Source organism: Bombyx mandarina, chromosome 22, assembly GCF_030267445.1.
Source record: "Bombyx mandarina strain Sakado chromosome 22, ASM3026744v2".
Lineage (NCBI taxonomy): Eukaryota > Metazoa > Arthropoda > Insecta > Lepidoptera > Bombycidae > Bombyx > Bombyx mandarina.
In genome coordinates, this window is record NC_143228.1 from 13663027 (window position 1) to 14239742 (window position 576716).

The window sequence follows — 576716 nt, forward strand, 5'->3', positions numbered from 1 at the left end:
CCCGAGCTCCAAAAATAAATCGCCGCGTCGCCCGTCAAAACCGCCTCCGAGCTTCCGGCCCAGACATCAAAGCCACGGTACCCTCTGTGCCGAAGGCTAAGCCTGCTTTCGTGCCGGCGTCGGTGCCCAGCGTCTCGGCTTGGGCTAAACCGTTGCCGTACACGAACACGGCTACAACTCTCTCCCCCGCGACTCGTCCCACCCCCGCGATACGTCCCTCCCCCGCGACCTGCCCTCCGACCGCGTCCGAAAATCTCGCTCTAGCGATCGACTTTTTCCAGTCGATCAACTTTGAGCGTGTTAACGCTTTGGGTGACGCCATTCGCGCCGCCTCCACTGCACAACATTTCATCGCCGTTGTGCAAGAATACGCTGACGTATACGCGTCGTTAAATACGTACGTCCTCCCCTCACTCCGCCGGTAATCAATGGCGTACATTAGTAGAATAAAACCCTTATCCGTAACAATAGGATTTTTTAACGCTTACGGTCTCGCAAATCAACGTGATCAGGTTTGTGATTTTTTGCGTGACCATCAAATTGACATTTTCTTAGTGCAGGAGACCCTACTTAAGCCCGCGCGCCGTGACCCTAAAATCGCGAACTATAACATGGTCAGGAACGACAGGCTCTCTGCCCGTGGTGGTGGTACCGTTATTTACTATAGAAGAGCCCTGCATTGCGTCCCGCTCGATCCTCCCGCGCTCGCTAATATCGAAGCATCAGTGTGCCGAATCTCACTGACGGGACACGCGCCGATCGTTATCGCGTCCGTTTATCTTCCACCGGATAAGATCGTTCTAAGCAGTGATATTGAGGCGCTGCTCGGTATGGGGAGCTCTGTCATTCTGGCGGGCGACCTAAATTGTAAACACATCAGGTGGAACTCACACACCACAACTCCGAATGGCAGGCGGCTTGACGCGTTAGTCGATGATCTCGCTTTCGATATCGTCGCTCCGTTAACCCCGACTCACTACCCGCTAAATATCGCGCATCGCCCGGATATACTCGACATAGCGTTATTAAAAAACGTAACTCTGCGCTTACACTCGATCGAAGTAGTTTCAGAGTTAGATTCAGACCACCGTCCCGTCGTCATGAAGCTCGGTCGCGCTCCCGATTCCGTTCCCGTCACGAGGACTGTGGTGGATTGGCACACGCTGGGCATCAGCCTGGCTGAATCTGATCCACCATCGCTCCCGTTTAACCCGGACTCTACCCCGTCTCCTCAGGATACCGCTGAAGCCATAGACATCTTAACATCACACATCACCTCGACATTAGATAGGTCATCGAAACAAGTTGTAGCGGAGGACTTCCTTCACCGCTTCAAATTGTCCGACGATATTAGGGAACTCCTTAGAGCTAAGAACGCCTCGATACGCGCCTACGACAGGTATCCTACCGCGGAAAATCGTATTTGAATGCGTGCCCTACAACGCGACGTAAAGTCTCGCATCGCCGAAGTCCGAGATGCCAGATGGTCTGGTTTCTTAGAAGGACTCGCGCCCTCCCAAAGGTCTTACTACCGCTTAGCTCGTACTCTCAAATCGGATACGGTAGTAACTATGCCCCCCCTTGTAGGCCCCTCAGGCCGACTCGCGGCCTTTGATGATGACGAAAAAGCAGAGCTGCTGGCCGATACATTGCAAACCCAGTGCACGCCCAGCACTCAATCCGTGGACCCTGTTCATGTAGAATTTGTAGACAGTGAGGTAGAACGCAGAGCCTCCTTGCCACCCTCGGATGCGTTACCACCCGTCACCCCGATGGAAGTTAAAGACTTGATCAAAGACCTACGTCCTCGCAAGGCTCCCGGTTCCGACGGTATATCTAACCGCGTTATTAAACTTCTACCCGTCCAACTCATCGTGATGTTGGCATCTATTTTCAATGCCGCTATGGCGAACTGTATCTTTCCCGCGGTGTGGAAAGAAGCGGACGTTATCGGCATACATAAACCCGGTAAACCAAAAAATCATCCGACGAGCTACCGCCCGATTAGCCTCCTCATGTCTCTAGGCAAACTGTATGAGCGTCTGCTCTACAAGCGCCTCAGAGATTTCGTCTCATCCAAGGGCATTCTCATCGATGAACAATTCGGATTCCGTACAAATCACTCATGCGTTCAACAGGTGCACCGCCTCACGGAGCACATTCTTGTGGGGCTTAATCGACCAAAACCGTTATACACGGGAGCTCTCTTCTTCGACGTCGCAAAAGCGTTCGACAAAGTCTGGCACAATGGTTTGATTTTCAAACTATTCAACATGGGCGTGCCGGATAGTCTCGTGCTCATCATACGGGACTTCTTGTCGAACCGCTCTTTTCGATATCGAGTCGAGGGAACCCGCTCCTCCCCACGACCTCTCACAGCTGGAGTCCCGCAAGGCTCTGTCCTCTCACCCCTCCTATTTAGCTTATTCGTCAACGATATTCCCCGGTCGCCGCCGACCCATTTAGCTTTATTCGCCGACGACACGACTGTTTACTATTCTAGTAGAAATAAGTCCCTAATCGCGAAGAAGCTTCAGAGCGCAGCCCTAGCCCTAGGACAGTGGTTCCGAAAATGGCGCATAGACATCAACCCAGCGAAAAGTACTGCGGTGCTATTTCAGAGGGGAAGCTCCACACGGATTTCCTCCCGGATTAGGAGGAGGAATCTCACACCCCCGATTACTCTCTTTAGACAACCCATACCCTGGGCCAGGAAGGTCAAGTACCTGGGCGTTACCCTGGATGCATCGATGACATTCCGCCCGCATATAAAATCAGTCCGTGACCGTGCCGCGTTTATTCTCGGTAGACTCTACCCCATGATCTGTAAGCGGAGTAAAATATCCCTTCGGAACAAGGTGACACTTTACAAAACTTGCATAAGGCCCGTCATGACTTACGCGAGTGTGGTGTTCGCTCACGCGGCCCGCACACACATAGACACCCTCCAATCCCTACAATCCCGCTTTTGCAGGTTAGCTGTCGGCGCTCCGTGGTTCGTGAGGAACGTTGACCTACACGACGACCTGGGCCTCGAATCAATTCGGAAATACATGAAGTCAGCGTCGGAACGATACTTCGATAAGGCTATGCGTCATGATAATCGCCTTATCGTTGCCGCCGCTGACTACTCTCCGAATCCTGATCATGCAGGAGCCAGTCACCGTCGACGCCCTAGACACGTCCTTACGGATCCATCAGATCCAATAACCTTTGCATTAGATGCCTTCAGCTCTAATACTAGGGGCAGGCTTAGGGACCCCGGTAACCGTACTCGTCGAACTCGACAAAGAGGTCGACGTGCAACCTAACCCATGCATCAGCCCGCTGAGTTTCTCGCCGGATCTTCTCAGCGGGTCGCGATTCCGATCCGGTAGTAGATTCATTCGCGAAACAATTGCTCTTGAGTTGTTAGGTCTCCTTCGGAGGCGCTCGGGCAGTTGTTAGCAAATCCCACCCCTCTTGGCTGAGCCTTTGCTCGCCCACCTGTCCTGGTGAAACTGGAAAGGCCTTCGGGCCACCAATAAACTTTCAATCATAAAAAAAAAAAAAAAAAAAAAAAAAAAAAAAAAAAAAAAAAAAAAAAAAAAAAAAAAAAAAAAACAAACACATGTTCGTCGGGTTTTATTTGAATGAAAAATTACTAATTGTTGCTACAGGCCAAATCTAACGCGTTCGCGTGAGCAACGTCTTACGACGTCGTGTTTTTAAAATTATGAAAAGGTGCAACGTCATATGACGGCCTCTAGATTATCATATTTATTTTGTCGAAACGTCTTTGGACGTCTATTTTATGGGCAAATTCCTATGGCGCATCTACTTAGCGCCGCAATACATTCGATTTTCAAAGCCTACACCGCCGCGTCCCCAAAAAAAATCATCATAGGATGTACGTATTACGGCGGGAGGTTTTTAGACGTTGCTAAACTTTGTACGGGAAATAGATGAGCTACAGTAGCAATATTCAGAAATGAGGTTGCTCACGTGAACCTGTTGAAGTATTCATTAAAATATATCTTATTAATAGGAATTTAATTTAATTCCAGATACATTATACTTCGCATTAGTGCTTTGAAATGGAGTCGCACGAGTGCCTATCTATACTAATATTATAAAGAGGAAAGATTTGTTTGTTTGTTTCGAATAGGCTCCGAAACTACTGGACCGATTTGAAAAATTCTTTTTCCTTTTCTTTTAAAAAAAAAAAAAAAACCCCGCTGAGTTTGTTTCGCCGGTTCTTCTCAGGACTGTGGCTTTTTTTGGAACCGGTGGTAGAGTTAACATTTTCTTTTACATTTTGACATTCAACAAGTGTGTTTTTGATGACATCCAAGTTGAAATAAATGATTTTGAATTTGAATTTGAATTTGAATCCATTAGAAGCCGACATTGTCCTACTGATGAACATAGGCTACTTTTTTTTTTTTTTTTTTGCTTTCATTTGTGTTTTAATGTTTCCGAAGCGAAGCGAGGGCGGGTCGCTAGTGTTATTATAATGTGAAAGTATAAAATATATCGTGACTGGTTTAAAGACATGTTTTCGGTTTTTGTAAGTCGTAGTATACTATTTAACAATGGCTAGTTATCAATATATTGTTTGTGTTGCTTGTATTGTTGTCTACTTATGTGGATACCGATTACCGTTTTCTTTTTTTGTAATTTTTAATTCTTATTTGTATTTTTTTTTATTGAAATATTATTGGGGGCCTGGAGGCCTTTCCAGTGTAGTGACACCTGTCCTAGTGAGGACAGGTGGGCGACCAAAAGCTCAGCCAGGAGGGGTAGGATTTGCTAACAACTGCCCGAGCGCCTCTGAAGGAGACCTAACAACTCAAGAGCAATTGCTTTGCGAATGAATCTACTACCGGATCGGAATCGCGACCCGCTGGGTTAGGTTGCACGTCGACCTCTTTGTCGAGTTCCACGAGTACTGTTACCGGGGTTCCTAAGCCTGCTTCTAGTTTTAGAGCTGAAGACGCCTAATGCAAAGGTTAAATATTGGATCTGATGGATCCGTAACGACGTGTCTAGGGCGTCGACGGTGACTGGCTCCTGCATGATCAGGATTCGGGGAGTAGTCAGCGGCGGCAATGATAAGGCGATTATCATGACGCATAGCCTTATCGAAGTACCGTTCCGGCGCTGAATTCATGTATTTTGTAATTTTGTTTTTAATAGCCAAACCTATGTACATTAATACGGGTTTGCTGAGCGCACATACCATTTAGATTGCAGTCCAGATTAGATCTGGGTAGTACTTGTACGATTTACCTAATATGTACTGTAATGATTGTAATTTGTTTTGTGTATCAATGTAAATATAAATAAAAAATTCCTACTTTTACAGTTTAGTCTCGCTTAAAATAAAACGCACAATATCTAATAAACATTACACAATAACGCATCAGTCGTCCGTGACCACGAAAAAACTAAAGTATACGAAACGTCGGAAACAATTTGGACGTTAAAAAATGCCAGATCAAAATGTAAAAGTAAATTTAATTATAAAAATACACTATAATTCTATTATGATGTTATATACCTACTATATACGTATGGAACGGTTTAAGCCGCGTTAATTTTGGAATTGAGAAAGATAGCTTCTTCTGAGCCCGCACTGGTGGGTTTCGATTTTAATTTTGCTCATGAGTTGATCGTGATAGAGTCAAAATTGAGACACCATTAAGGCCTGTTTCAAACTTCCATACAAGAAGTCCACCTGATTTGGCATTTTATCCCAGAACTGTTATTACTTCGATAGCTGCATGAGATCACGTTTTGTCCAGTTATGTGATTACCGGAACCGATTTTGTCCACTGTAGACGACAAATCTCGAAATAGACATTAGTTCCTCTTCGCTTTGTTGAGAACTCCCACGATCACAGAGTAATTTTGGCTATATTTCTCAAACAACGCCGGAAATATAAACCCCGAGGATCCCAATGCGCATCAAAGTTTAATTTTTTGTATTTAATTCTTTGTATTTTTTCAGTCGGTTGTTGTCCACTGACCTCTGAAACCTTAACACCAGGGGCTATTTAAAAATATAAAAAAAAACAAGTGCAATAGTTGCAAAATTTTATTTGCAATAAATATTTTTGGTCTTTTTAAGACATTTTATCACACATTAGATCTTAGTAAATTCTTAATTCATTTTTATAATGAACTTAATTTATATTTTATAACTATGGTTATCGAATATGGCGATTACTTAAATTTATGTGGCACATTGTATTCAAGAGTTATATTAAAACATAAGTATATAAAAGAATTTATATAAAGTTTTTAATTTCAAAATTTGTATCACTCAATATATAATAGATTGAAAATAATCTTAATAAAAGTGATTAGAACTTTTTAATTCACAATTCTTTCGATGTTTCGACTACACAACTAAATCAAAATATAATAAATCTAATCACGGCTCAACCATTAGCTATAACTCCTCTGCTATTTTAAATACCATTTTAACTATTACTTTAATACTAATTTAAGTAGCAAAAGTTCTTGCGGCAGTCCAAATATTAAATTGTGATAAGCATAAGTCAAATCTAATCAGATCAAGGCAAAATTAATTTTGTTTAAGGAAGACGTAAAAATAATATGGGAAGACGGGAATGAACAATAATTGAATACGTAATCTAAAACGAATTTCAGTGCTGTAATTTTAAATTAGAAAACTAATTAAAACCTAAATTCTTAAATACTTTATATTCGTAGAAATATTACTCTAAAAGTTCATAATCTGATTCATGTATTTGTCTATTCAATATCCTTTACTCCTAGCCAAATGGTTAATTTGGAAGTTGATACCTAAAACGCTAGGATCAATGCCAGCAATAGCCGTTCCTATGGGTCGGGCTATAGCTATTCCTTTTAATGCTACCGCTGTACCAACAGGTCTAGAGGCTGCTAAACCATGCTCTCCTATAACGGCTAGACCTGGAAAACAGAATGAGAAATTTTAGTAGGCGGATCTAAATTTGCTTCCTATTATTGAAGTCCTATCTTAGTCACCTATACGAGTATCACATTTATAAATGAATGTCTAATTTATTTGGATTCAATTGTAGGCAAAGTAGGTTTTTATTTATGAGAATGGAACGTTGATATTCTGGTTTACTTGTCAGTATAAATGTTGTTTGGCGATAGATAGTCAGTCTTCTGTTTTAACAAAACAAGCCGATAAATATTTATGATGAGTATTTCTAAACAAGGCAAATAAAAACTTCAAAGAAAAAGTATAATTTTTTAGTTATTACAAGATGAATAGAGCCAGTTGATGCTAAATAATGTCCGAAGCCCATAAACAACGTGAATACAATAGCCTACCTTGATAAGCGGGGCCAAAATAAATTGTATTGGGATTAATGTTTTCATACCCTTTGGACCGAAATCTAAAGACTCCTTCGTTGTGAACATAGGCAGGTTAATAAAATATTATATTGTGTTGTCAGCCCTAAATCATCACAATGTATTTAGTCTAGCTCAACAGATTTCGATTGAGTTATAACATACCAACTGGCTTAGCTTCAGCAACTATTTCCTTTTCGTATTCATTGACGGGTTCAGCACTTGCTTCAATACTGATTCCTTCTTCTGACACCTACAATATGAAAATTTTTAAAAGTGTTTATGAATTTTAATGGAATTAAAATAAGCACTGGATCAAACAGAAATTAGTGATCCGGCGACATATTTGTAATACAAACTTATACACCTACAGACTTTCTTTTGTTATTTGTTTTATATGTGATACGCGAGCCTGTATTGGACTAATAATTATTTAGGAATATTGCATAAATCGGAAATATTTAAGCACGCATTTTATATTTGTACAAAAGTAAGTGAAGTTAAGCACAAAACCAAAACAATATCGTCAAATTAGATCTTATTGGGTTTTTGAGTCATTTTGAAATCAATATTACAAGAAACAAATTAATTCTACAATATATATTGGTGATCTGGGATAAACCTAAACCAAGTTCTATGATGTTCAAATTAGGTTATAATATTTATCTGTTTGAATATAACCTACACTCACTCTCTTGAGACGATACTAACACGATTTCTATACGGCACAAACAAATCTAAAAGGATGTGATGTTTTTTCGTATTTCTTTTGTTTATTTATAAACCCCAAAAAGCAAATTCTAGTTAGTTTAGATAAAGAGATTTTACAATAGATAGCCATTATATAAATTCGTCTGTTAACTATGTCATTAATGGTTTTTATGAGTTTAATAGCAAACATTTTTGATGTAAGCTTACTTACGTCACCTTCACCAGCTTCGTCATCCACGTACTGATCTTCCGTACGTCTTAAAGAATTAGTTTTTTTGAAAAGTACATCAACGTCATCTCCAATATCTTCAATTAGTTTGATTATGTTTGATACAGTTTCTTCTAGTGATGATAATTGCGCTTTAAATCTTTCTTTCTCTGTGTTGCTTAAGGAGCCAGTCTTCTTCCCTAGATTATGCAGTTTAATAAGGGTGCCTGAAGTACTCCGCAAACTTTGCAAATTCTTTTTGAACAGTTTCGAGAGTAAATTCTCTTCATTGTTTTCTGCAACGTCACTGCTTATTTTATCTTGTGATACAATTGATTCGCTGGTGATGTTTCCAAGATTGTTTTTCTTAATTTCTAAATATTGACCCTTAGCGCCTCCATAGAACGGTATATATTGTACAAGCCTATGGTAGTAAAATGTTTTCGTTATTAATGAACAGTTTTAATTTATGAAAAACAATGTATATTGTTAAAACTAGCATTATTCTAGGTAGTGCTTGAGATGAGGCCGTAAATTATTTGCTACTATTGCACTGACTGCCAATTGAGGAAAGTCCATCTCAACTATTTGTGATCAATCATTGCATTCATTGACAATTCATTTATAGAGATCAATTTTTCTACATATCGTTCGGATATGGAACAGATTCCTTTCCAAAGTGTTTCCTGAGCCCTAACAGTTTTTTGAAATGAGGTTTAAATTGAGTTATTTATATTCATGGGTTACCCATTGACTCTTCTACTACCATCTTTGGGGACTCAAGTATAATATTATTAGGAATACATGCGGTGATAGTTGGCGGCGTTACGTCATAAAAGATTTTTGTATTATAGTAGCAATACGAATTTTCGAATTAAGATACCTAATTAGAGGTTGAAATTGAGATACTACATTTGTGTTTGTTAAATTGAGCACAGTTAATATAGAACAATTTATAAATCTTATAGATCTTGATCTACATTTTTTTTTTTTTTTTTTTTTTTTATTGCTTAGATGGGTGGACGAGCTCACAGCCCACCTGGTGTTAAGTGGTTACTGGAGCCCATAGACATCTACAACGTAAATGCGCCACCCACCTTGAGATATAAGTTCTAAGGTCTCAGTATAGTTACAACGGCTACCCCACCCTTCAAACCGAAACGCATTACTGCTTCACGGCAGAAATAGGCAGGGCGGTGGTACCTACCCGTGCGGACTCACAATAGGTCCTACCACCAGTGATTACGCAAATTATAATTTTGCGGGTTTGATTTTTATTACACGATGTTATTCCTTCACCGTGGAAGTCAATCGTGAACATTTGTTAAGTACGTATTTCATTCGAAAAATTGGTACCCGCCTGCGAGATTCGAACACCGGTGCATCGCAACAACGAATGCACCGGACGTCTTATCCTTTAGGCCACGACGACTTCACTACATCATGGCCGTGGTCTGAGATTAAAAAGAGAAACTAGAAAAAAACTTAAAAATCATTTATTCCAATCAATTTTTTATTTATTTAAGACTAAATCCATCGATAACTAAATCATTCAAATCCATAATACTTTTGCATATTCTAAAAAATAATTTCAAGCTAAAGTCGAAATTATTTTCCGATATGTTTTTTAGAATACAATATTTACTATCACATCTTATTTTAAACTTATTCAGACACATATTCATATAAATAAAGGTCAGACTGGGCATGCGCTACTCCTCCTGGTCCAACAACAGCTGCTGCTACTGGCGTGTGGACAATTGATCCTGTTTTGTTACGCGCTATTACAACTTCAGATATTGGGTTAGCAATTGCAACTCCCTTGGAGCTTACGGCATGAGCTATTGGCTTCAAGAAAATCATGAAATCGTTATATTCCATCTTCCTCGGCGATTTCTCAAACGTTACTCCGTTGTATCTGTATTCGTCTGATCCGCGATCGAATCCTTCATATCTTCTTCCGTTCCGTTGATTTTCTCCTCCTCGCCCGTCTCTATCAAGAGAGAAATAAATAAGTTAATATTCTCAAAGAGAAAAATGTTAATTAGCTAGAATAAGAATCATTGTGTTCGTTAGGATGGTAATATATCACAGGACCGGTGGCAACAAGTTTTCCTTCAGGTATAGCTTGTATTAAATTAGAAATGGAATCATTATTTGTACTTTGTTTTTGTTGCTGAAGACGGGAAACGATTGAAGTAAGATCGGCCTCTGAGGACAGAGCAACAACTCGAGCATCTGGTCCGGCAACTGCTAGGCCTCCGGGCTGTGTATAGGCAAGTCCTCCAGGGCCTACAATAGCTGTTCCTCCTTTCCCAGCTGTAGCTACACCTCCAGGCCCCGCTATCGCAACACCACCCCTTCTCACTTTTAGCCTGTTGATGAAAAATCCAGGACTTGGTGCGACTGGTTTCTTATTTCCAAACCACGTAAAGTCTCCGAAAGGAAATCGTAGATTTCCTTCTTCAGAAGTTGAAGTCTTCGTTTTATGGTCAAGTTTTGTTATTTGGAAAGGTCTTAGAGTTGTGGTGGGTTTTGTTCTAGAAATTTTCTGAAATTTTGTATCTTCAATTACTTGATGTCCAGACCCATGAGGTATAGTACGCTTTATGATGGCTCTTCCTTCTCTTGAATTTAATCTATCAATTAATTTAAATTTGTTATCATTTAACGTTTCTTCGTTTTCTAAAACATTATCTTGTAGTAGTATATCTTTTGCAGCTGCTTTTTGTTTTCTTGTACAAACATCAGCATTTTGTCCATACTCGATAAAACTGTTCCACCCACCTCCATTTAGAATGCTAATGAAGGGGTCTCTTATCAGAACTGGGAAGAAACTAGCAAATGGCCATTGAAATTGAAACGGTGATGGTGACGAAGGTGTTGGGCTCTGTCTAGTTTGATAATACGCTTGTTGTAAATCTGTATCACTTAACTCTCCGTTAGGAAGTCCTCCATATAAACTGGGTATGATAAGGACAGGCATATTTGTCAGGTATGGAACTGTCATAGCAGGTGCTATTCGATTTCTGGGAAACAGGTTAATTTGTTTCGAATATCTTAAATCGTTGAGACTCTCAAAAGGCTCGTCCTGTTCTTTGTCTGGATTAGGGACACCATTAAGTTTACCAGAAGCGATTATTTGTTGTAGTTTCTCAAGAATTTCTTTATTCAGTGCTTGAGTCGATTCAGTTAGGGGCGGGTTCCAATTAATCTGCTGTCGTCTAATTGGTTTCCTCAAGCCGTCATTTATCGCTTTTATTTTTTCTAATATGTCTCTTGTGTCGTCATCACCGCTTTCATTCAAAGCTTGATCTATAGTCAATGATTTTTGTGTTTTATCAACGATTGGCAATTGTAATATTTCCTGTATCATATCTTCTGTAGTTGTTATGCTGTCCCTGAAAATATTAGATTGGTTTATTTAGAATATTTACAATATGCAGAAGTAACATACGACCGCTAAGCTATGAAAATGAACATGAAATTTTTTGATGAAATAATACCAAATAATAATATTGAAATTTATACTCCAAATTTACAATTAAATTTAAATTTCAGGATAAATGTGATATTTTACGAACCAAATAAGTATGTTTAAATATGTTTAAGCCTTTCAATAGATTACAGACATGCAAGGAATTGAGTATGGTACATTGGGATGAGGTAAGCAATATAGAAGCAAAACAAATCGGGTAAAACAAACCTTCAGTGTACTGCAGCTCTGTTTTAGTCCACTATACACTATAAGCTCTTCTACTGTTAGATTGTATTACCACAGCGCGACTGAGTGGTGGTCACAAAGCGTTTTACCACATAAGATGATGTTTTAGAGATGCCAATTGAATGTCTCTTAAGAATAACAATCGGCTGATCGCAGTGTGGAAATATAATGTTAGTTGTGCTCGTGTTTATTTGTGCAGTGTTGTACGGGATTTGTTTAGTGAAAAAACGCGACCGAAGCACCGCTTTTCTAAATTCTAAATATTTTGAGATGCGAGGAATCATTTTCAATAAGGTTTGAAACTAAAACCATCATTTTCGTAAATTTAATAGAGATTTAGGACAACTTGAGTTTCTTAAAAAAAATTAAAATAAAGTTTTGTAATTTCTTGATAAAATACTCATGTTATTTTATTAGGTAATAGGTTATAGGTAATAGGTTATACACATAAGGGATAATAGTATAATATTAAACTGCAAACAGAAAAACTTAAATGTACATTTAAAGAATATGTAACATTATTTGCGTATTTACAAGTTTCGCTTTCTTAAACGTATGATGGTTACAGTTTTTACTGCAAATATGTATATTAATAAAACATTTTAATTCTATTGTTTTTCTATTGCAATAATTACGTATGTTAAAATAACTTAATACTTACTCGCCGTTTGAGGGACGCGAAGAGATTTCTACGAAGTAACACGATAGTAGGAACTGTAAATAAAAACATTAAGATATTATAATAATTAATATTTATTTATATATGTTTTTATATGTATATATTTATGATATGTATATGTATTTATTTAAGTACGAGTATTTGTATCTATAAATATCACGTATGTTACATATACACATATGTTTAAGTAATTTCACCTTCACACTACACCTACCAAGGTTCATCTCTGCACTCCCCTAAGGTAGACTGTTAGAGAATGCCTATGGCATTAAGTCCGCCTTTATACTTTCTAGTATATGAAGTTATAAATAAATAAATCAATATTAAAAGTTTAGAACAAAGTTCTTATACAGAGTTTTAGGTAGGTCTTACCGAAACTCTTAGAAACAACAAATTTCAATGGTACTGCAATCGAGACACTAGGTTAAGTCTCTACAGTATTGAAGCACAAGGGCCCTTCAAAACGAAATGCTATGTTCTTTCGCGGAATTTAGATTTAAAGTTAATGTACCAAGGTGGATTGTTGGTAATTACATTATATTGTAATGTCTATGAACTACTTCCGTCTACAGAATAGGCGACAAAAAATTACGGAAATTCTTTTATTGTTTATAAGACCATCATATTTCTTGAAAATCGATGCAATTCACTTCCACGTAAGGCCACGAAACTGGCTTGTTTACAGACCAATTAACAATTAAAGTTACGAACCAATTTAAGAAATAATACGGATTTTTATACTTAAATTACTATTAAAAGCTTAAAATCTGTTGTTCGTTTAATGACATAGCCACAAATAGAAAAAAATATATATTGTTATAGTACATTTATAATGGGTTTTATTTTATTTAAACCTGTCGATATTATTAAATGTACAATGTTTTTAGATTTATGGGCGAGTTCACCTTTATTGGTATTTTAGTGGTTACCGGAGCCCATAAACGTCACAGCGTAAAGACGTGACCCACCTTGAGACACGAGGCTCCACTTTAAGGTGGAACGCCTAATTGCTTGGCCATAGACATAATAGAAAACTAGATGTAAAGGTTTACTCTGACACTTTCTAAATGAGCTGTTCAGTTTCTGAAAGTCATGATAATGTGAGCGACGTCTGCCATAACACCAATTCCCTTTCAAATCTAGTTGCCAAGAGCAACGCATCAATTTTATTTTTCCCTTATATTAAGTCTTTAATTTATCTATATATATAATTATCTATATATATATTTTACTGGTGGTAGGACCTCTTGTGAGTCCGCACGGGTAGGTACCACCACCCCGCCTATTTCTGCCGTAAAGCAGTAATGCGTTTCGGTTTGAAGGGTGGGGTAGCCGTTGTAACTATATTGAGACCTTAGAACTTATATCTCAAGGTGGGTGGCGCATTTACGTTGTAGATGTCTATGGGCTCCAGTAACCACTTAACACCAGGTGGGCTGTGAGCTCGTCCACCCACCTAAGCAATAAAAACAAAAAATATAAAAATGAATTGCTGTTCGTTAGTCTCGCTAAAACACGAGAAGGGCTGGACCGATTTGGCTAATTTGGGTCTTAAATTATTTGTGGAAGTCCAGAGAAGGTTTAAAAGGTAGATAAATATGAAAGTGCTCGGAATTAAATAAAAATAACAATTTTGTTTTTTCTTTGATATGTCCCCCGTCGGACGGATTCCTTTTGTTTGTTTTAAATTTAATTTATACAAAAGTTTAGGTCTTTTATTTATCGATTGAGGTACTAAGAAGTCTGCCGGGTCAGCTAGTATGTCATAAAAAAGTACAATAAATATCTTAAAACAATAAATACAGTCCACGCTAAATTACCACAACGTAACAGAACAAAGGTAAAAATTGAAACTCGTAAAATATGTTAATGAGTAAGCGCAATCAGGTTTGAACTCATGCTAACCAAAATTACGCCCATTATGTAAAATACTGTTCTAACCGAAATCCTTCGATGTAGCCAAGTAGAAGCTAGACCAGTAGAAGATATTTGGTGTACTTTAATGTACATGCATATAATAATATTACTTGAAGTCGTCGTGGCCTAAAGGATAAGACGTCCGGTGCATTTGTATGTAGCGATGCACCGGTGTTCAAATCCCGCAGGCGGGTACCAATTTTTCTAATGAAGTACGTACTCAACAAAAGTTCACGATTGACTTCCACGGTGAAGGAATAACATCGTGTAATAAGAATCAAACCCGCAAAATTATAATTTGCGTATTCACTGGTGGTAGGACCTCTTGGGAGTCCGCACGGGTAGGTACGACCACCCCGCCTATTTCCGCCGTGAAGCTGTAATGCGTTTCGGTTCGAAGGGTGGGGTAGACGTTGTTACTATACTGAGACCTTAGAACTCATATCTCAAGGTGGTGGCGCATTTACGTTGTAGATGTCTATGGGCTCCAGTAACCACTTAACACCAGGTGGGCTGTGAGCTCGTCCATACATCTAAGCAGTAAAAAAAAATAAAAAAAATATTTGGTTTTTAATGTATGTATGGTAATTGGACTTGTCTCCCGGCGAAGAAAAGGCCCCATAGAGCGCCTTGTTGTTCAGGGCAAAGTAGAAGGCACCAGACCGCGTGGAAGGTTGCCCATGCGATGGACCGACCAGGTCAAGTCGGCAGTTGGTGACTGTTTGCATGAGTGTACCGGGCTCACCACAAACTGGGAGGCGTGGCGATTGCTCGTGAGGCGCATAACATCTGCCCACAGCAATGATACTGGATGACGACCACGACCGCTCTGACAAGAGTGATACGACATACGAATACGAATGGTAATAATGTATGTATGTTAAAAACATATTTTAAGGTTTGTAATGTATTTATGTACGTATTAATTTAAACACATATAAATATTACCTTACTGGTGGTAGGACCTCTTGTGAGTCCGCGCGGATAGGTACCACCAACCTGCCTATTTCTGCCGTGAAGCAGTAATGCGTAAACAAACAAACTGACAAATAGAAAGAAAAATCTAAAATCTATGGGTTTTTTCTATTAGTATTCTTCATTAATTAACCCCTTTTTTATTTTATTACTTTTCTTCAATGTAAAAAAACACAGGATTGTATTGTTTTCTCACATGTATTGATATGACCAAACTACAAATCGTGGCAAGCATCTATAATATTAAATAATAATATTTAACATTGCTAATTATTAAGCGTAATGCATATATTTAAAGGTTCATTGTGGTGCCGGTTCCATTGTCAAGGCTTTGTATAATTTATTCACATTACCTGTTTGTGTAAATATTCAGATATTGCTAACATCGTGTTTGTTATTTTTTAAAAGCTCCAGGTCCATCGAAATGTTTAGCTTACAGACACCTACCATGAGACATATGATTGAAATTCCAATTGCATTACTACAGGTGCCTAAGCTCCAACAAATAATTACTTCGCGGCAAAAATATACATGTCGATACTAACACATGCGCGGTTGTATCTCACTTACCCTACCACCAAATTAGGGAAAGGTTTAGGTATAAGATAATTAAGGATACTAGAGGTCCCGCAGTAGTCGAAATTCGATTATAATTAATTGGAAATGTAAGTTTGTACACTATTATGATTGTATTTTATACTTCTATAATAACAAATTTCGCCAAGACTACACTATAAAAAATATTAACAAAGACAAACAATATTTAATCTATTCTCAATTTGACAACAGACGTCAAGAACAAAAGTTTGACAATAAATAGTATGCATGCGTGTGTGCGTCAAATACATGGTATGTAGTGTGTGTAATGTTTTCTTTATTGATTTAATGTATCTTTTATGCATTATTTTAAAAAAATATTAGCATTGTGCACTTCTTCTTTATATTCTCTATAAGTGTGGAAAGTTTCATACTCCTCCGTCCGCGCAATTTTCGTAAAAAGGGATACAAAGTTTTTGCTTCACGTATTAATATATAGATTACGGAAGTTCGAATCGTTTGCATACCTGTGTTTCTTTTAATGTTATCGTATAAAATATGTTGTGGTAAAGTAAAAAGATACTTGTCTTATGAACACTCGATTGGAACGAGGTTCCTTTTGCAATATATCTTTGTGTTTGTCTTAAGTTTGTAATGATTAAATAAAAAATAAAGAGTCAGTACAATATAAATAAATGAATCATAAAATGTAAATAAAGTTGATATTGCAATGAGTTTCTGGAATATTATTGAAAAAAAAATTATCAATATTTTAGTACTTATTATAAACACATTAAATATTTATTTTCGCCAATTCATATTCTCAAATGGCATATAGTTGAATCGATAGAAAAAAGTTAGGTTCTAATAAGTTTAATAAGTTGTAGGTGATCGGAAGGCGACCTAGGTGATCATATAAGGTAAAATAACATTTGTATTAGCGTATCTATGCCCACAACTATCAGAAGAAATGGTCAAGTGTAAGGCTGTGGTTCAAATACAGATATCGTTTTGTGTACATTATTAAGTAGGTCGACTTGCTGCTAAAGTGATTGGTGATATTACCACACCTTTACGGTTGTTTGACTTTTTTATGCGTACGATACTAAATTGCACGGTATTCAAATAGAAATTGTAGTAACTTTTCTTTTTTCTGTAACGGTTATGTTTTTTTTTAAGTTTTTTTATTTTTAAATAGCATCATTCTGTTTAATGAAGTTCTATTGTAAAGTAAGGTTAAATTTTGGTTCTGTCAAAATAAAAAAAAGCGCAATTTTGTTCAGTAACAAACAAAGGTGAGTTTGGAATAGCTTCATCTCTCAATCGGCACCGTAATACTCGTATGGATAGGAAATCTTAGAGACTACTTTTTAGACGCTACATTGAGACAAGAGATTGAAACTTCTGTCCATTTACTGTGAGAAACATATGTGCAGTATACTGTAAAAATAAATAAGAATACAATAATCTTCGTAAATATTGCTTAGTAGACTTTGGAAAATATGTACCGAAAATAAGTTAATAGGTCTAATTAATATTTTGAGAAGACACAAATTATTTCAATGCAGAGTGACATTAAAATTTTTTTTCCATATGGTCTTAACCTTCTTTTAGAATCCAGTTTAATCCTCCTTTTGTTCCAAATGTAGGCACGTGAACTCATTATTCAGAATCAAGAACTTAATCTTATTGTCTTTGAAGTGTTCGGAACTCAATGATTACAATGAATCATTTATTAGTAGAGTATTTAGAGCTTATTGTGTGTAAGTAAAAAACTAAATTCTATAAATACTACATTACTGATACGTAGAAATCGTCCGTTAAAACATCGGCTTCGATACCTGTGCTTATTAACATATTGAAAATAATACTAAGTATTCACCACTTGTAAATTGAGCCAAGTTAATCTATCTACAAATAAGTGAAGATTGAATTTTATTCAAGTGTACTAAACATCTCAAAGTTTCACATCGACACTTTCAATTCCTTGGACACATGCCTCGAAAACACAAAAAATCATATCAATTTTAAAAGAAAGTTTGTATCTTCGGTTTGCTCACTGCATTACTATAAGGAAAAGTGGAACACCGAGAGAGCACGTTAGTTCTGTGCGTATCACTTAAACGTTATTAGCGGACAAGAATATTTTTGATTGTTTTTTACTTTTTTATTATTCCCATAAGCAAACCAGTATAGGGCTCATTTAGTTAATAACATAACCTCATCATTGCCTACACTGTTGAGAGAAACATTTAATATCGTTATGGATCTTAAAGTAGGGCCAGTTTCTTAGTGGCGAAGGTAGTTTAAAGGATGGTAAGTATAAAATATCATACAGGCAGCGTAAACGAAAAACAAAATTCGGTACTATTAATTTTTATTTCCATATTATTTGTAAACGTAAAAAGTAAAGGTACTCGCTTCATACCAGATCATTGACCCCGCTTGCGTCTCCCCATTTTTTGTATATTACATTGCCTGTATATTACAAATCGGACCTAAATATTCCCGCAGTGAAAGAGGAAATAGTAGCTTACAGCAAAAAATACCAAGCCAAGTTATCGACACACGTCAATAAATTGGCGACGAACCTAGGAGGCACAGGAGCAGTGCAGTTTACTAGATTAAGGAGGCACAGTATACCTACCTTACAGAATAGAAATTACATCTTACAATAAAAGATGAAGATGTCACTGGACATCTGATTCTGTTTATATCACTATTAAAATTAAAATCAGCCAAAGGAATAGCTCATTGTTAACTGAAACGGATCGCTACGAGACATTAAATCAAAAGAAAAAAAAAATTCATTGCCTGTTCAAGCAAAAACGGTGTTAATTATTATTTTATCGTGATCGTAGAAACTTTAATACTAACCCGTCTTTCTCGAAGATTTCCTTTCACCCTACACGCTTGCCCGTGAAATCTTTATTTTACTAAGCTAGCGTCCTTTTCTCTACGTAGTGTGTTAATGAACTCAGCATATACTTAATTATTATTACATCCTATGACTATCAAATTATCTTCTAAACCGGCTATCTGACATTCAGGTTTCAAAACGAAAATCAATCGCCAGATTCCTCACATCACATTCTGAGCTACAAAATTTTATAAACCGTTATTATGTTTATTATGTAGATGATAGAGGATATTTAATTTGCATGTGTAGAATTTATAGTTACAGTAAACATGTGGTATAACTAAATTGGTATTAGTGCACGGATAAAATATTTTTTGTCAAAATCTTTATTTTTAAAGTTAGGTATTTAATTATCTACACATTTTACTTATCCATAGATTTATTTTGAATTTGTATATTTCGTATTATGCTAAATTATGCATAGTGCATATATTTACACGGTTACACGTTTTTTTGTTACCGCCTGATCAAAGACTGCAACTTCTACTGCCGAGATGTCGATTTAATTTTACATTTATCGATTCGATTTCATCTTTCAGAATTAAACTGCGAATTTAAATATGTTAAATAATTTTTTTTACTTAATGCACAACGATTAGCCTATGTGGCTCGTATAAATTAGGTTTTTTATTGCTTAAATGGGCAGAAGAGCACGCGGCCCACCTGGTTTTAGGTTACCGAAGCCGTCACCTACCTTGAGACATGAGTTCCGAGTCTTAGTTTTACAGTACAATGTATTCCCTCATCGTTCAAACCGAAACGCATTAGTGCTTCACGGCGGAAATAGGCAGGGTGGTAGTACCTACCCGTGTGGACCCACAATAAGCCTTAACGTCATTAAGCGAAGCTGACTACTATGATGCTTACAGATTTTTGTTTATGTTGATTATTACTATTTTTTGAAGTCTTCATTAATGCGTGAATCCAGTTCTTGTTAATTTAATGATGACAACATTGTTCTTACTTTGTTATCAAAACGTATTTTATTATTGACTATATAGGCTTTGCCTCTTCCAAGTTTTAGTTGAGAAGCTTTTGAAAACTATTTTCCTAACATATTTATATTGACAATATTAAGTATCGCTAACGACTTTCTTGTACGTCGCCTTAAATATAATTGATCCGATAATATATTAAACTAAACATTACGTCGCAGAAAAATAATTAAAATCTTCTTTTAAACATATCCGATAGAGTTTTGAAAAATTTAAAATATTTTTTTATTGTATGTAAACAGAATTATATTTTAATGAATTAGATTGGTCCGAATTAGATGTAAGTTTCAGTACAACTGGTCTCAAGTCCCTGTCACTAACACTAATGTTAATAACACGGCTATTGATATATTTACGACAGGTATTTGCTGCAAGAAAAAACTTGACATGATGACATTTATCAATGTTGTTGTTCTCAAAAATTACGGGCGGATAAATGTTGGATAATAGACATACAATTAGTTTTAAATTATCTTTGTTTTTTACGATGTTTATAAAGAGAAGTGAATGTATGTATGTTTGTCCTCTATGCGTTCCGAAATCATTTAACTGATTGTGATGAAACTTGCTCAGTTGTTGTTGGCGCTTTAAGGAAGATTTTTGTGATAGCACTATTTTGGATAAATCTATATCTAATTCTAGAATTAGCGATAATCTGGATCGAGAAAAGCCTTTTTTATAAGTTTTTTTAGTGTTATTTGATTTCTTTTGTGCATCAACATATTTATGTAAATAATAAAAAAATGACCGATGTACGATACAATTATTTATTATTAGTAATACTTATATTAAAATTATAATGGATTTACATTTTTTTTATTAAAATAATAAATGAAGTCTATTAATTATTTTCTAGTATTTAAACCGAAACGTTTGAAAAGCATATTATGTTTTTGAGATATGTATCCTGAATATTTATTGTCAATTTTAGGGACAACGAATTAGCATAGTCATATTTTGAATGCTACCCAAAAATTATCATTCCCTTTCGTTTATTGGTTTGGATATGTATTTTTTATAACAAACATGTCTGGCAAAAACAATATTAAAAGAGAATTGAGTAAAAACGACGGAATTGAAACTCACCAGAAATCCAAAGAAACAATGCTGTGACATCTTCATTTTGTTTATAGCTGTTTCTCAATCTTTTCGATTATAAATTAAAATAATACGACTCACGTCCGCCTCGTCCAGCGGTCACCTTGCGAGTTTGGCGCTTCAACACTTCACCGCAGCTTTTTGCTCGGTCCCGCAATTACTATTATCTCGAACTCGAATTGAATACGAAATTTAGAACGATATTAATATTGAGTCGACTATTATCAAAGCCGGCAATGTGACTTTTGGACAACTATTGGTAAATCAGAAAAACGAATTATTGACTTTGTAATTCCATTGGCAGACACAAAACTCTTCTGAACGACATCTTAGATAAATAACAGGTTAAGTTAATACTTTATTTAATGCAAGTTTTGAACCGTATTCTTTGAAGGAGACGATTATATTCAAATCAATCTGTATTGACATATCAATAACATTTTTTTGTCCAAATGCACAGATTGCCACCTTTGATAATAGACGACTCTATTATAGAATTATGAATATTGGATTATATGAATATTGAATATATTAAGAATTATAAAATGAATATAATTTAGAATATTTTACGATTAATCTTGGATTAGTCTTTTGATTTAATAAATTTCGAGACTATTTTGTCGTTCGTGGTGGTAGTACAGGTAAGCACAAGTTCTTCTTGTTTGTTCTGCTTGTTTCATTCATAAAACAGTATTCGTTTCGGATTTGAAGAGTGTAATTTAAATTTAAGATATCAGCTATTACTGCTGAGCCTGCAACTTTTTTATGTAAATATAAGTTATGTAATTGTAATTAGATAACAATTCGAATTCGGCATTTTACGGGATATCCCTAAACAGTATTTCTATCTCTCTCTGACAATTCTGCGATTGCTAAATGGAGTTCTTAGACGAGTAACCACATAACATACATTAGAGAAGAAATCTGGGATAATAATATACTATATCATTACGCATAAAAACTAGCAAATTTTTTTTTTGCGAATTTACGTGTTCCGTATTAAAACATTTATAGTGTATATCGACTTTTTAGTTTCAGTGGCAAAGAGAAGCGCTTTGTACAAAATCTTTCCCTTTACACTGGGGAAAGAATATAATTCTTGTAAAGAGTTCACTTGCTTGGAATTTATTTATACTAGAATTTATTTAATTTTATTAAGGTCGAAATATTTAATCTATATAAAAATAACTCGAATTCCATTGGTAACCGAAAGGGACGAGGCACGTGAAAGTCGACTTTGCTCACTATTAATGTTTTTTTCTCGACAACATTTGTGTACTCGATTAGGACTTATTTTTTGCTAATGCTTTCCTATCTTAGGTCAATAGTTCATATTATTAATGAGCGGTGAAGCAACGGGATTCGATTCTGTTCTTCCAAAGAGCTCTTTTATAATATATTTTTATGCACAAACTTTTACGGTGAATTGGTCTTTTAATATTTGAGAAATACAATTTGTTAGTGGAACCTATAATTTGTTTGCTTAGATTTCGATTTTACAGCTTTGTTTTCGTTATAAATTTTACCGAATGCAGAACAGTGTTAAGAGGTCATTTCTGTGTCAAACTTAGCATAGATCAATTTATGTTGGTAATGTTTTTTAATTAGTTAGCTTGTAGCGCTATTAGACAAAATATCAATCCCATTGTCCATGGATTCTGTTCCAAAATTAAAATTGCTGACATGAATTTACGTAAAATCTACACTCTACCTATCAGTCTATAGTATATCTAATCTACAACATTTCACTATTGTTTTATTATATTATTATTCTTTTATTATCTACTAACTATATTATAAGGTCAAGACACATCTCTTGATTTTTATCCACTTTTGTTGTAGTGAATGTAAAGGAATCTTTAAATTCCGCTATCTCTTTCTTGTTATATTACTGTAAAACTTGGTATCGATGTATACTTGTAACGACAATACAAACTATTGTACTGGTACTAACCATTGAGCTGTTTTGATGATGAACCAGGAAAAAGGATGACAGAACTCTCAAGTGTTAGTAAACTCATCTATTATGGTTCATTATAGTATATATCTTAACAGGTAGTATTCATGTGTGGTTTTACACATTCAACTACAATTTCATAAAATTATACTACAAATGCTAACGTTCTTATTATTATTTTTGTATTACTTAGACGGGTGGACGAGCTAGCCCACCTGGTGTTAACTAGTAACTGGAGCCCATAGACATCTACAACGTAAATGCGCCACCCACATTGAGATATAAGTTCTAAGATCTCAGTATAGTTACAACGGCTGCCCTACCCTTCAAACCGAAACGCATTACTGCTTCACGGCATAAATAGGCAGGGCGGTGGTACCTACCCGTGCGGACTCACAAGAGGTCCTACCACCAGTAAACGCTGCACGCGGCAAGTGCTCGTGCCGGGTCATATCAGGCACGTCTCTTGGTTTACTTCTCTGCAGTCACGATACTGCCGGTTAATTTTTGGTTCAAAAAAGTTTTTATTATTTTCTCCGAGCTATAAAAAAAAAATTCATCGATATCGATAATTTCGAAAATAATAAATGTAGAAGCACTAGTAATAAGTACTACAATCTCTTTAAGCTTTTTGAACTTGGCCATGGACTTTAAAATGGCCTAAATACATTAAAGCTGACTATTAAACTCATAGACAAACATTCAAGGAAGCATGACTTTCAAATTAGTGATTTATTGTTTGTCAGCTGTTCTAGTGAAACATACAAAAAAAAGCTTATTACACGTAGGTGGGGAGTGACATATTACCACATGCTTGCTAGGAGTTTTAGTGCGGTATGTGAAGGAATACCAATCTTCTCTGGCTAATGCTGGTGACTGCACCACAACACTTCTCATTCGCCAGTCAATATACTACAGTATATATACATATACACTCATATTTTTTTACTTTTTGACTTGATTATTTAACTGACTCGGTGGTGTAGCAGCTAGCACCCCTGACAGTTGCGTCGAGGATCGTTGGTTCGATTCCCACATTGGCTAAACGTTCGTGTGATGAATAGGTTTGTTTGCTCTTTGTTTGGGTGCTTATTATTTATTGTATATATAAATATTTAAACGTATATAAGTCTGTTTGTCAGTCTCTGGTACCTATAGCTCTAAACACGTCATTACGGACCCTCCCGATCCACTAGCGGTGCTTTTAGGTACCTCAAGCACCGGTCACCGTCCTTGCTGAACCCGTCACTTACCACGAAGGGCTCGACGAGTAAATTAACCCATAGACACAGCCCACTGAGTTTCTCGCCGGAAATTCTCAGTGGGTCGCGTTTCCGATCCGGTGGTAGATTCTGAGAAGCACTGCTCTTGCTAGGGCCAGTGTTAGCAGCACTCCGGTTTGAGCCCCGTGAACTCACCTACACGCCAAGGAGTAGCTGAAATAGCCTCTCAAGGCTATCAGCATAGGTAGGGAAAAAAAAACGAAAAAAAAGGTACCTAGAACACAGGGAATCCTAATTTGCGTGATTTGTTTTCAGTTATTTATTTATTATTATTTCCTGCTGTAGGCAAGATTAGGTGAATACTCTGCGATCAAAATAATATCTGGATGGTCCGTTAAGATTTCTGCACTCGTTGATGCTAGAGCGTGCTATTTGTTTGCACGACTAGCACCGTCCTATTTCTGGGAAAAAGTGTTCGGACATTCCGAAAAGAACAGGTTATACCATATAACTGATACTTGAATCATATTTACCTCGGCTTGGCTTGTCTATCTAGGAAAATAACCAAAATGTTTCCCAATTAAATTATACTTCAGTTTTCACGTATTCACATTGGAAATATACACGTTAAACAATTCTTAATAATTAAGGCGACGATAGTCCAGCAATAAAACTCTACATAATCCGTCAAGGCGAGCCTAAGAAATGATTTCAATCGCACTGCCAAACATATCAGCAGTATAAAAGTCGAGCTTTTCAGAGTTAATTATCCTTTAAAAGACATAACTGTACATTTATATTCGTTAAAGAAGGTTGTCAATAACTTTTTACACCAACATAACTCGCTGTATTCTGTATTTAGAAATGATTGAGTTATAAAACGTGATAGTAAAACATATTTTGGTCATTCATTACTGAACGAATTTGTTTTATATCAGGACATAATTGTTTAGTCAGAACAGAAAAACGAGTATTAAAAAGGTGATTTTATTTTTAAAAAAAGATGTGTGGTGTCGTAGGACACCGGATAGGAACGAAGTTCCTAAATATAAAAATATTAATTTTAAGTTCTCTTCGAGGTATAAAGAAAATAAATCAGGAGGTTTCACAACAACCCACGATCATTCGGTAATGTGCGAACTTATTGTGGTACACTTCATTCACGGTTGTTTGCTTAGTGTATTGCGTAAACGAACGCTCTGAGATCGTGGTCAATGAATGATAAAAAAATATGTTATTTTTTGTACGCTATTACAAAGTTAAGTCGTACACTGTGTGCATTACTAATAAAAATCTTACGTTACGGACGCTTTTTCCCGGTTAGGGTACCCCTCCGCATCGTCCCATAAGGAACTTCGTTCCAAAAAAAAACAAATGATCATCATGTATCATGTATTCTATCGTATAAGGCCCACTTCAATAAATATATTAGGATGTAACTTTTTTCTTCCTACCTATTTATAGGTAGTCTAAGAAGCTATTCCAGCTACTCCCGCAAGAATTTTTATTACAAGCGCTCGTAGCGATGTAATAGCAGACTCAAATATTGTCGCAGATATAAAAAAATTGTTTTACATAATACTTAATTACCTACATTTGATTCAAGAATAACATCATATATAGTTATAATAGCACTAGCAAAATTTATAGATCTACCTGTTATTATTGGTGGTATTAAAACGTGAGTTAATAACTGATTTGGTTTTTTATTACCATTACATGAATATTGAATAGTTCATCGAACCCGAGCATGATCTTATTCTAATATATTATATAATAATTTGCGAAATAGCTTTTATTTAAGATGAAACAAACTGAAACTGTTTGGAGGCTCTCAAAGTACATCTAATCAAGGCAGTGGTTTGGTTTGGTTATGAAATATCCGCTACCATAGACAACCAGGCTCTCAGCTTGTGTGTCTGTATATTAGAGAAGGGAGTTTGAATGACTTAAATCCATTCCGATAGAGGCACCCGTCACGTGCGAACGTGCTCATCGACCACTCGATTGCCCGGCCTTTGTTCGCCCGGCTTTTGTTAGCCCGGCCATTGTTCGCGCGGCCTGTGTTCGTGGTACATCTGCCGACCAAGTGTTTTTTTCTGGAAGTTTTTAATTTTTTTGTTTCCTTTTGTTATTTCTGTGTTCGTGGTACATCTGCCGACAAACTGTCTTCCTGGAAGTGTTTAATTGTTTTGTTTCTTTTTGTTATTTCCGTTTTGTTGTGTTTTTTTCTTTGTCCTGTAGTAATCGTGCCGCATCGCCACCTGTGTTCAATAGAACCGCTCAGGTCCGAGAAGTTGGGGCCTCGCCGCAAGGCGAGTGTTTTCTAAGACCCAGGGTAGCCCCACCTGGGCACGTAGCCATCATGGACGCTGTATTTGCGGAATTTCTCCGGCTTCGCTACCCAAAGCTCACTTCCGAGTTTCAGGCCTTCAAGGTCGATCACACCGCGAGCCCTCTCGTGGACTCCGCCGAGCTCGCCGCTCCTGCGTCGCCTGTACCTGCGTGCAAAGCTTCTGCATCGAGCACCGCAGCCTCCGTCGTGCCTGCCGTTCCCGCGTCGCCTATACTGGTGAGTAAAACTGCTGCGTCGTCCGCCGTGGTCACCGTTCCAGCAGCGCGATCATCCGCGGCCTCCGTCGCACCCTCCAAAACATCTACTCGTAGGTCACCTGCGCCCGCCTCCTCGTCCTCCGACTCTGACTCGGAGATGGAGGTCGACCTCGCCCCCGCCTCATCGACGGATGGATTCACCTTGGTGCAAAAGGGTAAGAAGCGTGCCGCGGAGTCTCGAGCTCTCGCGGCCGCTAAAATTAGCAAAGCCGCGAACGCGTCGCGCCCCCGCCCTCAGACTCCCGTTGCGCCTCCAGCCCGTGCCACTCCGTCGCCGCGTCCGGTGGCACAAAATAAAACCCAGACCCCTCCCCCGGTAATCCTTCAAGAGAAGGCAGCTTGGGAACGAGTTTCTCTGGCCCTTAAGGCCAAAAATATCAATTTCACGAATGCCCGTAACCTCGCGAACGGCATTCAAATTAAGGTTCGAACACCCGACGACCATAGGGCCCTCTCTTCTTACCTCCGTAAGGAGCGTATAAGTTTCCACACGTATACGCTCCAGGAGGAGCGCGAACTCCGTGTCGTTATACGTGGCATCCCTAAAGAGTTGGATGCCGAGCTCGTTAAGGCCGACCTTCTCGAACAAGGCCTACCGGTTAACTCCGTACACCGCATGCATACAGGCCGCGGAAGGGAGCCATATAATATGGTTCTCGTCGCCCTCCAGCCTACCCCCGAGGGTAAGCAAATATTCAACATCCGAACGGTCTGTAGCCTTTCCGGAATCGCAGTCGAAACCCCACACAAGAAAGGCACACCTAGCCAGTGCCATAACTGCCAATTATACGGGCATTCTTCCCGTAACTGTCACGCGCGCCCCCGATGCGTCAAGTGCTTAGGCGATCACGCCACGGCCCTATGCACTCGCGATCAAAAAACCGCGACGGAACCGCCTAGCTGCGTCCTGTGTCGAACACAGGGTCACCCCGCAAATTACCGCGGATGCCCCCGAGCCCCTAAAATAAATCGACGCGTCGCCCGCCAAAACCGCCTCCGAGCTTCCGGCCCAGACATCAAAGCCTCGGCACCCTCTGTGTCGCAGGCTAAGCCAGCGTTCGTTCCGGCGCCGGTGCCCAGTGTCTCGGCCTGGGCGAAACCGCTGCCGTACACGAACACGGCTACAACTCCCTCCTCCGCAATTCGTCCCGCCCCCGCGACTCGTCCCTCTCCCGCGACTTGCCCTCCGACCGCGTCCGACAATCTCGCTTTAGCGATCGACTTCTTTCAGTCGATCAACTTTGAGCGCGTTAACGCTTTGGGCGACGCCATTCGCGCTGCCTCCACTGCACAACACTTTATCGCCGTTGTGCAAGAATACGCCGACGTATACGCGTCATTAAATACGTACGTCCTCCCCTCACTCCGCCGGTAATCAATGGCGTATATAAGTAGAATAAAGCCCCTATCCGTAACGATAGGATTTTTTAACGCTTACGGTCTCGCAAATCAACGTGATCAGGTTTCTGACTTTTTGCGTGACCATCAAATTGATATCTTTTTAGTGCAGGAGACCCTACTTAAGCCCGCGCGCCGTGACCCTAAAATCGCGAACTATAACATGGTCAGGAACGACAGGCTCTCTGCTCGTGGTGGTGGTACCGTCATTTACTATAGAAGAGCCCTGCATTGCGTTCCGCTCGATCCTCCCGCGCTCGCTAATATCGAAGCATCAGTGTGCCGAATCTCACTGACGGGACACGCGCCGATCGTTATCGCGTCCGTTTATCTTCCACCGGATAAGATCGTTCTAAGCAGTGATATCGAGGCGCTGCTCGGCATGGGGAGCTCTGTCATTCTGGCGGGCGACCTAAATTGTAAACACATCAGGTGGAACTCACACACTACAACCCCGAATGGCAGGCGGCTTGACGCGTTAGTCGATGATCTCGCCTTCGATATCGTCGCTCCGCTAACCCCGACTCACTACCCGCTAAATATCGCGCATCGCCCGGATATACTCGACATAGCGTTATTAAAAAACGTAACTCTGCGCTTACACTCGATCGAAGTAGTTTCAGAGTTAGATTCAGACCACCGTCCCGTCGTTATGAAGCTCGGTCGCGCTCCCGATTTCGTTCCCGTCACGAAGACTGTGGTGGATTGGCACACGCTGGGCATCAGCCTGGCTGAATCTGATCCACCATCGCTCCCGTTTAGCCCGGACTCTACCCCGTCTCCTCAGGATACCGCTGAAGCCATAGACATCTTAACGTCACACATCACCTCGACATTAGATAGGTCATCGAAACAAGTTGTAGCGGAGGACTTCCTTCACCGCTTCAAATTGTCCGACGATATTAGGGAACTCCTTAGAGCTAAGAACGCCTCGATACGCGCCTACGACAGGTATCCTACCGCGGAAAATCGAATTCGAATGCGTGCCCTACAACGCGACGTAAAGTCTCGCATCGCCGAAGTCCGAGATGCCAGATGGTCTGATTTCTTAGAAAGACTCGCGCCCTCTCAAAGGTCTTACTACCGCTTAGCTCGTACTCTCAAATCGGATACGGTAGTAACTATGCCCCCCCTCGTAGGCCCCTCAGGCCGACTCGCGGCGTTCGATGATGATGAAAAAGCAGAGCTGCTGGCCGATACATTGCAAACCCAGTGCACGCCCAGCACTCAATCCGTGGACCCTGTTCATGTAGAATTAGTAGACAGTGAGGTAGAACGCAGAGTCTCCTTGCCACCCTCGGACGCGTTACCACCCGTCACCCCGATGGAAGTTAAAGACTTGATCAAAGACCTACGTCCTCGCAAGGCTCCCGGTTCCGACGGTATATCCAACCGCGTTATTAAACTTCTACCCGTCCAACTCATCGTGATGTTGGCATCTATTTTCAATGCCGCTATGGCGAACTGTATCTTTCCCGCGGTGTGGAAAGAAGCGGACGTTATCGGCATACATAAACCCGGTAAACCAAAAAATCATCCGACGAGCTACCGCCCGATTAGCCTCCTCATGTCTTTAGGCAAACTGTATGAGCGTCTGCTCTACAAACGCCTCAGAGACTTCGTCTCATCCAAGGACATTCTCATCGATGAACAATTCGGATTCCGTACAAATCACTCATGCGTTCAACAGGTGCACCGCCTCACGGAGCACATTCTTGTGGGGCTTAATCGACCAAAACCGTTATACACGGGAGCTCTCTTCTTCGACGTCGCAAAAGCGTTCGACAAAGTCTGGCACAACGGTTTGATTTTCAAACTATTCAACATGGGCGTGCCGGATAGTCTCGTGCTCATCATACGGGACTTCTTGTCGAACCGCTCTTTTCGATATCGAGTCGAGGGAACCCGCTCCTCCCCACGACCTCTCACAGCTGGAGTCCCGCAAGGCTCTGTCCTCTCACCCCTCCTATTTAGCTTATTCGTTAACGATATTCCCCGGTCGCCGCCGACCCATTTAGCTTTATTCGCCGACGACACGACTGTTTACTATTCCAGTAGAAACAAGTCCCTAATCGCGAAGAAGCTTCAGAGCGCAGCCCTAGCCCTAGGACAGTGGTTCCGAAAATGGCGCATAGACATCAACCCAGCGAAAAGTACTGCGGTGCTATTTCAGAGGGGAAGCTCCACACGGATTTCCTCCCGTATTAGGAGGAGGAATCTCACACCCCCGATTACTCTCTTTAGTCAATCCATACCCTGGGCCAGGAAGGTCAAGTACCTGGGCGTTACCCTGGATGCATCGATGACATTCCGCCCGCATATAAAATCAGTCCGTGACCGTGCCGCGTTTATTCTCGGTAGACTCTACCCCATGATCTGTAAGCGGAGTAAAATGTCCCTTCGGAACAAGGTGACACTTTACAAAACTTGCATAGGGCCCGTCATGACTTACGCGAGTGTGGTGTTCGCTCACGCGGCCCGCACACACATAGACACCCTTCAATCTCTACAATCCCGCTTTTGCAGGTTAGCCGTCGGAGCTCCGTGGTTCGTGAGAAACGTTGACCTACACGACGACCTGGGCCTCGAATCTATCCAGAAATACATGAAGTCAGCGTCGGAACGGTACTTCGATAAGGCTATGCGTCATGATAATCGCCTTATCGTAGCCGCCGCTGACTACTCCCCGAATCCTGATCATGCAGGAGCCAGTCACCGTCGACGCCCTAGACACGTCCTTACGGATCCCTCAGATCCAATAACGTTTGCACTAGACGCCTTCAGCTCTAGGAGCAGGCTTAGGGACCTCGGTAACCGTACTCGTCGAACTCGACAAAGAGTTCGCCGTGCAACCTAACCCATGAATCAGCTCGCTGAGTTTCTCGCCGGATCTTCTCAGCGGGTCGCGATTCCGATCCGGTAGTAGATTCATTCGCGAAGCAGCTACTCTTGAGTTGTTAGGTCTCCTTCGGAGGCGCTCGGGTAGCTGTTAGCAAATCCCACCCCTCCTGGCTGAGCCTTTGCTCGCCCACCTGTCCTGGTGAAACTGGAAAGGCCTCCGGGCCACCAGTAGTCCTTCAATCATAAAAAAAAAAAAAAAAAAAAGAATGACTTAAAACCAAAATTAACTATATTTATTTAAGTCTGTTTTCATATACAACATTTTAAGATAACAATTTTGTAGTAAACTTAATTTATTACAGATTGGTCCCGCTGTTTTTCTCGCGTTAAATTTGTAATACCAATCAATTTGAAGATCGGTTTGTACGTAAAATAATGTACACACGTATATATATAGATTTGTAACAATACTTGTGCCACGACCAGTTAAATATAATCGGTAAACTGAATTATTGTATAAGTATAAGTTGTTTCTCTTTAGATCGTTAGAAAATCTAGACATGACAATACCTGATGATAATTCACGTGTAGTGCTGACGACCGCGTAACATCTGATGGGCCGTGAACTAGTCTGCCTATCATGTTAAAATAATAAAAATAAAAGTTATGGCGCAAAATCACCGCCCATGTTTTCAATTTATAAAATGTCTAACTCAATTTTCTATACTAATATTATAAAGAGGAAAGATTTGTTTGTTTGTTTGTTTCGAATAGGCTCCGAAACTACTGGACCGATTTGAAAAATTATTTTTCAATTAGAAGCCGACATTGTCCCTGATGAACATAGGCTACTTTTTTTTTATTTATTTTTTTGGTTTCATGTGTGTTTTAATGTTTCCGAAGCGAAGCGAGGGCGGGTCGCTATATATGATAATTATACGGGCAAGCCAGAAATATACGACCGCGCATCTAATTCGGTATCCTATCTATCATATTTGATAAAGTGCAAAAAGTTTAATTCGAAATCTTATTATGGTAATTATATCTGTAAATTGCTTTCAATTTTTATAATACATACGTCTAATTATAAAGAAATGCAAAATTTACTGGTGGTAAGACCTCGTGGGGCAGTCGTTGTAACTATACTTGAGACTTTAGAACTTATATCTCAAGGTGGGTGGCACATTTACGCCGTACATGTCTATGGGCTCCAGTAACCACTTCACAGCAGGTGTGCTGTGATCTCGTCCACCCATATCAGCAATAAATAAAAAATGCGTAAAAATTGACGGCGGAAAGTTTTGTGAGCCTGCACGGGTGAATACCACCGACCTGTCTATATCTATAGCGAAGCAGTTTTGTGCCCCAGTTTGAAGGATGAGACACAATACTTCATTGTATGATTGCTGACTTTGACCTCACGTCTCAAGTTCGGCGGGAGCAATCACGTTGTGAATCAATATAGGACAACCGTTATCCGACTTCTAAAATCGTATTTGCAATTAATATTTAATCAATATTACTTTTAAATTAAAAAGAAAGGTTTCAAACAATGCAAACGTAACTAAGAATTGATTGACATTTTTTTAGTCGTGCCACTTTCACTTGTTGTGTTAATTTTTAAAATAGGTAATTGGACGCGGTTTTGTGGCACTCATGAGTGTTAACGTCATTAGAAATTTCTTACAATGACTTGCACATCGTTTTAATAATAGCTTTGTATAAACAACTCGTAAAAGCGTCTATAATTATAAGTGTTGTAGTATCTGCCATTCCCGATGTTTCTATTAAATATATCTTTTCGTTAAGCTTTATAAATTGTCTATTTTCTATATGGGTATGTGTTGACTGACTAGATAGTGCAGTAGCTAGCTTTCTTGACTGTTGCGCCGAAGGTTGTGGATTCGATTCCCACATTTGGCAAACATTCGTGTGATGAACAAGTTTGTTTGCTCTTTGCCTGGGTGTTAATTATTTATATATGTATATGTTTAAACGTATATAAGTATGTATGTCAGTTTTTGGTATCACAGGAAATCCTAATTTGGGGCCGGATGACCGTGCGTGATTTGCTCCCAGTTTTTTTTGTTTGTTTTATTTATAAACTAAACACTCACTCACTCATTGCTGTTTTTTAGTTGTGGGCTTGGCAATAGAAAAGAAACGACTTTTTATTTTCTTTAATTATTTTATACTATGAACAGGTAACGCGAATGAAAAATGAAATACTCGCTATAGAAATCAAGCTTTACTAGATATAGTACGCTAAGAGAACATTTATATTTTACACTTGGATTAAATTGTGAATTGAAATTAATTACACCAAATGAAAATTATGCAGTGCTTATTAAAACTGTAAACTGTCAATTAAGCTAATGAACACTGTTAAGATGCTTATTAACACGTCGACTGCCATGTAGGTCACCGGTGCATTACACGGCGCACTGAAGTAATTATTTCGACTTCTCTTCTTTTTTTAAATCTAAGCTGATGGCCTTGAGAGGCCGTTCCAGCGTAGTCCTAAGAAGAAGGTGAGCTCACGGGGCTCAAACCTGACGACGTTACTAACACTAACCCTAGCTAGAGCAGTGCTTTGCAGAATCTACCACCGGATCCCGAAATGCGACCTACTGAGAAGATCCGGCGAGCAACACAATGGGCTGTGTTTGTGGGTTAATTTACTCGCTGAGCCCTTCGTCGCAAGCAACGGGTTCGACGAGAACGATGACCGGTGTTCTCTCTTTGATCTTCTTACTAAGGCACTGGAATATCGAGTAGACTCTGGGAACGACGAATCCGAAGATACTGAGACTGAATCTATCTCTAAGAGACCTAAAAGACTAAAACATAGGTACATTATAAACAAAAGAAGGCAAAGTTAAGCAATCCAGGGGCTTAGTAACAGAAATTCAGATAATTACTTCAGTTCGTCACGTAGGGCACCAGTAACCTACATGGTAGTCAAAGGGTTAAATGAATTGTTCGACGGCCTCGGATTTATTCACGAAAAGTTTGGAGGCGAGCGGTTCTTAATTTAAATTTTGCGCTCCAAAGATCAAGGCGGTCTTTCTAATGGTTCATCGCAAGTAATGCACATCGTGCAGTGTTTTTACTTGCGGTGTGTTGTAAGCTCGCATTGGCACCACCGTCGATTTGTGCGGCAAAGTAGACGGTCGTTTCGATTTCAAGGGTTTGATAGCCTTATCACTTCTGTTTTAATAATATGGGAACAGAATGTTATACTTCTATCGAGCGTGACGCCTGCTGGACCTACCGAGGTTACGGTATGGGCTGGCCGAAAAGGGGGTGGGGCAAATGGTGTAGGTGTTATCGTGCATATTACGGATATGTTTCGCATTTTGGATAGCCACATTAAATCTGTGAGATTTTAAGGCAACGGTAACCCTTATACAGCGACAGATGAACTTGTTCGCCAAGCTACAGTAACAAAAAAATGTCAATATTAAAACAACGTCAAACATATCGTTAAGTATCACCTCTTAAGACTTTAGACACTTCCCATCAGAATTTAGGACTATTTAAGCTGGGGCTTATGTATCAGTGTAAATGACAATTATAAAAAAACCTCATTATAAACATGGCTTTGCATAAATATCCTCGATTAGTCCATACTTAAAATGGCAATTGGCTATTTAGTCGCGCGATGTGATCACGCTATTTTAGTGACCTTTTACAACAAGCCAAATTTGATCCTGTTTATAAAAGGCTTCCAAAATACAATACGAAACTTCATTAACCGTTGATCTACTTAAGGCGAATACGAATTTGGTCTTGATGACGCCAAGCGAAAATGTAAATGTAGTTTAGTTAAAGCCCCACCCTTAAATGACCGTCGGTTATTAGATTATTTTTAGTTCCCGGGTACTGAAGAACTAAATATCTCTCATAGGTTATCGTCAACAGTGCAATCCAGGATCCTTCGATATTTTGGACACGTATCACGACGGCCAGCAGAGTCTATAGAGAAACTTGTTGTTCAGGGTAGGGTCAATGGTAAGAGATCTCGTGGACGAATCCCCATGTGTTGGACTGATCAGGTGAAATACCTTACTGAAACCCCACATAACGAGTGTGTGCGGTGGGCCTCGGTTCGCAAACTATGGAAAACATCTGTCAAGGCTTTATAGGCAAGAATTCCACATGACCACAACTGCTCTGCCAAGAGCAGCGATTATGATGATGACTGTCTCGGGTGGAAATCGGGCGAGAGTGTCGGGTAGTGGTTGGACTTCTACTATAATTAGACCTGGCCTTTATCGTCTTGGGCTACCCAGTCCCATATCCTGCACGTCCTCGAACACGAGCACGAAAAAGTTGTTTTTCTTTTTTCCTATTGCACTAAATATAAGAACGAGGTCGTCGTCTAGAAAGCACAACGTGAATACGTTCATTAAAGCGGCATTGTATTTTGTAATTAAATTAGTATTTATCGAATTGATGCATGATATACACGATATGATACCGGTTCAAGATATATCCTGAAATTTATAGTTACTTTACCAAACTATTATTTTTTACTACTATAACTATTAATTCTATTTATAATATTAGTAACGAGTGTTTAAAGCAGTGCTAATGGTGAGTTGAAGATACACAGAAAACCCAAGTTTTAGATTGTTTACATTTTACAAACTGAGTCTATTGATTTAGTCTATAGCCGCATCGCTAGCAGTGATATTCTATTTTGGTACGCGGTGATTAGAACAGTTCCTGAACATGAAGGCATTTGCTAGAGCTGGCAATTCTTATTGCTCACAGAATCGTCTTAAATTTATACATATAAGGATATTTACGATACATTTTTATGATAGATACCGTTCAGTTTATGACGTCATATTTTGATTTACATACTAATCAAATAGGTCAACGAACGATTCAAAAAAAAGAACTATCAAATCATTTTAAATTGTTAAAATATAATAATTTTTTCTCAAATGTTTTTATTTAATGGTGTTTCCGGTTATAAAAAACGATTTATACATTTTATTTAATATTAGACAACTCCACATTGTCCGCTACGATTTTTTTGTAAATTTAATATGTTATTAATTTAAAAAGACTCATACTATATCAAAGTACTTGAACCTTTCTAGAAATATACGAAATATTAACAAGTTAATATTAAATATAAACAAATATTAACAGAGTTTGTGATTCTTGCAAAAATCTAGTGAAAGGTTTTTAATTTGCCGATATTGGCAGAAGAGAGGCTAGTCAACTTGATGTAAATCACTGGAGGCTCCATACACACATGATGTGTCCCATGTGACATGAGAATTACACTTGTTTGTAAGTCTTGAATGCATTTTATTACGGCCCTTAGTTACTTCAGCTTTTAGCTTAACTTATTTGTTTTATTAATCTATAGGTAGGTAATTATCCATAAAATATAATTATCCATATCCATATCAATAAAATAGCGTAAATTTAATGGGACTCATTCGGCTTTTAACAAGAACTCAAGAACGCATATCCGACGATTGTGTTTTATTTTTCTCCATTCTTGCACTTGATTCAAATACTAAGTCGTTGTTAGCCACTATCACACTACGTTTAAGCCAGAAAAAACACAAATTGACACTAAATTGACTAATTAAAGCAATTCACACGACACCACCCAAGCGCTAAAAACTCCAAATCAATCTTTAGTGCAACGGCTGTGGTCAAACCGGTTTTATGACCAAGAAAGATGAATATAAACAATTATCTATCCTGATAATTCGTTAACATGTCTCAGGTATAAAGTCATTTGGAAATATTAAAGCTCCAAGGTACAAACTTTAAGTGTTAATGAATTTAGAGATTCAGTACGTGAGCCTGCATTTAGTATAAATTTTCAAATATCATTATGAAGTGGGTTTTGTTGATTACGGATACAACGTTATCTGTTATAATGATATTTATGAGTTTATTCATATAAGAACTGAGTTTTAACCGTGTTTTTTGTCCGGGGGTCTAATTTTCTATGAGATTTTCTAGCTGAAGAGTGCACACAATCGGCGGGATATTATACATAACATTAGGTATGTCATCAAATCCGTTGCTTCTATTACCTAATAATTATATAGTTTTAGCAGTGTGTACAAACGTATTTTCGCAATAAACACTTTAACCTTAATACCATCAAGCCTATAATATATCAATCGAAAATCATTTGTTCCCAGTCTCTTTATTCCAAAGAGTTACAAATTTAAATAGTCGATGACATTTGATAAACAATTTAAACTGTTAGTCGTTTACTTTGATGGAAATGATTTGGAATGAAATGGATCTGGTCGGTTTAATTTAATATTAGAGTAGAGATAGATAGGAAGTTAATAAATTATCAATGAATACGAATAACGTATATTTAGTATATATTATATAATTTAGAGTTATTATCATGAAACGATCTAAGACTGGTGTACAAGAAAACAATAAAATTGTTTAAAACAAAATATGTAGAAGAGCCTTAAGATTTAGCCTTTAATTTTAAGTTCGAATATAGACTGAAGTTATTGTTTTTATTATTGCTGTTTTAGGTTGACGAATACACAGCCTATCTGATGGCTGATCGTGGCTAATGGTGATCAGTAACGCGTGGACCACAGCCAAGTCGATAGCTACTGCCAAAGAGTTTACGTAAGGTGTGTAGACTAAACATACTACTCTCCTTCTACTTAGTAGCTATCAGAGTTCAGAAAAATTAGTAATCTACCTTTAGGAATAGATAGACGCAGGTTTGACCAGTGTGTGTTGCCAGTGAAACCCGAAGGATTACGAGGTTGAAGTGGCGGTGGACAGGGCATGTTGTTTGAAGATCAGGTGGGCGTTGTGGACAATAAGTTCTCGTGTGGTGGCGAACCGGAAAACGCAGCTTGGGTAGGCCTCCACGAGGTACACCTATGACTTCATAAAGGTCGCGGGAAACATTGGATGCGGGCCGAACTGGACCGGCCATTGTGGTTAACTTTGAGGGAGGCCTGCATCCAGCAGTGGGCATCTGTAGGTTGATGATGATGCTGAAATGCTGCTAATGAAATATGAGCGAAGTGCGCACATTAGCCGCGCTGTCTTGATTTCTTTTATTGCTTTCATAGGTGGACGAGCTTACGGCTCACCTGGAGTTAAGTGGTTACAGGAGCCCATAGTTATCTACAAAGTATATGACGTCACCCACCTTAAGATAGAAGTTCTGGGCCTCAGTTGTAACAGTACGACGGTTACCCACCCTTTAAACCAAAACGAATTACTGCTTCACGGCAGAAATAGAAGTAGGATGGTAGGACGCCTTGTGACCCGTGCGGAGTCACAAGGCGTCCTACCATCAGTAATTACGCAAATTATAATTTTGCGGGTTTGAATTTTATTACACGATGTTATTCATTCACTGTGGAAGTTAATTGATTTTTCGGGCTGGTTACCTAAATTTTTAGCCGGACACATATTTTTCAGACCTCTGACAACGCTTGCTGACGCTAGTAGATAAACAAAAGAGACATTAAACTATAAAAGTAAAATTGTATTATAAAGTTCCACAAACCTGAGTGAACCAAACAGTAACGTAACGGTATTCACCGTTGTTCGTCTCCGCAAAAGGTTCGATCTGTATGTGGTTTGAGTACAAAATATTTGGTCGTACACCCAATGTTCGGTGATTCATTAAACGATGAGTATAATGCGTGCGGTATTCGAAAACGGTAATTTTAATTCTATATCATCAGAATTTTTAAAGTTATAACAACATTTTTTTTTTTTAATAGTTAGTGTAGTAGTTTAGAAAGGATTGTATATGAAGTATTTGAGTTACTTGAATTCTTCTTCTTCTTAGTCGCATACCTAATTCATTGCTGAAGGTCGTGTCCTTGAAAACCCTTCGTGGCTCTTTGTACCATCAATCAATCTGTCCTCGAGTAACTTCGCATAGAAACGAGACTGTCTACGATTTGCTACCAGAAGGTTCTTGGTTACTTTGGTCACATTGCTCGGCGGGCACCAGACAACCTTGACAAATTGCCTGTGGTGGGCAAGGTAGAAAGGAAAAGACCCGCCGACCGGCCACCAAACCGTTGGTCAGATCAGATAACTGCGCTCACTGGACTCTGAAGGAAATGGAAGCTGCTTGAATTGGGTGTTTCAATTTTCCAAATATTATTCATAGTGCTATCTATCTTCTATACGATATATGGATATAAGTCGATTGGTGTATTCATGTATTTGTGCTTATATTCCGAAACGACTGGACCGATTTCAATTAAATTTTAGGGAAATCTTCAGATTGTCCGAGCTGGCCGATCCCGTATGGTTTGATAACGATCTAATAAAAGTCAAATTAACGATTGGCTGCCAAAGCGGTGCAGATTTACTAGTTTACACATAAAAAGGTTAAATGAGTCGTCTATTATCAAAGGCGGCAATCTGACTTTTGGACAATGATTGGTAAATCAGAAAAACGAATTATTGACTTTGTATTCCATTGGCAGTCACAAAACTCTTCGGAACGACATCTTAGATAAATAACAGGTTAACTATTAACCTTTATTTCATGCAGGTTTTGAACCGTATTCTTTGAAGGAGACGATTATATTCAAATAAATCTGTATTGACATATCAATAAAAAATTTTTGTCCAAATGTACAGATTGCCGCCTTTGATAATAGACGACTCAAACGATTGTTTGAAAAAACAACAGGGAGTACTGGGTGGATTCTCAAAAACACATGAAATTATTTTTTTGCATTTCAATATTCATAGAATATTATCTTATAAAAAAAAGTAAGTTTAGTAAAATACATATATTTTTTAGATGGGTGGACTAGCTCATTGCCCACCTGGTGTTAAGTGGTCAATGGAGCCCATAGACATCTACAACGTAAATGCCCCACCCAGCTTATAAGTTCCAGCATATAAGCATACCAGCATATAAGTTCTAAGGTCTCAAGTATGTATTATATATATTTATCCGTTTCGGATATAGAAACGTACATTGTTTAATTTAAATCTATTTATTGTTTATAAATAGCTTCTGACTACATTCTACCGGATGTTTAACAAAATACTTAAGCTAATTAGGATTAATATAGAAAAATATTCTAAATGCCTTTCGTAAATATTAAAGAATATGATATCAGACGAAGAATTGACACAGTATTTTTAATAATTTTAAATAATCTACTTAAGTTGAGGACAACTATTATATTATAATATCAGTGATAGTTTAGCATTTTACGGACAATTTGCATAATTTTGCTAAAGTCAGTTTTAGCGTTTTTCTTAAAGTTATTTTCTTTTGTTTCACACATAATCATGTCTTCATCAATTTTCTTTTCCTTGGTTTTTAATACGTTCATGCTCTGTCCTGCAATTGTAACGGGATCGTTATTGTTATCCGCATAATTTTTTGTATTTTTTTTCTCCATAGGATTTGTAGTAATTAAATCGTCGAAGTCAATCTCACCGAAATCTGAATCATTAGTTAGTACTACTATTTGACTCTCACTTTGAGAATCTTCATTACCAAGTGGATTCTGTTTGGAACTAACTAAAGAAGTGTGTTGTGGTTTTTGTGAATCACGTTCACTTTGTAAAGCAAGCATTCCTTTTACATCGGAATTTCCATTAGCATATTTATCTTTATTATTCATAATCATATTCAAATTTGTTTTAATCTGTTTCAAGTTTGGTTTGTTGTCATTTTTATTTACGCGAAGACTTTTCGGGTACCGGAATTTCATAGGTGGCATTTCTAGTCGGTCGTTTCTTCTGGGCATTAGATCTTTGTATCCTTGCAATTGCCGGTCATTTTCAAGGACATATTTGACATAATTCTGAGCTATGTTGTTCTCCTCATTTTGATTTACGTCTTCGGGTAGATGAGCGTGGATCCTGAAGGATTGCAAAACGTCGTGAAAGAGCGAACGCTTGCTGTGTCCAATTCCTATTTCTCTTGTTTTTGTAGGATTAACTGTGCATAGTACAATCATGTACGTGACGCATATGAAGCACTGCATCTGAAATACGAGTATTACGCGAATAAATTAATCTCTTGAATTAATTAGTGATTTAAATAAAATTTTAAGATTTGTTTTGAAATGGGCAAAAATAAAAATAATTAAGTATTATTTCCTCTTAATCTTTTCAAAGCTTTTCTTTAAATATTTCATATTTTCGAATCAAGTTCGTGTCAAATTCCAAAACTTAGGCAAACACGTGTATAAGTGAATATTTAAAAAATTAAGACGCTAAACTTTGAGTGAACTTGTCTATAGAATATGTGAATTAATTCGAAAGTGTTTAAGTGATTAATTAAAATGAGCTACTATGAATGGTTTCTCAGGTAGAAATTTAAAATATTATAATCTAAAATATATAAAAAGTTGATTGGTATTTACTGATTGTTTATAATGAGGGTGAATCGCGTACACTATGTATTAAACTAGTACCAAACGGTTTTAATGTAATTTTAGAAAAGTTATACCATATGCGCGTATTGCTCCGAAAAACTTAATAAAAACATTATATTAGACAAGTTTCGGTGCTGAATTGCTAATTCGTAGATCGAATGAATTTAAATTTTTGTTTGAATTTTAATACATATTTACCGTAAAGGTTTATTATACATAGTTTTTTACTTTTTAGAGCGTGATTATATGTATATAGCTATATCTTTTTACAAATTTTATTTGTTTTAAATATGATTTTGAATGCAACTAGTGGTCGCCCGGTAGTCGAAATTCGACTATAATTAATTGAAATTAAAAGTTTGTACACTATTATGATTCTATTTTCAAAGACTATTCTATAAACAAATTTCGTCAAGACTACACTATAGAAAAATATTAATAAAGACAAACAATATTTAATGTATTCTCAATTTGACCACAGACGTCAAGAACAAAAGTTTGACAATAAATAAATATCATGCATGCGTATGTGCGTCAAATACATATATGGGAGTGTTTGTAATGTTTTTTTTATTGATTTAATGTATTTTTTAGGCATAATTTAAAAAAATATAAACATTGTGCACTCCTACTCTATATTCTCTATAAGTGTGGGATATTTCATACTACTCCGTCCGGGCAATTTTCGTAAAAAGGGATACAAAGTTTTTCCTTCACGTATTAATATATAGATGAGAGTCGCCTTACGATATAAAACTAGTAGCAAACTGTTTCAATGTAACTTCAGAAAACGTATAATATATAAAGACTTATTTATACATCGCTCTAGTCTAGTTTTTTTTACTTTTTAGATCGTGAATATATGTATATAGCTATATCTTTTTACAAATTTCATTTGTTTTTGATATGATTTTGAATGGAATAATATTAGAACTCACCTTGTTCTGTATTTGCGTTGGTGCGTTGCAATGACTGCGCCGGAGTGCAATGAGGGACCGGGAAGCGCGAGGGTTGACTGAACCCGTCTGAGTTACTCCAGGGGTTTCGAACGTTTATCTAGGTAGTCAATTTTATTAGGTTTAATTGAAGTTATACTTCTTTAGGCGCGTTATGAAAAATTGATGAGAGTGAAATTTTACGATGCGCGCGCACCGTGACACAAAATTAACAGAATGAAGTTGCCCACTAAATCGCTCATTACAATACGACCGACGTGGTGAGTCTGAATATAGCCGCAGGTGAACTTTCGCGCATGTACACTCGTAAAAAAGAAGATATAAAGGAAAAAATTAAAAAAAATAAAGTTTAACTTCTTACGCGCTTGTAAAGTACACGCATCCTTTTTTTTTTCAGGCTTTATTTTGTTGTATGCGTGCAACTCTTTGAATGTAAGCGTTTTTATGTTTTGGTAAATTTAGGCTTAATGTGATGAATGCGCTGTGTTCTCAATTGACTCGACGTTAAAATATTAAATATGAGTATCCAGGTATATTAACTCAGTACTGGTTTCGTAACAATCATGGATTCTACCTTGAGGAGCGATCAAAATCCCGATTGTGTTTATTGGCTTAAAACCGTAACACATAACGGACGGCGGATGTTATCCGTGTGGATACATAATGTATTTTTGTTATTGTCTAGATGGGTGGACGAGCGCACAGCCCATCTAAAATAGACGTAGACCTCATATCACTGATGGGTGTAGGCATTCACATTATGATGTCTATTTATTTACTGTGTACGTACAAAATCCCATTTTCCATTTCGTGATTAGATGCAGGCTGCAGATATAGAAGAGGTCTTTTTTCGGAAATATTGTATATTACGTATGTGAACTTTATCAGTTCGTACGATTTGTATTTATGCATTTATTTTATTAACTTACGCATGTAATGATTTTCGAGTTGAGTTTATTGACTTCGTTCGAATATATGTTACGTTATTAAAATTTTTCGTTTCCAATACTTAACAGTTACGAATATTTTACAGTTTTGAATACCTTACAGTTTCGATTACTTTAGTTTTTCAAATACTTTACAGTTTTCGTGGTCACGGACAACGGAATCGTTTTTTTAGTTTTTGTTTTCTCTAAAATCAATAATTGAATTTTTTTTATTTATTGCTTAGATGGCTGGACGAGCTCACAGCCCACCTGGTGTTAAGTGGTTACTGGAGCCCATAGACATCCACAACGTAAATGCGCCACCCACCTTGAGATATAAGTTCTAAGGTCTCAAGGAAGTTACAACGGCTGCCCCACCCTTCAAACCGAAACGCATTACTGCTTCACGGCAGAAATAGGTAGGGTGGTGGTACCCACCCGCGCGGACTCACAACAGGTTCTACCACAAGTACTATAGTGCATCAAGGATTAGTAAAGCAATGCTTTAAGGGTAATGTTGTTCATTATAACTAATGCGCCTTATAAAACCGGTACACATACTATTATAAATAGTATATTATATATATATTATATATTATGTTAGTATATTATATATAATATTAGTAACTATATATTAGTAAAATTATTTTATTGTTGGTAATCTCTGCTTAGAATTAAATAGCAAGTGGTCCCGTCCAGAAGTTCTAGAGGCTTGACGTCCGGAAACTGAAGCTTGAACTTGTAACTGACTATCGTTTATTATTGACAAAGGAGTTTCATCCTTATAGCTTCCGAAATACGTCTCCGTTGAGAATGCAAAAATAATAATATATTTTAGCGTCTTTAGTGTTGCGTGACTATGAAGAATAAATAAGAGCTTACTCAAAGAGAACTGACTAAGTATTTAAATAAATAAAAACATAAAAGTATTTTTTAATAACTAGTTTAAACCTACCGACGAAATCCCTTCTGTTGGTACGTAAAGCAGTCGCGGTCTAATTGTTAGACTCTAATATGTAAGACGCCCGATAAATTCCTATAGGTATTGTGGCAAGAAATGGCATGACTTAAATACCCCTTAAGTATGCGGTGGTAGCCATCATACAACACAAGATATTTGCAGATGCCTGAATCTCACTTACGATATTTTCAAGATAAGTCTGCCTACAAGTTCAAACAACCTGCCCACTGAGTTTCTCGTTGGATCTTATCAGTGGGTCACGTTTCCGATCAGGTGGTAGAAGATTCTGCGAAGCACTGCTCTTGCTTGTGCCAGTGTTAGCAACACTCGCGGTCTGAGGCCCGTGAGCTCACCTACACGTCAAGGAGAAGCTGAATAGCCTGTCAATTCTATCAGCATTGGTAGGAAAAAAAAAAAAAGATAGTCATGATACAACACAAGATATTTGACAGATGCCTGAATCTCGCTTACTACATTTTCAAGATAAGTCTGCATATATCAAAGTTCAAACAACAATGTTAGGACCTTCAGCCTACCAAGTCAGTCACCCGCTTGGTGGAAGTTTTTTTCTTTCCTTCGTTATACCTACAAGTATATCTATACTAATATAATATATAAATCTACAGTGGTTTTTCCGGATGTTCCGTTATAACTACTGAACCATGTATCCGATTGACTTGAAACTTGGTATCCATGTAGAAAATACAAGTACTTAATGGATAGGCTAATATTAATATGAGTGTTGGACTCCCTACACCAGTTGCGGGGGCGTTAATGATGAGAATCTTTGTGGGGATGAGAAATAATAATGTTAATTTTAAATGCCCAGCGAAGCGGAAGGTAAAGCTAGTTTTTTTATAAATACGTATGAGGAATTCATAATATAAATTTGCTACTCTAAGTAGGTAATCCGGATTGTTAATCCTAGATATTTAATATGAGATATAAAAAAGTTACCTATATGTAGGTAACTGTGCAACATTTACAGTCAAGAATGCATTTCGATAATTCAAAAAAACCGGTCCTTCTAGGATAGACCAAGCATTGACCACTAATATTTTGTTAATTATATGGTTCGACTTCTTTAAAGCATAACAAAATGAAACTCGTTTGAGACGACCTTTTTGCAAAATTTATCTCGTTCTCAGCTATCATAAAGATGGCGTTCAATGTTTACATTTTATCGAGTTTAAATTTAGCATCAAAAGACGTTTCCGAGAAATGTCAATGATCTAATAACTTAAAGCGTGTTTTTAGTAAAAGGTACCTAGTTTAAATGTAAGACGGATATCGTTGTTGTCAAACTAATAGCTATGTACTTTTTGATTTAACAATCTGGAAAATTCTACCAATTAATTCTGTTTTATGAAGTAAAAAGTTATAGTTTTTAAGACAACGACGTTAGGTACCGGTTTTGGTTTGTAAAGTCGAACTAAGCTCATTCTAAAATGAAAAACTATTTTTATAGCATGCAACCGAACGCCGATAGCTTGTTTTATTAATAATTTAAACTAAGCGACGTCTGCATAGAGCTTGAGGTTCTTAATTTAAAGTTTTGGTTTTTCGTAAGCCTGCAATATCAAAATCCATCTATTATTTCCTTGAAAAACTAAAATCTTTGTCAAAAAAATGTGATTATTTGATTTAGTCACAATAATTACTCACAGATGGCAGTGTTATCAATTTTAGTGATCACCAATCTGTCGTGGAAATAATCAGTGCCTTAATTATTTATGGTGTGATTACTGGTGATCCGCTGAACTATCCAGCGTTAACAGGTAGTGAGCTCTGGTTCTTCTGGTTCTGCTAGCGCGGGTGGGATGTGGATGATCTTATTAGCCAAGTGTCGAGTTGAACTCTTCGATGAGTAACAGGTGAGCCGTGCGTACGATCAACCGCATAAGCAAAAGCCTTAGTTTTGGTTTATGCTTAGAATGTGAAGCAACTAACAGCACTGAGAGTTAATCAGGTGGTCCCATTAGGAAGTGACTAGAGCGCGGATGGTGTGTGTTTGACCCATAACCGCCTATTGTAGCCAGCCGGTTAGGGGTCTAGTTAGCGGCAGCTATGGCAACTTGCTATGGGTCGCAAACTAACGTTATGACGCTCACATTATTTACCTACTCACATATAAGGAAAGCTCAGCACTAGCAAGACGGTGTTTATTGCTGACGATACTTTTTTTAAATACGGTTTAAGAACAACACATAATATCTAACATATCATTTTCCTGGGATTGCGCATTAAGTGGGCGATGATTTCAATGCTATAAGTACTCTGAACTAGATGTAAGTTTAAATTCTAGACTTTCTGTTTTTGTTTTCTAGAAAGAATTAGTCTTCCACCACTCAATTTAATACATCGATGTCTCGATTGTATTTTGAAGCAGCTATACTGAGACGCTTAGCACTTCTTCTACTATTACATTATATTTTCAACATTACAGATCGCTATATTTCATAAATTATAGCGAAATAAACCACTGGTGGAGTGATTGTATTATTATAATAATTAAAGTAAAATTTTAATAGTTAATGCTATTTAGTATGTGTGTGGCGCCATCTACTGTAATGATGATGCAAAGCCACTCTGGCAGAACTTCGAACAATCACCACGAGAGGCGCGCGTATCGGAAGGGCAATCATCAGGGAAAGGTAATAGTGTTCTGTAAAGCAAATAGAAAACTTGATAGAGAGAGATTGATTTTCTGCTTCCTGATGATTATTAGGTCCTAGCTCACAAAGCTATCCATGCGGTGCCACCCCTAGGACGCCCGACTGACCAACGCCGGTCGTAGAATAGCCTCTTAGGCTACCAGCTAAAAGTTGGGGAAAAAATACCAAACAATTTATGAAATGTAGCTTAATATTCTAAATAAATATTTTAAGTGAATTATACTTGACTCCCAAGTAAAATAAACAAACATTAACATTATCCAATCTGATAATAGATTGCGCCAACAACACCATTTGCATGAACAATTAGGCGCAATATTAAAATTTATTCATAGTATTATGTGATGTAAATTGTAATAAGTTTAATTTTTTATATTTATACTTATTAATATTTAAGTATTTTGACAGTTTTTAAACAATAAATTAAATATAAACATCTTGTGAATATTTTCACATCAAAACAGTGTCTACTAAATATTAAACACGGTAAAATAACAGTTTCATGTTACTAATAACAAATAAATCTAAACGTAGAATAAATTGACAAAAAAATTATTATTAGTTATTGCCAATAATGGCGGTTAGCGCCCATATACACCCATATCACGAAACCATTGATTTCCACCCTTGTTACATGTAAATAAAAGCTTTCATCTACATTAGGTTTCATCAAATCGGTTCGTTAGTATTTAATTATGTTCCGCAAAATTATAATTTGCGTAATTACTGGTGGTAGGACCTCTTGTGAGTCCGCACGGGTAGGTACCACCACGCTGTCTATTTCTGCCGTGAAGCAGTAATGAGTTTCAGTTTGAATGGTGGGGCATCCGTAACTATACTGAGACCTTAGAACTCATATCTTAAGGTGGGTGGCAGCGTTTACGTTGTAGATGTCTATGGGCTCCGGTAACCACTTAAAACCAGGTGGGCCGTGAGCTCGTCCATCCGTCTATGCAATAAATTAAAAAAGTACGTTCATAAATTATCTCGTGGATCAATGGTACAACTTCAATTCGCCCAAACTTGTTCCCCTATGAAAATTGTTTACCTTAACGATCATCAATAACAATAAATCAATAAACAGTCGATAACAAAGTGTCAATTACATTAACGAAACAAATATACAATGAGTATCGTACACAAGTGTCGCCGATACCGATATTCCTGACAAAGCTCTTCCAAATAAACTGTACCCGGAGGGTTTTGCTAGGATCTTAAAGACCGTTGGTCATTACACCCTACTACCTTCATTATTTCCCTTGTCGCGATGCCGCGCGTGACTCGAATAACTGCTTGTTACTTATTACATTGCAAACGAAAACATACAGTTCCTGTAGTTCGTAAATCAATGGATTACGTTTGATTTTTGTTTGTCATTTCCGGGTAGTTTAATTGTTATTTTGGTAGTACGCTGTAGCAATCACAGCTCTTTAGGGTAGGTTATAAACAAGTGGCTTTGTGTTGGAAGTCGTGTGAAGCTTATACGTTAGATTGTGTTAGTTTGTTTCTTTGCGAGGGCAATGATATAGGAAAAGTTGATCTCCGTTTTCTGCTTGGTAATTTTTTTTTGTTATTTGTTAGGTCACGACCTAATTGTGTTTCTTGTGTTATCTTTAGTTTTTGTGAGTTGTAGACTTAATCATGGCTACTTTTATGGTTTAATCTCATTTTAATATTATATCCGTAGTTTCGGTAGCTTAACAGTTTTCATGGGCAAGGTCGTCCGTGAAAAACGCGAGATTAAACACTCAGATCTGTGTATCAATTGATGGTGTGATGTATGTCGTAGTGGCTGCAATAGCTGACTTATATTATTACATACTATGAATGTTTCATGACCGAGTGAGTGGTTGTCCATGATTATTAATAATAATATAATAATAATAATAAAAATCATTTATTGCCTTTCACATCATAAAATGAAATACAAAAAAAAGAAAAGAAAAAAAAAGAGAAAAAGGCAAAAGGAGGTGGCTCAGCTATTGCTGTTCATGGTTGATAAATCGAACAGCGCTGATTTTCAGTCACCCCCGTTTCCCTTTGGTTCTTTGCGGGAATGAAGACTCGTGTGATTCGTGACGTTATTCGTAAATAGTTCTCGTCGGTGTGCAATCTTCAGGTGAATTTGGATGATTTAACAGCTAATAAAATTATAATCTACACGCATCAATCGGATGGAAACAGATCGCCTCTGGAACACGCCGAGGACATAGCGAGTTAGGCAGCACGTCCGCACCATTCAGTTTTCATTTCAAAAGTGAGCTTAAATTAGCCAGTGATACTCCCGTTCAAACTCAGCTGACATGCAGATTTCGCATAGTGCTGCCAACCTCTATTTCCATACCATGCCGTACCATGCCATACCGAGCTATACTATGCCATACCATGCCATTTCCATGCCATACCATTCCGTACCACGCCATACCGTATGCCATACCATACCATGCCACACCATGCCATACTATGCCATACCATGCCATACCATGCCATACCATGTACGGATAAAAATCAAACCCGCAAAATTATAATTTGCGTAATTACTGGTGGTAGGACCTCTTGTGAGTCCGCACGGGTAGGTACCACCGCCTCGCCTATTTCTGCCGTGAAGCAGTAATGCGTTTCGGTTTGAAGGGTGGGGCAGCCGTTGTGACTATACTGAGACCTTAGAACTATATCTCAAGGTGTGTGGCGCATTTACGTTGTAGATGTCTATGGGCTCCAGTAACCACTTAACAACAGGTGGGCTGTGAGCTCGTCCACACATCTAAGCAATAAAAAAAAAAAACCATGCCATACCATGCCATACCATGCTATACCATGCCATACCGTGCTATACCATGCCATACCGTGCTATACCACGCCACACCACACCACACCACACCACACCACACCACACCACACCACACCACACCACACCACACCACACCACACCACACCACACCACACCACACCACACCACACCACACCACACCACACCACACCACACCACACCACACCACACCACACCACACCACACCACACCACACCACACCACACCACACCACACCACACCACACCACACCACACCACACCACACCCACACCACACCACACCACACCACACCCACACCACACCACACCACACCACACCACACCACACCACACCACACCACACCACACCACACCACACCACACCACACCACACCACACCACACCACACCACACCACACCACACCACACCACACCACACCACACCACACCACACCACACCACACCACACCACACCACACCACACCACACCACACCACACCACACCACACACACCACACCACACCACACCACACCACACCACACCACACCACACCACACCACACCACACCACACCACACCACACCACACCACACCACACCACACCACACCACACCACACCACACCACACCACACCACACCACACCACACCACACCACACCACACCACACCACACCACACCACACCACACCACACCACACCACACCACACCACACCACACCACACCACACCACACCACACCACACCACACCACACCACACCACACCACACCACACCACACCACACCACACCACACCACACCACACCACACCACACCACACCACACCACACCACACCACACCACACCACACCACACCACACCACACCACACCACACCACACCACACCACACCACACCACACCACACCACACCACACCACACCATACCATAATAATGTTTCACGATGCAGTAGACCTGCATCGAACAAAATTCTCAACAGGCACGCATGGCGATTTTCAGCTCTATATTCGTCGAGCTCATCGATATCAGTCGTTTTGAGTAGCGGAATTGATAAATTGTTGGTCACTTCTGTGACCCTATCTTGCAATAACATTTAACTTTTTACATATTGCTGTCTGCATCACATATACTATAAATAAACTATAAATGTGTACAGTGTACATATTCGGCGTCATTCGGTGTCATCGGCGGCGATAACACAAAATTTTAATTCAAGTTATTAAAGCTATAAAAATCATTAACAAGTCCATGTTTACTGTTTCTTCAAAAGATACAGTTCATTTTATTTTCAGCTATTAATGTTTTACTTGCAAAGAGATTGAAAATGAGGACTATATATTTTAATAAAACGATTCAATGTCTGCAAAATAAAACGTGAATATGTTTTACTTAAATTTAATTAATATTACTTACCTTTGATGTCATATTTAAATTTTGATAAAGTTTAATATAGTAGACGAAGTATGTATGTATATACGTCTAATATTAATGTATTATTATGTGTACATTAACTACTCTGGCCATAAATACTGTTACATAAAACTTTTCTTTTTTTCAACTTTTTAATTATTTTGAATTTGGAACACGTATATTATTTTAAAATCTTTTTTCGGTTTTGCGCCGTTTCACATATTTTTTCGTGTTCATTATCCAATTACAATATGGAATGGGGTGTTGGAGAAAATAGGATTGCAGTGATCGCGTTGCGCAAAGTGGGTATGGAGCCGTCGGTCGTATTCCAGAAACTTCAAAAGCTTGTTATCAGTCATATGTTCGTATGTTCGTATATCGTACTATCAAGAGATACAACAACGCCTCGTCTGTCGAAGACCAGAAAAAATCGGGGCGGCCGAGTCCTGTTAGAGCTACAAAGGCTGTTAATGCTGTTAAAGCCAGAATTCGTCGAAACCCTATTAGGAAGCAAAAAAAATTATCGCAAGAAATGAAGATTCTCGCTAGGACTCTGTCGTATATTATAAAAGAAGACCTGAAGCTCGGTGCTTATCGTCAATATACAGGACATGCCCTAAATCAATCTTTACAATTAAAGAGAGTGGATCGATCCAAACGCCTTCTGTCGCGATACGCAAGTGAAAGGCACAGAAATATCCTCTTTACCGATAAAAAAAAGGCACACTAGAAACTAGAAACAAAATGATAAAATGATAAAAAGTTCTAAATAAGCTGCTCAAATGGTCGGAAAGGTACAAACAACGTGGTCATCATCCTGCGTCAGTGATGGTTTGGTGGGGCGTCTTATCAAGGAGTCAGAAAATTACATTTTTGTGAAAAAGGCGTGAAAAATTTTTTTTTTCTCCTACCTAAGCTGGTAGCCTAGAGAGGCTATTCTAGCGTAACCGTAACTAGTAGGTGAGCTCACGGGGCTCAAACCTGACGACGATGCTAACACGAACCCTAGCAAGAGCAGTGCTTCGCAGAGTCTACCACCGGATCGGAAACGCGACCCACTGAGAAGATCCGGCGAGAAACTCAGTGGGCTGTGTCTATGGGTTAATTCGCTCGTCAAGCCCTTCGCCGCAAGCGACGGGTTCGACGAGGACGGTGACCGGTGCTTGTGGTGCCTAAAACATCGCGGAGATCCACGTTCCTCAGGAACCATGTTGCTCCGACGGCTATCCTGCAGAATAGGGATTTAATAACCTGAAGGGGCTTCAAGTTGGTGCGGGCCGCCCTATTTTACTCAAAACGTATTGTTACATCGCCATAAACTGAAAGGAAGTCCTTCACATGCAAAATATCTTTACATACAGTAAATGTGCCGGAAGGTACATTTTAAGTTTGCCACGGTGTCACACCGGGCGTGAACTTTAAATGAAGGTATCTTTGCATAGGCACCCTTCTGTGAACGGCGAGGAAACACTGGAAGGTTATTGTGTGGTCTAAGCCACACATTAAAATATTTGTTTAAATTTAACTTGTGATAGCCATTATTAGGCAGTCTTAGAGATCTTTAGTTTCGTGTTTTAAAATTTTCAAATCCAAGCAATGATCATCGCTTACTTTGACAGTAATTGTGGTTGTAGGCTGGTTACCAAATTGTTGGCTTTATTGATGAGTTTTAAACCCAAATTTTTTTTTTTTTTTTTACTTAGCTAATTCTAATGGTAAGGTTATACCGAAGAAACATTATTGCTGGATTAAAAAAAATTAACACTATTGAGAAGTGGCTTAGGTCGCGTACTAGTTATCCCTTTACGATTAATCCAATTCATTATTATTATTGTGATTTAGAGAAAAATACACAGAGGGATATTTTTACATCGAGCGGTGTTATTATTACTAGATGAAGACCGAGCTTTGCTCGTTTTTTTTTTTGATAACGACAGCTTGTTGTGTCTTTAAAGCGGTTAGTTGCTCTCAATTAAGAAAAATAGTATTATTATTCGCCAATAGATGTCGGGAAGAGTTGATTATTGAAAACACGAATAAAACAACATTTTCTGAAAATAAATCGTAGCTAGATCGATTTATTGCCCCCGAAATCCCCTGTATACTAAATTTTATGAAAATCGTTGGAGCCGTTTCCGAGATTTAAGATTATATAATTATATATACATTCAAGAATTGCTCGTTTAAAGGTATAATAAGATTCGGCAGACTGAACACATTGGGTGGATTTTTTTCAAATATTTTCTATGAGTACGAGTGTACTATGTTCTACATTAATCCTAAAAGACTTGAGTGGATTGACAAAAAGAATATGCGAAAGAGCTGTATGAGTGCAGAGATGGCTTATGGCAGGTCTGATTAGAAAAAGAGGACATACTGCGCCGATTCCGTATACTCGTACTGGGTGGGATAAAGGCAAGAAGAATACATCATTCCCTTCTGAGGCCGGAGATCATAGAGTAGATTAGCGTCATTTTACAAATCGAGTATGCTACAAATAAAACAATAAGCTTATAACTTCGACCAAACTCTTATTCTCAATCTGATCGCAGCGACTTTGAAACTGTGTTCAGCACAAATGCTCACGGTTACACCCGGGACAAGTTTATCTCGAACTTGTTTACAAGTGACTCTGATTTGTCAGTTGCTGACATGAGCCTAACTTTGATCTTACGAAACATCTTAGAATACTAAAACAATATATTTCTTCTATATTTTGGAGACGGAATTCAATTTCATGATCTTCTTCATCTTATTCTTCTGAAAATGAAGAAAATATGCCAGTACTTGTGATTTATGTTAAGATAATATGATAAAAATGCGGTGGCAGCTATACAAACAATTATAAGTAGCATGACAGGAAATGAATAGTGGTATTTTATATTAGGTCATTATTTCTGAAATTTCCATTTATTACTACTGCGCTGGCGCTATGACTCTGAAGTGGGTCTTGGTCTCCGCTAATAAATGCCGCCATTCATCCCGGCGCTGCGCAAGCTTGCCAGTCCGGCACTTCGAGCTCACGTAAATTTCCTTGCACAGGGTCAAACCAGCGGTACTTGGGCCTCTCTACGAGGCAGCGTCCCTCCCGTACATTTGCGCACATTTGTTTCACAGCCTGATCCTGCTGCATTCGCACTGCATGTCCGAGCCATCCGAGCTTCCGCGCCTTCATTTCCCCTGGGCTGGCTCTCACGAAGTGAAGGGAGCGTTCTCCGGGTGGCGGATTGGGGAGTGGTCGGTAGTACAGCCTAGCTAGCTGACGGCTAAGTCCTATGGGCTCGCTGACTAAAGAAGGGTGTGATCCTTCTGCATTTTGGGGATTACGCAAGGGTCTGGCAACTCCTTAATCTAAAAAGACCTTTTTTTACGAAACCGACAAGAAATTGTCATTTCTTATACAGAAAGTTTTAAAGTATTTTTTACTTTATATTTATGAAAATATGCAGTCATGATATCGATACATCTCTTCCAGTGCAGTGGTAATTTTTCAATGCTCTTGTTGAAGAAGCCAGGTGTACGGGAGCCAACAAACTCTTCAAAAGCATTTTGTACTGCCTCTCGGGTATTGAATTTTTCCCTGCGAAGTTCTCCAAACTTTGGTAAAAGTAGAAATTGGTCGGCGTAAGGTTTGGTGAGTATGGTGGGTGACGATAAAAAATTGCTCTTGCTCTTACAGCTCTTGTAACTTAGAGACTGTCTGTTGTAACGTATGAGGCTGAGCGTTATCGTGTGGTCTTCGTGGATGTTGTGGACATATCCAAATTAATGCTGTTGCCGTTTGGTAAGAAGTTGTGATGAATTATATAGGCACCAAACCACCAAACATTCACCACAAAAAAAAAACAATTTGCATCACAAGTAACAAACAAGGCGGATCAAAATCTCTTCAACCAATAACTAGTATTTCGTATTGTGAGCCGTTTGCGTATCTTCGTTACCGTGACGGTATTCTATAATTGCTCGTATTTTTATCGTGTCCCTAATAATGAAAAATATGCACTGAAAACAAAACACTAATCGAAAAACAAATCACTTAATTTGAAAATAGAATGCCATATTTTTAACATAAAATTTATTTGAATTTAGAATTTATTGCTTGCCATATTATACGCTTCAAAGGGCCAGTATAATAAATATTTATAAAAAAATACTTTTAACTTTCTGTATACTAAAGAGCTATTTCGTAGGTAAAGGTTCGTCGGTATTATAACAAAATATTATCTTTTTCACGTATATATTTAATTTAGTTAGTAGCGTTTACTTGCTCTTATGTTAAAATTCTCTATTAACTTGGATCGTGGCCTCTGTACTGACATCGAAAAGCAAAATATGTAAAAGATTAGGATATTTGGAAACATAGAATAACAAGTAGATAGACTGATCGAAATTGTGATGATTGTTTGGTTTCTTTTTTGTGATTCGCTCGGAGCCTTTAAAAATGGATATTCAAAATTTTAAAACGTAAATTAGCAGGCTCGTTGATAGTGAAAGAAAAATGTTAGGAATCGAAAGCTTCACGAAGAAAGAATTTCACAAATACATAGAGATATAAAAAAAGAAATAGGGATTGGATCACAAATAAATTAATTAAAATTCTAAAATCTGACACGGATTCAAATTATTTTATATATTTTAAGGAAATTTTAAGATAACACACGTGTGTATTGGAATCGTGAGCAATAAAACATATAGAGATAACCTAAAAACCAAAATTAATATAGCACTTAAATTGTGTGCGTATAACATTAAATACGAACGAGACGTTTTCGATAAACACAAGAATACTTTCTTGGATTTATTGAATTTTATTCACAAACAAGTTTATCCCTACCGCGTGTGGAAACATACCGTACGCAATACAATATTCAACGTTTTCTCGGAATATTGCAGAGTTCGCGTCTTATTTGAACAGCTTAGGATTTACACACATCGGTGTTCTGTTTCTGAGGCCAATTTTCAAGAATACGATAAGATGTCATGTTCTTTTAGGTTTATTTGGTGCCCTCTGTAGTTCATGGAAATTTGGTCCCGTGCAGGCAAACGATGATGGACGCGCTATAACTACGAGTTGTATGATATTTACAAATATCCTAAGATCATAAAAAATATAAAAATTGGACGCCTACGATGGGCAGGACATGTAATTCCATTGGAGGAGAGAAGAATGCCAAGACAACTACTATATGGCAAACCAGAGGGCCGCAGAAGCCGTGGCAGGCCCAAACTCCGATGGATAGGTGGCGTAGAACAGGATCTCAAAGTTATCGATGTCAAGAACTGGAAGGAGAAAGCCCTGAACAGAGCAGTCTGGAGAGACATACTGGACCAGGCTAAGGCCCACCCTGAGCTGTAAGGCCTAAGATGATGATGATGATGATGTAGTTTACTCGCGCTTTCGAACCGCTCGAAGAATGTGGTACCCATGGCAGTCTACATTTTGGTAGACCAGTGATTAAGCGAAATGATAATTTTTTCGGGAAAATTACGCAACTGCCAATGCTTCATAATGGAAGGCGTTCGCGAAAACCAGTTAGGTACCGATTTATTTTAAGTGTGTATTTATTTACTACCTTCACTTAGTTGCCAAAAATGTTGTTCTATACTAGTCAGTGCTCTGAGCAATTGTTCGATATGGTCTCGCCATCTTTATTTTTCCATTGCAGCTTTCACTCATTTTCCCTAACTTATGTAAGTACCTACTATCATAGACAGTATATTTTCAAAGAACATTAACTATTATGCTGGTCTGGAATGATCTCCAGAGGTGACCTCTATGACATCTTTACAAGGGACTTGAAAAGTCATCACTCCACGTAGGTCTTATGAGCCTTTCCCTTCTAATGCTATAAAAATGATATCCTTTCCTTCTTGATTTTATTCGTCTTTACAATTATTAAATACGCAAAACCAACCTATATTCAGCCTTACATCGTACCACATCTAACGCGTAAAGCGTTTATTAGTGATTTCCCAGAGGCCCTACACAAACCCAACGCTGGGAGTTTCGATGTTACGTTTACATATAAGTTTTCTGGGACTATTTGGCCTAATAAAGCAGTAGTTAATACCAAAATGCCCATTCAGGCCATCTCGAAGTTTTCAGATGTTAAACATAAAGATCATTCTAACCACAATATGTTTTAAAGGCTGTGTTGATTTATAAAAAGTGCTTATTTAGGTGCGTTTTAGAAGAAGAAGAATCCTATTGAAAAAATAAAAGCTTTCGAAACATACAAAACTGCTTTCACAGTAAGCTTTATTTTAATTAGCCTCTTATCTTACAGCAGTTTAGTACACTCAATGAATTAATTAGCGTCGAGGAAATTATGTAGATTGTCACCTCAGACACGCGGAAATTTATATGAGAGCAGAAATACGTGACTTTACTGTAAGGGTTACCGAAAGATTAATCACAAAGTAGTACAAATTTAATTATTATCATTGAAATGAGTTTGTTCAAATACATTTGGTTCCTTTATTTTATTTACGTTTCACGATCGGGAATTTTGTAATGAAATGTTCCGTCATAATCGTTGTGTGCAAAAAAAAAACATGGAAACTCAAATCCATACAGAAGCTACCACCTGGGATAGGTGCCAACACTCCGCCCATTCCTGCAGTGAAGCAGTAATGCGTGTTGTTCTGGAAGATGCGGCAGCTATTGTACTGTAAAAACTGAGACCTTAGAATTCATATCTCAAGCTGGGTGGCGACATTTACGTTGTAAATGTCTATGAGCTCCGGTATCCACTTAATGCTAGGTGGACTGTGAGCTCGTCCACCCGTCTAAGTAATAAAAAATTCGTATGCATTTAGTAGTACAAAGTACTAGTACGTATTCCTGCATTGAGGAACTTTGAAGGAAGTCTTCAGTGAATGGAAGACCATACTACTCATTAATTGATAAATGCTCAGTGGTGCAGTAATTAGCGCCCCTGACTGTTACGCCGAGGGTCGTGAGTTCGATTTCCAAATCGGGAAAACTGGTTTGTTTTCTCTTTGTTTGAGTATGTATTTTTTATTATTTTTTTATTGTCTTTGTAGGCAGACGAGCATACGGCCCACCTGATGGTGAGTGGTTACCGTTGCCCATGGACTTCAGCAATGCCAGGGGCAGAGCCAAGCCACTGCCTACCGAATTTTATCTATATATGTATATATTTAAACACTAGCGACCCGCCCTCGCTTCGCTTCGGAAACATTAAAACACACATGAAACAAAAAAAAAAAATAAAAAAAAGTAGCCTATGTTCATCAGGGACAATGTCGGCTTCTAATGGAAAAATAATTTTTCAAATCGGTCCAGTAGTTTCGGAGCCTATTCGAAACAAACAAACAAACAAATCTTTCCTCTTTATAATATTATTAGTATTAGTATTAGTATAGATATTTAAGTGTGTATGGCAATCTCTGATATCCATAACACAAGGAATCCTAAATTGAGATCGGATGACAGTGCGGGATTTCCCAATTATTAATTATTTATTATTTAATTAATTAATACATACATTGTATTACATAATAAAAACGACAACGATTTTAGTTACGAATAAATTTTAGTATAATTACGTTTTATAATGCTAATTAAAGTAACATGCCCTCAAAAAAAAAACTCAACTACCACGGAAAGGTACTGGAAAAATTACGTTATTTCATTCCCCTTTTACTTCGGAACGAAGCAACAGATTAACATGATTTCTATTAAAGTGATGGTGTTGGGTCAGAAGGTTGACATAGATTAACCTTTATCCCGAAAAAAACATCTCATTTCTAGAGGAAACTACACTTACTTCTTTCCTTGATCACGTGGGCGACGTCATAGGTAACAGCTTGTACAATATAAGTTTATTATAAATGTAAAAGCTCGAAGGCTCGTAAGGAGGGAAGAGCTTTGCTAAAAACTGTCCAGGCACCTCCAAGAGAAGCTTAACGTCGCAAGCAGCTGCTTCGCGGATTAGTCCGGATTTGGAAAAACTGAGGAGATCCGGCGTGAAACTCAGTCTCTTGTTATGGTCTAGGTGTCATGTCGAAGTCTACCAACAATATTGTGTACACGTACTTAGACTTTTGCTGTCATTGAAAATTGTAATGTCCAATAGCATCGAGAGTGGATTAAGTGGAACTATCAAGGCGTGAAGCAGTCACTAGATATTCAAGTCCGTCATTTATATTAGTGTGTCGTGTTTTTGGTGTATCGTCGTGTTATCATTTACAGTTTAGTAATTCGTAACCGTCAAAATTGAAAAATATTTAAAACGTCGGACATATTAATATGTGGTAACAAAAACGTGAAGTTAAACCGTAAAAGTAATTTCTCTTATGATATATTAGTGTCATTTATGTCCAATTGGTATCGTTGCACATAAAATCAAATTATTCCACTGTTGCACTTTTATTTACTCTTCTTCAAAATTCATTGACACCTATTTTACGTTTTGTTCATTTTATATTCGCTATCATTTTTCTCTATTATTCTGTCTGTCATTCTCTTTTCCTTTTCTTACCGTTATCTCTCACTCACATCTTAACGCTCCGTTTCAAACTCTTTTCATACGTTCCGTTCTTACCAATTCTATATTTATGATACGAAAGTGGATTCTGTTTAATTATAAACAGCACATAAAAGCGATTCTGTTCCAATGCGAGCAGTAAAATGCAGAGCGTACACAACAAGGTCGAGACGCGGAAGGCTGACTCGGATAACTTGCTAGCTCACCTGGCTGACATTAATTGTGGCCATTAAGTACGCGACTCATTACAACATAACGATTTTAATTGGCAGGTCACTTTTATGTGTATGGCCATTTAATGAGCAGAATTTGGTCGATTTTAAATCAAGAGGTACGGTATGTGCCCTAGATCTACCGCTTTTGATATCACTACCATTAGTAGTAGCTGTAAAGATTTGAGGTCGTCAGGTCCTAAAAGATAAGACGCCTGGTGTATTCGTAATGAGTTATGCAACTGGGCCGGTGTAAGAATCCAACAGGCAGGTGCAATTAAAAAAATGAAACACGTAATTAACAAATGTGCACGAATTACTTTCACGCTGAAGGAATACATACTATCGCTTAATAGAAATCAAACCTATAAAAATTAAATATATTTTGGGCTTGGTAAGAACGGAACTTATGAAAAGATGGTGGAACGGATCGTTAAGATGTGAGTGAAAGAAAACGCTAAGAAAGGGAAAAAATAATGATAGAGAAAAGTTAGATATCGAAGACGATTGAATGAAAAAGGCGTAAAAAAGATGTCAGTAAAATTTTTTTTAAAGAAGATTTTGGAAGAGATCAATAAAAGTGCAACAGTGGAATAGTTTTATTTTATGTGCCATGATCCCAATTTTACATACCTATACATTCTATTTGCGCAATTATTGGCGGTAGGGCATCTTGTGAGTCCATGTGGGTAGGTATCACCACACTGCCTATTTCCGCCGGGGATCTGCTTGCATTGAAGCTTGAGCAGGCGCAAAAACATTGAACCTTCAACCTTATGTTTCTGAGTGTGTGAAATTTATGAGACATTATACATAATATATTATGACAGCAAGATCGTGATTACAAAATACGAAAAGATAGAAGATAAAAATACTAAAAGATATCTACATAGTCACAATGTAGGAGATTAGGACACATAATGTTTTTTCGGCTTATTTAAATTTATTTAAATTAAATTATCATTTAAATTTCATGGCCCCCATTTCAGTTATGAGCGCAAGTCCCGATATTTCCATTCATCACGTCCGTGTTTCTGCTGATCTTATTTAAACCAGAAATCTTACCCCTGCATCGTGAATTCATAATTGATATTCTATTTTATTTGTAACCAGGATACTAATACTGTAGCATGGTGCATAGGGTCTTATTTTTTTTAAAACCAAATGTTTTCCCTGTCGATTTAAAGACAGAGTAGTTCATGATAACATGTCCGCAACATAGTTTAAACTAATTACTAGTGGTAAGACTTACTATTAGCGGGCACTGGTCAGTATTATATCCTAGTTCTAATTTAAATATAGCAACATCACACATTACAATTAAGACTACAACGTCACGTTTCAATTTGAGTAGAGAAATTCACGTTATGATATCAATAGGCTTTTGCCTGCTTCACGGCAGAAATAGGTAGGGTGGTGGTACCTACCCGTGCGGACTTATAAGAGGTCCTACCACCAGCAAAGCTCGGGTAAGCGCTTAAACCAGATGAGCCTAGAGGTCGTCTGGTGTTCTAGAATAATAAAGAAAGTTCGAGGCAATTCCACCCATTTTACCAGCGCATAGATATAAACAAACATTCGGCGAAGCAACGAGAATATATTTTTTCACATTCGAAATAACAGTATTATGAAAAGCCAGCATAGGCACGGGCTTGAATGTATTTGCATTGCTAATGTCACGGTTAATTTAATAAATAAAAAAACGCCACACATCCGTGCGAATCTTCGTTTTGTATTATAATTTATGACGGGATCCGGCTAAATTGTTAAATATGTACGGTCGGTAAGCCACAAGGGGCGCCGCTCCAAAAAAATTATGAAGCGATGCGCCTCTTACTGGTTTTGTGCGGTCTTCTAGAAGCGGAATTGTAGGAGGCTCGAGGCTCAATAGGCACGCGTGCTCTCGTATAGAGTGTCTCTATGTGTTCTGGAGTGGAGACCGCGAGCCGGCAAACGTAGTGTAGGACGCCCTCCTGCTAGATGGAGCGACGACCTGCGCAAGGCAGCTGGTAGTAACTGGATGCTTAGAACCGAAGATTGGGTTCAGTGGCAAGCTTTGGGGGAGGCCTATGTCCAGCAGTGGACTGCGACAGGCTGATGATGATGATGACTCTCGTAAAGCTTTATTTTATGAATTAAGGATTACTGGTGACCCGGAGCCCTTTCCAGTTTCACCAGGATAGTTGGGCGAGTTAAGGCCAGCTCAGGGGGTGGGATTTGCTAACAGTTGCCCGAGCGCCTTCAAAGGAGACCTAATAACTCAAGGGCAACTGCTTCGCGAGTGAATCTACTACCGGATCGGAATCGCGATCCACTAAGAAGATAATCACAATTTCCAGAGAACTCCGGACTCTAACTGCTACCACTCAACCATTATACGTTAGTATTAAGTATCAAATTATAGTATTATAACATTTATGAATAAGAATTTTTTTTTTTTTGGTCAGGAGGAAATCGCCGGACTTCCGCCCTCCCCTGGGGATGGAAGGCGGGGCATGTCGGAGTCGAACTGACTAAAACCTCCTGTCGCTCAACAACCCGCGTCCGAACCTCGCATGAGACAGAACCCATGAAAAGGCAAAGGGGGGGAAAGTGAAGCGTTTAGTGCGGAGCACATCTCTCCCATCACCCTCCCCCTCATGAATAAGAATTAGGCTAAAATATACCAAAGCGAGTCCACATTTAGATGCATATGAAAATTATACCACTCTCCATCCATGCTAGAGAAATTTGAAAGTTTTATAATTGAAAATTATATTATTATATTACTGTTATTACATGTTCATAGCTAATAATGGAATTTTATCCATGATAGAGGGTAAATCTGTATCAACGCTGCTCTTGTCTGAAACCGCGTCTTAAGTTGTAAACTTCCAAAAGACGAAACTTTTGACGTTTTTAGAAGTTAAAACCACTGTATTAGAATCTAAAATGTTTGCAGCGTGTGGTGATTAAACTAAGTTATTATAACAAAATATAGTAGCATCACGTGGTATTGTTAAGAGGCTGTTGGAAAACATGATTCATGACTACATGTGAGTGATACTGCTGACTGGGTCTTTTGACCTGTACACCAAAGAACTGAACAAACTACTCAGTCTGGTTTGCGATATTTTAAAAATCTAAAACCCTATCTTGGGGCCTGGCAGTCTGTTTGACTGTGATCTTCACGATAACAGAATCCCAGGTGATAGATAAGGGCCAACCAACCTCTCTGTTAATATTGTATCTCAAAAGTACTTTTTATATTATACATTTATATTAAGCAGTCATTAAAATTACACAAGAATGAGTTTACTCAGTCAAACGAATTTAAGCTCATTGTATCGTACTCATTGTGTCGTTGATCACTAAATTCACGAAATTAATGTAGCGATAATTATTAAATTATATTTACAGAAAGTGGACGTTTAAAAAGCAGTTCGAATTGATGTGGAATATTACAAAGCCGCGGAGATAGAGATGAATGAATATAATTTATAATTAGAGTTATTGTTCACAATTACTATAAAAAATACTTTGAATATCGTTTTTTGTTTTTGTAGGTTATTATTATTATTATAATATAAATAGTAGTACAACGTTTTTTATGTAATTAAAACAGTTAAAATAAAATGCTTTATTATTACAGAGCAACATATCGGAGTCTTATTAAAAATAATAACAAAAATTACAATTGGAACGTTATAGATTTTATATAAATATTATTAATTAACAGAAGTCACCAGCAACGGATAAAAGAGATTGAATTTCAATTTTTCTGCACAAAAATTTTCATAGATGACGAAGTACTAGTTTGGAACTAAACGAGTATTAAACTCATTACGAATATTACATTTGAAAATAGTGTCGTTTTTGAAGCGAATTGAAAGGTTGAAGCACAATTTCGCTAATGGAATAAACACCAAATTTCCTGTGTGTAAACATGCATTTTAATTATTTAATACTTGAACCACACAAATAATGTTTACAGCTTTCACAGTGGACAGGCTAAATATTTACATTCGTTTATTTCTGTTTTGAACTGGATGTTAAAGTTATAATAGCCACGAAAGCCATACTGTAGTTCAGTTTTTATTTACAAGAAGATATTGCTGACGTATCTGCTCAATGCGTACCGGAATAATTTAGCGACAAGCGCATACTGTTAGTTGTTAAAGGCAAAAACGTTGTTTTCTTTCTGCGTCGAGAACAGGACTGCTTCAAGTAAACTGCATTTAAGAACAAATATTCAATAACACGTTTAAAACGAATAATAATTAAATACAAATAATGTTTTTTTTTTTTTTTTTTCTTTATTGCCTAGATGGGTGAACGAAGCTCACATCCCACCTGGTGTTAAGTGGTTACTGGAGCCCATGGACATCTAAAACGTAAGTGCACCACCCTCCTTGAGATATAAGTTCTAAGATCTCAGTATAGCTACAACGGCTGCCCCACCCTTCAAACCGAAACGCATCAATACTTCACGGCAGAAATAGGCAGGGTGGTGGTACCTACCCGCGCGGACTCACAAGAGGTCCTACCACCAGTGCTCACAAGGGGGTCCTACCACCAGACCTGTTTATGATGACTTGTGATTTAACTCATGATATATTTAGAATGATTCGATATATTTAAACTAGTCAAAATATTGTGGAATCATCGCTAATGCGCATCATCAAAGCCGAGTCCTTACCTACTAAAGTGTGACGTGCCTATCTAAAATCTAAATCTGGTCGATTGATGGCTGAGGTTGAATAAGTAACAGCTTATTTATTTATTTCTATAAATGGAAATTTCACATACAAAATAACGTTAAACGTATGGACTACGAAAGGTAGCCAGCAAAATGTAAGTTATTCATAAACTTAAGTAAGTATGAAACCGTTCGTGATCCCAATCGAGCTGTATTTTGTAAAGAGTGTACTGCAGTTAATGTTGCTGTGTGAAAACTTTATCTGAAATCTAGGGAAATCTGGGATAAAACGAAAGATTTTCGGACAAAAATACTGTAATAATTATCTATACTATTTCTATACTAATATTATAAAGCTGAAGAGTTTGTTTGTTTGAAAGCGCTAATCTCAGGAACTACTGGTCCGATTTGAAAAATTCTTTCAGTGTTAGATAGCCCATTTATCGAGAAAGGCTATATAACATCACGCTAAGACAAATGCAAGCGGAGTACCAATAAATGATGTTTTAAAATCGGGATTTTTTCCCTTTTGAGAGCTTTCTCCACTGCGTGCGCTGCGGAAACGGTTAAAGTTTCGCTAAAATAATGCATGAGAGAATTGTTCCCCTTCAAAAGATCTAAAAAAAAGTTAGCGACAGCATATGTCTATATGTCAAGGTTGGCTCTCTATAACGTTTTTTATGCTAACCAAATTTGTTCTAAAATAAAGCATTATTTGTGAAGGTGTTTTTATAAAGATGATATTCTACGTAAATGAAGAGGCGGGTAAAATTTAGCGTTATGCCAAACTTACTATTCCACGCGGACGAAGTCACGGGCAAAAGCTAGTTTTAAATAATAGTACTTCGCAAGATACCTGCCACGGCATTTTGTCCAAACTTCAGCCAACTTGACGGTAGAAAAAATTTGTGACAAATGGCCAGAGGGTCTTAAATGATAATAGTATGTGTATTTCATAACTGGCCTTTTAGCTTGTTAAGGTAAATTCTTCTATTTCATCAGCCCTTTTTATCTCACTTTATATTGTTTATCAGATTGGTCTCAACGTCCTGTCCGCTTTTACGAAGAAGCAAACGTAACTTCCAGTCGCGAGGACGGAATAATTATAAAATAGATAACATAAAACCTATCACAAAAAACTACTATCTATATCTATATCTATATTTTTTTTTGTGCTTAGATGATGGGTGGATGGGTGGATGGATGGATGGTATATATATATATGTATGTATATATATATAAATGAATTGCTGTTCGATAATAGATTTATATGACACTAAAGTTTATTCATAATGACCTCCGTGATTTTGAATACAGGCCTTCAATCTGCGCGGCCAGTCGTCTATCGCAGCACGAACGAGGTCCATGTCAATATCGGCGGCTGCCTTAATCAAGGATGTCTTGAGTGACTCCAAATTGGGATGAGGCTTTGAGCACGCCTTTTCCTCCAAGTGTTGCCATATCTTGTAATCTAACGGATTCAAATCTGGACTGGAGGAGGGCCTTTCTTCGTGCCGGATGAAGTCGATTTCACGCGCCGCCAGCCAGTCTTGTGTGCTCTTCGCTCTATGAGCTGGCGCCGAATCTTGTTGGAATACCTGTTATTGAACATGGTATGAGAAACAGGTTCCACAAGGTTCGTCAGGACTGTATTTTGATACACAACTGCATTCGTTTTTACACCTTTCTCACAAAAATGTACCTCTGTTAAGCCCCAACAAGAAACTCTCAACCATACCATGAGCGAGGATGGAAAATGACCTCGTTGGACACGCGGAATACGGTTGCTCGCTTCTTCACTACTGTGTGCCTACACCTTATCATTTTGTTTGTTGTAGCTCTCTTCTACGGTAAAAATTTTTTCATCCGAAAAAAGAATTTCCCCATATTTTTTTCCCGCGTACCGCTTCAACAAAGCGCGGCATCTCTTCAGTCTCAGGTCCATTAGACGATCATTCAAACGATGTCCTGTTTTTCTTCGATATGCCCGAAGCCCTAAGTCTTCATTTAACACCCTTTTCACCGTGGTTCTGCTTAACCCCATCTGAAGGGCCAACAGTTTCTGCTTACGTTTGGGATTTCTTTGAATTCGCGCCTTCACAGCTTTTATCACTGCTGGAGTCCTAACAGAACGAGGGCGACCACTTCTTGACCTGTCATCTACACTAGAGTCTTCATTGTATCGTTTGATGGTACGATAAACGAATCTTTTGGTTATATTCAAAATTTTCAGTATGTTAAAAATTTGAATTGGCGCGTAACCGCAACGATGCAACGCAATAACTGCAACACGGTCTTCTTTAAGCGTCCACTCCATATTTAAAAATGAGTAAAATTCTAAAAGTATACATCTTTATTTTCATGAACAATTCGAAATTAGAATTCAATAAACTTTTTTGTGGCCAGCATTCTAAAAGAAAAGTTTTTACTGTGTGACAATACTTATGACCTGACTAGGTATATGGTGTTAGTGTTTTGTCAGTAAATCTTTACAGTCAGATTTATTCATGGTATTCCTTCTACAGCTTATTAATTCACAAATTCTTGGTATCCAGTTCGATGCCGTCCAAACATTTGCTCTTGGGTCTGTCTCTGCTATTACGGTCCTCTGGTCGACGATCCAGTAGGCCATTGGGTATTCTGGCAAAGTTTACAGGTTTGCGTTATTACTTCTACTTGTATTGCCACCAAGCAGTCAACGTCATACCACCGTTGTAAAATACGAATAATAATTCGACCTGATATCTCATGGAGAGAATAAGGACTCTAGTAACCACTCACCAAGTGTACCACGAGCTCGTTCATGAATGTAAAGTGACCTAACCGATGCATCAGCCCGCTGAGTTTCTCGCCGGATTTTCTCAGCGGGTCGCGATTCCGATCCGGTAGTAGATTCATTCGCGAAGCAATTGCTATTGAGTTGTTAGGTCTGCTTCGGAGGCGCTCGGGCAGTTGTTAGCAAATACCACCCCTCCTGGCTGAGCACACGCTCGCCCATCTGTCCTGGTGGAACTGGAAAGGCCTTCGGGCCCGCAGTAATCTTTCAAGCATAAAAAAAAGGATGTAAAGCAATTACTTTACGTAGATGAAGATAATAAAAAATATCTTACATTTATTTATTTGTGTTCGAAATTGTTTGTTTTATTTTAGTCGATAACTTTATTAATTTAATTTTAATTAAAATCAATTAAAATCAACAGATAAATAACTTTATTAATTTTAGAACTATTCATAATATTATATAGTTCAGGAACAAAAACAACATTGGAGATTTGGGCGTTAATTTGACGACGGAATTTCTGTTTCAGAAATTATTATGAAATTATGTTTGATAGCTTCGAGAAGTTTCGTTTTAGAAGATTTTTGAGATTAGAATTTGCGAAATGTTTTATGATTGAAAGTTTACTGGTGGCCCGAAGGCCTTTCCAGTTTCACCAGGACAGGTGGGCGAGCAAAGGCTCAGCCAAGAGGGGTGGGATTTGCTAACAACTGCCCGAGCGCCTCCGAAGGAGACCTAACAACTCAAGAGCAATTGTTTCGCGAATGAATCTACTACCGGATCGGAATCGCGACCCGCTGAGAAGATCCGGCGAGAAACTCAGCGGGCTGATGCATGGGTTAGGTTGCACGTCGACCTCTTTGTCGAGTTCGACGAGTACGGTTACCGGGGTCCCTAAGCCTGCCCCTAGTATTAGAGCTGAAGGCATCTAATGCAAAGGTTATTGGATCTGATGGATCCGTAAGGACGTGTCTAGGGCGTCGACGGTGACTGGCTCCTGCATGATCAGGATTCGGGGAGTAGTCAGCGGCGGCAACGATAAGGCGATTATCATGACGCATAGCCTTATCGAGGTATCGTTCCGACGCTGACTTCATGTATTTCCGAATTGATTCGAGGCCCAGGTCGTCGTGTAGGTCAACGTTCCTCACGAACCACGGAGCCCCGATAGCTAACCTGCAAAAGCGGGATTGTAGGGATTGGAGGGTGTCTATGTGTGTGCGGGCCGCGTGAGCGAACACCACACTCGCGTAAGTCATGACGGGCCTTATGCAAGTTTTGTAAAGTGTCACCTTGTTCCAAAGGGACATTTTACACCGCTTACAGATCATGGGGTAGAGTCTACCGAGAATAAACACGGCACGGTCACGGACTGATTTTATATGCGGGCGGAATGTCATCGATGCATCCAGGGTAACGCCCAGGTACTTGACCTTCCTGGCCCAGGGTATGGGTTGTCTAAAGAGAGTAATCGGGGGTGTGAGATTCCTCCTCCTAATCCGGGAGGAAATCCGTGTGGAGCTTCCCCTCTGAAATAGCACCGCAGTACTTTTCGCTGGGTTGATGTCTATGCGCCATTTTCGGAACCACTGTCCTAGGGCTAGGGCTGCGCTCTGAAGCTTCTTCGCGATTAGGGACTTATTTCTACTAGAATAGTAAACAGTCGTGTCGTCGGCGAATAAAGCTAAATGGGTCGGCGGCGACTGGGGAATATCGTTGACGAATAAGCTAAATAGGAGGGGTGAGAGGACAGGGCCTTGCGGGACTCCAGCTGTGAGAGGTCGTGGGGAGGAGCGGGTTCCCTCGACTCGATATCGAAAAGAGCGGTTCGACAAGAAGTCCCGTATGATGAGCACGAGACTATCCGGCACGCCCATGTTGAATAGTTTGAAAATCAAACCATTGTGCCAGACTTTGTCGAACGCTTTTGCGACGTCGAAGAAGAGAGCTCCCGTGTATAACGGTTTTGGTCGATTAAGCCCCACAAGAATGTGCTCCGTGAGGCGGTGCACCTGTTGAACGCATGAGTGATTTGTACGGAATCCGAATTGTTCATCGATGAGAATGCCCTTGGATGAGACGAAGTCTCTGAGGCGTTTGTAGAGCAGACGCTCATACAGTTTGCCTAGAGACATGAGGAGGCTAATCGGGCGGTAGCTCGTCGGATGATTTTTTGGTTTACCGGGTTTATGTATGCCGATAACGTCCGCTTCTTTCCACACCGCGGGAAAGATACAGTTCGCCATAGCGGCATTGAAAATAGATGCCAACAGCACGATGAGTTGGACGGGTAGAAGTTTAATAACGCGGTTAGATATACCGTCGGAACCGGGAGCCTTGCGAGGACGTAGGTCTTTGATCAAGTCTTTAACTTCTATCGGGGTGACGGGTGGTAACGCATCCGATGGTGGCAAGGAGGCTCTGCGTTCTACCTCACTGTCTACTAATTCTACATGAACAGGGTCCACGGATTGAGTGCTGGGCGTGCACTGGGTTTGCAATGTATCGGCCAGCAGTTCTGCTTTTTCGTCATCATCGAACGCCGCGAGTCGGCCTGAGGGGCCTACGAGGGGGGGCATAGTTACTACCGTATCCGATTAGAGAGTACGAGCTAAGCGGTAGTAAGACCTTTGGGAGGGCGCGAGTCCTTCTAAGAAATCAGACCATCTGGCATCTCGGACTTCGGCGATGCGAGACTTTACGTCGCGTTGTAGGGCACGCATTCGAATACGATTTTCCGCGGTAGGATACCTGTCGTAGGCGCGTATCGAGGCGTTCTTAGCTCTAAGGAGTTCCCTAATATCGTCGGACAATTTGAAGCGGTGAAGGAAGTCCTCCGCTACAACTTGTTTCGATGACCTATCTAATGTCGAGGTGATGTGTGACGTTAAGATGTCTATGGCTTCAGCGGTATCCTGAGGAGACGGGATAGAGTCCGGGTTAAACGGGAGCGATGGTGGATCAGATTCAGCCAGGCTGATGCCCAGCGTGTGCCAATCCACCACAGTCCTCGTGACGGGAACGGAATCGGGAGCGCGTGCGAAATGTTGAGAATGAAACACGTATATGAAATTTGATTTTATTTATCCACTTAGACTGCATGAATCTTATTCTGCTGAATGAAATTAAACTGGAAATTCTAATCGGACGTAGTTAGGAGCGAACTAGAATATTTTTTTTAATGTCATCAAACCGCATTACAGCTATAAAGAATACATTCGCATCACAAAAGCCACTGCAATAAGTTGCAACAAAGTCGTCTCCGATGGCATGGCCACATAAGCCGCAGTTTCCGTGAATATGTCGAAAATAGAAGCCTCAACCTCTACGTACTAGGTTCAAGATCCGCGGTGAAGACGTCCGGTGAAGGAATAACATCGTGTAATAAAAGTGAAACCCGCAAAATTATAATTTGCGTAATTACTGGTGGTAGAACCTGTTGTGAGTCCGCGCGGGTAGGTACCACCGCCCTGCCTATTTCTGCCGTGAAGCAGTAATGCGTTTCGGTTTGAAGGGTGGGGCAGCCGTTGTAACTATACTGAGACCTTACAACTTATATCTCAAGGTGGGTGGCGCATTTACGTTGTAGATGTCTATGGGCTCCAGTAACCACTTAACACCAGGTGGGCTGTGAGCTCGTCCAACCATCTAAGCAACAACAAAAAAAAAACAGTAAAGTCTTCTTAACTCAATCGTTTCTAACCCAATAATATTCGGTTTTAAACAAACTAACTTTATTAATTGGAGGACTCCGTTCCGCATACTCTTACAGTAAGCGCTTCCAGAAATTTCCGAACTTTTGAATGGTATCTGGTCGACATTTCGAACTTATTAAGACTTTTATGGTCCCGGAACATTCCCCTTTAAATTGAGTGTTAGCTGGATATCGTTTTTAATCTAAGATATTTTTATGAGTGCGAATTCGCATATGAAGAAATTCATACGATTTATTTTATTAGTACACAGATATGGACATGTTCTAGGCAACAAAATGAAGAATACAAACTAGTATCTTCTCCTGTGCTACGTTAGCATGCGATACGTATTTATTGCTTTTCTCTTCAACTGTTGTATTAAGTGGTTATAAGAGTCTACAGATATCAAAATGCCCGCATTTAAGACACGGACTGGTAGAATCGATACCATGTTAATATAGGACCTCTATATATAATACGTTGATTGAGAAGTTATGTTTTTAACCCTTTTGTCTGATCTAGTTTCTTATGACACCGATAATAAAACCATGTAAAAAGTACAAAATATACTGTTTAAGCTAAATCGAACTTGATTAATGATTTTTTTCTCGTCAAGTTAATCATCAAATTCAATTGGTGCTGTCATAAAAGGTTTAGCGATGTCTGTAATCTATATGTTTCCGTTTATTTTGTTTCGTTGTGGGAAATCGTTTTTCTATTTCATTATAAACTTGAATTATTGGTGGTAGGACCTCTTGTGAGTCCGCGCGGGTAGGTATCACCACCCCGCCTATTGCTGCCGTGAAGCAGTAATGCGTTTCGGATTGAAGGGCGGGGCAGCCATTGTAACTACACTGAGACCTTAGAACTGATATCTCAAGGTAGGTGGCGCATTTACGTCGTAGATGTCTATGGGCTTCAGTAACCACTAAACACTAGGTGGGCTGTGAACTCGTCCACACATCTAATCAATAAAAAAAAATAAAAAAAATAGTCAAGCTATGTGTAAGCTTCCTTAACAACCGTCTATGTAATTAACACCCGAAAACTGACACTAAACACATTCGGGACACGTACTCAAAGCAGTTTAATAGACCATATTCGCTTCATTGGGATTAAAAGTTAGTGAACAAAAGTCTGGAATAACGTACGTGACTGATTTTGTAGTCTCCCTTTGTACTGCCTTTGCTGAAGTTCAGTTTTATATTACGTTTTGGTTCTCAGTGATTACATTTATATAGAAAATGATCATAATAGCGTTTAAATGTAAGTTTTTTTTTAATTTATTTTTATTGCTTGGATGGTTGGACGAGCTCACAGCCTACCTGGTGTTAAGTGGTTACTGGAGCCCATAGACATCTACAACGTAAATGCGCCACCCACCTTCTACGGTCTCAGTGTAGTTACAACGGCTGTCTCACCCTTCAAACCCAAACGCATTGCTGCTTCACGGCAGTAATAGGCGGGGTGGTGGTACCAACCCGTGCGGGCTCACAAGAGGTCCTACCACCAGTAAAGTAAGTTTAATATAAGTTTAATGTTACCGTCTGCTTGAGGGGTCGAACAAACAATTGCCAGACTTTTCTTCGACGGTATTATTCTTCCGTTGTGGTTCATAGTCCACGCTCATAAACTTTTTAAATCCCACGGCAATGAAAATTACAAAGTCCATTCCCGTTTGGAACTTTAACCGTTTTATTCACCACTGCAACTTTTTCATGCCATTCTGGACGGTAACTGGTCGCCGAAACTATACCTAATGGGCTGGCTAGAGTTTTCAAAGCCGCGTTGTGCAATTTATTTCCAGCTTTAAAAGCGCCTAGAAGCTCCGACTCGTTAGATACATTGTAGTATAAACTGTATGTAAAATTGCGAGCTTACTTTAGATGCGCATTATCAACATTTTTATTGCATATTTGATACGATAAGATATGACAGCGTGTTGTGAATTAATACAAGTGAGTGTTAACTCCCACTTTTTTTTTTATTGCTTAGATGGGTGGAACGAGCTCACGGCCCACCTGGTGTTAAGTGGTTACTGGAGCCCCTGGACATCTACAACGTAAATGCGTCACCCACCTTGAGATATAAGTTTTAAGATCTTAGTATAGTTACATTTAAGAGGTTGACTTCTACGTTGATTTTTACATTTCTCGCCTTTCTTTAGGTGAATGACCTCACTGTCTATCTGGTGTCGACTGGTTACCGGAGACCATAAATATCAACAACGTAAATACTGCCGCTGATCCTTAGACATGAGTTCTAAGTCTGTTTTAGAATGCAAAAATTTATCCACCTTACGATCGATTTCTATCACCGAAAATTGTCGAGTAGTGAAGAGAGCGGTCGCGACGGAAACTTTTTTTTTTTGGTCAGGAGGAAATCGCCGGACTTCCGCCCTCCACTGAGGATGGAGGGCAGGGCATGACAGAGTCGAACTGACTAAAACCTCCTGTCGCTCAACAAGCAACGTCCAAACCTCGCATGAAACAGAACTCATGAAGAGGCAGAGGGGGAAAGTGAAGCGTTTAGTGCGGAGCACATCTCTCCCATCACCCTCCCCCTCGGGACGCCGGACCGGCGGTCGTCGGCGCCACGATCACCAGCCCTCTCGGTCGGCAGGCTATCCGAAGCCCACCTAGATGGAGCCGGTTAGAGTGAGCTATCCTACGGAATACCCTGCTGGACCTGAACCAGCGTGGGTCGAGGATAGCCGGCCTTCCATCAACGGGATGCTCTTGCGTAAAACGCGTGCAGAGCAGCATGCACGTCGTCTTCTTAGGCCCCCTCGCCGGTCCCCAGACCGACATGTGAGGGGGGACCCGAAACACTTAGAGGGCCAGGGCTTGGGCGAGACCGCCTCCCTGGCCCCCGCTCGATGGCGGCGGGATTGTGCGTCTCTCACGCGCCCCGCCATTGTGTTTTGTGGTTTTGTGGCATTTTTTGTGGCACTCTGCCGTCGGCTCGGCTCCGATCCGGTGCAGGAACTCACCGAAGCAACCATGCCCAGTGAGCACCTGCGTGAGCCGGAAAGGAGGTGTGTGTGACCGGAAGTGAGATACAAGTTCTAAGGTCTCAAGTATAGTTACAACGGCTGCACCATCCTTCAAATCGAAACGCATTACTGATTCACGGCAGAAATAAGCAGAGTGGTGGTATCTACCCGTGCGGTTTCACAAGACGTCCTACCACCAGTAATTACGCAAATTATAATTTTGCGGGTTTCATTTTTATTACACGATGTTATTCCTTCACCGTGGAAGTTTTTTTTAATTTTTTTTATTGCTTAGATGGGTGGACGAACTCACAGCCCACCTGGTGTTAAGTGGTTACTGGAGCCCATAGAGATCCGCAACGTAAATGCGCCACCCACCTTGAGATATAAGTTCTAAGGTCTCAAGTAAGTTACAACGGCTGCCCCACCCTTCAAACCGATCAAGTGAACATTTGTTGAGTACGTATTTCATTAGAAAAATTGGTACCCGCCTGCGGGATTCGACCATCGGCACAGTAACATCGCTTGATAAGAATGCACCCGGGGGTCTTATCCTTTTGGCTATGACAACATCGACCAAGGGCTAAAAATTAAACTTAAAATTGTTAGTTTTATTGGTTTAAGCAATACATAGTATTATTATTAGTATATACCAAAACAGAAATATTTCTTCTAAAATAAAGGTTCTCAAATAAATAACACAATATTTTAAATAGCCTAATTAATAAGGACTAATTTAATAATTTCACATATACCGACGTAATTGAAACACTCATTAACAGGATCAAGTTAAATGCCAATGTACCAGGCTCCCATAAATTACTAGGAGCTTAAACTTCAGAGATACCCCGCGAGACCCAAGGGAATGCAATGGCCAGTAAAGACGTACAGCAGTAAATATATTTAGCTTCGTATTTACGGGGAATATCGTAGTATTGTTTGTTCTATTTTATTGTTTTAAATGAATTGGTATTTATGGAGATAATAAATAAAAATGAACGTCTTGAATCGCGTTACTTGATCTGGACTTGTTTTTTAAGTGTAAAGCATAAGGTGACAATTGATTGAGATTATTGTCTCTATTATGCTCTTGCCCCACCCTATTGGGAATCCCGTTTACATGGAAACACTACGATCAACTACATTTTGTTATCAGAGACCATTTTTGCTACGTAGCATCCCGTTTTGGAATGGGCTCCCCCCACAATGTTCCCGGAGTATTATGTCATACTCACCGTCTTGTCATTGTTAATGTCATCGACTGAGAACGGCCACCTATTATCAAGTAGGAAATATGCTCGTTGGATATTATTCTGTTCAGCGCCTTAAACTAAGTACGTAATGTATTTATAATATTTAAATAGATGATTACTCGCACTGCCAGCCCTACTGTTTAGCGGTCAGATGAGTATATATGTATATACTACACATCACCCTAGATTTAAGGACGAGACTATTGAAACATTTGCATTGGTCATATTGTAGTCATTTACTGGTTTATTTGGAAAATATACAAAGTGGATATATTAGAACAATATATTATGTATCTGTGTCTAAAATTGTTGTACATGAATTACTATCTAAAATTTCCAGAAATGATAAGTGAATGGATAAAGAGCACAGCTTAATAAATCTACCCATTTAATAGGTACATAACAATAACATTAAGCAAGTTAGCGCAAACAAAGAAATAAACGTATTTAAAAAAAAAACAAGGAAACCTAAAAGTCTCAGAGAAACAAAAATTGTGTCACATGTTATTCTAAAACCATTAATTATGGGACTATCCATGAGTTGTCATGATAAAACATTTTTGAATGCCCTTCGAAATTGAGATATGAACTTCAATTAGCAACTACACACATTATTTTACCGGAGCTTAAATTCACAACAACCTGAATACCCCTACGCAGATCAGAAGCCAAAACGCCAATAGGGTTGACATTATTCCCGATAGAAATAGGGACGTAATTATGACCTATTTTAGTTATCCATAACAGATTTATGAATTAAATGTTTAAATGTTTTAATTGCTAATTTTAATTTTAATTTTACTTTTACTAACATAGTTCTAAGTATTATTTTACTTACAACATATGGACTTAAGAGGGTCTGAATTAAATGAATTTTATTTTATTTTATTTTATTTTATTTTTTTATTTTATAGCACCCTACTTTACCTTCAAAACTGTCTTCTCGTCGGAAGCGTTTATTTCAGAACATTTGAAATGACGAACTTTACGCATAATTACCGGAACTCATTTAAATACTTTCCTGGTTTCAGCTTGTGCCAACGTTTAAACGGTTTTTTTTAATGTAGATAAATTTATTTAGTGTACGCCCGAGTCTGTCAATTTTTTTTGTCTTTTTATAAAAACTAGAGGTCCCGCAGTAATCGAAATTCGACTATAATTAATTGGAATTGTAAGTTTGTACACTATTATGATTGTATTTTCAACGCCAAGACTACACTATAGAAAAATATTAATAAAGATAAACAATATTTAATCTATTCTCAATTTGACCACAGACGTCAAGAACAAAAGTTTGACAATACATAAGTAGTATGCATGCGTGTGTGTGTCAAATACATGGTAGTGTGTGTAGCTTTTTCTTTATTGATTTAATGTATCTTTTATGCATTATTTTAAAAAAAATATTAGCATTGTTCACTTCTTCTCTATATTCTCTATAAGTGTGGAAAATTTCATACTCCTCCGTCCGCGCAATTTTCGTAAAAAAGGATACAAAGTTTTTGCTTCACGTATATATATATTAATATAGATGTATTTAAATTATTTTACATAGTGATAGTTACCAACGCGAGCTCCGCCATCAGTTATTGTGAAAATTTAAAAGAATCTGAATTTCATCGTCTTTACGATGTTATTCATTCAACATTAAACTCTCATGTGAATAAATACTAGGTACATATTTACACGTATGTACTTAGTATTAGTACTTAAAATGGTATCGTGCAAACACGATAAAAATGATTAAGCGTCTTATCGATTAGGTACCAGACGATTTAGAACGTCAACTATATCTATTGCAAAAATTAGTAATCTTTAATAAACAAATTTATCTACAAGACAATCCGATAAGACTGAATAAATTTGAATGATAGAATAGAGACGATAGAAAAGCATAAGTTAAAAAAACTTAAATAAACAGACCGGTTTTAAGACTAAATGTGAATGTATAAATTATTATAATGAGTACAGCAATGATTTACATAGAGAGCGTTAAAGTAGGGAATTTCCTTTGGCAAGTTAAGAAAATATGTTTTTGTTACTCTTGTTTCGATGGAAAAAAATTTGAATTAATGATTTCAACGGCATAAGTTTCAAAATATGTGAATGTTTCAAATAAAAAATAATGTTAGCTTAAGTATTATTTGAAGGTTACTTAATACCAGTATTAATTTTCACTTTAAAACTCTTTAAGTTTGGTATTTGCTTTGGTTTCGCCAGCCGTAGATTTAAACTAAAATTACTTCTACGGTTTAATCTACGGTCACGGATGACTGACAATGAAAACGACTTTTTGGCTTGAACGCGTGGAGTGAAGTTGTGTGATTTGTTTTATTTTGTCTATTTAGTGTTTCTTCGGGTTTAAATGTGTAATAATGGTGGTTTATTAACCGTTTAATATCTGTGAAAGTGCACAAATGTGGGAAAATGAAACAAAGGCGCTGGACGTAACTTCTCGGGATCCTCCAAAAAGTCCACTGAAAAAATCTTAGTAAATGACCACCATTTTACTGAGATTAGATTTCATCTCATATCATCTCATTTAATTTCATCCCAGTTGATTAATGTCTCAAATTAATCATTTTCATTCCATTTCACTCCATAACATCATTTTTCATAAAATTAAGAATATACATTAAAATAAGACATGACTTAAAGGTCTCAGTTACCAGGTCATAAAATCTCTTAAAAAAAAAAAACAATGAAAACTGTAAAGTATTCGAAACATCGTAAAAATAGATTATTACGATAATATGATTAATACGATACGACGAGTGTTGATGACGGTACACCGTAAAAGTAGTTTTAATTACGTTTAAATTTTGATGTGAACATCTATAGCCGTAAAACGTAAAACCGATTTCTGGCGTGGCGACGCATGCCATGGCAACGCGTCGCCATGCGCAATCGACTGTGCGATTCTCTCCCACTCGATCCGGCGTTAAGCCATCTCTCTCGCTACACTGAGCTCGGATACCTATAGTGTATACTCCGTAGTGTATACAGTGTTGTTTACTACAGTACACATAACCTGTGTTTTACTTGAAAACAAATTATTTTTTCGTTATATTTTATTTTATCATTATGACATATTTAGTTCCTATCACAATCTGTTCTTTTCTGCATATTACTTTTACAAAATAATGTCGATGTTTCACATCTGCCAGGCGTCCCGTAACGGCTCGCTTTTTTTTTTCTGTAAAACAATGTTTTTCTTTTTTTCCTACCTATGCTGATAGCCTTGAGAGGCTATATCAGCTTCTCCTTGACGTGTAAGTGAGCTCACGGGGCTCAAGCCGGGTGTGTTGCTAACACTGGCCATAGCAAGAGCAGTGCTTCGCAGAATCTACCGCCGGATTGGAAACGCGACCCACTGAGAAGATCCGGCGAGAAATTATAGTTTTATAATAATAATAAAGCAAATCCAAAGCCCATCAATTCGAAAACAACAAAAACTACAATTTCAAGAAAATAATGATGATGATGAATTATGTAATTTCAAATTGAAATAGCCGTAAATTAATCTTGATAACCCTATAAAATTATTACCATCCACTTAAAAACGTCTCGCAAAATTTTAATGCGAAATTAATTTATTAACTTAACTCGGAACAACCAAAGGTCCTTTGAGAAGTTTTCTCGTATTTTTCAAAGATAGGAGTCTTAAGTGTGAACATTCATTATAAGGTTGTAACTGTGTCAAGGGAAGCAAGAGAAACAAATCTCAATTAAAATGCGGAGGTTCATTTAAATGAATCATTATGATGGATAGTGCTAGATTGAGAGAATTAACAGAGATTTGAGAGTCTTAATTTTTGAAATGTTCAAAGGCTCTCGGGTTTTTAATGCATGAGTGGCTTGTACTACGAGTAACTGAAAAAAAGTTCGAAATCTCTTTAGTCATTTTTGAATGAGGCGCAAACAATCGCACATGTGAAGGCATTATAATTTTTCTACCTAGAAGAAATACATAAATAATAAAATCTCGTAGTTAAATTATTATTATTTAAAAGGACTTTATTGTTTAAAGATTGGCCAATAAAGGTAGATAAGCAACCTACATTTTTACTTTTACTAAGTTTGTTTTACTAACTAACAATACTAAACGTAGAATCGACTCAGCTTTAACAACTTTATAGCTTCAGACACGAACTATCTTGTACAACTTCAGAGAAAATTATGCCAGCTATGGACGTTTTCATCGCAATTTTTCTTCGCGACAGCACAATGCAACCCAAAGAGAACTGCGAAGAATTCGCTAACAAGATCGTTGCGGTTCCAGTTCGAAATCGGTCTCTGGTGAAATTTGGTCGGGAAAGATTTAAAAGTTATTCAGAGGTTTTCGTGAAAATTTTATGCGGTAATAATGAATAGGAGATACGAGATAAATATGGTTTTAATTTGAATAGGCGCTGTAATTGTAAGACGCGAAAAAAATTATGTCACAATTTCTATTAGTGAACTCTATCACAAGCCATAGCAAGCAAAGAAGTTCCAATGATGCTCATACATGAGCGCAGTGATTACAAAATAATCACATAAGCGAATATATTACTTATACAATACACAAATAGCATTACCGTTATTCAATTTTACATACACTACTGAGTTCGCATGAAAACTGATTGTTTTCCACTCGTTAACAAGACATGTAATCTGCTTAGATAGGTTCTCAAACTTCACTGACAAGGAAGGGTCCGATTCTGACTTAAGCCTAAGGGTCTTGTCAAACACAGCAATACGGAATTCAGCTAACTACAACAGTCTAGTGAGCGATAAACTCTGTTTAAATCCGAAACAAATATTCAGCTAGGGGAAATTAAATTCTAAGTTGAGTCGGGAGCCATCCGAGTCGGTTCCGAGAAACTCGGTGCTTTGATTGGTTATTTCATTAAAAGTTAAAACAAGTTCCGTACTGTGTTTTTATATTTGAGTTAGGTTTGATGATGATATAGTGATGCACGATTGAAGATTTGATAGCTTTCTGACGTACCTAATGAAAATTAAGGGTGCAATTGATAATTTTGAAACAAAATAAATGCATAGAGTTTTCATAACTGTGCTTCCATTTATGGCGTCATTGTTCGTGCCAATAATACTTTTTTTATTGTTTAGATGGGTGGACGAACTCACAGCCCACCTGGTGTTAAGTGGTTACTGGAGCCTATAGTCATCTACAACGTAAATACACCGCCCACCTTGAGATATCAGTTCTAAGGTCTCAATTATAGTTACAACGGCTGCCCCACCCTTCAAACCGAAACGCATTACTGCTTCACGGCAGAAATAGGCAGAGAGTGGTGGTACCTACCCGCGCGGACTCTCAAGAGGCTAATAACGCTTCTTACTACGGTATCGCGAGTCGTGGGCCGCTTAAATCAACAAAATGCAAACATCGTTTACAAGGACAAAATGCGGGCCGATGGTAGAGGTATTGTGAGCATGAACAGGTAAGTGTAGTAAGTCGGGTCCACACAGAGTCAATGTTGGAGTGATCGTCTGGGTTTCTTATAATAAAGACGCAGATTTTCATGGATAGTTTTTATTATAAAGGAGATACACTTTTTTGTGTCATTACTCACTGACGGCGCAAGAAGAAAAAGGGGCGAGGACACGAATGACGTTGACACATATTAGACAAGTGACAGTTGTCAGTTGGTAGTAGCTTAAGATGCGTTTAGTAATTATACATTTCTAACAGTCAGCAGCTTCATGAAGCATTTGCCAAGTGAGACCGCTCGTTGTATGTAGACTGGTCTCGGTCGAGGAAAGCGCGTGTACCGCCGCGGGCGAACCAGCAGCCAAGAAACCGAGTTCCGACTTTTTGTTTTGCTCAAAGGTATGCGTATTTTGTTTTGTTCCTCGCATAATGATTACGGATAAAGATCAAGGTTCGAAATTATAGTAATTTTATTTATAACAATAAAAGCAACAGCTGCCACCGGTGCTCGTACGTTTTTTCTCTTTTCCTACCTAGCTGAGAGCCTTGAGAGGCTATTTCAGCGTAACCTTAACTAGTAGGTGAGCTCACGGGGCTCAAGCCTGACGACAATGCTAACACGAACCCTAGCAAGAGCCGTGCTTCGCACAATCTACCACCGGATCGGAATCGCGACCCACTGAAAAGATCCGGCGAGAAACTCAGTGGGCTGTGTCTGAGGGTTAATTTACTCGTCGGGCAAGTGCTCAGGGCGTCTATTTTGTAAGGCGGAAAATTTCATTTTTAGTCTTATCAAGATCGCTCAACAAAATTATTTAATTATAATAATTAATAATTTTCTTTTTGGTTGATGAAATTTAATACGTTTTTTTTTTTTGTAATATAGTTATGAGTCACCCTGAGTCAAAGTTTATAATTGTTAGAGAAAATACAAATATTAATTTATGTTTTTGGAATATGTGACATAATATGATAAAGTTTTCGCAATGAATTAGTTATTTTAGTTTTGAAAAATAAAATATAATATATAAACTATAAGTTTAGGTAAAATTCCAGTATTAGGGCGGATTTTTTTCCGGTGCCCAGGAGCGGCATTAAGTTTAAATCCGACCCTGCGTATCACACGATGTCTAAATGCCATGATGTCTTAACTCTCAACTGGACGAACGAATAAATGGCTCGGACTTGCCGCGCGTAGTATGCTCATGATGATACTGAGCCTGCCGCGTTCGATCGGGGACAGTTTCCGCGTGCGGCAAATACATCGCGAGGCTGCTCGGTCTATGTGAACTCGCCTTAAACTTATTTTTGCCGCGCAGCCAGCACGCGTTCCGACTTTAATGCTAGGACAGCCCAAAAAGTGCCCAGAGCGTCAAATTTTTTAGGGCGGTTTTTTTTTTGTTTTATCAAGATTGCTCAATAAATTATTTTGATGTAATATAATTATGAGTCACTCTTAGTCAAAGTTTATAATTGTTAGAGAAAAAAAGCAATATTTATTTATGTTTTTGGAATATATGACATATGATATTTCCGCAATGAATTAGTTATTTTAACTTTGAAAAATAAAATATAATATATAAACTATAAGCTTAGGTAAAATTTCAGTATTGGGGTGGATTTTTTTCCGGTGCCTAGGAGCGACATTAAGTTTAAATCCGACCCTGCGTATCACACGATGTCTAAATTCCATGATGTCTTAACTCTCAACTGGACGAACGAATAAACGGTTCGGACTTGCCGCGCGTAGTATACTCATGATGATACTGAGCCTGCCGCGTTCGATCGGGGACAGTTTCCGAGTGCGGCAAATACATCGCGAGGCTGCTCGGTCTATGTGAACTCGCCTTAAGCTTCTTTTTGCCGCGCAGCCAGCACCCGTCCGACTTTAATGCTAGAACAGCCGCTATAATATAATGAAACCCGCAAAATTATAATTTGCGTAATTACTAGTGGTAGGACCTCTTGTGAGTCCGCGCGGGTGGGTACCGCCACCCTGCCTATTTCTGCCGTGAAGCAGTAGTGCGTTTCCGTTTGAAGGGTGAGGCAGCTGTTGTATCTATATTCGAGACCTTATATCTCAAGGTGGGTGGCGCACTTACGTTGTGGATATCTATGGGCTCCAGTAACTATTTAACACCAGGTGGGCTGTGAGCTCGTGCACCTATCTAAGCAATAAAAAAAAATTATATATATATAAATTTCACGCTGAAACTTGGACATGTCTCAAGATCTCGTCAATCGTAGTTTCTCTACATTGTTCCTTTAATACATTAAAGTAATTAATTCCGCATTCGAATACCCGCTACAGCCTGCATTTATCTGTTTAATTCTTTTCGCTCGCACAACAGAAGGCTTATCGGCTGCATTTAATTTCATTGCTCATCCGATGATATTGATGGGATGAATTAATAAATTGATATTGATATGTATTCTTTTTACGTACTTATTGCTGAATATTTTATTCCCACTGCATTTTGAATTAAATCTCTACAATGTCCTGTACGGATTAGATTTGTATCGTTCACTGGTTTATTTTTGACGGCCTTTTGACTTTATCGGCAAAGCATTCTATATTTTCTTTATTACTTCAACTTACCTGTAGTATCCTTTTCAGAATTTCTCTGCAATGGTGTTCTCTATGCAAACGGTTGTCGATAATAGATTTCTTCTAGTGATAAGTAAGCAAATTATACCAGTTTATTGATTAATTTTCAATGTAAATAATTATTGGCGCGTAATAAAACTATCTGTGTTATTTTTACTAAAGTAAGGTTTTTAAATTGATCATTGCTAATATTGTCTGCCACCTGTCTGCAACGCATAATGCGCTACTTTGGCCACGTTGCCCGCAGAGGTGTAGACAACTTGGAACGTCTGATGGTCACCGGGAAAGTAGAAGGAAAACGTCCTAGAGGCCGGAGCCCCAAACGTTGGTCCGACCAGATCTCCGAGCAAACCAGCGGACCACTTAGCGCTGCACTACACCAGGCAACTGACCGGAACCGATGGAGGCTGACAGTAGACAAGCTAAAACGGAGTCACGATCCTCAGCAATGAGGGAGCGATGGAGAAGAAGAAAAGAATTGCTAATATGAATTATAAGCTTGTCGGTTAGGTTTTGAAGTAGTCGTCGTCTAAAAAATAAGTCACTGTAAAAGTTTTAGGCGATGCGACTGTACCAGTGTTTAAACTCTGCAAGCAGGTACGAATTTAACTAACGAAATTCCAGCTTGAAACAGCATGTACTGACTGATTTATATAGTGAAGGAAGTAACACGGTAGTAGGGTATGTTGTAGGTTTGCATATTCCTGGCGCAATGCAGTCATCTGCATTTACCTAGGTGGTAGGACCTCTTGCGAGTCCGCACGGGTAGGTATCACCACCTGCTTATTTCTGCCGCGAAGCAGTAATGCGTTTTGGCTTGAAGGGTGGGGCAGCCGTTGTAACTATACTTGAGATCTTAGAACTTATATTTCAAGGTGGGTGGCGCATTTACGTCGCAGATGTCTATGGGCTCCAGTAACCACTTAATACCAGGCGGTCTGTGAGATCGTCCGCCCATTAAAACAATAAAAAAAATCATTCAAGCTATAAGTTGGGATAACCATTAATCGATACAATTGTTGCAGCATTCAAGTTATGAAGTCCATGGATTTCAATAAGTTCTTAACAGCATATGGATTATCAGCTGTGTCTGTGCAATAAAACAATGAAGCTAGTGTAGTAATTAGTATGTAGGAAGCAGAAGATAATTGAACAGAAAAATACCTCTATTACGGGTGAATCTAGGTAATATTATGACGACAGCAGGTACTTAGAAGTCTTTGACGTCGTCTAGATTTGATTTCGTTCCGTAGTGATTTTATTATTATTCTTAGTGTCCCATCTATGTATCAACAATTGAAAACATTTAACAGAGCTGCCGAACAACAAATGAATGGAACAGAACACATATGAATCTTCAGCTGAAGGATCTAGCACTAATCTGTGTTTTGGTACAAAAAAAAATCAAAGCGATTATTGATTTTTTTTTTATTGCTTTGATGTGTGGACGAGCTCACACGTACTACGACGTAAATGCTCCACCCACCTTGAGATATAAGTTCTAAGATCTCAGTATAGTTACAACGGCTGCCTCACCCTTCAAACAGAAACGCATTACTGCTTTACAGCAGAAATAGGCAGGGTGGTGGTACCTACCCGCGCGGACTCAAAAGAGGTCCTACCACCAGTACGAAAAAAAATTGCAAAATCTTTTAAAAGTACCTAGACTAAGACGATGAAATTTTTAATGAGGTTCATTATTAAGATATGATGTAATATTAAATCGTTTTGATAATCGCTGTACCGTGCAATAATTGAGTTCATAAATATTTTTATTCTTATTAAACGAGTATTTCGATAGTTTCGTCATGACGTGTAAAACAGATAAATAGTTCAGCGTATAATGAGTTTATCGTTTCGATGCTTTTATGATGTTCCAAATATGTTCGGTATTTTATTGCTGTGTGTTTAATTAAAGCTTGCTGTTCAAGTACAGGTTTTAAAGTTGATTAAATTTTTTTTTTTTTATTGCTTAGATGTGTGGACGAGCTCACAGCCCACCTGGTGGTAAGTGGTTACTGGAGCCCATAGACATCTACAACGTAAATGCGCCACACACCTTGAGATATAGTTCTAAGGTCTCAATTATAGTCACAACGGCTGCCCCACCCTTCAAACCGAAACGCATTACTGCTTCACGGCAGAAATAGGCGAAAATAATTTTACATATTTATGTGTACTATATATTTATTATGAAGTTACTAGTTTGAAAATGAAGACGCGTTAAAATGTAATTTTGTATGTATCGTGCATTTAACCAGTGGCTAAATGATCGGAACTTATAACATTGTTTTTTAGCCTTTATTGCTGATACTAAACAATTATTTTACATAGGCAAATTGTTTTAACTTAAATCTAATACATTGGGTTTCCCGGTTCAGTGATCAGCGTGTCCTGTGACACATAGGCCTCTTCCAAGTGCTTCCATTCTTCTCTATTCCATTCTTCTAGCTTTTCTGGACCAGATTGTCCTTCCAATCATCTTGATATCATCTGTCCATCTTCTACCTTGCCTGCCACTTTTTCTTTCGCCATCACGTGGCTGCCATTACGTTATAATTTTAGTTCATTTCATTCTGCTTGCCCTTATCATATGTCCTATCTATCGCCATTTTAACCGTCTTATTTTCTTTAGTACCTATAGCATTATTTTAACTTTAAATTATTATTAATAATTACACATAACGGACAAAATACCTGAAAACAGAATAGGTGTAATTGAATAAGAAGAAACACGTGTGCGTACAAGTCCTCTGGTCCTGTGAATTGTAAAACAATTAAGCTCTTATATTCGTAATTTTCTACAAAGGTGGAATCGATATTGTTCCTTAAAGCAACTACGATAGAGTAGGTAAGTTTGTATATGCAAGAATATGCGAACAAAACATTGACGCCAAATGACGACAAATATTGACCGAATAAAAAATACCTCTATGATTCTAAAAAAACGCGGTGTGAATGCCTAACAGTGCAGCTTTTTATGTAATGCATTAATAATTTATCTACGATCGGCTGCATTCCTCTTTTTCCGCGTAATTAACTTTCCATAGACAACTTTATGTTCTATTATTTGTTTGGTATTCGCGAGTCATGAGTTTTTAAAACTACTTTTACGATTTAATCTGGTTTATTACTTTGCAAATTTCGAGGTCCAGAAAAAATAAGCTGTTGTTTCTATCAATATTTTTCATTTATGTAAGTTAGCGTCTATTTAATATGAATAACGAAATATGAAATTCACTGGTGTTAACGTTTCTTTACGGACATAAAGACCTAATTGTTTTTTTTTATGTTTGAGAGATTACTGGTCGCCCGGAACCTTTAGAACTGTATCTCGAGGTTTGACAGTTGTTTGTTGTGGAAAATAAGCGCGTAGTTATTCGAAAGAATGAAAACTTTTCTGTAAATTTAGATATTTATATATAATACTAGCTTTTGTCCGCGACTCCGTCCGCGTGGAATAGTTACTTTGCCATAACGCTAAATTTTACCCCCAATTCATTTACGTAGAAAGTGAAAATATTTTTGAATTATAGAATATTAAGGAGCTATTTAAACCCCTATTTTGAAACATTATTTATTGGTGCTCCAGTTGTATTGGCCTTACCGTGATGTTACATAGCCTTCCTCAATAAATGAGCTATCTAACACTGAAAGAAATTTTCAAATCGGACCAGTACGTCCTGAGATTAGCGCGTTCAAATAAACAATCTATTCAAAACTATATAATATTAAGTATAGATGCTCTACTTCAAAGTAAGTGTGAAAATAATAATTCTTAATGGTAGACAGCAGTTTGGTTGTTCACGATTGATGGCGGTTGCTTCGTATTTTCGTCTGGTTCCAGCGCTTCACAATCCAAAATCGAGTCTCAAAGCCGTTTAAAACCGTTTTAAAGCACTTTATGTCTGCACGTTTAGAATATTGTAAATTTTGTTTTAACATATGGGACTTTATAAAAGTTCCCGGGACGTCTAAGGTATTTTCTTAAAAAAAGATTAATAGGTCACCGCCACAATCAGATACCTCGTCTTTTATACCCCTGGGCCCGGTTTGACAAAGATGAGTAATGGTTCCTTTATTATTTCCTACTGAAATTTTGCAGATAACACCATGATTCTGAGTATTTGCACCTGTTTTACATTATATTCGGGAAGAATGTGATGTTTCTTAACTTATTTGTTGAACTCTACTAAAATGAGCTACTCAATGCTTCAAGATGTGCCACACTACATTGATGCACAGTCCTCAAACTACAGATCATAATTAATGAATTTGTTACGTTTCTTATCAAGTAAGACAATTTATGGAAAGTGTAAGCAACATTCAAACTTGTAGTTATAAATTCAATTTATTTATTTCAATTAATTTTTCACTTACAGAATCCACAGGATTTCATTTTAAAATATATTTGTAAAATAAGCTGTCGGCTCGAAGAAGACTTAAGAGAAACATTCTTCATTCTGGGTACTACTGGTCAGACCCCAGAGTTATGTGTAAATACGTACTTTGATATACTTTTTAATTTATACTATCAAGAAATCAACAAACATAAATCGACAAATCGTGTCTTAAAGTGAGAGCGGAATTATTACTGTAATATGTATGTACTGTGAACTGGTTTCCAGCAAGAAAACTGAAGTGTTTTTGACAAATAACTATTTTATACTAGTGGTCCCGCAGTAGTCGAAAGTCGACTATAATTAATTTAAATTGTAAGCTTGTACACTATTATGATGCTATTTTCAAAGACTATTTAATAAATCACAAATTTCGCCAAGACCACATACTATAGAAAAATATTAATAAAGACAAACAATATTTAATCTATTCTCAATTTGACCACAGACGTCAAGAACAAAAGTTTGACAATAAATAAATAGTATCCATGCGTGTGTGCGTCAAATACATGGTAGTGTGTGTAATGTTTTTTTATTGATTTAATGTATTTTTTAGGCATCATTTAAAAAAATATTAGCATTGTGCACTTCTTCCCTATATTCTCTATAAGTGTGGGAAATTTCATACTCCTTCATCCGCGCAATTTTCGTAAAAAGGGGTACAAAGTTTTTGCTTCACGTATTAATATATAGATTATTGTAAAAACAAAATAATACGTGGGTACTTCAATACATGGAACCCATTACCTGTGTTAGGTTAAATAACCTGAAGCAATATGTCAAGACATCAATCTTATCTTAAGAATAAACAGGCCGGAGCATCAAATAACCATTAAATGAACATTTCGAGACGGTTGTTGGTGACATCTCCGAGTTATTGTGTATGTTTTTCTGTGGAAATTCATTTTTCCGGGTATTGCATTTGTATGAACTTTAAGTTGAAATCTTTGAATACGACCAATCACAATCAAAGTAAATTCAGATATATATTAGGGTTTTTGGGTAGCTGGGGTGTCGTATGTGGTTTTTGATTCGTGAACTCGACAGCACGGGAATCTTTGGTGGGTGTTGAACTTTAAAAAATGTCGAAGAATTTGGACTATAGTGTTGAATTTTCACTATCTTTATTATTAGAAGGTTAAATTACTTAAATAATCAGGGATTACAATAATAATTAGAGATTTACAGTCAACGGGTTTGTGTATGACCATGACGTGAGACCGCTGTCATCAAGAGAGTATTAAGCGGTAGGCAGCGGCTTGGCTCTGCCCCTGGCATTGCTGAAGTCCATGGGCGACAGTAATCACTCACCATCAGGTGGGCCGTATACTTGTCTGCCTACAAGGGCAATAAAATAAGATGGGTGGACGACCTCACAGCCCACCCGGTGTTAAGTGGTTACCGGAGCCCATAGACATCTACAACGTAGATGCGCCACCCATAGATATCAGTTCTAAGGTCTCAGTATAGTTACAACGGCTGCCCCGTCCTTCAAACCGAAACGCATTACTGCTTTACGGCAGTAATAGGCAGGGTGGTGGTACCTACCCGGGCGGATTCACAAGAGGTCCTACTACCAGTATTTTTTACGCAAATTATAATTTTGTGGGTTTCATTTTTATTACACGATGTTATTCCTTCACCGCAGAAGTCAATCGTGAACATTTGATAAGTACGTATTTCGTTATAAAAATTGGTACCCGCCGGCGGGATTTGAACATCGTTGCATCGCAAGATACGAATGCACTGTCTTATCCTTTAGGCCACGACGACTTTACAATGTCTTTCATGCAATTCATCCATTTCTTCTTAGGTCAACTTTTTCTCTTCCTCTCAGCGTTACCCGGTATTAATTAAAATTACTTTTTCTCGAATACAAAACAACTAATTGTTATGAATTAACATAATAATTTTACATTAATTATAAATCTACATTTAAAAAAAAAAAACATAAAAGCTATAAATATATATATTAAATAATATTCAACAAGAAACCACATGATCGTTGCATATGATAAATTCACGCGTTGCGACTCTCAAATTTGTTGATGGATACGCTATATTCAAAATAGCTTACTTCGCTTATATGTATGTGTAGATTCGCGGGAGAAACACGAAAGTCAATATAGGCCAAAGGTAGAAGCCGCCAAGGCCGAATCTTATGAGATTGAAGTGGGAAGCGCTCATTGCCCATAGAACAGATGGTCATTGGGGCCAAAAATTTCCTGAGTGGTAACCGCGCATCGAAAGACGCAGTAAGGGTAGGCCTGTCATAAATTTACCCGACGACCTGTTGAAGGTTCGGTCATTACGGCGAGCCTTCGGGGAGGCTTATATCCAGTGGCGGACTGTTGATGCATGATAATATTTACCAGACCTTTCACTACGTAAAGGTTTTCTTTTAAATTTGAATTATTAATATTTAAAATATTATTTATTTATTATTTGTGGTCATAGGTTAACAAAGATTAATAGGTTAATATTAATAAATGTATCACTATGGCCTGCTAGTAAAGCGTACAAATATTAGGTATAAGTATAATCTATATTAAAATATTAAACTTAAATTATAATTATTTAAGTGTATTCTACTTAAATTATAATTATTTAACTCTATTCTACTTTATCATTTAAATTATCTAAAGTTATCGTCTAGGTATTCTGACATAGTATAGTAAGCCTTATCTAATAAAAATACTTGCAATTTTCGCTTATTCCATATTATTTTTACTATTGTAGTATGTCATATGCATCAAAAATGTACACACCGCTCCTGCACCTTGGGACACAAGATCGAAGTTTTGGTTGCAATTGCCTAATAGCTATCTTATTCATCATCATCTATCAGATTGTAATAATGCTTGATAGTTTCGTTACAGAAATAGACAGAAACAATGGTTGCCAACAAATAGATAAAGAAAAAAAAGAAAAATCGCAACCCTATTTTTTTTTACTAAATAATTGCAACAGTAAATTTAAATGGCATCTTTACCTATCCACCCACAAATACTAAATATTACCCGTTTCACAATCTCCATAATGTAATCACTTTAGATCTACAAGATAACCAAAGTTAACGGCAGTGAACGGATGTATTTTAACAAAATAAAGAGCCATTTAAGCCTAAATATGGCCCCGAGATCGCTTGAGGCTTTTCTACGGAATTTGTTCGCGGCCTCAAACGGGAAAATTAAGTTTCTTTAATATTAAAGATGGCGTCGGAACGCGGATTAGTGTGGCTCCGAACCATCCTAACCTCGGGGGGATGGATTATAGAAATCGTTATCGATAGCTTATATATTCTGTTAAATTTTCTAGTGAATCACGAAGTAAAGACTGGAACCATATTAATTTAATATAAAAACGATTTCATTAAAATAAATACGTCCTATTCATATAATACGTATAAACTTTCGTGTTTATACATAATCATACTCATAAATGTATAATACAAGATCTTGATTATTCTTGCTTTAAATTCCATCATAGTAGAGCATTAATTAAATGATAAATGACCAACAATAGACATACCATTGTAATTCTTAATCAAAATCGTTCATTTGATAGAAAATAGTGTCAATAGCAGCGGTTTGAAATACTGTGCTAAGTAAGTTATTTTGTGTGTTAATTTATTTATATTAAGCAGTTTCAACTGCTTGACTTGTGCAAACATTATTTTTCTTGTTAATCTTTGACAGGATGAGGGCAGAAACGCGATGAGGGAAGTTGTGTGGGTGTGAATTAACAGAATAAAACAATTTTGTTAATTTGGTGTTTCTTCGTGTTCATACGAATAATACCGGTGGTTTATTAGCTGTTTAGCATTTATGAATGTACACATATCCACCAATTCCAAAAAGTCTACGAAACTTTCTGTAAATAACCACTATTTTACGGAGACTTTATTATATAAGTCGTTGTGGCCTAAAGGATAAAACGTCCGGTGCATTCGTATCGAGCGATGCACCGGTGTTCGAATCTCGCTGGCGGGTACCAATTTTTCTAATGAAATACGTACTCAACAAATGTTCACGATTGACTTCCACGGTGAAGGAATAACATCGTGCAGTAAAAATCAAACCCGCAAAATTATAATTTGCGTAATTACTGGTGGTAGGACCTCTTGTGAGTCCGCACGGGTAGGTACCACCGCCCCGCCTATTTCTGCCGTGAAGCAGTAATGCGTTTCGGTTTGAAGGGTGGGGCAGCCGTTGTGACTATACTGAGACCTTAGAACTATATCTCAAGGTGTGTGGCGCATTTACGTTGTAGATGTCTATGGGCTCCAGTAACCACTTAACACCAGGTGGGCTGTGAGCTCGTCCACACATCTAAGCAATAAAAAAAAATAAAAAAAATACATCCCGTTTTAATTTTTTTTATTGCCTTTTCAGGTGGACGAGCATACGGCCCACCTGATAGTAAGGGGTTACCGTCGCTCATGGACGTCAGCAATGCCAGGGGTAGAGCCAAGAGCTGCCTACCATTACCATTCATGCCTACCATTCATTCTAATTAATTACAGTGTCAAACTTCACCTCATTTCGTCCAAATTATTTTTCGCTCTATATTATTTTTCATATAACAAAATAAATAAAATATTAGGCTGTATACTGTCTTTGCCTTTCCTGATGCAAAAAATAATAATAATAAATTAAATAAATAATCAAACTACTACTACTTAAACTTAGCATCGATCGGGACTTCGATCTAATATCTCGAGGGTACAAAGCGCAGTATCAACATCAGTGAGCAACTCCTCCGTCAACTATTCTCTCTCCGACTCCGACCTCTTCGACAATTCATGTAAATTATTGTTACCATGCCCTTTCACTAATTTCTATGTTTCTGTGGCCGGTTAGAAGGCCTGCCATCCTGCAGAGCCTTAACGTCATTAAAATGGCCAGTAGTAAAGCTAAGGTAATCTCTATATCATTTATGACATAAATCTTAAAAGAGCTTAATATGTTATACAGTGACATAAATGTTAATTTGAACATTAAAAGAAGGAACATTAGAAATATTGAAAACATTTTTGAATATTGAAATATAAAAAAAACATAAAAACTGGTGAAGCAATAGCTTTAAATGTTTTTGCTCTTCATAGAGCAACAACATTTAATTACTGGGCTAAGCTTTATTTTGATGTGAATAAAATAATACATTATATACATAAACATAATAATATTATATATTGAGCCCGCCTAAAGAGACTTAAATGAAAAGATTTATGCTGAACTTTTTGGTAACATAGAAGTGAGTGGTATATCACTGCGTAGAGTGAATCTGAATCGGTAACAATGAAGTCTGCACCAATTCCTTTGTTCTATTTTCAATTAATTAAGCCTAAAATCCTGAAAGTCACTTTAATTTAATAAAACAGACTTTACGGTTATCGTCTTTGTAAAGTCGCCACATACGTATCTTTCGGCTTAGTGTCCACGTTTAATCCTAAGATAGAAACTGTTTTAATACATATATTCGACTTCTAAAGCCTTAAGCAAAGGTTTTAAAGTTCAATTTCGTTTCTATTACGATATAGTATAAGTTTGTAGATTGAAATGGCATGGCAGAGCAGGCGTGCTCTGTATTTCAGATCATTGAATTGTAGCCCTACATATAAGTATTTGTTGAATTCAAACTTTTAATTGTATAATCACTGATCCAGGAATCTTTCCATTGAAAATAAAAATCTTTACCAGTTTTTTTTACCAGTCTTTACCAGTTTTTTATTAGGCAATTGCATAACTTGAAGTAAGCAAGAAATTCTGTAACGAAAATAAAACCTAACACCTCCCACTCAGCCTGTCATGTAGCTCGCGTTCAACACATTCCCACGTTGCGCTTGTGTAGTGTTTGTGAATAAGCGCGCGGCGAAAAGCCTGCTCATCTCTCTCTCGCGCGGTTTAGCTTATGAGCGCGAAGGCGACAATTAATGTTTTTCTTTTGTTAATGTTTATAAATATAGCGTGGTCTTATTAATAAAAAAAATAATATTAAATTATTATTATCTAATTATAATTGCATAAGTTGATAAAAAATGGTAAGCAATAGCTTTACCGCGGCGGCAGTCCCCGAGTGCCACACGTGTTTTTTTTAAATCTAAAGAAACAATATGCTTTCATTTGATTTCCGAATCATTTGTTATTAATTTTAAAAAAACAATGACTTCTAAGAACTTTACTCTCCTGAGTTTTACTGGGGGTAATATACTCCATTCCGATCTCTAAGCTACGAGCCTGTCGCCTGCAACGATGGTCCAGGGGGACCGAACCGACACGTACAAATTAGAGAACAATGCTCAATTAAGATAGTTGTGGACACGTGAGCTCCGATAGTCATGAAATTATTCCCTCTACAGATATAGAAGGATTACGTACAGAGCTCACTGAAGTTTTATACCAATTATGTCAGGCGAGGAATTAGTGCGCGAAATTGGTTTTGTGCTTCACGTATTTCTTGTGGACGGGAAATATGATGAAATTTTTTTTCGGCTGAGCCCATTTTTGCTGAAGCTTATATCGATGTGTGTAGTTGACCGTATTTTGTTTTTGACGTGATCATTATTGTGTGATTGTTGCGTAAATTATTTTTCTAATATCTTGTTTAAAAAAAACGAATAGTCCGTGACCACGAAGACTGGGACGCCAGAAATAATATACGGACAAATAAAAAAATGGGAGATTAAACTGTAAAAGTATAATAGTTTTTATTACATTTTAATCTGATATGTTTATTTTTCGGAATTTCTATATACGTACAAAAGACGCCTTTTTTCCGTACCTAATCGTTAGAGGTCACGGGCTCAGCCTGAGAGTTCAGTTTCTAAAACTGAACTGATTATTTATTTCTCTAAATTGCTTACTGGTGGTAGGACCTCTTGTGAGTCTGCACGGGTAGGTACCACCACCTTGCCTATTTTTGCCGTGAAGCAGTAATGCGTTTCGGTTTGAAGGGTGGGGCAGCCGTTGTAACTATATTGAGACCTTAGAACTATATCTCAAGGTGGGTGGCGGCATTTACGTTGTTGATGTATATGGGCTCTGGTAGCCACTAGGTGGGCTGTGAGCTCGTCCACCCATCTAACCAATAAAAATAAAAATAAAACTCACTGTCTATTTGAGCTGGTCTTCGCAAGCCGATAGGCTAGAACCTGAAAATCAATGCCCACTTTGAAACATAATGTCGAAGTTGCATTAGAATCACGACTATCCCATTCTTCAGATCAGAATTAAGTCCAGTAGTGAAGGCCACCTTTACAACAAAAACAGAAAAAAATATTCAAAGTCCCGTGTCGACAATAATAATAAAAACAACAAAATAAACGCGATATTAAGCTATAAAGGTCATCTTAATCGTGCCTGGAACTCCAGAGAACAGTAAATATAAGACTGTTTAGAATCTAGAACCTCGTACAGCTATTGTTAATCTTTCTTCCCTGTATTCTAGAGTACAGTCAGCAGCGCAGATCACGCACAATTATTTACCTTGCCCGACCGGCAATTAGACGATTCCTGCGTTGATTACGGTGGGCATGTGCGGCTACACTGTACTACTTAGGTAGCTGGCGATAGTTACGTTTGTTTATGTTAGTGCGAGTACGGAATTACCGTTGTAACTATACCTGAGACCTTCGAACTTATGTCTCAAGGTGGGTGGCGCATTTACGTTGTAGATGTCTATGGGCTCCAGTAACCACTTAACACTAGGTGGGCTATGAGCTCGTCCACCCAACTAAGCAATAAAAAAAAAAACTTAATTTAAGTTTGATGGCTTTCACAACAGTGAAATTGTACGATCAGCACATAAGGGACAAAACTATTTTTTGTTTTTACAATACAGCTTCGTAACCAGTAACGCCACCGAAGATTTTTAATTTTTCATAAGATTCGAGTGTGCCACTTGACAGACTTGAAGTCGTCTGCGTTTGGCGCGAATTTTTAAACGTGCAAATAGAAAGGTTGACAAAACGATACAGATATACATAGTTATTTGCACGATAACAGACGCGTTAGAACTTTGCTGAAATATTATTATTGCGCATTTAACTTTTATGCAAATTTAATGTACATCTAAGAACTCGTTATCGGGGTATTAGCGAGACTGCAAGGCTACTTTTGAGATGTTTTTATTTGACTTCTGCTGTTGAGTCGAATACGTCAAACTTGTTTGATTTGGTCAAACAGCGGACTTCATTGGGGTTGGATTTTAAACAGATTTAACCATCATAAGTTTTGAGGATTTAAAATGGTTAACATTATAAATTGGGCACCATCTTTATTAGCAGAGCAGACCAGAGAGAGCTAGATGAGAAAAAAAGTCATAAATACACCAGAATACATTAAAACATACATACAGTATAACTTTAACAATAAGAACGACGCCACTAGCTGCTTTTAGCTTTAAAAAAAAAATCTTTACTTTCCAACCCAAAAGGTTTGAAAATAGGTGACAAGGTTTTTATGAAGCAACAACTCCTTATGCTAGTAGCTTAAGAACGACTTTAGTTTGTAAATGAATTCTTCAAAGAAAATTACGTGTTTCTTTTATTGGCATTCAACATCTAAATCGGACTAAAGCCCGGCGTTCTCCTACATGCTCTGCTATAAGAATCTTCACAGCGAATTATTTATATTCATTGTTACCATCAACAATTATTATTTTAATACATTGCTCTGCACGTTTCTGTAAATGGTTACCGAAGATACGAAGTCGAGGTATCAGTCAATTGTAGGACGGCTGTCCACCCTTCACGCTAGAACGCATGATAATCTTTCAATGATCAAGGAACAAGCATGATAACAGTACCTATTTATGAGTGCACATAATAGATTACAAGCAAACCTCTGTGTAACTGTTTGAAACACTTATTTATAAATAGGTACTATTATCATGCTTGTTCCTTGATCATTGAAAGATTATCATGCGTTCTAGCGTGAAGGGTGGACAGGTTTCATATATGAAACAGAATTAATTTCTGCCTTCATGAAAACATTCCATTAGTACATATTTAAGGTGTTATTTTATTTGCGACCTGTGCATTTAAGCTCCCTTGTCTTTGTAGTGCCTAACGAAGACTACTTACTAGGTACGAGAATCGACTACATCAGAAAAACATTGGAGTCGTGCAAACAAAAACAATAATATTTCTTATGTCTCGGTATGTATCGGTAAAAGTGGATTTATCTTGAATTTAATCTCGCAAGCTGGAAATGAATAAATTGTAGTACATAGAAAAGAACTATTTAAAAAAAAAAGTTTGATCGGTGTTACATGATAATATTCGATTGGTCACAATAGTGCTAGATACAAGTTGAGTCACAGTGAGCGTACATTCACAAGAGAATAGTACATTAATGGATGGATACGATCGCCGCGGGGGTACTGTGATCCCCATCTAGTCTTAGTAGTTTAGTTCTAGTAATCTACCCACTAACTTTAATAGTCTACCTAGTGGTACGAGAATAGACTACATCAGAAAATCATTGTAGTCGTGTAAACAAAATCATTAATTTCATTCAAATTAATTTCATGTGTCTATCGGTAAGCGTGGATGTCCCTTCAATTTAATCTGACAAGCAATAAATGACTACGTTGTTGTAAATAGAAAAGAACTATTTAAATAAGCTTAATCGGTGTTACATGATAACGTTCGATTGGTCACAAAAGTGGTAGATACAAGTCGAGTCACAATGAACGTATATTCACAAGAGAATATTACATTAATGGATACAATCGCCGCGGGGGTACTGCGATCCCGACTGACATCGAACGATGCGCGACCAATTGGTACAAATTCCGTTTGATCAATTTAAATGTTATATGATCCTAATATTACGCATATGAACCGCTAATTGCAACATAATATATATTTATTGTTTCAACAAATTTAAATAAAACATAGAATGTAAATTCCAAACTTATCTCAATATGTCATTGGATACTGCATTAAAGTTGTTTTAGCTTTTAAGGAGATTAGATAAAAAAACAATATATTTTATGTGTCCTTGTGTGGGTGGTGAGATATAATATCTTAGATTTGATTCGTATACTATTGTACAGATGATAATTTTATGAAGATATTTGTAATTTTGTATTATAGGACGTATATATTTAAGATGATTTAATTTAATTTAATAATTGTATTTAACAGTATTTTGAATATTACGAATATCTCGCTAACTTTCTCGCATGGTAAGCACACGTTTCTCAAAATAGAAATGCATTTATTCAAGTACGCCTTTTCAGGTATTTGTTACGTGAATGCACTCCCCGTTGTTGAGGTTTAAATGGACTGTATGCAATAATAATAATTTTATGAAATTTGTGAGTTGATGCACAAAAGATTAACCGTGCACTAACATGCCCAGCGTTTTCCTCGTGTAAGTGGGCTTAAGTTTCTGTGGGCGGTCGCCCTCTTCACGACTCAACAATTCTCGGTGATGAAAGAAATTACGAACCACAATCCGCATAGCGATTATATATCTCGCTTTTGCACACCTACAGGACACAGAACTACCTACTTATGCAGATTAATTACTTTATTTAATGCAAGGTTTATGCGGTTCCTTTCACTTACATCTTTCGGCGGTTTTTTAAGTGATTTTATGACCTGGTAACTAAGACATTTAAGTCATGTCTTATTTTAATTTATATTCTTATTTTTATGAAAAATGATAATATGGAGTGAAATGAAATGAAAATGATTAATTTGAGACGTTAATCAACTGGGATGAAATTAAATGAAATGAGATGATATGGAATGAAATATAATCTTAGTAAAATGGTGGTCATTTACTAAGATTTTTTCAGTGGACTTTTTGGAGGATCCCGAGAAGTTGCGTCCAGCGGCTTTGTTTCATTTTCCCACATTTGTGCACTTTCACAGATATTAAACAGTTAATAAACCACCGTTATTACACATTTAAACCTGAAGGAACACTAAATAGACAAAATAAAACAAATCACACAACTTCACTCCTCGGGTTCCCGCCAAAAAGTCCTCTTTCGGCGGTAATTTAAATAATGTCACAGATTATATACATTCATATGCAAATATCAAATAAGGATTTTATATGTTGGTAATCTTTTGCACTTTGAAATTGTCATGATATTAGTCCTGATCCGAATGTAGATTTACTGCTAAGAAGAATGGCCGAAAATTACAAGTCATGCTTTATTTTAAATAATGTTTACATTACACAGAATATTTACAACATTTATTAAATGGTCATAATAAGATAATGATGACTCGAATTAGAAGAAACAGGTCTGCATAACGAATGACTGATCAAGGTAAAAATTAGCGTTCTTCTGATGTGACCAATTGAAATAAGTACCAAGTGGATCATCTTATTAGATTTCGCCTACAGCCGTGCAGTATCGGCGTTCGCTTAGGACATGTACAATGTACATTCTTGTTTGAACGCTTTCTCGTTTGTTTACTTTTGAAACTGGAACTATGTGGAACGAGAATTGGCTTCCGCGTTTCTAGAAGTTACTGGAATGCTCATTTGAATTTATTTCGATTCGGTATTATATTTAATGTATTTAATGTTCAGCTAGTAAGAAGGGTAATTTGATGGTTATCTTACTACTGTTTGGACTGGTAACGAGCTCAAGGTCCACTTGTGGTTAAGTAGCTACCGGAGCCCATAGGCATCAATAACGTAAATGCGTCATTCTGTTTCATTTCTGTAACACTACCTACGGCTGCCCCACCATACAAGCCGGAACGCATTAATACTTTGCTTAGGGGTTAACAAAACATCAGCACCATATGCAAGTACCGCTGGTCTGACGCTGTGGAAGGAAATTTACGGGAGCTCCAAGTGTCAGACTGGCAAGGTGTTGCGCAGCGCCGGGATGAATGGCAAAGTTTATTGTTGGAAGCCAAGACCCACTTTGGGATCATAGCGCCGGCTCAGTAGTAGTATATGTAAAGGAAATAAGCATTATACATTATGTGTATGTGTGAGTGCTCTGAAGAATTGTTTGAGATGATACCATCATCTCGTTTTAACCATCGCACCACCCGCCACCGGAGTAGAGTTCATCCATACTACCTGGAGCCACTGCGGTCATCCACAGTGCGTTTCCAGAGGTCTTTTTTGCCACGTACCATCCGGCTTTGGAATGAGCTCCCCTCCACGGTGTTTCCCGAGCGCTATGACATATCTTTCTTCAAACGAAGCTTGTGGAGAATATTAAGCGGTAGGCAGCGGCCTGGCTCTGCCCCTGTCATTGCTGAAGTCCACGGGCGACGGTAACCACTCACCATCAGGTCGACCGTATAGTCATCTGTTTGCAAGGGCAATAAAAAAACAAGTAAAAAAAAAGTACGATCATTTTAACTAAATCAAGTTTCTTTGTAAGCGTGGTGTGGTGTTTGAAATATATACCATCTTTTTTTGAAATATAATCAGTGTAAAACTTTACAAATGGGGATATAGATAAATTATTTTCAATAGTTGACACGATGAAAGTGCCATAACAAGTAAGGACTCAGAGACAATATTTTAACGAAATGGCCACTCTCGCAAATCTCGCATTATGCAAAAATATTCGTTTTCGGTGCGCATCACTAAAGTGAATAGATTTAACAATATCAAAGAAACGTTTTCCTCCAAAACGGAAGGGAACAAAATATTTCTATTGCTCGCTGCTAACGCGTTCCTACGAGTGTATCACGCGATTTTCAAATAACGTTCACCCATCTCAATACACCCGTTCGCATAAAAGACAATTACTTAAAAAAAAGCACTTAATAAAAACCGACGCTATTCTGCTTCGCGTTAAGTAAAAAGCTTTTTGTGACGGCATAATAACAGTATCAAGGCCTCGTCGCATACATTTTTCACTCGGTGCTATTATGCGCGCACACGCTGCCTGTTAATGAAGTGGTCGCCGGGGGACGAGTCTGTGTGACGTCACGTGAATCAGGATCACGTGAATTTAAGAAAAGAGAACAAAAGAAAGGAAAGAAAAAGAAAAAAAAGAAGAAAAAAAAAGAAAACCAAAACAAACAAAAAGCAAAAACTTTGTGCTTATCCCTTTTTACGAAAATTGCGGGGACGGTGGAGTATGCAATTTTCCACACTCATAGTTTATATAGAGGGAGTGCAGAATGCTAATACATTTTTTAAATAATGCATAAAAAAATTAAAAATTAAAGCAGAAAAGAGAATAAGAAGAGGAGATAACAAAATTGCTTTAAAAACTACAATTACAGTTATATAAAAGTTTGTAGAAGTGACCATAGTATTTGAAATCGTCGAAACGACTGATTATATAATAATTCAAACTGATGTATCAATATATCTGTCGAATGCTGTTGGAAAAGTTAGCGGAATAGTCGTGAATTACTAACTTATATTATTATGTTTTTGTAATTTAATATAAATTTCATTGCACCTACCACTATTTTGTCTGCACTACCTTTGGTTGACTGGTAAGAATGACTTAGGCATTAAGTCCACCAATGTAAAATTTACGTGAAATGTAATAAATAAATAAATATTGAAAAAAATATATGTGTTGCTGTTGCTGTCTTTAATTTAGGTAGCCATGATTCGTCGTGGGATAAATGATTAAGCCCTACATATACCGGTGTTCAAATCCCGCATGCAGGTACTGATCTAATGAAATTACTCAGTACCTCAGTTTACTAACAAGTTCCGCAAGGAATAAAATCGTGTGATAAGTATTAAGCCCGCAAAAATTATAATGTGTCATTACGGACCGTCTTATGCGCTCGTAAGGGAAGGTACTACTACCCTTCCAATTGCTGTCACGAAGCAGTAGTGTATTTCGGGTCTAAGGGTAGGAAGGACTACGTGGTAGGTGCCAAGTAGGTGGTAGGTGTAGGTTAAATAGTATGTTGAGACGAATGGAGAATTGTGCTGTAAATTTCTGATAGTTGTATTTTTTTTATGTCAATTTCCATTGATTTCCATGTCAAATCGTTTTTGAGTTATTTTTAGTTTAATAATTTTATCTTTGTTAGTGTTGATAAATAAATAAACAAAAAAGTACTTTTATTAATAATGTTTTATAATTATTATTGTGTTAATAATAACTGTCCCAAACAAGTAACATATTATATTCGATTGTATATCATTAAAATAGTAAAAAATATAGTTAAACAAAATTAGTAAAAGAGTCTGTAATACAAAAATAGTTCTGAAATTAAAATAAGACTGATGATATCGTTTAAGATTAGCTGTCTGGTGTACAATAAAAATGGTTCAATTAAAACAATAAAAGATAGCATTGTGCCTTAATTCAGAAAACAAAGATATTTTGTTAAAGTTTTTAGGGTTCTTTATTATTATTATATATATTTATTTTCTTACCGGCCAAATGTTACGGTATTTGCTGTAACTATCAATAAGATATTGTTGAAATTACTCAAGCACCATAATATATTGATGGTAACTATGTCAGAAAAATTTATGAAACATCAAGCAAAACTACACAGTCGCAAAATCACAGAAAAATATAGTACATTTCTTATCGTTATTTATCTTATTTCGGTTAAGAAATTCATCTTTATTTAGCAATGGATCTTGTCTCTGATATGTTTATTTCAAAAGAAATGTCTGTGTTCATTTGTAAGTAACTCAATGCGATGTTGAGTCGAAATTTCATCGATTCACGCTCACGGCATCATGGGACCGAACCCCATCGTAGGTTGCTTTGGTTGCACGATCCTTTTCTATCATCAATAAGTGGCTTATTACACATCCTCCTACTCCTTCAGTCGATCGCTCATTGCTGAGCATCGTGATGCGGCCGCCTGTGACCTTTTTTGTAATTTGTAGGCACTTATGTCGGTCAGTGGCACAGTGAAATGCGTGGCTCAGTTTCGTGTCCAGATGCTCGGACACTTGGTCACTTCATCTTTTTTGGTTCCGACCTCTGGATCGTCTTCCATCCACTTTACCCATCACTATGAGTCTCTGCAGGTTGTCAGAGGGTTTTCTTGACCAAAATATTGGAGCACTCTACATAGGCATATGGTGGATAGCCTCTGGTCAAATTTTAACTCGTTGAGGATGGTTTACACATAAGAGGTGCTTAATGTTTTGTATAACAATTACTTCTTTTGCTTATCTTGTTGTGCTTGTAATACACCTTACACCTATAAATACACCTTAAAAAAACATCGGCCATGTATTGCGAGATTTTAATAAATTAATATAATGTTCGGCAGCTTGCAACTAATACATAAAACATTGGGACAGGCAATTTTAATTACATAATACAATCATTTTAACAAGTACGATGAGTGACTAAAACCTAATGTGTATAATCTATGACTAAAACCAAATATAATGCAACTGTGTCTACATGACATTGACAAGATTTCAAATAAAAAGAACATGTTCTGAGAAAGCACAGATAAAAAATACCGTCGAATTGATAACCTAGTTTAGAAGGAGGTCAAGAATAGCTGAGCTAGCTTAAAAAAAGAATAGCCAAAGTTTTCATGAAATTAATAAATATTAATTGTTCGAGAAACCGACCGAAAATGGATTTCACAAGCAGTTCGTGGTACCCTAAAAAGTAAAGATAAAGGTTATTTAATTAACGGCCTTAGCCTCAGATTAGACACCCTCCATTTCCCAGATAAAAAGATCCTTACTTGTGAAATAAATAATCCTTTTAACAGTTTTTGCAGCACCATTTATATACAGTTAAATTGTTTATTTAGTTAGATTGCAATACGAAGCTATCCTTGAATACTAGTTCAAAATAATAGTGTTGAAATTCCCAAAAAAATACATTAACAACTCACTACAATAATTCGTTTTTGTGGTTAAATTGTCATTTTTTTATGAGCTCACATCAATAAATAATCTTATTATTAACCTTATTATTAATCTTATTAAATAATTTTATTATTAGAATCTTATTATTATCGGTTTTTATTGTTGTTTCAAATGATTTTCTAAAGGCCCCTCTTATGGTTCAGCAATAAGTAATCTTTGAAAGAATTTTTTTAGATAATACATTATTATTATTATTATTATTAATGAAAGAATTTTCAAGAACGCCATGAAATGTCCCTCTCAATTGTATTAAATTCATTGTTATACCCGCGTGAGCTGACATAATTACGCAAAATTATATATTATGCATTATAGGTTCATTTACATGAAAGTCGATCTTTTTAACCTGATTTCGAAACATATTTACTTCCGTAGATAATTTGTTACTTTATTACGGTATTTTAACATGGAATTTACCGGCGTCTCATCCTTTATGCCATCGTCACTTCCTTTATGTACAAATATACTAAATTTTATTAACAGTTGCAGCGGTGGATGAAAATTACTGGTGGTAGGACCTCTTTTGAGTCCGCACGGGTGGGTACCTCCACCCCGCCTGTTTTTGCCGGTTTGAAGGGTGGGCCAGCCGTTGTAACTATAATTGAGACCTTAGAACTTATATCTCAAGGTGGGTGGCGCATTTACGTTGTAGATGTCTATGGGATCCAGTAACCACTTAAGACCAGGTGGGCTGTGAGCTCGTCCATCCATCTAAGCAATAAAAAAAAACGTTTGAAATATTCCATTAATGTCGATAAACAATACACAAGATAATAGAAAGTTGTGAAAGCATTTTCAATTGCAAATCTTGATAGCTTCTCCCACGCTAAGTACCTATTTAAATTGGTAATATATTCTCTTTGAAATGATCTGGCTGAGACCTAAGGGTCGTGAACTTGAGACCTTCAATTTGTCTAGTATAGTAGTTAGTTAAAAGACAGTATAAAATTAAATATTTGTTCAAAATCTTATTAAGAAAAAAATACATTTAATGTTAACATTTATGTAGGATTGGTAAGAACGGAACGTATGAAAAGAGTGTGGAACAGAGCGTTAAGATGTGAGTGAGAGAAAACGGAAAGAAAGAGAAGAGAATGACAGACAGAATGACAGAGAATTGGAAGATGGCGAAGACGGTTGAAAAATGAGTAAGACGTAATAAAATTAGTGTTAATTATTAATTACTATTATAATAGAAGATTTTGGAATAGTGTAACTTTTATTTTATGCGCTGCGATCCCTATTCTACATTTTTGGGGGCTCGTCCGGGATAAAAACAAATATTCGTTCGGGATCGACGCCATAAAAATTTCAAAATTTTAACGAAAGACGTGGTAAGGGGAATAGACGAAAATACAACGACGACGAATAAACGACGATTATTAAGAAGAAGACGAATTATAAAAACGTAAGAAGATTTCAAGAAGAAGATTTGAAGACGAATTACGCTCACGTTGTTTAAACGGTGACAAATATTTCAAGATGTCGGTCAACCAAGGAACTTTTACATTTACGGAAAACAAAGACGCAATTTTCAACTTAATTGATATGACTAAGTTCAGTGGCGAAGACCACACTTACACCTCGACGAAATGGGCGCAGGATCTAGAAGACAACGCCGAAATATTTGGATGGTCGCCTCAACAACTACTTATCATAGCACGTAGATCTTTATCAGGAACAGCACAGTTATGGTTAAAGACGGAGAAGGTTCATAAAAGTTATGAAGAACTCAAGGCAGCCGTACTCAAAGAATTTCCTGACGTGATGAACAGCAAAGAGATGCATGAGCTCATGACTGCGCGCAAGAAACATAAAGACGAGTCATATTACCAATATATGCTAATTATGAAGGAGATGGGAAAACGAGCGAGATTCCCAGATTACGTTGCCATTCAGTACATCATAGACGGCATTACAGACCTGGAGATGAATAAGGCAATTTTGTACGGTGCGGTCACCTATCCGGTGCTGAAAGAAAAGTTGTTGTTGTACGAAAGAATCAAAGAAAAATCTGCCAAACAGAATGCTGAACTACATATTAAACGAATTGCAACGGCTTCGGTTAGAAATTCCATGTCAAGAAACAATCAGTATTGTTACACTTGTGGAGAAAAAGATCATCGAGCTAGTGCATGCCGAAATGGAATGAAGTGTTTCAGGTGCAATGAATTCGGCCATATTAGTTACAAGTGCACCAATTCTAACACAGGAAGTATCGAAAGTTCGAGTTATACGAAAACGTCGGTAAAACAGCTACCGAGAGCTATTGGATCAGCCAATCAACGGGTTCAAATGCATCCAATGATAAAACAGCCTGATTTAGAACCGAAAAAAGAATCGGCTATGTTCGGAGCGACTTCGTCGGAAAATCGGAGCGAAGCATGCGGCCATGAAGAAATTTGCAAGATGAAGGATGACAGCTGCTATGACAACGACGTCATGCAGCTTGTAAACAAACAACGTGACCAGCAACATAACTCAAATAAACCATTAAAATCTGTGAAAATAGGTGATAGATTAATAAGTGCATTAATAGATACGGGTAGCGACGTGAATTTGATGACGGAAGATCTGTGGAAAGAGTTAAACTTGCCGTGTAACGATGATAACATGATTTTATCTGGACTAGGACTCTATAAAATAAGGTCGTATGGGAAAATCTTTGCATGTATAGTTATTGATGAACAGTGCTATCCCAATGTAATTTTTCATGTAGTACCGAATAAGTCAATGCCTTATAAATTGATTATAGGACAAGAGTTCCTACAAAAAGTTGTGATGTTAGTACGTGAGGGTGCTGTACTCTTCTTTACGAAAGGTGATGAATGGTTGTCGCGGGTAAATTGTTGTGTGACTGAGGTTGATGTGACTAGTCATATCACTAATCCCGATTTAAAGACGAAAGTTATGCGGCTAGTTCATGAGTATAAGCCGATACAAACAAAAGAAGCTCCTATTAATATGAAAATAGTGTTAAAAGATGATGTGCCAATAGCTCAGCGACCCCGAAGAATATCACATATGGAACAAAGGATAGTGGAGGAACAGGTAGACGAGTGGCTACAAAAAGGAATAGTACGGGTTAGTTTTTCGGAATACTCTAGTCCATTAGTCTTGGTTAAAAAGAAGGATGGTTCAACTCGCATTTGTGTGGATTACCGTTTATTAAATAAGAAGATAGTAAAAGATGAATTTCCATTACCAATCATTGATGATTTGATTGACAAGTTGAAAGATGCTAAGATATTCAGCGTACTAGACCTCAAAAACGGATTTTTTCATCTTAAAATAAGTGAAGAATCGGTGCATTATACATCTTTTATAACTCATCATGGACAATTTGAGTTCCTACGTGCACCGTTTGGTCTGTGCATCTCACCTAAATGTTTTATGAGGTTTGTGACAATAATCTTCAGGGAGTTAATAGCAAAGGGCGTCATGGTAATATTCATCGATGATATCGTTATAATAGCAGATTCAGAGAGTCAAGCTTGCGACAGATTAACCCAAGTTGTAGAGGTAGCTTCGCAGTATGGACTGCAGGTATATTGGAAAAAAGCGAAACTTATTAGTCGAGAAATAGAATATTTAGGGCACTTGATAAAGGATGGAGAGGTTAGGCCAAGCCCGGAGAAAATTGAGGCAGTGGTAAGATATCCGGAACCTAGAAATATTAAACATGTGATGGGTTTTATTGGCTTAACGTCTTACTTCAGGAAATACATCAAAGATTTTGCGAAGATTGCCAAGCCATTGTCAGATTTACTGAAGAAAGGTGTTCCTTTCATATTCGAACACGAGCAAAGATATGCTTTCAATTTATTGAAGCAAAAGTTGACCAGTGATCCAGTATTGAAAATATACAACCCCAATTTACGAACAGAGCTGCACACAGACGCATCCAGTCAAGCTTTAGCAGCAATACTGTTGCAATTACATTCAGATGGTGGATTGCATCCTGTGCATTACATGAGTCATAAAACGACAGAAACTGAGAGCAAATACTCAAGTTATGAACTAGAGGCACTTGCAGTAGTAGAGGCTGTAAGAAAGTTTAGACATTATTTATATGGAATCCATTTCAAAATTGTCACAGATTGCAAAGCCTTTGAACAGACACTTAAAAAGAAAGATTTGACACCGAAAGTGGCTAGATGGGTGTTTATGCTAGGTGAATATGACTATGAGATTGAGCACAGAGCAGGGAGTAGAATGCAACACATTGACGCTTTTAGCAGGAATCCATTTGTGGCAGCTGTAGTTAGCCTCCAAGAAGAGATGAGACATGCTCAAGAAACAGACGAGGAACTCAATGCTATTAGACAACTAATATTGAAAGAAGGCCACTATCACGACTTCTGGATCGATAATGGCATCCTATATAAAGGTGAAGATAAACGATTAGTAGTTCCTAGGCTTATGGAGAAAGAAATTTTAAAGAAATTTCATCAAAATGGTTATTTTTCAAAAAGAAAAATGAAAGAAACCATAGGACGAGATTATTATATTAAAAATATGGATAAGAAAATTGAAGAAGTAGTTTTAAGCTGCATACCTTGTTTATTAGCGACAAGGAAAGAAGGTAAGCAAGAGGGTTTTCTTAATCCCATAGATAAAGAAGGAACCCCACTGCATACTTTACACTTGGATCACATTGGACCATTTACGGAAACAAGAAAGCAGTATAACTATATTCTTACCATTATAGATGCATTTACGAAGTTTACATGGCTTTTTCCTACTAAGTCCACATCGAGTGCAGAAGTATTAAATAAGTTGCGAATTCATCAGCAGACTTTTGGTAACCCAACCAGAATCATAACGGATAGAGGTACAGCTTTTACCAGTGACATTTTTGGAGAATATTGTAAAGAAGAAGATATACAACATATAAAAATTACCACTGGAATTCCTCGAGGCAATGGACAGGTTGAGAGGGTTCATCGTATCTTGATTCCAATGTTAACCAAGCTGTGTATAGAAGATAAATCACTGTGGTATAGGCACGTTGGTCAAGTGCAGCGAGCTTTAAACAGTACTTACCAACGATCAATAAATACTTCACCATTCCAATTGCTTATTGGAACAAAGATGAGATGTATAGAAGATGTGAATATGATTAAACTTTTGGAACAAGAAATTATTAATAGTTATGATGAAAACAGAGAAAATTTAAGACTGAAAGCCAAGCAACAGATTCAGAAGTTACAAGAAGAAAATAATATAACATTTAATGATAAAGGAAAACGTAGTTCAACTTATGAGTTGAATGATTTAGTAGTCATTAAGAGAACTCAGTTCGACCCAGGGCTTAAACGAAAGCATTTAGGATCTTACAAGATTATTATAGTTAAAAGATATGATAGGTATGATGTCGAGAAACTGTATAATAATACACAAGGGCCAAAGAGGACTTCCAGCTCTGCAGACAGTATGAAGAATAAGACAGATAAAGATGAATGATTATTTGTGTGCGTGCTTGGATGTATAACAGTTGTATCTATAATACTACTCACGTATCCTCACAAATTTTAGGCTATGTTGTTAAAACATATTTTGTTATTCAGAGCATAATTTTTATTTGTGTAAAAAGTAAGACTGTCAGATTCAGAACTATTTTATTTTTTAATGTTGTATGGAGGAGCCATATCTGAGGGCAGATATGAGAGCAGGATGGCCGAATGTAGGATTGGTAAGAACGGAACGTATGAAAAGAGTGTGGAACGGAGCGTTAAGATGTGAGTGAGAGAAAACGGAAAGAAAGAGAAGAGAATGACAGACAGAATGACAGAGAATTGGAAGATGGCGAAGACGGTTGAAAAATGAGTAAGACGTAATAAAATTAGTGTTAATTATTAATTACTATTATAATAGAAGATTTTGGAATAGTGTAACTTTTATTTTATGCGCTGCGATCCCTATTCTACATTTTTGTACTCGCTTCGCTTCGGAAACATTAAATTTTATTATTGATAGCTGAGTCCCGCGGTGCTATCCGCGGTTATTATTGTACCGCTGGTGAAGCCGCGGGGCGAAACTAGTCTAAAAAAAACTTAAGTCACTCCTTATATCATTAGCTACCTATCAGTAAAAGTCCCGTCAAAATCGGTCCAGCCGTTCCAGAGATTAGCCGGAACAAACAGACAGACAGACATACAAAAATTGTAAAAACTGTTATTTTGGTGTATGTACCGTATACATATTCATAAGCATGTAGTAAAAAGAGGCTATTTCAATATTACAAACAGACACTCCAATTTTATTTATATGTATAGTGAAATACAATGTTTCAGGTAAAACGCAATCACGACTCGTTAACACCTAAGAGAACAAAGTTCGATCTTAGTTAAATTATATTAAATATCAAAAGCGAAAACATTTTCCTGTAGCGTGTCACCAATTTCTGATGATGCCAGGAAGCTTCTCGAAAAATCGAAAGAGAGAGGAAATTTCATAACATCGTAACGAGGAAAGTACAAAAACAATCGTTAATAACATTTAATTAGCCGTGAACGCAATTTCCTACAATAAAGTCAAGTATTAACATGGTTTTAATAAAACATTTTGCTTTTTCAATTTTCATCATTCAATGCAATATTATTTAATTATGATGTTTCGATTAAGTGATATCAACTGATAGGCGATTTCCGGAGTTATGGACAAGATTGGCAGCGGCTTGGCTCTGCCCCTGGCATTGCTGAAGTCCATGGGCGACGGTAACCACTCACCATAGGTGGGCGTATGCTCGCCTGCCTACAAGGGCAATAAAAAAAAATTATTTGAGGTTGTCTTCTACGAGAAATTGTTTGATATGTCATGTTCCTCCAGAGATTTTCCGTGATTTGAAATTACTGTCCTCATCTATAACTTGTTTTCAGATATCATTTCTGCGACACACGATCGGGCTCCAATTACTCCGACGACATTTCTTAACATGAACTGAAACTATGTTTGAACGGAATCCTGAGCCGTAGGCAAGGTCTTTCCGATGTCCATTAGTGATCAGGACGGTTGTGGCCCATCTGGTTTGGAAGAAAATAAATTATTTAAGTCAGTGGTGAGGCTATGCCCTGTTACATATAGTAGGTATAGCGTTTTCTTAGTTAACATATACCAGGCACGTGTTTACAAACGACTTTTTTTTTTTTTTTTTTTTTTTTTTTTTTTTTTTTTTTTTTTTTTTTTTTTTTTTTTTTTTTTTTATTGCCCTTGTAGGCAGACGAGCATACGGCCCACCTGATGGTGAGTGGTTACCGTTGCCCATGGACTTCAGCAATGCCAGGGGCAGAACCAAGCCGCTGCCTACCGCTTAATACTCTCCACAAGCCTCGTTTGAAGAAGGACATGTCATAGCGTTCGGGAAACACCGTGGAGGGGAGCTCATTCCATAGCCGGATGGTACGTGGCAAAAAAGATCTCTGGAAACGCACTGTGGATGACCGCAGTGGCTCCAGGTAGTACGGATGAACTCTACTCCGGTGGCGGGCGGTGCGATGGTAAAAACGAGATGCCGGTATCATCTCGAACAATTCCTCAGAGCACTCCCCATGGAGCATACGGTACAAAATACAGAGGGAACCGAAGTCCCTCCGCAGACCCAGAGGTTCCAAACGATCCGTGAGATTATGCAACGAAAGAGTAATCATCAGCATCAATGGTCTATGATTGCCCACTGCCGGACGTAAACGAGTCTTGAGGGTGGGTACGTCAATATCTTCGGTTCTGTCCTGGCGTGTGTAGTTGATTTCGGACATTTTCATATTTATCGCGTCATCGCAGCTTCGGTCCATATTGTGGAGGACCAGAATGTGTACGAAAGGTTCAAGAATAGCGACGTATAATAAAATGGTACCCGTAGACAGGAGTGAACTTGCCAAAAGTGCCGCCCTAGGGCACCATGAAAATGCTTCTCTTTTAAAGGTAGGTTTTACCTGTATCCTACATAAAATATGTAAAATTAAGCACTTTTTGCCAAGGGTGATGTGCTACCGTGCTTCGCGCTTATGATACTAAAATTTATGATCCTTTTCTTTTTAATATTTTCACCTCACTCTACGAAGCGTTTTCAATAAGGAAAGTATAACTTTTTTTTGGCTCATACCAAAATTTTTACCACCTTGGAAAATTTTTAGCACCTTTACCACCAGTCCCGTGCATTAGTCACTAGTTTAATTTTTTTTATAGTGAAACGTTTAAAAATAAAATGTAATTAACTTTTTTTACCTTTTTTTAAGCAGCCATTTTGATTTCTTGCTTTCAAAATTCGTATTAGTTAACCTAATTTTATGGCATTTATGATTATGTGCGTCTTCGTTTGTATCTATCTGTTATTGAGGTATTTATATCGTTTTTAAATATTTTCAAAAACATTAATTGGTTCACGTTCCCAAAAAATTCATACAAAAATCGACACCGACATTACTTTGACGTGTTCAAAGCTCTAAGGAAAAGCACATAATATGACTAAGAGCTCTTTGTGAATTCAGGTAAACAAGTGTCACCCTTTTGTTGGTTGACGCTGGGTTGTTTATCTTCATCCATTTTTTGCCTTTTAAAAAAAGCGGAGCTAGGGTCGTGCAAAAGGTCAAGTTTGAGAGGGACTGTAAAATCTATGTTAATATGTACGGAGATTGTTGTTTAAATACAGTTCTAAATTTAATGAAAATATTCGAGTAAGGTCGTGGAATCGCATGTACTGCCATTTTGGTTCTAAATGTTGAATTAAAATCGGTATTCTTTGTTTAAAGCTTTATTATCTTAATGCTTATTATTATTAAGGTGTACTGTTTATTTTGAGCGTGGACTATATTTGTATGTTAGCTTTAATAAAAACTTGATTCAGGGCGAAGGATTTTTATTTCTGTTAATTTACAATACGTACACTTACGACCAAAAATTTTTGTGCGACTGCTTGTGCCTGCGTGTTGCCATACTTATTAGTGTGTTCCCAAAGATGTCAAAATAGAACTAGAACGAATAGAACTAGATTTAGAATTACAACTTAGATGATAATGATAATAATAATAACTTCATATTGTAACTTAGATTTCAACTTCATGTCTCAAGGTGGCCAGTAGTATTGTGATGTCTATAAGCTTCGCTCACCACTTGTTCGTAAGCTCGTCCGCTTAGAGTCTTCTTCTGAGTCGGTCTCTTTATTGCTGAAGGTCGTGTCTAATTTGAAATGTGGACCACTCGATGCACTATGCTTCCCCACGTCTTCCTGTCGGCGGTCTTTATAGCCTCGGTTGTTGGCAGGCCGGTGAGCGTCTTTACCAGATCAGACCAGCGGATAGGTGAGCGTCCGCATGATCTTCTCCCGTCAACCTGACCAACTACCATCAGCTTCTCTAAGTTATCGGGGCCTCTACGAGCGATGTGGCTGAAGTACGTGAGAATAGGTTGGAAGCAGATAGCGGACAGCCTTGTGGCAATACCGAGCTTCTTCAGAATGTATAACTTGGTCCAGCGTGCTGTCTATGGGATTCGCAGCATCTTCCTCCGCTTATAGCTTAGCTATAAAAAAGTCTTTTTTTTTCAGATATTATGGATCATCTGGTATAAACCAATTTATATAAATAAATAGCACATTTAAGTGACAAAATAACAGTTAAAATTGGAATTCAAAAATAGATACAAAATTACATTGTATGCTTGAACGCTACTTAAAGATCTACCCTAATATTAATTTCTATAGAGACACTGTATAAGAAAACTCAATTAGCGTATTCACTGATAGTTCAGCTGCGAATTGCTTCAGGCTGTGCTTTGCGCTAGTGCAGAACGCAAGCTTTGTATTTTCCTTTTAAACAAGACAGCGTTCTCAAACATTAAAATTTGAGATCGAAGACGCCTCAAATACACCGCAAAATCGTTTCACATTAGCTAGAAGCTTAATGAATCTGGTTACGACGACAGGGAATGGATTACTAACGAAAATTATAACGAAAAATACTTTTATGGGGGAGTGATTGGCCATTGAAGATCGCCGTGACCATGAAAACTGTAGAGCATTTGTAACGTTGGAAATAATAAGAAAATTATAATAAACGCGAAACTATAAGCGTAGCTTTAGTTAGGTTTACGATTCTCGAAAACTGAAAAAAATATGCCTACTATTAAATCTTCTACTTTCAGTCTACATATACGCCCACGGTTGAATATGGTGGACCTACTGGTGGTAGGACCTCTTGTGAGTCTGCACGGGTAGGTATCACTGCCCTGCCTATTTCTGCCGTGAAGCAGTAATGCGTTTCGGTTTGAAGGGTGGGGCAGCCGTTGTGACTATACTGAGACCTTAGAACTATATCTCAAGGTGTGTGGCGCATTTACGTTGTAGATGTCTATGGGCTCCAGTAACCACTTAACATCAGGTGGGCTGTGAGCTCGTCCACACAGCTATGCAATAAAAAAAAAAAAAAAAAAAAATACATTGCGTGCGATAAGAATATATTAACGAAAAGTAAATTTTCAAACGTCCTTTCTTTGGTATGTATTACCTTTACCATTTCTCTTAATTATAGAGAATGTTTACAATACACCCTCTGTGTAAATATAGGTATAGTAGTCTAAATACTGGGCGCGCACTTATAAATTGTAATTATCTAAGTAATACTTTCAACTTCAAATGTTTGATCTAACTTAATCTGAAGCGCCGAAGTAAGTTTGTCTCAGCAGCCGTTCGTGTGTTGTCTACAAATAATATTAATTGGTACTCGTTAATTATAATTGATGTAAATTATGTTTGATGTACTAATGCTGCCTGATACGTTTGGTTAGGTACTTGCGAAATATGCGTAGATGTGTTTGTTCTGTGAATTTAGCTTTCCGCTAGTTAATAGTCAATTTGACTAAACCTAGTACCAAAATTTTGTTTCAAATGATATTTAGAGGTAAAGTTATAGTTTATGAAGTTCATATTTATTGTTTTTTTTATTGCTTAGATGGTTGGACGAGCTGACAGCCCACCTGGTGTTAAGTGGTTACTGGAGCCCATAGACATCTACAACGTAAATGCGCCACCCACCTTGAGATACAAGTTCTAAGATCTCAGTATAGTTACAACGGCTGCCCCTGCCCTTCAAACCGAAACGCATTACTGCTTCACAGCAGAAACAGGCAGGGCGGTGGTACCTACCCGCGCGGACTCACAAGAGGTCCTACCACAAGCATAAAATGTATGTACCCATGTTCTATTTTTTCGCCTAATTTATTTGTATTTGAAATTATCTTCAGACTAAAAACGGTTGTTGTTGGAGTTTCAACGAAAGCTTTTAGTGAACAGACACCATCTTCTGACAAACATAGTTCCAGCATATACTCGTATGTATATTTCTTAGAAAATTTAGCGATACTCACAGCGAAGCGTTGTCGGGCCATACATCGGCTTCCTTTAGTAGTAGATTATTATGCCTTAACAACAATGACTGGTGGTAGGACCTCTTCTGAGTCCGCGCGGGTAGGAACCACCGTCCTGCCTATTTCTGCCGTGAAGCAATTATGCGTTTCGGTTTGAAGGACGGGGCAGCCGTTGTAACTATAGTGAGATCTTAGAACTTATATCTCAAGGTGGGTGGCGCATTTACGTTGTAGATGTCCATGGGCTCCAGTAACCACTTAACACCAGGTGGGCTGTGAGCTCGTGCACCCATCTAAGCAATAAAAAAAAAAACTTTATAGTGGTGAAAACGAACTCATTTTACTGGTATTATTGATCACTGGTATTAGGTGGTGCCTAGCTACTAAAGCAATTAAAAAGGGTTGCCCTAAGCTCTAAGTATGATTGTCTCTTCGTAATATCAGGCGATCAAAAGGTATCTGTTGTTATCCATTATATTATGCACAAGAAGGGCCGCGGTACGCGAGGAATGGCGACGTCTGGTGAAGCGCACCACCAACCAAAGTGATGACCACGACCACTCTGCCAAGAGTGCATACGACTGAGAAGAAGAAGAATGATAAATGTGGGCTTGTTTGCTTTTAGTTTGTTTGTTTGTCCTTCTTTTGCGTTGAAACTAATCAACAAATCGTCATGTTTTTTAGATTAGGAGCGTTTCATAGGTTAGCTTTAATGCCTCATCAACATCTCAATACCGCGGGAAACTACTGACACTATTCCGCGACCAGATACACACAAAAACACAGTAACAAATAGTTTTGTTTATAATACAATTGCAAAAACAAGCATGTAAAGTGTATTGGACTGAATCGAGTGCTTTCCTTGTTATACGTTTAATAATACTAGAGGTCCCGCAGTAGTCGAAATTCGACTATAATTAATTAGAATTGTAAGTTTGTACACTATTATGATTGTATTTTATACTTCTATAATCACAAATTTCGCCAAGGCTACACTATAAAAATATTAACAAAGACAAACAATATTTAATCTATTCTCAATTTGACAACAGACGTCAAGAACAAAAGTTTGACAATAAATAGTATGCATGCGTGTGTGCGTCAAATACATGGTATGTAGTGTGGGTAATGTTTTCTTTATTGATTTAATGCATTTTTTATGCATTATTTAAAAAAAAATATTAGCATTGTGCACTTCTTCTCTATATTCTCTATGATTGTGGAAAATTTCATACTCCTCCGTCTCCGCAATTTTCGTAAAAAGGGATACAAAGTTTTTGCTTCACGTATTAATATATAGATGAACCTATATTTTTTACCCTCAAATACCCAAATTAGGAAAATCAATTTCACATCCCACTGGCTGCTAACGGAACAAAATTATTTTCTGGATATTTTTTTTTCCGTTTCGTCGGACATTAAATTCGATAAACGATATTAGTGTACGATTAAAACGCGGGTCACGATCCGACTGAGGAGAAAAAAATATTTTTTTATGAAAACAAGATTTCTCTTTTAAGAACGTGTAATGCTTTTTAAACGTAATTAAAACGAGAAACAGCTTTTTACTCACTCAAGGAAAGCTCCGGAGTAGGAACAAGTGACCTTATTTGGAAACATGCGAAAATGTGGGATCAAATAAAAAGCCGTAATATTTTCAACTTGAAAATTTGTGGCGATTTTATTGATAAAATCTTCTAAAATTTAATATTGGTAAAAAGGAAATTTACCATGAGAGACAGAAAATACTATATCAGTAGAAAGAGATTTAAATTTGACAGAAAATAGCCCGTAAATTTAGATTCGATATTTCAACTTATTCATTTTAGTATAGAAATTGTTTAAGCACATAAATGCTTACAAACTTGTGACATTAACGAATTATCGCCAAAACGGTATGCTTGTTAGTTTATTGAACACTAAAATATCCAAAAAACGTAAAGAGAAAGAAGTTTACATTTTCAACGACTAATTTACAGGCTATCTAAAACATAGTCCATAAAGCTTAGCAGAAACGTCTTATGAAAAACACGCGCGTCTATTAACGCAATTCCAAATCGTATTTCATCTTTTGAATAAGATGAAAAAAAAACATTCGTTTAACAATCACTAATGTTGGGTGCTTAATTCATTAGGCGCCCCTAAATCACCAATAAATCCCTGGGTCCTCGTTAAGGGTGATTTCCTTCCAATTTATTATCACGCCATTCTTTAGGTGAACTTGCCTATCGATTGCAAGGTTGTTCTATTGAAGGCGCCTTGAGTTAATGTGAGTTTTCGAAGAAACGAATCCAAAATAAAGTAAACAGAAAATCTATTACTTTATATGAATACGAATGAATGCTATCTGATGTTTGTCATCTATACGTTTTTATACCATTTTTCCGGCTGTGAAGAAATTGTGATACAGTTGTTGTTGGCATTCCGCGAAATGTTTTTGTAATTATTATTACAAACTCGTTTGTTGATGGTATTCCATCAAAAAACGAATATTTTGACGACGGCACCGTAAACTATTCGAAACATTGGAAATAATGAAATTACAATAAAAAAAAATCGATTGTCTGTAAAGTCGGTTTACTGACGTTAGTTGAACGTGACAACGTCATAAGAAAATCTATATATTAATATGTGAAGCAAAAACTTTGTAATCCTTTTTACGAAAATTGCGCGGACGGAGGAGTATGAAAATTTCCACACTTATAGAGAATATAGAGAAGAAGTGCATAATGCTAATATTTTTTTTAAATAATGCATAAAAGATACATTAAATCAATAAAGAAAACATTACACACACTACATACCATGTATTTGACGCACACACGCATGCATAATATTTATTGTCAAACTTTTGTTCTTGACGTCTGTGGTCAAATTGAGAATAGATTGAATATTGTTTGTCTTTATTAATATTTTTTTATAGTGTAGCCTTGGCGAAATTTGTGATTATGGAAGTATAAAATACAATTACAAATATTACTAGTGGTAGGACCTCTTGTGAGTCCGCGCGGGTGGGTACCGCCACCCTGCCTATTTCTGCCGTGAAGCAGTAGTGCGTTTCCGTTTGAAGGGTGGGGCAGCCGTTGTAACTATACTCGAGACCTTATATCTCAAGGTGGGTGGCGCATTTACGTTGTGGATGTCTATGGGCTCCAGTAACCACTTAACACCAGGTGGGCTGTGAGCTCGTCCACCTATCTAAGCAATAAAAAAAAAATTATATATGTCGTGGTTAACGACTTTTAGTAATATTAAGATGTTGTTTTGACTATTATTTTAAATGATGAAATGTTGTTTTGATAAATATCACAAAATGTAGGGTACACTCCGTAACGCCACAGTATAAAATGGCGGTACGTGGACAGAGTCGTGGCATTCCGTGTCAGACAGTCATTCAGTCCGTATCAGACGGTCCGTCCGTCTCAATCAGTGAGTCTCTGGCAGTCAGTCAGTCGGTCTGTCGGTATGTGGAACGAAACTGTCGGTTTACCCTGTCATTGTGACAGTTGTGTGTGTTGAGTTTCAATAATTATTATTCAAAAGGTTTTATTGACTTTTTATAAACTGAGTTCAACCAAATACGAGTGATGACGGAAACTACCGCTTAGCCATCCCTGACGTGCGCCGTCAGGTCTGTCCTAGTGCCTAGTCAGGTCATAAATTCTGTCACATGTTTAATGTAAAATAATTGAAACAAGTTTATTCATTATGTAACCATTCATATACCAAAATGAACTTAACAAAACATAGATTCTTATGACACTAAAGTTTATTCAAAATGACCTCCGTGATTTTGAATACAGGCCTTCAATCTGCGCGGCCAGTCGTCTATCGCAGCACGAACGAGGTCCATGTCAATATCGGCGGCTGCCTTAATCAAAGATGTCTTGAGTGACTCCAACTTGGGATGAGGCTTTGAACACGCCTTTTCCTCCAAATGTTGCCATATCTTGTAATCTAACGGATTCAAATCTGGACTGGAGGAGGGCCAGTCTTCGTGCCGGATGAAGTCGATTTCACGCGCCGCCAGCCAGTCTTGTGTTGTGCTCTTCGCTCTATGAGCTGGCGCCGAATCTTGTTGGAATACCCAGTGCCTGTTATTGAACATGGTATGAGAAACAGGTTCCACAAGGTTCGTCAGGACTGTATTTTGATACACAACTGCATTCGTTTTTACACCTTTCTCACAAAAATGTACCTCTGTTAAGCCCCAATAAGAAACTCCCAACCATACCATGAGCGAGGATGGAAAATGACCTCGTTGGACACGCGGAATACGGTTGCTCGCTTCTTCACTACTGTGTGCGTACACCTTATCATTTGATTTGTTGTAGCTCTCTTCTATGGTAAAAATTTTTTCATCCGAAAAAAGAATTTCCCGATATTTTTTTCCCGCGTACCGCTTCAACAAAGCGCGGCATCTCTTTAGTCTCAGGTCTATTAGACGAGCATTCAAACGATGTCCTGTTTTTCTTCGATATGCCCGAAGCCCTAAGTCTTCAGTTAACACCCTTTTCACCGTGGTTCTGCTTAACCCCATCTGAAGGGCCAACAGTTTCTGCTTACGTTTGGGATTTATTTGAATTCGCGCCTTCACAGCTTTTATCACTGCTGGAGTCCTAACAGACCGAGGGCGACCACTTCTTGACCTGTAATCTACACTAGAGTCTTCATTGTATCGTTTGATGGCACGATAAACGAATCTTTTGGTTATATTCAAATTTTTCAGTATGTTAAAAATTTGAATTGGCGCGTAACCGCAACGATGCAACGCAATAACTGCAACACGGTTTTCTTTAAGCGTCCACTCCATATTTAAAAATGAGTAAAATTCTAAAAGTATACATTTTTATTTTCATGAACAATTCGAAATTCGAATTCAATAAACTTTTTTGTGGCCAGCATTCTAAAAGAAAAGTTTTGACTGTGTGACAATACTTATGACCTGACTAGTTATAATTCCAATTAATTATAGTCGAATTTCGACTACTGCGGGACCTCTAGTACTGATGGAACGGTTTCATTTTTCAAAAGAAATTTTTAATTTTATTTGTTTGATAGATATTTTGTATGGATATAGAGGAGGAGGTAAATGGAAATCACTATTGAATTGATCGTGACGCTTCAATTTCTCTCATGACGTTTTCAATGTTCAAATTAGACTCGAATTGACTACGGCGTTCTATGGTCGCGTTTTTGTTGTCGTCAAATAATTGGAGAAATTTAGTACCAGTTTAGCCACGTGATCGTCGAACGCCTCAGAGCGAGGTAACGCCGCATGAGTCATGTTTTTTTCGTGTGTGCAGCCGGCTCCATCGAATTATAAGACGCTGTCACGTCAAAAATTTGAGATTAAACCGTAAAATAGTTTTATTTATACTTTGTTAAATTATTTAGTACCTGTAGTGTTTTATGAAACGTGCTCCATTAAACAAACTTGATATGTAGTACTAGATAGATGTGGTCAATGTTATCGATACCTATGGGCTGCTGCTACGCAGCATCCTTTTCTCATTACGTGGGCTAAAATTTCGTGAACATTGTTCTTAGCAAATATTAAATAGAAAGGTGTCCAATTTTATTATTACACAAGCTACAGTGTTGAACGAACTGTATTTTTGGAACGAAGTTCCTTACGGCAGGCTTGGAGGGGATAGGGATTTTGCTGCGCGACCGAACTGAAAAAAATGTGATAATAAAACCGTAAGAAAAAATCCGTGGAAAAAAGTGCGTGGAATAAAACCGTTAAATGAGACGTGCGCAGGCGCGAGCGCGACAGTCGTATACACAAGCGAGTAGTGTATAATACAGGGTGGCCCATAAGTCCTTTGATATGAAAAAAAATTTATTAAAATAAAACTAATTACATTATGAATTAAATTTTTATTTACATAAAAAGCTTAAAAAACGGGAATTATTTTTTGAAAATAACATCTCATAAATGTAATCCGTTGCGATCACGGCACTCTTGCAAACGACGTCTAAAATTGTCGATGACTGCGCGGCACGTCACTGCTGAAATGCTTGTCATTTCTCTGCGGATGTTTTCTTTTAGAGCCTCAATTGACCGCGGGTTTGTGTCGTATACTTTAGCCTTAAGGTAGCCCCACAAAAAAAAATCCATCGGGGTCAGATCTGGACTACGTGGAGGCCAGGAAATGTCTCCTCTTTTAGAGATAACTTTGCCAGGAAAAAGTTGACGGATAACGGGCATAGCAGTGTTAGAGGTGTGAGAAGTGGCCCCATCCTGTTGAAACCACGTCCTGGCATTAAAGCCTGAAAAGTTTTGCAATTCTGGTATGAAAAACTCTTCGATCATAGCCACATATCGCTCCGACGTAACAGTAACTGCGCGCCCTCTGCCATCCTCAAATAAGTAAGGCCCTAGGATACCATGGGCTGACATAGCGGCCCAAACAGTCACTTTCGGACTATGTAAGGGCTTCTGATGCTTAAGTTTTGGATTGATGGGGCTCCAATAGCGGCAATTTTGTTTACTAACATGCCCGTTAAGATGGAAATGAGCCTCGTCAGAGAACATTATGTTATTGAAGGAAGTAAACCGATTCAACATTTCATTCGCATAATTTTGTCTTTGAATACCGTCAGTTTCCTTTAATTCTTGAACCAACTGAATTTTGTAAGGGTGCATATGTAAATCTTTCTTCAAAATCCGTTGTAACGATGTCCTGGATACGTTTAATGCTCTGGCGCGCTTACGAGTTGACTGTGTCGGATTTTCGCGAATAGACTGTGTCACTGTGTCTATGTTTTGTTCCGTACGTGACGTCCTTGGGCGACCCAACCGCGGTTTATCTAACGTCGAACCGGTCTCCTCAAACTTAGCAACCCAGTTCTTAATCGTTTGAAGAGTTGGAGTGTCGTCAAAGTTGTGTAAACCTTTGTGTTCTCGAAATTTACGCCGCGCAACGGTTGCCGAATTGTCGTTTTTATAAAACTCGCGCACACAAAACGCACGGTCCGCTCCGGTAAAACGCTCCATCGCGACTAAATTCCCAGAAACCGAAGTTACTCCCCCCGCTTCCCCTGCACCGCTCACGCGCGCCCTGTTCGTTTTATTCAAATTTTACTTTTCAAAGGACTTATGGGCCACCCTGTACCTTCAAAATATTAAATCGTAACTTATTTTCGTTAAAATACAATTGACTTAAGTTTATTTGCGTAACATAGCTTTATCTAAAGTAGTTTTGGTTTATAAATAAGAAATGCTGCAATAATAAATAAAAAAAGCACTTATAGCGTATCGTTCAAGCAAGCTACAATGTATTCTCTAAAGCTATCCGTGCTAAGCTATGTCGTGACGGGATCGAAGACCTATCTCACAAAATGTCCCATTCTATTAAAAAATACGAACATCGTACAAGCAGAAGTCGAGTTACCCTGAAAAGTTAACCGGACGTACCCGGCAGTACGCTCAGACACAACCGGGTTACCCGGTCGGGCGGACTCGGATATTTTTGTTCGCAATTGTTTTTTGTTCTTGACCAGTGTTCTGCTAATGGTCCCGGTTTACTTTGTTTTATTTTACGCCGGCGAGTATGAATGAGCGGCTTTGTTTTGTCCATGGGGATATCGGTTTGCTTTGTTAGATTTCCGGAGCATGGAACATCTCGTTTGGACTTACTGGAAGAAAAGAAAAGTCTTGTAGGATTATGTGTTATTTTCTGCATTATATTATGACTGTTGACTTAAAAAATGCATATTCATTTAATAAATAGCTAGTGTATCGGCACGCTATGATTACCGTTTTGACGGTATATTAATAAGGAAAGATCGTGGGAAGATTATGAAAGAGGTGTGAAAATAGATAATTTATAATATTTTAGAAAAAGAACTTATAATTATTATTATTGTAGGTGATGATAGCGGTGACGACAGTGAAAGTAGCAGTATGGACGAATCTGATTAAATATACCCTTTTGTTTTTTTGGTCTCTTTTTTTATTAATTTGTTTTTTTTTGTGCATTAAAGTTTGTATATTCATTTTTATTCCAATATTCAGATCGTTCAAATATATTAAGTCAGCATTTATATTTTTGTTTTATTAAACCTTTTTAATCAGGTGCTCCACCTCCTCCTCCTCCTTTAGTACGATGCAGTTAGGTCTATATCTCGTATTTTATATTGTGTACCAAATATAGATTAGATATTAACATTTTTAACAAACATAGCTTAGTTTAGATCTTATCTACGGTTAATTAAAGAGAATGAAAATAATTCTCTATATTCGATAGTTCAAATGATCTTAAGCTTGTTACCGCTTAATGGGTTCGTGATATGCCATATTAAATATTATTAGAACAGTTTTATGGCGCCATATTACGGTATTGTCATAAAGAATAAATTATGAAAAAGTTTTGTTTTAAATTAACATAATACCTACAGTTCTACCTAGTGCTTAAAATGTATTAACACAATTATAATGTTTTAACTTCAATATGGCTGTAGTACTAGCTTTTAAACCGAATAATGAAGGAAAATGTTCGATGTTTTTCATTTCACATTACCAATCAGTTTTCCTTACCGCGCGCTTTAATCTACCGGGAAGCTCTCGAAGCTTTGAGCGTAAAAACTTATTGGCAATTATCTACCCGTTCTCTCGCCACTGATTGACAAGTAAAATTGTATTATGGTTATTTTTTTCTTATATAGATTTTGATAGAATTAGTTTCCAGTAAGGATTTCGTTTGAGAAAAGAATATTGATTTTTTAATTCAGTTCAACATTGAAGCTTAGTGATAAAATTAGAATGTTACATTTACTCAGTTAACTTTTTAGGCACTTGAGCAACACTGATTAATACATAGTGGGTCATATGTATCTAAAGAACTAAAAAGTTGATTATTATTTTTGTGATTTAATTAATGAATCGTGAGGTTTCAAGTATCTAAGTAAATATTTAGAAAAATGTGCAAAGAAAAATATGTACTTACGTCCCTAGCACGTGTTCTAGAACGACTTCAAAATAAAGGCCGTATACTTTTCTGTCTACAATATCATTATATACAATCCTGGCATTAATCTATTCTTGCTAAATATCTTACTTTAAATATATTATATAGAAAATGCGTAATGTACCAATTGTTCTTGTTCTTAACGAGTTAGATAATTAGTTTTCCCACGCACACAATTCGTGCCATCAAACTGCCCAAAAACATTTTTATCTTTAATTAATAACGCGACGCCAACGATATTTTTTCAGTTCGTGGGTTAAGTCGGGTCTGTAAGCGCGGTTGATCGGGCCGCGCTCATTTGGGCCGGATTAAGAATTAATTCGCCTGAAGGCCCCAATGGATGTGCGATTAATTTTCTCTCCCGGTCTCGCTTCACTAAAAACTGGGAGGAATTAAGGTGGGCGTGGATTTGTAAACAAAATTAAGAAAATTTATGATATTGCTGATGACTTGAACTTAGAAGGAGAAGCTGATAGCTTGTGCTGGTAAGCGGAAATCACTAATAGGTACTATACGTTCAAAGAAAGCCGCATAGTAATGATGATCTCGGTTGTAAATGAAAGCTAAGCTGACAGCGATTACTAGTAATTAATAACATCATTTTCGAAGAATCGAGCTACAATCTTGATATTCATAAGTAAGTTACACAGATCTAAAGCCCCTGGGAATAAACGAAGTCACGGCTTTCCGTAGTAGTGGCACTAGCACGTAGCCATTTGGACTCTTCAGATAGAATCAAACTAATGTAGTGAAGAAAGAATAAACCTTAAAAACGTATTGAAGATAAATTCAATCAATATTGCTCTTCACGTTTCAAATTGTAATTTAAAATTATACTTTGTTTTAAAATCCTTGTCGGGAAGACTGATTAATTAAATTATTATTTTTTGTTATTTCATCGTTCGTAATCCAACCCTGTACATACAGTTGTACGAAATTAGGTAGTTCAATTCAATCGAATGGAATTTTAATTAAATTACCTGGTGCCTGAAACGCGGTTTAATTTTCTTCAATAGGAGGAGACAATTTGTGATGGATTCGGTTTCAAATTGTGTTTTAATACGGATAATTCAAATAAATTGGGTTCAATTTGCGCAGCGAAGCCTATCATGATCGATTCTTAAATTTCATTATGATACTCGCTGGTCGCTCTGTGTGTTCGAGAATGGTATAATTTGTACATGTGGTATCAGTGGCACAGTTTGGTAAGGCCTCCTACGAGGTGGAGCGATGATCTGCAGAAGGTCGCGGGAATCCATTGGATACAGGCAGTGCAGGACCGATTGTTGTTGTGAACCTTGGGGGAGTTCTATGCCCAACAGCGGATGTCTGTGGGCTATTGATGATAATGGTGATGAAAATTCGTCAATAGGTCGTCAATCCACATTGTGGGAGGCGTAACTACGCTACGTCTTCTGGTATGCTGTCCCCATTCGAGAATTGTTTGATCCAATCGGCCATCTGATCAATGTGCCCTACCCACTGCCGCTTCAATCTCGTAATTCTTAGGCCTATATCAGTTATCATAGTTCTAATCTCCTCATTGCTGAAACTCCGAGCCTAGCCATACCTTTTTAATTTAAATTTATTTTTATTTTAATAATAAAAAAAATCCTAAAAAACTTCTGGAACATTTTTGTCATTATACCATCGTTCAAATTTTTGAGTATTCGTGTTTAAACTAAAACTAAAATGCTCATAGCGTCGGTAGATTGCTAAGTAGTACATTAATTACCCAGTTTCCCTTTCAGCCCGACCCACCTTTCCGGGTCTAATTATTTGTGCCAACTTACACCTCTGAAACTAACCCTCTTACTTCATTGTCGGGTTAGAGCAGCTAGATGTGCCATCCATATTATATAATAAAAATACGTATAAATGAATTAGCATTTAATTTACTATTTCCCGTGAAAATTAGTCATTTGGAAAGATTTAATATGAGTTAATCTCAGATGACGTTTCTCTTTCATGTTTATGAAATAAATAAATAAGCTTAAAAAGTAGTGAGCCCGCACGGGGAGATACCATTGCCCTGCCTTTTTCTGATGCCAAGCAGTAAGGCGTTCCGGTTTGAAGGGAAAAATCTTTGTACTATAGAAGTGAGGCTTAAAACTCGTTTCTCAAGGTGTATGGAGATATTTACGTTGTTTGTGGCTTCGGGTAATCACTTAACATCACCTGGGCTGTCAGGTAGTTCAATCGTCTAATGACCAAAAAAAACTTAAGTTAATCGTCATTGTGAACTCTTTATAATACTGCTTATATCACGCGAGCAAAAGTTTGGAATCACTTACTTGAAATTGGTTCCGCGCGATCTTGGTTACTAAAGAATTTTTTTATTATCATAAAAATTACATAATTTTAAAGGTTCAGCTGTCAAATTTAAATTGATACCAAATTCATTTAAATCGAGCCAGTAGTTAAGGAGCTATCCCTGATTAAGTGAAGGAGGTAGGAAAACAAGGAAATATGGAAAAATAATGAATGAACAAAACAACAAAAATTTATAAGTAAAATAAATTATTTAGCCTTAAAATTAAGTATCAGTACTTTGTGTTCCCTTCCCTCGCCTTAATAACTGCTCGAAGACGATTCTTCATAGACATGATCAGCTTCTGAATTGATTCTTGTGGGATACCTTCGACTCGTAAATCAACGCAGATTTCAGGTCATTCAGACATGAAGAAGCAGGAGTTCTGAAACTTCCTCTTCGGTTCATTCCACACGTGCTCAATGGGATTCAAGTCAGGACTGAGCACTGGCCAGTCCAATGTGGCGATACCGACTTCTTCGAGGTATACAGTTGTTACACGGGCAGTGTGACAACGAGCGTTATCGTGCATAAGGAGGAAGTGATCACCGATATATCCAGCATAGGTAAGGACATGTTCCAGCAGAATATTGGAAATGTACTAGTCCGAAGTTAGACCGCCTCCTCGTCCCCCGACAGGCACGAAAACAAGCTCGGTTTTACCATCGAAGGAAATGCCGGCCCACATCATACAATGGCGCCCCCATAAGCCACTGTTTCAGCGAAACAGCACTGCGCAAATCACTCCCCAGGCCGCCTGTAGACCCGACCTCTTCAGTCGCTACCGTGCAAACACATCCTGCTCTCGTCGGAGAACAGGACTTGCCTCTATTGCTCAACCTCCCAATCAAGATGGGTGCGAGCAAATTGAAGGAGTGCTTGTCGGTGAGCTACCGTGAGGTTCGAGCCTGTGGGAGGCCTTTTTGGAGTCGGATTCGCTAGCCTGAGTCGTCGACAAAGTGTCCACTCGCTGGCTGCTACCCCACGAATATCTCGGAGCTCCTGTTGGACGTCAACACCATGTAAATGCCGATTTCGGAGAGAGGTTGGCACGATAAAACGGTCATCCCTCTCCGATGTGCACCGGCACCGTCCAGATCTTAGTCTGGGGATAAAGCCACCAGTCTCCTGAAAGCGCTTGTAAGCTTTCGAAACGCAGGACAGGCTTATGTGGAGCCGACGAGCCCTTCTTGCAATAGGTCTACGATTTGTGCTGCTTCTGTAGGTGTTGTCTCCATTGTCGTACAAGGTAAAGGATCAAAATTAGCGGAGATGTGTACCGGTTAACGTGTGAAAGTCAACTGATAAAGAAAATTCTATAACAGGTGCTTTTATAGGGGTCAATAAGTTGCAACTCGCGACGTATCAAGCAATTGAAACACGTCTTTTTCGTTATTCCTTCACTTAATCCGGGATAGCTTCTTAAATACTGGCTTGATTTTAATGAATTTAATATCAATTTAAAGTTAAGAATTGAACCTTTAAAACGATGTCATTTTTATGATTATTAAAAAAAATAGTACACGAGATCGCGCGGAACTAATTTCAAGTAAGTGATTCCAAACTTTTGCTCGCGAGTGTAGTACCTAACTAAGCTACGTTGTTTTTTTACATTGGTAAATTACTCTTTTTTTCCCTACCGAGGCTGATAGTCTTGAAAGGCTATTTCAGTTTCGCCCTAACATGTAGGTGAACTCACGGGGCTCAAACCGGAAGTGCTTCCCAGAATCTAGCACCGGATCGGAAATGCACCCGCTGAGAAGATCCGGCGAGAAACTCAGTGGGCTGTGTCTATGTGTTAATTTACTCGCCAAGCACTTCGTCGCAAGCAACGGTTTTGGCGAGGACGGTGACGGGGGATTGGGAGGATCCGTAATGACGTATTTAGGGCTTAGCTGTTTACCATTCAGTTCACAGGTTCGGGAATATGATTCCCGGCGGCGGTAAATTACTGTTAATCTAATGAGTCATATCCAGTTTTTTCCACCTTTAGTTCTGTAACACCCCGTCTTCAGCAGTAAACAACCTAAGTGCGTTAGCGCTAAGCTCGGAGTAAATCTTACTTGACTTACCTCTTCCGTTCGCAACCAAATTATCAGTAATAATTAGTGATGTTGTATTAAAGATTAGTCAATTAATTGGATATATAGAATGTCAATGTTAACTATAATTAACATTGGCAGAATGGTATATTGGTATTATTATCACTATAGGTTTCTACCGTGAACTTTTTTTTATTTAATGCAGAGAAGGGTGCATGAGTTAACAGGCCAGCTGCTGTAAGTGGTCACCGGTCGCCCCCTTTAAGACATGAGCTCCATGTCTCAATTTTTACAATACAACGGCTGCCTCACCCTTCAAACCGAAACGCATCACTGCTTCACAGCAAAAAAGTGGTGGTACCTACCCGTGCGGACTCACAAGAGGTCTTGCCACCAGTAAATAAGAGATCCTACCACCAGTAACAAGAGGTTGTGAATGCCTATGGGCTACGGTACTTAACACCAGGTGGGCCGTGAGCTCGCCCACATATCTAAGCAATAAATAAAAATCAATACACCTATTAATTTGTGGCTTCATTTCTACATAAACACTTCATGGGAAGTCATAGAATAACTAAGAAGTTCAGGCAATCTAGTATGAGTGTATTAAGGTACTAGTTAATATTATTATGCTTATACTCTATTCCAATTACGAAGTCCCTTTTGACACTTAGAATGTAATTCTTGACGTTTCGCATTATCTGAAATAATATTCAATTTTGTTCATGAACGTAAATCGTCATTTAAAAATACACTAGAGGTCCCGCAGTAGTCGAAATTCGACTATAATTAATTGGAATTGTAAGTTTGTACACTATTATGATTGTATTTTATACTTCTATAAGGACAAATTTCGCCAAGACTACACTATAAAAATATTAACAAAGGCAAACAATATTTAATCTATTCTCAATTTGACAACAGACGCCAAGAAGAAAAATTTGACAATAAATAGTATGCATGCGTGTGTGCGTCAAATACATGGTATGTAGTGTATGTAATGTTTTCATTATTGATTTAATGTATCTTTTAAGGATTATTTAAAAAAAAATTTAGCATTGTGCACTTCTCTATATTCTCTATAAGTGTGGAAAATTTCATACTCCTCCGTCCGCACAATTTTCGTAAAAAGGGATACAAAGTTTTTGCTTCACGTATTAATATAACATATTATAATAATAACATCTGTCAAATGGGACTTCGTAATTGGAATAGAGTATAGATACCCAAACTGCTTTAAAAGTATTCAATAATACTATTGCTATACTTACAATTCACACACACAATAACATAATAATAACAGCTGTCAAATGGGACTTCGTAATTGGAATAGAGTATAGATACCCAAACTGCCTTAAAAGTATTCAATAATATTATTGCTTAACTACAATTCACACACACAATAACATAATAATGACAGTTGTCAAATGGGACTTCGTAATTGGAATAGAGTATAGATACCCAAACTGCCTTAAAAGTATTCAATAATATTATTGCTTAACTACAATTCACACACACAATAACATAATAATGACAGCTGTCAAATGGGACTTCGTAATTGGAATAGAGTATAGACACCCAAACTGCCTTAAAAGTATTCAATAATATTATTGCTATACTACAATATCAAGTACTATTTTGCTTAAATAAATACAATGATAAGAGGAAATCTTCGTTATATGCAAAATCACTACAAACTTGCGAAGCGCCGATAGATTCGAGGCATTAATTTGAAGGAAATCGTTTGGAAAATAGAAAATTTGTGCAACCCCCGGCATACTCGTTTACGCAAACATACGAAAGACTCCCATTTTACGAAAGTACCCCTTGTGCCTACGACATAGGACTTTTTATTTGTAGCACGAATGTTAGAGTTCAATTTTGTTTTATGACACGCGGTATGAATGTTTATAATTTTGAAATTTTCAAGAATATCGTAGTCGTTTTGAATCCGACTGGAAAGGTACGAGTGATGGTTCCAAGGTTAAATTTTGTTTAATTTCATAAGTATTCAGTCGAATACTATGTACATACATGAATAAGTAAGCCAGGGATCAAAAATTAGCTATAGCTTATATAAACGTCAGTAATATTGAATGAATTTCAGATTACTTATTTCGGAATTCTACAACTATCAATCTAAATCATTATACAATTAATTCACACACACAATAACATAATAATAACATCTGTCAAATGGGCTGGAGTCATGGTCCAGACGGCTGGCCGATCCTTCGGTTGGTCGTAGGACCGTCGAGGTGATTCGCCCGGTCCTTGTGGATTGGGCGAATCGTGACAGAGGACGCCTCACTTTCCGGCTCACGCAGGTGCTCACTGGGCATGGTTGCTTCGGTGAGTTCCTGCACCGGATCGGAGCCGAGTAGAGTGCCACCATTGTGGTTGTGACTTGGACACGGTGGAGCACATGCTCGTCGCCTGCCCCGCATGGGAGGGGTGGCGCCGTGTCCTCGTCGCAAAAATAGGAAAGGACTTGTCGTTGCCGAGTGTTGTGGCATCGATGCTCGGTGACGACGAGTCGTGGAAGGCGATGCTCGACTTCTGCGAGTGTACCATCTCGCAGAAGGAGGCGGCGGGGCGCGTGAGAGACGCACAGGCCCGCCGCCGTCGAGCGGGGGCCAGGGAGGCGGATCTCGCCCAAACCCTGGCCCTCTAAGTGTTTCGGGTCTCCCTCACATGTCGGCCTGGGGACGGCGAAGGGGGCCTAAGAAGACGACGTGCAAGCTGCTCTACACGCGTTTTATGCATGCATGAGCATCCGGGTGATGGAAGGCCGGCTATCCTCAACCCACGCTGGTTCTGACCCAGCGGTGTATTCCGTAGGATAGACCATTCTAACCGGCGCCATATAGGCGGGCTTCGGATAGCCTGCCGACCGAGAGGGCTGGTGGTCGTGGCGCCGACGACCACCAGTTCGGCGTCCCGAGGGGGAGGGTGATGGGAGAGATGTGCTCCGCACTAAACGCTTCACTTTCCCCCCTTTGCCTTTTCATGAGTTTTGTCTCACGCGAGGTTTGGACGTTGGTTGTTGAGAGACAGGAGGTTTTAGGGCAGAAGTCCGGCGATTTCCTCCTGACAAAAAAAAAAAACAAAAAAAAAAAAGCTGTCAAATGGGACTTCGTAATTGGAATAGACTATAATAATAAACGTCAGTAATAATGATTACATATTACGGAATTCTGCAACTACCATTTAAAATTAGTGCCTAAAGATCATATCACTTTTTTATTAGCCACGACGTCATATAGGCCAGCGTCGAAGATACCATGTGACCATCGACACATACATAAATAAAAATGTGAAGCACATATAAAAATTGTTTTTCAATTTTCCGTGATAAAAAAAAATTCTAAACAACGCGTATTCGAAGCACAGGAAATTATATAATAACAAACAGAAAACGCGAGATAAAACCGTAAAACTATTTTAAATTATACAGGAATAAAATATTAAAACATTTAAATGTTCTTTTACATTTCAAAAAATTTAAAAAATAACGTTTCTGAATACATGTACCTACATGAGATGTGAAGGAATTATCGCGGTGGATGATCAAAATTCACGTTTCAGTTCCTCCGTCTGACATGCGCTAACCGAGCGTGACGTGTCGCGGCACAGAACGACGGTGCCATCATCGGAAACATATTGCAATTGTTTTGTTTATGTTGTTACAGTTTCGGGAAAATAATATCTATTTTAAGCGAACACACAACATGCACTGTATCACTACATAGTATAAAACAAAGGCGCTTTCTCTGTTATCTGTCCCTATGTATGCTTAAATCTTTAAAACTACGCAACGGATTTTGATGCGGTTTTGTGAGTGATTGAAGAGGAAGGTTTATATGTATAATAACATCCATTAAATAGTGGAGAAATCAATAATAAATTACAGTTTCCGAAGCGAAGCGAGGGCGGGTCGGTAGTAATGCAAGATTTTTAGTATGGTAGTATACTATTTTTTTATGATTGAGGGATTCATCAGGACAGTTGGCCGGCAAGGGCTCAGCCAGGAGGGGTGGAATTTACTAACAGCTACCTGAGTTTCCTAAGGAGACCTAATAACTCAAGAGTAGCTGCTTCGCGAATGATTCTACTACAGAATCGGAATGGCGTCCCGCTGAGAAGAACCGGTGAGAAACTCAGCGGGCTGATGCATGGGTTAGGTTTAACGTGACCATACGTCCCGTTTTGGGCGGGATTGTCCCGTTTTCATGCTGTCCGTCCGGCTGTCCCCAACGAGAACAAAAATGTCCCGCTTTAATTTATCTGTTGTGCATGTGTTTATTACAAACTTACCGAATACTTATCCCAAATCCATATTGTGTTACAAAATACATACTAAAGTAACTCTAATTTTTCTGTAGAAAAGTAGTTTTTTGTTGCGAAATTATTTATAAATATTATTTTAAGCGCAATTTGGTGTAGGAATTAAGATGTCAGTGAGGGTAAGATAAGATAAATTATTTCAAGTAATTTCATTTTTTAAACCATTTTTTTTTCCTGGTAGCCTAAGGGGCTATTCCAGATACGCCCGGACCGGTAGGTGAGCTCACGGACTCAACCTGAGAGAGCTTACTAACACTAGCCCCAGCAAGAGCAATGATTCGTGAATCTATCATCGGATCGCAATCGCGACCCACTGAGAAGATCTGGCGAGAAAATCGGACCCCTAATACGAGTCCTTGGCTATTATCACGATACCTTATCTTCGAAATCGAATTGTGCTTTCAAATAAACTCTTCGTGTGGGTGAATACATGTTAATGATTTCGTGTAAAGACCGCTCACCAGTTCAGTTCTGCCTGATGTATGACGTATTTTATTCACAGCGGATTTACATTGCTAGTCTCACTAATTCGTTTGACATTGTTTTGCTTGAAATGTATTGTGTTCATTTTTTTAGTTGTGGTCCGTGATAATTTGTTGCTTGCTCTCTCTTAATATTATTTTGCATTAGCTTGCTCACGTCGCTTGCTGTAAAGTGTGTTTAGACGCCTACAGCCATCATATAGTGGGTCACACAAAATACGAATAAAAATATAAATTATATAATAGATCGTAATTAATAATAAGCTCGCAACGGGTCGCGAAACAGTCTGGGTTTGAAAGGCTAGGAGATCCCTTGTGCTATAGCAATGGTATACATTTTAGGCTTAGGCGCCCAAAATACGCCACTACGGATCCACCCGATCCATTAACGGTGCTTTCAGGTACCACAAGCACCGGTCACCGTCCTCGTCGAACCCGTCGATTGCGAAGAAGAACTCAACGAGCGAATTAACCCACAGACACAGCCAACTGAGTTTCTCGCCGGATCTTCTCAGTGGGTCGCGTTTCCGATCCGGTGGTAGATTCTGCGAAGTACTGCTCTTGCTAGGGCCAGTGCTAGCATCACTCCAGCTTGAGCACCGTGAGCTCTCCTACACGTTCGGGCGAAGCTGATAAAGCCTCTCAAGGCTGTCAGCATAGGTAGAAAAAAAATAGGCTTAGGCCACATCTGACTGTGCGACTAGTCCACCAATTAAAAGTTACTCAGCGAGCTATGGAGCGAGCTATGCTCGGTTTGTCATTGCGAGACCGAATACGCAATGAGGTCATTCGGGCAAAGACCAAAGTGATCGATATAGCTCGCAGAGTTAGTAAGCTGAAGTGGCAGTGGGCTGGTCACATATGTCGCAGAACCGATAACCATTGGGGTAGACGTGTTCTGGAGTGGAGACCGCGAACCGGCATACGTAGTGTAGGACGCCCTCCTGCTAGATGGAGCGACGACCTGTGCAGGGCAGCTGGCAGTAACTGGATGCGTAGAACCGAAGATCGGGTTCAGTGGCGAGCTTTGGGGGAGGCCTATGTCCAGCAGTGGACTGCCGCAGGCTGATGATGATGATGATGAGGCCACATATGTCGAGATTATTATTAAATTAGTTTTTTAAAGGAGAAAATCATGTATATTCTTAATCTTATGCTGGCGCCTTTTTAATTCAGCGAATGTCTTCTAAAATTACAAGTGAAATTCAAATTACCTTCACGATCGATTTTCGCGCTTATTAAATTTATTTAATTATTTGCAAAGAATAAGACGTTGGTATATCACTTATACCACTTAAACTATGATATATTCGAAGCTAGAGAGGTAATAGAATAATTATAAACGCAAATTTCTACTGTAAGAGTCGTTTTAATTACTTCTTGTGTTTATGGAAGCCGAAAAATGCTAATTGAACTGGTACTAAAACAGGTAATTGACTTCTGCGACCGGTTTCCAGCAAGCGTTTCAGAATCAGCCAATAAAATCATTAGACTTGTACAAATAAGACAAAATAATCATGTATATCGTTTTATTGATTCAGTGATAATTACGTTCTAGTCCAATTAATTAAAATAATAGGTTAAATGTAAATAGAAATAAATGTACATAAATAACTCTTAAAATTTAAGATACAAAAATATAAATGTAAAAGTCCATTATACAACTATCTACAACTGAATGATTTTCCTTTGGTTTTCACATACGGGTCTTCTATATGAAAACTTCAATGGTTTCATTCTCACTGATTTTATTTCAAAAGACTAATAGAGAAACAGTAACGAAACATCGGACTAAAAAAAATAGTTTTGTTACTGACGATGACTGAAAAATCGTTCGAAAAAGTAAAAAAAAAACAATTTTTTAACGACTTTAGAATCCACATTAAAGTTTATGACTTAGTCAATTTTTTTAAGGGCATGATGTTATTTGTTGCTGAATCAACGAATTAATGAAATATTGAAGCGAATGAAAGAAAAAAAATACAACACAAATCAGTTTTATATGTCACGCATTCATTTTATTACTAATTACATCAAAGTACTGTTCATAGTATTTACATTTTCATGAAAACGTTACAAATCTAATAAAACATTTTATATTGATCTATCTACAACAAACATTTCTATTTTCTATAAAGTTACAAATTAACTGTACAATAACTATTCTAAAGATTCAAACGCTCATTTCTAAACTTAAATGTAATCAATCATATTTTACTCCTTTATATTTTTACAATTTTTTATTTTATTTAATCGAAAACCGAACTTGAATGAATGTTTTATTGAGGAAGTAAGTGAAGGCTGATTTACTCTATTTATTAAATAACACCATCTCGAATAACTCGATCACTGCTCGGTTGTTAAGCAGGTTCTTTTTAGATCTTTAAATTGATATCAGCCAATAAAACGAATGAAAATTATAATCTTTTCATGCTGCTTATCTTGTATATTGGCTAGAAATATGTATCTTACGATAAGCTAGAAAATACGTCATAGCGTCTAAATATTACAAATGAGATGATTGAATATATTGTTCGAAAGAGAGCACTCGTCATTAATTGTCTTTTATTATAGCATGCCAGAAACTTTCTCAGAATTGCCAACAATAACTATATTAAGTTTTAAGAAACACACGGGCGATGCGGAAACACACAGATTAGTATCTTTTGCTTAACATACAACATATTATTTTATCTTGCTACCGATCTGATTTCAGTAGCTACAATTTTTCCTTTTTTTGCTCTAAATATTAATAATCTTAGCATCTAAGGATACATTCTATTTGCACGTAAACTAATTAATTATATTATTATAGTTTATTGAACTTGTAGTTCAACTAACTAAAATCTATACATTCGAAATACCTGTTCACACTTAAAATTAAGAATATCATGAAAATGGTGAGTCACTTTTTTTTTTAATAAACACATTGACATAAATAGACAAATCAAAATCTGACACAATTTTTTTTTTTAAATTAATTTATTTTAATCGAGAGGATCATGTAAACAGAGAGGCTATTACTTAGTTTTGGTTAATCTTTGGCATTGTTATTATTTCATTATTAGTTACATCTATTCTTACAGTAATAGTAAAATACACGACTACAACACGGCAAGACACGGCATAACTTTCTTTGGTGTTTATTATTTGGTAGAAGTTACAAAAAACACAAGTAATTTGATGTATTTATTATTTATCTTAAAATCATATGAAGCCTTTACCGGTAAATATAATAATATAACAAAGTAAAAAGCATTGCATTTGAATCAAAATTTCCCAGCATGTTAATAGAGTATTTGTATTAAACTAAATTTAAAAAAAAATCGAAATATAATAAAATAGCACCTAATCTCTTGTATTCTAATTTTAAATTGCTCTTTTAAATTATGTACAGTTAATCCCTAATAAAAAATCTTAGCATCATTTTTTAATTGGTTACCTTTTCGTATTTCGTTCAAAAATTTGAAATTGTACATTTACACGGTTATGTGTCTTCGTGTAAACTACTAATATAAAATAGTTAAATAAACAAATTATTAAACAAATGTAAAATAAAAAAAAAAAAGTTTTTAATCTCTCACAATTATTAAAAATACATTCATGTATTCGGAACTAAAAATCTCAACTGGGTTATCAACTGGGTTATGTTTAAAATTGATTTCAATTCAACTGATAAAATGTCTTAGAATAATGCCTCTAAGTTATCACTTGATAACTTATGGATATGCTTTTAACAACATCTGTTTGTACATGTTTAATCAAAGGCCTATTTCATTATACTATAGCACAGATTTGATGCCTCTGAAATAGCCTCTCACTTAATTTGAGGGTTCGTTGACCTTTCATAATCTGTCAGTTTCTGTTCTAAAAGTTTAAATCAATCGCAGACACAATTAAAGTACTCTTATGGTTCACCCAAGCGAATAAAAAAAAAATCATTAAATTTTTTTTATTTCGGAAAATGTTTTAAACACAACTAATAAGACGCGATATTAAACCGTACAAATCATTTAAACCTTAACTCCTTATTCGCATAGGACACTAACTTAACTATTCGTATTAATCTAATTTTCTATGAAGCGATCCCGACGCGGAGCTTAACACTGATTATTATTTTGTCCACATTGAAAATGTTGCACTTATTCACTGAGTTGTCTCTCTGGATGTAATCACATTACAGCCGGGTTATACACTAAATCGTCTTCGTCACTATACTACTTTCACTCGGGCTGGAGCTATCCTCAAACCTCTGGTTTTTCAATTCCTGCAATAAATAAAAACAAGTGAGGAGCCGGCTTGAACTTCCTTGAAGTATGTGCCCTAATGTCGAAAATTTGAGATGAAATAATCTAAGCTTTCGATTAACTAAAAAAATGGTTGCTACTATATGATGACAAATAACAATTAATTGTCACATTAACAATTAATCATCCTACGCTTGATAGCAATGGGAATTGCGTAAATAAGGATTTTTTTTAAATAAAATCAAGTTCTAAAATGTATCGAAAATTGGACATCATAAACTCTTAATTTAATTAATAAGAGCTTATCAAGATAAGTTCGCTAAGGTATGCTTACTCGGGACGTGACAAGCCTTTGGACCACAATTTCGAGACGATCTCCAGCGGCCGCTATCAACGGTACTGTCAAACAGCAATCGTAGTCCACTGTTCTTGTTCCATTCACCTGAAGAAAGAAAAATAAACATCTAAAATACGGCAAAAACAGAGGCTTGATTCCCAAAATTCCCAAAAGATAAAAGATTAATTATACCATTTTCTATCTGCGGAATCGAAGGATTAAGATCTCAAATAATAAGAAATTGCATATCCAATACAAGTTGTAATAATATACTCGGAGATCGGTTCGAAGTTTTCCGGGTACGTATGTTTTGTGCCAAAATCTGATATTTTAGCTCACCTGTAAAATCCTGTCATAAGGCCGGAGCAAACCGACGATATCTGCAGGGCCGCCCTTCCTAATCCGGTTGATATAAACCCCCCTTTCATACAATCCGTCTGACACAGAGAATCCGTAATCATCGTAGATTGCGTCTTTGTACAAAATGACATGATGAATAGATCCTTTAGCTGGGGACAATGTCTCGGTACTGTATAAACCTAGAAGAAAAAAGTAACCTTTGTCATCAGAATGTAAGATAGAATTTTCATTGTCTCGTTGACTTTGTGTGAGTGACCTTTCTGAATTTTCCTATTCAAATTACTTTGTACGTAAAAAATACATTCTTATTATTTTTAAGTGTATAAGGAACTGATATAATTATGGTTTGGTTTTTTTATAATATAAGTTGCATTTGGTAAGATATAAAAAGAGGTCTAAATTACCTGGGACGTCATTTTCGTAAATAGGGCTGGTGGAGAATTGAAAGCTTGTCCCCGGAACTCCGGGCTTCATTGGTGATTTTTGAGGTGTTGTTACCGTGTAGATACCGTTATTCAAAAAATCATCCCAATCAGGCCTCCTGGTTTTTGGTGATACAAAACCATATGGTCTCATCTGCACGTATTCACATTTGCACGAAGATCTTTCCATGTTATGCAATTTGCAGTCTTTCATTGTCGAGGTCAAAATTTCAATTTGCTGCACGTCGTCTTCTCTCGTTATATTTTGTTTATTTTTTAGCGTAGCTTCAGGAATGATACAGTTATTTTCATAATGGAAAGTTTTAAGCGAATTGTTCAAAGAATAATTTGGTAGTGGTAAGTCGTTGATAGTGTATGGTGCGGCTGAGTTGAATGAAGCCATAAGCTTATCATCATCCGATGGAGAATATGGTTGTTTCTCCGTAATTCGGCTTTTATCTGGAACTGCGTATTCTATAACTTCTGAGGTACCTACGACATAAACTTTTGTACGGTTATTGATGGAAATGTTTTACGATCATATTCATATTAAGGATTTTAAACTCACCACAGTTCGCACTTGTTCTAACTGGTGTATTCTGATCCCAAGATTCAACAGCACTATCGTTAGATAAGCCTGGACTTGATGTCGAATGGCTAGAATCCCTTGCACTCGCTGATTCTGCATTATCCAAAGATCCTAATAATGTGTTTCTGTTTTAATCTATTCACTGGTGGTAGGACCTCTTATGAGACCTCTTTTAAGGTACCAACCACCACCCTGCTTATTTCTGCCGCAAAGCAGTAATGCATTTTCGTTTGCAAGGTGGGGCAGCCGTTGTAACTATACTGAGACATTAGAACTCATATCTCAAGGTTAGTGGCGGCATTTACGTTGTAGATGTTTATGGGCTTCGGTGACCAGTTGACACCAGGTGGGTTGTGAGCTCGTCCACCTATCTAAGGAATAATAAAAAAAAACAGTTTTTTTGTAAGTTACAATACAATTATGCTTTTTTTTTAATTACCTGTTACTTTCCTGCACAGTTGCAACTGAACTCTTTGACCACTTTGTTGTAGTAATTTTATAGCTTCCGACAACGGTTTGTTCAAAACACTTTCACCATTTATACTCAACAGTTCATCACCTATAGCTAGTTTACCACACTTCTCAGCCACACCACCTGTGAAATAGGTATTTTGTATTTTCAACGCCATTAAAATTTTAATGAAAACATTAATCTTGTTAAGAGGCCTATTACAGGTGAATTGTGTAAAAAAAAACAAATTAAAAAACAAAGATTTCTTCATACCTTCCACCAATCCACTTAACAGAATAGGTTGGTTTATATCTTCGCTACCCGCAATCGTTAATCCTAAGGGACCGTTTTCTTGCTTTATGAGCTCTACAGTAAAAACAGCATTATTTTCGTTACTACAATGGCTTCTTTCACTTTCTTTAGCACTGTTGTTTGGACTATCAGTATGATGTCCTGAATCTTCTCCGCTGTGCACTACAGCTTTAGTTTCTATATTACTGAAACTTTGTAAGGTAAGTTTTGCGTTCTTGTGTACATTTGACCAGTCTTCTGTTAAATCTCTTTTTCTAACCTTCAACGTAATTATGTCTTCTGGTGAATTCTGTAGTATATTAAATGCTGTGTCCTACAAATCATAATTGTTGTGTATTAATATTTCTATACGAAACATGCATTAACTTTATAAAAGTAAAATTTTCATCTGTTAAATTTAAAATGCATTACAATTACAAACATTATGAAATCTTACTAGCGATAAATTATGAAGTGGCTGTCCATTGATAGCTAGGAGTTGATCTCCTGGGGCAAGAGCTCCACTTCGATGTGCAACGGATCCAGGCTTGATGTCTGATATCATCATTGGTTCTTCATTACTCAGTAATTTCTGCTTACACCCTGCGATGTGTTTTTAGTATAATGATCAAGCCAAAATTATTTGGGTAGATGAGTTATTGGCCATGACGTTGTTAAATTAAACGAGTTTACTTAAATATGTATAGTTCTCAAACTAACATACATTAATACTTTGCATACTTTAATGCAAAGTTAACCCAAAAATTAACATAATCTTTATTTTTTATTTTGGAGATCTTGATAATTATTAATGTATTAAATAAAATAAAATAAAAGAAAATCATATCGATAAGTCAATCGAACATCCTTAAATTCGTGAAAATGATGTCAAAAGCTTGTGTTACATAGATAGGTACGATTTAAGTTAATAAAATCCATTATTCGCATTAAAATTTGACTTCAATTTCAAATATTTGAATAAATAGCAGTGCTCATGTTGTAGAAGGTGGTGAGCTATGTAGTATTCAGTATTATTTATGTACAGTACTGTACAGTACTATTCAGTACTATTTATATACAGTATTGTACTGTACAGTACTATTCAGTAGCTTCTGAATATTCAAATTCAAATTCAAATTCAAAATCATTTATTTCAACTTGGATGTCATCAAAAACACACTTGTTGAATGTCAAAATGTAAAAGAAAATGTTAACTCTACCACCGGTTCCAAAAAAAGCCACAGTCTTGAGAAGAACCGGCGAAACAAACTCAGCAGGCTTTTTTTTTTTTTGTATTTTCTCAACTATTTTCTTTTTTTTTTAAACAAGAAAACATATTTACAGTATACAAAAAAACAAGTCAAAAAAATACAATTCAAATAAATAATAATAATAATGAAAAATGAAAAGGCCAGGAGCGAACGCCTCATTCCCACGTAGTGCCATCTAGTAAAAAATCCTTAACTTTATAATATGCCTTGTTGCACAAACGTTCCTTGACAGTTTTCTTAAATCTATGAACAGGTAGTAGTTGAACGTTTTGTGGGATCTTGTTGAAAAGCTGTACACCCAGCCCCCTGAAAGAGTTGCTTATTTTCTTAATTCGAGCCGCCGGCAACGCAAGCCTATGTTTGTTCCTAGTGTTCACATTATGCAAATCGCAGACTCTGGGGAATTCTACAATGTTTTTACGCACGTACAATAAATTTTCAAAAATGTATTGGGACGCTAAAGTTAGAATTTTGATTTCCTTAAACTTGTCCCTCAAGGATTCCCTCGGGTGCATATTATAAATAGCACGAATAGCCCTCTTCTGCAGGATGAAAATCGTTTCGACATCGGCAGCATTGCCCCATAGCAAAATGCCATAGGACATAACACTATGAAAATAACTGAAATAAACTAGACGTGCCGTATCTTCATCAGTATACGTTCGTATTTTTTTTACCGCAAACGCTGCAGAACTAAGTCTATTCGCTAACTTGCATATGTGAGGACCCCACTGCAGCCTGGAATCAACTGTTATACCAAGAAAAACTGTCGAATCAACAAGCTCCAGTGTCTCTCCACTTACAATGATATTAGTGTCTACTTGTCTAACATTAGGTGTGGTAAATTTTATACATTTTGTTTTTTTGTTATTTAATAACAGATTATTAACACTAAACCAATGTACCACGCGCGAGATAGCATTACTTCGGCCATAAGCAAATCTGCCTATTTAAGTATATTGATTCCAAAAATTCCCCTTACCTGTAATTGTTACTCCAAGGCCAGCAGTAGTTTTAGCTAATTTAACATTAAATACACCACTAGACGCTTCTATGGTATTAGGCATACTGAATTCCACATTTAAAGTTAAGTATTTGTTGTTATGAGAATCATTTCTCCGTTGTAAAATTTCATTTGCAACATCAACAGTTAGGTTTTCATGTCCATTGATGGACATTACTCTGTCCCTGATTTGCAAGCAGCCAGACCTAAAAAATAGTGTGGTATGTAGTCAAATATTTTAATTTACTTTTAATGAGAATTTTTTTTTGTAATGTTAAATATGTTATTTTTTATCCTTGATGAGGGAGGAATTATGCTAATTTATTGATTAAAACTTGTTATTATCTGTGTAAGAAAATTTTTACAGTCATAATTTTATTTAAGCATAAAATTTCCCTGTATAGATAAAACAAAAAACTAATTCCATTTTCACATTTTTTAAATCTTATTTGAGGACCTGTTATTCTTAAAGAATAACTAATAAGTCGAACTTCATTATAAAGTATTTAGGCACCTAAGTTTTGTAATATCGCTTTCACATTTTTATCTTGACGGCCATTTTATTACAGGTACCTAATAATTTCCAAGCAATTAGAAATATCGTTGCGTAATTACTTAATCATATTTTTACACTATAAATAATAAGTGTTTAAGTTCATTTTATCATTTTACTATGAAGATAATATTTTGATGTGTCAGTTAATATCATCAATTTAACAAAAGCTAAATTGAATCTTCGTGTGTCATCAACACAACAATAATATTACAACAGAACAGAAGAAAAGAATATTACAACACAATATAACATAGGTAAAATCTTAATCAAGTAAAGTAATGAATTTTCGTGTGTCATCAACACAACAATAATGTTACAACACAACAGAAGAAAAGAATATTACAACACAATATAACATAAGTAAAATCATACTAATAATAAATCGTAGAACAGAACTCACCGATAAGCTGGTGACTGAGAAGAGACATGTGAAATAACAAGTACAGTGTTGTCTTCGTGGACAGCCAAACCGCTGCTTTGGCCCGGAGGCACTTCCAGCTGGATGTTGAGAGACTCCACGCGACATACGCCCATGCTCATATAATTCTGCTGATTTTCTGCTAAAAAAACAGATTTATTTGATGGTCACTAAAAATTAAAACTAATTTTGCGGCTTTTTATTGTAAATATGTCGTTGTCGTGGCCCAAGGGATAAGACGTCCGGTGCATTCTTGTTGAGCGATGCACCGGTGTTCGAATCCCAGGCGGGTACCAATCTTTCTAATGAAATACGTACTCAACAAATGTTCACGATTGACTTCCATGGTGAAGGAATAACATCGTCTAATAAAAATCAAATCCGCAAAATTATAATTTGCGTAATTACTGGTGGTAGGATCTCTTGTGAGTCCGCGCGGGTAGGCACCATCACCCTGCCTATTTCTGTCGTTATAATGTTCTCAAGTTTTGTTAATAGATTTTTTTTATTGCTTTGATGGGTGGACGAACTCACAGCCCACCTGGTGTTAGGTGGTTACTAGAGCCCTTAGACATCTAAAACGTAAATGCCGCCAGCCACCTTGAGATAAGAGTTCTAAGGTCTCAATATAGTTACAACAGCTGCCCCACCCTTCAAACCGAAACGCATTACTGCTTCACGGCAGAAATAGACGGGATGGTGGTACCTACCTGTGCGGACTCACAAGAGGTCCTACCACCAGTAAAATGGGACTCAGTTCAAATTAATGGGATTCAGTTCGAAGTCAGATAGTATGTAGCAGAACTCATTTCTGAATGATGACATTGATTCCAACAAATCTACTACACTAGAGGAAAGACAATAAATTACTAATCCCTCAACAAACTTTTGATAAACACGCCTTCGCGACCCAATTAACAGTAGCGTCAAATTACCATAATGCACTCGCACGAACTACCCTAACGAACACATCCTAAACAAATATGGGTGTTGGAACTGTTTTTACTCAGTAAATTAATTATATGTGTCTTTACGTCACAGACCCTTTGTCATTCGATGGTAATTTGTTGTAGCTTTGGAAGTCTTTGATGTCAGGTCAAAGGATTATTACATTAGAAAGGTCTACATGAAGATTTTTCACCAGAACGACTTTACGATCTCGGCTCTTGACAGCAACTACCATACAGTTAATACCGTCATGAATAGTAGTTGCACGATTATTTTTAATGTCACCGTCTATTATTTGTTTTATATGCTTACTCTGTACATGTGGTGTCAAATAAGGAGTTATATTATTATTATTATTTAGAGTTAAGTACATCTTCTGCTAAAGGCCAGTCTTATAATTTCCATTTTGAACTATGTTACCCTATCTTGAATACTTGTAGGAACACGTTATAAGCTGATATTCATAATACTAGCATTTAGCCTACGTGTTTCGAAAAGTAGTCACGCTTTTGAAGAACGCAATTGAGACTTGTAAGAAATATCTCCATAGAGATGATAATAGTAATGCTTAATTAAAACTATTTTTGCAGTTTAATCATGTGATTATATGCGATTATAATAATTATTATTATTGGAACGAAGTTCCTTACGGCAGGCTTGGAGGAGATAGGGATTTTACTGCGCGACCGAACTGAAAAAAATGTGATAGTAAAAACCGTAAGAAAAAGTCCGTGGAATAAGGCCTTGTTTTCCGCACAGCGATATTTCACAGCGCGATTTTTTTTCGTAATTCTTTTTTTTTTTTATATGGAACTTCGTTCCTATCCGGTGTCCCACGATACCACACATCTTTTTTGGAGTTTACTCCTTTAGAATCGATTTACATATATAGGCCCGGGGTATGAAAATTATGGGGACCAAAATCGTACTAGCATGTCACACGAAATGCGTTATGCGCCTGATTGGCTCCTGATTGCGTGATGCGTGCGCGCGCCAATCAAAATCGTACTAGCATGTCACACGAAATGCGTTATGCGCCTGATTGGCTCCTGATTGCGTGATGCGTGCGCGCGCCAATCAAAATCGTACTAGCATGTCACACGAAATGCGTTATGCGCCTGATTGGCTCCTGATTGCGTGATGCGTGCGCGCGCCAATCAGGAGCCAACGCGCGGCCGCGTTATCGCAGGTGACGCCGGGCTGCTGCGCCGGCAGTCCGCCACAAAGCCTCGTACTGATCGCGCGTTTCTCTCATTATTGTATTTTCATATATTTGTTAGTCGTTTGTTTTGTGTCTCGTTAATTTGTTAATAATCTGTAGTGTATCGTGTTGTCGTAATATAGAACTATTTCTCGTATTGTTTCGTTTAATTTTTTATATCCAGTAAACTCCAGTCGTGCGTCGGAGCGGACACACACACTTTTTTATTTTTATATTATTTCCGTCGTTTCTAATACTTTAACGGCTTACGTGGTTACGTAAGATCTTAGGATGTTTCGCGTTTCGATGCATCGGTTTGTATCGATGGGAATACGTATTTGTATAGGGGTACTGAAAAAAGCATTGGAGTGTGGTACGTTGAGTAAATTTTCCAAAATATGTGAGAGATATAAATAAATAAATATTTATAAATATTTACTAACAAATAAATATTTACTAACAATCACGCCACGTTAACTGGTCCCGTGATAAGTTCGTAAAGAACTTGTGTTACAGGTACCAGATAACGGATATAAATGTAAGATTTTTATTATACACATACATATATTTAATATACATCCATAACCCTGGAAAAGACATTTATATTTATCATACAAATATCTTCCCTTGGCGGGATTCGAACCCGCGACCCCCTTGTGTAATGACCATGTCACTTACCACTACACCAGACGGCCGTACGTACCGTATATATTAATTTGTTTTGTTTATATTTTATAGTTTGTTCCTTCATCTACAGCAAGTCAATCGATAATATTGTTTAAAAGCATATGTATGAATCGTAAATAAGAAACATTTCCAGTTTCTAATACTGGAGTGCACATTTTGAACATAAATAGTATCTATAAATACAAAACTAAAAGCTACGCTACTTAGAGCCATGTGGATCAAAGTGATTGCTTTTCAATTAATGTTATCGGTTAATCAGAACTAAATGTGAAGCTAGTTCCAATGAACTGCAATGAGTAGCATTATTAAATAATTTGAATCGTGTGTTATTACAAATTATTAACGAAGTTTAATTAAAACATTGAGTTTCAAATGTCATTTTTTTACAGTTGTAGTACTACCGGAAGATTTGGTTACATTGTCTTTGGATATGAAGTAGAAAATTGAATAACAGACCGAAACGCAAAATTACACTGTCGCAAAAACTATCAGGATGTTGATGGCCATTCGTGTGGTCTCGTAATATGTCCTGCTACTAATAAAGAGAAGTCATTTATGATAGTGGTATTTTCTAGAAACCACAAATTAATTATTACTAGAGGTCCCGCAGTAGTCGAAATTCGACTATAATTAATTGGAATTGTAAGTTTGTACCCTATTATGATTGTATTTTATTTTTCTATAATCACAAATTTCGCCAAGGCTACACTATAAAAAAATATTAATAAAGACAAACAATATTTAATCTATTCTCAATTTGACCACAGACGTCAAGAACAAAAGTTTGACAATAAATAGTATGCATGCGTGTGTGCGTCAAATACATGGTATGTAGTGTGTGTAATGTTTTCTTTATTGATTTTATGAATCTTTTATGCATTATTTTAAAAAAATATTAGCATTGTGCACTTCTTCTTTATATTCTCTACTAGCGACCCGCCCTCGCTTCGCTTCGGAAACATTAAAACACATATGAAACAAAAAAAAATAAATAAAAAAAAGTAGCCTATGTTCATCAGGGACAATGTCGGCTTCTAATGGAAATAATTTTTCAAATCGGTCCAGTAGTTTCGGAGCCTATTCGAAACAAACAAATCTTTCCTCTTTATAATATTAGTATAGATAAGTGTGGAAAATTTCATACTCCTCCGTCCGCGCAATTTTCGTAAAAAGGGATACAAAGTTTTTGCTTCACGTATTAATATTATAGATTAACGGCGGAAATTAACAAAATCCAAATTGACCTACCAACAAAACGTTGTGATCGAAACTATTCACATAAATACTTGTGTAATTTATATCAAGTACTCCGCTCTTATCCTGCACCGTAAACACAGCGGTGCCTTTAAATCCCATAAGATCCCATAACAATAGCATTAACCCGGGACTGACTCACCGTAATCGTCTGTTAAGCCAAGTTTTGGCATCGAACTTTGTCTGAAGTTCCTTTGCCTGTGCTTCTTAGCGTTGAGGGTCGACGAGCCGGATACTGAGTTTTCTGAAAACAAGCACACATTTGAGGTTCATTGTACTTAACATAGTTTTGTGGGTAAAGTTTGAAGTGCGTGTTTTTATTAATTATCTACGACGTCCAAGCTAGCTCGGTACGTATCTAAATGGTAAGTATCCGGGGGCCCTTTGATTTACGCTTCCTTCAAAAGTTTAGGAATATATTAGAAACTAGCTGTAGGTACCCGTCCGCTTCGCTGGGCATTTAACATTATCATTATTATTTCTCACCCCCACAAAGATTCTCATCATTGACGCCCCCGCAACTGGTGTAGGGAGTCCAAAAAGGGAGTCATAAAAATATTAGCCTATCCATTAAGTGCATGTATTTTCTACATGGATACCAAGTTTCAAATCAATCGGATGCATGGTTCAGTAGTTATAATGGAACATCCGTAAAAACCACTGTAGATTAATACATTATTAGGTATATATTAGAAAGGTAGATACAAAAATACGTCAAGATAGGATCGAACTGAATTTATTAAGCCGTGATCACATTACTACTTATTCTGGCAACAGTTGTACTGGCTTTTATAATTAAGATCATCTGTCCTAGACTTAATATGCACCGATGGTGTTTAGTACAGTTGAACAGATAAGAAAGCCTTTGCTCGATTCGCGATATTTTATATATCGATTATTTTATTCATTGGTTAGATGTGGACGTAGGGTGGACGAGCCCATAGACATCTACAACCTATATGCCGTAACCGACGTTGAAATATGCGATCTAAGGTCTCAGTATAGTTACAACGGCTGCCCCACCCTTCAAACCGAAACGCATTACTACTGCTTCGCGGCAGAAAAAGGCGGGGTGGTGGTACCTATCTGTTTCCCAAGAGATCTCACCACCAGTAATTTTATTTTGTATCATGGCAATATCATAATCGTTTTATATGTATATTCCCAGATCACGAGGGAGTGCGTAAAATCGCTTTTTCTCTACTTGCTAATTTCGAACAAAAGTTTCAGTAGCATAATTGAGCCGAAATGAAAGAGACGGAGCTCAAAGTGAAATTTAATTTCACTTCAGCGAACGTAAATTTATATCTGAGATCAAGAAGTAAAGCCTTTTGAATAATACAAGCCGAGTTTGATACACATATGTACGTAGGTATAATAGGTTTGTGTGGAGGTGCTGTAAGTTAAGAAGCAATTTTCGTCCAATTTTAATTGAATTAAAATCATTTCAGTCCATCTATCACACAGTTTTATAATTTAACTAGCGACCCGCCCTCGCTTCGCTTAGGAAACATTAAAACACACATGAAACCAAAAAAAATAAAATAAAAAAAGTAGCCTATGTTCATCAGGGACAATGTCGGCTTCTAATGGAAAAATAATTTTTCAAATCGGTCCAGTAGTTTCGGAGCCTATTCGAAACAAACAAACAAACAAATCTTTCCTCTTTATAATATTAGTATAGATTATTTACAAAGTTGCTGATAGTCACATTCACTTTTTATACTATATTTTATATATAAATAGCTTTTGAGGTTTTGTTAACTTAAATTGATATTTCAATTGTATTGTGACGCGCTGGAGTTCGGGATAAATAAAATTCCACTGAATTACAAGTTAACAGTGTATTTACACTTAGAGCACTTAAAACACTTCACAAACACTTTAAAATCCTCAATTCGCTTCTTCCGCTTCGCTTCAGGTGATCTGTTCGCTGTTTCGCTTCGAGTTGTTCTGATTACTGACTGAATGCGTGTCATCTCTGCAACGCTTTTATAGCCGATACCATATCCCTAGAATTATCGAGAATATTCCACACATTTCTAGTATTGTATTTCCGCTATCTGACAATAGATGGCGTTGTACTTCTCGAGCATTCTAGGTGCTACTAGATCCTTCGATATTCTTTCGACGATTCGGCGATAGATGCCGTTACTCTTACCGGCGTAACAGTTAATGATTTTCAAACGTATGCATTGTGCAGACAACAGCGACAAATGGCGTATGTTTTTTCCTTTGCGATCTGCCACCAGTCTTCAGACTGTCAGAGGTGTTGTGATGGGATATGTTTGTTGAAACAGTTGGGTTCATGCCCCACCGGTCAAAATGAAGCCGAAGTCTTAAATGTATTGAGTAGCGGTTTCCGCAATATTGAATGCGGAACTCTTAATCGATACACAGAAATAGACCGGTTAGGGTAGTGGTACGTTTAGCATCTACCCGTTGAAACTTATGCTCTACCGTCAGTATTTAACTAAGGCTATACAAAGTTTACCTGAAGCTTCTGAGTAACAGTTAATCAAGTCTTGACTACCATCGTCCCCTATCAATTTCGAATCGGTTTTCATTAAGAACTTTCCAGCGTCTAATAAAGTTTTAGTTCCGTTCGCTCAAATAGTCAGCAGCTCATAGGAAACAGTGAAAACTTCGAGTAGCTCATCTAAGCTGCTATCAAAGACAAACGGGGAGGCCTGAAGATTCTCTTACTAAAATTGCTTTACGATTATGGTCCTGGTAGTTTTTCATATGCCCGTACGTTTACAGATCAGGTTATATGGGACGTATAATTATTGATGAAAGTGAGACATAAAGGAGTAAGAGGATTTCCTGGGCCCACATTAGTAGAACGTCGTTTTTCTGCGTATTTTGAATGGTGTGCTTAATCGAGAGGAACTACAGTATTTCCCTCGGTTTTCGCGAGTCGTAGACATAATTATAACTACGTACACAACTATATAACATACAACACACATACAACTACAAAAACAAAAAAAAACAATTGTGTAAAAAATATTAATATTAAATTATTTTTGTTTACCAGTACTAATGTTATAAAATAGTTTAGTAATTAATTTAATGAATGTGATATCTGTGTATTGACTGTAGGCAGCGGCATTTTATAATGGATAAAAACATCGAAAAAAAAATTTGTACTAAATTTTGCACCGCCATAAATTATTTTTCTTCGGAGTTACTGAAAAAGTTATGAAGGCATACAGTGAATCGACTTTTTCAAAAACACATGCTTATGAGTGGTTTAAAGCATTCAACAGTGGTTAAAATATGATGGAAGATTTGTCCCTATCTGGTAGGCCTGAACGTCTGCAACTATAGTTAACACCGAAAACTGAAAGAATAGTTAGGTACTGAAAATCCTCATTCAAGTTTGAGAGAAATAGCCGCCGAACTTTCTTTGTCTCACGAGTCGATCCGTACTATTTTAAATGAATACTTGAGTATGAAACATGTTGTCTCTCGGCTAGTCCCAAAAGACCTGAAATTTCTCCCAAACCTCAATCGTAACAAAGTCACTGAGGACATGCTAGAACGGGTCAGTTCAGACACAAAATTCATGAAACTCATTATAAATGGTGAAAAGACGTGGATTTATGAGTTTGACATGCAAACTAGTCAACAAGCTTTGGAGTGCCTTGCAACTAAATCAGAACCGAAAAAAACCACGTCAAGTCTGTCAAAACTCAAAGACATGTTGAGTATTTTCTTTGACTATAGCGGTGCTGTGCACTCGGAATTCTTGCCAGGAAAGACGAATGGTAAATTAAAAATATTATCTTTATGCGACCTTTAAAAGAGCAAATCCGACGAAAAAGGCCAAAGGCCAGATTTGTGCATATTCGCAAAAGGCCAATATTGTGAACGAATTTTTGACCAAAAGCTCAACAGGTACCATCGAACAAAAACCTCATTCAGCAGATATGGCTGACTTCTTTGTTTTTTCCTTTTAAACTAAAATTACCATGTCGTTTCATCCGTTTTCATTCGGTATAAGGAAGACATAAAGGAGAATTCGCGGCGAGAACTGAACTCGATTCCGAATTCCGATTGGATTATTCGTTGGCATAACTGTATCGTTTCTGAAGGTGTATACTTTGAAGGTGATAAAACAAATTCGGCTGAATAACTAATATTTTGTATATTATTGATCTTTTGTGGGTACTTTCTTCACCGTCCTCATATCATTTGAAAAAACAGAAGATAATGTTTAGGTTTCAATTGAAGAAATCAAAACAAAACCTTAACCCTTGAAATTGGTCAGAATTTTCTTTATTTAAAAAAAAAGCAACTTCTTAACAATTTAACCGCACTGACCTCGTGTGAACCGTCCAGCATGGGCTAAAACATGCCTCGGTGCTATATGAAGTCTCGTAAAACCGCCTTCGCAATTTTCCAAATAGCACATCACCTCTTCGGCGGTATAATTGTTTCCGTCAATGACGTGATCGTCGAAAGCCAGAAGCTGGTCTCCAGGATGTAGAGCACCGCACCTGCAAATGATTTATTCGTCTAAATCGTCATTAATTATTATTTACTACATAATTTTTCAACTTCCGACCCCATGCCTCCAAGGTGCATTAACGTAATTATTGATGTCTATGTGCCTGGCCACTTGCGGTATATCTGCTGGAATCTATGAATTGGTCTTCCTATATATAGCAATAAAAATGATAATTAATTTAATTTTCAAAATCTAATATGCAATTTTTAGTAAAACATCTTGTAACCCACAAATTTAGATACAATAAATCTCGTCAAACCAGCGTTAACTGTTACTTATATGATCTTTCAGATATCAATAAGCCGGTCATAAATTTGCAAGCAAAATGAAACGGATTAGTCTAGTATTAAGTTTATGTGACTGCTTTGAGACCCGCTAATGTAATTTAAGAGCATTTGAAGTAAGCTCTGCAAGCCGAGTGCTTAATCCTCGCTAAGTTAATCTGATGGCTGTGTTTTTACCTACAAATTTAGAAAGGCTTTCTCTTAATGTAAAGCAAATTAGTGTACAAGGTGGCTTTTTAATGTATTGGCGGGTAAACGAGCTTCACGCTTCAGTTTTAAGTGGTCACCGGGGTCCATGGACATCGCAAAGTGAACGTCGCTGTCTCCATGACGATGATAAAGTTACGATTGTGTTGTATGAAGAATATTACACAGATCGAAACTATTCACTATCCTGTCTGTACAACTGTTAACAGGATAGTGGTATTTACCCGTGTAGGTTTTCAATACACCTCGCTACCGGTAACTACACAAAATACCTTGAATGATTTTGTATGGACCTTGTTCCCTCCCGCCTTCCAAAAGTCTGGAATGTGTGCGATATTCAATAGGACGGAAAAGGGGAAAACAAGGAAAACTGATGGGGTTTATTTGTAAATAAAAAAATATATTTTGAGGCCTGAAAAACTGAAAAAAGTTCGAGTGACATTAATGTTTATATCAATGCTATTTTACCTATAATTGATTATTAACAATTACCTTAATAAAATGTTATCAATCAATTATGATGCTACATTAAAATTTATTTGACGTCCTAGCTCCATTTACCATTTAACGTAGATTATGTGTGTAAAACTTCCCATTGAGCGATTTAGTGTAACCTGCCAATTTACAATAACATGTCGGTCAGCCAAATCTCTGACATGTAACTACATATAATATAATATACACATATATGCATGATTTGAACATGACTGAACTCGTAGGTACTCTGAGCAGTCAAATGTCACTTTGCGTCTTGATCAATAGATTAAATCACTACCTCTATACTTCAAAGAACATTGAGAAGATTCTCGGCATAGTAAATCTTGGCAAGGTTAAAATATGATATCTTCTTAGTGGGAATAGATATTTCATCTTAAAATAAATGGAAGAAAAAATTTGAATTTGAATTCTTTTACTCATACTCATTTTATCGTCATAGAAGTCATTTATGAACACATGGTAATGTTTTTCCTTAGAAAAAAAATTGGAAGTGCTAATGCCCAATTGTAATGGATCTGCTCGCAGTATTTGAATACCGGCATGGTTGCATCGCTTGACACGTGTATAAAATTTTAGGACAGTTTGACTTAAAAGATGTTGTGTTAAGAAACAGGTGCAAGTTAAGGCCCGTCAAAGGTTTATATACCATTGATAACGACATATACCATTATAAGCCGTTAAAAATATACCAAGTCAGAAAATTCATTTAAAGTACAGAATGTGCAATTCGAGACGGAGGTTTCTCCTTTGAAAAGAAACTTTCTAATTAATGGTCAATCTTCTCAGTTTCATTCTTGGTAGTTTCGCTGACTTTGTTTCTAATAAAAAAGCCCCAGTACTTTTAGTACGGACTGAATATACGGACAGGCTGCTTATTTTTATCAAAACCAAAAATTTTGTTAACCACCGCAAATGGGCGGGTTAATAATCTGTCCTTTTAGACTTTTTTTTAGTGGTGGTAGGACCTCTTGTGAGTCCGCACGGGTAGGTACCACCGCCCCGCCTATTTCTGCCGTGAAGCAGTAATGCGTTTCGGTTTGAAGGGTGGGGCAGTCGTTGTGACTATACTGAGACCTTAGAACTATATCTCAAGGTGTGTGGCGCATTTACGTTGTAGATGTCTATGGGCTCCGGTAACCACTCAACACCAGGTGGGCTGTGAGCTCGTCCACACGTCTAGGCAATAATAATAAAAACTTAATATAAACATTGTGAATGCTTATCTTGAGCTTGCTGTGTGAAGCGAAAATTTAAAGTCACCTGTTTTCGTAATACATATAGTAGATGACAAACAATGTCTCCGCCATTAAGATAGATACATTTAATTTAAATTTTAAAACTCTTGTTTAAACTTTAGTTATAGAATAAAAGATAGAATCGGAACGTAGAAAAATAGGTGAAGAAAATTCTAGGATTCATCAACAGGTAATTTATACAGATCGGGATTCTTTTAATAACTAATCTCAAAAATGTTATCAAGTTCAGTTTCTTAGATTTCAGAAAAAAATACACTATGATTTACGATCAGACACTTGTGGCTCTTGTACGATCTTAACAGAAAAAAATTGTTAAAGCTTTGTTTTTCCTTAATTCGTACCTGTCTGTACTAATTGCATTACATTACTTAGGAAAGTTGTAATTGCGTAGCGGTACCGACATTAAAGGAACGAATTAAAAGCAATGGAACAATATAATAGGATTTTGTGAGCCTTCAGGTTTTCTGGTGGTCAGGCGTTTCTGAACTGCTTTCAAACGTCCAGTCAATTTTGGACTGAAGTAGATATTTCGTTGCGGTTTTTACCGTAAATAAGTAACATTTTGGCTTTATGACTTAGCATATGTGAAACGTTTTTCATGTATGTAGTTGTACGGTATTTTGGGCTACGGTTGACGATTATCACGTATCAAGTAGATCGTGCGTTCGTTTGCCCATTTTATATAATTAATGAATGGCCAACAAGAATAAAAGGACTTCAAGACTTTAACGGCCAATCATCATTTTTTCATTCATTATTCATCAATCATTATTTCTGTTCCTCTTCATTCCAAAAAAAAAAGTGGCAATGGTATAAAACTTCCTTGATTAAATTTCGTTTTCTCTACATGTTACAGCTGAATTCCTCTAAAAGTCTAATTATCTTAAAATAACTTCCTAGTTTTAAAACGTTCCAAAGCTTACTAGGTCTTAAAATGTTATTGAGAGGGTCCGTTCCCGGTGATTCTGAATAAGCTTTCGTGAATAAAAGCTGAATTGTTTTGAATGGGATCGTAGAGCTTTTTAATAGAGTTTTACGGAAATATTCAGTAAAAATAGTGCGTTGTTACATTTGAAATCCTGGACGACCACGAAATTGAAGTATTGAGGGTTCATAGAAAGCAATTTACTATACCTAATCACTCCCTCTTCCTTTAACATCTTTGAAATGTGAACTGCTACAGAATTATACAAAAAAAAATTCAGTGCTTAACAACAGGAGACAAACTCTTGATAGGTAAAGGACTATGTTTGGTTTTATCAGTGACCAAATCTTGTTGACTTCTGAAAACTGAATATCAGAAATAACAAAAGACTCACCTGTCACTTATACTGGCTGGTAGTATACTGTCTATGAATATAGCATTACAGCCACCAACCCTCTGATAAGTATCAGATCCTGAACTGTACACGTCATCAGGTATCCTTTGGTTACTCAAAAACAATCCTAAGTCTTCATTGCAAGGTCTTTCTATCTCGATCAGGAGGGGACCGGTTGCCAATTTCACCGACTCCATGATGGAAACGTCGTATTCTATCGTGAGACTGGTCACTTGAGGACAATTCTGGAGTATTTGGTGGACTTCTGATAGTGTTTTGTTGGTTAGCGAAATCTGTGAAAATAAATACTTCTTTATTTGGGTACAATCAACAGACTGTTAAGAAGAGTTTATTCAGAAATCGTAAATATTTTTTTTATTGACAAAGACTTACTTTTTTTTTATTTAAATTAAAATATTTAAATGTGCGTTACGGAAAATAATAAAGGTAGTAAATTATCTTAACCATTTACAAAATATAGTAATCAAATTATAATAAAGTGAGATATCAGCATTTTTTTTTTAAATTGCACTAGGTAGGTGAACGAGCTCACGGCCCATTCGGTGTCAAGTGCTTATCGAGTCTATGGACAAGTAAATCCCACAACACATGTTCAGATATGAGGTTGAAATCTCTATTATAACAGCTATTCTATACTTTAAATAGAAACTTTAGAAAAATAGACAGGACGCATGGTATGTACCCATGTGGACCTACAATTAATCCTAACACCCGTAAACAACACTCATATAAAAACATGGTGGTAGGACCTCTTGAGAGTTCGTACGGGTAGGTACCACCACCCTGCCTATTTCCGCCGCGACGCAGTAATGCGTTTCGGTTTGAAGGGTGGGGCAGCCGTTGTAACTATACTGAAACCTTAGAACTTATATCTCAAGGTGGGTGACGCATTTACGTTGTAGATGTCTATGGGTTCAAGTAACCACTTAACACCAGGTGGGCTGTGAGCACGTCCACCCACATAAGAAATAAAAAAAACAACAATCGACACTTACATGATCAACTTTCAGCAATCGATCACCAGGCTTTATTCGTGAAGTATTGTAGGCTGCTCCGCCAGGCCTCACATGAGTGACCACCAGTGGCTGAGCATCAAGGGACCTGCTGTTCAGGACTAGATCTGCACTTGGAGCTGAGTTCTCCGGCAGGCCACCACGTATAGTCACCCCTAACGACCCATTAATCTTCTCCACCGGGACCTCTGCTAGCTTGGTTGTGATGTAGAGCGAGTTTTGCGATGCTGAAAAATAGTAACATATGAATGCTCGAAACTTGTTAAAGTTTTTTGGAACGAAGTTCCTTATGGGATGATGCGGCGGGGTACCCTAACCGAGAAAAAACGTCCGTAACGTAAGATTTTTATGATTTATGTATAGTCTTAGTATGATGGCTATACAGTGTCTAATGTATAGTCTACGTGATGACGGTTATTATTATTATTCATATAAATAGCTGTTTCTTTTTATATTATTGTTACATAATTTTTGTAAATCATTGTGAATAAAATAAAGTTGATAACTTTGTAAAGAAGTTTTTTATTCTTTTTAACAATAAACAATCATAATAAAAAATGTATACCCGAATAATTATTTTCTTTATACCTCGAATAGAACTTAAAATTAATATTTTTATAATAAAGAACTTCGTTCCTATCCGGTGTCCAACGACACCACACATCTGTTTTTTTAAATTGTAAGCCTAGTAGCATACGGTCCACCTGATGGTTACCGTCACTCATGAACGTCAGTAATGCCAAAGGCACAACCAAGTCGCTGCCTACCGCTAAGCAATCTCACAAACCTCGTTTGAAGAAGTACATGTCTTAGCGCTCGGGAAAGACTGTGGAAGGAAACCAATTCCAGAGCCATATAGTACATGGTAGCAAAGATCTTTAGATGTACACTGTCAATGAAGGCACCTGTTCCAGATAGTATGACTCATGTTGGCTCCGGTGGCGGGAGATTTAATGGTACAAAAAAAGATGGAGGGATAAACTCGATTAACTCAGAGCGCTTCCCATGGAATTATGAATTATGAGTTTCTGTTTTTGTAGATCTGGTTAAATCATTCAATTAAGGACTATCAAATCCTCAGCGCAACAGACATAAATTACTGTAATTCTCATTAATTTTTTTGATATGGTCCTATCATTTTTACATAAAATCAGTTATACCGTGTATGGTTTACTTCATGATAAATTATAGATTTTAGATGAGATAGAACCAAATAACTGTTTATCTAAATAATTGTCTCGATAAAACATGCTTAAACCACACGTCTTACTTGAAGATAATTTATTTTACAGATCTTTTCTAAGCTAATTCAGTGTTGTTGTTATACAATACCGTTTTGCTGCCGAAAGTTAAAATTATTCCCACGAGATGAGCTGAGCGAGTCAACATCGTTCTTAGTATAATGTAATTGTTTTAGCAAGCACCGAACTTTTGGTTGGATGTTTATTAAAAAGCTAAACATTAATGCTCCTTAGTGCTTAAAAATTTTCTTTCACGAGAATGTATTCCTCAATCTGGAAATAACGCGTGTTGAAAATTTAAAGGTAGCCCTCTCTTTTCAATTTAAAACATTTGGTGGTTGGTTTCAACTCGTGTTGTTGACAACATAGCGTGATCTCTCATGTGTGGTCACTATTGTGCATTCAGCTGTATACCGGAATTCGTTCAACGTTTGTTGGCATCGAAAAAACTATTTTCAGTTTAATCCGAATTTTATGTTCAGACTTGGTTATTTGTGCAAAAAATTTAAAAACGATGATAGGTGTGGATTAATATAGGCCATTTTTAGTACGTTAATGCTGCTGCAGTTGGGTTCTGGTTTTTTTTATCGACATTGAAGTTTTTTTTTAATTATTATTGAAGAACTAGCTGATCCGGCAGACTTCGTAGTGCCTCAATCGATAAATAAAAGACTTAAAACAAACAAAAGGAATCCGTCCGACGGGGGACACATTAAAGGGAAACATCAAAATTGTTATTTTTATTTAATTCCGAGCACATTCATATCCTTTACCTTTTAAACCTTCTCTGGACTTCCGCAAATAATTCAAGACCAAAATTAGCCAAATCGGTCCAACCATTCTCGAGTTTTAGCGAGACTAACGAACAGCAATTCATTTTTATATATATAGATAGATAATTAGTATTTCTCACCATAATTAGGCATGTAATATTCCACTTCAAGTGAAGCTCGTTCTTCCACATTGTCCAGTAGCCGAAGAACTTCGTCATTAGTGAGTCGCGCCGTGGAGATACCGTTCACGCTGCAAATCCTGTCACCAGGGGCTAGCCGGTCGGACTCGTGGGCGACCGAGTCTTTCGTGAAGCCCACAATAGATGGAGCGATCCCGGGTTCTGATCGACCTGAAATAGAACAAATAATGATAATAATTAAAAAATTAAGCTTTTAAATTTATTTATTGAAATATTTTTTTCATATTAGGCAGATGAGCATATGGCCCACCGTGGTCAACATTGCTTCTAAATGACATAAATGCAGGGGGTACAGGCAAACTGCTACCTACCCCTAAATATTGATATAAATGGGTTAAAGTGCTTGGGAGCTATTCATTTAAGCCGTGAAAATTACCATAATAACCTGAATGTCACAAGTAAATTAAAATGAAACTTTAATCTCAAGACATGAGATTAAAGTTTCATTTTAATTTACTAATATCACAAGCCTCAATTCTCGTTAAAAAAGCTAATAAAATATAAAAAAAATCCATTATACACATAAGAATTAATAATAAAGTTAATAAAAATAATAAACTTTTAGGTCATGGTCACATTCTCAAACCGCAAATCAGGAAATCTATAGCCTTAAAATTCGATTTGGAGATGGATTTCCGAAATGAAACATAAACCTTACGTCATCATCAATTACGTTGGAGACCAAACACGAACCGATCCTCTGAATGTTGAAGTGTTCTATATACCTAGTGATTCTATAAACGTGCTTGGGGTAAATTACTACTTGTGTACAGACAGTGTAAATAAACATGAATGTTTTACAATAGCTTTAATTTAAAATTGGACTTGAAGCTCGTGATGATACTGGGAAACATCCAGTAGAATCCAGTAGAAATAGTGGTAAGAATGGCAGTAATATACCCTGTAGGCTAATAACTAGAATGAAGAGAATTAATATTAGGGAGAATTAGGAGGTAGAGTTGCATACTCAACTCAACTCAACTGTTCTGATTAATAACAGGAGAATTATCCTCATTAAAATTAACTAATCAAACGTTGCAAGACTGGTCAACTAATTGATTTGATTAAATTAGATCGCTTCGTTAGTCTAGCAGCTAATGAATCAAGAGGTCTTTGTTCGATTCTCGGTAAGACAACAATTCTTTTATTGAAGATCTGAGGTTTAAATTCATTCAAAATTCACTGTTATCAAAATTTTCATGACATATTTCGTGTACGCACGATTCATATCTATAAATCACCCATTTCAGGAAAATTTAACTATACTAGAGGTCCCGCAGTAGTCGAAATTCGACTATAATTAATTGGAATTGTATAATAAGTTTATACACTGTTATGATTGTATTTTATACTTCTATAATCACAAATTTCGCCAAGGCTACACTATAAAAAATATTAATAAAGACAAACAATATTTAATCTATGCTTCAATTTGACCACAGACGTCAAGAACAAAAGTTTGGCAATAAATAGTATGCATGCGTGTGTGAGTCAAATATGGTATGTAGTGTGTGTAATGTTTTCTTTATTGACTTAATGTATCTTTTAAGCATTATTTAAAAAAAAAAATTAGCATTGTGCACTTCTTCTCTATATTCTCTATAAGTGTGGAAAATTTCATACTCCTCCGTCCGCGCAATTTTTGTAAAAAGGGTTACGAAGTTTTTGCTTCACGTATTAATAAAATATATAGATAGAGTAAAATAAATTTTCCGTAACCGCAAACGTGTAAAGAGCGCTTTTTCCTAGACTACCTTTTAAAGTGCCAAGTCCATAACTCACAGGGCGACACAGTCGTTTGACTTTGAAGTGTCAGTATATGGGCCGACCGGCGCTAACAATGTCATAAAACGTGGAGTAGTCCAGGCCTTCATAAAAGTACGGCAATGGCTCGTAAATATGAAATGATACTTCCTTTGAGCGGTCATTTCGTCTATTGTAAAATGTTGAGTGTAAACAGTTAGAAATATAAGTGCCGTTTTTGTATGAATATTTTGTTTGGTTCATTTTATGGCATGATATTCCAAAATTATTGGGGAACCAAAAAGTCTCCTCTTCTTCTTGCTATTATCCTTCATTACATGAGGTTGACTGGTGGTCGGAGGCTGCTTATACTTCAGAGTCGTGACCGTGGAAAGAGTTAGTACTATAAACGGAACATCTTAGTTAATTCGTGGCAAAAAGCGTATAGTTATTACTTATTTGTTTTTATCATGCTAATGAATTCGTAGGAGGGCCATATAGCGCGAACATCGGACGACCGATAGAGCAGAAAGGTCCTCGAGTGGAGATCACGTACTGACAAGCACAGTATGGGATTGCCACCTACCAATGGACTGACGATCTAGTGAAAATCGCTGGGTTACGTTGGATGCAGGTGGCAACGGACCGTCCACACTGGACATCAATTGGAAAAGCTTATGTTCAGCAGTGGACAGTGTGAAAATCGCTGAGTCACATCGGATGCAGGTGGCAACGGACCGACCACACTTGATATCAATTGGAAAAGCTTATGTTCAGCAGTGGACAGTGGACAGGCTGAGATGACGAATGAATCCGTGATCTTCGCCAATTAGTCTAACCACCGTCTTAAATTATACACTGTTAATCCGAAATAATGTTTAATCCACGTAATTTCAGTCTGAAGTGAAGCTGACGCTAGTTACTGGATCCTTATGAGTCAGCCACTTTCGGATTATATTATTCCAGTTCATGAATCAAACACATCCTATAATATATGCATTGATAACTTGCGTATCGGAATCACGCGTATTAAATTGTTTGTAGTAATGTTTGTATTAAAGTTATTGCGTACGTGTATAGCGTGTATTTCTCAGGTGAACTTAACGTTAAATATTTACTGGTTTCCGTTCGAAGGTTCCACCACTAGGAATAACGCGTTTCGCAGTAAAGGATTGTTGCTGTCCAACTTTGAAGAGTGGGCCAGTCATTATGCAACAATTAACAACAAAAAGTATAATCTCGTGTCTTGACCATAAAAAATAAACTGTAATTCGGTTTCATCTTTTGCCTTTCTCTTTTGATAGACTTCGGTACCTACTTAATATTTATAGTATTTATAATAGTCTGGCCTCCTCATCTTAAGCAGTAAAAAACTGGACGTTTTTTTAAAGCAGTTTCTGAGGCCAAATTTAGTATCTGAAACGTATAGTTTCACATTAAAGTAATAAATAAAAAAGCTTCTCAAGATTAAGAGTGTGTGAAGCACTCACGTCATATAATATACATAGCAGTCTCCGAAATTAGAAACATTGGAACTTCCAAGGACTCATGACGAGGGTACGAGGCGTGTCTCTATTCCAAGATTTATAAAATATTTACGTCCGCTTGTCCTTTGGTAACTGCGCTTTGTATTAGTTGAGTTTAATTCCATGGAGGTTTGAAAAGGGTCTCGTTGAATAAAACGATGATTTATTTGCCATCGATTTTTGAAAAGGGAACGCTTAATAAATCCTTCGATTTTTTTTATATAGAATTATATCTATATATTAATACGTGAAGCAAAAACTTTGTATCCCTTTTTACGAAAATTGCGCGGACGGAGGAGTATGAAATTTTCCACACTTATAGAGAATATAGAGAAGAAGTGCACAATGCTATTTTTTTTTAAATAATGCATAAAAGACACATTAAATCAATAAAGAAAACGTTACACACACTACATACCATGTATTTGACGCACACACGCATGCATACTATTTATTGTCAAACTTTTCTTCTTGACGTCTGTTGTTTATAGTGTAGTCTTGGCGAAATTTGTGATTATAGAAGTATAAAATACAATCATAATAGTTTACAAACTTACAATTCCAATTAATTATAGTCGAATTTCGACTACTGCGGGACCTCTAGTTCTTATTAATATGCCGGGCAATATGCAAAACAGTTTTTAAGGTTCTTCTTTCAATGTAAGGTTTTTTTCTTAGATAGTTTTTCAATTGTTTTCTTCGCATATTTTATGTTTAAATTTCGATCTACATCAATCGTTTGTAAGTAGTTTTTAGGTAGAAATATCTTGTCTCGATAAAGTTTTTATTAGCTATCAAAGGCATGAAATCGGTATTGACAAGGCAGCGACAGCGGCAATACGAGGGGAACAGTCAAACCGCTTCTTTGACTACTACGTGAAAATGCTGTATGATAAATGCTGATAGAAGGAAATATGCCTTATTGTAATACCAAGAAGGGAGTTTATTCCAAAGCTTGATATTACTAAAAAAGTTAATACGAATTGGACCGTCCTTGTCGTTGCGTTTCGCTCAATGATCGCAGTTGCAAAGTCACCTTAAGCATATTTTGATATATAGTATATTTTTTATTTACAAGCAAGATGCAAATCATTTTATTCAAAATAATACATATTGAATAGTAATAAAATTATTAAAGCTGACGATATTTGAATCCGCTATTATTGATATAAAGAAACGTTACTTAAAGACGCAGTCCAATATTTCGGAATTAAAAAAAATTACATAGCATAAGTTAACAAAGAAACAGAGATAACAATAACAAAACAAACAAAAGTGCGAGCCAAGAAATTTAAATTATTAAAGATATTTGGCACCGGAATGAAAACTGGGAAATTGTTCACGATAATTACACGCGTTTGGCAGACATAATTTGTATTCTATTGAGAATAAGATAATATTTGCATTTATAATTTTAACTTAGTATGGAATTAGCTTTTAATATTTAGAATCTGACCGCGACGGAGGAAGACATTATTAATACAGTTACTGTTGGATTTTAAATAAATTATCGTGCGGTACAAGACGTTATGGAATAAAAACGATTTTCAAATTAATTACTGTAGAATGTGATTTTCCGGGAAATTATCCGATTAAGGCAATGGACCGGTCGCACTGGAATTTTTTTTTATTGCCCGTGTAGGCAGACGAGCATACGGCCCACCTGATGGTGAGTGGTTACCTTCGCCCATGGACTTCAGCAGTGCAGAGCCAAGCCGCTGCCTACCGATCATCTACCTACCGATGCCTATCAATAGGAGAGGCTTCCGTTCAGCAGTGGAAAGAGGACAAGCTGAGATGATGATGATTTTTTTTTATTTTTTTTATTTGTGGTTACTGAAGCCCCTAGACATCTACGACGTAAATGCGCCACCCACCTTGAGATGTAAGTTCTAAGATATCAGTATAGTTACATTGTGACAGAGGCGTTACGATCTAAACTCGCGTCCGGGGCTAATACCTTTTTAGGGCATTGCCCCTTCCTTTTTTCCTTTTTATTTACGAAATAAAATTTATTATATTACACACTAAATTTAAAATATATTTTCCAGACATCATTCATAAAAAAAATATCCACCATTTTTTTTGTTTTCGGCCCATTTGGCGCCCCATTGTGAGTTCACGCGGGTATATGTATTAACATCTTAACTTATTTTATTTACAACATATCAATATATACAAAAGTTAAGTAAAGGCTACCTGCAAACAAAAAAACTAGGGTATGATAAGCACCTACAACTATCAACACCGTTGTAGTAGAAACTGTAGTATGTTCTCTTCTGTACCTCTGATGATAATGTGTATGCAATATTTCATTGCGATCGGCTTAGTAGTTAAGATTTGAATGCATAACAAATAAATAATCGTACTTTCGCGTTAAATTCAACCGATGTTAAGTGGTTACCGAATATCATAGACATAAATAAAGTGAATGCCGCTATCTACCTTGAGACATGAGGCTTAAGTCTCAAGTCTCAATTTAATATTATAACGGCTGCTCTAACTTTCAAATCGGAACGCATTATTGCTTTGAGACAGAAATAAGCGGGGTGTTAGTAGTTTTCTGTGAATGCATGTTACCGTAAACACGTCATTTCGGATCCTTCCGATCCACTAACGGCGCTTTTAGGTACCTCAAGCATCGGTCACCGTTCCCGTCGAACTCGTCGAAGGGTTCGGCGAATAACTAACCCATAGACACAGCCTAGTGCCCACTGAGTTTCTCGCCGATTCTTCTCAGTGGGTCGCGTTTCCGATCCGGTGGTAGATTCTGCGAAACACTGTCTAGCTAGGGCCAGTGTTAGCAACACCTCCTGGTTTGAGACCCGAGAGCTATCAAAGCTATTAGCATAGGGCTAAAAAATGTGAGTGCATACCAATGCCCTACCAGCATTTTCAACAGCAGTATTAATATGGACAGCAAATCTAGCTCATAGTTGAAACTTAAAATACAGTATCCGCGGAACTCGTAACGCAAACCGGGATATTGGACACAAAGCCCATACAAGTCTCAACAACAATCATCTATTACTCGAATTGTGGGAAATGAGCTATAAAACGACGCTTCCAATACGGGAACGATGTTTGGACTCATTTCAAACGAGACGACCCGATCGACGCAGGAGCGGAGCCACAAACTGCATGTTAGTGGGTCCGACTGCGCTGATCCCGTATCCGGTCGTTAGGAAGCATTATTATCGACTCGAATAAACGTTGTTGTGATAGCTGTTACGATGCGTTTTCTGCAGTTTCGGTTCATATAGAGTATTGCTTTTATGCGCCATTCTAATTCTGTAGTTCGTATTTATTCGTTTCGCGATGAGCCTACGGGAATATGGAATCGATTTTGTCGATACGATATATAAATAATGTGGCAACCGTAGCCTTATGCGTAAGTCGGCCCGTCAGTCTTGAGATTTTCCAATTATGAATAGTCTTCAAAACTTTTGTTTACGAACGACTTTATGATGTATAAATAGCATAATTTTAAGAGGCAAAAATAATTTGCAGATTGGCTTTGAAATAAGTACCATAATTTTAAGACACAAAAATAATATTTTGCAGATTGGCTTTAAAATAAAATAACATAATTTTAAGAATCAAAAATAATTTGCAGATTGGCTTTTAATTAACTTAATCACTGATAGAAAACATTGAGTCCGTCCAGGTAAGTATTATCAGCCAATATATTTCTGCCGCGAAGTAGCTACCACGAAGCTAGGGATCAGACGTGGTCGATATCTAGTATTTATTAACTGACTAGCTGACCCGGCAGACTTCGTAGTGCCTCAATCGATAAATAAAAGACCTAAACTTTTGTATAAAATAAACTTAAAACAGACAAAAGGAATCCGCCCGACGAAGGACACATCAAAGGAAAAACAAAATCGTAATTTTTATTTAATTCCAAGCATTTTCATATTTATCTACCTTTTAAACCATCTCTGGACTTCCACAAGTAATTCAAGACCAAAATTAGTCAAATCGTTCCAGTCGTTCTCGAGTTTTAGCGAGACTAACGAACAGCAATTAATTTTTATATCTAATATATAAAATTCTCGTGTCACAATGTTCGTTCCCATACTCCTCCGAAACCGCTTCACCGATTCTCATGAAAATTTTTATGCATATTCAGTAAGCCTGAGAATCGGCTACTATCTATTTTTCATACCCCTAAGTGATTAGGGTTATCCACCCCTAACATTTTTTTTTTTATTTGACTTTTTTTTTTATAATGAGGTATTATGCGGGTGAATGAGGTTTTGTTATTTTTATTATATATTCCCCCATCGTTCACAGCACTACATACCTCTTTTACTCATTTATCACATCCTTACACACTTACAATAAGTTAGTTTTTTTTTTCTATACTAGAAATTCTCTAGAAATCTTATATATGGCAAAACAATGTTTGCGGGTCAGCTAGTATTATAACTATATATAAATTGATACGTGATTGAATTAGTTGAAGCTTTTTTTCAACTTTAGGTTTCTCTATTGACTTATAATATGATATGATTTAAATAATACAGTTGTGTATAAAGTTAGAAATAGGATACGGTCGATTGACGAACGAGCTTTGTCAAAGTACCTAAAGGGATCAAAAGGGTAAGGGGATAAGTGCGGTAGGATTTCGGTCTTTTTAATAGTATACAAGTATTTTTTTAATAGTATTTGTTAATTTATTTTTTGCCGAAAGCTAACAAATACTTATAATTCATTATTGAGATTAGATCTTCAATTTTAAACCTATACTTTTCGTAGCACACGAATACTGATATTGTGTTTAAGAAACAATTCATTATGTACTTAGTTTCGTCTTAAAAAAAAAACAATTTATTATAAAAAAAACATGTGTGCAATTCACACGTGGTAGAAGTGAAACCTTCCAAAATTAAAATACAATTATCCTAAACGTCTTAAGTATATGTAAAATTATGTCATTAGTAAATAATTGTAAGGTAGCGCCCTCTGTGAATTGATATTTTAATTTCACGTATAATCCTAAATTAAAATTCACTACAAGAGCTTTCATACACACGTTAGTATTAAAAAATCTCACAGATGGCGCTGTATTAAATAGTATGTATATTTCTGTCTCATTCTTTGCTGGCTTCATCCTACACATTTTTGTATTTGTGTCTCTTACCTGTCGTTTTTTCCGTTGCATCCGGTTTGAAATCACAACGATTCTAAAGAAGTTTTCACTTCAAAAAGTGTGCTCCCTGTGTTGTCAAAGGCAACTTTTCATGTATGTAATTATCTCTCGTCTCTTTGAACTCAAAATCGCTATTTTCGTTTTTTTCATCTTCAATTTATTGCGGGCTCATTGCGTGGCATACGACACGAAGGCAATTATCCACATATATCATTGAGTCGGCACACACGTTTCGCATGTAAATGAGACTGCATCAACACAATTTGAATACTCAGTTCAATGCTCGCCGGATTCACGGCAATTACCTGGAGTCGGGCCGATATAGTAGTGACTTAATCAATGTTGTACAACTGCGTTCTCAATTGACTATGAGATATTGCTTTATTGTGACATTGCATGTATTTGAGGTAGACGGAAAGATCGTCATGGTTTATTGTTTTTAGTTGATAGTAGACAAGCTTAGGGCTATTCTGGTACTAACTATTTCTTTTTTGTTGCCCTTATAGGCAGACTAGCATACGGCCCACCTGATGGTGATTGGTTACCGTGACCCATGGACTTCAGCAATGCCAGGAGCAGAGCCAAACCGCTGCCTACCACTTAATACTCTCCACAAGCCTCGTTTGAAGAAGGACATGTCATAGCGCTCGGGAAACACCGTGGAGGGGAGTTCATTCCATAGCCGGACGGTACGTGGCAAAAAAGGCCTCTGGAAACGCACTGTGTGTTGATGACCGCAGTGGCTCCAGGTAGTATGGATGAACTCTACTCCGGTAAGGCAGGCGGTGCGATGGTAAAAACGAGATGCTTAAAATAGAATAGAATAGATGCTTAGAATAGAAAGAGATGATTAAAATATACATTAATTAAAATCAATTTTATTCTATTCAACAGTTTTACCGGAATGCTGTAAATTGCTGGCATGCCGAATGCTACCTACCCATTACAGCCTAAATCTTTCATTGGATTTCAATATTTGAGTTATTGAAGTGACATAAGAAACTTTTATTCAGTAAATAAAATGAATGAATCATAATTATTCAGTGTCTTCTAGAATTAAAACTCGAGATTGTCAAAAATATACTCCAGAACCTAGAAGTAATTTCTTTTATTTAAAATCAAATAGCGACAAGAGTGAAATGGAATAAATTTTTAAATTAACCAAAGCCCGACGGTTTTAAAAGCACAGTGTATAAAATGAAAGCGTCTTTATTATTTATCTAAAACTAGCTTTTGTCCACGACTTCGTCCGCGTGTAATAGTTCACAAATAAATATGCAAAATTAAATGTATATTTTTCAATATTTCTGAGAGATTTTCTTAATATTTGTTTCCGTAAGAACCTTGTACAGAGTATTAGAAAACTACAAAAAAAAAATAAGCCAAATCGGTCAAGCCGTTTTCATGTTATGTCGTGACAACGGAAAACGGGTTTCATTTTTATATATATAGATACTATGATACAATTCAGTTTTTTTTCATTTAATTTAATTAATTATTTTTAAATAAATACTTAGAAATCGATTAGTGGAAATCGAATTAGTGGAATCGAACAAATATTGCAAACATATAATTGAACGTGGCAATAAGCACAATAATGCCCCTTCTATCTATAAATTAAATGGTTAGTACTTTTCTGAGTATACTTTAATTATATCGATCATAAAAAGTGGAATGAAAATCTTTCTACTGTGTTCTAACCCTAAGATATCAATAACCAAGTTTGGATACGAAATATCCACCTTAAAAATGTACAAAGCTGAGAGGCACAAAGGGTACACTGAACATCGATTGGAGGCTGTGCATCTAAGGAATTTTTATGTGCTTCGGTATTCACAACGTATCGGTATTTCAATAAGAAAGTGCCTAAGTGTGTAGTTTTTAAGCTAAAAAATTATTCTTCACAATACATATTTTGGAGGCTGCGGAGTCAAGCGATTTTTGTTTGGTCCAGTATTTTACGATTTTCTTATAACAATCCTAGTCTTGTACTTGTTTGAAAAAGAATCTAAACTAGTGGTCCCGCAGTAGTCGAATTTCGACTATAATGAATTGGAATTGTAAGTTTGTATACTATTATGAATGTATTTTATACTTCTATAATCATAAATTTCGCCAAGGCTACACTATAAAAAAATATTAATAAAGACAAACAATATTTAATCTATTCTCAATTTGACCACAGACGTGAAGAACAAAAGTTTGACAATTTATAGTATGCATGCGTGTGTGCGTCAAATACATGGTACGTAGTGTGTGTAATGTTTTCTTTATTGATTTAATGTATCTTTTATGCATTATTTTAAAAAAATATTAGCATTTTGCACTTCTTCTCTATATTCTCTATGTGTGGAAAATTTCATACTCCTCCGTCCGCGCAATTTTCGTAAAAAGGGATACAAAATTTTTGCTTCACGTATTAATATAAAGATATGTAATTACAAATTTAAAACCACTTAACTGTAGCCTGTGTTAATTGTAATGAAAATCTGTAGATGTATAAAGCAAATAATTAGTTAAGGTATTATGTACATTACAAAGAAGAGATACTCGTACATAGATGTAATATAATGCCTCTGAGCAAGTTTTTCGGGTTTCAGGCAAGCGCGCTTAGTACATTTTACATAAGAAAGATGAATCAAATTAAGAATGAAAAAAGCAAGCAAAAAGGTTTTTTTGTGGTAGTATTTACTAGATACTGTATCGGCAATGCCAATAGTACAAACAAGAAAATGCGGTCTCCTCAACCCTCATACGAAGAAAACAAATTAAAACTTTCGTAAATATCAAACATATGTATTTTAAAAGTTATTTATATACGTATTAATATCATAACAAAAGGACATAAATAACGGTGCTAAAATCAACGGAGGAGAAAATGAAGTATCGTGATCATGGACTTAAAAAAATAAACATGAGATTTAATTGTAAAACAGATTAGTGTGTCACAACAAAAAAAGGGTGCGTGTACTTATGTACGCGCGCAAGAAGTTATACTTTTTTTATTTAAATTTTAATTAATTTGAAAAAAAATATCGATTAAACAAGATCTTCAAACACGCTTATTGGACATCCCTTTTCTTGACATCGTATAAATTCGGTAATTCTCGGTACGGTTCGGAAAGTTCACCTGCGGCTATATTCAGACTCGCCAAGTTACGTCGGTCGTATTGTAATAGGCGATTTAGTGGGCAACTTCATTCTGTTAATTTTGTGTCACGGTGCGCGCGCATCGTAAAATTTCACTCTCATCAATTTTTCATAACGCGCCTGAAGAAGTATAAGCAACAATAACAAACTTTTAATCGCAAGAATAATTGAAGAATTGAAATAGCGATGAATGCAAGAATCTCCGCGAACGCCCAAATGCCGCGACCTTGCTATATCTTTAATTCAAAAGAAACGCTCACAGCGGCACTTCTTTATTCCACGGCTAAGTGATCCGCTCCGACAATGTGAATCGAGTTTTAAAAGACTTTTCAGACGTTATTCCTGCTCTAAAGTTCAGTTAAACTTTTGCTGAATCGTTGGAAATTTCCACATCTCTTTTTAGCTATCTGGCTCGGTTACGGTTATGAATTGTTTGTACCTTATTCAAATTATATGTTTTAGCACATAGACGCTTGAAAGGCAAACGTGACTAAGCGACAATAACTGCTTTGTACATAAGTGATAGGCAATAACCATATTCGATACGCTATTAAAATGGTCTATTGGGTCTATTAAAATCATTTAAATCCTTCAGCTAGGTTCGTTAAAATAGAATTTTTTTCAGGTATTTCAACTTTAAATTAGTCTGCTGTAAAGGTCACGCATTGTCGCTTAGTCACGTTAGCCTTTCACGCGTCGATATATGTACTTGTGAATAGTTTGGAATGTTTTTTTTTTTTAATCTCAATTAAAGTCTGGCCGTACATATTTCGTTAATAAGAAGAATTAAATCGTGTAACTCGCCTTGAATTTCATATAAAATATTGTTTACGATCGACGACACTAATAATTGGGGTCTCGGGGGAATTTGAATGTGAGCAAATTTAAATCTGATCTCATTATTTTAATATGCACTTTCACGATTTATAAACTTAGAGATTGTTTTCCATTCGATTTCGTTGATGTAAAATATAGCATACTTCGTAACATATAGAACTAATTTTGACAGCTGTCACCAATTTCATGTTTGATAAGCCAGACAGCGGAAATAAATAACATTTCTAGTTTGATTGTTTGAGCCGAAAACTAAAAATCCTGAAAGCCGTAATATATTGAAAACTAGCTGACCCGGCAGACTTCGTAGTGGCTCAATCGATAAATAAAAGACCTAAACTTTGGTATAAAATAAACTTAAAACAAACAAAAGGAATCCGTCCGAGGGGGGACACGTCAAAGGAAAAACAAAAATGTTATTTTTATTTAACTCCGAGCATTTTCCAATTTATTTATCTTCTCTGGACTTCCACAAATCATTCAAGACCAAAATCGCTAAATCGGTCCAGTCGTTCTCGAGATTTAGCGAGACTAACGAACAGCAATTCATTTTTATATAATTATATAGATATGTTAATTTCATAAATAGCTTATCGTGACGTACTTAATTTATTGAGTACGTCTTGATGATAACAGACACTCAAAATTTTATTAATTACCACGAAAACTCTTCCGAATTTCCCGCACGAATTCAATGAAATTGCGTGATGAATCAAAATTGGAATTATTCTTGGCACGTTCATTTTTCAGTGAAAAACATTGAAAATCGGTACGGCCTCAGACGGTCACCAGTGAGGTAATCTTGTCGAGTATCCTAGCTTGTGATTCAAGTCCAAGTACTGAATCATCTCAACAGTGAGGCGAGTTCGTGTGCTATCTTTAATTCAGCAGCTCAGTCAGTAAACCCATTTGAAAAGTACGACGTCAGTGATGAGCTGAGCGAGTTGAATTCAGTTCGATGTTACATTTTACATTTTTTACTGGTGGTAGGACCTCTTGTGAGTCCGCGCGGGTGGGTACCACCACCCTGCCTATTTCTGCCGTGAAGCAGTAATGCGTTTCGGTTTGAAGGGTGGGGCAGCCGTTGTAACTATACTTGAGACCTTAGAACTTATATCTCAAGGTGGGTGGCGCATTTACGTCGTAAATGTCTATGGGCTCCAGTAACCACTTAACATCAGGTGGGCTGTGAGCTCGTCCACTCCAGCAATAAAATGTTTTTTTTTTTATCTAAAATTGAATATCCTACATTTCATTCAAGATTTAGTGATGTTTTGTATCATATAATTAGCCTAGAGACTCTTCATCGGCAAACACGGATTGCCTATACAAATGTAACGATAGTTATGAGTAATAGCTTTTGTTAGTCAGAATATATGTATATATATATTATAATTTTTTGCTTAGATGGGTTATTGGAGCCCATAGACATCTACAACGTAAATGCGCCACCCACCTTGAGATATAAGTTCTAAGGTCTCAGTATAGTTACAACAGCTGCCCCACCCTTCAAACCGAAACGCATTATTGCTTCACGGCAGAAATAGGCAGGGTGGTGGTACCTACCCGTGCGGACTCACAAGAGGTCCTGCCACCAGTATATATAGTACATAATAAGCAGGATATATTATTAGGTTGGTTTTCGTAATTGTTGGTAGCCTAAGGGGCTATTTCAACTATGCGCGGACTAGTAAGTAAGCTAACAGTGCTGAATCGGGGAGGACTCGCTAGCACTAGCCATAGCAAGAGCAGTGCTTCGTTGAATCTATCACCAGATCGGAATCGCGACCCACTGAGTATTTCCAACGAGAGTCCGCACAATTAACACCTTATTGTTTGTCTTGTTGGGGTGTAAATATTTTGTTCAAAATTTAACTACGTTGTTGCTACTTGAAAGACCGGAAGTTTTCCACAACGAGGTGACGTAGCTTCTTTCTTTGCGTGGTATGAGATTTTTCTTTATTAACACTTCTGAAGACCCATTTTAATAGATTCATTTTCTTTTCTACTGACAGAGCTGAGAGACTTTTTGACGACCTCATCGATTTTTCTGGGCCACCTCTTTTTTATTCAGTTTTTAATGACGTAAACGACTCTAACCAGAATCCTTGTTATTCAGCAGAGAACAAAATAATAATATATCTGTACGGACAATCACAACACATTAATTTTGTAGTGTTATTTTTGATTCACATTATTTGAAATTACTTAAGTTTGCAGTAATCCACGGGTAATGTATGGCAATTTATTAGTTATATGCCAAAAATATTTTCTGAGCCGCCCAAAAAATACAGCGGGCAGCTTTACTTTAGATTTTTCAAAATCACTGTAAAACAAGTGACATTCTAGTGGCAGATTTAATAAATATAACATAATAATATAATTCCTCACACACTCACTATAAATCAAATAAGCATTCTTATCTACAGCAGGAAGTCTGACCGGAGCGAAATTTAAATTTAAAAACGCCGTCGCTTATGACTATGAACAGCTGATAAATATATTTCGGTCCTCCCTCTCTCGCACTGTATTTCAATATTTTTCACACGAAACGTATAGTGTTAAGTAGAGCGTGTACCAGAATCACGAATTTACTTTGTTTTGTTTTTAAAACGTGTACGAACGCTTTATGGAAAACATTAATTATGCTTAATAATAATAATAATAAGCCCATTTTATTTCCAAACACAAATAGAAAAAAAGAAAAAAAAAGAAAAAATACCTTATCAAATAAAAATTACAAAATTAAATATAAACTTGTGCTTGGAACCCCATTCGGGTATAGGCCTCCTCCAGCTTGCTCCACTCTTCCCTATCCTTGGCTTTGTTTCTCCATTCTTTTCCAGTTGCTGCTATTATTTCGTCGATCCATCTGCTTCTTGGTCGTCCTCTTCTTCTTTTGCCCGCTGGTCCTTCCCATGTTGTAATTTCTAATGTCCATCTTTTATCCGTATATCTCGCAAGATGTCCTGCCCAGCGCCACTTTTGTGTAATTATGCTTATTCGATGATAAATTAAAAGGGTCTACTCACGCCTTTGCTTATTGTTGATTGAACGTGTTGTGACGTGTGGTAAGCCCTTAAAGGTTGCTCCTAACCTCTTTCTTCTTCTATGGCAAAACCATAATGTGTTTGGTTCGAAAGACTAAAATAAATAGCCGTTTTTTCGATACAGTTAGTGTTTAATCAACTATCTAAATTCGGCCATAATCACTGACACATCAGATTCACGTAATACATTTTATATTATTAGTGCCTCGAAAAAAATATATGGACGGTGTCCAATTTTTTAAATTGATAACGCTAAAGCTCATCGTCATCATCAATAGCGACGCCAAGCCAAAAAAACAAATGAAAATCGGTATACAAGCAGAGCAGGAAATGGTTATGAAATGTTGTGTGTTTTGTAATTACTTTTAGTTCAATGTGGCTATTCCTTCTATTATTGATAACACAAAGCAACTAACTAAACAAAAATAAAATCGATTAACAAAGTTGCAAATGATACGTAATTATCTGTCTTAGCGTATTTATATGTATTATTATTATAGATACCAAACCTCAAACTAATACCAGAGATTCATCTAAAAAAAACTCCGCAAGTCAAACATAGCAACCAAATTCACACGTTACCAGAACCCATAGACAACAAACTCCGAATGGCATCCACCTTGTGACAAAAAGTCAAAGTTCTAATTTATCATTTCAGTCCCACTTTTTAAATAGGAACATTTTTTTTTCTACGTTCTAGATTCGTTTACTTTAACTCAAGCCATCAGTAACGGTTTAAAACCCTTGAAACATTGAAATATGGGTATACAGAAGATAACGTGGGTGGCGAGAAAGTGAAATGAAAGAGGTTTGCCGATGGTGAAAGGGGCAGTTTTTGAATACTATGAAGAAGCTCAAAATAATGTTGTACCTTGGTTATATTGTGCAAATTAATGAAAAAGATCTGCTCTAGTTAATAATGCAAGGAAAAATCCTACAGCAACGAACACCCGGAAAAAGACGAACAAACATTGTAGCTTAAACTCTGGTCATTGTTCAATATGACCACGACGTGAAGTAGTTTTTTGCAGTTCTACTAAATTCCTATGCCGCCCTTTACGGTGATCACAGGAAGACATGGATAGTATTCCGAAGGCCGATAGCCAGATTTCATAATAATATCAAAATATTACAAGCAAATTCAAACGAACAACTTTTAAATCACAATGAATTAATGCTAACAGCGCGAAGCGAATATCCAAAGTAATAACTAAAAAAGCGTAGACATTGTGAGTCACCTTTGCGTGTCCATTCTGACTCAACCCAGAGTACAATGTAATTGAGCCAAAAGCCACCGCGCCCTCTGGCGAAACGCGAACCGTCTGAGTCAATTAGCATCATTATTGCTTTCCACGTGGCCACGGAAATGTTGTAGTCAATGCTATGAAATTTACTTTTTAAAATATCTCTTGTTGTACGATTTTCAAGGGTATGCAATCGTTTAGTTTTCGTATTTATCTTATTTTTATTTTTCTTATCTATGAATTGCTTTTTTTTAAACATTTCACTGCATGGCGCTGTTTAGTAGGAGTATGATTTTTTCTGCAGATTTTATATACTGTGAGATGTACTCAGGACTGGCGTCAAATTGAATTTGAATTGAATTGACGGTAGTTCTTTTTGACGTTCAACAAGTATGTACTTTCATTTATGTGGAATATTTTTTTTTTGATTTGATTTAATTGATTGATTTGATTGATTAATTGGTTACTGGACTTTATATCACGATATGAACACGTCCATGCACCTTGAGTCATGAGGTGGAAGTCTCAATTCTATTCTATAACGCCGAAACCAGTTTTTAAGGCTAAAATTATGATTGCTTCTCCACAAAAGTACGTCCTACTGGTCAGCAATACGCAACCAATTTACGTATATGGTAGGACGAATTGTGAGTCCCCCCGCTTATTTCTGCCGTGAAGCAGTAATGCGTTTGGGCTTGAAGTGTGGGGCAGCCGTTGTAGTATACTAAGATCTTAGAACTCATATCTCAAGGCTCACTCATACCTCTGGGTCTGCGGAGGGACTTCGGTTCCCTCTGTATTTTGTATCGTATGTTCCATGGGGAGTGCTCTGAGGAATTGTTCGAGATGATACCGGCATCTCGTTTTTACCACCGCACCGCCCGCCACCGGAGTAGAGTTCATCCATACTACCTGGAGTCACTGCGGTCATCCACAGTGCGTTTCCAGAGATCTTTTTTGCCACGTACCATCTGGCTATGGAATGAGCTCCCCTCCACGGTGTTTCCCGAGCGCTATGACATGTCCTTCTTCAAAGGAGGCTTGTGGAGAGTATTAAGCGGTAGGCAGCAGCTTGGCTCTGCCCCTGGCATTGCTGAAGTCCATGGGCGACGGTAACCACTCACCATCAGGTGGGCCGTATGCTCATCTGCCTACAAGGGCAATAAAATAAAAAATAAAATAAGATGGATGGTGGCACTTACGTTGTAGATATATATTGGCTCCGGTAATCACTTAATATCAGATGGGCCGTGGGCTCATCCACACTTAAAAGCTATAAAAAAAAGCACAAGCGATTATAATATTATCATGTCATTGTACGCACTGTTGTAGGGCCGGACCTATATACTCGTATAGTATTTGTATTATTTTTCATTATTATATCGATTTAATATCCTGACAGTAGCAAAAACAATTTCGATTTGAAAAATTTCCACGATTACACTTTTGAATAAAAATCTAAAACTGAAAGATTTTGGATTTAACTTTAGCACTTATTTTAATAATAAATTAGAAACGAAATTGGAAGATTGAATAATACAAATTCAATGATATGGAAATTGAATTGAAGAGACTAAAGCGAAAGAATGATTATGTATATTATTAAAAACTATCTTTTGAATTTATCACCATCGGCTCAGCTCGAATAGCAAAATTAATTTAAAAAAAAAAAAATGAAATGTAACCTATTTCGGTTTCTTTAACAATTTTATAGATGAAAGTTGAAATCCTCCATTTTTTTATCGACTTGTCTGTTAGAAAAGTTAATTATATCTGAATGGTAGTGATTCGATTCCTGGAGTATTCAGTATCTTTTGCAAGGTAAGCGGTACTCGAAGTTTGGATTTATTAAAACAGGTTCTAATTTTGTATGATTGTTTTCTGTTAAATCGTTTACTTCTGTTTTAAAACATTGAGAACATGGTAAGGTAAATTATAGCGCCGTAGAACAGCTATGCATTTCAGGGTGAGATAGTAATTGCATGGCAAATATAATTTGGGCCACAATAACTGGTGTAAAAAAATTACAAAGTAGCCCAACATAAAGGAAATAAGTCGAATTCGATATAGCTTATCGTTCTTAGTACGACTCCAGTATAATGCAAAACCACCCCACGGAAAACAGAATTAGCATTCAGCACGCTTAAGTGCAATTAATTAAATCTATTTCACGAAATTAAAATGATGGATTAAAACGAAGAAGCCGCCATAAAACAACTACAGGGAAAAATAGATTGTAACCAAATTTCTTGACGGATTAATGAAACGAAGCGGGTGGTTGCGCCAGCTAATATTGATTTAGTCCAATCGTGACCGTAATCGATCCCATTCGGTTGAAAAATCTAGATAAATAAGATCAGTAATTATGGCTATACATTTATAACAGTCAGTAGCATTCTCTGACCTTTTGTGACTATGAAAATATATTTTAATTCTAGGTATAGGTAGAAGACGATACTGACGATATTTGGCGGCTTAACGAACAGTTTGGTTGAACGACATAACAAGGTCATTGCTGACTTTGAATCTAGAGATGGACATGTTATTTTTATTATAATAACAGCTATGCTACCCTATGAGCTGGTATGAGTAATAGCTTCATAGCACAAATAAGCAAAATTAGAAAGACTAGAGGTCCCGCAGTAGCCGAAATTCGACTATAATTAATTAGAATTGTATAATAAGTTTGTACACTATTATGATTGTATTTTATACTTTTATAATCACAAATTTCGCCAAGGCTACACTATAAAAAAATATTAATTAAAACAAACAATATTTAATCTATTCTCAATTTGACCAGAGACGTCAAGAAGAAAAGTTTGACAATAAATAGTATGCATGCGTGTGTGCGTCAAATACATGGTATGTATTGTGTGTAATGTTTTCTTTATTGATTTAATGTATCTTTGATGCATTATTTAAAAAAAAAATTAGCATTATGCACTTCTCTATACTCTTTATAAGTGTGGAAAATTTCATAATCCTCCGTCCGCGCAATTTTCGTAAAAAGGGATACAATGTTTGCTTCACGTATTAATATATAGATAATATAAGGAATGTTAAACGGTAACACATTTAATGAGTATATAAAGAGTGAAGTCAATAAAACTTTCAAAATTTCGATGATAGCTTATGTTTCAATGATCAAAATAAACAGACTGTTATTGAAAATATGAAAAATACTCGTAACGTATAATCAACGATTCCGCATATGTCGCGTACAAACTGATATATTTTTATTGAACTATGATTTATGATCGAGTAAAACGTGAATCACATAAGAAAACACATTTAAATTTGATTTGTAGGTTTGTGACGGCCTGATATATATTATATCCCGATCCAGTAAGGGTGCTTTAGTTACTTCAAGCACAGGTAAACTAACCCATAGACACAGTCCACTGAGTTTCTCGTCGGATCTTCTCATTGGGTCGTATTTCCGATCCGGTGGTACATCTGCGAAGCACTGCTCTTGCTGGGGCTAGTGTTAGCAACGCCCTCAGGTTAGAACTCCGAGAGTTCACCTACGCTTTAGGTTACGCAGGCATGGCCGCTCAGGACTACCAGCTTAAAAAAAGGATATTTTATATGTCTTCTAAAAGTTCTGCTCATTCTGCCGTGATTACAAAATATTCTTAATCTGTTAATCAAAGCTTTTCCGCTACCAGGCGAAATTACTTAATTATCGGAATTGTGAATATTTCGATAAATGAGCTCACAATATTTTTTATAATCAGGAGAAAAATTGTCAATTTAACAATTTACTGACGCTATTGAATAATATGAAAATCTATTATTGTAATTATAGATGCCATCCTCCAATTATATAATGACGTAATCAATGACGTATATCAAGATAATTGATTTACATCGATGTCAATGATTGAGTGGAAGATTAATTACGCAGTGATGTGGCTTGATGTCGGTACTACCGCGTGCTTCAAAGCCAGTCCGACATTCGATTCGGTTACATATGATCTAATTACGAAATTAAAATGATTTGTGATCAATGTGAGGACAGTACTATTTGGTAGCTTAATGAATTAGAGTTTTGTCTTGGGTTTTTTGATTTATAATGTTTCAAGTGTGAATTTCAACAATGATGTACTTTTTTTAAAGAATAATATAAGAAAGAAGAAGAAACCTTTTTATAGAGAGCCTCTAAATCGTCTAGCAGAAGCCTTGTCCCTAAATCTAGTCAAGTTCAGATTCTAGGACAAATAATCACATAGATCACGAGTTCGAATAAGTACAATCTAAATATCATACTTAGCAACTATGATTACCTTATTGTGGCTAAAGACTTTTACAACAAAGCAGGTCAGTTTTGATGATACACTGCCATTGTGACGGTCGATCTAACAATTTATCAAACCGATTAAAAAAAAAAAAAAACGTAATGTACTGGAATATACTAAGCAATGATATTGCTACCAGTGCAAATATATATTAAAATCGCACAATCCAGGTTCAAAGCAAAGCACGTAAATGCCAAACGATACTCGAAAATTATACCGACTGAATTTTTACTATCCGAGCTATATTATCGGGCAAAATGGACGGAGTTCCGATAATACTACGAGTTACACGACCAATGAATTGCTTTAATCGCTTCTCGTGAAAAGAATCGGCTCTTAAGCCCCCTTAACGAAGGGGCGGTCTTTCGCAGCAAAAAATTGGGTCATAAGACTTTTTCGATAACACGACATTACTGGCTTAGTATTTTTACTGAAGTCATTGTGCAATACGAGGGCTTTAGGAATTCCGTTAGCAGAATATAAGCCAATTATTGTGGATCATGGCTTATATTGAATTTTGTTTCCTTAGGACTATTTTCTGAAACAGATAATAATGAAACGAAAGTACTGCCAATTGTTAGACTTATTAATATCAATATATTATTAATATCAATAGGTGCTTACATATTATTTTTTATAGTGTGGGGTGTTAAATGTATATCTATTATATTCTTTCTATGTTTCAATGATGTTATTTGGTTGAAATACTTAGTGAGCCGGAAAAGTATATAAATTACGTTTATTTTCCGCAAAATCTTGTAAAATTGTAACTTCTACATAGGTACCTATATTAATTTCATCTCTCAGACGGGAGAGTGCGTATATTGTTATAGGCCAGTAATATTTTTGTAAGGACGTGAGCTTGTTTGACGTTCTAAGCCAAGAAACAAAGGCCTTAAAAAAACAAAATGTGTGCAATTCACACGTGGTAGAAGTGAAACCTTCCAAAATTAAAATACAATTATCCTAAACGTCTTAAGTATATGTAAAATTTTGTCATTAGTAAATAATTGTAAGGTAGCGCCCTCTGTGAATTGATATTTTAATTTCACGTATAATCCTAAATTAAAATTCACTACAAGAGCTTTCATACACACGTTAGTATTAAAATAATCTCACAGATGGCGCTGTATTAAATAGTATGTATATTTCTGTCTCATTCTTTGCTGGCTTCATCCTACACATTTTTGTATTTGTGTCTCTTACCTGTCGTTTTTTCCGTTGCATCCGGTTTGAAATCACAACGATTCTAAAGAAGTTTTCACTTCAATAATTTAAAGCAATCTGCGAAGATACGCTAAAGTTAAAGCGATTGAAGGCCTCATTTTACAGTTGGATACCATTGTCAAATATTGAGAGTAGTAAATTTAGTGAAGTTGTCGACATTCGGACAACGACAGGACACCGGCACAGCTGGCGGGTTTAAAGTTCGCCACAAATAAATACGTTACTGAATGGATCTGCGGCTTAAGGTCAGGCCTGTGACTATTTATAGTTTTCGATATTGCGTAGCATTTGCCAAGTATTATTATTTTGCGTTAGTTAAAACGGTTTTCAAATGTAAATAAAATATATTATATATTGCATAGTATTCATTTCAAATAAAAGATAATAAATAAAAGAAATATAATTATGTTTGTCTTAAGGAATTTCACGTAAGTAATTTCATTCAGTAAAAAACATGCATCTTTTTATTTATATACTCGTACTTCAGTTTTGATAATAATATAATAATAATATGTCACGTAAGTTGGCCATTTAATTTGTTGTCATGTGCTCACAAGGTTTCCGTGTCAAATGTTCACATTATTATTTTTTTTTTTTATTGCTTAGCTGTGTGGACGAGCTCACAGCCCACCTGTTGTTAAGTGGTTACTGGAGCCCATAGACATCTACAACGTAAATGCGCCACACACCTTGAGATATAGTTCTAAGGTCTCAGTATAGTCACAACGGCTGCCCCACCCTTCAAACCGAAACGCATTACTGCTTCACGGCAGAAATAGGCGGGGCGGTGGTACCTACCCGTGCGGACTCACAACAGGTCCTACCACCAGTAATTACGCAAATTATAATTTTGCGGGTTTCATTTTTTACACGATGTTATTCCTTCACCGTGGAAGTCAATCGTGAACATTTGTTGAGTACGTATTTCATTAGAAAAATTGGTACCCGCCTGCGGGATTCGAACACCGGTGCATCGCTTCAACACGAATGCACCGGACGTCTTATCCGTTAGGCCACGACGACCTCCTAAATTACCGCTAATTGTGAAGGTAAATCGTTTCGTAAGCCCAATGACGCTTGATTGAGTATTATCTGGCGATTAAAAAGACTTGTTATTGACTTTTTATACTTGATTAAGCAGACCTATTTGTATCGCTAAATTTATTCTGGTTAGAAGAGTGGAACGGATTTACGATTAATTAATTTTTACTTCGATTTCGGTTCTTCGGGTGGTTGGCAACAGCTACATTTATGATACCTATGAACTATCTTAGCCCCGTTCAAAATATGGATAATTTTTCTGGTTGTTAACTATGATCAACTAATTGAACATTAAACTCATAGTTGAATTAACGATAGTTAATAAAACAAAAACCTTGGTAATATATCTGAGTTTCATTCATTCTGTATTGCTGTCAACAAAGGCCAAAATGGAAGAATATGTTTAAAAATTACTATCGATTTCCATTACCAACCTTTTCGTTCATAAAATCTGCGCTAATTACAACCACAACTCAGAATTAACTACCCAAATCTATCCAATACGAGTTCATAAAACAAATTTCGCCTTAACTAAAAGAGGCTCAACAATGAATTTGGCAACTGTCAACCCCGTAGCGTTTCGGTCCATAAATATTTCTATTTGTGGCCCTAAAGGTGCTTGATGTGGGTTTCTCCTGGATATAATAGGCCCACTAGAGGTGAAGGGTGTTAGGGAGTTCTGTAATTAAATTTCGCTTGGAAAGATTATTTGTACACGTAGATACGTGGAACCAGAGTGCGTAGTGAGTGAATGGCTTGTGCAAAGTGATGTAAGCACTGCGTTAGTTTTTTAATTAAACTACTTAAGTTATTCGTATCGAAAATATGAGTCGTGTCTGGATGTCAAAGAAGAAGAAACCCGACTCAATCTCCACGTAAACGGTTCAAAAGAAAAATAAATCAATGTGAAGTTATAGCTGTTATGAAATACAAATGAACGCTGATGTTGACAGCGACCACCTCATTGACATATAATTTTGACAGCGCGTATATTGTCATTGACTTTTGGATGAATTATCGTCTGTGTCGAAATTTCGTGCAAATAAAAAGTAACTGGTGGTAGGACCTCTTGTGAGTCCGCACGGGTAGGTACGACCACCCCGCCTATTTCTGCCGTGAAGCAGTAATGCGTTTCTGTTTGAATGGTGGGGCAGCCGTTGTAACAAAAAGTTTGGAAGAAGACAGGAAAATAGCACTTCAAAGGTCAATAAAATCACATGAATATAATAAAACTTTATTTACCAAGAATTAATTACAACATGAATTTAAAAAAGGAGATAAGGTATATGTCGACTATAGTAACAAACTGAATAAAAAAAAATGGATGAAATTAGAATTGGTCCCTTTGAAATTGAAGAAAAAATATCGGATTCAGTTTTTAAAATAAATACTGGCCGTGGTACAAGATCTATTGGTCTATATCATGTCACAAAGCTCATTCCTATGCTTGATGATTTTTAGATTTCGCACTAAAATTTTACTAAAGTAGAAAGGGAAAAAATAAATAAATATGAATATATTTTTTCATTTCGAAGGGGGGTGATTTAAGCTTTGTGTTGACGTTGACGTTGACAGAACCATTAATATTTGGGTATGTAGGTAGGTATCAGAAAAACATTCAACCATTTTTAATAAAACTCTTTGTGAATTAGCTTAATTATAAAAGTAGAAAGGACGATTCAAATTTGAATATAAGAATAGTAAAGCATGAACATTTAATTGTCGATTCTCTGTTTTAGGTTAGTACATAGTTATTTCATTAGTTGATATTTGTTAAGTAAAAGTTTAACTGTATTTAATAAATAAAACTCTGTTTTAGATGAATCACATAGTGTTTTGTTTTAAGAAGGAAGATAATAAATAAATCTTATCTATTATCTGAGACATTAGAACTCATATCTCAAAAAGGTGGTTGGCGGCATTTACTTTGTAGATGTCTATGGGCTCCGGTAATCACTTAACAACAGGGGGGCTTTGTGAGCTCGTCCACTCATCTAAGCAATAAAAAAAAACCTTAGGAATTGAGATATGTATAAGTGACTAAGTATTAATTTCGATACGCAGCGGTTTGGTTTCTGTCCAGTAACTTGATGGCGTCAATGAGACACGGTGGCCACTCACTGAACCAGTCACCGTAGACTATATACGTCTTTGTTTAGAAAAGCAAACAAAAAATTCCAACGCCTAACACTAAACATACCATAACGGGTCAAAAGACCCATTTTGAACTTTTGCACTGAAAATGCATGCAAAAAGATGATACCGTCTTATTGCTTTTGCACATTTTACTTCATGACTTTTCTTACCAATTAATCAAAAGTTATTATACTATTTCTTTTTGTTTTGTTTATTATCAGTAAAACTTGTCGTATACCGTTATCTACCCGCTATGGTAGAAATAGGTACCAGTAAGCAGACTAGTTAAATGAGTAAAATATATTTTCGCAACATTATTTTACATTAAGATAACTTTGTACGCAGATTTTGCATCCGTTAAACTCATTTTGCGTATTACGGAAGCGAGTGTTGTTCCCCGTGATTATGGTACACGAAACTTTGTATGCGATTAAACAGCAAACATATGTTTAATTAACTAGCCGACGATAAACGGGGTTATTCAGAGCGATTGTTAGTGAAGCTATAACAAAACTAAACAGTTAAATGTTTAAACACGTTTTCTCTGTGACCATTCTATGTAATTCTCGATGATAACACGGCCGTCTGGTGTAGTGGTAAGTGACATGGTCACTACACAAGGGGGTCGCGGGTTCGAATCCCGCCAAGGGAAGATATTTGTATGATAAATATAAAAATGGCTTTTCCAGGGTTATGGATGTATATTAAATATATGTATGTGTATAATAAAAATATTACATTTATTTCCGTTATCTGGTACCTGTAACACAAGCTCTTTACGAACTTACCACGGGACCAGTTAACGTGGCGTGGTTGTTAGTAAATATTTATTTATTTATTTATGAATCGTAATGTTGTATAGATAATGCTATTTCTGCGAAGTCTAGGTAACCGCCCTTTAATAACGAAAGGTCATTAACAATCAACACGTGCCAAGTCCTACCCAGCTTCGTAGAATCGCTCATCGAAATTTCTTCAATATAATTTTTGAACAGAAAATTGGTGCCGTACTCTGTACGATCACTCATTTGATTCTCACAAGTCTTCAGAATTTAAGATAATAGTATTCACATCTACCCATCATCGCTAATAAGGTACTGTGATGCTATCTACCCATGTCTTAATGAAAAAGGACTGGCATCGATAAATTTCATTATTTATAACGTAGTACTAGTTCGGTACTGTAAGTGCTCCTCACAGTTCACAACACAAAACCCATGCCTCTGAATCTGATTAAGCCATGTAATAATTTGTACTTACTACTTTGTACGTACTATACTTTGGCTTTGGTTGGGTAGGAAAAATAATAAATAGCACGATGCCAATGACCTGTTACGCTTTAATCAGAAAATCCGTCTAATACCAAATTACTTCTGGTGTCTACATTACGAACTAGTGGTGGTGGGTGCTCTGAATTAAGATTGCCATTGATTTCTTGACTAATTAAAAAAAAAAAAAAAAACTATATCTCGTTACCCTTCATAGTGGATTTGCAATACCCCACCAGTAAAGTCAGCCGTTTAAAGAATGGCCAGCTCTTTAAAAATTACAAGCAATATTGTAGATTTCCATTGCCTCTATAAGCTTTGTATAGTTCGGTAGTACACACAGCAGGTTTATTTCTACATTTAGTATCAATTGGTATAAAAGAGTTTGTCTATTTGAGTTTCTTCAACGACTAAGCATGTTGGGATAAAATACTGCTTTGAAAATACCAGAGCAAAGCCTTAACATTAAAACTCAACAAGGAAAAATTTAATGTCATTTTTTTGTGTCTATTCGAAGCGGTCAATCTGTATGTATGTCGAGGTACAAAGACAAGCGGCACTTAATGACATTGCCTCGAACGTGACATATGACCCACGTTGCTGTCGGTCTCTCGATTTTGAGGTCACTTTAATTCTTGCACTAGCTTCAGTACAATTTGAGCTTGACCGTATTTTAAAGATTGAATTCAAAATTGAAATTTCGATACAGGTGTACTGAACACAGCTTTTAATTTAATTTTGTAATTTTAATTTAATGTTTAAGCCATTATGATACTTAGTATACTCGAATCAACTGTCGTGATTTCGTGATTATAAATAGACCCAGTCTAATCAGTGTTCGCGAACGATTTCCACAATAATAAATTACATTGTATAATAAAAATGATTTATATAAATCTAAATACTTCGTATATACAGATAATACCCTACCATCAGGATATTTTGTGAGATCGCAAAAGGAGGCACCATTATCCTGGGAATTTATATATCTGTACGTATAATATGTTTTCACTTTTTTGATAAGTTCTCTTTCCAGACTCAATTGTTAGTCTCTCGAGCTCAGTCTCTCAGTCCGTATTGAGTAAAAAAACAGTATGATTACTGTATAATGCTTTCTTGATGTTGAAGTAATATCAACATTACGTTGTTTAATAAATAGAGGAACGATTTTAACTTTTTGTTTATTTGAAACAAGTTTGTTTTTCCAAAGTTTACGTAAATATGTATTTACGTGTGTTAATTCTTCGAATTATAAAATGCGCTTCGTTCGTATCGTATTTTTAATTATTATTTTCAAGGCTTATTATTATACACAGTGTTAGATCACATTCTTGTGCATCAGTTTAAAGACTAGCACGAACCAACTACCGCCCTATTGACATCAAACTCACAAAAAGCAAAATCGCGTTCTTCAAAAGTGGTCACGCGACCCACTGCTGGTATCTCGTCCAGAATTAGCCGTGGTAACTCCATCGCCGCCATCAAAAATTTTTGATCACATCATACCGTGGGCCTCATAGGCCCAGTACCTATCGCTCTCAATAGAGGTATGACAGTATTCCGTCCCCAGATTAAGACAGTCCACGACCGAGCCGCGTTCCTACTCGTTCGACTCTACTCCGTGATTTGCAAGTGAAGTAAATTGTTCCTTCCTAATAAGGTACGTTCCGCCATGACTTATGCAAGTATAGTGTGTGCTCACGCAGCCTGCACACATATAAACTCTCTCCAGATCATCTAATCTCGTTTCTGCAGGACAGCCGTCATAGCAGCGTGGTACGTGAGGAATGTCGATCTTCCCGACGTCCTAAATTTAGAATCGATACGTCAGTCACTCATAGAAGCGTGGAAAAAAGAGACGTGAAACGATAACTCTCTTATTGTGGCCGCCATTAATTACTACTATTTCTCATTGGGTTGCGATCTCGATCCGGTGGTGGATTCTACGAGCAGGCCAGGGCCAGTGTTAATACCTTTCTCAGGTATTAACAGAGCCCATAAGCTCATCTATCGGTCACCGAGTACTTGAAATAGCCACATATGTTATCGACGATTAGGTGGGGAAATAGTACCGTCCTTGACTTCGCCGCCAGCTATCCCCTCGACGGCGCTTACATTGTTACCAGGTCTATCGAATATTTTTCTACGCTCACTTTGTTACTTATGTTTTGATAACCTAAGAATTTAAATTAAATACTTATTGTTGTTTGTTTTTAAGTGAATTGGAATGAAATCCACAGAAATACAAATCGTTTAATAACTTTAGGTTGGAACGTAGGTGCATATCAACATCCCGCTAATTTTGGTTGCTTAGCAATTAGCACTAGCATACCAATGTAATATAAATTATGAAACTAGGCAATTGAGTGACTGTTATAAAATTTCAGAACATAAAGGATTGATATTTCACAAAAAAACATTTAATTTTCCTGTTAAAATATTAACGCCCATTACAAAGAAATATTTAGATTTTTGCGTTAATAGTATTGGATTTCCTACCTTGGGGTGTATTGTATAGCCGTATGGTAATTACGGTTCCTCGTTCCTATATTATAAAGTACTTAAGCTGGCGCGCCGATTTCGAATAAAATCTAACTTTGACGTATAATATCGTAACGTAGGATTTGAAATCAACATGGTTCCCGGGAGATGAAAGACAACCAATTTACAATTTGTAATTTATTTTCAACAGCAGAAAAGGGGAAATTTAATTTTCGCCGAATCCAAAATTGAATTCCTCCGTGACTGCTCCAATAAAATCAAATGAATAATCCATTTAGTGTGCTCACGGGATTCTCGGAGATGAAACTAAAAAAAATCAGTAAAATACGTGACTTCACTCTGTTTACCTACCAACATTTTGTTAGCTGAAGCGGAATCTCAGATTTTTATGCTTAGATCAAAGCGTAGTCGATTTTGTGTTATTGATAATTTTTTGAACCTGGCATATTTTATTTCTTGGTTTCTTTTTTTTGCTTTTATAACAGTGCTATATCCTGAAATCGATATTTTCTACTGATTCTAAACTTTTATAATTTTGCTTGGTACTAATATTATAACCTATGTATTTCTATCAAGAAACCATGCTCTCAATCATATTTGATAGCTGCTATCTTGATGGCTGATATTGATTTAAATCCTTGTCTTCCTTGAATCCTTAAATAATATAGTACGAAATATAGGACTATAACTATGAATAACATCATTCTGATTACGTAGAAAGCAATTGAAATCTTTTGAATTTGGTGTGTCCATCTCCACACGTCTTCAAACGTTACATGTTAAAAACATTTTGTTTAAGGTATTCCATGGGTCCCTTTACAATTTTGGCTGTAACAAAACATTCTTAATTGGGTGTGTGCAAACATTCACAAACAAAAACAAAACATTCTTAATCGATAGCACGAAAGATTGCAGATAATGAATTGAAGATTCTCTATTCCGTCTCTATTCCTATTTTCTTTAACGTTAGCCGTAGTCATGAATAAGTATAATTTTTTCATTGAAAATTCTGATAGCGAAAACCGTGATATAAAAGCGTTGATAGATACGTTTTAGATATATTTTTTTTTTGGAAAGAATATCAACTAAAGAATAATAAATAGTGTACAGAATAATATCAGCTATTATTCATTTTTTAATTCAGAAAATTTGTCCACATTTTCTATAGCTTACTTCGACTGTGTTCTTTTTCATACTAAGCTCTTCTACTACATCTTCATTCTGGAGTCCGTATAACAATGTGCCTAATAATTTCATCTCTGAAAATCCAGTCTTACTTAGAACCATTCTCACTGTTAAGTAATTGGTCGTATGATAATGAGAGCGCTGTAACCAGTGGGGTCGCCTCGGATTCCGTTACAGGGTTCGTTTTTACGAGCACAATTGATATGAATTATTACTGTGTAACCCATTCCTTGCAACTTGAATTAAATTTAGTGTTATTTCTTGTCGTATCTTGCCCTTGTTTCGAAGTTATTGTTCAGCTTTTTCGGGTGCTACCATATTGATTTACGTTCTAGGATTAAAGTACTTTTTGTATGTGTCAAGAATAGAATTAAGATGTTGGAATCGTGATAGTACTGAGAGAAAAAGTCTGTTGTTATTTAAAGATAATTAATAGTTTTAGTTCATGAATTTGTTGGTTAACATCTATACACATAAATAAAATTGGTGTGTCTGTTTTTAATATTGAAATAGCCCCTTTTTACTACATGCATATGAATTTTGAACAATTTTTGTCTGTCTGTCTGTCTGTTTGTTCCGGATAATCTCTGAAACGGCTGGACCGATTTTGACGGGACTTTCACTGATAGGTAGCTGATGATATAAGGAGTAACTTAAGCTACTTTTTTTAGAGTAGCTTCGCCTCGCGGCATCACCGGCGGTACGACAATAACCGCGGGTAACATCGTGGGACTCAGCTATCAATATTAAAATTTAATGTTTAGTCTGACATAAAATTAAAATACTAAACACATATTTTAAGAAAAAGTCTGGTAATTAATGGTTTTTATACGAATTTAACGACTTCATGCTCAAAGCGTGGACTCTCTGCAAATCGCCTTATATATAGAAGACATCAATGTTGCGTAAGAAGCCTATAGAGAGACTTGTTGAGTACCGAAATGCAAATTACACATAGAAACTCCGGAAAAATGTTTCGGGGTTACGTGTCGGTAGTAACTCGTACTCGCTTGTTGGAATGGAAAGACCATTGCAAGAATATGATTTTTTTATTGCTTAGATGGGTGGGCGAGCTCACAGCCCACCTGGTGTTCAGTGGTTACTGGAGCCCATAGACATCTACAACGTAGGTGTGCCACCCACCTTGAGATATAAGTTCTAAGGTCTCAGTATAGTTACAACGGCTACCCCACCCTTCAAACCGAAACACATTACTGCTTCACGGCAGAAATAGGCGGGGTGGTGGTACCTACCCGTGCGGACTTAAAAATGGTCCTACAACCACTAAAAAGTTGTTTTGTTATTGTTTTGACGTTGTTATTGCGGTAGCAGGAAGATGAGCAGCATATGGCTCATCCGATGGTAATATTTACCGTCGCTCGGGGACATCAACAGTGGCGAGGAGCATATGCAAGCCACTACATACTGCTGTTACGTTCCGTAGAACTACACTTGGAATTTCTCAGGCTAATTTAATATGAGGAAAGAATCGTATCTTGGTCTTTTCGAGGACCAGGAGAGCTTTTCGAGAAAAGAATCCTTCGATATTGATCCTATATTGGTGAACATATATATTTACGTGGAAAGTAAACAAGCCATCTTACGCCACTGATCGGATCTGAACAACAAGAGAAACAATGAAACAATGGCCATGTTCAGTAGAGAACTTTCTGTTGCTGTTCAGTAGTGTTGCTGATTATAAAGATCTTTTCATGAAAATGCATACAAAGATCTCATCAAGCGTAACATAATAATATAGTGCCACAACTGTATACTAAATAAAATAACGGTCGGTATTCAGTGAGCTACCTTGCATTAGGTCAGCGGAGCGTGAATGTGTAGATTAAAAATATGTCCAAAACAGAAGGGCCATCTGTTGTCACATTTCAAGGTGACGAGCCGAGAAAACAGCTTGACTAAACACGTAAAATCATTTGCTATATTTTCAAGGTATGTTCACATGCGGAGATAATATTATAAAAATGCATGATAATACTCGCAACGCCATTACAAATAATCTGATTTGAATGATAATACAATATAAAACATCCAAAGGATTTTTTTCGGAAACTAAATGTATCTACATAATAACATCACGAGAGTACTGCCAAAACTAATTGTCGCGGTATTTTGATCAGAAGCCCCAAAATTTCTATAGCAATGGGATCATGTCCCTACCAACAAGATGGCAAAAAGTTATCGAACAAAATGGTACCTACATACTTTAGTTAGATGTAAATAAACTATATTAAAAAAAATTGTGAATTTTCTTAAAAAATTGAAAGAAACTTTTTCCCCAATCTATTATTAAGATACCAATTGTGTTTTTACTATTGACCGCTGGATGGTTTTGTATATTTTGTTTAGATTTTTGTTACAAATCCAGATATTGTCAGACTAAAATTTTCGATCCTACAAAAAAAAGCTGTTACATAAAGAATTGTCTTCGTAGGATTAGTCTGAAGTCGTCGTGGCCTAAAGGATAAGACGGGGCCGTTGTACTGCTTAAAGTGAGACCTTACAACTCATGTCTCAGTGTCTGTTGTAGATGTCTATGGGCTCCGGTAACCACTTACCATTATATGGGCCGTGAGCTAGTCCACCCATTTAAGCAATAAAAAATGATAAGGCGTTTAAGTTTCACAGAATATGCAAAATACAAGTATAATAAAGCACGAAAGTCGCATGTCGTGAGAGCATAGCTTCCATCGTCTCCGAAACTTGAACATGCAAACGAACCTTGGGAAATCATCGTTTTTCGGAGCACGTCCCCGAGATCGCGCGTTAGTGCCGGGTCAGAGAAACGGACCCTCGGAATTCGGGACCGTGGTCTTTTACGGTTACGCGCCGGTTGAAAGCCGCCGCCCGGATAATGCGTATGTTATCATAGGACGTATCATTTTTTTTCTCTTAAATGGGTGGACGAACTCACAGCCCTCCTGGTTTTAAGTGGTTACTGGAGCCCATAGACATCTACAACGTAAATGCGCCACCCACCTTGAGATATAAGTTCTAAGGTCTCAGAATAGCTACAACGGACTGCCCTACCCTTCAAGCCGAAACGCATTACTGCTTCACGGCAGAAATAGGCAGGGTGGTAGTACGCGCGGACTCACAAAATGTCCTACCACCAGTAATTACGCAAATTATAATTTTGCGAGTTTGATTTTTATTATACGATTGAATTCCTTCACCGTGGAAGTCTATCGCGAACATTTGGTGAGTACGTATTTCATTAGAAAAATTGGTACACGCCTGCGGGATTCGAACACCGGTGCATTGCTCGATACGAATGCACCGGACGTCTTATCCTTTAGGCCACGACGACTTCTAATCATTTGCAGTATTCCAATTATGTGTAAAGTTTCGATTGCGGGAATCAAGCTATGGATTCTTGGAAGCATTTTCTGGTATTTTCGCGAATTATCTCGCTTTTTCTGCGATTAAGATAATGTGAAAATCAGCTTTACGTTTTCTTTTTCTACATCATCAAGACATCAAATGGGGGTAACAGAAAATCGGCGTTATTCAATGCATCTACTTGCACATCAGCTGAGCCAATTCCTTTTGCATTTAATTTTTATTTTATTTACCTGTAATAATTCAAATCTGTAATAAAGGCAACACATGATTTTACTTTTTATTATTATACTGTCAGAGCAGGAAAGAAGCTTGTCTAATTTGTTGTTTTTAAATAGCCATATAATCTAACATCTCACCATTCACTTCTAATTTCAAAACTCGTATCGTTCTCAATAAAAACTCAAAACGCAGACACGTCTCGGATCGTGTTGGTGTTGCTGTTTTTTTTTATTTCTTTAAAAAATATCTAAGAAAAGAAACCGCATAATAATTCTGAGTTTCCTGTCGGAGCGTGTTCCGTCTCCAATGGCCACATAATTAGGGCCATACTTTACGCAACAGTCTATATATAATCAGGCCTCAATGGGACGACGGCTTGGCAGGCGGGATCGTTCAGGCTACTTAAAATGTTGCTGCACTTGATTGTGCCTTCTGGGATGCTTTGTTATAAGAACGTTCTGGAAATTTGGACAGATTATGTTATGAAATCTTTCTCTGTTATTATAAAAAATATTCTTTCATATTCTAAATTTGAAACTGAAAAAAATACTTTTGGAACGAAGTTCCTTATGGGACGATGCGGAGGGGTACCCTAACCGGGAAAAAACGTCCGTAACGTAAGATTTTCACTAGTAATGCACACAGTGTACGACTTAACTTTGTAATAACGTACCAAAAATTATATATTTTTTTATCATTCATTGACCACGATCTCAGAGCATTTGTTTGCGCAATACAGTAACTCTTATACAAACAACCGTGAATGAAGTGTACCACAATAAGTTCGCACGTTACCGAATAACCGTGGGTTGTTGCGAAACCTCCATTTTTATTTTCTTTATACCTCGAATAGAACTTAAAATTAATATTTTTATAATAAGGAACGAAGTTCCTATCCGGTGTTCCACGACACCACTCATCTTTTTTATTATTCCTTGTATGGGTGGTCGAGACCTGAGTCTCTGAGGGCCCACTTCGTATAAAGTGGTTATCAGACTCTAGTAACATAGACCTCAATGATCTAAATGCCGCCATCGACTTTGAAATATCAGTTTTATCGTGAAACGGTTGCTCCTTCCTTCAAACCTAAACGCAACGCGTCACAGCAGAAATGGTCAGGGCCGTAGAAATTACCCGTGTGGGCTCACAAGTCATCCTACTACCAGTAATTAGGCAAATTAAAATATTTGCGGGTTTCATTTTTATCTTACATATTACACGATGCTATTACTCCTTTACCGTGGAAGTCATTCGTGAACATCTGACAAGTACGTTATCAATTATAATAGGTGAATTGGTACCTGCCTGCAGGGTTCGAAAACCGGTACAGTGTCATCGCTCGATACGAATGTGCCGGGCGTCTTCTCCAGGACCTTTAGCCTCGACGACTTCAAAGACTTTGAATTCGACTATCTTTTAGTTTAAATTACAACTGTGTTGTACGTTTAGCTTTTTAATTAAATCTACCATTTACTTCTTTAATCTGGCATTTACTCGTACTATTTTCATCATATTATTATTATGAGTTGCGTTTCGAGTTCATTACAATTGTAATGGTTTTTTTTAAATTATTTATTAGTGATTATTGCTTATCAGTAGTATATTTGGACTAACGTTCATGATACAAGATTCACGCCGACCGGTAGTTGAGCTCACGGGCTTAACCTAAGAGAATAGCTAACACTAGCCCTAGCAAGAATTGTTTGAGATGATTCTATCATCTTGTTTTTACGGAGGAGTAGAGATCATCCATACTACCTGGAGCCACTGCGTTCATCCACAGTGCGTTTCCAGAGATCTTTTTCGCCACGTACTATCCGGCTTTGGAATGAACTCCCCTCTACGGAGTTTCCCGAGCGCTATGACATGTCCTTCTTCAAACGAGGCTTGTGGAGAGTACTTAACGGTAGGCAGCGGCTTGATTCTGCCCCTGGCATTGCTGAAGTCCATGGGCGACGGAAACCACTCACCATCAGGTGGGCCGTATGATTGTTTGCCTACAAGGGCAATAAAAAAAGAGCATTGCTCCGTTGAATCCACTACCGGATCAGAATCGCGATCTACTAAGAGGACACGGCGAATTTTCTAGCGTTCACTTCTATGTGCCTATAGTTCATTTCAACCCACGTACAAATTACTCCTACAATGTTAATTTTACATAACAAATGAAATCGAACAGTATTTTATCATCAAAACATTAATGCGCATTACCCATTTAGTGTCCCCATAAAACCCAGTCGTGAAAACTTTCGTTCTACAACGCTGTGGCCCAATAAACCTTTATGTTTACGTATTAGTACTATTTATAAACGGGTCCACCGAAACTGGTTCAAAGGCTGTCGACTTCTAAGATTCCTTTTTAATGTGATTTCCTACTTTATTTATGGACTTTTTTGACCAACCGTTGACCAAGACCGGGTGGTCTTCGTTGTTTAGTCTATAATAAGTTTGTACCGATAAATTTTGTTCCTGAAATTGCAACAAACTTATAGAAAGTGACTCATGATTTAAATTGAATTTGAAATTGAATGTCAGTAATGTCTAGCCACCAGTTAAGGAGAAGGAACTAACTATTAAAAAATTTATTAGATAAGTGAGTAAGTAATTCAACACGTAAATAAGATAATATCATCCATTATGGTTTTTATCTGTTTTTAATCATGTTATCGTGTTCAGTATCTAACCTTCTAACAAAATAATAATTTAGAAATAACTTTTTGCACCAGGAATGTTGTTTATTTTCAATATTTTACTAATATAATTTTAGTAATGTAAACCAAGATACGTAATTAATAAATGTATTTATTGTAATAAAATAAATAAAGGTCCTTATATAAAATGATTAGTATAAAATGACTGGAATAGTTTAATACCATGATGTTCGAGATAAAGTATTAGAGAAAATAAATAAAATATATAAATTACTCTTAAAACTTATATTCGGTTGCGGTCACGGATCATTTTTAGTGTTTAACTTCGATTGTTATTGTAAAATAGACGCTACGAGCACTAAGTATATTTCACCAAAAATAATATCAAGTTTCCGTAATTTCGCCTTTAGCTAACGGAAAGTGGTTGGCGAAACCCTCTTGGCACTCAAATGCGTTTAGCGTCCATCGCCTCCGACATAATTTGATATGTGGCTAATCTGAAATGAAGTTACACGACGTATGTTAGGATTAGAGCTGCTAATATTTTGGTGGAAATGTAACATTTTTTTATCGAATTGAAAATATGATTTGTTTCAGTTGCGGGAAAACCCTTTTTTTATTGGCTTTATAAGAATACTAGTTTACTGTCTATCTAATGTTGAAAGGTTTTCAGGAATCGTGGAGACCATTTACGCTGACCTTTATCTCAAGTCCGGTCCAAGCCTCGTTTTATTTTAAATAGGCTGCCGCTACATTACCCTTTCAAGCTGTATTGAACGTTGTTTCACGGAAATTTCGGAAGCCGTGTCGTGGTGGCAACAATTTGCAATTTAAGGAACCTCATTAACAAACTTAATCCGGTTACAAGCTAACATCTTTATTAGATACTTAGCAGTTCTCAATCGTATTTCGAACATTAATTCCGAGACGAAAATAAATAAACCAATTATTAGACAGCTTGTCATTTTTACCAGTATTTATATACCCCTAAATCTCTTGACAGCTGTGCTAATGACTGTCATGTTATTTCCAAATATGAAAATGGGCCTTAAATAAATTGATGTGTCATTTTTCAAAAAAAGAAAAGATGCAGAGAACATTTTCAAAAAAGGTGCAGAGAACATTTTTCAAAAAAAGAAAAGATGCTGAGAACATTTTCGATCCTTCAAATAAATACGTTTGGAGTGTTCGTTTATAGACTATCCCAACGGGACTCTAACTACGCATTCCATTAGCAAAACATCCTAATTTCAGAATTTGCCGCGAAACAAACAAACCAGCAGTACCTACCTCATTAAGTGCTAATACAGTTCAAATACAGCTAACTTACGTCTTTGATGTCGTTTCGCTCGTGACAAAATCGGCGTTTTCGGCGGTTTCGTCTTAACAGTCCTGTAGCAATAGAAGGGCTCCTCCTTCGAACCTTTTTGTTGTTTCAACACTGGAAGTTTGAAATTAGCGAACATTGCACTCTTTAGCACTGGCACTCACGTCATGTCCTCCATTATCGTACGTCGAAATATCGACAGAAAACACACGGTGTAGAAACGTGCGCATCCGCCGCGGTTTCTAAATATTGTGACTTGTTGTTTTGTGAGCACGCGTCCAGTTTAAAAATAGACTTGACTAGCGTCTGTTCCCCGTCCGTTAGTTATATTTTTAATAAATAAAAACACTACACAAATATTATAAGTAATAAAGTACGGTATAAATATAAATGCTCTGGCTATTTTTTTTATCTTGTTTTGTAATGAATCGTCCGACTTTCGGTCCTGCGTCTGCCTCGCCGGTGATTCCTGGTGCGTTTTATTTATAACGATCGACGTTATCCAACGTTTACTTAGAAAACTGTTGACTTACAGAAGAATTATGGGCGATTTTGATCGTATTGGTTGAAGAATTTATGGCTGCTTTTCGGGAGTTCCCGTTTAGCGTTTTACGTCCTACGCTTGCGTTATGTTTTAGCGAACAAAAAAAACGTGAGTAAGACGATCCAATAAATTCAAATTTAAAACACTACATAAGCAACTATCATTATTAGGTGTAAAATTGATCTAAAACAGGCAAATAGTATTATATAAAGCTTAAAGTTATCTTTATACGTTTTCAAGTCAAGCTTTCTTGCATTGTTAAATTACTTATTTAAAGCTGAATTTTCAGGCATAGGCATGCTTTAAACTAGTTTCTAAGAAAGCTATTATAGTTTTAAATTCAATGTATACTTCGGTCCAGCACACAATATAGGAAATTGATAAAAGTATGGGAAAAAATAACTTGTTTATAACCTGTTGGTTATAATTATTAATATACAATTTGTTATAATAATAAATGAAGCCAATCCACATTTTTCATTTGAATTAATCAAACCGCTCGTCACGCATGCTTTTCACGTTCTAATAATTATTTTTGTTTTGTTTACCTAATTTTAATTCTTAAAATACTCAAGGTGTACGTCGACGTAGGTGTTTCTACGAAAGCAGGCACTTTTTTTTTTTAATTGCTTAGATGGGTGAACTAGCTCACAGCCCACCTGGTGTTAAGTGGTTACTGGATCTCATAGACATCCACAACGTAAATGCGCCACCCACCTTGAGATATAAGTTCTAAGGTCTCAAGTATAGTTACAACGGCTGCCCCACCCTTCTAACCGAAACGCATTACTGCTTCACGGCAGAAATAGGCAGGGCGGTGGTACCCATCCGCGCGGACTCACAAGAGGTTCTACCACCAGTAATTACGCAAATTTTAATTTTGCGGGTTTGATTTTTATTACACGATGTTATTCCTTCACCGTGGAAGTCAATCGTGAACATTTGTTGAGTACGTATTTCATTAGAAAAATTGGTACCCGCCTGAGATTCGAACACCGGTGCATCGCTCACACGAATACATCGGACGTCTTATCCGTTAGGCCACGACGACTTCAAATACACAGATAGTAGGTACCTGTGTGAATTAAAAATACTTCTATAATACAAATCCATTTTTATATAAGATTTTTACGCCATTGTGAAACAACGAGATGTTTACTGATGGTAGGACTTCTTGTGAGTACGCACGGGTAGGTGCCTATTTCTGCTGTGAAGCAGTGATGTGTTTCGGTTTGAAGGGTGAGGCAACCGTTGTAACTATACTGGGACCTTAGAACTTATATCTCAAGGTGGGTGGCGCATTTACGTTGTAGATGTATATGGGCTCCAGTAACCACTTAACACCAGGTGGGCTGTGCGCTCGTTCACCAATCTAAGCAATAAACAAAAACGCTTGAATTGAATCCTTTAGAGTTTTAGTCTTTAGGGTCCCAAAGTAGGATAACAAACACTGAAGATTTGAGAAGGCGAAAGTAGTAAAGAAGGAAGATGCAGAAGAGATTGCTTGACGTTACTGGGATTGCATATCTATGTCTTTTTAATTATATTTTGGACAGTATAACTCCATCCATTGGTTTAAAAAAAATACGTCATAAATTTTGCAATCATTAGTATCCAAAATTAGAAATTTAATGGTTTTTTTTTTCCAAATTAATCTTATAATCTCTAAATGAGTCTTTGTGCAGAAATTCAAATTATTTTAATTCACGAATTTCAACATCACTAGAAAAATAGAAAGCTATTTTTGAAAATTCAAACATATTTCGTCGCATGTAGATAACCAAAAAGTCAAGTTAATTGCTAATTAGAGAAGTTTCAAAATAGCTATCATACTCACAAATCTTTTAAATTTTATTTTTATTTTCTGTTGGTGGAGCATACTGTGATGCATTTATTGATTCTGGTTTGTCTGGTATGTTAACTATTCTACAAATAAGACTTAAACATCATTTTTAACCTAGAGATTCAAGTTGTGATGTGTTGGTAACCACTTAATATAAAGTGGTAAGCTCATTCGCCAACCACCAAAACGATGTTCTGAGAGTCTAATTCAAGATTAGACGTAATTTAATTCTCATTGGCATTGGCATATTAAGGTTAGAATTACGATGCTAATCCCAGGTTAGCCTTAAAATGCCAATGCCAATAAAATCCCACAAAAAGAGCATTAAGAAAAAAAGGATAGTGTGGTTTTATGAAACCACGGTAAAATTGAAACTTTTTTTCACATTATAGACATTTAACTCTGACAAACAACATTTACATTAAACATTTTCAAAAACAAACAAAATAGCGTCGAGCACTGGCACAAATGAGTAATAGTCTATACACTACACGGTCAGCTGCTGTGAACTATAGGCGCTGCCATATTGGCCTTGGCTGCTCTGACGAGCGCCTTTCACTCTATCACTACTCCGCGGCCGACCGTCACGCGACATGCAACACACAGATGAAAAAGTTTGAGACGACGTAATAAAAGTTTCACTTTAAAAAATCATGAGTCGTAAACTTATTCAAATGTCACCCCGTTCAAAAAACCGTAAAAGTAATTTTGTACTATAAAATTTATCAGTTAACAAATCGAATTAAGAGGCATTTTCCGACTTTAATTTATAGTAAATAAAACATATTATTAAATGTATTAGTGGTAGCTTGACTGTCGCCTGAATTTTTTGTAATCGTGGATAGTCTTCATTATTACTATGTGGACTTGTTGACAAAAACATAGTAAAGGTTTTTCATGTTCCATTTATTGACTACTAGCTTTTGCCCGCGACTTCGTCCGCGTGGAATAGTTCACAAATAATGAATTTGGTTAGCATAAAAAACATTATAGTGAGCCAACCTTGACATATAGACATAAGCTGTCGCGGACTTTTTTTTTAGATCTTTTAAAGGGAAACAATTCTGTCATACATTATTTTAGCGAAACTTTAACCGTTTCTTCAGCGCACGCAGCGGAAGCTCTCAAAAGGTAAAAATAGCCCCGATTTACAAACAGTATTTATTGGTGTTCCGTTTTTATTGGTTTTAGCGTGATTTTATATAACCTATAGCCTTCCTCGATAAATGGGCTATATAACACTGAAAGAATTTTTCAAATCGGACCACTAGTTCCTGAGATTAGCGCGTTCAAACAAACAAACTCTTCAGGTTTATAATATTAGTATAGATTTCAAAACTGTTCAGTACCTAGTTGAGGGACCTGAAAAATTAGTATCGTTTAAACTAGCATCCCTGTGATCACATTTCGAGGCTTGTTGTTACTTTGGCACATTAAGCAGTCATTAAAAACGTAATTAGGGTCCGCAGTACACGAAACTCGTTCAGCGGGTTGAAAATAATACTTTATCTTAATAAAATTGCGTAATGTTTTGGAAAAGGTTTAGTTGGATTATAGTGGTAGACGGGCAGCGTAATTAGAATTAACTTGAGGCTTCGTGGCTTCCTGACTCAAGGCTAACGATAGTGCGTAATATTAATAGCTTCGGTAATCACAATCGTTACGTACTCACTTGAGGATAAAAAAAATTAAGATGACCGGTCGAGTTCTAGTAAAGTCGAAAATGATGATATGATATGAATATTCATTATGCATGGTACCGTCACGTACCTCCAGCTCTCGACGATAGACGTAAACTCTACGTATAGCATACTTCTTAAGAAATAAACAGATCGCTATTTTCGATGAGCAAATTCAAATTCAAATTCAATTTTGCTTAAAACAAAAATCGAAACAAATTTTGAATTTTATAAAGTGACTAGCTGACCCGGAAGACTTCGTAGTGCCTCAATCGATAAATAAAGATCTAAAATTTTGTATAAAATAAACTTAAAACAAACAATAGGAATACGTCCGACGGGGGACACATCAAAGGAAAAATAACATTGTTATTTTTATTTAATTCCGAGCATTTTCATATTTATTTACATTTTGAACCTTCTCTGGATCTCCTCAAATAATTTAAGACCAAAATTAGACAAATCGGTCCAGCCGTTCTCGAGTTTTAGCGAGACTAACGAACAGCAATTCATTTTTATATATATATATATATATATATATATAAATTTACTAAATTAATTACACATAGTATTTTATTGTAATAGTACGTTAATATTTTACAATTCAAAAATGGTCGTTGTCGAGCGATTTTTTTTATTGCTTATGCATCTTTACCGAAGTCTATAGACATCAAAGACGCGAATATCGACACCCACCCTGGTATACGAGTTTTAACGCTCAGTTCTATAGTATAACGGCTGTCTGACATATCAAACCGGAACGTTAATATTACTGATTCGCGACAAAAACAGGTAGAATGCTGGTTAACGGTAGAGTCCTACCGGTGCAAACACATACACATTCTCGCGCACATCACGTGCAGACACAATATGATTTTTAATTCCACATCGATTCGAACACCAGAGCGATTGCATCGCTCAATATGAATGCTACAGGCGTCTTAATAAATACTAGTGGCCCCGTAGTAGTTGAAATTCGACTATAATTAATTGAATTTATAAGTTTCAACATTATTATGGTCCTATTGTTACAGATTTCGCCAAGACTACACTATAGACAAATGCTCGTAATATTAAAGATAAAAAATACTAACCTATTCTCAATTTGTCTACAGACTTTAAGCAATAACAAAATTTTGACAATAAACAAAGAGTATATGTGTGTGTGTGTGTGTGTCAAATACATGGTAATATGTGTAATGTTTTCTTTATTGATTTAATGTATTTTTTATGTATTGTTTAAAAAAAATATTAGCACTTCTTCTCTATATTCTCTATAAGTGTGGAAAATTTCATACTCCTCCGTCCGCGCAATTTTCGTAAAAAGGGATACAAAGTTTTTGCTTCACGTATTAATATATAGATTTAGGGCTACAACCACTTCGGAAACATCAAAAACCCGTATTGTATAATTAACTTAAGCACCTAAGCACTAATTTAACTTTATGATTTTTTTTTTATTGCTTAGCAGGTTGGACTAGCTCATAGTCCACCTAGTGTTAAGTGGTTACTGGAGCCCATAGACATCTACAACGTAAATGCGCCACCCACCTTGAGATAAAAGTTCTAACGTCTCAGTATAGTTACAACGGCTGCCCTACCCTTCAAACCGAAACGCATTACTGGTTCACGGCAGAAATAGGCCGGGCGATGGTACCTACCCGTGCGGACTCAAGAGGTCCTACCACCTGTACTTTTTTTTTTTTTTTTTTTTTTTTCTCGGGCCGGGGGCCGAACCTCCTACGAGGTCCCCGCGCCTAGGGGGCGCGCGGGGTATGTGAGACTCAACGATCTGCAGGTGTTGAGAGCAGATCGCGGGCCCAAGGATTTTAGGGCCCACCCACTAAACGACTCCCCTGCACTCTTACACCCGACGTCCGATCTCCGTCCGGGGTCAGAACCCGTTCAGAGTAGGGGGGTTCCCGCGGTCAACACTACAACCAGACACGCGGCGCCACCCCGAGGACGCCCGACCGACGGGTCGTCGAGGCGATAGTCGACGACCAACGACGTCAGTCTCCGCGGTACGGCGGCCCTACCAGGCCGCCCGGGCGGTGCCGCTGGTGTTCCGGGATACCCCGCTGGGCCAGAACCAGCCTGCCGGGTCGGAACGCGATACACCGCCGACCGGGTTGCTCTTCAACAGTATGTTCGGCGACGACAGCGACGACGAAAATGCGGACCGCATCGCAGTCCGCAGCCGCCGACGCGCCGTCCCGTCCTCCTGGTGCCAGCGCGCTAGAGTGACGGTAGCGTGCGGCGCAGCCTCAACTCCCTTAGGTCGCCCCGTGACCATCACCGGGAGGAGACTGCCTCCTCATAGGGGCTGGAGCTGGACAAACGCCCTCCTCCGACCCCCGGCCCGACGGCGGCGGCACGGCGCCGAGAGGGAAGAAGAGCTCTCCCTCTCCCGTTCCGCCGCCTCCTTCTGCGAGATGGTGGACTCGCAGAAGTCGAGCATCGCCTGCCAGGACTCGTCGCTGCCGAGCATCGTAGCCACGACGGTCGGAAGCGACAAGTCCGGTCCTATTTTTGCAACGAGGACGCGGCGCTGCTCCGCGAAAGCGGGGCAGTACGCGAGCGTGTGCTCCGCCGTGTCCTCGTTGCAGCCACTGCAGTGGTGGCACTTCGGCGTCGGCTCCCTCCGGGCGACGAGGTGCAGGTAGCGACCGAAACAGCCGTGTCCCGTGAGCACCTGCGTCGCTCGGAAGGTGAGACGTCCTCGGTCGCGATTCACCCAGTCCGAGAGGACCGGGCGGATCGCCTCGACGGTCCGTCGCCCATAGGCGGGGTCCGCCAGGCGGCGAGACCACGCCTCGAGCACGGCACGCCGAGATTGAAGCTTCCGCGCTCGAACTTCCACCGCGCCAGGACGCGGCTCCCCCCTGGAGCGGAGATCGCATCGCCACGCGTAATCCACAGCGAGCGCCTCCGCTTCCAGGTCCCAGGGAGGCGTCCCAGCTAGCACGCACGCCGCCTCGAACGAGACGGTGCGGTATCCACGAACCGCCCTGACCGCAATCGCGCGCTGCGGACGTCGCAACGCCGCAACGTTGTCGCGGGTCAGGGCGTGGCACCACACGGGAGCCCCGTACAGTGCCATCGACCGCACCACCCCCGTGTAGAGGCGGCGCACCACCACGTCAGGCCCCCCGACGTTCGGCAACAGCCGACTCAGCGAGCCGGCGGCCGCCATCAATCGGGGACCTAATCTCTCAAAGTGAGTGCGGAAGCTCCAACGACCGTCCAGTACGAGACCGAGGTACCGTAATCCGGTCGCCTCGATCTCGACGCGAACGCCTCCGATCACAAGGTGGGCCCCCTGAGGCGGCGCTCTACGGGCCCCGTGAAACAACAGGGCCTGGGATTTATCGAGCGCCACCTCCAGACCCAGCCTTCGGATCCTGCCGATGACGAAGGCCACCCCCGCGCAGGAAAGACGGGCAGACTCTCGCAAGTCCCTCCCCCGGGCCACGACCAAAGTGTCGTCCGCGTAACAAACTACGCTCAGACCCGGAAGAGGAGCACTTAGGGCGCTACGCAGGACCCAGTCGTAGCCGATGTTCCACAAGAGAGGGCCAAGGACCGACCCCTGTGGAACACCGCGTTGGACGGGGAAGCGGAGCACCGCCCCACCGTGCCCGGTGCACACGACCGACCTGTCCTCGAGGTAGGACCCGATCAGCCGACGGAGATACGCAGGGGCGCCGTGATACTCCAGCGCCCCTGCGATCACCGACCAGGGCAAGGTGTTGAGCGCGTTGGCGATGTCAAGGGACACCGCCAGTGCAACCCCGCCCCGGCCGACAGCCTCATCAGAGAGGGCGCGCACGCGCATCACCGCGTCGATGGTCGAGCGGCCCTCCCTGAATCCGAACTGCTCCGCTGACAGATCGAGACCCACCCCCGTCAGATGCTGGACGATGCGGGCGGCCACCACCCGCTCGAGCAATTTTCCCGCCTCGTCCAGCAGCACGATGGGACGATATCCCGCAGGTGAGTCCGCGGGGCGTCCCTCCTTCCTTAGCAGAACAAGTCTGCCCGTCTTCCACTGCTTCGGAAACCGTCCCGACTCGAGGCAGGCTTCATAGAGCCGCACGAGTCGGTCCCCAAGGGCACCGAAGGCCAAATCCCAGACCCGGCCGTGAACACCGTCAGGGCCGGGGGCCGCGTCCTTCCTCCGCATCCTCGACACGGCCGCACGAATCTCCTCCTCCGAGATGCTCGGAGGGACCACCTCAGCAGGGGCATCACCGCTCACGCTACTGCGTGGTGGCGCGCCCATGGAAGGGGGCTCGAAGCCCCTCTCCATCCGCGGGAACAGCCCGGAGACAATTTCCCGCAGCTGCTGAGGCTGGAGACGTTCCGTCACCGGGAGCGCCCACGGCCGCAATTTCTTGCGGACCGTTTGGTACGGGCACCCCCAAGGATCTTGGTCAAGCGTCTCCAGGAGCGTCTTCATGCTCTGAGACTTGGCCTCGCCGATGGCCCGCCGCAGTGCCTCCTGCTTCTGACGGCAGTCGGCATGCAGGCGGGTCGCCACCTCCGCGAAGTCCGCATTGCGAAGGCGGCGACGGCGGTGGCGGGCGCTTCGGCGGCGCGCCCGCACGCACTCCTCTCGGAGGAGCGCGATCTCGGGCGTCCACCAATACGCACCGCCACGCGGAGCGCGACCGCTGACCCGGGGCATCGCAGCATCGCAGACGCGACGCATCGTACCCCGGAACCATTCGGCCTCCAACTCCACGTCCACTAGACGCGCGGGCATCGGCGCCCACGCGGCCACTGTGGCCGCCTCCACCGCAAGCACCTTGTTCAGGCGCTTCAGTGCCCATCGCGAGAATGATCGGAGAGCACTACGCGGGAGCTCCTCCTCACCGCGGGCGTCTTCGTCCGGCGCGTTCAACAAGGTGGAAACGGAGAGCTCAAATCGGACGAACCGATGGTCCGAGAGCGTCTCCGCCCCCTCGAGAACACGCCAGCCACGGACACGGCGTGCGGCGGACGGAGACGCGAACGACACGTCCACGTGTGATTCCCCGTTCCACCGCACGCAGGTCGCGACCGAACCTCTGTTCAGAAGACAGAGGCCGGTCGCGAAAGCCCACTCCGACAGGAACTCGCCGCGCGAGTCCGTGCGGGGAGAACCCCACGCCGTACATTTAGCGTTGAGGTCCCCCGCCAGTATCACCGGGCGAGACTCGAAGCGATGAACCAACGCCTCGAGCCCGCCCAGGAACCGCTCGAACTCAGCGAGACTCCTGTTCGGAGAGAAGTACACCCCGATCACGACGGTTTCGTTGACCCTAACGACGACGTACCCGGATCCCCTGGCCACCATTCCAAGGGGGGGTAACGCCGCAGACTGTCGCATCACGATCGCCACGGAGCCATCAACATCTCCGGCCCAGGAATCCTCCCGGTCGGGAGGTACGAAGTATGGCTCCGCAACGATCGCGATGTCGATGAACCACTCCGCCATGGTGTGGACGAGGAGATCCTGCGCCCTGGCGGAGTGGTTCACGTTCGCTTGAAGGAAGCGATGGACGTGATCCATTATTGAGGTGTCACGTCCATCGCTCCCTCGTCTTCCGTCCCGCCTTGCGGCCCGACGGCCGCGGCAGGAACTGACCGGCCGGCTGTATCACAGGCAGCCGGCCCTTCCTCTATATTTTTCTTCTTTTTTCCGCCACGCCTCCTCTTTGTGGAGGAGGGTGCGGAAAGACAGGACGGGCCCCCGGCCCGATGATCGGCCCGCCGCTTCGCCGCGTCGCATAGCACGCAGTGCGGTGCGGCGGCTGTGCAGGAGCCCGCCTTGTGACCGGGCTGGCCGCAGCGGAAACAAAGACCGCTGCGGTCCACAGCCGACGGGCACCTGGCGAGGCCGTGCCCGGTGCCGAAACACCGGAGGCATCGCCAGGGGCGGGCCTTCTGTAGCTGCACGTGGGCTATCACCCAGCCTACGCGTAGCCTCCCTGGTACCACCTGTACTTAACTTAAGCATTCACTATCAGTTCTGTTTCGTATTCTTAGGCCCTAACTCATACTTAATATGGACCGAAAAAAGCATATTTAAATACAAAAAATGTGTATCTAAGCATGCAAAAGATTATGCTTATTTTAAGAATTTTTAATGTATTTTTGATTTTCTGCATCTTCAATAGATTTATGGGCTGAAATTCTCCCTTGTAATAAATATAAACATCTACACATTAAAAAAACAAAAAAACGCCATCCTGTTACACGTTGAAATAGATTCAATCGCATTAGAACCTCTATACTTCAGACACTTGAAGAAAGACGGAAACGCTATAGATAATACAAACGTAATAAAAAACTTAACATTTCAATAACAGTGTATTATCATTCAAGTAGCATACTTAATGCTCTTGAAATTATACACGCGGGAATTGAAATTCTCTCTCTGGTTCGTAATCCATCTTAACTAGTAAAATTAATTTCGCAACTACAGCGGGCTTTCTAGATGTGTACCCGGTAAATCACTGCATTAAGTCCTCCGAGGCAAGTTTAATTAAGTCTAAGGAACGACGGATTGGGTATCGAAAATTCTCGAAGCATTTCACAATGTGTGATTGAGACGTTTCGCTTTGAGTAAGAACTGAACATAGTTTTCCAATTTAAACCTATCAAATGAGTGCTTTGGTGGATACGGATAAAGGATAAGATGTTCGGTGCATTCGTGTCGAGCGAGCAACGCACCGGTGTTCGAATGCCACGCGGATACCAATTTTTCTAATGAAATACGTACTCAACAAATGTTCACGATTGACTTCCACGGTGAAGGAAATATAACGTCGTGTAATAAAAATTAAACCCGCAAAATTATAATTTGCGTAATTACTGATGGTAGAACCTCTTGTGAGTCAGAACGGGTAGGTGCCACCACCTTGTCTATTTCTGCTGTGATACTCGTACAGTAATGCGTTTCGGTTTGAAGGGTGGGGCAGCCGTTGTAACTATACTTGAGACCTTAGAACTTATATTTCAAGGTTGGTGGCGCATATACGTTAAATATGTCTATGAGCTCCAGTAGCCACTTAACATCAGGTGGTCTGTGAGCTCGTCCACACTGCTAAGTAATAAAAAAAAAATTACAGATAATAGGATATCTGGAGATTTTGGCTGCGACAAAGAAACGATGACACCACCTTGGTAGTATGTATGCACTATGTGCCCGCATGACTAGGTATCGTCCTATGTATTGCTTCTTCGAAGCAGATAGGAGAAACGATATTAAAAAATGAGGTTTCAAAGTCCTGTTATCCGATTATTATTTCGAACATTTCATAATGATTCATAAAAAAATATATGTCGTGCTTCGAAATATGTATAGGCATTGAAAATAATTTTTAACAATAGACAGTGATTGACTGCAATTCTGTTATTGGCGGTAATCAAAAGTTACGGTATGATAAATATCTACCACAAATTGGGATGTGAACTCATTTGAATTTGATGTGAATACAAAACAGCAAAAAAAAAAAAACGGTTGTCACCTTATTTGTATTATGAAGATTGTCTAATTATTTAAATTGTTCTTTAATGATAATGTATATTTGTCTTTTTATATTTCTTGTCCAGAAGATAAAGTGACACAAGTCTACGCTGGTTAGTCATAAAATGTGACGTAAAATTTGTAGAAAAGCATGCTACATTTAATCGAATTACAAAGCTGCATATGTACATAAGTACATGAATATGATTCAATACTGCAACACCACACACACACAAACTCGTCACGGGCACTAACTGTATAAACTCAGAGCAATTTAGCTTCATATTTCTTTTATATTCCTACACGCATAATTACATTGAACGACTGAAACAATGTAATATTTCACATGTCAAATATATGTAAATGCGCGCCACATTGAACCGAGGAAAACTTGGCTTGGTCTAGTGCGTATTACAGTCCATAAATCAGACTTATGTAAACGGTTTTTTGGGGGTAAAAAGGAGGGGAAGCAAGAGAACAAGTCAAAAAGTGTTCGCGTGATATGAAAAACATTGTTGTTTCGGGCAGTTTTCGATTTTTTTCTTGTTTATGTGTTCTGGTTTCTCTAGTGTGACTTTCGTTTTTGGGTTTGATTAACGTTTCCCCTTTTAGTGGGTTTTGGAGGACTTTGGCAAAATTTTACTTACAACTTTGCATGTTACAAGGATTAAGTTCGTACGAAATGTTTGTGAATCTGAATTATTTGGAATCTTTAAAAGTTTTTCCGGTACGACTACCCGTAAATACAACGACGAAAATACTGCGTCAGAATAAGTTTAACGCTCCCCTAAATAGAAAGCGAGAGTGAGATTTTTTATCCATGTTGCCATCAATAACCAAGAAAAGAAATAAGTGAGCATTTCTTAAGTGAAATAGCTGACGATGTTACGACTATTGATGTATAAGAGACCAAATGAAAACAAAGTGAAAAGCCCCTGTCGAGTTTTGTAACAGTCACGACACTGACACTGGTCCGGAATGCAATCCGCCGAAATTGACACTACATCGAAGGCTAGCCATAAATGATATCGAGGTTACATACCTGCAAATTAACCAGATAGACCACTATCAGGTTCTTTGGCTTTCAATTACTGCGCAGATTAGTAGTAACAACTACAGATTCTTATGATTATAATTCGACAAATTTTTAACAATCAAGAAAATCAGTGAAAGCAGACACTACAGACTATCATGATATTTGTCAACATACAGGTAATAAATCAAAAATGGCAAGATTGTCATAAAAGTGTGTATACTAAACAGATTAAAATATCGGTTAATAGGATAGCTGTCGTTTCTATAAAAATAATATTGGGAATCCAGATAGAATTAGACTTTTATATACCACTAAATAAGCTCATGAAAACGCTCACTTAATATCTTCATATTGCATATAGCCCGTAAACCGAGAAAAATAGCCTTAAAATACTACACGAGGAAGTGGACGTAAATTTCTCACAGATTTTCGCGCATAAATGAGCAACGAAAAAATACTCTTATATCATTATCAAAAAGTTATTAAAGACCGTATTCGAACAATTTTCCCGATTTATAACGTTCGAGCATAAAACTTTCTGGTCTCGCGAGCGGTTAATATTCTTTATCGACGATATAGACGTGCTTGGGATTATGGAAATTTGAGAGTTCATATTAAACATTTAGTTCGGCTTCACGTATGCGATCTTTTAATCAAATAAAAACGAAAAATATTCATGTGTGTATTTTTATACTTAAGGCATACGATTTTTATTATACAACAATAAGTTATGTATGTTAGTGTCAAAACTTTAATTATCAAAATATAAAACAACTAGCGACCCGCCCTCGCTTCGCTTCGGAAACATTAAAACACACATGAAACCAAAAAATAAAAAAATAAAAAAAAAATAAAAAAAGTAGCCTATGTTCATCAGGGACAATGTCGGCTTCTAATGGAAAAAGAATTTTTCAAATCGGTCCAGTAGTTTCGGAGCCTATTCGAAACAAACAAACAAACAAATCTTTCCTCTTTATAATATTAGTATAGATTATAATCAATACTTACGAAATATGAAATCATTTCTTCATATAAGGTTTGCTGCCTTACCTGTAAATATTCCGTTTATAGCATAAAGTTATAATAAATACCATGGCTTAATCTTTTTAATTTGGTATAACAAAAATCATAGAATTTAATGTTGGTAATCATTAGCAGGGGGGTCTTATGGCAGACCAGTCGGCCGGCCTCCGTACCGAGGCAGTACGCTCGCTTCTCGCGGACTGGGTGGATCGTGACCGCGGATGCCTCACCTTCCGGCTCTGACAAATGCTTACCGGCCATGGGTGTTTCGGCCGGTAATTGCACAACATTGCCGGGATGGGAACCGACGGCGCAGTGCCACCATTGCGCAGACCGCGACGAAGATGACACAGCGGAGCATAAATTGCTCGTCGAATCCAGAGCAACGCGCCGCCCTCGTCGTGGTCATGGGAGAGGACCTACCGCGCCTCATGGCTACAATGCTCGGTAGCGAAGTATCCTGGAAGGCGATGCTCGACTTCTGCGAGTCCACCATATCGCAGCAGGAGGCGGCGTCACTAGATACAAAATTCCGTACGTCATCTGTGCCTACAATTTTAGTATCTGCTTCAAGATTTAACATGTCTTACTTTTTACTTTTAAAATCTATATTAGTATGTCAAATTCTAGAGGAAAACAGTTTTTTGGATGATTGAAAAAAAAACAAATGTACCCAAATAAACTCTCGAGTCCAAAGAAAACGATTGCCAAAGTATTTATCAAACAAGCATTACGCAATCACGAAACCGGAAGCGGTGTGTAACTGAAGCAAATATGGCGGGCGGAAACTGGTCGTAAGTCACGCTACAATTCCCGGTCCTGTTTCCGGCTTGGGTTGATTCAAGAAGATCGATGTTCCTAAGACCAGACGATCAGTCGTGATCTTCCAAAGCATCCTTGTTCATCGGATTATGCTTTTAAGTTGATAGTTTAATGGTTTGAATGGAATTTTGACACTGCTTTTTATCACTTCCCCGACAACGTTTTAAGTTGAATATGGTTTGTAAAGTATAAATAGCAGTTTTAAAAATTGACCTACCCATAATATTTTATTATTTAAGTATGTCACCGAATTAAATCTTAATAAAGCATTCGTAATAATATAACTCTTAGATGCCTAAAAGCAAAAAAGTTAGAATAAAATGGTATTGAATCCTCATTTAAGACGCCTGCTGTATTCATATCAAACGATGCGACCATGTGGATGTTGAAATCCTACGTGTATGCCGGTCTATAATGAAAATCTAGTGCAATAAAAATCATACAAAATACGCAAAATAATACATTTTTGCGTAATTTCTGTCGAACGGGGTATTGTAAGCTACGCTAACCACTTAGGATCAGCCGGTTTCCAAACATCCAACCGGATTTCATGATGGCTTTGCAATAGAAATGAGGGCTTACATATGTTCTACCATGAGTACCTAAATGACAGTTGGCAAGTATGCCGGTTTTATGTTGTTTACCATTCTCCTTAGCATCCATTAGACATCTTTCCCAATATCCACGGGAAGAAATGGGATGTTCGTATCCTAGGAGACAGTTAGTGAAATTGTCAATGTACCCAGAATCGAACTAAACTTGTCGTATATTTCCCTCTCCCCATTGATCATTGGGACGTGTGTGATTACTTCAACATTGCATTTCGAGTGCGATTCTCCAGGGCAATACGCGCTTATTGGGCGATTGGTTGATGGAATTGTCGATTAATCAATAAAAGCGACGTGTGATAGTTAACGGACGAACGGGCGTCGCTGTCGATTAGAAATTACTTATCTGAAAAGCTATACAGTGACGTCATTGTTTGATATTGTTTGAAGCTGATTTGAGTTTTTTTTAAATGTGTTCTCGTCCAAAATCCCCCAGTGCCTGAAGACAAAATATACAACCAATGTTTGCTACTAGTGATGACTTACGGTTCCAAAACGTGGTGCTTCACAAAGGATCTTTTTAGGAAGCTCAGTGTCGCGCAGCGAGCTATGGAGAGGGCTATGCTTGGTATTTCTCGACGTGACCGAATCAGAAATGAGGAGATTCGTAGCAGAACCAAAGTTGGTGACATAGCCCGTAGGATTAGCACGCTGTAGTGGCAGTGGGCAGGCCATATAGCGCGAAGATCGGACGGCCGATGGGGCAGAAAGATCCTCGGGTGGAGAACACGTACTAGCAAGCGCAGTGTGGGACGGTCACCTACGAGATGGACCGACGAGCTGGTAAGAACCGCTGCGTCACGTTGGATGTAGGGGCAATGGAGCGGCCCCACTGGAGACCACTTGGAGAGGCTTTTGTTGAGCAGTGGACAGTGGACAGACTGAGATGATGATGATGATGAATTTGAGTTGCCCTTAATACGATTAATGAGTTTTCCGTAATATACCTTAAACCAAGCAAGTAGCTTTTTCCTATTTTTAAATATAATTGCTCTACCTGGATTTACAAACTTATGACCGCCTGATTCTAAGTGATTAATAGAGCCTGTGGATATCATGACGTATATGTAACTAGGTATCCACCCACCTTGAGGGTTCATGAATTTTATACCAGCGTTCCAATCTTCAAATGGAAATCGGTAGGGAAAGGTTACCTACTTGTGACCGGTACAATGCCTCACGATAAGAAAAATTTAATAGCTTAACTGGTATAGCAGTTCTTTCCCAGCAGTATTTTCCCAACGATTTAGTGGCAACGCATTACTGATTTGCGGCAAAAAACAAGCAGGAACAAAGCTATACCCTCAAAATCGGCCAAATAAACAACAACATCTGAAAACAATCAAATGTACGTAATAAAGTTAAACGTCGAGCTTTCGAGAACGAACCTAAAATTTATAAAGATTTATACAAAAAACTTTTCCCGCGGCATATCTGTGTTGCTATCACTGATTTACATTGTTTTCCACAACTTCGTATATGGAGTGACAATATTATGACAAGTCTGAGTGGAAAGAAAGATATGTATTTCCCTTGTTATTTTTGTTGAGGGTCCAGGACTTTGGAATACTGAATAATTTCTAGTTTTTAAAAATAAATATTTTATGAATACTACACAAGCCACTCAAGCAAGGAATGTAATGTGTTCAGAATTAGGGTGTATGGGTATCGTCAGATTTTTAGATCGTTAGATTTATGTCACAGCCGCAGATTTTTTTGGCAGGCACTTGTGTTTCTATTAGATTTGTTTTAAAAAAAAATGTCTTGGTTTTGATTTTTATTGTGGTGCGTTGTGTAGTCGATATGTCAAGAGCGCTATGAAAGGCAAAGTCAGATAATAGCAGATTTCCTCCCTCCGTACCTGCAGTAGAAAGAAAATACAATTCTATTGATAAATCAGCTGCCGAAGCTGGTCTCTAAATTAACATAGCCAAGGCTAAGTACCTAAATGTCTTAAAAGATCAGCAGCTTCTACTAAAAGTAATCATCACTGGCAATAACACATTTTCTGGCGTTAACGAATTTGTATAATTTGGAGCCTTCGTAACCGATAAGAACTCTTATCATCAAACTATGCAAGAAATCTCTTATTTAAATAAATAATTCTAAAAACATAACTCTTAAAGTATCACTGTATTGTCCACCTGTGTGCCTGTTTGTGGACATTTAGAAACGTTTTTCATAGCAACGGCTAGAGGTAACAAGTTGAAATTAGTACCAAAAACTAAAGTCCACGGCGGAAGGAAGTCATAAAAATCTCAAGCACCTCAGTCAACGGAATAAAAGAAATAACAAATTGTGTCACTCATAAAATCTATGGGGCACTTTCCGTTAATCTAGAATTATATAATTGGGTACGACTGAAAGAAGATCAGCGACACAAACATATTTTTTTTGTATCGACCTTCGAAATGTTTGGATTTTTTTTATGATTGTACAAATAAATTCCCTTTCTAATATGCAAAATGATAATGATAAAATTGCTTATGATGACGTGTAGTGCGTGTGTATTATTAATTATGTTAGTGACACACGCAAAAACGAGCAACATTTTTATTGCTAGGTTGTTGCGTAGTCTTTTTTAGCCTTACCCTGGGCTCGGAATTCTCAGGGTTCGAGTATCGCGTTTTTTTTAAAATAATGTATTTTAGAAAAACTACATTCGGTTATTATTTTTATCACCTTTTGTAGACAGAGTCGCGCCCCATATTTTTTATTAGTTGCTCGCTAAAACCGCCAACCGCAAAAGATTAAGTATAGGAAGCATAAAATAATCGCATAATTGTTTTTCATCTATTATAGCTCTGTTTCAAATTAAATTGGCTTAGTTTGTATGACTCAAAACTGCGATACTGTTTGTATTATATAAAGTTTTAAATATTGATCATCTTATACCTCTAGAAAATTCTATAAGTTTTAAATTGCTCCAAGCGATGACAGGTAAGATGAAACTCATCAAAATAACTGACACCTTTGTAATTTTATAACAAAGCTTTATATTGGTTTCGGTTGCGTCAAAGAAATTTTAACTATGTATTTCAAATTTAATTCTGGAAAAAACTCACTTTGATCTCGGGTAGAAAAATAGGATCATGATAGAGGGTCTAATTTACCACCGAAAAGATACAATAAGGTTTTTTTGATTTAATAGTAAATTTAGATGGGTGTGCGAGCTCATGGCTCACCTGGTGCTAAGTGGTTACCGGAGCACATCAACAACGTAAATGCCACCACCCACCTTGTGACCTGAGTTCAAAGTCTGAGTTTTTTTAGTAAAATGGCGGCCCCACCCTTCAAGCCAAAACGCATTACTATTTCACCCAGAAATAGGCAAGGCGATGGTATCTACCCACAGAGGCTCACAAGATACCTTACCACCAGGGTTTGACTATTTACCTCCAGTACTTAAACATGGGATAGCAATTTGTTTCGTTTAGTAACTACAACTCAGGGACGCCGTAAGCTAGTCAATCCACCTTTATGAATACATAAATCTTAGTTCTTTTAGACATAGAATATCTATTTAAACATTAAGATTAGTAAACTGGTAGGATTTCCTCAAAATATTCTGGTAATATTTACTACTACTAGGTACTTGTAGATTTATCTATTATTATTATTATTATTATTTTTTTATTCTTTATTTGTACACACTGTTAATATAATACAGTAATTGCGATAAGATATAAAAAATGGCGAGCTTAACTCAACAATTGAGTTACCAGCTAACCGTTTTCAAAGAAGGAAAGCTTTACATGTATGTTTATTTGTAGATAAATATGTAGATGTACATAATTTGGTTAACATTTTAAATATCAAATTAATTTGGCATTTAAATTACCCATTTATTTCTCTTTTTTAATTCTTATATTTAAATATTTCTTTTGACGAAAATGTAATAGCATATTACATACATAATTTTTTTATATTAATTTTCTTTGATGTATAACATTTTCACGAAAATAAACTTTATAGATAAGTTTATTTGCGTTGAAATAACTTCAATAGGTATTCACATCTCGACCTCGTTACTGCTTTATACAGTTTTTAGTCTTAAAACGGATTACATTCGGCTCGACGGCGTCAACAAATGAATTTCATTTGCTTTTGAAATTGGCGATTTATATTTGGAGGCTTAAGACAGCGAAATTGATGATCATACTGTTGGGATTTAAATAAGCTTAGTTCTGTAGCACGTCTGGACACTTTACGTCTTCTGTTGAAGTTTCATATATCATTACGAGTACTACTAAACAAGCTTGCAGTTTAAAATCGACCGCTATCATTAACTTCTAATAGAGATTTTTTTATATCAAATTCGGTACTTTACAAGATTTCTTGAAATCATCTTTAATGCGATTCAGGTTCTTTTTATCAGATTTATTCTATTCGCCGCTAGATCCTGGTACAATCGTCAAATGCCATCGCCAATATTTATGGGGCTTTTGGGATACTTGAGCACGAGCTCGATATGAGATTAATGTTTCAGAGCACATCAATATTTTTTTTTCCTATAACCATCCATTTAATCTAAGCGTTTCTTCACCAGCCGAATCTTATAAGGGGTTATTGCACGAGCATGCAAAAAAAACTCGTAACATTTTATTGTTATTACACCGTTTTCGTCTGCGTATGATGTTACATAGAACTTAGGAGGAAAATGATAAGTTTCTTTTTTCAATGTTAGTTTCTGTGTTTTATTTAGGTGCTAGCGACCCGCCCTCGCTTCGCTTCGGAAACTGTAATTCATTATTGATTTCTCTACTATTTAATGCATGGTATTATTCATATAAACCTTTCTCTTCAATCATTCTATCTATTAAAAAAGCCGCATCAAAATCCGTTGCGTAGTTTTAAAGATTTAAGCATACATAGGGACAGACAGATATAGGAACAGAGAAAGCGACTTTGTTTTATACTATGTAGTGAAGTTCTTATTTGATTTGATGGTTAGGTAGTTTGCATGTTTTTTGAAGAAGTTGATTCGTAATGAGTAGTGGAATTTTACTTGTGTTCAAATCCCGCAGACAAATGCCACTTTTTCTGAGGGAATCTCGTTCTTACGGACGACTAGCACGATGTAGAAATAACATCGACTTGCGATATTATTGACCGTAATTTCTAGTGGTGTTTCATATTGGAAGCCCGCAACAGTACAACCCTCGTATCTATTTATTCTAGGGACAGTTATGTGATACGTAGAGTAGGACAGAACCATTTCCAATACATTGGGACTATGACGTCATATCTTAGATGGTGTGATGACGATTACGTTCAAATGGCACTGATAAGCCGTAAGATACTGCGTTCAGTCTAAAACTTAGAGAGTCAAAGTTTCTCTATAAATTTAGAGGCGAAGTATTTGTGAAATCCTGATTATCAACATTTCAAACTGCCCGCTTGCATCTGCGGGATCGAATAAGCTCGTTTGTCGATTAGTGCCTTAGTCAAGTAAGCCACAGAGTTCGATTTCGGGTCGATTTAAGTATCTGAAGGATATCTGATATTCGGAGTTAAGTGTACTTGTTCTTAAATCGTATATACTGTATTACAGTAAACGAACTATAGGTCAATCTGTCGAATCTGTAACATTTATGTAAGTTATACGATTTTTACTTATAACAAGGAAAACTCAATCTATAAATACAAGGGTAAAATTATTAGCAAATCATCATCATCAGCATCCGTTTAGAAGCTTTTTAAGATGTACGTTATTTCATGAAATTTATATACGAGTATAAATCGGTGGAAAAATGAATCGGAACATGGTAACACAATTTCACGATGTTGGCAATCTTTAAAATGTTATTTGTCAGGAGATTGGCAACACCACCGGCGGGTGTTTGCGCCATTCCGCTAGAGCGAAAATCCGCCGACCCCCGATTTACGCCATCGTGCTATTTTCGCCATTACTATATTTCATTTTAGTGGCAAATGCTGGGATTTCAATTCTCAAAACGTGTGCTTTCAGGTATATTCTCGTTTCAGATCGTATTTAAAGAAATCTGATGTAGCCTGTTGCACACTTCAACTCAGGAAAATAAATTGAAAACTGTTTATATTGAATGTTTGAAGTTAAATAAATATATTTAAGGTATAAAATTGTCAATCACGCTTGATTAAATAATAATAAAGTACATTATTGCAATGACAGTATCAGTAGTATTACTTAAATTATAATAGTATTAATTTTGAAATAATTTCACTGTCGCCAACAATTTTGGAAGCAATTAAATTAATTCAGGTATATATACTATATTTTTATTTATTAATGACGGATTTTTTACTTTGTCATCTAGCAAGTAGTGGCAACTTCTGACAACAGTTAAAATAGGGGCTATTGAAAACGAAATATCTTAGTGGAATACCGGATATGTCCGGTTTTGTATTGTCGGCATCTAACGGATTCCTGGGACCTTTATAAGCGAATCGTTCGTCCACCTTTTGAAAAGCCTGCAACTTCCTATGGGCGGTTGCTTTATGAAAACTTGTTGGCGCCGAGTTTCTCCTGTGGCACTTAGCTTCCATTGACGATATTACGGTACCCATTACAATAAGATCAAAACCACTACCGAAAATTTCTTACATGTCCATTATCTGCCTTTATTGTCTATTTATTGGCTTAAACTGGTAGAACTCATTGTAAGTATCACGACATTGCCTATTTATATCGCTAATCAAACACGCGTCTCAAATTAATGGGCGGGACAGCAGATCGAGAACTCAACCTCATGCCTCTCTCATGTATAGCAACAGATAGCGTTTGAACCATATTGCCTATTTATTTCAAAGAAAAATACGGCTTGCGATTGATTAAAAAGTAAAACGAAAGCTATTGACAACGACATTGGCGAAAGATTTTTCCGGAATCGGTTTGGCCAAAAAGCGCTTCATCACTCAGATCGGCGCTGCGATATGTCGCCGAAGGTTGATGACGGCTAAATGTCGATGGGACAGGTGCAAGCGTCAGCCGGACTCAGAGTGAACGAGTATTTTACGTTGACATTCTTAACTCCACTTACTGGGTTGAGCAGGTTGATGACTCTCAGAAAACGTGTTCTGCCAATAAACATAGCAGTATCAGGATTAGCGGTTCAATTATCCAGATCGGAGATGGTTTATCCATATAACACTTTTATATTTAATTCAATACAGAAAGGTTAGCGGATTTTTTTCCTATCATGCTTTTATTTGTTCGACCTATGTATATTGATCTATCATTGCAACGAAATTTACAACCCTGGCTCTAATGAATAATTATTTAGTTGTAGGAAACTAAGCTTCAATTAATTCTGCGCACGGTAAATCCTTAAGGATACCCTGGTAATTTATCATCGTCATCTTAGGCATTACAGTCGCGGGTGGGCTAGATCCATAAAATCTCTGCAGTCCTATTTATTTGTGTCTTTCCTTCTCCAACTTATCAGCCCTAAGTTCTTTCAGGCCTTTCCTTTGGGTACCTACTCTAGCCTCGTCCATTCGCATCACGTACCCATCGCAGGCGTCCGATCTTAATGACGTTTGGTTCATCGTACATTGGTGCAGATCAGTCTTCGTCATGTCTCTTTTTCTCCACTCTAAGATGCGACTAAGCATTTTAGGCTCAAAAACCAACAAGAAGTTTTTGTCCTTTTTACTCAGCACCAAAAATTCAAAGCTGTGGGTGCGTAGAGATCTTAGTAACGCTTAGTACAAAAGATGTTTTGAACGAAAGTATCTTAGCGGGCCGAAGTAGCTTTATTATTGCATAGCTTTATTGTTAGCGGCTTTTACTCTCCTATTATTTGTGATAATTTATCGTTCTTATCGGTTTCTAAGGACACGACAAATTCATTGATTCTAGCTAAGGTGTTATTGCAAATACAATTTACGGGTCTACATAAAAAACAAAAAAAAAAAACAAACAAAAAAAGAGTGTTAATAAACTTACAAAAATCTGATTTTATTAGATCTGATATCTCCCAAGGAACTCAAGTTATGAACAAGGAAATATGGAAAACATTACTCCTGTTTTTTCGCTTCATATCACCGGCCATATATTTAGGGTAATAACTATATTTTATTCCGTGTGAAAATATGTAGGGAATAAGCAATCAAGTATTAGAACTTCGTGATGATATTTGATTGGCTTTATTGCTCTAGGTAGGGTAGTGGTGTAACGTGTAAGCCCGCATGGGCAGTACCACCACCCTTTTTTTCAGGTAGGGGGCTGAACCTCATACAAGGTGTCCGCGCCTAGGGAGTGCTTTGTGGGACTTGAAGGTCTGCAGGTGTTGAGAGCAGACCGCGGGCCTGAGGATATTTTTAGGATACTAGGATGCCCGAACGAGGGCTTGTCGGCACAACAGTCGAAGTCTCTACGTCGGCCGTCTCGATACGATAGCCCGTCAGGCCGCCATACAGCTGGACCATAACCGACCTCCCAGGTCAGATCGTGATACACCGCTAACCTCCTTCAGCAGCTAGCCATTGTCACTGCCGAGCATCGTAGCCTCGACTGTCGTTAGCGACTACATCGCGATAGAAAATTTGGTTTAAAAAAACTGTTTTTTTTTAATTCTTTATTAGAGCCATACACAAACTGAATTTTAGTCTATTTACTAGTAGAGTGAATCGTGAGTCTACAGGTTAGATACTATTTACTTCTTCTGTGAAGGGATAAAGTATTCTTATTTCAACAGGAGCGGCACCCATTTAACTATATATTGGGAAATTCATATTGCTGTGGCTGCGAGCTTCGACAATGACTTAGAACAAATTGGTCGGTAAGTTTATCACAACTGTTTTATTCTAAAAACCGTAATCCTTTTAAGTCTTGTTCAAACGAGAATTCCTAAACGTAAAGTTGAATCGAATTAACAGCACAAACAAAGAATTCATTAATAACGCCATTTCATAATTTAACAATCTTTGCGTTGTAAAGCCTCGAGTTAAAACAAACAAGTTAACGTTTTAATCGAGGACTAACCGTCGTTTGTTAATCCGATTAAAGAAGTCGGCACACGGAAAGCAAACAACTATGATTATCAAGACTGATTTAGTTGAAGTTACTGTTTTTGGAACGAAGTTCCTTATGGGACGATGCGGAGGGGTACCCTAACCGGGAACGTCCGTAACGTAAGATTTTTATTAGTAATGCACAGTGTACGACTTAACTTCGTAATAACGTACAAATTTAGTAATGCACACAGTATACGACTTAACTTTGTAATCACGTACAAATAACATATTTTTTTATATATAATTAACATAAACTTTCACGGCTGATCTAATGTATAGCGGCGATAGCTCAACGGCTACTGAATCGATATACATATGCGTGAATGCCTTGAAACTTTTTTTTATGGTAAGCTTAGATGGTTGGACGAGCTCACAGCCCACCTGGTGTTAAGTGGTTATTGGAGCCCATAGACATCTACAACTTAAATACGCCACCCACCTTGAGATATAAGTTCTAAGGTCTCAGTATGTTACAACGGCTACCCCACCCTTCAAACCGAAACGCATTACTGCTTCACGGCAGAAATAGGCGGGGTGGTGGTACCTACCCGTGCGGACTCACAAGAGGTCCTACCACCAGTAATAATAATGGTTTGGCGGCTGATACAAGTAGGGTCATGGTAGTTCTCTAGGCGGGCTTCCAGTGTGTACTACAAGAACTGCAATAGCAAAGACTTAACACCAGCCTTTAAGAGAAGGAAAGCTTAGCTTTATCGCTTTTAATGAGCAACGAGCTTTATCTAAATTCAGCTTACGTTTCAGGTACAGCGAGCACAGACTGAGATTATTTCGAGTCTTTGCTTCTGTTCAGTTGCGTGTTACGCCTACGCGAAATTAAGTACTTCACAATTTATTTTAATTAAAATGTTGTTTCGTTACCAATTTAGTGTTGGTTAAAGGCTGATAAAAGAGGTTTTTGAAGTGAAAACTTCTTTAGCATCGTTGTGATTTCAAACCGGATGCAACGGAAAAAACGACAGGTAAGAGACACAAATACAAAAATGTATAGGATGAAGCCAGCAAAGAATGGGACAGAAATATACATACTATTTAATACAGCGCCATCTGTGAGATTTTTTAATACTAACGTGTGTATGAAAGCTCTTGTAGTGAATTTTAATTTAGGATTATACGTGAAATTAAAATATCAATTCACAGAGGGCGCTACCTTACAATTATTTACTAATGACAAAATTTTACATATACTTAAGACGTTTAGGATAATTGTATTTTAATTTTGGAATGTTTCACTTCTACCACGAGTGAATTGCACACATTTTGTTTTTTTTTTAATGCCCTTGTAGGCTTGTAGGTAGGTAGGCTCATGCGTTGTTCTGAACGAAAACAAATGGGTAGTCGAAAGGTTAGAAATAGCTTAGTAATACGGATAAACGTGAGCTCACGAGCTTACTTATTGAACGATCAGCACTCTTAAAATAAAATATAAAACACGATGTAATTATCTACTTTAGCCTGTCAGCAGACTGTTATGTCTCAGAGTTATATGAGTCGCAGAAAAAACACCGACATAATTATTTATTGCATTAATAGCTTCTGAATTCGATACAAATGCAATCTTAGATTGTACTGTACCAAGAATTCGTGTTATTAAATTTTACCAAAAAAAGCAGCATTTCATTTGGTATTGGTGTATAACTTATCAGTCTATGCCGTGAAGCAGTAATGCGTTTCGGCTTGAAGAATCGGGCAGCCGTTGTTACTATACTGAAACCATAGAACTTACATCTCAAGGCGGGTGGCGCATTTACCTTGTAAATGTATATGGGCTCCGGCAATCACTTAATACCAGGTGGGCTGTGAGATCGTCCACCCATGTACACTATAAAAAAAAAACTTCAGCCGTTATTGCAGTACATAGTGGTAAAAAAATAATTTGAGATCGATCACTCAATAAATTTGTATGAAATTGACTATATGTACTGTACTATGACTATATGTCGTATGAGTTATTGTTTAATTAAAACTTTAATAACACGGAACATCGAATGGGATTGAATTTGTCATGGCGAGCGAACGTCAAGTCAGTCCATTCTCTGGTTGACAGCGGTTGCGAGCTCTTGTCACACACAAACCCATTGGCTCTAAATCACTAATTAATACTGTAATCCCTGATTGTTTAAGTTATTTAATCTACTATATAAGTATATTTTAATCTGCTATATATATATATATATATATATTTAATCTTCTATATAATATAATAAAAAAAAAAAGTGCGCGTGCATCTTGGTGCCTGTGAATGAAGTGAAACTTCTTTTTCGATGTGTAGTATTGTGGTTTTCTTAATTTTTCACCTTTAAATCGGATTACTCTTGTAATAGGGAATGCTGTGTTTAGGAGATGCGACGTCTTCAACGTTTATACTATATATTTTTTAAATTATTTATAGAAAAATAACTATGTATATATATTTTTTTAAATACTTCATTAAATTATTGGACGCTACTCATTGCTAACGCTCGCGCTGGCTTATAATAGGTATATTACGCGCATGCGTTCGAGTGCCGCGCATTCACTCTCGCTCTGTCTCTTTCTATTCCATGGTAGCGTTAAACGCTTAACGCAACCTTGTTGGAAGTCGCATTAGAAGTTTCACTTCAGTAATAGATAGTGAACACAAGACTTTACATATTTCGAAGTTTCCCTGGGTTCAACACCATGGTTTCCTGTGCTTTATCTCTAATCATAATATGCGACAGGTCGGTCTTCCGATGCCTCTATATTATACCAATATATCTTTAAACATATACAGATAATAAACGCTCAAAGAACAAATTACTCGGTGATGAAACACGAGTATTTACTGATGAGTCAATCGAAACCGCGACCCTGTAGTCAGGGGTGCGAATATTTAAGCCACTGAGTCGCAATAAAAATTGCGCTATCGCTCTATTTTTTCATCACGCGATTCTTTCAATTTAAACTCAAATAAAATAACATCTCGAGATGATTAAAAACACATTCTCGGCTAATTGAAAAACTTCTCGATGCTCCAGTAAAAAAAAGTTTAATTTCATTATCCCTTGTCCTCTCTAGGCTTTATTACCAATTTTAGTGTTTTAGATATTGGATTTTTTTAAATCAAATAATATACGATTTTAGTTTCAAGTATAATTGATAAAACAGGTATTCAATTTTAGATTAATATACATAATAATATATAAAAGTTTTGTGCTTCATATTAATTCTGTATGTTTTATATAATATAATGATCTAAATTTATCATTACTATAGTTTTATATAAGAAAAGGTAAATGGCAGAAGTAAACGGTTAGTAAATCACTCGTATCATTGTTTATTGTAGTAGTCCATCGAATACAAAGTGATTTTTTGGAGCTTGCGGTATCTTTTCCCTAGAATTTCCCTGGATGAAAACAGTTGTCTGGAAAAGATCACGTCTAACGATAAGACCACCTGTTGTCCAAATTATACTTATCTATTGACTTATTTTCAATGTTATATTGTGCAATAGATTATACACACTTACTCACATTCACTAATAGGTATGAGACAAACTGGATGTTCCTACCTAGATTGAGACGTAGAGTCGAAGTCTTCATTCTATTTTGAGATATTTTGTGCAATGTACCTGCCATCCGGCTATGAAATGAACTCCACTTTCACGGGTTTCCTAAGCGCTTTCTCCGTCCTTTTTCAAACGAGGTTTGCGGCTAGTATTAGCAGTAGGTATCGGCTTGACTCTGCCCTTAGTATTGCTGACGTCTATGAGCGTACACATATAGAAAGCAAAAATAGGCGTAATGGTGGTGCCTATCTCTGTGAGCTCGCAATACGTCTTATCATTACTGAATACGCAAGTCAATAAATTCTCAAGCAGTAATCTGTTTACAATTTTAAGTTTATTAATGGTCCCGCAGTAGTCGAAATTCCACTAGAATTAATTGAAATTATAAGTTTGAACGTTATTAAGGTTCTACGTGTATAATCACAGATTTTGCCAAGACTTACACCATAGACAAATAATATTAAAGACAAGCAATATCAACCTATTCTCAATTTGATCACAGACTTTAAGCAATAACAAAATTTTGACAATACAATGAGTTTAAACATGTTTCTGTGTCAAATATATGGTAGTGTCTGTAATGTTTTTTGATTGATTTAATTTAATATTAATCATAATTTAAAAAAAAATACTAGCTTTCTGCACTCCTTCTCTATATCTATACTAATATTATAAAGAGGAAAGATTTGTTTGTTTGTTTGTATTGAATAGGCTCCGAAGCTACTGAACCGATTTTAAAAAATCTTTCTCTGTTGGAAAGCTACGCTATCCCCGGGTGACATAGGCTATATTTATTATATTTTCAAAAAAATTAGGGATCCTTACTGAAACTCCAATAATGTATGTAACCCAATGTGTAAAAAAATTACCCTAAAATTCTTTACCTCGCGTGCGCTTTTTCCCAAACGAAGCCGGGGCGAGCCGCTAGTTCTCTATAAGTTTGAGAGATTTCATTCTCCTCCGTCCGCAATGTTTTTGTAAAAAGGCGTAAAAAGTTTCTGCTTCTCGTATTAATATATAGATATGAGATGAGAAAATAATTTAAATTAATCTCATACTTTTTAGCTCTTATCTCTCTCTCATCTTAAATCTCAGCTTCACTTTTAGGGCACCAATCGTATTCATCGAAAATACGGAAAAGTAAAATTTCTGTAAAAAAACAACAAATCCGTATGAAGCAACAAACAGCGCTCCATCTTATCCTGAGGGCGTCTAGTCGATTATCCATGGCGGTGGCTTCACGGCGTCCGTTAATCCAACCGCAAATACGATGACTATTCATTGAATCGAAACGAGTTTCTTAAATTATCTCCGATCAAATTACTTCCCTTCAGCTGAAGTAGCTTCATTCAACGAAGCGTTCAAATATACTTCGGGATTTTTTTATTTGAACTAGCGCCTGCTTTTACTGTTAAGTAATTAGAGAGATATTTTAATTGGCTTAACTAATATTGTATTATAGATATCGACGCTTGAAAGACAAACGTGACTAAGCGACAATACCTGCTTGTACATAAATTATAGGCAATAACCATATTCAATGCGCAAAAAAAAAAAAACTAGGTCTATTAAAATCATTTCAATCCTACAGCTAGATTCGTTAAAATAGAATTTTTTTCAGGTATTTCAACTTTAAATTAGTCTACTGTAAAGTTCACGCATTGTCGCTTAGTCACGTTTGCCTTTCAAGCGTCGATATATATGCTGTATCTATTTCAGAATTTATCTTAATGAAAACATTTGTCTAGAAGTGCTCGCTTTTAGAATTATTATACAAGACACCTATTGTACCTATTGTACAATTGTTTTTCACTCTTGACTGATTTCGAATATTAATTGTGTTTTGGTGTGCTATAAAGTATACTGTCTCTATGTTTCTCTGCTATTTATCCATAACTGAAAATACTTTTACGCTGTTCACTAGGTTTTTAAATTTTTATTCCACTATTTCCGTCGTTTGAATACTTTTTATAGCCTTCATGCTCCTGGAGGATTATAGAAATAAAAATTGTTTGCTTTAGCGAGTATTAAAATTTTATCAATACTTATAATATGGTTGGTATTGTTGCCTAGATGCTGTCAAACTTTAAGTTTGCGTACTCAACAACAATTGCAGCAGTCAAAACAGATCTTTGGTCAGTGTTCGATAAACAGAAACTGAACCTGGTACTTCAAGCTCAACTAATCCTTATTTTTTGCGCCACCCACCTTGAGATATAAGTTCTAAGGTCTCAAGTATAGTTACAACGGCTGCCCCACCCTTCAAACTGAAACGCATTACTGCTTCACGGTAGAAATAGGCAGGGTGGTGGTACCTACCCGTGCGGACTCACAAGAGGTCCTAGCTAGAGTAATCAGTATATCTACTGATTTAATTTATTGCTATAAATATATCAAATAATCTATTTGAAAAGAGCTAGCCTTGTGCTTCTTGTTGATTCATCTAAGCGGTAAAACTACATTTGAAAGCGCAAAACCCTACTCGAATAAAAAACTTTACGATTTTGATTTTTAGTGTTACTTATTCATGAATTTTCTTACAGCCAATCACAGTCAAAGTAAAATAAAAGTTAACTAACAATCTAATTCGCTTTTTTAATCAGGAACAATCGCTTAAAATTCTTATATGTCTTTTCGATTGATGTTTTCATTCAAGAATATGTAAACCGAACTAAAATTACAGAGTCGTGTATTGTGTGTTCACCCGTAATTATATCATAAAATTTAATTAACGGGCCGGAAATGATTTACATTTTGTTTATATTTTCACCCGTGAATATAAACATAGGGTCACGAGTTGGCACGTGCTTGTAATTTTATACGTAACAAAATAACAACTTTGTTGAAATTCTGTTTGTTTACGATGTGTTCTTATAACAAGCTTCTATTTAATTTGAAATATAATATGTGTATGGACTCATGGACAACATATTTTATATGTGAATATAAGCATAGGGACATGAGTTGGCACGTGCTTGTAATTTTATACGTAACAAAATAACAACTTTGTTGGAATTCTGTTTATTTACGATGTGTTTTTTTAACAAGCTTCTATTTAACTTGAAATATAAGTATGTACCTACTATACATATATAATGTATTTATTTATTTAAATCAAAATACAGTTTAGCTTTGTAAAACTATAGCAATTGAGTTGCTCTTATAAAGAGAAACAACATTTAAAGCTATTGCTTCACCATTATTTTTATATCTTTTTATATTTTAATATTGCAAAAATGCTCTTTATATGTCTAATGTTCTAATGTTCCAATAATCGAAATTCTATTTATGTCATCTATAGAAGAATGATATTATAAATAACATATTAACCTCTTTAAGGATTAATCGTATAGAGGTTACACATATTTGTTTGGGTAAAATTTTGCAAAATTAGAACCGCTTCCTCGTATTCTGCGAAGTAAGTAGTTGATGTCCAGTTTCGAAGACAAACTGTTTTTCACTATGAGCGTGGCTAGAATTGAGACCCAGAATTAGCTTCAGGTAAAGGAACTATTTAAAAGTCAACACCCAGACACGAGATTTTGGGTAAGCATTCTATTTTCATAGAAGGCTTTGTGTTTGACCATGACCAGGGAACTCAATTGGTAGCAAAACAGACCAGAAATTATTCTATGCGTGCAGCCCTCTGAGTTTCTCGCCGGATCTTCTCAGTGGGTTGCGTTTCCGATCCGGTGGTAGATTCTGCGAAGCGCTGCCCTTGCTAGGGCCAGTGTTAGCAACACTCCGGTTTGAGCCCCGTAAGCTCACCTACATGTTAGGGCGAAGCTGAAATAGCCTCTCAACACTATCAGCATAGGTAGGAAAAAAAAACTTACGTCTTCAATTATTCTAAGCGCAACCATGATAATATAATTTCAGGGTTGGAATCCGAGTGTCTTAAGAACCATTTAAATATGAAGAGTACAGGTGTAATATATTGCATACGAATTTAATAACAATAACCAGAAAGTGTTTCGGAGTGATTCAATAATCATATCCTTATCTCAAGTCGGAACAACTTCAGACATGACACATCTGCGGTAAGGAATAGTGATACCGTTTATTATACTAATATACTGTATTATGTAGTAAATTAATGGGTTTGGTTTACTTTAGAGTTTATTGTCTTCTTTCAGGGGGAGATGTAAAGAAAAGCCTTTTTTATGTAATTTTTATGTAAAGCCTTTGAAACTTTTTAGTTTAAAAAAAAATGATATTTCTTGTTTAAATTGACTGAGCTCTTTGTCATTGAAACAAAAAAGAGGAGTTCGGTTTTACTTAATTCAGTAATACTGTGTAAAATAATAATTTATTGAAAATAAAGGTTTTCAATGTTGTTTTAATATTGTACAGAAAACGCAATTAAGTCTTTTATTATTGTTCAAACATTTTTAGAATATTCCATATAATATATAATGTCGGAGACGGTCATGAGTTTAGTAACTAAGCGGAACGCAGCATAATTCCCGAGAGATGGCAGCACGATTGCGGTATCGTCGGAACTCGGCTAACTTCATGTTACGACAGAGCCTAGCCGATGGAGGCGCGTAGACGCCATCACACTTACGTCACTTACCAACCAGCCTTCTCTTGAAGAGCGGTGCCTCCGTCCTAAGAACTGTCATACGTTTTCGTTTGCTAACGTCAAGAGAAGATTCCTAAATTGTTCTAAGACAACAAACGTGATTAGTGTACTCAATATTTATCTTGGCTCGATAACCTTATTCCACTCTATGATGTCTGACGATGATGGTAATAATTGTGGATTCTCCGACATGTATATTTTTACTGTAACTGTAAGGAGCTGAAATGGGGCTTCCCAATTAATTACATAGGAAAGAAACTGCAATAATTTATTTTCTTCTTTTCTTTTTCCACGATATATTATTATGATATAAAAATATGAAACAAATTAAGTCTTCAAATTAAAATATCATGAGAGAAGTTTTATATTTTGCTATAAAAATGCATTTTTTTATTGTAGAAGTCCTCTGAATGGCCGGCCAGAAAGAACGGTTCACATAATTTACACAAATTCAGACAACGCCACTTGATTTGTAGCTGTAAGAATCCACAATAAATCGTCCTTCTTTTTGTTTCGGTCCAAAATGTAAGCGATTTTCTTGCGACCAGGGCCTGGTCTGAGAATTCCGAACGCTTTTGTGTTGTCTCTCATTACAATACTCTCTCTCTCTAATTATTTAATACGTTTTACAATTTCTAAAGCTTAGTATATTTTAGATTGCGTGTTCGAAGATCAAATATACCAATAGTGTGGATTCCCGCTGGTGGTGGTACTTCTTGTGAGTCCACACCGGAAGGTAATGCCCTGCCTATTTCTACCTTGAAGCACTTATACTCTTCGGTTTGAAGTGAGGGGAAGTTAAACTATAAGACTGAGACTCGCATCAATCCGTTCCAATATATATTATATAACTAGTTGATCCGGCAGACTTCATAGTGCCCCAATCGATAAATAAAAGACCTAAACTTTTGTATAAAATAAACTTAAAACGGACAAAAGAAATCCGCCCGACGGGGGACACATCAAAGGAAAAACAAAATTGTTATTTTTTTATTTAATTCCGAGCATTTTCATATTTGTCTACCTTTTAAACCTTTCCTGGACTACCACAAATAATTCAAGACCAAAATTAGCTAAATCGGTCCAGCCTTTCTCGAGTTTTAGCGAGACTAACGAACAGCAATTTATTTGTATATTTATAAAATATTATATAGATACAACTATTAAATGCTTGTAGCTGTAACACTTAGAGTAGGTCCAGGGCACAGGGACCCTGGGAACCGTATTCATCGAAGAGTTCAAGGGAGTCCTAACCCATACAACAGTCTTACAACATCTTACCAGCGGGTCGCGATACCGATTTGGTATTTGATAAAATTGTGAAGCAACTGCTCTTAAGTTGTTAGGTCTCCTTCGGAAGCGCTTCGGCAGCTGTTAGCAAATAACCCCCCCTCCCCGGTGGAGCCCGCGATTGTTTACCTGCGGAAGCTGGAAAGACTTTTGGGCCACCATCGTAAAAAAAATAAACTCAGGTTTCAAAGTGGGTGGCAGCATTTACTTTATTGCTTTTTATGGGCGTAGTATTAAATGGTTCACTTAATACACGTAGGCCGCCGTAGCTGATCCACCTATCTAGGCAATATCAAAAATCATAACTATAAATTGTACGTTTGTTAATATGTTCTAATTTCAATTGTGGCAACCACATATTTGGATCAATTTCATTTAAAAAACTCAAACAGGAAAACGTTACGTTCAATACAGTCTATTCGGATCGAGTGATACGGCTACGCCGGGGAACTAATTCTACGGCAGTATATTTTGAAATCCGTATGTATGTGTACCTGACACATGCAGTCAGTAAAAACCAAACCCGCAAAGATATAAATATGCCTAAATTATCAGGGCATATTGTGTACCAGACTCATCACAAACTGGGAGAAATGGCGATTGCTCGTGAGGCGCATAACATCTGCCCACAGCAATGATACCAGTGACGACCATGACCGCTCTGACAAGAGTGATACGAAAAAATTTTGTGACAGATTTACGACAATCACCTAAAACGAGGTTGGCTGCGGAGATACCTGTCAACCTTTAGAGTATTAGTATTATTTTAAGGAAAACCTCGAATTTAATTCAAGAAATCCTCCTCTTTGCATCGTGTTCCTGAGTGCTGAGGGTCGTGACCTTTATGGAGCATTTTTATTCGGACTATCTTCCTTCATTCTTTTTTGTCCTCTGTGCAAAATGGATAGCGACATTGATGCTAGAGTCCAATGTAGTCACAATTTGATCGGACCAGTCCTAGGGACGACGACCCCTTGACCTCTTTTCTTCCACTTTGCCGGTGATGGGTATTTTTTTGAGATTGTCACCATTCTTCCTCGCAACATGACCGAAAAACTCGAAAATTCTACGTAGGTAAGCAGTAAAGTCTTGTGGAGACGTCTAGTTCTTTCAGGATCAGTGCGTTGGTCCAATGTGATGATTCAAAAATTATGAAAGATTTATATTTTACTTTTCTATGTATTACCTCATACTTTATATTAGTGAGATATGAACAAATCTTTTGAAAGAATTATAAACGTCTCCGCGACTTTCTAAAACTTGCACTGTATCTTCATCCCATTTCTCGCGTGAGTCTGTTATTTTTATTATTAAATCGTATTAGGAGAACATAAATACTATAGTAACTTGAAAACATCGCAAAGTTTCCGCATTTCACATAAAATATATCGATGAACATTTCTGAACGAAATTTGCTATCGTGAACATATTTAATTTTGTATTTAGATGGACTAGAGCTCCCGCAGTAGTCGAAATTCGACTATAATTAATTGGAATTGTAAGTTTGTACACTATTATGATTATATTTTAGACTTCTATAATCAAAAATTTCGCCAAGACTACACTATAAAAAATATGAACAAAGACAAACAATATTTAATCTATGCTCAATTTGACAACAGACGTCAAGAACAAAAGTTGGACAATAAATAGTATGCATGCGTGTGTGCGTCAAATACATGGTATGTTGTGTGTAATGTTTTCTTTATTGATTTAATGTATCTATTATGCATTATTTAAAAAAAAAATAGTATTGTGCACTTCTTCTCTATATTCTGTATAAGTGTGGAAAATTTCATACTCCTCCGTCCGCGCAATTTTCGTAAAAAGGGATACAAGGTTTTTGCTTCACGTATTAATATATAGATTGTACACCAATAAAAAATAAACACGTATGCTAAATATTAAATATAAAAAAGTACAACGGGTGGTTTTATTATTCAGAGCGATCTCTTCCAGGCAACCATCGGTTGGACAAGAATCATCAAAGGACAGTAATTAACCACTATGATCTTATCGATATAATAATATACAATATTATGGTAGTATTATTTAATATTATTATATTACAACTAAAAATATGTATAAACAATTTACACGTATCACTTTTTACATTAATACCTATGCAATTTTGAATTAGTAATTTTAACCCAACACAAATTAAGCAGATTTTTTTACATTCATTTATGTTTATGATAAAATATACAAAAAAATAACACCGATGTTCATACGATATAAATTAAGCACGTTTTTACCTGCAGCAATAAATATAACATGGTCAACTTTTCGAGTATACAAGGTTATTTGATCGCGTTTCATACTATCAACGTCGCCCATAAAAATAAACAAAAAAGGTGTACACAATGAAGGAAAAAATCAACACGTATTGTGGTCACATCATAAATAAGACTGAAATTTTCAGTTGCGAAAATTCATATAAAAAAAAAAAAAACAAAAAACGGTAATGACCCGCTCGTTAGTATAAAAGTTATTAGTATGACCGCTTTACAACGTTAGGGCCGTCCTTTGCAGTCAGATATAATATAACGATTCGTCATTTTTATTACGAGTACTGTTGACGACAAAAACGGTTTGCAAGTTGGCGAAATATGCGTCAACAGATGCGTCAAATTTCGCTTTGTTATTACCAGCAATGGAAACAGTGAGCGGACCTAAAATCCGTAAAAAGCCGTATTATTTTTAAGGTTATTTTCTTTTCAGTTCTTTCTAATGACGTTTAAGTGTACATTCTATAGTAAATATGAAATGATGTTCGTTAGTAACCCTTAAGAATAGTTGGTTTGATTATTTAGGAAACCTAATGAGGTTTAAGAGGTAGTCGAGAAAACAGGGTAATTCAGAGTTCGATCAAATACTTGAAAATTTCAGAAAATAACGTCTTCTAATTTAAATGAGAAAGTACGAAAATTTACGGGGGCTTACGTACTAATTAACTGAATAATTAATATCGCCAATGTAATATGTTGATAATAATATTAGCTTTGAATCACATTTTTACGCTATGATTGTTCAAATGAAGCTTAATGAATACTTCTGAAAAGTTAAGAAATAACAGAATATCATTTGTTACGAACAAATATTTTTACATTAAGCTTAAACTGTTTCTGATTGTACCTACATAATATTTGTTGCGTTCTTTTCACTTTTTATTGCTCTGTTTTGTTCAACATTAAAAGTAAGCGTGCCGTTTTATTTTTGTTACGTGTGGCGCTGACTGTACCAAGTGTTTTTACGTGCACGGCCAATAAATATTCGCACACCTGTTTTAGTAGTTGAGAGAAAATTATTTCATTATTAGTTCGAGAAGCGTGTTGGAAATACGTTATCGAGTGGGTCGGTGTCGTGTATTCTGATTTATAAATTCATTATAATATCGAAGTTTGACAATAACTGCTTTGTACATAAGTGATAGGCAATAACCATATTCGATACGCTATTAAAATGGTCTATTGGGTCTATTAAAATCATTTCAATCCTTCAGCTAGGTTCGTTAAAATAGAATTTTTTTCAGGTATTTCAACTTTAAATTAGTCTGCTGTAAAGTTCACGCATTGTCGCTTAGTCACGTTTGCCTTTCAAGCGTCGATATGGTACTTTATGTAGCTCTGTTGGTATTATTGTGACATCTATTAGGTATTAGTTTAGTTAGGTTTATATCAGGTATCTTTGTGATTGAGAAGGAGATGATTGACAATAAGGCAAATTAAACTACAATATAAAATGAAAAATAATAATAATAATAATAATAACTTCACACATCACTTAAACATTATACTCAATTTACAGTGCTTTGTTGCTATATTTAAACTCGGTGTCAATAGCTTCACCGGGACGTATCGGTTATCGTATGATGGTCATTTTTACGACTTTTTTATACGTTTCAGCCTGTTCACCATATCAATACGAATATAATATCACATAACATCAGCACTCAAAGATACGTATATTGAAATTATGCACACTGAATATTGAAAGAGAGACCTAAGAAAGTGCCGAAAGAAACTTGTATAGGCATTATGTACCCAAGATATATGATAGATGTTTAAGAGGATAGATAGAAATATAGAATTATAATTACTTGCAAAATTTATCAAAAATATTGAAAAACTAATGATAAGTAGAACTTTGAACTGATTTTTTATTTATTTTATAATTTGCTTAGATGGGTGGACGAGCTCACGGCTCACCTGGTGTTAAGTGGTTACTGGAGCACATAGACATCTACAACGTAAATGCGCCACCCACCTTGAGATATAAGTTCTAAGGTCTCAAGTATAGTTACAACGGCTGCCCCATCCTTCAAACCGAAACGCATTACTGCTTCACGGCAGAAATAGGCAGGGCGATGGTACCTACCCGCGCGGACACACAAGAGGTCCTACCACCAGCATGAAACCTACTCTTAAGAGTTGAGCTCCAGAAATAGCTTGCTCGAAAGGCTTCTAATCTAAAAGCACTAGCTTATAGTCTCTACATCGTTGAGATTGCGGTCCAGCTAACCGTAAGTGGTTAGAAGTTTTACGAGCAGTTCTCAATTTGAAAAATTTAAGTGATTTCGGTAAGGGTGAAATATAGTGTAAGAATAGAAGTTAAAAGTTAGTTCGTCTCGATAAATCTTCAGTTGCGATGAGACATTGCTGATTTAGCGTGAAAGTTTCAAACGATCTACCAGAGTTAATCAATTTAAGTTATATTGTTAATGTCTCGTAATAGGAATGATAAAAATGCTCCTGTCAGGTTTGTTTAATGCTTGTTGTTTAATGCGGTCTCTTTTTTACTATTCGTGTTGGAACTACATAATATAGTATGATAATCTTTATAATAATACTTAGTCCTATGCTAAACAATTTTACAAAAAATATTCTAAAAATATTATATCTTAAATATTTTTTGAAGTGAAAACTTCTTTAGAATCGTTGTGATTTCAAACCGGATGCAACGGAAAAAACGACAGGTAAGAGACACAAATACAAAGAATGAGACAGAAATATACATACTATTTAATACAGCGCCATCTGTGAGATTTTTTAATACTAACGTGTGTATGATAGCTCTTGTAGTGAATTTTAATTTAGGATTATACGTGAAATTAAAATATCAATTCACAGAGGGCGCTACCTTACAATTATTTACTAATGAGAAAATTTTACATATACTTAAGACGTTTAGGATAATTGTATTTTAATTTTGGAAGGTTTCACTTCTACCACGTGTGAATTGCACACATTTTGTTTTTTTGTGTTGTAAGCTGGAAGACATCTGTTGCATAAAGGAAATGAAAAGTTCTCATTACTTTAATCTAGATTACAACATCAGTGGCAGCATTTACGCTATGATCTCATAGGAAACTAATCTACACCAACAAAACGTTGAAGAGGAAAATCACACAAAACGTTCTAAAAATCCATTATTAACTTTTAGATGTTTTCCACGTGCAGCTTTTGTGTACGGAGCGGGGACCGAAACATCAAGTTGTCCCATAAAATTGTCGAAGGGAAAAAAATGTAATCGAAGTTCAGCGACGATCGTAACTCCGAACTGTCAGTTACAAGGGTTTTAAGGGCCATAGGCGTTGGAGAAGACGATTTATTTAAGGGTATGGAGATAGGCTATTAGTGGCCTCTTTATATGGTGAGGAGGCACCCCTTTATAAGGTATTATGGATGGTTTGACAAGTTAGTTGATATAAACAATGGAACTGAAATGAAGTTTTGATCGGTACACTATAATTAGATTAGAAGAATATTCTATACAAATTGCATAAATTTACCTTAAAAAAAATTAGGTATTCAACATTAAACACAATTTTATTGTTGCACTACATAACAACAGTACAAAAATATTGTAACACACATAGAATATGGCTGTATGGCTAGAGTCAATGATCTTTAAGAAAAAAAAAACATTCAAAAAAGGAGTATTTTTTTAAATGAGGAGAGTGTGCCAGTTTCATATTGTTTATATATTTGGAAGATCGTATTAATAATATTACAAGGTATGTACTCTTATACGGCTTTCATTTTCAATAGCCCGCCATTTTAACAGTTGTCATGAGTTAAACTGTCACTACTTGACAGATGACAAGTAAAAACTACGCCATTCATAAAAATGGAAAGATACATGCTTCAAAAACGCAGTGAAATTATAAAAAAATATAAAAAATACATAACACTGACTGTTCAACTCAATTATGATTGACGATTTTACGATTTCTGACATCTCGATCGTTTTACAATGACGGGCCACTAAGACATTACCAAAATGTGAATATAACTTTAATAGTGACGAATATTTTGTAAATATTTAGTGATTGACATTTACGTTTCATTTCACACAGAAACGACCAATAGTGTGTATTTTCAGGTCTGGCGGTTTGTTTGACGTTCTTTTCAATTCGCAGTAAAGCAGTTTTTATATGAGAACATTTTGTTCCAGACATATTGACATTACTGATTCGAAATACAAATTTGAAGTCCATAATTTCTTTTTGGCAACTTATCTACACTAATTATTCAAGAGAATTCGATACATCTATGAATGAATCGACTTCGCGAGATGTGAATATTAAATGAACGTATTTTTTTTAAGTACTTTATCTTATACCTATACCCTTAAACGAGCAATTCTTGTATATATATATATATATATATATATATATATATATATATATAATCTGAATCTCGGAAACGGCTCCAACGATTTTCATAAAATTTAGTATACAGGGTATTTCGGGGGCGATAAATCGATCTAGCTACGATTTATTTTCAGAAAATGTTGTTTCATTCGTGTTTTCAATAATCAACTTTATCGATAATCAACTTTAGGACTTTTCCCGACATCTATTGGCGAATAATAATACTATTTTTCTTAATTGAGGGCAACTAACCGCTTTAAAGACACAAAAAGATGGCGTTATCAAAAAAATAAAAAATACGAGCAAAGCTCGGTCATCATCTATAAATATTTATTTTGAAAGGAAAAAAGAGAAGCTTACAAACGTTATCTTATTTGGAAACATGTCGTGATGAACGGGAAATGGAACGCAGAAGGACTTCAACAACAATCAGTCGAGAAAAGATGGAGAATGTTAAAAATGTTTTTAGAGAATATTTTTCCGTTTGAGTGCGGATTGTGATGGGGCGCGTACACACTGTTGAACGTCTATTTTGTAATCTTGGCCCCGCAGGCTTCCTTTTACCAAACGGAAATGTCTGTTCAGTAACTCAATCACGGTTGTTTTCGTTTCTCTCCATCATCTACAATGTGTACTGGATATTCAGTTTATTTCGTCAATTCATTTTTAAGTACAGTAAGTGAGGTATAAATAAAGAAGAAGAAGACATTTAGTAATAAAAATCAAACTCGCAAAATTATAATTTGCGTATTTACTGGTGGTAGGACCTCTTGTGAGTCCGCACGGGTAGGTACTGCCTACTTCTGCCGTGAAGTAGTAAAGCGTTTCGGTTTGAAGGGTGGGGCAGCCGTTGTAACTATTCTTTCAGACCTTAGAACTTATATCTTAAGGTGGGTGGCGCATTTAGTGCCACCACTGCAGTGGCTGCAACGAGGACACGGCGGAGCACACGCTCGCATACTGCCCCGCTTTCGCGGAGCAGCACCGCGTCCTCGTTGCAAAAATAGGACCGGACTTGTTGCTTCCGACCGTCGTGGCTACGATGCTCGGCAGCGACGAGTCCTGGCAGGCGATGCTCGACTTCTGCAAGTCTACCATCTCGGAGAAGGAGGCAGCGGAACGGGAGAAGGAGAGCTCTTCTTCCCTCTTGGCGCCGTGCCGCCGCCGTCGAGCCGGGGGTCGGAGGAGGACGTTTGTCTAGCTCCGGCCCCTATGAGGAGGCAGTCTCCTCCCAGTGATGGTCACGGGGCGACCTAAGGGGGTTGAGGCTGTGCCGCACGCTACCGTCACTCTAGCGCGCTGGCACCAGGAGGACGGGGCGGCGCGTCGGCGGCTGCGGACTGCGATGCGGTCCGCATTTTCGTCGTCGCTGTCGTCGCCGAACATACTGTTGAAGAGCAACCCGGTCGGCGGTGTATCGCGTTCCGACCCGGCAGGCTGGTTCTGGCCCAGCGGGGTATCCCGGAACACCAGCGGCACCGCCCGGGCGGCCTGGTAGGACCGCGTACCGCGGAGACCGACGTCGTTGGTCGTCGACTATCGCTTCGACGACCCGTCGGTCGGGCGTCCTCGGGGTGGCGCCGCGTGTCTGGTTGTAGTGGTGACCGCGGGAACCCCCCTACTCTGACCGGGTTCTGACCCCGGACGGAGATCGGATGTCGGGTGTAAGAGTGCAGGGGAGTCGTTTAGTGGGTGGGTCCTAAAATCCTTGGGCCCGCGATCTGCTCTCAACACCTGCAGATCGTTGAGTCTCACATACCCCGCGCGCCCCCTCGGCGCGGGGACCTCGTAGGAGGTTCGGCCCCCGGCCCGAAAAAAAAAAAAAAAAGGGTGGCGCATTTACTTTGTAGATGTCTATGAGCTCCAGTAACCACTTAACATTAGTTGGGCTGTGAGCTCGTCCATCCAACCAAGCAAAAAAAAAGAAGTAAATACTGGTAGTAATTATCGTTACAGATACTCTAAGTTAGATAACGGAGGCTCACATTCCACTAGATGCTAAATGGACTCTGAAACCTATAAATGGTAATGTGTTTTCTAATTATTAATCCTACAGCAGAATCTAATAATGTTGCGAAACTACACATGTATCGCACAATTAATACGTTAATTTTCGATTTATTTCAGAATATAATGTTGTTATGAATATGTACTTTGTTATGTTTTCTACTTATCTACTCGCTTGAATTGGGCTCTATGAGTACTGTCTTTTTTCAAATTCGACTTTCCTAATTGAATTTTTTGTCCTACGTACACGTAATTTGTCGGCAACTTCGAGAATCGAGTCTCTGAAGTTAACTGGTGCGAGCATGACACAACCATTTGACGTGACCTTTGTTTTGTTCATGTTAATTTCGGAAAATGCGGGGCACTCGATTAAGGATACTTGGGGTCGACATTTCGAGCGATGTCCAATTTCGGAGTCATTTGGAAGGCAAAGCCAAGTTGGCGTCCAAAATGCTGGGAGTCCTGAACAGAGCGAAGCGGCACTTCACGCCTGGACAAAGACTTTTGCTTTATAAAGCACAAGTCCGGCCTCGTGTGGAGTACTGCTCCCATCTCTGGTCCGGGGCTCCTAAATACCAGCTTCTTCCATTTGACTCCAGGAGAGGTTAGAGCCCCGTGAGCTCACCTACGCGCGCTATGCTCGCATAGCCTCTCAAGGCTACCATCTTGGGTAGGCAAAAAAGTATATTTTTTGTAAATTTTATTGGCTGTACACCGTGCCTATACCACCCAGTCAACATGTTATATAAGAATACTATATTTTGATGGAGGAAGTGGGTGATATAACATGTATTTTATCGTTACACATTATATTAAATCTCTAAGAAACTTTTCGTGTGCGAAACCAATTTGATATTGAGCGAGCACTGAGATTTCTCTGTAAGAAAACCTTTTACTTGTTACATTTTTTATTCGATGAACGAATGAGGCCACTTCGAGTGTGGACTTGAAAATTCATCTGCAAACAAATGAAATGTGACTAATTCAATGACCAATACTTTATACTCAGATGAAGGTTTGTCTTTAAAAGATTTTTATTCTCACTTAATGTAGTAGTAAATTTTATGAACGTAAGTTTGTGATTGAAGATTATTTTAATTTTATTTTATAACATTATAACATTATTTTAATTTTATAATAAGAGGCCATTTATGTAAGATGTGTATCGTAGTTCTAGGTCGGTTAGAAATATTCCATCGTGCACACGAAGACATTATAAATTTATTTGCGGTAGGCAGCGGCCTGTCTCTGCGCCTGGCATTGCTGAAGTCCACGGGCGACTTTAACTACTCACCATCAGGTGGGCCGTATACTCGTCTGCCAACAAAGGGCAATAAAAAAAATAAACAAACAAATTTAAACTATACCCCGCAAAGTGCAGAATGTGTAATGTGTCCAATCTTTTGTGTTGCATTACATAGAAACGAAAATACTTTCCGAATCAGTATACGTTTCCAATATGCACTACAATATCTGTTCTTCTTCTACTTTTTCTTCACCTTATCCTACTAGGTGGGGTCGGCACAGCTAATTTTTCTCTCCCATTCTCTTCTATCAGCCGTCATCTCAACACTCCTCTCTCTCTCTCTTATATCGTCATTCACACAATCCATCCATGTCTTCTTCGGTCGATCTCTTCCCTCTCTATACCTCTACCTACACTACAATATCTGTTAACTAGCTAACCTCATGGTGAGTGGCTATCGTCGCTCACGGAATCAGTATGCCTGAAAATATAGATCTTTTTCAAAGAATAACAATGTTAGTTTATTTATCTTTATCTCATTTGTCCGATGACTGAAATAATAGAGGTTATTTCCAAAACAAATATTGACAAAGAAATCACTATTTTCTTGTTAAAGAGTTTAATTCTATCGGACTACAAAGTATATATTTGCATATATATAAATACATACATAATATATTTTAACCATAATAAAATTCTAATACAAGTCAAATTTACCAGTCACGTGTTACCCAACAAATAAGTAAAATGACTCTTAAGTGTTAATCCTGTAATGAACCCGGCACTAACCGTTGCGAGCTGACTACTAATTCACCAAATGGGACGCATTGCGTTGGATATCCCGATTCTTGGAGAAACAAACGTCAACTTTATTCTATAATCGGTAGGGTTTTGTTTCACAATGTCAAATACTTTAAACATCTACCCTCGTGCTTTTGACGATAAAAATTTATGTTTTAAACGAAAATCGCCACCGAAAGCCTTCGCTATGAATAAAATTCCGGTTACCTCCGGCCCTTCGGACCCGATTTAATATTTATACGTGCGACATGTGAGATCGTTACTACGTAACATTCAATCGCCCGAAATTCGGTAACAGCTTTTGAGTTTGGTGTATATATAGTGAAGGTATAGGTAGTGAAGAAGTTCATCAGAAGGCTTATTTTCGGACAGAATCTTTGCGATGTATCCTGAACGAAAATCCTCTTTTAAAATAAATTTACTCTTCGAACATAGAAAATGATAGACTGAATCGAGTGACATGTTTTTGAGTCGAACAATTGTCACACGACTGTTCGTAAAGAAATGAAAGCTATGTTGTAAAATATAATAATAACAGTAACAAAAATAATAATTAGGAACAAATCACGCACGGTTGTCCGGCTCCAATTTAGGATTCCCTGTGTTATGGGTACCAGAAACTCATAAACATACTTATGTATGTTTAAATATATACATATAGATAACAAACCATCAAGACAAAGAGCAAGCAATTCTGTTCATTACACAATGTTTGCCCGAATCGAACCCATGACACTTAGCGCACAGTAAGGAGCGCTAACTACTTCACCACAGAGTCAGATATATTATATTGTTTATAATTGAAAAAAGGCGAACTCTCTTAAATCGGTGCCAAAATGAAAACTAATTTAATAGCGTTTGTGAAAGCTTGCTTGAGTAAAAACGGTTTTTATTACATACAATGACTTAGCTCGAGCTAATTAATAGTGTTACGCCGGTAAGAGTGACTTCATCTATCGCCGAATAGCCGAACGAATATCGAAGGATCTAGTAGCATCTAGAACGTTCGAGAAGGATAACGCCATCTATTGTCAGATACCGGAAACACACAATATTCTACTTGTGTGAAATATTCTCGACGATTCTAGGGATTTCGTCTCAACTATAAAAGCGTTACAGAGATGGCACGCAGTCAGTTAGCAATCGGAGCTACTCAAAGCGAAACAGCAAACGGATCTCCTGAAGCGAAACGGAAGAAGCGAATTGAGAATTTTAAAGTTTGGGTGAAGTGTTTTAAGTGTTCTAAGGGTTGAATACAATTTTAATTTAAACTTCTGTGGAGTTTTATTTATACCGAACCCCAGCGCGTAACAATAGCATAGCTGTCAGTCAATTAGATCAATATCCACACTTCTCGAAACATTGCAAGCTACCTCGACAAAGTGAGATGTTAACTTTTATGTACAAGTCACTTTAAGCATTTTACGTATTTTTTATATAAACAGAAAACCGACGTTTATAATTAATTTTTAATTTTGAGAGCTATAAAACATTCATTAATATTTCTCAAAAAATTCTAGCTCTATTAAATTTAAGTTACGTGTTCTATAAAGGTACTTACTCCCTGTCGAATTGTATTTATTACTTACCTACCTGAATTTAAGCGATAACCATCAACGGGCGCCGCCTAACCAACCCCAAAGCGACGTAACATTTTAAAACTAGACATTACTTCAAAAACCGATTCGAGTATTTTAGTATGTAACATAAGAACACATTTCAAAGTCGACAAAATATATAAAGGAGTGTATTTCACGGTGTGGTAACACCATCTTTTTAGGGAGCCAGTTTCGCTATTTTTTGCAATATAATTTCGGCGGAACTGCGCATTCTTTTTTGCTTACGACGGTATTTCCAGGTGCGGGAGCTCGGAAAAAAAATTGTATGGGTCTACGCAGCTTTGAATGTGGCTCGCTGCCTTTTCAGTTAAAGTATTACGTACATAACTATTGGTCTGAACGATTTCAAAGGCTAACGAATGTCTAGTTACATACTGTAATTAAACACGAAAACTCGCTAGGGATTTGTATAAAAAAAAAATATTTTCACTATTATTTACCTGGCTAAAATGAATGCATTACAATTTAATCATAATAAAGTCGTACATAATCTTCTATATATATAAAAATGAATTGCTGTTCGTTAGTCTCGCTAAAACTCGAGAACGGCTGGACCGATTTGGCTAATTTTGGTCTTGAATTATTTGTGGAAGTCCGAAGAAGGTTTAAAAGGTAGATAAATATGAAAATGCTCGGAATTAAATAAAAATTACAATTTTGTTTTTCCTTTGATGTGTCCTCCGTCGGACAGATTCCTTTTGTTTGTTTTAAGTTTATTTTATACCAAAGCTTAGGTCTTTTATTTATCGATTAAGGCACTACGAATTCTGCCGGGTCAGCTAGTTATATATAAAGTAACCAACCTTAACATTTCTATGATTTCGAAAGTTTTTCTGTAACCAAATGTTACATTTATTAAAACCTTGAAATTATAGGGAAATAATGCAATTATTTTTTCCCGCTAAAAGAGATTCTATTCAAAAATGCACAGCGCTTTTCCGTATACTTACATATGCAAACCTTATTATTCAGCGCAGAACTCGAGAGCACGTTCGATAATTGTATTCATTCTAAACGAAAAATCACATCTGCATGACGCGACTATCAAATACAATTTCTATGCACTCTTTAATATTATACTAGACGATTACCGAGCTTTGTTCGGTTTTTTTTTTGATAACGCCATCTTGTTGTGTCTTTAAAGCGGTTAGTTGCCCTCAATTAAGAAAAATAGTATTATTATTCGCATATAGATGTCGGGAAGAGTTGATTATTGAAAACACGAATAAAACAACATTTTCTGAAAATAAATCGTAGCTAGATCGATTTATCGCCCCCGAAACCCCATGTATACTAAATTTTATGAAAATCGTTGGAGCCGTTTCCGAGATTCAGATTATATAGGTATATATTAATATACATGAATTGCTCGTTTAAAGGTATTATATTATATATATTGTGTTTGATAGAATTGCAGTGAACACAATATGCAGTGTAGGAATAGGATAAAGTATTACGTGACTGAAAGATCATGAGTTAGGGTAGTGAGGTTAACACTTTCCGCGTGATCGCGAGACGTTAATTCACTAATGACATCGATTTTTATTGCTATTCATCAGGAGTTTACATTACTCAATGAAGTTTTGATAATATTTCAAGCAATATTTACCTTGCTGAAATAAAAGTTGTGTTGAGATGAAACTATATTTATTTACTATAGTCTCAACGGTTCAGGCAAAATTATTAGTGGCAAAATTTTTGTGACGTGTGGGAGGTTGTTTCCTTATTTAAGCTAACAAAGCAATAGAATAATCGTGACAGCACAAACTAAGCTATCTTATCGACTCAACTAATATTAATGGTATTGGAACGCTAACCGTCTAGTCATAGTGCCGAATTTGCAATGCACTGTTTTGGCGCTTACGCTCATCTTTTGGATTTTTATGAAACTAAATTTGTTGTAAGACAAAAGCCCGGCATTGAAATAAGAACTAACAATTTTTAATTACACTGTACCTGTAATAAAAACGGAGGTAGATAGATAAACTAAATCTGAGATCTAGAACTTTCCAGACTGATTAAATTATAGCTTTAAAATCACTTTGGAAAATCATAATTTCTTTGGGAAAGTAATTAATTCTTTATAAGGATTCGGTTTTTAGACGAGGCATATTTTGTGTGTTTTCTGTTGAAAAACTTGTTGTACTCACGAATAAAACCCGCAACGTGCAAACAGCTTTACCTGCAAGATGAAATAAAGTTGTAAAAACTTAATATGACATCAATACCCCCCGCATCAATACAAACCTGCAAAATTATAATTTGCGTAATTACTGGTGGTAGGACCTCTTGTGAGTCCGCGCGGCTAGGTACCACCACCCTGCCTATTTCTGCCGTGAAGCAGAAATGCGTTTCGGTTTGAAGGGTGTGGCAACCGTTTTAACTATAATTGAGAACTTAGAACTTATATCTCAAGGTATGTGGCGCATTTACGTCGTATATATCTATTGGGGTCCTGTAACCACTTAACACCAGGTGGTCTGTGAGCTCGTCCACCCATCTAAGCAATAAATAATACCAAACATACAAAAATAATCTATACCTTTGTGGGATTTTATACGAGTGAGTCAGTTTCGCGTAATTGTTGATGGCGCTTCTAAAAAGTTTTTGTCATAGCACCGTCAACCCATGAATATCGTACAAGTACTTTGTGGATGTTTTTCATACATATAGTCATCGCCGATAGTGCAGTGCGACCGGCTTTCATTGGTATAATATACAAAAAATGAATTGCTGTTCGTTAGTCTCGCTAAAACCCGAGAATGGCTGGATCGATTTGGCTAATTTTGGTCTTGAATTATTTGTGGAAGTCCAGAGAAGGTTTAAAAGGTAAATAAATATGAAAATGCTCAGAATTATATAAAAACAAACAATTTTGTTTTTCCTTTGATGTGTCTTTTATTTATCGATTGAGGCACTACGAAGTCTGCCGGGTCAGCTAGTTTACAATAAAATTAAAAACCACGCAATTCTCTGACCATTGAATTGAGCTTGAAATTTAATTTAACACACACTAAAGACATCTAAATAATTAAATAATTAAATAATTTCCTTGAGAAAGCACAGGATAAAATAAAACAGGATAAATAAAAATAACAATTTTGTTTTTCCTCTGATGTGACCCCCTCTGACGGATTCCGTTTGTTTGTTTTAAGTTTATTTTATACAAAAGTTTAGGTCTTTTATTTATCGATTGAGGCATTACGAAGTCTGCCGGGTCAGCTAGTATACAATAAAATATACTGACGACTCTTCATAATAACAAAGCTAATAATCCAAGTGGTATCATGCGCTTATTGTCCATAGTCCATTTGTCTTATTAACATCAACGGATAGTGGATCGTCACGATAAGAATATCACGGCCCTCTAAAAATCCTAAGTTCAAACCTCAATTGCAATCGAAAGCCACTTCTTTGCCTGCAAATTGGCATTCATGTTTTAGGTAAAAATACCTAGAACGGTGGCTTCATGCTACAATATGTTTTAGCAGTTTTCAAGATAATTAATTCATACTATAATTTGACGATAATAGTACTATGGAAACATAATAGGAGATGATAATAAATAGTAGCTAGAGAATGACAAGAGGAAGAAATAGCCCGGCTAATATTCGCGTATGTACGCGAAGGACGTATTGTAAGCTCGCATGGGTAAGTTACTATTATCCTGCTTGACTCTGAAACGAAACAGCTTGAAGGGAGGGACAGATTTAATATTGAACATTTAAATTTAGAAATCGCTCTCATGTCTTGAGGTGGTGTCAACCTTTCACATCGTGTCTATAGACTGGTAGCCGCTTTGAAGGTAGGTCATGAAAACGAAAATAAAGACACAAGTGGAAAACAAAAGAAAACCCTTGGAGGGTCGAAGTGTCGGGGAACAGTTTACGCAGCTCCTAAAAAGTAAGATAAGATAAGAAGTTTAATAGCTGAAAAACCTATTATCACAGTGGAACTTCTAATGGTTGGTCATTGTAACATAATTATATTATTTCAACTTTAGCGGTAAAAATAAAATAAAAAATTAATCTAAAAACTTTTTTACGTTGAAGACGTCTTCATAACTAACTTAGTCATGATAATATATATGCGACGATCAATATATAAATTCTTAAGTGGTTTTAAAGTTGACATAGCCGTTATGTTATTGAGACCTAGACCTCATGTCTCAAAATCGATAGCGGCCTTCACGCTGTGATATATGATATGATTTCGTTTATCCAACTATGCAAAAAAGAGAGAAACAACAATAGGCTTTAAAAATTTCATATTTCATAGTCAAATTATTTTAAGCCTCCTTACTACAACGACCTTTTTGCCAGACTGCCATAACAATTTTGTACTAAAGTTACTGAAATAAACAAGAACCCTTTTGTGTTTTTCGTTTGCGCGATAACTTACACGAACTATTCCCGACATATATTTATGATAAAAATTATAGTTTGCATGAGTTTTTGGGATAACCTCAGAGTTCGCGTCGATCAATCAAATTGATCCTAAATTTATCGTTCCATAAGACTAAACAAAAAACAGAGTAGATATTTATAAGCAAAAACGCGAGCAAATTGGGCTCAAATAGATCAAATCGTGAATTTCGCCGCTGAACTTGAGAAATTAAATCTTGTTTTTAGGTAATCAGCATCAGCTTATAGACGTGTACTGATGAACAAAGGCCTGTTGGAGGGCTCTCGCCACATTCTAGGGTGGTTCCGTGACCTTTTCCAGCTGGACTGTTTATCTTGTGGGAGGTTTCCTCCGACGCTGCACGTTTTAGTGCGCGGAGCATTTGAGAGCATTTGAGCCCCAGTATCCATTTGTTATGTGCCCTGCTCTCTGTCAGTTCGACTTGACAATACTTCAGCAATATGCCATTAACCATGGACCTTCTACAAAACCATAGTCCTTTACATTGCTCTTTGGATTGAGGCTGCTGATAAAGGTCCATTATCAGCGACCACGTCTTGGTACTGTGGCAACAAAAAGCTGATCAAACTTTCAACTTAGAAGCTACAATATTTTGATATTTGGACCTACTTAAATGAACAGTTTGCCCCAGGTATTCTTTATTATTATTTTTTATCCTTTAACCGTTTTGGGCCTATTAGTGAATATTGCATGAGTGTGCTTCGGTATTTATACTCGAGTCTATTACATATGCCGATTATAGCACTACAGGCCAGTTCCAGTTTTCGATACCAAGTAGCCATCTTTGGAATGGTCTCCCTTCAATCAGATCTTTCACATCCATTTACGGTATTTCTTGACTGCTCTCACTTGTTCTTCTTCAAACGAGATACGAAAAGAGTTATAATGGCCATCAGTTTAGATATGTCCTTGGAATTTTCAATGTCTGTGAGAGTTAGTAACTATTTACTCAAATTTAGATGAGATGTGATACTCGTCTGCCTATTACAGCAATAAAATAAACATCATTTGTTGTTGGAAGATCCAAAAATTTTAAGCCAACAATGCGCACCACATTCTCAGAGATAAACGGTTTTACTACACTAACTGCAGCTAAAATTCTCTTTTCACTGTCGACGTTTGATAAAACAAAACAAACATCTACAAATTAGCCAAAAACACTCCATCGCCAAACATTGGCATGTTCCCAAAACTGTTCCTGAAAAACTACATCTGAATTTCAGATAGGGGACGTCTGCGTTACTGAAATGTTTTGCCACATTACCTATTCACATTTACGAGGACAACTGGCTCTTATACCCTCGGAAGAGGGCTCATTTTAATCTAAACGATGATAGGTAATTGGCTGAACACTCGGCTGGACTACATTTTCATTTTCCGTGGATAGAACGAGAGCTATTACGTAACAAGTTGACATTCAACCGATAACAATTACGATTACGTATTCGATACTTTTTGTGGCGAAATGATCAAGGAGAGCAGAGCTTTCATATTTTGTGTAAGAATCACAATTTTGTTGTTGAATTTGTATCATCGATAATATAATAACAACGACGAGGATAGGAAGAAAAATAAGTGGAATTTTGTGTTTTATTTATTTCTTTGGGATCTGTGGACAATGTGAATTCCCATCCATCGGAAGTTTTTCAATGGTCTCCTCTTCGTCAAGCTTTCTCTGCTGTTATTGCTTTGAAGACTATAGTGATGAAAGAAAATTAAGATCAAATAGTAACGTAACGAAATCACAATAAAAATAGGGGATTCATCACTTGTATGCAACTGAGGAATTAAAGCAAAACAATTACAACTGAGCGATGGGTCGGCATTAAAATTATGTAATTGAGGCTTTTGAACATACATCTATATACATTTTTAATGATACTTGTATTTACTTTACATAATTTATTTTTCAAACCTGATTAAGTATATTTGTAGCACAACAAAGTAGCGACATCACGATGATTTCAATTAAAGCCGCTAAAATCATCTAAGTTCGCATTTTAATCGATAAATAAATTAAGTTATTAATACATATCTTTTAAGATTTACATTTACCAGAAGTTAAACATTTAAAATAGACAAAGTGAAATGTAGTCTAATTTAATTGTATAATATTCCGAAAGGCCCTAAAGCCAATCAGATCAAGCCAATGGTTTCAGCGGGACATGTGGTTTCCCGAAGCACCTTACCGGATGAAAATCATGCTAATTTAATTGCAACAATCTAAGGGCTTTTTAGATAATTGAAGGGAACGTTTCGCTGTAATTGTTGGAATTCAGATAAAAGATTATTCAATTTAGCGAGTTTATTCGATTATGTTTATCTAGGTCCGCTTTTTTTATTTTTTAGATCATGATTCACTTGCTTTCAAAACGAATCTTGATTATTTGTCTTATGGCTAACGACCCCAACAGCTAAACTATGAAATTCAAGTTAAATTCTCAATCGAGGTCATTATCTTTACTTAAGATATTCGATTTTACGAGTCTGAATATTCTTCGGTCGGAAATACGAGTAAATCCAAATCTAATGTGTTGAATGAGAAAGTAATTTGAATCTGCGGATAAATGAACTTTGATGAACTTGTCACTTTTATAACGTATAACACGTAAAGCGACGAAAATACATTTATATAAACAAACCCGATTGCGTAAATAAGAACGTCCTTAGATAAAAAAAAGTAAAAACTCGAAGAATAATGAAAACATTTTTTCTTCGAGATACCATCTTCGTCTCCACATTTTTTTTCGAGGCGTATAATGTTAAGTCATAAACTACAAAGGCGATATCATCAACACCAAACTAATTTCCATTGAATTTGCATTTAAAAAGCTACACTATAAACTTTCAAAGCTCTAGAAAATTTCGTTATAATTTATGATTTACGAAATAAAAAAGGAAGATCTTTGACATTTGCTCCGTACCGCAAATGACACTTTAAGCGTAATTCATTTTTGCGAAATTTTCTTGTCCACAGCGAATGAGATCAAAGGATTTTCTTTTAAATTACAAATCAAAATTCTTGAAGCGTGCTAAGAAAATGCTGAAAATAAATAAGCTATGAATTTGGATATTACATTCGAAAATATGGTCTACTAGACAAATACCTGCTCGATCTGTTTCTTTGTTATCGTACATCCGGCAATAAAACGCTCTGTATATAATAATATGATTACTGTGTTACGCCTTTTTTGGTCCTAGTTTCATACCCGTAACTGCCGTCTAGTTTTCGATTGAATTACCCTTCAGAGTCCTCGAGCTCACACTTAAAAGGAAGCACGGTTGGAGTTGTAATTAAGGAGCACTCTATCTCTGTCTTGTTTTCTTCAACTCATCTTGTGTTTATTTGATATCGAAAGTCTTATGTACGAGTCATGTATCGTACAGGGCCAGCGCGCACATCATATTGCAGACCGATGCATTTTACGTCAAAGTCATTCATTTTCGTTCAGTTCGTGTACCGCCATCAGCAAGGCGTCGCGTACTCGCATAATGTCATTGTTATCATATAAATAATCATAATCAGCATACTCCTATCAATAAACAATTAATCAATATCGGAGTTGTTATCATTATCACAGCAGAGGGTTGTGCGGACAAACCGTACATCTTATGACAATTAATTTATAAAAAGACAAAAAATAGGGACAATCTCGTCCAAGCTCACTGATAGTAATGTGATTAAGGCTATCCTACGTCTTTACATTGAGGTTGAAACTGCGTTGTTTAGATGGATAGAACCTATTTTTCAAATCTGATATTTTACTGCAGAAACAGACAATTTCAATAAAGCATATAAAGTCTTCACAGTACGCCCTACAATCTGTAGCTCATAAAATTTTGTAGCACAAAGCATGATATAGCTTTAAGCTGCCACAGATAGCGTAGCGTGAAAAAAGTCACGTTTCAAATATAAGAAAACAAATTTACAGTACACATATATTATAGTAAATAAGCATAGGCACAAGAGGCAATTATAAATAATTTAATAATAATAATAATTAAAAATAAAGATCAAAATCAAATAAAGATCGAATCAGTAATGAGAAGCTTCCCAGGAGGACTATGATTAGCGAAATATTATGTACGTTAAATAGTTAAGAGGTTGAAGTAGCAGTGGGCAGGGAGATTGCTCATAGAATAGATGACCGATGGGGCCAAACAGTTCTCGAATGACGACCACATGCCAGAAGACGTAGCGTGGTTAGACCTCCTACAGTGTGGGCAGACCTGTTGAAGGTCGCAGTAATCCGCTAAATGCAGACAACGCAGGATCGGTCGTGGTAACGAGCTTTGGGAGTAGTGAATTTCTGTAGACTGATAGACAGAAAAAATGTGTGGTGTCGTGGGAGACCGGATAGGAACGAAGTACCTTATTATAAAAATATCGATTTTAAGTTATATTCGAGGTATAAAGAAAATAAAACTGGAGGTTTCGCAACAAACCACGGTCATTCGGTAACGTGCGAACTTATTGTGGTACACTTCATTCACGGTTGTTTGCATAAGAGTTAGTGTATTGCGCAAACGAACGCTCTGAGATCGTGGTCAATGAATGATAAAAAAGTATGTTACTTTTTGTACGTTATTACAAACTTAAGTCGTACACTGTGTGCATTACTAATATAAATCTTTCGTTACGGACGTTTTTTTCCGGTTAGGGTACCCCCTTTTTTTTTTTTTTTTTTTTTTTTTTTTTAACGCTGGGGAATCCATTTACGGATACCCGGTCGAGGGGGGTAACGGACCGGGTTATGTCGGACTCCGGCGCCTCCTGAGAGGAAGAAGGGGAGAAGAGAAGGACCGAGGTCCTTCACCTCCCCCAATTTCTCACAGGAGACTACGCCTTGAAAAAGGCGCGCGAAGCACTTGCCCCGCAGAACGACTACCGACTAAACCCCATCGAGCTCCACCACACCGACTACACGAAACTTACGGTACCGCGATGCGCGCCGAAAGTCTCGCCTTAGGCGGTACCCGTACTGATGTTAAGACGGGATTTCATCCCCGGGAAAATCCCGTAGAACCTCGTCTCGGGAGACACACCGTGAGCGGCGCACAGGAGCCACCTTGCACCGCTTCACCACCGGACAAACAGTCGAGTGCCGGGCGGGTTAGGGTACCCCTCCGCATCGTCCCATAAGGAACTTCGTTCTAATAATTCAAAACACATAATACACATATAATATATAAACATTACTTTCGTGCTGTGTTACTTGCAATTTCTAAGTCCCGTATCGTGTACGCAGAACATGCTCTAGTGTGAACTAGTCTTGGAACTCTAAGCACACAAAATTAGCTGTACGTTGATCTCAAAGGCAATTTTGAATTTCAACAAACAAATTTGTATGCATGGCGCGCCCGGTTTTCATAGGCTCCCCCCTCCGTCTTATCCGCCCTTATTCCAAGGATTCATGATTTCGTCACCTTTGTCACGCGCACCTTTGCGTTATGAGTTGTAAACAATTTTTACGTGTACGCCGGTGAACCGAGAGGTGATATGAAATGTGATTTACCCGCTGGAAAGATACGGAAATATTTTTACAGAATTAAAAAGGCGTTTGTTTTTCTTAGATCAAAACGCTATCGGTAGAGTGACAAAGATTTTTTTTCGTCGTAGGTAAACTAGAATAGTACCGATCTCTTTCCGTGGGTGTCGTAAAAGGCTACTGAGGAATTCAGGTGAGAATGAGTAGCAGCTTTTTTTTTCTTACCTAAGCTGATGGTCTAGAGAGATCATGTCAGCGTCACCGGGCTAGTAGGTGAGCTCACGGGGCTCAAACCTGACGATGTTGATAACACGAACCCTAGCAAGAGCCGTGCTCCGCAGAATCTACCACCGGATAGGAAACGCGACCGACTGATATTAGCAGCGTTCTCTAAATATTGTACTAGGATACTGTAACCGCGTCTATAGTGTATTGTGAATCAGCACGGCCAGTTGGAGACTACCTGAGATTTTGCTATTGCTGCTGCTTAGCAGTCATTTGTCAGAACGTATAAAGCGGAATGATTCGATTAGTTTCAGATTAGATGTTAGGTTGGACAATAAGACGTGAGACTTTGGCCACATGTTTCAAGGTTAGTGATCGAATGTAGCATATTTGTGGACTCCGGTAGCCACTTAACACTAGGTGAACCGTGAGGTCGTTCAGACGCCTACTGCAAATATGAAATTGTATTAGACCTACATACATACAAATGTGTATTAACCGTAGTCAAAAATTAAGCTAGTGAAAGTGAAAAAAAGCTGATTGATTCACATAAGATACAATATTTTAATCTACTAGAAATATGTAAAGAGTTTCGCAGAACTAACATCACACATTACATGACTATGTTGGGTGAAATACCAAAAAAAAATATAACGTAAATACGTAATTTCATCTAAACTGCCTTTAACACGATTTGACTATTCCGGTTCGTGCACACACATACACACACCTAACGATATAATAACCCTTTAAGGGACTGAATATTTTATTTTCGCAGACTGTTATAATAAAAATGAGAACGCCTATAAACCGAAGCCTCAAAATGCTTTAACTTTCACTATATCGTTTTATGAGGAGCTCATTCCTCACAAACGTTCCTGCAGATTTGAAAGATACACGAAAAACCATAAAAAAAACGGAACAAATTTGTGAAGATAGCGTTTTTCTTAATAAAGACTGAGATATCGTTACAAAGAGATATCGGTGCGACGATCATACGACACAGCACTTCAGATTACCAATGTTTCTGGGGTCACTTAATTATCGAATTAGAAAACGCAGAATGTGAGATTTTTTTTTTATTTTTTTTATTTATTCCCTTTGTAGGCAGACGGGCATACGGCCCACATGATGGTGAGTGGTTACCGTCGCCCATGGACTTCAGCAATGCCAGGGGCAGAGCCAAGCCGCTGCCTACCGCTTAATACTCTCCACAAGCCTCGTTTGAAGAAGGACGTTTGAAGAAGGACAAGGAAGATTGTATTCAATCGAGATATGAAAACCTATCTTGGGTGTTATTATATATATCTAACAATTAAGAAACTGCTGAAGAAACGGCTTACGGCTGCTGGTAAGTCTAATGCAATGAGGCTATTAAAAAAATTCTTATTAAGCCATATTCAGCAGTCTATCATGTGGTCAGACGCTAGTGTTACAACAAAAATCAAAACATAGCATTGTAAGTAGTGATTCTTGCACCAAATCCAACAAAAAAAACAAATATGAAATTAAAATTATTCACACGTTTATTATAATTATTTATTACATAATACGAAAACATTAACAAATAGATTTTATGGACTATAAGACGGCAATAAGTGTTCAACTTCGATGAAATACACTTTAGTCAAACAATTTAGTGGGATATTGCTTTGAGGTCTAATTTTGTTAATTACTACAATATTTGTTTATAATAAATTAAATAATTGCGTATCTGTTATCATTGTTTCCCTTAAAAAAAAAATATATAAAATTCAATAACGTAAAGTTAAAAATAATCTTAAATTAATTCATAAAATTAACATTCTTCATTTTAGCTGCAAGACATTTTATTCCATATAATACATCTATACATATAAATAAAATTGAAGTATTTGTTTGTAATATTGAAATGACCGCTTTTTACTACATGCATATGAATATATATACGGTACATACACCAAAATAACATTTTTGACAATCTTTGGCTGTCTATCTGTCAGTCTGTCTGTCTGTCTGTCTGTTTGTTCCGGCTAATCTCTGGAACGGCTGGACCGATTTTGATGAGACTTTCACTAATAGGTAGCTGATGATATAAGGAATAACTTAGGCTACTTTTTTTAGACTAGCTTCACCCCGCGGCGACACTTGCGGTACGATAATGTTTCCGAAGCGAAGCGAAGGCGGGTCGCTAGTAGTACATACGACTAATAGACTGTTCTGTGTTATTGTCGTAGAAGAACAGGGAGCCCCATGCTCTGTTCAACACCAATACCTAATTTTTGCTTTCCACTCAGAAATATCTCACTGGCCATTCGAAGCACGGATTCAACTCGAAAACAAATAGTAGTTTAGCTAACAGCCGTCTCTTTTTGAACGCACATTACACACGACACGGTACGCTTAGCGTACACGCTCCCATCCACCCGCCCTCTAATTTTATTTTGCATATGAAATTTTATCTCCTTCACATCAAAGGAGGGCCACTTTGATGTTTCGTGCGACATCGTATTTGTCGTTTTCACTTCTTGTTGATTGTTTCAAGAGAAAACGAAACTGGTTGTGAGCCGGCTCAAGTGTTTAGGGCCTCTGCGTTACTACTGCAAATTGTTTTTTTTTTATTGCTTAGATTAGTGGACGGGCTCACAGCCCACCCGGTGTTAAGTGGTTACTGGAACCCATAGACATCTACAACGTAAATGCGTCAGCCACCTTGAGATATAAGTTCTAAGATCTCAGTATAGTTACAACGGCTGCCCCACCCTTCAAACCGAAACGCATTATTGCCTCACGGCAGAAATAAGCAGGGCGGTGTGTTCTAGTTTAAAAGGCAATGCATTCAAGAATAATATTCTGGCCAGAGTCGCCTTACACGGGTAAGATATTTGTCAGCGAGTTAAATAAATAAATAACTGGGAAGAAATCATGCACAGTCATCCAGCCTCAAATTAGGATTCCCTGTGTTATGGATGCCAGAGACATTTATACTTGTATACGTTTGAATGTATACATAATATATAGATAATAAACACTCAGACAAAGAGCAAACAAACCTGATCATTACAAGAATGTTTGCCCGATGTGGGAATCGAATTCACGACCCTCGGTGCAACAGTCAGAACCGCTAAATACTGCACCATCAAGTCAGTCAAGGGTTTGATTACTACATTCCTTAATTTATCCTTAGCAGCTGTATTCTTTCTTCAACTATTTCTGTTTTTCAAACGCTCCCTGCTTTCAATTTAGCTATTAGTAAAGAGCAGAGTCGAATCTTCTAACACAAGAGAAAAACGTATCAACAGTCGATTATAAAAAGCACACGAGTCGATATGTGAACCATTGATACGGCCTACGGTGGACACAATTTGAAATGACAGCGTCTGTGACATTCGGAGACTCGCATTTCACATTTCCGATTCGTTCTTAAAAAAATTTAAAACGCTTAACTCGTGGACTTAACCATTTTATTTTTCGCTCTGTAATTGTGTATTCTAAATATAGTTTTACTGATCATTTACAATTTTATTTCGTTATCGTGGTAAATGATAAAACAGAAGTAAATTTTGTATTTTATTTAAATATCAATAAGTAAGTTGTCGTTTTATAATTAAATAATTGAATATGACAAATTTCGGCCGGCTTTTTTCAGTGGGTCGCGATTCCGATCCGGTGGTAGATGCTATAAAGCACTGCTCTTTCTAGGGCTAGTGTTTGCAATTTCTGTCAGGTTCAGCCCGTAAACTCACTTATCCGTACGCGAGAAAGTGGCGAGAAAGAACAGCGAGAAGCTGGAACAGTCCCCTATCCTACCAGGGAATAGGTAGAGAAAAAAGGTATTTACCTGCGGGTCGAGAACATAAAATAATTATAAGTTTCAGATACTGCAGTTTTAGTAGTCGCCATGGACTAAAGTGGAATTCTCCAACATTCTGTTCTTTAGTCTCGCTAAAACTCGAGATGGGCTGGACCGATTTGACTAATTTTGGTCTTGAATTATTTGTGGAAGTCCAGAGTAGGTTTAAAAGGTGAATAAATATGAAATAGCTCGGAATTAAATAAAAACAACAAAATTGTTTTTCCTTTGATGTATTATGCATTACGTAGTCTGCCGGGTCCGCTAATTAGGTATAAAAAATATTGTCGGTAATAATATAGACGCGATAACAAACCGTAAATCCACTAACACAGAGCTCAGCTCACTCAGAAAGAAACAAAAAATAGGACGTAACTTAACAAAGTCTTAACTAACCTTTTCTAAATATACCAACGCAAAATGAACCTAGTTTCCAGTGTAAATACCAACGAACGAGGTACATCTAAATGAACAGGCTTAAATGCGACTGACACTAAAATGTGAGCACACAACAGCAATGCAACGTTGTAATTACGTAACGAAATTAACACGACCGCATACAAAAGCCGTAACAATCACTGATTCATGTTTATATTTCAAATACATTGTTTAGTTACATAGTAACGAAACAGAACTTTCATGTTACATAATTATAATTCTCAACATTTGAGGTATTATTCAATTTTTAAAGTTGAATTTTTGAAATTGTAATCTGATATAATTAAAAAAACTAGTGGTCCAGCAGTAGTCGAAATTCGACTATAATTAATTGGAATTGTAAGCTTGTACCCTATTATGATTGTAGTTTATACTTCTATAATCACAAATTTCGCCAAGGCTACTCTATAAAAAAATATTTATAAAGACAAAAAATATTTAATCTATTCTCAATTTGACCATAGACGTCAAGAACAAAAGTTTGACAATAAATAGTATGCATGCGTGTGTGCGTCAAATACATGGTAAGTAGTGTGTGTAATGTTTTCTTTATTGATTTAATGTATCTTTTATGTATTATTTAAAAAAAAATTAGCACTGTGCACTTCTTCTCTATATTCTCTATGAGTGTGGAAAATTTCATACTCCTCCGTCCGCGCAATTTTCGTAAAAAAAGGATACAAAGTATTGCTTCACGTATTAATATAAAAAAATGTTATAAGTACTAAGCTTAGTACTAATATTATTTTTTGACGTGACAACTTCTTGTAATACGATGGAGCCGTCTGCACGAAAAAACATGACTCATGCGGCGTTACCTCGCTCTGAGGCGTATTTTCTTATGACGTTGTCACGTTCAACTATCGTCAGTAAACCGACTTTACAGACGACCGATTTTTTAAGATGGTTTATTTAAAATTTGGTCAGGGTCGAGATATTTTGTTTTTTTATTGCCTAGATGGGCGATTGGCTAAATAACACTCGTTGTGATCTGTACGCGCTACAGTAACCACTTAAAAACAGATGGGCCATGAGCCGTCTGACTATCTAGAGTCACAAAAATCTGCATATTTTTAATAGGCAGTGCTTTCTGGGTGACCGTTAGTGAAAGTATGAAATTTATTATTATTAACCAACATATTGTCAGTAAACATATCTCACCAATTCCACCGCCTGGCATCACTCAAGAATTGACTTTATATCTCAATGGCATGAGCGATCTAAGCTACGATATTCGAGTGTCTCATCTTCATATTTGTTTAAAAAATAATAGTTAATAATTATGCGTGCGTTAGAAAAATTTATATAGTTTTAAAAATTGTTCTGGCTTCACGAAGGATGAGAGAAGGCTTTTTTTTTTATTGCTTAGATGGGTGGACGAGCTCACAGCCCACCTGGTGTTAAGTGGTTACTGGAGCCCATAGACATCTACAACGTAAACGCGCTACCCACCTCGAGATATAAGTTCTAAGGTCTCAGTATAATTACAACGGCTACCCCACTCTTCGAACCGAAACGCATTACTGCTTCACGGCGGAAATAGGCGGAGTGGTGTTATCTACCCGTACGGACTCCCAAGAGGTCCTACCACCAGTGATTACGCAAATTATAATTGTGCGGGTTTGATTTTTATTACACGATGTTATTCCTTCACCGTGGAAGTGAATCGTGAACATTTTGTTGAGTACGTATTTCATTAGAAAAATTGGTACCCGCCTGCGGGATTCGTACACCGGTGCACCGATACACACGAATGCACCGGACGTATTATCCTTTAGGACACGACGACTAAAAATAGGCTACGATAGAATATTCAAAAAGTAATACTTAAATTTGGCATGCATTGACAAAAATAGTATTCGGAACCCAAGGTCTCTTTCTGGTCGTTCCCTCAATGCTGAGGATCGTGACTGTATGTCAATCTTCTCCACTCGGTCCGGTTCTGCGCCATATGTACTGCTCCCCATATCTGGCCAAGGTACAGTGGACAAAATTAAAAACGAACCCTAGACAAGGTAAAATAGATATACAAGTAAAGATCAGTATTGTGAGTCTTTCAATTCTCACCTCAAGGAAGCCGTCGGATCGATGCAGTAGATTTAAATTTCAAATGTTTGTTTGCGTCGGTAATGGGCTCACACCGGAGGCTTTACGCTGAATTCAAATTTTTCCATTTTCGTTTGAAATAAACAGATGATGATAAAATTATTGAATTTTTTTTTTATTGCCCTTGTAGGCAGACGAGCGCACGGCCCACCTGAGGATGAGTGGTTACCGTTGCCCATGGACTTCAGCAATGCCAGGGGCAGAGCCAAGCCGCTGCCTACCGCTTAATACTCTCCATAAGCCTCGTTTGAAGAAGGATATGTCATAGCGCTCGGGAAACACCGTGGAGGGGTGGTTAGACAGATGGTTATGAAAACATGAGATTAATATTCATTTGGTGTTTAGCGATTATCCGGTACGTAAATATTGTGAAGTGAATGACATGAAACCTAAAGCTGAGTTTAAATTGGTTTGGTGTCGCCAAAGATTTCAGATCTTTGTGCATACTAGCATCGGCTCACTACAGCAAGCAATGTTTTACCCCATTCAGCACCATCTCAGTTATCTACCCTTTATAATTAACCAACATGAGCGAATGAGCTCACGACCCATCTAGTGTGAGGTGGTGATTACACAAACACCATCAACTTTGTATCATCACGTTGACATTTCAATTCTGTGACTAAAATCCAAAGCCAGTAAAATTTCTAAATTTGCGTTATTAATAGTGGGTGGATTTATTGTAAGCCTACACGGGTAGGTAGCGCTGTCCTGCCTATTTCTGTTGAGAATGAATGCCCTCTGCTCGGAAGGGTGGGACAGTTATGATAAAAGAATTCGGGACTTCCACCTCAAATGTCAAGGTGGTTGGCATTCACGTCTCAAGCGTGCTATGTTATCCATCAGGGCATTAATTTTTCATAGAATAAAACCTTATACATCGACGCTTGAAAGGCAAACGTGACTAAGCGACAATGCGTGAACTTTACAGTAGACTAATTTAAAGTTGAAATACCTGAAAACAAAATTTACTTTAACGAATCTAGCTGTAGTAGAATCTAACTAGTAGCTGTAGGATTGAAATGGTTTTAATAGACCTAGAAATATATATTTTTTTGCGCATCGAATATGGTTATTGCCTATCATTTATGTACAAAGCAGTTATTGTCGCTTAGTCACGTTTGCCTTTCAAGCGTCGATATATATTTTTTTATTGCTTATATAGGTGAATGAGCTCACAGCCCACCTGATGTTAAGTGGTTACTGAAGCCCATAGACATCTACAGCGTAAATGCGCCACCCACCTCGAGATATCAGTTCTAAGGTCTCAAGTATAGTTACAACGGCTACCCCACCCTTCGAACCGAAACGCATTACTGCTTCACGCCGGAAATAGGCGGGGTGGTGTTACCTACCCGTGCGGACTCCCAAGAGGTCCTACCACCAGTAATTACGCAAATTATAATTTTTTGCGGGTTTGATTTTTGTTACACGATGTTATTCCTTCACCGTGGAAGTCAATCGTGAACATTTGTTAAGTACGTATTTCATTAGAAAAATTGGTACCTCCCCGCCTGCGGGATTCAAACACCATTGCATCACAAGAGACGAATGCACCGGACGTCTTATCCTTTGGGCCAAGACGACCATCCATCTTTATCTACGGTGTAACTCACATGTGGCAAAATAATTGTGAATGGTTTTGTGAGGTTTTACTGGCGGTACGTTATAAATCTAATCGCGCACGGGCTTAGCTCACTGCCCCGCCTATTTCAACTGCCAAATATTACAATTACGATCTTAATACGGTATTCACATTTTAATGTCCTTGAGCTCCGATTACTGTTTGATATGACTAAGATACGTACGACAAACACCAAATTCCTGCTGAATTTCAATCATGTGAAATAGATTGCCTTGAGATAAACCAGTTTCCTTTGACAGGATCCAGACTGCGTTTGGACCGATACGAGATTGGCGACGCTCCTCGGAGGAAATTCATTAGAAGATAGTTTACAATACCGTTAAGCGAACAGATAATTTGAAGCCTCCTTGAGAAAGCACAGGATTATTTAATTATTTAGATGTCTTTAGTGTGTGATAAATTAAATTTCAAGCTCAATTCAATGGTCAGAGAATTGCGTGGTTTTTATTTTTATTGTAAACTAGCTGACCCGGCAGACTTCGTAGTGCCTCAATCGATAAATAAAAGACACATCAAGGGGACACATCAAAGGAAAAACAAAATTGTTTGTTTTTATATAATTCCGAGCTTTTTTATATTTTCTTTACTTTATAAACCTTCCCTGGACTTCCACGAATAATTCAAGACCAAAATTAGCCAAATCGGTCCAGCCGTTCTCGAGTTTTAGCGAGACTAACGAACAGCAATTCATTTTTATATATAGAGACATAAAGCAGCGGCGATTATTTTATTCGGAGTTTTCAATTCGACTGTTGTTTTTTATGTGTTTTATTCCGTGCTTTTTTTGTTGAACCGATATTGATGTTTTATTTTATTTGAAAGCTAGTGCTTTTCATGTAATTCACTTTATCAATTTGATGAAAATCTAACCAGTAGTTTTTCAGTTACTCTTAATAATGCATATTTAATTGACTTCAATTACATAGATGATATTCTTTTCTTGATTAGTTTAGTTGAAGTCGGTAGATTTTTTTTTTAATTGAATCAAAATGTCATTTCGATATAGATCATAAATAGGTCAAAATAATGACTAAAATTACTAAACTAAACACTAACAGTAAAAATCAAACACGAAAGACTGTAATATAAATAAATGCTATAAATACAAAATGGTCAAGCATTCCAGTTTTAAAGTACAGTCGCTACACAGAAAAAATATATAATTCGACCTCATGTCTCAAGATGGGTTGTAGCATTCACTTTGCGATGTCTATGTGTTCTCATAGCAAACAGGTTTCCATTTTTATACTAAAACAAAAAAAAAAAATACTAAAATCACAATTTGCTCAATTAAAAATCGCATACTCTCCGTTTTTTCTGAAAGATCTGATTAGTTCGCATTTCAAATCCTATCGTACATAAACGTTGTTACAGTACAGAGATTATCAGTACAGTTCTGTTACTTCACAGTCTCGCTGACAGAGTGAGGTGCAGTGAAATAATCCGGTTATCCGGGTCCCAGCTCCGGGTCGCTGCAGCCGGTCTATTATACTGATTGCGCTAATGAATGAACCCAGAGTGTCGATTCAATCTCTAATTCTCTGCTGGATACAGAAATTCATTTTTACTTCTTTAATCATACAAGTTTGAAGGTTTATTTCAAAATAACTGAGATTTTTAAGGTAATGGTTTTTTTATTTTTTTCAATCTTCCAAAAATTTTACCGATTAGGGTAAAATTATAAATTACAAGTATTAATTTGACATATAGAACTTACGTGTGGGAGTGTGATATAAATAATATAATAAATAAATAACTGGGAACAAATAATGTACGGTCATCCAGACCCAAATTAGGACTCCCTGTGTTATGGATTGCCAGAGACTGAGATACAAACTTATTTAAGTAATATACATTAATATTGATTACACAACTCTAAAAAAAAATTCGTTCTTTACCCTAACGTTTAAACTAGGTTTTTCCGGTTAATTATTCACAAAAACGAAAATAAAATACCTTTTTTTGGTATAAAGTTTTCTTTTGTGATACTTATATTCATTTTTCAATTTTTTTATAAATTTTAATTAATTTTAATACTTTCAAAAGATCGCGTTATGAGAGTGGGGTGTTTACGTTTACTCAGTGCCACTGGATGGCACTCGTGTTATAAGCAACGATCAGGTATTTTGTACAAAACCCAGAAAATCTTAAAAGTCACGGAAGTGTAAATACGATGCTGATGCATTTTGTTTCAAATAATATGGGGTCAATTTATTAAAGTTCAAAAGCAAACTGTTTCATGCCATGTATTTTTTTTCATCTAATTACCTACGATCTAAAATATCGAAATTGTATGCTTTGCAATCAAAGTTAAATTTGGTGTTGACCCGTGTTATATTTTGATGTTGTCGTGGCTTAAAGGATAAGACGTCCGGTGCATTCGTATCTAGCGATGCAAAGGTGTTCGAATCCCGCAGGCCCCGCAATTGGTACCCCAATTTTTCTAATGAAATGCGTACTTAAGAAATGTTCACGATTGACCTCCACGGTGAAGGAATAACATCGTGTAATAAAAATCACACCCGCTAAATTATAATTTGCGAAATTACTGGTGGTAGGACCTCTTGTGAGTCCGCGAGGGTGGGTACCACCACCCTGCCTATTTCTGCCGTGAAGCAGTAATTCGTTACGGTTTGAAGGGTAAGGCAGCCGTTGTAACTATACTTGAGACCTTAGAACCTATATCTCAAGGTGGGTGGCGCATTTACGTTGTAGATGTCTATGGGCTCCAGTAACCACTTAACACCAGGTGGGATGTGAGCTCGTCCATCCATCTATGTACATGATGTTTAGGAACCCACGAACCTCGGCGCAATAGTCAGAACCGCTAATTACTGCACTTATTCATTGATATCCGGGGAGTCAAAATACAGAGACTATTAACTGAAGAATTTATCATAACGAAATTATCACTTAACACTCGTTAATTACAAAGAAATATAAATGTTTGATTTTCAAATGTATGTTTGTCGAGAACATTTTATTTTACTCATTTAACTGTATGCACAAGAGTTTCGCATGAGCGAGTGCGCGGGTAAAAGTAAATAATACGGGACTGTAGGCAGAGATAGATCGTCGGGTAGAGAAAAGTCAAAAAGAAAAACAGTTTGCTTTTCCTAGACAAGGGTCAATTCTCGGCATTGGATCAAAAAGGGAAATCTATAATACATGATATTCTATTGAGTGCTTTATAAAGATTGTTCTTCGACGTTATGCTATAAGATGATTTTTGTGCTTATGTAAGTAATAGACGCTATTGGAACAAGGTCGGATGTATCTACCACATGCTTTTTTTTTTCCTACCTATGCTGATAGCCTTGAGAGGCTCTTTCAGCCTTTACATGCCTAACATGGAGGTGAGCTCACAGGGTTCAAACCGGAGAGCTGCTAACACTGACCCTAGCAAGAGCAGTGCTTCGTAGAATCTACCACCGGATCGGAAACGCGACCCACTGAGAAGATCCGGCGAGAAACTCAGAGGGCTGTGTCTATGGGTTAATTCGCTCGACGGCGACCGGATACCACATGCGTTTCATTTCTAATTGTATGAAGTGTGCACTTTTGTTGAAACTGCCCATACCATTAACGTACGATAAGTGGCAGAGTTCTTCCGTGATTAATAACAATAACTGCAGTAATTCTTTCGGTCCGTTCGTGACCAAGAAAAGCTTGCTGTAGTATTTGAAACGTTGGAAACAGTATAATAAATATAATAAACGAGAGATTTAAATGTAGCATGTTTAATATTAACCACTTCAATAGTTACTCAATCCAAAGAAAACAAACTTACAAAGAATCTTTTATTTCGATTAATAAATATGATAGAATAGACAATTAAAATCACAAAATATGTTTTTATAAAACGGATTAAATACAAAATGAATGAATATAGTAAAAAATTGTTGAATATTTTCCGGCGAAAAATTTAGAAAATACTTTTGAAATTATCTTAAACGAACAGACAATTTTAGACGACGGATCAAAGTCTTAAGACAGTCGCACTTTTTTCCGTGAAGTAATTAACCCTCTGATTATCTGATGTTGAGTGATTACTGGAGTCTATCGATATCAAAACGTAAATACCGCCTTGAGATATAAAGGTCGAACTTTTAATGACATTTTTTTTAACCTACAATCCTCGAGGGGCTGTTGTAACTTCACCTTGACTCGTGGATAAGTTCAACAGGCTCAGTTGCGCCTAACAGAAGGGGCTTAGAGAATTATCTAACATCTGTCATAGCCAGAGCAGTGCTTTACTGAATCTATAAGCGGATAGGCATCGCGACACTGAAGGTCCGAGGAGAAACTCAGTGAGTTATATCTGTGGGTTAAGTTGCACGTCGAACCCATCGTCACGTTCAACGAGTACGTTGACCGTTGTTTTGATTGCGTAAAAGCACCGAAAGTAGATTGGGGTTCTCAATTACATTGTGCAACTTTGAAACCGGAATAAAGGATCGCTCCACGATATACATTTGTTAAAAACGTATTACCTAACCGTGGCGGCTCACAATACGCCATATAAATTGCGACTGCATACATTTTAGAAATATGGTTTTCATGGACTGTCTCTTTGTCTTCCACTTTATCCCATTGGGTGGGGTCGTCACAGCCAATCTTTTATTCCTTTCTCTTCTATCAGCCGTCATCTTAACACTTACCCCTCTCTCTCTCATACCATCATTCACACACTCCATCCATGTCTTCTTCGGTCGACCTATTCCCCCTCTACCTTGCACTACCATTTCCATACATCCCCTAGTCACATGCATCTCTTCTCTACGCATCACATATCCATACCACGCTAACCATCTGCTTTTTAATTTGTCAATTATCTGGGCTACTTTCACACTTCTTCTGATATACTCAGTCTTTATCTTGTCCATTCTATATTTTTCATGGACTATGAATTCAGAACAGATTCATAATAAATTTAACTCAGAAAAAATAGAACGATTACTAAATTACTCTTAAACTTTGTATGGCTGAAACAACGGTACCTCAGGGCCGACTCAAACATAACTCACGAGAGAAATAATACAAAGGAAATCGTAAATCAAAACAAACCGAGATCAGGAAATCGTGTTAGCAACAGTATTTTCTGTAACTCCAGCATTTATATCGATACGGGTAGCGAAGGCGGGTGAAAAACTAAAACTTTCGCCCGGTGTTTTTGGAGTCAATCTCCGCTCTTACTTTCGTGATGTTTGTAACTTCCCCGGGAGCAATTCTCGTGTGTGACGAGTTTCCTAATACGAGAAACGAGAGCAAATAATATTATGTATGTATTTACAGTACGTTGGTGTCAATTGACAAAAAAATAACGGTACTTTTTTGACTGATGTATTAAGTGCTGTTTCATTCATCGATCGATACAGGCATTCTGACTGCCTCGTTGATACAGTAGTTTGCGTACCTGGCTTTTGCGCTGGGGATCGTGGGGTCGATTACCAAATCAAACAAACATTGAAAAGGTTTTGATTGCTCTTTATCTGGCCGTTTATTATCTATATGTGTATATACGTATAGTAAAAATAACAATTGAGAACAAGTCACGCACGGTAATTCGGCCCCAATTTAAGATACCCTGCATTATCGGTACCAAAGACTGCCATTAATGCTTGAATACGTTTAAATATACACGTATATAGATAATAAAGGCCCAAACAAAGAGCAAACAAATCTGTTCATCATAAAATGTTTGCCCAATGTGGAAATCGAACCCACGACCCTTAGCGCAACAGTCAAGGGCGCCAACTACAGCAGCACCAAGTCAGTCACATTCAAGTCGCTATGTTCTCATAGTCGCAAGTTCTCGTAACCATTTAGTACTAGATGGTGGATTCATTCGTCCACATAAGTAATAAAAAAAAAAAAAACTTCAGAGGTGTCAAGGGACACCCGGATGGAACGAAGTTCCTTTCGATTAATTAGTGAAGGAATTGTAATTTATTTTTAAATTAAAATAATAAATTACGGCATTATGAAGAAGAAAAAAACAATACTATGAACTAAATTACTATTGTTGAAACGCTATCTCGAGAAACTGTACTCATTACGCGGACCAATCGGATACGAGCAATGTCACGCGATAACCGCCTACACGTTGATTGGTCAGAATGACGGATCTAAAAAGTGTCGTGACAACTTTTCGTAAGAATTTTTTCCGTCTAGCCCCCTTTCACAACGCGTAATAAGGAACTTCGTTCCAAAAAGGAACCAAACTCTTTTAGCAGATAGCATTTATGCTGCCAATAAATCATGCGTCATTACGGATCCTCCTGATCCATTAACGGTGATTTTAGGTACCTCAAGCACCGGTCACTGTCCCCGTCGAACCTGTCGCTTGCGACGAAGGGCTCGACAAGTAAATTGACCCATTGACACAGCCCACTGATTTTCTCGCCGGATCTTCTCAGTGGGTCGCGTTTCTGATCCGGTGGTAGATTCTGCGAAGCACTGCTCTTGCTAGGGCTAGTGTTAGCAATACACCCGGTTTGAGCCCCGAGGGTTAACCTACACGTTAGGGCAACGCTGACATAGCCTCTCAGAGCTAAAAAAAATTAACATGATATAAAGATTGTTGAACATGCAAACAAACTTTTATGTCTGTCAAAAGTTAATAACATCTATGAAGTAAAGCGAATTTGCCAAGAGATATTAAGTTAAAGTTGCACACTTGCAACTTCTCACCGATGTATGCAAAGCACAGTAGTTTTGAGAGCTCGACTCGAAGTACGAAACTTCCAAAATAAGGTTCTTAGCATTTTCTTTTTGAAGATTAAATCTCTCTGAAGCTATTTAAAATAAATATGAGGTTTTTTTTATTAAACATCATAATTACTGAGCCCACTTGACGTTATTAATGATACTGAAGTCATGATTCCAATCTCAATGTCATTGAAACAATGATTATTCTAGCTCTTCAAAATTTAACACGTGTCTGCTTCGCGGTAGAGGTCAGCAGAACGCTGGTACCCATCTGTGTAGACTCACAATAAATCAAACGCCCTTCCCTCAATTACACACTGTTTAAATTATATATTAGATTTTTTCATATTATGTTGCTTTTTCTTCATCGTGAAAGTCGTTTCAATACCAGTCATGTTTCCATGGCTCGAGTTCAAAAACGGATTCTTCTAAAATGTATTGTTATATTTTAAAGCTATTGCAAGTTTTGAAATCAAGACTGTGAACGCTGCGTTGGATGTTAATTGATGAACATTATGAACATTTAAATTTTTTACTTGAAGCTTTTGAAGCTCGATTGCTAGTCCCGATAATCATTGATCATAAAGTGGGTATGGGAAGGCCTTTTGGAAAATTACTAGTAGCTATTGTCTATGCCTCTACAGCTATCTCTGAATAGGCCATGATACGAATTCAGTAATCCAAGCAGCGACTTGGCTGTGCCCCCAACATGACTGATAACAATTAGTCACAGCTCATATGTTCCTTGAAAGGCAATAAAATCCTTCAGTGATCAAGACACCAACACAAACCATGAGATAGTCTGTCTGTATCTGTCAATCAAATAAATTCTCAAATTGCGAAATGAATTTTAGCAAGACAACACGTTTTAATGTAATCCAAAAATATTCAGTAGCGAATTGAATGTTTTATCTCTTCCGTAATATAATTCATATGCAAGATTTGAATGAATGTAGATTTGAAATTTTGATTCAAACCGTGCTCCTACTTAGGAGCTTAGCAAGCTGCCGCGGAAGCTTTAATTAAGCTATTCCATGCTATTATACGCGCTGCGCCAAACTAATAACGAACCTCGTTTAATAAACACTCTTATGAGATTCAAATTAAGATTCTATTTGATGAAAACTGTTGGGGATTTTTTTTAAGGTAAAGACCCTTTTTACTTTTAAACCTATTATTATTTTTATTTTCATTTAGCTGTTAATTTTCAGGACGATAGGCTGTTAAAGTAACCGGTCCACTTAATTTCATAATATTTTTGTCTACCTGTTATGAAAATTAGTAATATGGCACTACTTTTTTTGCGGATTTTTTTTAAATATTTGTTTTCCTTTCAACTATCCAGAGTAAACTAATTAAAAAAAACTATTAATATAAAAATCGGAAAAAAATATAAAAAAGGCAGAATATTCAAAAAGCACCGTAAGAGGATTTTTTTCTATAGCTTAGATAGTTGGACGAGCTCACGGCCCACCTGGTGTCAGTGGTAACTGGAGCCCATAGACATCTACGTAAATGCCATCACCCACCTCGAGACATGAGTTGTAATGTCTCAGTTTTAACAGTACAACGTCCGCCTCATCTTTCAAACCCGAAACCATTCCATTCCATTCCAACCATTGTTCATTCATTCTGGGTATCTGATAACATTATACATGCTATAGTTATAGTACTAACATATGCATACATTGTCATTTCCATTTTATTCTATTTCTTCTTCCTCGTTACACACTTGGCAGAGTGGTCTTGACTGTCATGTGTCTAGCGGCCAGCTTTATCACTTGGCACTGTTCCTCTCTACCAGCAGCACGTCTAATCTTTATCGTAGAGAACAATTAATTGCAGTCTCGACTTAATTAGTCTACCTTATGTAAAATTCGTCACCAGTTTCGACAACCTCTATCTCGATCATATTTACATCAATCATACCTTTCATTAATTGCCAACTGAAAGATTTGGTAGATTTCGCAACATGAACCATCATGAGACTTATTATCGAAGACTCGTAGAAGGAGTCGTATTAGAGGGAAATGGAATGGTGATGAGCACATGTAATGGATTATAATATATCTTAGCACTAGTAAGCGAGATGTTATATCGCCAATCAGCACTTATAACCATAAAAATAAAAAAATCAAATATATTACATCCAGTTTCTATTTTCATTTCTAAACAGCTTGAACACAAATCAAAACTATCTCCAGATAAAGCCCCGGAATGCAGATTCACAAATCCGCTTTGCAACTCAACATTTACGACGAAATTAAACTCAACTTAGAAATCGTAGATTTGCTGACTGATCCAGGATCGGTCTGAGTTAACGATGTCTTTATGGCGAACTTAATATCTTTTTAGTAAGCCCTTTTAATGTGATTACGTCGTAAACATGTTAGAAATTGAACTGTTGTTGTTTTGGAACACTTATAAATACTCTGTTGAGTGGCTTTTCAAGTTGAATGCTTACCCATTATATTACCAACAATCCTACAGAAAATTGGAAATTTTAGTTTTCGCAATTTAGGCAGTGTGTCTTGGAATGAAAATAAAATATATTTACTTTAAATATCTCCCCAAAGAAAAAGAGTTTATATACTGCAATTGATGAAATAAATACTCATGAAACTATTCATTACAACGCTCGCTTACTAACAGATTAGCAAACAGTCGGTAACAAGCAATGCAGCACATTTTATGCTCTTTGAGATAAACATAGAATAGAAAATGGCAGTACTTAAAAAAACGATTTAGCCCATTTATGTAATTAACAAGTTGACCCGTACTGACTATATTTTTGTTATTTAACTACCTAGTGTTTGTTATCAAGCTAAGTTTAAAGAATGTCATACATAGTTCTTAATAAGTATGTACTATATTTGTCATAAAATACAAAATAAGATCTTTGAATTCGGAATCTATTTTCATGCTGTCACTTACGCATAACAAACGCTAAAAGCCCACAAAGGAAAGAAGTTACAATAAAATATAAGGCATTAAATTATCCAGCCGTTTTCCTTTATCGTCATATTCACAATGTAATGCTTGTATTATTGTTTATTCACATGAATCTATTCTGTATTTTATTAAGTCTTTGTTGAGATGTTAAACTTCGTCTTTTTTTAATGTAGTTTTAATTTATTATTTAAATTGTACTTTGTCGCTTTTTCTACTGTTATCTATATATTCATACGTGAAGGAAAAACTTTGTATCCCTTTTTACGAAAATTGCGCGGACGGAGGAGTATGAAATTTCCCACACTTATAGAGAATATAGAGAAGAAGTGCACAATGTTAATATTTTTTTAAATGATGCTTAAAAAATACATTAAATCAATAAATAAAAATTTACACACACTATCATGTATTTGACGCACACATGCATGCATACTATTTATTTATTGTCAAACTTTTGTTCTTGACGTCTGTGCTCAAATTGAGAATAGATTAAATATTGTTTGTCTTTATTAATATTTTTCTATGGTGTAGTCTTGGCGAAATTTGTGATTATAGAATAGTCTTTGAAAATAGAATCATAATAGTGTTGAAACTTTTAATTTCAATTAATTATAGTCGAATTTCGACTACCGGGCGACCACTAGTATTTTCAATTATCCGCCTGTTATATTTGATTACTTTTTTTATTCATTTTATTAACTGTATTGACACCTATTGAAAGTATGTATGTTTTCTATCAAAATTGACAAGTAGCACATGTTTGTTTTCAGTCTGAGCTCTGGCATTAGCGCTCCCAACCTTGAGACTAATCATAAAACCAACACGGATAGTATGAGTTGCATACCCGAGCGACAAGTCATGTCAATCAGCCTACTGCACTTGGCAGTATGTTTACAACATATATAACGAAAAAAAAAGACAAATTATATAAATAATATTTTGAGTAAGTTGCCGAACATTCCAGCTACACTTTGTAGCATATTCTGAAATTGCTATGATAAAAAACGATAATGCTGAAAATAAAACAGCTCATTCACCTCCTTGCAGCTTGAGCCAAGTAAAATTTTAATAATTGGCATTAGTTACATGTTTAATATTAGCTGTTTAAATTAAATTAATAATCAAAATTTTAAGTACCCCACACGTCCCCCACAGGCCGGGAGGCAGCGGCTTGGCTCTGCCCCTGGCATTGCTAAATATCATGACTGACAGTAACCACTCATCATCAGGTGGGCCGTCCACTCATCTGCCTACTAGGGCTATAAAAAAAACAATAGCCCTCAAATGTAATGAAGACATAAAATGCCCGGTCATCGTTCTCGTCTAACCCGTCGCTTGCGACGAAGGGCTCGACGAGTAAATTAACCCACAGACACAGTCCACTGAGTTTCTCGCCGGATCTTCTTAGTGGGTCGCGTTTCCGATCCGGCGGTAGATTCTGCGAAGCACGGCTCTTGCTAGGTTTCGTGTTAGCAACGTCGTCAGGTTTGAGCCCCGTGAGCTCACCTACTAGTTAAGGTTACGCTGAAATAGCTTCTCAAGGCTATCAGCTTAGGTAGAGGTAGGTTAAAAAATAAAAAAAAAACAAAATGATCTGTAATCTTGTCTGTAGAGAAACACTATCGCAACGAATTATCTTTTTTGTAGGCAATAATCAATCGGTGAAACATTGGTATGTTTGAAAAAGCGGGTACAAATAAGAACGCGGAAGGATGGATTAATCACGAAATTTTTGCTTCCGAAAACGTGAACGATCCCAAAAGTCCGTTCACGTGATCATACCAAAATTAACATAAATGAATAAAGGCGGAGCAGATTAAGGGATTTAATTAAAAACTTTTCATAACTACTTCAAACTTTTCGTGGACTATTAGCTGAAATCTAAATTCGAAACTGAGTTCTAGACGATTCTCCCAAACCAGCTTTTCATTGATCACTTAAATTCTTATTAACTGCGCGATAATGTTTCTTTTTTTTCAATCTAAAATGCTGCAAATATACATGCCATTCTTTTTCGTAACCGAATAAACCAGTAATGGAATTTAAAAAAAGCCATTTTAAGCCTCTGTATCTTTTCTCAGCATCTATCTTTTTTTTTTTGCTTAGATGGGTGGACGGACTTACGGCCCACCTAGTGTTCAGTGGTTACCGGAGCCCATAGACATCTACAACGTAACTAACCGTTGTAACTATACTGAGACCTTAGAACTTATATCTCAAGGTGGGTGGCGCATTTACGTTGTAGATTTTTACTGGTGGTAGGACCACTTGTGAGTCCGCGCGGATAGGTACCACCGCCCTGCATATTTCTTTTTTTTTTTTTCTTTTTTTATAATTGATAGATTACTGGTGGCCCGGAGGCCTTTCCAGCTTCACCAGGACAGGTGGGCGAGCAAAGGCTCAGCCAGGAGGGGTGGGATTTGCTAACAACTGCCTGAGCGCCTCCGAAGGAGACCTAACAACTCAAGAGCAATTGCTTCGCGAATGAATCTACTACCGGATCGGAATCGCGACCCACTGAGAAGATCCGGCGAGAAACTCAGCGGGCTGATGCATGGGTTAGGTTGCACGTCGACCTCTTTGTCGAGTTCGACGAGTACGGTTACCGGGGTTCCTCAGCCTGCTTCTAGTGTTAGAGCTGAAGGTATCTAATGCAAGAGTTATTGGATCTGATGGATCCGTAAGGACGTGTCTAGGGCGACGACGGTGACTTGCTCCTGCGTGATCAGGATTCGGGGAGTAGTCAGCGGTGGCAACGATAAGGCGATTATCATGACGCATAGCCTTATCGAAGTAACGTTCCGACATTGACTTCATGTGTTTGCGGATCGATTCGAGGCCCAGGTCATCGTGTAAGTCGATGTTCCTCACGAACCACGGAGCCCCGACGGCTAACCTGCAAAAGCGGGATTGTAGGGATTGGAGGGTGTCTATGTGTGTGCGGGCCGCGTGAGCGAACACCACACTCGCGTAAGTCATGACGGGCCTTATGCAAGTTTTGTAAAGTGTCACCTTGTTCCGAAGGGACATTTTACTCCGCTTACAGATCATGGGATAGAGTCTGCCGAGAATAAATGCGGCATGGTCGCGGACTGTTTTTATATGCGGGCGGAATGTCATGGATGCATCCAGGGTGACTCCCAGGTACTTGATCTTCCTGGCCCAGGGTATAGGTTGGCCGAAGAGGGTGATCGGGGGTGTGATATTTCTCCTCCTAATGCGGGAGGAAATAAGCGGTGAGTTTCCCCTTTGAAATAACACTGCTGTGCTTTTCGCTGGGTTGATGTCTATGCGCCATTTTCGGAACCACTGTCCGAGGGTTAACGCCGCACTCTGGAGTTTACTCGCGATTAGGGACTTGTTTCTACTTGAGTAGTAAACGGTTGTGTCGTCAGCGAATAAGGCTAGCTGGGTCGGCGGCGACCGGGGAATATCATTGACAAATAAACTAAATAGGAGCGGAGAAAGAACGGAGCCTTGCGGGACTCCAGCCGTGAGTGGTCGCGGGGAGGAGCGGGTTCCCTCTACTCGATATCGAAAAGAGCGGTTAGACAAGAAGTCCCGTATGATGAGCACGAGACTGTCCGGTACGCCCATGTTGAAAAGTTTGAAAATCAAACCGTTGTGCCAGACTTTGTCGAACGCTTTTGCGACGTCGAAGAAGAGAGCTCCCATGTAGGTCGGTTTTGGTCGGTTAAGTCCTACGAGAATGTGCTCCGTGAGGCGGTGCACCTGTTGTACGCATGAGTGATTTGCATGGAATCCGAATTGTTCATCGATGAGAATGCCCTTGGATGAGACGAAGTCTCTGAGGCGTTTGTAGAGCAGACGCTCATACAGTTTGCCTAGAGACATGAGGAGGCTAATCGGGCGGTAGCTCGTCGGATGATTTTTTGGTTTACCGGGTTTATGTATGCCGATAACGTCCGCTTCTTTCCACACCGCGGGAAAGATACAGTTCGCCATAGCGGCATTGAAAATAGATGCCAACATCACGATGAGTTGGACGGGTAGAAGCTTAATAACGCGGTTAGATATACCGTCGGAACCGGGAGCCTTGCGAGGACGTAGGTCTTTGATCAAGTCTTTAACTTCCATCGGGGTGACGGGTGGTAACGCATCCGAGGGTGGCAAGGAGGCTCTGCGTTCTACCTCACTGTCTACTAATTTTACATGAACAGGGTCCACAGATTGAGTGTTGGGCGTGCACTGGGTTTGCAATGTATCGGCCAGCAGCTCTGCTTTTTCGTCATCATCGAACGCTGCGAGTTGGCCTGAGGGGCCTACGAGGGGGGGCATAGTTACTACCGTATCCGATTTGAGAGTACGAGCTAAGCGGTAGTAAGACCTTTGGGAGGGCGCGAGTCCTTCTAAGAAATCAGACCATCTGGCATCTCGGACTTCGGTGATGCGAGACTTTACGTCGCGTTGTAGGGCACGCATTCGAATACGATTTTCCGCGGTAGGATACCTATCGTAGGCACGGATCGAAGCGTTCTTAGCTCGAAGGAGCTCCCTAATATCGTCGGGCAATTCGAAGCGGTGAAGGAAGTCCTCCGCCACAACTTGCTTCGATGACCTATCTAATGTCGAGGTGATGTGTGACGTTACGATGTCTATGGCTTCAGCGGTATCCTGAGGAGACGGGGTAGAGTCCGGGCTAAACGGGAGCGATGGCGGATCAGATTCAGCCAGGCTGATTCCCAGCGTGTGCCAATCCACCACAGTCCTCGTGACGGGAACGCGACCCAGCTTCATAACGACAGGACGGTGGTCTGAATCTAACTCTGAAACTACTTCGATCGAGTGTAAGCGCAGAGTTACGTTTTTTAATAACGCTATGTCGAGTATATCCGGGCGATGCGCGATATTTAGCGGGTAGTGAGTCGGGGTTAGCGGAGCGACGATATCGAAGGCGAGATCGTCGACTAACGCGTCAAGCCGCCTGCCATTCGGGGTTGTGGTGTGTGAGTTCCACCTGATGTGTTTACAATTTAGGTCGCCCGCCAGAATGACAGAGCTCCCCATGCCGAGCAGCGCCTCGATATCACTGCTTAGAACGATCTTATCCGGTGGAAGATAAACGGACGCGATAACGATCGGCGCGTGTCCTGTCAGTGAGATTCGGCACACTGATGCTTCGATGTTAGCGAGCGCGGGAGGATCGAGCGGGACGCAATGCAGGGCTCTTCTATAGTAAATGACGGTACCACCACCACGAGCAGTGAGCCTGTCGTTCCTAACCATGTTATAGTTCGCGATTTTAGGGTCGCGACGCGCGGGCTTAAGTAGGGTCTCCTGCACTAAGAAAATGTCAATTTGATGGTCACGCAAAAAATCACAAACCTGATCACGTTGATTTGCGAGACCGTAAGCGTTAAAAATCCTATTGTTACGGATAAGGGTTTTATTCTACTAATGTACGCCATTGATTACCGGCGGAGTGAGGGGAGGACGTACGTATTTAACGACGCGTATACGTCAGCGTATTCTTGCACAACGGCGATGAAATGTTGTGCAGTGGAGGCGGCACGAATGGCGTCACCCAAAGCGTTAACACGCTCAAAGTTGATCGACTGAAAAAAGTCGATCGCTAGAGCGAGATTTTCGGACGCGGTCGGAGGGCAGGTCGCGGGGGAGGGACGTATCGCGGGGGTGGGACGAGTCGCGGGGGAGAGAGTTGTAGCCGTGTTCGTGTACGGCAACGGTTTAGCCCAAGCCGAGACGCTGGGCACCGACGCCGGCACGAAAGCAGGCTTAGCCTTCGGCACAGAGGGTACCGTGGCTTTGATGTCTGGGCGGGAAGCTCGGAGGCGGTTTTGACGGGCGACGCGGCGATTTATTTTTGGAGCTCGGGGGCATCCACGGTAGTTCGCGGGGTGACCTTGTGTTCGGCACAGGACACAGCTAGGCGGTTCAGTGGCGGTTTTCTGGTCGCGAGTACAAAGGGCCGTGGCGTGATCGCCCAAACACTTAACACATCGGGGGCGCGCGTGACAGTTACGGGAGGAGTGCCCGTACAGTTGGCAGTTATGGCACTGACTAGGAGTGCCTTTTTTATGGGGGACTTCGACGGCAATACCGGAGAGCCTACAGACGGTCCGAATGTTAAAAATTTGCTTACCCTCGGGGGTAGGCTGGAGGGCGACTAGAACCATATTGTATGGCTCCCTACCGCGGCCGGTGTGCTGCCTATTTCTGCCGTGAAGCAGTAATGCGTTTCGGTTTGAAGGGTGGGGCAGCCGTTGTAACTATACTTGAGACTTTAGAACTTGTATCTCAAGGTGGGTAGCGCATTTACGTTGTAGATGTCTAAGGGCTCCAGTAACCACTTAACACTAAGTGGGCTGTGAGCTCGCCCACCCATCTAAGCAATAAAAAAATAAAAAGATGTTTATGGGCTCCAGTAACCACTTAACATCAGGTGAGCTGTGAGCTCGTCCACCCATCTAAACAATAAAAAAAAAAATACCTAGTCAGGTCATAAATTCTGTCACACGTTTAATGTAAAATAATTGAAACAAGTTTATTCATTAAGTAACCATTCATATACCAAAATGAACTTAACAAAACATGGATTCTTATGATACTAAAGTTTATTCAAAATGACCTCCATGATTTTGAATACAGGCCTTCAATCTGCGCGGCCAGTCGTCTATCACAGCACGAACGAGGTCCATGTCAATATCGGCGGCTGCCTTAATCAAGGATGTCTTGAGTGACTCCAAATTGGGATGAGGCTTTGAACACGCCTTTTCCTCCAAGTGTTGCCATATCTTGTAATCTAACGGATTCAAATCTGGACTGGAGGAGGGCCAGTCTTCGTGCCGGATGAAGTCGATTTCACGCGCCGCCAGCCAGTCTTGTGTGCTCTTCGCTCTATAAGCTGGCGCCGAATCTTGTTGGAATACCCAGTGCCTGTTATTGAACATGGTATGAGAAACAGGTTCCACAAGGTTCGTCAGGACTGTATTTTGATACACAACTGCATTCGTTTTTACACCTTTCTCACAAAAATGTACCTCTGTTAAGCACCAATAAGAAACTCCCAACCATACCATGAGCGAGGATGGAAAATGACCTCGTTGGACACGCGGAATACGGTTGCTCGCTTCTTCACTACTGTGTGCGTACACCTTATCATTTTGTTTGTTGTAGCTCTCTTCTTCGGTAAAAACTTTTTCATCCGAAAAAAGAATTTCCCGATATTTTTTTCCCGCGTACCGCTTCAACAAAGCGCGGCATCTCTTCAGTCTCAGGTCCATTAGACGAGCATTCAAACGATGTCCTGTTTTTCTTCGATATGCCCGAAGCCCTAAGTCTTCATTTAACACCCTTTTCACCGTGGTTCTGCTTAACCCCATCTGAAGGGCCAACAGTTTCTGCTTACGTTTGGGATTTCTTTGAATTCGCGCCTTCACAGCTTTTATCACTGCTGGAGTCCTAACAGACTGAGGGCGACCACTTCTTAACCTGCCATCTACACTAGAGTCTTCATTGTATCGTTTGATGGTACGATAAACGAATCTTTTGGTTACATTCAAATTTTTCAGTATGTTAAAAATTTTAATTGGCGCGTAACCGCAACGATGCAACGCAATAACTGCAACACGGTCTTCTTTAAGCGTCCACTCCATATTTAAAAATGAGTAAAATTCTAAAAGTATACATTTTTATTTTCATGAACAATTCGAAATTCGAATTCAATAAGCTTTTTTGTGGCCACCATTCTAAAAGAAAAGTTTTTATTGTGTGACAATACTTATGACCTGACTAGTTATATGAGTTCTAATGTCTCAGGTTTTACAGTACAACGACTGCCCCACCCTTTGAACCCAAACGCATTACGGCTTCACAGCAGAAATAAGAAGGGTAGTGGTACAGTGGCCACAAGATGTCTTGAGACCACTAGTAAAAAGTATCTTTGAGATACCTGCAAATGTTAACTTGTTCAAATTAATTTTCATCTCTTACATGTTGCCTTTTAATTACCTATCAATTTGTTGTGTGATCCTTTACATACTTTGATAAAACAGATTTATCTTCCGAATTTCAATAATGTATTGGCAATCAAATATATGTACGTTGTCTGAGTAAAATTCTTCTGGCATACGAATACACGAACATACCGATGTAACGAGATTTCCGATTATTTGACTATTTGGTTACTCAGCCAGAATTGGTTTGTCACAAAATTTATTTTGCTAGTTGACTATGTTGATCTTAGTCTTTATAATACGAAAGATACAAATTAAAATTCTTCTTCTGGGTTCTCTTATTCTACATTATGTGAGGTTGGCGCAGCATATCCTCTTATCACGGTGTATAGAGGTTTGGCATGAGCACGACTGGCTACCGACCATACTTCCAACGTGCCATAGGGACTTTTCTGGTGCATCTTTTGGCATTTCGTTTACTTCATCCGTTTTTGATTCTATGTATTCAAGTCAAACAATGGCACCGATTAATTTAAAATCCTTTTCAATTAACAGAAATCATATTCAAAGCCGGCTCATTTATCTTTCATGAATTCACCTCATCCGTATCCTAATATAAGTTTCATCGTTCATGTGAGCCTCTAAGCCGCATTAGGGGCATTGATTATTCTGCATGAAATTCAAGAATAAGTTTCACTCACAATGTAGTTTAACATTCAAAGCTTTTCAAAAGATTATCATATCATTTGATGTTATAATTATTTAGTGAATTCGAATTGTTATACTAGAATTTTAACGTATTTCATTATTCAATTGTCTTAATTATAATAATACATGTTAAGGTATATAAGCATTGGAGAACATTTTATAGTCGCTCTAAAGCAAAGATAGTTGACGGAATTGTAAAATTTTTGAGTGCCAGTTTACCCTACTACTGGTTTTTCGTTTAAAACAAAAACAATCATCATCACAACGACACATTGGCAAATTCATATTCCTTGAATAGCAGACAATTTGTCAACTGTAAATATCGGAAATCGAGTTGTATCTCTATAATGATCAGAGAGACGGGGTACTTGAAACGCTGTCTATTACTAGAGACAAATTTCAAACCTCATTTAAATGTGTATAGCTCTCAGGAAACACCGTAGCCGTATGTAAAAATTACATTTTGTGTCCCAAGACGGGAGGAAGGTCTACGTTCAAGACTAAATAAGGATACTGTAAATCGTCATCTCTTAAATAAGTTTTGACCTCCAGACAACTCGTTGAACTGAGGCCCCTTTAATACGAGGTGTATCGTCAAAAGGATTCCCAGACAAACAGCTGTACGACAATCGCAGTTAACGTACCTGCCAGCAATAACTGTAACTAACTCAACACGTAATATAAATTAACACGGGAAGCCATTATCTACAGCGGGGATGACAACGCAGACGTTAAATTCTAAAATAGTACTAAAACTAATTACGGGCTTCTAAATTACGAGTAGGTACAGTAAATCTGAGTGGTGCGTATATAGTTATTTTGCGTGATCATTTATTAAGCTATTATATAGCTTATATTATATAAGGCTAATAGCTATATTATATAAGGATTAGACAGTGCATTAAAAAAATATTGAAATTTAATATTACAATATTACGTTATTAGATTGCTCTTGATCTCAAAAAAAATCGAATGCAACCTTACTTGTTAACACATGACAAGCATTTAGTTGAAGAGCTTTGAGAGAATTGCTAAAAATAATACATCAAGGATTCCAAGAGTCAAAGACATAATAAGCTGGCATCTAAAATATCACGATCTAAATAAAAACCGAAAATGGACTCTGTTTTTGTTTGGGCGATTTAAATTGTAAGTCCGCTATTGGGAAACTGTCTGTAAAGTGGGATGGAGTGGACGAAACAATGTTTTTCGAAGCCTACATAATTTTATTATGTTAGAATTTGTGTTTTATAAGTGGTTATATAAATTATTAGCTCTGCCATCCTAATATCTGCTTCACCAAGTAGTGAATTGATAAACGTTGTTTTATCTTTTTTGAATGGTGTTGCAACCAATATTTGTGACATAGTCAGTTCTTATTTCATTCCTAATTATACTCGTGTTGCAGTATGTCCAAGTACGCTCTAATGATAGGCATGGATCATCTGTTTGATAAATTAATTATTGACCGAACGTAATATATTGCGTTAATTTAATATTGAAAATTGCATATCATATTAAATATTCTGAGATGAATATTTTGAGTTCCACAACGATTTTAAGTATTTTAATAATTAAAATAATAATATCAGAAAGTTTAGATACTCATTACTTTAAAACCATGGCTACATGCAAATGGCAGCTTTGTTTATCTTCTTATATGTAAATAGCTGTTTTACTGGTGTTAAGAGGAATTTAAGCAGGTTATTTAATACGACTGGACCCTGGATTATTGAGTCTCAGCCTTAAAAAAATCTAACATCTGCCCAGCAAGAGCAGTGCCTCGCTAAATCTACTACTAAAATCGCGACTCACTGACAATATCCAGCGAAAGCTCGGTTATGTATATAGGTTAAGTGGCACATCAGACACTTTCAAATAATTTGACGACTTCGACGAGAACGGTGATCGGTGCTTGGTATGCCTAAGAGCACCGAGAGTGGATCTAAGAACGAAACGACATGATTACGGCAATTCATTACATTGTCGTCTGGGCTGGGCTCGTAATCTACGGCGGCTAAGAGATTTATCTTGGTGTGTCGTTTACTCGAAGAAGCTAACTTGGTGTTAATCGGCTAGCAGATATCTCATAAAAAAATCTATCTAATAAAGTAACCTCGCGGAGTTATACTAGATTCCAAAAATTAGTAGGTACCTCATATTTCGACCTACTTGTATATGCCCCCACTTCTTCTTTTTCTCCACCTTATCCCACTAGGTGGGGTCGGCACAGCTAATTTTTCTGTTCAATTCTCTTCTATCAGCCGTGATCTCAACAGTCACTCTCTCATATCGTCATTCACACACTCCATCCATGTCTTCTTCGGTCGACCTCTTCCCTCTCTACCTTGCATTACTATTTCCATACATCTCCTAGTCACATGCATCTTCTCTCCCCTTGTATAATAATATGTCCCCCCTGCCACATGCCAAATCCAAATTAATGCAAAACATGCCCGTGTGCATATGTGTTACTTTTATAGAATTGTTACGGTTTCGCAAATCTGAGTGTTCGTGCGTGACGTACAGTGACGTATGTTGGCTTTGAAGTCTTGTGGCGGAAATCGTGTGTACTTCGCCACGACATAAACATTTCGCTAATGGCCCTGTGGCTAATGGATTATCTCGTCAAAAATAGTTTATTTTCTCTCTAGTCTCTTTTATACACTGAATTGTTTTAACTGTGGTTGTGCTTGACTTATGAATAGCTTTATATCTACTGGCTTGTAGTTCTGATTGACAGATGTAGTACCACTGTGACCGAGATTTTTTTCTCGGTCTTAATTTTAAGATCTTTTAAATTCTCACTTTAATTGAATTTGTTTTGTTTTCTAATGGCAGAGTGCAGGAGAAAATTTGTGCGCTTTGAATTTCAAGTTTCATTTATACTATTAGATTGCAAACCGGATACATTTTATTACGAGTTTAAATTGTGAATAAAATGTCTGAAAATGTCGGAGATGTCTGTGAAGTTATTCGGTCCGCAGAAGCGATCGAGACACTTCGGCGCCACAACGACACATTGATAGGCAAATTCATACACCTTGAATAGCAGATAATTTGACAACTATAAATATTGGAATGCAAATTCTATCTCTGTAATAAGCATAGAGACGGGACAATCTGTAAGACGTCCGGTGCATTCGTATGTAGCGATGCACCAGTGTTCGAATCTCGCAGGCGGGTACTAATTTTTCTAATGAAATACGTACATCGCGTCGTGTAGTAAAAATCAAACCCGCAAAATTATAATTTGTATAATTACTGGTGGTAGGACCTCTTCTGAGTCCGCACGGGTAGGTACCACCTCCCTGCCTATTTCTACCGGGAAGCAGTAATGTGTTTCGGTTTGAAGGGTGGGGCAGCCGTTGTAACTATACTGAGACTTTAGAAGTTATATCTCAAGGTGGGTGGCGCATTTACGTTGTAGAGGTCTATGGGCTCCAGTAAACAATAAACACCAGGTGGACTGTGAGCTCGTCTACCAATGTAAGCAATAAAAAAAAAAGTCGAAACACTGTCTTCTGCTAGGGACAAATTTTCAATCTCATTCACAAGTGTATAGCCCTCAGGAAACACCGTTGCAAATAGGCGTGTGTATGTGACAAACATTATATTTAAAAAAGAATTTTGGATTAGAGGTTTTTTTTTTATTTGTAATTTTAAATTTACTTGTCAAACAATCTCGCATTTATTTACAGCATATGTTGATAGAAATATTAACGTTCTTGAAATTCTTCTGAGGACTGATTTATTTAAATAAGACCTATTACCTAATAGACCTCTGCTTCTGTTTTTGCTGTAGTTTTTACGAATCGTTTGATTAATCGAGATACATATTTACTCAGAAACAGAGATATTTTAAACTATGTCCGAAAATGTGGATTCATTAACACACCCGATATCAAATCGTGAAAATGTTATCAAACAGATCAATCGCCTGTATTAATGAAAATGTTTCCAAACCACGATCATTTAGCAATTGAAGATTAACCGTAATTTCACTGCAGCATTTTGATTTACCGTTCGACATTTTGTATTTCGAATTTTCTAGACGTTACAGTTACTGAAATTAAAATGAAAAAAAAAAGGGTGCGTGTACTTATGTACGCGCGTAAGAAGTTATACTTTATTTTTATTAAATTTTTTTTTTTTCTTTAATTTAAATTTTAATCAATTTGAAAAAAAATCGATTAAACAACATCCTCAAACACGCATATTGGACATCCCTTTTCTTGACATCGTATAAATTCGGTAATTCTCGGTAAGGTTCGGAAAATTCACCTGCGGCTATATTCAGACTCGCCAAGTTACGTCGGTCGTATTGTAATGAGCGATTTAGTGGGCATCTTCATTCTGTTAATTTTGTGTCACGGTGCGCGCGCATCGTAAAATTTCACTCTCATCAATTTCTCATAACGCGCCTAAAGAAGTATAACTTCAAAAAAACAACTCAAGCGTCGACAAAATGTGTGTTTCGAAACAGTTCAAACACCGTTTATAAAGAAGCCATGGTTGAACCGTTTTCAATTCGAACGTACATTTCAACATTAAAAAGAGCAATCGTCCAGAGATCACGAAAATATACTTTACTGCGAGGTAGTTCGTAGCATTATTGCTTGAACTTCGATTTAAACAAACCGCTCGAGAGTCTGAATTATTAACGCTTCGGATATCAATATGTCAAACGATAATCTATGCAAACGTTTGTTTTCGATGTCAGCTCCTTGTGTATTTTGTGCTACTTTTAACTCGTATTTACTGCGGAGTACTTTCTGAATTCTACGAAATGATCTTATATTTCTCATTTTCGGGGTAAGTTTTTGCCATAAAAGAAGAAAAAGCAAATTACTTTATCATTTTTTATTAGTACAGATATACAAAATATAGAACCGAATAATGCCCTAGGGACTTGAATCACATGCGATGAAGGTTTCGCATTTCGGAGGTAAATAAATAAAGTAAGTAACCCCCCAAGTTAGGGTTCTCGGTGTTATGTTACCAGAGACTAACCTACACACTTTTATATGTTTAAATATATACATAAATAGATAACAAACACCCAGACGAAGAGCAAACAACTTTTTACTACTGGATCTCTTGTGAGTCCTCGCGGGTAGGTACCACCGCCCTGCTTATTTCTGAGGTGAAGCAGTAATGCGTTTCGGTTTGAAGGGTGACTCAGGCGTTGTAACTATACTTGAGACCTCAGAACTTATATATCAAGGTGGGTGGCGCATTTACGTCGTAGATGTCTATGAGCTCCAGTAACCACTTAACACCAGGTGGGCTGTGAGCTCGTCCACCCATCTAACAATAAAATAAAAAAAAAACCTTGTGCACACGAATGCTTACTCGATGTGAGAATCGGATCGACGACCCTCGGTGCAACAGTCGGCGGTAACTAGCACCACCGAGTCAATCAATTTCAATGGAGGTCAAAGCTTACTTCGTCCGTGAACCAGAAAAGTATTAGTACTCATTTCAAAATTTCCAGACAACACATTCCTTCTAAGTAGCATCGAAAAGTCCAAATACTTTCCGTAAATACTAAGTATCTTTTATCATCGAGCACCGCGGCATCTGACCGCTTAATTTCACGCTGGTCAAAGTAAGTGGGTCCGGTATTCTATGCGAGCCGGCAGTTTTCAATTTACAACGACGCGCGAATGCTGACCAGATATTGTGTATGTGAATTGTGAAACCAACAGGAATATATTGCAATTTTATTTACTACTATCGAGAATAGATCTCTTTATTTATAGAATATTCGTGTGCCACATTGAAATCTTACAATTGTAGATGCAATATCTGCGAATTTCGAATTGAGCATCTATTTTTTTTTTAAATTTTAACTACGACTTTTGATTTTGACTTTTAACCTCAAGATTTACATAATTTGAATCTACTTTCTTTTTAACATGCTTTTTTTATTAGAATATGTACGTCATGATAATTGTCTTATCGGTCCTTACGGATCCATCAGATCCAATAACCCTTGTATTAGACGCCGTCCGCTCTAACAGCAGGAGTATAGATCCTGGTAACTGTACTCGTCGAACCCGGCAAAGAGTTCGACGTGCAACCTAACCTAACGGGCTGATACTTATCCCGTTGGGTTGACCTTCTCAACGGGTCGCGATTCCAATCCGGTAGTAGATTCATTCGCGACGCAGCTATTTTTGAGTTGTTAGGTGTCTCTTGGAGGCGCTCGAGTAGCTGTTAGCAAATCTCGACCCTTCTGGCTGAGCCCTTGCTCACCCACCTGTCCTTGTGCAATCGGAAAGGCCTCCGCGCCACCGGTAAACCATAAATAATAATAAATTGCATGAAATAAGATAATTTACAAATGAAATAATAAAAAAAAAACTATATAATCAAATGGTTCGAAGAGACGAAACTAGCGTTGCAAAATCAAGCACATGTATAAAAATATGTTTTAAAAGTATTATTATACATTATAATATCTACCTCATTTGAATGAACTGTGATTACGATTATACACATGTACGAATATAATACGTTGATAATAATTTATTAAGCTGTATACAAGACCAAATTTAATGGTCAGTATATAAAAATAAGAATCGACGACAATATCTAAGACATTTTTTATTGGTGGTAGGACATCTTGTGAGTCCGCACGGGTAGGTACCACCACCCTGCCTATTGCCTATTTCTGCCGTGAAGCAGTAATGCGTTTCGGTTTGAAGGGCGGAGCAGCCGTTGTAACTATATTGAGACCTTAGAACTTATATCTCAAGGTGGGTGGCGCATTTACGTTGTAAATGTTTATGCGTTCCAGTAACCACTTAACACCAGGTGGGCTGTGAGCTCGTTCACCCATCTAAGCAAAAAAAAAAAACATATTTCACCGGAAACATCTTGAACTTACAAAACGCAGCGTAACCAAACTTCGAGCTAATCTAGTAAGCGTTGAAATTAGGGTATCGAAATTCACAAACAGCTCGAAGGATCATCCTTTGGCACAACTGTCTCCCCATTGGCTGGAATATATCTACCTCATTTGAATGGATTGTGATTACGATTTTAGACGTGTACAAATATGTTGATGATAATTTATTAAGTTGTATACAAGACCAAATTTAATGGTCAGTATATGAAAATAAGAATCGATGAAAATATGTAAGATATATTTCACCGGAAACATCTTGAACTCACAAAACGCAACGTAACCAAACTTCGAGCTAATCTAGTGAGAGTTGAAATTACGGTATCGAAATTCACAAACAGCTCGAAGCACCATCCTTTGGCACAACTGTCTCCCCATTGGCTGGATGCCAGTAACGTAATATCATAACATTATCCCCTGAACTTGTTCCACTATACGCACGATGTTTTTTCTCGAGCACCGAGTGCTGTTAAAGAAATTGAAACTGTGTTTTTGTTATACATAACACTTGTATATAACACGGGTTCGATTTTATTTTGTAGTTTTAGCTTAGGAATGCTTAATATAGTATGTAATTATTTCAATACAAAACAGTTTAATTTATTCTCTAAACGGCTTAACCCATAGACACAGCCCACTGAGTTTCTCGACGGATCTCCTCAGTAGGTCGCGTTTCCGATCCGGTTGTAGTGTCAGAATCACTCCGGTTTGAGCCTCGTGAGCTCACCTACTAGCTAAGGTTACGCTGAAATAGCCTCTCAAGGCTATAGGTATATAGCTTAGGTAGGAAAAATCTATACGTCAGGTCCGAAGGTCCGGATACCACTGGCTTGGTGATGTTAGAAAATATGAGGCTGTCCACGGAAGCACGGAATGTATTAGCGGAGATCAGAGACGAATTTAATGTTTCGCCTGTCAGAGGCCAAAATTCTTTTCAGAGCACCGAGCCACTATATTAAGTAAGCCTTGACTAATGATAAAAAAACTAAAAAAAGTATGTATGACCGAAGAAATGGTAATATATAAAAATGTAGCCTAGATATCAAGTTCTATTTGACTAAAATAATATAAACGAATAAATAGCTTCCATCAATAAAAAAAATTATTAACCACGATATTCCTAGATTAATTTAATTTATATTCTTGAACCTTTTAATTAAGCATAAAAATAATACTGCCATAGGATATTAAAATAAGGTCCGAAAATTCATAGCAATTCGCCATTCTGCTAATTTCTCTGTGCAAACAGGTATGAGCGTTATTTGTCCCTTGGCGAATGGCGAACATAAAACGTGAATATTAAAAATGCCGCAGACATTATTGCGAGTTCTCCACGAAACACATAAATTACAGGCGCAATGTTGTACCTGATTTTTAACTTGCAGAATTTATCACCATGACTTTATTATAACAATCTTGTTCAACTTTCAGCTATATAATTTCGAGAATACGCATACTAATCACAATAATGTAGACTTGTACTGTCATAAGAATATATGAAAAGAGAGATTTATTAAATACTAGCTGACCCGGCAGACTTCGTAGTGCCTCAATCGAGAAACAAAAGACCTAAACTTTTGTAAAAAACAAACTAAAGTTATCCATCCGACGGGGGACACATCAAAGGAAAAACAAAATTGTTATTTTTATTGAATTCCGAGCATTTTCATATTTATGTACCTTTTAAACCTTCTCTGGAATTCCACAGATAATTTAAGATCAAGATTAGTCAAATAGGTCCAGCCGTTCTCGAGTTTTAGCGAGACTAACGAACAGCAATTCATTTTTATATATATAGATACGTGCATTCAACATGCATAAAAACGTAAGTACCTTAGTGAACACGAAATAGTGAAAAAAAATCGACATGAACTGATAATATTCCTTAATTATTTTTGAAATATTCAAGAGTTTTAACATCTCGGAGTTTCAGTAAGAGCGCTAACTATAATCGGATAGCTTGGACAATAAATGAGTCATCGAAAATTTTCAAAGAAACCACTGCACGAGACGGCTGAGTCTACCCGTGATTATGGCGCTTGCTACAGCATCAAAATATCGGGAACTCAATACATGTGAAAAACGTGGCAAGACCCCTTTCATTAATAATTTTTATAATAAATAAAATCGCGAAAACCTCAGACATGGCTAGGTCGTTCTTTGAAGACTACACAAAATTTAATATAACGTACCTATTATCCCACGGCTCTTTTAATTAGAATATAGGTACCCTCATTACTTGAAAATCTAAATCAAAAGGTGGTTGAAAGTATTATTAGAACGAAAATTTTTGAGAATTTGGAGATATCGGTATATTCCATTATTTACTATTACTATTTACAAAGAGAAATTTGGTTAAATGAATTAACTTCTGATGGTCCATTGTTTTTTTTTTATTAGGTAATTTAAAGTGGCATGCATGTACATGTATTCCTATTTTTTCGTATTTTATTGAGAACAGTTTTTGAATTTGGTTTAGATGTAGGGTGTGTTTTCCTTGTCTATTTATTCTAATATTTTTTTTATTACACTCAATTTAGTTCTTTTACTATATTTCGTGAAAATGCCGATAGTGTATCGTGGTCATATCAGGTGGGAAATAACCCAGTGACCAATTCCATTTCGTCCCATGTTCCTATCTAAAATATGCTGTCGTTATACTCGCCACGAATGTGTACGCGATCAGATTACTGCCTTTGTTTTTTCCTGATTGTTTGCCAAACGAGGTGCCGGGCTGAAATACCTATTCAAGTGTCGCTAGATCGCTTTGTACAGACGCTATTCGACTCCAAATGTGAGATTTGAATTCGGAAGATTTCAAAATTTTCACTTGTTATGCTTTAAAGATTTCGGTTTGTATTTAAGTCAGTTTGGGTATCTGCATTTAGCTCCGAATGTCTGATGATTCTTATAGCCGTAATCAAAATGGTCCTGATTTGGAGTACACCGTTTGCTTACTCTACGCATAGAAAACAAAATGGTTTTGCAACTAAAGCTAATTTTAATGAGCATTAAAAACTAGTAAACTATATTACAATTATTATAACTGTTACTAGTAATTGTAACGAGTAATTTAAGAATTAAATTAATCAAAAACACTATTTAAGAACAGACCGAATATTTCGAACTAATGGATTTTTAAACAATCGTTTATATTTATTTACAAACTAGCTGATCCGGCAGACTTCGTAGTGCCTCAATCGATAAACAAAAGACCTAAACTTTTGTATAAAACAAACTAAAGGAGTCCGTCCGACGGGGGGGACACCAAAGGAAAAACAAAATTGTTATTTTTATTTAATTCCAAGCATTTTCATATTTATTTACCATTTTAAACCTTCTCTTCTCACAAATAATTCAAGACCAAAATTAGCCAAATCGGTCCAGCCGTTCTCGAGTTTTAGTGAGACTAACGAAGAGCAATTCATTTTTATATATAGAGATAGATAGATAAACTAATAAAATATAAGTCTTTTAATATTGTGACTATATTAAACAAATTGAATTTTCCATTTGAGATTCATATCTTATGTTAATGTCAATAATTTTCTTCTCCCTTTAATATTCATGAATTATTTCTGTTTTACATGTAATGAATACCAACTGGGGCATTAAGATCAGCTTCCCCAGATCCCCTACCAAAATATAGGTGCTATTTTCATGCAAATAATTTTCATTGACGTACTCGATCACCGTTAAGATAATTGAATGAAGTTTTGTTGAAACCGGAAATTTGCACGATTTTCAACTGAAACGATGCTATCTATATATTAATACGTGAAGCAAAAACTTTGTATCCCTTTTTACGAAAATTGCGCGGACGGAGGAATATGACATTTTACACACTTATAGAGAATATAGAGAAGAAGTGCACAATGCTAATATTTTTTTAAAAGAATGCATAAAAGATACATGAAATCAATAAAGAAAACATTACACACACTACATACTATGTATTTGACGCAACACGCATGCATACTATTTATAGTCAAACTTTTGTTCTTGACGTCTGTTATCAAATTGAGATTAAATATTGTTTGTCTTTGTTAATATGTTTTATAGTGTAGTCTTGGTGAAATTTGTGATTATAGAAGTATAAAATACAATCATAATAGTGTACAAACACAATTCCAATTAATTATAGTCGAACTTCGACTACTGCGGGACCTCTAGTTTCATTAAATTTTGAAGTCGAATAGTCGCTGTCATAGTTTCGGTGACTTAAAAATTAAGAATTAATTAAATTACTTATCGAATGTATAATATAATCAAATTACCATTGCATATACCATTCAAATTTATTGCGATTATAAGCGATTCGGTGGCTGTCGAATTTGTATTTTTCTAAAACATTCTGAGTATTTCTGAGTCCGGAGACACTCCGATAGATGGACTTCAGTCTTGACGTATTCTTTTAAATTATTATTATTTCTGAGGTAGGTAAATGGTCTTACGGTTCGTCTAATGCTGAGTGCGTATACGTATGTCACCACCTGCTTTGAGACATGAGGTTAAAGTTTCGATATAATTGTATAACATCTGATCCAAGTTTCAAACAGGAACGCATATCTGATTCGGTGTGAAAATAGACAGGATTGCGGTCATTAACCGTGAGGACACATAGTACGTCCTTTCAGTAAATTTTTTTTTTGCTACCCATTTGCTGGTAACCTAAGAGACTATTCCAACAACACCCGGACCGGTAGTTGAGCTCACAGGCCTAACCTGAGGTAATTTGCTAAAACTAGCCCTAGCTTCTCAGAATCTACCACCGGATCAGAATCGCGACCCTCTGACAAAATCCGGCGAGAAACTCAGTAGGCTTTGTCTGTGGGCAAATGTAATCGTGTTTAAGTAATGAATAAATAAATTTTATTCAACTTGGTACTTCAATTGAAATATTCAATTCTACTAATCTACCTCAACCACATTACGATGTGGATTACGTATTTTAGTGTAATTCTTGTGAATAAATTCCGTTGCCAGTATTATTTGAGATTCACGGTTGATAGCGAGCTTACATTAACGATGCCAAGGAAAGGTTGTCTATACCTATTACCAATTAAACCGTAGTAACGTTTGTCTGCTTCTGCGTCTGTTTCTTTTTTGTCCCATATTTAATTTTAATCTACACTGAACCTGAAATGCTTAAAGGTATGTTTCGGTATTTCCAGAGGTAGTTTTTTACATTACATTAATATCTGGCTTAAACCTGGATCGCACGAATCAAGAAAACGTTTTGAACACAAGAAAATTTCTGACAAACAAAATCTGAATCGTCGGTCTTCCTATTCAGTCGAAGATCTTGCCAAGCATAAAATGTACTTGTAATAGAAGCTCAATGTTTTTTCAATGTTTTAGCCTTCAGATATCAGAATAGAATAATACCAAATAGTCAATAGTATTAAGCGGTAGGCAGCGGCTTGGCTCTGCCCCTGGCATTGCTGAAGTCCATGGGCACTACTCACCATCAGGTGGGCCGCGTGCCTACAAGGGCAATAAAAAAAAACATACAAGATTTTTTGGTTATGGTTAGTGGTTCATAGACCTTCCCAACTGGGGACCTAGTGGAAGGCCCAAGACAAGGTAGAAAGGTGTAGTGCTAAAGGACAAGAGATAATGCAATGTTACTGACGAGGATGTTGAAGATCGAGCAAAATGAAGGAGAAAAATAAAGAGAGCTGCCCCCACCACCATGCTTGATGAATAGCTAGGAAAACAGAGAGGTTTGTGGCTCATAGATGTTTAAATAATGTCATCTGATAGTCACTGCAGAACTTTTTCAACAAAGCTCTTTATCAGACCACTCACAGATATCAAGAGAGAGAGTCAAATGCAAGTTTTAAAGAAATCATAATTCTTACCAATAATGGAATAATTGAAGAGAAGATAAGGTTGTTAGTATAGTTATACTTGAAGAATTCTAAGACAAAAACAAGACAAATGCTTTCCGTTGCGACAGCAAAAAAAATGGAATATTTTATTAAGATAATTTGTGCATTTGTTTTACCATAGTTTATCTATACGACGGGGAACGTAATATGAGCGATATTTATGTAAGCAGTGCAGTAGATAGAAGTGCGCGAATCCTTTGCCAAACTTTTAAATTCTGCACAAGCAAAATAAAATTGTATTCGCAAATGTAAACATTTTCATTATTGCGTACCTTACGCAGTCTTTCTACATTGGCGCACGAAAGTTACGTCTAAGACAAGCTAAAATATAAACAAGAAAGTTTGAAACACGAAAAACTAATGGCTGTAACGAAAACCTGAACGCTTTACTGAAGACGAGAAATTATGGTCCTAGTTCAACTTTGAAATGACTTATGTGTAACATCATTTATTTTACTAAGTAAATAAATAGAAATTGTAAGTAAAATCCCACAGATACAGCCCATTGGGTTTTTCGCCGGATCTCCTCAGTGGGTCGTGTTTCCGATCCGGTGGAGATTCTGAAAAGTACTGCTTTTGCTAGGGCCAGTATTAGCAACAGTGCGGTTTGAGTCCCGTTAGCTCACCTACACGTCAAGGAGAAGCTGCAATAGCCTCTCAAGGCTATCAGTAAAGTAGGTAAAAAAAATAAACCTGTGAATAACTAATTTTGTTTGATGATATTTAGAACAAAAAATATAAATGAAAATCCTATAATTATAAGGATTTTTTTTTATTGCCTTTGTAGCCAGACGAGCGTACGGCCCACCTGATGGTAAGTGGTTACCGTCACCCATGGACTTCGGCAATGCCAGGAGCAGAGCCAAGCCGCTGCCTACTGCTTAATACTCTCCACAAGCCTCGTTTGAAGAAGGACATGTCATAGCGCTCGGGAAAAATGAATAACATCATCAACTTTTGTAATAGGCTCCTGTTCGAAGTCGAGTGCGTTCGAAATGTCCTGACATGAAATTTTGAAGGGCCCCCGAGCAGATCCCCCTGGTTTGTTAGCTGACGTCAATCCTCTAGAGAACAAAGGCCGCGTACAAAAGGTTGAGTCAAATTTTGCGACTTTTCTCTCGTGTATTTTAGAGCAGTCTGTTAAAGATAACGTACTTAAGTATTATGTTCAAGATTACTGCACGAAAATGTATTTAAAAACATACATATGTTGTAATAATAAGAGATCGCAGTATTAAAATTATTATAAAATACTTTTAAGCTTTCATTCTTATTTGGTGTATTTTTTGTTGGACGATTAAATGGTTCTTGAATTAAAAAATACCGTAAAACTATTGAAAACTATTCAACATATCATACGGATAATTTAAAAATAAATAAATAAGTGCTATTTAATAATGATTTCTGCTAATATGTTTTGACCGAGTTTAAGCGTTTTGAATTTTTTTTTATAATTTTATTTTATTAAATCATTTTAATTAATAATCGCAATATTTTCAAGAACATTATGAATGAGTCTTAATACTTGCGAGCGCAGCGTCGAGTGTCATTACGTGGCGAACGAACAGAAGTTAATCTTTCAAGATATTTAATAAAAACACGCTACAACGTTATCAAGTTTTTTTTTATTAATAATATTATTAAATTTTTTACATAATAATATTATTCATCGCTTATTTATGAAGTGCGAATTAGCGACCTCAAGTTCATAAATTAGGTTACCGTATTCATTATTAGTCAACTTATGCTAAACGATTTTCCTGTTATTTTTATATAGGTAGGTACTGTTTTTATGTGACCGGTCGTTGTATTACCGCTCGACTTCAAATTATTTGTTTTATAAATGACTAGCGACCCGCCCTCGCTTCGCTTCGGAAACATTAAAACACACATGAAACCAAAAAAATAAAATAAAAAAAAATAAAAAAAAAGTAGCCTATGTTTATCAGGGACAATGTCGGCTTCTAATGGAAAAAGAATTTTTCAAATCGGTCCAGTAGTTTCGGAGCCTATTCGAAACAAACAAACAAACAAATCTTTCCTCTTTATAATATTAGTATAGAAAACAATTACATTAATATTGTTTAATAAAGTCTAAATAGTACTACAACACTGATTACAAGGAATTAAATGACTTGTTGGATCCCTCGGATCCACTTTCGGTGGTTTTAAGCCCCTCAAGCACCGATCATCGTCCTGTCACTTTTTTTAGCTGTTCGATTACGACGAAGAGTTCGACGAGCTAACTAATGTATAGACACAGCCCACTGAGTTTCTCGCCGGATCTTCTCAGTTGGTCGCGATTCCAATCCGGTGGTAGGTTCTGCGAAGCACTGCTCTTGCTAGGGCTATTGTTAGAAAATTCTGTCAGCCCTTGAGCTCACCTACACGATCGGGCGTAGCTGGAAATCATCCTTTAGGTAGGCTACCAGCGAATAGGCGGGAAAAAAACAAGATCTGGAATGACGTGAATACATGAACCTTTAATGAATCTTGGATCAGATTGAAGTAATAATAACAATAATAATTATTATTATGATTATAGAATTTATAAACAGATGAGACCAAAATATGATTATTTTGATGATGGCTTACAATTTTTTGGCGATTTGATGTTATTTATAAACATCAAACGAATATCCAGAACTTTTTTTTTGAAAACTAATTTAATTTTGTCATAATTACGAAATGATGCCTATGAACTATGAATTTTGATATTTTTCGTATAAGCAAATATAAATTTAAATTTATAAAAAAAAGTCATCAACCAAATGATAGAAGCGAAAACGAATGAAATAAAAGAAACACCAAAAGAAGAAACAGAGAAGTTCTTTCCTACGGGACTGCGGCGGGTAGTCATCATAGAACACAAGATATTTGACAGGTGCCTGAATCTCGCTTACGACATTTTCAATATAAGCTTGCATATACTCGCATACAAGTCCCAAAACAACATTTGGACAACGTCGGTCTACCGACTAATACCACCAGCTCTGTCGTTATACCTACAGAACGAAGTAATGGATGTATAACCCAAGTAGGGTGGGCAGCCCGTTGTAAATTGCCAAATCCCATGCAGCATATTAAGAGGAAATACTGTGCCGACCCCACAAAATGTGGGATAACACGCACGAAAAAAAAAGATTTTGTTATATTCTCACCGAAATCATACGTCAGCATGTGTTAAGTACTTAACCGTAATAATAGATTTGATATAGGCCTGCAGATATAAACTCCGACATAATCGCATTGCTTAATCCGAGCACATCCACATTTTTTAGATTTATTAGATTTCGACGATTCTTAAATAAAACAAAGCTAAATATCGTAAGAAATATCAATAAATAAAAGTTACTAGCACGAGAACTGTAAATTTCAAACAGCACTTACAAAATGTATCCAAGTACCCTTCTTAAATTTCTTCAACTTAAGCAGTATTACCCGTTCTCTGATTCATACCTGTGAAAGGAGAATATAATTACTGAAAACGTACAAACAGATATAATAAAAGATTTTTACAACAAAGCTTAAATTATACAGTTTCTTAAAAATCAAAGTGGAAACGAATTTCAATTTTAAAGGAAATTAGGAAATTATTTCATTTAGCGTTACATTATCATTATTCAAACAGCCACTAAGGATGCTATTTATCATTGTGACGAGTAATATTAGGGTTGAAACGCACTGGTGACATGTTTTGCTGAGCACCTGTCGTGAGTGATGCGCGTTGATTTTCTCTTTGAAACACGTAGTGCGTGTCCTACTAAATAATATTTATCACCTTATACGGTGGTTATTCGAATGTATCCGGACTCAAATCACTTGTCAAAGCCATTCAATATCAAACATGAATAAACGTACTGACAGATTATAACACCATAATACCCGATCTATATTTAGAAATAAAAATATTCAGCTTGTGTCACCAGTTACACTAACGTCGAATGCGAATTTCTCGAGTGAATTAAATAAATGAGAACAAGAACCCACAACAAGCTCCTTCAGTGGTCCCTGATCAATCGATGTTCCAGTTGTTTCGCGGAATTCGTGACAAAAATGACAATAGCTCAGACCCAGCCTCTTCCCAACGACACGTTCCGATTACTGACGACAATCGAGTGGCTTGATCCAGTGGACCGCGAGGCTGACGCGGCGGCTTCCAAGCCAACTCGCCTCTCAAAAGGCCGAGTGACTTCCAAGGGCCACTCGAGAAGCTTTACCGATTGCGAACGTGTCCTATAAGACAGTTTTTTGATGCTTCTCATCAGGAGAGGTTATTGATCAAAGTGGTTCCCTGACGCAAAAATAGTCAAGTGTGTTTTGGAGTCACGCTTTTCACTTTTGACGACTTTCTTTTTATCTTGGATAATATAAAACTGACTCGGCTCTGTTCCCTTGAGGATGATTTTGTTATCATAAACACATTACACCATATAACATCACATAGGCAACGAAGTGAAAATATTTTAAAATGTGATCTTATGCCGAATTTAACTCATCCTTAAAGAGGATCCCAGAACAAAGGGGCCATTTCTTTTGCAGAATCAGATTGAAATGAAGATAATAGAAACGACAAATGACGTAAATAAACCGAGACAGATCTTCTATAATATAATTCGGGGCTTTTATTTCGAGTGCTAAGTGGAAAGTTACATTGTTCCTTAATGATTTTCCGGAAGAAATTTTCAAAGTTGGACAAGTAATTTGTTTCGCTTAATTTGCGATTTTTCTCGAAAGTTCCTTGGACTCGTTTCAGATCTCTGCTCCAAAGTTTAGTTTCTTGAAACGGATAAGATGCAATACAAACTTCGTACGTGTTTTAATTAAATTAATAGAATTTATTTCAATTAAAATACTTGAATTTACTTAAATTCAAAGCTTGCTTTCAAACTCATTTGGACTGTAATGGTTTGGATTTGGCCCGTTGTTACTAGCGTAATTGTGAAAGGGAATATGGTTACCTTGGCATTAAGTAATCATTAGAGCCTATAATATGTGGTGTCACAGAGCGAATTTGTCCACCTTTTTAGAAGATTGAGATTGAAATCTCTGAAGTCGTACTGTAATAATGATTAACCTTCAAACTTGCTTTGTAACGGAAATAAGAGGAATAACAGTGCCATTCTTTGGGGGCTCATTACATGCCGTATCCAGTACCATGGCTTGTTATTGGAATTGGAAATGTTAAATAGAGCATTAAGTAGGAAAATAAGGTAGCAGTTGATCAAGAAGGTCGGGTTCCAGAATAATTTTGTTTCATATTTCTGACATAATCATTACACAAAAACCATCTTTAACTCTGTAGTAACAAAGTGCTTTTTGCATAATCAAAATGTTTGCAATTTCATTAAGCTCATTGCATTAGGCACGCTATGGCACTGGCGTAGAAACGATGGACGGTTTTCAGAAAAGTTCTTAATGCGGTCTTCACAGGTTCTATGACTAAAGCAATACGGTCCAAATTCAATGTCAGCAGTTCCAAAGAATGTTGTGGTAACAAAGTAAGGGTTGATGTCAAAGAAATTACATCGATGCTCCGAAAGATGTTTCCAACGAGGAATTTTGATGGCACTTTACGCTCGTACGTTTCGCTATGAGGTATAATTCCGGCACTAACTTTTGCTTAGTTTGATATTATTTATTAAAACGACCACGTGAAGTTATAAAGGAATATCTTGGTTTCGGTTAGGTCTAAACTTTTATTATATGTTAGAAGTCAAAATGTAAAATTTATGTTTTTATGTGGTAAAAACAACACCTATAGGGAAGTTGACTTTTTAGTCCTTTAGAGTCAAAAGGTTAAGACAGTTTCATTGAAATTACTAACCACTGTCGGCATGCATCTTAAGGGTGCATTTTAACACCTTTAGTCATTCACAGAATAGTTTTTTTTTTTATTTGATTTTTATTATAAAGTAAATCTTTGTTGTAAATTTCATTTTTGTTTATCCGTTCTCTGTCCGTGTTCCGGTTCCGTATCCGATTCAGTTTAAATTTTCTGTAGTTATTCGGGAAATGTTTCTGGATGACATTTATAAGTTTTGTAATTGTGTAGTGATATTAATTTTATTTTCAGTTCAACAATTTCTGGAGCCAAAACGCCTTTGCCTCGAGTTATTAGATAGTATCTTAGTGACATTAAAATATCGGCTATTCCCACATACGCTATCGGATTAGAGTAATATCAACTTGCTTAAGTTCATAATACCCCTTACTTAAGTTAGGAATTAAAAGAAAGATTAAAAGTTAGGTAGAGACATGGGGAATACCTAATGGGGGTGGAGAGGTAATTAACATGTAGCATCCTTTGAGTAAACAAGCTACTCCGTCAAGAAAGTACCAGGAAAAGATCAATTTACACAAAATGTTAGTTATCCATCCAAATTTATTTTATCACCTTCAAAGTATGCTCCTTTAGAAACGATACACTTACGCCAATGAATAATCCAATTATGAAAACAATTTTTAAACGCTTTTTTCGGAACTAAGTTCAGTTCTCGCTGTGAGTTCTCCTTTATCTCATGTACCGAATGAAAACGGGTGCCAGGAAATGGTAATTTTTGTTAAGGGAAAATAAATTAGTCAACTGGAGTCATATGTGGTGAATAAAATTTTTACTTCGTGGTAACTGTTGAGTTTTTGATGAAAATTCGGTCATAGCTATCTATGGCTTTATGCAAAGGTGCATTTTGATGGTGCAAAACCAAGAATTTTCTTTTCACAAATCTGGCCGTTTTCATCAAATTTGCTCTCATAAACGCCACATAATATTATTATATATAACGTTAATATAATATAAAATAATATTCTTTATTCACCGTTTGACTTTCTAGGAAGAATTTACAGTGCACGACACCGCTATAATAAAAAAATAAAAACTCAACATGCCTTTTGATAGACTTAGACATCTTGGTTTTTTCGATTTCGCTTCAGTTGGAAGCCACCGGTCCAAAGCTTGTTTTTTAGTTTGCATGTCAAACTTGTAAACCCATAACTCGTTACCAGTAACAATGCATTTCATGAATGCTTTTGAGTGTTTGCGAGTTTTTTATGCGATTTAGATTCTTATGCGATTGAGTTTTTGGATAAAATTCAGGTCTTTTGGGAATAGCCGAGCAGCAACATGTTTCATGTCTAAGTGATTATATAAAATGGTATGAATGGACTCGTGAAACACAGAATATTTGGCGGCTATCTCTTTCAAACTTGAATTTTCAGTCGCTCTTTCCTCCACTTTACCAATGTTAACTTCAGTTACAGATGTTGATGGCCTACCAGAGCGAGGCTAATCTTCCATCGCATCGCGACTGCTTTTGAACGGTTTACACCATTCATACACATTATTATTATCAAATTCGCAAACCACATTACATATGATATAACTGAAAACAGCACTGTATTTAATCTGAATAGCAGATACAACTCAAACTCCGCTCCGAAATGGAAAAAAGCTGTACCAATCTAACAACAAACAAATCATCCATTCTCGATACTATTTTGTTTGTATGCTATGTATATTAAATAGCGCTATCAAAACATTTAACGAATATTTTTTATCACACAATAATCTATTTGAAATTTAAAACACTTATTTTCAATTGGTTTGAACAAAATCAATTTTTCAGAACATCACGATACTTTCGTATTTATAGTAACGAACTGTATGTACACTTCGTGGTGAATAGCATTGGGCAAAAACTTTAAATTGGATACGCAAAGCATGAAAATCGTAAAATAGCATTTCTGTTCAAACACTGAATCAGAAAAGTTAAACTACGTTATTATGAACAAAAACAAAACTATGGAAATACGTATGTACAAACTAGCTCCGAAAATTCATTTTCATGAGTGCTGTTGGATTAACGTTGTCCACAATTGCCATAATAAGAACGTCAGTCTAATTGTATTCTATATTCCAGAGTAATATATCCGTTTTTGGAAACCTTTTTTTTTGTCATATAACTCGAAAACTATAACTATAACTGTAACTATACTGGACTTTAGAACTTATATCTCAAGATGGGTGGCGCATTTACATTGTGGATGTCTATGGGCTCCAGTAAACACTTAACACCAGGTGGGCTGTGAGTTCGTCCTATCTAAGCAATAAAAAAAAAACACATCCAGAATTACTAAATCCAATATGCTATTGGCATTTCAACAGCACGTTAATACTAACGCTAAAATGAACTTCAGGTATTGATTGCCTTCAGGTATGTTGGTACCGATTTTCTTAGCAAAGTTAAACAGCATAAACTTTGAGTTAACCTAATTGATGTACTTCCTAGAATTAGACACAATAACTATTGTCTGTTACTGTTCTATTTGTCTGAGTTTTGTTACTTGTTATAGTTTCAAAGGCATATTCGTTTTTATAGATTTAAAATTGAGGAAATTAACTTTTGATTTCAACTGTATTAGGACGGCGGCTTATCTTCCCACCGAAGAGTATGGATTTTTTGTACCGTAATTTTCGTGACACAAAAAAAAGATGAAAATTCTCCATAACAGTCGTAAGTATTAAGCAAATTACCATACACAAGCAGAATTTCAAATTTCGCGCAAAACCTGAAAAGCAAATTTGAACAGCACAAAAGCGTGGATCATCTAGTTTGGCTCAAACATAATATTTCACCGAGGTAGAATTATGTCAGTTATTATGGTTGTTTACTGGTAACTTTGCGTAGGAAATCCCTCATCAGATTATTAAGGTTCTTATATTAAATTATTTTCGTTGCCGATAACGAAAAGAGTGGGATTAATAAGTACCAATTTTCGGTTATTTGTAGGTATGTACGATGAACAAGCTACAAAAATTAGACGCGGACTTAAGATACTATTAGGCCCAAACGTCCAGGCTAATTTTCTTACACTATTTAAAGTATTTAAATCTAAATTACTGAAAATTCTAGTGGATTCATTCTAATCAGATAGTTTGTCGTCTTTCAAACACATTAGGCACAATAAATCGAATAAGAAATTAGGTTATAATAACTAGTCAGGTCATAAGTATTGTCACACAGTAAAAACTTTTCTTATAGAATGCTGGCCACAAAAAAGTTTATTGAATTCGAATTTAGAATTGTTCATGAAAATAAAAAAGGTATACTTTTAGAATTTTACTCATTTTTAAATATGTAGTGGACGCTTAAAGAAGACCGTGTTGCAGTTATTGCGTTGCATCGTTGCGGTTACGTGCCAATTCAAATTTTTAACATACTGAAAAATTTGAATATAACCAAAAGATTCGTTTATCGTACCATCAAACGATACAATGAAGACTCTAGTGTAGATGACAAGGTCAAGAAGTGGTCGGTCTGTTAGGACTCCAGCAGTGATAAAAGCTGTGAAGGCGCGAATTCAAAGAAATCCCAAACGTAAGCAGAAACTGTTGGCCCTTCAGATGGGGTTAAGCAGAACCACGGTGAAAAGGGTGTTAAATGAAGACTTAGGGCTTCGGGCATATCGAAGAAAAACAGGACATCGTTTGAATGCTCGTCTAATGGACCTGAGAATGAAGAGATGCCGCGCTTTGTTAAAGCGGTACGCGGGAAAAAATATCGGGAAATTCTTTTTTCGGATGAAAAATTTTTTGACGTAGAAGAGAGCTACAACAAACAAAATGATAAGGTGTACGCACACAGTAGTGAAGAAGCGACCAACCGTATTCCGCGTGTCCAACGAGGTCATTTTCCATCCTCGCTCATGGTATGGTTGGGAGTTTCTTATTGGGGCTTAACAGAGGTACATTTTTGTGAGAAAGGTGTAAAAACGAATGTAGTTGTGTATCAAAATACAGTCCTGACGAACCTTGTGGAACCTGTCTCTCATACCATGTTCAATAACAGGCACTGGGTATTCCAACAAGATTCGGCGCCAGCTCATAGAGCGAAGAGCACACAAGACTGGCTGGCGGCGCGTGAAATCGACTTCATCCGTCACGAAGACAGGCCCTCCTCCAGTCCAGATTTGAATCCGTTAGATTACAAGATATGGCAACACTTGGAGGAAAAGGCGTGCTCAAAGCCTCATCCCAATTTGGAGTCACTCAAGACATCCTTGATTAAGACAGCCGCCGATATTGACATGGACCTCGTTCGTGCTGCGATAGACGACTGGCCGCGCAGATTGAAGGCCTGTATTCAAAATCACGGAGGTCATTTTGAATAAACTTTAGTGTCATAAGAATCTATGTTTTGCTAAGTTCATTTTGGTATATGAATGGTTACATAATGAATAAACTTGTTTCAATTATTTTACATTAAACATGTGACAGAATTTATGACCTGACTAGGTATAGTATATCAATTGAAACTTATTCAGCTGTACAGCTTATTTTTCATTAAAGTCATTTAAAATAGTCAAGATAAAATCTTAGAACAATAAAATTGATTAAATAAGGATCGCTTGACGCAATACGGTCGATGGCTTAACCCCACGCATTTTAGTGCACTTTAGCTTTCCACATTCTCTACACAAAATGTGAGCTCGATGCAATAAAATTTAAACAAATAACCTTTGCAGTGTTGAAGATAAGGACTAATTTCTCTTGGCAATAACGCTTGTTAGAGTTTTTGCTAGTGCTGTAGAATGCAATTTATTCGAGACAATGGTTAGAATTAACCGTTTCGCGGTTATCACATCGTTTTAAGCTTCACAAAGACGGGTTCAGGAAAATTGGAGTTTGTTTTATATAAAAGTGCTTTTGTTGAATTTCAGCTTATACCCTCGTGTGGGTGAGGCATGTTTGCAGGTTTACTTTTCCCGGAAAGTATTTGCAACTAAATTTGGAGCAGTATAATGAACGCACATTAAAAAAAATTAGTGTACTTTTAGCTCGTCTCCAGTGTTTGTTTTGGCGAGAGTAATGTAGTTTTAATTTTTTGTGCACTTTATTTTGAAATACTGTTCGTTTTTGCTTATAATAATTTTATTTCACGTGTGTTCTTTGGGTGTAGTTAAATAATTTCGTTTTTACGTTCTATCTATACTAATATTATAAAAAGGAAAGATTTGTTTGTTTGTTTGTGTTGAATAGGCTCCGAAACTACTGAACCGATTTGAAAAATTCTTTCACTGTTTGAAAACCACACTATTCCCGAGTGACATAGGCTATAATTGAATTTTACATTGCCAATTTTAAAAAAGTTAGGGATCCTTACTAAAACTCCAATAATGTAAACCAAGGTGTAAAAAAAATACTTAAAATATTCTTTACATCGTGTGCCCTGCAAAAAATATTGATGATAGAATAAAATAATGTACTACGACTTTGTAGAACACGTTATTATTTACAAAAAGTGTCGCGACAGCATATGTCTGACTATTATAGTTATGCCGCAATAAATGTTCTTTTATTTTTAAAAATAAAACAACGTCAAATATCGTTGAAATTTTGAAGACCCGAGCAGAGCCGGAGCGGGCCGCTTGTAATTGATAATTGTAATGTTGGTCGTGACAAATCTAATAAATTCATCTTCTTTTTCTTCAAACCACTTAAAACAGTCCAATATGTTGAAGTAAGAATTTCTAAATCTTATTCTAAAAAAGAAAAAAGATTTTTCTTCTTAATAACTATTTTTTACTTAGACGGTTCTGTAGTTACTGAAGCTCATTGTCATCACAACGCGATTGCCGCTGCCCACTTTGAGACTTGGGACCTGTATTCTCATTCCACCAACACAGCAGTCATTTGTGACTAAAGTACTTAAGTAGATATTTCATTAAAAATTTTTCATCTTGTCCACGGCATTTCAAGATCGGTCTTCGATCACGCCTTCCTAAAATTACCAATATAAGTTCCATGGGTGCCACTCAACTTTTTAACTTTAAATAATAGACTATCAAATGATTCCAATCATGGTAGATTCTTTCAATTAGTACTTTAGAACTCTAAAATTCATCATCATCATCATATATGGTTACTCTTGACAGAGCAGTCGTGATCGTGTAATTTTTTTTTGATAAAACCGTCTTTCAAGTGTTTTAAATTCATAAAGGTCTTCTAAAACCAAATATTTTGTATTATTTTATTGCATTTTCGATTTGATTGATGAACCGTTTCTTATTTTGCGTTGGACTCCTTTTTAAGAAAACGTTTTGAAGAATACATCGCAACGACCGCGATAAGACTTGTCGTAACGTACTAAAATACCTTTAATTTTTACATTGAAAGATAAAGCAATTTCGTAAGAAGCTGTAGAAGGTTCTAGATGGCTAGTGACTAATTCATACTGGTGTTGAGCGTGTAATCAGTACTTTGCAGAAACAGAACTCCACAGCGGTGGACTTTGATAACTGTATTAGCTTAAAATTAGTTTTAAGCTCTATATCCTGTCTGGCGGAAGATCGTTGAATTTTTTTTGGTTTCTCTGAGTCGTCTGTTATAGGAGCTTTTGTTGCTTGCTTAAAATCCTAAGGCCCCAGGTTAGACTTCAACAGTATTTCGTCATCACGATTGGTTGTCAGAATTACAGGGACGATAGGCTTAAGAAACTACGCCTTGTCTACGTGATATATTGTAGTCAGGTCAAGTTAGTTAGCTATAGTATGCGTATCATAAAAAAATAGTATATGGAATTAAAGCTAATTTGATACAAAAACAAATTGAACACATATTACTAATTCAAGTTATAATCTGCTTAACAAAAAATAAAAAAAAGCGTGAAAGACATTACCGATGCTATCAAGGTAATGTGTCCACATTTATCACTCGAGTGAAGTATTGCGTATTATTCGTAGACAATATCTTTTGTGAATGACTTTAAGTGATGAGCGGTAGCGGGAATGAGTTTAATAATGTTTTTTTTTAATTTGATAAAATAAATTAAATGGTTTTTTTAAATTCCTGTATCTCCAATGAAGGCCGTGAAAGTATCTGCGAGTGCAATTCCATAGGCATATTTTACTTTAAAATGAAAACGTTAAAAACATAATAAACATATCCTACATTATATTCATCTTTTAATTTTGAAATTAAGCCGCCTGATTATGTACATACAACTTATCTATCTTAAAATAGTTGAAATGAAACTTTTGAACTTTGGATTTGTCCTTATTTCTGTTCTTTTATCATATCGCAAAAGGCATTGGACATGAGTTTTGCGACCGAACCTCTGCCTGACGTCAACCCTCCTTGGATTATATCCCGTAGTTTATATCCAGGTAGGTAGGTCCATATAGTAGGTTATATCCAGTTATAGTAGTAAAGGTATATCCACTGCAACGCGCATTCGAAAGGACCTTTTTTGTTTCTTCTTTTGATATTTCTTTTAATTCACCTGTTTTTAATTCTATGATTTATAATTTATCATTATAAACATTAACTCTAAAATTTACATAATGTACAATATTTTCAAATACCAAATGACATAAAATCACATTTTGTTCGGTTTTTTATGTGTTTTTACAATACTGGAACAAAGAGTACTGTTCTAAAATTCATATAATAACGTTACCTATCTGGGTGAGTTATTTCCCAATTAAACTGACAGTCTATAAAAAATCAAGAATATGCAAAATATGCAGAATATGCAGGGTTATTTCTATTTACTTCTGTTATCAACGAAACTTAAAGGTCAAGAAATAAATTATTAGAACTAACGCCATGTTTGAGTTTTGTTCAGTTTTTTCTTCTTCTCGAACACTATCAAGCTTAATATGTAGACAAGATTGATTTGTATGTATTAAATAAACGTGTCATGCAAAATGCTTCAATTCATAACTACGTAAAAGGTCGTTACTCGCAAAAGCGTTACAAATATGTACTAATATTGGGAAGATTCAGAAGTTCATCAAACAGCAACAGTTTACATTTTGTACCAAACACACACCGCTTTTCGCGATGGCAGACCGCATAAGTAATGTAACTCGGCTATACATAATATTGAGAGTAATATATCAAGTGCTGAGTGAATGCTGTGTTTCATAACTCAGCCAGGTTGTATTAGTTCTAAATATTTTATTAGCGAATTGAATACATATTTCGTATAGTCTATTTTTAGGCTTTGTAATTGATTAATGAAAAATAATGCTTTCTTGGGTTCTCTCTCGTAAATTTCGAAAGGTTCGTGTATCACAATAGTATTGTTTGTGCTTTAAAAGCATGTCTTTTTGCACTTTATCAAAGGATTAGTTCACGAAATAAAAGGTGTTAAGTGCTTACGAGAGCCTCCACTCTGAGACATGAGCTTGAAATCTGACTCATCAATATGATAGCTACTGAACAGTTATAATGGCTGTCTACCGTTTAAATAGGAACACTTAACTCATTCATGGGAAAAAAGGCAAGATTTACTTACCAATTTGATACCAAACCTACAACCAATAGGTGACCTAAAATCCTTATTTTTTTAATTTCCATTGTAGTCAGATGACCATATAGCCTACCTAATAGTGAATGGACGCTTTTGTCCCAGGGAGCATGGACTCTATTTCCGCAATACCACCACCCTATTTCTGCCGTGAAGCAGTAATGCGTTTCGGTTTGAAGGGTGGGGCAGCCGTTGTAACTATACTTGAGACCTTAGAACTTATATCTCAAGGCGGGTGGCGCATTTATATTAATGTCTGTCTGTATTTGAGATGTGGTGCTGGAGAAGAATGCTCCGGATACCTTGGACAGCGATGAGAAGCAATGTCTATCTTAGATCAAATGCAGATCAAGACTAGACTGTCCACACTCTGCCTTCGCCGCGCACTCGAGTACTTCGATCATATTGCTCGGAAAACACCGGATAGCTTAGAAAGACTATTCGTGACAGGGAAGATCGAGGGAAAGAGACCGTGCGGGCGCAGTCCGACAAGGTGGTTCGACCAAATCCGCACCACACAAGAGATCCCATTCCACGACGCCCTTCATGCGGCCAATGATCGGAGGCGCTGGCGGGACATTACAAGAAGTAAAATCATGTCGAATTATAATGGTCACGATCCTCAGCAGTGAGGAAATGACGCGAGGAGGAGGGCTCAGTAACTACTTAACACCAAGTAGGCTGTAAGCTCGCCCACCCACTTAAGCAATAAAAAAGGGAGATAATTTTGGGCAACACTCCAAACTAAAAAAAAACATGCTTAAATATACATAATCACAACGTAGTTCATGCATAACGGAACAACACAAAAGGGGAATACTGTTCCATACACTCGCAAAACAATGACGGACGCGTAGGATATTAGTGAATTTATATACGGTGCTATTCTCTCAGACGCAATGTATTATTTGGACACACTGGATATTACGATGGCGAGTTTGATGCCATGGCGTGTTCGAATATGATTATTAAACTTTATATATGTATATGAGGAGAATAACCTCACCCAGAAGGATGCCCAAGACCTGGCAAAGTGAAGGAACTTAAGGAAGAAAGGGAAAACGCTATGAAGAAGAAGAAGATGTAGACTAAGTAACCAACTAAATCTGACAATATCATATATACAATAAATGTAGATTCACACAAGTTAAAAGTGTATTATTTATTTATTGAATAGATAGCTTAGATAATTCCAATCTTTCTCATCTAGTAATTCATTGCTTATTTTCACATGACTAAGACTAATAATATACAATAATAAGTAATGGGCATTGAACATTTAACAGATTTTAATAGTTTGAACGTTGACTAACTTACAATAATAATATATTTAATCTAATGTTTCAGAATATCGCGGTTAAAGCCACAATAGATAGATATACAAGATTCATGATCTGGGTTGAAGTTCTGATCAGACAGACGTATCAATATCAGCAATATCAGCATGACGTAATAGCGGTCCAAATTTTTCAAATTTAAAACGAACAACTTGCGGCAATAATTGATAGGATCTTAGAACCTATACGTGGTACCCAATATATCTACCACCATAAATACGTCCATGTATTATTATCTAAAATTTTATACCGATATTTCACGTACGGTTATCTGTCTGGCTTCAATTTATGATTCCTCGTGTTATGGGTACCAGAGACTGACAAACATTTTACTGGTGGTAGGACCTCTTGTGAGTCCGCGCGGGTGGGTACCACCACCCTGCCTGTTTCTGCCGCGAAGCAGTAATGCGTTTCGGTTTGAAGGGTGGGGCAGCCGTTGTAACTATACTTGAGACCTTAGAACTTATATCTCAAGGTGGGTGGCGCATTTACGTTGTGGATGTCTATGAGCTCCAGTAACCACACTAGGTGGGCTGTGAGCTTGCCCACCCATCTAAGCAATAAAAAATAAAAAAAGTTAAATTCGTTTATATTTATTATATAGGTATATACATATCATGTAGATAATAAACACTCAGACAAAGAACGACCCTCAGCGCAACAGTTAGGAGCGCTAAATAATTCCGAAGCAGTATTAATTTAAGCTTCGTATTCAAAATAAGTGAAAACGGAAATAATACGAGGATTCCGGCCGACCGTATGTCGTTCAATAATAATGGAATACTCGCATAATAAATGGGGGCACGTTTCAAAGGTAACATGGCTCTTTCATTTTTCGCGCGCACGATTAATCTTCCCCGTGCTTCGGTACAGACTTTCGGTCATTCGAAGAGCATATCGACAAACGGCCCTGGAATTTATTGTTTTCCCATCGTCTTACGTTTTCGTTACGGCAGACAACAAAAAAAATGTTACCAATTTTTTTTGGTACTTAATTCATTTGTTAGAACAGTTACATAGATTTTTATTTATCTCAAGATTTGAGTTCTATTATTTCATGGTTTTTTTCTTGGATCTTGGATCTGGAAGAGTTGAATCTTATAAATATCTGTTTGCAGGCAATTGAGTACTGTATAACATTGAATATAGTTTTTAAAAATAATTTACACCTTGCTCGTATTTATATTGAAATACAAAATTAAACCGGTTGAGTACTATAATTATCTCCTCTATTTGTCAACTGATTTTGTTTGATCTTATGCTTCTGTTTATTAGTTATTGACAAGCTGTAGTGATATTAATAAGAACAGCTTCGAAATAGTTTTATTTTTTGAAATGTCATTATTAAAACGAATGTAAATTAATAAAAAAAAAAATATTGCCCTTGTAGGCAGACGAGCATACGGCACACCTGATGGTCAGTGGCTACCGTCGCCCATGGGCTTCAGCAATGCCAAGAGCAGACCCATGCCGCTGCGTTCCATTAAGTACTCTCCACAAGCCTCGTTTGAAAAAGGACATGTCATAGACATGCACTCGGGGTATTTTTCTTTTCTATTTTTTTTATTGCTTAGACGGGTGGACGAGCTCACAGCCCACCTGATGTTAAGTGGTTACTGGAGCCCATGGATATCTACAACATAAATGCGCCCCCACCTTGAGATATAAGTTCTAAGGTCTCAGTATAGTTACAACGACTGCCCCGCCCTTCAAACCGAAACGCATTACTGCAGAAAAAGGCGGGGGCGGTGGCACCTACCAGTGCAGACTCACAAGAGGTGCTACCACCAGTAATTACGCAAATTATATCACAAGAGGTCATACCACGAGGAGTCCAGTTATAATAGTATAGTAGTATTAAAATTATATAGTTAGAAATTGTAAAGTTTTACTGGTGGTAGGACCTCTTGTGAGTCCGCGCGAGTAGGTACTACCACCCTGCCTATTTCTGCCGTGAAGCAGTAATGCGTTTCAGTTTGAAGGATGGGGCCACCGTTATAACTATATAAGTTCTTGAGACCTTAGAACTTATATTTCAACGTGGGTGGCGCATTTACGTCGTAGATGTCTATGGGCTCCAGTAACCATTTAACACCAGGTGGGCTGTGAGCTCGTCCACCCATTAAAGAAATAAAAAAAAATAAAAAAAATTAAAAAAACATGCTGTATAATTCGATGCGAGGCGTCTGAAATTGAATATCACGTTATCAATTTTATATTTAAAGATAAAAGAAAAAAACAAAATTCTTTCTAAATTGATTTCCTTTTGAAACGGAAAAAGTTAATTAAGAAAATTCAAATAAAAATGGTAGGTACACTTAGAAACGACAAGTAACGAATAAGTTTATTACACTCGTAAAATAAAATATAATTCAAAACGTTATTTGCTTAACGTAAATAAAATTTAGTTTATTAGACCCAAGAGGAAAATTACCTTTGTATTAGATACTGAAAGAACTTGCAAAGAATAGATAAAAAGTCCTCTCCCCGCAAAATCGAGTTAGTTGTCAATAAGGAGGCAGTTTCGCGTTGAGTGCCAAGTTTTCCCTTTCTGAACAGTTTTCTTTTAAGTACTTTATTACAGCTCATTTGACGGTATATTTAAAATAACTCACAGTTTTTTTTTAATATTTTAACTGCCTGATAAATGTTTGTTCAACACGAGAAATCGCAATGAGCATTATTTCTTGCTGTAAGGGGCTTAGAGACCACCTTAGAATAGTTATCGGAGCTCATAGACCTCACAAAGTGAATGCAGTCACGCAGCTTGAGACATGAGGTTTAAATCTCAAGTGTACAACGGTCGTCCCGCCCTTTCAATTTTAATACATGACTGCTCTGCAAAGATTGGTGGTGTCAAGCAACTAACCAGGCTTCGGCTTTGAGGAGCAAGATGACCTATAGTTCAAAAATTTGTCTGCTATCCAAATAAAAAATGAAACATCTATAAACTGGAGGCGGAAACCCATAATAATAATCATAATCACAAACCTTTTTATTTATTGCTTAGATGGGTGGACGAGCTCATGGCTCACCTTGTGTGAAGTGGTTGGCGGAGCCCATAGACATCTACAACGTAAATGCCGCCACCTACGTTGAAACATGAGTTCTAAGGTCTCAGTAGAGTACAGTACAACAGCTGCTCCGCCCTTCACACCGAAACGCATTACTGCTTCATGGCAAAGTAGACAGGGTGGTGGTACCTACCCGTGCAGACTCACAAGACGTCCTACCACCAGGAATTACGCAAATTAAAATTTTTCGGGTTTGATTTTATAACTTAAAATTTAAATGTATTATATTATATTGAACCTATATTATATTTAAATATTAAGTACAACCAACAATAAAAATAACATGTTTAATCAAATGTATTAATAAAGAGAAGAGTCGTATTAATAATCTGAATTGCTTTCCTATTCAAGGCCGAAGTCAAACAGCGAAGGGTGTAGGGTAGGTACTACAAATATTTAAAGGATTCTCAATAATCGATTTGTGTATTACTTTGAATATCAATATTTCAACGGTAAACATTTATTAATGTTGTGTGAATACTCATGAATAAGAGTTTGATTTAAAAAAAACAATATTCACTGGCATTATAACAGTCCAACTACGTACTATACTAAGTATAAGGTTATTTTCTTTCCTATAATATGTCATAATCTTGTTTCAATTACATACCACGGGGGAAGCCCACGTGTAGCATATGTTGGTATTTAATATGGGAAATTATTTTTTAGTAAAATTAGTTCTACATCATGCATATATATGTATAAATATATGGTAGTAAATGGTAAGTTTTATATAATAAATATTATATGTATAATATGCGTAATAAAGATTTTGTAAATATAGGTGTTGTATAATAATGGAACGGTGGTTAAGATAAAAAAGATGTGTGGTGTCGTGAGACACCGGGTAGGAACGAAGTCCTTATTATAAAAAATAATAATTTTAAGTTCTATTCGAGGTATAAAGAAATAAAACTGGATGTTTTGCAACAACCCACGGTCATTCGGTAACGTGCGAACTTATTGTGGTACACTTCATTCACGGTTGTTGCATAAGAGTTAGTGTATTGCGCAAACGAACGCTCTGAGATCGTGGTTAATGAATGATAAAAAAATATGTTATTTTTTGTACGTTATTACAAAGTTAAGTCGTACACTGTGTGCATTACTAATAAAAATCTTACGTTACGGACGTTTTTCCCCGGTTAGGGTACCCCTCCACATCGTCCCATAAGGAACTTCGGTACAAAAACAATTCTGCAGTTAATTGTACCGCAATGTGTTAAACAAAAGTGACAAACTCGAAAAAGCCAGAATAGATAATCCTAAAAATTCCTTTTACTTTTCAAGTATTCTCCACTCCGAATAATTAGCTACACAGAACTCGACTAATATCTACTATTTAAATGCTAAATACACCTTGAGACAATCTCGAGCTCCTGCCGCACAAAGGACAACTCACACTTATCCAACTTATCTTTAGAATTCGGAACATTATGGAACACACTAATTAAATAAACGGTCCAGCTTAACTAGTTTGCTTTAAATGAAGAGTGGGGTCCGAATGTACGGGGTCTTATTATCTCCGCCGAACCCATACTTTGGCCTCATGTTATCTACCTTTGCAAGTCGGTGAGGTTGTCTTCAAGAGCTTTATTTCTTCAACAGAGATTACATCATACGCATTTGAGATATTGCAAGACTGTACTAGAAGCAGGGAAACGGACTTTTGTTAATTGGAGTAATCATTATACGAAATGTGAATTAATCTATAGATACAATTGAAATTAACAATAAATTTCTTACGCTCTTCTTTACAGTTATTGTCTACAAAAAAGTAGTAAATTTGTTTGTATAGAATTATAAATAGATGTAACATGTACAGCGCTTTAAAAGAAATGGAAAAATTTATGTCAAAAAATTTGATAGTCTCGTTTTTTTTCTGCCTATGCTGATTGCCTTGAGAAGCTATTTCAACTTCTCCTTGACGTATAGATGAGCTCATGAGGCTCAAACCGGAGTGTTGCTAACACTGGCCCTAGCAAGAGCAGTGCTACGCAGAATCTACCGCCGAATCGGAAACGCGACCCACTGAGAAGATCCGGCGAGAAACTCAGTGGGCTGTAATCTCGTTTGGTTTGCATAGCTTATATACGAGCTCACAGCCTTAGTGGTCACGAGAGACTAATCATTACAGCATACCACTACTTTACTTCAAGACATCTATTCGAATTCTCATATGTTTAGCATAGAGGCTATCACCACCCTTCAAAGCGGGGCATATTGCTGCTTCGTGGCAGAAATCGGCATGGTAATCGTACGGACACATAGTGCGACCCATCATAACTCAGTCTGATTTCAATTTGATGTCTAATGTGCAATTGATAAATACTGTGCCATGCGATCCATGTCTGATCGATTAGTTTCTAGTCAGTAGTTCTTATTTTTATTTAGTGTACGAAGTCTGTTGAGAAGTCCCGGTACTCAGGGCCCGATGTGAATCAAAAAAATACTCAATCAGAGTAAAGTGGCTGGCGTAATGGATTTGTATGTAATGTCACACAAAAATAGTTTATAACCTCAATTAACAGACAGGATACTTTGACGCACCAATGGATCTGAAAATCGACTTACAGTTAATGGAACAGAAAGGGGCACAAGCAACTCTTTAGCTTGGGGAAATGCAAAGTTTGTCATTATTTCTTTTTTTTAAATGCGCGTTATAGCGTATACTAAATGTCGTTTGCGTTGGAATATTGGGGAATTGTATTTAACTGTTAAAGAGCGCTTTACAAGCCCATTACGATCCAAGAGTTAGCACATACTCTTGAAGCAGTGGCTTGGCCTTGCTCTTCGCATTGTTAATATCCATGAGCGATGACCAATGATTCTCAAATATATCGCACGCGGCTGTCATCTTGGTTAGTAAAAAAACAAATGAAATTTATGTCACATTCGCTTTTAAGCTTGTGTAAGTTCAGCAGTTTTAACATCTAAATTATACGCAAGTACAACTAAATTTATTTCAAAGCACTCAAAGTAAGAGCGGCCGAAACATATTCGACAACGCTTTTTGGGATATAATTTATTTAAATTTGTTATGTGAAGGTTTATAACTTAATCTAATTTCTTCATTGGTAAATTTTAATTGGATATATCACTTTGATCTCGCTAATCCAGATATGTATACTTTATATATTCTGTTCAATAATTGTGGCTTCATATGTATCTCAAGTTGTATGGAAGCATTTACGTCTGATATCCATGGGCTCCGATAACTATTTAACACCAGGTGGATCTAAAGGGTGAGCTCTCAGTAAATGTTAAGACTAATGGCTGAAGGGTTCGAAAATTTTTCTACAGATACTTTTTTTTTTAAATAAATTCAAAACTTATTTTTGCGTAATTAATAGCAGTAAAAGTTAAGGTGGTTGTTAATTCGTTCGATTAGGAACTAAAATTCTGCTATTTTTCCGATGTGAAGTAGTTGGCGTTCGTATTTGAAGGAACGAAAAGCTTGAGTGTAACAAAGATATTATTTATCATAATAATATTATTTATTAAAACTGTGGTAAAGAAAATGTCCCATAACCCATTACGTTTCGTATTCCAAGATTTGTAATTTGTTCTTTAGCGGCTTAACCTTTTAACAAATATTATTTAATTTCACACTCGCCTGTTCCGAACCTTTTCCCGGGACTCACGTCTGCTCCGTATTTTACGTATCTCGGCGTGTATTCCCGGATGAGCGGATTTTAGAGGTCTTCGAACGCATCGGAAAGTCATTTTACTTTTTTTTTTCACTGCCTGTGCCGAATTATACATCGTTGATGCTACTTATTTTGTTGGAACATTTAATAAATCAATGAAAGTCCTCGACCTTTCTATTGCGTTTTATCTGTACGTTTGTTTTAAATTTAAACTGCCAATCTCTCGCGTTGGATAAAATAAGAGTAAAGAACTAATCACAAAATTGCTGATAATCAATCATACAACACTAAACATAACTCGTCTTCTAATATATCATAGAATAATTCAAATGACATCCTTACTAAATATTATAATATTTTATAACAGATTATTTTAGAACATACATCAGCTGTTTTAAAATATTAACAAAGAGTTTTTGACGTGACAACGTCTTATAATTCGATAGAGCCGGCCTGCACGCACGAAAAAACATGCGGCGTTACCTCGCTCTGAAGGTTCCATTTAAGGCTTGAAGTGCAAGCGAAAGCGCGCAAAGAGCGACAAAGAGGCACAATCGGCCTCCGCGTTCGGCAGCGTTCGACATCTGTCTCTCTCCTACTTGAGTGAGCGATGCATCCGCGTTGACAGCTGCTATACAATAATACATTTACATGTTTTCGTCAAGTATGAAGTTCAGTGAAAAGTGAATGTGGTGTCAATTGTTTATAGCAACGATAATTGCGATAATTGAAAAATGAAACCATTCCATCAGTATTTTCTTATGACGTTGTCACGTTCAACTATCGTCAGTAAATCGACTTTACAGACAACCGATTTTTTTTCCTACCTATTCGCTAGTGCTCTAAAAGGTTATTCCAGTTACTCCCAGACGGGTAGGTGAGCTCACGGGCTTAACATGTGAGAATTTGTTAACACTAGCCCTAGCAAGAGCAATGCTTCGCAGAATCTACCACCGGATCAGAATCGCGATCCACTGAGAAGATCCGGTGAGAAACTTAGTGGGCTATGAGTATCAGTTACGTAACAACATGATGATCGTCTTTGTCAGAATCAGCGTCGAATACGTTATTCTCATCATTACTATCATCAAACAAATGAATGCCCATCTATCGTTGATCCTTTGTTATCTCATAACGTTACAACAGTGGGTAGCTTAATTAATTCAGGTATTTTATTCGGATCGACTTGTAAAATAAACTTAATCATTGACGATGTGTTAATCTTTATATTTGTTCATCGAGATTATTGGAGGGGTTTGTATGCCTCGTACAGTGACGTCACAATAATAGCAACAAATTTAATGCTTTATGTATCGCAATTTGGAATAGAAGGAAGTCTGTTCTAGCTCTGAACAGAGTGATTCAGTGACCCTATAAATCAAAACGATGTTAAAGTTTGAAACGCGGATCCTGTCACTGATACAGCTGAGTGAAGGGTTAATGTCTTTTTGACTTTTGTTTTGCTGTAGATGTATGAACACATATGAGACACTTATTAGATCCAAAAAATCTAATATCAATCAGCCAATTATAGGAAATTAAAAAATTACCAGCTTTTAGTATACATTCGTAATGACTTTAATGCCTAAAAGGGCTTACAAAATAGAAAATATACCGAATTCATTAAAGGTTTCTGAACAATTGTATCAGCAACTGATTCAACTGTCGCGTCGGTATGAAAATGACTTTAAGACGGTTTTGGTTTTTAATCGATAAGATTTGCTTTACTAAAACAAAGCCAGCTGTAGACTTCATAAATTTGAAAGTCACTCATTGGAAAAACAAAGGACTAATCCAACTTTAACTGGAATTATATTTTCAACAGCAGTCACACTTCTCGAAGTTCGGGAAAACAAAGCGCTTATTGATTCAAATCATGCCCTGAAAAGGTATAACGCGTGGACTTGAAATTGGAAGCCGAAAATCCCTGTTTCTTGGTAAAATTTGAATCCTGATAATAAGGCTGAACGATTTCTGAGAACATTTTCTGTTATCAATAGATATTAGTGATTGATTTCTCATATGGAGGTGACATTAATTTTTTGCTCATATTTTTTCAACATTATGCTATGACATACTCACTCCTATATGTGTGATAAATTTAAAAGGCAGTATTTCGAATATTGGATCCAAAAATGTTAAATGCTAAAATAATGATGATGCTACTCGTATATAATTTGATATGACGTGTCATTCGCATTGTTAGGATATTATGTCATTCTATTCCTTGGGCCTACGGTCTGCTCGCAACACCTTGCAGATCGTCAAGTCCCACATACCCCACGCGCACCCTATGCGCGGGGACCTCGTAGGAGGTTAGGCACCCGGCCCGAAAAAAAAAAGTCATTCTATTGTAACAATTTAAAAGTTTAATATTTGGACACACTAAAGCTCATTTTACTAATAAAGCTCGAATAGAATATGAATCATGTAAAAAAAATTATTTTAAGCGATTCTTATCTCAAATATTCAGTCTAGATTTAAATCAAATCCGTTTATAGGGTATTCATGTTAACTCGGCCCGTGATAATTCCACCTATCCGTTGTAAATGCCCGTCTCACTTCGGCCCAAAGGGTTCAAACGACCCCAATCACACATTATTGAAGGACCCAGCAATATAACTCGAACTAATTCAGAATCTAATAATAGCGGCAGAAACTACTGGGATGGTCCATTGTAATTGATAGCTATTCATGATATTGTATTATTGGTGTGAAGTATATCTTCTAGTGTACAAAGTTTTTAATTTGATTTCTCAAGTACTATTCAGCGGAAAAGATAGCTATTCATGATATTGTATTATTGGTGTAAAGTATATCTTCTAGTGTACAAAGTTTTTAATTTGATTTCTTAAGTACTATTCAGCGGAAAAGATAGCTATTCATGATATTGTATTATTGGTGTGAAGTATATCTTCTAGTGTACAATGTTTTTAATTTGATTTCTGAATAGTACATTCAGCGGAAAAGTTGGTGAAGCATTTAAAATGTAAATTTCTGTCAATTTAAAAAAAAAGAACAATCATTGACGTCATAGTGATTATGATAATTGCCATTGCACGTATTTGCAAAATCCTTATCTACCTATGGACTCTAAGTCTAAATTCATGGAGAATGAAGAATTCGTGTACAAAAAAAATATAATTTCAAAACATTCAACAGTTCAGACGTGGGATAAAATTTTCGATTTCATAATAATTGTTCACATACTGTAGCCTTAGAGGAGTCCAACGACCTTCCATATAAACGGATATCAATACTTAGTTTATATGTTTATCCTTTACGGGTGCTTCCCATTTATTAGATTATGACGAAACTTGTGATGGTTATGTTGGTATTACAGTCCATATTCTGTCACAGTACCATCAACATATCAGAGGTGACGCACGAGTAATTTCAAGAAATCGATGTTTTCTTACTCTTAATGTTAGTAACCCAGATCGGGTTTGAGTAGTTTGTAATAAAATACTATTAACATAATATATATATCCCGTACAAATTATTTTAAAATCATTGTAGATTTGCTATTTGTAGGCGGTGGCTTGACTCTGCCCCTGGCATTGCTGAAGTCCATGGGCGACGGTAACCACTCACAATCAGGTGGGCCGTATGCTCGTCTACCTACAAGTACAAGGGTACAAGAGAAAATAATACTATATTTGTAAGAACAAAAAATTGTTCTTTTTTTCTTTTTTTTAAATTATTTAGATGGGTAGACAAGCTCTCAGCCCACCTGGTGTTAAGTGGTTACTGGAGCCCATAGACATCTACAACGTAAATGCGCCACCCACCTTGAGATATAAGTTCTAAGGTCTCAGTATAGTTACAACGGCTGCCCCGCCCTTCAAACCGAAACGCATTATTGCTGAATCATTATTGTTAAAATATTGTTGTTCCATGTTGAATGGATCTACTAATAGGTGCTGTTTTTATTTTAGATGATCTTCAGCCAGTAAATAAAATTTTGAGCTCACTGCAGTTAATTGATGACCTAAAACGAACATTTCAATTTCACTAACAGGATTACACAATAGTATCAATTGACCGCGTCCCTGTAAACTTTCCTCGCCATTAATCACAATAATCCTATCAAAAGGGACTAATCGACTCGATGTGTTAACGGAATGATCCGACTCTGAACTAATTTAAGATTTAATCTGTTTAATTGATCGGGATCGGACGTATTAGAACGTTCGAATGTTAGTAAACTATATTAGATATATGTTCGGTATATAAGAATAGACAGGTCCTTATGGATCCCTCAGATCTAATAACCTTTGTATTAGACGCTTTCAGCTCTAACACCAGGAGCAAACTTAGGGACCCCGGTAACCATACTCGTAGAACTCGACAAAGAATTCGCCGTGCAACCTAACCCATGCATCAGCTCGCTGAGTTTCTCGCCGGCTCTTCTCAGCGGCTTGCGATTCCGATCCGGTAGTAGATTCATTCGCGAAGCAGTTGCTCTTGAGTTGTTAGGTCTCCTTTGGAAGCGCTCGGCCAGTTGTTAGCAAATCCCGCCCCTTCTGGCTGAGCCTTTGCTTGCCCGCCTGTCGTATGGATATACTAAGGGATACGGACCCGTCCCACACCTCACCAATCCTTAGTCAAACGTTACTTTAACTTACTATAGCTGCATCATATCTTTTCTTTCCGGTATTCTTCCTACTTTTTCCTTTATTTTCGTCTAATTTTATTGATATCTCGTATTATTCGTGAGCACGATGAACAATCCTAGGTATTCGTCTCAGAACTCAACGCGGTTTGTAACCGCACCTTCCTATCAGTAGTAAAACCTATACGTGTTACGTCGTGCGCAATGTCACGTTACGTTGAAGTCATCGTTTCTTAATAGATAATAATAGATTTATGTAATAAAATACTTACTAAGCATGCGTTCACGAATACTTCCACGATGAAGGAATAGCATCGTAAAATAATACGCACAAAAAGTGTAATCTGCGTAATATAACTAATCTAGTCTAAACAATAAAGACATTATAACAAATTATATTATAATTTGCGTAATTACTAGCGGTAGGACCTCTAGTGAGTCCGCACGGGTCGGTACCACCACCCTGCCTATTTCTGCCGTGAAGCAGTAATGCGTTTCGGTTTGAAGGGTGGGGCAGCCGTTGTTACTATACTTGAGACCTTAGAACTTATATCTCAAGGTGGGTGGCGCATTTACGTTGTAGATGTCTATGGGCTCCAGTAACCACTTAACACCAGGTGGTCGTTGAACTCGTCCACCCATCCAATCAATAAAAAAAAAAATAGACCTCAAGCCTTAAGGAGAGTCGAGATGAGTAGCGGCATTGATGCTGTGATCACTTAACTTCAGGCTATACCACTTTTCGATCCGGAACACACTTTGCGACTGAAATTGGCACAATTTTGGTACCTACTCGTGTGGGCCCACATTACCTCTTTAAATGAGAAACTTCTCACAACATATTATAAGGCGTAAAATACACATTGTATTTATTGGTGGTACTTAAACTAATGTATAGTTCCATAATGTTAACTAAGCACGCACTGAAGCAAAACTTTTTTAATAATCTGTTGAATTTATCGTGAACTCCCATATTGAAACTTTGAATTGTACTTTATATCGGTGTGGTGAAATTTGTTATATTGGTAAAGTTGGACAAGTACTCATTACCCGCTGGTATCTTGCGTGCGTTGAGATTGTTGGTAGTTCGATGTTAGGCAAATACTATGTTTTAGTTTTTCTGCAGCGCTCACAAAATCTTATACCTTTAAACGAGCAATTCTTGTTTATAATTCGATAATCTGAATCTCGGAAACGGCTCCAACGATTTACATAAAATTTAGTATACAGGGGATTTTGGGGGCGATAAATCGATCTAGCTACGATTTATTTGCAGAAAATGTTGCTTTATTCGTGTTTTCAATAATCTACTTTATCGATAATCAGCTTTATGACTCTTCCCGACATCTATTGGCGAATAATAATACTATTTTTTTTATTGCTAACCGCTTTAAAGACGCGACAAGAGGGGGTTATCAAAAAAAAAAAAAAACGAGCATAGCTCGGTCATCATCTAGTATATGTTATATGTGACATTTGCTCGTAAGCGCCAAATGCTGGTAACGTCTTCGCAGTGAATTTTTCGTTTTGAAGTTTGAAGCTTGATACTGAGTAAATCTATATATTAATACGTGAAGCAAAAACTTTGTATCCCTTTTTACGAAAATTGCGCGGACGGAGGAGTATGAAATTTTCCACACTTATAGAGAATATAGAGAAGAAGTGCACAATACTAATATTTTTTTAAAATAATGCATAAAAATACATTAAAGCAATAAAGAAAACATTACACACACTACATACCGTGTATTTGTGATGATGTTGTCAAATTGAGAATAGAATATGGTTTGTCTTTGTTAATATTTTTTATAGTGTAGTCTTGGCGGAATTCGTGATTATAGAAGTATAAAATACAATCATAATAGTGTAAAAACTTACAATTCCAATTAATTATAGTCGAATTTCGACTACTGCGGGACCTCTAGTAAATTTAATTTTTTTTAAATAAAAACTATCAAAATATCAAAACTAATTCGAACGAAACCTTTTTATTTTAGGAATAATATTAATTATGTCTGTGTTAGAAAAGTAGTACGTTGAGTAAATACAAATTTTGTGAACTCGTTAGGGCTTGGGAACCAATTACCAAGCGCCCACAGTTCAGGTCCGAATTTAGGGACGCTGTCTAAACAATGTAAAGCGAATGTCTGCTTAAATAACTAGCTATAAACATTAATGCTCTTCCAGAGACGGATTTAGGAGTAAGTTTTTTTTAAATCGTATTATTTTTTTATATTTTTTTATTGTTCATATTGGTGGAAGAGCTCACAGCCCACCTAGTATTAAATGGTTACTGGAGTCCATAGACATTTACAACGTAAATGCGCTACCCACCTTAAGATATAAGTTCTAAGGTCTCGGTATAGTTACAACGGCTGCCCCACCCTTGAAACCGAAACGCATTACTGCTTCACGGCAGAAATGAAATAGGCGGGTTGGTGGTACCTACCCGTGCGGACTCACAAGATGTCCTACCACCAGTAATTGCGAAGATTATAGTTTTGCGGGTTTGATTTTAATTAGACCATGTTATTCCTTCACCGTGGAAGTCGATTGTGAACATTTGTCACGTACGTATTTCATTAGAAAAATTGATACCCGCCTGCCGGATTCGAACACCGGTGCATCGCTAGATACGAATGCTCCGGACGTCTTATCCTTTAGGCCATGACGAGAAACTGAGTTTTCAAAATAGTTTAATACATATGACAATTGCTTTAAATATTTTTGATGAAAATTTCTTGATCTAAGTAAGTTACGGTTTGATTTGTGAATAAAACCGTAATGTGAAACTAGAACCGAATAAATTGCATACCACCAACCTCAATTACCGAATCATACCTTTCAAAATACATTTTGTATCCAAACTAGACGTCATATCCTGATATAGATACATTAAATCGCATATTTCCATTAGTAAAATCACGTCAGTGTAGAATCAACTGCAAAAAAACAACTTCCACCACCACTAAAATGGAAGTGGTGCTTTTAGTTTATACGTTCGTAGGCTTCGGTTTTAATGGTGAAACTGCTGACCGTACTTTCGTGTTCGACGTGCAGAATCGTTTACGTGTACAGTACACTAGGCTTGTATGCGGTTTTCGTGCTAGTTAAAAGTCTGAAATAAAAGTTTTATAACACTAGCACATTAGTATCTATTATACTGTGGAATGAATTATTCGGGGTATTGGGACTATGCACTGTAGATTTTCGTTGTATGAATGTTAGTAACTTTACGCAATTGGTCAATAGTGCATTCAGAGGTTCATTGTCATTTTTAATAAGGTCGAAATTATTTTAATTATTTTCTAGTTCATTTCATTTTGTTTTCAATAGTTATATCAAGAGTTCAATAAAACACAAAATAATTCAATCAAAATAAATTGAAAGCCAAAACATATACTGCTGTTTAATTTTAATTACTGATCTTTATTGTGGTCTTGTTTAATTTTAATTACAAAAAACACATTTTCCTCAAAATATCTCTCCAATATTTAGACAAAATTAATCGAAAACTGATAATGGACTAGCGGAATCAATGCCCCAAGTTATATTTTAGGTGTAGGATGAATTGGTACACAAAATCAAAATTTCCGAATCTAACAATATTTAGATTTTGTTTTTTGCTTGTTCAGTCAATAAAGTATCTGTGGCTTAAAACTGGTATATCAAATAATAATACTGTGTCCAGCCATCAAATAATTTCCCATTACACGTCCTTAATATGTAGTAATATAAAAGGCGAAAGTTTATACTTTTTGAACGAAAACCAGTAATATGTGTAACTTTTCATATTTCCACAAAATATCGTGAACACGTCATCCTCCTACAACCAATATGTCTTTAGTGTGTTAAGGCGTGTCGGTTATACTACAATTTTTTATCGCAAAGCAATAACGTAGTTCCATCAAAACAGCGAGGTAACCACTTTTTCATGGGTATTCGTATCGTAGTATTTCCTGTCATTTATATCCTTCGATGATCGATCGTCGACTACATGGACTAATAAAAGTCAGATTCCGGAATTTGTCTGAATCAGATTCTAGAGAACATTTTCTGAGCACCGATTAGTTCCCTTATCATAAAATTTAACGAGCTTGATCTTCGAGTCTACTCAACTGGCTTAAACCATTATTATTATGTATGTAGATTCTCAAAGTGTTTCAACTTCAATTCTTTATCATATCGTACATATTATTGTACACCTTTTGTGGCGGTATGATAGAACACAAGTTATTTGACAAATGCTTGAGTTTCGTTAACGACATTATCAAGATAATTTTGCTTAAATATATTATTATACAAGTTTTTTTTTTATTGTTTAGATCGACGGACGAGCTCACGGCCCTCCTGGTGCTCAGTGGTTACCGGGGCCCATAGACATCTACAACGTAAATGCCGCCACCCACCTTGAGATATGGGTTCTAAGGGTCTCAGTATAGTTACGACGGCTGCCCCACCCTTCAAACCCAAACGCATTACTGCTTCACGGCAGAAATAGGCAGGGCGTGGTGCCTACCTGTGCGGACTCACAAGAGGTCCTACCGCCAGTAATTACACAAATTTTAATTTTGCGGGTTTGATTTTTATTACCCGATTTTATTTCTTCACCGTTATCTTTTAGGCCACGACCAGTCCGACGCAGTTCCGCATAATAACATTCGGACGGTCATTCTACCAGTTTGGGGTGTAACGACAGAAGGAAGATCTTCAACAGAGCGGGTAAAATCGCCCGGTACGTCTGCTATCTCATTTCGCTAGATACCAATTAAACATACTTTTAAAACTGCTAATGAAAACTGCGGCCCTGTTAAGTTTTGCTGAAAATCGCTAACCGTAGGAACAGTCATAAACACACTCGCTTTTGTTTCGCAGTTTACGACGTGTGGTTCTTGTCTTGCTCTTCTAACGTCCGTCGATGTAAAATTTTAAAACCTTTGTAGAGAGACATCACAGCAGCTGCTTGGAATTATAGCTAAACGTGAAGTAAGATAACTAGAAATGTCTTATAAACAACAGAGGGAGAGTTTATAGTTAGTCGTGTAATGATTCCTTGACTAAGGAATATATAATATTAGATCCGGTTGGGTTTTTCTTTTAACTGACAGAGGGCTTGTTATGTGCACGAGCCTCTATCAGGATCTTACTTGTTTCTACCGAGAAGAAGCTATTCGAGTTTGAGGAGTGGGATAGCCGTAATTTTAAGATAGTCGAGAGTTTTACTTCATCTGTCAAGATTTATATGAGCGGAGTTCATTGCTGGAGTCACTGTGTGTGTTAATGCGTTTTCATAAATCATTTTTGGTACGTACACGACGAGGTTTTGGAATAAAATGCTTTCCAGGGAAACATTCTTAACGTATGAAATTTTCTGCTTCAAATGAGACTTAAAAAGTTCTCGGTAAACAACAGCCTGTCTATATCATTGTCAGTGTCAATGAGCGACGCTAAGCACGTAATATTCCAAACATGCTTGTCTGCTATTCACGGCAGTAAAAAAATGTTTGCACTAAAAATAATTTCACTTTATTTCGGTTCATCGACTTTATCACACTGACCAGGACGAAAGCTAAGAACAAAATGTTATTTAACTGTTAACCAACCAATAAATTCAATGAACCAATAAAACTCATCAACAAATTCAATATTTTATTTACAATCACATCCAGTATCGTTCACAGCAGGTCCTCGTTATGAAAACACATTAAACTATTTTTGCTCCCCTCGTCCGTACAAATTTAGCCCCAACTACTACGGAGGGGTCTAATTGACGTTTTAAATCTGTCCACGCCCTTTCGTAGTTACAACTCTCGAGCATTATTTTATATTATGAGTTATCGGTTTATTAGTTAAGCATAGTTTATTTCTTTGAATCTCCTCCTGGGTTATAGCTTCTGTTTATTTCAAATAGAACAAAAAATCTGTCTTGGCTCGATTACCAAGATAAAACTCTCCACAATATGCTACAAAAGAATCCTAGACTACTTTGGGCTATACTAAGCGTCGTCATACGAGCTCGAGGTTGAGAATAAAGCCATTTGCGTACACTATGTATAAGTATCGTTATCATAAGTACATTATTTGGTCTTTCTAATACCTAATTACCTAAGTCTTTAGAACTGCAAAAAACGAGCTAACTGTAGGTATTTCATTCACAACTTGTGAGTCCGTACGGGTATGAAGGTACCAACGTTATCTTGGCTCGAATACCAAGATAAAACTCTCCACAATATGCTACCAAATAATCCTAGGCTACTTTGGACTATACTGCGCGTCGTCATACCGACAATTTCCACGAAACGGGTAAAGTAGATAGGAAAAGAGCTCGCGGTTGAGAATAAAGCCATTTGTGTACACTATGTCATTGTATACGTATCGTTATCATAAGTACGTTATTTGGTCTTTCTAATACCTAATTACCTAAGTCTTTAGAACTGCAAAAAACGAGCTAACTGTAGGTATTTCATTCACAACTTGTGAGTCCGTACGGGTATGAAGGTACCAACGTTATCTTGGCTCGAATACCAAGATAAAACTCTCCACAATATGCTACCAAATAATCCTAGGCTACTTTGGACTATACTGCGCGTCGTCATACCGACAATTTCCACGAAACGGGTAAAGTAGATAGGAAAAGAGCTCGCTGTTGAGAATAAAGTCATTTGTGTACACTATGTATACGTATCGTTATCATAAGTACATTATTTGGTCTTTCTAATACCTAATTACCTAAGTCTTTAGAACTGCAAAAAACGAGCTAACTGTAGGTATTTCATTCACAACTTGTGAATCCGTACGAGCCCCCATAAAAGTTGTGGGATTTATGAATGGTAGGGTGCAGATTACCGCAGAAATTCACACAAAATAATTAAAACAATCTTAACGTCGTACGGTACCAACGTTATCTTGGCTCGAATACCAAGATAAAACTCTCCACAATATGCTACCAAATAATCCTAGGCTACTTTGGACTATACTGCGCGTCGTCATACCGACAATTTCCACGAAACGGGTAAAGTAGATAGGAAAAGAGCTCGCTGTTGAGAATAAAGCCATTTGTGTACACTATGTATACGTATCGTTATCATAAGTACATTATTTGGTCTTTCTAATACCTAATTACCTAAGTCTTTAGAACTGCAAAAAAACGAGCTAACTGTAGGCATTTCATTCACAAATTGTGAGTTCGTACGGGTATGTAGGTACCACCTACCTATTTCTGCCGTGAAGCAGTAATGCGTTTCGGTTTGAAGAATGGGGCAGTCTTTGTATTGTAAAATCGAGACTGACTGAGTATCAACCATTAGGTTATGGGTCCCTATGGACTCCGGTAATGACCCATAAGCTAGCCCACAGACCTAAAAAAACATTTCAAAAATTAATTCATACAACAGCTGAATATTGATTTACCTCACACCCAACATAATAAATAATTTTATATTCCAACATAATCAAAACGGGGTGCGCATTACATATTTTAGTGTATTGAGGATCATGCATACTTAACGTGAGTGGTGGATATGTGATAACTCGTTTATGATTATTCGCCGTATATATTATAATACTTGTAGATATATAATATGTATTTTATAATATTATGAATGTGAATACTTAATATGTGTATGTAAAACGGTCGAAGGGATCCGGATGAAATTTAGCAAAAAGGAAACAGCAGCAGGTTATAAACTGAATTAACAATATATATACCACTTAATCATGGTAAATAAGATATCCTGAAAGAAGCCGAATATATCCGCTGTAATGAATACGACAGTGTATTTTCTAGTTCTTGATTTGATGTAAGTGTGACTGGTGGTGGTTTATGGACCAGACTTGTTTGTCACAAGCACCTTTTTATCATAAGAAAATTCAGCGTCAGTCATATTATTTTTAATGACTAATTTAATATGCGTTTAACCACGCAATATGTCTTGTTCTTCATCTTTGTCTTCAGCTTAACCCACTAGGTGAGGTCGGCACAGCGAATTTGTCTATTCCATTCTCTTCTATCAGCCGTCATCTTAACATGCACTCCTCTCTCTCTCATATCGTCATTCACCCACTCCATCCATGTTTTTTTATGGGTGGCATGGGTGGACGAGCTCACAGCCCACCACAGTCTTCTTCGGTCAACCTCTTCCCCCTCTACCTTGCACTACTATTTCCATACATCTCCTAGTCACATGCATCTCCTCTCTGCATCTTGTTATAATAATAAATTTATGAAGTTTTTCTGCTCGGTGTCTTTCTGTTAATTTTTTTATTCTTTTCATATCATTTATATCATTATATATCATTTACATCAATATTTTTGTCTTCGATTACAGATAAGCTTACGGCCCAGCTGATGGTTAGTAATTACCGTCAAATATATACAATTACAAGAGTTCTCAGTGTGCAGTAGTAACTCGAAAAATTACTCAGAGTGATTCACATGGAACATAAGAACCAAAGTTCCTCCGTAAACCCAGAGTTTTGAAAATACCCACGAGATTGTGATTATGGACATAAAATACCTCTTTTGTATGTAGTCGAATAAAATGGATGAGGTATTTTGATATTAAAATGAATTGGCAAAATAATGTTCGACACTTAGTAGCTGCGCCCCATAAATGGGGAGTTTCACCTCCTACTCTCACTAAATTCTATTTAACATGTGATTTCCACCCAATTTCGGCAAATTCCATTTACTTACGTATTTACCAGTGTATGTAGGTATAAAGCTACGTCCACATATTATGTATTAATATAATGTTGGCTCAAAGCTTCTTATATGTTTATCATATTTTAGTAGACAAGGTCTCAATTATATCCTTTTCGATAGATATTGACGTCATGCTATTTATGACGTAATTACATTTCAATAAAATTAACAACACATCAATTATCTATTTTGAAGATGACATTATACTATGCTTTGAGCACTCGCTTTCAATTTAATTAATTATTTCAATAAAACATATTATTATTTCGTTTATTATATTTTGTTAAAGTATTTCTGAATTTACCCTTTTTACTATTTCAGTTAAGATACATATTAAAAGTCTTATTACAAAGTATGGTATTTTAGATTGCCTAGATCTACGGACGTATATTGGACCAACCCATATATCTCGCTAACCTAATCAAACTCGCCTAACTCAAAACCGAAACAAGGCTTTCTATGATCTGCCTCAAGCGAATCCTATAGTACTTTAGAGACATTTCCAGGAAAGACGGAGATAATCTTGAAAAATTTGTGAGTACTGGCATGGTGAACCGGAAAGAATCGCGTGGCCGCGATCCAATGTGTGGGTCTGACTAGATCCGCACCACACTTGATTCCACCGTCTACGTTTCTCTGCGAGTAGCCGAAGAGGTTGAGACGAATAGAAGTGGCTATGATCCTCGAATATGAAGAACACGACTGTAGAAGGAGATCAACAGACCTCATACACACAATTTAGAGCAAAAAATGTATTGTAGGCAGAAAATAAAATGAAAAATATGTAATACGATCCGAGTTCAATTTCCAACGAATGTTTTTTTTTATTGCTTGGATGGGTAAACGAGCTCTCAGTCTACCTGTTGTTAAGTAGTTACTGGAACCCATTGTCATCTACGACGTAAACGGGCAACCCACCTTGAGATATAAGTTCTAAGGTAAAACCGAAACGCATCACTGCTTCACGGCAGAAATAGGCAGGGTGGTGGTACCTACCCGTGCGGACTCAGAAGAGGTCCTACCACCAGTATAAAATTAAATCCAGTATTAAATTTTGTGCTCCTTAAAAGCGAAATAGTATGAGCGGCTATGATCAAAATAATACTTTAATTATTTTATTAAAAAGACGAGTGAACGAGCTTTTGGCTTCAAAGTAACTCAACACAAGACGGGCCGTTAATTTGTAAAAAAAATGCTTTTATTTTAACAAAAGTTTACACACCGTACAGACAAAGGTAAATTAATACCATAATTTCATTAAAATTTTGCTGACATCGCTTTGAATACATTTGTAAATTATGTTTTCGAGTGTACAGGACAACTTGTTCTATTGTTTTCATTTTGATTTAGCCTCGGAACAAGAGCTAATACAATTATTTTCGAAAATTTTGAGATAACAGCGATATTTAATTAATTAAACTCTTGCCTGGAATTGCCGAAAATGCTATTAAAATTATGTTAAATTTGTACTAATTTAAATTTCGCAGTAACTCGCGAACTATGCAAAGTATCGCCTGAGGTCGTGGCTGAATCTAATACCTTTATTAAAATACTTCTACGAAACGTGAATATATCTCACGCGTTCATTAGCTATAAAATTTATCTAACGTATTTTAACTTAAAAATATATTTAAATTACTATTGAACTAAAACAAAAATATGCTAATACCATAAGGGTATACACACACGGTAATGATCAAAACCTAAAAAGATGCTCGGTCTTTTTAACTTTAGAATTAGAGGGAGAGATAAAACCTACCGGAGACAGATTTCAATTGAGCCATTTATTTATCAGTATAGTCCGTCCTCCGATAGAACGCGTTCGGCGAAATTCATCGTGAAATTCTAAGATATTTTTTTTAAACTATAGTTTACAATTTTTTTTAATGATTAGTATTTCTTAAGGCAATTGGACTATATTTCACAAATTCGCCGCCACTTCAAAGCTACATCGTTCGTTCGATCACGAGGACATTCTTAGAGCGGACGGACTGTATTCTGATTGTTAACAAAGAAATAAATAAACTAAAACATATAGTGAACTGGCTCATGGATTACGTGCACGAGTGTACGGGACAGTTAATTACTATTATCTTACGGTCGGTGTAGTCTCGAGTTTATGACTAGGTTTCCTGTTTAGTTTATATTTTATTGTTATGTTTTGTTTGTTTTGAGGGCATAATATCTCGGATGCCTGGCGCATCGTGGGTGGGTGTTTGAAATTCTCTTGAACATATTAAAAAAAATTTAAGGAATTTTGCAATGTACAGATGTGTTGTTAAATGTCGATCGAATGATCATAATAATATATAATATGATGGAATTAAAACGAATCGTGGCACACGCACAATCGAAATATTGGTGCAACGTTAAAGTCGAAAGAATGGAAAGCAGTCGACGTCGCCCAAAACACGTCATCTCGGATCCTCCCGATCCACTAACGGTGCTTTTAGGTACTTGAAGCACCGGTCACCGTTCTCGTCGAACCCGTCGCTTGCGACGAAGGGCTCGACGAGTAACATAGCCCTCAGACACAGCCCACTGAGTTTCTCGCCGGATCTTCTCAGTGGATCGCGTTTCCGATCCGGTGGTAGATTCTGCGAAGCACGGCTCTTGCTAGGGTTCGTGTTAGCAACGTCGTCAGGTTTGAGCCCCGTGAGCTCACGTACTAGTTAAGGTTACGCTGGAATAGCCTCTCAAGGATACCAGCTTAGGTAGAAAAAAAAAAGGTAAAGCCGTTAGTTATTCTGAAATATTCTTCTTAAATTGTTTTTAGAAACAATGATTAATCTATGATTAACGTAAAAAAAAGTATTTTAAGTAGACAATATTTCAAAAGCTACGAGTTATTTCAGTCGACGAAATGATCATTAGACCCTTGTTTCTTTTTTCTTTTAGTTTATTGACAATTTAAGGAAATGAAAATATTAGACCGTGGTCTAAAGTGCCATCCCACTATAGTTTGAGAAGCTGTTATATCTCGAAAATGTAATGAAAATTATGAAATATTCACTTCTTATGAGAGTTCTACAGCTTGCAAGATATGTCGCTACTTGTTTCTAAAGACTAATCGTGAACCAGTCACCGAGCAGTTAATCGCCGAAAATCGCGGTGAAGTGTTACCATCAGCTTCTAAATCGTTATGTATAGTCAACGGTTGTTCCAATTAATTAATATTATTTATATAAAGAAAAAATACATCTTATGAAGCGAAAGTAATGCTTCTCGAAGTGCACGCTTTAAACTCATCGTTTAAACTAGAGAAACAACGACAATAACCTGTCACTTGAAACTATTCCTCTCGAATTGAGGTCACTCCACGAAGCTGAAGCTTATTAGACATTTGAATGTCTTGAACGACAAAGGAATAGGCAGGCTTCAAGCAATCTTCGTATAAAGGCTATGTGTGCATAAAACATGAATATGTAGAAGCTTTAGGATGAGTAATACGTTTGAAATGGTATAAAGGTTCCTTGAATATCTACGATAGCTATTGGGTAATTGACTTGTGTCGTATTTCTTAGAATCAGCTTAGTGGAGAATACAATCAAGTGAAATATGTACATGTTTTGAACTCGATTATGAAAATTCTGAATTGTGAGCTTCAATTTTTTTAGTGAGTCTTGTAGGCATTACAGTATCCTTGTCCTATACATAATATAATGTTACATACAAAATATTCGAAAAGGAAAGCAAATTATTATATGTCATCTACTAGTGCAGAATCACGTCCTATCAGCACTCATAGAATGACTTGCACGAACTCTGGTTAATTGGTATTTAAGAAACAACAAAAAAAAAAGTGGTCAGCAATATACATGGTTGTCGCAAAAAGTTGACTCAGTCTACAGTACCAAATATTTGGTGCGATTTATGTGTGGGCAAACGCTCTCAGAACCCGTTCGAAATGATTTCGTTATCTCCACCCTATCACCGCAACACCCGTCACCAAAGGGGAATTCATCCATATTACCACAAATATTTCTCGGAATCACAACGATCAACCGTGCGTTTCGACAGATATCTGCTTCTCGTACCAATAAATTCTGAAATGAGTTTCCATCTACGGTGCTCCCACGGTACTTTTGCGTTTCATTCTTAAGAAGTGGTTTGAGGGAAGTTCCACAGAGTTTTGAATGTCCCTCTATTTTAACTGATGTTTAAAACAGCAACAAATAGTTTAGAGATAAAAGAAATAATGATGTTGAAAAATCAAATTAAAAGGCAGTTATACGTAAGTCGACAAGCACTTAATCTCAGGATTAGCATGTGGTACTTTTGCATTTCATTCTTCAGAAGTGGTTTGAGGGAAGTTCCAGAGAGTTTTGAATGCTCCTCTATTTTAACTGATGTTTAAAACGGCAATAAATAGTTAAGAGATAAAAAAAAAATCATGTTGAAAAAGAAAAACAAAAGGCAGTTATACGTAAGTCGACTAGCACTTAGCCTGAGGATTAGCTTGTTGTGACCCAACCACATATTATTTAACACTATTGGAACCAGAAAGCACTAAGAACTCGAGTAGAAACAAATAGTACGATTTTCACATACGACCTAACTCCAAACTCTACAAAATATCAAGCGAACATTCAAAAATAACTCTCAAAATGGATTTACATTTTAAGCGCACCGCAGTCAATCTAAAACCTCGGCCACAATAGACTCCGAAACACGTCTATCGATTAGACAACGCATCTGTGCTATAGCTCGACCAATGAATATGTAAATTGGTCTCGGATTAACCCCGACTGGGGTGAAAGAAACCCCGGGGCCTTGTAAAATCCCTCAGATGGAAGAAATTTTGGCGTGCCAGTGATATAATATTTTTTCATGATTATTAAATTTTAAATTTACATAAATTTTTGTGGACGTTTCTCGACCGTTGATCAGTTTTGGCATCCGTTTGGATATTTATTGGAATTTTCATGAATGAATATGGAAGTGTTATTTATTTTTTCTGGCTTTTTGCTAAGTAATTTTTTTTTTGTATTATTGCTAATATATCAAAAAGATGTTAAGCTGCTGTAAGAAAGACGGTATGCACTAATTAACTATTCAAACAATTGCACATTAGGTTTAAAACAAGCCTTTTTATAATATTTAAAAACATACGCCAGTCGCATTGAACCATGAAATTTTCATATCACTGCGGCACGTTATATAAACAAATGTTTTTCATGGAACACTCGAGACCGCCGATAAATTAAATCCATTGACGTAATTAAACGAGAGTGTCATACGATAAATTCGCACGTATTTAAACGACCGATCATCTAACCGCACGATGTGGAAGGTTCGCGACCGACGTTCACGCTTTCCGTGATAAGCATTCAAATTGTAACGTGAGCGCTGAAAAATATCGTGATCAAGCGATTTTCGACTCTAAACTAACTCATTTTGTTGCAATAAATAGTATACAACCTACTGGTGTATTTAGTAAAATATGTATTTAACATTGAAGATAAGCGACTGGTGTTGGATTTTTGACGTGACAACGTCTTTTAATTCGATGGAGCCGGCTGCACGCACGACAAAACATGACTCATGCGGCGTTACCTCGCTCTGAGGCGTTCCACTTAAGGCTTGAAGTGCAAGCGAGAGCGCGCAACGAGCGACAAAGAGGCACAATCGGCCTCCGCGTTCGGCAGCGTTCGACATCTGTCTCTCTCCTACTTGAGTGAGCGATGCATCCGCGTGGACAGCTGCAAGCTGCTATACAATAATACATTTACATGTTTTCATCAAGTATGAAGTTCAGTGAAAAGTGAAAGTGGTGTCAATTGTTTATAGCAACGATAATTGCGATAATTGAAAAATGAAACCATTCCATCAGTATTTTCTTATAACGTTGTCACGTTCAACTATCGTCAGTAAACCGACTTTACAGACAACCGATTTTTTAATGGTCTGTAAGGAAATTTTAACTAAACTGATAGGGTTCGTTTTATCTTACTAGAAATTCAAGATTTAAAATCCTTGAGTTTAGATTTTTGGGGATTTTTCGTGTATGGTTTGTATTTGAACAATTGGTGTCTTCGATTTTTTAACTTAGGTGTTTGTAACGCCTATTATTGTGTCAATTCGTAGATCGATACTGGGGTTGCAAAATAATTTTTAACGATCAATTGTTAGCTTGCAACCAATTTGTGTGTATAATTTGTGACACTACTAGGAAAAGGAATAAATAAGATTTCATTATGAATACAGGGAAGCCAAATTTTGATCTTGCTAGTGATGGTTCTAGTATTAAATGAACTACAGAATTATCCAAATGACTCATGAACCGGTCTCAATGACAAGCTTATCTCACGCTTTTGACGTCCACTTTTACTTATTTTTTATAGCTTAAGTTTGTGGACGAGCTCATGGCCCACCTGGTGTTAAGTGGTTACCGGAGCCCATAGACGTCTACAACGTAAATGCCACCGATCTTGAGATATGAGTTCTAAGGTTAGTTACAACGGCTGTTCCACTCTTCAAACCGAAACGCATTACTGCTTCACGGCAGAAATAGTCCCGTGCGGACTCACAAGATGTTCTAACACCAGTAACAACGCAAATTAAAAATATTGCGGGTTCGATTTTTATTACACGATGTTATTCCTTCACCGTGGAAGTCAATCGTGAACATTTGTGAAATACGCATTTCATTCGAAAAATTGGTACTTGCAGCGTCACTCAAATACCGGTGCATCGCTAGATACGAATGCACCGGACGTCTTATCCTTTAGGCCACGACGACTTCAAAGCCACTTAAAGCAACACAGTACACACCCCTCAATATAATATCATGCCATTTCTATGTTAATCGACATGAGATGATCTAGTGCAGACCGTTTCATATAAAAGCCTCTGGGAATCGATTTTACTGAATCCCATTAATCTTGAACTAGAGTAATGGAACTTAGGAGATACGATTCAGATGGATGTAGACTCGATTAATGTTAATTAATATCAGCTCACTTGCAAAATTTATTTCGATTCGTTTCCGGAATTCAAATCTCCAATACAAAGAATACCTTTTTCGGCGCCGTTACTAATCACAAACAGTTTCCGTAGAAATAAAAAGAAAAGCTCGTGTAGATATTTGAAGTGAATACTTTCACATACCTGCCAGTTTAAGTCCGATTCGTTTCCCTGGAGGCTTAAAGAGCTCTATGTGGGTCCTTCGCAGGCCCCTCTCAGTGCAGAGCCCGGAGTCCGTGGATAACGATGTTTGGGATTTGAACACTGCAACAATGAAAACGGGCTTCAATATCGAGGAATTTACCCGTATCTCTGGAGGCCAAGACGTTCTCTCAATAAAGTTTATTCTGATGTAGACTTCTAACACGGAATTAAGTAGGTTTTACGGTTAAAATATTTTAATCTAATACGTTTGGAATTTTAGAATATTTCTTAGAAAATAATACAGAGTTGTTTTGACGTTAATTGGGATTAAGTAATCGAGAAGAAATACCGAATTTTCCGGGTGTTTTGAATGTTGTTTAAAATGATATCAATTACAATTTAGGTTCCTTTAAAAATAGCCAAACAAAAAAGAAACATTTTAAGCCCAATATAATGAATGTCCGAATAGTTCTTATGTCTGAAGTCGTCGTGGCCTAAAGGATAAGACGTCCGGTGCATTCGGGTTGAGTGATACACGGTCTTCGTATCCCAGGCGGGTACCAATTTTTCTAATGAAATATGTACTCAACGAATCTTCACGATTGACTTCCACGGTGAAGGAATAACATCGTGTAATAAAAGTCAAAGCCGCAAAATTATAATTTGCGTAATTACTGGTGGTAGGACCTCTTGTAACTCCGCGGGGATAGGTACCACAACCCTGCCTATTTCTGCCGTGAAGGAGTAATGCGTTTCGGTTTGAAAGGTTGGGCAGCTGTTTTAACTATACTTGAGACCTTCAAACTTATATCTCAAGGTGGGTGGCGCATTTACGTTGTAGATGTCTATGGGCTCCAGTAACCACTTAACACCAGGTGGGCTGTGAGCTCGTCCATCCATCTAAGCAATAAAAATAAAAATATTACGTTACGGGCGTTTTTTCCCGGTTAGGGTACCCCTCCGCATCGTCCCATAAGGAACTTCGTTCCAAAGAAATATCATTAAAAAACGTGTGGCACTCGCGAACTGCCGCGGTAAAGCTATTGCATAGCATTTTTTATTAACTTATGCAATTATAATTAGACAATGATAATTTAATATTAAAACAATAATAAAACAAAACCACGGTATATTAAACATTAATAAAAACAAAACCATAACAGTCCCCTTCACACTCATAAGCTAGACCGCGAGAGAGAGATGGGCAGACTTTTCATGATGCGCATGCAGTGTGACGTCACGCCACGCGCTTATTCACAAACACTACACAAGCGCAACGTGTGAATGTGTTGAACGCGAGCTACATGGTAAGCAGAGTGTAAGGTTTTTTTCGTTACGGAATTTCATGATTCGGTCGCCGCGCTCAAGGCCCGCGATAAAAGCTATGCAATAGCTGAAAAATAAAAATAAAGCATTAACAGGCTTATAGACGAACAAATCACCGGGAAGCTCGTTACCGTCGAACTTTTACAGTAACTGCAGTTGTCGAACTGCTAACCGCTCCTTTAAATAATACCGGGACGTAGTGCTGCGCCGATCCGCGCCTCGCGTTTCGATAAAGTTGAGTTACGCGAGTTCACGAAGTGGCAAATTAAATCGGGAACGCTGACGTCGAACGTTTCAAAGTGCTGTTGTTGCTCGAATCGAAATCCCGTGACCTTTGACGGTATGAGGTCACTTTTATTTGTGACTACGTGTGTTTCGCGCTTAAACCCTAATGCCATTAGTGATTCAATAATGTAACACAATAGGAGTTCAATTAGAGTCCCGACTACTTCAAATTGGTTTGCAGACGAGACAAGACCATATCGGTGCTTTTGTATGTACATACATACATACATTTTACTGGTGGTAGGACCTCTTGTGAGTCCGCACGGGTAGGTACCACCACCCTGCCTATTTCTGCCGTGAAGCAGTAATGCGTTTCGGTTTGAGCCGTTGTAACTATACTGAGACCTTAGAACTCATATCTCAAGGTGGGTGGTGGCATTTACGTAGCAGATGTTTATGAGTTCCGGTAACCACTTAGCACCAGGTGGGCTGTGAGCTCGTCCACCAACCAACGCATTAAAAATAAAAACCGAATCTTGTTAAAGCTGCTTTCCTATCCTGTAAGTCGGAAGGCATGAATGCTTCGTGGTAAAACGGTATTAACTACATGTGCGGGCAAACAACACCTATCAGTCACCTTTTGCAACATGCACTGAAAGAGATAGCTATTCTTGACTGACACCACACAGCCAGAATACAGCATCAAATGTAACAGAATACTACCATAACTAGTATCTATCTACTAGCAACTATTTCGACGTATGATCTTGAATTTAAGCTTAGTTAGTTGTTTCATCCGAAATCAACACAAATACCTACGTTCATGACATCCATTATTTTGAAAATAGGTCTCTTAACTTCAGGTGCTGAATAGGAAAAAAAAATGGCATCTAAATTAATCCGGTTGGAAATACAGTATTTCCAAATATTGAATTTCCAACCTGACTGCTATTATGAATGAATCATAAATTCGTTACGTAACTTTCAATGCAACAGAAATAATTTATTTTCCCCAGGCAGTTAATTTTACTTAATTTCCTTATAGCTCCCGGCGGAGGTCAAGGACGAAGAAAGAAAACGTTGCTCATATAAAAACGTATACACTGTAGACTAAATCAGAAAGCAAGAAATTTAAGGGGTGACTGGCTGGATCCTCGGCTTGTCTACGACCATCAGATTGTTTGTCCATATTTTCAAGGACCTTGCTCTAAGTAACTTAAGATTCGTCTTGTTTCGGATGACAAATGTACATAATATTTACGGCCATGATGACTTGTATTGTTCATCGTGGTCACGGTCACATGATCGGAAGAAAGGGCACGATGAGTGTCATCATCATGACTGCAAAGTATGCCCTCCATGAGAAGAGCAGATCCGTACTTTTAGCACACAATTCTGATTCGACCTTTCTAATGATGCATAGCAACAAATCGAGCGAAGCTATGTTTGATTTTACAAGTTTACCATCTTCTAGAAAGAATGGGAGAATGGCGGAATGAGGAAAGACAGCTCCTGAAGGGTATCTCGTCCAAAATGTTGATCTAGGAACCGAAAAAGGGGTTTATGAAGACTAATCCTGGAAATAATCATTGATGCGGATTTTTTCATCTAAACGTCCCTACTAGAATCCTTAGAATACTAACGACTTTAGCCGAAGTAAGCGAAAATACTTGAAAAATTACTAAGTGGAAGCGGTAGTAGTTAGCAAGTCATGATGAAAATAAATCCATAATTTCCTTCATGACCTGAGTGTGTCTTTAAAGTCTTTAAAGTACCAATACTTGGCCTGTGACATTTTAAATGATACTTCCCGCTAAGTTCTCAGAACGCTGTTAAGATTCGTGCTTGTTCGTAAGCATTAGCGGTTTCGAAGTCATTAGTAAGGCTTAAAGTTTCATTTCATAATAGAATGCACAATGTTTTATTGTCGCCGATTTGCAAAAGTGTGAAATAATTTTTATTTTTGTCAGCCGCTGTCATTTGTTTTGGCAGTTTTATTTGTGCTCTCAGGATTGTAAAACGGCTAGGTGAAAACGTAAACCATAATGACCATAAAAATACGCTATATTCAACCTTAAAACGATGTAGTTGTAATATTGTTATTACTGTTTATTTGTTCTTTAATTTCGCGAAACCTAAAACACAATCGTAATATAAATAGATGTCAAACACATCAGATTACGTAGGTGTCCACCGAGAAAATATGTCTGATAAAATGTACTACATACAATAAGTATAATAACTGTACTATATAAAATAAGTATGGTTTTGTAATTATCGGAATTGGAACAGAAAACGAAATGTGGGTGGGATGAAAAATTAATTACAAAAACTTACTTAGGTTTCTAAGCGTAAACAACACGTGAACCAGACAAAATTTCAACATTTCCATATACATTACTGAAAACTCAACGTGATATTGACATTGATATTAGATTTAGCTACAGGTAAACGTTATACAAAATTTTAGACTGAAATACCATTAAAGAAAGGTATGCGAAAACGAGAAATTTACAATAAACCCAAATCGCGCTAATGGGAATTTCAAATTTGGTTGTATATATAGAAGAATATCGTATAATCCTTACGGGGGTCAGTCGTCTCTAGGTAAGGCAGTTCGCGGCGCGCTGCTCTAAAGCGCCGATTATTTAGACACTCCTCAAAGGAGTAGGACCTACCTTGTATCTCAAATAATTCTCAGCATGATCATCACGCAGTTAAAGCCGTATAATATAATAAACTTAGTCACCTACGAGAACGACGCGTCTAAAAGGCGGTTATCGACACCCATTCTTTTGTACTCGGTGTCTTTAACTTACGTTTTTTGAAGTCGTCGTGGCCTAAAGGATAAGACGTCCGGTGCATTCGTGTTGAGCTATGCATCGGTGTTCGAATCTCAGGCGGGTACCAATTTTTCTAATGAAATACGTACTCAACAAATGTTCACGATTGACTTCCACGGTGAAGGAATAACATCGTGTAATAAAAATCAAACCCGCAAAATTATAATTTGCGTAATTACTGTGGTAGGACCTCTTGTAAGTCCACACAGGTAGGTACCACCACCCTGCCTATTTCTGCCGTGAAGCAGTAATGCGTTTCGGTTTGAAGGGTGGGGGCAGCCGTTGTAACTATACTCGAGACCTTAGAACTTATATCTCAAGGTGGGTGGCGCATTTATGTTATATATGTCTATGGGCTCCAGTAACCACTTAACCCCAGGTGGGCTGTGAGCTCGTCCACCCACGTAAGCAATAAAAAAAATATAAAAAAACGTATTGTATAATCATGGACGTAAATCTGATTTATTATTAATTTTTAGACAAGTGAGCGATCTCTCTGCCCGCCTGGTGTAAAGTTACCGGATAACATAAATAACAATAATGTAAATGCCACTAACTATCTTGAGACATCAATTTAAGTCTCAATTCTATAGTACCACGACTCTTTCTCCCTTGAATCCGAAACGTACTACTGCTTCATAGCAGAAATAGGTAGGATGGTGGTATCCACATAGTGAGCACGCGTTTTTATAGTTTTTCCTAACCGAAGCCAGTGGCCCGCCTTATAAAACTTTGGATTATGAAGGTTTACCATCAGGTGGGCCGTATGCTCGTCTGCCTACAAAGGCAATAAAAAAAAAAAAAAAGGTTTGTAATTTTTTAAACAGGCAAAAATTACGTAAAAATAAACAAAAATATATTATTACATTCATTACTAGATTAGTATTTCGCTTACTTATTGCTTAGGTTCTTTTTTTTGTAATTAAATCTATGGCTTTCTGCGTTATGTACAATATTTAAAAACAAAAACAAAACAAATACAAACATTACTGCCGCATCAAGTGTTAATAGATAGTATTGTTTGCCTGCCATAGTAGGTATCTGGCCTCGCAAAACATAACCTCAAACACCTACAAATTTTTTTTATTACAAAACAAGAAATTGCTATCAATACATCTTTTGTGCTCCAAAACGTTGGAAATAACAGACCAATAATATCAACAGAAAGTGCCGATCGTTTATCAAAGCTTTCAAAAAAAGGCCACAATGTCGGGAAAGCTCGGCCCCGAAGTCAGAAATTAGCAGACATTCCACGACGAATCATTCATCAAGAGAACGAAATAAGAAGTATAAACACAAGTAAATTGCAAGCTCTCGTTAAATCTGCTTAGTTTTTATGGTCACAGTGTAAGCGGGCTTTATGATTTTGACTGCCACTACCTAAATCGTGTTAAATTTAATAGAAATGAGAAGATTCGATACAATACAATTATTTTATAAATCAGTAGTTTCCTTTCTATTGGTAGACTAAAAAAATCGTGAAATTGAAGAATGAGTATAGATAAGGTAAGGTTGTAAATTTACAATCAATATTTGTATTATTAGTCTAGTTAATTAAATATAACAATATAACTATGCTAAACCCCCTCGACATAATATTTGAATTATATGCTATATTATTATAATATTTGAATAAATTTAAGTGTCTCATATTTTCTCGAAACGTATACACCATTTAAAAAATTATCTTGGTTCAATCTCGCCGAAACGCGGCAATTTAATAAAATTTACTGTGACTTTTGTTACTAAATTTTAAAAAAGATGTATCTCTAACGTTTTATTCACGCTCAGATATTTGATAGAATTATGTTGAAAAATTACTCGAAGAATGTTACACTTCTTAAATATACTGTCTAAATCGTCTCAAAGCAGTTACTGAGATCAGAATTCAAGATAACCTTTAATCCGCATCAACAGAACAAGGAATGGAAACCCTAATAATTCTACTATATACCCGCTCCGCTTATAGTATCGCTTATAAAGGCACCACATACCAAAAAGAGCATGGCTGCCCGTCGTACGGCGCGCCAGTTCGTTCTTTACCGTAATGGCATTCAAGAATACACTGTTCCTCCTACTTTTTACATTAATTAGCATTCGAAGAATTATTTCTTGAAAACAAATTGAAATTGCACGTTCCTCTTTTTGTCTTCGAAATATTTAATTTGTTTTAGTGAGAGAGTAATTTAATTTTTTACGACAATTACATTTAATATGCATTCATGTAACCTTAATAGAACTACCCTAGTGACTGTTTTCAGACTTCGTTCCGGGCGCATCCCACTCAATAAATCTCATTTAATGATGAAGGCTCCTGATCCCAAGTCTTCAGTTTGTGATGTAGTAGAAGATGCTTTTCACGTTATGATGGAGTGTGCGCTGAATGATGATTTGAGACAACAACTCTGTGCAAAATTTACAGATTTTCGACAAGTCGGAGGTGTAAATTACGTATTAGCCTTTCCGGAATCCGAAATGGCTAAGTCACTTTTAAAATAGTGTTGGTGGGGCCTTCAGAGACGATAACAGTTTCCTTTACTTTTTTTATATAATTATTTTGTTACTCTCTTTTGTTGCACAATGTAGTGACATTCACTAAGTGAATAATCTCCTTAAAAAAAGATATAAAAAAAATGCATTCAGATGTCAAATGCCAAACATTAAAAAATAACTGTTGATATCTTAAGTGTGTAGTTGTGTAGTAAGTAGTAGTAGTTGTTGTAGTAAGTAAGTGTAGTAAGCTGTGTGTATATAGTTCGTATATGCATATATCGTCAGAGCGTGTCATCGAGTTCCATTGGTAATACCCAGAAATGGAGTAGAAAGAGGGTAGACAGATTTGTTTGCTATTCGCAATTTACCCGAAGTTTTAAATCTACACGTCATCATGACAGTGACTATAGCGCCAAAATACCTAGAATTTAATAAAACGAAATCGAGGTAATAAATTAAATAATAGTATTTTGTTTTGAAGAAACTGACTCCGGCTCGACTTATTTATCTTGATGGGTGAATGAACTCACAGCTCATCCGGTATTAGATGGTTACCGGAACTCTTGAATATCGTAATAATTTTCGACATTTATGTTTGTAATTAAAGGTGCGTTTTATTTGTTAATTGAACTTCAATTAAGGTTACTCCTTTCAAATAGCTGAAGAAGAGTTTTTTGTTATGTCCCACAGACACAGCTCACTGAGTTTCTCGCCGGATCTTCTCAGTGGGTCGCGTTTCCGAACCGGTGGTAGATTCTGCGAAGCACTGCTCTTGCTAGGGCCAGTGTTAGCAACACTCCGGTATGAGCCCCATGAGTTCACCTACACGTCAAGCAGAAGTTGAAATAGCCTCTCAAGGCTATTAGCATAGGTAGGGAAAAAGTTGTTATGTTTTTTCCAAATTTTAAACTTTAAATGGCTCCCCTCTAAATTTGCAAAAATGTCGCTTAAACCAAAGCCTTAAACTAAAGCCTTTCACCCCTCGATATGTTAGACTACAATTACGTCGATAAAGACAACTTATGAAATTTTTAAACCAAATTCACTACTACTAGTTCATTCCACGTTCACGCTTATCAATTTTTAAGCGTTTTGATTAATAAACGAATATTTAGACAAGATGAAAACATATGTAAATTTTTCTTATCGTACCTAAAATATGGAGTAACAAGAACTAAACGTAAAGTTTCATAACACAGGCGCCATCTCCTCCAAGCCGGACGGACCATAGCGCGACTTGTGCCAAGGATCACGTAATCCATTACCATTGCGCGCGTGACTCTTTCAAACATTGAACAAAGACGCCGGTAATTTTATTTACTTTTCTTTGATGGGCTCCCGGCATGTCATGTTAGGAGAACGTCAGGAAATGATCAAAATGGCTGAATGTTTCTTTTAATCTGTAAGCTAACTGTTCTTTCACATATTGACAATTAAATTCGTCAGTTTCTTCCCGCTGATAGATGTTTAGCGGAGTCCGAAACAGCCAAAGATTGCATTGATAAAGCCGTTATGTTCGTAAAACATCTCAATTTGGTTAATGTAGTACACATTAAAAGTATTACGGGCCGTAACAGTAAAACCATTGGTAACATAGTTCGTCATAAAAAAGGTGTGTAATGTAGGTGTGGACGACGATAGAAAACTGAAAATATCCTTACTTAGAATTAGCATCGATAATAAAAATGTATCTGCTTGAAGTGTGGGACATCCCTACAATTAAATGAAAACTACAACTTCATGTCTCAAAGCATTCACATTGCGATGTCGGTCAGCTCCAATATCCACTTCACCAGATAGGTCATGAATTTCTCTATACGGCAATTTTCGTTCTTGTCCAGACTTTGTAAAGTACACCGTCCTACTTAGTATCTTCTATATATTCTTATTTCAGACGGATAACACAAACATTGCGTGTCTCAGAACAAGCGAGGAACTTCTTTTTGTTGTTTGTCACGCGAAAAGTTGAAGTGAAATGTGATGCGCAGACATCCTCTTAAATTTTTCATCCAACGAACTTTTGTGTTTAGTTTCAGAAATTTCACAAAATTTTATGTCATATAAATATGCTTTCGTTTATTATTATGTTCTTTTCCGTTATATTATGCGGAATACATTTTCCGAAACTGTTTCAAAATCTAGTGGGCATCTTCTGGATCTTTAGTTACCGGTACCCCGTGCTGTCTATATCTGCCACAAAGCAATCGTGCGTGCACTTTTTAAATGTCCCTAGGCGATAATGACCTTTTACCAGCAGATGGAAAATATGCAAAACTGTCTACAAAAGCAACATTTAATTTTAAATGTTTGTGCTATTGACTCAAAATAATTGTAGTTCCAAGATTGTATGTGCTCAGTTACTACATAACGGGAATAAGCCGAAAAATTCACTGCTATTTGGCAATCCGTAAATATCTGTGCTACTGTTAAAAAACATCTCAACATTAGAGCTATACAATATTTAGAATCATAAGCTCCATAAATAAAAATATATTTAAAGAAACCATTAACGTATTACGTATTATACGTAATAGATCGAATATCATACACTAAGAAAAGTCTGGTATTAAGTATCCGATGGAGGACTAGAGTTTAATTGCGAATGCCAATGTATGCTCCATAATCGGGGGAGTAAATAAACGCATTTATTAAAAAATAAACAAACAACAACAAACAACCCTTTGATTCTACATATTGATTCGATATATCACACGTAAATAAATCTTGTTAAATTAGTTTTAAGTGTGCTGCCATCTATTGTTTAATTCTGATATGTTAATGCGTTATTGGATTATTGTGTCATTAGCATAAATTATTCCATACTACTTCTGCATATCAACATTCTTTTATTGCATGATGCAAATGTGTAATTGATTATACTTTAAGGCATTACACTTAAACGTCAAATCATCATACGTATACATAATTTGATGTTTAAGTGCAATGCTAGTACAATATATTATATTATTTCAATAAAAAACAACACTTTACTGCTCAGCACATTTTCATTCTATACCTTGAAATCAAGCCGATTCTGAAGGAATGAACTCAAAATAAATTAAAAAAACGAAACACCATAATAAGTGAAACAAATGTTGAAAAATATAGATTCAACTTACTTCTATTTAGTTAATCAGACATCTGAGATAAGTTATAGCAAATAAACAAAATTAAAAACATTGAGTTTATCGGACTTGAAACAGGTGAACAATATACTATTAACTTCGTATAAACACAGATCAAAAGACAATAGATTTAATGAACTCCCCTAATCGTTCAAAACATCCTTAATTTAATCCAAAACAAAGTAATTTATCCTTTTTATCGCGACAGTGTGAAATGGTAATGTAACACGCTTGTCGCCCTCATTACCATTTTATTGGAAGGCTCTGAATGTTTGAGAATTTAGACACCTCGGGAAAGCCAACATTTTTAATCACGGTGAGTTACAGGATAAATACATAGGTCGATATACATCCGAAGCGGCATGATCACACTTTGCAAGTTCAAAGTTTGAAATGTAAGATTTTGTATTTAATTAAATCTATATATAAAAAAAAATTGCTATTAGTTAGTTTCGCTAAAACTCGAGAACGGCTGGGCCGATTTGGTGAATTATTTGTGGAAGTCCAGAGAAGGTTTAAAAGATAGATAAATATGAAAAGGCCTGGAATTAAATAAAAATAGCAATTTTGTTTCCTTTTGTTGTGTTGTCCCCCGTCGGACGGATTATTTTTGTTTGTTTTTAGTTTATTTTATACAAAAGTTTAGGTCTTTTATTTATCGATTGAGGCACTACGAATGCTGCCGGGTCAGAAAGTGACAAAGGGGACTAGTAGATCAAAATTTAAATTGGTTTGTCAATAATGTTTTGGCTGTATTTATATCACCTGGTAGGTCTAAAGACTAGTGACCCTAACCTATCAGATCTACCTGTCCAACCGTACCTTGGGTTCCCATTCCTTGGCATGGAAGGAACAAAGTATTCCGAATTTAGGTTTTTGTTTCTGGTTCAGTTCAAACACGGCAGCTAATCCTAGTCCAAGGACAGGACAGTCGAATGTTTAGCATTTTTGTTTAGAATTCATTGTATTTCTATTATTTATTTATCTATTACCTTGAAGTGCTATTAGAATTACTATTTTTTACAGAATATTAAATCAAATCAAATCAAATAAAAAATTCAACATAAATGAAAGTACATACTTGCTGGACGTCAAAAAGAACTACCACCAATTCACAAAAACTAGCCTCCGTCCTGAGAAGAACTTTTTTTAAATATAAGATATTTTTTTTTTTAATATTCACATTTACAATGAGTATTATAACGTAACAATTATTGCAATATTGGAATGCCCGGAGCGAGCAACTCATTCCCACTTTGTGCAATCTTCTAGATAATCATTGACTTTATAGTAAGCTTTATTGCACAGATGTTCTTTAATAGTTTTCTTAAGCCTATGTATATCTAGGTTCTGAATATCTTGTGGGATTTTGTTGTACAGCCGCACAGACAAACACCCGAACGAATTTCTTATCTTATGTAACCTACTCATCGGCACAACAAGCTTGTGATTAAAGATATTGAAACGATCCGTCGGTTTGTAGTGCGTCGAATTTTTTTCACTAACTATTCGCTGGTAGCCTAAGAGACTATTCTAGCTACGTCCGGACGGCGTGCGACGAAATTGCTGAAATAGAACCAACAAAAAACATTTTAGGTTTTTCTGTTGAAATTGAATAAGAGGTTAGGGACCACCGCATTAATTTTCTGGAGCTCATTTGTATTTCAACGTCAGTGTTGTAGCCGAATTTGAGTTATTATTATGTGGTCAAAGGTTCGTTTGTGCCATATTACCTTTCAAACGAAAAGATTTGACTATCTCGAAAACGTATTAGTCAGTGGTTCAAAATAATATGTATATACGTATATATTATAACCTAGTGTATGTATTATAGCCTAGTATTTATTTTTACTCATGTCTACTATAATTCTTTAAATTATCGACATATATTATCTCTATCACAGCTACGCACTTCTTGAGTCTTTCACTTCATCAACGAGGGTTAACTGGAAGAGTATACCTCCATGGCGTTAAGTTTGCCTTTCAATGTTGTCAATGTTTTTGTGCAATAAAGAATTTTCAATCAATCAATCAATCAATAGGTACGTGTTGTCACATAAGAATTACGAAAAAATATATATTTTTACATGTACCATTTATTTAGCGATCGTGAATTAGGTTCATGAACACATGTTAGGCACGAATTTATTTTTATACTTTTTGGTATCGGCTGATTTGATTGCTAGAATTGTCATATCATGAGATACGAGTATAGAGAGCGTCTTAAACTAAAACAGCTTACATCGGTTTAAGGGTTCAAGCACAATAATTTTCTTATATCAAATTGCCTAGAAAAACATCTGAATAATCTTTAACATCATACAAGAGAGGTTCTGCACCGCACAATTTTAAATTAATCCGGTTGAGCTTTCATCTTTTCGCAAGCTGGTGAAGCGGTTCCAACAAAATGAGCATTGAATTTGTTTAAGAAAATATTATTTCGTCTCGCATTTTTTTTGTCGGACGGGTAATGAGGAATAAAATTTGCTGAAAATTGAAATCGAATCGAAAAATTAGGATGAAATGCGGCTGATTCGACGTCTGGTATTTCGATCGTTATTTCTGATCTCGGATTTTTGTTACGTAATCGACTCCAACTTATTGCTAACAAGAAAACCTTTTAGTTGTTTCTCTAATTTAATGCCACTGTTTTGGAATTTTATATTTTTGTTAAGACCTTCTAGGTAGGTAGACGACCCATTGGTTACTTTTGCTCGTAGGTAATACCAGGAGCATAGCAAAGTCGTTGCTTACTGCTAAACACTCTCTGCAGATCTTGTTTAAAGAAATATATACCTAGTCAGGTCATAAATTCTGTCACATGTTTAATGTAAAATAATTGAAACAAGTTTATTCATTATGTAACCATTCATATACCAAAATGAATTTAACAAAACACAGATTCTTATGACACTAAAGTTTATTCAAAATGACCTCCGTGATTTTGAATACAGGCCTTCAATCTGCGCGGCCAGTCGTCTGTCGCAGCACGAACGAGGTCCATGTCAATATCGGCGGCTGCCTTAATCAAGGATGTCTTGAGTGACTCCAAATTGGGATGAGGCTTTGAGCACGCCTTTTCCTCCAAGTGTTGCCATATCTTGTAATCTAACGGATTCAAATCTGGACTGGAGGAGGGCCAGTCTTCGTGCCGGATGAAGTCGATTTCACGCGCCGCCAGCCAGTCTTGTGTGCTCTTCGCTCTATGAGCTGGCGCCGAATCTTGTTGGAATACCCAGTGCCTGTTATTGAACATGGTATGAGAAACAGGTTCCACAAGGTTCGTCAGGACTGTATTTTGATACACAACAGCATTCGTTTTTACAGCTTTCTCACAAAAATGTACCTCTGTTAAGCCCCAATAAGAAACTCCCAACCATACCATGAGCGAGGATGGAAAATGACCTCGTTGGACACGCGGAATACGGTTGCTCGCTTCTTCACTACTGTGTGCGTACACCTTATCATTTTGTTTGTTGTAGCTCTCTTCTACGGTAAAAATTTTTTCATCCGAAAAAAGGAATTCCCGATATTTTTTTCCCGCGTACCGCTTCAACAAAGCGCGGCATCTCTTCAGTCTCAGGTCCATTAGACGAGCATTCAAATGATGTCCTGTTTTTCTTCGATATGCCCGAAGCCCTAAGTCTTCATTTAACACCCTTTTCACCGTGGTTCTGCTTAACCCCATCTGAAGGGCCAACAGTTTCTGCTTACGTTTGGGATTTCTTTGAATTCGCGCCTTCACAGCTTTTATCACTGCTGGAGTCCTAACAGACCGAGGGCGACCACTTCTTGACCTGTAATCTACACTAGAGTCTTCATTGTATCGTTTGATGGTACGATAAACGAATCTTTTGGTTATAATTAAATTTTTCAGTATGTTAAAAATTTGAATTGGCGCGTAACCGCAACGATGCAACGCAATAACTGCAACACGGTCTTCTTTAAGCGTCCACTCCATATTAAAAAATGAGTAAATTTCTAAAAGTATACATTTTATTTTCATGAACAATTCGAAATTCGAATTCAATAAACTTTTTTGTGGCCAGCATTCTAAAAGAAACGTTTTTACTGTGTGACAATACTTATGACCTGACTAGTTATATTTTAGCTCTTAGGAAGCACCCAGGGACGTCTCAAACTAGGATGGGACTCTTGGGAACACAAGAATTTGAGGCCCTTTTGGAAAGTAAAAAAAGCGAATTATAATAACATTTTTTTACTGAGTTTGAGACCATTTATTATAGGTAATCAAATACAGTATGATATAATACGTCATTAATGATATTAGAATGCTGCTGGTTTTTTGGTTACGATTTCGATAACGGGTTCTTTCGGGATTTCTGTTGAGCAAAATCTATTATAGGCATAGTATATGCCTTGTAAATACCTTCTGATTACTGATTTGTGAAAAAAGTGTAATGTGCCCGACAAAAATGTTTTGAGAATAAACGTGTGAGAGAAATGGTCGGCCTTTCGGGGCCCCCTGAGAATGGGGGCCCTGGGCACGGGCCCCCATTCTTATGGTAAAGACGGTATTGGAAACACCTAGTATATCAATAGCCGATCATTCCAAAACCGGATGGTAGAATAAAAGATCTCTGGAAACGCACCGTGAATATGGTATGTTACCTACCTCAATAACAATACGATAGAACCCGGTATCCATTAACACAATAATAACTCCAATTAGTAATACCTTATTAATACTAGATGGTGCTAATTAGATGTCCACTTTATTTTGTGTAATTTGCTATGAGTATAATATTTATTGTTTTTTATTGCTCTATATAGTATTCAAGTTGTTAGTTGTTACTATACCATACCATACCATACCATACCACAATGTGAATACAGTTAACAGTTTTGAGATATGGGTTTGTAGTCTATATTTTAGTTTATTCTGGTTGTTCCACCATTTAAATCAGAACGCAAGCTTGTGTAGCAACATAAATATACAGGATTGTGGCAACTATCCATATATTGAATGAAATGAATTATTATTATGACATCAAGTATTCACAGCAACACTAGTGCATTTTGAAATCGTGAGTATCGCGAACATTGAAATTCAAATATAAACCATAAAGTGAAAGTAAACAAAGCATAATTTAAAATAAACGTCCTCCCAAAAAGCGTTTTCGTTCAGATTTTTTGTATCCTCGTTAAGTTAATAGAGCTCCTATCCCTTTAGCTTGTTATCACGTTTTTACACACACGAAAATGAAAATGTATTCTGCACGTAAACAGCATATGTGATCGTAAATTTCCAATATTTTTGCTTCGGCGATTCTATATAATAATTTGTGTTCGTAATTACGAATTTTCATGTTACAATATTTTATTTTGGATTTGAGTATCGTTTTGTCAGACTCCTACATTCAACTACATCTACTTTGAATTAACTTCACAAAGAGATACAGTCGTGGGACCGGCGAAACGAATTTCGAGGGCTTGTCTTTTTTAAAGCAACTTGTGTTCATTTTTAAATTTTTCTATTTAAGAGACTAACCGCCCATTTTTTAAAGTCTATGGAGTCCTCTACAGATACCATGAGCTACTTTCACCCTCTAATGCGATAAAATCAATTAAGACAAAGACATAGTGTGGATTGGGAGAGGCCTATGTCCAGCGGTGGACGACTGAGAGCTGATGATGATGATGATGATGATGATGATCATAGCCACAACGGAGTCGTTGGTGTCGCTTAATAACAGCCTAAAATCTTGTATAACATTCTCGCATTATTCATACTGTCTGACTCTGGGACTTCAAAAAAATTTTCAAACATCCTTGTACGATAGATAAGTAGCACCGGATTTATTTCTAAAAATGGGTGTTACATTCATGCTTAACGAAATGTAAGTTACTGACGAAAAACAAAAAAAACATTCTATTTATCTGCTTGAGAATACCATTTAAGTGTATTAATCTATATATTAATACGTGAACCAAAAACTTTGTACCCCTTTTTACGAAAATCGTGCGAACGGAGGAGTATGAAATTTCCCACACTTATAGAGAATAGAAAAGGAGTGCAGAATGTTAGTAATATTTTAATAAAAAAAGCATAAAAATACATTAAATCAATAAATAAAAAACATTACACACGATACCATGTACTTGACACACACACGCGTGCATACTATTTTTTGTTAATTGTCAAACTTTTCTTATTGCATATAGTTTGTTCAAATAATAATTGAGAATAGATTTACTATTGTTTGTCCTTGTTATTATTTGTCTAAAGTGTAAAATTAGCGAAATCTGTGATTATATAAGTATTATTATGATTAACAATAGAATCATAATAGTGTAAAAACTTATAATTTCAATTATTATATAGTCGAATTTGCTTTGGACTACCGGGGGAACACTTGCCTGATATAATGGATTATAAGTCATTTTAAAATGATTGTTAATTGTTTTAGCCAATAGTTAAATAAATTTAACGATAAAGATTCCTGTAACGAAAATACTACGATAGCATTCACAGAACAATAAATGTCTGTTTTTATTTCAATATGACGTAAGTTGAGTGTAAATGAGATTCTAACGAGGTCATGTCACTCATAACTGGGATAATAGTTTTTTGGGCAATTAGCGTTCGGTCTGCCGAAAAGATTTGGGTCAATATTGTAGTTGGTCATGGTTCTTTTGTGTTACAAGCATGTTGGATTCGTTAAATAATGATCGACAGTTAATAAGCTCTGTTGTAGATGTGTGTATGTATTTTGTTGTAAAAATGTTTTACTGTAAGAATGTTTGTCCTCCTAAAAACTGTGTATTATCCGTCAGACCTTAAAGTTTCTAAAAATTTGACTTACATTTCTTAGTCGCTTCCGTACCAGATTAAATCTTAGTTAGCTAATTCTACATAAGCAAACAATAGTAAGGTAATGGTAGCCAGTAGTGGAACTAGAGAGATAGAAGCTAAGTAAAAGAATAAGCTGATGATTATTGAGGAAGCTACTGCTATCTAACGATGGCAGCAATAATAAAACTGGAGTCAGTTTGACAGATGCCAGATTCCCGTATATTCTTGAGTGGACTGACTGTCTATGTGCACAATACTACCAACAAAACAACATGCGGTCGAGCAGCACACTACCACCACACTCACTTCAATAGCTACCAACTTACGCATAGCGCCCGTGTACCTGTGCATCATCACAGCCGTTATTGTAAAATATAACTTGGAAGAAAACAATAAAACATTCGTTTCTTTCGTACACCACTGCTTGCCTCTTCTTCCTTGCTAACACAGACTTATTCTCTGGTTATAAAAATAAACGATAACACATCAGATAATTTTTTATTGCCCTTGTAAGCAGACGAGCATACGGCCCATCTTATGGTGAGTGGTTACCGTCGCCCATGGACTTCAGAAATGCCAGGGGCAGAGCCAAGCCGCTGCCTACCGCAAAACATAATATTATGATGTACGCATTTGATGTATGTACATGCTTCAGTGTTTTTTCATGTAATCACGAATATACCAATTATGATACCACCTTACGCTGAAAATCATAACCACAAGCTGGTTTTTATTGCTAGGTTGGTGATCTTTAGAAATTTCTTTTAAAATAAAAATAAGCATGAGATTTATAGTTGAATATTCAACATTCAATGACCCTAAGCTAAAAAAATTCCCTGAGTTTCCGACACTAGCAATGTATGAATAAGAAACAGAAATAAAGCCACCATATTCCGAAAACAAAAAATCACTTGAATTCAATTTAACAATTTAATAATTTTCAATTTGTGTATTTTTAAATGATAGTGTTCTTTGAAATTACGTGCTTACCAACATCAGGCGCCAAGAGGAAATTTCCTATTGCAATAATATTTTAGTGTTATTGCTGCTCTTAATCTGTAAGCGCTTTTACGCGTGGAAGAACGTGAATCGGAATCGAGATAAATTTTGATTATTAAATACAACCACTTTGAGCTGTAAGGTTGAAGTCTCAATGAAATTGTTTGGAATACTCGCCACTATACAAATAAGTCCAAATCTTAAATTTAATTTACCAATCTTATTACTCGTATATAATGATTGTTGTCTATACTCTATACTAATATTATAAAGAGGAAAGATTTGTTTGTTTGTTTGTTTCGAATAGGCTCCGAAACTACTGGACCGATTTGAAAAATTCTTTTTCCATTAGAAGCCGACATTGTCCATGATGAACATAGGCTACTTTTTTTAATTTTTTTTTTTGGTTTCATTTGTGTTTTAATGTTTCCGAAGCGAAGCGAGGGCGGGTCGCTAGTCTATATCTATACTAATATTATAAAGAGGAAAGATTTGTTTGTTTGTTTGTTTGTTTCGAATAGGCTCCGAAACTACTGGACCGATTTGAAAAATTCTTTTTCCATTAGAAGCCGACATTGTCCCTGATGAACATAGGCTACTTTTTTAAATTTTTTTTTTAATTTTTTTTTTTTGGTTTCATGTTTGTTTTAATGTTTCCGAAGCGAAGCGAGGGCGGGTCGCTAGTCTATACTAATATTATAAAGAGGAAAGATTTGTTTGTTGGTTTGTTTCGAATAGGCTCCCAAACTACTGGACCGATTTGAAAAATTCTTTTTCCATTAGAAGCCGATATTGTCCCTGATGAACATAGGCTACTTTTTTTTAATTGTTTTTTTATTTTATTTTTTTGTTTTCATGTGTGTTTTAATGTTTCCGAAGCGAAGCGAGGGCGGGTCGCTAGTATCTTATAAATACAAAGGCAGGCTTGCTTCTGACACCGAGGGTTTCTCATTGGGGTTATTTTCTTTCCTTTTTTATTGCTTACATGGGTGGACGAGCTCCCAGGCCACCTGGTGTTAAGTTGTTACTGTAGCCCATAGACATCAATGACGTAAATGCGCCACCCACCAAGATATAGGTTCTAAGGTCTCAGTATAGTTACAATGGCTGCCCCACCCTTCAAACCGAAACGCATTACTGCTTTACGGCAGAAAAAGGCAGGGTGGTGGTATCTACCCGTGCGGACTCACAAGAGGCCCTAACACTTTTACTGGTTAAAAGGTTAACATGAGTGCTCCCGGGCCTGGGTGTTTCGGGTGGTGCCTATGCTGAGTCACCTGGAGGGAACCGACGATGGATTGCCACCATTGTGGATACGGCGGAGCACACACTCGAGCACTACCTGGCATGGCTGGGACAGCGCCCTGTCTTCATCATGGATACCGTTGTCATTCTTCTTCGACAAACACCTCGACGACCCGTCGGTCGAGCGTCCACGGGGTGGTAACTCTAGGGGGTTTTGACCCCGAGCGAAGATCGGTCGTCGAGAGAGAGAGTGCAAGGGAGTCGTTTCGTGGGTAAGACTTTAAAAACAATGGGCTTGGACTCGAAAAATCCACAGATGGTCAAGACCCACTGCGCGCCCTTTAGGCCCCCTGCCCGAAAAAAAAGTGCCACGACAAAAATAAGTAACATAAATCGAAAATAAGCTTAAGGTAACTAAGTGAAATTCCTATTGATGAAATAGGTATTATCAAATAATCGATCCTAGGCTTTAAGATAGTTAGGTAGATCACAGCTGAAACATAATTAAGATTGTAACAGGAATAACAGTAAAACAAATTCTTTGAAATTTCAAGAGGATGACAGAAACGAGAAGTAGGTACGTAGAAGTCTCATTGACACGTTTTGAACAGTGGTCCCAAGTTTCCAATAAAAATATTTGACAGAATCGAAATACTTTGTAAAGAAAATAAGTTAAATCCAAGTAAGAGACTAGAGGATAATTATATAAAACAAAAAAAAAATCAATAGGGAAGATAAGTTATAATATTATTATACACTAATGGCTATGGATGAAATTCCGGCTATGGAATGAGCTCCCCTCCACGGTGTTTCCCGAGCGCTATGACATGTCCTTCTTCAAACGAGGCTTATGGAGAGTATTAAGCGGTAGGCAGCGGCTTGGCTCTGCCCCTGGCATTGCTGAAGTGCATGGGCGACGGTAACCACTCACCATCAGGTGGGCCGTATGCCCGTATGCCTACAAAGGCAATAAAAAAAAAAAAAAATCTAACCTTATACCTTTCATCGTGAAGATGAAATCCCACGTCTAATAGAATGCGAATAAAAAGATTTCCAACAAATTATCAGTTTTTTTTTTGTACAAATAAATGGAAATGTGAATAAATAGTTTACATAAAAAACATTGAAAGAAGTTATAAATGCCTATTTAATAAAATACCAATTTAAATTACGACGATATCCGAAACGTCGCAAAATAATAAGTCGAGATGAAACCGCTAAAGTGGTCTTAAATTATGTTCACCATTTGCGGCTTCCGAAGTAAATACCACTCAATATACATAATGTAAACCGAATTTCCAAACTAAACTCAAATGACAAAACCACATAAGTTTAATTGGGAACGCAGCAATACTCAATGTTGTTTTAATTAGTCACCAAAGATGCCGTGAATCATCCGTTCGTCGCTTTGTTAGGAGCGTTACACAAATAACTGCGCTGTGACGAGTTATTTTAAAACGATAAATTTCCATTATATTGTCGCTTTGAATTTTCATAATTTCTAGTGGACTCGGTATTCTTTTATCTATATATTAATACGTAAAGCAAAAACTTTGTATACCTTTTTACGAAAATTGCGCGGACGGAGGAGTATGAAATTTCCACACTTATAGAGAATATAGAAGAGAAGTGCACAATGCTAATATTTTTTTTAAATAATGCATAAAAAATACATTAAATCAATAAAGAAAACATTACACACACTACATACCATGTATTTGATGCACACACGCATGCATACTATTTATTGTCAAGCTTTTGTTCTTGACGTCTGTTGTCAAATTGAGAATAGATTAAATATTATTTGTCTTTGTTAATATTTTTATAGTGTAGTCTTGACGAAATTTGTGATTAAAGAAGTATAAAATACAATCTTAATGGTGTACTAACTTACAATTCCAATTAATTATAGTCGAATTTCGACTACTACGGGACCTCTAGTTTTATTTAAAGGGTCATATTATTTATAACGCTTGGAAGATTTACAGTACAGCTTAGAGGTTAAAAATGCGATTTTGGATTTATGTATATATTTTTTTTGCGCGTGATTGGGTTTACAAACTTTAGACCATCATTTATAGATATTATGACTAAAGATAGACTGTTATCGCTAAGACATTTAAAATCGAAATTGGTATTTTAAGAACTTTGAATGAATTTATATTCCATTTTTACTAAAATATACCAACGAAAAATGGCCAGCTTAAGTTAGGTCGAATTGAGGCTGAAGGGTCGGACCCTACATGCCGCGCTCCACTCTTGAAAAGTTAGATACATTCTCTCGATACTTAAGGCGTATTACATGACCCCTAAAACTAGACGAATAACTGGACGAAACATCAATTACATTGAATTTTACAAGTAAGTATTTGTCAGTGAAGAAACAGCTTATGCGGGTTTTATTAAATACTTTTTAATGATTCTTGGACGGGTGAATGTACTCACGGTCCACGTGGTGATAAGGGGACACTGCAGTATGAACAACGTTAATAGCGCCAACCGTCTCTATATATGAGTTCTGTGTCTCAGTTCTACAGTCCACGACTGGTTCAATCTTGAAACCGCAACGCATTAAATGCTTCGCTGAAGACAGGCAGTGTGGTAATACCTATCCGTTCGGGCTGACAAGACCTTCTCCCACCACTAACAATGCGATATTATTCCTTTATCATGGAAGTCAGTCGTGAACAACTGCTACATGCAAATATAAAAAAAAATCCAAATGCCTCTGCATGCTCCGCTGCTAATGAAATACAAGTAAATACTTGCTTACGAGATTTGAATAGTGACATAGTTCCATCGCTTGAAGTGAATGCCTTGGGTTCTTTCACCTTTTAATATCAGTGTATAATTTACGCAAATAGAGATTAATTTTAATAACGGATACTTGTAGATGACAAAGCAATCTTTTATTCATAATTCTGGTGTCCTATACATCAGTACTAATTTGGATAATTCCCATATTCTTACACGCATATCAATTACGAAACTTTTGATTCTTCAGTTAAGAGAAAAACAAACTCAAAATGAAATCTTGCCAAACCCATCCATCAATTAGGGCAAAGAAGCAACGCTCTTAAAACAAGCTACAGCTTAAACAAATTTTTTGTACTGCAACAGAGATCCATTAGGTAAAACTTTCGTCTCGAAGGCAGTTTTAATTTACTCAGTTGATATTCTGGAAAAAAGTTTTACTAACTTCCCGAGGCTCGACTTTAAGGTTCAATCTCGGGATAATTTCCCGCAACCACAGAAAACTTTTAATGCGATCTTCACTAAGATATTTTCCTCAAAAAATATCTTTAAAAAAAACCAGCATGTATATGCAAGATTCCTTGGGAAAATTTAATCAGAAAAGTTTAATAAAATATCACGGTGCCGTAATAAAATGAAATCATTGAAACTTCATCAACGTAAATAAACTTCGAAATAAGTAGGTTTGAGTTTACGAGGTGGCCATAAAAGCGGCTTATTTTCTAAAGACGAGACTGATCATCCTTTTCGGGTAATGTCGACCCGGACTTTCCTCGGAAGACACATAGGATCTGCGAGCGAAGCTGCTACTTTTGTTGTTTGGCTTATTTCGATTTCGTATTTTCGTTGTGGCCTTTAAATTAAATGTGTTCGAGGTACTACAGCTGAATTGTTCTGACGGAATCCCTGTTTATGGTTATATCGATATTTTATAAGTTTAACGTAACTTGAAGTGTATCCATTAACATTCTTTAGTGACAGCACGTCGGGAAAATCAGCAGTGTATACTGAGATTAAAACTACTTTTACAGCTTAGATTCTCGTTCTTATTGTCATTAAATATTATATTTCGGGTCTTTCGAATATTTTTCAATATTTTACTAACTACCGTCTATTTATTTTTATTAGATGAAACGCATATTTCAGATCATTCGCCACCACCTTGATGCGTCAGATGATCTTAATAATACTACTGTTCTATATTAATAGACTTGGACTCATATGTGTTTCGCCACAAAAATGGTTAAAATGATCGTCTTGATTTACCAAGAGTGATTCTAAAAGCTATTGAGGGGCAGACACAGTTACTACAGATGAGTTACGGTAATTATGCATCAGCTAGAGTTGGGGATTTTTGTCTCTGTATCTCCCGAGGAATAATACCACACTGTTTTCAGTATGGGTTTCTCCGTGTCATCATGTGCCCTTAATAATAATAAAAAAGTAATAAAAAGTCGTATATAAATGGCAATTCATTATACTGCTATTTTGATACTGCTTACTACCAATTCTACAAATTCTGAACGAATGATTGAAAATAAAAAAAAATATTTGTATGCTTCTGAAAAGGTTCACCTGAAAATTCAAGTTTTAATTAATTTGACGTACAAGAGCTTCTCAATAGTTGTTTTTGGAATCCAAACAAACGAATTCAGAACGTTAAAAAAAACTAAAAAGACAACTGTGGAAAATGCGATATCACAAAATTAAATTTTCACTTGGAGTAGGTGAAAAAATTCTTGATACCCGCATTTGAAAGCTTTTAGTTGCAATCCGGAGGTATTACTCGGTTTTCGTGCTTAATTAAAGTCTCATCTAATTAGGCGGAATTTTATTCGCAAGATTTCTGGAATAACGTAATTTGAAAAGCAAAAAGTTTGAAGTTTTAGCTGGAACGCGACAGCTTAAATGATTATCATAACATTATTACTAGTGGTGTTTTGTTGTCTCAACGTAGAAATATATATTTTTTACCTATCTATATCTTCTATACTCTACAATTAAATTGCTACGTATTCTTAGTGTATCTTATACCTTTAAACGAGCAATTCTTGTATATTAATATATAACTAGTCAGGTCATAAGTATTGTCACACAGTAAAAACTTTTCTTTTAGAATGCTGGCCACAAAAAAGTTTATTGAATTCGAATTTCGAATTGTTCATGAAAATAAAAATGTATACTTTTAGAATTTTACTCATTTTTAAATATGGAGTGGACGCTTAAAGAAGACCGTGTTGCAGTTATTGCGTTGCATCGTTGCGGTTAGGCGCCAATTCAAATTTTTAACATACTGAAAAATTTGAATATAACCAAAAAATTCGTTTATCGTACCATCAAACGACACAATGAAGACTCTAGTGTAGATGACAGGTCAAGAAGTGGTCGCCCTCGGTCTGTTAGGACTCCAGCAGTGATAAAAGCTGTGAAGGCGCGAATTCAAAGAAATCCCAAACGAAAGCAGAAACTGTTGGCCCTTCAGATGGGGTTAAGCAGAACCACGGTGAAAAGGGTGTTAAATGAAGACTTAGGGCTTTGGGTATATCAAAGAAAAACAAGACATCGTTTGAATGCTCGTCTAATGGACCTGAGACTGAAGAGATGCCGCGCTTTGTTGAAGCGGTACGCGGGAAAAAAATATCGGGAAATTCTTTTTTCGGATGAAAAATTTTTTACCGTAGAAGAGAGCTACAACAAACAAAATGATAAGGTGTACGCACACAGTAGTGAAGAAGCGAGCAACCGTATTCCGCGTGTCTAACGAGGTCATTTTCCATCCTCGCTCATGGTATGGTTAGGAGTTTCTTATTGGGGCTTAACAGAGGTACATTTTTGTGAGAAAGGTGTAAAAACGAATGCAGTTGTGTATCAAAATACAGTCCTGATGAACCTTGTGGAACCTGTTTCTCATACCATGTTCAATAACAGGCACTGGGTATTCCAACAAGATTCGGCGCCAGCTCATAGAGCGAAGAGCACACAAGACTGGCTGGCGGCGCGTGAAATCGACTTCATCCGGCACGAAGACTGGCCCTCCTCCAGTCCAGATTTGAATCCGTTAGATTACAAGATATAGCAACACTTGGAGGAAAAGGCGTGCGCAAAGCCTCATCCCAATTTGGAGTCACTCAAGACATCCTTGATTAAGGCAGCCGCCGATATTGACATGGACCTCGTTCGTGCTGCGATAGACGACTGGCAGCGCAGATTGAAGGCCTGTATTCAAAATCACGGAGGTCATTTTGAATAAACTTTAGTGTCATAAGAATCTATGTTTTGTTAAGTTCATTTTGGTATATGAATGGTTACATAATGAATAAACTTGTTTCAATTATTTTACATTAAACATGTGACAGAATTTATGACCTGACTAGGTATGTATATAATCTGAATCTCGGAAACGGCTCCAACGATTTTCATAAAATTTAGTACACAGGGGATATCTGGGGCGATAAATCGATCTAGCTACGATTTATTTTCAGAAAATGTTGTTTTATTCGTGTTTTCAATAATCAACTCTTCCCGACATCTATTGGCAAAAAAAAAAAAAAAAATAAAAAAAAAAAAAATATATATATATATATAAATAAATAAATAAACAAATAAATAAATATATAAATAAATATTTACTAACAATCACGCCACGTTAACTGGTCCCGTGATAAGTTCGTAAAGAACTTGTGTTACAGGTACCAGATAACGGATATAAATGTAAGATTTTTATTATACACATACATATATTTAATAGACATCCATAACCCTGGAAAAGACATTTATATTTATCATACAAATATCTTCCCTTGGCGGGATTCGAACCCGCGACCCCCTGTGTAGTGACCATGTCACTTACCACTACACCAGACGGCCGTTAATAATACTAACCGCTATAAAGACACAACAAGATGGCGTTATCAAAAAAAAATATCTTTCATCATCTAGTTTATATTATCAATGTAAATTTTCGTTTTGTTGCTTTTTACACAATCACTCAAAAACGGCTGAACGCATTCTGATGAAATTTCGCATTAATTCTTTTATGATGGCAAAGGACATAACCCGGGTTACCCGGTATATCTATACTAATATTATAAAGAGGAAAGATTTGATTGTTTGTTTGTATTGAATTGGCTCTGAAACTATTGAACCGATTTACAAAATTCTTTTACTGTTGGCAAGCTACACTAGCCCCGAATGACATAGGCTATATGTATTTATAATATTTTCAAAAAAATTAGGGATCCTTACTAAAACTCCAATAATGTAACCCAATGTGTAAAAAAAATAACTAAAACTCATCGCGTGCGCTACTACCCAAGCGAAGCCGGGGCGGTCCGCTAGTCTGCTATAATACGACAAATATTTCCGGGTGTGTGATTTTACGTACAAAATGATCAACCAATGACTGCTTTATAGATCGGATAGTGACACAAACAACTACTTAACTTTGAAAAATGCAATGTGCTTCATTCTTTCTGTATAAAAAAAATTACGTTGGCGAAGTGGTGGTAGGAGCTCTTGTGAGTCCGCACGGGTAGGTACCACCATCCTGCCTATTTTGGCCGTGAAGCAGTAAAGCGTTTCGGTTTAAAGAGTGGGGCAGCCATTGTAACTATACCGCCACCACGCTGCCTGCTTCTGATATGAAGCAGCAATCCTTTTCTGTTTGAAAGGTGAGGCAAGCCTTGACTCTAAAAAATCGTCCCTGAAGAGACTAGTCTCATGTTTTTTAATAATTAACAGTTTTCGTGGGTATGTGCACAGTATTAAAAACGTCAAAAAAAATGTAAACAAAAAAAAGCGAAGCGTATACTGTAAAAGTTGTTTTAGCGCGCTTATAACTGACTGACATTTTCCAAATCATTTGAGCCTCGTCATCCATATATGATGGATACTATTTTTATTGAATTTAAGTAACTATTCTAATAGTATATACTCTTACTAATAAATACATATAAACTAACCAAAACATTCTAGTTAGCTTTTTCATGAATTCCAGAAAACAAACATAAAAACAGTTTATTTGTTACTACGGAATTATATTTATTCATTACTATCTGACCCGACAGACTTCGTAGTACCTTAATCGATAAATAAAAGACCTAAAATTTTGTATAAAATAAACTTAAAACAAACAAAAGGAATCGGTCTGACGGGGGACACATCAAAAGAAAAACCAAATTGTTATTTTTATTTAATTCTGAGCATTTTCATATTTATCTACCTTTTAAACCTTCTCTGGACTTCTACAAATAATTCAAGACCAAAATTAGCCAAATCGGTCCAGTCGTTCTCGAGTTTTAGCGAGACTAACGAACAGCAATTCATTTTTATATATAGAGATGTCGACGACTCACTAAAATCGAAGGCAATACTATAACTTCTTACATTTAGAAACATTATTTTATGCTCAATTAATTTTAAAAATACAATGCACCTGTACTTCTCCGGTAAAGGGTTTTATAAATGTCAAATAAATTGGGACCGACACAGAGAATGCTTCAATAGAGAATCTATGTTATTGGGCAACTAGCATAAGAGTGCTCCCGATGTCCGTGACAAAGGCTTTATTGCTCTTGGTGATCCGATGAACTCGCGACTTGTCTAGTGTCGCTGGTTACCGAAATCAAAAGACATCTTAACGTGAACTCATCCACTTACCACGGGACATTATGTTGAAGTCTTAATTGTGTTTGATTATATTGAACACAGAACACATGGTTGGTAATGCAGTCGCTGCCGAATTATGCAGGATATGTTAATAAATAGTTTTGGTTTATAAATATCACGATGATAACAGCGAAGCGTGAGCAATTTTTACAAGTTGTTAATAATAAAAAAATGCGGGATCGTTTTGTTTCACGTGCTCAACTTGAGAGCTAGATCGGTATGATGACGAAAGAAGTACGGTACCACAAACTGTACGCAATCACACTTGTAAGTGCTTGTTTACGACTCAAGGGCGTGGTACCGAAGAGGGACGAGCTCGTCTTGGCGAAATTTTGTTCACATTGTCCGCTAGGAGTTTTCCTAATGCACGCCGCTTGCGATAAATTCGAACTACATAGTTTAACTTACACGACCTCGCGTGTAAAATTCTCCGCCGTTAATTCAACTTAACAAACACTTAACCACTTAACACCAGGTGGGCTGTGAGCTCGTCCGCCCTGCACTGCAGTTGGGTTTCTTATGTGGGCGTAAAATTAATTATGTACTTTTTTTATTGCTTTGATGGGTGGACGAGCTCACAGCCCACCTGGTGTTAAGAGGCTACTGGAGCCCATAGACATCTACAACGTAAATACCCCACCCACCTTGAGATATAAAGTTCTAAGGTTTCAAGTATAGTTACAACGGCTGCTCCACCCTTCAAACCGAAACGCATTACTGCTTCACGGCAGAAATAGGCGGGGCGGTGGTACCTACCCGTGCGGACTCACAAGAGGTCCTACCACCAGTAATTACGCAAATTATAATTTTGCGGGTTTCATTTTTATTACACGATGTTATTCCTTCACCGTGGAAGTCAATCGTGAACATTTGTTAAGTACGTATTTCATTAGAAAAATTGGTACCCGCCTGAGATTCGAACACCGGTGCACGGTTCAACACGTATGCACCGGACGTCTTATCCTTTAGGCCACGACGACTTCAAACTTCGACTTTGGCGCGGAAACGTATTTCTGACATAGTTGGCTTGGCCATTTTAAAATGATTGCCTATGAATTAAATGAACAGTCTGAAATCTTTAAGCAAATGATAGGCACTTACATCTGTTAGCGTTGCTTTAACAAGCGGTTATAAAGTAGACATTAACGTATTTTTGTTTGTTAAAATCATCGGTCTGTCATTTGAAGTATTTTTGCTTATATTAAAAAGTTGTGAAGACTTCAATGATTTTTTTACTATACCTAGCATCAAAAGGCTATTTTGTGTAAGAAACATATCCAACGAAACCACAGTATTTCGATTCAAAAATATCCCGGATTTCGGTACACGTATGGGATGCCCTAATTTCGCATTCCCGCCATTATACTTAGGCCTAATACCTCCATTTATCCATACCCCTGAACAATAGGTATTTCCTGGGTAAGGTCCATTGTCTAAGATGTTTTATATTCTTATCATAATGGGATGACTCGGAGATGACATAATTTGTAACTGTCTATTGACAATGAGTCGGGAATCTTCCTATGATAATAATTGTAAGAATGACACTGACAATGGAAAACTTCGGAAACAGATGTTTTTATATTGAGTAGATTTGTTTGAATTCTCATTTTGCGGTATACACAGAGCCTCTACTCTTAAAAAATATGTTATTACGGTAATTAGAGGTAAAACACGACTCATGCCTATTGTCCTAAGCCTCAATCAGGAATAATGAAAGAAGATTAGTTAAAAAAATGAGTTGAAGATTAGCTATTAACTAGCAGATAGGTTTTTATTATTTTATATCCACAATAAATTCACCGTCACCGCCCATCTTGACAATTGAAGTCGGAAGTCTGAATTTTACTATAGAACGGGTATTTCACCTTTCAAACCAGAACGCATGACGGCTTCGTGGCGGAAAAAGGCAGGATCGTGGTACCTACCCGAGCGAGCTGACAATATGCCACCAGCTAACAGCACCATCATCTTAAAGCTTTAGGTGTGTACTTTAGGCTAAATTAAATTTTAGATGGCTTTTGTGATAATTTAATATTTTCAACTATAAAGGGTAAACTAGATTCGGTTCTCTTTATCACTCCACTCCATTTTAATATCGCAAAATATTGTACAATGTATTGGCGCCAAAATGAGAAAACTCAATGAGCAATCATATAAAAATGACAGATTCCAAATTCAAATGTAATATTTTGTTTATTTTTAATTGTAACAGTATTTATGGCTAGACTAAGTATATTAAATATGTACATATGGCATAGATGACGGTAAGACTTTAATTGTTCTGCCTGCCAGAAAAGTTAATAGAAAGAAAAAAAACATATGTTACCGTTTTAGAAAGGAAGGAAATTTAATTCAATGTGTAATTTACAGCATCTATAAAACTTAGACGACCATGACTGCTAACACCCAATGAATTACGTACAAATTTGAAATCTTTTGAAGACATCAAGTAAAAATGGTGTTTTTCCTTCTTTGATCTTCACTGACATAAACTTCGGCTCTAAGAAAAACCCAAATTTCTTCCCGTAAAGTAAAACTCGCCAGAACAATTAAGTTCACTCAAAACAACGGCCAAAAGTTTATCAGAGTGTTTGCATTACTTTTTTTTTCTTATGACAACACAAAAATAATTTAGCGAATGCGTAAATGAAAAAAATACTTGGAGGCTCTTTGTGATTATCCGAATTGTATTTTGATAGCTCAATTTTATGTGAATCTTTTAATTATCCTTGTCTGTAGCTCCGTAAACATGGCCATTCATATTTCAATGCTATCAAATCAAACGTAAATGTGGAATATTAAATAATTTGAAATTTAAAACATTTGTAGCATAGCTCATAAACTTAAAAACAAACATTAAAGGTCGGCGCATACGTGTACAGTGCCCATATCTAGTGATATCAACTTACGATCTTACCGTATTGCTTATTAAAATATTGAACCATATATCAAATAAATATGGCAATGATTTGCGAAATATTAAATTTAAGATCTTTCCGCCCTTATCAGAATGTAGAGCCGGCACACCATTTCCTTTTTTTTATATTCAGGCCTATCAGATCTCTGCAGTGATAGCCTTCTCTCACATATCCTCTTTCACAAAGCCCATTCTAGTCTTTTTAGGACGCCTCTCCTAACATTACCATCTAATTTCCTACCCAGGGTCTTTTTGGCTACACGATCTCTTCGTATATAATTTACTTGTAACATGAAACTTTAAATAGATGACATCAAATCATAAAGGGATAAAACAGACGCGGAATAGCGGTCGCTGTACTAATATATTAAAAAGATTTTTTAAATGTTTATGGCCTATCCCTATTTGTGTATGTTATGCACAACGGACACAACCATAGTATTTTTTCTTTGTGAATCATTATCATAGTGATGCTACAAAAAGTGGTCATAAATAGGTTTAACAAAAGTTCTTTGTTTATTAAGTTCCAGTCCCCTAAATTATCGCCCGACTTCGTAAAAAAGAACATAAGATAATGCACTCACTCATAGTAACCAAACTAAAAGGTCGTTTATTTAATAGGTACATATTTGTTTAATATATCGGCTTTATTATATGAAATAAAAGGATTTTTTAAATAAAGAAAAACCTGAATATAGTTTGCAAAAGTTCAGAATCACAAGATTCTTTTCTAAAAGAATCCAAGAGTTAAAATGACTTTGGCCAACTATGTGAAAAACTAAATCAAGACATATAAAGTTCAATTATAGATTCATGAAATACATTGACAGAACATAAGCTATCTTCATTTGTAAGGAATATAAATTTTCAGATATTTCCTGTAAAAATGAACGAGCCTTAATTTGTGACTTCCAGTATAATTTTTCCAAACGAACCCTAAAATTGGAGGTGACGAGAAAAATTATCCTTTTGTGGCGTGTCTTTTGTCGCCACGAACTAGTACCGACAAAGGAATCTTAATTAAGAAACAGGAAATTTCTTTAATGTCACCCATTTTGTTTTAACGACGCTATATGGAGATTTGGGGACTACATTCATTTTTATGTTAAAATCATCTAATTTCATAATGGAAATGTAAAAATTAATTTTAGGTAATCATCGCCTAATTAGCTCTTTCGGAATGACTTCATTTTTCATCTTAATAGCGTGTGATTTTATTTATTAGTATGCTTATTTTTAATGTACTAGATAGACTAGGTGGATTTATGTTACTGCCCATCCATCTTGGGACGTCAGGACGAGATCCATTTTTTATGATTATGGCTGTCCTATTCTTCGGATTTATATATGTGACTGCCTTGCCGTAAACATACAAAAAGCACGATGCCATATCTTATTACTATACCATGCTATTCACGATATCACAGAGAAACTCTCAAGCTATTCATTGATTCCCTTGGTACCTCTGCAAAGTTTTTTTTATTTTTTTTATTGCTAGATGGGTGGACGAGCTCACCCACCTTGAGATATAAGTTCTAAGGTCTCAAGTATAGTTACAACGGCTGCCCCACCCTTCAAACCGAAACGCATTACTGCTTCACGGCAGAAATAAGCAGGGTGGTGGTACCCACCCGCGCGGACTCACAAGAGGTCCTACCACCAGTAATTACGCAAATTATAATTTTGCGGGTTTCATTTTTATTACACGATATTATTCCTTCACTGTGGAAGTCAATCGTGAACATTTGTTGAGTACGTATTTCATTAGAAAAATTGGTACTCGCCTGAGATTCGAACACCGGTGGATCGCTCAACGCGAATGCATCGGACTTCTTACCCGTTAGGCCACGACAACTTCAAAAGGAGGAGGTAATTAATGATCCGTACCATGTAATACCTAGAATATGCACATAAATAGAATAATATTTTTGGATTGGTGGGTCAGTAATCACGCTAGAGTGAGTGGGATTCATGATGTTATCCTGTTTTTCTGGAATATTTTTGGCTAATAGGGTAAACTTTCAAAAGACGCCCAGCAGTTCAATTCGGGTACTACTCAGCTACTAGATAAGCCGCCCCCACAAAGTATGAGAATGATTTATTAACCTATTTCTAAGTTCCTACTAAATTTATAATATTATTATAGATAAGTAAAACATTTTGTCCATTAAAAAAACATGTTGGCAAAATTCCCTACAAAAGCTTTACATATCTAAATATGAGAGGGAACGAAATAGCTAAATCATTACATTGTTAGTAGATATCTGGCTCAGCCGAAAATTGAATTTCAATAGTGCTACTAGAGTTTTCAGAATATTGGGTTTTGCCACCCAGAATACGTTACCAACAATATGAGCTTTATTTCGGAATTTGTTTTTTTTTTTTTTTTTTCTTTTGTAGGCAGACGAGCATACAGCCTGATGGTATGCGGTTACCAGCGAATAACGCCACTCATCTTGAGCATAAGTTCGAAATCTCGATGGTATTGTTATGATGACTGTCTTAATCTGCAAATCAAAACGCATGAATGTTCTTTTTTTGTTGCCCTTGTAGGCAGACGAGCATACGGCCCACCTGATGGTGAGTGATTTTCGTCGCCCATGGACGTCAGAAATGCCAGGGGCAGAGACAAGCCACTGTTTGCCGTTAAGTAAAACATTTCGTCGAATATTGTGGATTAATAGTTGTGTTTAAGAATTAATTTGTTTGTTTTTTATTGGTGTTATACGGTCTGGAAGACAAAAATGATTGCTTCCGGTACTGTTTCAGTTATTTCTTTTTGCCACGCCACAGACTATATTTTATTATCAACGCGACTATCTTCCTGTGGTCGACCTATTCATGGCTGTTTAATGTCTTTAATGCCAGAAGCAGTATCACAATATGATCTAATAAAACTAATAATGCAGCCATTCACAGCATGCGGAATGGAGGAACCTTCGAAAGTACCTTTTTCTCATTCTTTCGCAGGCTAGATCATATAAAAATAAATGTTTGTTTCACTTTCCGAGTGTAATTTCGTTTTATATAGTAAATTAATCTGTGTGTCATCTAACTTCAAATTATAATGGTGTTGAAAAAGTTTTTATTTCAAAACAAATAAATGTGTTAGTACAAAAGCATTTTTTTTAATAGAACCGAACGCTTTTTGGATTTTTAGTTTTACTAACTGTATTTTTTTATTGCTAGCGTGGACGAGCTCACCGCCCACTTGGTGTTAAGTGGTTACTGGAGCCCATAGACATTTACAACGTAAATGGACCACCCACCTTGAGATATAAGTTCTAAGGTCTCAAGTATAGTTACAACGGCTGCCCCACCCCTCAAACCGAAACGCATTATACTGATTCACGGCAGAAATAGGCAGGGTGGTGGTACCTACCCGTGTGGACTCACAAGAGGTCTTACCACCAGTAAAGTACGTAAGTATTACTTACTTACATTTGTTAGCACTAACTCTATTTCTAGACATTGCTAATGTACTAATGATATTAAGCTTCATACAGCGCAGACATAGTCCACGTTTAATTAAAACGAGCCTCCCTTTTGATCGAGAATAAAATGATTAATATTTCCTCTTCTTTGCTTACCGATTTTCACCATGACGACAACAAAGAAGAGAAACGCTTATTTAATTTCAAATATATAACGGAGATTATAAAAGCAAGAAGATTTTAATTAAAAACACCAATCACTTCTAACGAAAAATTATAACGATCCCTGGTTTTTTTTTCCCAATTAAGATGAGGCGGTATAGCAGAAATTCGCTTTGATGAATACGAAGGGAAATGGTTCGGTGACCGCAACGGTATTAAAATCTTTGACCTGTTTTTGTACTGATGAAAGCTGTTTCATGTAAACAACGCGATCATCATGCCGTGGAGTTATCGTAAGAGACATCAGCTGCGACAAGATTGGAGAGTTTATGAAAATATCCGATTACTATACTCTTTTGGAATTGAATTTTTGGTGCTGACGGTAATGCCGACAAAGCCTAGATTTGTCAAGATTTTGAAGACTTTTCTAGAACAAAAACGCAACGTATAAGTATTTGTGTTGACTTTTATATCTTCGTTTTTGCGTTTGACGGGACTCATGTTAGGTGTCACCCTTTAAAAGGGATTAGCTAATGCATTTTACGAAAATAATCTTATAGCACAAGACTTCAAAGTATATCTTAAATTGATAGGAAAATTGAAAACCATAGACTTAAAGAGCGGCTATCGCCTTTGGGTACTTATGGTGACCCTAAAATTTTTTTAGAACAATATCAAGAAATACGTATGTAGTGGGTAGGGTCTTGGCTATACCCAAGGCAGTCCTGACGTTGAATTATGGCTGAAATCTTTGACGGTATTAAAATAATAACAATTCAACATACCGTCCAGTTCATAGCCCTGGCCGCCCCATTGCGGCAAATCGTGTGGATACGACTTTGGATCACTTCGATTGCCAATAGAGATCTTCAAGCTTTTCCACAGCTTCATTTTGACAACATATTTGTCAACTGTTCACTAACACGCACTGTTGCCACTGGTGAACACTACACGTCACTTCTACTTACACTTTTACCTGAAATGAGAAAACGCATTGTAAAATCGACAGGGCCAATATAATAAAATGATGCATGACATTGTGATATAGCATATACGGGGAAGTAAGTTTGTAAACAAAATATTTTGGTATTGCTTTTGGTATTTGGCTTGTAGGTACAACAAAAATCTGGACAATCAAATGCTTATTTATGATTTACTCAGTGTCGATATGGAAACCGATTCGTGCCAGTCGATTCTCAGTTTTGAGCGCAATTTAAAAGTATCGCAATTTTATAATAATTATCTTTCCAATAAACCTAATCTTATAATATAATTAAAAGTTCACGTCCAAATTAGTTCTTCTATTGTATAGATTAGAGGTCACAAAGGGACATGCAAAAAGTATTTTAATTGCCATTCAAAACTGACTAGTCTGTGCCAGCCAACCTAATAACGTTGATCATCAGTGCTCAAAGTTGAACCAGAAAAAATTGAACCAGAAAAAATGGAAATATCAAGCTAAGGCAATCAGCTTGTTTTAGAGATAGTTGCACGAGGACGTTAGTCCCAAGGAAATAGCCATACCACAGCTTACCGCTAATGATCCTTGTTAAATCTCTTTTCAAGAAGAATACGTCAAAGCGACAGCTTACATAATGGACTCACCAGTCCAAAACCTGATGATAGTTGGCGATAAAGCTGTGTTAAATTAAAATATCTCAGTTGTAAAATCTATATCTGCTCAAAGTATACAAAATAAGGCACAAACTTCTATTAATCAATATCTCTGGCAAAATTCAATGTAACCAAAATACAATAAAATCGCCATCAGTATTAGCCCAAAAATATCCATGAACCATTCGTATTGAACGAAGATAAATTATGTTTTCGTTTTACGGAACTATGTCAAGATCCCATTAAAAAGTTTTTATCGTAGCATTGTTTGCAGGCAACCGTATCGGATGCTGATCGATGCGTAACCGACGACCCGTGACGTTCTGATGTTGCACAAATTGCCGTTTGCGGGACAATGCATAGATGCGATTCGAGGTTCAACGATTCCTTAGTTCGAGATTACTGCAATGATATATTTTTGGAACGAAGTTCCTTATGGGACGATGCGGAGGGGTACCCTGACCGGGAAAAAACGTCCGTAACGTAAGATTTTTATTATTTATGTATAGTCTTAGTATGATGGCTATACAGTGTCTAATGCATAGTCTACGTGATGACGGTTATTATTATTATTCATATATATAGCTGTTTCTTTGTATACTATTATTATATTTTTTTATAAATCATTGTGAATAAAATAAAGTTGATAACTTTTTAAAGTAGTTTTTTTTTTTTTTATCAATAAAAAAATCATAATAAAAAATGTATACCCGAATAATTATTTTCTTTATACCTCGAATAGAACTTAAAATTAATATTTTTATAATAAGGAATTTCGTTCCTATCCGGTGTCCCACAACCGCACACATCTTTTTTTGTAACATAGCAGCAAAGTAGTTATATAAAATGCTATAAGTCGTTAGTAACTTTTTTTTTTCCAAAACATGAGATTTCCAATCATAATTGTATTTGGACTACAGGTACAGTCTGTTTTAAATAATTTAAGATGTTTTTAGTTATGTAAATACATATTTTTTCATGACTCGTTGGTGCAGTAGTTAGCTTCCTGACTGTAGCGCCGTGGGTCGTCGTTTCGATTCCCAGAGTGGGCAAACATTAGTGATGCACCGGATTTTTTGCTCTTGGCCTGGGTGTTTATTATGTATACATGTATAGGTAAATATTTAAACGAATATATAATAGACATCTATGTCAGTCTCTGGTACCCATAACGTGAGGAATCCTAATTTGGGTTCGGATCAACATGCGTAATCTGTTCCCATTTATGTGTGTTATAAGTGAATTTTTCGGTAGGCGGCGGCTTGGCTCTGGCCCTGGCATTGCTGAAGTCCATGGGCGACGGTAGCTATTCACCATCAGGTGGGCCGTGTGCTCGTCTGCCTACAAAGGAAATAAAAATAAATCGGATCTGATGTAAATAATTACTGACTGACATTTAAATTCCTTGAAACTTTATTTCAACAAATGATCTAAAATACTTAGTGGTTGTATTTGCTTAAGAACGCTGTTGTTGTTAATAAATCGATATCTAATTCATCTGTCTGTTTATTGGCCATAAAATATGCACTATACTAATACATTCAAGACATATTCATATGAGCTTCAAGCATTTAAGTCTTCGGCGGAATGCCAATAAAATCCGTAGAGAATTCACAATCATTTTTTATCGTTCACCCATATGTTTCATGTAAATGTATTCAATACGCTGCGCTCGCAGATAGCCGTGACTTGCACATAGCATGGCATCGTTTTGTTGTTGATAATGAAGCCCAAAAAGCCAATGTAGTTACGCTGAATCACTGTTTATATACAACGATTGGACAATAGTTGCGAAATAGTGAATCGGCGAAACTTGCTAGAGTCTCTGAGAGGGTAGTATTAAATGTGTTTATGTCGGCCATTTGCAAACTTACGTTCCGTAATGTAATACGAGTAATTATGAGTAACTATATTGTTTCCTTCGGTTTTAACAAGTTTTAGACACAATTAAAATTATTTCTACGATCATAATATATACATATTTACAGCTCATGTAAAGAGTTTATGTGTTTTTGTACATATATTTGTGTTTATGTGTTGAACTTATATTTCAATTCATTTAACACTATATACTCTTCACTACCTTTGGTTGACTGGTAGAGAATGCCTTAGACATTATGCCCGCCAATACATGAAATGTAATAAATAAATAAAAATAAATCTCTTTGTTGTTTTTATTTTATTATCTCCAGTTTTAATAGATGAAATTTGTTGACATTTGAAAATAGCAAACTCAAGTAAAACCTATAGAGTAGTTTTAATATAGAGCAATTCACACTTTACCAATGATTTTTTTTTTAAATAAAATTAGTTTCACGTCAAAATGAAGTAACAGATTGATAAAGTTTTTCAACGTTAGGAGAGCAATGTAGTCTACCTTTTATCCCATACAAACATCTCATTTTCACGGGAAACCACTCTGACACTTTTCCTTGACCACGCGGACAAAGCCGCAAGTAACGGGTAGTATTATCTAAATGCTTTATTTACAGAAGATTGACAATTGAATTTACTCTTGTTGGCAAACGTAATCCTGCTTGTGGAACAACTCTGAATACAAGAAAATATTCATGAAGGCCTAAAAATAACTGTCAAAATTAGTCCGACGTAAGCATAAAAATTTAATTTAATGTATGTATAACGTAAAATAAATGAAAAATCTCGAAAAAAAATATTTAGAAAGGAATTGTTCATGAAAGTTAGCACATTCACACAATACACAGCACAGTGTGGGAAGTAGCCATCACTCAAGCCATTTACAATGCATAACTTAATTAACCGAGTAGGGATGGGTTCAAAAACAATTACTGTCCATGAAACCACTTAGATCCGTTCATGTTTAAGACAAGAAGAATATGACAGAAATAATATCTTAAGAGAAACATCATGCGAAGAAACAGAGGATATACACCTCCTGCTAGTACTTCTTCATCATCAATCCACAGTAGGAACTTCATTAGTTTTCTACCTAGAACACACTACTCTTAACTTTGATATCTTTCTTGGGCAGCTCGAAATCATGATGGATCCAGAATAAGACCCGTGTTGTGTTCATGTCAAGCGATGCTTTGATGCCGGTGTTGAAATCCCACAGTACCAAGCTTCATAAGGAGTTCCATATGTATACAACATATTAAAGTAATGTCATTATGTCGCATTAATGTACTTGTGTTATACAAACGAATCACGAAAGAAATTTATAAGAAGTTTATAAGAAGACTAGCTGTACCCCTCCGCTTCGCTGGGCATTTAAAATTAACATTATTATTTCTAACCCCCACAAAGATTCTCTTCAATAACGCCCCCGGAACTGGTTTAGGGAGTGCAACACTCATATAAATATTGGCCTATCCATTAAGTACATGTATTTTCTACATGGATACCAAGTTTCAAGTCAATCGGATGCATGGTTCAGTAGTTATAACGGAACATCCGTAAAAACAACTTATATATAAGTATAGATTTTTATAGTAGTATAGAAGAAGGTTTGAAAATTTACCATCAGTAAAATTCTTATTTTTCTTTTTTTTATTACATAAATCAGTGAACAGTGAAAAACTTCAAGACCAGTGAGTTGTGAGCTCGCACTGGGATGGTAACATAACTGTAACCATGTTCCCAAATGCGAAGTGTTCATAGTTCGAAAGATGTCAGCCATTTTACAATTGAAACTCCATCTTCAAATCTCGAGATGAGTAGTGGAGCTCTCGCTATGATGGACTCTAAAAACCATTAAATACCTAGTTCGTTCACGAAAATCAATAAAAATTTAAACAGTCATCTTAAGCAATAAAAAAATTATAAATAATTCGATGATGTTTTTTCACACGAAATGACCCAATAGTTCCTTGAGTTCTATATCTATATATTAATACGTGAAGCAAAAACTTTGTATCCCTTTTTACGAAAATTGCGCGGACGGAGGAGTATGAAATTTTCCACACTTATAAAGAATATAGAGAAGAAGTGCACAATGCTAATATTTTTTTAAAATAATGCAGCAAAGACACATTAAATCAATAAAGAAAACGTTACACACACTACCATGTATTTGACGCACACACGCATGTGATAGCTTATGCCTATGTATAGGTATAGATATATAACACAAATAATGTTAGTAAATTAAGTAATAATATATTGATAGTTTATGCCTATGTATAGGTATAGAGATATATAACACAAATAATGTTAGTAAATTAAGTAATAATATATTTATAAATAATTGCTGTAAATACAATTTTAAATTAAAGCCAACGTTCGAGCGATGACAAACAAGTATGACGCATAGTTGTTTGTCACCGCCTACAAAAGCCCCTGCGCCGACCAATCTCGGGTCATTCTCGGTTGAGACGTCGGGCGGTGCGGAGCTCTCTCTCTGGCTTGATACTGTGTATAAGTGTGGACATTGTGAATTAAAAGATAAGTATAATTATTACGTTATTAAATAAATATTATTATGTATGTAAAATGTTTCTATTTGCCATTTATCATAAATAAATGAATATACAATGATTATTACATAATGGTATTATTATTACTCAATAGATAGATGTTCCTGATGAAGTAACTGTTTTGAACTATGCTTCAATATTCAATTCAACAAATATATAGTGTAGAATTGATAAATTGCTGATTTATAGGTTGTTGTCAGCTTAGGTTGCTATTACATGCATACTATTTATTTATTGTCAAACTTTTGTTCTTGACGTCTGTTGTTTTTTTTTTTTGAATTTATGGCCTGGTACCTATGGACCTTTAGGCCAATTCTTGACGTCTGTGGTCAAATTGAGAATAGATTAAATATTGTTTGTCTTTATTAATATTTTTCTATAGTGTAGTCTTGGCGTTGAAAATACAATCATAATAGTATACAAACTTACAATTCCAGTTGATTATAGTCGAATTTCGACTGCTGCGGGACCTCTAGTACTAATAAAAACACAAGTTTTCCTTGTTGACCTTACGCATTTATTTTAAATGAACATTCTAGCATAGTCTGCCATAAAATAATAAAATGCTAATTGTTCACGTCCTTACGGATCCATCAGATCCAATAACTCTTGCATTAGATACCTTCAGCTCTAACACTAGGAGCAGGCTGAGGAACCCCGGTAACCGTACTCGTCGAACTCGACAAAGAGGTCGACGTGCAACCTAACCCATGCATCAGCCCGCTGAGTTTCTCGCCGGATCTTCTCAGTGGGTCGCGATTCCGATCCTGTAGTAGATTCATTCGCGAAGCAATTGCTCTTGAGCTGTTAGGTCTCCTTCGTAGGCGCTCGGGCAGTTGTTAGCAAATCCCACCCCTCCTGGCTGAGCCTTTGCTCGCCCACCTGTCCTGGTGAAGCTGGAAAGGCCTCCGGGCCACCAGTAATCTTTCAATAATAAAAAAAAATGCTAATTGAATTAAACCTTGAACATATTTTAAACATGTCTGAAACTCAGAAATATTATAGCTACCTCTTGAACAGTCTTACCTTTTGAAGTCTGTAAAATATCTTCAGTATTACGTAGATTGTATCTCAAATATTTGAATTAATTGTAAATTAATAACGCAAGAGGAGATATTTAAGTTGCTATCATTAGAAGTAGGTTGATTCGCAGCAAAATTGACTTTGATAGGCAACGAGAATAATTAGTATTGGGTAGGTACTTTATTTGATATATTTATTTTTAACCCTCCCTGGCAGGCTAGGGTCTATATCGTCCTTTTGATTGTCATCAGTACCAGAGTGACTGTTCCATGGAGAGAACTATATTGAAGAGACGGACGGTACGAGGCCAAAACAACTACGGTATGATTGATGTGCATTGATGCAAAATGTGGCTGGACGCTGCTTTTGCAAATGAGACTTTAATCTTAATACTATCAAGATCGATAGTCAGCATTCACACTGTCGTTCTTGTGGGTTCAGATAGCCGTTGTTGTAACACTTGTAACACGAATTTGACCGTCAATTTATCGTTACAGCTGAGAAAAACTAAAGTTACGTTACGGTATGAGAACTGAAAAAAAGTTATCTTTAAGCCGCTTACTATTTTATTGATTCTTGAATATTTTTTTATATATTTACAGCATAAGAGTGACTGAAAGAGAGAGAGGGACGGAAATAGAGGGGGAGAGCAAGAAATGGAGAGACATAAAGAGAGAGAGAGTACACTTTATTTCATGCCCAAACACAATTAGCATTGAAAAACTTGGCTCTTATGGCTAATAGCGATCTCTTCCAGAAAACGGATATCACCTATAGAAATTCTGAAATAGATACAGCAGATTTGTTGCTATGTATTATTATTAACAGTATAAAATTGTAAAAAAAATTATTAATTTATATATAATAGCATTTAATTTTACAAATAGTAAATAGTATTTATTCTGTTATATATGGTTCTAAAAACTATTATATTTTATCAGGATTCCACTTATACCTTCAAATAAAAATTCTTTGAATCGAACTTTATATATTTTCCACCATACTTTGCAAGCTAAACAACCAGCCACCTAGTAGTAAATAGCTCCGAAATTTATAACACGATTTGCTTAAACTAGTATATAAAATTAAATTCAATCGAGAATTTATCTGTTTGTTTGTACAACGTCTATTCGCCCGTTAAATTTACTGTGTCACATGCCTTATATGTAGAGAAAATATCTAGACAGATCTGTTGATTTGTTGGATAAGTTACAACTTCGGAAAAACACGGGTAAATTTTTAAATTACATAAATTGATTTTAACTTTAGGATTTCTACTGTAGACCGACAAAAATACGATATATTATGAACTAGTACTACTACAATCCTGACAATTTCTGCTATAAATCAATCAGGCGTTTCCGTTTGAAAACAAGACAGCCTACAATAATAAATAAATAATAAATAATAAATAAATATTTACTAACAATCACGCCACATTAACTGGTCCTGTGATAAGTTCGTAAAGAACTTGTGTTACAGGTACCAGATAACGGAAATAAATGTAAGATTTTTATTATACACATACATATATTTAATATACATCCATAACCCTGGAAAAGACATTTATATTTATCATACAAATATCTTCCCTTGGCGGGATTCGAACCCGCGACCCCCTTGTGTAGTGACCATGTCACTTACCACTACACCAGACGGCCGTTAGATAATTACATACAATAGATACAATTAAGACATCGAATTTATATCTCAAGCATGGCTTTTCAATGTCTATGTCGGATAATTACTTAGCACAACCACTGGGAGTGTTTATTCCCATCTAATCTGTTCAAAAAAAACAACATTACATCGCAACCTACAAATCGATGTCGCAACGAATTTGCCAACAAATCACAGGACCTACAACGCATTAGGTCAGAGACGGATTACGTCTAATCGCCCTAGAAGAATAAAAAACCTCATTGTACCTCTAAATGTTGAAAGAGCCATTGATGAAATGTGTTCAGTCTCAAACAGCCGGCATCGGATCACTTAGGCGTAGTGTTAAGTTTCATTGACACTACTCAACTATGATTCATGTCCAGTTGGCTTTTGTCCAAAGCAGCTTAAATAGACCGCGTTTGTGTTATTCGAGTTTCAGTGTCGTCTTTTTGTTGGTCAGGAATAAGGCCTTTCGACGGTTGTCGGAAATTGGCTTTTTGTGGAATCTCTTTGCTGTATTAGCTCTTTGCTACTCGTAAATAACTTAATACTTTAAGTTATATCTCTTGCTGTTTGGAGTTTGTTTTGTAATGTATTGGTATTTTGTCTTTTTGCAAATTGCATATAAGATAATTTATGCTCTATAATTAACTCTAGTTCTAGCTATCGGCTAACAGTGACTGGATTAGGATCGAGATTACGCATACTCCAAGATGATTTGGTGAACGCGCCATAAATAAATGGAATAAGAATGAGTAAACAAAAAAACTGATGTTCGCAATTCTAATGAAAGAATGCTTACTTAGAAAATTCAAGATGCTTAGTCGCGAAACTTTACAAAAATGTGTTTAATAAAAATAAAAATAAATTGAAAACAATTTTAAACTTTTGATAATATTAAAACGCATTCGTTTTGGCCTTATTCCAGCAAATGAATCACTAGCTTCAGAATCTCGGACTATTCGTAATAATTAATGTGTAGGGCTGTTATTGAAAAAAATGCTTTACTCCCAAGAGTTAGCGTTCATGTTTCTCTTGAGAGCACGTGGTCTTGAACTAATGCCTGTTTTGCAGCTAATTCTATTCAATTTCATAGGATTCCATATGTCTTTAGTAACGTTTCAATTTACATTTGTATTACTATTGATCAACAATTTTTGAAACACACATATTTTTTTGTGTATAATTGTTAATATTACAAGCTTAACGAGCACCCGAAAGATATTATTATCAGTTACATTTTGGGGTTAAAAATACAACAGAAACCATGTATTTGATTGATTTATTTAAACGTTAAAAGAGCAATGGAAAAACTTGGTCTTTGTTCTCCAAATATTTAGAGTATTTTAATAATATTGATAGAAAATAAAAAAAAACATTTTTTTTCTAATGAATATTAAATTAGCTGTGCTTAAATATAAACGAAGCTGGAAGAAGCCTGTGTGTCACAGGACACGTTGATCACTGGACCGGGGAACCCGATGTATTAGATTTGAGTTGAAACAATTTGCTATTGTATGTAAAATAATTGTTTAGTATCAGCAATATAGGCTATAAATATATACTTAATATATTATTATAATGAACGGAATCACCTTTAAAATTCATTATTGTACCTAATAATAATAATAATAAAGCTTTCTTTATTCCACACAAAAATACTTAATTACAAACAATTTGAAGATATCGACACCTCCATGCAACAACATCGTAACTCATTTTTTTACAAATTTTGAGTTACAATGCTACTCTTATACATAAAGAAAAAGGATTTTTTCTGTGTAATAATTGTAACTCTACGCCTATTCAATTTTATTTTATGAAAGAGGTAAAAGCATTGTAAATCCCCAAAAAAAACAGATTAACCTGCAAGGTTATTGTAACTTTATTTACAATACACAAAATATTACGAATATCTAATCAATGACATACAACAAAATTGTAACTTTATTCACAATCTTTGCACAGCATGACTCTGGAGTTTATGAACACAAAATACCATGCTACTGCATTGTAACCTGAGTTACAATGTTTTTGCACGGACTTTGATATTAGTTTTTGTGTGGACCTGACCCCTAAGATGCATTACGATCTTGTCGCCCGAGTTTACTTGCATTGTGTGTGCGGTTTACATGATTAAAAATTGTAAAGAAAGGATATCGGAAACGGCGAGATATGCGATTTTTAAAGATTTTTGGTGTCTGAGTCAAGGCAAGTAAATTTTGTATGTAGATGTGTAGACAGAGTTTAACGAAAATAAATAACAATATCAGTTATTTGTCACTCACGACGTCATTGGTCCTTTAATTACTATTTATATGCTGATGACGACAAGAAAAGGTTTTGTAAAAATATGATTTTCGACACTCTCTGTATTACCGACATGTGGTTGCAAACTATTTACAAGGAGATAGATGCAGGAGGGACAGGAATTATAACAAGGGATTTGAGAGGAAGTCATAATAGTCGAACAAATCTGATCCCAGATGCAGTGAAAGATTCTGTCAGAAATTATTATCATTAACCCCTAGAATTGATTCCCATACCGTAAGAAAAAGAACTTTCAAATTATACTTTACAAATTATACTTTTTAACATACTCTAAATTATATGGACTTTATGTTGATCGGATGAAAGTTAATTGTCCAACAGAACAAGGGTCAAATTCTAGACAGTATAAAGATATGTTTTATAAAGAATACAACATAGAATTTCATAAGCCAAAACCTCTGTATCTGACTTATAAGTTTCAATCCAAAAGAAATCCAAGCATAGTCACAGCCATTTATGACTTACATAATGTTTTGACAACACCCCGGTCTGAAGTTTCATTATTTTACTATAGAAGGAAATTTGCTGTATATAATTTTACCATCTTAAATTTAGGAAAGTCCAAAGGATATTCGTACGTATGGAACGAGACAACAGGCTGTGTTTCTTTTTATTAAACAGAAATATGAAGAAGGCTTTCGCATATTTAACTTTTTTTCTAATTGCTGTGGCGGACAAAACCATAACCGAATAATAATAGCTATGTTTCCTATGCGTGTAAAATATTTGGCATATCGATTATACATAACTATTTTGAAGTTGGACATTCGCAATTTGAAGGATATGTCATGCATGCATTGACTGAACTACGGAACAAAAACAAATTATTTACGTACTAGAGCAATGGATCACTTTAATTAGATGTGTTATAACAACATGCGAGCCTTAGTCGTAGCTGAATTAGATCAGAATGTAATTCTAGATTTTAAAGGCTTCTGACGGATAAAAACAACTTGGATAGTTATGAGAAAAAGTAATGTGGTTTAAATTAAAACACATTAAAATAGAAAAAGAAAACCAAGATTTAATATATTTCCAATATGATTATTTAAGTAGCCAATATCTAACTATTAACCTTGCTTGGAAACGCATTAAAAATCGACAAGAATTAAAGAAACAACTCATGTGAACAACCAGAGGAAGAAAGTATTCCGTTACCCGTTTTAGTGGGTGGCACATTTACGATTTACGTTGTAGATGTCTATGGGCTCCAGTAACCACTTAACTTCAGGTGGGCTGTGAGCTCGTCCACCTATCTAAGCAATAAAAAAATATTACTCAACGATAAAATACTCCCAATTTCCACAGGAAATTTTAAAGATCTCGTAAGTTTATGCAAGTGCAACGTGATTCCAGAATTTTACTTAAATCTTCCACATTCAACTCAATTAGCTGAAGATAACAAAAGTGATGATGAAAATTAATTGTTATTGAGTTCTATTTTATTAATGTTACCAAACAAGAAAATGGAGTTGATTTTTTTTGTTATTCCTGTCATTAGCGGCTGATTTTAAATGGTAGGTAGGTACTGCGTGCGATGCTTTAATAAGTGTTTGTTCTAATTAACTTTTAATAAATTTTGTCAGTAAGCTGCAGTTTTAGTCTTACAATCAAATATTTTAATTATTATTAATCCTGTTATAGTGACTTATGTCCATTATGATAGGATTTTTAAGAAATTTGCAATTATTTGTATGAAAAACAATTGAACGTTTACATACAATTTTCGTGCAATAAAATTGTAACTCAGAGTTACAATTGTTTGAAAAGATAAAAAACATAATAAGTAAAAAAATAAAGGACGTAACTCAGACATACAATGTTTGTCACTGTAACTCAAGTGACTTGACTAGGCATTGTTTTTCACGTAAGTCATGAAAAGCCATGAAAACAACTTTTTTTTTATAATCTTAAAGTACATGACAATAGTGCACATTAAAAACATAGGATAACAACACTTTCGAAGATTGTAGAGTGAAACCTTGAATAGCTATGATATTTGGAATTTTCATTTTACTCTCACCAAAAATCTCAAAAAATGAGTTACAATTTTATTGCATGGAGGTGTCGATATATTAATGGTTTTTTTATTTTATTTTATTAAACAGTTAGAAAGTAAATATCTTTTTTAATCCTAAACTAACTTCTTAATATCATTGTACCTACTTCAAGACAATTGGAAGTCAAGAGATCGTTTACTTAGGAATTTTAGAAAATCGTCGTAATGGATAAATTATAATTCTGTAATAAGCTAGGTTAGACATGGATTGTTAATAATACTACAAAACTCAAACGTAATTCTGCGAAACGTAATATTAAACGGTAGGCATCTTTATTATTAAAATTTCGGCATATAAAATAGAGTGACATAATTATAGGTATATAATTTATTTATAGGATCTATCAAGAGACAGTGACGATTTTTCTAATTTTCTTTGATTCTGAGAAGCTCTTAAGTATTGTCGTCTTTATCTTTATTTAAATTTGTACCGGACGCTTAAAGCTTTTTGTGCTAGAATTATAATGTATGTACAGGAAAGCTGTACGTTTTAGCTATGATTTTAATACGCAGTGAATTGGAATAAATTCGTTGAATTAATTTGAATTTTGAATGTTTTTGATAATCGTGTCAAGAACCTTCGTTTTTCATAACCGATATAGGCGGAGCTAAATTCTGGTAGAGTCGTCGTTGCCTAACTGATAAGATGCCTGACGCATCGCCATCACTGAAACAAAGCATCGCAATGGTCAATGCGATTATCGGGGTGTTTCAATCTAGTAGACAGGTACAAATGTTGCAGTAAACATGTACCTAGGACATCTTCGCCTTTCAACCATCTTCACGATGTAAGAATAACCAGTTTAAACCTCTGATACCTGATTTGACTATTGTTTTAGGAAAATATGACATAAATTATTTAAGCGCTTGAGAATTTTTAAACGGAGATTTAATTTTTTTAAATAAAAAGCGTATTGTACCCAAATACAAAATTATCCAAAGCATTTCTCTTGGTAAACATGAGTTACTCGAATTTCCCGGAATTTTCTCTTTACTCGAGCTAACATTAGCCTTAAAGTGTCGTGCGGTAGAAGGATATAAAACGGAATGTTTACAAATTAGCAAGTAAATTTATACGTTTACCTAATTAAAATAAAGTCCTTAATCCTTATAACGGATGAGGGTCCTTAGGGCGCGCGGTTTAATATTAAACGACACGTGATAATTATCATTTTAATTGTGCTAAAGAGGTAATTGGATCACGCCCGTGTGATGACGGAATATATTTTATATCCTCAGTTATATCATTACATTTTAATTACAATGTTTTATGATTTCTGCATGTTTTTTGTTTTGTTCTAGAAAAACGCCATCACAACTCTTTTCGTAGATGATATAAATGTCGTCTCTGATGTTTTATAAAGGCCGATAAGCAACTAGCCTGTGTTATGTTTTCGCCAGAGCTCCAAAACATTACAACGCAAATGCCACCATCCGCTTTGAATTATAAGGTCGAAATCCCAATAGTAATACACTTTGGTAGGCAGCGGCTTGGCTCTGCCCCTGGCATTACTGATGTCCATGAGCGACGGTGACCATTTACCATCAAGTGCGCCGTATGCTCGTCTGCCTACAAAGGCAATAAACAAATTAATAAAAAAAAAACTTCTTCGCACTATTTCCCACTTACTCTTTCAAACAGAAAGCATTATTTCACAGCAGAAATAAGCACGATATCTCAATACGCCCTTCCGCCAGCAAATGTTATTTAAGTAAGGGAGTTTAATAGCAGGGATCGCTGCTATCTGTTTTACGGCGAATTCTTACAGCACCCTACACCGCTTCTGGTAAGAATTGAGGTGGTGGTACCATTTTAGATAGATATCGAACGAAATGTTTCAAAATTTACTATAACTCAATTTAGACTAAATTAACTACCCCTTTTTTTCGCGCCGGGTCCGAACCTCCTACGAAGTCCACGTGCCTTTTTTTTAATGATTGAAGGATTACTGGTAGCCTGGAGGCCTTTCCAGTTTCACCAGGACAGGAATCCCCGTGCCTACGGGGCGCGCGGGTTATGTGGGACTGGTCCGCGACTGCGAAACCGCGGGCCCAAGGATGTTTTCAGGGTTCTACCCACTAAACGACTCCCCTGCACTCTTCGTCCAAGCGTCCGATCCCCTCCGAGGACCCGGATGAGGTAAGGGGATTACCGCGGTCAATACTACAACCAGACGGCGCAGCTCATCCCAACCTACTCACTACCCCCCTTACTACCTTCCCCCTACTACTGCCCGCTCCCTCACCCTTACCTCTACTACCCTCAAGCATTTATTTTTTTCATTGTAACTGTTAATGTCTGATAACACATTGTTAGTGAGAATAACGTTCGCACCCATATTGCGTCGATTACGGTTGAATAATTAAATTTCTCAGCGCTTTGATATATACCGCTCCATTTGTCGGAACTAAGCTGTTCCAAGAATTTCTGATTGTTATATAATTGTATGTAAGTTTCATGTTTGAGAAATACTAGAATAACAATAATGAAATAGCTTTAATGTTGCTGTTATTTTGTTTAAGGCCGTAAGCGTTTTAACTTAATATACAAATAACATTTTAAGTAAGTGAAAATAAAAAACAAGCTAAATATTATATAAAGGTTACTGATTGCTTTTTTTTATTCCTAAGATGTGTGGACGAGCTCACAGCCCACCTGGTGTTAAGTGGTTACTGGAGCCCATAGACATCTACAACGCAAATACGCCACGCACCTTGAGATATAAGTTCTAAGGTCTCAGTATAGTTACAACGGCTGCCCCGCCCTTCAAACCGAAACGCATTACTGCTTCACGGCAGAAATAGGCAAGGTGGTGGTATCTACCCGTGCGGACTCACAAGAGCTCGTACCACCAGTAAAGTAAAGTAAGTATTACGAGTCAAATCGTGTAGATAGCGTGCCCGAAAAATACTCTTATATCTCAAAACAATCAAGATCTGCAGCGACTTGGCTCTGCTTTGGCTTTGCTGACGCCCATGCATCGTTCATCTGGTTACAAGGGAAATAAATAAAAAACGTTTACTCACTCTCACTCTTAACAATACCATCGAGATTTTGAACCTATGCTCAAGATGAATGGCGTTATTCATCTTGAGCAGTTGTACAAAAAATTCTGGTCGTACTTAGCGTGTGTGTTGTATTGTGTACCAAGAGAAATAATAGGAAGACAGCCAGTGATCCAACACAAAATACAGTCCACTACACGAATCACAGGCTAGCCGTGAACTAGCCTGTCTAAGACAAAATATGAAAAATGTGAGTGAAAGTGGCAAAAAGTTTTTTTTTTGGTCAGGAGGAAATCGCCGGACTTCCACTGGGCATGGAGGGCGGGGTATGTCAGAGTGGAACTGAATAAAACCTCCTGTCGCTCAACAACCAACGTCCAAACCTCGCATGAGACAGAACTCATGAAAAGGCAAAGGGAGGAAAGGGGTGAAGCGTTTAGTGCGGAGCACATCTCTCCCATCACCCTCCCCCTCAGGACGCCGGACCGGTGGTCGTTGGCGCCACGACCACCAGCCTTCTCGGTCGGTAGGCTATCCGAAGCCCGCCTAGATGGCGCCGGTTAGAGTGAGCTATCCTGCGGAATACCCCGCTGGATCAGAACCAGCGTGGGTCGAGAATAGCCGGCTTTCCATCACCCGGATGATTAAAGCTAACATAAATTTACACGTAGATTATTTCAATCATTTTATTAATCGTTTCTAAACGAAGAACAAACTGTAGATGTAGGTTTCATATTTTTCACTATTATACAGTGCATAATGTCTTCGAGTAAGATATTAAATAACTTTGAGGATAATTAAATTTATACGATTGCATTCAAAATTTTCACGGTTTTTCTTGGCACTTCAGTGTGGATTTTTGGCTTAATAAATAGGATGCTCTATTATTTTCATCAAATTTTCAATTATTTAGCGCTAGTCCGAGTAAAAAAAATATGGTCGAGATTTACTAGTATTAAATTTTAGTGAAATATGAAAGTAAAGAAAAACAATTTATTTGTCGAGTTTTATTTTATTTGTTTCGGGTATTCTAGTGAACGCCCTTTCAATGGGTTCGCGCTATCAGACAATAGACACAAATAAACTAAATAGTTCTATTCCATTTGAGAATCTACAGAATGACATTCTTTTAAAAATATCAGTGGCAAAGAAAATAAAGTTACATTTGTAAATGTATTCTTCTCTTATCTAAAAATAGGAATGAGTCTCTTCGAAAGTGAAGTTTCTTATTAGTGAAATAATTAGAGCGTCTCACTGAAACAAGATCAAAAATATTTATAAACCAATTAAAGGTAGAATGAGGAAAGAGGTGGATCCCGAGAAATTAATATAATTCGAGAATCCACAAACCCATTCCTTATAGAATTTTCGAATAACAACAAAAATGTTCTAAGTTAAAAAACCTTTACTGTCATTTTAATATCATGATTATTAATTACCTCTTATAATTTCCTACGTAACGGTATTCATGGTCACAGAGTTTCGCAATGTCGACTAAAATAAAATGAAAATAAAAACCCGAAACTGGTAATTTTTATAGTTCAATCAGCATAAAGTGAGTATTGAAAGTCATTTGTGTGTAGGTAGCTAGCTCATCACGGATCATATATCGGGTATACAACTTTTGTCAAACAAGAAAAATTGTCAAATAGGTATTTCGAAACCAATTTTTTTGTAAAATATCCTTTCAAAATTGACGATTTACGTCTCCATTTCATTTCTAAGAAGTGGCTTATGAAATTTCGTGCTTCTTACTTGAAAATTATAGTTTACCATAAATTCATTCATTCCTGAATTTTACCAAATCAGGGGTAACTATTTCATAACAGAGATGGTTAGAACATAAAGAACATCATGTGCCAAAGCTTCAAGTTTAGCTCTAGCGCTTAGGCTCTCTCTGTGTTGATGAATGACTTACTCACTCACTCACCTAAAGCCAGTTTTATTCAATAATTGTATAAAATTTATCATAAATACGTTTGGTTTTTTTGCACCTTAAATAATTTAATGCGATGAAGATTGCTCGTGGGCGTGTCTGATAAGCTTTCAATCTCGAACTTTTCCAAGAAGAATTTTTTTCTTTCTAAATGTCACCACTATATCGTGAAGTACCGGGTCATAAATGAAGGTTTCATAACTGATTCTCGACATAAGCCATAAGAATTTTTAACAGAAATTTATTTTGTTTTCCGAAGATATTTCCTAGAGCGAGGAAGCGATTAAAATAAATCATTTCGTGGGCGACTCGCAAGCTTTCGTTGGCTTAAACGAAAAATAAAAGGTAAATTGTTAAAAACATTTTATTGAACGCCGCGGTTGGTTCTGTTTTTGATTGTTTTAGAAAAAAAATACGTAAACGACATGGGCAATTTGTTTTGGAGATTACTTTTAACTTTGAAGGTACAGTGGAAAGGTAAATATTCTTTTAACTTATTTAATCGAATAGGTCACGGCCTCACCAATCTCTACATCACGACATGAAATCTTAAGAGATGAAGTCGTGAGTCCCGTCAATCTGTTTCTAAGCACACCGTATGTATCATACTTAAAACGACATCGAAAAATTCACAAAAGAAAACGTCATTATTTTGCAACCTATTTTGACATTTTGACTGATAGTTACACGTGAGAGAGAGAGAAAGAGAGAGAGATAGTTGATGATGTTATCGGAAATTTCCATTAAAAATAAGTAAACAAGATCTCTAAACGAAAAAGGTTAGTGGAAAATGAACAAGTAAAGGGAAAAAACGAAATAAATTCTATTAATAGTTTTGAATATTCGGAAAAGGAAAACTATGATTTTTTTGAGATGATTGAGAATTTCATGTTTACTTCTAGATGTATATACAGTGTTTTTCCTTCTTTAGGAAAATAATATAGTTAGGTAAATATGAAAAATAGAAAAACATTATTTGAGAAAGCTTTGTGTAGAAAAAAACTTGCAAGATTTGTGTTTAATTTTATCTGTTTTAAATAAGCTTATGTGCTGCTAACAAAGTCTGCATCTGTTTCTGCGATCTGTTTCTCGTGTGAAACATAAGGGTCATCATATCAAAGTTATAATTATGAGTAAAGTTTACTTAACTCCAGCATGGATTTAACCCTTATCATTCATCGGTTACTTTGCCTTAATTTATGAGATCATTAGATGATTTGTCACTAAATTTTCTTCAATTTTCGAATTAAGCTGTGTGTATTCAAATTGTTTTATTTTCGACGGTTACGCTTATGACCTGGTGATGAGTGATCAGCGTCGCTTATAGATATCAACAATACCAAGGATACAGCCAAACTATAACTATACTTGAGACCTTAGAACTTATATCTCAATGTGGGTGGCGCATTTACGTTGTAGATGTCTATGGGCTCCAGTAACCACTTAACATTAGGTGGGCTGTGAGTTCGTCCACCCATCGAAGCAATAAAAAAAACCACATCTTAATGTTGATATAATATAGCTACTGCATTTAGTAAAAAAGGATTCTAAATTAAAAAAAAAAAAATTAAATTTCTTTAATTATGTTGTCTTTTGGAATTAATTAGAGGTTGCCACAGCATATCCGATTTCAAAGAGCTACCAGATATCATAAATATCGTGGAACAAGCATGGCAAATTAATGTTAATAATAACCACCAATTATTTTCCAATCTTGTAATCAAACATTTTCCGTACTGTTCTTAAAATTTATGAAACTGAATCAAAATTCAAAATATGAACATCATCAAATTCCATATGCTGTGGTCAATGAGAACCACAAAATCTGTTTATAAACATAATTTTCTAACACGCATCTAATAAAAATCATAATGACTACGAGAGTTCACTTTTGATCCGGTCTATATTTGGAAATTTCAATCTGTGAGCCGAGCCCTCCCACTGAGAATATATTTTACGATGGTAAAACTAAATTTATTGATCTGAGGAACTATAAGAAGCGTATTCATGTTATGAAATCCTATTACAGGAAATAATTATGCAGTAACGACTAATTAACATCAGAGCAATAAATATATTTTTTATTACGAGTGTGTTACTGTGATTACTTAAATGTATAAAAATTTGACTTGCTTGTCTCATTGTAAAAACATAATATGTGGCACACCTAATAGTCAGTAGACATCGTCACTCTTGGACATGACTGCTGAAAAATCTTTCTGATACGATTTTCTTACGAAATACTTGTAATAACGCACAGGATCGACTTATGAAGAGTTATAATAATATGTAATTCAAGAGTCGGATTTCACGTAATAAAAAATAATAATTTAGACGCACTGGGGATGAATGCAGTTGTTCCATTGCTTAAGACTGATTTCTGCTTCGGTAATGATAATGGTGATGCAATTGTACCAACGCGACGACGATATATTATCAAAAAACATCTTTCAAAACTCCCCATGAAATGATATTCATTCAATTTGGATAAAATTACTGGCGACTATCACAAAGCTTACTCAAGTGTTTACGTAAATCTAAATGTTTCATTTTATAATTATACTATAAATACGGATTAGTACCATTTCTATGATGAATATCCTTTTGGTATACCATTTCGGTTACTTTAATCCAATTTCTAATCAAGTCCTCGACTTCAATCCAATCATGATCAGCAGTTGTATTTACCTAGTTTATCATTAGCTCCATGAAGTTTTTTGGTTCCTTAATTTTTTTGCCCATTTTTTTTAACGTGAAAACGTCTTATAATTCGGTGGAACCGGCTGCACGCACGAAAAAACATGACTCATTGAGGCGTTCCATTTAAGGCTTGAAGTGCAAGCGAAAGCGCGCAACGAGCGACAAAGAGGCATAATCGGCCTCTCCGTTCGGTAGTGTTCGACATCTGTCTCTCTCCTACTTGAGTGAGCAATTCCTCCACGTGGACAGCTGCTACATTTACATGTTTTCGTCAAGTATGAAGTTCAGTGAAAAGTGAATGTGGTGTCAATTGTCCATACAAAATATTTATCAAACAAATAAAATTAAAATTATCTTTTGAAAAATAAAACCATTCCATCAGTATTTTCTTATGACGTTGTCACGTTCAACTATCGTCAGTAAACCGACTTTACAGACAACCGTTTTTTTTATTGCCCTTATAGGCAGACGAGCATACGGCCCACCTGATGGTGAGTCGTTACCGTCGCTTATGGAATTCAGCAATGCCAGGGGCAGAGCCAAGCCGCTGCCTATCTCATGAAAAATAATGATACATTTTCACAAACTATACAAACAGATAATACAATGTACACACACACTAGTATCGGATGCGAGGCGGAAATTGCGATATAATCTATCCGAGGGACCGCCCATTCATTACCCATTATTATTAAGGATAGGGTAAGCTAATTTGATTAGAATGACATCATTTTCACATAATGTGTTTTTGTACTTCTGGCTGTTTTATGAGATGAAGTGGCATTTTGTTACACTATAGGCCTAAGCGACATAATATGTTGTGAAAATTACTATCTATCTCTTCAATCGGTCCCTCATTCCTGAGGATCGTGACTCCGTTTGATTCCGTCAACTAGCTGTCTCCATCGATCCCGTTCTGTAGCTTGGTGGCGTGCGTCGGTGACACTGTATTTTTAGTTCCTCCGCTATTTGGTCCGACTATCGTTTGGAACCTCTACCCCTAGGCCTTTTCCCTCGATTTTACCGGTCACCACAAGGCGTTCCAAATTGCTGGTATCCCTGCATGCAACATGACCAAAAACCGCCGACAAATATTATTTGTAGGTAGGTTGCGGATAGACGTTGAGTCTTTTCTATTTTTAACTACTTGAGAATAGAGATGTTATGGTATGTCCATGGTATTCGTAGCATACGTCACCAGCACCACATCTCAAAATTACTATAGATGGGGCAAAAAACCATTATAGTGATTACCTCAAACTGTAGAATAACTATCGTCTTTAATTCGTTGTTGTTAACTTTAGTTTTCAGACGACCAAGAGGTTCATTTATTCGATCAAAATATCCATTTGGGAATATAATATTTAAACCAATAACAAGTCGTACATTCGTTTGTAGTGTTCACTCCGTACACTTCATTGATTTTGTGAGCTGTTTGGACATTGTGGCATTGGTACTGCGACGGAACTTGTATTTCATAATACTCGTATTTTATCATGTTATATTGATGAAAAAGAATCCTATATTTTTTAAGTAAAATCCCTAAGCTGCTTCTCAGAGGGCATATTAGCTAGTCTGTCATTCTTACGTAAATATTAAAAGCGAATAATTGCAAAAATAATTCTGGCTCATTTGGTTTAATACGGTGAATAGATTCTTAAATACGTCACAATGTGAATAACATCATCGACCTGGAGACTTGAAGCCTAGGTCTCAATAGTACAGTAATTACCTTTATTTTTCTTATCTGATTTTATTACACGAGGTGGGTTCATCATTCGTGAACATGTGCTAATTACGTATTTCATTAGGAACATTTGTACCTGTCTACGGGATATGAATACCGGTATAGTCCATCAGACGTCTTATTTTTTAGGCCATGACTTATAGGCTATTTATTGTGAAAACAGTCTTATGACGCTATTTGATGATAGTACTCAGAGATTCACGAGGTTATACTACATATTATTCTATTAAATCTCGCGCCAATTTGCTTACTTGACAATCTCCAAATTTCAGTTTTCGTTATGACAAACTTCGCGGCGCCAACACAATAGACTACGTACTGAACACAATTTAAAACGAAGATATTCAATTCAAGTTTAACTCATAAAAGTTAGTCTTATATGGATATTATTATAGTTTCATCTGTTATGTTTTAGTTTATACAAGTGTGGTAGTACTCTTCTTCAAATTAGTGATATTATCCGTACTTATCTCACTTCTGAACCATTTCTTTAAGCTATTCTGGAGTGTCTTTACGAATTATCTCGAACGCAGCTTCGAAGACTCAGCCTCCTGAGCAGATCGGGTTTTGAAAAAGTCACATACAGACCGTAAGGTCATATTCATACGCTGCAGCAGTTTATACAAAAGACCTTGAAAAATAACTAGACAAGGTAGATTGGTGGATGTTGGAGCCAACAAGCTCATGCCCCACTTAGTGAGCAGTGGATATTGTTGAACATAAACATCACAACGCAAATGCCACCCACCTACGTCCATCACTCGACAGCGGTTGATGATGACGTTATATGTCTGATTAATGTGCAATTAAAGTTTTGCGTTTGATGATAGGTCAATCCGACAACAAAATCCGTCAAGACAAATAGCGGCACAATATGTTTTACTGCTGTGAAATCAAGAAAAACATATATGGCAATTATGTTCTTCTACATATACAGAATATACGACCTACTCGACCATTCGAGGATATAAGTAAATTCCTCTGAAGAAGCACGGGACACTTAGGAAATCCTGTAGAGGGACATTCGTTCCAGAGTTGCATGGTGCATAGAAAAAAGTTTGGTAATTTTTTTATTTTTTTTTATTGCTTAGATGGGTGGACGAGCTCACAGCCCACCTGATGTTAAGCGGTTACTGGAGCCCATAGACATTCACAACGTAAATGCGCCACCCACCTTGAGATATAAGTTCTAAGGTCTCAAGTATAGTTACAGTATACAGTACAAGTATAGTTACGGATGAGTTCAATTATTGGTTTCAAGTAGTGAAGATATGACTGAAGGAAGATCTGATAGTTAAAAAGAGATGTCAGCATCGGCACAAATAGCTTCTGAGTGCACCCTCAACATATGGCACAATAAAGCTTAATTAAGTTTTAGCATTATACACTAACCAAAGAAAGCGTTATAGCACAGAACCGCATCCCCTATGACATTAATCCGTTAATTATATAAAAACCCCATACCTTGGTAGCCCAATATCGTCTAATGAACCATCAAAGAGATCTGTACGCCACATCTCAAATGCAGTGACGAGTTTCAATTGATCAAATGGATGGGGGTCAATTGTTTGGTGCAGCCACAACCAATCGACTCAATACAATGCAATTACGTTCCTAAACTTAAATGATACAGTATAAAATTGTCTGTCTTGTAGTTCAGCGTGGGATTAATCGTGCAGTTCACCTTACTTGTTTACCCATTAGTCACGTTAAATAATAGAGTAAAATGACTTTATTATAGTGTTATCATTTTTATTGGATCAAAAAGTTGTAGGGGTATTTTGTTGTCTTGTCTGAGTTGGAATAATAAATTTTGTTTCTGACTGTTAATACTTTCACTTGAATACGTATTTAGGTAATTGAAATTTAAATTAATAACAAACATGAAAATGTTACAATATCCAATTCATGTTCGATACGATATTTACAGGAAAAATAATGTATACGATGCAATTAACCCCCCAAAAACATATTAATATGTACTACATCTATAATATGAGTCACAAAACACGTGTGAAAGTAATTAAAGAGATATAAGCACAGCTTTTTGAAACTTTTTTATGAGAGATTGAAATGTTTCTTTCTATGTAACGGAATATTTAAACCCATACACTTTTATTACTTTTGTTCAATATCTTGCCAATAACCACCTAGATATAGTGGTTCGTTTTATTATCTTATTTTGAACTAGCTATTTAAACATTTTTTTAGGTTTTTGAAACTGGATGTATTTATTTATATATTAATACGTGAAGTAAAAACTTTGTATCGCTTTTACGAAAATGACGCCGTCGGAGGACTAAGAAATTTCCCACACTTATAGAGAAGAAAGAGAAGGAGTGCAGAATGCTATTTTAAGTTGTGCATAAAAAATACATTAAATCAATTAAAAAAACATTACACATAGTGCCGTGTATTTAACATTTTTTAACATTTAGTTAAAGTCCTTAGTCAAATTAAAAATAGATTGTATTGTTGGTCTTTAATATTATTTATCTGTAGTGTAGCCTTGCTAAAGCTATCAAGAGGTAGTCTTTGATAATAAAACTATAATAACTGTCAAACATATAGGAGTAATTTTAATTGTCGAATTTAGACTAATGGGGGACCACTAGTTATTGTAGATGAACAAACAAGTTCAGGATTTGCCTAATGAACTCATCGGCACCATATTGGAAGTACTGCGCAACGTTTTTTTACTGCGCCTGTTTAAGAATAACACATTTTATTGACGTTCGGCGTCTACTCAAACGACAAACTGAAGCAATTCGAAGAATGTTCAAAAATAAATCAGGATGTCGTGGTCGCGTTTACCAAATGATCTATAGTCATTAGCAAACGTATTCCGTCTCACTCCATCGTACCAGACAACGTATAACCTATCTTTGTCTGTCGAATTGACAGACGCTGCTCCACAAGCGTTTCCATTTTAGTGACTAATTTAGTTTAGTGACTGCAACCGAGTCAAGTGGTTTGATCATCGAACCGGTGAAACAATGATCGTAAATATGGACAAGATCGGTACATATATTTATTTAATTATATTTTTGGAACGAAGTTCCTTATGGGACGATGCGGAGGGATACCCTAACCGGGAAAAAAACGTCCGTAACGTAAGATTTTTATTATTTATGTATAGTCTTAGTATGATGGCTATACAGTGTCTAATGTATTTTCTACGTGATGACGGTTATTATTATTATTGATATAAATGGCTGTTTCTTTGTGTATTATTTTTTATTATATGTTTTTTATAAATCATTGTGAATAAAATAAAGTTGATAACTTTGTAAAGTAGTTTTTTTATTTTTATCAATAAAAAAATCATAATAAAAAATGTATACCCGAATAATTATTTTCTTTATACCTCGAACAGAACATAAAATAAAATAAAAAATTCATAATAAGGAACTTCGTTCCTATCCGGCGTCCCACGACACCACACATCTTTTTGGACATTCGACTGGCTAGTGAAATTACGGTCACTTACGTCGGAGACACCACAGAGTAAAAACCGCCAAACACCTCGTACAAAGGTTCTTAAAACTGTAGAGCTTCAAGTATCCAGCTTAAAGTTGATTTCCCGTTTATTGAAATAATAAATATGGCGCTTGCATCGGTCAGTGGAGTGGACAGCATGCGAACGAACATGAAAGAAAATTAACGAATCCATACGTAAACATTTCCGCTGCTTTGAAGTTCTCTGTGCAGCTAACTGTGACAAAGATGCTCTTTTTATATTTTATTGAACATTTGGTTCGAAACTGATTTCCAAAATAGTATCAGAGGGGAAGCATTTACTTAAAATATGTATTGTAATCTTTATTTGGGGTTAATAGTAACTCGATGTAATATAGTATTGCAAGGCGTAAATTTGGTTGTTAAAAATATCCCATTTTATTACCACACACACAAAATGAAACTTTAAGTACATGCAATAAGCTTAAAAAATATATTTAATATACGTTTTCCAAAATCCGGATACTTGATTCAGGAACTTTCCTTAAATCGGAGAGATCTTTAGAATATACGTTTTTATTCGGAATTAGAATGACTTGGATATCTAAAGCTTACACGAGTCTAACGCTAAGACTCCGTATTTGAGATTGCGTTCCATGTTTTATGTATCCAACGTAGTTCGGACATCTTCGATACAGGGCCGCATTGAGTGGTCGAAATCGAAGGTCGAAGTTTTTTTTTTATTGCCCTTGTAGGCAGACGAGCATACGGCCCACTTGATGATGAGTGGTTACCGGCACCCATGGACTTCAGCAATGCCAGGGGCAGAGCCAAGCCGCTGCTTATCATTAAGTACTCTCCACAAGCCTCGTTTGAAGAAGGACATGTCATAGCGCTCGGGAACCACCGTGGAGGGGAGCTCATTCTATAGCCGGATGATACGAGGCAAAAAAGAACTCTGGAAACACACTGTCGATGAACGCAGCGGTTCCAGATAATATAGATGAACTCTGCTCCGATGGCGGGAGGTGCGATGATAAAAAGGCGATGAGAGAATCATCTCAAACAATTCTTCAGAGCAGATTTATCGTTTTGCATTAGAATTTTCAGTCTAAGACACAAAAAATAAAAAAATTACTATTTAATTTGACTGTTCATACAGGTCATACAGTTTGCGGGTAGTATTTTAGTAGTTGCACGAAAGAAACAGCTCTCGGTCCACGGGATACATTTAGCGAATTTTATCACACATTTTTATTACTTCATCGTTCAATTTGTTCATGAATAGATACGTAAGACATGTAAGACACGAATTTTTCTAGAACATAAACTTGTAATATGTATATACCATTTTTTTGATCAAGTCGAACAGAAAACTTCCAAGTATCAGAAAGTAATACGCTTTAAATAATCGAGAGATTCAGCCCCTAAAGGTATTAACTACGATACTTTATCCAGGAATTATCTTAGAATATGTAGGTGAATCCCAGCTCGTCTCTTAAACTATAAACACCACTATAGAAGCACAGGTCTGGATAATTTCTCCTAAGTCCGACCCTGTGCGCACTAGAGTCGAAGACGTCTTTCGTGCGACTAACTTTATTAAGAGGTTTCATGATATTTGACTATGCAACTTAAGTACTACTATCTACGGGACTGCTGACATGCTCTACTTGTGTATATTGCTGGTTCAAATTGAATTCGCTTTGTATGATAAATACTTTTGACACTGTGTGAGTTTCACTTTTGAGACAAAAATTTTATTGTTTCTTTTATTGTATACGCTAAGTGACAGGGACTTAAAGAATAATACGCTTAGTGTACTCATATCAAGCTGTACGACCATGCCGGTCTTAAAATATCGAAGGCAAGTAAAACAAGAAACTTAAGAAATAGGAAATTAGCAGATGCTCGTGAGCGGCATTGTAATAAACATCAAAGCCTAAAAATTTATATTTTATTTTATTGCTTATGTGGGTGGGCGAGTTCTAAGGTCTCAGTATAGTTACAACGACTGCCCCACCCTTCAAACCGAAACGCATTACTGCTTCAGGGCAGAAATAGACGGGGTGGTGGTACCTACCCGTGCGGACTCACAAGAGGTCCTACCACCAGTAATTACGAAAATTATAATTGTTTTATAATATCGCAGGTATATGTATGACCACCCTACCTATTTCTGCCATGACACAAGGTGGCACAGCTATTTCAAATACGATTTAGATGTCTTATGATATGGAGTGGATGTCGTAAGGTAACGGAATTTAAGTTGTGACCTTAAGAATGTCCTTTGCTAATATATGCCGGTAAATTTTGCGCTCTAACTTTGAGTTCATTCACGAGATTCTAGATACGTTTGTATGCATGCCGTCTACATGTCAGTGTATGTTTTGCGCATAAATCACGTGCAATCGCCGGACTCACGACTCGATGCTCGGGAATCGGGAATCGGGATACTAGCATGCAGAGTTTGCGTTTAAGCTTCAATAGACGCCCGATCTTCACAGCTGGCGGACGTATTTAAACATGATAAATCAAAATGATAGCTTTGAGAAAAAACAGTTTAAGGATGTAATGAAAAAGAGAGAGAGAGTTTTTGAGTCTGCACGGGTAGGTACCACCACCCTGCCTATTTCTACCGTGAAGCAGTAATGTGTTTCGGTTTGAAGGGTGGGGCAGCCGTTGTAACTATACTTAAGACCTTAGAACTTATATCTCAAGGTGGGTGGCACATTTACGTTGTAGATGTCTATGGGCTCCAGTAACCACTTAACACCAGTCCAGGTGGGCTGTGAGCACGTCCAACCATAGAGGAATAAAAAAAAACTCTCATGGCCATTTAAATCGAAACTCGAAAAAGTAGAGTTTCGAAAAAATCTGTTGAGTTTGAGGCAGTACCTACACATTGGCTACCCCGTCCAGTTCAGATAACTTAGATGAATAAAACGCCATAAATCTCTTACGCCAAATATTTACAATGCACCCGTTTACTGTAAATTTTTCTTGGACTTTGTTGTGGTATTAAATACAGAGCTCATTCAATACGATCCCATTAAAAACGACGCATGATTTATAATTTTTAATTCTAAGTTCTTTATTCCTACAATAATTCATTTGATGACCACCCAGCTAGGTAGCCCAGTTTCCTTCATAAGACGTTTAATGACCACCCAGCTAGGTACCCCAGTTTCTTCCATAAGAAATTTACAACGAGAGATATCCTCGCAATGTTTATCTCAATCGTCATAGTTAGACCCAAAGCCCCTATACAATTCGCGGGCGCGCATAATTTTATACAAAGCCCCGAACTTCTGACGTGGGAACGTAATGCTGAATTATATTTGAATAATTTTCGTCCGAACTCCGAGGAAGCTTATTAAATTCAATTTTTCTGTTTTCCCTTCGGTACTGGATGAATCGATTATCATATTTTTACTGGTTTCTTGATTTCCGGATTTACTTTCTCGTTTCGAGGGGTCCGCTGTTTGAGATTCCTGATAAAGTGATAGTAAAATATTTTATATACATGATAGTTTTGGACGTGTGCATTTGACGAGTCATAAAATGAGTTCAACTTCTTATGGAAAATCTAGATCTTAAATTGATCAAAAATCCATTACATTACAATAAAACGTTTTTAAACAACATTGAAATATGAAAATTTTTATGTATGAAATTCAACCACGGAAAAATGCTTAAACATATTTAAATGTAATTACGCATAATGATTGTAGCGTGGATCAAAACATATAATACTTTTGTCATAGTAAATGAAATAAATAAGGCAGCTCCGGATATATTTGCTATAATAAATAATAGAGTGCGTTTGCACATTCAAGATTTTACGTTTGATTGTACAAATCGATTTGTAGCTTATGGACCCAGATGACAGAGACACAAGGAATGCTTTATCCCAAAAAATAAGCAACGTTTTCCATACTTTCTGTATTACAAATTTAATACGTGTAAAGGGTCACGTCATATTTATGTACCTACTATTATTAGACTATTTTTATTCATGAAACTAAATTATTGTCACGCCGATAGGAGTAACGCCATCTATCGCCGAGTAGTCGAACGAATATCGAAGGATCTAGTAGCACCTAAAACGCTCGAGAAGTACAACGCCATCTATTGTCAGATACCGGAAACACAATACTAGAGATGTGTGGAATATTCTTGATAATTCTAGGGATGTGGTATCGGTTATGAAAGCGTAGCAGAGATGGCACGCAGTCAGTTAGCAATCAGAACTACTAAAAGCGAAACAGCGAACGGATCACCTGAAGCGAAGCGGAAGAAGCGAATTGAGAGCTTTAAAATGTTTGTTGAGTGTTTTAAGTGTTCTAAGTGCAAATACAGCATTAGCTTGTACTTTGGTGGAACATTTTTATTTATTCCGAACCAAAGCGCGTAACATTATTTTCTGGCAATAAAATAAAGGTTTGACGTGACTTATTATAAAAAAATGTTGATTATAAATTTTTTTCCACCTATCTAATCGTTGGTAGCCTAAGGAACTATTCCAACTGCTTACGAAACGGCTATTTATTCGTTAAATAGGAAACTCATAACTTCACGTTTTCAAGTTACAAAAATTGCCAATTCAACCGTCTTAAACCCAATACACATTCTAGGTTTTTGTGCGTCCCAGTCGGATAGGTCGTAAATCCTTAATCCGGAAAAATTGGTCGAATTCCGTCCGATGTTGGCCGGCCCACTCTCGGGACTCAGGTTTACACTTCATTTGCTTGAAGGATAGCTTCGGATTACGCTGTTTTTTTTTAAAAACCACCAACTTAAATAATTAGAGATGCGAGCAAGATTTTGCTTCGGGCTCATCGAGCTCCGGGTAATCGGCGTGGAAATTTACACATACGTTATCGAGTTGAGGGTTTCTGTTAATGAGAGCTGCCTTTTTAGTGATGTTTAAGATAGAATGAAAACAAATATAAATCTGAGAGTGAATTGTAATAATAACTTACTGATGAGGGAATATAATATGTAGGTCGGCGATAATTAAAAGTAGACTTTTTTTTTGCAAAAATGCCAACCTACTTAATATATTTATTGATGTTTATTTAATTCAGAATGAATTACTTTATCATTTTCGAGTTCGATATTTTAATGAGATTTTACTAATTTAAATAGAATCTTTGACTTTGCTGTTCACAGGTGGTTTTTTATATATGTTTTTTGAGAATTAAAATACACAGCGTAATTTATAAAAATCCAGATAGCCACTAAACTCTAAATCAATGACGAAACTAATTTGACGAAGAAATCTGTCAAAAAACAACAGTCTGGTCTTTTGCAGGACTATACATTCATACACACTGTTTTGTTGTCAACATATTACCTGTTAATGTATTCTGGAAATTATCGCACGACTACATTAGAATTATTACTTTAAGATTCCTTTGTGATTTTTTGAGAAAATTTCAAAGAATATAAATGATGTTATACCTAATTCAATTCATAAGTCCCATAGCTAAGAGGCTACACTATCTCGTCATTTATTCTATTCCATTAACAAGACTTAGGGACGCTAAATGCAGACTACTGAATAAAAGGCATAATTAATAGGCGAAAGCTCTTCATACTTCGTAAAGCTGGTTAGTGATGGAGTTATAGAAACTTAATGCGATATAATTATTATCGTAGAAAAAAAAACAGCAGAATTATTTTTTTGATCATGATGATAATGATTGATTATACGACCCCATATTATAGATGTATTACCCTGAAAATAACGGAACTCAAACATGAAGTCAAAATCTAGATTTTGTTGTGTTGACAAACGCTTAAGACTTCTTGACAGAAAAACAAAAAATATTTTGTCTAAAATAAGTCCTTCAGACCCGAACTTTTCCATTCATTGAAAACACTTATTTACAATTTTACAATTTTTAAGATTTTTAACGAAAAATAGTACAGATAAATGATGACAAAGTACTGATTGATCTTAATGAATCCAGTATGATATCGGAACAGAACAGCTAAGATACTATAATTCCAAAAAAACATAGTTCGTATTTTCATCATTGGAAACCTATACAATTATTACAAGCGATGAAATTATAATAAGATTCAAAATTCTTAGTAAAATAATGAAAATATCCGGCCGGCTTTATAAATATAATCTGGTTTTTGAAAGCACACACTATTCCTGTCTAGAAAGTTAACGAATATCAACTCTAACTTATTACTGTAAAAGTTGAAATACGTTTGCCTTCACAAGGACTTAAGAGCTTTTGTTGTCTTTCCAAATCAGATGGAAGTAAAAGGGATTCGTCATTAACTTCAAAAACCTCCCCCCTTAATTACCTCAGGTACAGTTTTAAATAGGATCTCGGGAAAATAAAGAGTTTTTTGCTTTTTCCTTGTTATAAGAGTGCTTACATCTGCTGGCTTTTATTTAAGCACTCTTTCCCTTACTTAAGGACCTCATTATTCATTATACTTTTCTTTCTTCTTCTCGAAACTGATATTATCTTTATCGAAATAAGATTAAATCACAGTTAGATAATTATATTGAATTATTATTACTTTTATAGAATATTCTTTGAGTTTGGATCGTGGATTCAAATAGAATTCGGCTATTTTTCAACATAATATTGTAAATAAAACTTTTTAATGGTCTAGATAATATTTCACTATTAACTATGTAAAGAAGATAAGAATTTAAGTAGTAGAAAATCTTATCTGAGTTAATTTACTTTGTCTAGAGGTTTTGAGACTAGTAAACGAATATTAATAATTTAATATTTTCACTTTTTTTCTTCAGAAAAGTTCTATTAAATTTGGGAGATCTCTATAATTTACATATCAATAGACATATTTGATATATATAGTAAGAAGATGCCAAAAACAACAACATCTTGAACGAAGCGTGCAGAATATATTAATTAATATTTAGAAGTTGGTCAGTAGAAACGCGAAATCAAAAAGCTCGCAAAACCTTTGTGCTTAATTAACAAAAAAAATTCTTGTGTAAAGTTTTTTGAGGACCCGAATTTCTAAAAGAATAAAATAAAACCAAACCAATCGGCTTCCGTGAAACAGAAATGAATCTTTGAAAACAAACGTGCATTTTCCACAGAGACCGAACGAAAATGAATGCACAATTGAACAGTGAAGTTAAAATTAAGTTTGTTTTGCCGCGTAGCAGCAAAATTGATGTGTTTCGCATACTGTCATGACCAAAAAAATAGAAAGATGAATTTCATTATTTAAAATTAAGATTGATTGTAATGAATTAGAGCAATTGTTTTTAAGTCATTATCATACGAATGCATCGGCCATCTTATACTTTAGGCCACGACTTCAGAAATTATTTCTGCTGTGAAGCAGTAAGCGTAAAAGCGTTTGAAAGGTGCGGCGGTCATTGTAATTTAAAAATGGAAACTTAGAAAGTTGAGACTGAGACCTAGGTATTAACGTGAACGATATCTAGGATCTCCGGTGGCCATTAAACACCTGATTGGCCGTGAGTTCGTTCATCTATATTAGCAAAAAAACAAATTAAATTAACTCGGCGGTAGATTGATTATTACCAGCTTTCATTATTGCTTTGGGATTAATTATTTAGATAAAATTTCTGTGACGATAGCGTTTGAACTAGTCGTTGTTTTTTTTTTTTTCTTATGCCATGAGAGGCTATTTCAGCGTAACCTTAACTAGTAGGTGAGCTCACGGGGCGCAATCCGGAGTGATGCTAACACTGACCCTAGCAAGCGCAGTGCTTCGCAGAATCTACCACCGGATTGGAAACGCGCCCCACTGAAAAGATCCTGCGAGAAACTCAGTGGGCTGTGTCTATGGGTTTATTCGCTCATCAAGCCCTTCGTCGCAAGCGACGGGTTCGACGAGGACGGCGACCGGTGCTTGTGGTACCTAGAAGCACCGTTAATGGATTTGGAGGATCCGCAATGACGTGTTTTGGGCGACGTCGACTGTTTACCATTCGGTGTACAGGATCGGATATCGTTGATAGTGCTTACTCCGTGCACGTCATTAATGCAGTCGTTTGTGCCGCATTGCTACCGCGACGGAACTCCTATTCTGTAATTACTCTTATTTTTATCGTGTCCATTTTAATGAAAAATATACAAATGGAGTGAAAACAAAACATTAAACGATAAAAAATAAATAGATCAAAAAATATAAATGCATATAATTCAACACTATTAAAAATAGAATTGAATTTTGAATTTATTGGCGTCAATGTACAGAGTAATGGCCAATATTGTACAACGGTAACTTTATGTGTAAATCACCAAGACTTATCGCAACGTAGAAAACGAAACATCACATCACGTATACATGGTGCATAGAAATGAACACAAGATCAATGGAACTTAGGTAGAACATAAATATGTACTGACGCGATCTTACAAAATACTAACCTGTGCATAAAAAACTTGGGAACAAATCAGTTTGCTTAAGGCAAAAATAAGTATTGACTTTGGACAACTTACTACTAACAACTTTTTACCAATTACATTAACTACTTCTCGAATCGCTCGCCACTGGAGTAGAGTTCATCAAAACTACGTATAACCATTACATTCATCCACGGTGTGTTTCCAGAGATCTTTTTTTTATGCAATTAAGGCGAGCAAGGCCTCCACCAAAAGGGGTGGGATTTGCTTACATCTGCCCGAGCGCCTCCGAAGGAAACCTAACAACTCAAGAGCAGCTGGTTTGCGAATCAATCTACTACGGAATGCCGCTGAGAAAATCTGGCGAGAAACTCAGCGGGCTGATGCATGGGTTAGGTTGCACGTCGAACTCTTTACCGAGTTGGACGAGTACGGTTGTCGGGGTCCGTAAGACTGCTCCTAGCGCTAGAGCTGAAGGCGTCTAATGCAAGAGTCTTACGGATCTGATGGATCCGTAAGGATGTGTCTAGGGTTGTCGATGGTGGCTGACTTCTGCGTGATCAAGATTCGAGGGGCAGTCAGCGGTGGCAACGAAAAGGCGATTATCATGACGCACACCGCATGAGCAAACACCACACTGGCGTAAGTCCTGACGGGCCTTATGCAAGTTTTGTTAAGTGTCACCTTATTCCGAAGGGACATTTTACTCCGCCTACAGATCATGGGGTAAAGTTTGCCGAGAATAAACGCGGCACGGTCGCGGACTAATTTAAAATGTGGGCGGAATGTTATGTGTACATCCAGGGTAACACCCAGGTACTTGACCTTCCTGGCCCAAGGTATGGGTTGGCCGATGAGGGCGCTTGGGGAGATCTTTTTTGGCACGTACCATCCGACTTTGGAATGAGCTCCCCTCTATAGGGTTTCCCGAGCGCTGTGATAAGTCCTTCTTCAAATGAGGCTCGTGGAGAGTACTTAACGGTAGGCAACGGCTTGGCTCTGTCCCTGTCATTGCTGTCATCCATGGGTGACGGTGGCCACTCACCATCGGTGGGCCGTACGCTCGCCTGCCTCCAAGGGCAATAAAAAATAAAAATAATATCATTTGCGATACAAATATACGTCAGGAAATAAAGTGTAGTGTGATTAAACGTATCGAATTCAATACGCTTAATTCCCAATGCACGTAGGAGTTTCCATGGAATAAATTAAAAACCATTTTTCAAGTAATTCCCGAATGTGCAGCGGACGAGGTAATCTATACAAATTGTACCGACTCACGTTGATACATTGAACGGGGATTTCGACGCGGCGCCATTTTTTGTTTACATTTATGATCGAAAATTAATATGCTATATATTCTTGATGAAATCCGATGTATCGTATTTTTATTACTATTGTTAACTGGTTTTGTTTGTATAACTAATTTTTATTAAATTGCCGTAAAAACTTCAGAAAAGATTTTCAGTATCTTATGAAATTTCTCTTTAAGTATGTTAGTTCAATAAAGCTATTTTTATAGATGATTCCAAAATTGCACTAGTATGTGATTAAAATATCATGAGCATATTTGATACCTAATTGATTTAGTGAGTCCGTGCGCCAAGATTGTTTATTTAATTACGAAAAATTATTACCTATTTAAGAACTAATAGTATTTAATAAGAATGGAAATGAAATCTAACAGGATTATTGGAAGAATACTTCACCACCAGGGCGCTATTAAAAACGTGATTGAAATACATCAATTAAATTCTCAAAGCAATGTTCAAGAACAAACCATTGGGAGCCTGTAAGACATAGATCGTAAAACGTTTGCTATCAACTTTTACAACTATTGCCTAGCGTAGCCTTCTTCCGTCCACTCATCAATGTTCTTACCCACTGAACCTAGCGAGTCAACAAAAAAGTACCATTCTACCAATCCAACCTAAAAGTTCGTAAATATGAAACCAGAAAATCGTGTTCGCCCACACAATATTTTCCTCGTAAACTTGCAAGTAAATACAACGATTTCTGTTTTTTTTTTGTTCCTCTCACAACAAAAGACGTGTAATAAACTCTTTTCCAATATGGCCGACGGTGGATGCTGAAATAAAAGTTGGAGTAAAAAGCCGAAATGCCTCCGCGGTTCTGAAGATCGAGATCCCGAGAGGTCAGGATGAGAATATAGCAATAAAGCCGTTTGAAAAATAAACGGTCTAATTCGAAATGGGTTCCAACTGGTTACGAAAATTTTGTACTGATTCTTATCTAGAATAGTGGAATCGCAATTGGAAAATTGATTGTAAAAGCTATTAAAATGTAAGTCTTCGTAAATGGTTTGTCTTTGATGAATGCGTAAAAAAATCAATCAGAAGTGAAGAAACGAGATGCGATATTACTTAAAGCAAATCATTGTATCGAGGATTTTAAAATATATAAAAAAAATCATTTGCACAGCAAGTATTCTTAGGAGGTTTTTGCTGGCACTATGGCCGTTTTAGACGAGACCTCTGCAACCTTGAATTGCAACCATGAACTCTTTATAGAATCAAAGAATAAACCCCTAGTTTCACCTCTGCATGCAGTCGGTACTTGTAATTGTGTTGGAATTAACATTGACATTAATGTATGTACTGCTTGTGAATATCGTGGTCGTCGTGGTCTAAAAGATAAGATGCCCGGTGCACTCCTACCAATCGATTCAACAGTGTTCGAATACCCCAGCAGGTAACAATTTTTCTAATGAAATACGTACTTAACAAATACGCACTTAAGGTTGACTTCTACAGTGAAGGAATAAAACATCATGTATTAAAAATCAAACCCGCAAAATTATAATTTGTGTATTGCTTGTGGTAAGAATGAGTTCACACGGTTGGGTACCACCAACCTGCCTAACTCTGCCCTGAAGCAGCGTTTCGGTTTGAAGGGTGGTACAGCCGTTCTTCTGGAAAAACTGAGACCTTAGAACACATGTCTCGAAGAGGGTGGTGGCATTTACGTTGTAGATATGTATGGGCTCCGGTAACTACTTAACACCGGGTGGGCCGTGAGCTCATAGACATCCACAACGTAAATGCGTCACCCACCTTGAGATATAAGTTCTAAGATCTCATCCTAGGGGCGAATAGAGTGATTGAGCTTAGCAAATGAAAACAAATAACAGTTCTTAGGACGGAGGTACCATTGTTCAAGAAGGCTGGTTGGTAAGTGTTATGGCGTCTATGCGCCTCCATCGGCTAGGCTCTGTCGTAGCATGAAGTTAGCAGAGTTCCGACGATACCGCGATCGTGCTGCCATCTCTCAGGAATAGTGCTGCGTTTCGTAGAGTTACCAAACTAATTACCGTCTCCGACAAATAATATTTTTAGTTGTAATAAAAAAATAACGGAGGTAGAAAAAGTCTGATATTATTATTAATACTTTGTCGTCTGGGTATTGGAAAATTTCTGGTCTTAAAGCTTGATTACGTTATGATATCCACAAACTTCGTAAACCCCAAATATAACATGGGCAATAAGGTTATCCAATTAGATGAACAAAATGAGTGAAATCAATTTAGTACCTAGTTTTATTGATAATTAAAAGTAAAGTAAGTAACTCAACAATTAAGTTTCACTCATTTATCAAAAAATCTAATCGCTTCGCAACAAGTGAAAGTCCTCGATCATTGTCTATTAAGTTCAAAAGCATCACTCGGTCGGAAATAAGCACAAAGCTATAAAGATACTAGACAAAATAGATTTTCGTAGCGATATTAAAATTCTAAAGAAGGCAGTAATGGAGAATACGATGTCCCTGAACTCTTTCTTATGTCTCATGTGTCTTTTGAATTTGAATAATTATGCTGTTGATGTCGACAAGGGCTTCGAGTTTAAAGGTTTTTAGGGGTCGTAAATACTAGACCAAGCTCGGTAAGAATGTATCTCTCAACAGATTAGTTGGGGAGCTAAATCATTTGCACAGCAAGTATTCTTAGGAGGTTTTTGCTGACACTGTTGACCGTTTTAGACGAAACCTCTGCAACCTTGAATTGCAACCATGAACTCTTTATAGAATCAAAGAATGAACCGCTGGTTTCACCTCTGCATGCAGTCGGTACTTGTAATTGTGTTGAAATTATCATTGAGATTAACGAACTGCTTGTGAATATTGTGATGATATAACATGTTATTATAATACCCAATAAATAAAATATAATATATAAATACGCGCGTTAAATTTGAGGTAAATCCTCCTAGCAATTAGTCTAAATAATTATGTTCCATGAAAACGTTCACACTGAAAAAACGTAACTTATTACAATAAATATTAATTGGATATATTGCCTATCGGATATATTGGATACTAGCGACCCGCCCTCGCTTCGCTTCGGAAACATTAAAACACAACCAAAAAAACAAAAATAAAATAAAAAAAAGTAGCCTATGTTCATCAGGGACAATGTCGGCTTCTAATGGAAAAAGAATTTTTCAAATCGGTCCAGTAGTCTCGGAGCCTATTCGAAACAAACAAACAAACAAATCTTTCCTCTTTATAATATTAGTATAGATACTTGTATTGCCTAGCCTATGCCTATTAGTGTCACGAATCAAACGTGCGGTCCGCTCACAGGAAGAACTGCGAATACCCAAATGCCATCCAGACTTGAACTCTTAGTACCAAGGTACCAAGAAATCGCGTTTTCACATACCGATTTACATTAGAACTAGATACACCTGAGCAGAGTGCCGCTAATCTCACACTGAATTGAGAATCAGCAATGACGTTCTAACAGCATTAGTGAAAGTCATCAAGTATTCCCTTCTAATCCAACTCGACGGATAGAAAGATCAAAAGTGAATCTCAATCAATAATTTAGATTGAAAAAATTAGGAAGGACACGTATAAAATAGAAGACCTTTTTTTGCTTTCCGTTCGACTGATTGAAACAATTGCGTTTAATTGAAAAAGACGGTTACAAGTCCAACTAATCCAGGTTCAAGTGAAATGAATTCTCTTGTTCGCTGAATTCGTTACTTTATTTCGAAGAACAAAATTAATTGTCTTGTCAAACGTTGTCATAAAACTTTAAATGGTACCGTAAAACGATTGATTAGTCTGCAGTTGTCCGACTTCTCTCGGAATTCCGTTTGAAGAAGTTCTTCGTCTGTTCTTTAAAGTTATTACTAGTGTAACTATTCGAATTAATATACTGACGAAATGATCTTCTTAAGGGTTCGGTATAGAGATAGAAAATTACATTTTCACTTTTGTAAGTTTTATTTGGAACGAAGTTCCTTATGGGACGATGCGGAGGGGTACCCTAACCGGGAAAAAACGTCCGTAACGTAAGATTTTATTAGTAATGAACACAGTGTACGACTTAACTTTGTAATAACATACAAATTAGTAATACACACAGTGTACGACTTAACTTTGTAATAACGTACAAAAAATAACATATTTTTTATCATTAATTGACCACGATCTCAGAGCGTTCGTTTGCGCAATACACTAACTCTTATGCAAACGACCGTAAATGAAGTGTACCACAATAAGTTCGCACGTTACCGAATGACCGTGGGTTGTTGCAAAACCTCCAGTTTTATTTTCTTTATACCTCGAATAGAACTTAAAATTAATATTTTTATAATAAGGAACTTCGTTCCTATCCTGTGCCCCACGACACCACACTTTTTTTTAAAGTTATTGAAGCCTGTAGACAGTACTACAAGAGTTCTGCCGACGATCTTGGTTCATGAAATTCAAGTGTTAACTAAATTGTGGCGAATTTAGTCTCAGCAAATAAATGAACTTCATGGAAATTCATTGATGAAATATTCTTTTGATCAACAATAGAATTTTTTTTTAAATGCTTTGACGGGTGGACGAGCTTACAGCCCACCTGGTGTTAAGTGGTTACTGGAGTCCATATACATCTACAACGGCTGCGCCACTCTTCAAATCGTAACGAATTACTGCTTCACGACCGAAATCGACAGAGTGGTGGTACTTATCCGTGCGGACTCACAAGAGGTCCTACCACCAGTTTATTATTATTTAATTCTGCCTGTCTCATTTAAGCAATTACTAAAACACGAACGGAGATTAGCGCGTTCAACCAAACAAATAAACTCTTCATCTTTATGATATTAACTATAAGTATAATATTAACTATAAGTCTGAAGGTGAGTTGCGGCATTCACGTGGTGATGTCTATGGGTTCCCGTAACCATTTATCACTAACTGAGCCGTTCACCCGTCTACAAAATAAAAAAGGTACCGCACACTTTCATTTTGTGGTTAAACATCGGACAACCCCAACTGCTATATGTCGTTGTGGCCGCGCATATCAGTGTCAAAACACATCTATCCTTTTTTTTCGGAAAGAAAAAAAAAACAGATAAAAATAAAAATACGTGCGCTGCGCCTACGTAAATATAACGATCCTCGATCGAACGTAAAAGGAACCTTTACGACACAGGAAACCGGTACATAAAACTTCTGTAAAAAGGGGATAGGCCTGCTTTTGAACGTTCAGACTATAAACTCAACGAAATATATACAGACGGAGAAGGTTAACGCACGAAAGTAAGTTTCGGTTTTCTACGGAACATTTAAATATAGAGTCTGATTCTGTAAGATGAGAAATTAGTTCTTTTTTTTGTGTTCGTCGACGCTTACAAACAATCCTGTGCTTTTGCTGATGTAAAAGTGATGGACATCAGCAAAGCTAGGACCATATTCATAGTCGCAGCCTTACGACAATACTTTTCTCAACCCTCGTTTAGAAGATAAACGGAGTAGCGCCAGGGGAATACCGGTGTTTGCACTTAGCGTTCCACTTCGCCTTGTGTTTTAACATTTGAATATCATATTTAATGTATACTAAAAAATATACAGTACTTAGCTATTTGTTGCCGCACTCAAGTTTACTTGTGTATTTGTTGTTAAATCGATTAGTTTTAGAAATATTCTTCGCATTGATGGTTTAAGGAAATTGATACACAAAGTACAATGATCATACAATCCTGCAGATCGAAACCGCTTTGCATTATTAAAGACAACGAAAGAAATGCTAACGATATGTTTTACATTAAACGCATGCTTTTTTTTGTTGTCGTTACCATAAGGTTCAAGAAGTTGGTTTTTCTGCACTTATTTTATGCACTTTCATGACAACTTCTAGCAAATGCTGTTAATATATCCAGAGTCGGTAGCGAATCCTCTCGATCCATTAACTGTGCTTTAAGGTACCTCAAGCACCGGTCACCGTCCTCGCCGAACCCGTCGCTTGCGACGAAGTGCTCGACGAGTAAATTAATCTATAGACAGAGCCCACTGAGTTTCTCGCCGGATCTTCTCAGTGGGTCGCGTTTCCGATCCGGTGGTAGATTCTGTGAAGCATTGCTCTTGTTAGAGCCAGTATTAGCAACACTTCCTGTTTGAGCCTCGAGAGCTCACCTACACACTGTGACCCTGAAATAACCTCTAAAAGCTATAGGTAAGACAAAAAAAGGGGATGGTTTCAAAGAACCAGTTTATGTTTTATCTAATTTCAGAGGATCTGTATGGTAATAAATACCCTATCAACATATCTAATCATGCATTCAGGTATGAAGATGAAAGGTAGGTAACATGCATTCAGTTTTAATTAGACCTCACGTTGCAGGGATCTTAGTGCCAGATAAGTCGTCAGCTTTCTTATCTTCACACCGATAACGAAGATGAAGCGTTTATTTAAAGTCACAATAAAGGATTAAATACTTTAATAGATAAAAAAACAACACATTTTATATTGAACCAATTAAAGATTCGGAATTGCTCAGAAACAGGTTTAATCTGTTGATTCAATATCATTAGACTACGTCAAATTGACAAAAAATTACCAGAATATAAAAAAAAAATATATTCAAGACCCCAAACAAGAGGACAGGGCGGATATTACTCAGTTCTTTGATCGGTATCCAATGATGAGGAAGATACTGAAATATCTGTAATACACTTTCATATTTTTTTTCGTTACGAAATTGATTTATTTCGAGATGGATCTGTTGATGGATACAGGAAGTAGTGGAATGGACGACGGCAGGTTCTTTTGTGAGTGCCAAATGTTTTCATTTGCCAAACACATGCTGTTACAATCGGAGTAAGTTTATTTTGTTACTACTATAGTTCGCTTGGTTGTGTAATCCTTTAATTTGTAGTTTCAATTTGGCGTACATAGGACGTGTTAACCATTGAATAAGCGGCCGCTTTGTGCTCGCAAATAGAAATATATTTGTACGACGACGTATGATGTTGTAATGAGTTCTTTTGGAGTAAACAAGATTCTGGCGAAGGGGAGATTGTTACTTAATATTTCAATACCCCTTTTTGACTGTATATTCGAAAGCTTCGAGGTATCAAGATTGCTTTTTAATCAATTAGTGATTGCTAAATCGAGTCCGCGAATTCTGTTTTCAATTAGTACGAAATTGTACCTTTATAATAAGAATATTCAAAGTTTACTTAATATCTCCATGACATCAACAAAGTCAGTCTAAGTTGTGTTGCAAATAGAGTCAGCGTTCTAACAAAAATCCACGAGCATAACACTAAAAAAATAAACAGAATCGTGTGACACCTATGGTGGTTGATATGATCTAATGCCATCAGCAATCTAAGGATCGGAGAGCGGCTAAATTGCTTGATTACGAGTACATCGGACGGTACATCTCTCGCCACGGATAACATTTCAAAGACGAACGGTAATGAATACATAGATATACCTATATTCAATTATCTTTTGTTAACATACAAGTATAGAAATCGTTCGAAATGATGAATAATGATTCACATTTCAAGTAAAGCTACATTTGGATACAAATAAAAAAACATTTGGATTTGCTTAATTTACAATGTTATTAAATATCGTAGTCATACATTAAGATTTACTAGACGAGACTTACAATAAACATTAATCAATGTATGCTGTCATTTTAAAATTATAATTAAAGTACTATTTTAGTATTATTTTAACATTTTTTTCTTCTGACAAATGTTATTGCCTTTTTAAATATATAGTTGGCAATTTGCCGTCTGTTCTTATACTGACCATTGCAATTTGCAGTAACAGAGCTATTTCATTAAATTTTGTTTCAGTTAACGTCTTCAGTGAGCAATTTCTTTTGAAAGTACGCTCTTTTTTTCTATTGCGAAAAAAGATGAATTATGAAAACGAAAAACAGACGTTAACTTACAAAATTTCATTTTTTTGGAACGAAAATTGTAAGTTTTTTAATAGCAGCATTTTGGCAGACAGATGCTTGGCCTAACCGATTTTAAAGATCTATTGGTTTATCATTAACTATAACAAGAATTTTGTTCTCTAAGTTGAAACAATTGATGTAATAAGTAATAGTAACAAAGAAAATAATAGTGGAGCAATAGCTACATTTGACGCGATTCTTCAAAAAAAAGGTAGAAAGTTGAAATAAAAGTGATCATAAAAAGTCAACCCCACATTTAGATATGAAAATATTTAAAACTTATAGACTATTACAAATTATAAATTTAGGAACACCTATAAACTTTAGTCGTAACAGCCCTAGAGCATTTCCAGCTTTTAATCGGGCAGTGACCATTTTCCTTAAGAAGGACTGTTCGTCTGATTATAATAGCCGAAATATTAAAAAAAAGTATCTGAATAAGAGTCGTACAGTCTATAATATCTATCAGAGCCTCTGGCTATAAGTAAGGTAGCATCGTTTAAGTTGAAGATAATATAAAAATCTAGCATTTTCAATTCATCAAAAATATAGCATGTTTTTTTTTTCTTCAGATTTGCGCAAACAAATTTGATTCGTAATAGACCTGAAATTAAATGTAAATAACATTAATCCGAGATTGGTATAAAAAAAAAAACATTTTTTCATCGAATCGTTTTCGAGAAGTATCCTGACGTAATTTCACCGAGAAAGCACTCTAATTCAATTCTGACGTCCTAAGTCTATACTTGAGCCAAATGAGGAATCCCGCGACAAATAGTGACCCATTGACCCCTCTTTATTCCGAGCGAAGTTTTTCCTTCGGTGCCTTTAAGCCGGCACAGAAGGCTTTGTTTAAGACCGAGATAACGCCGCCCTCTGATTTGAATTAGGAAATTGAGCTCAAAAATCGTTGCGTCGCATTGAAGCAATTTATTTGTAAATAATGCGGTCCTGGATCTCATTTCGACCGGATTTATGGTGTTCTTAGATAAAATAAATATGTTAAACCTCAATAACTATATCATAGAAGTCTCATTTATATTTTACAATGGTCTCTAAAACGGGTACGTATGATATCACAACAGAAATTGATGTCTACACTCACCTACAAAACGCTATGAATCAAAAAGTATTTTTATTTTCAATAATATACCTGTTTTTTTTAAGAAATTTTATGACCTGGTAAGTACGACCTTTAAGCCATATCTTATTTTAAATTATATTGTTATTTTTATAAAAAATGATAATAGGAGTGAAATTAAATGAAATCAAATGTATGTAGTGCTACAATCAGACTAAAACTAGTTTTTATAGATTACCCACACCTGGTAAATAAAATAAATAAAAAATCTTTTCATGCTCTTATATTCTTTAGAACGCTTTAGAATTATGGAGGCGACTGTCTTAAAATGATAAAAGAATTTCAGCAACTTAAACTTCCTGCGTAGTGCTGATAAACAATGTGTAGTAAAATCTTACACGCTCATTTTTCAAATACTATTCACCCAAGAATAAATTCGACCGCTAAATTTGACCGTAACCGCTAACACATAAAGATTATATTCATTTGATGTATACAATTTTCGCTTTTGTTTTGTTCGAACACAATTTGAATCTCTTGGTACAGCTGTCATTTGATTATTGTGTTAATTACTAGTCAACTGAATAACGAGGCTGTCTCGTACGCGATTTTTATCCCTAACTATTATATTAATAGTCCTATGCTGGGTGTACAATAAATCATGGCTCTATGAGACAATTCCTTTCTTAAAGTCTTACTATTCTTCTTTATCGTTCCCTCACTGCTGAGGATCACGGACACATGTAATTTTCCTCCACAGTGTTCGATCATGGGTGGCATGGACCGCATGGTACAGATTACCACCTACTGCTTCCTGATCTGACCATGTGGCTGGCGTTCTGCCCACGGCGCGCTTGCCCTCTATGCAACCCGACATTATGAGATTCTCTAATTCACGTCTGGGAGACCGCATGATGTGATGTTTTGTTTGAATGTAATGTTTTTGGATGCTTAGCTTCCTTAGAATGGACTCATTAGTTCTCATGGCAGTTCACGGTATTTATAGCATCCTCCAACACACCCACATTTCAAAGGCATCGATCTTTTTACTATGCGACTTAATTTTTAATACAAATTCGTTGAGTTTTTCATAATAATTTGCATAGAAATAAACGTCGTAGTGTATTATTACGTTTTACTAAAGTTTTAAGCGATTGCATAGCTTTTATCGCGGGCTTTAAGCGCGGCGATCGAATCAAGAAATTCCGTAACGAAAATAAAACCTAACACCCCCACTCCGCCTACCGAGCTACATGCTCGCGTTCAACACATTCGCACGCTGCGCTTGTGTAGTGTTATTGTGTGTATGTGTTATTTTATTATTGTTTTAACATTAAATTATTATTGTCTAATTGTAATTGCATAATATGTTGACAAAAAAGGCTATGCAATAGCTTTACCGCGGCAATCCCCGAGTGCCACACGTGTTGTTTTTTTTTTATTAAGTCTATCACAATCAAAATGATATTTGTATGCTAAAATTATTTTCTTGTCATCGATTTCACGTTCGTATAAGTTAAAAATACAATGATAATTTAACTCGATTCAAAGGAAGTCGAATCGACAGTGCTCGAGCACTAAAATATTTGAAGCATGACATTCGTTCAGTCGAGCATCAAATGTCTCCGCGAAACCAAGATACGAACCAAGAAACACGCAAATTTAGCACTTACGCCACCGACGTAAGACAATTTGAACTGCAGCTCGTCAAAGTCACGTCTCCTTTTGTGTTGTTTATTACCAACTCTGGTTCGCTTTCAGGAAATGGTATGTTACGTGTGGCGTTTGCTTTTTGCAAAACAATCGTTCCTAAACTAATTTTAACTTCGAGTCATCGATTTTTCTAAATTGTCTTAAGATTCATACATTGAAGGTATTACTTTTGATGTTATAAACTCTTGTACATGTTTACTGTTACATGCCTTTGAATATTATTATAACTCTTGAGAGATCATAATGTTATGTAGATAATAATAAACCTTCTCGTCGTTATGTAGACGAGTACATAGCTACGTTCAACGTGGTCACTTAGTTCCTTATTTTTAGCAAAACCTTATGTATATATGTATGTTAATGTAGATGATATATTGTAATATATTGCGATCTATATAATAGAAGAGATGGCGAGCTCACGACCCACCTGGTGTTATATGATTACTGGAGTCCACAGGCATCAACAACATAAATGCTGCAAAGCTCCTTGAGACATGAATTCTAAGTCGCAATTTTATGGTATAACGACTGCCCCACCCTTTAAGCCTAAACGCATTACTGTTTGACGGCAGAAGTAGGCAGGGTGGTGGTACCTACCCGCGTGGACTCACAAGACGCTATAACAGTATTTGATTCTAAGCTACAACTACAAGAACGTGAAAAACACTATACGTTTTCCTGAAAAATACCATAACCTTTGATGTACATTAGTGATGTGTAATTAATAATACGGGCACGGTTCGATCGCCATATTTTTTAATGGTGCTGCAAAGTAATTGTGCAGTTTTATCTGTTGAAAAAGATACCGTTACAGACTGCTGTGTTCATATTGAGAGATGACCTCTTATCGCCAGAAGAGCGCGCAGGTTTTTGTTTTAACTCCCTATACTGATAGCCTTGAGAGGCTATTTCAGCTTCGCCCTAACATGTAGGTGAACTCACGGGGTTCAAACCGGAGTGCAAGTATTGGCCCTGGCATGAGTAGTGCTTCGCAGAATTTACCACCAGATCGGAAACGCGACCCACTGAGAAGATCCGGCGAGAAACTCAGTGTCTGTGGGTAGCTCTTATCGCCAGATGAGCGAGCATCATTCGCTACATTAACGTATAAGTAACTGAATACCAAAGCGAAAACTCATTTTTACATTTAGGTCATTAAAAATATTGAACTTTTCGTCGATATTCAAATCGTTGAGTTTCAGCTTATCTGCATTAGTTTAATGCTGTACCATTCAAACAAAACAAAGGCGAGCTCTAACGAGCTAAACAAGCCGCAATCGATTACACCGAGCGTGCATGTGTTCTAGACATTAAGTGGCCGCGGGAGCGGCAGCGGAAGTTGCCGGTACTACGAGACTCCAACTTTATAGTTTAATGGATATTTGAGTACAGAGTTAAAAACTATGTTCCCATTGGAACACTTTGTTTTTCATTGAGTTGTTTCCGCTTCGATTGCGCGGTGTAATCGAAGTTTATCTATAACGTTCCTATGTATAATTTCCATTAAAGTTTATAGTATTGGTTCTCCGCTTTTGAACTGGTGGTAGGAACTCTTGTGAGACCGCGCGGGTAGGTACCACTGCCCTCCCTATTTCTGCCGTCAAACAGTAATGCGTTTAGGCTTAAAGGGTGGGGCAGTCGTTATACCATAAAATTGCGACTTAGAATTCATGTCTCAAGGAGCTTTGCAGCATTTATGTTGTTGATGCCTGTGGACTCCAGTAATCATATAACACCAGGTGGGTCGTGAGCTCGGCATCTCTTCTATTATATAGATCGCAATATATTACAATATATCATCTACATTAATGCGTTTACATACGCATTACTGCGTAACATTACGCAGTAATGCGTTTCGGTCTGAAGGGTAGGGCAGCCGTTGTAACTATGTGTACGTGGGTGTACCGGAGGGACGCCGCCCCGTAGGGAGGCCCAAGCACCGCTGGTCTGACGCTTTGGAAGGAAATTTACGTGAGCTCGAAGTGTCGGACTGGCAAGGTATTGCGCAGCGGCGAGATGAATGGCAAAGCTTATTGTCGGAGGCCAATACCTACTTCGGAGTCATAGCGCCAGCTCAGTAGTAGTACTAGTAGTTTTGTTGATTGATTTATTAATTATTTTTATTACATATCAATTTAAAGATTTGGGACATCCGGATCGAATTAATCACCAGAAAAAAAGAGAATATCTAAATGTCACGTACTTTGAAATTCTTGTCATATGATTTTTGTTTTTGCACCAATTCTATGAACAAGGTCGCGAACCACCTGGCTTAAAAGAATTATTGCATAATTAAAGCATATGTCTTATGTTAATGCACGGTTTCTTCGTCTGAGATACACGTCTAAGAACAAAACATGAAGAAATATAATACCTAATTGTATGTCGGAATGGGAAATTAAAAAATAATAATAATTGGTTGTCTGTAAAATCGATTTAAGGACGAGTTTTACGTGTTAACGTCACAAAGAAGAAACATTGATGAAAAATTGAATACTTGTCATACTTTATGAATTGAATTATTGTCACTGATTTTTTCATTATCACTACATAATATAAAACAAAGTCGCTTTCTCTGTCCCTATATCCGTATGTATGCTTAAATCTTTAAAACTACGCAACGGATTTTGATGCGGTTTTTTTTAATAGATAGAGTGATTGAAGAGGAAGGTTCATAATAATATGTATAATAACATCCATTAAATAGTGGAGAAATCAATAATAAATTATAGTTTCCGAAGCGAAGCGAGGGCGGGTCGCTAGTTTTGTATAATACAAAAAAGGAGTTAATTAAAAATTACATTTTATTCGACAAATTATTATTAACGCTTGGGCCGATCGTGCTTCTCTATCGCTTGTTCCGGGCTCTCGCTTGCACACTCAGGCTCGGGCGGAACGTGACACTTTTTTGTGCGTGCAGTGTTCATCGATTTATAAGACGTTATCACGTTATAAACACGAGATCACAATATTTGAATCACTCTATATAGTACGCTCAATAAAACTTAGCTCCGAATATATTTATAGTAGAATAAAAATCAAGGTTGTTTTCGCTTTAAATTAACAATATGTAGCCATATGTGTGCGTGTGCACGGAAATCCTTTTGTTCTCATCTCGAGGCAGATGCTTAATTACTTAAAGAGTTCGTGTGTTTAACTGTTTAATCGACGAAATCTATACAAGCTCCGATCCGATCGAAATTCAACTTAATTGTGCTGGAAAGACAGTTGTATTTCGTTGAAATCAGACGTCTATTTTACTAACGCCGAAATCTATTGATCTCATTGTTCACAGAAATATAATGTTGATTTTCAAGAAGATATGTCTGTGTGTGGAAATTTTTTAATAGCTCTTCTGATAAGAGTCGTTTATATTTCTGAATATTAAGGAAGAAGTATCCCCCGATGGCGGATACTACGAAAGTGCTGAAGAATTGAGGTCTTTTTTGACACGTACCATCCGGCTATGGAATGAGTTCCCCTCCACGGTGTTTCCCGAGCGCTATATCCTTCTTCAAACGAGGCTTGTGTAGAGTATTAAGCAACAAATGGCAACAAAAAAAATACAGAAAAGAAGACATTCAACAAAGATGTACATACATACATATATATCGATTTCGTTTATATTTATCTTTCAGCCCACAGACTTCCACCGCTGGACATAGGCCTCCGTCAAGCTTCGACAAAACAACTGGATCCATGCTACCTGCATCCAACGGATTCCCGCAATTTTGTTGACTGAATAAAATTAAAGTTACATTCACGTTTATCACTAAGAACACTCCAGAACGATTTTTATGTGCAATAAAAATCACAATCTAAACGATATATTTTTTGTACGAATGCCACCCCTAAATAAACTCAGGGGTGATAATATAAGGAACAAACCCTCGTAAAAAATACATGTCGGTAATTTATTTTACGCTCCATAAAATACTATAAGATAAACAAGACAACGATAAAAATATGGAAACAAAAAAAATTTTTTTTTTAACTATTTTTAAAAGCTTTTTTCGTACAGTGTGCCCTGAGCGACTAGCTTAAAGTACAGAAGTCGAAAACTGAAATAACAAAATTTGTGAACTTTGACAAACACTGAATTGCTGTTCGTTAGTCTCGCTAAAACTCGAGAACGGCTGGACCGATTTGGCTAATTTTGGTCTTGAATTATTTGTGGAAGTCCAGAGAAGGTTTAAAATGTAGATAAATATGAAAATACTCAGAATTAAATATAAATAACAATTTTGTTATTCCTTTGATGTGTCCCCCGCCGGACGGATACCTTTTGTTTGTTTTAAGTTTCTTTTATACGAAAGCTTAGTTCTTTTATGTATCGATTGAGGTACTACGAAGTCTGCCGGGTCAGCTAGTGATTAATATAAAAAACGAAATAACTGCAGCACAGTACCCCGTTCAGAAGCGAAGTGGAGATTGTGAAGACAAACGTGATGATGTAACGGTTTGTTTAGCGAGTTCAACTTCTATATAGTTGGACGATCACCATGGTCTCTCGAATACGTGAGATGATGATCTGACGGAGTCCATCGATATTACAAAGTGCCTGCCATCATCCGCCTTAAGATACGATATTTAAAGTTTCGCTTAAGCTTTTTTATTCCTCATATTGGTTAACGAGCTCATGGACTATCTGGTGTTGCCCCTACGGCAGAAATAGGCAGGGTGGTGGTGGCGTGCGGACTCGCATGACGCCCAGTGAAATTTGACTATAGAGCAGCTGTCCCACTTTTTTTTTTACGGGGCTAAAACCGTAGTATTACTAACACTGGCCCTAGCAAGAGCAGTGCTTCGCAGAATCTATCACCGGATCGGAAACGCGACCCACTGAGAAGATCCGGCTAGAAACTCAGTGGGTTGCTGTCCCAGTTTAATAGTAAGCCGTGACTGTTTTGCAGTAGCAAATAAATAGGATGATTTTACTAACTCAATATGCTCCACAACTCAGTCTAACAACAGCAATAAAAAAAAAAAAATTATGAATGGCCATACTAACAGCGTTTTTAACACATCACCTGGTACTCGAATACATAAAATTTTCACTTATTTCCGCGACAACAAATTCCCTCAGCCCCATCGTGACAATATAACGCGTAATCTGACTTCCCTAAGTAAAACGTTAACCCCGGTTCGATCCCCGAAACAATAATATTTGGGTGCGAAATAAAATAACATTTTTATTGGTGTGTAGTTGACGCCTAAATGCTGTTTTGCGAGGGTGGTGTCTTTTAGTATGAATTTGTCGGACGGAAATTCTTTGAGGCGAATCGATTCGAATTATATATTAGGAAATAAAAGTACATATTCTTAAGAAGACCAATCCTTATATCTATAAACTATGTAGTTCATTAATGAAATGAAACAAGGGTAAAAGGGTGAAGTTTACATACCTTTATTTATGTCGGATGAGTAATACATAATAATATTATTATAATTTCGACGATGACAACCCCGCAATGAGTATCAAGGTGTGACAGTGATGTCAGACAAAGAATTTTGTCAAATGAAGATTTAAGAAAAAAAGGCCGTATATTTTGTAACTTCAAATTAGAAATTGTTAAGAAGATAACAAAAGGACACTCTGTTCTAATTTAATGACCCGAACTCACTTTTAAATATTTTATAGGTTTACCGGTTATGTTCCCCTTTCAAATTTAAAATGTATCTACAGTACTTCTGGACGTTAGACATAAATCATCTTGAGTCTATTCAAGGTTTGCGAAATGTTCGAGGTTGAGTGGAAACACAAGTAAATTCATTCAATTATAGTATGTATAGAATAAACAATAAATTTTGAGGCTTTTGTAATCAAGAAAACTCTTAAAATTTTGATGATTAAAGCCACTACAATACTAACCTGATCGATACAATACAAAAACGAACACAAGATATTAATTTGAAATTCATTTAACAGATAGAGTTCAACAAATAGAAGAAGATTGGAAGTTGTCCGGTGAGCACAAAGAAAACTTCAGCAACTAACTAATGAGTTGCAACTAACAACTAGGAAAACGAAACAGGAACTCAACGAGAACTTCAGTTCAGATTTCATCAATTAAATTCATTACCTCTCGGTTCGATTTTTTTTTAACTCGTAGTAGACAAGCGAATTCATGAAATTATGTAAGTGCAAACGGATTCCCATTTTTACACGCTTGATCTTAGCTTCACTTGTATGTATATTTGTATGTTTGTAACTGACTCCTTTGGACGCGATTTCGACCCACTTTAAGCGACCAGATTTCATTCAAACTTTGTAGATTTACCGAGGACCGATGGCAATAAACTAATTTGATAAGATTATTCCATTATTCAATTTGCAAAATAAGATATTTATAAATTGGTTATATAATTTTTATCTATAGTCGATAAGGCAGGAATTGATTTTAAACTACTTAATAGTTTTAAAAATACGCTTTTATAGAAAATTTAATTAAAAATGGAAAATAAATAATAGTTAAAAAAAAAACTAAAAAACATGCCTATATAAAATTCAACTAAAAATAGAAAATAGTTAAATTTTATTAAATTTAAATTGAAAATAGTGTAAAAAATATATATTTTATTTTAAAAAAAGCGTGGGGTGCTTTTTAAAATATTATTGAAATAATAATTCTTCTACTCATATCTGTCAGAAAAATATTTATAACTATTAACACCATGCACCCCACGCTTTTTTTACAATCAAATATATATTTTTTTACTCTATTTTCAATTTAAATTTATTCAAATTTATTTTCTATTTTTTAGTTGAATTTTATAAAAGGTGTTTTTTAGTTTTTTTAAACTATGTATTATTTATAAGGACACAGTTTGTTTATAAGTAATAAATCGCATCTTTAGAATTGAAGCGGCTCAACTAAAAATTTTAAGAAAATTAGTTTTATACTTCGACCGACTTAAAAACATGTATCCTATAAGTTTATAAACACCCGCAATGAACGCACGCAAAATTTGAGATAACAACCACACACACACACAAATCGATGTTATTAAGTTCAAAGAAAATGCTCGTGATCATTTTAAAATAAGATATTTGTTAATCTTCCACGCGCATAGTATTAAATATTAAGATTGACTTTGATTTGTCCAACATGAATTTAATTGTAAATGACCACAGTTGTAGCTGCGATAGTGTATAATAATAATAATAACAACTGGGAACAAATTATACACGTGCATCTGGTCCCAATTTAGAATCTCCTGCGTTATGTGTAACAGAGCCTGACAAACATACTTATATACGTTTAAAAATAAACATATATCTATACCAATATATAAATCTACAGTGGTTTTTACGGATGTTCCGTTATAACTACTGAACTATGCATCCGATTGACTTGAAACTTGGTATCCATGTAAAAATACATGTACTTAATTGAAAGGCTTATATTTATATGAGTGTTGAACTCCCTAATAATAATTAAAATAAATAATAATGTTAATTTTAAATCCCCAGCGAAGCGGGCGAGTACGGCTTGTATCTTTATATTGTTTTAAAAAGAAGAGTAAAAACAAAATCATTTTTACGCTTGTTGTTGTATTTATTAGCTATTGTCGATTCTCAGCTTATGTACATATTCGTCTAAGATACTTAGATAGATATGAGCATCTTCTATATTTCTGCCGCTAAGATTGACCATATCGAGGTTAGAAAAGTAGCTATTACAATGAAATTGAAAAGACAAAACAAAAAGAATTATTAGCCTGTTTATTCATCATATTAGTTAAAATCGTATTACTGTACTAATGTCTTAGTATTCTTTATTTTATAATAGCGTTATACTCTTATTTTACGTCGTAAAGGAGGCTTATAAAAGTGACAAGTCATAATTAAACAAGTGATAATTTGCAATAGGACTTGCAAAAACGCTAAAAGCTTAGAGGAAAAAAAAGCATATTTTTTAAGGATACAAAATAGATTATTCTTTGCTAGAGTAGGTAAAGGCGCGACCTCTCGGATAAAATTGTTAAAATGTAAATTGCGATTCTCAACACACGACGATAAATTGAATTCATTTGGCGGCAATTAATTGATTGGCTTCATTTCAGCCAAAATTCGCGTATGGTATCTACATTGATTTTCCTGTGCCGTAGATATATTTCGTTTGGTCTGGACATGTATAAATTGAGAACAAAATCATTAAATGAACCGAAAATGTAAATACAGATTATGACGATGGAACGTTTACAAATTCCCACGTGTTAGATTTCAAAACAATGTAGCTTACCTTTTTTTCAGTACGAATATTTTGGGGTACCTATTCCGCACAGTATTCATATGAGAAATCATATAATATATTTATATATGTAACTACCAGTAAAAGCTAGTTAAGTGTAGATTGGGCACCAAGATACGATCAAAAGTGATAGCGAAATCTTAGACGAGGAATTAGAATTTAAAATAAAGTTGTATTCAAGTACGGTAAGCGTAAAATGTATTGAGGGCGTATTTAAATAACGAAAAATATATCAGTTCAGAATAATAAATACTAGCAAGTTATACGAAATCTGTTAAATAGAGGCATCAAACAGTATATAAATGATTTGAACTGGAAAATTCCCAAAATTAATTTGGGTTCATCGATCGATTTTGGGTTGTCTATAAATTTTAGAATTTCGGACTTCGACTTTATGTGTCGAGGTGAAAGGCAACATATATTCCGTCCTTAAACTTTAGTAACCGTTTGGTATCAGGACAAGGGGAGAGCTATTGTCCTGTGGTGACTATTGAAACTCATAGACATCGTAACTTGAACGGCTCCATTGGAATATGAGGATGACTAGTAATATATTTCAATCTATACTTGAGAGTACGAACGCACAAATACTTCACGGTACAAAAATGTGTAAAGAAAAACATTTTTATGTAATTTTTATATAAAGGATTTTTCTTATATAGATTGACTGAACTCTCTGTCATTGAGAAAAAATAGGAGTTCAGTTTTATTTAATTTAAGAACACTGTGTAAAATAATTTGTGGAAAATAAAGGTTTTAAATGTTGTTTTCTTAATATTGTACAGAAAACGCAATTACTTAAGTATTTTATTATAGCTTAACCACTTTAAGAATATTCCATATCATTATATATATTATATATATGATTGGTAATAACCATCCCTGTAAGCGAATAATATGCAGCAATCATATGAATATATTAAGCTAATATTAATATTAATTTAATATATTTTCTCTACCGGATTCCTTTAATTTGAAAATCTACATTTCAATCAAAAGCGTAGGTAAATAAATATAAATAAATTTTGCCAACAATGTACAGATTTTGCCATTTCTATCATATCGCTTCGAACATTCAGTAAGCGAGAAAAATAATGATGAAAAAATTATATACAAACAAAAAAGGAAAAAAATACAAGGAGATTGTTTCAATATTAATCGTCATGGGAAACGACTGCTTTTCAAAGGATCAATTACTTAATTAGTGTTTTGTTGAATCTGACATCCTCGCAGCGAATCCTCAAAGGAAGTGTCTCGTTAGAAATTCGTAAGTTTCTGGAAGGAATTAAACTTAAAATTTACCTGAAGAGAAATTTCGGTAACCGTAATTACTGTATTTTTTTAATTCTGATGCCACGCAGCAAACGTGGCTTCCCTTTGTATGGGTCTTAAAGTTGTCCTTTCAGCAACGACCCTTAGGTGTTCTTTTCTAAGGTCCAATATCCAATTAATACAGATGCATAGTAAAAGGTTGATGCGATAATATTTCTTACCCATTCCAACACGTATAGTTGAAGTCGCTATTAAACAGTGCTTGCCCTTTACAGCAATATCTACTCCTGCGCACTCAGTCCTACTACCAGTTATTTGACCTGAATTATTGACCGAGTTTCGTGATTTATATTCCTCTACAATGTCTGTAGAGGAAATATCAACATCATCAACAAAACATGACGTGTTTTCGATGATCTTTCAACTCTGTAATCTTTCGGTTATAAAGATACCCGACTGTGACTATTATCGCATCAAAAACGTGAAGTATCCTATTTAGTGACTTCATAAAACTACATAAATAAATGTTTTTGAAACATTATTGGAATTTACACGGTTTTAGTATCATATCGATGGTCTATTACTAAATCATCTAACTACTAATCAATAACAAAAAAATGCTTTTTCTCGAAAGATTGGAACATTTTTCTCAGAACTATAAGAAAATATTTTGTGTTATTCAGTAACATTTATTACCTAAAATGTAATTTGATTTTCGCTAGCTCACCTCTCATCGAATAGTATTGTCAATTTGTATATTATTTTTGATATTGTAAGACCTCATGGATCAGTACATCAGCGTGTATTGATAACTGTGTATATTGTTTAGTTTTGAAAGAGTAGGCAGTCATTATTCCCTATTGTTGAGACTTCTATCGAAGCCCTGTATTTCGTAAATGTTCTGTTTTAGTTTATCGTGTAGTAATAAATTGTTTTGACCATACTAAATATATGCGAAATGAAGCAAAATCTCGCAACCTATTACATCGTAAAAGAAATTCAATAATACGATCAAAACAAGAAACTTTGTCTAATACTTAAACAATTTTCAACAAAAAGGAACATTTGTTCATTACCATAATACGAGGCACTATAAAAATATTATTCGTTCCATTTCTTGGAAAACTACGAACGCGGTTGCGAGCTCCGAGCTTTTTCACAGGTACCTTTCTTCAGGTTGTTACTTTGGAATTTAATATACACGAAAAATCTGGGCATTCCAAAATCCCAAGGTCCGTATTAATTCCAACTTTGAAGTATCTTTTGCACTGTAAAAAGGTATTATATTTTCTACACTGTTTATCTATACTAATACTATAAAGAGGAAAGATTTGTTTGTTTGTTTGTTTCGAATAGGCTCCAAAACTACTGGACCGATTTGAAAAAATATTTTTCCATTAGAAGCCGATATTGTCCCTGATGAACATAGGCTACTTTTTTTAATTTTTATTTATTTATTTTTTTTGGTTTCATGTGTGTTTTAATGTTTCCGAAGCGAAGCGAGGGCGGGTCGCTAGTTACTTTATACGTTGGTTTGGAAAATAGAAATATGATTTTAGTACCGTCTATTTGTTATTTAGAAGGACAAATTGAGCGTTGGCTTTATCAGCTTTCGCAGCCCATATCTTCCCTTTAAGAAATCAGGTCGAAGTTACTATTAGGATAGTTTTATATTCAACTCTTTTTTTTTATCGCTTAGATGATTGGACGAGCTCACAGCCCACCTGGTGTTAAGTCGTTACCGGAGCCCATAGACTTCTACAACGTAAATGTGCCACCCACCTTGAGATATCGGCTCCCCAACCTTCAAACCGAAACGCATTACGGCTTCTCAGCAGAAATAAGCAGGCACCTACCCGTGCGGACTCACAAATCGTCCTATCAACAGTTATTACGCAAATTATAATTTTGCGGGTTTGATTTTTATTAAACGATGTTATTCCTTCACTGTGGAAGTTAATCGTGAGCATTGATACGTATTTCATTAGAAGTTAGAGTAGCTCACAGTTCTCTATTCACGATATCTTCTTTTAGCGAATACCAAATTTTCACAACCATCTAAATCTATATCTATATCTATATCTAAAACATAAACCCGAAATCGTATATCCATGATTTATCGTCTACAAAAATAACCGTTACTATAAATACGTAGAATATAACTGTTCACCCTACAAACTCCGCCTATAAATATTATAGGCACATAAACTCACACACTATGATATTGATAATAAAAATTCCTATCCCGACTGCGGGGGAATCTCTTAGAACTATGAGTGAAAAGACTTATAGAGGGATTTCATTTTTCATAGATTGTCCACGAGGTTGGGTGTAGGTTTGATAAAAGCATTTATGATTACAAATATGAATGTGAAAATTGTTTACCATCCTTCGTATATATCGACAAATCTGATAGCACTAGAAGTTTTGAAGGAAGACGACGACTCATTTTAGTTCAAAGGATGTTTTCTATGGAGTTTAAACCCGAAATTTCTGGAACATGATTCCTAAGTTTCTAGAATTATGCTTTATTGATAAAAAAGTGCGTTAAATTTTTGTTGTATTCAATTCAATCTACTTTCATCTATAATATCATTTAATATTACATACTATCTCAAGCAAAATTGTAGCTCTCGTACCCAAGTGACGTCTATAATATGCTTATTATAAATGTTAAATGATGATGCCTAGTGTTCAACTTATGACATCAAATTTTAATTGCACGTTTTTATAGTTATATTCTATTCCAATTACAAAGTTCCTTTTGACATATCTTAGAACGTAACTCTTCACGTTTCGCATAATTTGAAATAATAATAATTTTTTGTTCATGGTCGTAAAAATAATTAAAAAAATACACAGTCAATGGAAATCATTATAACAATTAATTCACACACACACACACAATAACATAATAATAATATCTGTCAAATGAGACTTCGTAATTGGAATAGAGTAAAGTGAGTCACGAAAGCATAAACCAGTAACGCTTTATTGGTTTGCACTATATGTTCTATAAATTTTAATACTGCAAATTTATTAATAATTAAAAAGGCGACAGAAATAGAGCCTTTTGATAAAAAAATAGATCCGTAACGCGCTATTTAAAAATAAACTGTGGTAGGCGGACAGATAGCCAGACAAGGGTACTGATCTTTCCTCGGATGAATGATCCTAAAAAGTTGTTAAGCATTTATTACATAGATTTACGGAAATTTTATTAATTACCAAATAATGAGTAGCCTCTGGGTCTGGAAAATATGGTAATTGTGTTCGTAAATAACGGTATCGTAATAATCCCACAGACCCGAATGGGACCCACCATCCTGCCTGTTTCAACTACGATGCTGTGATGGATTTCGATTTGAAAAGTGGGAGTTCCGCTATACAACGCAGTAGAGACCGTGATTTCCAAAATCCAAATTCTACTGAAACATCGTACCTGCTCTCTGAAACGATATTCGTTCAAGTGATTCTTTCGAGTTAATAGTAGTACTGTGGGAAGGTAGATATTTATATCGTTTACATTCCACAGTCGGGATCGCCTTTCGTGTTTTTAAATTGTGTCCGTGCCGAGAGCCAAGGATTTAGATTAAATATTTTCATATAAATAGGTCTGGAGTTATTTATTTTAAATAGAAACTAACTATTATCCTCCGAAAAGCTATTTTGTAACGTAGACGACCAGACGTTTTGTTTGCTGAAGGATGTTCTTTCATCTTGGAAGGCGGTCAAAAGCATGTACATGTAAACGTATGCACATTTTACATATTATGCAGAATAACTTCTAGTTAAAGGAAAAAAATCCTTTTTTGTCCCGAATTTTATAATGAAGAACTCTGATTCTGTATTACTTTTTTTTTGTTTTTGTCAATATTTATGTATTTCAAAATCCTAATCTTTTTATGCTAAGAGGTAAGAGGCAACTGATAAGGACCAAACGCGTTTTTTTTGACCATTTGACCATTGACAATTTGACCATTGTTTCAAGAAAAAACGGGTATTGGATCAAATCAATTTGCAAACGCTGGAAAATCACTTGTTAAAATCCTTAAAGCGGACGTGATCGCCGGACCACCATCCCTTTTTTTTTTTAACGCTGGGGATTCCATTTACGAATACCCGGTCGAGGGGGGTAAGAGACCGGGTTATGTCGGACTCCGGCGCCTCCAGAGAAGAACAGGGAGAAGAAGAAGACAGGGGTCCTTCTCTTCTCCCAATTCCTGCCGGGAGACTACGCCTTGAGAAAGGCGCGCGAGGCACTGCACGGCGTCAGCCACGCAAGAGCTACCCCGCAAAACCGAGCCCCACCACTCCGACTCCACGAAACCCACGGTACCGCACAGTGCGCGCCGAAGGCTCGCCGTCGCCGGTACTCATCCTGATAATAGGACGGCACTCCATCCCTGGGAAAATCCCGCAGGACGTCGTCTCGGAGACACACCGTGAGCGGTGCACAGGAGCCACCTTGCGCCGCCTCACCACCGGACCGACAGCCGAGTACCGGGCACCCCCGCACCCGGCACCCGACAGCCCCTACGGGGGATGAACGGGAGCTTCGCGCCCGTGCCGCCCACTCCGCCTTCTTCGCTGAGAAGCCGAAGAGGGATCCCACTCCCTTTCGCGCTCCTCAGCCTCACGGAACGCCATTGACCAGGTCGCGAAACCTGGTCATGGCCAAGAATTCCGGTCCTCTAGCACGCGGGCGATGACAGCCCGCAAGGAGAGGTCTATCCCCAGCAACGCGATGAGGTCTCGCCGCGAGCGCTCCCAACGCGGGCACGCTTCGAGTGCGTGCTGAGCGTCATCGTCCGGATGCCCGCACTGGTGGCAACCCGGATGTGGCTCTCTCCTGCAGACCTTCCACAGGTACCTCCCGAAGCAGCCATGCCCCGAGAGGACCTGCGTTAGGTGGAAGGAGAGCACGCCGTGTCGTCGATCTGACCATGCCTCCAGCACGGGCACCAGGGCCTCGAGGGTGCGTCGGCGAGTGACTGAAGTTTGGCCAATCTCCTCCAGCAACCGCTCCCTCCACTTGGCGTACGCCAGATGACGCGCAGCACGCCTCCACCGACCGACAGCCGACGGGCCGGGCGTCCGTCATCGACTCAAGGACTGTGTCCTGCGCCGGTATACCGCAGCTGCTACCTCGGTCTCGAGATCCCAAGGAAGGGAACCGGCGAGGGCGCAGGCGACCTCCCGGGAGATCGTGCGGTACCCCCTGATGACCCTCACCGCGAGCACCCGCTGAGCTCGTAGCAGCAAAGCTGCATTGCGCGCAGAGAGTGCGGGCGACCACACGGGAGCGCCGTACAAAGCCATACTGCGCACGACCCCCAGGTACAGACGCCGGACGCCGGCGCTGCAACCACCGACGTTGGGGAGAAGACGGGCTAGTGCACCCGCCATCCCCAACAACTTCGGGACTAACTCACCAAAGTGGTGGTCGAAGCGCCATCGACTGTCCAGCACAAGGCCCAAATATTTGAGCTTCGGCTGGACAGCGATCATCATCCCTTGGATGGAGATGATAAGAGATGCGCATCGCACCAAACGCCCCACCTAACCTCCGTCTCTAAAGCCCTTTTTAATGGCTAGTCAAGGTCGGGCACAGTGTGTTCAGTAACCGAAGGTCTTAGTTAGTCCAACGGGGTATGATGGAACACATTATTCTTGAATCCATCATAGTGTGAGCGCAAGTCCGGAAATGTCCGTATGTCCAACAGACCTTGAAAACAAACAATTTAAACTGCATATTAGCTAGCTACAAAAATATCAAACGAAAATTATTTGTAGGGAGATACCGTAAATTGTCGAAGTCAAAGCAAGCGATGTGTAAAATAAAACAGCTAGAACACGAGTCGTCTGTAATTCGAAAACATTTATTCAGTTCAAAACTGAATTTTTAGCCAAATCCCATATAAGTTCGGAAAACATTTTAAAGCATTTTACAGGCACCAATAAAAACAATGGCGTATAACAATGATTCCGATAGTTTTACTGCCAAACTATATGATGCAATAATTCAAGCCGAGAATGCAACTGTTGGAAAAGTCGAGTAAACTACTAGATCTGGCCCAAGTTCTGAAGTAGTTCGGCTGACTTGTGAGGCGGTTTGGTAAATTTTAGTATGAGATGAAGTAATTCCCAAGTTTCCTTGCAGTTTCAGCCACGGCTCAATGGTGCGCCACATAAAGGGTTTAAATGAAGACGACGAGGACTTTAGTCCGGGTACAGAAGAAAATTAAATATATTATTATATATTTAGTACATATGAATAGCCTATTACTCTGAAAGAAGATTGGGTCTACAGGATAAGACGTACGGTATATTTGTATCGAGCGATACGACTTTGTCGATACTAGAATCCAGCAGGCCGGTACCTACCAATCTAGTGAAATAGGTACGTATTTATCACATGTTCACAGTGACTTGCACGGTAAGGAATAATATCACGTAATAAAAATCAAAGCCGCAAAAATTATAATTTGCGTTATTACTGGTGGTAGAGCTTCTTGTGAGTCCGCACGGGTAGGTACCACCACCTTCTCTTGCCTTGTCTTCTGCCCCGCACTGGTAGACAGCAATTTGGCTCTGCCCCTGACATTGCTGAAGTCCATGGGCGACGGTAACCACTCACCTTCAGGTAAGCCGTATGCCTACAAGGGTAATAAAAAATGCGTTTCGGTGTAAAGAGTGAGAAAGCAAACTGAAGCAAACTCATGTCTCAAGATGGATGCCGGCATTTACCTTGATGATGTCTATGGGCTCCGCTACCTACTCAGCACCAGGTGGACTATGAGCTCGTGCACCCATCTAAGCAATAAAAAAATATATTTATCTCCCAGTTCTTTTTCTACAAGCTACTTTTCTTTTAAATATATTGTCGTCATCATCAGTTGATATTTGATCACTGCTGTACCATAGATCGCGACAAAGATAGGTCTAACGTCTGCCCGCTGTGATACTCGCAACTTTCATAAAGTCATCAGGTCTAATTGCTTACACATCCACTCAACGACTCTTGGTCTCACCGACCGTCTATTCTGCGACCTCTGTTGTACCTACTACCACTTCATTTCAACAATTATACGTTTTGTTATCCTGCGGACTTCTTCATTCCGATTCAATTACGCACGGTAACATTGACGCTTGCCTATTGTGCTTTCGATTGCCTTAGACACTCTGATTAGGCTTATTTTATTATATACGCTGAAGTTGTATTCATACTTATATTATTTACCATTAATTCATTCATTCTTATTCATTTTCATTGTTTGTAGTTATTTAAAGACTTATGTAAAAACATGCTAAAAAACATAAATGTTATATTTCATTTATAACAGAAATAAATCTAGGACCAACCCGCAAACGTTTTAACAAAAATTCGTCAAGTTTTCCCTTTAAAGACCCCCAAAAATGCAAGAAAAATGTCAACGGATATACTGAGCCTAAGTTTATTACTGATAGTCTGCTCATTTTAGTAGACCCATCACGTAGCCGAACCCTTTTTCTTGGCACTAACCATTATCTTAATTCAGTCTGACTAAGGATTAATCTCACTCAACAAATGTTGTAATAAGGAGAACTGACCAGGGTCGCCGTTTGGCTTAGATTTGGGGGTTAAAAAATATCAACCATTTAATTATATATTTTTGGTGAAGTCAGCCGATTTCAGCTTGGGAGTGATGTTAACTTCATAATATACTCCATAATATAGCTATTACATAGGCTGCTCTGAATAATATACATAAGAAATGTACATTGAATGACTCTAGGCTACGATTTTTCTGCTGTGTTACCAGAAAAGCATACGAAACCAGCATGATTACAGCTAGATCCCGAAAACCAAACATCTTTCTGAAAGGTACCCACTCAGTCCGGTCGAACCATTTCTAGACAAATGGTTATACATCATTACCCTGAACGCTTCGGTGGCTTAGATTAAGAGACTTGGTAACTTCGTCCTCTGGTTTCAAATAAGTGACTTCATACTTTAACTCTGTGTGTGGTAGTGATTTGTTAGGTAGTGAGTAGTGTGATTAGGTAGTGGTAGTGGTCTGTTTGGTAGTGATTACGTAGTAGCCCTTACAAAGTTTTCACACAGTTTTTAACTTTTTATGTAAGCACAATGAAAACAGAAGTTGACTAATTGTAGTTTCAATAACAAAGCCATTTGACTTGAAAATTGTAGTAGACCTTTGTATTAGGTAGCGTCGTGTGTCTTACCGTGGTTGTCTTTTCATTAAGAACCATTATTTTTCGCTCTTTTTTGTACATAGATTGTGACATTTTGTTTAAATTGTACGTGTGTGATCTATTCGGGAAATTAAAAAATTAAAATCAAAACCTTGCTAAAAGCAGCTTCTTTGAAAAGTCTCTGAGTACAGCCTCTGTCTTAACTAGTTACTATTCTCGCTCCATACTGCATTAAGCAAAGAACACCGAAAGTTCTAGACGAAAAAACTTTATAATCCATTGAAGGTTTCGTAGAATAAGGTTTGGAAGTAATGTTTCGTTATAGACGTAGTACTTACACAAATATTTTACCAAATTGTATTGTTTACTTCTTGAAGTACCACAACATGACTTGGTAAAGCAAATAAACTATAGTTTTTAATTCGTTTTTTTTATGCAGACTTTAAAATATAGCCTTATGGTAATTTTCATTGTAAACTCGAAGCTTCTTATCACTAATTAAAAGTTCACAAAAGAATCTTATAATATTTCCAAAAGCCGAAATTTTAATAATAATATTATTATGTGAGATGTGTTCCGTAAATGACAAAGAGTTTATCCTCATATGTCATAGTGTGAAGTGTTGCGAACTCTGTGGCCTCTGATAACTACTTAACAACGCGTGGGCCATCAGCTTGTATAACCATATTTGGCAAAACATATGTATCAGAAAATATACCACCTTTATCACAAAGGCGTTATTTTTCTCGTTTATTCTTTATATGTATGTATAGTCATATATATTGTACATAATTTTTTTTTATATATTTGATTAAAATTAACTGGTTTAATTATTATAACTATACATTTTCGTATACTTTACTTTTATTTAAAATTATATTATATCGCTTTATCTTTAATTTACTGGAAACAATCTTTAAATAGTTGAGCTCGCCTTTTCACATGTATTAAACATGTTAATATTATTCTGTCTATGGACAATAAATAATATAGATATACTATAGATATATCTAATAATATAGATAGATAGATAACCAAAGTTACTTGAAATCAGAACAAAATTTTAATTACTATGAAGTTCACATAGACATCCACAAAGGCAGTGTCAAGTTGTGAATGCTGCTGGCGTTTTGCTAAAACAAGGCTCCCTACATTGTCGAAGTCTACCAGTAGTTAGTAATAGACTTTGGAGTTTCGTGGTCTGCAGATGTTTGGAGGTGTCTAGAAAATGATCTTTGAATTAGTTATTTAAGATCACTCGATTCAGAATGTTGGTACTTCAATTCATTGGATAACGTCTGTTGTTTCTTCAAGCATGAAATTCGAGATCTGAACTTTAGAATTGATTTTGTAAACTACTTGATAATAATCCAATCCAATAATCAAGCTAATATTAATTTCACATCATTTTACCGCATTAGAGCAAAAATCTTACCTTTTTTATATACCTATATAGTTCAGTTCATAATGAATAGCTTAAGTGCTTATGACAGGACCTGTTATGAGGCCACAAAGGATGGAGAATTCAAGTTAAGGAGAAAACATAGCTTTCGAATTATCGGATTTAGAAACGAATTTCAATAGGTAAACAATTATTCAGATACAATCGACAAATAATGAAACGGCTTGCTATTGCATTTCTCGATACCCTGAATATTTTTTTTCAAAGATTTAAACTTGGGAATCTTAATCTTAAATATATTCTATATTAAATAGACCACGAAAACCTAAATAACACATGGTTACCGATGATAGCCCTTGAATTGTACAACAAAACTCACTCCTCACTGGATTCATAAATTATTCAATATGTGTGTTACAGAAGAAAAAAAAAACAAGATTCCCTTCGTCGCTACTAAAAACGCATTAACGTTGAAACTTCACGCGGTGCCAGCCCTACTATACACGGATTTGGCTCCGTGTATGTATAACGATTTATACACTTGCGTTCAAAAGTATTATGCCTTCAACTATATGGACTAGGCATAGCTTTGAAAAAAAAAAACAGAGGTCAGTATATTTTGTCATTATAAAGCCCCTGATGAAGCAAACGTATTGTTTTTACATAAATTCATATAATTATAAGTACGTAATCTGTACCTTTTGGCAGAATGACTATATTTTCTCCACTCGCCTCTTTCGATGCTTATCTTAATAAACTGATAAAAAAATATTTGATTTTCATACAAGAAGTATAGATAGGCTAAATCTAACATAGGTACGAGTGTATTGGTTTTACTTATTCACCGTATCTTTTTGTGTGGACGTATGCTGTTTAATGTATAGCTCTTAACTTAGCTCTATGCTCTTGTTAAAAAAATAATTATATAACCACAATATTATACTGAAGTAGCGTTTTAATTACTCGTACTTCGGTCAAAATTCATCCATCTTCGCAAATTTTGTATTTGTGCGCTCAGTAATTCGAACCTATTCATCTTGTTCATTGATTTAATTATGATTCATTCACGCTTAATTGGTCGATTCAGGCAAATATATTGATACTCGTAGGATATATTTTATAAGTCGACTAATTAATTCGGAAATCAAATTCGGCTGGTTCAATTTAAAATTATTTGTTGAGAAAATCAACATTGTTCATGTAGTTTTTTTTTATGGTCAATATGGCGCCATTGTAGAATTGTTTAATATTATCCTTTTTTACAAAAAAGTGAACACGTATTAATAATTCACACGCAGACTCTACTTGTCACATTAATGCGTTCGAAAAGGTTACTATCTAAAAAAATTAAACAATAAATTTATAAATGCCTTTTTCGTCGACTGTACTTAAGTTGCGTTTAAACTTTTAGTTCAAGTTGGTGTCAAGGGCTTGATGCGGGAGCTCTCCGCGTTTACTACTAATGTTAGTGGTGTGTTGAAAATAAACCCTTGAAATATTATTTCAAAGTGTTTGAGAGTGAAGAAAAAGGAAAGAGTTTCATTAAATTTGCCACTTACTTAAACAATAACAGGATTTATATTATAGATTAATTCGCAAAGCAGCGACTTTTGAGTTTTTAGGTCTCCTTTGGAGGCACTCTTGTAGCTGTTAGCAAATTCAACCCCTCCTGGCTGAGTCGTTGCTTGTCCACCTGCCTTGGTGAAACTAGAAAAGTCTCTGGGCTACTACTAATCATTTAATCATAAAAAAGGATTTATTAACATTTATGTACATTTTAAAAATAAAATAGGTGTCGTTTTGCATAATAACATATTCATTTTAAAACAATTTAGTTAGTTTAAAATGTATTGTATAATCAATAAGTAACTAGACACCGATAACCTGTAATAACCTATTATAAAAGCATTATCCAATTATCATCATTCCTTTCACTTTAAAAAAAATATTTGTACGGAAATTTTCTAGGTCATTCATCATTATCCTGCCCTTCTCCCAGTCACCTGGGGTCGGCGCAACATGTTTTCTCTTTCCATACTCTTCTATCATATACCATTTCTTCGCTCACTCCCCTCCTACCCATATCGTCTTTCACACAATCCATCCATTTCTTCTTAGGTCTACCTCTTCCTCTAAATCCTTCCACATTCACAGTTAACACTCTCTTAACAACCTCATTATCTACCTATAATATATTAATTTTACAAACTATTCACTATGGCTTACTACATATTGTTCCATCTTATTTTTCATGGGGATAAATTTTGTCACTCAGTTAATTTAAAACTCAACACTTTTGCAGCTTTTGAAATTTCTTTGCACAACAAGGTTTTGACGAACTTCGTTGGAATTTATGGTCTTGGTTGGAAAAATATTAATCCAATTAGAATAGTTAGGGTTGAGGACAAAACGAATTACTCCATTAGAAAATATCCAATTATAAAAGACTCGTAGCGTAGTTGCTCATTTTAAACCCCTTAACCAATAACGTATTTTAACTATAAAATATAGGTATTCAATCAAACTCAATCGCGGCATCCCAATCGATATAAATCACTGATTCAGCACAATTCGAGTTGGAAAATCGTTTATTTGTCATTGAAACTTTCTCGCTGTGTCCGTTCGCAATTCAATTCAATAAATCGATTCGGATCATTTGATCTTCTTGTTTTTCTTTTTATCTCTGATTCGATTGTGTTGCGGGTTTTACGTTTTCAAATTGAAATCATCTATCCATAAAAAAACAGTTGTTCAATCCAAGATGAATATTAACAAATCGCTTGGGGCTGTAAAGAAAATGTTATTATAGTTGAGTAACTACAGCTATTTACAATTTAAATGAGAATTAGGTATTCCTTAGCGTACTCGTTATTCTTTTTGAGTTTATCGTTATTTTTTCGATACAATCGAAGTGGTAAGCTGTATATTGTTCATCTGTAGCGGCAGGCAGCGGCTTGGCTCTGCTCCTGGCATTGCTCAAGTTCATGGGCGACGGTAACCATTTACCATCAGGTGGGCCGTACGCTCGTCTGCCTACAAAGGCAATAAAAAATAAAATAAAATAAAAATGCGCAAATTTAACCGCGCCCATAGACATTAGCAATTTCAAGAGCTTAACTATGTTGATGCCTGCCTTTCATCTTACTTGTTCTTTATAATTATTTCTTAAATACTCTATGGCCTTTGCCAAGTTAAAGTAATTAATATAATCTCGCTGCTCTTAGCAACAAATGAATTCTAAATATCGCTTTCACACCCAAACACCAAATATTTTAATGGCTAAATGGACTGAATATTTCTGCCAAACTGTTCCCACATTTTTCCTTACCACCATAACGATGGGCAATAAATGCACACACCCGCTTACTATGTAAAAAAGATAAAATAGCTGTACAAGATGGTAAGCATTAATAAACCAATTCCCCTAAAATTGAAGACACGAAGTACACGAGCCCTGACTTGAAAGAGACATAGCTTACGAGATAAACCGTAGCTTCCTTCTAAAAGAAATGTCACGTTTACTATAAAAACACTATGAAACTGGTACGAGCCTTTATTCAGCTCAACGAGAACTAAGAGAAAAGACAACCTTTAATATAAAGAGTTAGAGAATATACTGGAAAGTTCAAAGTTTTTGGATAAAAAAAAAACACATATTTACAACTATACTTCTGTTAAACGTTATGCACAACATTGCATTAAATTATGAAATAGCATTAAAAATATATTAAAATATCATATAATATATAATACATCATGTACCGTGGTTCTCAAACTTTCGCTAGCCTAATTTTAAAAACAACCTGATCGAAATATATGATTCGAAAGAAATTGATTCTTCTACGCGCTTTCATAGTACTACCATATTTTAATCCAAAAACATGACTTGCACATATTCTTATTTTTACTGCATACGGGCGTGAACGACCCACGGTATTAAGTTCTAACCAGAATCTATAGATACCCAATGGGAATGGCATCCATCACCCATCTTAATGCATTAGAATATATATATATATTTTTTATGGCTTAGATGGGTGGACAAGCTCACAGCCCACCTGGTATTAAGTGGTTACTGGAGCCCATGGACATCTACAACGTAAATGCGCCACCTACTTTGAGATATAAGTTCTAAGATCTCAGATCTATATCTCAATTGCCTAGTAAAATAGCGACACCGATTTATCAAACCGGAACGCATGGCTGCATGGTTCAAACAGAATGGTTGACCTATCCATGCAAGTCTGAACCACACCCTATCTCTATTAATCAATTATCTTCTTTATATATAAAAATGAATTGCTGTTCGTTAGTTACGCTAAAACTCGAGAACGCCTGGACAGATTTGGCTAATTTTGGTCTTAAATTATTTGTGGAAGCCCAGAGAAGGTTTAAAAGGTAGATAAATATGAAAATGCTCGGAATTGAATAAAAATAACAATTTTATTTTCCCTTTGATGTGTCCCCCGTCGGACGGATTCCTTTTACGTCTTTTATATATCGATTGAGGCACTACGAAGTCTGCCGGGCCAGCTAGTATTATATAAAAAGCAAAAAGCATTGTACAATTCAAAATTTCTTAAAACAACTCTGTTTTTAATTATAGAACAACAAAGTTGAAACAATGGACACCGGTTACTACACTAGATTAGCTTCACTGCTAGAGTGTCTCTTCTTGTCGTACGACGGCCACGGCGGCACTTCCCTTGGCTTGCGACGAACGCGGCTTAATAAAGCGAATGTCGCCGCACAGACCGACAGCGCAGCGGAGAGTTCTAATTTCAAAAACTACAGCTCTTGTGATATGTATTTTGTATTGTCTTTTCCAGCTCTCTAGTCTTGTTTCTTACAGATTAAATTTGAAAATTTCTTTTTTTTTTGTGTGTAATATATTTTACAGTTAATTTTTTTTACGCTGTTTCTAAGTCATGTGTTGTATACTAAGAGGCAGCTATCAATACCACAAATGACTTCCATGATGAATGAATAATAAAACTTAAACCAACTAATGTTATTTACGCAATAATTGGTGGTACGATGAATCGTAAGCCTGCCAAGCCTCAACACTATCGCAAAGCAGTCATGTGTTCCAGCTTGAAAGGCGGGATCACTGTTATATTATGCAACTGGCAATTGTACTCCATGTTTCAAGATAGGTGACGACATCCACATAGTCGTCGTGGCCTAAAGGATAAGACGTCCGGTGCATTCGTGTTGAAGCGATGCACCGGTGTTCGAATCCCGCAGGCGGGTACCAATTTTTCTAATGAAATACGTACTCAACAAATGTTCACGATTGACTTCCACGGTGAAGGAATAACATCGTGTAATAAAAACCAAACCCGCAAAATTATAATTTGCGTAATCACTGGTGGTAGGACCTCTTGTGAGTCCGCACGGGTAGGTACCACCACCCCGCCTATTTCCGCCGCGAAGCAGTAATGCGTTTCGGTTCGAAGGGTGGGGTAGCCGTTGTAACTATACTGAGACCTTAGAACTTATATCTCGAGGTGGGTGGCGCATTTACGTTGTAGATGTCTATGGGCTCCAGTAACCACTTAACACCAGGTGGGCTGTGAGCTCGTCCATCCATCTAAGCAATAAAAAAAAAAAAAAAAAGAAGTCTATGGGTTCTGCCGCACTAGTCAAGGCGCGAGCTCATTCGCTTCGTCTTTGCAATAAATAAATAAGATTTATTTGCTGGTGGCTTGGCCTATTGTGAGCACGCCCGAATAGATAATACCATCCTGTGCATTTCTGCAACGAAGCAGTCATGCGTTCCGGATCAGAGGAGGGAGCAGCCACAATGAAAGCACTGATCTCATATGTATGGACCTGGGTTTCTACCAAACATTAGATGAAGAGCCAAGCCCACCTACCTACTGAAAAAGGCCGCAGATTTATGAACTTTCAAAATCAATGCTTTTTTTATTAATACGCTTTTATTAGCTTCAGGTGTATGTATGTTTGTAACGGAATCTTTGAACATGATTTTGACCCCCTTCAAAACGTCGAATTAACTTGAAATTTGGTATACTTATTTAGGACCGATGACAAATCAATATTTAAAAAAATATTGAAAACATTGAAATTCAACTAAAAATTTAAAAATAAATAATAGTTTAAGAAAAGTAACAAAATACGCTTTTATAGAAAAACCAACTAAAAATTAGAAAATAAATTTTAAAAATAGTGTTAAAATAGTTTTGATTATATCCTGAAAAGCACCCCACGCTTTTTTACAATAAAATCATTTTTCTTACACTTTTTTTAATTCAAATTTATTAAAATTTATTTTCTATTTTTTAGTTGGATTTTCTGTAAAAACGTATTTTGTTAGTTTTTTTTAAACTATTATTTATTTTTTATTTTATAGTTTCAGTAGCGATATGTTTTGTAACTTATCAAACTATTAATAAACTAGCTTCGGTTGACTATGACCATAGAGCTATAAAAATCGAAACAGCAAACACATACAGTTCCAACCTGCATTATTGCGTGTACTATTGTTGGATACAACAAAAGACTTTAATATAAGCGACAGTACTGCAATATTGAGAGCGCTGGAACGCAATATTGAATGTGGTTGCTGGCTACGGAAAAAAACGTTGTATTATTTATTGTGGGAGACGAGGATTTAACTTATTTATTATTCCTTTTATGAAAAGCCATATCCATATATACGTGAAGAGAGGCGCGTCGATTTTTATTTGGGTTTTGGCTTTTGCGGCTTTTCCAAATTAAATTTTATTTCATTTTGGTAAATCGAGTAAAATTCAATTTAACAAAAAAAAAACAATATTTTTATCAATTTGACAGATTTTTTATCGTTTCCGATGAAATGATGAGTTAAACTCTTATTTGGTATTCAGCGGTAGGTTGAGACTGAAGCCTCATTTCGCGGCAGAAATTGGTTTAATTGATACCTATCCTTGCAAGTAAAGAAAAAGTTATACAATACTTAATGTGCAAATGTCTATTGATTCACTGTATTCGATGGTCCAAGCTATATTTCCATTGTGAAATTAGTCCCAAAAAAAAACTCGAGAAATTTTTCACTAATAAAATATTCGCGTCTGTTCCATCCAAATAATGTTTCTCCTGAATATAATGTAAAATTCCATTCCACCTAATACCGACGGCTTAGAGTAGCCGTCCCGATAGCCTTGAAGACATTTGAAATTCTCAAAGCAAAGCCGCGAAGCTCAGAGTCAAGCCGATTGAAGGAACTGCCATTGAGATCGTATCGAGCCGGTCCACAAAAAGACCTCAACCGTTATTGTTATCAAGAGCCGTGTTCGAGTACGTTCCGTTTTACGCATTCAAGTGAACTGCAAACAGCCCGTGGTTTTTGAGACGATTGATTCAGTTGCTCTCGAAACTTTTGTGATTGTCGTGAATTCGCTTTTTTATTGCTTTCCCTGTACCGAGTTGAAAATTTCAACAAATAGCATAATATCTCATTAAGTGTTCTTTATCACTTTACTGGTGGTAGGACCTCTTGTGAGTCCGCGCGGGTGGGTACCACCACCCTGCCTATTTCTGCCGTGAAGCAGTAATACGTTTCGGTTTGAAGGGTGGGGCAGCCGTTGTAACTATACTTGAGACCTTAGAAATTATATCTCAAGGTGGGTGGCGCATTTTCGTTCTAGATGTCTATGGGCTCCAGTAAATACTTAACACCAGGTGGGCTGCGAGCTCGTCCACCCACCTAAGCAATAAAAAATAAAAACTTCTAACTTGTCAGCTGCTATCCTAGAGATAAACACTAAAAAATTTATCACTAAATTTTTTCCCCTACCTATGCTGATAGCGTTAAGAGGCTATTTCAGCTTTTCCTTGACGTGTAGGTGAGCTCAAGGGGCTCAAACCGGAGTGTTGCTAACACTGGCCCTAACAAGAAAAGTGTTTCGCAGAATCTACCACAGGATCGGAAACGCGACCCACTGAGGAGATCCAGCGAGAAACTCAGTGGGCTTTTTTTTTGGTATAATCGAAACAACAATTACTATTCGTTTGTGACCATGGAAATTATAAAGTATTCCAAACATCGAAATAAAAACGTAATGACTTTAAAAAAATCGCGAAATCAAACTTTAAAAATAATTATTATTATATCAAAGACTCGCTAAAGTCGAAAAAAATATCAAAACCCCAAGTCCTACAACTGGCATGTGTAAAGATCTACGCCTACGAAGGATCATTGTTGTTAACAGAATTTCTTACGTTTTTTCGTTTAATATTTTTATAAATACAGGCTTAAATCTTTAGCTACGTACACAATACAATGAAATATTTCTTTGTATAATATTACGATATTCCTATTAGAAAGAAAAAAAAAACAGTTCAGTCTCAACGGAAACCCCAAAGATTGAGTCTAACATACGAGCAGGAAAAACAATCATACCACATGTATTACATGGGGGAAACGGGAAAAAATAGCTTTTCCTTTTGTTTTGTTTATGTATTTGTCTTTCACGGTTCGATGCGTTCGGTAGTTTGTCATTGTCCTTTTATTGGCTTAGCTCTGAGTATAATCCTTTGGGTTAAGTATTTGGATTTTTGGTTTAGGAAAAAGTCGCACTCACCCAAAGGTTAGATAAACTCAAAGGTAGATTTACTACCTAATTCTACTGTGCTGTAATTACTTAATTTTTAATAGTAAGACAGATATTTAATTATTTCAACGAATATTATGAGATCGGTAAAGTCCACAGATGTGAAGATAACAAATTCAACTAATTGAATTCATTGAAATAAAAGCTACCTTGGTTAAATTTGCAAATAGACTTCAGCTAATACAGTGGTCTTAGCATTAAAAAAAATTGAACATTTTTATTTATTGCTTAGATGGTTGGACGAGCTCACAGCCCACCTGGTGTTAAGTGGTTACTGGAGCCCATAGACATCCACAACGTAAATGCGCCACCCACCTTGAGATATAAGTTCTAAGGTCTCAAGTATGTTACAACGGCTGCCCCACCCTTCAAACCGAAACGCATTACTGCTTCACGGCAGAAATAGGCAGGGTGGTGGTACCCACCCGTGTGGACTCACAAGAGGTCCTACCACCAGTAAGAAATTATTCTTTTTAATCATCTTATAAATGATATAACTATAGGAGTATATTATCCGCTGACCAAGTTGTAGTAATATTAACACAAAGTTTCATTTCATTGTATATCAAGAGACCCGAAAGTTGTATGTGCAATGAATTCAAAGAATCCTATACTAATATTTATTTTAATGTGACGCCAATGATGTCGTGATTAGGCTACCGTCGATGTGATTAGCATAAGCAAATGAACCTGGTAACAATTAACACGTTTATTGATCCGTAGGACTTAGGACATCTGTTTGTTTATCTGATGTTTATATTTCATATTTACCAACATTAGGCGGATTAGTGGTGTGGTTATGCTTTAACAATTTGTAATGTGTGTTGCAACTTAAATAATATTAAACACTCATATGTTTAATAAACAACAAGCCTTGACTTGTTTGCCAATTCTTCTCAGTGGTGAAACTTTGAAGTAGCTCTCAAGTCATGGCCCCTATAAGGTACTTGTAAAAGCCTACTGGAAAACAATAGTTTTTGATATTAACGAATTGTTGCAGCAACATATAATAAATGCTTTAGGTTACGAGGGCGGCACTGAAAATTTCGGGAATTAACGAAGTGACACAACATTACTATATATTTAAAAATGTTTTTATTGCTTTTCGAAGTATTCTCCGCGAAATTTGACACATTTTTCCATACGATGGAACCAATCATTGAAGCAACCATTCCATTCGGAAGTTGGGGTCTCCAAAATGGCCGTTTTGTAGGCGTCCATAGCTTCTTCAGGTGATGAAAATCTCTGTCCACGCAATTTATTCTTTATTTTAGGGAAAGTATAGAAATCATTAGGGCTTAGGTCGGGGCTGTACGGCGGATGGTCTAATAATTCTATGTTTTCTTGCTCTAAAAACTCTTTTGTTCTGTGCGCGGTGTGAGAACTCGCATTTCGTGATGGAGGATGATGCGGCGGTTGCAGTTCTCTTTACGGAGTTCAGAAACGACCTGTGGCAAACAAATGCTAGCATACCATTCTGCATTAACCGTTCTTTGTCCCTCAAGAGGAATAGTCGTAACATGGCCGGTTTTGGAGAAAAACGTGGCCACCATTTTTTTTTGCAACACTCCGTGAACGAAAATTTTTTGTTGGCTTCAACTCATTTTCGAACACCCAAACTCGTGACTGGTTTTTTGTTTCGGGTTCGTACGCGTATATCCAGGATTCGTCACCTGATACAATGTTGTATACAGCATTTGAGGATCCTGCGTGGAATCTTTCGAGAGTTCTGACGCACCAAGTAAAGCGAGCCGCTTTTTGCTCTTCACAGAGCGAATGCGGTATCCATCGGGAAAACAACTTTTTTACACCTAATTGTTCATGCAAGATTATTTGTATTTGACTCATACCAATGTCTAAAGTTGCCAGAATTTCGCGGTATGTCACACGTCGGTATCTTCCTTAATCAGCTTACGCACAGCATCAACGTTTTCTTGGGTGACTGCCCTTTTTGGACGATCTTGACGGGGATCATCACTGAGCTTGACACGTCCACGTTGAAACTCAGCAAACCAGCGATAAATTGTGGTTTTGGATGGGGCTTCATCACCAAATGCAGAAATCATCCGGTCAACACACTGTTTTTGTGTTAAACCACTTCGAAAGTCATAATAAATCATCACTCTTGAATTTTCTCGAGTCAATTCCATTTTCTCAACGACTAAACAAGTTTGACAAAAACAGTGGAAATATTCCATTCCCGATACTTTTAGTGCAGCCTAGTACATTACTCTAATTAGAGTAAATATTGACTGTAGCTTAGATGAATGGAGGTGAAATGGGATTTTAGCGAAAACTATGGTTTAGTCCGTGTGAGTTTGATCTATATGCTGACGACCATGAGCAACTGTGCCAACATCAAGTGTAAATTAAAATAATAATTCTAATACCAATAAAAATGTATTCCTGTGAAAAGACTGCCACAAGTGTTATACAATGCAATTGAGACTTCATCCTGAGGTCTTAAGATAAACGCATAAGGTACCCATAAATGCATCGGTTCCAATTTATCCATCCATCTAAGACGATAAAAACCCATTTATTTTTCTATTTCATACTACTTTTTGACATCAAATCCATTTATTACAAAAAAATAAGCCAACCGTAAAACTGTGCCAAATTCGAAATTTCAAATTTTACATTTAACATGAAAGATTTTCAAAGATTTTGGCAAATTCACAAATTTCGGACTAGCTATCAAATAAAACGAACGCGGGACTAAGCCTGGTCGAGCATCGTAAAATCCAGGTTAAGCCCGGCGCAAGATCCCATTTGACTGACAATGAGCCCTGGCAAAATGCTGCGCTAAGTTGTAAACTTTAGTGACTAGGTTTTGTGGAATATCCTGATGTGACCAATGATGTTACGAGATTCAAATCCACGAATTTTCCAAGTTTTCATTTCTTAAGTTTTTTTTTTTTGTTTACTGCACTAGAAGCATGTACAAACTTACGACCTATTGATGTTCTGTTCTTTCTGAGGCCCGCGAATATCACAATGTGAAGGCCAACACTCGCTGCGTAACGTGAAAATAAACCTCTACATATTTTTCTGTATTTTTATCATTATAAATGTGAAAGTGTGTTTGTTTCTCTATTTGTTTGTCCTTCTTCGAAGCGAAGCAACGAATTGAAAGAAACCAATTTTTTTTAAGTAATAGTTCAGGAATGTGACATAGGCTACCTCTAGCTACATCCCGAAAAACATCTGATCCCCACGGGAAACCACACAACCACGGCAGGCAGAATTAGGCAGAGCGGTAATCACTTGCATGGGTCTCACTCACAATGTTCCCGGCTATCAAAGGTCAAAGTTTTAATTACGTTAAAATAGCCCTTCCAACAAGAACGCACGATTTCTTCTCGGTATAATTAGGTACTAAAAAATTCCTGATCACTGTATGGACACGCTCTAACAACGACCAGAAATCTCTAATAAACATGAAGTTTTCCGATAATCTATTTTTTTCTTTCATTACTACAGTTTCGAAGTGGTCAAAGCCCGTTGATATCAACGTTATAAGGTCGAAGGCTTTTTTGTATTCTATCGACTGTTCTACACTTCAAACTGCCGCGCCATTAATAAAATATCTATCCATTTGTGTGTATACTTGTACTTTGTATAACTAACCACAGGAACGTTTCATGCGTCCTCTTCCGAACCATATTGAGGTACCGTGTGGAGGCACTCAAGTACTTAAGTATTCTGCGTGAAATGGAGCAAAAATAAAGGCTGAGAGAAAAATGTATTTAAAGACTTCAAGGGTCTCGGTATTTCCTTAGCAGATGGCTTAATACATAATGAACTTTGATTTTACGGTATGAATATGAGATGCAAATATGTATGCTGCTTTTTTTTCTCCGAAGGCAGACAGACAGTTCCGCAAATATGTATACTAGATATATGTGAGAATTCGAATTATTAGTGATACCGAATTTTAAAAGTTTAATATGTGGTGCTTATGTTGAATAGGTAGTATAGTCTTTTCGATATCAGCAAACTCAGTATTATCAGTTTTGGGAAACTTTAAATTCATCATCTCCCATAGTCCCTCTCTATATACGCAACTGAACTCAATTTTCAACTTATCATTCGACATTGTGAATGAAATATGAATGAATATTATTATTTAAGCTCAAAATGGACGCAAGTAACATGATCATATAATTTTGATTGCATTAACTATATAATGGCAAATAGGTTCGGTGAATTCGGCATGATATTTCAATGCATTCATCAGTGCTAGTAACCATTTACTAGATGAGTTACATACGAATTATATCAATAATCTCCTTGAAAAACCTATATTTCAGACAAATTAAATTAATTATCAAAATGAACTTTATCGCTGTGCACACTACGTAGGAATAAAGTGTTTGATGTTTTCCTCCGTCTTAAGCGTAAAGAAAAAGTAATTTTCCATTAGCATATTTAAAATGATACTCTTATATTTTCATTTTAAATTTGTTATTATCTATACTCTATACTTACTAGGTACTAATAATAATATTATAAAGAGGAAAGATTTGTTTGTTTGTTTGTATTGAATAGGCTCCGAAACTAATAAAGCCGATTTGAAAAATTCTTTCACTGTTTGGAAGCTACACTATTCCCGAGTGACATAAGCTATAATCTTTTTTGAAACAAATTAAGGATCCTTACTAAAACTCCAATAATGTAACCCAAGGTGTAAAAAATTACCTAAAATATTCTTTACGTTGCGTGCCCTGCGAAAACTTCTGATGATAGAATAAAATAATGTACTACGACTTTGTAGAACATATTATTACGTCTAACTATTATAGTTATGCCGCAATAAGTGTTCTTTTATTTAAAAAATAAATAACGACAAATATCGTTGAAATTTTTGTTAAAGAACCGAGCGGAGCCGGATCGGGCCGCTTGTAGGTAATAATGAAGTAAATTAATACAGGGCCTAAGTTTTTATTGTTCTTTTACTTTGGTATTCATCGACAACTATTAGCCGATGCTTGTCTGGACACATCTAGAAAATCAAATCTATCAGCTCTGCAACAACTGTTGATGAAGAAACGTATGATAAAATCTGTATGTATATCTGAAGACAAAACCATGAACGGATATGACGAATATGATTAAAGAGCGAAATCAAGATACATTTAACACAATTTAAGATTGTAGACATGAGAATTGTAGATGTCTATGGGCTCCAGTAACCACTTAACACCGGTGAGCTATGAGCTCGGCCACCCATCTAAATAATAATAAAAAAAAACTATTACTAACGCAAAAATACCATAGGATTTCTTCTGAGAGTAAATAATACCTAAATCTGTCTAGACTCGACTTGACCTTTATTTAGGATTACATTTTTATCAGGAATATTTAGCGTGAGAATTTTCATTCGCAAACATGATTTGACACTTTTTCACAGCCTCGCTTTTATTCGTTAAACGGTTTCTAAGATTATACAGACACAGGACTTATTTAATACTTTTTGAGGCGAACACATTTTACGTATTCATCATTTTATTTTTTCACAAATACGACAGCTTTATTATTATAAGAACCTAATAATATATTTCCTGCTTTAATTACGTGGTAAAACTTCTACAAAAAATATAAAAGCCCGTCCTGTATTACCATCACAGATATCCGAATTTACTTAACAAAGTACTCACATAAAACGGAAAATCCAGTGAAACGGCTATAAAAGCGAACATCAAACGGACACCGCTTAGTCAACACTTAATTTTGTCACCACAATAACACTGCTAACCCTCGCGCAACGTTATTTTCGTAACTGGACTGGCTAGAGCACGACACGCGTCCGACACCAACGACGGCTGACACCGAACTGTGGAGGGTTGAAAAGGATCAAGGATAGTATCCACTGAATTCCACTGACTACTCTACATACATGCACCGAAATCAAAACGAGCCAAAGATTCCCAGTTCATTCGAGCACGAAAATTATTGAAGTTTCAATGCCATAAATCCGAGGTTGGTCATCTGGCGACGCTTATGCCGACCATCTTTGATGTTTACTTGTACATTTGAATGAGTTTCGAAGTTGCGTAGAGCATACAATCTGGAATGACGATCAAAAGTATATGCTGTTTATAATCTTGTTAATAGCGGTCGAGATCAATAAATTCTCTCAAGAAATTGCTTTCGAGTTGAATACGTGAGTAAATATTTGGCGTAGCTAATTTCAGTGATACTAGAGTTACTGAAACACATACCTCTGGAAGAGTTTCCAATTACATTCCTTGCAGTTTCGAATTTGAATAAATAATTTTACTGGTATAGTTTAGATAGAGTTTAGTTCGTGATTATAAGATTTGTTGAGGTTATATGAAATTATTCTACTATTAATAACAAAATAGATCTGTTTGTAAAAATACGCTCGTATTCGCGCTAAATCCACTCGAACTAATTTCGAAAAATGAAATTCTTATCTAATTCTTATCATGAGTACTGTTAGGGGCAAGTTGTAAGCCCGTAAGTAAGGTAAGGCTACACCACTTGCTGGTGCTGTGATTACGCCCTTCACGATAAAGGAATAACATCCTGCTTATTCCTACCCTAAAGCAACTGATAGGCCGTCGTTTGAAGGGAGGCGTTCTGTTAATCCTTTCGCGAAGCAGCAACGTATCCTGGCTTGGAAAGTGAGGTAGCCGTTACACTATACAATTGAGACTAAAGCCCCATATATTTATGGTATAGTGAGTGGCAAAAGTTATCTAGTGGTGAATATAGACTTATTCTCAAATTGCACCTAAAGACTTGTTATTACCTAATACGCATGAAATGCATAAGGCCCGTTAATTGGCTAAATTAAGTGCTTAGATTTTTTCTAACCAGTGACTGACAGGAACAATGTAACAAAATTCATTGCTATCGTAATTTATAATGATTATTAATAACTAGCACAACTAATTAAGTTTTGATTATGGAAAGATGCGCATTGAACTACATGCCTCTTACATCTATTGCCTCAATCAAGATCTATCTATAGAAAGATTCGTATTGGGTTTGAGATTTGGAAGAATTGTTCAGTAACAAAAAGTTAGACTTGGTTTGGTGGAAACCCCACACATACCACTCTTCGACTCCAGTACGCGAGAGGAAGAGAAGTATGAAACAAATTCCCAAAATTTATATTTGTGCTCAAAAATGACCGCTTAAATTAACTAAACTCTATGAAATTATAAATTTACTATGAATTCTCCGCGCTTGACATTTCGTTTCTAAGATTCTGGTTCATCAATCAAGATTATGTTTAATGTAATATCAAATTATCCGCGTCCGTATCCAATTCTGTTAGTTGGGAATCCAATTGAACTTTTCCATTTTGTAAGAAAAGTAATTTACGCGGGATTTAACACTGGCTTTTGTTCCAAGGAAAATTATACGATATCAGAGTATTTTGTTTATCGGCCTAAATGGCTCGCAATCTATATTTCAAAAACGGTTTGTATGTTTGAGGGGATTATTTATCTAATTTTATCGTTCCTGAAAATAAATATACAAAAATTTAAGCGTGGGTCAAAAACAAACAATGCTAGAAAAAAATTCATACATTTTAGATCGTTTTATATTTGTTATATTGTTTTCTGTTGGCTGTGCGAATGTAACAGTAAGCCAACAACAAACGCTTTTGCATTTCTAATATTTTTATGATTATAATTTCAAAACTCGAGACCGTATTCGAACATTTTTAATAACCTCGGTTTCAGTCGAAAACGTAACCACAATCCGCAAAAGTTAACCAAGTTATTCGTCATAACTTCTCGAGCGAAAAATCCTGACAAAATAAAAAAAAATGCGCGAAACAAACACTAATTTGCGTCTGAGCCACCTTTTGTTTGAATAAGTTCTTCAAATGAAAATTTATAGCAGACCTTGGGTCACTCCCATTAATTTCAGAATTAAGGCGCAAATTGCGGGAGACATCGTTAAAATTGGGCCGGCGGCTTAAATTCTGGCCTGTACTGAACATCTGCGGTTTACAAAACTAAATTACGCAGTCTCGAACAAATCTTCTCGTTTCCCTTCAGGTTCGTATAAATTCAAAGAACTTTATGAAGTTTAAAACATCGTCGAGACGAAATTTCGTGGATTGAGTGTGACTCTTGAAAATTTTAGTGGATGAAACGCGAAATAGACAAGTTTTTAAGTTTAAATTTTCAATAGAGGAATTTCGAATTTGTTTCTCAATTATAATTCTGCTACGATGCCTAATAAAGTTTTTGGTGTACAGTTTAAGGAGTTGGGTCGGGTCGCAGGGACTTATCGAGTCAATTGAATTTCTTTGAACGGTTATTCAACAAAGTTGCTTTAGTGGTTTTACGAGTATTTATTTGAGCGTATATCGGGAAACGTACAATGTAATGATAATTCTACAGGCTTCTTTCAAAGGAAGTTGGGAGTGAGGCCTCTTGAGTAGGCAGTGACTCGGTTTGGCATTGCTGATGTTTGAGGTAAAGTGACCACTCATCAACAAAGGACCATCTATTTTGTTTTTCTTCGAAAGTAAAAATTAAGGATTGAAAGAGGGGTGCCTCTTCATCATAACACACAAGATATTTGACATATCCCTGAATCTCGCTAACGACATTTAACGACATTTTCAAGACAAGTTTAATACAATAAGATTCATATATAATACAAGCTCTGAGCAACAACATATTGACCGTCCTTTCAGTGCCTCATCACGTCGCTACAGGCTGTCGCAGCCCACGTTCAGATAATCAACACTTGAAATCACACATCTCCGACGTAGCAGCTTTGAATCGAATGGACAATTCACGGCACTGACGCAGCATTCAAGCTCAGTCTCGATTCACCGCAGACTTCGAGCAGCACCGGTAAGCTAATCTTAGCATGGACAACGCTAACTTAATGACACGATCGGTCTCGGAGGGGAGTTACCTTGTGGTAGCCATCATAAAACACAGGATATTTGATAGATACCTGAATCCCGTTAACGAAATTTACTAGATAAGTTTTAATGAAGAAAAGTTCCGAACGACAACATATCGACCGGTGTTCTACAGAGCAATTTCGCCTGGAGGAAGATCTTCCCATTGTTGTCTACTCCTAAAGGCTCTTAATGGTAAAAGTCCACCTGGCAACGGTATACACGTGGTGAATTTGTGGCCGCAGGTAGTACAAGCTTCTTTTGGAGCATTCTTGTAAAGATGAAGCTCATAATACATAACCGCGGATGAGAATCATCATTTCATTTTTTCTATTTTTTCAAACGATTCCACGACGACAAAAAGCACAGCTTTGACGTATGGTATAAAACATCTACATAATAATATATCTAATACTACAACATCTACATATAACCACAATATATCTAAACATTTCCCAAATTGAAACTTCATACGGACACCGAAACCAATTAAAACTCTGCATAAAACAATATTTTTAGACGTCTATTTAAAGACTCGAGTGTAATGAACTTACTTCAAAAATACACATGAAAAGTTGTTTCTAACGAAAAAGTTTATGTTTTCCAAAGCTTACCTTATTAAAGTTTTATGAATTGTTAAATATTTAAAGCAGTGGCTGGAGGCATAATTATTTTTAATGTCTCAGAAGGCAGACGGCCCGCACGATGATAACTGCTTACCATTGCTCATGGACATCAAAAGCAGATCGTCCTCAAATCGGGTAAATTGTAAATGCTTCCATGAGCCTGAATATCTATTACTGGCTCGAACTCTTGAAGAAGCCTTGACTATGAGCATAGAAATAATATTATGAACTCGTGCAGGCTCACTAGAATTCACGACAGGAAATAACAGAATGTGTAGAATAAATCATGTAGGAAATAAACCGAAGATACTGCTTCTAGAGAGATATATTATTAAGGAGAAGTAGTTAGCAGAAGGTGGATAAAATTAGGAATGAGTATTTAAGGTGGAGTCAGAAAGCAACGTCGGTGGCAGAAAAAATAAAGTGTATGAGTTTATCTTAGTATGAGCAATTTCATGGGTAGAGAGTATGGTCATGAGTCAAAAACACTTTGGGTATGAAACTAGAGAGTAAATGGTGGTAGAGGCGTCCTAAAATAACTTGGACTGTGTGAAAGAGGACATGCGAGAAAAGCCTGTGATAACAAAATAAAAATTAATAAGATCCTTTAAATCTAATATCAGTAAACAGCGAATTGGTTGTGTCTGGTACTGCTAACGTCCGCCAGCGACCAGCGACTAGTGACCACCACTCCACACACCACCAGGTTAGTAATAAAAAATCTAGAATTCATAATTTAGGGAGACAAACGTATCAACCGGTCTACAGACTAATGATAGTAACTCCCGGATACCTCCGGTTTTGATCGTTCCATGCTCGGGTGCTAGTGATCTTATCTACTGTACTCCTAACGATTACGGGTGCTGGTTTTGGAGTTAGAATATTTTTTTACTATACCTGGTTTTCAAGTCTGTACTTGTTCAAGGATTGAATGATTGTATTCTTTGCTCATTGATACGGATTGTATCATAATCTCTGCCACTTTTTTTTTTGGCAGAGGTTTAGATTTTTTTCTTTTCTTTTAAAGACGGAATAAGTTTTAATTGAAAATGGTAAAGCTAGTTAATGTAATAATAGACTAATTAAAAATGTTAATAACGGGTAGAACAGAGGAAACGAAGGTCTTGAACTGTTTTGTCTTTGACTATTTATGCAAACATTTTTGGAAAAACCCTGCTTGTCAAACGTTTGACCAACATTAGGTCTGCGGAACTACGATTGTGGAATGTTTGCCCAACATCGGGATGTCTGGCAGGCCGCCAATAAACATGAATCATCGCAGGCGGCGCGAACCGCCAGTGATTTGTCAGCATTACGACATTAAGTTGAGTTCATATGAGAGTAAAGATGGCGCTATGACTCTGTGATTCGCTTTAGTATTTTTGATTTGATAACAACTCAAGAAATATATAATAAAGATAATCTGTATCAATTGTTGTTGAAAAATCGAAAGACATGCGACCAAACATAATAATACAAGATCCAAATTTCGAACCAACTCTTGAAGTTGAAAAATACAAACCTGTTTCGTCTTCGTATTTAGTTAAAGTTTGCACGCACAGCATCATCTATTTAGACTTATAATCGTACTAGCATCGCTATCTTTTGATTAATCTGTTTTTACGATTTTTACAAAGCCTATTCCCGATAATTTTTGTTTTATATAAAACAAAAGCTGAGCATATCTTGTAAGTTTGCTTTTAAGAAAAATGCTACGGAACACTATTAAAAGCGAAGCTCTTTTTGGTAGCTGATACTAAACTTAGCTACGAAATACCTCCAGGTATTTACTACGTGAGTTTATCTAGTACCTTCCGTATCTAAAAAGCACGTGTCATTAAGATCATAACGATATTATTTTTTTCTGGGTTCTGACCAAAAGAACTTCTTCTACGCTTATTACATCCGCTTAAAATAATATGAGTTAACAAAAAAAAAAAATTAGGGCCACATCGAGGAGAATAACTGATAAAATAGTCGACAGTATGTGATACTGAGAACATCACAGGGTATGAGTTCCCAAAATAGCTAAGGAATAATGCTCAATCCTTAGGGGGCAACATTAATTTGCTGATCACATTGAAAAATAAATTTGTTCAATTCGTATCTGGTGAGTGTTTTTGACTTCAAAGCGCAAGCGGTGTTAATTTAGCGGACCAGTTCATTTTTGTCATTATTTCATCGCATGCATTATAAAAGCCTTGGAAAACGATGATATTTCGATAACCAGTATAGGATGTACTTTCTCACACCCAGTACAAGCAGAGCGCGGACTGCAGGGGAGTGGTCTAGTGGATAGCATCGGCAGTCCTATGCATCAAACATGCCCTCCGACGCTACCTACCATCTTACGTAATTCGGACATTGCCCCGGCCCCAAAAATAATGCTACGTACAAAATTACTTTGGGAGTTTCTGTCGGTACCCTAATTTTAAACTTGGCAACATTAATTTGAATACTGTATAAACTATTATATGTTTGTATGTATGTATGTATGTATGTGTATACTTTTTTGTGTATATATTTGTAACTTAATATAAATTTCATTGCACCTACCACTATTTACTCCGCACTACCCTTGGTTGACTGGTAGAGAATGCCTTAGGCATTAAGTTCGCCAATCTGAATTTTACATGAAGTGTAATAAATAAATAAAAATAAATAAAGCAAGGAAATTTTATGAAATAGTTGCGTAAAACGTTCCTAAGAAATCGTATTCCATTTTAGAACTAAAGCAATATTAATTGAAAAAAAAAATGTAGCGCTTCAAACGGCTAGTGTAGAAGATCCTTTACTCAAAGGGACCGTCGTCGCTCAGACTAGTGTATATGGAGACACATGTGTGATATGACAAGTGTCTAAGGTTTTTTGCGTTGTAATGTTAGAGGTAAATTTGTTTGTAGCGAGCGCGCTCTGAAGATACTGGCATCTGCTAGTAGTATTTAATTTGTATTCTATACTAATCTGTAAAATAAATCATAGTTTAAAAAAACTAAAAAACACGCTTTATATAAAATTCAACTAAAAAAATAGAAAATAAAATTGAATAAATTTAAATTGAAAATAGTGTAAAATATATTTTATTGTAATAAAAGCGTGGGGTGCATGGTGTTATTAGTTATAAATATTTTTCTGACAGATGTGAGTAGAAGAATTATTAATTCAATAATATCTTAAAATAAAAAAGCGTGTTTTTTAGTTTTTTTAAACTATTATTTATTATTCATTTTTTAGTTAAATTTTCTATAAAAGCGTATTTTTAAAACTATTAATTACTTTAACATCAATTCCTGCCTTATCGACTATAGATAAAAATTATATAAATTGGCAAAAATCTTATTTTGCAAATTGAATAATGGAATAATCTTATCAAATTAGTGTATTATCGTTGGTCCTCGATAAATCTACAAAGATTGAATGAAATCTGGCCGTTTAAAGTGGGTCAAAATCGCGTCTAAATGAGTCAGTTACAAACATACATACAAGTGAAGCTAATATAAAGCGTATAAAAATGGTATTATAGTATATAATAGTAATCTGTTGCATTTCTTTTTTTTCACAGTCACAGTAATCAAGTGTTACGGTGTGCTTCTGTTTCAATAGAGTGTCGGTTCGAGACCACAATGAGACCTGTTTCAATGTTTTCTAAAGATCAATTGGAATTTAAATTTCTGTCAGTGTTAGCTACTAAAATATGAGCGTATAAGAAAAAGAAAAAAAAACAAAATGTGTGCAATTCACACGTGGTAGAAGTGAAACCTTCCAAAATTAAAATACAATTATCCTAAACGTCTTAAATATATGTAAAATTTTGTCATTAGTAAATAATTGTAAGGTAGCGCCCTCTGTGAATTGATATTTTAATTTCACGTTTAATCCTAAATTAAAATTCACTACAAGAGCTTTCATACACACGTTAGTATTAAAACATCTCACAGATGGCGCTGTGTTAAATAGTATGTATATTTCTGTCTCATTCTTTGCTGGCTTCATCCTACACATTTTTGTATTTGTGTCTCTTACCTGTCGTTTTTTCCGTTGCATCCGGTTTGAAATCACAACGATTCTAAAGAAGTTTTCACTTCAATAAGGATTTAAATTTTCAATAACTGAAACATGAAAGATTAATGTAGTATACCTGAAGAAGGCACTCGTATCAAAATAGCGTAGACGGCATCTCATTAACTCTGCACGTATGTATGTATGTGTGCAGTGGAGTAAATGCGTCCGTTGCGGCGGATGCGCAAATAAATGCAATTAGAATGAAGGCGACGTGAGAAATATCTTAAGGACTGATGTGCTCCAAGCTACGAGATCAAGCGATTTTAAATGTATTTTTCAGGAGCAAAATCTCGAAGTTAGTATTTGATTGATAAAAGAAAATTGTCAATTAAATTTAGACAGGACATCCTGCTTTTTTAAACTAAACAACCAAATGCATTCTAAAATTAGCTTAGCGTATTGATAAAGACAAGAATACTTAAGTAGTAAGGCTAGAGAAAAACGCTGCCGTTGTTATAAGAATCGTACCATTGAGACTTCACCGCGTCGCCCTCGCATCTCGAGGTGAGAGAGAGAGAGAGAAGAGAGAGAATATAATTTATTGAGCACCAAAACACAATTGACATTAGAAAAAACAGTCGACAAGCAGATAGATTTGTGCAATAGGCGTACTTATCACTAAAAGCGATCTCTTTCAGACAACCGTTGTGCTTGATTACGAACAGGACGTTGTCGTATGTATCTATGAGATCCGAGCTAGTCCCGTGCACATGCAAAGATTTTGCGATTACGAGTATCACAGAGCAGCGAAAACAGAGCCCCTAAAAAAATCATAAAAGTAACAAAACTTCACAACTTGGACCAAACAATCAAAATATACGTCTTGAAGCGAAACAGCGTGCACGAGAACTAAGACCGCAATGTGCTTTTGTAAGTTTGATAAGTCTACGAAATAAATTATTTATTAATCTACCACCATTCATCATCTTAAATTTACCCTTTGGGATACTAAATATATTTTTATCATTTCACGATTCATGAGAATACTGAATCTGCCATACTAGAATAATAATTGTGAGTGTTTTAAAGCACAGTATTTCATGGAGATGAAAGAAAGGTATTTTAAATTTAATTAGCTACCTATATATAAATAAATAAATAAATAAATAAATATTTACTAACAATCACGCCACGTTAACAGGTCCCGTGGTAAGTTCGTAAAGAACTTGTGTTACAGGTACCAGATAACGGAAATAAATGTAATATTTTTATTACACACATATATTTAATAGACATCCATATCCCTGGAAAAGACATTTATATTTATCATACAAATATCTTCCCTTGGCGGGATTCGAACCCGCGACCCCCTTGTGTAGTGACCATGTCACTTACCACTACACCAGATGGCCGTCAATATATATATATATGTATAAAATTTTGATTATTCCTATTGAACTTAACAGCAATACAAGAGTTCTTACCAAATTTCCATATTGTAATTTGTTAGAGCACACGAGAACGTGACGCCATTTATCATCGGCTTCTTTTTTTACACGAATTCCTGATCATCCTTTCATGATAAGTTTTTTCTTACATATTTCCCTATTTAGATTTTTATATCAATTCTTGAGCAGCTTAAGTCTTCTCGTTGCAGTATCCAAAATGCATACTAATCAGTTCACAGGGTTTGAATTCCTCTACAAATTTATACAAAAAAAGATGTGTGGTGTCGTGGGATACCGAATAGGAACGATGTTTCTTATTATAAAAATATTAATTTGAAGTTCTATTCGTGGTATAAAGAAAATATTATTTTTTTTTTTTTAATAAAAATGAAAATAAGAACTACTTTACAAAGTTATGAACTTTATTTTACAATGATTTATAAAAAAATATATAATAAAAATATTATGTTATTTTCTGTACGTTATTACAAAGTTAAGTCGTACACTGTGTGCATTACTAATAAAAATCTTACGTTACGGACGTTTTTTCCCCGGTCAGGGTACCCCTCCGCATCGTCCACTAAGGAACTTCGTTCCAAAAAACACACAAAGTGAACTTATGTACCAAAGGATTCAAAATGAAAATACGTCGTGATGCAAAAACATCCCAAAATAGTGAGCACATATTCTGTGCAATTTCAATTAACTTCACGAACCGTAATTAATTAAATCAACGCTTTACATTCAATGTTTATCTGCCCGTTCACATGTGATGAAATCCATCGCATAATGCAATTATTTATTACATGGCACAGACTAACCGTACCCAGCTTTTGTAAGGAGTATGATACATCATTTGATTCGACATTTTTTCACGTGACTCGTCGATTTGATTAACCATTAATGACCGTTCTGACGCTGAAACATATTAGTTCATATTTATTGACAAATTTCAAAGCAATGTAAGAAATATAACTATTTTTTTACTTTTAAAGATTTTATTTCGTTGGTAGCATCAAAACTGGGTGAAGCCAGTTTCCTTAGATACTTTTTTTTGTTTCATACGCCTATACTTATAGCTGAAGAGTTTGTTTCTTTGAACGCGCTAATCTCAGGAAGTAGTGGTCCGATTTGAAAATTTTTTTCAGTATTAGATAGCCCATTTATTGGGGAAGGCTATAGGCTATATAACATCACGGTAAAGCCAATACAAGTGGAGCGCTAATAAATAATGTTTCAAAATAGGGGTTTAAATAGCTCCTTAACATTCTATAATTCAAAAATATTTTTACTTTCTACGTAAACGAAGTGGGGGTAAAATTTAGCGTTACGCCAAAGTAACGATTCCACGCGGACGGAGTCGCGGGCAAAAGCTAGCTTCTTCTATAAATTTTGACACGCCTTTTAACAGCGGCTCGTAGCCGATACCTTTAAACTCTATTTATATCCAAATTACTGGAGCAGGAGAAGAAAAAATATACTTGTTAATTTAAAGGAGCTCTGAAAATGGCTACAACTTTGTTGACTTATATTCAAACTTCGAATAACAACATTAAAGTTTGCAAAGAATAAGAACTTCGTAAATTCAACCATAAATAGATCTAGAAACGATACACTGTAACTAAATCCGGTGGATGTTTCACAGAATATGATTGGTGCTTCAATCAATCGAAATAACTGGTGCGAAACGCGGGCCGAGGCGGTCATTACCGGGCGGATATCGTACGGACAGCGGATATACTAAAATTGAAAAAGGTGAGTTCTGATGTGTTGGCTGCTGATGTGTTATGGTTGGCTAGCTTGTAACAAAATCATCGTGCCTATTTTTGCAGCGAAGCAGTAACACGTTTCAGTTTGAAGGGCGGGGCAGTCGTTATGAAATAGCTGTTAAGATTTTGACCTTATGCCTGAAAGTCGGTGGCGACATGGACGTTGTTCATGATACCTTTAGTCTTCGGTAAACCTAGATAGGCCGGCCATACTCTAACCACTCTCAATATAGGGAAATTAGAAACTTTAACTTATTAACACATTTTTAATCAGAAAAAATGATACTAGAGGAAATCCTGGCATAACCGCGTCATTGATCACAAAACCGTATTTTTTAATAAATACTAAAACACACTATTGCAAATAATGAAAATTGCATGCGTTAGTTAATTGAACGTGTCATACAAATAATTTATTTTCTATATATCTCATTAGACTTACAAATTTTATGATTGATATCAACAGGATATCGTGGGGTGTTTAGGGGACTGACCCTTTGTAGGATTAGGGTGAATGTCTGCAATTTGATGACTCAAGTTTTGCCATTATTTAGGCTACGGTAACGGCGTTTGGTTTGTGTCGAAAATTATTTGAACTGTGAACAAGTTCATGTCTTGTTATTACCGGGGCCTATAAAATTAATTAGTGTTTGTAGGGACAGTTATATCAAGAGAGATGTTATCAGACAAATTCACCTAAGCCACCTTTTGCGAGTCAATTGGTTTCATTATTATTTTTGTATCGCGTTATTTTTTTTTTAACTCCCGTAACAGTCTTTCAAGGGTACATTTTTTTTTAAATATCAATCCTTCTCCGATTTACTAATGTTTGCTTAGCGCCCCATTTCATTTTACGGACTAAATTCGTATTTACATCAAACTAATAAAATTTTCTGTATAACCCTCCTCAATAAAAGGTCACCCATATTATATACAATGAATATTTATTACCTTATGTTTACGATCCAAGTCATAAAGTCGTATGTCACGTTTTATTTTCACTATAAAATCAGTTGTAAATTATTAAAATAAAATTATTGCTCAAAATGCAACGTTTTATGTTTATCATTAATTATTACAATATATGCTTCATAGGCATTTTTTTAATGTGCTCTTCCCATATATCTGAATTAATTCCCCGACCCTTAGACTTTTGAGATCTTTTGTATCATTTCAGTGTCCTCACCTCCTAATCGCAATCAAACAACGCCTGGATGATTCCTGCAAAAATATTTGTTAATCTAGACATCCTGTAATGGATAATAATTGTCCAAGATATTCACGTCAGCACGTAACTAATTTAATAGTCAAGAAGAAGTATCAATGTATGTATTGTATTTAGATATTCCTTCATCACGAAAATTAGTCGTGAAAATGAGTTTGATACGTATTTCATGGTAGGCAGCGACTTAGCTGTTCCCTTAGTATTGCTGACATCCATTAGTGACGGTAACCACCTACCATCAGTTGGACCGTACGCTGGTTTGCCTACAAAGACAATAAAACTAAATAAATAAAAACATTAAAATTGAAACCTTGAAAAAATCTAAGCCTACCTTAGTTACATAAAATTAGACGCCCAGGTTACACCGACGTACAAACAGTAAGATACCTCGCAGAAAAACCGCTTTAGTAGATGAAACAGTGTTATTTTTTTTTAACTTTATTGAAATAAAATTATGCAGTTCTCCGATGTGCATAGTGAATGGTAAGGCAACTTGACGCAGATGATACAATCGATCATTCGATCCTCTGCTTGTCGTTTGTTACGCTACGGTACGTCATCAATCAAACGACGTTGTGTGACGCCCTCTAATCACTGTGCGGTGACTGCGTACACAGTTAATACGATGTGCAGTTAGTCAATTGTTGGCGTTTCTTTGAATTCCACTAATTTTAGAGGATTCTCGAAATACATTTTCAAGTTAAATCCTTAAATATACCTAGTTTTAGCTTGTGACCCTACTAAAATGACACATATATGTCAATACAAGCTTTTTATATGTTTTTTTGCTAGTGTTGTAAGCCACACATACGGGCACCAACAGTCTGTTTTCGCTGTGAAGCAGTCATGTATTTGCGCTAGATGACAGCCGTTGAGCCGTTGACTGCTTAAAGGTAGTAGTAGACAGCATGGTTGTACATACCCACGCAAGCACAATAATTGCTAAAATTAATTGGGTTCATTTTAATAGGAGCTTAGTCTTTTTTTTATTGCTTAGACGGGTGGACGAGCTCACAGCCCACCTGGTGTTAAGGGGTTATTGGAACCCATAGATATCCACAATGTAAATGCGCCATCCACTTTGAGATATAAGTTCTAAGGTCTCAAGAATAGTTACAACGGCTACCCCACCCTTCGAACCGAAACTCATTATGCTTCGCGGCAGAAATAGGCAGGGTGGTGGTACTCACCCGCGCGAACGCACAAGAAATCCTATTACCATTACGCAAATTATAATTTTGCGGGTTTGATTTTTATTACCCGAGTCTTTTATAGCCGTAGATAAACTCATCGTGTACATATTTACATTAAAAATATTTATCTTTAAAATCATTAATCTACAACCGCTATGATTCAATTAATTAAAATACTAATGAATTTGCTTTACTGAAACAACTGAGCTACGAAAACGCGCATGAAAATGAAGTGAATTGGACGCGATGTGAAATATTGTGAAGTACATCAATGTTATTAAGCTGAAACGGCCCTGTGATCTAGTTCACTTAGTTTCGATTGAGTTATTGTATGGATATTGTTATGAGTCTTGTCGATGTTTTGTAAAACTTTATTCGCCTTTTTTTAAAATAAGAATTGAGTTGATATTGGAGCAGGTGTCAATTTTTCTGGGTTGGTGGAGCTCGATGGGGTTTAGTCGTTAGTTGGTTTTGCGGGGCCGGTTAGACGCAACGCGATGCCTCGCGTGCCTTTCTCAAGACGCCGTCTCCCGGTAAGAAGTGGAAGAAGAGGAGGAATTTGATCTTCCTCTTCTCCCTCTTCTTCTCTAGAGGCGCCGGAGTCCGACATAGCCCGGTCTATTCTCGGCCCCTCTCGACCGGGTATCCGGAAATGGATTCCCCAGCGTTAAAAAAAAAAGTGACAATTTTTCTAAGTATTATAGAGTCGACGTTATGTACAACTTTTTTATCTTATTTGATCGGAGAAGCTTAGTTAGCTTTAGTACAGGTCGTTAGGTAAACAGTAAGCTTCGTTTAGAAATGAAGCGGGATGTAGGAAACCGGCTGTGAGGTGTGGGTCAATCTTCATCACCTCATCTTTAACGTATCGTAAAAGGCGACTAATGGATTCACCGAAGAATGAAAAGATTTTTTCTCCAATTACGGTTTCAGTATACACCGATGATTGAGATGTTTGCTTCATGTCTCAGGGATGGATCATATCATAAAGTGGATATCTGTGATGTGATACGTATTCGGTAGCCTAGCCTAGAATACCAGGTAAGCCATGAACTCGTCTGCTTATCTATTCTAATAAAATTACGGGTCGTTTGGAACCTCTGGAGGGACTTCGGTTCCCTCTGTATTTTGTACCGTATGTTCCATGGGGAGTGCTCCGAGGAATTGTTCGAGATGATACCGGCATCTCGTTTTTACCATCGCACCGCCCGCCACCGGAGTAGAGTTCATCCATACTACCTGGAGCCACTGCAGTCATCCACAGTGCGTTTCCAGAGGTCTTTTTTGCCACGTACCATCCGGCTATGGAATGAGCTCCCCTCCACGGTGTTTCCCGAGCGCTATGACATGTCCTTCTTCAAACGAGGCTTGTGGAGAGTATTAAGCGGTAGGCAGCGGCTTGGCTCTGCCCCTGGCATTGCTGAAGTCCATGGGCGACGGTAACCTCTCACCATCAGGTGGGCCGTATGCTCGTCTGCCTACAAGGGCAATAAAAAAAAAATTGTTGTTTACACGCAGTGTAATTGAAGCCTCCATGAGTATTCCAATTCGTTCGCTTGCAGACTAAAGTCTGTACATGTACTTAATGTGTATATGTTTACCTCTTATAGTGTCGCATTTTCGTTTCATCAACTTTCAAATAACTTCGTAAATAATCCAACAGAATACACTAAATTGAGATCGTTTGATCTAAATTCGTTTTAAGATGAAGGAATAACGTGTTCTAAAAACCAATATTTTGTATAGTATTTAGGGTTAGTTTCATCATCATCCAAATACACCGCATCAAAGATTTTTTTCATGCCAATGGAAAACTTCGAAATGTTATTCCAAGTGGCAAAATTTATATGGTCTCCGGTCGCCCTTTAATACATTAGAAAAATAGTGCTATTATACATTGTTTTTTAGCGTCAAAAAACTATGGTTTTTTATTGTCCTTATAGGCAGACGAGCATAGAGCTCACCTGATGGTAAGTGGTTACCGTCGTACATGGACGTCGTTAATATTTATGTAGTGGCTAGTATGTGACCTTTGAGAGACCTTTATGCCTTTCTATCGCTCTTTATAAAGCAAATCAAATCAAATCAAATCAAAAAAAAAATATTCAACATAAATGAAAGTACATACTTGTTGAACGTCAAAAAGAACTACCGCCAATTCACAAGAACTAGCCTCCGTCCTGAGAAGAATTGGCAAGAAACTCAGCGGGCATGCCTTTTTTTTTATACATATAAAAATATTATTTATTTATTTTTTAATATTAGATTTTTTTTAAATATGAATTTTTTACACTGAGTATTATAACGTAACAATTACTACAATATTGAAATGCCTGGAGCGAGCAACTCATTCCCACTTTGTGCAATCTTCTAGATAATCATTGACTTTATAGTAAGCTTTATTGCACAGATGTTCTTTAATAGTTTTCTTAAACTTATGTATATGTAGGTTCTGAACATCATGTGTGATTTTGTTGTAGAGGCGCACAGACAAACACCCGAATGAATTTCGTATCTTATGTAACCTACTCATCGGCACAACAAGCTTGTGTTTGTTCCTAATATTTCTATTATGTATGTCCGACTGTTTAGGAAACTCCTCAATATGTTTACGAACATACATCAAATTTTCAAAAATGTACTGGGATGTATAAGTATATAAGTGTCAGGGCGTGTTATGAGCTCGCACAAACAGGGACCACTCTTTTGAAGTGAAACAGTGACCCGCTCAAGCTGATTGATATGACAAAAAAGATTACAATGCGATTGAGAATATAACATCACATTTCTAGGCAGTTGACAGGATTTGCGTCGTGGTATCTATGGGAATCAATAACTGCTAACAGTAAAATATTATTTATCTGCCCGTCCGCAAAAAGAAAAAGCTAGGTATTTCCATGCGTTAGGAGCGTGTGTTATTATAATAGCATCTACGTATGTCTTTCACTGCCCTGTTGACAATTATACAAAACAAAAGTGTTAGTAAATATTTATATTCTATTCTATTGTAATTAAATTTACACACGAACAAAACGTATTTTAGATCACCCATATGACATTGTTACATGACATCAGAGAAGTAACTGAGTAACAATAAAAATTTCAGCAGTTTTTTTTTTTTTTCGAACTGTTCTTAATTTCAAATTTGTCATAATTCGATCTGCTGAAAAAATCACTGATTACAATTTTTTTTTTTGTTTTTTATAATAGGTTACTGCAATAATAATCCTCTTCGGGTTATTGCATAGGGTAATTGGGGAACGAATTGCGTAGTTCAATACAATACATAAAATATAAAGCGTGTAACGAATCGTTGGCTATCAACAAATTAAAGAAGCAGTCTTCTTATCTGTTAAGCTCACTGTGGCCAAAGGACTGGAACGTGTCAAGACCTATCAATGCGGCCATCTTGGCAAGTCGGACGTTTGTTTTGTGTTCGCTATCTATTTTAAAGGATTACTCGGATTGTCTTCTTGTATTTTATTTAGCTGCTAAAATTACTCAATGTGAAAAAATAATAATTTATATTTTTAAGAATCCGACGGAATTAACACCATTAATTGTGACCTTATGGTAACTCAGTAAAATGTACGAAACAAAACCATTACAAATTTGTATATTTCAGAACAAGTCACTTAGTCTTAACATTGCGTTTCTCTGATCTAATCTAATCTAAAACTTAGCTACTACTCTCTCTCTCTCTCTCTCTTCGATCGCTCCTTCTCTGCTGAGGATCGTGACTTCGTCTGATTCCGTTAACCAGCTCTCTACATCAATCCCGTTTTGTAGCTTGGTGGAGTGCGTCGTTGACAGGTACCCTCAGTTCCTCCGCTATTTGGTCCGACCATCGCTTGGGACCTCTAACCCTATGCATTTTTCCCTCTATTTTACAGGTTACCACAAGGCGTTCCAAATTGCTGGTATCCCTCCGTGCAACATGACCAAAATACCGCAATATTCTTTGTAGGCAGGTTATGCATAGACGTTGAGTCTTTTCTATTTTTAACTTCCTGAGAATAGAGATACTAAAATATAACTATATGTAACTCTAAAATCAAAACAAAGATAAAATCAACGATCACCAAAAATTTTTCACTAAATTTCTACAGAAATTGAAACACATAAACAAAAAATAGAAATGGTCGCTTAACTTACAGACATTCTATTAATATTGTATGAGGAAGACAGTTGTGACATAGGAAATATATTAAGCAAGCGTTCATAGAAGAGCTGAATGAGAAATATGACGAAAAAACGAGTGGATCATTCCATGACAAATCGACCGATAGTTGACCCCTTTCAATTTGCATGAATTCGGTAAGAAATATTCTTTCATCCCATGACCAAGTATTTTTTTTTAAAATCCAGTACAAAATGAAAAATTTTTTAATTTTTAACCTCCCAAGCTTAACATTAAAACTGTTCTAGTTACAAAAATTGACCTTGGTTCATTTAAAGATAATATTAGAAGTTTTTAAGAAAATACATTTTTTTATTTCGAATAAATAAAAAACTTATTCACTTTATTTTAGCAAGAAAATTTCATAGAATGGCCTCTATCTGTTTTTAAAAGATACTCAAATTTTCAGAGAGGTGTTTTATTTTTGTTTCAAAGATATGAATAGTTGAACTATGATACAAAAGCTTCTTATTTAAGGCGTGCCTTATAAAAAAGAAATTGAGGATGTGATTTTTTTTTGTTTTTATATATCTAGCTTTTAGTTTAAATGATTATAATAATAAAAAACAAATTATAGCACTAAAAATGGATGAAATAAAATAAATAACAGAAAAAGAAAAAGAAAGAGTTTCTCCCTATGGCACGTTGCCTTGGATTTATGGAGATAACCCAAGGAGGGTTAACTTCAGGGGGGTCGCCGGTCACAAAACTAATGCCAAATCCCTATGCAGCGTGATGAAAGAACATGCTGTACCGACCCCACATCATGTCAGATAAAGGCAAGAAGAAGTTCATTAAGTTACTCTACCAATAAAAGACATCAATCAGAACATTTTTTTGATTGAGCTCCTACTGTACACACATCCTTTTTATTGCCCTTGCAAGCCGATGAGCATACGGCCCACCTGATGGTAAGTGGTTACTGTTACCCATGGACAGCAGCAATGCCAAGGACAGAGCAAAGCCGCTGTCTACATACTTAAATTATTTGAAGACAAATCTTAATACCTACCACTCACAATAACTATAAAACATGTTTTTCAACTATTTCTGCACTTGAAGTAAGAAAAGCGACAGCAGAACAGAATTTTATATACCTTTTACATTACATCTTCTAATGCACTTAATGGTACGACAATAAATTCAAATTTGTAACTTTAACAAAAACCGATAGAAGTGCATCCTCGATACAAACGTAAAGGGAATGGAATTCCCAACTTTCCTGAGAGCTCCAATATTGTTAACATATAGTATTGATAGTTGTTCAATGGCTTACAACAATGTTATCATGAATTTTTCCCTATGCTTGGAATACAGTTTATTTCCAAAACATTTCTTTTAAGTGAATTCTGTTTAAAATTTCCGTTTGTGGTGATTATAGAATAGATTATAGATATAGGTTAAGAGTGTGATTAGAGTTAGAGAACCGTAGTGGTTTTTAATTTTTAGTTTGGTTTATTAGCGATTTGATGCGCACTTTAAAATGTATTTATCTTTTTCTCTGCAGCATTGAGTCAAGCAGACTATTGCATTATCTTCCCGTAAATTTCTTAGCCGCTTTTTGCGGCGGATGTAAATGGGTCTGCTGCTGTTCTAAGCAACAGCAGAAACCAATGCCAAAATTATTATAATATATAGTATTTCATTGTTTCTTTTATTGTTAGTACATTTCTTTCCACAGACAACATGCTTAAATCGCTTATGCATTTGTTATGTCAATTCATATTTGCGGTTCTGTAATATCCGAAATTTAATGGTGTGGTATATAATGATTACTACTGGGTATTCAAAGCTACAAACGTCCTGTCTGGGTAAGTAGAAAACTCTTAATGTAATTAAAGGCGTTTTTATAAGGATTTAAACAACCCTATTCTAGTAACCATGAATTATTAAATTCCGAAATTCGAATATAGTTAATTCGAATATCTCAGATACTATTAGCTCGATGATAATAAAAGAGTTTTCGCAATATTTGGACTCCAAGCGGACTGCGTGGCTGCATTCACGTTTCGGTGTTAGTGGTTCCAGTAACACCAGGTGGGCAGGAAGGCTCGTTCATACAACAGGGCAATAAGCCGTTTTCCAAATCTGGAGTCGTTTTCATAATAAGTCACGCTTATACCAGCGTAAGAAGTATTTCTCATTTTACAGGCGCTTTGAAATTCGAATAACTCATAAGTACTAGGAATTGTACAATCTCTTAAGCATCAACTCAATACGATTAAAAATAATAATTGTACGAAACACTGTCACAAAATTAACGATCAAACACAGTAAATAATGCTCTCTAAGAAATATTTGATCAATCGCATGTCATCGTAAGTTATGGGGCGATCTTCAGGGCTTCGTACAAATGGCTTCCGATACCCAATGCATACAGATATCTTATGTTTTCTTAAGGAATATGAACGGCTGGAAGTGGCAGTGTATAGCTTTTATAATAAACTAGTAAAACCCGGCCATGAGTCTGCTGTTAATCGTTAAATGCATAAAAACAGTTTGTTCAGGCGCCTCACTTACCGTATTGGTTCTGTGATCAAACGCATTCACTGATATTTTAGCAACAATCGTAAAAACTCTTTAATTAAGTGTATAAACGCACATGGTAATAGATGACAAATCAACACTGAAGTGTATTTAAAAAAAAAAAAAAACTTGGATAAAATGGACATAATTATACTCCTAGATAGAGCCTTTGATTAAGCTATCAATAAGGTAAGTCAAGACTCTAGTCTCTTTATTAATTAGAACCACATATATAATTTCACTCAAATCAACCTTCTAGACAATGTTTGCTTCATCATCATCGACACAAGGACGTCCACTTCTGGAAATAGGCCCCCCCTAAAATTTGCCATTATGACCAGCACTGTGCTTCCTGTGTTCAGCAAATTCCCGCAATCTTAATCAGATGATCCTCCTGCGAGGTGAACCATCATATTTCCGTTATTCGTTTGTATTAATAGTTTTTTCTTATTTATATCAGTACGCATTTTTCTTCTTATAATAATTCCTATCCTGCAAAGCGTTCGGGAATATTGGGAGCGCGCAAAAGTGACTCAGTACCACCCTAACCCTATCTGTGCCACAAAGCAATTATGCGCTCCGGCTTAACGGGTAAGCTTGTCGTAATATTCCGTAACAATAAAACCTCAATCTAATTCTACCAGAAAGAAAGCCATGGCCAAAGAGTAGCCATTTATATCACGAGGAAACTCCTCTGCTTATCTATTATAAAAAAAAATAACCACAGATTAATAAGACTCAAAATACAATAGTATCAAAGCTCAGCCGTTTTATATCTTGTTCTTTTGCTTCACTTCTAAAAAATTAAATTAATAATTCAAATTCCTATTTTCGAAGAGGTATAAATAACTGTTCGGTTATTTAAATTTAATTCCTCTCATCATTGAAATTGTGGCATTGTCTAATTTATTTGCAGTTTGGATAATTGTACCGACCCCACTTAGCGGCATAAGCGAAGGGGAAGAAATACGCAATGTTTGATTTTTCTGTTATTATTCTCTTTTTTACTTGTATCAGTGAAGATTACTTACTATAATTACTTACTTTATTAAACTAAAACTTCCTGTAAAATACTCTTCGAATTGTAACATAATAATACTGAATACATTACTTAATGTATCAAAAAATTTTAATTTACAAAGTTTAAATCGACAGGACATTTATTTCAGTATAAGAACCATAATGAAAATGATAGATTTCTACTTATGACTAAGCCCTTAGATTTAATTACTTACAATAAAATTTAAAACATTACCAATGATAGTTCTTTAATTTTTTCCCTAAACAGAAACTATTATCAGAAATGGTTTAACAAATATCTAACTAATCTGCTAGGATTACGTATCCTGTTTTTGATGAAGTCAAAGCAAATAATTATGCTTTTATCTTCCGTCGGTTGTTAGAATATCTTCAACTGGTTTTCAAACAAGCTTCCCTCAATGATTGACGTCATCATCCTTGAATGACCTTGACAGACGGCGCTCTCAACCGAAACCGATATCCATGTTGATTATTCTCGTACGATTTATATGATATATAACTTTGCTAAGCACGATATTTAGTATTTGAGGCTCACTTTTTGGATATCCGTAACAAATTAGAAATTCTCAGCTAAGGGCCATAGAATATAAAACGTTCACTATCAACTATGAAATATAAAATGGATATGTTCATCAATAAATTTAGTCTAAATACACATTGATAAATAAACTTTTAGATTATTTTAGTCATTCCAGTTTACACTTCGAAGTATTTTCTCCAAAGAACTTTATATCGTTGTTTACGACATTGGTCCAAGTGTAATATATTAGTACAAGCAATTGTGGTGTCAGAGCAGATACATCGAAGTTTATTCGTACAGCCAGCAGAGGACGTGACCGATCATTTGTTGCTGATCAAACATGTTTTACTTTTAAACGAAACACAGCTTAATTGCGTGATCTATAAGATTGGTATTACTTTAAACACATTTTGTTAACTCAACTTATGGTCTGGTTTGGTAACTCAACAGATTAAGCGGTATCTTTATCTTCTTATTTGTTACTTCAACGGTACATGTTTAAATGAGAATTAGGAAGCTATTACATTCGGTATTCTATTCTATATGTGTATAATATGGTCACAGGAAACATCCACTACTAATTGCTCAAATGGACCTCAATAACAATTTAGTGGGATCACGATGTTGAGTGAGGAACATGGATGTTCACAACGATCTGCCACTTTTGAGTAGCAGCGCACCACGTTAGCCCCCTACCGCCGCCGCTGGCTACTCTGCAAGATTTGCTCGTGCTGAAGTCAGTCACCATCGCCGCCGTCGTCGAACTCATCAGCTCATAGCATCATCTTGGTGAATTTTTCGACAAATCTTCGGGTCGCGAGTCTGACCCGGTAGTAGGTGAATTCACTAAATAGCTGCCCATGTGACCTTGAGTGGCCAGGTCTCCTTTTGAGGAACTGGGACAATTGTTAGCAAATCTCACCCCTCTCAGCTAAGCTGTCAAACTGGGAAGGCTTCTGGGTCCATTAGCAATCTCTTCATCCTAAAAAAAAGTTCAAATATACAGGGTGGATCATATTTTATGTTGGTTAAACCTCAACACGTACCGAAGTCCGTGGAGGTTTTGAAGACATTAGAGAATGCAATTATTCGTTCTTTTTGAGGTGCCTGTTGAAGGTAGGTAACTCGGTATAATAAAACCAGTAGGGTTGCTATGTTCAAGTAGAAATTAATGAAACCAGAAGTCACGAGGACTGTAAAATCTAAAAAAATATGTAGACTGCTTCCATCCATAGAGCATAAAGAATCATATCATTCAATACTATCATAAATCAGAATTAAATAAAATGCTCGAAACTCTTGTAGTATTATTTCATTATATTTGAGTGAAACCTGGGTACTGCGAGGAAACGCCTTTGAAACCAGATTCAAATTTTCATTTTAAGTTACAACGCACAAATAGAAATATTAACTTTTATATTCACATTGAATATAATCCTGTTCTAGACATTTTTATTGCCATTGATTTTATCGTAATGACTGTCCTAATACTGAGTTTAATACCGTTTAATACTATCATAGTTTTTAGTACAACCTTCCAACAAATGTATCCTATATTTAATGTAACAATCAAAGTCAATAATAATTCTATTTTGTTAGTCGATTTTATTTAAAACTAGCAACCCCCCCTCGCTTCGCTTCGGAAACATTAAATTTTATTATTGATGGCTGAGTCCCGCGATGTTACCCGCGGTTATTGTCGTACCGCTGGTTACGCCGCGGGGCGAAGCTAGTCTAAAAAAAAGACGTGTGGCACTCGGAGACTGCCGCGGTAAAGCTATTGCATAGCATTTTTTATCAACTTATGCAATTACAAATCGACAATAATAATTTTATATTAAAACAACAATAAAATAAGATCCGGCGAGAAACTCAGTGGGCTAACTTTCAATGAATCTGCTACATTGTGAGTATTCCATTTTGACCGCGCACTCACTAGAGGGCGCTAGACACTCCAATTTTATTTATATGTATAGATGTATAGATTACATATTTTTTATGTCTACACTATTCACTAGTACAGTATATGTACATAATGTCTTATGACAATGTCTACATACTAAAAATGCCTACTATTTTTTTGCTTTTGATGAATAATTCGCAGAGGTGTTTATTATTTTTAATGTTCGTTAAAGCCATTTTTTTGTTCGAGCCGTTATAGATTCCAAACGTTTTTTGATTCAACAAAAAGTCCAGTTGATATTCGGCGGATAAAAAACAAGGAAAACATGAGTAGCCATGTGCCGTGTGGTAATAAAATTCTTGTCAAACTGGCCGAAACAGGATTTGTGTAATAACAAATGAAGTTTTCTTTCATTGATATTGTCGGCATTAAAACAACACCCAGACTTCCCCGGACACTCAGTTTCTCGATCGACCGACTACAGCGCAGTCGCAAAGAACATATTTTTAATTTAAAATGCTATTTTTTTTTTGTATTTTCGCAGTTTTTGTCGGATATGCTTTATGTGAAATTAATGTTTATGAAGACATTTCTGTGGAATATGATTCTAACGTTGAACACAATCAAGACATTGATTACGATTCAAAGTATAATTTTAGGGGATTAAATTTTACGGAAAATTTCGATTACAATTTTATTAAAGGAAACGTCAAGTTAGAATATGCGTGGACTAATTGCTATTTTGATATTGGCGGTGTAACATGTAAGTACAGTATCAGGTGATTTAAAACAATATAAGGGTCACAATTTTGGGTCTCTTCGGGTCCCTTTCGATCGATAGTAATACCAAACGATATTACTCGTATCTATGAACCACGGTGTATACCATCAGGTAAGTGGTATCCATGAGAATTTGTAGGAAATAAAAATGCAACTTACGCAAAAATGCTATAGATCGAAATGAAATGAAGTTGATTAATTTAAGGCATTAATTGAGATGAAATTAAATGAAACATGGGATGAGAAAAAGTTTCATTAAAACGGTGGTTATTATTTATTATTTATTATCTGAGACTTTTTCAGTGGACTCTTTGGAGGATCCCGAGAAGCTATATCCAGCGGCTTTGTTTCATTTTCCTACATTTGTGTACTTTCACAGATACTCAACAGTTAATAAATGTTGGAGTTTGTATATAAATGTAATGGCAGGCAACACTTGACACTTGATTAGATTTCAAATATTAGAATTATTTTAAATGTTTAAAAAAACAGATCATTGTATTCTCGTAAGAAAATGTTAGAACTTCTCATCTAGACACGGCAAGAGAAACATGAAATAGTTTTATAAAAAATATAAAGATAATAATTGTATAATGGTGTAAAAGTGTTCAAGCAATCTGCAATATAATTATAATGAAGCAGTTGTGTTTTTAAATAGCCCCTCATCACCTAAAGAACCCAATCCCTCGAATATAACCATCCAACAATAAACCACCGTTATTACACATTTAAACCTGAAGAAACACTAAATAGACAAAATAAAACAATTCACACAACTTCGCTCCTCGTGTTGACGCCAAAAAGTCCACAATATTGACAATTGCGTCTCCCAAAATAATTTTTAAATATAGAATTTCATTAGTCCAAGGCTTATTTTATATTTTAGATTATGACAATAGTGACGTAGCATTCAAAGAAGGCAGTGTTCATTTTGTTGAAGAAGAACTGACCGAAGAAGAGAAATTTTATATTAAAAATAATAACAGACCATTCGCGATCGATGGCGGTTACACTGGACTTGGATATTTCATTACAATCCCAAGAACAGAACCTGGTAATATATTTGACATTAATATAATATTTATTGCTCTAACCGAAGTACATACAAATAAATTATAGGCTGAAGTGGCATTAGGCAGGGGTATTGCTTGAAAAACAGAATGTTGTTGAGTAGAAATCGTTGTCTGGAAGATCGTGAGTGAAATTTCCAAAGGTGGAACAATGACCTCATTAATTGTTTTTGTGTCAATATTTTTAAACAATGCATCATCGTTCGACATTCGAGACTGTGAATAGACATGCCGGAGTCGAATTATCTTAACTACTTATCCGACTTAATCTCGGACAACTAATCTAAAAGTAGTTTTAATCATGTCTCTTTCGAGCGAAAACCAATTAAAATACTATGATTACAATAATCATTAATATATCAAGATTAAATATCAAACATTTATTCACACAATGTTGTTTTTAAGGAATACCATCAACCATTAATGTCATAGGTCGTGATAAAGAAATATTCGTTAGTCCGGATTTTAAACCATTCGATAACAAGCAAGTCGACAAATTAGTTTCAGTTTATAAAACCTTCTACGATTTTTGTCAGAGACTATGGATGGTCGATACCGGATTGATTGATATACCAGGTAAGATTTAACTAGTATGATTCTGACTTAGAAGTGAAATCGGGGTTATTTAGTAATGAGGTCGACTTTTAGCACAACAAAATTTTAAGAAATCGTTTTAACAAGGTCACACTTTACAAAACTTGCATAAGGTCCGTCATGACTTACGCGAGTGTGGTGTTCACTCACGCGGCCTGCACCCACATAATATACACTCTCCAATCTCTACAATCCCGCTTTTGCAGGTTAGCCGTCGGAGCTCCGTGGTTCGTGAGGAACGTTGACCTACACGACGACCTGGGCCTCGAATCAATCCAGAAATACATGAAGTCAGCGTCGGAACGGTACTTCGATATGGCTATGCGTCATGATAATCGCCTTATCGTTGCCGCCACTGACTACTCCCCGAATCCTGATCACACAGGAGCCAGTCACCGTGGACGCCCTAGACGCTTACAGATCCATCAGATCCAATAACCTTTGCATTAGACGCCTTCTGCTCTAACACTAGAAGCAGGCTTAGGGACCTTGGTAGCCGTACTCATCGAACTCGACAAAGCGTTTGACGAGCAACGTAACCCATGAATCAGCTCGCTGAGCTTCTCGCTGAATCTTCTCAGCAGGTCGTAATTCCAATGCGGTAGTAGATTCATTCGCGAAGCAGCTGCTCTTAAGTTCTTAGGTCTCCTTCGGAGGCGCTCGGGCAGCTGTTTGCAAATCACACCCCTCCTAGCTGAGCCTTTGCTTGGGGCTTCCGAGCCACCAGTAATACTTCAACCAAAAAAAAAAGTTACCAACCAACCAGTCTTTTCAAAGAGCGATTCCTCCGTCCTAAGAACTGTCACTTGTTTTCGTTTAACCTCAAGAGAAGAATTCTAAATTGTTCTAAGACAACAAACGTGATTGATGTACTCAATATTTCTCTTAGCTCGATCACCCTATTCGTCCCTATGGTGACTGACGATGGTGTTAATAATTGTGGCTTCTCCGACATCTTCATAATAATATATTCTTTCTATTTTAACAAAAAAAAACTTTTTTGTAATTTTGTAAAAAATAGATAATAGGAATAAAAATTTTGTAAAAATGAAACTTTTTTTTAGTAGAATAACATCTTGATTTGACTTTCCGGTGTTGGGTTTAAGTAATATTACGCATAAAATATTTTAAAGGTGCACGAAAACAAGTGAAACACCCATCACTAGCAGCTTATAGAGACGGCACTGATCACTTGATATTCAGTTTTGACATAAGCCCTGCAGTGCTGATCAACGCTACTGAAGGTAAGGAGTATGTAACCCTGTTATATAATATGTTGGTGGTGTTGAGCCATAACAGAGAGACACAAGAAAAAGTAGTTACAACAGGATAGAATACAGATGAATGGAATTAATTTGATGATGGATTCAAAGACAGAAATTAGGGAGAGACTTGAGTAGAAAAGAAACAAGATAGCTATTGTGCTACTGTATTTCAGAAGGCAAAGGCATTTACGAATTTTTGGGGTAATCATTTGTAAATCATACCAGATATCACAATCTAAGAAACTTGAAACTTAGGTCTGCTGCTGGCTGAGAAAACTATGGCGTTTGATCTTATAAATAAGGAGCCCTTTGGCGCTAATTACAATCGACTGCACTTATTTATACACAAGTTACTCTTTCTAGGCTAGTTGATATCACACTCAGGTGGGTCATTGGTAGTTACTAAGATACTGTATCTTCAGTAAGATGTAAAACAATATCAGCTATATCCGCGACTGGAGCCAGCGCTATTAAAAAAAATCTTGTGTAAGTTAAATGTGGAACATTTATTATGTACTTAGCGCGATTCCTTTTTTCAGTGAGATCAGTATTCGCTGATAGCAGTACCACCTTTGGCAACCACCTTTGAAAATAAAAGTTTATCTATAATTACAGCAGATGTATGTGATGTTTCATATATTTTATTTGTAGATCATGATGTATAAATGTATAATATATCTACGTCAATTACTAAAATAGATTTGATTGTCTTTATTAGTCATCATCATCATAATTCTTTCCTGTTACCCTCTGCTGGGATGTAGGGCTCGATTCAAATCCATCCATTTACATCGGTCTTGGGCAGTCTGTTCTAGCTCCTCCCACGTCATGTCTAAGACACATAGCTCCTGCTCCACCGAGCGACGCCAAGTTTATTAGTACTATTAGTAAATTATATTTTGAGCTACTCCTGTTTTTCAGGTCTAATGATATTAGGCGTAGACACTAGTCGAGGTAAATGTAATGACACATTCGTTTATATAACGGATCAAGCTACAGACGGAATAATAGTATTTTCATTAGAAGACACTGCCTTCACACGGCTCAATGTTACTGATTTAAATCACTTCCCGACGGATTCGCATCACTTTGAGTTCCCGCGTAAGTATTTCATAGTATTTTTGCAAGCATTAGTTACAATAGCGTTAAAAATTTTGAAAATATGGACAATTTCGAGTACACAAGAAGTTTCACGTCATTTTCTATTTATTTGAAGACTTTCTGAATTCTTCTTACACGGTTGGAAATGGTTTATCTGATTATTCGCGTTGTTAAAGGCGTATGTGACTGTTGCTTTTAATCTTCTCTAATTATTATATTAACCATTGTACTGTATTATAGGAGTGCCAATAAACTTTATAAAATACACATTGGCATCGAATTTAACGACTGGAAGAGAACGTTTGAAGTCATTTACTGATATCATGATGTCTACTCGTGGATCTGAGGCTGCGAACTTATTGGAAAGCGAACTGGAAAATCTTGATATCGTATGTTTTCAAATATGTATTATCATTATTGGTATTTTTCTTAAATTTTTTTAAACGCTGCATACAAACCGCAATATTTGCCTGTAATTGTAACATTACATTGAATAGTTCACAATCCCGGGCGGCCGTGTGCTTTGCTTCAGAAAAACGCCTAGTGGTTGTATCTACATATATGTATTAATTGCTACATATTTTATAATCCTCATTTAGGATTGAACGACGAAGCAACTGTCATACAATAAAAATGAGATTTCAACATCATATTTCAACTTCTTTAGGGGCGCTGAGATCAAAAATTTAAATCGCAACAGATTCGTTACGGCTAGAGAGAAAAGATACAATTTAGGAAGAGCGAGAGTGAGAAAATATACGGAGTGTCTCGCGAACCACTCGATTGGGTAGAGAGGGAAAGGACAAAGCGAGCTAGGTCGTTTCTCTTATACACAACATTCCCATACTAATTATATTACAACATAATATTATTAACTAACATATTACAAGAGAAATTTAATTTAAGGATGAAAAATGAAGAAAACCACAATACTACATAACGCAAAAGAAGTTTCACTTCTTTCACGTGCACCATGTTAAACGCGCACCATTTTTTACGTACAACTAAGTTAAAGGTGAAAAAAATTGTTCCAGGATCTTTTTGAGAAACGAAAATTTTTGTTCTCTCTCAGCATGGGTACCAATAACCTCATATTTATTAACAAAGCGAGAGACGGTGTACTATGCTGGAATCTGGACACTGAAATGATACCTGAGAACGTCCATGAAGTAGCAAAGCTAAATTTCACTTCATCGCTTTACATCTCTGGTATGAACAATTAAACTATCAATTTTTATGACAGCATCTGCACTCATAAATCTGTAGACGGGCCAAGCCGCCAGAGCGTAGCTCGACAGGAGCTATCTCTTGGAGTGTACTCAGTGCATTGTCCAGTATAACTCACAATCCACAATGTTTGTGTGAACCAAGTAAACCAAGAACCAAGTAAATTAGGTAATATTTAGAAATTCCTATTGACCAACTTAGAGTACTCTGCGATAAATATTGCCCGTCGACCTTTCGAAAGAGACCATTCGCTCATTTCGGCTTCGCAGAGTGGTTGTTCTCTTTGTCGCACAAAACACTAACAGCCCGATATCTACTTAGTCTGGCCATAAATACTGTTACAATGGAAAACAAAAAAAAATTCTATGGCAAATAACATTTATTACTTTTACAGTGTGTTAGTTTAATATATAAATATAAACGATTTAAACTATAAAAAGCTTATTCGAAGTTGTCTCCATTGGCTGCAATACAGTCCTTTAAGCGTTGAGGCCAGTTATTAATAGAAGCACGCACTCTTTCCATGGGAAAATTTTTCACTGCCAATCGTACGGATTGTTTTAGGGACTCCAAATTATCATGGCGTTTAGAGAAAGCCGTACTCTCTAAAACTGACCATAAATCATAATCCAGCGGATTAAGATAGGGACTAGGCGACGGCCAGTCTTCAGCTCTGATGAAGTCCGAAACGTTCGTTTCCAACCAAGACTGCGTAGACCGAGCTTTATGACCTGGCGCCGAGTCTTGCTGGAAGAACCATTCTTGATTATTTAACATGGTGTTGTTAAGGGGCTTCACAACCTTTTCAAGAATGGTATCTTGATACACTTGTGCCGATGTTTTGATACCTTTTTCACAAAAGTATGGCTCAGTCACTCCTTCATAGCTAATACCCCACCAAACCATCACTGAAGTCGGATAGTGCCCACGTTGCACTCTGTCGACTAATTGGGAAGCTTCCTTAGAGCTTTGAGCATAAATACGGTCATTTTGTTTGTTAAAATGTTGCTCAATTGTAAAAATGTTCTCATACGTAAACAAAATTTTTCTATGACCTCCCTTTGCGTACCGCTTCAGTAGTTGTTTCGATTTTACCACCCTATTCTATCTTTGTCGCACGAAACACTAACAGCCCGATATCTATTAAGACCGCACTCCACCGCACTTTCACGTCTGACAAACAATCTCTACTCACTGAGAAGATCCGGCGAGAAACTCAGTGGGCTTTGTCTATCGGTTAGTGCGCTCACCTCGTCGAACTCGTCAATTACGACGAAGAGTTCGACGAGGGCGGTGACCGGTGCTTGAGAGGGCTAAAAGCACAGAGTGATTCCGGAGGATTCGTCAAGACATTTTTCGGGCGACGGCGGCTTTGCGTTGCCCCGTCGAGGTCGGATAAGTAATTAGCGGCGGCCACGATAAGAGGGTTTTCGTGTATGATTAATGTAGTGATTCACATTACAGATGTCCTAGTCGTTGGAGGGACTTTGAAAATTTTGCTTAACAGAAAGTTGAATTCACCACAATATCAGGATCCCGACCAATGGAACTATTACATGTACACGTATGTAAAAGTTTTTTTTTATATCATGAAACTTTTATTTTCTTATCTGAGAATTCTGGAATCAGATAGAAGTATAGAAACTACGTATTTTGTGCTCAATCTCAATAGCTTGGGTCTTTTCATTGGAAAATCAATTGTAATTTTCCTTTTCGCACCAAATTAAGACTATCTGAACCCATTTGTCTCAACTATTGGACAAATCAATGAAGATATCAGTGTTCGTAGCCCATCAGGTCTTAACTGGCTACCAGTGCTCCTGAACGTCACAACGTGACTTCCTTCACTCACCTTGAGATGTCAAGTTGTAAAAAAGTTGTTCCGCCTTTCAAACCGAAACGCATGAGTACTGTGGAGTGGAACTAGATAACATGGAGTAACTATCCGAGGTTTATAAAGGACCTACGATCTCAATGGCGATAGCCATTAATGATCGGGTGAGCAGGTTCTAACTATAACGAAAAACAGAAAAAAAATATCCTACAACTGTACAGTTTTTTTGTTTTTTAGGATGAGTTTTGATAGTGCTATTCAAGATACAGCGTGCTTTCTGAATAACAAGCATTTTAATTTATATTATAGATACTTTACGTAGGAAAGTAAAATTTTACTATAAAAAATTATTTCATGATTATCTTGTTACAATCTTAAGTGTATAAGTTCTTGAGTACTAAGTCAAATTAAATAAATATTGGGTAAATTATTTTTTGTTTATCATTTTTTACTATAATTTATTTTATAATATTTCATTAATGTCCCTAATATCCGTATAATATTATGTTCATGCTTTTTTTTATTTTATTTTATGAATCCCTCAACACGGTGCTTGCTCTTGGATCGAAGCTGATGGACTGTACATGCTTACACTATTTTAAATTCTTTTTATCTTATTAATTATTAATAAATAAATTGTTTTATTTTTAAACCAAACTTACAACTAGTAGGATGTATGTATTAAATTAATTGATGCTTTTCTATGAACAAAATTAAAATGTTTGTAACTTGCACATTATAGTAACCTTGCCATAGTATAATAGCAATTAGAAAATGCATGAAATTAATTTCCACATAATCAAATATACATTTTCTCCCTATACCTTTATGAATGCAATCATCAGCATTCTTTCAAGCGTTTGCAGTCGAGGACACTTCTTCTAATTGCATAGTTTCAATATCGAAATTAAAAAAGTAATTGTGAACATTCATCAATATGCCGCGCCTACATCTATGCATTCCGCACACCGGTTTGATGTGTCGAGTGATAATTGAAAACATTTTTACTATAATTTTTTTTATCGTAGCTCAAGGTAGATGACGGCATCATACTTTAACATGAACAAAGCCTTTCACATGTCGATACATTTGTGTTTTGACATGTTATTAGTATTCATATTATTATACTTATATAATATAAAAGAGTTAAAATGGCGTTGCCAAAGAGGAACATTAAATTTAAATACAACCTGCACGGTCTGCGATTGATAATTAAAACATCTTGCAAAAAAATTTAGTTTTATGAATTTTAATTTCTAAATTCGAAAAGATTGCGTTGGCAGACAGTAATTTAGTGCTTTACGATTTTTCGTTTCTCGAATTTGACTTTTTTAATCTTAGATAACTATTTAGGTTCCCCCTAGACCTGGTATGCTTATTCGCTCTAATGAACTTCATGACTTGGAATTTGTTGACCAGTTCGTTTATCTTGGCTCTCTTCTTTGTGGCGAAGGTGAGAAGGAGATAGCTAGAAGAATCCAAATGTCCAAAAGAGCGATGAGTAAACACACTGAGTAAATATCCTGCAAAACCAACGTGAGGTTGGTACATCCCTTATTGGGCTTCTCAAATTTCCTTTACGGCGGTGAAACCTGGACGAAATGATAGGACAAAGATCGACGCTTTTGAAATGTGGTATTGGAGGCTGATCTTGCGAATTCTATGGATAGCGCGCCGGACCAACTTATCCATTCTGAAGGAGCTCGGTATTGTCACAAGACTGTCCGCTACCTGCTTCCAACGTATTCTCACGTATTTCGGTCACATCGCTCGTAAAGACCCCGATATCTTAAAGAAGCTGATGGTAGTTGATATAGTTGACGGGAGAAGATCACGCGGACGCTCACCTGCCCGCTGGTTTAATCTTGTAAAGACGCTCACTGGCCTGTCAAAAACCAGGGCTATAAAGAGGACAGAAAGACGTAGGGAAGCACTGTGCATCGAGTGGTCAACATTTAAACACGACCTTCAGCAATGAAGAGACCGACTCAGAAGAAGAAGATTTAGGTTTCTCAAAGTCGTGCAATTCGTTTATCCCTATTTGTAGTGATGTAAATGTATCACGATTCGAAGGTACCAAATTTATCAAATTTATCAAAGGCTATCGTATTTTCATTTTGGGTCACGAAAACTAACAAACATTTAAGTTCTTAGTAAGCAATTCTTTAAAAGAAATACTTCTCGATGACAATTAGCGTAAGAAGTGTTTCTTTTAAAGGTTGTTTGAAATTCGAATCACTAGGAATCGTGCAATCTCTTAAACATCAACTCAGCACGTTTAAAAGTAATAATTGCACGAAATACTGTCACAAAATTAACGATCGAACAGATTATAGGGTAATAAAGGGTAATATTGCATTTCAATTAAACCTCAACCTAATTCTACCAGAAACAAAGGCTTCTAATGTCGCGCGGAATCTCTTCTATCTACCTATTATAAAAATCTAAATACAGATTAATAGGACCCAAAAGTCAATAGTAGCGAATTTCCCCCTCTCTATATTTTGTTCTGTTGTCTCACTTCTAGCTGATCTTAACATATCTAAACTAAATTAATAATCCAAAGCCCAAGGAAGAGGAATAAATAATTGTTTTTAATAATTAATAAAATAATTGTTTGGATATTAAAATTTAATTCTTCACATCATTTAAATTGTCTGATTTGCATTGTCTGATTTATTATTGTCAGGATAATTATACCAATCCCACTTAGCGGGATAAGAAAATGGGAAGGAAGCTTTGTTTGATTTTGTTGTTAGTTCATATTATTTTTTTACTTGTACCAGTGAAGATGTCTTACTGAATATATCCAAAACTTCCAGTAAAACACTCTTCGAATTCTAATATAATTATATATGACGGAGTGACTGGTTCCATGGTGTTTTTAAAATTATGACGTCACCATTTCTGATGACGTCAACGGCTGATAACGGTGCCACTAGCGTCTCGTTGACGTCATCATTTGTAATAAAAACAGCGCGTCAGACAATTACGTCTCCCATTCCGACAGGAGCCCTCTTCTTCGATATAGCGAAGGCGTTCGACAAAGTCTGGCACAACGGTTTGATATTCAAACTGTATAACATGGGAGTGCCAGACAGACTCGTGCTCATCATACGAGACTACTTGTCGAACCGTTCGTTCCGATATCGAGTCGAGGGAACGCGTTCCCGGCCCCGTCACGTCACAGCCGGAGTCCCGCAAGGCTCCGCCCTCTCCCCGTTACTATTCAGTTTGTATATCAACGATATACCCCGGTCTCCGGAGACCCATCTGGCGCTCTTCGCCGATGACACCGCCATCTACTACTCGTGTAGGAAGAAGGCGTTGCTTCATCGACGACTTCAGACCGCAGCTACCACCATGGGACAGTGGTTCCGGAAGTGGCGCATCGACATTAACCCCACGAAAAGCACAGCGGTGCTCTTCAAAAGGGGTCGCCCTCCGAACACCACGCTGAGCATCCCCCTCCCGACTAGGCGCGTCAATACCCCCGCCCCCGCCGTTCGCCCGATCACATGTTCGACCAGCCCGTGTACCGTGGGCCCCGAAGGTCAAATATTTAGGCGTCACCCTCGACAGTAGGATGACATTCCGCCCCCACATCAAGACGGTACGCGATCGTGCCGCCTTCATTCTAGGACGTCTCTACCCGATGATATGTAGGCGAAGTAAAATGTCCCTTAGAAATAAGGTGACACTCTACAAAACTTGCATACGCCCCGTCATGACCTATGCAAGTGTAGTGTTCGCTCACGCGGCCCGCATACACTTGAAATCATTCCAAATTATTCAATCCCGTTTTTGCAGGATAGCCGTCGGAGCCCCGTGGTTCGTCAGGAACGTCGACCTCCATGACGACCTGGACTTAGAGTCCATCAGTAAGTATCTGCAGTCGGCGTCCATGCGCCACTTCGATAAAGCGGCACGACACGAGAACCCTCTCATCGTGGCCGCCGGTAACTACATTCCCGATCCTGCGGACAGAATGGAAAGCAGTCGACGTCGCCCAAAACACGTCATCTCGGATCCTCCCGATCCACTAACGGTGCTTCTAGGTACTTCAAGCACCGGTCACCGTTCTCGTCGAACCCGTCGCTTGCGACGAAGGGCTCGACGAGTAAATTAACTCCCAGACACAGCCCACTGAGTTTCTCGCCGGATCTTCTCAGTGGGTCGCGTTTCCGATCCGGTGGTAGATTCTGCGAAGCACGGCTCTTGCTAGGGTTCGTGTTAGCAACGTCATCAGGTTTGAGCCCCGTGAGCTCACCTACAAAAGTTAGGGTTACGCTGACATAGCCTCTCAAGGCTCTCAGCTTAGGTAGGAAAAAAAAAAAAAAAAAAAATTACGTCTCGCTGACGTCTGTTTTCTGATTCTGTTAGTTGTTGGCATTGCCTTCCATAGTGACTGTAAACAAGACTGACTTTTCCAATGAATTCCATTTGTTGAATTTCAACCGTACAACAATAATAACAGAGAGCTCCGGCTAGTTCAGCCGAACGAGACGGAATGTATTATGCGTTTTTTTTTTCTTTTTTCCTACCCATGCTGATAGCCTAGAGAGGCTATTCAGCGGAAACTTAACTAGTAGGTGAGCTCACGGGGCTCAAACCTGACGACGTTGCTAACACGAACCCTAGCAAGAGCCGTGCTTCGCAGAATCTATCACCGGATCGGAAAAGCGACCCACTGAGAAGATCCGCCTAGAGACTGAGTGGACCGTGTCCGTGGGTTAATTTACTCGACGAGCCCTTCGTCGCAAAAGACGGGTTAAATTAATTTAAATTAAATTAACAATTTAATTTAAAATTACATATTTTTATGTCTACACTATTCACTAGTATAGTATATGTTACACAACTATGTCTACACACTAAAAATGCCTACTGAATTTTTTGCTTTTGATAAATAATTTGCAGACTAAAGTTGGCTAAAGCGATTATCAATTTTTTTTGTTAGAGCCGTCATAAATTCCAAACCTTTTTTGAATCAGCATAAAGTTCAATTAATATTCGGCAGCATAAAACAAGGAAAACATGAGTTAGCACATGTCGTGCAGTAATAAAATTCTTGTCAAACTGGCCGAAACAGGATTTGTGCATTAACAAATAAATTTTTCTTTTATTGAAATTATCGACATCGTCGGCATCAAAACAACACCCAGACTTCCCCAGACACCCAGTTTCTCGATCGACCGACTTCAGTGCAGTCGCAAAGAACATATTTTTATTTAAAAATGCAATATTCTTTTCGTATTTTCGTAGTTTTTGTTGGATATGCATTGTGTGAAATTAATTTTAATGACGACAATTCTGTCGAATATGATTCTAGTGTTGAATATAATCAAGACATTGATTACAATTCAGAGTATAATTTGACTGGATTTAATTTTACGGGATTTAATTTCACGGGATTCAATTTTACTGTAAATCCCGATTACAATTTTATTGAAGGAAACGTCGAGTTAGAATATGCGTGGACTAATTGCTATTTTGATATTGGCGGTGTAACATGTAAGTACAGTATCAGATGATTGAAACCAATTTATGTGTCAAAATTTAGGGTCTCTTTGGGTCCTTTTCGACCGATGGTAAAACCAAACGATATTACTCGTGTCTATGAACCACGGTGTCTACCATGAGGTAAGTGGTATCCATGAGAATTTGTAGGAAATAAAAATGCAACTTATGCAATTTTGTTGAAGACGTTATTTTTGTCGAGATGTGTTTCTAAGAAGTGGTTCCATTTTCCCAACTGGAAAGGCGAAGGTATCACACCACACAGCCAAATTTTTTGGATATTTTGTTTTATGAAAAATGCTATAGAGCGAAATGAAATGAAGTTGATTAATTGAAGGCATTAATTGAAATAAAATTAAATGAAACTTTGGATGATAAAAGTTTCATTAAAACGTTGGTTATTATCTGAGACTTTTTCAGTGGACTTTTTGGAGGATCCCGAGAAGCTACGTCCAGCGACTTTGTTTCATTTTTCTACATTTGTGCACTTTTACAAATACTAAACAGTTAATAAACCACCGCTATTACACATTTAAATCTGAAGAAACACTAAATAGACAAAATAAAACAATTCGCACAACTTCGCTCCACGTGTTGGCGACAATAAGTTCACAACATTGACAATTGCTTCTCCCAAGATAAATTTTAAGTATAGAATGTCATTCATTTAAGGCTTATTTTATATTTTAGATTATGACAGTAGTGACGTAGCATTCAAAGAAGGCACTATTCATTTTGTTGAAGAAGAACTGACCGAAGAAGAGAAATTTTATATTAAAAATAATAACAGACCATTCGCGATTGATGGCGGTTACACTGAACTTGGATATTTCATTACAATCCCAAGAACAGAACCTGGTAATATATTTGACATTAATCTAATATTTATTTCTCTAACAGAAGCACATACAAATAAATTATAGGCTGAAGTGGCATTGAGCAGGGGTATTGCTTGAAAAACAGAATGTTGTTGAGTAGAAAGCGTTGTCTGGAAGATCATGAGTGGGATTTCCAAAGGTGGAACAATGACCTCATTAATTGTTTTTGTGTCAATTTTTTTAAACAATGCATTATCGTTCGACATTCGAGACTGTGAATAGACATGCGGGAGTCGAATTATCTTAACTACTTATTCGACTTAATCTCGGACACTACTACTAATCCAAAAGTAGTTTTAATTATGTCTCTTTCGAGCGAATACCAAATAAAATACTATGATTACAGTAATCATTAATACAGGGTGTTACAAAACTACCCGTTGATAAGCCTAGCTAACGAAACAACCTAAAAGAACATTTAGTTTTTCATAGTAAACCTCAAATTTATAGAAACGGCTCAAAGTGACCGCTCCGCTCAAAAGCTCCGCCTTACTCAATACACAACACAACCTCGCTGCAAATATTTATGAATGAAAAATAGATAAACTATTAAAGTAGGCAATTATTTAGTAAAATAGGTACATACGTAGGCCTTTCTGTTAAATAACCTGGTTCCCTGACATGACAGTTTACTAGGGATGACAATATATTTTTTTACGGGATATTTTGTAACCAGGTGGTATATGAAGATGAAATATCAGCTATTTCTACACACAATATTGTTTTTAAGGAATACCATCAACCGTCAATGTTATAGATGAAAGCGAAGTATACATTAGTCCGGATTTTAAGCCGTTCGATAACAAACAAGGCAACAAATTAGTTTCAGTTTATAAAACGTTCTACGATTTTTGTCGGAGACTATGGATGGTTGACACCGGATTGATTGATATACCAGGTAAGATTTAACTGATACGATTGTGACTTAGAAGTTAAATCGGTGCTATTTAGTAATGAGGTCGTTAGTACAACAAAATAAAAATAGAATACATATTTTGAGTTATTGTTTATTTGCAGTAGTTTTTTTTTCTAATTCATTGATATAGTAGCAAGCATTAAGTTACTGCCACAATTATTATATTGATGACTGATGAATCTCAAGCGAGCGAGTGGGAACAGTAAACACAATAATTAATCTTTGGACACTTGATGTGACAATCATGATACTGCTTTATTGTCTTATTAAATCATTTCTTCTTCTTATTAATTAATTTCAATTTTAAATGAAGTAAATTAAAAATGAATGAAAAAATAATAATAATATTATATTATAAATACTATTATTTTTTATATTATTTCTATTTTAACAAAAAAAAACTATTTTATAAAAAATAGTAAGGATACGAATATTTAAAAAAGAAACCTGTATTTTAATAGAATTAAATCTTGATTTGATTTTGCGGTGTTGGATTTAAGTAATTTTACACATATATTATTTGAAAGGTGCACGAAAACAAGTGAAACACCCATCACTAGCAGCTTATAGAGAGGGCACTGATCACTTGATATTCAGTTTTGACATAAGCCCCGCAGTGCTGATCAACGGTACAGCTACTGAAGGTAAGGAGTGTGTAACCCTGTTATAATTATATTGGTGGTATTGAGCCATAAAAGTGAGACACGAGAAAAGGTAGTAACAACAAGATAGAATACAGATGAATGGAATTAATTTGATGATGGATTCACAGACAGAAATTAGGGAGAGACTTGAGTAGAAAAAAACAAGACAGCTATTGTGCTACTGTATTTCAGTAAGCAAAGAGATTTACGAATTTTGGGGGATTTTTTTTTTTGCTTAGTCGGGTGGACAAGCTCACTGCCCACCTGGTGCTATGTGGTTACTGGAGCCCATAGACATCTAAAACGTAGACGCGCCACCCACCTTGAGATACAAGTTCTAAAGTCTCAGTATAGTTACAACGGCTGCCCCACCCTTCAAACCGAAACGCATTGCTGCTTCACGACAGAAACAGGCAGGGCGGTGGCACCTACTCGTGCGGACTCACAAGAGGTCCTCTCTCTATCAGCCCATGGACGTCCACTGCTGGACATAGGCCTCCCCCAAGCCTCGCCACAAAGACCGGTCCTGCGCTGCCTGCATCCAGCGGATCCCCGCGAACCTCAATAGGTCGTCGGCCCACCTTGTGGGAGACCTACCCACGCTACGTCTCCCAGTACGCGGTCGCCACTCAAGAACCTTCTGGCCCCAACGGCCATCTGTTCCGCGAGCAATGTGTCCTGCCCACTGCCACTTCAGTGTCGCAATCCTTTGGGCTATGTCGGTTATCATGGTTTTCCTGCGAATCTCCTCATTTCTGATTTGGTCTCGCAGGGAAACTCCGAGCATAGCCCTCTCCATTGCTCTTTGGGTGACCTTGAGCCTTCTCATAAGGCCCATTGTGAGCGACCACGTCTCAGTGCCATATGTCATCACTGGCAACACACACTGGTCAAAGACTTTCGTTTTGAGACACTGTGGTATTTGTGATGAGAAGATTTTACGTAGCTTTCCGAACGCTGCCCATTCGAACTGGATTCGACGGTTGACCTCTTTTTCGAAGTTGGAATTACCTAGCTGGACAGTGTGTCCCAGGTAAATATACTCGTCAACAACTTCGAGCGTAGAGCCTCCGATCTTTACTGGAGTGGGCGCTACATGAGCATTCAACATAATTTTTGTTTTTTCCTTGTTCATATTTAGACCCACTCGGATAGAAGCCCTACTGAGGTCTTTGAGCATTGTACTGAGGTCCTCCATGGTCTCGGCCATAATCACAATATCATTGGCGAACCGAAGGTGAGTTATGTACTCGCCGTTTATGTTGATGCCTATTCCTTTCCAGTCCAGAACTTTGAAAACATCTTCCAGCGCAGCGGTAAATATTTTCGGAGAAATAACATCTCCTTGCCTCACGCCCCGCTGCAGAAGCATAGGTTCCGAAGCCCGGTCCTGTACTCGGACTGACATAGTAGCGTTTTCATACAAACACCTCAACACTTCGATATACCGATAATCAATTTGGCACCGTTGGAGAGACTGTAACACGGCCCAGGTTTCAATCGAATCAAAGACTTTCTCGTAGTCCACAAATGCTAAGCAAAGCGGCAGGTTATATTCCTCGGTCTTTTGTACAATCTGCCGCAGCGTATGAATGTGGTCTACGGTACTATAGCCTTTTCGGAAACCGGCTTGTTCGGGTGGCTGGAAGTCATCAAACCTGCGCGCGAGACGGTTCGTAATAACTCTCGAGAACAACTTATAGACATGACTCAGAAGTGAGATAGGTCTATAATTCTTCAAACGAGTATTGTCACCCTTTTTGAAGAACAGTACCACCACACTTCTGGTCCATGCCAGGGGCACATTCCCATCGAGAATGACGGAATTAAATAAATTTTGAAGGGCCCGAAGGACTGGTTTTCCACCCGCCTTCAGAAGTTCGACAATAATTCCATCCTCGCCCGGTGCCTTGTTGTCCTTAAGTTGTTTGAGAGCCATTCTAATCTCGTACAGGCTGACGTCGGGGATATCTTCGGTATAGTGTCGGACTAATCTAGCTCTTGGATCCTTTGCTAGATATTCCACGGGTTGTCGAGTAGATGTGTATAGCTGTCCATAGAACTTCTCAACCTCTCTCAAAAGCTCAGGCTTGGACGAAATGTTCCTGCCATCATCGGTCTTCAGTTTTGTCAACTGGCTTTTCCCAAGAGACAAATCTCTCGCGAACACTTTGGAGCCTTTGTTTCGTTCTATAGCCTCTTTAATACGCTCAGTATTAAAACGGCGTAGATGAAATTTAAGAGACTTTGAGATCTGTCTGTTGAGAGACCGACATTTAAACGAATCTTCTGAAGACTGCACAATCATTCCGCGACGTTCTTCCATGAGTTTGAGAGTAGGGTCTGAGAGTTTTTTGGTTCTGTTTGTACGACGGGCTCCAAAAAACTTGGAACCAATCGTATGGACAGCATTCACAAACCCGTCATTGTAACCGTCCACGGAGCCTCCTAGGCAATCGAAGCGGTTTTGAAGTTCGAGTTGAAAGTGCCCAGAACTTTGGATCTGAGCTGGTGCTGGACGGAGCGTAGACCTTATCAGTCGGAATCTCTCAAGCTTAATATTGAGGTTCAATGTGCCTCTTACCATCCGATGATCACTTCCTGTTTTAACCGTATTGATCACAGAAACATCATTAAATATTTGCCTTTTTGTCGACATAATGAAATCTATCTCATTTTTGATGGCACCATTGGGGCTCATCCAGGTCCACTTCCTGTGATTCCGTTTTTGGAAGAAAGAGTTCATCATAAATAATTCTTCTTTCTCCATGAAACCAGCAAGTAAGTTTCCCCGGTGATTTTGATTCCCAAATCCAAATGGTCCCACTCGCAGCTCCCCCTCGGACCGTTTACCCAGTCTGGCGTTGAAATCCCCATGACAATGGTGAAGTGAGTTGTAAAGCTATGCATGGCTCTGGAGATGTCCTCATACATAGTCTCTACCTCATCGTCGGAGTGTGCCGAGGTCGGAGCGTAAACCTGTATGAACTTCAACGAATACCTTTTGGTGATTCTGAGTATAAGGTACGCCACTCTGGTCGACGCACTCTCGATTTTGAGCACATTATTCACAAGGGACTTGTGGACGAAAAATCCGACACCGCCTTGAGACAGATGATCACCTTTCCGAAAATAGAGCAAGTTACCGGACCTCAGAGTTATCGTGTCCTCTCCCTCTCTTCGGACTTCAGATAAGCCCACAATGTCCCACCGTAACCTGCTCAATTCTTCCTCGAGTTCCACAATCTTCTCATCGGTCCGCAGTGTTCGCACGTTGTATGATGCCAGGTCCAGTCGTCTTTTTTTATGGTAGCCGGATCTCTGCCGGAGATTCTTAGCACCCCCTGCCCCGCCGTTACCTTGACCGCTACCGTAGCCAGGAATAGCGGAGCTGCCGGGGACTGGGGGCCAGTTTTTATTTGTGTCAGCCATGTTGGGGGGGGGGGGGGCGGCTTGCCATAATCGCCACGCTTGGCATGCGGGTTGGCGATCGCAGTGTGCTGTTATGATACTCGGAGAACGCTGCTGCCCATTCTCTGGATAATCCCTTAGTCGCCTCTTACGGCACCCACGGGAGGAGAAGGGGAGGTGTTATTCTTTTTTCGAGGCCGACACCACACGACAAGAGGTCCTACCACCAGTAATTACGCAAATTATAATTTTGCGGGTTTCATTTTTATAACACGATGTTATTCCTTCACCGTGGAAGTCAATCGTGAACATTTGTTGAGTACGTATTTCATTAGAAAAATTGGTACCCGCCTGCGGGATTCGAACACCGGTGCATCGCTTCAACACGAATGCGCCGGACGTCTTATCCTTTAAGCCACGACGACTTAATCGTAACTTAATCGTACTTAATTTGTAAATCATACCAGATATCACAATCTAAGAAACTTGAAACTTAGGTCTGCTGCTGGCTGCGAATACTATGGCATTTGATCTTATAAGCCAGGAGCCCTTTGGCGCCTATTACAATCGACTGCACTTATACACAAGTTACTCTTTCTAGGCTAGTTGATATCATTCAGTCGAGCCCTTGATGTGGTGTTTAGATACTGAGATACTGTATCTTCAGTAACATGTAAAATAATATCAGTTAGATTCGCGACTGGAGCCAGCGCTATTAAAAATTTCGTGTGCAAGTTAAATGTGGTACATATTATTATTTACTTAGAGGGATTCCTGTTTTTAGTAAGATCAGTATTCGCTGATAGCATTACTGGCAACCACCTTTGAAAATCAAAGTTTATCTATAATTACAGCAGATGTATGTGATGTTTCATATATCATATTACTTACATCATTATGTATAAATGTATATTTACGTCAATTATTACTAAAATAAATTTTAATTTGATTGTCTTTATTAGTCATCATTATCATCATTCTTTCCTATTACCCTCTGCTGTGGTGTAGTAGGGCTCGAATCCTTCCATTTACATCGATCTTGGGCTGTCTGTTCTAGCTCCTCCCACGTGATGCCCAAGACACCTAGCTCCTACTCCACCGAGCGACGCCAAGTTTATTAGTACTATTAGTAAATTATATTTTGAGCCACTCTTGTTTTTCAGGTCTAATGATATTAGGCGTAGACACTGGTCGAAGTAAATGTAATGACACATTCGTTTATATAACGGATCAATCTACAGACGGAATAATAGTATTTTCATTAGAAGACACTGCTTTCACACGGCTCAACGTTACCGATTTAAATCACTTCCCAACGGATTCGCCGCACTTTGAGTTTCCGCGTAAGTTTTCACAGTCTTTATGCAAGCATTAGATACAATAGCGTTGAAAATATTGAAAATATGGACAATTTCGAGAACAAAACAAGTTTCACGTCATTTTCTATTAACATGTTCGCGTGAGCAACCTCATTTCTGAATATTGCTACTGTGGCGCATATTTTTCCCATACAAAGTTTAGCTACGTCTAAAAAGGTCCCGCCGTAATAATAGGTTGGGGAAAAAGTCTTTTCTCATTATAGTATGTATGCACTTGTAATAAAATATCTTTGGCTATATATACTATTTGTATCTGGCTGATTTTGGTATCATTAAAAGTTTAAATTTTAAAGAAGATAATCCCAAATTCAAATTAGGAAAATGTGTGATTTTTATTTAGTTTTCGTACTGTAAATATGAGTAAAATGTATAAAAGCTTACTACAAAAAAGGTAAAAATGCAACGCAAGCCGCGAAAAAAAAATTCGATGCTTATGGACCTAGTGCGATGTCTGTGAGAGTAGCACAAATTTGGTTTAAGCGTTTTCAATCCAGAAATTTTGATGTCAAAGATGCACGTCGCTCTGGTCGCCCTGCTACGGATAAAATGGATGCCATTTTTGAAAATGTGGAGCAAGATCGGCATATCAGTAATTACGACGTAGCTGAAGAACTGGAAATTGATCACAAAACAGTTTTGGCGCATTTGAAAAAAAACTGGGTACACGAAAATCTCGATATTTTGGAACCTCATGAGTTCACTGAAAGAAACCTAATGAACCGTGTACTCATTTGTGATTCTTCATTACGACGTAATGAAACCGATCCATTTTTGAAGAAGCTGATAACTGGTAATGAAAAATGGATCACGTACGACAAGAAAAAAGTGAAAAAGGTCGTGGTCAAAGGCTTCACAGACTGTGGCGAAATCCGGGTTAACTCACAACAAAGTGATGCTGTATGTGTGATGGGATTGCAAGGGCATTATTCATTATGAGCTGTTACCACCAGGCAAGACCATCGATTCTGAGCTCTACTGCAAACAACTGATGAGATTAAAGCAAGAAGTTGAGAGAAATTGGCCGGAATTAATCAACAGAAGGGGTGTGGTTTTTCATCATAATGACGACGAAAAATTAAGAGAGCTTGGCTGGGAGGTGTTAATGCATTAGGCGTATAGTACTGACTTTGCACCTTTAGATTTCCACCTGTTTCGGTTTCTTCAGAATTCTTTAAGCAGTGTCAGGTTAATATCACGAGAGGACTGCTAAAACCAATTGTCGCGGTATTTTGATCAGAAGCCCCAAAATTTCTATAGCAATGGGATCATGTCCCTACCTACAAGATGGTAAAAAGTTATCGAACAAAATGGTACCTATATAGGTACTTTAGTTAAATGTAAATAAACTATATTAAAAAATGTTGATAATTTTCTATAAAAATGCGAAGAAACTTTTCCCCAACCTTATACGTACATCTTATGATGATTTTTTAGGGAATGCGGCGTTGTAGGCTATGAAAATCGAATGTGTTCCGGCGCTAAGTACATGCGCCATAGGAATTTGCCCATTGAATAGACGTCCAAAGATGTGCGAACAAAACAAATATTATGATGATCTAGAGGCCGTCATATGACATTGCACCATTTTATAACTTAAAAAACACGACGTTGTAAGACGTGTGATGATCTAGAGGCCGTCATATGACGTTGCACCATTTTATAATTTAAAAAACACGACGTTGTAAGACGTTGCTCACGCGAACTTATTAATTTGAAGAATTTCTGAATTCTTCTTAATCGGTTGGAAATGGTTTATCTGATTATTCGCATTGTTAAAGGCGTATGTGACTGTTGCTTTTAATCTACTCTAATATTTATATTAACCATTTTACTGTATTATAGGAGTGCCAATAAACTTTATAAAATATACATTAACATCGAATTTAACGACTGGAAGAGAACGTTTGAAGTCATTTACTGATATCATGATGTCTACTCGTGGATCTGAGGCTGCGAACTTATGGGAAAGCGAACTGGAAAATCATCATATCGTATGTATTTTTATTATTCGTATTTAAAAAAAAATTAAACGCTGCATACAAACCGCAGAATTTGCCTGTAATGATAACATTACATTGATTAGTTTACAATCCAGGGCGGTCGTATGCTTTGCTTATCTACTGATTGTATGAATTACTACATATAATCCTCATTTCGGATTGAACGAGGAACATTAAGCAACTGTCATATTTCAAGGTGAACAATGACATTTGAGCTAGGATATTTACGGGCTACTGTAACTAAATAATTTCGTTGATATAAAAAAAAACATCTACAAGATATTATGTCTTAAATCCTTAAGCTTTTTGGAAGTGCAACTTCTTTAGGCGCGTTGAGAGTAAAATTTTAATCGCGACAGATTCGTTACGGCTAGAGAGAAAAGATACAATTTAGGTAGGAGCGAGAGTGAGAAAATAGATGGAGCGTCTCGCGAACCCCTCGTCCGTGGAAAGAGGGAAAGTCCAATGTGAGCTAGGTCGTTTCTCTTATACACAACATTCCCTATTACAAGAGAAATTTAATTTAAGGATGAAAAATGTAGAAAACCACAATACTACACAACGCAAAAGAAGTTACACTTTTTTCACGTGTACCAAGTTACACGCGCATCATTTTTTACGTATAACTAAGTTAATGGTGAAAAATTTTTTTCCAGGACCTTCTTGAGAAACGAAAATTTTTGTTCTCTCTCAGCGTGAATACCAATAACTTGGTATTTGTTAACAAAGCGAGAGACGGTGTACTATGCTGGAATCTGGCGGCTGAAATGAAAACCGAAAACGTCTATGAAGTAGCAAAGTTAAATTTCACTTCATCGCTTTACATATCTGGTATGAACATTTAAGCTTAAGTCAGTAGAACCTGTAGAAAGGCCTAGCCGCCAGAACTTAGCTATATATGGGCTATCTCTAGGAGTGTGCTCATTGCATTGTCCAGTATAACTCACAATCCACAATGTTTGTGAGAAAATAGCAAGTATAAGCCTCAGCACCAACCCCGCGATCTACATTATTGATCTCGCTGGTCCGTTGTACAAATAGATATGTTGAGTGTGTATGTTAGATTTGACCGGAACCGGAATAACGGATTACTGGTGGGCGGGTGATCTTTCCAGTTACACCAGGACAGGTAGGCGAGTAAAGGCTCAGCCAAGAGTACATAGGTAGTGTGCGACAGGGACAATGTTCTATGACATGTCCTTCTTCAAACGAGGCTTGTGGAGAGTACTTAGCGGTAGGCTCCTGGCATTGCTGAAGTCCATGGGCGACGTTAACCACTCACAATCAGGTGGGCCGTATGCTCGTCTGCCTACAAGTCCAATAAAAAAAAGAAAGAAAAAGAGTATTGCAACAGCTCCAATACACGGGCTTAGCTATACTAGTGCCAAGCCCAAAAGCCGATATTGACTTGATGTAGTTATGACAAGGGCTATTAGCTGGTTGTTTTTGTGTATACATGATTGATGTAGTGATTCACATTGCAGATGTCCTAGTCGCTGGAAATACATTGAAAATTTTGCTTAACAGAAAGTTAAACTCATCACAATATCAGGATCCCGACGAATGGAACCATTACATGTACACGTATGTAAAAGTTTTATTTATTTTATACTATCATACATGATTTTTTGTATGTGAGAATCCTAGAACCAGATGGAAGTACCAAAACTGGGTATTTCGTGTCAAATTTTAGCTTAGCTTAAGTCATTTGATTGGAAAACCACTTGTATTTTTCCTTTTCGCACCAAATTAAGACTATCTGAACCAATTTGTCTCAACCATTGGACAAATCAATGAAGATATCAGTGCTCGTGGCCCACCAGGTCTTAACTGGTTACCAGTGCTCCTGAACATCGCAACGTGAATTCCTTCACTCACCTTGAGATATCAAGTTGTAAAAAAGTTGTTCCGTCTTTCAAACCGAAACGCATGACTACTGTGGAGAGCCGTAGAAAGGACCTAAGATCTCAATGGCGATAACCATTAGTGACCGGGTGAGCAGGTTCTAACAATAAGAGAAAAATACAAAAAATTCCCACAATTGTACAGTTTGTTTGTTTTTTAGGATGGATTTTGATAGTGCGATTATAGATACAGCGTGCTTCCTGAATAAGGACTATTTTAATGTATATCGTAGATACTTTACGTAGGCAAATACAATTTCACTGTAAAATCATTTGATGATTATCTTGTTACAATCTTAAGTGTATAAGTTCCTGAGTACTCAAAATACATAAAAAAATTTTTTTTTTTTTATTATAATGAGGACACAGTTTTTGTCTACCCATGATGACAGACCAAGACGTTTTTATATAATCTCTACTTAAATAATACCAGAATTGAATTTAAAATTGCTTGAACAATTAATAGATTTTCACTCAGGTGAAGTTCTATGAGAAATGAAATAAATATATTATAAAACTGTATAAAAATTAAATGTTTATAATAATCAAATGTTTTTCATTTATACTGGGTAAATTATTATTGTTTATCATTTTTTTTATAATTTATTTTAGTATCTTTCATTAACGTCCCTAATATCCGTATAATATGTTCATGTTTTTTATTTTATTTTATGAATCACTCAACACGGTACTTGCTCTTGGATCGAAGCTGATGCACTGTACACGCTTAAATTATTTTAAAATTTATTTTATCTTTGGTTTAAAAATAAAATAATTTATTTTTAAACCAAACTTACAACTAGTAGGATGTTTGTATAAAATTAATTGATGCTCTTCTATGAACAAAATTAAAATGGTTGTAACTTGCACATTATAATAACCTTGCGATAGTATAATAGCAATTAGAAAATGCATGAAATTAATTTCCACATAATCAAATATACATTTTCTCCCTATACCTTTATGAATGTAATCATCAGCATTCTTTCAAGCGTTTGCAGTCGAGGACACTTCTTCTAATTGCATAGTTTCAATATCGAAATTAAAAAAGTAATTGTGAACGCAGACATTCATCAATTTGCCGCGCCTACATCTATGCATTCCGCACACCGGTTTGATGATCGAGTGATAATTGAAAAGATTTATAATATAAAAAAGAACATCGTAGTTCAAGGTGGATGACGGCATCATACTTTAACATTTTGACCAATGTTAAGTGAAAGGCTTTGTTCATGGCGAGACATTTGTGTTTTGACGTGTTATTAGTATTCATATATATAAAAGAGTTAAAATGGCGTTGCCAAAGTGGAAACATTGAATTTAAATGGAAACTGCACGGTCTGCGATTGACGATTAAAACATCTTGCAAAAAATTAAGTCTTATGGATTTAAAATTCTGAATTCAAAAATATTACGATGGCAGACAGTAGTTTTGTGCTTTACGATTTTTCGTTTCTGGAAATTGACTTTTTTAATCTTATATAAATATGTAGGTTCGACCTAGACCTGGTATGCTTATTCGCTCTAATGAACTTCATGACTTGGAATTTGTTGACCAGTTCGTTTATCTTGGCTCTCTTCTTTGTGGCGAAGGTGAGAAGGAGATAGCTAGAAGAATCCAAATGTCCAAAAGAGCGATGAGTAAACACACTGAGTAAATATCCTGCAAAACCAACGTGAGGTTGGTACATCCCTTATTGGGCTTCTCAAATTTCCTTTACGGCGCTGAAACCTGGACGAAGTGATAGGACAAAGATCGACGCTTTTGAAATGTGGTATTGGAGGCTGATCTTGCGAATTCTATGGATAGCGCGCCGGACCAACTTGTCCATTCTGAAGGAGCTCGGTATTGTCACATGGCTGTCCGCTATCTGCTTCCAACGTATTCTCACGTATTTCGGTCACATCGCTCGTAAAGACCCCGATAACTTAAAAAAGCTGATGGTAGTTGGTCAGGTTGACGAGAGAAGATCACGCGAACGCTCACCTACCCGCTCGTCTGATCTAGTAGAGACGCTCACTGGCCTGCCAAGAACCGTGGTTACAAAGACCGCCGAGGACAGGAAGACGTGGGGAAGCATTGTGCATCGAGTGGTCAACATTTCAAACTAGACACGACCTTCAGCAATGAAGAGACCGACTCGGAAGAAGAAGATTTAGGTTCCTCAAAGTCGTGCAATTCGTTTATCACTACTTGTAGTATTGTAAATGTATCACAATTCGAAGGTACCAAAATTTCTTGGGCGCTCGTATTTTCATTTAAGGCCACGAAAACTAACAAGCATGGTCGAAATCACTTTTAACTTTAACCTAAAGGTGTCCAGTGTTAAAGACGCCCGGCGTATCCATCGATGCGACTATGCCGGTATTCAAATCCCGGAGAAGGTACAATTTTTTCCAAAGAAATATCTAGGAACTTCTGAGATATTTACAAACGACTTACACATTGATAGTATAGTATCGAGTCACAATGAAACCAGCAAAATTTAGAAATTTACATAATTGCTGGTTATCATAGGATATATTGAAAATCCTCACGGGATTACATCTGCTTGAGACTTCGATCTTTTGACTCAATTAACGTGACAATATCGCTTATATTGCTTGTACGCTGAATTTATCATTTAACAAACCGTTTTCGGTAAGATAGTTAACAGATAATTAACAGTCACCTATAAGCTTTAGCGTTTAGGGACAACAGCGAAGGGAAGATCTTCCACCGAGCGGGTGTCTCGTTCGTGACAGGAACACTCGCAAGCTTATCTTAAAAATTTCGCTAATGCAGTTATTTGTCAAATATCTCTTCTATGATACCTACTGCTACAAGTTCTTCCCTACTTATTGCACTTGCAACAATCGGATTTTTTTTGTTTTTCAGTTGTTTGCAGAAACCTATCGTACAAATGATTGGAACTGAATTGGTAATAGACCTTGAGCGTTTTACTGAGAAATTTCAAAGCTTTGTAAATTTAAGTGATCAATAAAATCTGGAATTATTTATCCTCGACGTTGCTGTGTCAGGTCAGGTTTAAAAGAATACATTTATTTTCTTAATGTAATTATTACATTAAAAAGTGAAGAAAATAGATAATTCAGCTTATAGCGAATTTTTGAGCCATCAACTCTTTAACCGGCAACACCGTAATATTACGGGTACATTTAACCAATCCTCTATCCTCTACCTTCTATATTATATATTATTAAAATAGATGAAATCAAAATAAGTGTAAAATTAACTGAGTATCTAATTATCGCAAAATTATAGTCCCTGATTCTTTATTGCTTGAAAAATTAAACCGCGCGGAGCGCGTAATTTAAATTCCTAATTGGATAAAATTTTAATGTTTTTACCAAAACTGAAAAAATCGAATGTCGATTTTCAAGGGTGTAATATCGATTCACTGAATCGATTCAGAACTACATATCAATTTTAAAAAAATCCACATTTTGGCTCAAAAAAATGGATTCTTCGATTAATCGATTTCAAATCAGATTCAGTTCAAGATACAGCGTGCTTTCTGAATAACAAGCATTTTAATTTATATTATAGATACTACTATCCGTAAGAAAGTAAACTTTTACTATAAAAAATTGTTTCATGATTATCTTGTTACAATCTTAAGTGTATAATGTTATATATGTAATATATGTTCTTGAGTACTAAGTCAAAATAAATAAATATTGGTTAAAAAATTATTGTTTATCGTTTTTTACTATAATTTATTTTATAAACTTTCATTAATGTCCCTAATATCTGTATAATATGTTCATGTTTTTTATTTTATTTTATGAATCACTGAACACGGTACTTGCTCTTGGATCGAAGCTGATGCACTGTACATACTTACGTTATTTTTAAATTTATTTTATCTTATTTTTAATAAATAAATTATTTTATTTTTAAACCAAACGTATGTACAACTAGTAAGATTTATGTATAAAATTAATTGATGCTCTTCTATGAACAAAATTAAAATGTTTGTAACTTGCACATTATAGTTAACCTTGCGATAGTATAATAGCAATTAAAAAAATGCATGAAATTAATTTCCACATAATCAAATATACGTTTTCTCCTTATACCTTTATATGAATGTAATCATCAGCATTCTTTCAAGCGTTTGCAGTCGAGTACACTTCTTCTAATTGCAAAGTTTCAATATCGAAATTAAAAAAGTAATTGTGAACGCAGACATTCATCAATATGCTGCACCTACATCTATGCATTCCGTACACCGGTTGGATGAGTCGAGTGATAATTGAAAACATTTTTACTATAAAAAAATTTATCGTAGCTCAAGGTGGATGACGGCATCATACTTTAACATGAGCAACATTTTAACAAACAAAATGACCGTATTTATGCTCAAAGCTCTAAGGAAGCTTCCCAATTAGTCGACAGAGTGCAACGTGGGCACTATCCGACTTCAGTGATGGTTTCGCGGGGTATTAGCTATGAAGGAGTGCCAAACTAAGTATATATACTTACTTACCATAAATACTGTTACAATTAAAAATAAACAAAATATTACATTTGAATTTGAAATCTGTCATTTTTATATGATTGCTCATTGAGTTTTCTCATTTTGGCGCCAATACATTGTACAATATTTTGCGATATTAAAATGGAGTGGAGTGATAAAGAGAACCGAATCGCTGTGATTGCATTACACAAAGTAGGTATGGAGCCAAATGCAATTTTTAAAACTCTCCATACGCTTGGTATTAGTAAAATGTTTGTGTACCGGGCTATTAATAGGTACAATAAGACCTCCTCTGTTTGTGACAGAAAAAGATCTGGCCGTCCACGTAGTGTTCGTACGAAAAAGTTGGTCAAAGCAGTAAGGGACCTAGAACCATGTCGCGCATTTTAAAAGATAACTTAGGACTTGCAGCCTATAAAAGACGTACTGGTTATTTCTTAACTGATAATTTAAAAGAGAATAGGGTGGTAAAATCAAAACAACTACTGAAGAGGTACGCAAAGGGAGGTCATACAAAAATTTTGTTTACGGATGAGATTTTTTTTACAATTGAGCAACATTTTAACAAACAAAATGACCGTATTTATGCTCAAAGCTCTAAGGAAGCTTCCCAATCAGTCGACAGAGTGTAACGTGGGCACTATCCGATTTCAGTGATGGTTTAGTGCGGTATTAGCGCTTCAAAGAAGATGGTGACCACGTTCGTTGGAAAAACCGGTAATGTTGCGACTATTTCACTCGAAGATCGTAGAACGGTTAACGCAGAGTGGTATACCACAGTTTGTTTACCACAAGTCATCGCGGAACTTCGAAAATCTAACTCAAAGCGACGCATCATTCTGCACCACGACAACGCAAGCTCACACAGCGCTCGTCAAACGATTGAGTATTTGAAGCAGGAAAAGTAGAAATTCTTGACCGTCCTCCATACAGTCTTGACCTAAGCCCTAGCGATTTCTTTACATTTCCTAAAATTAAGAAAAGTCTACGTGGTCAAAGGTTCCAGTCCGGTGAAGAAGCAGTCGACGCTTTCAAGTCAGCCATTTCGAACACCACCACTTTAGAGTGGAATAAATGTTAAAATAACTGGTTTGAGCGAATGGAAAAGTGTATTAAGCTACGTGGTGAATACTTTGAAAAACAATAAAAAGTACTATAAGGTTCTAGTTGTGTTTTTTTCTTCAAACGAGAAAACTTAAAAGGCATGCCTCGTATAATTAGGGCCTTTGCTAACTTATCAATAAACTAAATCAGGATGCTATTCTGTTTATTAATTAGAATTGCATGCATATACAATCTAACTCAAATCAACCTTAGAGAGATTTTTTGCATCAATATCCTTTTTTTTCATAGGAGAAAATCACCGGATCCTCACCTGCACGACGGGTGGGGTATGTGGGAGTTGAACCTCACTAAAAACTTCTGCGCTCACAGCCGGCCCCCTACCCCGGACCGGGCCGGAGCCCAGTCGGGGCTATTGAGACGGCGGGACAGAGTTTACGCAGAGTACAGTACATCCGCCGTCCACCAGACGCCGGACCGACGGCCACCAGCGACAAGATCGCCGGTTCCCACGGTCGACGGGCCAAGAGCCCGCATTGATGGCGTCGCGCTACACCTTCCCCGGGAGCGGTCGGGGGATCGCGGCCTACCATCGACCGGTTCCGTATTACGGGCGAGCGTGCCGAGCATGCCACCCTACGCCTAGGTTCCTCCCCACACAAAGCGGATGGAGCCCGAAGCTCCTAGGGGGCTGACCCCCTACTCGGCGGATTTCTGCGTAGTGAGGAGAGCTTTGCCTCACTCGCGCGGCCGCCAAATCTAAGAATATTCGCTTTTCGAAATAGGCCTCCCCTAAAATTTGCCATAATGACCGGTCCCGGGCTGGCCATATCCAGCAGCATCTTACAACCTCAATCAGATGGTACTGCTGTGGGTAGAGCTTCTACGAGGTGAACCATCACTTTTCCGTTATTTGTCTGTAATAGTAGTCTATATCTATACTAATATTATAAAGAGGAAAGATTTGTTTGTTTGTTTGTTTCGAATAGGCTCCGAAACTACTGGACCGATTTGAAAAATTCTTTTTCCATTAGAAGCCGACATTGTCCCTGATGAACATAGGCTACTTTTTTTAAAAAAAAATTATTTTATTTTTTTTGTTTCATGTGTGTTTTAATGTTTCCGAAGCGAAGCGAGGGCGGGTCGCTAGTTTTTCATAAATAACTACGCATTTTCTCCTCATAATCATTCCTATCCTGCAAAGCGTTAGGGATTACCTGACACGCACAAGTTAGTCGGTACAGCTTATAGGGTAATAAAGGGTAATATGGCATTTCAATAAAACCTCAACCTAATTCTACCAGAACCAAGGGTTCTAATGTCGCGCGGAATCTCTTTTTTTATTGCTTAGCCAGGTGGACAAGCTCACAGCCCACCTGGTGTTAAGTGGTTACTAAAGCCCATAGACATCCACAACGTAAATGCGCCACCCATCTTGAGATATAAGTTCTAAGGTCTCAAGTATAGTTACAACGGCTGCACCACCCTTCAAGCCGAAACGCATTACTGCTTCACGGCAGAAATAGGCGGGGTGGTGGTAGCCACCCGCGCGGACTCACAAGAGGTCCTACCACCAGTAATTACGCAAATTATAATTTTACGGGTTTCATTTTTATTACATGATATTATTCCTTCAACGTGGAAATCAATCGTGAACATTTGTTTTCTGCCTATTATAAAAATCTAATTATAGATTAATAGGACCCAAAAGTCAATAGTAGCGAATTTCCCCCTCTCTATATTTTGTTCTGTTGTCTCACTTCTAAATAAAATAATTATATTGATGTCCAAAATTCTCAGTAAAATACTCTTCGAATTGTAACATAATTAATTATATATGACGGAGTGACTGGTTCCATAGTGTTTTTAAAATGATGACGTCACCATTTCTGATAACGTCAACGGCTGATGACGGTGCCACTAGCGCTGTTTTTATTACAAATGGTGACGTCTCGCTGACGTCATTATGTTAGCTGTTGGCATTGCCTTCCATAGTGACTGTAAATAAGACTGACTTTTCCAATGAATTCCATTTATTGAATTTCAACCGTACAACAATAATAACAGAGAGCTCCGGCTAGTTCAGCCGAATGAGACGGAATGTGTTGTGCGTTTTTTTTTCTTTTTTCCTACCCATGCTGATAGCCTTGAGAGGCTATATCAGCGTTACCTTAAGGTGTAGGTGAGCTCTCGGGGCTCAAACCAGGAGGTGTTGCTAATACTGGCCCTAGCAAAGGCAGTGCTTCGCAGAATCTACCACCGGATCGGAAACGCGACCCACTGAGAAGATTCGGCGAGAAACTGAGTGGACCGTGTCTGTGGGTTAATTTACTCGCCGAGCCGTTCGTCGCAAAAGACGGGTTAAATTAATTTAAATTAAATAAACTATTGTTAGAGAATTTGTCACTACCCGGCCCCTCTACTCAGTGACGTCAGGCGGTGGGGCGAGAGTCACGTCATCGCGCCAGGCTAGCCGGCCGGTTTAGATCGTCGGTCACTTGGCTGCGGGCGCTCGGATGCAACGGACGCATAATTCAGTGCTAATTATTGTGGTGTCGTGATTAATTAATTCCTAGTTGTCGTAATTGTTTTTCGTTCTGATAAATCATCCTTAGAGTATCATTTCCTTATTTTTAAAAAAACCTCTTTCACTTCTGATTTCTAATACTATTTAATTTAAAATTACATATTTTTATGTCCACATTATTCACTAGTACAGTATATGTACACAACTATGTCTACACACTAAAAATGCCTACTGAATTTTTTGCTTTTGATAAATAATTTGCAGACTAAAGTTGGCTAAAGCGATTTTAAATTTTTTTTGTTAGAGCCGTCATAAATTCCAAACCTTTTTTCAATCAGCATAAAGTTCAATTAATATTTGGCAGCATAAAACAAGGAAAACATGAGTTAGCACATGTCGTGCAGTAATAAAATTCTTGTCAAACTGGTCGAAACAGGATTTGTGCATTAACAAATAATTTTTTCTTTTATTGAAATTATCGACATCGTCGGCATCAAAACAACACCCAGACTTCCCCGGACACCCAGTTTATCGATCGACCGACTTCAGTGCAGTCGCAAAGAACATATTTTTATTTAAAAATGCAATTTTCTTTTCGTGTTTTCGTAGTTTTTGTCGGATATGCTTTATGTGAAATTAATTTTAATGAAGACAATTCTGTCGAATATGATTCTAGTGTTGAATATAATCAAGACATTGATTACGATTCAAAGTATAATTTGACTGGATTTAATTTTACGGGATTTAATTTCACGGGATTCAATTTTAGTGTAAATCCCGATTACAATTTTATTGAAGGAAACGTCGAGTTAGAATATGCGTGGACTAATTGCTATTTTGATATTGGCGGTGTAACATGTAAGTACAGTATCAGATGATTTAAATCAATGTATGTGTCTAAATTTAGGGTCTTTTCGGATCCCTTTCGATCGATGGTAATACCAAACGATATTACTCGTGTCTATGAACCACGGTGTCTACCATGAGGTAAGTGGTATCCATGAGAATTTGTAGGAAATAAAAATGCAACTTACGCAATTTTGTTCAAGACATTATTTTGTTCGAGATGTGTTTCTAAGAAGTGGCTCCATTTTCCCAACTGGAAAGGCGAAGGTATCAGATCACACAGCCTCATTTTTTGCATATTTTGTTTTGAGCGAAATGAAATGAAGTTGATTAATTTAAGGCATTAATTGAAATAAAATTAAATGAAACTTTGGATGATAAAAGTTTCATTAAAACGTTGGTTATTATCTGAGACTTTTTCAGTGGACATTTTGGAGGATCCCGAGAAGCTACGTTCAGCGGCTTTGTTTCATTTTTCTACATTTGTGCACTTTTACAAATACTAAACAGTTAGTAAACCACCGTTATTACACATTTAAACCTGAAGAAACACTAAATAGACAAAATAAAACAATTCACACAACTTCGCTCCACGTGTTGGCGACAAAAATTCCACAACATTGACAATTGCGTCTCCCACGATAAATTTTAAGTATAAAATGTCATTCGTTCAAGGATTATTTTATATTTTAGATTATGACAGTAGTGACGTAGCATTCAAAGAAGGTACTATTCATTTTGTTGAAGAAGAACTGACCGAAGAAGAGAAATTTTATATTAAAAATAATAACAGACCATTCGCGATTGATGGCGGTTACTATGGACTTGGATATTTTATTACAATCCCAAGAACAGAACCTGGTAATATATTTGACATTAATCTAATATTTATATCTCTAACCTAAGCACATACAAATAAATTATAGGCTAAAGTGGTATTGAGCAGGGGTATTGCTTGAAAAACAGAATGTTGTTGAGTAGAAATCGTTGTCTGGAAGATCGTGAGTGGAATTTCCAAAGGTGGAACAATGACCTCCTTAATTGTTTTTGTGTCAATATTTTTAAACAATGCATTATCGTTCGACATTCGAGACTGTGAATAGACATGCGGGAGTCGAATTATCTTAACTACTTATTCGACTTAATCTCGGACACTACTACTAATCCAAAAGTAGTTTTAATTATGTCTCTTTCGAGCGAGTACCAAATAAAATACTATGATTACAGTAATCATTAATACAGGGTGTTACAAAACTACCCGTTGATAAGCTTAGCTAACGAAACAACCTAAAAGAACATTTAGTTTTTCATATTAAACCTCAAATTTATAGAAACGGCTCAAAGTGACCGCTCCGTTCAAAAGCTCCGCCTTACTCAATACACAACACAACCTCGCTGCAAATATTTATGAATGAAAAATAGAAAAACTATTAAAGTAGGCAATTATTTAGAAAAATAGGTACATACGTAGGCCTTTCTGTTAAATAACCTGTTTCCCTGACATGACAGTTTACTAGTGATGACATTTTTTTTTGTGACATATTCAGATATATGAATCATGGTATATGAAGATGAAATATCAGCTATTTCTTCACACAATATTGTTTTTAAGGAATACCATCAACTGTCAATGTTATAGATGAAAGCGAAGTATACATTAGTCCGGATTTTAAGCCATTCGATAACAAGCAAGGCAACAAATTAGTTTCAGTTTATAAAACGTTCTACGATTTTTGTCGGAGACTATGGATGGTTGACACCGGATTGATTGATATACCAGGTAAGATTTAACTGATGCTGTTCTGACTTAAAAGTGAAATCGTTGCTATTTAGTAATGAGGTCGACTTTTAGTACAAGAAAAAAAAAATTTTAAGTTATTATTTATTTATAATATTTTTTTTTCCTAATTCATTGATATAGTAGCACAAATCAAGTTACTGCCACAATTATTATATTGATGACTGAGGAATCTCAATCGAGCGAGTGGGAACTGTAACCACATTAATTAGCCTTTGGACACTTGATGTGATGATCATGATACTGCTTTATTGTCATATTAAATCATTTTTATTAATTTCAATTGTAAATGAAGTAAATTTAAAAATGAATGGAAAAATAATATTATTATAAATAATCTTTTTTTCTATATCATTTCTATTTTCACAAAAAAAAAAACGATTTTATAAATATAATAGTAGGAATATGAATATTTAAAAAAGAAACTTTTTTTTTAATAGAATTAAATCTTGATTTGACTTTCCGGTGTTGGTTTTAATTAATTTTACGCATAAATTATTTGAAAGGCGCACGAAAACAAGTGAAACACCCATCACTAGCAGCTTATAGAGAGGGCACTGATCACTTGATATTCAGTTTTGACATAAGCCCTGCAGTACTGATCAACGGTACAGCTACTGAAGGTAAGGAGTTTGTAACGCTGTTATATAATATATTGGTGGTGTTGAGCCATAAAAGAGAGACACGAGAAAAGGTAGTTACAACAGGATAGAATACAGATGAATGGAATTAATTTGATGATGGACTTATAGACAGAAATTAGGGAGAGACTTGAGTAGAAAAAAGCAATAGAGCTATTGTGCATTTCATTGTGTATTTCAGTAAGCAAAGAGATTTGCGTATTATTGGGATAATTATTTGTAAATCATATCAGGTATCACAATCTAAGAAACTTGAAACTTAGGTCTGCTGCTGGCTGCGAATAGTATGACGTTTAATCTTCAAAGCCAGGAGCCCTTTTGCGCCAATTACAATCGACTGCACTTATACAAAAGTTACTCTTTCTAGGCTAGTTGATATCACTCAGTCGAGTCATTGGTGTGGTGTTTAGATACTGAGATACTGTATCTTCAATCACATGTAAAACAATATCAGTTAGATTCGCGACTGGAGCCAGCTATAAAAAAAATTCGTGTGTGAGTTAAATGTGGTAACATATGTACTTAGACGAATCCTTATTTTAGTGAGATCAGTATTCGCTGACATCATAACTGGCTAACTAAACCATCTTTGATAATAAAGGTTTATCTATTACTAGCTGACCCGGCAGACTTCGTAGCGCCTCAATCGATAAATAAAAGACCTAAACTATTGTATAAAATAAACTTAAAACAAAGTAAAGGTATCCGTCCGACGGGGGACACATCAAAGGGAAAACAAAATTGTTATTTTTATTTAATTCCGAGCATTTCCATATGTATCTACCTTTTAAACTTTCTCTGGACTACTACAAATAATTCAAGACCAAAATTAGCCAAATCGGTCCAGCCGTTCTCGAGTTTTAGCGAGACTATCGAACAGCAATTCATTTTTATATTATTATTACAGCAGATGTATGTGTCGTTTCATATATATGTACATACATCATTATGTATAAATGTATATCTACGACAATTAACAAAATAGATTTGATTGTCTTTATTAGTACTATTAAGTAAATTACATTTTGAGCTACTCCTGTTTTTTCAGGTCTAATGATATTAGGCGTAGACACTGGTCGAAGTAAATGTAATGACACATTCGTTTATATAACGGATCAAGCTACAGACGGAATAATAGTATTTTCATTAGAAGACACTGCCTTCACACGGCTCAACGTTACCGATTTAAATCACTTCCCAACGGATTCGCCGCACTTTGAGTTCCCGCGTAAGTATTTCACAGTCTTTATACAAGCATTAGATACAATAGCGTTGGAAATTTCGAAAATATGGACAATTTCGAGTACAAAACAAGTTTCACGTCATCATCATCAGCCTGTATCTCTGCACTGCTGGATGTAGGCCTCTCCCATAGTCCGCCACAATGAACGATCCTCCGCCTTCCGCATCCAATCTCTCCCAGCATATCGCCGCAAGTCATCGGTCCAACGGGCAGGGGGACGCCCAACGCTGCGTTTACCGGTACGCGGTCTCCAGTCCAGAACACGTAATTTTACCTCATTTCCTATTAACATGTTCGCGTGAGCAACCTCATTTCTGAATATTGCTACTGTAGCGCGTCTTTTTCCCATAGAAAGTTTAACAACATCTAAAAACGTCCCGCCGTAATAATAGGTTTGGGGAACAAGTCTTTTCATACATAGTATAATAATACTATGTATGAACTTGTAATAAAATCTCTTTGGCTAAAATCTATTTGTATCTGGCTGATTTTGGTATCATTAAAAGTTTAAATTTTAAAGAAGATAACTCCTCAAATTAGGAAAATGTGTGATTTTTATTTATTTTTCGTACTGTCAAGATCAGTAATTCTAATGAAGAAATTCGATACATTTTAAATTTTTACTACAAAAAAGGTAAAAATGCAACGCAAGCCGCGAAAAAAATTTGCGATGCGGATGGACCTAGTGCAGTATCTGTGAGAGTAGCACAAATTTGTTATAAGCGCTTTCAATCGAGTACAAAACAAGTTTCACGTCATTTTCTATTAATTTGAAGAATTTTTGTATCCTTCTCAAACTTGTTAAAGGCGTGTGTGACTGTTGCTTTTATCTTCTCTCATTGCTTTGTTTTCCGTTTTACTGTATTATAGGAGTGCCAATCAATTTTATAAAATACACATTGACATCGAATTTAACGACTGGAAGAGAACGTTTGAAGTCATTTACTGATATCATGATGTCTACTCGTGGATCTGAGGCTGCGAATTTATGGGAAAATGAACTAGAGGAAAATCTTGATATCGTATGTTTTGAAATATGTATTTTTATTATTCGTATTATTCTTGAAGTATTTTTTTTAAACGCCGTTTACAAACATCTGTATTTGCCTGCAATGGTAACATTACATTGATTAGTTACAATCCAGGGCGGCCGTATGCTTTGCTTCAGAAATACGCTTAGTGGTTGTATCTATATGTACGAATTACTACGAGATAATCCGCATTTCAGATTGAATGACGAAGCAACTGTTATACAATAAAAATGAGATTTTAACATCATGTTTCAAGGTGAGCGATGACATTCGAGTTAGGTTCACGGGCTACTGTAATTAAATAGCTACGAGATAAAAAAACCATACAAGATATTATGTCTTTTATGTCGTTGAGAGTAAAATTTAGCTCGCGACAGATTCGTTACGGCTAGGGAGAAAAGATACAATTTAGGAAGGAGCGAGAGTGAGAAAATAGACGGAGTGTCTCGCGAACCACTCGACTAGGTAGAGAGGGAAAGGACAAAGCGAGCTAGGTCGTTTCTTTTATACGCAACATTCCCTATTACAAGAGAAATTTATTTTGATGATGAAAAATGAAGAAAACCACAATACTACACAATGCAAAAGAAGTTTCACTTCTTTAACGTGCACTACGTTAAACGTGCGCACCATTTTTTACGTACAAATAAGTTAATGGTGAAAAATATTGTTCCAGGATCTTTTTGAGAAAAGAAAATTTTGTTCTCTCTCAGCATGGGTAACAATAACCTACTATTTATTAACAAAGCGAGAGACAGTGTACTATGCTGGAATCTGGAGACTGAAATGATACCTGAGAACGTCCATGAAGTAGCAAGGCTAAATTTCACTTCATCGCTTTACATCTCTGGTATGAACAATTAAACTATCAATTTTTATGGCAGCATCTGCACTCATAAATCTGTTGATAGGCCAAGGTGCCAGAGCGTAGCTCGATAGGAGCTATCTCTAGGAGTGTGCTCATTGCATCGTCTAGAATAACTCACAATTTACAATGTTTGTGTGAACCAAGTAAATCAAGAATCAAGTAAAGTAGGTGATATTAAGTTAATGAAATTCCTATTTATCCACTTAGAGTACTCTACGATAAATATTACACGTCGATCTTTCGAAAGAGACCATCAGCTTATTTCGGCTTCCTAGAGTGGTTGTTCTCTTTGTCGCACGAAACACTAACAGCCCGATATCTACTAGGACCGCACTCCATCGCACTTGGTTATATACGGTTTTCGTGTATGATTTATTGAGTTATTCACATTGCAGATGTCCTAGCCGTTGGAAGTATATTGAAAATTTTGCTTAACAGAAAGTTGAACTCTTCACAATATCAGGATCCCAACAAATGGAACCATTACATGTACACGTATGTAAAAGTTTTTATTTTTATATAGGATGATACATGATTTTTTTCTTATAGGAGAATCCTAGAACCACATGGAAGTACAAAAACTAGGTATTTCTTGCCAAATTTAAGTAGCTTAGGTCATTTCATTGAAACACCACTTGTATTTTTCCTTTTCGCATCAAACTAAGACTATCTGAACCCATTTGTCTCAACCATTGGACAAATCAATGAAGATATCAGTGCTCGTGGTCCATCAGGTCTTAACTGGCTACCAGTGCTCCTGAACATCACAACGTGAATTCCTTCACTCACCTTGAGATGTCAAGTTGTAAAAAAGTTGTTCCGCCTTTCAAACCGAAACGTATGACTACTGTAGAGAGCCGTAGAAAGGACCTAAGATCTCAATGGCGATAACCATTAATGACCGGGTGGGCAGGTTCTAACAATAACAGAAAACAGCAAAAAAATTATTATTCCAACAATTGTACAGATTGTTTGTTTTTTAGGATGGATCTTGATGGTGCTATTGAAGATACAGCGTGCTTCCTGAATAAGAACTATATTAATTTATATCATAGATATTATACGTAAGCAAATAACCGTTCACTATAAAAAATCGTTTCATGATTATCTTAAGTGTTACAATCTTAAGTGTATAATAAGTTCTTGAGTACTAACTCAAAATCACCAAAAAGTTATTTTTCTTAAAATATAATGAGGATACAGTTTTTGTCTAACCACGATGATAGACCAAGACGTTATTGTATAATCTCTACTTAAATAATACCAGAATTGAATTCAAAATTGCTTGAACAATTAATAGATGTTCACTAAGGTGAGCTTTTATGAGGAATTAAATAAATCTATTATAGAGCTGTATAATAATTAAATGCTTATAATAATTAAATATTTTTCATTAATACTGAGTTTTTATTTATTTATCGTTTTTACTATAATTTATTTTATAATCTTTCATTAATGTCCCTAATATCCTTATAATATGTTCATGTTTTGGTTTTTTATTGTATTTTATGAATCACTCAATCATCTCTGATATCGTTTTCAACACGGTACTTGCTTTTAGATCGAAGCTGAGGCACTGTGCATGCTCACATTATTTTTCAACTTATTTTATCTTATTTTTAATAAATAAATAATTTTATTTTTAAACCAAACTTACAACTAGTAGAACGTATGTATAAAATTAATTGATGCTCTACCTAGATGGAAAATTAAAAAAAATGTTACTTGGACGTTATAGTAACTTCGCAATAGCATAATAACAATTGGAAAATGCATGAAAATAATTTCCACATAACTAAATATACAATTTCTCCTTATATCAAACTTTTATGAATGTAATGATCAGCATTCTTTCAAGCGTTTGCAGTCGAGGTCACTTCTTATAATTGCATAGTTTCAATATCGAAATTAAAAAAGTAATTGTGAACGCAGACATTCATCAATTTGCCGCGCCTACATCTATGCATTCCGCACACCGGTTTGATGAGTCGAGTGATAATAAAAAAAAAAATTACTATATAAAAAAACATCGTAGCTCAAGGTGGATGACAGTATCATACTTTAACATTTTGGCTATTTTGACTATTTAAGAGTTAAACTGGAATTGCCAAAGTGGAAACATTAAAATTAAATGGAACCTCACGGTCTGCGATTGGTGATTAAAACATCTTACATCTAATAATAAAAAAAATTTAAATTTTATGAATTTTAAATTCTAAATTCGAAAAGATTATGATGACAGACAGTAATTTTGTGCTTTGCGATTTTTGGTTTCTGGAATTAAACTTTTTTAATCTTATATAACTATTTAGGTTCCCCCTAGACCTGGTATGCTTGTTCGCTCTAATGAACTTCATGACTTGACACTTGATGAATTTGTTGACCAGTTCGTTTATCTTGACTCTCTTCTTTGCGGCGAGGGTGGCAGCGAGAAAGAGATAGCTAGAAGAATCCAAATGTCCAAAGCAGGAAATACTTCTTACGATAACAGTTAGCGTAAGAAGTATTTAGTTTAAAGGTTCTTTGAAATTCGAATCACTAGAAATCGTGCAATCACTTAAACATCAACTCAACACTTTTAAAAGTAACAATTGTACGAAATATTGTCACAAAATTAACGATGGAACACAGTAAATAATGCTCTCCAAGAAAGGGAGGCAGCGGCTTGGCTCTGCCCCTGACATTGCTGACGTCCCTGAGCGACGGTAACCGCTTACCATCAGGTGGGTCGTAAGCTCGTCTGCCTACTTGGCAACAATTTGGTCAATCGCATGACATCGTAAGCTGGGTACTCACCTAGCCGTGTAGCACGTAACGTAACAGATACAGTATCCAGTGAGTACGTAGGCACGAGGCCGCTGCGAGCCGCTCGCGGAAGGAGCGCAGCAAGTTCGCAGTGACCCGCTGAGTGGCGGTATCACTGCGAACACAAAGGCGGCTCGCAGTGTGCTCGTGGCAACTCGTAGCTAGATACGCTGTAGACCGTGGACCAGCCGTACCCACTTGCAGGTTGATACAGTATCTGTTACGTTACGTGCTACACAGCTAGGTGAGTACCCAGCTATATATTATTTATCGGGCGATCTTCAGGACTTACCCACAGGACTTAGATAGGATACCCAGTGCATACAGATATTTTTTCTTAGGGAATATGAGTAGCTTGAAGTGATAACGTATAGCTTTAATAATAAACTAGTAAAACCCGGTCATGACTTTGCTGTTACTCCTTAAATGCATAGAATAACAGTTTGTTCAAAATATTCAGGCGTCACTTATCGTATATTAGTTCTGTCATCAAACGCTTTCACTGATGTACTAACAACAATCGTAAACAGTCTCTAATCAATTGGATAAACGCACATACTGATAGATGACAAATAAATTCTGAAGTGGAAGTTAAAATGGATATATAAATAGGGCCTTTGCTTAAATTATCAATAAACTAAATTTGGATGCTATTCTGTTTATCTTCTATATATTAATACGTGAAGCAAAAACTTTGTATCCCTTTTTACGAAAATTGCGCGGACGGAGGAGTATGAAATTTTCCACACTTATAGAGAATACAGAGAAGAAGTGCACAATGCTAATATTTTTTTAAATAATGCATAAAAGATCCATTAAATCAATAAAGAAAACATTACACACACTACATACCGTGTATTTGACGCACACACGCATGCATACTATTTATTGTCAAACTTTAGTTCTTGGCGTCTGTTGTCAAATTGAGAATAGATTAAATATTGTTTGTCTTTGTTAATATTTTTTATAGTGTAGACTTGGCGAAATTTATGATTAAAGAAATATAAAATACAATGATAATAGTGTACAAACTTACAATTCCAAGTAACTATAGTCGAATTTCGACTACTGCGGGACCCCTAGTTAATTAGAATTGCATAAACAATCTAACTCAAATCAACCTTAGATAGATTTTTTGCGTCATCATCCTTCTTTTTTTTTCACAGGAGAAAATCGCCGGATCCTCACCTGCACGACGGGTGGGGTATGTGGGAGTTGAACCTCACTAAAACTTCTGTGCTCACAGCCGGCGCCCTACCCTGGACCGGGCCGGAGCCCAGTCGGGGCTATCGACACGGCGGGACAGGGCTTATGCAGAGCGTATTACATCCATCCCGCCGTCCCCCAGACGCCGGATCGGCGGCCGCAAGCAACACAACCGCCGGTTCCTTCGGTCGACGGACCAGGAGCCCGCATTGATGGCGCGGATTAAAGCGATTTTCAATTTTTTTTGTTAGAGCCATCAGAAGTTCCAAATCTTTTTTGAATCAACAAAAAGTCAAATTGATATTCGGCAGCTATAAAACAAGGAAAACGTGAGTGGCCATGTGACGTGCAGTAATAAAATTCTTGTCAAACTGGCCGAAGCAGGATTTGTGCAATAACAAATGAAGTTTTCTTTTATTGTAATTATCGATATTGTCGGTATCAAAACAACACCTAGCCTTCCCCGGACACCCAGTTTCTCGATCGACCGACTAGAGTGCAGTCGCAAATATTTTTAGTTAAAAATGTTATTGTTTTTTCGTATTTTCGTAGTTTTTGTCGGATATGCTTTATGTGAAATTAATTTTAATGAAGACAATTCTGTCGAATATGATTCTAGTGTTGAATATAATCAAGACATTGATTACGGTTCAGTGTATAATTTTACGGGATTTAATTTTACTGTAAATCCCGATTACAATTTTATTGAAGGAAACGTCGAGTTAGAATATGCGTGGACTAATTGCTATTTTGATATTGACGGTGTAAAATGTAAGTACAGTATCAGGTGATATAAATCAATTTATGTGTCAAAATTTAGGGTCTCTTCGGGTCCCTTTCGACCGATGGTAAAACCAAACGATATTACTCGTGTCTATGAACCACGGTGTCTACCATCAGGTAAGTGGTATCCATGAGAATTTGTAGGAAATAAAAATGCAACTTACGCAACTTTATTGAAGACATGATTTTGTCCGAGATGTGTTTCTAAGAATTACATTGTCCCCACTAGAAAGGCGAAGGTATCACACCACACAGGCAAATTTTGGTATATTCTGTTTTATAAAAAATGCTATAGAGCGAAATGAAATGAAGTTGATTAATTTGAGGCATTAATTTAGATGAAATTAAATGAAACATGGGATGAAATAAAGTTTCATTAAAATTGTAGTTATTAATTGAGACTTTTTCAGTGGACTTTTTGGAGGATCCCGAGAAGCTACGTCTAGCGGCTTTGTCTCATTTTCCTACATTTGTGCACTTTCACAGATATTAAACAGCTATGTAGCCACCGTCGTTACACATTTAAACCTGAAGAAACAGTAAATAGACAAAACAAAACAACTACTTTGCTCCTCGTGTTGACACCAAAAAGTCCACAACTTTAACAATTGGGTCTCCCAAGATAAATTTTAATAATAGAATATCATTAGTTATAAGGCTTATTTTATATTTTAGATTATGACAGTAGTGACGTGGCATTCAAAGAAGGCAGTATTCATTTTGTTGAAGAAGAACTGACTGAAGAAGAGAAATTTTATATTAAAAATAATAACAGACCATTCGCGATTGATGGTGGTTACCCTGAACTTGGATATTACATTACAATCCCAAGAACAGAACCTGGTAACATATTTGATATTAATCTGATATTTATTTGTCTAAAACCGAAGCACATACGAACAAATTATAGGCTGAAGTGGCATTAAACAGAGGATATTGCTTGAAAATAGAATGTTGTTGAGTAGAAATCGTTATCTGGATGATCGTGAGTGGAATTTCCAAAGATGGAACAAAGACCTCATCAATTGTTTTTGTGTTCGACATTCGAGACTGTGGAATAGGCATGCGGGAGTCGAATCATGAGTGAATTGGTTCCACACGGATTTCCTCCCGGATCTTGAGGAGGAATCTCACACCCTCGATCACCCTCTTCAACCATCTCATACCCTGAGCTAGGAAGGTCAACTACCTGGGTGTCACCCTGGATGCATCCATGACATTCCGCCCACATATAAAATCAGTCCGCGACCGTGCCACGTTTATTCTCGGCAGACTCTACCCCATGATCTGTAAGCGGAGTAAAATGTCCCTTCGAAACCAGGTGTCACTTTACAAAACTTGCATAAGGCCAGTATGACTTACGCGAGTGTGGTGTTCGCTCACGCGGCCCGCACACACATAAACACCCTCCAATCCCTATAATCTCGTTTTTGCAGGTTAGCCGTTGAAGCTCCGTGGTTCTTGAGGAACGAAGACTTGGACCTCGAATTGATCCAAAAATACATGAAGTCCGCGTCGGAACGTTACTTCAATAAGACAATGCGTCATGATAATCGACTTATCGTTGCCGCCGTTGACTATTCCCCGGATCTTGATCACGCAGGAGTCAGTCACCGTCGTCACCCTAGACATGTCCTTACGGGTCCATCAGATCCAATGACCCCTGCATTAGACGCCTTCCGCACTAACACTAGGAGTAGAAACCCCGGTAACCATACTCGTCGAACTCGGCACAGAGTTCGACGTGCAACCTAACCTAAACATTAGCTCGTTGAGTTTTTCGCTCTTCTCAGCGGGTCACGATTCCGATCCGGTAGTAGATTCATTCGCGAAGCAGCTACTCTTAAATTATTATGTCTCCCTTGTAGGCACTCGGGTAGCTGTTGGCAAATCCCGCCCCTTCTGGATGAGCCCTTGCTCGTCCACCTGTCTTTGTGGAACTGAAAAGGCCTCCGGGCCACCAGTAAGCCCTCAATCATAAAAAAAGAATGAATTGGTCAAAAAATCATTCCAACATAACCATAACTACTTTTTCGATTTAATCTCGGACAACTAATCCAAAAGTAGTTTTAATTATGTCTCTTTCGAGGGAAAACCAAATAAAATACTATGATTACAATAATTATTAATATATCAAGATGAAATATCAGACATTTATTCACACAATGTTATTTTAAGGAATACCATCAACCATCAATGTTATAGGTGATAACGAAATATTCGTTAATCCGGATTTTAAGTCATTCGATAACAAGCAAGGCGACAAATTAATTTCAGTTTATACAACCTTCTTCGATTTTTGTGGAAGACTATGGATGGTTGATACCGGATTAATTGATATACCAGGTAAGAATTAACTGGTACGATTCTGACTTAGAAGTGAAATCAATGCTATTTAGTAATGATGTAAATTTTTTGTGGGAACAAAAAAAAAAAAGAAATCGTTTTTAAACAACATGTTCATCATTTTGAAACATGATTTATTTGCAGTCGTTTTTTTTTCCTAATTAATTGATATTACGAATTAAGTTACTACCACGATTATTATATTGCTGACTGACGAATCTCCAACGAGCGAGTGGGAACAGTAAACACATTAATTATTAACCTTTGCACGCTTGATGTGATAATCATGATACTGCTTTATTGTGATATTAAATCATTTTTATTAATTTCTATTGTAAATGAAGTAACTTAAAAATGAAAAAAAAATGAATAAAAAAATAATAATATTATTATAAAAATCCTTTTTATACTTAATCTGGCCATAAATACTGATGCAATAAAAATAAAAAAACTATTGCAAATAACATTTATTACTTTTGCAGTGTGTTAGTTTAATGTAAATTTAAAGTATAAAAAGCTTATTCGAAGTGGTTTCCATTGGCTGCAATACAGTCCTTTAAACGTTGAGGCCAGTTATCAATAGAAGCACGCACTCTTTCCATGTGAAAATTTTTCACTGCCAATCGTACGGATTGTTTTAGGGACTCCAAATTATCATGGCGTTTAGAGCAAGCTGTACTCTCTAAAACTGACCACAAATCAAAATCCAGCGGATTAAGATCGGGACTAGACGACGGCCAGTCTTCAGCTTTACACTTACTACACACACTTTTGCCGATGTTTTGATACCTTTTTACAAAAGTATGGCTCAGTCACTCCTTCATAGCTAATACCCCACCAAACCATCACTGAAGTCGGATAGTGCCCACGTTGCACTCTGTCGACTAATTGGGAAGCTTCTTTAGAGCTTTGAGCATAAATACGGGCCTTTGTTTGTTAAAATATTGCTCAATTGTAAAAAAAATCTCATCCTAAACAAATTTTTTCTATGACCTCCCTTTGCGTACCGCTTCAGTAGTTGTTTCGATTTTACCACGCTATTCTCTTTTAAATTATCAGTTAAGAAATGACCAGTACGTCTCTTATAGGCTGCAAGTCCTAGGTCATCTTTTAAAATACGCGACATGGTTCTAGGTGCTATCTTCATCTCCCGAGATAAAATCTTTTGCTTTCGGACAGGATTTCTTCGAATTCTTGCCCTTACTGCTTTGACCGCCTTTTTCGTACGAACACTAACTGGACGGCCAGATATTTTTCTGTCACAAACAGAGGAGGTCTCATTACACCTATTAACAGCCCATTTACTAATACCAAGCGTATGGAGAGTTTTAAAAATTGCATTTGGCTCCATACCTACTTTGTGTAATGCAATCACAGCGATTCGGTTCTTTTTATCACCCCAATCCATTTTAATATCGCAAAATATTGTACAATGTATTGGCGCCAAAATGAAAAAACTCAATGAGCAATCATATAAAAATGACAGATTCCAAATTCAAATGTAATATTTTGTTTATTTTTAATTGTAACAGTATTTATGGCCAGACTAAGTATATTATTGCTATTTTAACAAAAAAAAAAACTATTTCATAAAAAATTGTAAGAATATGAATATTTAAATAAGAAACTTTTTTAATAGAATAAAATCTTGATTTGACTTCCAGGTGTTGGTTTTAAGTAATTTTACGCGTAAATTATTTTAAAGGTGTACGAAAACAAGTGAAACACCCATCACTAGCAGCTTATAGACGGGGCACTGATCATTTGATATCCAGTTATGACATAAGCCCTTCTGTGCTGATCAACGGCACAGCTACTGAAGGTAAGGAGTGTGTAACCATGTTATATATTGGTGGTGTTGAGCCTAACAGAGAGACACGAGAAAAGGTAGTGACAACAGGATAGAATACAGATGAATGGAATTAATTTGATGATGGATTCATAGACAGAAATTAGGGAGAGACTTGAATAGAAAAAAAAAAGACAACTATGGTGCTACTGTATTTCAGTAAGCAAAGAGATTAACGAATTTTTGGGGTAGTTATTTGTAAATCATACCAGATATCACAATCTAAGAAACTTGAAACTTAGGTCTGCAACTAGGTGCGAATACTATGGCATTTCATCTTCTAAGCCAGGAAGCCTTTTGCGCTAATTACAATCGACTACCAGTATATATTAATATAAAATACTCCTTTTAATAATATATTTAAGTTATTAAATTATTATTATTATTTTTCAAGTTTTTTAGTTTTAGGTTCATTGTTAGAGTTGATTGTTTATTAGTTATTATATATATTAGATTTATATTCCAAGATTAATATCATAACTACCTAGTATTATTATCATGATATCCTAACATTACAATTTCATAATGTCAAACAATAATAAAATATTTATTAATTATCTAGCTGACCCGGCAGACTTCGTATTGCCTCAACTGATAAATAAAAGACCTAAACTTTTGTATAAAATAAACTTAAAACAAACAAAAGGAATCCGTCCGACGGGGGACACATCAACGTAAAAACAAAGTTGTTATTTTTATTTAACTCCGAGCTTTGTCATAATTATCTACCTTTTAAACCTTCTCTGGACTTCCACAAATAATTCAAGACCAAAATTAGCCAAATCAGTCCAACCGTTCTCAAGTTTTAGCGAGACTAACGAACCGTAATTCATTTATATATAACTAGTCAGGTCATAAGTATTGTCATACAGTAAAAACTTTTAGAATGCTGGCCACAAAAAAGTTTATTGAATTCGAATCTCGACTTGTTCATGAAAATAAAAATGTATTACTTTTAGAATTTTACTCATTTTTAAATATGGAGTGGACGCTTAAAGAAGACCGTGTTGCAGTTATTGCGTTGCATCGTTGCGGTTACGCGCCAATTCAAATTTTTAACATACTGAAAAATTTGAATATAACCAAAAGATTCGTTTATCGTACCATCAAACGATACGATGAAGACTCTAGTGTAGATGACAGGTCAAGAAGTGGTCGCCCTCGGTCTGTTGGGACTCCAGCAGTGATAAAAACTGTGAAGGCGCGAATTCAAAGAAATCCCAAACGTAAGCAGAAACTGTTGGCCCTTCAGATGGGGTTAAGCAGAACCACGGTGAAAAGGGTGTTAAATGAAGATTTAGGGCTTCGGGCATATCGAAGAAAAACAGAACATCGTTTGAATGCTCGTCTAATGGACCTGAGACTGAAGAGATGCCGCGCTTTGTTGAAGCGGTACGCGGGAAAAAAATATCGGGAAATTCTTTTTTCGGATGAAAAAATTTTTACTGTAGAAGAGAGCTACAACAAACAAAATGATAAGGTGTACGCATACAGTAGTGAAGAAGCGAGCAACCGTATTCCGCGTGTCCAACGAGGTCATTTTCCATCCTCGCTTATGGTATGGTTGGGAGTTTCTTATTGGGGCTTAACAGAGGTACATTTTTGTGAGAAAGGTGTAAAAACGAATGCGGTTGTGTATCAAAATACAGTCCTGACGAACCTTGTGGAACCTGTTTCTCATACCATGTTCAATAACAGGCACTGGGCATTCCAACAAGATCCGGCGCCAGCTCATAGAGTGAAGAGCACACAAGACTGGCTGGCGGCGCGTGAAATCAACTTCATCCGGCACGAAGACTGGCCCTCCTCCAGTCCAGATTTGAATCCGTTAGATTACAAGATATGGCAACACTTGGAGGAAAAGGCGTGCTCAAAGCCTCATCCCAATTTGGAGTCACTTAAGACATCCTTGATTAAGGCAGCCGCCGATATTGACATGGACCTCGTTCGTGCTGCGATAGACGACTGGCCGCGCAGATTGAAGGCCTGTATTCAAAATCACGGAGGTCATTTTGAATAAACTTTAGTGTCATAAGAATCTATGTTTTGTTAAGTTCATTTTGGTATATGAATGGTTACATAATGAATAAACTTGTTTCAATTATTTTACATTAAACATGTGATAGAATTTATAACCTGACTAGGTATAGATAAAATATATTTGATCGTCTTTATTAGTAAATTATATTTTGAGCTACTCCTGTTTTCAGGTCTAATGATATTAGGCGTTGACACTAATGGAAGTAAATGTTATGACACATTCGTTTATATAACGGATCAAGCTAGCGATGGAATAATAGTATTTTCATTAGAAGACACCGCCTTCACACGGCTCAATGTTACCGATTTAAATCACTTCCCGACGGATTCACCCCACTTTGAGTTCCCGCGTAAGTTTTCAGTCTTTATGCAAGCATTAGTTATAGCCCAAGAGCCCGTGGGCTCTACCTGTATGTATTTGACCAGACCTGAATTTTCGTACATTGAGACCCCTATATCTACCATGCATGAGGTGGGGACTCACTAAGCTCAAAGTGGTCGACGCGCCGAGCGCTCAGGTAAGACAGGTACCGATTTTGACGGATTTTAAATCCATTTGACCACGTCTGCCGTTTTGAAATTTTGAAAATATATGATTATTATTATCGGAAAATAAGAATGGCAGACCATTATCGCGCATTTTACTTTGGGGCAGACCACTTTGAAAATGCTAAAAAAATAAAATTTTGAAAGTAATTGACCAGATCTGCCATTGATTTAATAATATGTTGTTTATTATAGTCTTAAAAACTTATATTAATCACGGCAGACCTCTACATTGCGTACACACATCAACATATAATAAAATCTCTGCTACTACCCGGCCAGATGTATATTATGTTTTCCGTTCACTGTTTTAGAGGAATATAATTTACTTGCAATTTACTTTAGCAATGTATTTTCCGAAATTAATATTTTTTTATATTCTATATACTAAACTTCATTAGTTAGACAATAAAGAAGTGATTTTTTTATGGAATAATTATAAATAATACGGTATAATGCTGATCAAAAAATAATTAAATTCCTCATTTTTATCATTCAACATTTAACTTGACAGCTATACAATGCCAAAAAATCTAGTGATGTAGATGATGGAAGGTTCCAGCTATTCGTTAGCAACTATAAAGATTCAGACATCAATGAAAATTATAGAAAAAAAATTCAAAATTTTGAGGCAAGCTCAATACCACCGCGTAAGAGTGAGCTTTATCAACAACTTTTGAGGGCCCACTATATTTCTTCTATTTGGAGAAATGCTTACAAAAAGCAACCCACAACTTTAGACCCATTGGAGTATGGTTGGATTGAGCAGGACAACATATATGCCTTCAAAGGGCTCGAAGGTGACCAACTTCCATATTTTGTGAGTGACTTAATCACCAATGTTCCTGGTAAGTTGATAACAATTCTTTTTCGAACATTCAGATGAATTTACGTTCATTTTACAATTTATGTTTTATTTTTGTAGTATTCGATTCAATGGATGATGAAGACGAGTCGCCTAACGCTAAAGATGACTCCAACGATGATGATGATGAATGAATATTGATATATATATGTATATATATGTAATGCATGCATGATATATTTTTTTAACTGATTTAACACTTTTAAATGTTGTCTTGACGAAATAAAAATGAGGAATTGAATTATTTTTTTGATGAGCATTATACCGTATTATTTATAATTATTCCATAAAAAATTCACTTCTTTATTGTCTAACTAATGAAGTTTAGTATATAGAATATAAAAAAAATATTAATTTCGGTAAATACATTGCTAAAGTAAATCGCAAGTAAACTATATTCCTCTAAAACAGTGAACGGAAAACATAATATACATCTGGCCGGGTAGTAGCAGAGATTTTATTATATGTTGATGTGTGTACGCAATGTAGAGGTCTGCCGTGATTAATATAAGTTTTTAAGACTATAATAAACAACATATTATTATATCAATGGCAGATCTGGTAAATTACTTTCAAAATTTTTTTTTTTTTAGCATTTTCAAAGTGGTCTGCCACCAAGTAAAATGCGCGATAATGGTCTGCCATTCTTATTTTCCGATAATAATAATCATATATTTTCAAAATTTCAAAACGGCAGACGTGGTCAAATGGATTTAAAATCCGTCAAAATCGGTACCTGTCCTACCTGAGCGCTCGGCGCGTCGACCACTTTGAGCTTAGTGAGTCCCCACCTCATGCATGGTAGGTATAGGGGTCTCAATGTACGAAAATTCAGGTCTGGTCAAATACATACAGGTAGAGCCCACGGGCTCTTGGGCTATTAGATACAATAGCGTTGGAAATTTTCAAAACATGGACAATTTCGAGTACAAAAGAAGTTTCACGTCATTTACTATTAATTTGAAAAATTTCTGAATTCTTCTTAAGCGGTTGGAAAAGGTTTATCTGATTATTCGCGATGTTCAAGGTGTATGTGACTGTTGCTTTTAAAAGCAAAGGTTATTATAATAATTAGGTTATTATTATAAATAATGTTTAATTAGATTAATCTACTCTAATTATTATAATAACCATTTTACTATATTATAGGAGTGCCAATAAATTTTATAAAATACACATTGACATCGAATTTAACAACTGGAAGAGAACGTTTGAAGTCATTTACTGATATCATGATGTCTACTCGTGGATCTGAGGCTGCGAATTCATGGGAAAGCGAACTGGAAAATCATCATATCGTATGTTTTCAAATATATACTTTTATTATTCATATTTTTCTTGAGGTTTTTTTTTTAAACGCTACATACAAACCTTTAATGGGAACAATGTAATTGAATAGTTACAATCCAGAGCGGACGTATGCTTTGCTTCAGAAATACGCTTAGAAGTTGTATATTTAAAATATGTGTGAATTACTACATAATATTATAATCCTTCCTCATTTCGGGTTGAACGACGAAGCAAATGTCATACAATAAAATTTTCAAACAGATTTCAACATCATATTTCAAGGCGAGCAATGACATTCGAGTTATAATATTCACGGGATACTGTAACTAAATAATTTCGTTGATATTATGACTTAAATCCTTACGCCTTTTGGAAGTGCAACTTCTTTAGGCGCGTTGAGAGTAAAATTTTAATCGCGACAGATTAGTTACGGCTAGAGAGAAGAGATACAATTTAGGAAGAGCGAGAGTGAGAAAATAGACGGAATGTCTCGCGAACCACTCGTCCGTGAAGAGAGGGAAAGGACAAAGCGAGCTAGGTCGTTTCTCTTATACACAGCATTCCCCGTTGCAAGAGAAATTTAATTTAAGGATGAAAAATGACAAAAATTATAATACTAACCACCGCAAAAGAAGTTTCACTTCTTTTACATGCACCAAGTTAAACGCGCACCATTTTTTACGTATAACTAAGTTAGTGGTGAAAAAAATTGTTCCAGGACCTTCTTGAGAAACGAAAATTTTTGTTCTCTCTCAGCGTGGATACCAATAACTTGGTATTTGTAAACAAAGCGAGAGACGGTGTACTATGCTGGAATATGGCGACTGAAATGATACCTGAGAACGTCTATGAAGTAGCAAAGTTAAATTTCACTTCATCGCTTTACATATCTGGTATGAACATATTATAAGCTTAAGTCAGTTTGTATGGTAGCATGTGCATAAATCATATCCTAAGTCTCATAAATCTGTAGACAGGCCTGGCTGCCAGAACTTAGCTATATAGGTGCTATCTCTAGGAGTGTGCTCATTGCATTGTCCAGTATAACAATCCACAATGTTTGTGACAAAAGAGCAAGAATAAGCCTCGGCACCAACCCCGCGATCTATATTATTGATCTCGCCAGTCCGTTGTACAAGTAGAGATGTTGAGTGTGTATGTGAGATTTGAACCAAGCTGGGTCATTGCCCACGTGCAGTTGCAGGAAGTTCGACCATGGCGATGCCTCTGATGTTTCAGCAACGGGCACGGCCTTTTGAAGTCGTCGCGGCCTAAAGGATAAGACGTCCGGTGCATTCGTGTTGAGCGATGTACCGGTGTTCGAATCTCGCAGGCGGGTACCAATTTTTCTAATGAAATACGTACTTAACAAAGGTTCACGATTGACTTCCACGGTGAAGGAATAACATCGTGTGATAAAAATCAAACCCGCAAAATTATAATTTGCGTAATTACTGGTGGTAGGACCTCTTGTGAGTCCGCGCGGGTAGGTACCACCGCCCAGCTTATTTCTGCCGTAAAGCAGTAATGCGTTTTGGTTTGAAGGGTGGGGCAGCCGTTGTAACTATACTTGAGACCTTAGAACTTATATCTCAAGGCGGGTGGCGCATTTACGTTGTAGATGTCTATGGGCTCCAGTAACCACTTAACACCAGGTGAGCTGTGAGCTCGTCCATCAATCTAAGCATTAAAAAAAAAAAAAAAACATAGTCCGCTACGGTCGACAGCTGACGAGGACTTTTTTTTTCTTTTTATATCTTAGATGGGAGGACGAACTCACAGCCCACCTGATGTTAAGTGGTTACTGGAGCCCATAGACATCTACAACGTAAATGCGCCACCCACCTCGAGATATAAGTTCTAAGATCTCAGGTATAGTTACAACGGCTACCGCACCCTTCGAACAGAAACGCATTACTGCTTCACGGCGGAAATAGGCGGGGTGGTGGTACCTACCCGTGCGGACTCCCAAGAGGTCCTACCACCAGTGATTACGCAAATTATAATTTTGCGGGTTTGATTTTTATTACACGATGTTATTCCTTCACCGTGGAAGTCAATCGTGAACATTTGTTGAGTACGTATTTCATTAGAAAAATTGGTACCCGCATGCGGGATTTGAACACCGGTGCATCGCTTCAACACGAATGCACCGGACGTCTTATCCGTTAGGCCACAACGACTTCAAACTTCAACTATGTTTCCGCTGCGGCCAATCTGGGCACAAGGCCGCCTCCTGCACCGCCGCCATGCCGCACTGTGTATTGTGCGACGCGGAGAAGCGTCGGGCCAACCACCGGGTTGGGGGCTCAGCATGTCATTTTACCACTTTCTCAACAAAGAGGAGGAAGGGTAAAATAAATAAAAAGAAGACGGAAAAGACGCCGGTTGCAAATAAGAATTTCACCACTGTTTCCGAGTTCTGTCTGGGCGGGGATCAGTAGCTTGGGCAGATGAATGAAGGTGATATTAAGGGAATTCATATATAGCCACTTAGAGTACACTGCGATAAATATTGCACATCGACCTTTGGAAAGAGACCATCGGCTAATTTTGGCTTCGTAGAGTGTTGTCTTTGTCGCACGAAACACTAACAGCCCAACATCTACTAGGACCGCAACGGTAACCACTCAGCTTCAGGTGGCTCGTCTGTCTACATGCGCAATAAAAAAAAAGAGTATTGCAACAGCTCCAATACACGGGATGGTGATTTAGCTATACTAGTGCCAAGCCAAAAGCGGATACTGACTTGACGTAGTCACGACTATTAGCTGGTTGTTTTCGTGTATGCTTGATTGATGTAGTGATTCACATTGCAGATGTCGTAGTCGTTGGATATAGATTGAACATTTTGCTTAACAGAAAGTTAAACGCATCACAATATCAGGATCCCGACGAATGGAACTATTACCTGTACTCGTATGTAAAAGTTTTTTTTTTATAGGATGATACATGATTTTTTCTTATAGGAGAATCCTAAAACCATATGGAAGTACAAAGACTAGGTATTTCGTGCCAAATTTGAATAGCTTAGGTCATTTCATTGAAAAAACACTTGTATTTTTCCTTTTCGCACCAAATTAAGACTATCTGAACCCATTTGTCTCAACTATTGGATAAATCTTTATCAATTAACTGGCTACTAGTGCTCGTAAGCTTCATAACGTGAAATCCTTCACTCAGCTTGAGTTGTCAAGTTGTAAAAAGTTGTTCCACCTTTCAAACCGAAACGCATGACTACTGTGGAGTGAAACTAGATAGAATGGAGTAACTATAACTTTTATCCGAGCTGTGATCTCAATCGCAATAACCATTAATGATATGTTAAGCAGGTTCTAATAATAACAGAAAACAGGAAAAAAATCCCACAATTGTACAGTTTGTTTGTTTTTTAGGATGGATTTTGATAGTGCGATTGAAGATACAGCGTGCTTCTTGAATAAGGACTATTATAATTTATATCGTAGATACTATGTTTAGGCAAATAAAATATCACTGTAAAAATCGTATCGACGCTTGAAAGGCATACGTGACTAAGCGACAATAACTGCTTTGTACATAAATGATAGGCAATAACCATATTCGATGCGCAAAAAAATAATATTTCTAGGTCTATTAAAATCATTTCAATCCTACAGCTATTAGCTAGATTCTACTACAGCTAGATTCGTTAAAATAAATTTAGTTTCAGTTATTTCAACTTTAAATTAGTCTACTGTAAAGTTCACGCATTGTCGCTTAGTCACGTTTGCCTTTCTAGCATCGATATATATTATAATAGAACTGTATAATAATTAAATGTTTATAATTATAAACGGTTTTTCATTTGTATTGGGTAAATTATTTTTGTTTATCGTTTTTTACTATAATTTATTTTATATTTCCTTAATGTCCCTAATATCCTTATAATAAGTACATGTTTTTTTATTTTATCTTATGAATCACTCAACACGGTACTTGCTCTTGGATCGAAGCTGATGCACTGTACATGCTTACATTATTTTTAAATTTTATCTTATTTTTAATAAATAAATAATTTTATTTTTAAACAACTTACAACTAGTAGGATGTATGTATAAAGTTAATGAATGCTCTGCCTATGAAAAAAATTTTCAACTTCGCGGTAGCATAATAACAATTGGAAAATGCATGAAATTAATTTCCACATAATTAAATATACTATTTCTCCTTATAGCAAACTTTTATGAATGTAATCATCAGCATTCTTTCAAGCGTTTGCAGTCGAGGACGCTTCTTCTAATTGTATAGTATAGCACGTACATTGGTCTTCTAAATTTTCCTTTGTGGCGCCGAGTCCTGGACAATAAGACGAAGTGGGAGGGCAAAAATCGACGCTTTTGAAATGTAGTGTTGGAGGCGGATGTTGCGAATTCCAGGGACGGCGCGCCGGACCAACTTGTCCATTCTGAAGGTTCTGAAGGAGTTCGGTATTGTCACACGACTGTCTGCTATCTGCTTCCAACGTATTCTCACGTATTTCGGTCACATCGCTCGTAAAGACCCCGATAACTTAAAAAAGCTGATGGTAGTTGGACAGGTTGACGAGAGAAGATCACGCGAACGCTCACCTACCCGCCGGTCTGATCTAGTAGAGACGCTCACTGGCCTGCCAAAAACCGTGGTTACAAAGACCGCCGAGTACAGGAAGACGTGGGGAAGCATTGTGCATCGAGTGGTCAACATTTCAAACTAGACACGACCTTCAGCAATGAAGAGATCGACTCAGAAGAAGAAGATTTAGGTTCCTCAAAGTCGTGCAATTCGTTTATCACTACTTGCAGTATTGTAAATGTATCACAATTCGAAGGTACCAAAATTTCTTGGGCGCTCGTATTTTCATTTAAAGCCACGAAAACTAACAAGCATGGTCGAAATCACTTTTAACTTTAACCTAAAGGTGTCCAGCGCTAAAGACGCCCGGCGTATCCATCGATGCGACTATGCCGGTATTCAAATTCCGCAGGAAGGTAAAAAAAAATCCAAAGAAATATCTAGGAACTTCTGAGATATTCACAAACGACTTACACATTGATAGTATAGTATCGAGTCACAATTAAACCAGCAAAATTTTATAAATTTACATAATTGCTGGTTATCATAGGATATATTGAAAATCCTCACGGGATTACATCGGCTTGAGACTTCAATCTCTTGACTCAAGCAACGTGACAATATAAGCGTTGCTTATACGCTGAATTTATCATTTAACAAACCGTTTTCGGTGAGATAGTTAACAGATAATTAACAGTCACCTATAAGCTTTAGCATTTGGGGACAACAGCGAAGGGAAGATCTTCCACCGAGCGTGTGTCTCGTTCGTGTAAGTACATCAGGAACACTCGCAAGCTTATCTTAAAAATTTCTCTAACGCAGTTATTTGTCATATATCTTCTGTTCTATGATGCCTACTGCTACAAGTTCTGCCCTACTTATTGCACTTGCAACAATTGACATTGATTTTTCGGTTGTTTGCAGAAACGTATCCCAAGGGAATCTATGCATTTTTTTAATTATATTATACAAAATATACAGAGGACAAGAAGGAATTAAGGAACATAGTCCAGACAAAAGTGCTCTCCGTAAATGTCACGACCTCTCAGCATTGAGAAACAGGACGCAAGATGGCGGAGGATTGTTTATCTAACATTTAGCTACTATTACCGTAGGTCCGTTTAGTAGGATTTTGATACATATGAAAAGTTATTTTAGAGTAGTAGATCCAAGTCTGCAGTTCGCTGTAGCACGTAGGTGGGCAGGATCGACCGGTGAAACACTACCCTCTCACAGAAAATCAGCGTGAAGTGGGGGCCTCCTAGAGGCCACCGCGTTTCGACTGGTGAGTGAGACTCCCGGCGCCCTTATCCCTCTACCTCGGGGCCCAAATAGCAACTGGCACTTTCATTATACTACACGTATCGCAACAGATTTTCTAGGGACTGTTGCGTTGCGTGTGGGAATGAGTATCAGTTGGCCCCTTCCTGTCTTTTTATTCCCTGTCCCACAATTCCTCACCCTCTGTGACCCTTCTCCTTCCCTTTCCTTCCCCACCCCTTATGCTATTTTTGATTTTTGTGATGGCGACGAGTGATACAAATAAAATACCCCAGGAGGGTACCAGTCTCTTAGAGACTGGAGAATCCCTCTCTGAGCGAGAGCGAGAGATGCTATCCTCTCGCTCTGGCTCAGGCTGCCCATCGTATTCTGGGGGGGCACATCAAGCGTCGTTTATCACAGCTGCTGGGTGCAAACTGAGCCCAATAACGAGGAAGTCCCCCTCCACTTTAGCAGTGGATTTTTCTAACATCAGGGGACTTCACTCGAACTTAAATGCCGTCCACCACCATCTCGAGACGGAAAGGCCAGATTTGCTTTTCCTGACGGAGACGCAGATTTCCTCCCCAACTGACACTTCATATCTAAAGTACCCGGCCTATAGCCTGGAGCACATTTTTGTGCCACGCGCCGGCGTGTGTGTGTACATCAGGGAGGGAATTTGTTACCGTAGGCTCAGCAGTCTTGAAGGCAGAGACCTGTCGACCCTTTGGGTGCGCGTCGATTGTGAGGATCACATTCGCATCTACGCGTGCCTTTACAGGTCTCATAGCGGAAATTCGGAAATTGACCGGCTCGTCGAGCACCTGCAGGTGTCCACTGACAGAATACTTGAGCAGATTCCTACCGCAGAAATTGTGGTTTTGGGCGACTTTAATGCCCATCACTCTGACTGGCTTGGGTCAACACGTACTGACCATGCGGGAAGGTCTGCTCACGATTTTGCCATTGCCAATGGTCTGACGCAGATAGTACCTTCTCCCACACGTGTGCCGGATGTGGAAGACCATTCGCCTTCCTTATTGGACCTTCTGCTGACCTCTCGCCCCGAACCCATTCGGGTATGGGTCGATGCTCCTCTCGGGTCATCGGACCATTGCCTAGTTCGGAGCGTGGTGCCTCTCACCGTCTCGTCACAACCACTTCCATCTGGTAGACGACGTGTTTGGCACTACAGGTCAGCAGACTGGAACGGGATGCGCTCTTTCTTTGCATCCTACCCATGGGGGCAGATTTGCTTCAAGTCAGAGGATCCTAGCACCTGCGCCGACTCGGTTGCCGGCGTCGTGCTGCAGGGCATGGAATTGTTTGTTCCTAGCTCAGCGGTGCCTGTCGGTGGCAGGTCTCGGCCCTGGTTTGGTGGGTCCTGCCGTGACGCACATCGTCGCAAGCGGGAATGCTACCAGGCTTGGGCTAGGGCAAAGGCCGCTAAGGATGTAAACTCTGACTCACTCAAGAAGAAGTACAACTCTGCTTCCAGGTTCTTTAAGAAGCAAATTGCATTGGCAAAATCAAATTACGTTGGGAGAATTGGCGAGAGACTGGCGCGCCTGCCATCTGGCTCTCGTGCGTTCTGGTCTCTCGCCAAGGCTGTCCAGGGTAATTTCTGTCGGTCGACGCTTCCACCTTTGCGCGGGGAGGATGGTTCATTGGCCTATTCCGCAAGGGAGAAAGCCGATCTTCTTGGCTCTATCTTTGCGGAAAACTCGACTCTTGACGACTGGGGGAACACTCCTCCTACCATCCCGAGGTGTGAAACCACAATGGCGGACGTCCGCTTCACACAGTGTGCTGTGCGGAAAGCACTATTTTCCCTGGATGTCAACAAGTCGAGTGGGCCCGATGGAATATCTCCTATTGTGCTGAAGGTGTGTGCTCCAGAGCTGGCACCGGTTTTAACGCGCTTATTCAGACACTCTTATGTCCTCGGCGTTGTCCCACATTCATGGAAGACGGCTCTAGTACACCCGATCCCTAAAAAAGGCGACCGCTCAGATCCGTCCAACTACAGGCCTATCGCTATCACCTCCTTACTCTCCAAAATTATGGAATCCATAATCAACCGCCAGCTCATGGGCTACCTGGAAGAGCACCAGCTGATCAGCGACCGCCAATATGGCTTCCGCAAAGGCCGATCAGCTGGTGATCTTTTGGCTTTACTAACTCACCGTTGGGCGCAGGCGGTTGAGAGTAGGGGTGAGGCACTAGGCGTTAGTTTGGACATTGCGAAAGCCTTCGATCGGGTTTGGCATAAAGCCTTACTATCGAAGCTTCCTTCCTATGGGCTTCCTGAGAGACTTTGTAGGTGGATCGGCAGTTTCCTTGCGGAACGGAGAGTTAAAGTCGTCGTAGACGGCTCATGCTCGGACCCCCGGACCGTAAATGCTGGTGTTCCCCAAGGCTGCGTGTTATCCCCGACATTGTTCATTCTGCATATCAATGATTTGTTGCATACCAGTGGCATTCATTGCTATGCGGATGACAGTACCGTGGATGCACTGTATTTCGGCCGCAGCAATATCTCTCGGGATCACGTCGATGAGTGTCGGAACAAACTTGTGTCTGAAATCGAATCATCCCTTGTGAAGATTTCCGATTGGGGGAGACTAAATCTAGTCCAGTTTAACCCTTCTAAGACTCAAGTTTGCGCGTTCACCGCTAAAAAAGCCCCCTTTGTCGCATCGCCACTCTTCGGAAACACTCACCTTTGTGCCAAGCCGAACATGGGCATTCTGGGCGTAGACATTTCGAGTGTTGTCCAGTTTGGCGGTCATTTGGAGAGCAAGGCTAAAATGGCCTCCAAAAAACTCGGAGTACTCAACAGGGCCAAACAGTACTTCAAGCCGGCTCACCGCCTTAAGCTGTATAAGGCGCAGGTGCGGCCTCACATGGAGTATTGTTGCCACCTTTGGGCCGGGGCTCCGGGTTATCAGCTATCTCCCTTTGACCGAATCCAACGTAGGGCATCTCGGATTGTCGACGATCCTGTACTTGCCAATCGGCTAGATCCTTTGGCACTGCGTAGGGATCTATCTTCCCTATGCATACTTTACAAAATTTACAATGGGGAGTGTTCCGAGGAGTTGTTCAATTTAATAGAAGCCGCTGATTTTCGCAACCGATCGTCTCGCCGGAACTATCATCCGCACCATCTGGATGGTTGGCGTTCCACTACAATGCGTTTTAAAAACAGTTTTCTGCCACGCACAGTAAATCTCTGGAATTCGTTGCCATCAGCGGTCTTCCCCAACAACTGCGACATTGGGTTATTCAAGAAAAGAGCATATTCTTATCTGAAGGGTAGGCAACGCACTGGCGTAAACGCTCGTGACCGTGGGCGGCGGTGAATCACTTACCATCAGGTGACCCGTCTTGCTCGTTTGCCTCTTAGTTGTTATAAAAAAAAAAAAAAAAAAAAAAAAAAAAAAAAAAAAAAAAAAAAAAAAAAAAAAAAAAAAAAAAAAAAAAAAAAAAAAAAAAAAAAAAAAAAAAAAAAAAAAAAAAAAAAAAAAAAAAAAAAAAAAAATTTCGCATGGTCATATTGTTAAGATATCTAAAAATATATTTGCAGCGTTTTTCTCGAAACCGCTTTTTTACAAGCACTGCGTTTGCTACGAGGGCAGAGCTTATGGTCGTATTAAGACCAAAAAAATATACCTAAGCCACATAAAATAGATTCCCGCAGGTTTCGTGGCCAAAAAATTGGAGCAAGAGAGTAAAATGTAGGCCAAGCAATAGCACGCCAAAGTTTCCTGCGACCGTGGGAGCGCCGCTACTCTGGATGGAACGTATTCACGAAAACTTGTCAACGTTCCACTCATCTTTTACAAGAAACATCCCTTTTTGGTCTAAGTAAAAGTTTTTATTCTACATTGACAATTCTATTTGTCAGCATTTTATGGTTCAACTTCTCAACAACGGTATTCGATTTCTGCAGATAGTAATTCAGCAGATACCAATTTTTCTAATGAAATACGTATATAATTGGACAAGTGATTGAAACTGAATTGGTAATAGGCCTTGAGCTTTTTACTAAGAAATTTGAAAGCTTCGTATTAATTTAAGTGATCAATAAAATCTGGAATTATTTATCCTTGACGTTCCCTGGCGATATGATATTGGTTTGTGTTTACCCTCAGCGGTAGCGAGAAAAAAATATTTCTCCTGGAATTCCTGATAATAATATCTACGAACTGAGGTGTAACAACAATAAAGCCGTACGCTTGCCGACTACATAGTAAAACAAAAAATATCAAATTTTTTTTTTAATTTTTTTTATCATTGTGTGGTAATTATTAATCAAATACTGGCTTTAAATAAAGTATAACTTCATTGTCAATATTCACACAAGTTTCCCGTGCTGAGTAGAGGACTACTTAGCACAGATAGTCAAGCAAATGCTTTATCTGTATGTAGGAACCATTGATGTGTTAAAAAACCCAAGATACAGTGTCTCAAAAACGTCCCCATAAAATAAGCGCACAATTTAGAATTGTGCGTTCATTTCAAATAGTCTTGTGTCGCACGCGTCTCTATGCGCTCGTTAAAAATACCGAACCGGCCGTTGAGAAATTATAAAAAGATTACGTCAAGAACGTTAAAAAAGGATGGAATATGGTATAATTATTCGGTAAGTAAAAGAGTTTGTTAATTTGTTTTTGTTGTTTTTATGACTAAATATAGCGATGTGTGATTTTGATTTAATTTGTCTAAAAACTTCACTCAACGGTCCAAGTATAATACGGCAAATTTCAATGGCTTTGTTTTAAGTGTAAGAACTACTATTATTTTGCCTTTTATTTTAGTCGCATAATCCAAACGACCCGTTTCAAGAATCGTTCTGTTGATGCAAGTGTTCTTACATTATAAGTGCAGATTTTGAGGGTTTGTTTTATGTCTTGGTCTGTTTCTGTATTTGGTGGAGGGTTGCAGTCTAATTCCTCACGAGCACAAGTCGGGTTGGGGAATGTTTTGTTTCTGTTATTTTTCAGTTCTGTTGCTTATTTAAAGTTTTTTAAGTTATGCATGTACTGTGCATCAGCTTCGATCCAAGAGCGAGTGCCGTGTTGAAAACGATTTCAGAGATTATTGAGTGATTCATAAAATAAAATAAAAAACATGAACATATTATAAGGATATTATTTGCGCTTTCGTTTCAGTGTTGTTTTCTTTCCTGTATAAGTTTTTGTAGAAGTTTGTTGCATGGTTTATTACACATTTTCTAGATTTTGTTTCTAGTGAGTTATTTTCAAGTTTTTTAATTTATGGCTTGTGTGTAGTCAATTCTTTATAGGCTTTTTTTTGATACTTCTAAAATTGTTTATGTTTCTTGAGATAAACTCATATCTATGGTCGTTTTACTCCTTACGGATTGACCTATTAGCCTCATTGTATATTCTACTAAGTTCTTCTTTCATATCTAAAATAGTTCCGTGCGCCTTTTTATAAGTTGGATTGTGTCTTTGGAGAAAATATTGTGTTGATCAGCATGTGCACTGTTTTTGTATTTTAAACTCTCTGTTATGCCTTTTTCTGGGATATTGTAGTATGTTTGGATATCATTACCTGCTGTTTCTATATTTTCTGTGTGTATTCGTAGTTTTTCGATATAGTTTTTAACATCTGTTTCTGTCTTGGGGATATTAGATGGTGTTATGTAGGTGTTTCTGCTCTTTACTGGACTACTTAAAAGTAATGATGCTCTCACTAATCTATGATCCGAAGAGAATTTGAATTTGCCTAGTACCTCGATATTAGTTATGAGTTATAGTATTCGGAAGCAATGCGTATTGTGGTTCTGGATAAAAGCACCTTTGGCTAATGATGGTTGCCATCGACGAAAGCGCCATCTACAAATTCAATAGACGTCATACGTCAGGCCACATTGACGGCAAAGCGTCGTTCTGTGTCTTTTGTGTCGCTGCACATTATTCATAACTTTCGAACGTAACGAACTAGCAGCCCTTTTTTTGTGAAATCGAGGGTATACGTAATTGTGCACCTTTTTTGTAAAAAATCGAAAATATACGAAATATAAAGTAAAACGAATTTGGAATTCTCCTTTTGGATATCCTCCGTTCCTGCGTCTACATTTGGTCCTTCGAGCCGGATTGATTACAAGAATTGTCAACCAGCGAAGCGGATTATACGGCAGAATATTCGTCTGCGATCTGCATATATACGGGACTTGGATTTTTGACGACAAGATTACGAGACCTACAGCGAGACTACGAGACCTACGAGACTCGACGGTCAGGATATCCTATCTTTTAACCATCCTTTACGCGAATTGTGTTAAAATTGTGTTTTGTGCTTACAGTTGCGTGATCGGCCGGCGCGGCCTACTCTTTGTGTCGGTTGGTGGTGTTTTTACAAGTAAGTGCATTTCGTTTTCCCATAAAACGCCACAATGACTGAGGAGACTTCTAAACTATTACCTGTTTCTCCTAGAAAAAAGTCGAAAGATGAATACCTTTCAGAATTAAAAAGACAAAGAGGTCATTTAAAAGGACGGTTAACTCAATTTAAAAAATATGTTGACTCTTTTCAAGATGCCAGTTTATCTAAATTACAAGTAGCTGAAATGAAATTGCGATTACAAACCGCCAGCGAATATTTTACGAAATTAAATAATATTGCTAGTGAAATAGAAATAAATTGCCCTGAAGTAGATATTGTTAGTCATTTGGAATACTTTGAATCAATAGAATCATTATATTTTAGTACAACGGCATCAGCTTCATGTTTAATCGAAAGTTTTGAGACTAGTGATAGTTTAAACAATGAAAAGTGTAGTCATATTTTAAACGAAAATACAAAAACTTTAAATGTTAAACTACCTGAAATCAAGCTTCCTATTTTCGATGGATCATATGATCGCTGGTTGGAGTTTAAAAATTCCTATGAAACTATGATTCATAAACGGTCTGATCTTGACGCTATTCATAAGTTTCATTATTTGAGATCTTCACTTAGTGGCACAGCCTTACAGGTTATAAGTGCATTAGAGTTCACTGCCTCTAATTACACTCATGCATGGGAGCTCTTGGAGAATAGGTTTCATAATCACAGATTATTAGTACATAATCATATTAAATCGTTATTCAATATTACATGTATAAAACAAGAATCGCCATTACAATTAAGAAAGTTAATTGATACAATTTTGAGGAATTTGCGTGCTCTAAAATCATTAGACGAACCTACCGAGTCATGGGACACATTAATAATATATTTAGTCGTAACGAAGTTAGATTCTGTTACTGATCGTGAGTGGGAGAACCACAAAGGTTCCCTTATGTCTCAGCCAAATAGATTGAAACTAGAAGATCTTCTTACCTTTCTGAGAAATAGGGCAGATATGTTAGAAATGATTAATGTCACTCATTCCAAGCCACAGTTTAAGTCAAATCAATCGAATATAAACGAAACTAAACATAACCAAGTTTATAGCTATGTATCTACCTCTAACAATACTAAATATTTCTCTAATAAAAATAAAAACATAGATAAAACAAAGCGCAACTGTGTTATGTGTAACAAGAATCATAAGTTGTTTACATGCATTAAGTTTTTAAATTTATCAATTACGGATAGAATAAAATTAGTAAACGATTATAAGTTATGTGTCAATTGCTTGCGTTCAGGGCATTCAATTCAAGATTGTATATTCGGCCCTTGCCAGCAGTGCAAACGAAAACATAATAGTTTATTACATTTAGACGAACATAGCGAAAGTAGCAGCAATACGAATGTGTGCACTACGGCATGCGCTCCTACATTCTCGGCTATGCATTCAGCGGCTTACCGTGCCGATGCGATAAATAATAATACGGACGGTAGGAGCTCATATTTTAACCAAGTGTTACTTTCAACTGCTTTGGTTGAACTAGCGGATCAAAATAATCGATATCATGTCGCCCGTGCTCTGTTAGACAACGGCAGCCAGCATAGCTTAATATCGGAAAAATTAGCTAAACGATTAAATACGAATTTTACACAGTCCACTGTTCGAATAGCAGGTGTGGGTCAACATCTCACACATACGAATAAATCATGTGTTATTTCTATGCGTTCTAAAACAAGCAATTTTAATAAACGAATATCTTGTTTAGTTTTACCTCAAATAACCTCAAGTTTGCCTATGACAAACATTTCACTCGAACATTTAAATATTCCCGATAATATACAACTAGCAGATCCCACTTTCGATGTATCATCAGACATAGATTTATTACTCGGTGCTGATATATTTTGGGATCTTTTGGAACAGGGTAGGATCCGTTTACCTTCAGGTCCATTTTTATTAAATACGAAGTTAGGTTGGGTGGTTTCTGGTCCTATCTTCTCTAACCATTCGAATATAAACGAAGCTCAATGTAATTTTAGTCGTTCGTTAGATTTACAACTTCGTAAGTTCTGGGAAATAGAAGATTTATCTGTGTCAAAGAATATTTTGACACAAGACGAAAATAAATGTGAAGAATTATTTATTAATACGACAAAACGCGAAAAAGAAGGTAGATTTTCAGTTCGCATACCGCTACGGGAATCAGCTGATTTTCTAGGAGACTCCTATTCAGTAGCTAATAAACGTTTTTTAGCACTTGAAAGGAAACTTGAACGTTTGCCATTACTTAGAGATATGTATAATAAATTTATGAAAGAATACGAAGTTCTCGGTCATATGACTCGCGTAGAAAAATATGATACTCCAAATTTTTTCTTACCTCATCATGGAGTTTATAAAGAGAGTAGTACTACTACTAAACTTCGCGTGGTTTTCGACGGCAGTGCGAAGACTACGTCACAAAAATCATTAAACGACATTCAATTGCCAGGTCCTGCTCTTCAAAACGACATTTTTTCGATTCTGTTGCGTTTTAGACAGTATAGGTATGTAGCGTGCGCGGATGTTGAAAAGCTATTCAGGCAGGTTTTAATTCAACAAGACCAAAGATCACTTCAGTATATTCTATGGCGTGAAAAACCTACTGATGCATTAAGCGTTTATCAATTAAATACAGTTACTTACGGAACCGCCTCCGCACCCTACTTAAGCATGCGTTGCATTAGGCAATTGGCATTACAATGTGACGATGACGTCATCGCTCGTGTTATCAATGAGGATATGTTTGTCGACGACCTGATCACCGGGCATGACGACTATGACGTACTTCTCGAAATTTGTGAAAAAACAATGCATATTTTACAGTCTGGATGTTTTCCTTTACGCAAGTGGACCTTTAATTTTGATCCTATGCGAAATAACAAAGAAAGGTTTAATGACGGCTTAGCACAAAGTAAAACTCTCGGATTGGGTTGGTATAATGACAACGATCAACTTTATTTTACTTCACAAATTAACACTAACCTTAATACGTCAAATTTAACTAAACGAATGATGCTATCAGTGATCTCGCAAATTTACGACCCGTTAGGAATTCTAGCGCCAGCTGTAATAATACCTAAAATATTGTTGCAGAAATTATGGCTTTGTAAAATAAACTGGGATACTCCTGTATCACAAGAAATCGCCATGACTTGGAGTAATTTTATTAAAACATTAACTCATTTAAACGAATTGCGTATACCTCGGCAAATTAGAGGTTCAAACACCCAGTTTATAGAATTACACATATTTACGGATGCATCCCAGAATGCATATGGAGCATGTGCATATATACGTACTTATAATTTGAATACAGAAATTACTGTTCGATTGCTATGTGCTAAAAGTAGGGTCGCACCTTTAAAAACAATAAGCATTCCACGACTTGAATTATGTGGTGCCCTACTGGGAGCTAGGCTTTATAAGAAAATAATTAATTCGCTAAAGTTATCATTTACTAACACTTGTTTTTGGACGGATTCGACTATCGTAATGGGCTGGATACGCATGTCACCTCATTTATTAAAAACCTTTGTTCAAAATCGTGTAACTGAATTAAACGAATTGACAGGCGACTCAGTATGGTTACATGTAAATAGCAAGAATAATCCTGCTGACCTGCTATCTCGAGGTTTAAACCTTGATTCACTAATTCACTGTCAATTATGGTGGACAGGACCCTCTTATTTACATGATCATAATTTTGTAAATAAAAATATTAATTGCGATCATATTAATTTAAATAACAATAATTTACCGGATTTACGAAAAACTATACAAACAAATACTACGACATTAATCGACTGTTTATTCGACTTCGAAAGATATTCATCCTTTCTTAAAATAAAACGAGTTTGTGCCTATGTACTTCGTTTTGTTTACAATATGCGTATGAAGCGAGAGCGCTCACAATGCAAAACCGGTTTGCTATCTGTCGACGAGCTGAACGAGTCGCAGCGTTTATTAGTTAAACTCGCTCAGATGCATTCTTTTTCGGACGTGCATTATTGTTTACAAAACAAGTTACCGTTGAAAAATAAAAACACTAAACGTGTATTAGGCTTAAATGTGTTTTTAGATGAACATAATATAATTAGAGTCGGTGGTAGGCTTGGTAATTCGTCTAGTTTTCAATACGAGAAAAAACATCCCATTTTATTATGTGGTAAACATCGGTTTACTTTGCTATTGTTTAGATTCGAACATATGAGACTACTTCATGCTAGCCCTTTGCTTCTCCTGGCTAACATACGTGAGTGTTGGTGGCCATTAGGTGCAAGAAACTTGGCAAAAAAGGTAGTTCGCGAATGCGTAACGTGTACTCGTCATAAAGGTAACACTTTGTCTCCTATAATGGGTAACTTACCGAATGAGCGTTTGGATCCTGGTTTCCCTTTTATCCGGACGGGAATTGACTATATAGGCCCAGTTTATGTACTAGATCGGAAAGGACGAGGTGCTAGACTTAGTAAATGTTACATTGCTTTATTCGTTTGTTTACTTACACGTGCAATTCATTTAGAAATTGTAACTAGTCTCACTACTAAAGATTATTTACTGGCTTTAAAACGTTTTATGAGTAGACGAGGCAAGCCTGATATTATTCTTTCCGATAATGGGAAGAATTTCGTAGGTGCCGAAAAAGAACTTCTCTCATTCTTTTCTGAAAATTCGAATGTTATTGTCGAGTCGTTTTCAAACGATGGAATTAAATTAAAATTCATTCCTCCCTATTCTCCTCATTGTGGCGGCTTATGGGAGAGGGGGGTGCGCTCATGTAAATACCATCTTCGACGCATAGTTGGTAATGCTCGTTTGACTTACGAGGAGTTCAGCACGGTTTTAACACAAATCGAGGCCGTCCTGAATTCCCGTCCTCTATCCCCTATGTCCACAGATCCACACGACTTTTCTCCACTGACCCCAGCTCACTTCCTGATCGGTCGGTCTCTGTCAGCTCCTGCATGCGAAGACTTAACGGCGGCTACGGATTCCCAGCTAACACGCTATCACAGAATCGAACAGCTGCGACAGCATTTCTGGAAGCGCTGGTCTAAGGAATACGTGGTAGAATTGCAGACGAGAACGAAGTGGAAGACCAATCAAAGCGATATTGCTCTGGATACGCTTGTCTTGATAAAGGACGACAATCTACCTCCACTCAAATGGAAGCTCGGCCGTGTGATTAAGGTGTTCCCAGGCAACGATGGCGTGTCTCGGGTTGCTGATGTTCGGACTGCTACTGGCATCTTAAGACGTTCGTTTGCGAAGATTTGTCCGCTTCCACTGCAACCGGAGGATACAGAGGGCGAGTAAATCGAAGACCACACTTTGGAAGAAGCTGGTTCTTCCAAGGCCGGCGGTATATTCGGAAGCAATGCGTATTGTGGTTCTGGATAAAAGCACCTTTGGCTAATGATGGTTGCCATCGACGAAAGCGCCATCTACAAATTCAATAGACGTCATACGTCAGGCCACATTGACGGCAAAGCGTCGTTCTGTGTCTTTTGTGTCGCTGCACATTATTCATAACTTTCGAACGTAACGAACTAGCAGCCCTTTTTTTGTGAAATCGAGGGTATACGTAATTGTGCACCTTTTTTGTAAAAAATCGAAAATATACGAAATATAAAGTAAAACGAATTTGGAATTCTCCTTTTGGATATCCTCCGTTCCTGCGTCTACAATAGTGATTTATCCTTATAAAATCTATTTCATTATTCGTTTTTTGGTCTGGTGATAAACACATCCACCTGCGGTTCCTCTTCTTTTTGAAGAATGAGTTCATTATTTACAGTTTGTGTTGGGGTGCATAACTAGAGAGACGTTCACTTCTTTCATTCATTCATTTTCATTCACTCCGTAACCATATTTTCCCATTAGTGGATAGTGGTTTGTTTTTGGGCAACCTATTTCCGCATTGAAATCTCCCATAACTATGACCTTCCCTTCCGTCTTAATGTGAGCATATTCAAAATAGCCTTTGTAAAATTTTTCAATTTCTACTATGTTGATCTCTCTGTCGATGAGTAGGCTTGGATTATTGACAAGGAGAGGCTTTTAAATGTTATTTGTAAAAGTGCTACTCTTTTTAAGATTCCTATAAACTTTATAGGAAGGTGATGTTGTTTTTATATGTTTTCTTGATTAGAAATCCTACTCCATGTAGTCCTTTAGTTTCGCCAATATAGAAAAAATAAAGTAGCTATACTCTTCGATCTTACATCCCATTTTTCGGATTTCGGCGAGACCTAGAATGTCCCAATGTTTAGAGCATTCGTTAATTCTAGGAATTGTTCTGTTGATGCAAGTGTTCTTACATTATAAGTGCAGATTTTGAGGGTTTGTTTTATGTCTTGGTCTTTTTCTGTATTTGGTGGAGGGTTGCAGTCTAATTCCTCACGAGCACAAGTCGGGTTGGGGAATGTTTTGTTTCTTGAGTTGAGTTCTTTATTATAAAAATATTAATTTTAAGTTCTATTCGAGGTATAAAGAAAGTAAAACTGGAGGTTTCGCAACAACCCACGGTCATTCGGTAACGTGCGAACTTATTGTGGTACACTTCATTCACGGTTGTTTGCATAAGAGTTACTGTATTGTGCAAATGAACGCTCTGAGATCGTGGTCAATGAATGGTAAAAAAATATGTTATTTTTTGTACGTTATTACAAAGCTGAGTCGTACACTGTGTGCATTACTAATAAAAATCTTACGTTACGGACGTTTTTTCCCGGTTAGGGTACCCCTCCGCATCGTCCCATAAGGAATTGTGTTCCAAAAATATGAACATATTATAAGAATATTAGGGACATTAATGAAAGATTATAAAATAAATTATAGTAAAAAAAACGACAAACAAAAATAATTTACCCAATATAAATAAAAATATTTAATTATTATAAACAATTAATTATTATACAGTTATAAAATATATTTATGTAATTTTTAATAATTAATTAATTAATTGTTCAAGCAATTTTGAATTCAATTCTGGTATTATATAACTAAAGATTATATAAAAAACGTCTTGGTATGTCATCGTGGGTAGACAAAAACTGTATCCTCATTATATTTTAGGAAAAAATATTTGTTTAGTGATTTTGAGTTAGTACTGAAGAACTTACACTACACACACACTTAAGATTGTAACAAAATAATAATGAAACGATTTTTTATAGTGAACGTTTATTTGCTTACGTATAGTATCCATGATATAAATTAATATAGTCCTTATTCAGGAAGCACGCTGTATCTTTAATCGCACTATCAAAATTCATCCTAAAACAAACAAACTGTACAATTGGGGTAATTTTTTTGCTGTTTTCTATTATTATTAGAACCTGCTCAACCTGTCAGTAATGGTTATCGCTATTGCGATCTTAGGTCCTTACTACAGCTCGGGTATCGGTTATAGTTACTCCATTCTATCTAGTTTCACTCCACAGTAGTTATGCGTTTCGGTTTGAAAAATGGAACAACTTTTTACAAATTGATATCTCAAGGTGAGTGAAGGATTTTACGTTGTGTAGTTCAGAAGCACTGGTAGCCAGATAAGACATGGTGGACTACGAACACTGATATCTTCATTGATTTGTCCAATAGTTGAGACAAATGGGTTCATAGGTCCTTACTACAGCTCGTGTATAAGTTATAGTTACCTCATTCTATCTAGTTTCACTCCACAGTAGTTATGCGTTTCGGTTTGAAAGGTGGAAACCTTTTTACAACTTGACATCTCAAGGTGAGTGAAGGATTTTACGTTGTGTAGTTCAGAAGCACTGGTAGCCAGATAAGACCTGGTGGGCTACGAACACTGATATCTTCATTGATTTGTCCAATAGTTGAGACAAATGGGTTCAGATAGTCTTAGTTTGATGCGAAAAGGAAAAATACAAGTGGTTTTCAAATAAACAGACCCAAGCTATTCAAATTTGACACGAAATACCTAGTTTTTGTACTTCCATGTGATTCTAGGATTCTCACATAAGAAAAAATAATATATCATATTATAAAATAAATAAAACTTTTACATACGTGTACATGAAATGGTTCCATTTGCCGAGATTCTGAGAAGGTAATGAGTTTAACTTTCTGTTAAGCAAAATTTTCATTGTATTTCCAACGACTAGGACATCTGCAATGTGAATCACTTACATCAATCATGCATACACGAAAACAGCCAGCTAAAAGTCTATGTCGTGACTACGTCAAGTCAGTATGCGCTTTTGGCTTGGCACTAGTACGAGGAGGGATCAAAAAGTAGTGAGAACGACATACTTCGAGCGGTCGAAGAGTTACCATCCGATACTTAATACAAGAAGCCGGCATTTCATATGGAAGTATTCAATCCATATTGAAACAATCTTTGAATATGAGAAAAGTCTCCGCAAGATGGGTGCCGAGAATATTAACCGACAGTCAAATACAAAATCGACTTGACGTTTTGAAGATATTGTTGAACAAGTTTCAAGAAGATTATGAAAACTTTTTGTCTCGTTTCGTAACAATGGACCAGCCATGGGTCCATCATTTGGATCCCGAGACAAAACAGCAATCTTCGCAATGGAAACGGCCATCATCACCGACCCCGGGATATTGTTGATTGATTACCTGGAACGTGGAGCCACTATTACAGGCCAATATTATGCAGCTTTGATTTCCAAGTTTAGGAATGCCATCAAACAGAAAATGAGAGGGAAACTTCGAAGGGGCGTGATGTTTCATCACAACAATGCACCGGCGCACAGGTCGGCTGTTGCAATGGCTGCTATTCAGCAAGCTGGCTTAGAATTGATTGACCACCCGCCTTATTCACCAGATCTGGCGCCTAGGGATTTTTATCTGTTCCCCAAATTCAAAGAATACTTAAGGGGAAACAGGTACCAAGACGATAACGAGGTGATGGATACCGTGGAGAGCCTTTTGCAGGACCAAGACAAAACTTTTTTTTTGAAAGGGATTGAAGCCTTGGAAAGGCGCTGGACTGGGTGTGTAGAGAGACTCGAAGACTATGTAGAAAAATAAATCATTAAGTTATGAATAGTCATTATATTCTATCTCATTCTCATTGCTTTTTGATCCTCCTAGTATAGCTAAATCATCGTCCCGTGTATTGGAGCTGTTGCAATACTTTTCGACTCTTTTTATTGCGCTTCTAGGCAGACGAGCATACGGCCCACCTGATGGTGAGTGGTTACCGTCGCCCATGGACTTCAGCAATGCCAGGGGCTAAGCCAAGCCACAGCGTACCGTTAAGTACTCTCCATAATCCTCGTTTGAAGAAGGACACGTCTTAGCGCTTGAGAAAAACCCTGGAGCGGAGCTCTTCCAAAGCCGGATAGTACGTGGCAAAAAAGATCGCTGGTAACGCACTGTGAATGAACACAGTGGCTCCATGTAGTATGGATGAACTCTACTCCAGTGAAGGGCGGTGCGATGGTAAAACCGAGATGATAGGATCATCTCAAACAATAGGGAATATGCACGTGACTCCAATGGAAAAAAACTCTTTTATTTGTAATTTTGATTGCTATAAAAACATACATAATTATTTTTGAAATTTATCATAATTTAATAGTGAAATTCAATCATCAAAAATTGGCTTTATTCAAATTCCCTCGCAAATTTCTACTATTGGTGGAACAAAATGTGACGTCAAACTAAACTGTCAACAGTGTCAACAAGTTGTTTGTATGATGTTTGTTTGTATGGTTTCTTGTAATTATGTGTATCATTTGTTTCATGTTAAGTTAATAAATAATAAGCTCTCAGTGTTAGATTATTACGTTCTTGTGTAGAAAGACTCAACACAATGACTGAAACCGGTTTTGTCAAAGCACAATCAGATAATTTTCCTAAAATAGACGCATTAGATTATGGTCAGCACCTATTTCGCTTCTAATTCAGATTTTACGTCTGCTGAACTTGGAGGAGTAAAAGCTGCGAGGTAAATAAGTTATATGTTTATTAAATGATCGTTTTCATGGTTTTGTAAATATAACATAAACATAACCTAAAATACTCAGTTAATTTTATAATTTTTGTGACAGATCTGAACGAGATTTTTTTTTATTGCCCATGTAGGCGGACTAGCATACGGCCCACGTGATGGTGAGTGGTTACCGTCGCCCATGGACTTCAGCAATGCCAGGGGCAGAGCCAAGCCGCTGCTTACCGCTTAATACTCTCCACAGGCCTCGTTTGAAGAAGGACATGTCATAGCGCTCGGGAAACACCATGGAGGGGAGCTCACTCCATAGCTGGATGGTACGTGGCAAAAAAGATCTCTGGAAACGCACTGGGGATGACCGCAGTGGCTCCAGGTAGTGTAGATGAACTCTACTCCGGTGGCGGGCGGTGCGATGGTAAAAACGAGATGCCGGTATCATCTCGAACAATTTCTCAGAGCACTTCCCATGGAACATGCGGTACAAAATACACAGAAAGCTGAAGTCCTTCCGTAGACTCAGAGGCTCCAAACGATCCATGAAAATGGGGTATAAAATAATATATAGAATAAAATAATATATACATCGACTTTCGAAAAGAGACAGTCGGCTAATTTTGTCTTCGTAGAGCTTGCCTCTGTCACATATTACCTATGTACTCCTGGCTGAGTCCTTACTCGCCCACCTGTTTTGATGAAACTGGAAAAGCCTCCGAGCCACCAGTAATGCGTTATTCCAAAAAAACCGACCTATGTTACGTTTATCAGACATTGTCCAAGTGCGGTGGAGTGCGGTCCTAGTAGATATCGGGCTGTTAATGGTTCGGGTGACAAAGACAACACTCTACAAAGCCGAAATTAGCCGATGGTCTCTTTCGACACGTCGATGTGCAATATTTTCGCAGAGTACTCTAAGTGGCTATATAGGAATTCACTTAATATCACTTTCATTCATCTGCCCAAGCTATTGATCCCCGCCAAGACAGAACTCGGAAACAGTGGTGAAATTTTTTCACGGAGAGAATCAACGCTTGTGTGAAAGAGTGTTTGCTTGCTTGGTTCAAATCTAACATACACACTCAACGTCTCTACTTGTTCAACGGACCGGCGACATCAATAATGTAGATCGCGGGGTTGGTGCTGAGGCTTATACTGGCTTTTTTCTCACAAACATTGTGGATTGTGAGTTATACTGGACAATGCAATGAGCACACTCCTAGAGATAGCCCCTATAGAACTAAGTTCTTGCTTGCTACATACTACAAGCTTGTCTACAGATTTATGAGATTTATAATATGATTTATGCAGATGCTACTGACTTAAGCTTAAATGTTCATACCAGATATGTAAAGTGACGAAGTGGAATTTAGCTTTGCTACTTCACAGACGTTCTCAGGTATCATTTCAGTCTCCAGATTCCAGCTTAGTACACCGTTTCTCGCTTTGTTAATAAATAGTAGGTTATTGGTACTAATGCTGAGAGAGAACAACAATTTTCGTTTCTCAAGAAGATCCTGGAACAATTTTTTCACCATTAACTTAGTTATACGTAAAAAATGATGCGCGTGTAACTTGGTGCACGTGAAAGAAGTGAAACTTCTTTTGCGTTGTGTAGTACTGTGGTTTTCTTCATTTTTCATCCTTAAATTAAATTAGTGTTGTGTATAAGAGAAATGACCTAGCTCGCTTTGTCCTTTCCCTCTCTCCACGGACGAGTGGTTCGCGAGACGCTCCATCTATTTTCTCACTCTCGTTCTTCCTAAATTTTATATTTTCTCTCTAGTCGTAACGAATCTTTCGCGTTTTAAATTTTATTCTGAACGCGCCTAAAGAAGTCGCACTTCCAAAAGGCTTAAGGATTTAAGACATAATATCTTGTAGATGGGTTTTTTTTATATCAACGAAATTATTTAATTACAGTAGCCCGTGAATATCCTAGCTCGAATTTCATTGTTCACCTTGAAATATGATGTTGAAATCTCATTTTTATTATTATAATATATGACAGTTGCTTCGTCGTGCAATACGAAATGAGGATTATATGTATTAATTCATACACACTATTATAGATAAGCAAAGCATGCGGTTTTTATCAAGCGTTTAAAAAAAATTCAGAAAAATACGAATAATAAAAATACATATTTGAAAACATACGATATCAAGATTTTTCAGTTCGCTTTCCCATACATTCGCAGCCTCAGATCCACGGGTAGACATCATGATATCAGTAAATGACTTCAAACGTTCTCTTCCAGTCGTTAAATTCGATGTCAATGTGTATTTTATAAAATTTATTGGAACTCCTACAAAATAAATTAAATAAGTAAAATGGTTAATATAATAATTAGAGTAGATTAAAAGCAACAGTCACATACGCCTTTAATAATGCGAATAATCAGATAAAACATTTCCAACCGTTTAAGAAGAATTCAGAAATTCTTCAAATTAATAAGTTCCCGTGAACAACGTCTTATAACGTCGTGTTTTTGAAATTATAAAATGGTGCAACGTCATATGACGGCCTCTAGATTATCATATTTGTTTTGTCCGAATGTCTTTGGACGTCTATTTTATAGGTAAATTCCTATGGCGCATCTACTTAGCGCCGGAACACATTCGATTTTCATAGCCTACACCGCCGCATTCCCTAAAAAAAAAGTGCGTGCGTACAAAGTACACATGTCAGAAGTGAAACTTTTTTGGCGAACTAATTTATAAGTCTTGCTTATATTTATACAAATCTAAAACTTTAGATTTCCGAGACTTAGAGGAAGGGAAAAAGGAAGATATGTTCCCGCCAAAAGTCTGTCAAATGTCAATCTCAAACCTCAGTGTTGACAGTCACATTATGTTTAGATTTCTAAATTGTAAATGACCAATATTTTGCCAATTGAATTGACTAATTTAATTTCATGCTATTTGATTAATATTCCAAATTCTTTTCATTTCATTTCAATTCCTATTAACATTTTTCACAGAAAAATTATAAAATATTTGGCTGTTTGGTACGATACATTTGCCTTTCCAGTTGGAAAAATACAACAACTACTACTACTGACATTTGACAAGTACTTAATTTCAATAGTAGTTTGATGTCACTTCCGTTGCATACCTGCATGATGTTCTGTAAAAATTTTACCCCCATGCGCCTAAAGAAGTTTCACTTCAAAAAATCATTATCATTAGGATGTACGTATAACGGCGGGACGTTTTTAGACGTTGCTAAGTTTTGTATGGGAAAAATATGCGCCACAGTAGCAATATTCAGAAATGAGGTTGCTCACGCGAACATGTTAATAGAAAATGACGTGAAACTTGTTTTGTTCTCGAATATATTTTTTTTTATTGCCTTTGTAGGCAGACGGGCATACGGCCCACCTGATGGTGAGTGGTTACTGTCGCCCATGGACTTCAGCAATGCCAGGGGCAGAGCCAAGCCGCTGCCTACCGCTTAATACTCTCCACAAGCCTCGTTTGAAGAAGGACATGTCATAGCGCTCGGGAAACACCGTGGAGGGGAGCTCATTCCATAGCCGGATGGTACGTGGCAAAAAAGATCTCTGGAAACGCACTGTGGATGACCGCAGTGGCTCCAGGTAGTATGGATGAACTCTACTCCGGTGGCGGGCGGTGCGATGGTAAAAACGAGATGCTGGTATCATCTCGAACAATTCCTCAGAGCACTCCCCATGGAATATACGGTATAAAATACAGAGGGAACCGAAGTCTCTCCGCAGACCCAGAGGCTCCAAAAATTGTCCATATTTTCAAAATTTCCAAAGCTGTTGTATCTAATGCTTGCATAAAGACTGAAAACTTACGCGGGAACTCAAAGTGCGGCGAATCCGTTGGGAAGTGATTTAAATCGGTAACGTTGAGCCGTGTGAAGGCAGTGTCTTCTAATGAAAATACTATTATTCCGTCTGTAGCTTGATCCGTTATATAAACGAATGTGTCATTACATTTACTTCGACCAGTGTCTACGCCTAATATCATTAGACCTGAAAAAACAGGAGTAGCTCAAAATATATTTTACTAATAGTACTAATAAAGACAATTAAATCTATTTAATTTAATTGGTGTAGATATACATACATAATGATGTAATAATAGATAAAATTTTATTTTCAAAGGTGGTTGCCAGTTATGCTATCTGCGAATACTGATCTCACTGAAATAAGGTTCGTCTAAGTACATATGTTACCACATTTAACTCACACACGAATTTCTTAATAGCGCTGGCTCCAGCCGCGAATCTAACTGATATTGTTTTACATGTTATTAAAGATACAGTATCTCAGTATCTAAACACCATACTAATGACTCACCTGAGTGTGATATCAACTAGCCTAGAAAGAGTAACTTGTGTATAAGTACAGTCGATTGTAATTGGCATAAAAGGGCTCCTGGTTTAGAAGATCAAATGCCATAGTATTCGCAGCCAGCAGCAGACCTAAGTTTCAAGTTTCTTAGATTGTGATAGTATCTGGTATGATTTACAAATAATTAATTATCCCAAAAATTCGTAAATCTCTTTGCTTACTGAAATACACAATGAAATGCACAATAGCTGTATTGCTTTTTTCTACTCAAGTCTCTCCCTAATTTCTGTCTGTGAATCCATCATCAAATTCATTCCATTCATCTGTATTCTATCCTGTTGTAACTACCTTTTCTCGTGTCTCTCTGTTATGGCTCAACACCACCAATATAATATACAACAGGGTTACATACTCCTTACCTTCAGTAGCTGTACCGTTGATCAGTACTGCAGGGCTTATGTCAAAACTGAATATCAAGTGATCAGTGCCCTCTCTATAAGCTGCTAGTGAAGGGTGTTTCACTTGTTTTCTTGCACCTTTAAAATAATTTATGCGTAAAATTACTTAAAACCAAACACCGGAATGTCATATCAAGATTTTATTCTATAAAAAAAGGTTTCTTTTTTAAATATACCTATATATCCTTATATTTTTTAATTGCTTCTTTTTTGTTAAAATAGAAATATATTAATGTATAAAAAAAGATTATTTATAATCATATTATTATTTCTTCATTCATTTTTTTTTGTTCATTTTTAATTTACTTCATTTACAATTGAAATTAATAAAAATGATTTAATATGACAATAAAGCAGTATCATGATTATCAAATGAAGTGTCCAAAGGTTAATTAATGTGTTTACTGTTCCCACTCGCTCGATTGAGATTCGTCAGTCATGAATATCTTATACCTTTAAACGAGCAATTCTTGTATATTAATATATACTTATATAATCTGAATCTCGGAAACGGCTCCAACGATTTTAATAAAATTTAGTATACAGGGAATTTCGGGGGCGATAAATCGATCTAGCTACGATTTATTTTCAGAAAATGTTGTTTTATTCGTGTTTTCAATAATCAACTCTTCCCGACATCTATTGGCGAATAATAATACTATTTTTCTTAATTGAGGGCAACTAACCACTTTAAAGAAATAACAAGATGGCGTTATAAAAAAAAAATCATCTAGGTCATCATCTAGTAATAATTGTGGCAGTAACTTAATTCGTGCTATTATATCATTGAATTAGGAAAAAAAAACTACTGCAAATAAACAATAACTCAAAATATGTATTTTATTTTTATTTGGTTGTACTAACGACCTCATTACTAAATAGCACCGATTTAACTTCTAAGTCAGAATCGTATCATTTAAATCTTACCTGGTATATCAATCAATCCGGTATCGACCATCCATAGTCTCTGACAAAAATCGTAGAACGTTTTATAAACTGAAACTAATTTGTTGCCTTGCTTGTTATTGAACGGCTTAAAATCCGGACTAATGTATACTTCTCTTTCATCTATAACATTGATGGTTGATGGTATTCCTTAAAAACAATATTGCGTGAAGAAATGGCTGATATTACATCTTCATATACCAGGTGTTACAAAATACCTCGTAAAAAATATAATTAATTAAAAAAATATTTATTGTCAACCCTAGTAAGCTGTCATGTCAGGGAACCAGGTTATTTAGCAGAAAGGCCTACGTATGTACTTATTTTACCTAATAATTGTCTGCTTTAATAGTTTTTCTATTTTTCATTCATAAATAATTGCTTGCGAGGTTGTGTTGTGTATTGAGCAAGGCGGAGCACACTTTGAGCCGTTTCTATAAATTTGAGGTTTATTTAGGAGTACAAATAAGTTTCCGCCGTTTTTTATCGAAAAAATAATATTTATTATGAAAGAACGGTAATTTAAATTTAATCGAAGTATTGTCCATTACTAGCAGCTACTTTTTCCCATCTCTCAGGCAGAGTTCGGATTCCACGTCTGAAGAACTCCTCGTCTTTTGAGGCTATCCACGAATCAACCCAATTTTTGGTATCTTCATATAATGTAAACCGCTGCTCCGACAGAGCATGTGCCATTGACCGGAACAGATGATAGTCAGACGGGGCTATGTCTGGTGAATATCGCGGGTGAGGTAGTACTTCCCAATTAAGTGTTTTTAAATAACTTTTCACCGGTACCGCGCTACATACGGACGAGCATTATCATGGAGCAGAATAATTTTGTCATGTCTGGAGTAGTATTGAGGGCGTTTTTTCTTCAGAGCTCGACTCAATCTCATCAATTGCGTTCGGTAGAGAGCTCCACTGATTATTTCGCCTGGATTAAGCAACTTGTAATACACCACACCCAGCTGATCCCACCAAATAGACAGCATGAGTTTTTTCCATGAATATTCGGTTTTGCTGTGGATGTTGACGCGTGGCCAGGTAGTCCTCATGATTTTCTTCTTTTTGGATTATCATAATGTATCCACTTTTCATCACCAGTGACGATTCGATGTAAAAAACTTTTATTTTTGGTGCCTAGCTAGCAGCATTTCACTCATGCATAATCGGCGTTCAACATCTCTCGGCTTTAATTCGTATGGAACCCAATTACCTTGCTTATGAATCATTCCTAACGATTTTAAACGATGTGAGACTGCTTGCTGAGTGACTTCTAAAGTAAGTGCAAGTTCTTTTTGTGTTTGAGACGAATCTTCCTCCAATAATTCCGTCAATTCTGCATCCTCATAAATTTTTGGCCTTCCACTGCGATCTTTGTCTTCTACCGTAATCACCGTTTTTAAACTTTTAAACCACTCACGACATGTTCTTTCACTCAAGGCAGCCTCATTATATGCTTTTACGAGCAACCGAAGCGCCTCGGATGCAGTTTTTTTTAAATTAAAAAAGTAAATTAAAAGTTCCCGCAAATGAAGCTTATTTGGTTCAAATTTTAACATTTTTGGATAAAAAAATATATATGATGCTAATACGGAGTTAATAATATGATAGGGTTAAGTTGTTCTTAAATGATCAACTTAATTTTCAAGCCGATTATCATCTGTGAATTCGAACGTAAACCTCGTGCCACACCATCTTTATCAAAACGGCGGAAACTTATTTGTACACCTTTATATGAAAAAGTAAGTGTTCTTTTAGGTTGTTTCGTTAAGTTAGGTCTTTTAAAATTTTTGTCGTTCTGCGAATTAGGTAGAAATGTAGTTTATTACTCTTTAATTTTACTGAAATAGCAATTCGCTACTGAAATAGCGTTTGCACATCAGCGAAAAAATTTTTTTTTTTTTGGTTAGTTATACAGCACTACTACTGTTCTTAAATATTGTGAATGAACTCGTTATAAGGTCCCATTTAATTTCCTTTCGGGCTATCAACGGATAGTTTTGTAACACCCTGTATTAATAATTGCTGTCATCATAGTATTTTATTTGGTTTTCGCTCGAAAGTGACATAATAAAAACTACTTTTGGATTAGCTGTCCGAGATTAAATCGGATAAGTAGTTAAGATGATTCGACTCCCGCATGCCGATTCCACAGTCTCGAATGTCGAATGATGATGCATTGTTTCAAGATATTGACACAAAAACAATTGATGAGGTCTTTGTTCCGAAATTCCACTCACAATCTTCCAGACAACGATTTCTACTCAACAAAATTCTGTTTTTCAAGCAATATCCTGCTTAATGCCATTTCAGCCCATAATTTATTCGTATGTGCTTCGGTTTTAGACAAATAAATATTAGATTAGTGTCAAATAATAATATGTTACCAGGTTCTGTTCTTGGGATTGTAATGAAATATCCAAGTCCAGTGTAACCGCCATCAATCGCGAATGGTCTATTATTATTTTTAATATAAAATTTCTCTTCTTCGGTCAGTTCTTCTTCAACAAAATGAATAGTGCCTTCTTTGAATTCTACGTCACTACTGTCATAATCTAAAATATAAAATAAGCCTTGAACGAATGACATTCTATATTTAAAAATTATTTTGGGAGACGCAATTGTCAATATTGTGGACTTTTTGGCGTCAACACGAGAAGCGAAGTTGTGTGAAATGGTTTAATTTGTCTATTTAGTGTTTCTTCAGGTTTAAATGTGTAATAACGGTGGTTTATTAACTGTTGAGTATCTGTAAAAGTGCACAAATGTAGGAAAACGAAACAAGGCCGCTGGAAGTAGCTTCTCGGGATCCTCCAAAAAGTCCACTGAAAAAGTGTCAGATAATCAAATAACAACCACCGTTTTGATGAATTTTTTTTTCATCGAATGTTTCTTTTAATTTCTTCTCAATTAATGCCTAAAACCAATCAACTTCATTTCATTTCGCTCTATAGCATTTTTCATAAAAAAAAAGTTAGGCTGTGTGGTATCACACCCTCGCCTTTCCAGTTGGGAAAATGGAACGACTTCTTAGAAACACATCTCGAATAAAATAATGTCTTCAACAAAATTGCGTAAGTTGCATTTTTATTTCCAACAAATTTTCATGGATACCACTTACCTGATGGTAGACACCGTGGTTCATAGACACGAATAATATCGTTTGGTTTTACCATCGGTCGAAAGGGACCCTAAGAGACCCTAAACTTTGACACATAAACTGATTTAAATCATCTGATACTGTACTTACATGTTACACCGCCAATATCAAAATAGCAATTAGTCCACGCATATTCTAACTCGACATTTTCATCAATAAAATTGTAATCGAAAATTTCCGTAATATTTAATCCCGTAAAATTAAATCCCGTATAATTAAATTCTGTATACTCTGAATCGTAATCAATGTCTTGATTATATTCAACACTAGAATCATATTCGACAGAATTGTTTTCATAAAAATTAATTTCACATAAAGCATATCCGACAAAAACTACGAAAATACGAAAAAAAAATAGCATTTTAAATTAAAAATATGTTCTTTGCGACTGCACTCTAGTCGGTCGATCGAGAAACTGGGTGTCCGGGGAAGTCTGGGTGTTGTTTTGATGCCGACAATATCAATGATAGAAAACTTCATTTGTTATTGCACAAATCCTGTTTCGGCCAGTTTGACAAGAATTTTATTATTGCACGTCACATGGCTACTCATGTTTTCCTTGTTTTATAGCTGCCGAATATCAATTGGACTTTATGTTGATTCAAAAAAGCTATGGAATTTATGACGGCTCTAACAAAAAAGCGCTTTAGCCAACATTTAAAATAATAAACACCTCTGCGAATTATTCATCAAAAGCAAAAAAATCAGTATGCATTTTTAGTATGTAGACGTAATTGTGTACATATACTGTACTAGTCAATAGTGTAGACATAAAAAAAATGTAATTTTAAATTAAATCGACTAACAAAATAGAACGATTATTGGCTTTGATTGTTACATTAAACTTAACAAATCCAGTTGCTGTCAAAAGTGAGTAATCTGGCAATCGTCGGTATCAAACGTTTTTTATTTTATTTTTTATTCTTATTGCTTCGATAGGTGAACGAGCTCACGGCCCACCTGATCTTAAGTGGTTACTGGAGCCGATAGACATCTACAATGTACATGCCGCCACCCACCTTGAGACATGAATTGTAAGGTCTCAATTTTAACAGTACAACGGCTGCCCTGCCCTTCAAACCGAAACGCATTTTGGGAGGCTTAAAAGGGAAGATCTTCCATCGAGCGGGTGATATTGCTCGGTAGACCGACGGTCCAAATGTTGTTGTTCGGAACTTGTATATATGCAAGTTTATCTTCAAAATGTCGTAAGCGAGAATCAGACATCTGTCAAATATCTTGTGTTGTATGATGGCTACCCGCCACACGCATTACTGCTTCACGGCAGAAATAGGCAGGGTTGTGGTAGCTACCCGTGCGGACTCGCTAGACATCCTACCACCAGTAAAATAAGAATTTGTTTGTGTATATTCTCGTTGAGCTGGTGGCGGTAGGAATGCGACTTCAACGGGTTTAAATTTATTGTTGAAAATAATCGCATTAGACCAGCGGTTGGGAAACCGGGGTAAATTACCCCAAATGGGGTAAAATGAAATTTTGGGGGCTAAAAATGAAACTTTTGTGAATAAAAAGTATATATTGAAGTGAAACTTCCATGGGGGCTATATTATATAAAATTTAAACTAGTTTTTCATCTAATAATACAAGAAAAATATCATATGAATTATAAAATAACAGGAAATTATCATTTACTCATATTTTCTTCTGTGGTGGCGATTTTTTTTCTTCAACTGTATATTACATATATTACTATTATTACCGTTATGTATTACTAGGTATTATATTGATAGATTGAATAAATGATGGTTAAATTAAATTTTTTGTTATTGTTTTCTTTTCAATATTATCATGGGGGCTATAATACGAAAGATGCTTAAAAGAAGCGATTTCGTTTTTTTTTTGTTCTTCGCCATCAACTTACACAAAAATATTTTGGGGTAATAATTAAAAAAGTTCCCCGATCGCTGCATTAGACAAACATCTGGCAGTCGATGTGAAAGCTTTGGCTGCAGCAGAACTCGTGATTCCCCTCTCCAGCAGAGAAGCGATACATCAGACTGCGTTGGGACTAATGACTATCCACATTGACTCGAAAAACCAAGGGTCACTAAACCAAATAAGATATTTCGAAAAATGCTATATCGCGTCGATATATTAACTTGCTACGGCATCACCGCGAATATCTTTGGTTAAATTCATAACCTAAAATTTAATAATAACTTTATATAAGCAAACTAAGTTGGGTAGTAGGTAAAGTTTATGTGGCACCACGTACAGATACGAGTCAAGACAAATACACCTAGCTCAGACAAAGGCCCGTGTAGTTAGAGCTGGAATACCGCTGATCCGACGCGCGTGTCTTCTAGAAATACGGAGACAATAATGCAAGTAATGTTTAAGCACGTTTCTTGCTAATTACCTTTGATAGTTGCAAAGCTCCGAGGTATTATTTAGTTGATGTTCTCTAAAAGTTTTTGGAACGAAGTTCCTTATGGGACGATGCGGAGGGGTACCCTAACCAGGAAAAAACGTCCGTAACGTAAGATTTTTATTGTTTATGTATAGTCTTAGTATGATGGCTATACAGTGTCTAATGTATAGTCTACGTGATGACGGTTATTATTATTATTCATATAAATATATGTTTTTTTGTATATTACTATAATATATATTTTTATAAATCATTGTGAATAAAATAAAGTTGATAACTTTGTAAATTAGTTCTTTTTTATCAATAAAAAAATCATAATAAAAAAATGTATACCCGAATGATTATTTTCTTTATACCTCGAATAGAACTTAAAATTAATATTTTTATAATAAGGATATAATAAGGATCGTTGCTATCCGGTGTCCCACGATGCCACACATCTTTTTTTTTTGTTTGTCGGAAGCTTTTTACACCGCATCAAGTCTTTGGATTTTGGGTACGTTGTGAGTTCGTGACTCTATGGGTAATTGAAGAATTGTTTTTATTTTGTTTTTAGCATTCTAGGTAGATGAGTATAGCGATGGCCCACCTGACAGTGAGTACTCACCGTTGCTCGTAGACTTCCGCTGTCATAGTTGATGTTTAGTACCAAGGACTCACCGCAAACTTCTTTGTAAAATGACGCGTTATAGCGCTCAGGAAACGTCGTGTAGACAGAATTTCATTCCAAATCCTTTTAATAAGTAGCAAATCAAATATCTCTGGAAAAGCATTGTGAGTGAATGAATGCAGTGTTCCTAGGTGACATGGATGAACACTCTTTTGGTTGCGGGAAGGTGATTAAAAAATTGATGAAGGGACAATCTAGAGTAATACCCAAAAGAACTCCCCGCGGGATATGCGGTACAAACACAGACAGAATCGAAGTCCCTTCGTAGATCCAAAGGCTACAAGGTTACGCGAGAACGGAATTACCGAAAATCCAAACGGCTCTCTCCTGTATGGAGATGCTAAAAACGACAGTTAAAAATAATCCGTCTGTGAAAACAGCTTTAATTCAATATCTAGTAATCCGTTTTTTTATTCTAAAGGGCATAACAATTACAAAGAAAGAAAAAAGTAATTCTAAAATAAACTGGAATAGGTATTCTCCGAAAACATTTCAGAAATGTTTTTAATTAACCGCGCAAACATTTTCTTTGAAATACACTAAATGTTAACCTTTAAAGAGAATATCATCGCTTCGAATTCAATAAACCATATCAATCTAAAACACAAAACAATTGAGATTCAAGATTACTCTTTTATTGTTTTCTCAAGCATCATGAAAATCTAAAATCTTGAACTATTGTGATGAATAATTCAACGACACTTTAATTGAGGTGTTGGAGTGACGTCAGCACTATTGACAGGGTTGTCAGCCCTAGAACTAAATTCACGTAACAGTACATTCGAACTAAAAAATATTTTTATGTTAACAAATTGATATTTAAAAACTAATGCAAAAGTGGTCTTGTCTTGTGGATATTTTTATATTTTTTTCTAATTTAAATCCAAAATATAAACGAACAATGAAATGAACACATGCCTATCAATCAAGCAAGCTTTTTCCTTCTAACTCAATTAAAGCTTCCGCGGACTTTTGAGCGAGGCTTGTTCTAGTTTTATCAAATGATACAACACCAGTTTTATCAGTTAATACTGAGCTGCTATGTCGAACTTTCATTCATAAAGTAGGAATGAATAGCTACAGATATTAAATAAAATTCAACCCTTTAAATTTTTTATTAAAATAACCATTTCTATTGTGTCTTAAGATGCCAGATTTCTGCTTATTTTTGCCGCTAACTAGTCGTGCATTTCGGTTGGATACATAGGATGATTATGGCAAGAAATTTTAGACTTTGACTGATGGCCGAAGGTGACATTTAGGTTGCCGAGTGTGTTGGTTTTAAGAACAAATTCAAACCATACGGACCGTGAGCTTCTCTGTCTATTTAGAGCAAAAATAAATGTGTTAAATGACTAAAAACTACTACAACAAACACTTTTTTTGTTCAAAGAATCATTTATGGGAAAAATTTAACTCTGGCAAGAAAAAATCATTTTTTTTAGTTCAGTTAAGTAATAAAGAGTTCGCTATTGGATTTCTTACGGTCTTCTTTTATATCAAAGGTTATGGATTTCATTTTAGTTTGAGATTTAGTCTACCTTTGTCGGAAACTACTTACCTCTGAAAGATTCTGACTGCAACGTATTAAAAGATTTTAAAAAGATTGGAATTTTCATTTGAAATTCTATCTTTCTTAATCCTGCATATTATGATCTACCTTTACCATTATCTTTGATTGTATCATAGTATCACCAACGGCTACCTGTCCGATACCACATCATAATGATTTACTTAGATCAAAATCACTACTGAATTCGTATGAAACGTCTTCCTAGACAAATGTTGAAGTAATGATTTACTCAACATGTCATTGTAATCATTGAGAAAATGGCTGCCTGCCTTTCAATCCGAAGCAAATGATCACGCCACAGTTGCGAAGGATGGAGGCTATCTACATACGTATAAAACGCTATACTCAAGGGAAGGTTGTCTTTTGTATTGATACCATAGCACCGGCGATCTGTAGCACAATTGATTTTTAGTAATTTGTGACATTTATATATAAGTGTACATTTAAATTAGTCTGGTGTATTCCTCCTTTGCTTATGTTGTTTCTTGCTTGCTGATTGTTTTTAATTTCTTTGTTCCTATGTTTTTGTTTCTCTAGTATTTAAATTTGTTTATATGGGTGAGGACCTTTAATTGGCTTTTTGTTTCTATTATTTGTTATATTATTATATTATGTTAGTTGGCTGTTGATTCTCCTTGTAGTTAATAATTAAATATACTACTTGAGATACTAAAGAAAGAGATAAAATTTATTAAAATAAGTTAGTTATACAGCTTATAAATAGATTTTATAAAAGCTTTTAATCTGCGAAATCATCGTTGTTGTTCTTACTGGCTTAGCTAAACAGTAATAGGACAAAGAGACAACTTTGCAAGCCCGCATTTTAAATAGTTCTTTGTTAAAGTCAAACAACCAAAAATGTTCCCAAAATGTTAAGGGTCCCCTATAAACAGCCAATGGTGTCTCGTGAGTGAATTTGATACTCTTTAGGTGGAATAAAAATATCATTTTTTTTTATTTAAATTGGAGATCGAATTTTGAAGTTATTATGGCACTACGTAGGTTATTTATGAAAAAAAAAAAACATTAATATCAATATAACGTAGAATTTTCGTTATGACGGAGGTATTAATTCGATTCGCATCCTATTTTTTTAAAGCTGCTTGGTCGTTTATTTTGAAACGCGTATTGTATAAACAAAATGTATTGGAACATGTGCCACTTTTGAAAATGAAAGTAAAATCTGAGTACCCCGTATTATTTATAATAGAACTGTCAGGTGCAGTATTTAGACGAATTATTAATCTATCTATATAGGTATATATAAAAATGAATTGCTGTTCGTTATCCTCGCTAAAACTCGAGAAAGGCTTGACCGATTTGGCTAATTTTGGTCTTGAATTATTTGTGGAAGTCCAGACTCGAAAACGGCTGGACCGATTTGGCTAATTTTGATCTTGAATTATTTGTGGAAGTCCAGACTCGAGAACGGCTGGACCGATTTGGCTAATTTTGATCTTGAATTATTTGTGGAAGTCCAGAGAAGGCTTAAAATGAAGGCTGAATATGCTTGGAATTAAATAAAAATCACAATTTTGTTTTTCCTTTGATGTGTCCCCCGTCGGACGGATTCCTTTTGTTTCTTTAAGTTTGTTTTATACAAAAGTTTAGGTCTCTTATTTATCGATTGAGGCACTACGAAGTGTGCCGGGTCAGCTAGTAATTAATAAAAAAAAAATTAGTAAAAAATCTATCTTCTTGATAAATCTAATTGGAATTATTCAAAGTTTGAAGTAGATTTAGAGAAAATCCGGTTTGTCTAGATCTAGGTCTCGGTCTTGCCCGGTCTGTTGATCGGTCAAATTTCGGACCAACAGATGGGGCTAAATGTAATTTTAGCACTTCGACAGATTTTATCACTACTGATAACTTGACTGATAATGAAATTATTGAGTCTGTGCTTCAAATATAAGAAAAGGAGGATGAAGAAGAGGAAGAAGATTGAAATCTAAATGAAATTCCAACAGCACAGCTAGAGAAGCATTATATGCTATAACAACGCTCATAAAGTACTGTTTATTTGGTAAAGGTAAAAATAATTTATATGTAGAAGGAATTGTGAAAATAGAATACACCTTACAGCGTGCAGAAAACCTAAACTTAAACAGTCCACTATAACACGTTTTTCAATAACATTCATGTATACCATAATTAAATAAATAATAAGTAAATACATAATAATATGTACATGACTTTTAATTATTTCGGATATAGCCACGACATTAAAGTGCCCCCTTCGCCGTCGTTATAACCGAAATTCACTGTAATCGCAAGGGTCAACCAAAAAGATGTGTGGTGTCGTGGAACACCGGATAGGAACGAAGTTCCTTATTATAAATATATTAATTTTAAGTTCTATTCGAGGTATAAAGAAAATAAAACTGGAGGTTTCGCAACAACCGTCGTTCGGTAGCGTGCGATCTTATTGTGGTACACTTCATTCACGGTTGTTTACTTATGAGTTAGTGTATTGCGCAAACGAACGCTCTGAGATCGTGCTCAATGAATGATAAAAAAATATGTTATTTTTTGTATGTTTTTACAAAAGTTAAGTCGCACGCTGTGTGTATTACTAATTTGTAAGTTATTACAAAGTTAAGTCCTACACTGTGTGTATTACTAATAAAAATCTTACATTACGGACGTTTTTTCCCGGTTAGGGTACCCCTCCGCATCGCCTCATAAGGAACTTCGTTCCAAAAATTAAATTGTATCTAACGGCATTGTCTGATTTATTGTTGTTAGGATAATTGTACCGATCCCACTTAGCGGGATAAGGAAATGGGAAGAAAGCATTCGTTGATTTTGTTGTTATTTCATATTATTTTTTACTTGTACCAGTGGAGACGTCTTACTAAATATATCCAAAACTTCCTGTAAAATACTCTTCGAATTGTAACATAATTATATATGACGGAGTGACTGGTTCCATGGTGTTTTAAAAATGATGACGTCACCATTTCTGATGACGTCAACGACTGATGACGATGCCACTAGCGCTGTTTTTATTACAAATGGTGACGTCTCGCTGACGTCATTATGTCAGTTGTTGGTATTGCCTTCCATAGTGATTGTAAATAAGACTGACTTTTCCAATGATTCCATTTGTTGAATTTCAACCGTACAACAATAATAACAGAGAGCTCCGGCTCAGACAGACGAACGAGACGGAATGTATTGTACGTTTTTTTGGTTTTTTCCTACTCATGCTGATAAGCCTTGAGAGTCTATATCAGCGTTACCTTAGGGCGTAGGTGAGCTCTCGGGGCTCAAACCAGGAGGTGTTGCTAAAGCTGGCCCGAGCAAGGGCAGTGCTTCGCAGAATCTATCGCCGGATCGGAAATGCGACCCACTGAGAAGTTCCGGCGAGAAACTAAGTGGGCTGTGAAGTGGCGGTGAAAATGGCGGTAGCTTAGTCATGAATTCTTATGAATACTGTGTTTAGCGATTGTTTACACGCGTTGCACTTAAAATAGTTAACCAACAATGTCAATATTAAGGAATCAGTTAACTTTAACTAATCTTAGTTAACTAAATAGTAATGTTGCGCCAATATACGCATATACGTACATAACGCATTAATTATTTTATAAAAAAAAAAAAAAATAACAAAATTAAAATCGACCTAATATTTATTTCAGAATTGGAACAATATAGAAAATTATAGATTTCTTGTTATGATTAAGCCCATATATTTCATTAATTTCAATAAAATTAAAAACAATTCCAATGAGAGTTCTTAAAACACGCCCAAAACATATACTATTATTAAGAATGATTTAGCAAATATCTATATAATCTACTATGATTATTAACCTATTTTTTTTTTATAAAGTCAATGCAAGTAATGATACTTGCGGGCGCGGAAGGTCCATTCTCGGCGGTCCGTGCTCGAGTCGTGGTCGAGGCGATTGGCCAACCCCACGTGGGGGCTACGGACCGTCGAGGCGGTTTACCCGGTCTTTGATGACTGGGTGAATCGTGGCGAGGGACGTCTCACCTTTCGTCTGGTGCAGGTGCTGACCGGGCACGGATGCTTCGGGAAGTACCTGCGCCGGATAGGGGCTGAGCCGACGACGAGGTGTCACCATTGTGGACACGACCTGGACACGGCGGAGCATACGCTCGCTGTCTGCCCCGCGTGGGAGGTGCAGTGCCGTGCCCTGGTCGCAAAGATAGGACCTGACTTGTCGCTGCCTGGCGTCGTGGCGTCGATGCTTGGCAGCGATGAGTCATGGAAGGCTATGCTCGACTTCTGCGAGTGCACCATCTCGCAGAAGGAGGCGGCGGGGCGAGTGAGGGAAAGCTCTCCTCACTACGCAGAAACCCGCCGCCGCCGAGCAGGGGGTCGGGACCGGGGTCGTATCCGTGACCTGGCCTAAGAGCTAGGGGTCCCACCCGTTGTGTGCGGGGAGAGACCCAGACGTGGGGTGGCGTGCTTTGCACGCTCACCCGCAATAGGAAGCCGGGTGATGGTAGACCGCGTTCCCCCGACCGCTCTGGGGGAAGGTGTAACGCGGCGCCATCAAAGCGGGCTCTCGGCCCGCTGAACGAGGGAACCGGTGGTCGTGTCGCTGGCGGCCACCGGTCCGGCGTCCGTGGGACGGTGGGATGGATGTAATGTGCTCTGTGTCGTGGAAAAAAAAATTGTATATTCCGTCGGTTATAGGAATATCTTCTTTCTCGTGGTAGAGAACGGATAGAAAAACTGTAGACTGCTTCCATCCATAGAGCATAAAGAATCATAGCACTCTATACTATCATAAATCAGAATTAGATAAAATACTCGAAACTCTTGTAGTATTATTTCATTATTTGAGTGAGACCTGGGTACTGCGAGGAAACGCCTTTGTAACCAGATCCAAAATTTCATTTTAAGTCACAACGCACAAAATTAAATAGAAACTATTAGCTTTTATATCCACTAAATCTCCTGTTCTAGACATTTTTATTGCCATTGATTAATTTAGTAGTAATGACTGTCCTAACACTGAGTTTAATACTGTTTAATACTATTATGGTTTTTAGTACAAACTTCCAACAAATATATCTTAAGTAAAAACTTAAATAATACATAATTAGTTGTTCGTGACGCAACCTCGAATCAACGCGAATAGACATATAGGATGTCTGCTATTATTTCGATGACCAGTTTTAACAACTTTTTAAGTACCTACCTCATATTTTTTACTTGGAAGATTTTACGAGCGCTTGTTAGGTGCTTTAGAAAAAACGTTACTTGCCATAGACCATATTTGTATTCTTGCGTATTCGCATCACAATACTGGATGCGCTAAAATCGTGCATAATATTATCAGGTATCTAATAGCTGATAGATTTACATAATTTTTTCGTACCAATCGTTTTTATGAATATACAAGTATACTTTTTTTTATCTTTTTGTTGGATTCGCATCCTACGAACTGATTAAATGTAATATATAATAATATTATGTATTTTTCATTATTACGCAAAGATATATTATGTAATACCTGACAGAATATGAACAGAATACTGATTCATATCGTTACGGAACTTCAAAAAATACTAAAATTAAATATTTATATACGAAACACGTGATGTTTCTAATAAAAACTAAAAGACAGCCATAAATCAACTCTCAATTAACTATTTGACATGACAAACACATTTGGGTATGTAAAAAATGTATCTCATAAAAAAAAGCTTTAAGGGAACGAAAAACACGTGGCTCGCGGTACTTTTGTGATAATTTTTGAAATAAATTTTGTTACATCGTTAGGTTCTTCAAGCTTGAATATAAAGCTTCTTCGAGGTAGTAATAGACAGAATGGAGTATAACCTACATGTTTCTTCTATTTCTTGCCCTCATCTCAAATGTTGTGGGTAGCATGTTCTTTTTTTTTTCATTCAATACTACCATATCATACGTTATTGATTCACTCACTCACACCCTTCCCTTGCATATTCTAGTCTAGTCACACAGTTCATCATTTTTTTTTTAAATTACATATATGGATGAACGAGCTCACAGCCCCCCTTCGTGTTAAGTGGTAACCACCGCCGGCCACCGGAGCTCGTAGACATCTACAACGTAAATGCCGCCACCCACCTTGAGATATGAGTTCTAAGGTCTCAGTATAGTTACAACGGCTGCCCCACCCTTCAAACCGAAACGCATTACTGCTTCACGGCAGAAATAGGCAGGGTGGTGGTACCTACGCGTGCGGGCTCACAAGAGGTCCTATCAGGCTAGTAAAGTCCAAGTGTTTTTAGAATGCCCCCTCCTCACATTACCGTCTCCTTTCATAACCAGTTACTTTTTTGTCACAAGCTTATCTTCTCATCTTTGCCTACATGCGTGGGCACATAATGCGTCCAGTAATTATGCAAATTAAAAATCTTGAATTTCAAATACAAAACGTAATGCGACTTTGCGATTTCGTAAAGTGTAAAGAAATCATTCACTTCATATTATTCAATTTTATTTAAGACTAGCTGACCCGGCAGACTTCGTAGTGCCTCTATCGATAAATAAAAGACCTAAACTTTTGTATAATAAAATAAACTTAAAACAAACAAAAGGAGTCCGTCCTACGGGGGCACGTCAAAGGGAAAACAAAATTGTTATTTTTATTAATTCCGAGCATTTTCATATTTATGTACCTTTTAAACCTTCCCTGGACTTCCGCAAATAATTCAAGACCAAAATTAGCCAAATCGGTCCAGCCGTTCTCGAGTTTTAGCGAGACTAACGAACAGCAATTCATTTTTATATAATATAATGATTATAATCAGTGTATCGCTTATAGAATAATTTCAAATTTGTTGTGTGAATAGAATACATCTGTCTACCGCATTATGGGATTAGGGACTTGATGTTGTGTGTTTTATGTAAACACTCTGAAATGCTTCTTTAGTAATTTAGTATGTTCATTTGTAAAGATTTAATATTGTTTTTATAACATCCTACGGATTCATCGGGTTTTTTTTTTCAGGATTTGTTTGTCGTAGACCTTTGTAATCACAAGTTTTTGTGGAAAGGATTTTTATAAGTGAGTTACAGTTCACATAAATAATGAGAATTTACTTTTTTTTCGCATTATTTGGGTGAACGAACTCTCGGCCCACCTGGTGTTGAGTGGCTAGCGACGCTCTTCTCTGTAATGCGAACTCTCACCAAGAATTACGTTTGCAACTACCCTTCAAACCCCTACAATCTTCGGTGGATTTTCAAACATGAAGCAATCATATCTTTGGATCTGAACGATTGGAAAACCTTAATTAAATTAATTTGAGATTAGACCTGACGTCTTCAGGTCTAAACGCTCCATTTATCCATTTACGTTCGTTTATCCATTACGCTCCATTTACGTTGCAGATATATATGGGCTCCAGTGACTGCTTAAGAACAGGTGGGCTGTAAGCTCGTCCACCCATCTAAGCCGTAAAATAAAAAATCTGGGCTGTCGCTTCATCTTCCTGTCTATAATCTGTCCTACATATTCTGTCTATAGACTTCAGCCATTGTTATCGAGAAAAATGCTTATATAAATTTTATTAATGTAGAATAGGGATCGCAGCGCATAAAATAAAACTTCCACTATTCCAAAATCTTCTGTGATAATAATAATTAAAAAATGTACACTTTTATTACGCCTTTCTCATTTTGTAACCGTCTTCGCCATCTTCCTTTTTCTCTGTCATTCTGTCTGTCATTCTCTTTTCCCTTTCTTTCCGTTTTCTCTCACTCACTTCTTAACGCTCCGCTACACATTCTTTTCATACGTTTCATTCTTACCAATCATACATTAATAAGAAAGCTTTCCTCGTGACTTAAAATATTAATATTACATCGAAGCAACATACAGACGATAAAATCGCAAATGTATGCGTTCATAACCGCTCCATTTAATGTTATGAGTTCGCCTTCCTTGCTTTGGTGTTAATCTATATACCACTATTCCTATACATAGCAAAATAATTTCCACAGAAAATACACCGGGCGATAACCTTATGGCAAACGACATAAGGATTAAATTAGAATAGATGTAGACCTGAGAATGGTAAATGTAATCTTGTACGATTTCGCCAGAAATCATGGCGTAGTTGAAATCCCCGACAGCATAGGCCAATGTATTTTGGCACAAACACAAACATAATAGAGCTTAGATTTTAAAATAATGCTGTGAATTTCACGTTATAGTTATCCTTTTAAGCTTACATTATAAGTTATTTTATGTTAATATTATACAATTGATTAATTTTTACGACTTTAAAAAAATCTTGCTCTTAATGCATGTGTTATATATATATAATAATAATATTTATTTATTTTTATCTTAATATAGGTGTGTGATAATTTAGTAACCTTAGAGTGTTTGTGTGTGACCTTTTTTTCCCTACGAATCCAACCTGAGTAAATTTGCCAACACTAGCCCTACAAAGAGTAGCGCTTCGCAAAATCTACCCACAAGTCGGAATCGTGACCCACTGAAAAGACCCGGCAAGAAACTCAGTGAGCTTGATTATAGAAATATGTAATAGAGTGACTATATCAATGATGCATTGAGATTTGCGTTCACACTTACCTATATACTTATACTTCTGCTGAACGTAAGTTCAAAATTGATCTTTCTGTTTTTTGATCAATTGGTATTGTTAATTGTTAGGTCTCACATATAAGATGCCTAGCGCTCTAGAGCATTTAACGGATAATAGTTTATCTAGCTAAAGGGGGAAGAAGCAGACCGAAGAAGATATGGATGGAATGTGTTAATGTTGATATGAGAGTGAGAGAGGAGTGAGTGTTGAGATGACGGCTGATAGAAGAGAATGGAACAGAAAAAATCGCTGTGCTGACCTCACCTAGTGGGATAAAGGGAAGACAAAGAAAAAGAGAGTCTATCTGGCTATTATTATATACTTTTCTGTCTTACGTGTACAGGCGAGCTATTTTTCTAGTAAAAATTATTAGCGAGTGAGGCTTATTCTTAACCCAAAAGTTACTTAGTTGAGTGTACTTATTGCTCTGTTTGAGTGCAAATTGTTCCGTGAAGTACACTTCATAACTCCGGTAATCGCTTGACATTAGCTATGCCACAAAACGACACGCATGTCTTAGGTTTTTATTTGTTTTTATTGTATATGCTAGTTTACGACCTACCTGGTGATAAGGGATTCCGAACCCATTGACATCAAACGCGAACGCCTACCTACCTTGCCATTTGAAGCTTACCTTGTGTTTCGCCCTCAAAATACGAATGTACAACTGCTTTGTGGTGGAAATAAACAAGACGGTTATATCTATCCATGTCGGTTTTGCCATATTTTTTTTCCCTACCTAAGCTGATAGCCTTGAGGGGCTATATCAGCGGAACCTTAACTAGTAAGTGAGCTCACGGGGCTCAAACCTGACGACGTTGCTAACACGAATCCTAGCAAGAGCCGTGCTTCGCAGAATCTACCACCGGATCGGAAACGCGATCCACAGAGAAGATCCGGCGAGAAACTCGGTGGGCTGTGTCTCAGGGTTAATTTACTCGTCGAGCCCTTTATCGCAAGCGACGGGTTCGACGAGAACGATGACCGGATTTGCCATTATATCTTACCATTAGTACCAAAAACAAAATTTAAATTGTCAAAAACTGAACACACGCTACTCATCTAAATATTAAGATAATATCGCAACGTAATGAGTTCAGTTGACTTAAAAATCTTTTAAGATAAACGAGATCGAAGTTCATCTCAATATTCGCCTGCAGTCATAACAATATTTCCAAAACATATTCTAATCATACCCTAACGGGTTTTTCTAATGAGAAACCGCACATAAACCTATACAACTCAATTTATTCACACTTTATTTCACCATTTGACAGATAAAGTAGTACATTGTGCAAATCCACTTCGGAGCTTTCGTTAAAAACTCGTGGACTCGTTCGAAAATGAACTTTAAATGAATGCAAACAAGGATACGATGAAGCAATTTTAAATTTCTAAGACAGCATTATAAAGTTAGTTTGTAATACGTACTCAGACCACGTACGTTTGGCATAGCCCCTGAATAGATATCTAGCTGAATGAGACGACCCTCTCGATGCCAATAAAGTCTGATTTATATAAAACACTTGCAAATCCGCAAGGAGTCAGAAAATTCGTCATACAATTCATCATGGCTTGGGTCCGACTTTCGGTTGGTTGTGTAACATTCGAAATATTTTTCGACAAGTGAATTTGTTGGTAAACTTATGAGATACGGAAAGAAATGATCCAGAAGAAGATATACGATTCAAAGAGTTATTGCTTTTAGCGGTTGTACTACATCCATACTCAAAGTACCCTATTAACATAATATATTAGAAATAGGAAAATTCATGTTTCCTTAATACTTATGTAGGGGAATGATACCCCGCCCCGCTTAACTTATTATGCATTTATAGTAATGAGCAACATACGTTAGTCAGTCAGTGGTCAACGTGCAGCGATCCACCGCGGTCGCTGAGGCGAATAAACAAGTAATACTATTGTTCCCCGTATCTACGATAGAAAAACAGACCTACACTGAAATACTCGCAATACGCAATACTCTGCAACAGCAAACATGATAGTTCCAGTATATTTATTACAAGAGTTACTAATCTGCAAACAATGGTCCGTGACGCTTTAGAAACGAATAAGAGGGCGGTTTTATTGTGAGCAACAGCGATTATATATTATTACTAGCTTTTGCCCGCGACTTCGTCCGCGTGGAATATTTACTTTGGCATAATGCTAAATTTTACCCGCGACTTCATTTACAGCACTCAGGATTGGAACTTCATTACTGAACCGGTAGATGGCGTTGAAGAAGCTAGATTTTGAGATTTTTTGACAAACAATTTTTTATTTTTTATGTAAAAAAAGGTTTTTTTTTTTTTCTTAATAAAAAGTATCCTATGCTACTTCTAATACCTCCAAGAATATGTGTACAAAGTTTCATGATGATCGGTTAAGTAGTTTTCGCGTGAAAGCGTAACAAACAAAGTTACATTCACATTTATATATGTACGAGGGCTGCACTAAAAGTATCGGGAATGGAATATTTCCACTGTTCCTGTCATATTAAAATCTTTTTAATTGAAAACTCCTTGGTTTTAAAAATCGAATACAATTTATTTATTTAAAAAAATATTCTCGGTCTTGTCACGAGGTTTCGTCAAACTTGTTTAGTCGTTGAGAAAATGCAATTGACTCGAGAAAATTCAAGAGCGATGATTTATTATGACTTTTGAAGTGGTTTAACACAAAAACAGTGTGTTGACCGGATGATTTCTGCATTTGGTGATGAAGCCCCATCCAAAACCACAATTTATCGCTGGTTTGCTGAGTTTCAACGTGGACGTGTCAAGCTCAGTGATGATCCCCGTCAAGATCGTCCAAAAACTGCAGTCACCCAAGAAAACGTTGATGCTGTGCGTAAGCTGATTAAGGAAGATCGACGTGTGACATACCGCGAAATTCTGGCAACTTTAGACATTATTACTGGTGGTAGGACCTGTTGTGAGTCCGCGTGGGTAGGTACCACCGCCCTGCCTATTTCTGCCGTGAAGCAGTAATGCGTTTCGGTTTGAAGGGTGGGGCAGCCGTTGTAACTATACTGAGACCTTAGAACTTATATCTCAAGGTGAGTGGCGCATTTACGTTGTAGATGTCTATGGGCTTCAGTAACCACTTAACACCAGGTGGGCTGTGAGCTCGTCCACTCATCTAAGCAATAAAAAAAAAAAAAAAAAAATGGTATGAGTCAAATACAAATAATCTTGCATGAACAATTAGGTGTAAAAAAGTTGTTTTCCCGATGGATACCGCATTCGCTCTGTGAAGAGCAAAAAGCGGCTCGCGTTACTTGGTGCGTCAGAACTCTCGAAAGATTCCACGCAGGATCCTCAAATGCTGTATACAACATTGTGTCAGGTGACGAATCCTGGATATACGCGTACGAACCCGAAACAAAAAACCAGTCACGAGTTTGGGTGTTCGAAAATGAGTTAAAGCCAACAAAAATTGTTCGTTCACGGAGTGTTGCAAAAAAAATGGTGGCCACGTTTGTCTCCAAAACCGGCCATGTTACGACTATTCCTCTTGAGGGACAAAGAACGGTTAATGCAGAATGGTATGCTAGCATTTGTTTGCCACAGGTCGTTTCTGAACTCCGTAAAGAGAACTGCAACCGCCGCATCATCCTCCATCACGACAATGCGAGTTCTCACACCGCGCACAGAACAAAAGAGTTTTTAGAGCAAGAAAACATAGAATTATTAGACCATCCGCCGTACAGCCCCGACCTAAGCCCTAATGATTTCTATACTTTCTCTAAAATAAAGAATAAATTGCGTGGACAGAGATTTTCATCACCTGAAGAAGCTATGGACGCCTACAAAACGGCCATTTTGGAGACCCCAACTTCCGAATGGAATGGTTGCTTCAATGATTGGTTCCATCGTATGGAAAAATGTGTCAAATTTCGCGGAGAATACTTCGAAAAGCAATAAATACATTTTTAAATAGTAATGTTGTGTCACTTCGTTAATTCCCGAAATTTTCAGTGCCGCCTATGTATTAGTAGGGATGTCGGCGTAACGTCACTATTTAGTTAACTACAAAATGGTTAAAGTTAACTCTTTCCTTACTGTTACGTATGTCAACACCTCTTTAAGACGGCATTCAAGAGTGAATGACTAAGCTACCCTAACAATTCATGACTAAGCTACCCCCACTTTCTACTATAAGTACGAGTGACTATTATTGCTGATAAAAGCCCACTGAGTTTCTCGCCGGATCCTCTCAGTGAGTCGCGTTTCCGCTCCGGTGGTAGATTCTGCGAAGCACTGCTCTTGCTAGATAATAGTGAGCTCTGTTAGATAATAGAATTGAGACATCAAACTTAAGGTTGCGACATCAACGTTATGATGTCCATGGACTCTGATAATGGTTTAACATTAACTGGGTCGTGTCCTCATTTGCCTATCAACAGCAATAACAAAAATTACTTAAATAAAATAGGTGGGAAACTTGAAATGTTTACGATGATCTCAATTTGATGAATTGGAATGGCAACTAGACTTTAACCTCACTCTATTTTTTGTCAGTTATTCCAGGACAAATCCATTGAATTATAAATGCTAACTAATGATAGATAAATAACATCGCTATTTAACTGTATGGTATTGACCTAAAGAAGCATCATATAACTATACTGATACCTGAGAACTTATATCTCGAGGTGGTTGGCGCATTTACGTTGTAGATGTCTATGGGCTCCAGTAACCACTTAACACCAGGTGGGCTGTGAGCTCGTCTACCCATCAAAGCAATACAAAAAAAAAAAAAAAACATGTGTGCAATTCACACGTGGTAGAAGTGAAACCTTCCAAACTTAAAATACAATTATCCTAAACGTCTTAAAATTTTGTCATTAGTAAATAATTGTAAGGTAGCGCCCTCTGTGAATTGATATTTTAATTTCACGTATAATCCTAAATTAAAATTCACTACAAGAGCTTTCATACACACGTTAGTATTAAAAAAATCTCACAGATGGCGCTGTATTAAATAGTATGTATATTTCTGTCTCATTCTTTTGTATTTGTGTCTCTTACCTGTCGTTTTTTCCGTTGGATCCGGTTTGAAATCACAACGATTCTAAAGAAGTTTTCACTTCAAAAATCTATCCCTCCCTTGGGTGTGTGTAGATATATAACATTGTTATAACTGACTTCAAATAAGAAAATTCGGATCGTATGTTTTTTATACCGCCCGAGTTTTCTAATCTTATCTGAAAACAAAATCTTTCCGGTCGTTATTCTTCCACGTATATCTTAAATTTCAGTTAAAGTTTACCGTATTTAAGTAAGCGGAAAATGCCGCTCCGCTTATCACTAAGTCGCCATCTTACAGCTAACCGCATGACAGTTTGAGATCAACTATGATAGCAATTTCCTGGACACACCGAGCTTTTATATAAACGTATCGTGAAAGCCGCGACAGATACACCAGGCATAGATTATGCAGTGAGAGGCAATATATCCGAGCTATCGACCTAATATCTATAATTGGGTAATATCTATGCGGCTTGGTAGCCACTAAGCTTCGTCTTGTCGTCTTTAAAAACAACGATCATCTTTACAGCTGATCAGAATTTAAAATAATTTCTGCTTACCTTATTTTAAACTTTAAAAAACTCTATAAGAACAAAACATATTTCTATTATTACATTAAGAATTATTTCATATAAATTTTGAAGATCATCCCGAAGCATCGCATCTATTAATATTTAGATCTTTGACGCCTAGATAGGTTGACAACAGTTGCTTGTTTCGCTTGCGAGGGCCAATCGATGTTGATACTTGAAAAGGTATTAGGCATGCACAACTTTTAAACTTCAATTAATTAGGGTGATACTACTATTTTTTGCGACAGATCACGGCCAAACTACGTTTAGAAGTTGCTACCCGAGCCCATAGTTATCACATAGTAAATTCCACCACATACCATCTTGACATTCTATTTATTTATTTATTGCTTAGATGGGTGGACGAGCTCACAGCCCACCTGGTGTTAAGTGGTTACTGGAGCCCATAGACATCTACAACGTAAATACGCCACCCACCTTGAGATATAAGTTCTAAGGTCTCAGTATAGTTACAACGGCTACCCCACCCTTCAAACCGAAACGCATTACTGCTTCACGGCAGAAATAAGCGGGGTGGTAGTACTTACCCGTGCGGACTCACAAGAGGTCCTTCCACCAGTAAGTACCAGTAACACTTAATATGGAAGTCTCAATTTTATCACAACAATCACAACCTTCCAGCGAAAGTTCAAGACTGTTTCCCTATAGTAAGAGACATGATACCTTTTTTTGGTCACGTGCCGTACCTCCTATGAGGTCCCAGTCGTGTCTATGGGGCGCGTGGGTAAATGGGATTAGACAGTCCGTAGATGTTGGGAATGGATCGCGGGCCCAAGAATGGTATTTAGGGCCCTACCCAATAAACGACTTCCTTGGACTCTCGCCCAAGCGTCCGATCCCCCGAGGCTAGTACCCGTGCACGGTAATGGTGCTACTGCAGTCAACACTGTAACTAGACGCACCGCTCATCCCAAGGACGCCCGGCTGACGGAACTTTCGAGACGAAACGAAGGCTCTGGAACGTTGTTACAGCCACCAGTGAAGCCGCACAGGCGTTGCTATTGATGTCTCGGGTGATATACCACCAACCGGTCGCTCTTAAGATGTAGCTCTTGGGTGGCATACTATAGTGCCGGTAACGTGACGCGCGGCCTCGACACCCTCAGGTCACCCCGTGACCTTCAACCGGGGGAGACTGCCGCCCGCATATCAGCAGGCGCGGATTACCCTCTGCCACCAATCAGCAATCATGCTAGGAATAAAGGAAAAATTACAAAGCATACTTAACTATTGGAGACCGTAAAAGTAAACTTGATGACCAAAGTCTCATCTTGGCGTCCATACGTCTTTATTAATAGCAAAAGTATACTATTTAATTGTATAGTCATATGAGTTCGCGTGGCTAGCAATATTGCGAGTATCACAACCAGTCGACCGCTGTATATCGGATACGGTATGTGACTGCTAGTCACGGGCTACCAATATCCTACTCAACACACTCGAGGCGCTTTCTCGTGTCACCTTTTACAGCCAGTTTTACTTTACTCAAAATATCACGTATGAAAAATATTAAAATTTCAAGCAATAAATGGCCGATGAAAAATATAGTTTTTGTGTGACAAGTCATATTATGTTTCTACTTAAAATACTCAATTAAATGCATAGTCTTCGATAAAAAATACACTATTCCAAATACTACCGGAAATTTTACCAGATTTCACTGCAGCTACCCGATTCGTTCCGTTAAAACAATACTTTTTGTAACACAACAAACAGTTAATACAAAAAAAAACCAAAAGCGAGAGACTCCATTTCCAGCTACCTTTTCAAAATAGCGAACAAGTCAAATAGTCGCCAAACAATGCGACCGCAATTTTCTTTTTAAAATTTTCACCACACAAACTTAGCCTCAAAGGAGTGTAAAAAAACAAGGGTGGGGAAAAAATATAATAACGTCTGAAATCCGCAAGGGGACTATTCTCGAGAACGGGGTGTAGAATGACAAATTAAAACGTAAAGTTTAAGCCTGCCTGGTTGTTTAAAATCAACGTCGTCCTAACGTTCGTTGGCAGCTTGTAACAATGTTGGGAAATCAAAATATTGGGAATTCATTAGATATGAAAATAGTGGTTAGGACCGCCTTGAACAATCTATACTAATATATAAATCTGGAGTGGTTTTTAAGGATGTTCCGTTATAACTACTGAACCATGCGTCCGATTGACTTGAAACTTGGTA

The 576716-nt window shown here is 36.9% G+C and overlaps 8 protein-coding genes across 16 annotated transcripts; 4 read left to right on the forward strand and 4 right to left on the reverse strand.

Moving 5' to 3' along the window:
* Nucleotides 1–6066: 6066 nt before the first annotated feature.
* LOC114250510 (uncharacterized) lies at nt 6067–21242 on the reverse strand. The gene is made up of 7 exons (XM_028184413.2): nt 21106–21242; nt 12658–12710; nt 10436–11673; nt 9975–10263; nt 8276–8696; nt 7519–7606; nt 6067–6942 (listed from the first exon to the last, which is right to left on the reverse strand). Exons 1-7 carry the CDS (start codon nt 21139–21141, stop codon nt 6767–6769), a joined length of 2301 nt encoding a protein of 766 aa, XP_028040214.2. The 5' UTR covers nt 21142–21242; the 3' UTR covers nt 6067–6766.
* An 18893-nt stretch (nt 21243–40135) lies between these two features.
* Nucleotides 40136–42611, reverse strand: LOC114250500 (uncharacterized). Its single transcript, XM_089736896.1, has 2 exons — nt 42491–42611; nt 40136–41159 (listed from the first exon to the last, which is right to left on the reverse strand). The coding sequence occupies exon 2, from the start codon at nt 41157–41159 to the stop codon at nt 40356–40358; it is 804 nt and encodes a 267-aa protein (XP_089593022.1). The 5' UTR covers nt 42491–42611; the 3' UTR covers nt 40136–40355.
* A 92094-nt stretch (nt 42612–134705) lies between these two features.
* Nucleotides 134706–448365, reverse strand: Grip (Glutamate receptor interacting protein). 7 transcript variants are annotated; one of them, XM_089737187.1, is made up of 18 exons: nt 448180–448365; nt 369172–369362; nt 334377–334496; nt 158494–158703; nt 156322–156566; nt 155306–155598; nt 151555–151730; nt 147368–147469; nt 143118–143274; nt 142141–142367; nt 140345–140490; nt 139870–140221; nt 139585–139740; nt 139125–139256; nt 138539–139048; nt 138114–138313; nt 137772–137879; nt 134706–137457 (listed from the first exon to the last, which is right to left on the reverse strand). In XM_089737187.1, the coding sequence occupies exons 2-18, from the start codon at nt 369275–369277 to the stop codon at nt 137386–137388; spliced, it is 3312 nt and encodes a 1103-aa protein (XP_089593313.1). In that variant the 5' UTR covers nt 369278–369362; nt 448180–448365; the 3' UTR covers nt 134706–137385. The 7 variants fall into 7 exon arrangements, with proteins under 7 accessions (XP_089593313.1, XP_089593311.1, XP_089593312.1 ...); XM_089737185.1 differs by having other exon boundaries at nt 138539–139060; XM_089737186.1 differs by having other exon boundaries at nt 143118–143277.
* A 23939-nt stretch (nt 448366–472304) lies between these two features.
* On the forward strand, nt 472305–480144 carry LOC114240105 (L-dopachrome tautomerase yellow-f-like). 2 transcript variants are annotated; one of them, XM_089737193.1, is made up of 9 exons: nt 472306–472620; nt 473524–473691; nt 474113–474283; nt 475435–475545; nt 476488–476667; nt 476908–477056; nt 477702–477876; nt 479359–479458; nt 479966–480144. In XM_089737193.1, exons 1-9 carry the CDS (start codon nt 472374–472376, stop codon nt 480048–480050), a joined length of 1386 nt encoding a protein of 461 aa, XP_089593319.1. In that variant the 5' UTR covers nt 472306–472373; the 3' UTR covers nt 480051–480144. The 2 variants fall into 2 exon arrangements, with proteins under 2 accessions (XP_089593318.1, XP_089593319.1); XM_089737192.1 differs by lacking the exon at nt 479966–480144 and having other exon boundaries at nt 472305–472620; nt 479359–479936.
* Nucleotides 480145–484922: 4778 nt separating this feature from the next.
* Nucleotides 484923–496861, forward strand: LOC114240221 (L-dopachrome tautomerase yellow-f-like). The gene is made up of 9 exons (XM_089737194.1): nt 484923–485242; nt 485939–486106; nt 486857–487024; nt 487570–487686; nt 492261–492440; nt 494319–494467; nt 495133–495307; nt 495961–496060; nt 496542–496861. The coding sequence occupies exons 1-9, from the start codon at nt 484966–484968 to the stop codon at nt 496624–496626; spliced, it is 1419 nt and encodes a 472-aa protein (XP_089593320.1). The 5' UTR covers nt 484923–484965; the 3' UTR covers nt 496627–496861.
* Nucleotides 496862–504873: 8012 nt separating this feature from the next.
* LOC114240222 (major royal jelly protein 3-like) lies at nt 504874–511945 on the forward strand. The gene is made up of 9 exons (XM_089737196.1): nt 504874–505311; nt 505993–506160; nt 506912–507079; nt 507604–507720; nt 508787–508966; nt 509852–510003; nt 510689–510862; nt 511276–511375; nt 511864–511945. The coding sequence occupies exons 1-7, from the start codon at nt 505035–505037 to the stop codon at nt 510800–510802; spliced, it is 1176 nt and encodes a 391-aa protein (XP_089593322.1). The 5' UTR covers nt 504874–505034; the 3' UTR covers nt 510803–510862; nt 511276–511375; nt 511864–511945.
* Nucleotides 511946–515340: 3395 nt separating this feature from the next.
* On the forward strand, nt 515341–528369 carry LOC114240104 (royal jelly protein-like protein). Its single transcript, XM_089737195.1, has 9 exons — nt 515341–515662; nt 516350–516517; nt 517853–518020; nt 519726–519842; nt 522080–522259; nt 524470–524618; nt 525329–525503; nt 527430–527529; nt 528006–528369. Exons 1-9 carry the CDS (start codon nt 515416–515418, stop codon nt 528088–528090), a joined length of 1389 nt encoding a protein of 462 aa, XP_089593321.1. The 5' UTR covers nt 515341–515415; the 3' UTR covers nt 528091–528369.
* A 15527-nt stretch (nt 528370–543896) lies between these two features.
* Nucleotides 543897–556123, reverse strand: LOC114240200 (L-dopachrome tautomerase yellow-f-like). Of its 2 annotated transcripts, XM_028170670.2 has the most exons (9): nt 555782–556123; nt 554919–555086; nt 552508–552675; nt 551542–551658; nt 550622–550801; nt 548955–549103; nt 548140–548314; nt 544889–544988; nt 543897–544132 (listed from the first exon to the last, which is right to left on the reverse strand). In XM_028170670.2, the coding sequence occupies exons 1-9, from the start codon at nt 556050–556052 to the stop codon at nt 544048–544050; spliced, it is 1413 nt and encodes a 470-aa protein (XP_028026471.2). In that variant the 5' UTR covers nt 556053–556123; the 3' UTR covers nt 543897–544047. The 2 variants fall into 2 exon arrangements, with proteins under 2 accessions (XP_028026471.2, XP_089592957.1); XM_089736831.1 differs by lacking the exons at nt 543897–544132; nt 544889–544988 and adding an exon at nt 545701–546793.
* Nucleotides 556124–576716: the final 20593 nt, after the last annotated feature.

Excerpts from the sequence above, each read along its gene's own strand:
- LOC114250510 (XM_028184413.2), bottom strand. The coding sequence starts at position 21,141 with ATGAAGATGTCACAGCATTGTTTCTTTGGATTTCTG. Across the intron at positions 10,264-10,435 it reads TCTTCAGCAACAAAAACAAA|ACGGGCGAGGAGGAGAAAAT; the intron begins GTACAAATAATG and ends CTCTTGATAGAG. Across the intron at positions 7,607-8,275 it reads ACGAAGCTGGTGAAGGTGAC|GTGTCAGAAGAAGGAATCAG; the intron begins GTAAGTAAGCTT and ends TTCATATTGTAG.
- LOC114250500 (XM_089736896.1), bottom strand. The coding sequence starts at position 41,159 with ATGCAGTGCTTCATATGCGTCACGTACATGATTGTACTATGCACAGTT.
- Grip (XM_089737183.1), bottom strand. The coding sequence starts at position 369,277 with ATGAAGCTGTGGAAAAGCTTGAAGATCTCTATTGGCAATCGAAGTGAT. Across the intron at positions 334,497-369,171 it reads CCAGGGCTATGAACTGGACG|TGTTCAAATCCCAAACATCG; the intron begins GTATGTTGAATT and ends TCATTGTTGCAG. Across the intron at positions 142,368-143,117 it reads TCTCAGTCACCAGCTTATCG|GTCTGGCTGCTTGCAAATCA; the intron begins GTGAGTTCTGTT and ends ACTATTTTTTAG.
- LOC114240105 (XM_089737192.1), top strand. The coding sequence starts at position 472,374 with ATGCTATTTTTTTTTTGTATTTTCGCAGTTTTTGTCGGATATGCTTTA. Across the intron at positions 473,692-474,112 it reads AATCCCAAGAACAGAACCTG|GAATACCATCAACCATTAAT; the intron begins GTAATATATTTG and ends GTTGTTTTTAAG. Across the intron at positions 477,057-477,701 it reads AACTGGAAAATCTTGATATC|GATCTTTTTGAGAAACGAAA; the intron begins GTATGTTTTCAA and ends AAATTGTTCCAG.
- LOC114240221 (XM_089737194.1), top strand. The coding sequence starts at position 484,966 with ATGCAATATTCTTTTCGTATTTTCGTAGTTTTTGTTGGATATGCATTG. Across the intron at positions 494,468-495,132 it reads AACTGGAAAATCATCATATC|GACCTTCTTGAGAAACGAAA; the intron begins GTATGTATTTTT and ends ATTTTTTTCCAG. Across the intron at positions 495,308-495,960 it reads TTCATCGCTTTACATATCTG|ATGTCCTAGTCGCTGGAAAT; the intron begins GTATGAACATTT and ends TTCACATTGCAG.
- LOC114240222 (XM_089737196.1), top strand. The coding sequence starts at position 505,035 with ATGCAATTTTCTTTTCGTGTTTTCGTAGTTTTTGTCGGATATGCTTTA. Across the intron at positions 506,161-506,911 it reads AATCCCAAGAACAGAACCTG|GAATACCATCAACTGTCAAT; the intron begins GTAATATATTTG and ends ATTGTTTTTAAG. Across the intron at positions 507,721-508,786 it reads CAACGGTACAGCTACTGAAG|GTCTAATGATATTAGGCGTA; the intron begins GTAAGGAGTTTG and ends CTGTTTTTTCAG.
- LOC114240104 (XM_089737195.1), top strand. The coding sequence starts at position 515,416 with ATGTTATTGTTTTTTCGTATTTTCGTAGTTTTTGTCGGATATGCTTTA. Across the intron at positions 519,843-522,079 it reads CAACGGCACAGCTACTGAAG|GTCTAATGATATTAGGCGTT; the intron begins GTAAGGAGTGTG and ends TCCTGTTTTCAG. Across the intron at positions 527,530-528,005 it reads TGGAACTATTACCTGTACTC|GATGGATTTTGATAGTGCGA; the intron begins GTATGTAAAAGT and ends TTTGTTTTTTAG.
- LOC114240200 (XM_028170670.2), bottom strand. The coding sequence starts at position 556,052 with ATGCTATTTTTTTTTCGTATTTTCGTAGTTTTTGTCGGATATGCTTTA. Across the intron at positions 548,315-548,954 it reads AACTGAAAAATCTTGATATC|GATCTTCTTGAGAAACGAAA; the intron begins GTATGTTTTCAA and ends AAATTGTTCCAG. Across the intron at positions 544,989-548,139 it reads TTCGTCACTTTACATATCTG|ATGTCCTAGTCGTTGGAAAT; the intron begins GTATGAACATTT and ends TTCACATTGCAG.